Raw genomic sequence first — 576716 nt, 5'->3', positions numbered from 1 at the left:
GTAATAGGCAATAAATCTTACTATCTCCGTATGCTGAGTTTGTTTTGCCCGTCACGATAATTACTGCGTGATCTCCCTGTCCTTATCTCAACCCTTGAGCCCTTTTCATCGTATTTTCTCCCCGTTCCTCTTTGAGGAGGGGGAGTGAGAGATCGGTTGTGGTGGAGCTCGGCCGCCCACCTGAGTAAAACCACCACACTGATCTACATCCTTTTTGTGCTGGGGGCCCCAGAGTTGGACGCAGTACTCCAAGTGAGGCCTCAGGAGGCCAGAATAGAGGGGGACAGTCACCTCCCTCACCCTACTGGCCACTGCTCTTTTGGTGCAGCTCAGGATGCAGGTGGCCTTCTGCACTGCAAGTACGCACTGCTGGCTTATGTCAAGCTTTTCATCCACCAGAACTCCCAAGTCTTTCTCTGCAAGGCTGCTCTCAATGAGTTCTTCTCCCAGTCTGTACTCCTGTCTGGGATTGCGAGGAGGATCCTCTCCTCCCTTTCCCACCTCCCTTTCTCTTCCCCTCCTCTCCTCGGGGAACTCTGCCTCGTTGCACCTAGAATTCACCATGGTGGGCACCTGTCGCAGCAGCCGGTCCGAGGCGGCAACCCAAACGGAGGAGATACTGCCTCTCTGGGCTCATGTGGGCACTCAGATGGATCCCCTGATGGGGGAAGTGGCAGTCCAGACAGATGACTGTGGGGAGCTCCGGAATCTGGAGACCCACCTGGGTCCTGAGGGAAGAGAGGGCTGTCATGGGTGCAGGTGTGCCCTGCTTAAGGAACTCCTCAAGCAGGTGGCTGGGCTGCAGCGAGAAAGCAGCAGCCTGAGGGGCTCCTGGGAGTCTCTGAGGGTGACAGATAGGAGGTGTCAACCTGCCCCTGCTGATGCCCAGCAGCCCCCTCCTAAGTCCCTGCAAGGGGTAGTAGCTGACCCAGCTGATCACATGCAGGACAGAGGGCTTGACTGCCCACAAGAGAAAAGGGGATGGACCCTCGTCTCAGCTCGAAGCAGAAAGAGACGTTTGCCCCCGACACCCACGGTGCCACCAACCCCCATGGTGTCCTTGGGTAATAGATTTGAGGCTCTCAGGCAGGAAAAGGAAGAGGTTGAGGGTCTGGACAGTAGTCAGAATCCAGGAAACAACCCTGAGAAGCGTGCCAAGATTGGGGGAAGTACTGAGTATAGGGATCGGGGCCGGACGGGGCACCGCATCACAACCAGTGCCACAAAAAAAGAGCAGAGAGTCTTAGTGATTGGAGACTCCTTGCTGAGGGGCACTGAGGCTCCCATTTGTCACCCAGATAATCTATCCAGAGAGGTGTGCTGTCTTCCTGGGGCATGTGTCAGAGATGTTAGGAAGGCTCTGCCACAGCTCATTAAACCGAAGGACTACTATCCTCTTGTTGTCATTCAGGTTGGATCCTGGGAAGCTGCAACTAGAAAAATGAGGAATACTAAAAAGGACTTTGCATCCCTGGGAAGGTTGTTGAAGGGATCGGGGGTGCAGGTAGTGTTCTCCTCTGTCCTCCCGCTGGGTGACCGGGACCCAGAAAGGAGGAGGAGAATGGGACAGGTGAACGACTGGCTGAGGGGGTGGTGTCTGGACCAAGGATTTGGGTATTTCGATCTTGGGCAGGCCTTTGAGAAGCCAGGTATGTGGGCTGATGACCGACTCCAACTCAGCAAGTGGGGCACATGAGTGTTGGGGAGCAAGCTCTCTGGGCTGATTACCAGGGCTTTAAACTAGGTTTGATGGGGGAAGGGAAGGGAGCTAAAAGTGACAGAGAAGGGCTGGGGGAAGTTGTCACTGCTGTCACTGTTGAAGATAGTAGGGAAAAACCTCTGAGTTGTCCCATAGGATTGTCTGAGGGCTCCTCAGAGAAGGTAATGATCCCGATACCCCATCCGGAATCTTCTTCTTGCATCCCTCCAGGGGTAACTGCATCTGCTGCTTCCCTAAACTGCCTGTATACCAATGCGCAGAGCATGGGAAATACACAGGATGAGCTTGAGATCTGTGTTCGGTCGCAGGGCCATGCTAGCTCATGGTCAACCTGTCGTCCACCAGGACCCCCAGGTCCTTCTCCTCAGAGCTCCTCTCCAGCAGGTCATCCCCCAGCCTGTACTGATACATGCTGTTGTTCCTTCCCAGGTGCAAGACTCTACACTTGTTCTTGTTAAACCTCATTTGGTTTCTTCCTGCCCATCTCTCCAGCCTGTCCAGGTCTCGCTGAATGGCAGCACAGCCTTCTGGCATTTTGGCCACTCCTCCCAGCTTTGTATCATCGTTGTACTTGCTGAGGGTGGACACTATTCCCTCATCAAGGTCTTTGATGAAGATGTTGAACAAGACCGGATCCAGCACCGACCCCTGGGGAACACCGCTAGTCACAGGTCTCCAGCCGAACTCTGCGCCACTGATCACCACCCTCTTAGCTCAGCCAGTCAGCCAGTTCTCAACCCACCTTACTGTCCACTCCTCTATCCCACACTTTCTCAGCTTTGCTATCAGGATGTCGTGGGAGACAGTATCAAAAGCCTTGCTAAAGTCAAGGTAGATGACATCCACTGCTCTCCACCCATCTACCCAGCTGGTGATGTCATCATAGAAGGCAACGAGGTTGGTCGAGCACGACTTCCCCTTGGTGAATCCATGCTGACTACTCCTCATAACATTCTTCTCTTCCAGTTGCTTGGAGATGGCATCCAGAACAAGCTGTTCCAACACCTTTCCAGGGACAGAGGTGAGACTGACTGGCCTGTAGTTTCCCGGATCCTCCTTCTTGCCCTTCTTGAAGACCGGAGTGACATTGGCTATCCTCCAGTCTTCAGGTATCTCTCCTGTTGTCCAAGCACCTCTCCTGTTCTCCATCTTGACCTTTTTAATGAGCTCATCTGTGTTGATGAGCACCAGGTCCAGTAACGCTTCTCCTCTGGTTGGTTTGTCTAATACCTGGACCAGGAAGTTATCCTTGATGCACTCCAGGCGTCTCCTGGACTGCTTACAGCCTGCCGTGTAGCTTTTCCAGTAGACATCCGGGTGGTTGAAGTCCGCCACTGGGATGAGAGCCTGCAAGCACAACGCTTCTTGTAGCTGAAGCAAGAAGGCCTCATCAATAGGCTCCCCTTGATCAGGCAGCTTGTAGTAGACCCTGGCCACAAGGTGTCCTTTATTGGTGCGGTCCTTAACTTTTACCCACAAGATCTCAACCTGTTTGTGTCTGTTTCTCACAGGCATCTCTTCTCAATCAATCCCTTCCCTAACATAGAGGGCGACACCCACAACCCTCCTTCCCTGCCTATCTCTTCTGAAGAGTTCGTAGCCCTCTCTTCCAGTTTTCCAGTTGTGTGATTCATCCCACCATGTTTCTGTGGTCCCCGGAAAAGGCACCCTTCATGCCTTTTTTGTGGCACTGGTTCTGATGCAGGTGGGAGACTGAGACAACTTTGTGTGGTTGGCCTTTATGAGGTCTTCAGTAGTTCTCCCGGAGTCTTCTCTCTCCAGTCCTAGAGCACTGTATTTCTTGTGCAAGGGCACTTCAGGGGCAAGGGGGAGACTCCTTCTCCAGCTTCGATCAGAGGCAAGGGTCCACTCTCCCTTGTCCTCTGAGTCTTTCAAATGTGTTCATTCGGGGCTGGAAGCTTGTTTACCTTCCCCTTTCCAGGACTTGTGGCAGGGCTGTTGCTCAGCCTGTGTCAGTGCATAATACCATTTGTCAGTCTCCCGTTCAGATTCCTGGATGTTACGTTGCCTGGTGAGTTCCTCTCACAACAGAGCCACCTGTTTTAAAAGCTTATCTGGCTAGGCACACTTGCACTCTGTAGTGGTTTTACCGTGCTAGGCAGCTGAACTCCACCACAACCCCTCTCTCACTCTCTCCTTCCTTAGAAGAGGAGGTGGAAGAAGTAAAGGAAAGAACAACTCATGGGTTGAGATAAGGATAATTTAATTAATGGGAAAAATAATTAATAAGGAAAGATTATTATTAATTAAACAATTTAACTAAAGGGAAAAAGGGAAAGGGGAAAAGGGAGGGGAAAGGGAAAAAAATAATTTTTTTTTTTAAAAAAAGGCTGTGTGGAAGTGCAGAGGAAAGAAATTACTCTCTACTTCCCACAAATCAGTGATGCTTGACCACATCCTTGAAGCAGGGCCTCAACGCATGTAGCCGGTGTTCGGGAGGACAGACTTTTTCGCAACGAGAGCCCACCCCTCCCCTCTCCTTCCTTTTTTCACCTTTTATTGCTGAGTGTGACATCATATGGTATGGAATATCCCTTTGGTTGGTTTAGGTCAGCTGCCCTGGTGATGTTTCTTTTCTCACTTTTTGCCCACCCCCTAGGAGGGATAGAGAGAGTCCTGATGCTGTGCCAGCACTGCTCAGCAGCAGACACAACACTGGTGTGATACCACTGCTGTTTTAGCTACAAGTGCAGAGCACAGCACTGTATGGGCTGCTGCAGGGAAAGTTAACATCCCAGCCAGACCCAGTACACACCCACAACACCCACCTCTGCCTTCAGGACCTAGGGGGACTTCCAGATTCTGTAGTTCCCTGTATCTGAGGGTCTGGGCAGCCGTTTCAGTCCTCGAGAGGTCTGTTTTGGTGTAGGCATCTGCCCAGGCAGGTTGCGGACCCCCATCTGAGTTTCAGCCTCAAACCGGCAGTCTTGGCAGGTGTCCAGTTCTGGGCTCCCTGGTACAAAAAAGACAGGGATCTCCTGGAAAGAGTCCAGCTGAGGGCCACAAAGATGATAAGGGGCCTGGAGCATCTTCCCTATGAGGAAAGGCTGAGAGACCTGGGTCTGTTCAGCCTGGAGAAGAGAAGACTGAGAGGGGATCTCATCAATGTGTATAAATACCTGAGGTGTGGGAGACAGAGGGATTTGGCCAACCTCTTCTCAGTGGTTTGTGGGGACAGGACAAGGGGCAATGGCCACAAAATGGATCACAGGAAGTTCCGCACCAACATGAGAAAGAACTTCTTCATGGTGAGGGTGACGGAGCACTGGAACAGGCTGCCCAGGGAGGTTGTGGAGTCTCCTTCTCTGGAGATATTCAAGGCCCGTCTGGACACCTACCTGGGCAACCTGCTCTAGGGAAATGGCTTTGGCAGGGGGATTGGACCCGATGATCTCTGGAGGTCCCTTCCAACCCCTATAATTCTGTGATTCTGTGACACCATTCCTGTTGCAGTAGAAGGCCCTTCCTGTGCTGCTCCCAGAACACAAAATCACCCACGTTCTGCCCTCCCTGCTTACCCTCCCTGTGTGAACTGCTGTGCCAACTGCTGCGCCATGCCCTCTTCACCATGGCATTGGGATTTAGGATGAGAATATTGTTGATATCATGCTGATGTTTTAATTGTTGCAGAGAAGTGCTTACACTACGCCAAGGACAGGGAACTGCTTGAGAGAGTCCAGTGCAGAGCCACAAAGATGATTAAGGGAATGGACCATCTCCCTTACGAGGAAAGGCAGAGGGAGCTGGGTCTCTTTAGCTTGGAGAAGAGGAGACTGAGGGGTGACCTTATTAATGTTTATAAATACGTAAAGGGTGAGTATCAGGAGGACGGAGCCAGGCTCTTCTCAGAGGCATGTAATGATAGGACAAGGGATCAATGGGTGCAAACTGGAACATCGGAGGTTCCACTTAAATATGTGTCCTGGTTTCAGCTAGGACAGAGTTAATTTTCCTCCTAGTAGCTGGTAGGGTGCTGTCTTTGGGATTTAGGATGAGAATAAGGTTGATATCATGCTGATGTTTTAATTGATGCAGAGCAGTGCTTACAATAAGCCAAGGACTTTTCAGCTTCTCGCTCTGTCCTGCCAGCGGGCACACTGGGGGTATAGCAGGAACTGGGGGGGGGGGGACAGACCCAGAACAGCTGACCCAAAGTGGCCAAAGGGGTATTCCATACCATCTGACGTCATGTTGAACAATTAATAACATTTATTATAGAAATTAGTAACGTTAAATAAAAATAAATTGTTATTAATAACAATTAATAAACATTTCCGAATCAACCTTATAGATACTTGGGCCAAAGAGCATGGTATTGAGTGGGTGTATCACATCCCCTATTGTTGTGGTTTAACCCGGCCGGCAGCTAAACACCACACAGCCGTTCGCTCACCCTCCCCCCTCCCTCTCTGGGATGAGGGAGAGAAACGGGAAAGTGAAGCCGGTGAGTTGAGATAAAGACAGTTTATTAAGACAGGAATATAATAATGACAATAATAATAATAATAGTGATAATGATAATAGTATTACTAATAATAATGTGTAAGAAACAAGTGATGCACAATGCAATTGCTCACCACCCGCTGACCGATGCCCAGCCTATCCCCGAGCAGCCGGCCCCCCACCCCCGCTAGCCACACCTATATATTGTTTAGCATGACGTCAGATGGTATGGAATACCCCTTTGGCCAGTTTGGGTCAGCTGTCCTGGGTCTGTCCCCTCCCAGCTCCTGCTGGAACCCTAGCCTGCTCGCTGGCAGGACAGAGCGAGAAGCTGAAAAGTCCTTGGCCTGGTGTAAACACTGCCCTGCAACAATTAAAACATCAGCATGTTATCAGCGCTCTTCTCATCCTAATCCAAAACATAGCACCCTACCAGCTACTATGAGGAAAAATTAACTCTGTCCTAACTGGAACCAGGACACATATCCACCCCTTATTCCATACCATTTATGTCATGCTCAGGTTACACTCTTTCCAATACATTCTAATTAATCACCATTTTCATCTATGATATATAGCAATCATGGTAGTGATGACATACAGTATTATATAATAATTAACATACTACAATTCAACTCATGAGCTATTCTCACCCAGTATCAAATCCCCTTGAGGTACACACCGGACCTCCCCATTCTTTTGCATTACCCACCAAGTGCATCCAGGTCCCTGAGCAAAAGCAATTCCACGAATGGGTTTGCCTTTTCCTGAGGCAGGAGTAGCCCAGACTGTTTTACCCAGCATGTTTCTTACGTGCACTACAGGAACTTTATCCCCTTCTACAGTGCGTAACAGGTTTGATTGGGCAGGTCCAGCACGGTTGGCAGATGCCCTGGTATTTTCTAACCAGGTGGCCTTTGCCAAATTTGTATCCCAGTTTTTGAATGTCCCAGCACCCATTGCTTTCAGTGTAGTCTTCAACAGTCCATTGTATCGTTCAACTTTCCCAGAGGCTGGTGCATGATAGGGGATGTGATACACCCACTCAATACCATGTTCTTTGGCCCAAGTGTCTATAAGGTTGTTTCGGAAATGAGTCCCGTTGTCTGACTCAATTCTCTCTGGGGTGCCATGTCACCATAGGACTTGCTTTTCGAGGCCCAGGATAGTGTTCTGGGCGGTGGCATGGGGCACAGGATATGTTTCCAGCCATCCGGTGGTTGCTTCCACCATTGTAAGTACGTGGCGCTTGCCGTTGTGGGTTTGAGGGAGTGTGATGTAATCAATCTGCCAGGCCTCTCCATATTTATATTTCAGCCATCGTCCTCCATACCAAAGAGGTTTTGACCATTTGGCTTGCTTGATTGCAGCACATGTTTCACAATCATGAATAACCTGTGCTATAGTGTCCATGGTCAGGTCCACCCCTCGATCACGAGCCCATCTGTATGTTGCATCTCTACCTTGATGGCCTGAGGTGTCATGGGCCCATCGGGCTATAAATAATTCACCTTTATGTTGCCAGTCCAGGTCCACCTGAGCCACTTCAATCTTAGCAGCCTGATCCACCTGCTGGTTGTTTTGATGTTCTTCAGTAGCCCGATTCTTGGGCACATGAGCATCTACATGGCGTACCTTTACAACCAGGTTCTCTACCCGGGCAGCAATATCTTGCCACAATGCCGCAGCCCAGATGGGCTTGCCCCTGCGCTGCCAGTTGTTCTGCTGCCATTGCTGTAACCACCCCCACAGGGCATTTGCTACCATCCATGAATCAGTATAGAGATAGAGAACTGGCCACTTTTCTCGTTCAGCAATATCTAAAGCCAGCTGAATGGCTTTCACTTCTGCAAACTGACTCGATTCACCTTCTCCCTCAGCAGCTTCTGCAACTCGTCGTGTAGGACTCCATACAGCAGCTTTCCATCTCCGATGCTTTCCCACAATATGACAGGACCCATCAGTGAACAAGGCATATTTCTTCTCATTTTCCGGTAGCTTGTTGTACAGTGGGGCTTCTTCAGCACGGACCACCTGCTCCTCTGATGATATCCCAAAGTATTTGCCTTCTGGCCAGTCCATAATCACCTCCAAGATTCCTGGGCGACTGGGGTTTCCTATTCGAGCCCGCTGAGTAATCAGTGCAACCCACTTGCTCCATGTGGCATCAGTTGCATGATGTGTAGAGGGGACCCTTCCTTTGAACATCCAGCCTAGTACCGGCAGTCGGGGTGCCAGGAGGAGCTGCGCTTCAGTACCGACCACTTCCGAAGCAGATCGAACTCCTTCATATGCTGCCAATATCTCCTTTTCAGTTGGAGTATAGCGGGCCTCAGATCCTCTGTATCCCCGACTCCAGAACCCCAGGGGTCGACCTCGAGTTTCCCCAGGTTCTTTCTGCAAGAGGCTCCAGGTGGGGCCATTCTCCCCGGCTGCGGTGTAGAGCACATTCTTTACATCTGGTCCTGTTCGGACTGGCCCGAGGGCTACTGCATGAACTATTTCCTGCTTAATTTGTTCAAAGGCTTGTCGTTGCTCAGGGCCCCATTCAAAAGCATTCTTCTTACGGGTTACTTGGTAGAGCGGGTTTACAATCAGACTGTAATTTGGAATATGCATTCTCCAAAACCCCACGACACCTAGGAAAGTTTGTGTTTCTTTTTTGCTAGTTGGTGGAGACATAGATGTTATTTTGTTGATCCCATCCATTGGGATTTGACGACGTCCATCTTGCCATTTTATTCCTAAAACCTGGATCTCTCATGCAGGTCCTTTAACTTTATTCTGTTTTATGGCAAAACCGGCCTTCAGAAGGATTTGGACTATTTTCTTCCCTTTCTCGAAAACTTCTTCTGCAGTGTCACCCCACACAATGATGTCATCGATGTACTGCAGGTGTTCAGGAGCTTCCCCCTGCTCCAGCGCAGACTGGATCAGTCCATGGCAAATGGTAGGGCTATGTTTCCACCCCTGGGGCAGCCGATTCCAAGTATATTGGACTCCCCTCCAAGTGAAAGCAAACTGTGGCCTGCACTGTGCTGCTAGAGGGATGGAGAAAAATGCATTAGCGATATCAATTGTGGCATACCACTTGGCTTCCTTTGTTTCCAGTTCATACTGGAGTTCTAGCATGTCCGGCACTGCAGCACTCAGTGGTGGCGTGACTTCGTTCAGGCCACGATAGTCCACCATTAGTCTCCACTCACCATTAGACTTTCGCACTGGCCATATGGGACTATTAAAAGGTGAATGAGTCTTGCTGATCACTCCTTGGCTCTCCAGTTGACGAATTAGCTTATGGATGGGAATCAGGGAGTCTCGGTTGGTGCGATATTGCCGCCGGTGCAGAGTTGTGGTAGCGATTGGCACCTGCTGTTCTTCCACCCTCAGCAACCCCACAACAGAAGGGTCCTCTGAGAGACCAGGCAAGGTAGACAACTGTTTAATGTCCTCTGTCTCCAAGGCAGCTATGCCAAAAGCCCAGCGGAATCCTTTTGGGTCCTTGAAATATCCTCTTCTAAGATAGTCTATGCCAAGGATGCACGGAGCATCTGGGCCAGTCACAATACGGTGCTTTTGCCACTCATTCCCAGTTAGACTCACTTCAGCCTCCAATACCCTCCTACCCTCAGGTACTGAATTCCCTTCTCCATGGTGGTCCACTTGCTTGGTCTTGCAGGGTCTGCCACAGGGGTTGGAATACCCTCTTCAGGGGCAACTTGCACTGCTACAGCTCGTTTCTCTGACCCAGACACAGGAGTGGGAGCAGCTGCAGGAGCTGGAGCTGCTGCAGGGGCTGGAGTGGCTGAGGGAGCTGGAGCTGGAGCAGCTGCGGGAGCTGGAACTGGAGTAGCTGCAGGAGCTGGAGTGGCTGCAGGAGCTGGAACTGGAGCGGCTGCAGGAGCTGGAACTGGAGCGGCTGCAGGAGCTGGAACTGGAGCAGCTGCGGGAGCTGCAGCAGCTGCAGGAGCTGGAACTGGAGTGGCTGCAGGAGCTGGAACTGGAGCGGCTGCAGGAGCCGGAGCGGCTGCAGGAGCTGGAACTGGAGCAGCTGCAGAGCTGGAGCAGCTGCGGGAGCTGGAACTGGAACGGCTGCAGGAGCTGGAGTGGCTGCAGGGGCTGGAACTGGAGCGGCTGCAGGAGCTGTTGCTAGGTTGATAGTAGCATCAATTGCAGCTCGATAGGCACAAGCCAGACCCCAGCACGCTACAGTGATTTGTGTCACTTTGGAACTGCCAGAGTCATGACACCTTTTTTTCAAGCATTCTGCCAGCTTTTTAGGATTTTGCAGTTGTTCAGGGGTGAATGTCCAAAACACTGGAGGTGCCCGCTGCTCTAGAAACCTGCCCATATCCTCCCACACTCCCTGCCACTCGCAACTATCCCGCCTCAAGACAAATCTCCGGATGAGATTCCTAAGTAGTTGTTTAACCCTCAACAAAACCTGAAGCGCATTCAGGAGACATAACAACAAGAACATGCTCGTCTGAGTATCCCAAGGATATTCAACATCTTGGAGAACCACTGTAACTAGCTCAGGGGATAAGAGGGTGGTGAAGGAGAAAGGGAGAGTGAACAGGTAGGGAAACATGTCTTCCCCTGTCCCCTCCACAGATTGGCTCCCTGACGAAAAAAGGCAATAGGTATAATTGCTAATAGTTTCCGAGATATGGTTTCTAAAGTATAGAGTTGACGGCAGTGCTGAGTACAAATACCAGGTTAGAGTCGTGACCAGATATTTCATCATTTCATAAGCCATTGTTACACCGAACAGTACCATAACAATCTTAAACCAGGGCCCGGAAAGGATAAACAGTGCAACAGGGAGCACATACAGAAAGTAACGTGCTATAAAACTCAATTTGGAAAACAGGCACAGCAGACTGGAGATTAAGGCAATCAACATCGTGACTAGCAACTATTAAGCAGGTCCAATACTTATATCAATTTTAGTTTAACACACTCTGGTCAAATCTGTCGATATCTCAACCCTTCGAGCCCCACGTTGGGCGCCAAAAGGACTGTTGTGGTTTAACCCGGCCGGCAGCTAAACACCACACAGCCGTTCGCTCACCCTCCCCCCTCCCTCTCTGGGATGGGGGAGAGAAACGGGAAAGTGAAGCCTGTGAGTTGAGATAAAGACAGTTTATTAAGACAGGAACATAATAATAATAATAATAATAATAATAATAATGATAATAGTACTACTACTGATAATGTGTATGAAACAAGTGATGCACAATGCAATTGCTCACCACCCGCTGACCGATGCCCAGCCTATCCCCGAGCAGCTGGCCCCCCCACCCCGGCTAGCCACCCCTATATATTGTTTAGCATGACGTCAGATGGTATGGAATACCCCTTTGGCCAGTTTGGGTCAGCTGTCCTGGGTCTGTCCCCTCCCAGCTCCTGCTGCACCCCTAGCCTGCTCGCTGGCAGGACAGAGTGAGAAGCTGAAAAGTCCTTGGCCTGGTGTAAACACTGCTCTGCAACAATTAAAACATCAGCGCTCTTCTCATCCTAATCCAAAACATAGCACCCTACCAGCTACTAGGAGGAAAATTAACTCTGTCCTAACTGGTACCAGGACAGTGCACCATCAGCAAGTTTGCTGATGACACTAAACTGGGAGAAGTGCCTCTGCAGAATCACGGTCACCAAGGCACAGGACTGCTAAAATCAGCAGGGTATGCCTTACTGCTGCAGTGATAACAGGGCTCCCTAGTAGGCGACTGGATCCCGGCTGAGCCGCCAGATTGTGAGAAACAATCTGCAGCCAACAACAAAGGCTCAGGCAAGGATCTCTGTGAAGTAGCATTTTTATTCGCGATTGCAATGGTGTGTGTGTTGCAAGCAGGAGTGCACAGCACAAGTGTATCATAACCTTTTATTCCATATTACTCGACGCTTAACTCCTCCCCTGTTTCCTCATTGGCTGAGTACTACATGTTCACAACCTACACAACGCTTGTTACTATATCATATATGTGCAATTGTATTTGACCAATTGTTAATTTCTCCTTTTCCTTTTCCTTTTTCTTTTCCTTCTTCATCCCTTGTAACTAAGTTTCCCCCCGCATCCAGTAAAGGATGGAGATTCTCCTTAGTCCTGCTTTTCGTGTTCATGTATTGATAAAAACTTTTTTTGTTATCTTTAACGGCAGTAGCCAGATTGAGCTCCAGATGAGCTTTGGCCTTTCTAATTTTGTCCCTGCACAGCCTCGCAACATCCTTATAGTCCTCCTGAGTGGCCCGCCCTCTTTTCCAAAGGTCATAAACCCTCTTTTTTTTCCTAAGCTCTAGCCACAGCTCTCTGTTCAGCCAGGCCTGTCTTCTTCTGCACCGGCTCGTCTTTGGGCACGTGGGGACAGACCGCTCCTGAGCCATTAAGATTACCTTCTTGAAGAGTGCCCAGCCTTCCTGGACCCCTCTGCTCTTCAGAACTGCCTCCCAAGGGACTCTGCCAACCAGTGTCCTGAACAGCTCAAAGTCTGCCCTCTGGAAGTCCAAGACAGCGGTTTTACTGGTCCCCCTCCTGACTTCGCCAAGAATAGAGAACTCGAGAACTCTACCATTTCATGGTCACTCTGCCCAAGACAGCTCCTGACCACCACATCTCCCACCAGTCCTTCTCCGTTTGTGAACAGAAGGTCAAGCGGGGCACCTCCCCTGGTAGGCTCACTAACCACCTGCGTCAGGAAACTCTCTTCCACGCTCTCCAGAAACCTCCTAGACTGCTTCCTCTGAGCTGAATTGCATTTCCAGGATATGTCTGGGAAGCTGATGTGCTCACGAGAACAAGTGCTGGCGATTGCGCGGCTTTTGCCAGCTGCCTGTAGAACTCCTCATCCGTCTCCTCGTCCTGGGTTGGCGGTCCATAACAGACCCCCACCAGGATGCTTGCCTTGTTGGCCTTCCCGCCGATCCTAACCCATAGGCACTCAACCTTATCATTCCCAGCCTTGAGTTCCACAACATCAAAACACTCTCTAATATAGAGAGCTACACCACCACCCTTCCTTTGTTGCCTGTCCCTTCTGAAGAGCCTAGAGCCAGTCATTGCAGCACTCCAGTCACGGGAGTGGTCCCACCGTGTTTCAGTGATGGCAACCAAGTCATAGCTAGTCTGCTGCATGATGGCTTCCTGCTCCTCCTGTTTGTTGCCCATGCTGCGTGCATTAGTGTAGATGCACTTCAGTTGGGCCATTGCCTTCTCCCCCAGCCCTGACATTGTTCCCCCTGGCACACCTCTAACGAGCCTTATTTCAGCCCCATCCCCCTTCTTACCTAGTTTAAAGCCCTCTCAATGAGCCCTGCCAGCTCCTGGGCTAGGATCCGTTTTCCCCTTAGAGACAGGTGGAACCCATCTGCAGTTATCAGGCCGGGTGCCGAGTAAAGCGCCCCTTGGTCAAAGAACCCAAAATTTCTGTGTTGGCACCAGCCTCTGAGCCATGTGTTTATCAGGTGGGCTTTCCGGGTCCTCTCTGTACCCCTCCCTGCCACTATAGGGATGGAGGAAAACACGACCTGTACTCCCGCTCCATCTACTAATCGTCCCAGTCCCCTAAAGTCCCGTTTGATAGCCTTCAGGCTTCTCTCTTCAGTATCATCACTGCCAGCCTGGACTATCAAAAGAGGATAGTAATCAGATGGGTGAACCAGGGTAGGAAGCTTTCTGGCAATGTCCCTGACCCTGGCCCCAGGGAGGCAGCAGACTTCCCTACAGGTGGGGTCAGGCCGACAAATAAGGCCCTCTGTTCCCCTGAGAAGGGAGTCGCCTACAACGATCACCCTTCTTTCTTTCTTAGTGGAGGCAGTGTTGAGGTGCGGAGTCGACTTCCTCGCCCTAGGCATCCTCCTGGGTAGACTTTTCACCTCATCCTCACCCACCAGTCTCTCAAGCTCCAAGGCCTCAAACCTGTTGTGTAAGGGCACCTGGGAAGGCGGGGCCGGTAGGGAGGGGGGTTGCCTGCGACGCCGAGCAGGGACCTGCTTCCATTCCTCCTCATCTCCTAGGTCCCCTCCCCCTGCCCGACAGCGACAGGGCAGGGGGTCCACCGCTGTTTGGGGTGTCTCACCCTAGTTCCTTTCCTTCAGGCCTGGCATGGAGTTGCTCCACCAGTCTAACTGCTGCTCACACTCCCTGATGGGCCTCAACCTCTCCACCTCCTCCTTGGGCTCTGCCACCAGGCTGACCAGGTCATCCACCTGCTCACACCTCACACACATGATGTCTCTGCTGCCCTCAGATGGCAGCAACAGGCTCAGGCACTCCGTGCATCCAGAGACCTGAACTGCCGCATTTTTGAGCGGACACTCAGTCTGGGTGGCCACAGACTTTCTAGAAAGAGCTTTCTGCCTAGTGGAGACCATGGTGGTTTAGCTATAGGTAGACAGCCGGTAGATGAGTTGTTCTTATGAGCGGGGCGGAACGCTCTGCCCTGCCTGAGCGCGCCCTGCCTGCACGAACTGACGCGCAAACTGCTGCGCCCCGCCCTACTGACGCGCCATGCCCTGTTTGCCCGTCCTGGTCGCCGCGCTCCCTAGGGGCTGCTTTTGAACGTCAGGGCAGGGGGCGCTGCTGGCTCCACCTACGCCTTGTCAACCTCCCTTGCGAGGGCTGCCGGGTCCTGGTGGCTCCCTCAGCTGCTTCGAGTGGCCTCGATGCCGAAAAAAGGCCCTGCCCACCTTGATCCCCCGCTCCGCTGCAGAACGCGTCTGCCCCAGAGCCGATCGCCTCGGCGAGTGGCTGCAAAATGGCGGCTACACCCAATTTAAATGGCCCGCCGCTGATGCTGCTGGCTCTGCCTACGCCTCGTCAGCCTCCCTCGCGAGGGCTGCCGGGTCACAGAATCACAGAATAATCTAGGTTGGAAGAGACCTCCAAGATCACCCAGTCCAACCTCTGACCTAACACTAACAAGTCCTCCACTAAACCATATCACTAAGCTCTACATCTAAACGTCTCTTAAAGACCTCCAGGGATGGTGACTCAACCACTTCCCTGGGCAGCCTATTCCAATGCCTAACAGCCCGTTCGGTAAAGAAGTTCTTCCTAATATCCAACCTAAACCTCCCCTGGCGCAACTTTAGCCCATTTCCCCTCGTCCTGTGACCAGGCACGTGGGAGAATAGACCAACCCCCACCTCGCTACAGCCTCCTTTAAGGTACCTGTAGAGAGCGATAAGGTCGCCCCTGAGCCTCCTCTTCTCCAGGCTGAACAATCCCAGGTCCCTCAGCCGCTCCTCGTAAGGCTTGTTCTCCAGACCCCTCACCAGCTTCGTTGCCCTTCTCTGGACTCTCTTGAGCACCTCGATGTCCTTCCTGGCGGCTCCCTCGGCTGCTTTGAGTGGCCTCGATGCCGAAAAAAAGCCCCGTCTGCCTCGATCCCCCGCTCCGCTGCAGAACACGTCTGCCCCAGAGCCGATTGCCTCAGCGAGAGAGATTCCATACCATCTGACATCATGCTGAACAATTAATATGGGGGGGGCTGGCCGGGGTGGGGGGGCCGGCTGCTCGGGGATAGGCTGGGCATCGGTCAGCGGGTGGTGAGCAATTGCATTGTGCATCACTTGTTTTGTACACACTATTATTAGTAGTACTAGTATCATTATTATTATTATTATCCTTCATTTTCTGTCCTAATAAACTGTCTCTATCTCAACCCACAGGCTTTCATTTCTTTCTAATTCTCTCCCCCATCCCAGAGAGGGAGGGGGGAGGGTGAGCGAATGGCTGTGTGGTGCTTAGCTGCTGGCTGGGTTAAACCACACCAATATGAGACGAAACTTTTTCACGGTGAGGGTGACAGAACACTGGAACAGACTGCCCAGGGGGGGTTGTAGAGTCTCCTCTGGAGACATTCAAAACCCGCCTGGACGTGTTCCTGTGTGACGTGATCTAGGTGTTCCTGCTCCGGAAGGGGGATTGGACTAGATGGTCTTTCAAGGTCCCTTCCAATCCCTAACATGCTGTGATTCTGTGATTCTGTGACATCACCGGGGCAGCTGACCTATACCAACCAAAGGGCTATGCCATACTGTATGATGTCACAGTCAGCAATAAAAGGTGGGAAAGGGGAAGGAAGGGCGGGGGCAGCTCTCGTTATGAAGATGTCTGTCCTCCCAAACAACAACTATGTATAACTACGTATATCAAGGCCCTGCTTCCCAGTATGTGGCCGAACATTACTTGTTGATGGGAAGAAGAGAGGTTTTTTTTCTTCCCTCTGTGCTTCTATGCAGCCTTTGCTTGCATTTTTCCCTCTTCCTTTTCCCTTTAATTAACTTATCCTTATCTCAGCTCATGAGTTTTTCTTTTTCCTTTCCAGCATACTTTCTTCTCCCCCTCTTCTTCTGAGGAGGGGGAGTGAAAGAGCGGTTGTGGTGGAGTTCAGCTGCCCAACAAGGTAAAACCACCACACATGGGTCCGCCACGGGCAGCAGCTCCCAATAAATTGCCTGCTCATCTGTGGGCTCCTCCACAGGCTGCTGTCTGGAAATCTGCTCTGCTATGGTACACCATGGACTGCGGGGGGACAACCTGCTCCACCATGGTCCCCCTCCACAGGCTTCAGGGGAACTTTTTCTCCGGTGCCTGAAGCACCTCCTCTCCCTCCTTCTTCACTGACTTTGCTGTCTGCAGGGCTGTTTCTCACTCCTCGCTCTCCCAGCTGCTGTGACACAGAAGTTTTTTCCCTTTCATAAATATGTTCTCAGAGAGGCGCAACCAATGTTGCTTATTGGCTCGGCTCTGGCCAGCGGCAGGTTCCTTTTGGAGCCGGCTGGAACTGGCTCCTATCTAACATGGGGCGGCTTCTGGACTCTGCTCACAGAGGCCACCCCTGCTACCAAGCCCTTGCCATGTAAACCCAATACAGAGCTTTGTCCAAATTCTTATTGAAGTCCCACAGGCTTGGTGCTGCGACTGCTTCCCTGGGGAGCCTGTTCCACTGCCCAACCACCCTCTCAGTGACGAGCCTTTTCCTGATATCCAACCTCTCCTGTCGCAGCTTCATACCATTTCCGTGGGTTTTATTGCTGGTCACCAGAGAGACAATATCAGCGCCTGTCCCTGCACTCCCCCTTGTAAGGAAGCTGTAGACCACGCTATCTCCCCTCAGCCTCCTCTTCTCTAGGCTGAACAAACCAAGTGATTTCAGCCGCTCCTCGTACGTCTTCCCCTCTAGGCCCTTCACCATCTTTGTAGCCCTTCTCTGGACACTCTCCAATAGTTTCACACCCTTTTTGTACTGTGGTGCCCAAAACTGCACACACTATTCTAGGTGAGGCCACACCAGCGCCGGGTAGAGTGGGACAATCACCTCCCTTGACCGACTAGCAATGCCGTGCTTGATGTACCCCAGGATAAGGTTAGCCCTCCTGGCTGCCAGGGCGCACTGTTGACTCATATTCAACTTGCTGTTGACCAAAATCCCCAGATCCCTTTCTGTTGGGTTGCTCTCCAGCCTCTTGTCCCCCACTCTGTATGTATAGCCTGGTTTGCCCCATCCCAGGTGCAGAATCTGGCACTTGCTCTTGTTATATTTCATATTGTTGTTGATTTCCCAACTCTCTAAGTTGTCGAGATCTCTCTGCGAGGCCTCCCCACCCTCAAGGGAGTCAACAGCTCCTCCCAATTCAGTATCATCCGCAAATGTATTCAAAACACCACCTGTTCTTGCATCCAAGTCATTTATTAAAACATCAAAGAGAACTGGCCCTAAAATGGAGCACTGGGGAACCCCACTAGTGACCGGCTACCAGCCTGATGTAACCCCATTTGCTATAACCCTTTGAGCCCGACCCATCACCCAACTGTTCACCCACCATATTATGTATTTTGTCTAGCGGTGTGCTAGACATTTTGTCTGGAAGGATGTAGTGGGTTTACGTGGCAAGGTTTTGGTAGCAGGGGGCCATAGGGGTGGCTTCTGTGAGAAGGATCTAGAAGCTGCCCCATGTTTGGTATGGGCCCCACTGCTGACCAGAGCTGAGCCAATAAGCGATGTTGTTTTGCGCCTCTGTGAGAGCATATTTAAGACAGGGAAAAAAAATGCTGCGCCACACACAGCAGCTGGGAGAGAGAGAGGAGTGAGAAACAGCCTTGCAGGCGCCAAGGTCAGTGAAGAAGGAGGGGGAGAGGTGCTCCAGGCGCCGGAGCAGAAGTCCCCTGCGGCCTGTGGTGAGGACCATGGTGAAGCAGGCTGTCCCCCTGCAGCCAACGAAGTACGACGGTGGAGCAGGATTCCGTGCTGCAGCCCGCGGAGGAGACCACAGTGGAGCAGGTGGACCTGCACCGATGGAGGCTGAGGCCTGTGGAAGACCCCTGCCGGAGCAGATTCCGGGACGGACCTGTAGCCCGTGGAGAGGAGACCACGCAGGAGCAGGTGACCTGGCAGGAGCTGCTGCCCGTGGGGGATCCAGGTTGGAGCAGTTTGCCCCTGAGGGATGGACCCCGTGGTACGGACCCATATCTGGAGCAGTTCTTGAAGAGCTGCTGCCTGTGGGAAGCCCACGACGGATCAGTTCAGCAAGGACTGCATCCCATGGGAGGGACCCCACAGCACAGGGGATGAGAGTGACCGAGAAGGAGCGGCGGCGAAGAAGCGCTGTAGACTGACCATAACCCCTGTTCCCCCGTTCCCCTGCGCCGCTCGGGGGGAGGAGGTGGAAGAGGGTGGATGGGGGGAAGGTGCTTTTGGTTTCTTTCCTTTGTTTCTCACTTCTCTAGCTTGTTAGTAATAGGCAATAAATCTTACTATCTCCCTATGCTGAGTCTGTTTTGCCCGTCACGATAATTACTGCGTGATCTCCCTGTCCTAATCTCAACCCTTGAGCCCTTTTCATCGTATTTGCTCCCCGTTCCTCTTTGAGGAGGGGGAGTGAGAGAGCGGTTGTGGTGGAGCTCGGCCGCCCACCTGAGTAAAACCACCACAAAGGATACTGTGAGAAACAGTATTGAAAGCTTTGCTGAAATCCAGAAAGATTACGTCAGCTGGCTTCCCTTGGTCAACTAGATGGGTGACCTTGTCATAAAAGGAAATTAAGTTTGTTAAGCAGGACCTTCCCCTCATGAACCTGTGTTGGCTATGACCAATGCCTGCATTGTCTTTCAGGTGTTTTTCAGTAGCTCCCAGAATAATCTTCTCCATAATTTTACCAGGCACTGAAGTGAGACTGACAGGCCTGTAATTGCCAGGATTTTCTTTCTTGCCTTCTTGAAAATTTTAACAACGTTTGCCAGCTTCCAGTCAACTGCGACCTCTCCAGATTCCCAAGACTGTTGAAAAATAATTGAGAGTTCTCATGATGACATTAGACAGCTCTCTGAGTACCCTGGGATGAATCCCATCCAGCCCCATAGACTTATGCATCGAGGTAGAGAAGCAAATCCCGCAGAAGTTTGGGGTTGGCTGGGAGTTTATCGTTGATGCAGTCACAGTCCTCCAACTCAGGGCACCTGGGGTCCCAGAGCCCGTGATCGCTGTTGAAGACAGAGGCAAAGAAGTCTGTAAATGTCTCTGCTTTGTCTACGTTCCTATTTGTGAGGTAACCATCCTCATCAAGTAACAGACTGATGTTTTCTCTGGTCCTCCTGTTGCTGTTAAAATATTTTTAGAAACTTTTTATTGTCCCCCACAGTACCGGCCAGCTACAACTCTAATTGAGCTTTGGCCGCATGAATTTTCTCCCTACAAAGGCGAACAACATCCCTGTAGTCCTCCCATGTCGCCCAACCATATGCTTTCTTTTTCCGCCTAAGCTCTAGAAGATCCCTGCTCAGCCAAGCCGACCTTCTACCCCACCTGCTAGGCTTCCAACATTTTGTAATTGCCTGTTCCTGTGCCCTTAAGAGGTGTCCCTTAAAAAGCGACCATCACTGATGTACCCTAATGTCTTCAAAAGCACTTTCCCAGCGGACCTTACTAACTAGTTCCCTGAGCAGTCTGAAGTCTGCTCTCCCCATATCCAGGGCTGAAGTTTTGGTGCCAGTTTTCTTCCTATCACCAGAGATTTAAAATTTGACTACTTCATGGTCACTGTGGCCAAGATGGCCACCAAAACACCACCTTGGCACCATCCAAGTCGTTTATGTGTAAAACCACCACAGGGCTCCATAGATTTTTACCTGTTCAGTTTCACCAGGTGGTCTCGAACCTGGTGTTTGCTTACAGTGGGAGGGACTTTGTTCCCCCAGCCCCAGCCCTCCTCTTCATGTTCAGGGAAACAAGAGACGTGGAAAGCCTGACTGGCAGTGAAGACTGAGGCAAAGAATTTGTTGAGTACCTCGGTCTTCTCCATGTCTGTTGTTACCAGTTCACCCTTCTCATCCCGAGGTGGTACACTCTCCTTGGCCTTTCTTTTCTCATAAACGTACCTATAGAATCCCCTCTTGTTATTTTTTGCATCCCTTGCCAAGCTCAGTTCCGTATGTGCTTTGGCTTTCCCGATCCCATCCCTACACATCCGGACAGCATCCCTTTACTCTTCCCAGGCCACATGCCCCTGCTTCCGTTGCCTGTACATTTCCTTCTTGTGCCTCAGTTTGACCAGCAGGTCCTTGCTCAGACATGCCAGTTTCCTGCTGGATTACTTACACACAGGAATAGGGAACTCTTTTACTCAAAGAAAAATATCCTTACAGAGTTGCCAGCTCTGATCTGTTCCTATCTCCCTAAGGACAGTTTCTCCAGGGATCTAATCAGACAATTCTTTAAACAGATGGAAGTTTGGTCTTCTAAACTTCAGGGTCCTGACTTTGATCTTTTCCAGGCCCATATTCCTCGAGATCACAAACTCAACCGGGGCGTGGTTGCTGCAGGCCAGACCGCATCCCATTTTAACCTCTTTAATGAGTTCATCCCAATTGGTGAGCACCAGGTCCAGTAACGCTTCTCCTCTGGTTGGTTTGTCTAATACCTGGACCAGGAAGTTATCCTTGATGCACTCCAGGCGTCTCCTGGACTGCTTACAGCCTGCCGTGTAGCTTTTCCAGTAGACATCCGGGTGGTTGAAGTCCGCCACTGGGATGAGAGCCTGCAAGCACAACGCTTCTTGTAGCTGAAGCAAGAAGGCCTCATCAATAGGCTCCCCTTGATCAGGCAGCTTGTAGTAGACCCTGGCCACAAGGTGTCCTTTATTGGTGCGGTCCTTAACTTTTACCCACAAGATCTCAACCTGTTTGTGTCTGTTTCTCACAGGCATCTCTTCACAATTGTTGTGGTTTAACCCGGCCGGCAGCTAAACACCACACAGCCGTTCGCTCACCCTCCCCCCTCCCTCTCTGGGATGGGGGAGAGAAACGGGAAAGTGAAGCCTGTGGGTTGAGATAAAGACAGTTTATTAAGACAGGAATATAATAATAACAATAATAATAATAGTGATAATGATAATAGTATTACTAATAATAATGTGTAAGAAACAAGTGATGCACAACGCAATTGCTCACCACCCGCTGACCGATGCCCAGCCTATCCCCGAGCAGCCGGCCCCCCCACCCCGGCCAGCCACCCCTATATATCGTTTAGCATGACGTCAGATGGTATGGAATACCCCTTTGGCCAGTTTGGGTCAGCTGTCCTGGGTCTGTCCCCTCCCAGCTCCTGCTGCACCCCCAGCCTGCTCACTGATTAAAACGTCAGCGTGTCATCAGCATTATTCTCATCCTAAATACAAAACACAGGACCATACCAGCTACTAGGAGGAAAATTAAGTCTATTCTAGCCTAAATCAGGACAGCATTGTTGATGAGGTGTGTGCCAGTGTGAACCCATGTGAAGAACATGCATGGCTCTTAGCCTCTCAGTTATCTTGCTGGTCAAGCGCAAAAGAGAAAGGGATACAATGAAAGCATGTCAGACAATGAATGATACATAAAATTTGCATGACGATAAATAAAACCTTATTTATTTATGCTTAAGGTGTCATGTCAAAAATGATATAATAGCTTTGTCACTGTCTCGTTAAAGGGGACTTATCAGAGGTGAAAGTTTGCCTGTTTCAGAGTCCCGCTAAGGACTTTAACTCAGACAGTTTTGCAAAGCTGAAAGTATTTAATAGTCTGTATTGGGTTTATGTGGCAAGGGTATGGTAGCAGGGGGGCTGCAGGGGTGGCCTTTGTAAGAAAAGTCCAGAAGCTGCCCCATGTTAGATAGGAGCCAGCTCCAGCCAGCTCCAAAAGGAACCTGCTGCTGGCCAAAGCTGAGGAAATAAGCGACATTGTTTGCGCCTCTGGGAGAACATATTTAAGAAAGGGAAAAAATACTATGCAACAGCAGCTGGGAGAGCGAGGAGTGAGAAACAACCCTTCAGACAGCAAGGTCAATGAAGAAGGAGGGGAGGAGGTACTCCAGGTGCCTGAGCAGAAGTTCCCCTGCAGCCCATGGTGTATCACGGCAGAGCATATTTCCATGCTGCAGCCTGTGAAGGAGCCCACAGTGGAGCAGGTGGATTTGGGCTTAAGGACCTTGAAGTCCATGGAGAGCCCCTGCCAGCCAGACCTGCCTGTGGAGAGGAGCCCATGCAGGAGCAGGGGATCTGCCAGGAGCTGCCACCCAAGGGAAACCCATGTTGGAGCAGCTCCCTCCTAAAGGATGGACACCGTGGTATGGACCCATATTGGAGCCTTTCTTGAAGAGCTGCGGTGAGAAAAATCTCAAATAATTTTCTTCAGACAGGATCTTCTGTGAAGCTATTTTATTCGCGATTGCAATGGTGGGCGTCCTGTCAATTAGGAGTGCATTTTAGTAAACAAATCATAACCTTTTATTCCCTATTACCCGACGCCTGATCACCTCCCCTGTTTCCTCATTGGATGAGTACTACAGGTTCACAAGCTACTCGACGCTCCTCTATACCATATAGGTACAATTTTTCTGTTTTTCAACCCTTTAATTTCTCCTTTCTTATGTTTTGAGAACTTGTGATCTTTGTTTTACTGTTCTCACACTGCTCATCCTGTTTTTCTCAAGCTTCTACCTTATTTTGGAACAGTGAGGCCTTCTACTGTCCACTTATCTACTTAGCATTTCTCCTTGTTATGACTACACAACTACCTTGGAATACAGAAAATTAGTTCTCTACTGCAAAAACACGTTTGTTTCTCACAATTCCCCCCTCTTCTTTTCTTACTCCTATTGTTGTTTTTGCACCTCTTCACATACCGCACTCTTGAGTTTTTCCAACATTAGGGCACAATATTCTTCTTCAGATGTCACGGGGGATGACAGACATACAATGCAATTATTATTACAATACCAACAAATAGTTGTCTGAGCCAATTCTGTTCAGGTAATCACGAAATTAGTGTCTCCCAAATGTTTCTAAATCCCCAGGAACTGTCATCTTGAGTTACTCTATGTAGGATCTTGTTGTGTTTTGTTTTTTTTTTTCCCCAAATAGTTTTGAGATCAAATTCGTCCCATTTGATCTACATATATACAGCAACTAGTATTAATTACAGTGCAAGCTCCTCTTTATGAGTTTATTAATAAATCTAATACTATTCGATTCTAGAGTACTATTTTTGCAAACTTACCTAACTTATTTTCTAGTTTTTCAATTATAGCTGAGATATTTACAATAGCGTTTTCTAATTCACTCACCCTTAACCAAGGTAAAAACCACCTTGCAAAGCTGTGAAATGCTAGAGAATTTTACTAGAGGATTATCTGAAGTCTGCTTAATTCTGCGTGTGGTCTCAAGGGGGCTTTGGCTTTGTGGGTCTTCAATAATAGTTACATTTGGAATTATTGCCTCCAGGATGCAAGCTCCCTTCCATTCTAGGGGCAACACCTTCCTGGCTTTATTACCACATAGCCAGTACCACCCCTTGCCATTTGGGACAGGCCGTCTGGTTACAGGATTCTCATGTTGTATCTGGTGTGCATTATGTGTATTAGCATTCCCGTGGCTACTATATTCAGTACAGTATGAATTATTCCCTATTTCATGGATATTTCCACACCCGGGGTCAGTAATATTGCCCCCTGAGTTTCTATCAATGTTGTTTAAAAGGCACCTTTGATAACACAGTATGTTGTAGCCAGGAGTATGTGTAGGGAGCTCAACTTCAAAATCTATTCCTTCCCGGGACTGAGTATGATCTGTCATTTTTAGAAATCTAGAGAATCCAGACACAGTTGCTGCTGGAAATAGCAATCAGGGACAAGGCCTTTTCAGTCTTTCTAGGCATCTGGGTGCAAATCCAACAATTATTTCGAGATAGAACTCAAGAGATGTTCTGGATTAACTGGAAATGCTGATTTTTCCCTCCATCCTATCACTAGTCCATTGAGAATAGGTATTACTAAGATAAACTTAAAATACATCATTTCTATGTATATATACACCAAGACAATAAAAATCACAAACTAATAAGGATTCTTCTGGTGGGGATTAAATACCCTCCTTTCTTTTTCTCCCACTTCCAGAGAGTGTTCCCTGGAAACACTCCAATTCTGTGTAATTCAATCCCTTTTACTCATTAATTCATTAAGAATTCTTCTAAGGAGAAGTTAAAGGTTTACCAGAGATAGTTTTAACAGTTTTAACCTTAAAAGTCTTTGTTAATGCAGTCTCTCAGGTATCAGGGTTAACTGATGCTTTTACCCAGGTATGAGTCCACCCTTTCTCAGCTGTTCTTACTGTCGACTCAGTAGTCAGGAGCACTTGGAACAGTCGGTCCCACTAAGGTTGCAGTTTCAGTTCTCTCCATGTTCACATCAGATCCCAATCTCCTGCTCGGAATGGATGGATCAGGGCTTCCAAGGGTGGGATTTGAGCTAATGATCCACGGGTCCTGAGAGATGACAAAGAGGATGACAGCCCGAGTATATAGTTCTTGAGAAAAGCATCTTTTGTCTCAATTTGAGGTAATTCATTCCCTTTGTCCATGTACAGCAATCCAAATAATATTTCATATGGTGAAACTCCCACATCTTTTCTTGGTGCAGTTTGAATTCGGAGAAGTGCCAAAGGAAAGCACTTCGTTTGGGGAAGCCGAGTTTCCAGAACTTAATCAATTGCTGCTTATTGTCTGATCCTCTCCACCATTCCAGAAGGGGAAGGATGCCAAGGAGTGTGAAATTTCCACTTAATTCCTAGAGTCCACATTAGCCCTTGCAATATTTGTGACATAAAGTGATTTCCTTGATCAGAGTCAATATTTTCAACAATTCCATACCTGGGAGTTATTTGTTCTAGAATTACTTTAGTTACTATGTTTGCAGTAGCAACAGCAGATACTGAAGGGAAAGCTTCCACCCACCCTGACAAATGATCTACTGAGACTAACAAGTATTTAAATCTACCTACTCTAAGGAGTTCTGTAAAATCTACCTGTACATTTTGGAAGCGTTGAATTCCTGGTTCTCGCCCCCCCCTTTGTGCTGACTGTGGATAATTTTTCTATTTATCTTTTGACATACTACACAACTCCTGCATACACGTTCAGCCAGAGTATATATATTCCTACACATACATATTTCCATAGCTTGAATTCCCCAATGACCCTCTTGATGTTAAACAGTTAATATTTGCCTCATTAGCACTTTATTCAGCATTTCTCTCCCCTCAGGGAGTATCTGTTTTCCTTTGGACTTCGTGACTCCTAATTCCTTAAAAACCTCTTTCTCTTAAAACTTTTACTTCTTTTTAGTTTTGGGTAGGGGTAGCTCAACAATTCCCTGAACCCTCTCTGGATTTATTCTTCGTTCTCCCTCAGACACTAGATGCCCTAAATACTTGACTTCTCTTTCTACGTATTGTAATTTATTTTCCAATACTTTCAAGCCCTGTTTTCCCAGAAAGTCGAGTAGCTTGTTAGTGGCTTCCTTCACAACTGTTTTCTCCTGTCCTGACAATAAAAGTTCATCCACATATTGTAACAGTAACATCTCCTTTGGAGGTTGGAATTACTCCAAAATTTGTTCTAGAAATTGCCCAAATAAATCGGTGGCCCTGTAAACCCCTGAGGTAAAATTGTCCATCTGTATTGCTGCTTCCGCCCCATTTCAGGGTCTTTCCACTCAAAGGCAAATGTATCTTTGCTCCCAGGGTCTGAGAGCACCCCATTAATAATACCGTTATTCCAGCCTAACAATTTACTATTTGAATGCCCAATTTCATTATCAAATCCTTTCCCAACAAGTTAGTCCCTGCCTCGGGTGCATACAATAATTGCCCAGAGATCATTCTATCCCTAGTCTCAGCTTGGTGTCCCCAAAAAGTGGCACTGTTATCCCAGTCCCTTCTACCCCCATCACATTTAGGGTTTCATTAGTTAATTTAATCCCTGATACTTCACAGGCCAGTAATGACCTAGCTGCCCCAGAGTATTGGGTTCACATGGCAAGGTTCTGGTAGCAGGGTGGGGCTGCAGTGGTAGCCCCTGTGAGAAGAATCCAGCAGCTGCCCCATGTTAGATAAGGGCCAGTTTCAGCCAGCTCCAAAGGGGCCCACCATTGCCCAGAGCCAAGCCATGAGCAATGCAGTTTGTGCCTCTATGAGAGCACATTCAAGGAAAGGAAAAAAAACTGCTGCACAACAGCAGCTGGGAGAGTGAGGAGTGAGAAACCTCCCTGCAGACACCAAGGTCAGTGCAGAGGAGGGGGAGTGCAGTGCAGGGGTGCTCCAGGTGCCAGAGTCGAAGCCCCCCTGCAGCCCACAGAGAGGCCCCTGGTGGGGAAGGCAGACCCCCGCAGCCCATGGTGTACCGCAGCGGAGCAGATCTCCACGCTGCAGCCCTTTCCGGAGCAGCCCAGGAAGGTAGGCACCCCATGAGAGGTACCCCACACCAGAGCAGCTCCCAAAGAGCCTGTTTTTTGCTGCCCGTGGAGAAACTCACACAGGACCAGCCCAGGAAGGTCAGCACCCCACAACAGAGCAGGGAGAAGAGTGACCGTGAAGGAGCAGTGGAAACGAAGCACCACAGACTGACAGAAGCCCCCACTCCTGCCCCCCCTGTGCCACTCAGAGCAGGGAAGAGGTGGAAGAGAGTGGATGGGGGAAGGTGCCCCCAGCTTGTTTCTCTGTTTCTCACCGCTCTAGTCTGTCAGCAATAGGTAATAAATTTTATTAATCTTCCTATGCTAAGTCTGTTTTGCCCCTAACGATAATTGTAGAGTGATCCCCATTGAGGTACACTTTTTCATTTATCAGGGAACTAGCTTTCTGAGAAGCCCTGACTCCCCTATTCTGAATTTATAACAGCAATCTCTCCTCCTTCTTCCACTCCGGATATTCCTATTTGAAGTGGCTGCCCTGGTGTGGTGGTTTTACCCTGCTAGGCAGCTGAACACCACAACCGCTCTCTCACTCCCCCTCCTTAGATGAGGAGGGGAAGAAGAAAAGGAAAGAACAACTCACGGGTTGAGATAAGGATGATTTCATTAAAGGAAAAAAAAAAAAAAGAAATAATTATTAAGGAAAGATTATTATTAATTAAACAATTTAACTAAACAATTTAACTAAATTAACAATTTAACTAAAGGGGAAAAAAAGGCAAGGGGAAAAGGGAGGGGGAAAGGGAAAACTAAACAAAACAAGTAAAGGCTATGTGGGAGTGCAGAGGAAAGAAATTACTCTCTACTTCCCACAAATGAGCGATGCTTGACCACGTCCTTGAAGCAGGGCCTCAACGCACGTAGCCGGTGTTCGGGAGGAGGACAGACGTTTTCCCAACGAGAGCCCACCCCTCCCCTCTTCCTCCTTTTTCCACCTTTTATTGCTGAGTGTGACATCACATGGTATGGAATATCCCTTTGGTTGGTTTAGGTCAGCTGCCCTGGTGATGTTTCTTTTCTCACATTTTTGCCCACCCCTAGGGGGGTTAGAGAGAGTCCTGATGCTGTGCCAGCACTGCTCAGCAGCAGACACAACACTGGTGTGATACCATTGCTGTTTTAGCTACGAGTGCAGAGCACAGCACTGTATGGTCTGCTGAAAGTTAAAATCCCAGCCCGACCCAGTACACCTGGCCACACTTAAAACATCTTCTCAAAGCCTGTCCCTGCTAGGATTTAGGATGCAACACAGGTAGCTTTCCTTGTCTGCTATTCCTCCATCTCTCTTCCTCTCCTTTCCATCCTGGGCCTGACTCCTCCCGAAAGTCCCTCTATCTCTAGCCCTCTGCCTCACTACCCAGTACGCTGTGAATACCATTAGTTTCACTCTCTGCTTTTCCTTCTCATCTCCCCTCTTGGTACACACCTTCATACTACCTGCACTCCATCCTCCCACCTTCTGGAGCTTTTTCTGCATATCTGGCCAGGCTTTAATCACAAAATGAACTTTAAAGAGCCCTTGGGCTACCGGGTCCTCAGGATTCATCCTCGAGTACTTTCTAATTCTAACCCCAAGTCTCTCATATAATTTCTGTGTTGTGGGTTGTTATTATTTCAGTTAGATAAGCAGATATTTCTGCTGTATCGGAATTACTCTCTGTCGGGGGATGTGTGTTAGTTCTTTCCCGTTCTTGCATAGCTGCCTGGCAAATCATTCCCCTCCTAAACATTCTTCTCCAGTGAATAACATACTCAAGATTGACATTTCCCCCCCCAGGAATACAAATTAGGCCTTAAAAATGGATTTGACTGTTCTGCTAGGTCCTCAATTAAAGACTTCATTTCCTTCTTAAAATTCCTAACCTTTCTGCTGGTAAGGGGGGAGTGGCACCGGCCCCGCGTCGGCCCTGCACGGCCCTGAGGCCCCACCGGGACCCCCCCAGCCTCCGCTCCTGCCGCTCCACGCTCCCCGGCATGACTTCTCCAGGGACAGCGTCAGTTGCAGTCCCTGTCTCCCCTTCTGGAGCAGCTGCCACTGCCTCTGGTGCAATATTAGGATTATAGGGAGCATAACTTGATTCCTCCTCCAAAAACCTTATTGTTTACATATAAATTTCAAGCCTGAGTTTTCATCAGACCTGTATTTTGGCCAAAATACGGAAGTTCCTTTTATTAGCTTTTTAGGCCAGACAGTTACACAATATCAAACCATTTTTAATTATATATATTTTTTAGTATTTTTCCCTAGTTTTTGGGTTGTTTTTCCAAATCCTTATCATTCTCTCCAAAGGGCTATCTTTAGGCACAATCCCGGGGTCTCCAACCCCCACCCTGCTGACTCTTGGAGCCCTTAATCCCCAGCTCTTCCTGACGTGCTGCTGTGGACTTTACCACCCACAGGGTATCACACGCCTTCACCTAGGATTAGGACAGAGGTGGGGTGTACTGCCGAGCACCTCACTTCACCGTGCTCGGGTACCGTACACCTAAGGGCTCAAACCCCCGAGACTCTCTCACTCCTCTCCTCTCTCTTTCGCTTCGTTCCTCTCCAGCCAAGGGGACTTCGTTCATCCTTTTGCAGGACCACCGAGCCTCGCGGATCAGGGCTTCACATTCGCTCCACACTAAAAGTGTGTCTCATTCACATTCGCACTCATTCACACGAGAGTCTCCCCGAACCCAACCCGAGGCAAGATACGGTAAAGTTTCCCTTACCTCGGTCCGTGCACGGCTTCCCGGTCCGGGTTATCAGCAGTAATCCCTGTGCCTGTTCCCAATCCGGGCTGGACTATATGTGGGCTGTGTCTGTGTATGTCAGTTCTGGCCTCCCTTCTCCCCAGAGCTTCGCAGAGCCTGTCTTCAGATTAATAGTCTCAGTCCTTTGCCAGCCGTACCGGGACAACCCACCACCCCCGATGGGACCGCTGAAATCAACGGGGTGCACCTTCCTGTCTGTGGTGGCAAGAAATCTTTGGCAGGCGACAAGATCCCGGACGAGCCCCCAAATTGTGAGAAACATCTCAAATAATTTTCTTCAGACAGGATCTTCTGTGAAGCTATTTTATTTGGGATTGCAATGGCGGGCGTCCTGTCAATCAGGAGCAAAGGAAACTTTGTTTCTCACACTGCCGCCTGTGGGAAGCCCACATAGGATCAATTCGGGAAGGACAGCATCCCATGGGAGAGTCCCCCCACTGGAGCATGGAAAGAGAGTGACCATGAAGGAGTGGCAGAGACAAAGCATTATGGACTGACTGCAACCCCCATTCCCCATTCACCTGCATTGCTCAGTGGGGGGAGGATTTAGAAGAGGGTGGATGAGGCTGGAAGGTGCTTTTAATTTGCTTTTAGTTTCTCACTGTTCTAGTCTACTAGTGATAGACAATAAATTATATTAATCTCCCTCTGCTGAGTCTGTTTTGCCTGGGACGATAATTATTGAGTAATCTCCCTGTCCTTATCTCAGCACTTGAGCCCTTTCCATCATATTTTCTCCCCCTTTTCCTTTGAGGAGGGGGAGTGAAACAGCAGTTGTGGCAGAGTTCAGGTGTCCAGCTTGGTAAAACCACCACATAGTCCAGCATTTCCCTTTTTCATATCCCTGCAAGTACTTTCACTGAGACAGTTTCACAAAGTTGAACGTATTTAATAAGGTGACAGACATAACAGATTTGGAATTGCTGTTGATAAATACTCTTACAGAAATAGCACCAATATATCATAATAGTGCTTTCAAAATGCTGTCCCAGGTATTCCTCACCAAAATGTAAAGGCACAGAGCTTACCAAGAAGGCATCCATGTGTTGGTGGAGGAAAAAGGAACACAGCTCTTTGACTGCCTCTTCTAGGTTTCCAATTCCCCCAACCCCCAGCTCTTCTTTTTTCCTAACTCTAACACTGTGTCTTTTCCTAACTCTGTGTCTTTTGTTATAGCCTAACCTTATCTGTTCCCCCCCAGGGTGACTTTTAGCATGATTTGGGTGGAGTACTATAGTCATATACGTTTATCATGTACTTTAAGCTCATTATCATATCCTGGGGTGTTAACTTTAATATTCATTTTACAAATAACCAACCAAAAGGCTTCACTCCTGGCACCATGGCCGTTAAGATTTTGTTCTGCTGCCAGAACAGGGTCATACTGCCACTGCAAGACTCCCTCTTTTGGCAACCTCTCATAACAAGCTTGCGGACCTCCATCCACAATGTTTGTATAAGAGATAAGCAGGAACAAGCTACTCAACTCCCCTTTGCCCAAGGCTGGTGCTTATGAGTGACACTAACAAGTCTGACTCTTGTCAGATGTGATGTCCCAGCTCCAGTCTAGGTCTAGCAATGCACAAGGCTGCTTTGCCTCCTGCTGGCTCAGATCCTCACCACAAAACCTCATCCTGAAGCTTTTTGGAGTGATTTCTAGACAACTCTTATGGTCCTGCCTCTGTTAAGTACATCCTGTTACTTTTTTTCTTTGAATTTAAGTGGTTTTTTTGTTGTTTTGTTTTGTTTTTGGTTTTGTTTTTTTAAATCTTTCATATGGCTTGAAACAACCACCAACACCACAGTGATTTTGTGTAACTAAACCAACCAACTCAAAGCCAAGTTGAAAGGAGCTGCAGCAAAATAATACCCATTGGCAGCTGGGAGGTTGACGTTGCTTTTAGCTTCACCTTTGATCTAATGCCTGGGCAGCTCTACTGGTTTCTAATAAAAGCACTTCTGCTTCACAAATATCTTTTTTAGATACATGCAAAGTGTTCCCATATTTGTTTAAGTGAAATAAGCTGCTCTGCAAATGACCATGCATGCCTTGTGCAAATTTAGACTCTGTTTGGAGGCCTAAAGAAGTCCCAAACCATTTCTTAACCATGTCACTTCTTCTTTATGGATTAGAAAAATTTCACGGCCTCTTCCTATGAAAACAAACAAACAAACCCAAACAACAACAACAAAAAAAACCCAACCCAATTTCTTCTGTAATGCTGCATATGGAGGCTTTTTTGAGCATATAGAAAATATCCACGTGATTTAAGTGAAGATGCATATTTTTAACACAATATGAAATCTATCTGAATATAAATACATTCCATGTTGTACTTTGTGGTAGTATCTTGAAAATATTGTAACAATTAGTGGAGAGCCACAAAGAAAACATCTTAATTCTGCACTATTATCCTCCCATTCCTTGGTACCACAGATGAAAGAGAATGGGTCACATTTGCAGTATTATGTGGGATTTTGTTTGTCCCTCTGTCCTGGTTCCAGTTAGGACAGAGTTAATTTTCCTCCTAGTAGCTGGTAGGGTGCTATGTTTTGGATTAGGATGAGAAGAGCGCTGATAACATGCTGATGTTTTAATTGTTGCAGAGCAGTGTTTACACCAGGCCAAGGACTTTTCAGCTTCTCGCTCTGTCCTGCCAGCGAGAAGGCTAGGGGTGCAGCAGGAGCTGGGAGGGGACAGACCCAGGACAGCTGACCCAAACTGGCCAAAGGGGTATTCCATACCATCTGACGTCATGCTAAACAATATATAGGGGTGGCTGGCCGGGGTGGGGGGCCGGCTGCTCGGGGATAGGCTGGGATAGAACGGCAGATGTCATGGTGGGAGTCTGTTATAGACCGTCCAACTAGAATGAAGAGGCAGATGAAATATTCTATAAGCAGCTGGGAGAAGTCTTGAAATCACTAGCCCTTGTTCTCATAAGGGACTTACACTTACCAGATGTCTGGTGGAAATACAACACAGTGGAGAGGAAACAGTCTAGGAGGTTCCTGGAGTGTGTAGAAGATAACTTCCTGACACAGCTGATGATGAGCCAAGTAGGGAAGGCACCCTGCCAGAACTTTTGCTTGTGAACAGAGAAGGACTTGTGGGTGATGCGAAAGTTGGAGGCCGACTTGCGTACAGTGATCATGAAATAATAGCGTTTTGGATTCTTGGAAAGATAAGGAGGGGGGTTAGCAGAACTGCTACCCTGAACTTCTGGAGGGCAGACTTTGGCCTGTTAAGGAGACTGGTTGGCAGAGTCCCTTGGGAGGCAGCCCTGAAGGGCAAAGGAGACCAGGAAGGCTGGACAGTCTTAAAGTAGGAGATCCTAAAGGTGAAGGAGAAGGCTGTCCCCACATGCCAAAAGGTGAGCCAGGGAAAGACCAGTCTGGTTGAACAGAGAACTGTAGTGAGAGCTCAGGAAGAAGAGGGTTTATGACCTTTGGAAGAAGGGGCAAGCCATTCAGGAAGACTACAAAGGGGTCATGAGGCTGTGCAGGGAGAAAATTAGAAGGGCCAAAACCCAATTTGAGCTCAGTCTGCCTACTGCTGTTAAAGACAATGAAAATGTTCTTATAAATACATAAACAAGAAAAAGAGGACTAAGGAGAATCTCCATCCTTTATTGGATGTGAAGTGGTCAGTGAAGACCTTGGTGTCTGCAGAGTTGTTTGTCACTCCTCTCTCTCCCAACTGCTATTGCACAGCAATTTTTTCCCTTTCATAGAATCATAGAATGGTTTGGGTTGGAAGGGACCTTAAAGATCATCTAGTTCCAACCCCCCTGCAATGGGCAGGGATGCCACCCACTAGATCAGGTTGCTCAAAGCCCCATCCAACCTGACCTTAAACACTTCCAGGGATGGGGCATCCACTACTTCTCTGGGCAACCTGTTCCAGTGCCTCACCACCCTCATAGTAAAGAATGTCTCCCTAATATCTAATCTAAACCTAACATTTTTTAGTTTAAAGCCATTACATCTTGCCCTGTCACTACACTCCCTGACAAAGAATCCCTCCCCAGCTTTCCTATAGGCTCCCTTTAGGTCCTGGAAGGCTGCTATAAGGTCTCCCTGGAGCCTTCTCTTCTCCAGGATAAACAACCTCAGCTCTCTGAGCGTGTCTTCACAGGAGAGGTGCTCCATCCCTCTGATCATCTTTGTAGCCCTTGTCTGGACGCGTTCTAATACATCCATGTCCTTCTTGTGCTGGGGGCCCCAGAGCTGAAAACAGTACTCCAAACGGGGTCTCACAAAAGCAGAGTAGAGGGGGAGAATCACTTCCCTCAACTTGCTGGACATGCCTCTTTTGATGCTGCCCAGGATATGGTTGGCTTTCTGGGCTGCAAGTGCACATTGCTGGCTCACATTGAGCTTCTCATCTACTAACACCTCAAGGTCCTGCTCCTCAGGGCTGCTCTCAATCTACTCTCAGCCCAGCCTATATTTGTCTTTGGATTGCCCCGGCCCAGACGCAGGGCTTTGCATTTGGCCTTGTTGAACTTCATGAGGTTCACACAGGCCATTGTGGTTTAACCTGGCCGGCACCTAAGCACGACACAGCCGTTCACTCACCCTGAGACCCCTCCCCGCTCCCTCTCTGGGATGGGGGGAGAGAATTGAAAAAAAAGTGAAATCCTGTGGGTTGAGATAAAGACAATTTATTAGGACAGAAAAGAAAAGAAATAATAATAATAATAGTAATAGTAATAGTAATAATGTGTACAAAACAAGTGATGCAAAATGCTTACCACCCGCTGACCGATGCCCAGCCTATCCCCGAGCAGCGGTCCCCTCACTCTGGCCAGCTGCCCCTATATATTGTTCAGCATGACGTCAGATGGTATGGAATACCCCTTTGGCCAGTTTGGGTCAGCTGTCCTGGGTCTGTCCCCTCCCAGCTCCTGCTGGAACCCTAGCCTGCCCACTGGCAGGAAAGAGCGAGAAGCTGAAAAGTCCTTGGCTTAGTGTAAGCACTGCTCTGCAACAATTAAAACATCAGCATGTTATCAGCGCTCTTCTCATCCTAATCCAAAACATAGCACCCTACCAGCTACTAGGAGGGAAAATTAACTCTGTCCTAACTGGAACCAGGACAGATATCCACCCCTTATTCCATACCATTTATGTCATGCTCAGGTTAGACACGTTCCAATACATTCCAATTAATCACCAGTTTTCAGATATGTATAAAAAATGTCCACTAAGTCTCTCTAGTCCGTGAGTCACTTCAGGCTCCATCTGTCCCAGCAGTCTTTCAGGACAGAAGAGATGGTGTGTGATGTTGGATCGTCGCACGCTGAAGACTGTTCTGGTTCCATCACACTGCTGTGCTTGTACAATTCAATTAACATTCATTCCTTGTTACCTGTGGGGCTTATTGTGATTACCATTAATAGGAAATATAGCAATCACAGTAGTGATGACATACAGTATTAGATAATAATTAACATACTAAAATTCAACTCATGGGCTATTCTCACACAATATTAAATCCCCACTCAATATTAAACACCCACTCATGCTCTTTGGCCCAAGTGTCTATAAGGTTGTTTCGGAAATGAGTCCCGTTGTCTGACTCAATTCTCTCCGGGGTGCCATGTCGCCATAGGACTTGCTTTTCAAGGCCCAGGATAGTGTTCTGGGCGGTGGCATGGGGCACAGGATACGTTTCCAGCCATCTGGTGGTTGCTTCCACCATTGTAAGTACGTGGCGCTTGCCGTTGTGGGTTTGAGGGAGTGTGATGTAATCAATCTGCCAGGCCTCTCCATATTTATATTTCAGCCATCGTCCTCCATACCAAAGAGGCTTTGACCGTTTGGCTTGCTTGATTGCAGCACATGTTTCACAGTCATGAATAACCTGTGCTATAGTGTCCATGGTCAGGTCCACCCCTCGATCACGAGCCCATCTGTATGTTGCATCTCTACCTTGATGGCCTGAGGTGTCATGGGCCCATCGGGCTATAAATAATTCACCTTTATGTTGCCAGTCCAGGTCCACCTGAGCCACTTCAATCTTAGCAGCCTGATCCACCTGCTGGTTGTTTTGATGTTCTTCAGTAGCCCGATTCTTGGGCACATGAGCATCTACATGGCGTACCTTTACAACCAGGTTCTCTACCCGGGCAGCAATATCTTGCCACAATGCAGCAGCCCAGATGGGTTTGCCCCTGCGCTCCCAGTTGTTCTGCTTCCATTGCTGTAACCACCCCCACAGGGCATTTGCTACCATCCATGAATCAGTATAGAGATAGAGAACTGGCCACCTTTCTCGTTCAGCAATATCTAAAGCCAGCTGAATGGCTTTCACTTCTGCAAACTGACTCGATTCACCTTCTCCCTCAGCAGCTTCTGCAACTCGTCGTGTAGGACTCCATACAGCAGCTTTCCATCGCCGATGCTTTCCCACAATACGACAGGACCCATCAGTGAACAGGGCATATTTCTTCTCATTTTCTGGTAGCTTGTTGTACAGGGGGGCTTCTTCAGCACGGACCACCTGCTCCTCTGATGATATCCCAAAGTATTTGCCTTCTGGCCAGTCCATAATCACTTCCAAGATTCCTGGGCGACTGGGATTTCCTATTCGAGCCCGCTGAGTAATCAGTGCAACCCACTTGCTCCATGTAGCATCAGTTGCATGATGTGTAGAGGGGACCCTTCCTTTGAACATCCAGCCTAGTACCGGCAGTCGGGGTGCCAGGAGGAGCTGCGCTTCAGTACCGACCACTTCCAAAGCAGATCGAACTCCTTCATCTGCTGCCAATATCTCCTTTTCAGTTGGAGTATAGCGGGCCTCAGATCCTCTGTATCCCCGACTCCAGAACCCCAGGGGTCGACCTCGAGTTTCCCCAGGTTCTTTCTGCAAGAGGCTCCAGGTGGGGCCATTCTCCCCGGCTGCGGTGTAGAGCACATTCTTTACATCTGGTCCTGTTCGGACTGGCCCAAGGGCTACTGCATGAACTATTTCCTGCTTAATTTGTTCAAAGGCTTGTCGTTGCTCAGGGCCCCATTTGAAATCATTCTTCTTATGGGTTACTTGGGAGAGCGGGTTTACAATCAGACTGTAATTTGGAATATGCATTCTCCAAAACCCCACGACACCTAGGAAAGTTTGTGCTTCTTTTTTGCTAGTTGGTGGAGACATAGCTGTTATTTTGTTGATCACATCCATTGGGATTTGACGACGTCCATCTTGCCATTTTATTCCTAAAAACTGGATCTCTCGTGCAGCTCCTTTAACTTTATTCTGTTTTATGGCAAAACCGGCCTTCAGAAGGATTTGGACTATTTTCTTCCCTTTCTCAAAAACTTCTTCTGCTGTGTCACCCCACACAATGATGTCATCGATGTACTGCAGGCGTTCAGGAGCTTCCCCCTGCTCCAGCGCAGACTGGATCAGTCCATGGCAAATGGTAGGGCTGTGTTTCCACCCCTGGGGCAGCTAATTCCAGGTGCATTGGACACCCCTCCAAGTGAAAGCAAACTGTGGCCTGCACTCTGCTGCTAGAGGGATGGAGAAAAATGCATTAGCGATATCAATTGTGGCATACCACCTGGCTGCCTTTGATTCCAGTTCATACTGGAGTTCTAGCATGTCCGGCACTGCAGCACTCAGTGGTGGCGTGACTTTGTTCAGGCCACGATAGTCCACTGTTAGTCTCCACTCACCATTAGACTTTTGCACTGGCCATATGGGACTATTAAAAGGTGAATGAGTCTTGCTGATCACTCCTTGGCTCTCCAGTTGACGAATTAGCTTATGGATGGGACTCAGGGAGTCTCGGTTGGTGCGATATTGCTGCCGGTGCACAGTTGTGGTAGCGATTGGCACTTGCTGTTCTTCAGTCCTCAGCAACCCCACAACAGAAGGGTCTTCTGAGAGACCAGGCAAGGTAGACAACTGTTTAATGTCCTCTGTCTCCAAGGCAGCTATGCCAAAAGCCCAGCGGAACCCTTTTGGGTCCTTGAAATATCCTCTTCTAAGATAGTCTATGCCAAGGATGCACGGAGCATCTGGGCCAGTCACAATACGGTGCTTTTGCCACTCATTCCCAGTTAGACTCACTTCAGCCTCCAATGCAGTTAACTGCTGGGATCCCCCCGTCACGCCATAAATACAGATGGGCTCTGTCCCTTTATAGCTTGATGGCATTACAGTACACTGTGCACTGGTGTCTACTAAAGCCTTATACTTCTGTGCGTCTGACATGCCAGGCCATCGAATCCACATAGTCCAATAAACTCGATTGTCCCTTTCCTCCCCCTGGCTGGAGGCAGGGCCCCTCTAGTCCTGGTCAGAATCTTCGTTTCTGTGTTTAAAGGACTGCCTGTTGGAAGTTGGAGCAGCAAACTTTTCAGAGAACCCCTTTTTCCCAATTATTTTCTTTTGCAACTCACGTACCCGTGCCTCTAGGGTCGAGGTAGATTTTCCATCCCATTCTCTCATGCCCTCTCCATGGTCATGTAGGTAAAACCACAGGGTTGTGGGGGATGTATACCCACCATATTGTCTTCCTTGCACAGATGAACGTTTACCCCTGATAACTGAGACACTGGTTTGTACAGGTTGGGAGGAAAATAATCTCTCTTTAAATTGGTGGACCTCTTCAGAAAGTTTCTCCAAAGTATTCTCTTTTAGTTGGTGGACACTGGTTCGTTCAGGTGGGGAGGAAGATAAATTCTCTTTATCTTGGTGTAACTCCTCAGAGAGTTTCTCCACAGCCGAGACGCAGGCCTGTAGGGAAGAGGAGAGACTTTCTTCGTACTGCCATAGTTGTTTAGCCACTTCATCCACTGTGGGTTCCTCATCCTCTTTCCAGGCCATTATTGCCAATGAGCTGGCATATGATGATGGTGCACTCCGTACAAACTTCCGCCACATAGGTCGTGTACACCAGACTTCATCTGGATCTGTGGATATTTGTCCGTTGTCTAGGTCCTTATAAATCACCTCCCGTACGGCTAATTCCCTTAGGTACTGGATTCCCTTCTCCATGGTGGTCCACTTGCCTGGTAGACATACAAGTTCTTCCTTGAAGGGATACCTTTCCTGCACAGCTGACAGGAGACACCTCCAGAGGCTGTGAGATCTTGCTCCATCTCCAATTGCTTTGTCAATGCCTGCGTCCCTAGCGAGGGATCCCAGTCGCCTGGCTTCCCTGCTCTCTAATTCCAGACTATTGGCTCCGGTGTCCCAGCACCGGAGCAGCCAGGTGACAAGCTGCTCACCTATGCAGCGACCAAAATCTTTTCGCACATCTCGTAGCTCACGCTGGTATAGGGTTCGAGTAGTTACTGTTGATTTTTCGACATCCTCATCCTCATCTTCATCCTCCTGCACATTTGATGGCCCAGCCTCGTCTTCTCTATACCCAGACCTAGCAGAAGACTGCGTTCTAAACGACCTGAGTCTCTATACCATTTTTTCACCTTGTCTACAGGGGCAACTTGCACTGCTACAGCTCGTTTCCCTGACCCAGCCACAGGGTCTGCCACAGGGGTTGGAATACCCTCTTCAGGGGCAACTTGCACTGCTACAGCTCGTTTCTCTGACCCAGACACAGGAGCGGGAGCGGCTGCAGGAGCTGGAGCTGCTGCAGGAGCTGTAACTGGAGTGGCAGTGGGAGCTGGAACTGGAGCGGCTGCAGGAGCTGTCGCTAGGTTGATAGTAGCATCAATTGCAGCTCGATAGGCACAAGCCAGACCCCAGCACGCTACAGTGATTTGTGTCACTTTGGAACTGCCAGAGTCATGACACCTAGAAGAGGCAGTCAAAGAGCTGTGTTCCTTTTTCCTCCACCAACACATGGATGCCTTCTTGGTAAGCTCTGTGCCTTTACATTTTGGTGAGGAATACCTGGGACAGCATTTTGAAAGCACTATTATGATATATTGGTGCTATTTCTGTAAGAGTATTTATCAACAGCAATTCCAAATCTGTTATGTCTGTCACCTTATTAAATACGTTCAACTTTGTGAAACTGTCTCAGTGAAAGTACTTGCAGGGATATGAAAAAGGGAAATGCTGGACTATGTGGTGGTTTTACCAAGCTGGACACCTGAACTCTGCCACAACTGCTGTTTCACTCCCCCTCCTCAAAGGAAAAGGGGGAGAAAATATGATGGAAAGGGCTCAAGTGCTGAGATAAGGACAGGGAGATTACTCAATAATTATCGTCCCAGGCAAAACAGACTCAGCAGAGGGAGATTAATATAATTTATTGTCTATCACTAGTAGACTAGAACAGTGAGAAACTAAAAGCAAATTAAAAGCACCTTCCAGCCTCATCCACCCTCTTCTAAATCCTCCCCCCACTGAGCAATGCAGGTGAATGGGGAATGGGGGTTGCAGTCAGTCCATAATGCTTTGTCTCTGCCACTCCTTCATGGTCACTCTCTTTCCATGCTCCAGTGGGGGGACTCTCCCATGGGATGCTGTCCTTCCCGAATTGATCCTATGTGGGCTTCCCACAGGCGGCAGTGTGAGAAACAAAGTTTCCTTTGCTCCTGATTGACAGGACGCCCGCCATTGCAATCCCAAATAAAATAGCTTCACAGAAGATCCTGTCTGAAGAAAATTATTTGAGATGTTTCTCACAATTTGGGGGCTCGTCCGGGATCTTGTCGCCTGCCAAAGATTTCTTGCCACCACAGACAGGAAGGTGCACCCCGTTGATTTCAGCGGTCCCATCGGGGGTGGTGGGTTGTCCCGGTACGGCTGGCAAAGGACTGAGACTATTAATCTGAAGACAGGCTCTGCGAAGCTCTGGGGAGAAGGGAGGCCAGAACTGACATACACAGACACAGCCCACATATAGTCCAGCCCGGATTGGGAACAGGCACAGGGATTACTGCTGATAACCCGGACCGGGAAGCCGTGCACGGACCGAGGTAAGGGAAACTTTACCGTATCTTGCCTCGGGTTGGGTTCGGGGAGACTCTCGTGTGAATGAGTGCGAATGTGAATGAGACACACTTTTAGTGTGGAGCGAATGTGAAGCCCTGATCCGCGAGGCTCGGTGGTCCTGCAAAAGGATGAACGAAGTCCCCTTGGCTGGAGAGGAACGAAGCGAAAGAGAGAGGAGAGGAGTGAGAGAGTCTCGGGGGTTTGAGCCCTTAGGTGTACGGTACCCGAGCACGGTGAAGTGAGGTGCTCGGCAGTACACCCCACCTCTGTCCTAATCCTAGGTGAAGGCGTGTGATACCCTGTGGGTGGTAAAGTCCACAGCAGCACGTCAGGAAGAGCTGGGGATTAAGGGCTCCAAGAGTCAGCAGGGTGGGGGTTGGAGACCCCGGGATTGTGCCTAAAGATAGCCCTTTGGAGAGAATGATAAGGATTTGGAAAAACAACCCAAAAACTAGGGAAAAATACTAAAAAATATATATAATTAAAAATGGTTTGATATTGTGTAACTGTCTGGCCTAAAAAGCTAATAAAAGGAACTTCCGTATTTTGGCCAAAATACAGGTCTGATGAAAACTCAGGCTTGAAATTTATATGTAAACAATAAGGTTTTTGGAGGAGGAATCAAGTTATGCTCCCTATAATCCTAATATTGCACCAGAGGCAGTGGCAGCTGCTCCAGAAGGGGAGACAGGGACTGCAACTGACGCTGTCCCTGGAGAAGTCATGCCGGGGAGCGTGGAGCGGCAGGAGCGGAGGCTGGGGGGGTCCCGGTGGGGCCTCAGGGCCGTGCAGGGCCGACGCGGGGCCGGTGCCACTCCCCCCTTACCAGCAGAAAGGTTAGGAATTTTAAGAAGGAAATGAAGTCTTTAATTGAGGACCTAGCAGAACAGTCAAATCCATTTTTAAGGCCTAATTTGTATTCCTGGGGGGGGAAATGTCAATCTTGAGTATGTTATTCACTGGAGAAGAATGTTTAGGAGGGGAATGATTTGCCAGGCAGCTATGCAAGAACGGGAAAGAACTAACACACATCCCCCGACAGAGAGTAATTCCGATACAGCAGAAATATCTGCTTATCTAACTGAAATAATAACAACCCACAACACAGAAATTATATGAGAGACTTGGGGTTAGAATTAGAAAGTACTCGAGGATGAATCCTGAGGACCCGGTAGCCCAAGGGCTCTTTAAAGTTCATTTTGTGATTAAAGCCTGGCCAGATATGCAGAAAAAGCTCCAGAAGGTGGGAGGATGGAGTGCAGGTAGTATGAAGGTGTGTACCAAGAGGGGAGATGAGAAGGAAAAGCAGAGAGTGAAACTAATGGTATTCACAGCGTACTGGGTAGTGAGGCAGAGGGCTAGAGATAGAGGGACTTTCGGGAGGAGTCAGGCCCAGGATGGAAAGGAGAGGAAGAGAGATGGAGGAATAGCAGACAAGGAAAGCTACCTGTGTTGCATCCTAAATCCTAGCAGGGACAGGCTTTGAGAAGATGTTTTAAGTGTGGCCAGGTGTACTGGGTCGGGCTGGGATTTTAACTTTCAGCAGACCATACAGTGCTGTGCTCTGCACTCGTAGCTAAAACAGCAATGGTATCACACCAGTGTTGTGTCTGCTGCTGAGCAGTGCTGGCACAGCATCAGGACTCTCTCTAACCCCCCTAGGGGTGGGCAAAAATGTGAGAAAAGAAACATCACCAGGGCAGCTGACCTAAACCAACCAAAGGGATATTCCATACCATGTGATGTCACACTCAGCAATAAAAGGTGGAAAAAGGAGGAAGAGGGGAGGGGTGGGCTCTCGTTGGGAAAACGTCTGTCCTCCTCCCGAACACCGGCTACGTGCGTTGAGGCCCTGCTTCAAGGACGTGGTCAAGCATCGCTCATTTGTGGGAAGTAGAGAGTAATTTCTTTCCTCTGCACTCCCACATAGCCTTTACTTGTTTTGTTTAGTTTTCCCTTTCCCCCTCCCTTTTCCCCTTGCCTTTTTTTCCCCTTTAGTTAAATTGTTAATTTAGTTAAATTGTTTAGTTAAATTGTTTAATTAATAATAATCTTTCCTTAATAATTATTTCTTTTTTTTTTTTTTCCTTTAATGAAATCATCCTTATCTCAACCCGTGAGTTGTTCTTTCCTTTTCTTCTTCCCCTCCTCATCTAAGGAGGGGGAGTGAGAGAGCGGTTGTGGTGTTCAGCTGCCTAGCAGGGTAAAACCACCACACCAGGGCAGCCACTTCAAATAGGAATATCCGGAGTGGAAGAAGGAGGAGAGATTGCTGTTATAAATTCAGAATAGGGGAGTCAGGGCTTCTCAGAAAGCTAGTTCCCTGATAAATGAAAAAGTGTACCTCAATGGGGATCACTCTACAATTATCGTTAGGGGCAAAACAGACTTAGCATAGGAAGATTAATAAAATTTATTACCTATTGCTGACAGACTAGAGCGGTGAGAAACAGAGAAACAAGCTGGGGGCACCTTCCCCCATCCACTCTCTTCCACCTCTTCCCTGCTCTGAGTGGCACAGGGGGGGCAGGAGTGGGGGCTTCTGTCAGTCTGTGGTGCTTCGTTTCCACTGCTCCTTCACGGTCACTCTTCTCCCTGCTCTGTTGTGGGGTGCTGACCTTCCTGGGCTGGTCCTGTGTGAGTTTCTCCACGGGCAGCAAAAAACAGGCTCTTTGGGAGCTGCTCTGGTGTGGGGTACCTCTCATGGGGTGCCTACCTTCCTGGGCTGCTCCGGAAAGGGCTGCAGCGTGGAGATCTGCTCCGCTGCGGTACACCATGGGCTGCGGGGGTCTGCCTTCCCCACCAGGGGCCTCTCTGTGGGCTGCAGGGGGGCTTCGACTCTGGCACCTGGAGCACCCCTGCACTGCACTCCCCCTCCTCTGCACTGACCTTGGTGTCTGCAGGGAGGTTTCTCACTCCTCACTCTCCCAGCTGCTGTTGTGCAGCAGTTTTTTTTCCTTTCCTTGAATGTGCTCTCATAGAGGCACAAACTGCATTGCTCATGGCTTGGCTCTGGGCAATGGTGGGCCCCTTTGGAGCTGGCTGAAACTGGCCCTTATCTAACATGGGGCAGCTGCTGGATTCTTCTCACAGGGGCTACCACTGCAGCCCCACCCTGCTACCAGAACCTTGCCATGTGAACCCAATACTCTGGGGCAGCTAGGTCATTACTGGCCTGTGAAGTATCAGGGATTAAATTAACTAATGAAACCCTAAATGTGATGGGGGTAGAAGGGACTGGGATAACAGTGCCACTTTTTGGGGACACCAAGCTGAGACTAGGGATAGAATGATCTCTGGGCAATTATTGTATGCACCCGAGGCAGGGACTAACTTGTTGGGAAAGGATTTGATAATGAAATTGGGCATTCAAATAGTAAATTGTTAGGCTGGAATAACGGTATTATTAATGGGGTGCTCTCAGACCCTGGGAGCAAAGATACATTTGCCTTTGAGTGGAAAGACCCTGAAATGGGGCGGAAGCAGCAATACAGATGGACAATTTTACCTCAGGGGTTTACAGGGCCACCGATTTATTTGGGCAATTTCTAGAACAAATTTTGGAGTAATTCCAACCTCCAAAGGAGATGTTACTGTTACAATATGTGGATGAACTTTTATTGTCAGGACAGGAGAAAACAGTTGTGAAGGAAGCCACTAACAAGCTACTCGACTTTCTGGGAAAACAGGGCTTGAAAGTATTGGAAAATAAATTACAATACGTAGAAAGAGAAGTCAAGTATTTAGGGCATCTAGTGTCTGAGGGAGAACGAAGAATAAATCCAGAGAGGGTTCAGGGAATTGTTGAGCTACCCCTACCCAAAACTAAAAAGAAGTAAAAGTTTTAAGAGAAAGAGGTTTTTAAGGAATTAGGAGTCACGAAGTCCAAAGGAAAACAGATACTCCCTGAGGGGAGAGAAATGCTGAATAAAGTGCTAATGAGGCAAATATTAACTGTTTAACATCAAGAGGGTCATTGGGGAATTCAAGCTATGGAAATATGTATGTGTAGGAATATATATACTCTGGCTGAACGTGTATGCAGGAGTTGTGTAGTATGTCAAAAGATAAATAGAAAAATTATCCACAGTCAGCACAAAGGGGGGGGCGAGAACCAGGAATTCAACGCTTCCAAAATGTACAGGTAGATTTTACAGAACTCCTTAGAGTAGGTAGATTTAAATACTTGTTAGTCTCAGTAGATCATTTGTCAGGGTGGGTGGAAGCTTTCCCTTCAGTATCTGCTGTTGCTACTGCAAACATAGTAACTAAAGTAATTCTAGAACAAATAACTCCCAGGTATGGAATTGTTGAAAATATTGACTCTGATCAAGGAAATCACTTTATGTCACAAATATTGCAAGGGCTAATGTGGACTCTAGGAATTAAGTGGAAATTTCACACTCCTTGGCATCCTTCCCCTTCTGGAATGGTGGAGAGGATCAGACAATAAGCAGCAATTGATTAAGTTCTGGAAACTCGGCTTCCCCAAACGAAGTGCTTTCCTTTGGCACTTCTCCGAATTCAAACTGCACCAAGAAAAGATGTGGGAGTTTCACCATATGAAATATTATTTGGATTGCTGTACATGGACAAAGGGAATGAATTACCTCAAATTGAGACAAAAGATGCTTTTCTCAAGAACTATATACTCGGGCTGTCATCCTCTTTGTCATCTCTCAGGACCCGTGGATCATTAGCTCAAATCCCACCCTTGGAAGCCCTGATCCATCCATTCCGAGCAGGAGATTGGGATCTGATGTGAACATGGAGAGAACTGAAACTGCAACCTTAGTGGGACCGACTGTTCCAAGTGCTCCTGACTACTGAGTCGACAGTAAGAACAGCTGAGAAAGGGTGGACTCATACCTGGGTAAAAGCATCAGTTAACCCTGATACCTGAGAGACTGCATTAACAAAGACTTTTAAGGTTAAAACTGTTAAAACTATCTCTGGTAAACCTTTAACTTCTCCTTAGAAGAATTCTTAATGAATTAATGAGTAAAAGGGATTGAATTACACAGAATTGGAGTGTTTCCAGGGAACACTCTCTGGAAGTGGGAGAAAAAGAAAGGAGGGTATTTAATCCCCACCAGAAGAATCCTTATTAGTTTGTGATTTTTATTGTCTTGGTGTATATATACATAGAAATGATGTATTTTAAGTTTATCTTAGTAATACCTATTCTCAATGGACTAGTGATAGGATGGAGGGAAAAATCAGCATTTCCAGTTAATCCAGAACATCTCTTGAGTTCTATCTCGAAATAATTGTTGGATTTGCACCCAGATGCCTAGAAAGACTGAAAAGGCCTTGTCCCTGATTGCTATTTCCAGCAGCAACTGTGTCTGGATTCTCTAGATTTCTAAAAATGACAGATCATACTCAGTCCCGGGAAGGAATAGATTTTGAAGTTGAGCTCCCTACACATACTCCTGGCTACAACATACTGTGTTATCAAAGGTGCCTTTTAAACAACATTGATAGAAACTCAGGGGGCAATATTACTGACCCCGGGTGTGGAAATATCCATGAAATAGGGAATAATTCATACTGTACTGAATATAGTAGCCACGGGAATGCTAATACACATAATGCACACCAGATACAACATGAGAATCCTGTAACCAGACGGCCTGTCCCAAATGGCAAGGGGTGGTACTGGCTATGTGGTAATAAAGCCAGGAAGGTGTTGCCCCTAGAATGGAAGGGAGCTTGCATCCTGGAGGCAATAATTCCAAATGTAACTATTATTGAAGACCCACAAAGCCAAAGCCCCCTTGAGACCACACGCAGAATTAAGCAGACTTCAGATAATCCTCTAGTAAAATTCTCTAGCATTTCACAGCTTTGCAAGGTGGTTTTTACCTTGGTTAAGGGTGAGTGAATTAGAAAACGCTATTGTAAATATCTCAGCTATAATTGAAAAACTAGAAAATAAGTTAGGTAAGTTTGCAAAAATAGTACTCTAGAATCGAATAGTATTAGATTTATTAATAAACTCATAAAGAGGAGCTTGCACTGTAATTAATACTAGTTGCTGTATATATGTAGATCAAATGGGACGAATTTGATCTCAAAACTATTTGGGGAAAAAAAAAAACAAAACACAACAAGATCCTACATAGAGTAACTCAAGATGACAGTTCCTGGGGATTTAGAAACATTTGGGAGACACTAATTTCGTGATTACCTGAACAGAATTGGCTCAGACAACTATTTGTTGGTATTGTAATAATAATTGCATTGTATGTCTGTCATCCCCCGTGACATCTGAAGAAGAATATTGTGCCCTAATGTTGGAAAAACTCAAGAGTGCGGTATGTGAAGAGGTGCAAAAACAACAATAGGAGTAAGAAAAGAAGAGGGGGGAATTGTGAGAAACAAACGTGTTTTTGCAGTAGAGAACTAATTTTCTGTATTCCAAGGTAGTTGTGTAGTCATAACAAGGAGAAATGCTAAGTAGATAAGTGGACAGTAGAAGGCCTCACTGTTCCAAAATAAGGTAGAAGCTTGAGAAAAACAGGATGAGCAGTGTGAGAACAGTAAAACAAAGATCACAAGTTCTCAAAACATAAGAAAGGAGAAATTAAAGGGTTGAAAAACAGAAAAATTGTACCTATATGGTATAGAGGAGCGTCGAGTAGCTTGTGAACCTGTAGTACTCATCCAATGAGGAAACAGGGGAGGTGATCAGGCGTCGGGTAATAGGGAATAAAAGGTTATGATTTGTTTACTAAAATGCACTCCTAATTGACAGGACGCCCACCATTGCAATCGCGAATAAAATAGCTTCACAGAAGATCCTGTCTGAAGAAAATTATTTGAGATTTTTCTCACCGCAGCTCTTCAAGAAAGGCTCCAATATGGGTCCATACCACGGTGTCCATCCTTTAGGAGGGAGCTGCTCCAACATGGGTTTCCCTTGGGTGGCAGCTCCTGGCAGATCCCCTGCTCCTGCATGGGCTCCTCTCCACAGGCAGGTCTGGCTGGCAGGGGCTCTCCATGGACTTCAAGGTCCTTAAGCCCAAATCCACCTGCTCCACTGTGGGCTCCTTCACAGGCTGCAGCATGGAAATATGCTCTGCCGTGATACACCATGGGCTGCAGGGGAACTTCTGCTCAGGCACCTGGAGCACCTCCTCCCCTCCTTCTTCATTGACCTTGCTGTCTGAAGGGTTGTTTCTCACTCCTCGCTCTCCCAGCTGCTGTTGCATAGTATTTTTTCCCTTTCTTAAATATGTTCTCCCAGAGGCGCAAACAATGTCGCTTATTTCCTCAGCTTTGGCCAGCAGCAGGTTCCTTTTGGAGCTGGCTGGAGCTGGCTCCTATCTAACATGGGGCAGCTTCTGGACTTTTCTTACAAAGGCCACCCCTGCAGCCCCCCTGCTACCATACCCTTGCCACATAAACCCAATACAGACTATTAAATACTTTCAGCTTTGCAAAACTGTCTGAGTTAAAGTCCTTAGCGGGACTCTGAAACAGGCAAACTTTCACCTCTGATAAGTCCCCTTTAACGAGACAGTGACAAAGCTATTATATCATTTTTGACATGACACCTTAAGCATAAATAAATAAGGTTTTATTTATCGTCATGCAAATTTTATGTATCATTCATTGTCTGACATGCTTTCATTGTATCCCTTTCTCTTTTGCGCTTGACCAGCAAGATAACTGAGAGGCTAAGAGCCATGCATGTTCTTCACATGGGTTCACACTGGCACACACCTCATCAACAATGCTGTCCTGATTTAGGCTAGAATAGACTTAATTTTCCTCCTAGTAGCTGGTATGGTCCTGTGTTTTGTATTTAGGATGAGAATAATGCTGATGACACGCTGACGTTTTAATCAGTGAGCAGGCTGGGGGTGCAGCAGGAGCTGGGAGGGGACAGACCCAGGACAGCTGACCCAAACTGGCCAAAGGGGTATTCCATACCATCTGACGTCATGCTAAACGATATATAGGGGTGGCTGGCCGGGGTGGGGGGGCCGGCTGCTCGGGGATAGGCTGGGCATCGGTCAGCGGGTGGTGAGCAATTGCGTTGTGCATCACTTGTTTCTTACACATTATTATTAGTAATACTATTATCATTATCACTATTATTATTATTGTTATTATTATATTCCTGTCTTAATAAACTGTCTTTATCTCAACCCACAGGCTTCACTTTCCCGTTTCTCTCCCCCATCCCAGAGAGGGAGGGGGGAGGGTGAGCGAACGGCTGTGTGGTGTTTAGCTGCCGGCCGGGTTAAACCACAACAATTGTGAAGAGATGCCTGTGAGAAACAGACACAAACAGGTTGAGATCTTGTGGGTAAAAGTTAAGGACCGCACCAATAAAGGACACCTTGTGGCCAGGGTCTACTACAAGCTGCCTGATCAAGGGGAGCCTATTGATGAGGCCTTCTTGCTTCAGCTACAAGAAGCGTTGTGCTTGCAGGCTCTCATCCCAGTGGCGGACTTCAACCACCCGGATGTCTACTGGAAAAGCTACACGGCAGGCTGTAAGCAGTCCAGGAGACGCCTGGAGTGCATCAAGGATAACTTCCTGGTCCAGGTATTAGACAAACCAACCAGAGGAGAAGCGTTACTGGACCTGGTGCTCACCAATTGGGATGAACTCATTAAAGAGGTTAAAATGGGATGCGGTCTGGCCTGCAGCAACCACGCCCCGGTTGAGTTTGTGATCTCGAGGAATATGGGCCTGGAAAAGATCAAAGTCAGGACCCTGAAGTTTAGAAGACCAAACTTCCATCTGTTTAAAGAATTGTCTGATTAGATCCCTGGAGAAACTGTCCTTAGGGAGATAGGAACAGATCAGAGCTGGCAACTCTGTAAGGATATTTTTCTTTGAGTAAAAGAGTTCCCTATTCCTGTGTGTAAGTAATCCAGCAGGAAACTGGCATGTCTGAGCAAGGACCTGCTGGTCAAACTGAGGCACAAGAAGGAAATGTACAGGCAACGGAAGCAGGGGCATGTGGCCTGGGAAGAGTAAAGGGATGCTGTCCGGATGTGTAGGGATGGGATCGGGAAAGCCAAAGCACATACGGAACTGAGCTTGGCAAGGGATGCAAAAAATAACAAGAGGGGATTCTATAGGTACGTTTATGAGAAAAGAAAGGCCAAGGAGAGTGTACCACCTCGGGATGAGAAGGGTGAACTGGTAACAACAGACATGGAGAAGACCGAGGTACTCAACAAATTCTTTGCCTCAGTCTTCACTGCCAGTCAGGCTTTCCACGTCTCTTGTTTCCCTGAACATGAAGAGGAGGGCTGGGGCTGGGGGAACAAAGTCCCTCCCACTGTAAGCAAACACCAGGTTCGAGACCACCTGGTGAAACTGAACAGGTAAAAATCTATGGAGCCCTGTGGTGGTTTTACACATAAACGACTTGGATGGTGCCAAGGTGGTGTTTTGGTGGCCATCTTGGCCACAGTGACCATGAAGTAGTCAAATTTTAAATCTCTGGTGATAGGAAGAAAACTGGCACCAAAACTTCAGCCCTGGATATGGGGAGAGCAGACTTCAGACTGCTCAGGGAACTAGTTAGTAAGGTCCGCTGGGAAAGTGCTTTTGAAGACATTAGGGTACATCAGTGATGGTCGCTTTTTAAGGGACACCTCTTAAGGGCACAGGAACAGGCAATTACAAAATGTTGGAAGCCTAGCAGGTGGGGTAGAAGGTCGGCTTGGCTGAGCAGGGATCTTCTAGAGCTTAGGCGGAAAAAGAAAGCATATGGTTGGGCGACATGGGAGGACTACAGGGATGTTGTTCGCCTTTGTAGGGAGAAAATTCATGCGGCCAAAGCTCAATTAGAGTTGTAGCTGGCCGGTACTGTGGGGGACAATAAAAAGTTTCTAAAAATATTTTAACAGCAACAGGAGGACCAGAGAAAACATCAGTCTGTTACTTGATGAGGATGGTTACCTCACAAATAGGAACGTAGACAAAGCAGAGACATTTACAGACTTCTTTGCCTCTGTCTTCAACAGCGATCACGGGCTCTGGGACCCCAGGTGCCCTGAGTTGGAGGACTGTGACTGCATCAACGATAAACTCCCAGCCAACCCCAAACTTCTGCGGGATTTGCTTCTCTACCTCGATGCATAAGTCTATGGGGCTGGATGGGATTCATCCCAGGGTACTCAGAGAGCTGTCTAATGTCATCATGAGAACTCTCAATTATTTTTCAACAGTCTTGGGAATCTGGAGAGGTCGCAGTTGACTGGAAGCTGGCAAACGTTGTTAAAATTTTCAAGAAGGCAAGAAAGAAAATCCTGGCAATTACAGGCCTGTCAGTCTCACTTCAGTGCCTGGTAAAATTATGGAGAAGATTATTCTGGGAGCTACTGAAAAACACCTGAAAGACAATGCAGGCATTGGTCATAGCCAACACAGGTTCATGAGGGGAAGGTCCTGCTTAACAAACTTAATTTCCTTTTATGACAAGGTCACCCATCTAGTTGACCAAGGGAAGCCAGCTGACGTAATCTTTCTGGATTTCAGCAAAGCTTTCAATACTGTTTCTCACAGTATCCTTTGTGGTGGTTTTACTCAGGTGGGCGGCCGAGCTCCACCACAACCGCTCTCTCACTCCCCCTCCTCAAAGAGGAACGGGGAGCAAATACGATGAAAAGGGCTCAAGGGTTGAGATTAGGACAGGGAGATCACGCAGTAATTATCGTGACGGGCAAAACAGACTCAGCATAGGGAGATAGTAAGATTTATTGCCTATTACTAACAAGCTAGAGAAGTGAGAAACAAAGGAAAGAAACCAAAAGCACCTTCCCCCCATCCACCCTCTTCCACCTCCTCCCCCCGAGCGGCGCAGGGGAACGGGGGAACAGGGGTTATGGTCAGTCTACAGCGCTTCTTCGCCGCCGCTCCTTCTCGGTCACTCTCATCCCCTGTGCTGTGGGGTCCCTCCCATGGGATGCAGTCCTTGCTGAACTGATCCGTCGTGGGCTTCCCACAGGCAGCAGCTCTTCAAGAACTGCTCCAGATATGGGTCCGTACCACGGGGTCCATCCCTCAGGGGCAAACTGCTCCAACCTGGATCCCCCACGGGCAGCAGCTCCTGCCAGGTCACCTGCTCCTGCGTGGTCTCCTCTCCACGGGCTACAGGTCCGTCCCGGAATCTGCTCCGGCAGGGGTCTTCCACAGGCCTCAGCCTCCATCGGTGCAGGTCCACCTGCTCCACTGTGGTCTCCTCCGCGGGCTGCAGCACGGAATCCTGCTCCACCGTCGTACTTCGTTGGCTGCAGGGGGACAGCCTGCTTCACCATGGTCCTCACCACAGGCCGCAGGGGACTTCTGCTCCGGCGCCTGGAGCACCTCTCCCCCTCCTTCTTCACTGACCTTGGCGCCTGCAAGGCTGTTTCTCACTCCTCTCTCTCTCCCAGCTGCTGTGTGTGGCGCAGCATTTTTTTTCCCTGTCTTAAATATGCTCTCACAGAGGCGCAAAACAACATCGCTTATTGGCTCAGCTCTGGTCAGCAGTGGGGCCCATACCAAACATGGGGCAGCTTCTAGATCCTTCTCACAGAAGCCACCCCTATGGCCCCCTGCTACCAAAACCTTGCCACGTAAACCCACTACATCCTTCCAGACAAAATGTCTAGCACACCGCTAGACAAAATACATAATATGGTGGGTGAACAGTTGGGTGATGGGTCGGGCTCAAAGGGTTATAGCAAATGGGGTTACATCAGGCTGGTAGCCGGTCACTAGTGGGGTTCCCCAGTGCTCCATTTTAGGGCCAGTTCTCTTTGATGTTTTAATAAATGACTTGGATGCAAGAACAGGTGGTGTTTTGAATACATTTGCGGATGATACTGAATTGGGAGGAGCTGTTGACTCCCTTGAGGGTGGGGAGGCCTCGCAGAGAGATCTCGACAACTTAGAGAGTTGGGAAATCAACAACAATATGAAATATAACAAGAGCAAGTGCCAGATTCTGCACCTGGGATGGGGCAAACCAGGCTATACATACAGAGTGGGGGACAAGAGGCTGGAGAGCAACCCAACAGAAAGGGATCTGGGGATTTTGGTCAACAGCAAGTTGAATATGAGTCAACAGTGCGCCCTGGCAGCCAGGAGGGCTAACCTTATCCTGGGGTACATCAAGCACGGCATTGCTAGTCGGTCAAGGGAGGTGATTGTCCCACTCTACCCGGCGCTGGTGTGGCCTCACCTAGAATAGTGTGTGCAGTTTTGGGCACCACAGTACAAAAAGGGTGTGAAACTATTGGAGAGTGTCCAGAGAAGGGCTACAAAGATGGTGAAGGGCCTAGAGGGGAAGACGTACGAGGAGCGGCTGAAATCACTTGGTTTGTTCAGCCTAGAGAAGAGGAGGCTGAGGGGAGATAGCGTGGTCTACAGCTTCCTTACAAGGGGGAGTGCAGGGACAGGCGCTGATATTGTCTCTCTGGTGACCAGCAATAAAACCCACGGAAATGGTATGAAGCTGCGACAGGAGAGGTTGGATATCAGGAAAAGGCTCGTCACTGAGAGGGTGGTTGGGCAGTGGAACAGGCTCCCCAGGGAAGCAGTCGCAGCACCAAGCCTGTGGGACTTCAATAAGAATTTGGACAAAGCTCTGTATTGGGTTTACATGGCAAGGGCTTGGTAGCAGGGGTGGCCTCTGTGAGCAGAGTCCAGAAGCCGCCCCATGTTAGATAGGAGCCAGTTCCAGCCGGCTCCAAAAGGAACCTGCCGCTGGCCAGAGCCGAGCCAATAAGCAACATTGGTTGCGCCTCTCTGAGAACATATTTATGAAAGGGAAAAAACTTCTGTGTCACAGCAGCTGGGAGAGCGAGGAGTGAGAAACAGCCCTGCAGACAGCAAAGTCAGTGAAGAAGGAGGGAGAGGAGGTGCTTCAGGCACCGGAGAAAAAGTTCCCCTGAAGCCTGTGGAGGGGGACCATGGTGGAGCAGGTTGTCCCCCCGCAGTCCATGGTGTACCATAGCAGAGCAGATTTCCAGACAGCAGCCTGTGGAGGAGCCCACAGATGAGCAGGCAATTTATTGGGAGCTGCTGCCCGTGGCGGACCCATGTGTGGTGGTTTTACCTTGTTGGGCAGCTGAACTCCACCACAACCGCTCTTTCACTCCCCCTCCTCAGAAGAAGAGGGGGAGAAGAAAGTATGCTGGAAAGGAAAAAGAAAAACTCATGAGCTGAGATAAGGATAAGTTAATTAAAGGGAAAAGGAAGAGGGAAAAATGCAAGCAAAGGCTGCATAGAAGCACAGAGGGAAGAAAAAAAACCTCTCTTCTTCCCATCAACAAGTAATGTTCGGCCACATACTGGGAAGCAGGGCCTTGATATACGTAGTTATACATAGTTGTTGTTTGGGAGGACAGACATCTTCATAACGAGAGCTGCCCCCGCCCTTCCTTCCCCTTTCCCACCTTTTATTGCTGACTGTGACATCATACAGTATGGCATAGCCCTTTGGTTGGTATAGGTCAGCTGCCCCGGTGATGTCACAGAATCACAGAATCACAGCATGTTAGGGATTGGAAGGGACCTTGAAAGACCATCTAGTCCAATCCCCCTTCCGGAGCAGGAACACCTAGATCACGTCACACAGGAACACGTCCAGGCGGGTTTTGAATGTCTCCAGAGGAGACTCTACAACCCCCCCTGGGCAGTCTGTTCCAGTGTTCTGTCACCCTCACCGTGAAAAAGTTTCGTCTCATATTGGTGTGGTTTAACCCAGCCAGCAGCTAAGCACCACACAGCCATTCGCTCACCCTCCCCCCTCCCTCTCTGGGATGGGGGAGAGAATTAGAAAGAAATGAAAGCCTGTGGGTTGAGATAGAGACAGTTTATTAGGACAGAAAATGAAGGATAATAATAATAATAATGATACTAGTACTACTAATAATAGTGTGTACAAAACAAGTGATGCACAATGCAATTGCTCACCACCCGCTGACCGATGCCCAGCCTATCCCCGAGCAGCCGGCCCCCCCACCCCGGCCAGCCCCCCCCATATTAATTGTTCAGCATGATGTCAGATGGTATGGAATCTCTCTCGCTGAGGCAATCGGCTCTGGGGCAGACGTGTTCTGCAGCGGAGCGGGGGATCGAGGCAGACGGGGCTTTTTTTCGGCATCGAGGCCACTCAAAGCAGCCGAGGGAGCCGCCAGGAAGGACATCGAGGTGCTCAAGAGAGTCCAGAGAAGGGCAACGAAGCTGGTGAGGGGTCTGGAGAACAAGCCTTACGAGGAGCGGCTGAGGGACCTGGGATTGTTCAGCCTGGAGAAGAGGAGGCTCAGGGGCGACCTTATCGCTCTCTACAGGTACCTTAAAGGAGGCTGTAGCGAGGTGGGGGTTGGTCTATTCTCCCACGTGCCTGGTCACAGGACGAGGGGAAATGGGCTAAAGTTGCGCCAGGGGAGGTTTAGGTTGGATATTAGGAAGAACTTCTTTACCGAACGGGCTGTTAGGCATTGGAATAGGCTGCCCAGGGAAGTGGTTGAGTCACCATCCCTGGAGGTCTTTAAGAGACGTTTAGATGTAGAGCTTAGTGATATGGTTTAGTGGAGGACTTGTTAGTGTTAGGTCAGAGGTTGGACTGGGTGATCTTGGAGGTCTCTTCCAACCTAGATTATTCTGTGATTCTGTGACCCGGCAGCCCTCGCGAGGGAGGCTGACGAGGCGTAGGCAGAGCCAGCAGCATCAGCGGCGGGCCATTTAAATTGGGTGTAGCCGCCATTTTGCAGCCACTCGCCGAGGCGATCGGCTCTGGGGCAGACGCGTTCTGCAGCGGAGCGGGGGATCAAGGTGGGCAGGGCCTTTTTTCGGCATCGAGGCCACTCGAAGCAGCTGAGGGAGCCACCAGGACCCGGCAGCCCTCGCAAGGGAGGTTGACAAGGCGTAGGTGGAGCCAGCAGCGCCCCCTGCCCTGACGTTCAAAAGCAGCCCCTAGGGAGCGCGGCGACCAGGACGGGCAAACAGGGCATGGCGCGTCAGTAGGGCGGGGCGCAGCAGTTTGCGCGTCAGTTCGTGCAGGCAGGGCGCGCTCAGGCAGGGCAGAGCGTTCCGCCCCGCTCATAAGAACAACTCATCTACCGGCTGTCTACCTATAGCTAAACCACCATGGTCTCCACTAGGCAGAAAGCTCTTTCTAGAAAGTCTGTGGCCACCCAGACTGAGTGTCCGCTCAAAAATGCGGCAGTTCAGGTCTCTGGATGCACGGAGTGCCTGAGCCTGTTGCTGCCATCTGAGGGCAGCAGAGACATCATGTGTGTGAGGTGTGAGCAGGTGGATGACCTGGTCAGCCTGGTGGCAGAGCCCAAGGAGGAGGTGGAGAGGTTGAGGCCCATCAGGGAGTGTGAGCAGCAGTTAGACTGGTGGAGCAACTCCATGCCAGGCCTGAAGGAAAGGAACTAGGGTGAGACACCCCAAACAGCGGTGGACCCCCTGCCCTGTCGCTGTCGGGCAGGGGGAGGGGACCTAGGAGATGAGGAGGAATGGAAGCAGGTCCCTGCTCGGCGTCGCAGGCAACCCCCCTCCCTACCGGCCCCGCCTTCCCAGGTGCCCTTACACAACAGGTTTGAGGCCTTGGAGCTTGAGAGACTGGTGGGTGAGGATGAGGTGAAAAGTCTACCCAGGAGGATGCCTAGGGCGAGGAAGTCGACTCCGCACCTCAACACTGCCTCCACTAAGAAAGAAAGAAGGGTGATCGTTGTAGGCGACTCCCTTCTCAGGGGAACAGAGGGCCTTATTTGTCGGCCTGACCCCACCTGTAGGGAAGTCTGCTGCCTCCCTGGGGCCAGGGTCAGGGACATTGCCAGAAAGCTTCCTACCCTGGTTCACCCATCTGATTACTATCCTCTTTTGATAGTCCAGGCTGGCAGTGATGATACTGAAGAGAGAAGCCTGAAGGCTATCAAACGGGACTTTAGGGGACTGGGACGATTAGTAGATGGAGCGGGAGTACAGGTCGTGTTTTCCTCCATCCCTATAGTGGCAGGGAGGGGTACAGAGAGGACCCGGAAAGCCCACCTGATAAACACATGGCTCAGAGGCTGGTGCCAACACAGAAATTTTGGGTTCTTTGACCAAGGGGCGCTTTACTCGGCACCCGGCCTGATAACTGCAGATGGGTTCCACCTGTCTCTAAGGGGAAAACGGATCCTAGCCCAGGAGCTGGCAGGGCTCATTGAGAGGGCTTTAAACTAGGTAAGAAGGGGGATGGGGCTGAAATAAGGCTCGTTAGAGGTGTGCCAGGGGGAACAATGTCAGGGCTGGGGGAGAAGGCAATGGCCCAACTGAAGTGCATCTACACTAATGCACGCAGCATGGGCAACAAACAGGAGGAGCAGGAAGCCATCATGCAGCAGACTAGCTATGACTTGGTTGCCATCACTGAAACACGGTGGGACCACTCCCGTGACTGGAGTGCTGCAATGACTGGCTCTAGGCTCTTCAGAAGGGACAGGCAACAAAGGAAGGGTGGTGGTGTAGCTCTCTATATTAGAGAGTGTTTTGATGTTGTGGAACTCAAGGCTGGGAATGATAAGGTTGAGTGCCTATGGGTTAGGATCGGCGGGAAGGCCAACAAGGCAAGCATCCTGGTGGGGGTCTGTTATGGACCGCCAACCCAGGACGAGGAGACGGATGAGGAGTTCTACAGGCAGCTGGCAAAAGCCGCGCAATCGCCAGCACTTGTTCTCGTGAGCACATCAGCTTCCCAGACATATCCTGGAAATGCAATTCAGCTCAGAGGAAGCAGTCTAGGAGGTTTCTGGAGAGCGTGGAAGAGAGTTTCCTGACGCAGGTGGTTAGTGAGCCTACCAGGGGAGGTGCCCCGCTTGACCTTCTGTTCACAAACGGAGAAGGACTGGTGGGAGATGTGGTGGTCAGGAGCTGTCTTGGGCAGAGTGACCATGAAATGGTAGAGTTCTCGAGTTCTCTATTCTTGGCGAAGTCAGGAGGGGGACCAGTAAAACCGCTGTCTTGGACTTCCAGAGGGCAGACTTTGAGCTGTTCAGGACACTGGTTGGCAGAGTCCCTTGGGAGGCAGTTCTGAAGAGCAGAGGGGTCCAGGAAGGCTGGGCACTCTTCAAGAAGGTAATCTTAATGGCTCAGGAGCGGTCTGTCCCCACGTGCCCAAAGACGAGCCGGTGCAGAAGAAGACAGGCCTGGCTGAACAGAGAGCTGTGGCTAGAGCTTAGGAAAAAAAAGAGGGTTTATGACCTTTGGAAAAGAGGGCGGGCCACTCAGGAGGACTATAAGGATGTTGCGAGGCTGTGCAGGGACAAAATTAGAAAGGCCAAAGCTCATCTGGAGCTCAATCTGGCTACTGCCGTTAAAGATAACAAAAAAAGTTTTTATCAATACATGAACACGAAAAGCAGGACTAAGGAGAATCTCCATCCTTTACTGGATGCGGGGGGAAACTTAGTTACAAGGGATGAAGAAGGAAAAGAAAAAGGAAAAGGAAAAGGAGAAATTAACAATTGGTCAAATACAATTGCACATATATGATATAGTAACAAGCGTTGTGTAGGTTGTGAACATGTAGTACTCAGCCAATGAGGAAACAGGGGAGGAGTTAAGCGTCGAGTAATATGGAATAAAAGGTTATGATACACTTGTGCTGTGCACTCCTGCTTGCAACACACACACCATTGCAATCGCGAATAAAAATGCTACTTCACAGAGATCCTTGCCTGAGCCTTTGTTGTTGGCTGCAGATTGTTTCTCACAATCTGGCGGCTCAGCCGGGATCCAGTCGCCTACTAGGGAGCCCTGTTATCACTGCAGCAGTAAGGCATACCCTGCTGATTTTAGCAGTCCTGTGCCTTGGTGACCGTGATTCTGCAGAGGCACTTCTCCCAGTTTAGTGTCATCAGCAAACTTGCTGATGGTGCACTGTCCTGGTTCCAGTTAGGACAGAGTTAATTTTCCTCCTAGTAGCTGGTAGGGTGCTATGTTTTGGATTAGGATGAGAAGAGCGCTGATGTTTTAATTGTTGCAGAGCAGTGTTTACACCAGGCCAAGGACTTTTCAGCTTCTCACTCTGTCCTGCCAGCGAGCAGGCTAGGGGTGCAGCAGGAGCTGGGAGGGGACAGACCCAGGACAGCTGACCCAAACTGGCCAAAGGGGTATTCCATACCATCTGACGTCATGCTAAACAATATATAGGGGTGGCTAGCCGGGGTGGGGGGGCCAGCTGCTCGGGGATAGGCTGGGCATCGGTCAGCGGGTGGTGAGCAATTGCATTGTGCATCACTTGTTTCATACACATTATCAGTAGTAGTACTATTATCATTATTATTATTATTATTATTATTATGTTCCTGTCTTAATAAACTGTCTCTATCTCAACCCACAGGCTTCACTTTCCCGTTTCTCTCCCCCATCCCAGAGAGGGAGGGGGGAGGGTGAGCGAACGGCTGTGTGGTGTTTAGCTGCCGGCCGGGTTAAACCACAACATGCACTCTACTCCCTCATCCAAGTCGTTGATGATTATATTGAATAATACTGGTCCCAGTACTGACCCTTGAGGGACTCCACTAGATACAGGCCTACAACTAGACTCTGTCCCATTGACCACAACTCTCTGGCTTCTTCCCTTCAGCCAGTTCACAGTCCACCTCACCACCCGATCGTCCAGACGACACTTCCTCAGTTTAGCTGCGAGGATGCTGTGGGAGGTGGTGTCAAAGGCTTTACTGAAATCAAGATACACTACGTCCACTGCCTTTCCGTCATCTGTCCACCTGGTTATGTCCTCATAAAAGGCTATCAGGTTGGTCAAGCACGACTTCCCCTTGTTGAAGCCATGTTGACTGTCCCCGATGACTCTCTTATCCTTGATATGCCTAGAGACAATGTCAAGGATAAGTTGTTCCATCACCTTACCAGGGATGGAGGTGAGGCTGACCGGTCTATAGTTACCCGGGTCCTCCTTCTTGCCCTTTTTGAAGACCGGAGTGACATTTGCTTTCCTCCAGTCCTCAGGCACCTCTCCCGTTCCCCACAACTTACCAAAGATGATGGAGAGTGGTCTAGCAATGACTTCCACCAGCTCCTTTAGCACCTGCGGATGCATCCCATCAGGACCCATGGACTTGTGGATGTCCAGCTTGCTTAATTGGTCCTTAACCCAGTCCTCATCAACCGAGGCAAACTCTTCCTTTATTCCGACTTCCTCTGGGGCCTCAGGGGTATGGGGCTCTTCAGGAGAGCCTCTGGCATTATAGACAAAGAAGGTATTCAGTAACTCCGCCTTCTCTTTATCTTCTGACACCAGGGCACCCACCTCATTCATCAGTGGGCCTACATTGCCTCTAGTGTTAGCTTTATCTGCAATGTATTTGAAGAAGCCCTTTCTGTTGTCCCTGACCCCTCTTGCAAGGTTTAATTCTAGGGAGGCCTTAGCTTTCCTAGTTGCCTCCCTACATCCTCTGACAACAGCCTTATATTCCTCCCAAGTGGCCAGCCCCTCCTTCCATGATCTGTAGACTCCTCTTCCACTTGAGTTTGCCCAGCAATTCCCCGTTTAACCATGCAGGTCTCCTGGCTCTCTTTCCTGACTTCCTACCTGTAGGGATGCTCTATTCTTGAGCTCGGAAGAAGCAGTCCTTAAACAATAACCAGCTATCTTGGGCCCCTTTTCCTTCAAGTACCTTGTCCCATGGGATTTCCCATAGCAGATGCTTGAAAACGCCAAAGTTGGCCCTACTGAAGTCCAGGGTTGCAATTCTGCTTGGTACTCTGTTCCTGGCACATGAGATCCTGAACTCCACCACCTCATGGTCACTGCAACCAAGGCTGCCCTCAACCTTCACCGCTTCAACCAGCCCCTCCTTGTTAGTGAGGACAAGATCCAGCAGCGCTCCTCTCCTAGTTGGCACATCCACCATTTGCATCAGGAAGTTATCATCAGTGCACTGGAGGAACCTCCTGGACTGCGGATGGCTGGCTGAGTAGGCCTTCCAGCAAATGTCAGGGTAGTTAAAATCCCCCACAATAACCAGGGCCTGTGTTCGCGAGGCTGCTATCAGCTGCCTGTAGAAGGCCTTGTCAACTTCCTCATTCTGATCCGGGGGCCTGTAATATATACCCACAACAGCATCCCCCATGCCAGCCTGCCCCTTAATTCTCACCCACAGACTCTCAACTCGCTCCTCATCCGCCCCTGGACGGTACTCAATACAACGTTCACATAAAGAGCAACTCCGCCACCTCACCTTGCCGGCCTGTCTTTCCTGAGCAGGACATACCCATCCATGACCACATTCCAGTCATGTGAGCTGTCCCACCGTGTCTCTGTAATTGCCACTAGATCATAGTCTCCTGACCAAACACGGATTTCTAACTCCTCCTGCTTATTCCCCATGCTACATGCATTGGTGTACAGGCATTTCAGGGAGCAAGCTGAGCACGCCGATTTCACCCTAGTGGGGTGGGAGGCCTCCCATTCTTCATCACTGCTAGGGCGTCGCCCCACCGATACAAGCCCAGCTACAACCCCCTCCCCCTTCGGATCTAGTTTAAAGGTTTCCAAATGAGCCCTGCTAATTCCTGTCCCAGAATCCTTTTGCCCCTGTGAGATAAACCTTTCTCGCGTACTACTGTCAGGCCTGGTGTCTTATAAAACCAGCCATTATCAAAGAACCCAAAGCCCTGCCTGTAGCAACAGTCACATAGCCAATCATTTATGGACCGGATCCTTCTATTCTGTCCCACATCATCACCCCAGAATGGAAGGAGGGAAGAGAAAATGACTTGTGCTCCAGACTCTTTCACCAACTGTCCCAAGGCCTTGAAGTCTTTCTTCATTCCCCTCACACTACAGGATGCAGCTTCCTCCCCACCTATCTGGAAGATCCGTAGTGGGTAGTACTCTGTTGAGTGCACCAGGTTGGGGAGTGTCCTGCTGATATCCCTGATCCAGGCTTTAGGTAGACTGCAGACTTCCCTTTGATGAGGGTCAGCTCTGAATATTGGGCCCTCTGTTCCTCTCAGAAGGGAATCTCCTACTATAATTACCCTTCTTTCTTTCTCTCTCTCTCTCTCTCTTTCTCTCTTTCTCTCTTTCTCTCTTTCTCTCTCTCTCTTTCTTTCTCTTCCTTCCTTCCTTCCTTCCTTCCTTCCTTCCTTCCTTCCTTCCTTCCTTCCTTCCTTCCTTCCTTCCTTCCTTCCTTCCTTCCTTCCTTCCTTCCTTCCTTCCTTCCTCCTTCCTTCCTTCCTTCCTTTTTTTCTTTCTTTCTTTCTTTCTTTCTTTCTTTCTTTCTTTCTTTCTTTCTTTCTTTCTTTCTTTCTTTCTTTCTTTCTTTCTGAGGCAGTCTTGGGGCATGGTGTCTACTGCCTCTTCCTACATGACCTCATAGGCAGGCCTTCCACCACATCCTCGCCTACCTCTCCTTCAAGATTCAGGGACTCAAACCTATTACGGAGGGGCACCTGGGGAAGCAAGGTAGGTAGGGAGGGGACTCGCTTCCAGCCCTCCTCGTCTTTTTGGTCCCCTCCTTCTTCCTGACAGTGACAAGGCAAGGGCTCCACTGTGGGAAAGGAATTCGCAGGTGGCTTTGCGCTGTTTCACATGCCCCTGAATTAGAGATAATGAGGAAATAAGCAGTAGAAACAAGAACTTGAGCAAGGTCAAGATAAATTAACTTGGCTACAGTGCTAAAGATGAGCTTTGGGCAGTGGACAATTGCTGGCTGGCTTGAGGCGTGTGTCTGAGGGTATCTAACCAATTGTATGACAGAATCGGGCGTGTGGACAGCGCATGGGGCTACGGGGAAAGTATATGTAGTGGCGAAAAATGGCAATAAAGGCCTTCTGCTCAAGAGCCATCAGGAGTCCGTGTCTCATTCCCTTCAAATACGTAGAAAGAGAAGTCAAGTATTTAAGGCATCTAGTGTCTGAGGGGAAACAAATAATGAATCCAGAGAGGATTCAGGGAATTGTTGAGCTACCCCTACCCAAAATTAAGAAAGAACTAGGAAAGTTTTGGGTATTAATGGGTTATTGTCAAATATGGATAGAAGCATATGCTCCGAAGACAAAAGGGTTGTATCTTAAATTATTAGAGGAGGTGCCTAATATACTTGAATGGACAGAAGAGGAAAATTATTTGTCTAAACTGTTGGACCCAGTTTCCAGAGGATGGCCTGAATGTGTTCAAGCCGTAGCAGCAACTGCTATTCTGGTGGAAGAAAGCAGGAAATTAACCTTTGGGGGTCATCCGATAGTTACTACTCCACACCAGGTTAAGACGATCTTGACTCAGAGAGCTAGGTGCTGGCTGACTGATTCTAGGATTTTGAAATATGAGGCAATACTGACTGAGAAGGATGATGTAGTGCTAACCACAAGATCATGCTTGAATCCAGCTGCCTTCCAATGGAGAGGAGAAAGGGCTGGAGAGGATATAGAACATAACTGCCTGGATTTAGTCGAGTATCAGACTCACGTGAGACTCGATTTCACTGGAACAGGCTGCCCGGGGAGGTAGTGGAGTCTCGCTCTCTGGAGATATTCAAGGCCCGTCTGGACGCCTACCTGGGCAGCCTGCTCTAAGGAACCTGCTTTGGCAGGGGGGTTGGACCCGATGATCTTTTGAGGTCCCTTCCAACCCCTTCGATTCTGTGATTCTGTGAATTTACAAGATGTTCCCCTTGAGGAAGGAGATCTTCTGTTTATCGATTGATCCTCAAGGGTAGTACAGGGAAAGAGGTATAATGAATATGCCATAGTTGATGGATTTAATGAAGAAGTAAAAGAGATGGGCCGATTGCCCAATAACTGGTCAGCCCAGACGTGAATTATATGACTTGAATCAGGCACTCCAGCTTCTTGAAGGAAAAGAGGGAACCATTGATACCGATTCTAGATAAGCATATGGGGTGGTTCATACATTCGGTAAAATCTGGGAGGAGCGTGGGTTGATCAGTAGTAAGGGGAAAGAACTGGTCCACGAAGAGCTTTTAAAGCAAGTCCTAGATAGATTATTATTACCTACTGGAATTGCAGTAGTGCATGTAAAAGGGCACCAGAAAGGGAATTCAGTCACTGCCCGAGGGAATTGTGTGGCAGATGAAAAGGCCTGGGAGGCGGCCTTGCAGTTAGAAATCACTGTAAATTATCTTATACCTGAAGTACCCTCTGAAATGCAGATATAAGAGAAAGAGGTTTTTAAGGAATTAGGAACCACCGAGTCCGAAGGAAAATGGATACTCCCTGATGGGAGAGAAATGCTGAATAAAGCACTAATGAGGCAAATATTAACTGTTTTACATCAAGGGAGTCATTGGGGGTTCAAGCAATGTGTGATGCTGTGCTACGGAAATATGTATGTGTAGGAATATATATACTCTGGCTAAACAAGTATGCAGGAGTTGTGTAGCATGTCAAGAGATAAATAGGAAAATTATCTGCAGCCAAAAGTGTACAGGTAGATTTTACAGAACTCCCTAGAGTAGGTAGATTTAAATACTTATTAGTCTTGGTCAATCACTTGTCAGGGTGGGTGGAAGCTTTCCCTTCAGTATCTGCTACTGCAAATGTGGTAGCTAAGGTAATTCTAGAACAAATAACTCCCAGGTATGGAATTGTTGAAAATATTGACTCCGATCAAGGAAATCACTTTATGTCACAAATATTGCAAGGGCTAATGCGGACTCCAGGAATTAAGTGGGAATTTCAGACTCCTTGCCATCCTTCCTCTTCTGGAAAGGTGGAGCGGATGAATCAGACAGTAAAGAAGGAATTGACTAAGCTCTGGAAACTCGGCTCCCCTGGACAAAGCTCTTACTTTTGCCACTTATCCGAACTCAAACGGTGCCAAGAAAAGATGTGGCAATTTCACCATATGAAGTATTATTTGGATCGCTGTACATGGACAAAGGGAATGAATTACCTCAATTCAAGACAAAATATGCTTTTCTTCAAAACAATATACTTGGGCTATCGTCCTCTTTGTCATCTCTCAGGACTTTTAGGATTTTTAGCTCAGACCCTACCCTTGCAAGTCCTGATACATCCATTCTGAGCAGGAGATTGGGTTCTGATACAAACATGGATGGAATCAAAACCACAACCTGAATGGGACGGACCGTTCCAAGTACTTCTGACAACTGAGATGACAGTAAGAACATCTGAGAAAGTGTGGACTCATTACACCTGTGTAAAGATGTCAGTTGACCCTGAGACCTGAGAGACTGTTCCTATAGGAGAACCTTTAAAATTAAAAATTAGGAGGAGATGTGAATCACGGTTGTAAACTAACCTTTAACTTCTCCTTGGGAAAAAATAATGAATACCACGTGTAATTGGGGAAAAGAGTCAGATTACATGGAATTAGAGTGTTCCCAGGGTATTCTGTTTTTATGTTAGTATGTATATCATTCTTCATACTGATGGAAATTCAGGTGGCAATAATACTGACCCTGGGTGTAGAAATGTCACCATACAATTATGGGAGTGCTAATATATGTAATGTACACCAAATACGCCTCAGGAATCATTCGGTAACTGGATGGCCAGTCCCGAATGGCAAAGGGTAGTATTGGTTATGCGGTAATAGGGCCAGGAAAGTGTTGCCCCTAGGATAGAATGGAGCTTGTTCCCTGGGGGCAATAAGTCTGAACATAGCCATTATTGAGGATATGCAAAGCCAAAGCACAGGCCTCCTTGAGACCCACCTATGCAGAATCAAGAGGACTTCAATTAATCCTCTAGTGGAGAGAGGAATGGCGTTCCACAGTTTAGCGAGGTGGTTTATCCCTTGGTTAGGGGTGAATGAATTAGAAAAAGCTATTGTGAATATCTCAGCCATAGTTGAAGAATTAGAAAATAGCACTCTAGATGCAATCTGGGCACTGCAAGAGGAAGTGACAAGTCTGTCAAAGATAGCATTCCAGAATCTAATGGTACTGGATTTATTACTGGCCTTGCTAGGCCAGTTGCTGTATGTATGTAGACCAAATGGCTCGAACTGAGACTGATCTCAAAAATATTTGGGAGAAAACCAAGATCTTACGTGAGGTGGCCCAAGACAAAACATCCTGGGGATTTAGAGACATTTGAGAATAACTGACTTCGTGGTTGCCTGGATGGGATTGGCTCAAGCAACTATTTGTTAGTGTTCTAGTAATAATAGCATTGTATATTTGTCATCCCCCATGACATCCGAAGAAAAGGATTGCACCCTAATGTTAGAAAAAATCGAGAGTGGGGGATGTGAAGAGATTCAAAACAACAATAGGAGTAGAAGAAGAGGGGGGAATCGTGAGAATTAAAGTTGAAGAGAATTCCACTAACCTTGCATATTCAAAATGATTGTGCAGACATAACAGTGGGGACTATGTTAAGCAGATAAGGGGACAGTGGAAGGTCTGACTGCCCCAAAATAAGGAGGATGGCTAAGAAAAACAAGAAAAGCTTTTGTGGAATCAGCAAAAAAAAAAAAAAAAAAATCATGGGCCCTTCCAGTCATGAGCAAAGAAGAAAAAAGGGGGAAAAGGAGATATTAACGGTTGGTCAAATACAATTGCACATATATGATATAGTAACAAGTGTTGTGTAGGTTGTGAACATGTAGTACTCAGCCAATGAGGAAACAGGGGAGGAGTTAAGCATTGAGTAATAGGGAATAAAAAGTTATGACACACTTGTGCTGTGCACTCCTGCTTGCAACACACACACCACTGCAATCGCGAATAAAAACGCTACTTCACGGAGATCCTCGCCTGACTCTGTGTTATTGGCTGCAGATTGTTTCTCACATCTATAACAAGTCTATAGAACCATAGAATCATAGCATATCCTGAGTTGGAAGGGACCCATAAGGATCATCAAGTCCAACTCCTGGCACCGCACAAGTCTATCCAAAGTTTAGACCATGTGACTGAGTGCACAGTCCAATCTCTTCTTAAATTCAGACAGGCTTGGTGCAGTGACTACTTCCCTGGAGAGCCTGTTCCAGTGTGCGACCACCCTCTCAGTGAAGAACCTCTTCCTGATGTCCAGCCTAAACTTCCCCTGCCTCAGCTTAACACCGTTCCCATGGGTCCTGTCACTGGTGATAATGGAGAACAGGTCACCTGCCTCTCCACTCTCCCTTGCGAGGAAGTTGTAGACTGCGATGAGGTCCCCCCTCAGCCTCCTCTTCTCCAGGCTGAACGGGCCAAGTGACCTCAGCCGCTCCTCATATGTCTTCCCCTCTAGGCCCTTCACCATCTTTGTAGCCCTCCTCTGGACACTCTCCAGCAGTTTCATGTCCTTTTTGTACTGTGGTGCCCAGAACCGCACCCAGTACTCGAGGTGAGGCCGCACCAGCGCAGAGTAGAGCGGGACAATCACTTCCCTCGACCGACTAGCAATGCCATGCTTGATGCATCCCAGGATACGGTTGGCCCTTCTGGCTGCCAGGGCATACTGCTGGCTCATATTCAGCTTGCTGTCAACCACAACCCCCAGATCCCTCTCTATGGGGCTGCTCTCCAGCGTCTCGTCGCCCAGTCTGTACGTATAGCCAGGGTTGCCCTGTCCCAGGTGCAGGACCCGGCACTTGCTCTTGTTAAACTTCATGTGGTTGGTGATCGCCCAGCTCTCCAATGTGTCCAGATCTCTCTGCAAGGCCTTTCCACCCTCAGCAGAGTCCACAACTCCTCCAAGTTTGGTGTCGTAGGCAAATTTGCTCAAAACACCTTCTAGTCCTACATCCAAATCCTTTATAAAGACATTGAAGAGGACTGGCCCTAAAATGGAGCCTTGAGGGACCCCACTAGTGACCATCCGCCAGCCTGATGCGGCCCCATTTACCACAACCCTTTGAGCCCTGCCCGTCAGCCAATTGCTCACCCATCGTAGGATGCTTTTGTCTAGCTGTATGCTGAACATTTTGTCCAGTAGGACCCTATGGGAAACTGTGTCAAAAGCTTTCCTGAAGTCCAAAAAGATCACATCAGCTGGTTTCCCTTGATCGACTAGATGGGTGATCTTATCCTAAAAGGAAATCAAATCTGTTAGGCAGGACCTTCCCCTCGTGAACCCATGTTGGCTGGGAGCAATGGCTGCATTGTCCCCCAGGTGCGCTTCAGTAACTTCAAGGATCATCCTCTCCATAATTTTTCCAGGCACTGACATGAGACTGACAGGCCTGTAATTGCTAGGGTCTTCTTTCTTGCCCTTCTTGAAAACTGGCACAACATTTGACAGCTTCCAATCTACTGGGACCTCTCCAGATTCCCAAGACCTTTGAAAAATAATTGAGAGAGGTCCCGCGATGACGTCAGCCAGCTCTCTAAGCACCCTGGGATGAATCCCATCAGGCCCCATGGACTTGTATGGATCCAGGTGGAGCAGGAAATCCCGCACACGTTCAGGGTCGGTTGGGAATTTGTCATTCCCACTGTCATGGTCCTCCAGCTTAGGGCACCCTGGGTCCCAAAGCCCATCATCAGTGTTGAAGACAGAGGTGAAGAAGGCATTAAATGTCTCTGCTTTGCCTATGTCCTTGTCTGTGAGGAGACCTTCCCCATCAAGTAGCGGACCTATGTTTTCTTTGGTCCTCCTTTTTCTGTTCACACATCTAAAAAAACCTTTTTTATTGTCTCACACAGACATGGCCAGCTTCACCTCTAATTGGGCTTTAGCCACACGAATTTTCTCTCTACAAACACGAACAGCATCCCTGTATTCCTTCCTCGTCGCCTGACCCTCCTTCCAGCAGCTGTACACTTTGTTTTTTCGCCTAAGCTCCAGCAGAAGATCCCTGGTCAGCCAGGCCAGCCTTCTGCCCTGCCTGCCTGACTTCCAATATTTTGGAATTGCCTGATCTTGTGCTTTTAGGAAACAGTGCTTAAAGACTGACCAGCACTGATGGACGCCAATGCCTTCAGAAGCAGTTTCCCAGGGGACCTTGCTGACTAGTTCCCTGAGCAGCCTGAAGTCTGCTTTCCCCATATCCAGGGCTGAAGTTTTGGTGGCAGTTTTCCTTCTGTCACCATAAATTCTAAACTCAACCACTTCATGGTCACTATGACCGAGACGGCCGCCAATTGCCACGTCCCCCACAAGACCCTCTCTGTTCTCCAGCAACAGATCTAGGAGGGCACCTTTCCTAGTTGGCTCCCTTAGCACCTGCACCAAGAAGTTATCATCTAGGTGCTTTATGAACCTCCTGGACTTGCTCGTGTCGGCCGTGTGGTGATCCCAGTTGACATCTGGCTAGTTGAAATCCCCCATAAGGACAAGGGGAGTTGATCTTAAGGCATCTCTTAGTTCTGCAAAGAATAATTCATCAGCGTTGTCGTCCTGGCCAGGTGGTCTGTAATAGACTCCCACAGCGACATCCCCTTTATTTGTTCGTCCCTTAATCCTTACCCAGAGGCTCTCAACTTTGCCATCGCCAACTGCAAGTTCCACACAGTCCAGGCCATGCTTCACATACATCGCCACCCCCCCACCTTGCCTACCCTTCCTGTCCCTCCTGAACAGCCTGTAACCATCTATTGCAACACACCAGCCACAGGACTCATCCCACCAGGTTTCGCTTATGGTGATGATGTCGTAGCTGTGGGACTGGGCCAAGACTTCTAGCTCATCCATTTTATTCCTCATACTGCGTGCATTTGTGTAGAAGCACTTCAAATGTGCCTCCCTACACGCAGCACCTTGTGGAGCCGACCGAAGGACCTCACCAGCACACAGTCCCTCTGATTCTAGTGCATCATCCCTTAGCTCATCACTGGCATGCCTGGTTTTATCCCCTTCCCCCTTCGACTCTAGTTTAAAGCCCTATCTATCAGCCCTGCCAACTCCTGAGCAAAAATCCTTACCCCTCTCTGAGAGAGGCGCATCCCATCTGGTGCCAGCAGGTCCGGAGTCGCGTAGACCCTCCCGTGATCGAAAAACCCGAAGTTCTGCCGGTTGCACCAGTCCCGAAGCCACGTGTTAATATGATGAGTCTGCTTGTCAGCATCAATCCTCCCTATCGGAAGGACAGAGGCAAACACAACCTGTGCCCCTGATCCTTTAAGTAGTTGCCCCAAAGCCCTAAAGTCCCTTTTGATCGCTCTCGCACTTCTCGTTGCTACCTCGTCATTACCAGCCTGAAAGACCAGTAGCGGGTAGTAGTCGGTGGGCCGTACCAGGCGCTTGACTTTCTTAGCAATGTCTCTTACCCAAGCCCCAGGGAGGCAACAGACTTCCCTGTGGGTTGGGTCCAGTCGGCATATTGGGCCCTCTGTCCCTTTCAGAAGGGAGTCCCCCATGACGATAACCCTTCTTTCTTTTTTGACAGAAGATGTAGTGATGGGGGAGATAGGTTGCCTTGCCTTAGGCACCCTCTCCAACTGGGACGGGCTTTCTTCTACTTCGTTGTTCTGACTGTCGTGTTCTAGAGCCCCATACCTGTTACATAAGGGTAGATGGGAAGGTGAGGTGGGCAGGGACAGGGCTCGCCTACCACCCCTTGGAACAGGAACCTGCCTCCATTCCCCCCCTTGGCCTAGGTCTCATCCTACTGCCTGGCGGGATGAGGGAACTTTTGTCTTCTGCGTAGCAGGAGACACTTGTGCTGTGGCAGGCTCGTGAGTCTGTCTCAGAGAGGGTAGAGTACACCTCCACCAGTCAATTTCCCTCTCTGACTCCCTGATGCTCCTGAGCCTGCTCACCTCCTCCTGAAGCACCACTACCTGGCTGAGCAGCTCTTCAGCCTGGGCACACCTCCCACAGGCATACCCCTCGCTGCTGCTGTCAGATACCGACAGAAGACTCGGGCACACCCTGCAGCCCAAGACCTGGATGGCTGCGTGTTTCCCCGAGCCCTCCGTCTGAGTAGCCACATCGGTGACTGTGGCTGGAGAGGCCGCGAGAGATGCGGAGGCCATGGTTTTCTGCCTGGTTGATACCATGGCCAGGTTCCTCGCAAGCAAAAAATAATACTGATGGGAAGACCGCTGCAAAAGAGCGGCGAGGGGCCCTCCCTGCTCACCCTGCCTGTGCGAACTGCTGTGCAAACTGCCGCACCACGCCCTTCTGCCGCACCACGCCCTGTTTGCCCATCCTGTTCACCACGCTCCTGGTTGCTTGTGCTCCCTAGGGGCTGCTTTTGAATGGCCGGGGAGGGGGCGCTGCTGGCTCCGCCTATGCTTCATCAGCCTCCCTCGCGAGGGCTGCTGGGTCCTGGCGGCTCCCTTGGCTGCTTCGAGTGGCCTCGATGCCGAAAAAAAAGCCCTGCCTGCCTTGATCCCCCGCTCCGCTGCAGAATGCATCTGCCCCGGAGCCGATCGCCTCGGCAATTGGCAGGTTGTTTCTCACATCTGTAACAAGTCTATGTTATTTAGCTTTTTCCAAGACACATAAAAACATCTATAGCAACTCTGCTTTTTATGTACCTCCAGCAGTTTGGTCTATTTCTAGCTCTATCTTTGTCAGTCAGAATCCACATTTCATTTGAGACATTCCTTAGTCTGATTGATACATGTATGAAATCTCTCCCTGGGTTTTGTTCTACTGCTTTTGTCAAATGCTCTACCAAGTGCTTTTTCAATAGCCAGATCTCTACTAGGATTGCATTCAAACAGCAAATCATAAATCTTCAGAGAAAATGAAATCCTTTTAGTCTTGGATGACATTTGTGAAGCTCATTTTGTTTCATCATGATGCATGCTATATAATCACTCTCCACTGACACTGATCTCTCAGAAATAAAGTTCTGAAACCTTTTACATGTGAGGACTAAGGATCCTTGTCTATCTAAGCATACTAGCTTTCAGTTTTCATTGATACCTATAGCATATAAAAAGTTAAAACTTCCCAGATAAGACCTTACAGAGATATGAGGATGACAACGTGCTCTTCAGAAGCATCTGTGAATAAGAGACTAGCTCAGAGTGGAGCCTCAATCTCATTGTTGAAAACTCCTATTAAGATTTTCCTTCATTCCTCTTCAATATCTCTGTTCAAAAAGTCCTTGTTCAAAGCCAAAAAGACTACCATATAAGTCTTCAGTTTTATTAGCCACCTTTGCTGCCTGTGCTTTTTTTTCTTTCTTTTTCTTTTTCTTTCTCTTTCTTTCTTTCTTTCTTTCTTTCTTTCTTTCTTTCTTTCTTTCTTTCTCTCTTTCTCTTTCTCTTTCTCTTTCTCTTTCTCTTTCTTTCTTTCTTTCTTTCTTTCTTTCTTTCTTTTTCTTTTTCTTTTTCTTTCTTTCTCTTTCTTTCTTTCTTTCTTTCTTTCTCTCTCTCTCTCTTTCTCTCTCTCTTTTTTTGCAATTTTCACATAAGTTTCTAGCACCATTGGCACATGCTCCCATATTTTTATTAGTGAATGACCCATCTGAGATTAATTTGACAAGGAGGGCAGTGCAACCCTGAGACAGGCTGCTGAGAGCTATTCATGAACCTCTGTCCTTGGAGGTTTTCAAGACTTGAGTAGACAAAGCCATTGCTGACCCGATCTGGTGCTGGTGACAGCCCTGCTTTGAACAGAAGGCTGGACTAGATGCTGCCTCCCAGCCACCATTTCTGTGTCTAGTATAAGTTAACGGTCCAATCACCCTGAGCTGTGATGCTGGCCAATGCTTTGCAGAAGAGCTCCTGTGAGCTAATTGCTCTCGTCATCCTCTTTACCTAAGTAGAGCACTATGCAAAACCTTGGAGATTTTTTAAGCTGTATAATCCATTGTAATGCATCTGTATTTAAATACTGGTCACTGTCTTGGCTGGCGTAGTTTGCCATAGTGTATTCAGCTCAATGCTAGTTTTTATTGATTCCAGATTTGACCCTAGTGCTTCTTTCTGCCACTTGTCTGTTTTCATGCTGTTTTGGATCCCTCTGCATTCTCTACACTCTCTGCTTTCCCTCAGCTTCAGATAGAAGCAGACAACTACATATGCTTGACAAAATCAAACTGTCTGATCAAAAGTTATTTCTGGGTCTTCCAGTTGTTCTTCAGAGTGTCTGGCACAAGAACCTTATCCTTAATCAGGGATGTGGTTAACCCCTACAGCCAGATAGTGAGATTGCTTCCTTGGGGTTTGTGTATTCAAAATAGTTCTGTTTTCACCCTTTTTTCTTGTTGTCTCTATTTAAAAACATATAAACCATGTGCTGAGGAGTCATATGAAAGCCAATATAAATATAAATGTTTATATAGAGTGCAATATTCCTCAAATTTATCTGTGATAGTTTCATAGTTGGCCCTCTCTGCATGAGTTAACTGAAAACTGTTAAGACCAAGAATCTGAGAAGCACTGACTGCCAGAAATAAAGTTGCTTACTGATGATTTACCCCTTTGTTGGTGGCTACAGCTTGCAGAGATAGGGAAAAGTCCTGTTTAAGCTATCTCCAGTCATCCTTGCCACATCCAGTAATTTCATGACTCTTAACTGCTCCCTTCTGCCACTCAGGAGCTTTTCTTAGGTTCATTTTATAGGCAGTGGCAGGTATTGTTCAGCAACTGGCCAGAATCAAGACATCTATAGACTTCGGCTTCATTTGGCTCAGCGCGTGATGCAGCATCTGGTCCCATCAGTGCATTTCAGAGCCTCTTGGAAGTACTGCTTCCCATGGGGAAATACCCCAGTGAGACAGACAGTAGTTGAGCTTGCCCTATTGCCAACTACACAAAAGCTTTTCTCAAGAAAAGGAGTTTAGGGACAAGCCAACAACTGGCAAGGTCCCCTGACAGCCAGGCTCCTGAGGCAAGAAGGAAATCTCCTGGGAGGAGACTTAAACATCCTCTATGCTTCAGAAAGTCCCATTATGAAACCTGGCTTCATTGACATCTGCCTTGCCCTTACACTTAGTTACTCATACGGGCACCTCTGTTATGTCTGTGGAAACACTGTAAAGTAATGGTTTATGTTTGGGGTGATTTAAACTTTTTTTTGTTGTTGCAGGGTTGTGTTTGTTGTTGTTGTTTTTTTTCCATTTAGATATTGGATTATGTTGTCAAATTAGCTGTGAAATAATCCCTTGACCTTGTTTCTGTTTTTCTGGTAGAAATGTCTCTTCTTAATAAAGCTTTAATTGCTTTATACTTTTCTTATTTCAATCAAATATTATTTTAAATCTTTTTGGCCCTGTAGTTTACTCTGCAGGTCTGATCTTGGTGCATCTCAGTTCCTAGATTTTCCCTTATTTGAATTGTCATATTTAATTTTTGCTGGCCTAGTCAACTAACTGGAAGATATTTCCTTTGATTCATTACCCATCTGAATGCCAGGAGTCTCCCTATAACCAGCATACAGTGCATGGTAATAAGACAGTTTACACTAATGACAGCATTAGTGCATGCTGTCTTGCAGCCTCTGATGACAGATAGACTTTATAAAAATTGCATTATCACCTAGTGAAATGTGTCACCAAGAAAAGGAGATGGGCCCACAAGCAGGAAGACCACAAACTCCTCTGCTGCTCTGCTGCTCCTTTTTGTTTATACAAGATAAGAATTAATTTTGTGTAGCAGTATACTTAGCTCCAGATCAATCTGCTACAGTGTTGAGCAAGCACACCTTCATTACTCCATCATCCATTTTTCTTCCAAAGATATTTTTTAAAGCCTTGAAAGCATGAAGTATCAAACTGTTGAGATGCCATCAAAACACATGGGCCTGATTAAGCTAGTGTTATATAAATGATCTATGGAATTACGTAAGAGATCATCTCGGGTCTTTGTGTCATTATAGAGGTTACATACTCGTTTTACCAGAACTAAAATACAATAGGAAGCCTAAACTATATTTTTATAAAACATATCTGCTTTACCTGTTTTTATTAGATGCATCCTCTAGCTTGCAGCATGCTATGGAGTAGCCAGGAAAAAATGCAAAAGATGCATTTTATAGATAACCAAGATGTTCTCCCTACACTCTTGTACTTGCTATATTAACACTTTTCTTAATATTTGCCAGCATATTTGCAGCTTTACCTAAGGTTTTTCATTGGAATAGGAAAGGGTCTTATATAAATCAATGAATACAATAACTACTTCAGAGTTTATTTTATTTTTGAAAGCACATTTTAACTAGAAATGCGATAACAAGCACATATGCAAGAGCATATTGAGACAGTACTTTATCATGAATACTTTAAAGAATGCAAATAGTCCTGGAATAGTCAAAATGGCAGCTATGCCTATTTATGCATACATCATAATGTCTATAATTTGAATGAATTATTTAAAGAAATCGCAGAAATGGTCTCATTTTACAATAGCATTGATTGGTTATCTTACTTGATGGTTGTTTAAAATTAAATAATGAATAAAAATAATTCAATTTTAAAATAATAAATGCAATCATGAAAGAAGTATTTCAAAATCATTTTCTTTGTCATTTCGTAAGGATTAAATAACAAAGTCTGTATTCTATATTGCTGATTCCTACTATTAATCCAGCTAGGTATAAGCAGTGCTGATTGCAATATAAAGCATTATTCTCTTGGGTCCTACTTATTTTCATTTTCACTCTACACTTTAAAAACCCATTCATCAAATAGTCTGCAGTGACACTAGAGCTTAGCATGTGCATATTTATCTTTTGCTCATATTCCAGTGCAGTCTTCTGGAGAGGAAAAGAGAAGCTGGGTGTGCATAGCATGTGTGACTTCCCTGCCATACACACATGCACACATAGATCTGCATCTGCATTTGTAGCACATCACATGTAATTGTTGAGAAGCCCATCACAGGGGGTGAATATAACGGACCTCGCTCCCTACTCCCCAGAATCTCTTGTAATCTATGGAGTCATAAACCAAACCAACCTTGCAAACAGCTCGGAGTTTTTTGATATGCAGCGTAAGTGAAAGTTTTTTGATATGCAGCGTAAAAGTTTTGATATTTTTTGCAGCGTTGAAAGTTTTTTGATATGCAGCGTAAGTGAAAAGCTGCATAATATAAAATGACAGTGCTATTAATCCTATAGCACTGGTGATTCCCAGCCCCATCTGCTATTGATACCAACACCATTGTCTCTAGCTTTTAAATTCATCAGTATGCAAACAGAATGTCACTATGATGGGTGGCAACTTGGTTGGATGCACTTTCTACATTTCTGGCAAATGAGTATAATTATTTTCAGAGCTGCGGGCAACTCATGCATATTTTATCCACCATCTGGACCTGCATGGCACACAATAGTCATAAAAGATGATTTTCCCCCTAGGATGTTCATAAGGCCATCATCGACACTGTCTTGATGAAATGGTCATGTATCCCCTAGCACTTCTATATCTGTCACAGCTTGACAACAAAATTATTTCCCTATAGTACTAAAACACTTGAAATATTCAAGCCCTTTGTGCATGTTTTTGTGTTTTAAAGCATTCAGCTTTAGCATAATGTGGTAATTTATTAAGTGACAAATTAACTATGCAGAAATCTGAATGGGGCCTTATGACGTCTGCAAAACAGCCGAAAAGAAAGAAAAAACATTTTGCGCTCTATACTAATAATCTTCTCAAGTGTCAGAGGAAGGTTTTAGTCTCCCATTGTTAGAGGTTTTGACTCCTGGGCTTAGTTACTGTATGCTGAAACTGAGATGCTAAACTATTGTCACGACTGCAGATCATGATAAACTGTGCCATCATTGCACGAGCAAAAAGGGGAAATAAGCTGTTTTGCTTGCTGATCGCTTACTCAATAAACTAATCGACTTACTATAAATGGTGGCATGGGATGTGTACCCACTGTATCGTCTTCCTTGCTCGGATGGACGCTTGCCCCTGATAGCTGAGACACTGGTTTGTACAGGTGGGGAGGAAAATAATCTCTCTTCAAGTTGGTGGACCTCTTCAGAAAGTTTCTCCAAAGTATTCTCTTTTAGCTGGTGGAACTCTTCAGAGAGTTTCTCCACAGCCGAGACGCAGGCCTGTAGGGAAGAGGAGAGACTTTCTTCATACTGCCAGAGTTGTTTAGCCAATTCATCCACTGTGGGTTCCTCATCCTCTCTCCAGGTTATTATTGCCAATGAGCTGGCATATGATGATGGTGCACTCCGTACAAACTTCCGCCACATGGGTCGTGTACACTTGACTTCATCTGGATCTGTGGATATTTGTCCGTTGTCTAGGTCCTTATAAATCACCTCCCGTACGGCTAATTCCCTCAGGTACTGGATTCCCCTTTCCATGGTGGTCCACTTGCTTGGTAGACATACAAGTTCTTCCTTGAAGAGATACCTTTCCTTCACACCTGACAGGAGACGCCTCCAGAGGGTGAAGACTTGCGCTCCTTTTCCAATTGCTTTGTCAATGCCTGCATCTTCAGCAAGCTGCCTGGCTTCCCTGCCCTCTAATTTGAGACAATTGGCTCTGGTGTCCCAGCACCGGAGCAGCCAGGTGACAAGCTGCTCACCTATACAATGACAAAAATCTTTTCGCACATCATAGCTCACGCTGGTACAGGGTTCGGGTAGTTACTGGTTTTTTTTTTTTGTGACATCTTCATCCTCCTGTTCCTCTAATGGCCCGGCCTCGTCTTCTCCATACTTAGCACGAGTTTCTCTGCGTTCTAAACGATCTGACTCTCTAAAACATTTTTTCACCTTGTCTACAGGGGCAACTTGCACTGCTACAGTTTGTTTCTCTGACCCAGCCACAGGTCCTGCCACAGGAGTTGGATTGATCGCTGGGCCTGTCACAAGTGTTGGAACAACCGCTGGGCCCGCCACAGGGGTTGGAACAACTGCGGGGCCCATCACAGGAGCTGGAACGACCGCTGGGCCTGTCACAGGGGTTGGAACGACCACTGGGCCCATCACAGGAGCTGGAACAACCGCTGGGCTTGTCACAGGGTTTGGAACGACCGCTTGGACTGTCACAGGAGCTGGAACAACCGCTGGGCTTGTCACAGGGTTTGGAACGACCACTTGGCCTGTCACAGGTGCTGGAAAGACCGCTGGGCCCACCACAGGGGTTGGAGTGGCCGCAAGGGCTGGATCGGCTGCAGAGGCTGGAGTGGCCGCAGGGGTTGGAGTGGCTACAGAGGCTGGAGTGGCCACAGGGGTTGGAGTAGCTGCAGAGGCTGGAGTGCCTGCGGGGGCTGAAGTGCTTGCAGAGGTGGGGGTGGCTGCAGGGGCTGCAGTGTCCGCATGGGCTGGAGTGGTCGCAGGGTCTGTCACTGGGGTTAAGTGGCATCGATTGCAGCTCGATAGGCATGGGCCAGACCCTAGCATGTTGCAGTGGTTTGTGTATCTGGTATTGCCAGGGCGATGACACAAATTTTTCAAATATTCCACCAGTTTTCTAGGATTTTTCAGTTGTTCAGGGGTGAATTTCCAAAGCACTGGAGGTGTCCACTGTCCTAGGTGCCTGCCCACATCCTCCCACACTCCCTGCCACTCATAACTATCCTGCCTCAGGACAGATCTTTGGATGGCATTCCTAAGTAAATGTTTAACCTTAAACAAAATCAGAAGCACATTCAGGAGACACAACAATAACAACATGCTGGTCTGCACATCCCAAGGATATTCAAAATCTTGAAGAGGAATCGTAACTAGCCCGGAGGATAAGAGGGGGGTGAAGGAGAAAGGGAGAGTGAACAAGTAGGAAAAAATATCTCCCCCTGTCCCCTCCATAGACTGTCTCCCTGAAGAAAAAATGTAATAGGTGTAACTGTCAATAGTTTCTGAGATATGGTTTCCAAAGTATAGAGTTGAGGGCAGTGCTGAGTACAAATACCAGGTTAGAGTCATGACCACCAATTTCATCATATCATAAGCCAGTGTTACACTGTACAGTAAAATAATAATCTCAAACCAGCCCCCGGAAAGGATGAACAGCACGACAGGAAACACATACAGTAAGTAATGTGCTATATAACTCAATTTGGAAAACAGGCACAGCAGACTTGAGATGAAAGCAATCAACATTGTGACTAGCAACTATTAAGCAGGTCTAATACTGATACCAATTTTAGTTTAACACACTCTGGTCAAATCTGTTGTTATCTCAACCCGTCGAGCCCCACGTTGGGCACCAAAAAGAACTGTTGTGGTTTAACCCGGCTGGCAGCTAAGCACCTCACAGGCGTTCGCTCACCCTCCCCCCTCCCTCTCTGGGATGGGGGAGAGAAACGGGAAAGTGAAGCCTGTGAGTTGAGATAAAGACAGTTTATTAAGACAGGAATATAATAATAACAATAATAATAATAGTGATAATAGTAGTACTAATAATAATGTGTACGAAACAAGTGATGCACAATGCAATTGCTCACCACCTGCTGACCGATGCCCAGCCTATCCCCGAGCAGCTGCCCGCCCCCACCCCAGCTAGCCATCCCTATATATCATTTAGCATGACGTCAGATGGTATGGAATATCCCTTTGGCCAGTTTGGGTCAGCTGTCCTGGGTCTGTCCCCTCCCAGCTCCTGCTGCACCCCCAGCCTGCCCGCTAGCAGGAAAGAGTGAGAAGCTGAAAAGTCCTTGGCTTAGTGTAAGCACTGCTCTGCAACAATTAAAACATCAGTGTGTTATTAACATTCTCATCCTAAATCCAAAACATAGCACCCTATCAGCTACTAGGAGGAAAATTAACTCTATCCTAGATGAAACCAGGACACATCTAATCTAAATCTGCCCTCGTTTAAAACTGTTCCCCCTTGTCCTATCACTATCTGCCCATGTAAAAAGTCACTCTTCATCTTTTTTTAAGTTCCCTTTAAGTATTGAAAGGCCACAATGAGGTCTCCTTGGAGCCTTCTCTTCTCCAGGATGAACAACTCCAACTCCCTCAGCCTTACTTCATAGGAGAGGTGTTCCAGCCCTCTGATCATCTTCGTGGCCCTCTTCCGGACCCACTCTAACAGGTCCACATCTTTCTTGTGCTGGGGGCCACAGAGCTGAACACAGTAGTCCAGAGGGGACCTCAGAGTGGCAGAGTAGAGGGGGACAATCACCTCCTTCGACCTGCTGGCCAATCCTCTGTTGATGCAGCCCAGGGTATGGGTAGCCTTCTGGGATACACGCACACATTCTTGGTTCACGTCAAGCTTTTCATCCACCAGAACTCCCAAGTCCTTCTCTGCAAGGCTGCTCTCAATGAGTTCTTCTCCCAGTCTGTACTCATGTCTGAGATTGCCCCAACCCAGGTGCAGCACCTTGCACATAGACTTGATGAACCTCATTAGGTTCACATGGGCCCCCTTCTCTAGCTTGTCCAGGTCCCTTTGGATGGCATCTCTTCCTTCTGTTGCATCAGCTGCACCACTCAGCTTGGTGTCATCTCCAAACTTGCTGAGGGTGCACTTGATCCCACTGTCTATATCATTGGTAAAGATATTAAACAGCACCGGTCCCAAGACAGACCTCTGAGGGACACCACTCATCAACAGCCTCCACCTGGACATAGAGCTGTTAACTGGAACTCTCTGGCTATGGCCATCCAGCCAATTCCTTATCCACCCGATGGTCCACCCTTCAAATCCATATCTCTCCAACTTAGAGATCAGGATGTCATGTAGGATTTATCAAAGGCCTTACAGAAGTTGAGGTAAATGATATTGATTGGTCATCCCTTGTCAACTGATGCAGTCACTCCATCATAGAAAGCCACCAGGTTGGTCAGGCATGATTTGCCCTCGGTGAAGCCATGCTAGCTATCTCAGATCACCTTCTTGTCTTGCATGTGCCTTGACATTGCTTCCAGGAGGATCCGTTCCACGATATTTCCAGGCACAGAAGTGAGGCTCAAAAGCCTATAGCACCAGGGGTCTTCCTTTCTAACCTTTTTAAAAATGGGAGTGATATTTCCCTGTTTTCAGTTAACGGGGACTTCACCTGACTGCCCAGACTTTTCAAATATGATGGAGAGAGGCTTGGCAAATCCATCACCCAGTTCCCGCAGGACCCTGTACAGGGAGTGGCTGGGATGGAGTTAACTTTCCCTGCAGCGGCCCTGTGGTGATTTTACCGTGCTAGGCAGCTGAACTCCACCACAACCCCTCTCTCACTCCCCCTCCTTAGATGAGGATGGGAAGAAGTAAAGGAAAGAACAACTCACGGGTTGAGATAAGGATAATTTAATTAAAGGGAAAAATAATTATTAAGGGAAGATTATTATTAATTAAACAATTTAAATAAAGGGGAAAAAAGGGAAAAGGGAAAAGGGAGGGGGAAAGGGAAAAAAAAAACAAGTAAAGGCTGTGTGGAAGTGCAGAGGAAAGAAATTACTCTCTACTTCCCACAAATGAGCGATGCTTGACCACATCCTTGAAGCAGGGCTTCAATGCACGTAGCCGGTGTTTGGGAGGACAGATGTTTTTGCAACGAGAGCCCACCCCTCCCCTCTTCCTCCTTTTTCCACCTTTTATTGCTGAGTGTGACATCATATGGTATGGAATATCCCTTTGGTTGGTTTAGGTCAGCTGCCCTGGTGATGTTCCTTTCTCACTTTTTGTCCACCCCCTAGGAGGGTTAGAGAGAGTCCTGATGCTGTGCCAGCATTGCTCAGCAGCGGACACAACACTGGTGTGATACCACTTTTCTTTTAGCTACAAGTGCAGAGCACAGCACTGTATAGGCTGCTGCAGGGAAAGTTAAAATCCCAGCCCAACCCAGTACAGGGCCATACAGTGCTGTGCTCTGCACTTGTATCTAGAAGATGTAGCGGGTTTATATGGCAAGGTTTGGGTAGCGGGGGACCATAGTGATGGCTTCTTCAAGAAGAATCCAGAAACTGCCCCATGTTAGATAAGGGGCCTGCCACTGCCCAGAGCCGAGCCAATAAATGATGGTGTTTGTGCCTCTGTGAGAGCATATTTAAGAAAGTGAAAAAAAAAACTGCTAGGGAACAGCAGCTGGGAGAGAGAGGAATGAGAAACAGCCTTGCAGACACCAAGGTGAGTAAAGATGGAGGGGGAGGAGATGCTCCAGGCACCAGTTCCCCTGCAGCTTGCAGAGAGGACCATGGTAGAGCAGGCTGTCCCCCTGCAGCCCGTGGTATTCTACAGCAGAGAAGATTTCTATGCTGCAGCCTGTGGAGGAGCCCATGATGGAGCAGGTGGATCTGCCCTGAAGGAGGCTGTGGCCTGTGGAGGACCCCCACCGGAACAGATTCCGGGCTGGACCTGTAGCCCATGCAGAGGAGCTGATGCAGGAGCAGGTGACCTGGCAGGAGCTGCCACCCATGGGGGACCCATGTTGGAGCAGTTTGCTCCTGAAGGATGGACCCCATGGTACAGACTCATATTTGGAGCTTTTCTTGAAGAGCTGCTGCCTGTGGGAAGCCCATGCAGGATCATTTCGGGAAGGACTGCATCCTGTGGGAGGGACCCTGTGTTGGAGCATGGGAAGAGAGCGACTGAGAAGGGGTGGTGTAGGCAAAGTACTATAGACTGACCTCAATTCCCCATTCCCCATTCCCCTGTGGCACTCAGGGGGGGAGGATATGGAAAAGGGTGGATGGGGGAAGGTGTTTTTGATTTCTTTACTTTCTTTCTCACTTCTCTAGCTTGTTAGTAATAGGCAATACATTTCTCTAATCTCCCTACTCTGAGCCTGTTTTGCCCATCACGATAATTGATGAGTGATCTCCCCGTCCTTATTTCAACCCTTGAGCCCTTTGCATCATATTTTCTCCCCCTTTCCCTTTGGGGAATGGCTGTGGGAGAGCAGTTGTGGTGGAGCTTGGCTGCCCACCCAAGTAAAACCACCACAGAAGAGCACTGGTATCACACCAAAGTTTTGTCTATTGCCGAGCAGTGCTGGCACAGCATCAAGACTCCCTCCAAACCCCCCAAAGCCAGTAGTCTGGGGGTGGGCAAGAAGTGGGGAGGGGACGTTGCCAGGGCAGCTGACCTAAACCAACCAAAAAGATATTCCATACCATATGAGGTCATACTCAGCAATAAAAGGTGGGAAAGGAGAAGGGGGGGGGGGGTTCTCTTTATGAAGGTATCTGTCCTCCTAAACAACCACTGCGCACATTGAGACACTGGTTCCCAGGATGTGGACAAACAGTACTTGTTGATAGGAAGTAGAAAATATTTTTTCTTCCCTTTGTGCTTCCACACGGCCTTTGCTTCTGTTTATACCTCTTCCTTTTCCCTTTAATTAAATTATGCATGTTCCAACCCGTGAATTGTGGTGTTGTTTTTTTCTTTCCAGCTTGCTTTCTTCTCCCCCACCACACTTCTTCACAGTAGAGTAGTTGTGGTGGAGTTTAGCTGCCCAGCTGTGTAAAACCAGCTGTTATTTTGGCACCCAATGTGGGGTTCAAAGGGTTGAGATAACAATAGAGTTGATCAGAGTGCTTCAGAGGGAACTTAAAATTATCATATTTAGTTAACAGTTGCTAGTCACAATATAGTCTGGTTTCCTCTTAATATTTTAGCCTTTTATAAAAAGGCTGTGGTGTTTTGGTTTTTTTTTCAGTTTGCTGTGCTGTAAAACATCTGCCCCGAGACAGTGTGGTGGTGGGCAGTAAGGTGTGTGGGAGGATATGGGCAGGTACTTGTTATGGTGGAAGTGGAAGAGGCAGGCAGCTGTAAAGCAGAGCCATCAGACATCACAAAAAAAAAGTAGGAAGAAGAGACGGAAATCATAAATGAGTCAGAAACCATCCGATCCTTATCCCTGAGTGAGTTGCGAGATATACGAAGGGATGTCAGCCATCGCCCAGGTGAGCACATTCTCTCCTGGCTGCTTCAGTGCTGGGATAACTTGGCCAATAGCCTGGAATTAAAAGGCAAGGAAGCAGAGCAGACAGGATCCCTCTCTAGGGAATAGGTTTTTAGTAGAGAGATAAGGAGAGAGGCACAGGTTCTCAGCCTCTGGAGGCAACTCCTGTCAGGTGTGAAGGAAAGGAAAAAGTAGTAGAGAGCAATAAGGTCTCTCCTGAGCCTCCTCTCTTCGAGACTAAACCCAGTTCCCTCAGCCACTTCTCACAGGACTTGTGTTCCAGACCCTTCACCAGCTTCATAGCCCTTCTCTGTACAGCACCAGGGCCTCAATGTCTTTCTTGTAATGAGGGGCCCAAAGCTGAACACAGTACTGGAGGTGTGGCCTCACCAGCATAGAGTACAGGGGAACTATCACCTCCCTGGTCCTGTTGGCTACACTGTTCCTGATACAAGCCAGGACGCTGTTGGCCTTCTGGCCACCTGGGCACACTGCCCGCTCATGTTCAGGTGAGCATCAGCCAACACTCCCAGATCGTTTTCCTCTGCACAGTATGAGGGGTCCCTTCCTTTGAACATCCAGCCTGGCACCAGCATTCGCCAGTAAGAGATGTGCTTCAATACCAACCACTTCAGAATCAGCTCAAACCCTTTCATACACTGTCAGTATCTCTTTTCAATTGGAGTGTAGCAGCCCTGAGATCCTCTGTATCCCCGACTCCAAAACCGTAGGGGTTGACCTTGAGTTTCCCAGGCTCTTTCTGCCAGAGGCTCCAGGTGGGGCCATTCTTCCCGGCTACAGTGTAGAGCACATTCTTTACATCTGGTCCTGCTTGGACTGGCCCAAGGGCTACTGCATGAACACTCTCCCATTTAATTTGTTCAAAGGCTCGTCATTACTCAGGGCCCTATTTGAAATTGTTCTTCTTCTGCATCACTTGACAGAATGGAATTACAATCAGACTGTAATTTGGAATGTGCATTCACCAAAACCCCACAACACCTAGGAAAGTTTGTGCTTCTTTTTTGTTAGTTGGTGGAGACAGAGTTGCTATTTTGTTGTTTGCATCCATTGGGATTTGACAATGTCCATCTTGCCATTTTATTCCTAAAAACTGGATCTCTTGTGCAAGTCCTTTGACTTTATTTTGCTTTATGGCAAAACCAGCCTTCAGAAGGATTTGGACTATTTTCTTCCCTTTCTCAAAAACTTCCTGTGCTGTGTCATCCCAAACGATGTTGTCATCAATGTACTGCAGGCGTTCAGGAGCTTCCCCCTGTTCCAGTGCAGACTGGATCAGTCCATGGCAAATGGTAGGGCTGTGTTTACACCCCTGGGGCAGTTGATTCCAGGTGTATTGGACACCCTTCCAAGTAAAAGCTAATTGTGGCCAGTGCACCATTGTGGTAGCGCTTGGCACCTTCTGTTTTTCAACCCTCAGCAATCCCACAACAGAAGGGTCTTCTTGGAGGCCAGGCACAGTAGACAGCTGCTTAATCTTCTCTGTACTTAAGGCAGCTATGCCAAAAGCCCACCAGTGCCTTTTTGGGTCTTTCAAGTACCCTCTCTGAAGGTAGTCTGTGTCAAAGATGCACGGACTCTCCTGGCCAGTCACAACGGGGTGCTTTTCCCACTCCTTGCCCGTTAGATTCACTTCAGCCTCCAATACAGTTAACTGCTGAGATCCCCCTGTCACTAAAGAAATACAGATGGGTTCTGCCCCTCAGTAGCCTGATGGCATTAGGGTACTCTGTGAGCTGGTGTCCACTAGACCCTTTTACTCCTGTGGGTCCAGTGTGTCAGGCCATCGGATCCACACAGTCCAGTAAATACGACTGTCCCTTTCCTCCCCCTGGCTGGAGGCAGGGTCCCTCTAGTCCTGGTCATAGTATTCATTACCGTGTTTGCGGGAGTACCCGCTAGAAATTGGAGCAGCAAGTCTCTCAGAGAACTGCCCTTTTGTGATTGTTTTTCCTCGCAACTCACGTACCCGTGCCTCTAGGGTCGAGGTAGATTTTCCATCCCATTTTCTCATATCCTCTCCATGGTCACGTAGGTAAAATCACAGGGTGGCATGGGGTGTGTATCCACTATATCTTCTTTCCTGAACAGGACGCTTACTCCTGATAGCTGAGACACTGTTTCATACAGGTAGGGAGGAAGTTTTATTCTCTTTGTTTTGGTGGACCTCTTGGGAAAGTATCTCCAAAGCATTGTCTTTGAGTTGGTGGAAGTCTTGAGAAAGCTTCTCCACAGCTGAGATGCAAGCCTGTAAGGAAGAAGAGAAACTTTCTTCATACTGCCGGAGTTGCCTAGTTAATTCATCCACCTGGTAATTCATTTTTCCTGGTCATTACTGCCAATGAGCTGGCATATGATGATGGTGCACTCCGTACAAACTTCCACCACATGGGTCATGTACACTTGACTTGATCTGGATCTTTGGATAGCTATTCGTTGTCTAGGTCATCACAAATCACCTCCAGCATGACTCATTCCCTCAGGTACTGGATTCCCCTTTCCATGGTGGTCCACTTGCTTGGTAGACATACAAGTTCTTCCTTGAAGGGATACCTTTCCTTCACACCTGACAGGAAACGCCTCCAGAGGGTGAAGACTTGCGCTCCTTTTCCAATTGCTTTGTCAATGTCCCCTTCCCTAGTGAGGGATCCCAGCTGCCTGGCTTCCCAGCCCTCTAATTCCAGACTATTTGCTCTGCTGTCCCAGCACCGGAGCAGCCAGGTGACAAGGTGCTCATCTGGATGACGAATGAAATATTTTCGCATATCTCATAGCTCACGCTGGGATAGGCCTCGGGTAGTTATTGATACTGTTATACTATCTTCTTCTCCTTCTTCCTGTTCCTCTAATGGCACAGCCACTTCGGAGTAGCCTGCCTTGTCTTCTCCCAGTCTGAGTAGGAGTTCCTCTGCTTTCTAAACGATCTGACTTTCTCGTTCATTGATTCATCTTGCATGTAGAAGAAACTGATACTGGCAAAGTTTGGTTCCCTGGCCCAGCCTTGGGTCCTGTCACATGGGCTGGAGTTGCTGCAGGTCTGGTCACAGGGGTTGGAGTAGCTGCAGAGACTGTCATTGTGGTTGTAGTGGCATTATCATAGAATCATAGAATATCCTGAGCTGGAAGGGACCCACAAGGGATCACTGAGTCCAACTCCTGGCACCACACACGTCTACCCAGAAATTCAGACAGTATAACTAAGAGCATAGTCCAATTGTTTGTGGCTCGGTAAGCATAGGCGAAGCCCCAGCATGTTGCAGTGATATCTGTCTCTTTGGAATTGCCAGAGTGATTTTTCAAGCATTCTGCCAGTTTTTTAGGATTTTGCACTTGTTCAGGAGTGAAGTTCCAAAGCACTGGAGGTGCCCACTGTTCTAGGTGCCTGCTCATATCCTCCCACACTCCCTGCCACTCATAACTATCCTGCCTCAGGACAGATCTCTGGATGGGCATTCCTAGGTAGATGTTTAACCTTAAACAAAATCTGAAGTGCATTCAGGAGATATAACAATAAGAACATGTTAGTTTGAACATTCCAAGGATATTCAAAGTTTTGAAGAGTTATTGTAACTTGCTTGAAGGAGAAGGGGGAGGTTAAAGAAAAAAGGAAAGAGTGAACAAGGGGGAAAAAATATACCCCCCTGTCCCCTCCATAGATTGGCTCCCTGAAGAAAAAAGGTAAAAGGTGTAATTGTTAATAGTTTCTGAGATACCATTTCAGAAGTATGGAGGTGATGGCAATGCTGAGTACAAATACCAGGTTAGTCTCATGACCAGTAATTTTATCATATCATAAGCCAGTGTTACACAGTACAGCAAAATAATAACCTTAAACCAGTCTCCAGAAAGGATAAACAGGGAGCACATACAGTAAGTAATGTGCTATATAACTCAATTTGGAATTGAGCACAGCAGATCTGAGATCAAAAACATCAACATTGTGATTAGCAACTATTAAACTGATCTAATGCTTATTATAGCTATGTTTTAACATGCTCTGGTTAGATCCGTCATTATCTCAGCAGTTTGGGCCCCATGTTCAGCGTGAAAAGTACTGCTGTGGTTAAACCGGACAGGCAGCTAAGCACCATACAGTCATTCACTCATCCTCCCCGCTCCCTCTGTGGGATGGGGGAGAGAATTGGGAAAAAAATAGTAATATCTTGTGGGTTGAGATAAAGACAGCTTAATAGGACAGAAAAGTAATAGAAATAATAATAATAATAAGGATAATAGTAATAATAATAATATGTACAAAACAAGAGATGCACAATGCAATTGCTTACCACCCACTGAGCCTATCCCTGAGCAGCGGTCCTCCCCACTCCGGCCAGCTGTCCCATATTAATTGTTAAGCATGACATCACATGGTACGGAATACCCCTTTGGCCAGTTTGGGTCAGCTGTCCTGGGTCTGTCCCCTCCCAGCTCCTGCTGCACCCCTAGCCTGCCCGCTGGCAGGACAGAGTGAGAAGCTGAAAAGTCCTTGGCTTAGTGTAAGCACTGCTCTGCAACAATTAAAACATCAGTGTGTTATTAACATTCTCATCCTAATCCAAAACACAGGACCATACCATATACTAGGAGGAAAATGAACTATATTCTAGCTGAAACCAGGACATGTGCACCAGATTTCCCGAAGACTCTTCCTTTCTTTCTTATACCTCTCGCTTCGTCTGTCTCCAGCCACGCTCCTCGCAGAGCTATGGAACCCCGGATCAGGACGCCACACTCACATCGTACAAAAGTACATCTCAATCACACGTCATACAAGAGTCTTACCCGACCCCCAAGGCAATACTTAATATTTCTTACCTTGGTCTGTGCACAGTTACCAGGTCAGTTCTCAAAACCGGAGTACCTACTTTTCTTTCATCCCTAATTCTTCACCGATCCTGCCTTCCTAACCAGTCTCGATTCTTTTGTCAGCTCTCTGCAGAACCATCGTCACCAAGCACAGGACTGCTGAAATCAGTGGGGTATGCCTTCCTGCTGCATTGATAACGGGGCCCACCCGAAGGCGACTGGATCCCGGACGAGCCCCCAAGCTGTGAGAAACAATCTGCAGCCAACAACACAGGCTCAGGCGAGGATCTCAGTGAAGTAACATTTTTATTCGCGATTGCAATGGCAGGCATCCTGCAAGCAGGAGCGCTGAGCAAAAGAATTTCATAACCTTATATTCCCTATTACGCGACACTGACATTAATTTACCAGAATCCACTTGGCTAGTTAACAACAGAGGGTTCAACAACCATCCTGGTCCTGCTGAAACAAAACCCCTACACACGGAGGGAGGAGCTAAAGTCCCCATAGTGCATGTAGGGAAGTGGATAGGGAAGGCGGTGTGGGTTGCTCCTGCCTTGGGAAAAGGCAAACCCACTCGGGGGATTGTCTTCGTCCAAGGACCAGGGTACACCAGGTGGGTAATGCAAAGGGATGGGGATATCAGGTGTGTGCCTCAAGGAGATTTAACCTTGGGAGAAAAATAATCTGTAATCTAATTTATATGTTGTAGGAAGACACTGCAGAACAGCAAGTCAACTTTGCAAGGAACCAGGCAAGTGCGGCAACAACTCGAGCTAAGCTGGTGCTGGCGTCCAGAAATCCAACTCCGCCTGTCCAGAGTGACCACTTTGACAGATGAAGCCTAAATCGTCAACAGTTCTTACGGACATTTTGGGAGAGGCCTATAGAATGGAAAGAAGTATCTATATATATATCTGTTAAAGGACACGGAACAATGTTGATGAGAATACTTATATGCTAAAGTATGGGGGACCTGATTGTGACACAAATGTTATGGAATAAGGGGTGGAGGTTGTACTGGGTCAGGCTGGGATGTTAACTTTCCCTGCAGCAGCCCATGCAGTGCTGTGCTGTGCACTTGTAGCTAGAACAGCACTGGTATCACACCAGTGTTGTGTCTGCTGCTGAACAATGCTGGCACAGCATCAGGACTCCCTTCAACCTCCCCAAGAGACAGTAAGCTGGGGGTGGGCAAGAGGTGGGGAGGGGACTTGGGCGGTCTGTGAGATTACAAACTTACCATGGTGTCCACTAGGCAGAGAATTCACTCCAAAAGACTGTGGCGACCCAGACACAGGGCCTTCCCAGAGACGTGGCTGTTCGGGCCTCTGGCTGCAGGGAGTGCCTGAGCCTGCTACTGCTGAGGGAGGGCAGCAGGGAGACCGCCTTTTCTCAGGTGGAAGGTCTGCTCACCATGGTGGCTGAGCTCAAGGAGGACGTGGAGAGACTAAGGAGCCTCAGGGCGTGCGAGCAGATTGATTGGTGGAGCAACTCCCTGGCATGCCAGAGAGAAGGGTGCTGGGGGGATGTCCCCCAGCCCCGCAGTCCACACACCCGAATCTGTCATACAATTGGTTAGAGACCCTCAGACACGTGCCTCAAGCCAGCCAGCAATTGTCCACTGCCCAAAGCTCATCTTTAACACTGTAGCCAAGTTAATTTATCTTGACCTTGCTCAAGTTCTTGTTTCTACTGCTTATTTCCTCATTATCTCTAATTCAGGGGCATGTGAAACAGCGCAAAACCACCTGCAAATTCCTTTCCCACAATTCCCCCTTTTTTATTTTCAACCAACCAAATGCTTTCTATAGAATTTTCTATCAAGCACCGCAGACATTGCAATAAGCACAGTACAATAAGCAACAGGGTGAAAATCACAAGCAGAATTACGATTGTAAAGTAGCGTGCCTACTAGAATCTACATCAGTCAACAAGCCACTAAGCGCTAGGGATGTTGCTTCGCAGCGATGCTGCTTCTCACTCGCACAGCACAATCACACAGTCATGCAAAGAGGCCTCTTGCACTTCTCATTCATACCACAAGAAAATATCACTTAAAATAATTTGTCCGCGGCTTCAGGAGGTCCTTGTCTACTCCCGCGGTGAGCGGCTGAGAGTGGAGACCCCTCCGAGGAAAATGCTCGGGGTGCACCTAGCGGTGTCCGTTCCACAGTCGATCCCACAGCCGAGCAGAGCGGCTCCTGGCGCAAGGAAGGATGCTATTATAGTTTTGTATAATTACAGCAAAGAGATGCATTGTGATGAGGAGCGAGTGTGGCGTTGACCATTTGTTTCATGATTTGGTTTTTGCCCATGTAATTGAACCTTACACGTGCTGTTGCTGTTACACATTCCAGGATATCTAATTCCTGTGGCTCTAGGGGCGCTTGTGGCAAAGTAGACAGTCCAGTCTTTGTTATCTGCCGGGTTCCCCACCAGACATGTCGTGAATGGGTCATTAGCACTAGCCAGGGACAGGCATATCGCTTCTTGTCCTGTCATGTTGGCAAGGGTGACCCAGATGTTGCGGCGTGGTTGGATGGAGACCCAGGGCTGGCAATAACCGATGACAGCGGTGATTGTGAGGAGGAGGCCAACCATGGCCTTACCCCCCTTTCTGGTACCCATCTTGGGTGACCTGTGGAGACACAAGCATACACTCGACCCCAAGTTATTAGAGGCTGGGGTCCCTCCCAAAGACCTGTATTTAAATTTTTTACCATTACTAAGGCCTGCTCTGATTGTGGCACCCGTGACAGCGTGGAATTCATATTTTTGTAATGTTTTACTATGGGCGGTACCTCTTTGTGAGGAAAGGGTAATGATAGGTGAGTCATTATGTAAAGTGCCTTTCCCAACCTGTTCTGTGGTGTTTCCTGGGTGTCTCCCCCTTTTTGTTTATTTGGCAGTGCTTTCAAGGTGCGATGTGTGCGCTCAACAATGGCTTGACCCATGGGGGAATGAGGAATGCCTGTGATGTGTCGGATACCCCAAGTTCGAAAAAAGGTTTGAAGGGAGTGACTACCATAGGCAGGGCCACTGTCAGTTTTTATTTCCTTTGGGATGCCTAGCGCTGTGAAAGCGACATGGAAGTGAGCCTGGACATGGCGACTAGTTTCACCTACCGCAGCTGTCGCCGAAATAGCATGAGAGAAAGTATCTACCAATACGTGAAGATATCGGTAAAGCGACCAAATTCTGGAATATGTGTTACATCGGTCTGCCATAACTGTAGGGACCGTAGACATCTATGGTTTACCATTAAAGACGGGGTCGAAACATGTTGTTGACAGTCAGGACATGTTTGGACAATCAATTTGGTGTCAGTGATCGATATAGTGAATTGTTTCGCCAAGACTTTGGCGGATTGATGGAAAAAGGCATGGGATAACTGTGCTTGCTCCAGCACCTTAGGCACCAGGGCAGTCAGGGTCATATTAGTTAGCTGGTCAGCGCGTGCATTACCCTCTGCAAAAATACCGGGTAACATGGTGTGGCTTTGCATGTGAATAATACAATATGGGTGCACTCGCTGCTCTACCAAAAATAACAGCTCTTTAAATTTTAGAAAGAAGTTTTCCTTTGGGATATGTCTCAAATGTGCCCTCTCAGTGCGCTGAGCGACACCTACAGCATACTGAGAGTCCAATACAATATTCAAAGCTACTATTTATTGTTTTTTGGTTTTGTTTTTCCTTTTTTCTTTCTTTTTTCCTTTTTTCCTTTTTTCTTTTCTTTTCTTTTTTCTTTTTTCTTTTTTCTTTTTTCTTTTTTCTTTTTTCTTTTTTCTTTTTTCTTTTTTCTTTTTTCTTTTTTCTTTTTTCTTTTTTCTTTTTTCTTTTTTCTTTTTTTTCTTTTTTACTTTTTTATTTTTTCCTTTTTTTTCCTTTTTTCTTTTTTTTTCTTTTCTTTTTTTTTTTTCACCACACTAGCATGAAACATATTCTTCACAATTGTTGCTTTCTTAAATTCTTCACAACTATTACGTTCATAAAAAAAAAATCCAGTCCATGTTTTGCCCGTTACTTCTCTCGGCTATCATCCTTATCTCAAATTCCTTGAGCCCCACCTTGGGCAAGTAAAAAACGTAAGAAGTTATCACGGATTTGGGGTAGGAGGTTTAAAGAAACCAATCTTCCAGCAGTATCGGACAATAAATGGCACAGAAACTATAGTAATGCTGAGTCGTACTGGAGCAAACAATTTGTGAATAGCATATGCCAACACAAATGTGCTTGTACCAGCAGCCCTTTAGACTGCAGCGATGATTCACTGAAACCAAGTTTGAAGAGAACTGCAGTCATATCCACACCACTTGACACAGCCAGGTAGAAGATTCCTAGAGATACTAATGAAATTCCAACATGGAATTAAACCCCCACAGCACCATATTCTTTGAGAACTTTTTTCAGCTGCTAGGATTTATTGAGTTTCTTTTTTTCACTGCTGAGATCTGTGGCTGCCTTTTCAGGGGACCCACCCACATCCTTGGCCGAGCTGCCGGCGGCGGCCCGCAGCGCCAGCAGAAGGGCCGGCGGGCTGAGGGGAGGCCGGTGCCGGGGGGAGTGTGGCGGGGGGGCAGCAGCGGCGGCGGCGGCGGGCGGCGGCGAGCGGGGCCCGCGGAGCGGCGCGCCCGGGCGCAGCAGCAGGCAGAACATGGCAGCGCCCGATGCGTGCGGGCGGGCGCTCAAACCTGAGAAACGCAGTAGCCGGCGGCGGCGCGGGCGGGCGGCTGCCCGGAGCTGACAATGGGGCGGGCGGCGGCGATGGCGGCGCTGATGGCCGCAATGGCATCGAGCGCAGAGTGGCCGCCACGGGTTGGGATACTGTCTCTGACTCTATTCCCAAGTCTATCAGGTTTGCTTTCTCTGGCGGTACGCAGTCACCGCTTTTTATTTCACCCGCCTGCGTAGCCCGAGTGGCCGCTGTCTATACACTTTTTTCCGTTTGCCACGATCTCAGTGTCTCAGTTGCTAAGCGCCAGGCCGTCATCACCTCGGCAGCTGTTGTATCTCCCCGCGAGGCAGTGTCCCATACAGCTGTCCCAGCATTTTCTCAAGTTTTTAAATCAAACACCGCTGAAACTGTCGACGGGGCCCCATTCTTTTGTAAGAACTTTAGCAATAGTTTCACTTTGTATGGGTCATATTTCACTCCTCTTTTCACCAGGGGTTGAGTTAATAGTTTTACTGTAGCCTCTTCTTCTGCAGAGAGGTCAGCCCCCATGATTAATGCCTAGCCACTCACCTGTCCTTCAGGTGATGTCCCCGGGGTTGAAGCTGCAGTCCGGCTGTGAGCTTGCTTCTTTCGGCTGGGGTCCCTTCGGACGCTCCTTGCAGCGCTGTTCCTCCGCGAATCACGTTGCGGCCACCATCTGAAGGGAATGAAACACGGACTCCTGATGGCTCTTGAACAGGAGACCTTTATTGTCATTTTTCACCACTACATATACTTTCCCCGTGTTGTGGTTTAACCCGGCCGGCAGCTAAACACCACACAGCCGTTCGCTCACCCTCCCCCCTCCCTCTCTGGGATGGGGGAGAGAAACGGGAAAGTGAAGCCTGTGAGTTGAGATAAAGACAGTGTATTAAGACAGGAATATAATAATAACAATAATAATAATAGTGATAATGATAGTAGTATTAATAATAATAATGTGTAAGAAACAAATGATGCACAATGCAATTGCTCACCACCCGCTGACCGATGCCCAGCCTATCCCCGAGCAGCCGGCCCCCCACCCCGGCCAGCCACCCCTATATATTGTTTAGCATGACGTCAGATGGTATGGAATACCCCTTTGGCCAGTTTGGGTCAGCTGTCCTGGGTCTGTCCCCTCCCAGCTCCTGCTGCACCCCCAGCCTGCTCGCTGGCAGGACAGAGCGAGAAGCTGAAAAGTCCTTGGCCTGGTGTAAACACTGCTCTGCAACAATTAAAACATCAGCATGTTATCAGCGCTCTTCTCATCCTAATCCAAAACATAGCACCCTACCAGCTACTATGAGGGAAAATTAACTCTGTCCTAACTGGAACCAGGACAGATATCCACCCCTTATTCCATACCATTTATGTCATGCTCAGGTTACACTCTTTCCAGTACCTTGTAATTAATCACCATTTTCATCTATGATATATAGCAATCATGGTAGTGATGACATACAGTATTATATAATAATTAACATACTACAATTCAACTCATGGGCTATTCTCACCCAGTATCAAATCCCCTTGAGGTACACACCGGACCTCCCCATTCTTTTGCATTACCCACCAAGTGCATCCAGGTCCCTGAGCAAAAGCAATTCCACGAATGGGTTTGCCTTTTCCTGAGGCAGGAGTAGCCCAGACTGTTTTACCCAGCATGTTTCTTACGTGCACTACAGGAACTTTATCCCCTTCTACAGTGCGTAACAGGTTTGATTGGGCAGGTCCAGCACGGTTGGCAGATCCCCTGGTATTGTCTAACCAGGTGGCCTTTGCCAAATGTGTATCCCAATTTTTGAATGTCCCAGCACCCATTGCTTTCAGTGTAGTCTTCAACAGTCCATTGTATCGTTCAACTTTTCCAGAGGCTGGTGCATGATAGGGGATGTGATACACCCACTCAATACCATGTTCTTTGGCCCAAGTGTCTATAAGGTTGTTTCGGAAATGAGTCCCGTTGTCTGACTCAATTCTTTCTGGGGTGCCATGTCGCCATAGGACTTGCTTTTCAAGGCCCAGGATAGTGTTCCGGGCGGTGGCATGGGGCACAGGATATGTTTCCAGCCATCCGGTGGTTGCTTCCACCATTGTAAGTACGTGGCGCTTGCCGTTGCGGGTTTGAGGGAGTGTGATGTAATCAATTTGCCAGGCCTCTCCATATTTATATTTCAGCCATCGTCCTCCATACCAAAGAGGCTTTGACCGTTTGGCTTGCTTGATTGCAGCACATGTTTCACAATCATGAATAACCTGTGCTATAGTGTCCATGGTCAGGTCCACCCCTCGATCACGAGCCCATCTGTATGTTGCATCTCTACCTTGATGGCCTGAGGTGTCATGGGCCCATCGGGCTATAAATAATTCACCCTTATGTTGCCAGTCCAGGTCCACCTGAGCCACTTCAATCTTAGCAGCCTGATCCACCTGCTGGTTGTTTTGATGTTCTTCAGTAGCCCGATTCTTGGGCACATGAGCATCTACATGGCGTACCTTTACAACCAGGTTCTCTACCCGGGCAGCAATATCTTGCCACAATGCCGCAGCCCAGATGGGCTTGCCCCTGCGCTGCCAGTTGTTCTGCTGCCATTGCTGTAACCACCCCCACAGGGCATTTGCTACCATCCATGAATCAGTATAGAGATAGAGAACTGGCCACTTTTCTCGTTCAGTAATATCTAAAGCCAGCTGAATGGCTTTCACTTCTGCAAACTGACTCGATTCACCTTCTCCCTCAGCAGCTTCTGCAACTCGTCGTGTAGGACTCCATACAGCAGCTTTCCATCTCCGATGCTTTCCCACAATACGACAGGACCCATCAGTGAACAAGGCATATTTCTTCTCATTTTCCGGTAGCTTGTTGTACAGTGGGGCTTCTTCAGCACGGACCACCTCCTCCTCTGATGATATCCCAAAGTATTTGCCTTATGGCCAGTCCATAATCACTTCCAAGATTCCTGGGCGACTGGGATTTCCTATTCGAGCCCGCTGAGTAATCAGTGCAACCCACTTGCTCCATGTAGCATCAGTTGCATGATGTGTAGAGGGGACCCTTCCTTTGAACATCCAGCCTAGTACCGGCAGTCGGGGTGCCAGGAGGAGCTGCGCTTCAGTACCGACCACTTCCGAAGCAGATCGAACTCCTTCATATGCTGCCAATATCTCCTTTTCAGTTGGAGTATAGCGGGCCTCAGATCCTCTGTATCCCCGACTCCAAAACCCCAGGGGTCGACCTCGAGTTTCCCCAGGTTCTTTCTGCCAGAGGCTCCAGGTGGGACCATTCTCCCCGGCTGCAGTGTAGAGCACATTCCTTACATCTGGTCCTGTTCGGACTGGCCCGAGGGCTACTGCATGAACTATTTCCTGCTTAATTTGTTCAAAGGCTTGTCGTTGCTCAGGGCCCCATTCAAAAGCATTCTTCTTACGGGTTACTTGGTAGAGCGGGTTTACAATCAGAGTGTAATTTGGAATATGCATTCTCCAAAACCCCACGACACCTAGGAAAGTTTGTGTTTCTTTTTTGCTAGTTGGTGGAGACATAGCTGTTATTTTGTTGATCACATCCATTGGGATTTGACGACGTCCATCTTGCCATTTTATTCCTAAAAACTGGATCTCTCGTGCAGGTCCTTTAACTTTATTCTGTTTTATGGCAAAACCGGCCTTCAGAAGGATTTGGACTATTTTCTTCCCTTTCTCGAAAACTTCTTCTGCAGTGTCACCCCACACAATGATGTCATCGATGTACTGCAGGTGTTCAGGAGCTTCCCCCTGCTCCAGCGCAGACTGGATCAGTCCATGGCAAATGGTAGGGCTGTGTTTCCACCCCTGGGGCAGCTAATTCCAAGTATATTGGACTCCCCTCCAAGTGAAAGCAAACTGTGGCCTGCACTCTGCTGCTAGAGGGATGGAGAAAAATGCATTAGCAATATCAATTGTGGCATACCACTTGGCTGCCTTTGATTCCAGTTCATACTGGAGTTCTAGCATATCTGGCACTGCAGCACTCAGTGGTGGCGTGACTTCGTTCAGGCCACGATAGTCCACTGTTAGTCTCCACTCACCATTAGACTTTCGCACTGGCCATATGGGACTATTAAAAGGTGAATGAGTCTTGCTGATCTCTCCTTGGCTCTGCAGTTGACGAATTAGCTTATGGATGGGACTCAGGGAGTCTCGGTTGGTGCGATATTGCCGCCGGTGCAGAGTTGTGGTAGCGATCGGCACTTGCTGTTCTTCAGTCCTCAGCAACCCCACAACAGAAGGGTCCTCTGAGAGACCAGGCAATGTAGACAACTGTTTAATGTCCTCTGTCTCCAAGGCAGCTATGCCAAAAGCCCAGCGGAACCCTTTTGGGTCCTTGAAATATCCTCTTCTAAGATAGTCTATGCCAAGGATGCACGGAGCATCTGGGCCAGTCACAATACAGTGCTTTTGCCACTCATTCCCGGTTAGACTCACTTCAGCCTCCAATGCAGTTAACTGCTGGGATCCCCCCGTCACGCCATAAATACAGATGGGCTCTGGCCCTTTATAGCTTGATGGCATTAGAGTACATTGTGCACCGGTGTCTACTAAAGCCTTATACTTCTGTGCGTCTGACGTGCCAGGCCATCGAATCCACACAGTTCAATAAACTCGATTGTCCCTTTCCTCCCCCTGGCTGGAGGCAGGGCCCCTCTAGTCCTGGTCAGAATCTTCGTTTCTGTGTTTAAAGGACTGCCTGCTGGAAGTTGGAGCAGCAAACTTTTCAGAGAACCCCTTTTTCCCAATTGTTTTCTTTTGCAATTCACATACCCGTGCCTCTAGGGTCGCGGTAGATTTTCCATCCCATTTTCTCATGTCCTCTCCATGGTCACGTAGGTAAAACCACAGGGTGGTGCAGTGTGTGTGCCCACCATATTGTCTTCCTTGCATAGATGAACGTTTACCCCGATAGCTGACACTGGTTTGTACAGGTGGGGAGGAAAATAATCTCTCTTCAAGTTGGTGGATCTTTTCAGAAAGTTTCTCCAAAGTATTCTCTTTTAGCTGGTGGACACTGGTTCGTTCAGGTGGAGGGGAATATAAATTCTCTTTAAGTTGGTGGACCTCTTCAGAGAGTTTCTCCACAGCCGAGACACAGGCCTGTAGGGAAGAGGAGAGATTTCCTTCATACTGCCAGCGTATTTTAGTCACTTCATTCACTGTGGGATTCTCCTCCTCTTTCCAGGTTAGTATTGCCAATGAGCTGGCATATGATGATGGTGCACTCCGTACAAACTTCCGCCACATGGGTCGTGTACACTGGACTTCATCTGGAACTGTGGATGTTTGTGCGTCGTCTAGGTCCTTATAAATTACTTCCCGTACGGCCAATTCCCTCAGGTACTGAATTCCCTTCTCCATGGTGGTCCACTTGCTTGGTAGACATACAAGTTCTTCCTTGAAGGGATACCTTTCCTGCACAGCTGACAGGAGACGCCTCCAGAGGCTGCGAGATCATGCTCCATCTCCAATTGCTTTGTCAATGCCTGCATCCCTAGCAAGGGATCCCAGCCGCCTGGCTTCCTTGCCCTCTAATTCCACACAATTGGCTCCGGTGTCCCAGCACCGGAGCAGCCAGGTGACAAGCTGCTCACCTAACGAAAACAGGCAATAGGTGTAATTGCTAATAGTTTCCGAGATATGGTTTCCAAAGTATAGAGTCGACGTCAGTGCTGAGCACAAATACCAGGTTAGAGTCGTGACCAGATATTTCATCATTTCATAAGCCATTTTTACACCGCACAGTACCATAACAATCTTAAACTAGGGCCCGGAAAGGATAAACAGTGCAACAGGGAGCACATACAGAAAGTAACGTGCTATAAAACTCAATTTGGAAAACAGGCACAGCAGACTTGAGATTAAGGCAATCAACATCGTGACTAGCAACTATTAAGCAGGTCCAATACTTATACCAATTTTAGTTTAACACACTCTGGTCAAATTTGTCGATATCTCAACCCTTCGAGCCCCACATTGGGTGCCAAAAGGACTGTTGTGGTTTAACCCGGCCGGCAGCTAAGCACCTCACAGCCGTTCGCTCACCCTCCCCCCTCCCTCTCTGGGATGGGGGAGAGAAACGGGAAAGTGAAGCCTGTGAGTTGAGATAAAGACAGTTTATTAAGACAGGAATATAATAATAACAATAATAATAATAATAGTGATAATGATAATAGTATTAATAATAATAATGTGTAAGAAAACAAGTGATGCACAATGCAATTGCTCACCACCTGCTGACCGATGCCCAGCCTATCCCCGAGCAGCCGGCCCCCCCACCCCGGCCAGCCACCCCTATATATTGTTTAGCATGACGTCAGATGGTATGGAATACCCCTTTGGCCAGTTTGGGTCAGCTGTCCTGGGTCTGTCCCCTCCCAGCTCCTGCTGCACCCCCAGCCTGCTCGCTGGCAGGACAGAGCGAGAAGCCGAAAAGTCCTTGGCCTGGTGTAAACACTGCTCTGCAACAATTAAAACATCAGCATGTTATCAGCGCTCTTCTCATCCTAATCCAAAACATAGCACCCTACCAGCTACTATGAGGAAAAATTAACTCTGTCCTAACTGGAACCAGGACACCCCGTAGCCCCATGCGCTGTCCATGCACCCGAATCTGTCATATAATTGGTTAGAGACCCTCAGACACGCGCCTCAAGCCAGCCAGCCATTGGCCACTGCCCAAAGCTCATCTTTAACACTGCAGCCAAGTTAATTTATCTTGACCTTGCTCAAGTTTCTACCGCTTATTTCCTCATTATCTCTAATTCAGGGACGTGTGAAACAGCGCAAAGCCACCTGCAAATTCCTTTCCCACACGTATTGTAATTTATTTTCCAATACTTTCAAGCCCTGTTTTCCCAAAAAGTTGAATAGCTTGTTAGTGGCTTCCTTCACAACTGTTTTCTCCTGTCCTGACAGTAAAAGATCATCCACATATTGTAACAGTACCATCCCCTCCGGAGGTTGGAATTGCTCTAAAATCTGTTCTAGAACTTGCCCAGATAAATTCAGTGACTCTGTAAATCCCTGAGATAAAATTGTCCATCTGTATTGTTGCTTCCACCCTTTCAGGGTCTTTTCACTCAAAGGCAAATATATCTTTGCTCTCGGGGGTCTAAGAGCACCCTGTTTATAACACCGTTATTCATTTCTAACAACTTACTTTTCGAATGCCCAATTTCATCATCAAATCCCTTCCCAACAAGTTAGTCCCTGCCTCGGGTACATACAATAATTGCCCAGTGATCATTTTATCCCCTAGTCACAGCTTAGTGTCCCCAAAAAGTAGCACTGTTATCCCAGTCCCTTCTACCCCCATCACTTTTAGGGGTTCATTAATTAATTTAATCTCTGATACTTTACAGGCCGGCAATAACCTAGCTGCCCCAGTGTATTGGGTTTACGTGGCAAGGTTCTGGTAGTGGGGGGCTGCAGTGGTGGCTTCTGTGAGAAGAATCCAGCAGCTGCCCCACGTTAGATAAGGGCCAGTTTCAGCCGGCTCCAAAGGGGCCCACCTCTGCCCAGAGCTGAGCCATGAACAACGCAGTTTGTACCTCTGTGAGAGCACACCCAAGGGAAGGAAAAAAATAAACAGCTGCATAACAGCAGCTGGGAGACCGAGGAGTGAGAAATAGCCTTGTAGACACCAAGGTCAGTGTAGAAGGAGGGGGAGGAGGTGCTTCAGGTACCAGAGCTGAGGTTCCCCTGCGGCTTGTGGAGAGGCCCATGGTGGAGCAGGCTGTCCACTCTGAAGTCCGGGGTGTACCACAGCATAGCAGATCTCCACCCTGCAGCCCATGGAGAGGAGCCCATGCAGGAGCAGGTGATCCGGGGGGAATCTGCTACCCGTGGGGGTCACAAGCCGGAGCAGCCCGCTCCTGACGGATGGATGCCACAGCATGGACCCACACCTGGAGCAGCTCCCATGGAGCCACTGCCCATGGAGAAACCCACACAGGACCAGCCCAGGAAGGTTAGCACCCTGCGGGAGGGACCCCACACCAGAGCAGGGGAGAGAGCGACTCTGAAGGAGCGGTGGAAATGAAACACCACGGACCGAACTCAGCCCCCACTCACGCCTCCCCTGTGGCACTCAGGGTGGGGAAGAAATGGAAGAGAGTGGATGGGGAAAGGTGCCTCCAGCTTGTTTCTTTGTTTCTCACTGCTGCAGCCCGTCAGCAATAGGTAATAAATTTTATTAATCTCCCTATGCTGTCTGTTTTGCCCATGACGATAATTGTAGAGTGATCTCTTTGTCCTTATCTCAACCCTTGAGCCCTTTTCCTTTATCAAGTGCTCTCAGTGGGACTAGCTTTCTGAGAAGCCCGACTCCCCTATTCTGAATTTATAACAGCAAACAATCTCTCCTCCTCCTTCTACTTCAGATGCTTCTATTTGAATTGGCTGGCCCGGCCACACTTAAAACATCTTCTCGAAGCCAGTCCCTGCTAGGATTTAGGCTGCAACACAGGTAGCTTTCCTTACCTGCCATTCCTTCGTCTCTCTTCCTCTCCCTCTCAACTTCTCCTGAAAGTTTTTCTTCCTCTGTCTCTAACCCTCTGCCTCACTACCTGGTCCACTGTGAATACCATTAGTTTCGCTCTCTGCTTTTCCTTCTCATCTCCCCTCCTGACATACACCTTCTGGGTCTTCCGCAGGAGGGTCTCCAGTGACTGTTCACTCCATCCTTCCACCCTTCTGGAGCTTTTTCTGTATATCCGGCCAGGCTTTAATCACAAAATGAACTTTCAAGAGCCCTTGGGCTACCGGGTCCTCAGGATTCATCCCCGAGTGCTTTCTCATTCTGACCCTAAGGCTCTTGTATGATTTCTGTGTTGTGGGTTGTTATTATCCCAACTGGAGTTGTCAAGTGGATATTTCTGCTCTATCAGAATTACTCCCGGTCTTGGGGAGTTAGGTCTTTCCCATTCTTGCATAGATGCCCGCCTAATCATTCCCCCCTCTTCTCCAGTGAATAACATACTCAAGATTGACATTTCCCCCCCAGGAATACAAATTAGGCCCTACAAACTGATCTAACTATTCTGCTAGTCCTGTAGGGACTAGTCCTGTAGGGACTAGCAGAAGACTTCATTTCCTTATTAAAACTCCTAACCTCTCTTATGGAAGAGGGAGAAATTCACATAACCTATTTGTCCTTGTCCCACTGGAACCTCCCTAAGAGGATAAATAGGAGTGTTACTGCTGTTAGTATCAGAGAAGGGGAAATTCTCAATATCTCTTCTATGTTGTTCTAATTCTTGCTAGATCCTAGAGTGCACTCCTTCTCTAGGGACAGTGTTAACTGCAGTCCCTGTCTCCGTTCCATGAGTGGCTGCTGCTACTGCTGGTGCAGTATTAGGATTACAGAATCACAGAATGGCCGAGGTTGGAAGGGACCTCTGAAGATCATCTAGTGCAACTCCCCTGTCAAGCAGGATCACCTAGAGCATGTTGTGCAGGATGGCATCCAGAGAAGGAGACTCCACAACCTCTCCGAGCAACCTGTTCCAGTACTCTGTCACCCTCACAGTAAAGAAGTGCCCCCTCATATTCAGCCAGAACCTCCTGTGCTTCAGTTTGTGCCCGTTGCCTCTTGTCCTGTCGTTGGGCACAACAGAAAAGATACTGGCTCCATGCCATTGACATCCTCCCCTCAGATATTTATATACATTAATGAGGTCTCCCCTAAGTCTTCTCTTTTCCAGGCTAAGCAGTCCCAGTTGGAACTAGATGATCTTTAAGGTCCCTTCCAACCCAAACCATTCTATGATTCTATGAAAGGGAAAAAATTGCTGTGCAATAGCAGTTGGGAGAGAGAGGAGTGACAAACAACTCTGCAGACACCAAGGTCTTCACTGACCACTTCACATCCAATAAAGGATGGAGATTCTCCTTAGTCCTCTTTTTCTTGTTTATGTATTTATAAGAACATTTTTTACTGCCTTTAACAGAAGTAGCCAGACTGAGCTCAAATTGGGCTTTGGCCCTTCTAATTTTCTCCCTGCACAGCCTCACATCGTTATCGTCCTCGTGAATGACCTGCCCCTTCTTCCAAAGGTCATAAACCCTCATTTTCTTCATGAACTCTAGCCACAGCTCTCTACTCAGCCTGGACAGCCTCCCTCTGTGCCAGCTCATCTTTCGGCATGTGGAGATGGCCTGCTCCTGGGCCTTTAGGATTTCCTTCTTGAAGCGTCCAGCCTTCCTGGTCTCCTTTGCCCTTCAGGACTGCCTCCTAAGGGACTCTGCCAACCAGTCTCCTTAACAGGCCAAAGTCTGCCCTCCAGAAGTCCAGGGTGGCAGTTCTGCTAACCCCCTTCCTTACTTGTCCAAGAATCGAAAACTCTATTAATTTGTGATCCCTGTGCCCAAGATGTTCCTCCAACCTTCACATCATCCACAAGTCCTTCTCCGTTCGCAAGCAAAAGATCCAGTGGGGCACCTTCTTAGATGGCTCACTCACCAGCTGTGTCAGGAAGTTATCTTCCACGCACTCCAGGAACCTCCTAGACTTTCCTCTCCACTGTGTTGTATTTCCAGCAGACATAGGGTTTATGTGGCAAGGATTTGGTAGCAGGTGGGCTGCAGGGGTGGCTTCTTTGATAATAGTCCAGAAGCTGCCCCAAGTTATATAAGAGCCAGTTTCAGTCAGCTCAAGTCACCCGCTGCTGGTCAGAGCCGAGCAAAAAAAGCAACATTGGTTGTGCCTCTGTGAGGGCATATTTAAGGTATGCCACCATCCGGTGGTTGCTTCCACCATTGTAAGCACACGGAATGTTGTTTATGGGAGTGTGATATAATCAATCTGCTAGGCCTCCCCATATTGATATTTCAGCCATCGTCCTAAAACTATAGCCATACTAAAGAGGCTTTAACAGCTTGGTTTGCTTGAGTTTTATCTCTGCCTTGATGGCCTGAGGTGTCATGGGCCCATCAAGCTATAAATAATTCACCCTTATGTTGCCAGTCCAGATCCACTTGAGCCACTTCAGCCTTAGCAGCCTGATCCACCTGCTGGTTGTTCTGATGTTCTTCAGTGACACGATTCTTGGGTATGAGTACATCTACGTTTACAATGAGGTTCTCCAATATCACAATATCTCCAATTTCACAATATTTTGCCACAATACAGCAGCCCATATGGGTTTGTGTCTGCACTGCCATTTGCAGCAGTGCAACTGTAGATCCAGCATGGACTCTGGATCAGTCCATGACAAATGATTGGGCTGTGTTTCCACCCTGGGGCAGTCCATGTGTACTGAATGCCCCTCCAAGTGAAAGAAAATTGTGGTCTACACTCTGTTGCCAAAGGGATGAAGAAAAATGCATTAGAAATATTGATCACATTATCAGTCGAGAAAAACACATTAGCAGTATTGATTGTGGCATACCACTTGGCTGCCTTTGACTCTAGTTCATACTGAAGTTCCAGCATGTCTGGCACAGCAGCACTCAGTGGTGGCATAACTTCATTCAGGCCACGATAGTTCACCATTAGTCTCCACTCACCATTAGACTTTCGCACTGGGACTATTAAAGGGTGGGCGAGTCTTGCTGGTCACTCCTTGGCTCTCCAGTCGATGAATCAGCTCATGGATAGGAATCAGGGAGTCTTGGTTGGTGTAATATTGCTCAGTGTACCATTCTGGTAGTGATTAGCACCTGCTGTTCTTTGACCCTCAGCAACCCCACAACCTTTCCTGGAAGGGACACCTTTCCTTCATACCTGACAGGAGTCACCTCCAGAGGGTGAAGACTTGTGGCCCTTTTCCAATTGCTTTGTCAGTGCCCCCTTCCTTAGAGAGGGATTCCAGCTGCTTGGCTTCCCTGCCCTCTAAATCCAGGCTATTGGTCATGTTATCCCAGTATCGGAGCAGCCAGCTGACAATGTGCTCGCCTGCAAAATGGCTAAAATATTTTTGCTTATCTTTTAGCTCACTCTGGGATAGGGAAAATGTGGTTACTGCTGCTTTTATGATATCTTTCTCTTCGTCCTCCTGTTCCCATGATGGCCTTACTTTGGAGTAGCCTGCCTTGACATCTTTTTCCTCTTTTCCTTTCCTTTCCTTGCCTTGCCTTGCCTTGCCTTGCCTTACCTTGCCTTTCTTTGCCTTGCATTTCATTGCATTGCATTTCATTTCATTTCATTTCATTTCATTTCATTTCATTTCATTTCATTTCATTTCATTTCTTTCCTTCCTAAATGAGCTGACTTTTGCATCCATTGTTGCATCCTGTGTGTAAGTGCAACTGATACTGGCACAGGTTGGTTCTCTGGCCCAGAGGCAGGGCCTGTAACAGGGGTTGGAGTGGCTACAGGGCCCATTGCAGGGATTGGAGTTGTGCTAATTATGGCTTGGTAAGCATAGGCCAAGCCCCAGCACAGTGTAGTGATTTGTGTCTCTTTGGAATTGCTAGGGTGATAGCATACTTCTTTCAAGCATTTTACCAGTTTTTTAGGATTCTGCACTTGTTCGGGTAAAGTTCCAAAGCATTGGAGGTGCCCCTTGTTCTCGTATTCTCCCACACTCCCTGCCACTCTGGGTGGCATTATAGTTGTTTAACATTAAGCAAAACCAGAAACACATCCAGAAGACATAACAGTGGAAACATGCTGGTTTGAACATCCCAAGGATATTCAAAGTTTTGAAGAGCTATTGTAACTAACCTGGAGGAGAAGGAGGAGGAGAAAGGGAGGCTGAAGAAGTGGGGAAAAGCATGCCCCCTTGTCCCCCCCATAGATTGGCTCCCTGAAGAGAAAAGGTAAAAGGTATAATTAGCAATAGTTTCTGAGATACGGTTTCCAAAGTATGGAGGTGACAGCAATGCTAAGTACAAATAGCAACTTAGTCTCATGACTAGTAATTTTATCATATCATAAGCAAGTGTTACACAGTACAACAAAATGATTACTTTCAACCAGCCCCCAGAGATGATAAACAGCATGACAGGGAATACATGCAGTAAGTAATGTGCTACACAACACAACTGTGAGACCAAGAACAACAACCCTAAGAGCAAAAAAAATCAACATTGTGACCAGCAACTATTAAACTGATCTAATGCTTATAACAATTTTGTTTTAACACACTCTGGTCAGATGTCATTATCTCAACCCTTCAAGCCCCATGTTGTGTGCCAAAAGGACCATTGTGGTTTAACCTGGCAGGCAGCTAAGCACCACATAACTGTTCATTTACCCCCCACCCCAGTGCAATGGGGGAGAGAATCAGAAAAAAATAAGTAAAAGCTTGTAGAGTGAGATAAAGAGAGTTTAATAGGACAGAAGAGAAAGGGAAAATAATAATAATGATAACAACCATAATAATAATAATAAAGGAATATACAAAGCAAGTGATGCACAATGCAATTGCTCACCAACCACTGACTGATGCCCAGCCCGTCCCCAAACAGTGTCCCCTCCACATCACCCCAGCCAGCCACCCCATATTTATTATTCAGCATGACATCACATGGTATGTAATATCCCTTGGGCCAGTCTGGGTCAGCTGTCCTGCTTCTGTCCCCTCCCAGCTCTTGCTGCACCCCCAGCCTGCCTGCTGGCAGGACAGAGCGAGAAGCTGAAAAGTCCTTGGCCTAGTGCAAGCACTACTCTGCAACAATTAAAAGCAATTATTCTCATCCTAAATCCAAAATACAGCACCCTACCAGCTACTAGGAGGAAAATTAACTCTATCCTAGCTGAAACCAGGACAGTTGCTCAGTGACTCGTTTTGTTTGTGGCTAATGTATGAGTCCAGATTTCCTTCTGCTTTGTCCTGATATTGTCCTTCACGCTGTCTTTTGTATTCATATAGCAGCACTTCTTGTGTTAGCCCCAGGGAGCTACTGAGGAGCCTCCCCAACATGACTGTTGGAGGCTGGACCATATTTGTCCCTAGTATGATTGCACAATAGTTTCTTTGAAACTTCAACTACAACAGAACAGCTAGGAACTTGGCTGGTTGCTTAATGAATGATGTTTTATTTGTCATATGTTTTTGTTTTTGTTTGCTTGCTTTTTTATGTTTCTAGCTGTGGTAGTATTAGCCCAAACATGCTTAGAGTTTTTGTTGTTAGGTACTGTCTCTAAGTGCTACGCAAGTACATGAAAAGGCTCTCCTTGTACCCATGAAAGCAAAATGTATAACCATATACAGATGGTGGGTGAGGACTGACAGGTAGGGAAATACAAGGAATCACTACCAAGGGCAGACCCATCCCTGATATGGACTGGAGAGAGCAGGGGACTGTGTAGCATCATGGCTCCAGCTGCCTCACAGGAGATGGGCTTGCACTAAGCCAAGGGCAACATCAGCAGGGGGAGGATGTAGGAGAGGGTGGATGGGGGGGGAAGGTGTTTTTAGTTTGCTTTTAGTTTCTCACTGCTCTAGTCTATTAGTAATAGGCAATAAATTATATTCATCTCCCTATGCTGAGTCTGTTTTGCCTGTGACGATAATTGTTGAGTGATCTCACTGTCCTTATCTCAACCCTTGAGCCGTTTTCATTGTATTTTCTCCCCCTTTCCCTTTTGTGGAGGGGGAGCGAGAGAACTGTTGTGGTGCAGTTCAGCTGCCCAGCTGAGTAAAACCACCACAAGGGGACATTTAATCCAATAGTAATGTGCTTTATAATATAAATATATATAATATTTATAATATTTTTTTCCAATAGAAACACCTTTATAAACATCATCATATCAGATGAAACATGCTGCTCAATTTAGCATGTCAGTCTGATGTTTCCAGGATTACAGGGCTTTCTTACCTTTGTTTCAAGCTCTTAACCTTATTGTTTTCCATATCTCGTCGACTTCCCATAGTCAAATGATACCTTACATGGAGAATTTTTGTCATCCCTCTCCTGTGTGAGAGCTGGTAAACTGTCATAAACCTTCAATTATTTTCAAGATGGAGACTCCTGATTTATTTTGTATTTAATTAACTCCCTTTGTTTTTGTGGAGCACCCCTCCACCTGTGAGAAATAAAGTCGTGGTTTTACAGTGGAAAATTCCACTAACCTTGCATATTCAAAAGTGATTGTGCAGGCATAACAGTGCCATAAGAGTGGGGAATATGTTAAGCAGATAAGGGGAAGGTCCACTGTCCCAAAATAAGGAGGATAGCTAAGAAAAACTAGGATGAGCAGTATGAAATCAGTAACAAGAAAAAGTCATGGGCTCTCTAGTCACGAGAGAAGAAGAAAAAAAAAAAGGAAAAGGAGAAATTAATGGTTGGTCAAATATGATTGTACATATATGGTATAGTGATAAGCTTCGAGTAGTTTGTGAACCTGTAGTACTCAGCCAATAAGGAAACAGAGGAGGAATTAAGCGTCAGGTAATAGGGAATATAAGATTATGATATACTTTTGCTGGGCGCTCCTGCTTGTAGGACATCCGCCATTGCAATCGTGAATAAAAATGCTACTTCACTGAGATCCTCATCTGAGCCTGTGTTGTTGGCTGCAGATTGTTTCTCACACACCAAATTAGATTACAGCACTGTAGTGACTGATGCCAATGGTAGTAAATTTTTCCCAGTATAAAAAACTTGAAATACGCCCTCCCAAAAATAAACCAAAAAATAGGTGAAAGTAAAAGTGAGCATAAAATTTTAACACAAAATGGTTTAAGTACTTTTAATGTGGCTGATAAGCTGTTATAGAGCTGGACAATTGCTAGAAGCAATGAAGATTGCCATTTTGGAATTATGTCTATTAGTAGGCCATAGCAATTAAACCAATTTTAAAGAACAAGAAATGTGCCAAGGTTTTTATATCTATATTTTCAGATACAGTTTATGAAGTTGTATTGAATATAATAATTTTCTCTCAAGTGTATATATAGATACACACCTCCTAAATTCAGTCATGAAGATGTCTTTGAAATGTATTAATTGAAGCTAAATATATAGGTATTACACTTCCCTTCATTTAATGCTATAAAATTAATGGCCCTTCATTTCTACCTTCAATGCAAATGGTCATCTCCAACTGCACACAGTCCTTTTTCTCATATGCTGAATATGATTAGTTTTCCTTAAGCAGAATTAGAGCATGTGATTCTCTGAGGTTAGGCAAGAGCAATGTCTCCTGGTGTTATTTCAAAGGTTTTGTTATGATGCATAGAATCATAGAATGATAGAATCATTAAGGTTGGAAAAGACCACCAAGATCTTCTGGTCCAACCATCCCCCTACCACCAATATCACCTCCTAAACCACCTCCCTAAGCATCATGTCCAACCTTTCCTTAAACACCACCAGGGACGGTGACTCCACCACCTCCCTGGGCAACCCGTTCCAATGCCTGATTACTCTTTCTGAGAAGAAATGTCTCCTCATTTCCAACCTAAACCTCCCCTAGCGCAACTTGAGGCCACTGCCTCTAGTCCTATCGCAAGTTATCTACGAGAAGAGGCCGACCCCCAGCTCCCCACAACTTCCTTTCAGGTAGTAGTAGAGAGCAATAAGGTCTCCCCTGAGCCTCCTCTTCTCCAGACTTAAAAAGCCCAGTTCCTTCAGCCACTCCTCATAAGACTTGTGTTCCAGACCCTTCACCAGCTTCATAGCCCTTCTCTGGATACGTTCCAGGGCCCCAATGTCTTTCTTGTACTGAGGGGCCCAAAGCTGAACACAGTACTCAAGGTGTGGCCTCACCAGAGCAGAGTACAGGGGGACGATCACCTCCCTGGTCCTGCTGGCTACACTATTCCTGATACAAGCTAGGATGCCATTGGCCTTCTTGGCCACCTGGGCACACTGCCGGCTCATGTTCAGGCGAGCATCGACCAACACACCCAGATCCTTTTCCTCTGCACAGCTTTCCAGCCACTCTGCCCCAACCCTGTAGCGTTGCATGGGGTTGTTGTGGCAAAAGTGCAGGACCCTGCACTTAGCCATGCTGAACCTCATCCCATTGGCCTCTGCCCATCGACCCATCCATCCAATGTAGTATGCTTAACAGGATTTAAGAAATGTACACTCCAAAAATTTTAGACAAGTGAGCTCTAGAGGTTGTGGCCTTAGTAGACCAGACCACAGATGAAAACAACAGTGGCAACTCAGATCTCCAGCATCTTCATGTGAGATTAGCCAGACATTACAACAACCACTTGGAACAACAGTGTTATATAGGTATTTCTGAAAGAATATGCCATGCAGTTTGAAAATATTTCTGTAGAGCTCCATCTAGCTCCAACAGAAGGGAATGGCTTGAACAGTTTTAGTAGGGGCTGAGTAAAGCCTGTAACCTTTTTTTTTCCCAAACAGTATTTTATATTTGCCTAAAAGATAATTTCTTAGAAACCAGACAGGCATCACCTAATTTTTTAGAAGTTAGACATCTAAGCTCAAATCATACAGATGTGCGTGATCACAACATATATTCATTTTCTTCCATTTTGTTTGTCAATCAACTGCGTGTGCATGAGGATGGCAGAAAAGACATCTACCATTCAAGAGTGACAGCCAGACATAATTTTTAACGTGTTTCTGGCTGTCAGATCTTCTGCTTGGAAACATGGCAGACAAATACTGCAGTCATAAAAATAATTCGTGATTGAATGATTTTAAGATATATTCTCTCTAAGGGTAAACTTAGAGTAACTATATACCTCCTTTAGGTAGGAGGGATATTGACTGAAGGGGTATTGTCCAGAAGGATCCAAAGCAAAGAAAAGTAGATTTAAAATAATAAACAAGATATATATTTTAAACTTTAAAAATATTTTAGTTTTGTTGTTTTAGCGCTCACTATTCTGTCATGGAGCTTTTATGACACAACGGATATACTAACTTGGGAAAGGCTGTGTACAAGAAGAGCTTCACCATGAACAAGCAGGGACCCCCCCCCCCCCCTTACTTGATGGTCCTCCAGTGTGCAGGGTGAAGGCCCAATGCTAGGAGGGGAGCCAGGAGGACCAGCTTGCTGGTGCAGTGAAAACAGCAGCATCTGAGAGGGGAGACCTGCATTCAGGTGTTGCAGTACCGGGGTTACTGACATGGTACTTGACAACCTCTGAGCAACAGCTAGCCTGGGGGCTGTGCAGTCTGCCTAGCAATGTCTCTCCTTGAAATTTTAAGCATTTGGCCCCAGTGGAAGGGAGTGAGGAGGACTCACCCTAGTGGTATAACCTCCTAAACTCTCTACAAAGTCAGAGGAGTGAAGCAGACATTGTTCATATCTGCAGAACAAGCGGGGACTTGGGTGCTTCTCCATTGGCTCTTCAGGGGACTTCAGTGTCTCCAGAAGATAATCCAGGCTTCAGAGATTAGCTACCTACTTTATTAGCTACCTAGGCTATCTGTCCATTGGGATTCATAGGAAACGTAAAGTTTTGGGAGCCAACCTCCTTATCCCTTTTGTTAGAGCAAGGCCCTGGTGTTTCACCTTCTGCATGGCTGACCAAAGACAGCTCAGTCACCGCAGACCCTAAGGTCTGGAGTTTATCGTTTTCAGCATTCAGAGACTGGCCATGCTTTTCTTTCCTGGGTGGCATCCCATAACCACCAAGACACCAGGAAACCTGGGTGAATGCACTCCTTCTCCTGCAGCCTGGAGCTATGCCAGGAGCATGAGTCTCAGGTGAGCAGGAGAGGACCTGCTGTTAGGGTAGTGGCTGACATGCCCAGCTGGCAGGGGACAACTGGGAAACTGGGAGAAGAATAAAACCTACATTAGGCTTTTACTGAGATTTCACCAAAAAGCTTCTGACCATTTCAATAGGAGTATGAAAGCGTGAACAAAATATCCTTGAGAAATATCACAACTTTTCTGCCATCCTATAGATAATAGATTAAATAGCTACTGTCAACAGCGATTTTATTGATTTAAAAATACAATGAAGCAAACCAGAAATTAAAAATAGTTTGTGACCAGCCTGGGAGTATGTTCCAGCTACCTTAGCAAGGTTTGTATTCATCTGATATCCTCAGAAAACCTCTGCATGATCCTAATGTGTAGTGTCCTGTTGCTGCTGGGAGTAATTATGAGTTGGACCAAAGGCTGTCTAAACAAAGCACTGAAGATCATGAGGAAAAGCTCCTACCACAGCTCTGTAGATAGATATGTTTCTTGTGGAGCATAGGCATCTGACTGGAACTGCAGAAAACAAGCTCTGTGAGTAGAAAGGAGATTTCAAATTTCAGCCCTTCATGTTACCAATTTGGCATGGTCCACAGGCAGTCAATTTCACTTTGTTTTTATCTTCAGGGAAAGATGCTTCAATTTTCACTTGCACCCAGTCATTTCAGACTACAGTGTCCATGTCTGAGATTGCTGATGAGTGTGCAGAGAACATTTCTGATACTTCAAAATAGGTGTTGCTGTTCACTCACTCTTCCATGGAAATCTGAACTTGAGGTCTGACATCTTCCCAGGACAACTACAATTTTGGCATTTCCAGGTGTCTTTCATTATTTTAACAAGGTACACTATATATACTGTGCTCCCATGTGAACACTCTACAGACTTCTTCCTAATAGGTCAATTCCTATCAACCAAATACTGCAAAGCATTTGTAACTCATCCCCAGCAATGTTTTGTTTGATGGTTCGTTAAAGAACACCTGTAACAGCTGGTGACTTTTCCCAATTGTTTGAATGGTTGCTGAGATGACATCAACTATGACCCTTTCTGCTTTGGTATTCCACTCTCCATTTCTTTCAGCTATCAAAACTCAAACTAGTACAGTCACTCATTTTGCAGCTCCACAAGCAGTAGGCAGTGGAGGTGCTTAGCTCTAAATCTCTACACCATGTTCCCTGAATAATTTCTACTTATCTTTTTGATAAAATTAAAGGTGCATTGTCAAGCATCAACATCAACTTTTGCACTCCCAGCTCTATACAAGTCTTCTTTGCCACAAATCCTTTACCTACTTTCTCAATTTCTCCTATCACATTTCTTAGGAACACTGCAGTTTCCATGCATTAGTGTGGTGGTTTTACTCAGGTGGGCGATGGTGATGGTGATGGTCAAAACAGACTCAGCATAGGGAGAGAGTAAGATTTATTGCCTATTACTAACAAGCTAGAGAAGCGAGAAACAAAGGAAAGAAACCAAAAGCACCTTCCCCCCATCCACCCTCTTCCACCTCCTCCCCCCGAGTGGCGCAGAGGAACGGGGGAATGGGGGTTGTAGTCAGTCTATAGCACTTCGTCTCTGCTGCTCCTTCTTGGTCACTGTCATCCCCTGTGCTGTGGGGTCCCTCCCACAGGATGCAGTCCTTCCCGAACTGATCCAGCGTGGGCTGCCCACAGGCAGCAGCTCTTCAAGAACTGCCCCAGATATGGGACCACGGGGTCCATCCCTCAGGAGCAAACTGCTCCAACCTAGATCCTCCACGGGCAGCAGCTCCTGAGAGATCACCTGCTCCTGAATGGGCTCCTCTCCACGGGCTACAGGTCCAGCCCGGAATCTGTTCCGGCGGGGGTCCTCCACAAGCCACAGCCTCCGTCAGTGCAGGTCCACCTGCTCCACCGTGGTCTCCTCCACAGGCTGCAGCGTGGAACCCTGCTCCACCGTGGTACTCCATGGGCTGCAGGGGGACAGCCTGCTTCACCATGGTCCTCACCACAGGCCACAGGGGACTTCAGCTCCGGCGCCTGGAGCACCTCTCCCCCTCCTTCTTCACTGACCTTGGCGCCTACAGGGCTGTTCCTCACTCCTCTCACTCTCCCAGCTGCTGTGTAGCAGCGTTTTTTTTTTCTTCCCTTTCTTAAATATGTTCTCACAGAGGTGCAAAACAACATCGCTTATTGGCTCAGCTCTGGTCAGCAGTGGGGCCTTTACCTAACATGGGGCAGCTTCTGGATTCTTCTCACAGAGCCATCCCTATGGCCCCCTGCTACCAAAACCTTGCCACGTAAACCCAATACAATTAGTCCCAGACTTTTTGTAACTGAGTTATTTCATTCTATACTAGCACTTGCTTGGAGAAATTATGCATTTCTTCCCTTATCTTTTCCTTTCTGCTTCTTACACGTTTTGAAATATGTATATATCTACATGTGTATATGGCAATCTTGCTGGCAACTATTAATGTCCAAAATCAGAAATTTAATACAGTAAACACATGAAGTCAGTTCTCAGTGTCTTATGTTAGGAGTAAAAAGCCTAGTAAACCAGAAGTCCATCAGAGCTGAGAGGAAATCCAAGTCTAGCTATCTATTTTGCATGACGTTTTATTTATTATAAAGAACCAAATCTTTCAATCTCAGCACTTATGTACATTTGGGAAGATAAGATCCAGATCTGTCCTTTATAAAGTCCTCTGCAATGCCACACTATTATCAAGGAATATATTTTTTTTCTAAAGTACTCATGGTTTGTACTAACTATCTCTGCATTCTCGGTCTGTGTGGTGTGTACTTAGAGTGCTGAACTTCACTTTAAGTTGCAGATCTGAAAAAACAGAAAAGCTAAAAGTAAATTAAACCCAAGCTATTGAGGTCAGCTGATTTCATATAAACCACGTGAAGCTGAAAATTTTGCCTGTTTTTTGCAGGTAATTGTAGCTTTGTCCATTTTCACTTCGAAAGGCTGCAGTCCTTCAGTGAACTAGACAACAAATCTGCAGGGTGTGAAGTGTGTAACTGTTGTGGTTTAACCCCAGAAGGCAGCTAAGTACCTCACTCTCCTGACTTGCGGAAAACGGACTCCACAATCAGTAAGACTGTAAAGTAGGTATGTTTATTCAGCACTGGGCAGCACGGGGGGTAGTCCCACCAAAATTGTGCGCACCTGACACGGCAATTTGCCATGGTTATATGCAGCAAAGAGTTACATATGCATGAAGTTTCACAATACGCCTGTACATATTCATAACCTGTCCCCGCTTCATATTAAAATTAGTTCCAAGGAGTCATTTCCATAAACTCCTTCCTTCTACGCTTGCGCAGTGTATCCTGGTGGTGGTCATCAGGGGTCGTGGGGATGAAGATTGATGACTTCCTCGTCACCGCTAGTTGACCTCTTGTCTTTGCGCAGACTCAGTTGCTCCTTGGCTCTTGTCCATCTGCAGGATCAGTTTCTACCAGTTTCTTAAGATAGGCTCACTCTCTTATTAGGACACTGACCTTGGTAAGGGGCCCAAGGCTTCTTGCTTTAGTTAATTTGCACAATGCACCATAGTTAGCAAAGACGCTAAGTAGCATCCTAGTTTAATGCTGTCAGCGCTCTCTCTCTACTTGATAAGATTCTCCTAACTCCCTCTCTGAGTCCCCCCTTTTCTAAAAAATTAGTAAATTCTTTTCCTATTTATAGGTTCAATATAGTGTTTCTCTATCTATCACTCTTTCAAAATATCTATTAGACTCGAGTTTCCGTCTGAGTTGGTTCTTTTCTGTCGTGTTAAGGGGTGTATCCGATTAACCATTACGGGTCCGGTCGTATTCAGGATACTGAACCACCCTTAGCACTGAACTACCACGGTCACGGATTCACCAATAACGTATAACCGCCCTTACTCTAGTCGCATTCAATGAGAACTATCACGGCTAGGAACAATGCAGTTAGGTGCAATTTATTACAGCAACAGGTACACAGGTTCTTTGGATTGCTGGCGATAGTTACTGTCTGCAAAAGCAAGCTAGCATGCATGAAATACGCAGGTGCACAGCCTGGAAATTAACGCGTTAAAAGGCACAAAGACTCTATAGAGATTCCTAAGTTTCCGCGGAGACACACAGTATAACCAAGTGTTCAAATCTCACCCAAAGGCGTCCCAATGGGGGGGGGAAGAGAGGCTCAGCCCGTCGACTGATCCCAGGAGTCAGGAGGTCCAATCGTGATGGTATATTCCCTCGTAATGGTATCTCCCCTGACGATGGTATCTTCCCTGATGATGGTGTCTTCCCTAACATCCCCTCTCTCTTAGGCCAATTTATATTATTTTCTGTCTTTTAGGTGGAGCTTGAGTGACTCTAGTCAAACATATCTTAGTTATGACTGGTGAAAAGTTTTCCCGTCTCTGTTTAAAGGAATAGGCTCCGAGAAATTCAGAGCGCATGCTCAGCGAGGGGTGGTCACACCTTGGAGGCGGGTAGCTTTTGGGATGGAGGTGTGTTTTGGTATTTTAATGATATTACAATGAGCAAAAGTACACTAGAGTACAGCATTTGTCAAAACATGACAGGTCGTTGGCTCAGGGTAGCAAAAAGTGTGGCTTATCAGTCTCGATGTGCAGAAGAACAATCCAGTCCCCACCTGGTCACAGAGCCTAGCCGTGGTGTCTCCACTCCACTCTGTGCTCTGTACTGTTCCTTAGAGTCAGCACACCAGATTCCCCCAGTGCGATAGCATCTAAGGTTGCAAGCCTAGGGAACGCTCAGTTAATGCAGCTACGCCCTACCCTGAAAGCCTCTTCAATGCTGTACATTTTCTTTAAAATGTGAATGTTAGTTTTATTTTCCTAGTTACTTTAGGCAATTACACCACATTTTTCCACTTGGTGTAGGAGTTTTCTGTACTCTTAAAACACCATAAGGTACATCAGATTACTACGCAAAGAACCATGGATAAAACTACGACCACGATTATTGTGATAAACAATTGCTTTAGCCATGTTAAGTCTGGCAACCAGGAAGTCAATTTTTCTACCAAATCTGTAAATCCCCAGGATGTACCATCCTGAGCTACTGCAGTCTCAATCTGTTTTTGTTTGTTAACATATACACAGCAAGTTCGCATCTGGCGTATATGTTAACATTTTCTCGTGGGAGTAGTTCAAATCTCTGCCCTAGATGTTCACGATTGTCCTTGACAAATGGACATATTCCATTTCTTAGGTATTGTGCTCCCACTGTTCAGTTTCCTTGACCAATGATACCATTAAGACCATGAAAAATGTAACCTTCCAGGTCGCACCTGAGTAACCTTCCATGGGGTCTTGGGTGCCTTTTTCACACTGTTGTGATAGATCCAGGCATTCTGCTCCTTGATTCTTGTCGCTGTGACCTGGAACAGTCCTTCCCAGTGTGGTTTCAAGGTCTTCTCGGCAAGAGACTTACACATAATCTCCAGGTTGTATATTGTGCACTGGTCCATCTAACCCTCTACCCCGAGTCCCACTCACATGCTGTCCAATTTCATCGAGCTGTTTACCTAAGGCCACCATATAGGAGGTCATAATTTCATCCCCAGCTTGCATGGATATCCCTCTTTGTATTCCATAGGGTCGTCCATATAAGATTTCAAAGGAGCTTAGCCCTTCTTTTGCCCTTGGTATACACAAAAGGGCTAAAGGAAGAGACTGAGGCCAGACCAAATTTGCAACTTGTCCCAATTTCACAATTTTCTGTTTGATTAAGTGGTTCATTTTTTCTACTTGGCCACTCGACTGAGGGCAATATGTGGTATGAATTTGCCAGTCTATACCCAAATGGCAGCTAATTTGTTGTACCACTTTTGCCCCTGTCAGAGGATATAGTTGCCGAAACTCCAAAACGAGGTATTATTTCTTGTATCTTAGTTACCTCCCGAGCCTTGGCTGTTCTGGTCGGGAATGCTTCTGGCCATCCTGAAAAGGTGTCAGTTAATACCAATAAATACTGATACCCCCCACTTTTCTTGGGAGTTTGAAAAAAAATTAATTTACCACTGTCTGGAGCTTGATTACTTTTATACCTAACAACGGCATACAAATTAGGCCCTATCCATTTTCTATTTAAAACTCTTATATTACTTCAGCTCCCCAGCATGCTTTATTATGTTCTCCAATTATTGTTCAATTTAATATGGTATCACAATTCTCCCATCATTTATTTACATTAAACCTGTAGGTAACATTTTCCGTTTACATCTTAGAATATTCTACTTCATTTTCTAAAGCTTTTGTTAATACCTGGTTTTCTTTTCCTGGTACTAGTGCCAAAATTTGACTCTCATATGCCCGTTCTTCCACCTCTTTAGCTCCTGCATCAGCTAGTCTATTTCCCCTTTCAATATCAGTATTCCCTGCTTGGTGTAACTTTAGTAGGCAGGTATACCACTTGGAGTAATTTCAGTATCTCTTCTGCATGTTTAATTAAGGAAGATAAAAGTCCTCTCTCCTTCCAAATTGCCCCGTGTGCATGCACCACACCAAAGGCATATTTCAAATCTGTCCAAATGTTTGCCAGCTCAAAAGCTCTTATCAAGGTGATGATATCCACCTTTTGGGCTGATGTTTGTTACCGCATATCCTGTGAGGCGAAGTCCCTGGTGGACAAAGCTGCTGCCATCTATATACCAATCCTCCGCATCTTCTAGGGGTGTATCCTTTAGGTCTGGTCAGCTGGAGTATACAGTGTCCATGGTCTTGATGCAATCATGAATGGGTAATCTGGAAACTCTGTTACTAAGGAAAGAGGCTGGTTCCAAAAAAAATTTAGTAAACTAATAGTCCATTATACACATTCCTTTTCTTCTTCAGTAGCTATCATTTGAATATTGCAACAGTGTCCTCTTTTCCCAAAGGGGTCTTTCAAGCTTCAAAATCACAGGCTAGTTGTTTCCCAAATATGGTGGGGCTATTCGTGAACCCCTGTGGTAACACTGTCCAAGTAAGCTGAGTTTTCCGTCCTCTAGTAGGATTTTCCCTTTCAAAGGCAAAGAGTTTCTGGCTTTCAGTTGCCACGGGCAGGCAGAAAAAGGCATCCTTTAAATCTAGCACCGTGAACCAAACTCGACTGTTTTTCTCAGTTTGTAATTCCAATCATTTTTCCCAATTTAAATTTCAAGCATTGCAAAAAACGCCTTTTCCTGTTGGCCACTTGCTCCTATTACATTTACAGACTAATTAACACAGAGAAAGAAGCTCCTGTAACCAACAACAACAGAAAAATTATATCCAAGCCTCTCTCTTCATTCCCTAGCTTTATTTAAACCAGTGGACCTGCTAGGGTAGATGCCCCAGGTCCCCATCATTCCTGCTCTGACTGTTGCAAGTTTATCCTGCAAACTAAGGCAATCCTCTTTTTTTTTTCTTTTTTTTTTTTTTCTCCCATGTCCTTCCTTCTTGCAGTACGCACACTGGTTCTGTCCTCTAAACACTCCTAAAGTCATTTCTTTACCTTTTTCAACTCCCCCTTTGCCCCCCTCCTTCTCTCTTTCTGTTCTAGTGCAGCCACTGTTTGCTGTGGCTATCACCTTAGATAACTTCTGTCCTTTGTGTCTTCCCTGTTCCTAAATGCTTTCTACGCTGCATTCAATAACCTTTCTGGGTCTCCCAAGTCTTGTCCCTCCAGTTTCTGTAATTTATTTCTGATATCAGGGGCTGATTGCTCTAGAAAGAGACTAGCCAATTGCCTCTGTTTGTTTTCTGAAGCCGGGTCCAAATTTTTTTTTCTTCATTGCATTTCAAAGTTGGTCCAAAAATTCAAAAATTCCATAGGGGTTTCCTTTGGACCTTGTTGGAACATATTCTCAATTCCCAATTTAACTAGATTTTGGTATTTACATGATCGTTCATAATTTCCGGGGTGATTAGGGTCTCAGTGGAGGGTTGGTCAGGGGAATGCAATCGTCAACAGTTCCCTGAGCAGTCTCATTGGCAATCTGAGCTCACACAGGAACTCAGGTTGTTTTAAGAGTTAGCTGCTTTTCTGTTTCCATGACAACTCTCTCAAGACCCTATATGATCCCTCTGCCCCAGAGGGCTCACACCCGCGATTTAGAGATCTCAGCCTCGGGTTGAGACGGAACTATTAACATTCCTACATCCTCTTTCCCTGCTCATTCAGCTTCAAACAGCTCTGTGAAATACCACATGCCACACCTTTAACACCTTCAACAACCCTTTTAACACTTCCTTTATCTTTCTCCAGCCTGTACTTTTCTAATGCCAACACCAAAAGCTCAGTCAGGGGCCAACTTAATTCCATACCTTTTCCCTCCAAGATGCTGAAACAACATATCAGTATACAACATTTCATCGTATTTCCCTTCTCTCCTCAAAAACAGCATTAATTGCAAGACACTGTTATAGTCGATTGATCCATAAAGTGGCCATTTAGCTTATATAGTGGCCACCGTTGATTGCAATACTTAGTGAAAGTCCTCTTGCTTTCTGTGCCCCCATTTCTAACAATATCCTTCCAATGTGCCAATATGCACCCAAGGAGGTTTTCTTTAAAACGTCTTTGTTTTGGATATTACCCATTTCCTCGATTTCCCATTCCCTCTTGTCTTTGCGCAGACTCAGTTGCTCCTTGGCTCTTGTCCATCTGCAGGACCAGTTTCTGCCAGTTTCTTAAGATAGGCTCACACTCTTATTAAGAGACTGACCTTGGTAAGGGGCCCAAGGCTTCTTGCCTTCTTTCCTCTGCTTTAACTCACCCAGATTATAAATAGTAAGGTTCACTGGATTACAGTCTCTTGAACTACATTCTTTCTTTATTTCTCCCTTTTTAAGATAGGCCTTTAATCCAGTGCACAAAGTAGGTTCCTTCTGCCATGTACCCCAACATACACAGGTCCAGTCCCCGGGCACACGCCCACAGAAATAATGACTTTTGTCGACCTCTCCACCACTACTGATACCTGGAAAACACCATGTCAACCTCGTTCTATATTTTGGACATAGATATTTTTCTTGTTCACTGTAATATTTCACCCAACTCATTGTTCCACAGGGTGTATAATAATCGTCACTAGCAGCATCACGCACATCAAATTCGATTGATAATGGCTTACTAATATTTGTGGTGATGCGACTTTTCCCAATTAACCTTCCTCCTTCATTATTAGTTCTTACCTCTATCCACCACTGATAGGGGACCTCTTTGGGATCATAACAGGTTATCTTATTACTTTCATTACATCGAGCATACCCTGTTTGGTTTACATAGCATGGGTTTAATTCTTCCCCTTTACAGGCACAGATAGTATGATATACTAGTGTTCGTTCCTGAAATCTTCCTCTCCGGGTGTTAACAATACATTCACTACAATTCTGAGAATGTCCCTGGACCAATAGAATTATGCATGTAATTAGGAGAGGCCCGGTAAAGGTCATGTTACCCGGCAGTTATTACCCTAAGGGGTTGCATCCCTTGGTAAACCTTCTTGAGCCGCGGTACTGGTCCCTTCTCCGGTCTTGCCCTCTCCCTGATGCTTCTTAGGAAATGGTCCAGGCTTACACACCCGATGGCTCTCCTACCTGCATTCAACTTTTCCACGAGTTAGCGGGGGCTCGATACAAAGTAGATAACCAATCCTCTAGGTATATTTTCCCACCTATTATTTTAAATTTTCGGGACCAGGGTAATTCAAGATGTTTCGGATATAACATATGCTATCTTATCTCTACCAGAGGGGGCACTCCCCCTATGGGGTTTTGGGGTCCCCAAATCCTTCTATTAGGGCCTTTATATGAGTTTCCAATGATCACTAATATTCTAATCAATACAAGTTTTAATATACATACAATTAGCATCCAAAGGGTAGCTATGCCCTGATATACTTCAAGTTCTTTTAAGCTTAACTTTCAGATCTCCAGGAGTAGACTCAACCTTCCAGGTTCCTGTTACGGGTCCCTTTTCTCCTGACCCATCCTGGAACCTTCAAAGAGGTTCTGAATCCCTGGAACCCTTAAAGAGGTTCCGAATCCCTGGCTGTGCCTGTGTCTAGAGGTGTCTTCCAAGTGGTTAACCCACCCATGAATTCCTAGAGCAATCGTTTCAGTCCTTCACTGGCCGAGTCCCTCGCGGGAGATCGGAACCGCGGTTAGAAGACCTCCACACTCGCTTCGGAACTAAGTTCCGTCTCAGTCACACCCTTACACACAGTCACACAACCGAATCCCACCCCAACTGAACGGTATACTCACAAATCCTCTTCGTTCGGGTCTTTGCGCGCAGAATTACGGGTCACGGAGGGAGAGCTCCTGGTTCTTTACTTGCCTCTTATGTTCGAAATCTTGTTGGACTCTAGCGCCGCTATCGGCAAGGGCCACTAGGTGGGGCGCCTCCCTTTACCGGTCGCAGATCCAAAGTCCAAGAAGATCACGTCGGGGTCACCAAGTTGTTATAAATGAAGATACAACTCAATCTGAATTTAGTAATATTTATAAAAGGCAAGTAAACAGCGCTGGGTGCACAGGGAGTCTACGCTCTACCAACACGCACACACAACCGTCGAACTTTCTAAATATATAGAACATTGCTTTTACATATTCATAAGAAACCCGAGTACGCCTATACATAGGTACAATCAGAAAAGGTATCAACTGAAACATAAACATGGCAAAGTTTTCCGAATTCTGGCAAGTGTTTAACAAACAATCCTTTAAGTCTATTACTATTAATGTCCATGACTGGGGAACATAGTTGGACTTGGTAATCCTGGTTGAAGTGCTCCCATATCTTCCTTCCATGACTTCATTAATTTTTCACAGATCACATAAGTCTCCATTTTCCATTCCTTTCCTTGATTACAAACACCGGCGAGTTCCAGGGCTAGTCGTGGGAACAATATGTCTCACTTTAAGTTGTTAAGCAACTCGGCCTTTGGGCCCTATGTATCCTATTCCTCCCGGATCGAAGGGAAACAGATCCGGCTCCTTTTCAGGGCCTATAGGGCCTGGATCAAAAGGAACGTCCGGGTCACCAGGGGGCGTAACAGCAAAGGCCTGCGATGGCAGTAGCGGCAGGGGGGGCCGATGGTGTAGCAGAAGGATCGGTGGACGAGCCCGCAGCTCCCTCACTATCTGGCAAACCACACGTTTCTGATTGTGGTCGCACACGGCTCTTTAAGGCCTCAGAGATTGCTCGCCAGGTGCCGAGCAATCCCACCGCAACCTTGTCATTTTTAGTAGCAGAGTCCCACACCTTGACCTCAATTTGGTCCCATGTTTCAGGATCATAAACTGTCTGATTGTTAATAAAGGGAATAAGCTGTAAGGTTACCAGGACAGTCTTGTTTCTAAGGACGTATGGTTCCCCATAGCATGCAACTGCTTACCTTCGGCCAGCGAGGGGCAGTTGTGTGCGCGGGTCCGCTTCTCTCAGCTTGAGCTTCCTTCCAGCTCCGGTGCGCCTATTTCCAGCGACTTTCTATACAAGCTTCTTCGAGCGGTTTGCTGAGTTCGGCCGAACCCATCTTCATCAGGCGATCAATGTCCCTGTTCCTGTCCTGGTCCCTGTTCTGCTAGCCTGTCCCTGTTCCTGTTGTTCATGTCCCTGTTTTTCTTCATGCCCCTGTTTGTTTTCTTCAGGTCCCTGTTCGGGTGCCATTTGTGGCGTAACGACCTGTTGTGGTTTAACCCGGCTGGCAGCTAAACACCACACAGCCGTTCGCTCACCCTCCCCCCTCCCTCTCTGGGATGGGGGAGAGAAACGGGAAAGTGAAGCCGGTGAGTTGAGATAAAGACAGTTTATTAAGACAGGAATATAATAATAACAATAATAATAATATTAGTGATAATGATAATAGTATTAATAATAATAATGTGTAAGAAAACAAGTGATGCACAATGGAATTGCTCACCACCCGCTGACCGATGCCCAGCCTATCCCCGAGCAGCCGGCCCCCCCACCCCGGCCAGCCACCCCTATATATTGTTTAGCATGACGTCAGATGGTATGGAATACCCCTTTGGCCAGTTTGGGTCAGCTGTCCTGGGTCTGTCCCCTCCCAGCTCCTGCTGCACCCCCAGCCTGCTCGCTGGCAGGACAGAGCGAGAAGCCGAAAAGTCCTTGGCCTGGTGTAAACACTGCTCTGCAACAATTAAAACATCAGCATGTTATCAGCGCTCTTCTCATCCTAATCCAAAACATAGCACCCTACCAGCTACTATGAGGGAAAATGAACTCTGTCCTAACTGGAACCAGGACAGATATCCACCCCTTATTCCATACCATTTATGTCATGCTCAGGTTACACTCTTTCCAATACATTCTAATTAATCACCATTTTCATGTATGATATATAGCAATCATGGTAGTGATGACATACAGTATTATATAATAATTAACATACTACAATTCAACTCATGGGCTATTCTCACCCAGTATCAAATCCCCTTGAGGTACACACCGGACCTCCCCATTCTTTTGCATTACCCACCAAGTGCATCCAGGTCCCTGAGCAAAAGCAATTCCACGAATGGGTTTGCCTTTTCCTGAGGCAGGAGTAGCCCAGACTGTTTTACCCAGCATGTTTCTTACGTGCACTACAGGAACTTTATCCCCTTCTACAGTGCGTAACAGGTTTGATTGGGCAGGTGCAGCTCGGTTGGCAGATCCCCTGGTATTGACTAACCAGGTGGCCTTTGCCAAATGTGTATCCCAATTTTTGAATGTCCCAGCACCCATTGCTTTCAGTGTAGTCTTCAACAGTCCATTGTATCGTTCAACTTTTCCAGAGGCTGGTGCATGATAGGGGATGTGATACACCCACTCAATACCATGTTCTTTGGCCCAAGTGTCTATAAGGTTGTTTCGGAAATGAGTCCCGTTGTCTGACTCAATTCTCTCTGGGGTGCCATGTCGCCATAGGACTTGCTTTTCAAGGCCCAGGATAGTGTTCCGGGCGGTGGCATGGGGCACCGGATATGTTTCCAGCCATCCGGTGGTTGCTTCCACCATTGTAAGTACGTGGCGCTTGCCGTTGCGGGTTTGAGGGAGTGTGATGTAATCAATTTGCCAGGCCTCTCCATATTTATATTTCAGCCATCGTCCTCCATACCAAAGAGGCTTTGACCGTTTGGCTTGCTTGATTGCAGCACATGTTTCACAGTCATGAATAACCTGTGCTATAGTGTCCATGGTCAGGTCCACCCCTCGATCACGAGCCCATCTGTAGGTTGCATCTCTACCTTGATGGCCTGAGGTGTCATGGGCCCATCGGGCTATAAATAATTCACCTTTATGTTGCCAGTCCAGGTCCACCTGAGCCACTTCAATCTTAGCAGCCTGATCCACCTGCTGGTTGTTCTGATGTTCTTCAGTAGCCCGCTTCTTGGGCACATGAGCATCTACATGGCGTACCTTTACAACCAGGTTCTCTACCCGGGCAGCAATATCTTGCCACAATGCCGCAGCCCAGATGGGCTTGCCCCTGCGCTGCCAGTTGTTCTGCTTCCATTGCTGTAACCACCCCCACAGGGCATTTGCTACCATCCATGAATCAGTATAGAGATAGAGAACTGGCCACTTTTCTCGTTCAGCCATATCTGAAGCCAGCTGAATGGCTTTCACTTCTGCAAACTGACTCGATTCACCTTCTCCCTCAGCAGCTTCTGCAACTCGTCGTGTAGGACTCCATACAGCAGCTTTCCATCTCCGATGCTTTCCCACAATACGACAGGACCCATCAGTGAACAAGGCATATTTCTTCTCATTTTCCGGTAGCTTGTTGTACAGTGGGGCTTCTTCAGCACGAACCACCTCCTCCTCTGATGATATCCCAAAGTATTTGCCTTCTGGCCAGTCCATAATCACCTCCAAGATTCCTGGGCGACTGGGGTTTCCTATTCGAGCCCGCTGAGTAATCAGTGCAACCCACTTGCTCCATGTAGCATCAGTTGCATGATGTGTAGAGGGGACCCTTCCTTTGAACATCCAGCCTAGTACCAGCAGTCGGGGTGCCAGGAGGAGCTGCGCTTCAGTACCGACCACTTCCGAAGCAGATCGAACTCCTTCATATGCTGCCAATAGCTCCTTTTCAGTTGGAGTATAGCGGGCTTCAGATCCTCTGTATCCCTGACTCCAAAACCCCAGGGGTCGACCTAGAGTTTCCCCAGGTTCTTTCTGCCAGAGGCTCCAGGTGGGACCATTCTCCCCGGCTGCAGTGTAGAGCACATTCCTTACATCTGGTCCTGTTCGGACTGGCCCGAGGGCTACTGCATGAACTATTTCCTGCTTAATTTGTTCAAAGGCTTGTCGTTGCTCAGGGCCCCATTCAAAAGCATTCTTCTTACGGGTTACTTGGTAGAGCGGGTTTACAATCAGACTGTAATTTGGAATATGCATTCTCCAAAACCCCACGACACCTAGGAAAGTTTGTGTTTCTTTTTTGCTAGTTGGTGGAGACATAGCTGTTATTTTGTTGATCACATCCATTGGGATTTGACGACGTCCATCTTGCCATTTTATTCCTAAAAACTGGATCTCTCGTGCAGGTCCTTTAACTTTATTCTGTTTTATGGCAAAACCAGCCTTCAGAAGGATTTGGACTATTTTCTTCCCTTTCTCGAAAACTTCTTCTGCAGTGTCACCCCACACAATGATGTCATCGATGTACTGCAGGTGTTCAGGAGCTTCCCCCTGCTCCAGCGCAGACTGGATCAGTCCATGGCAAATGGTAGGGCTGTGTTTCCACCCCTGGGGCAGCCGATTCCAAGTATATTGGACTCCCCTCCAAGTGAAAGCAAACTGTGGCCTGCACTGTGCTGCTAGAGGGATGGAGAAAAATGCATTAGCGATATCAATTGTGGCATACCACTTGGCTGCCTTTGATTCCAGTTCATACTGGAGTTCTAGCATATCTGGCACTGCAGCACTCAGTGGTGGCGTGACTTCGTTCAGGCCACGATAGTCCACTGTTAGTCTCCACTCACCATTAGACTTTCGCACTGGCCATATGGGACTATTAAAAGGTGAATGAGTCTTGCTGATCTCTCCTTGGCTCTGCAGTTGACGAATTAGCTTATGGATGGGACTCAGGGAGTCTCGGTTGGTGCAATATTGCCGCCGGTGCAGAGTTGTGGTAGCGATCGGCACTTGCTGTTCTTCAGTCCTCAGCAACCCCACAACAGAAGGGTCCTCTGAGAGACCAGGCAATGTAGACAACTGTTTAATGTCCTCTGTCTCCAAGGCAGCTATGCCAAAAGCCCAGCGGAACCCTTTTGGGTCCTTGAAATATCCTCTTCTAAGATAGTCTATGCCAAGGATGCACGGAGCATCTGGGCCAGTCACAATACAGTGCTTTTGCCACTCATTCCCGGTTAGACTCACTTCAGCCTCCAATGCAGTTAACTGCTGGGATCCCCCCGTCACGCCATAAATACAGATGGGCTCTGGCCCTTTATATCTTGATGGCATTAGAGTACATTGTGCACCGGTGTCTACTAAAGCCTTATACTTCTGTGCGTCTGACGTGCCAGGCCATCGAATCCACACAGTCCAATAAACTCGATTGTCCCTTTCCTCCCCCTGGCTGGAGGCAGGGCCCCTCTAGTCCTGGTCAGAATCTTCGTTTCTGTGTCTGGAGGACTGCCCGCTAGAAATAGGAGCAGCAAGTTTCTTAGAGAACCCCTTTTTCCCGATTGTTTTCTTTTGCAACTCACGAACCCGTGCCTTAGGGTCACAGTAGATTTTCCATCCCATTTTCTCATGTCCTCTCCATGGTCACGTAGGTAAAACCACAGGGTGGCGCAGTGTGTGTGCCCACCATATTGTCTTCCTTGCATAGATGAACGCTTACCCCTAATAGCTGAGACACTGGTTTGTACAGGTGGGGAGGAAAATAATCTTTCTTCAAGTTGGTGGATCTTTTCAGAAAGTTTCTCCAAAGTATTCTCTTTTAGCTGGTGGACACTGGTTCGTTCAGGTGGAGGGGAAGATAATCTTTCTTCAAGTTGGTGGATCTTTTCAGAAAGTTTCTCCAAAGCATTCTCTTTTAGCTGGTGGACACTGGTTCGTTCAGGTGGAGGGGAAGATAAATTCTCTTTAAGTTGGTGGACCTCTTCAGAGAGTTCCTGTTGTTCATGTCCCTGTTTTTCTTCATGCCCCTGTTTGTTTTCTTCAGGTCCCTGTTCGGGTGCCATTTGTGGCGTAACGACCACACAGACACCAGGGTTCTTTTAGGATCAGTAACTGCTAGTACTTTATTGATGACAGAACTTCATCGTATCGTGTTGCATCCCATACTGAGGACAGGCTCCCTTCTTATACTATTCGCCCCACAGCAGTCCTTTTCCACTAACTCTTCATTGGTGAAACAACTTTGCCCGGCAACCAGCAAACCCCCAGCAACTTCCATGCCTTAACGGCGGGAGAACAAGCAACCCGAGACGGCATGGCGTCTCCTGAATCACCCTTCTTTGTTCCCTCTCAACTCTTTACATTCCTGATGGCCTCATCGTTATGAGTCCGATGTTATCACCAGCCATGGGGCTTTTGTCGACCCCCATGGCCACACTCCCACATCTCCCCCTTCTTTATTAACATCAACCATCTTCCTGACACGAATTATTACTCCATATATCACATGAGCATGACGTCATATGATATGGAATATGTCTTTGGTCAGCCCGGGTCACCAGTGTTGGCTGTGTCCCCTCCCAGATTCTTGTGCATCCCCAGCCTCCTCGCTGGCAGGGCAGCATGAGAAGCAGAAAAGTCCTTGGCTTAGTATAAGCACTGCTCTGTAACAACTTTAAAACATTGTTGTGTTATCACCACTCTTTCCATCAAAAATCCAAAACACAGCATTGTGTGAGCCGCTACAAAGTAAATTAACTCTATCCCAGCCAAAACCACGACAATATCCACCCCTTATTCCATACTGTTTTTGTCATGCTCAGGTCCCACACTTTTCAACGCATCCTCATTAACCACCACACCTGGGAAATGTCAGCTGAGTTGTTTTAGTCCATGACTTAGCTTCTATCTGTTATGGTGGTTGCTCAGGACAGGAGAGGTGGTATATTGCATTATAACTGGACTCCAAAGCCAGCTCGGGTCAGGTCACTGTTGTGGTTTAACCCGGCTGGCAGCTAAACACCACACAGCCGTTTGCTCACCCTCTCCCCTCCCTCTCTGGGATGGGGGAGAGAAACGGGAAAGTGAAGCCGGTGAGTTGAGATAAAGACAGTTTATTAAGACAGGAATATAATAATATAAGGAATATAAGTGTAAGAAATGGTCCAGCAATTCGTGCCACTAAGGGGTTTTGAAGGGTTAACATTGAGGCCTGGGTTTAGGCGAGAAAAGAACAAAGGGATTTCTTCGGAGAAAAACTGCTGACTTTGCACGGATGTGCAGTAACTTCTGATAGCCGGCCAAGAGACCACTAGATAAGGAGGAAGAATAAGAGCCTTCCTGTCTCCCTGTCTCCCTGGACCACGAGATAAGGAGGAAAATATGAGCCTCCCTGTCTCCCTGTTCGAACGGCCCCTGAGAAAGTAACAGAGACTGATAAGCAGGCGACATCGGATTTGGGAAACCAATTATAATAACCCTGCCTCTTCTAGAAGTAGTAATAAATATGTATTAGCCTAGGAGTATAAAAAAGTAGATGCCTTACGTAACGGGTGTGCGTCCCGGTGGAGCAGAGACTCCCGGCGCACCCAGCGCTGTTTGCTTGCCTCTATTCGTTTAATAAATTGTAAACTCTGATTGTAATCCTATTTGGGACTCAGTCATTTATAACAATTGGGGGCTCGTCCGGGATGGTCTTGGTTCCTGAATTCTGACTTGATCTAGGAGGGGCGCCCCCACCATTTGGTGGCTCCTGTTCGAGTCAGGTCGGGGCTAACACCATCCTGAACCTGAATAAGGGCAAGCAAAGATTTAGATTTTTTTTATGAGCTCCCTTTGCCGGCTGCAGCACTATATTTTGCCCGTAATTCTGCGCGCGAAGATCCGAACGAAGACGACGGAGTCGTAAGTATTTAATGTGTATACCGTTCGGTTGGGTGGGTTTCGGTTGCCTGTGTGTGTGAGAGTGTGACTGAGACGGAACGTAGTTCCGAAGCGATTGTGGAGGTCTTCTAACCGCGGTTCCAATCTCCCGCGAGGGACTTGGCCGGTGAAGGACCGAAGCGATTCCTATAGGATTCGTGGGTGGGTGATAGGTCCTAAACCCCCTGCAAGACACTCTCACTAAGGCAACCAAGGGCTGTAGGAATTGCCACAGTAAAATTCCTAGATGGGTCAGACAAAATTGAAGACCCGGGACCAGAGAAAAGGGAGCAAATTACCAGACATACCACCAGAAAGTCCATTAGGGATAATGATTAGAAATTGGAATGATAGGGGCCCCAGAAAAGGAAAAAGCAAAGTAAAAATGATTCAGTATTGTATGATAGAATGGCCAAAGGAGCCTTTAAGACCACATGTCTTTTGGCCTATTTTCGGATCTTTTGAAGACTGGGTTTGCCAGGCTTTAAATCTACATGTTAACTCAAAGGAACCTTTTAGCCAGGAGGAAAGTGATTATGCAGGATTATGGATCAGGATCTCACGTCCTTTTCCAGCCTCAATATTTACACTAAAAGCAGACGAGAAGTTTGACGAAGAAGAGAACAAAAAAATAAAAAATAAAAAAAAAGGAAAAAGAAAAAGATGATGAATGGGAGTCATTGGATAACCTACCACCTCTATATCCTAACAATCCACCCCCGGTGGTGCATCTTGTAATCCTGTTTTGTTCTTAAATGTTTTGACTGTGTCAAGGAGGAAGGTGGGAGCATTATCTAAGTAACAGTTTAAAAGTTTGGGTATATTCGCGGTGGTGTTCGGTCAGTTTCCCAAGTATCGGGGGAGAGGGGCTGACTGATTATCAAAGTGGTAGAACTGAGAGTCACTTCTTTGGTGGTTCGGGCCTGAGCCCTAGGAATTTGGTAAGAAGGGGGAGAGCGAATTTATTTAGGCCTCAATACCTTTTTAAACCCCCATCTTGACGGATACACAGGAGTGATTCCTTGTTTTGTGTAGGCTTACTAACAAAGTGCATGAGAAAAATTAGCATTCGGCTTGAAATTCGGTCTTATTGAAATGTAAATTTTGTGGAAAAGGTGTTATTGTTTGTCTAGAAGACAGAAGGCTGAGTGCTTCAGGTGTTTTTCCGAAGTCCTGCGGATTTATGATTGGAATGGGGCTCATTAATAATCTGAAATAGTAAAGTTTGTATGTGGAAAGAAGAGTTTAATCCCAGAGAATTGGGACATTTGGGAAGAAGATTAGGAAAAGATAGTAAAAACCTGCAATAAAAAGGTTTGCGTGGAAATTGAAACAAGGGACAGTAACTAATATAAATAAATAAAAGGGAATGGGAAATCAAGGAAAAGGGGAAAATCCAAAAAAAAAGACGTCCTAAAAAAGAAAAAGCCTCCTTGGGTGCATATTGGCACATTGGAAGGATATTGTTAGAAATGGGGGCACAGAAAGCAAGAGGACTTTCACTAAGTATTGCAATCAATGGTGGCCACTATATAAACTAAATGGCCACTTTATGGATCAATCGACTATAACAGTGTCTTGCAATTAATGTTTTTGAGGAGAGAAGGAAAATAGGATGAAATGTTGTATAGTGATATGTTGTTTCAGCATGTTGGAGGGAAAAGGTTTGGAATTAAGTTGGCCCCTGACTGAGCCTTTGGTGTTGGCATTAGAAAAGTACGGGCTGGAGAAAGATAAAGGAAGTGTTAAAAGGGTTGTTGAAGGTGTTAAAGGTTGTGTGGCATGTAGTATTTAACAGAGCTGTTTGAAGTTGAATGAGCAGGGGAAGAGGATGTAGGAATGTTAATAGTTCCGTCTCAACCCGAGGCTGAGATCTCTAAATCGCGGGTGTGAGCCCTCTGGGGCAGGGGGACCGTGATGGGTCCGAGAGAGTTGTCGTGGAAACAGAAAAGCAGCTAACTTTTGAAACAACCTGAGTTCCTGTGTGAGCTCAGATTGCCAATGGGACCGCTCAGGGAACTTTCAACGATTGCATTCCCCTGACCGACCCCCTCACTGAGACCCTAATCACCCCGGAAATTATGTAAATACTAAAATCTGGTTAAATTGGCTATTGGGAATTGAGAATCTGTTCCAACAAGGTCCAAAAGAAACCCCTATGGAATTTATGGAATTTTTGAATTTCTGGACCAACTTTGAAATGCAATGAAAAAAAAAAAAAAATGGACCTGGCTTAAAAAAAAAAAAAAAAAAAAAAAAAAAAAAAAAAAGAGAGAGAGGCAACTGGCTAACCTCTTTCCAGGGCAATCAGCCCCTGATATCAGAAAGAAATTGTCTTAGGCTGCAGGACAAACTTACAACAGTCAGGAATGATGGGGACCTGGGGCATCTACCCTAGCAGGTCCACTAGTTGAAATAAAGCTAGGAAACGAAGACAGGCTTGAATTTTTTGTTGGTTATGGGAGCTTCTTTCTCTGTGTTAATTAGGCTGTAAATGTAATAGGAGCAACATATTCAGTGTTAAATAGTTTAAAAGGACGATTAGGAACTAAGACAACTACAATAATTGGAGCCACAGGGAAAGAGGAAGAATGGTCATTCTTACGACCCCTTGATTTGCGTTTTGAGGGTGAGGAACTAACCCATAAATTTTAGTATGTACCAGAATGCCCGATGCCACTCTTGGGACGGGATCTATTAGCCAAATTAGATGCAACAATAACCTTTGAGGATGGAGAATTAATAATGAAGGTACCTGAGTCCAAAGTAGGCCAAATCCTAATGATCAAAGATAAACCCTTTGTTAATATTCCAAGAGAAGTAGAAAATGCAGTTATAGCAACAGTACGGGAAACAGATGTACCAGGGAAGTCGAAACTGGCACAACTGGTAAAGGTGGAATTAAAGGAAGGAGCCAAACCTGTTTGAATCAAACAATATCCACTTAAGATAGAAGCTAGGCACGGGAATAGTGAAAATTATTGACAAATTTCTCAAATATCAGATTCTGGAAGAATGTAAATCGGAATACAATACTCCAATTTTTCCAGTAAAGAAGCCGAATGGCGAGTATAGATCTGTACAAGATCTTAGAGCAATAAATGAAATAACAAAGGATATTCACCCGGTAGTAGCTAATCCTTACACATTGTTAACATCTGTGAAAGAGAAATATAAATGGTTTACCGTGATAGATTTAAAGGATGCCTTCTTTTGCATACCTCTTGATAAAGATAGTAGAAAATTATTTGCCTTCAAATGGGAAAACGTATTGAAGTTTTTGGACCACATATGGTAACAACCGTTTTGGAACAAAGGGGGGGGGGCACTGGTTATCACCCAGCCGGATGATGAAATATCAGGCAATCCTAACTGAACAAGATGACATAACCTTGAAAACGACTAACCTGTTATATCCAGCAGTATTTCTAGGAACCGTTCCAGAAGAAGGACCGTTGGAACACAATTGTGTGGAAATAATCGAACATACGCCAGCCACAAAGATTTGAAGGATGTACCCCTTGAAAGGTATTCAGTGGGAATACCACACTCCGTGGCACCCACAAAGCTCAGGGAAAGTAGAAAGGATGAATCAAACAATAAAACAACAATTGGCTAAGTTAATGATCGAGACACAGCTGCCCTGGACGAAATGCTTACCATTGGCACTTTTAAACATAAGAACCAAACCACACAGTGAGACTGGATTATCATCATATGAAATGTTATATGGTATGCCTTATTCTCAAGGGATGCCCCTAGGGAACAATGTAGTTGAGGATCATAGTATCCAGAAATACATAATTACCATTGGAAGGAGATTACAGGAGATAAGAGAAATTGGGATGATGACTCAGACACCACCTTTAGGATTTGCTATTCATAAAATACAACCAGGAGACAAGGTCTTAATAAAAACCTGGAGAGAAGAATCATTGAACCCCGATGGGAGGGACTGTACCTTGTTTTACTTACTACTGAAACAGCTGTGAGAACAGCAAGAAGGGGTTGGACCCACGCATCCAGAATAAAAGGACCAATAACTACCGAAGCCTGGAGGGTTGAGTCCACTCCTGGGGAACTGAAACTGAGACTAAAGAGGAACTGATATCCCAGCAATGAGGTTCTGCATGAATTAAGGGCACTGGATAAAGAGGACAAGGCTGAAGGGAGGAAAGGGAGAAGGCAAGACCGGGGTAGGACCCTCCACTGCGGCGTGTATGGTCTACCGAGGGAGGCAACCCCTATGGGTATTGACCGCCGAGTGAGAGTGCCTCGACCGGACTTCTCCCACACCAAGATCAGTTTGTCCTGAGAAAAATAACATGAGAACCTTTTAAACCCATAATAAAATTGTGATTAGTTTTTCCAGGAGCTGGATCACCCTGAAGGGCTGAATGGTAACACAAGCTCTGAAAGCGGGCCCAACCCCATGACTGAAGGCGCTTCCCACACTCTCAAGATTGGACGGCGAAAAAGGCTTATAATATGACAGGTCGCCAAAGAGAACTGAATTGTGACTGTAAGTGGAAACCCAACGTGGGAGCTTGGAAGCGTGCATATACGAGTACAAACGGGGCAGACATTGTAACAGGACCACTCGGTAACAAGGACACTCTGTATTATCACGCCCCAAAGGGTAAAGATGGATGGAATGGTCCTTTTCCAAATGGGACATGGGCCCTAAAGGGACATTATTGGGTGTGTGGCAAACATGCTTACAAGAGGCTACCTGAAAATTGGTCGGGAATATGCTATGTGGGGTACATAAGACCCTTGTTCTTTTTATTGTCACAAACACAAGGAGATCATTTAGGAATAAGATTATATGATGACCTGAACAGAGTGAAACGATCTATAGATACTTCCTTAACCGGGGGTAGTGCCCAAAAATGGGGAAAGGATGAATGGCCTCTTGAAAGAATCATACAGCATTATGGGCCAGCCACCTGGAACCCAAATGAGTTGATATCAGGAGCCCGAGAACCTATTTATAATTTGAACCGAATAATTAGGTTGCAAGCTATCCTCGAGGTTGTAACAAATCAAACAGCGACAGCCTTGGATCTTTTGGCTGACCAATCCACTCAAATGAGAAATGCTATATTCCAACATAGAATGGTCTTAGACTATTTACTAGCAGAAGAAGGGGGAGTATGTGGAAAACTGAACGATTCTAATTGTTGTCTACAGATTGATGATAATGGAAAAGTGGTCAAGCAGATAACAAAGGAAATTAGAAAGTTAGCCCACGTCCCAGTACAAACTTGGAAGGGTATGGATTGGGATTTCTTTTCATGGTTGCCTGGTGAACCATGGGTTAAAAGGATGCTGTTTTTATTTTTATGTGGTGTAATGACATTATTGTTTATACCTTGTATGATACCTTGCTTTACGTTGTTGATACGGCGAGTAATAAATAGCACCCAATTTGTGATGACTTCAGTGGAGAGAAAAGGTGACGTGTCGATAATGATGCTTAAGAAGTGGACACCCCGAGAACTGACTGATGAAATCCAATTGTTACTGACAAAGGTTGAAGGAGAGACACGAATTGATGATTAAAAAAAAAAAAAAAGGAGGAATTGTAAGAAATGGTCCAGCAATTCGTGCCACTAAGGGGTTTTGAAGGGTTAACATTGAGGCCTGGGTTTAGGCGAGAAAAGAACAAAGGGATTTCTTCGGAGAAAAACTGCTGACTTTGCACGGATGTGCAGTAACTTCTGATAGCCGGCCAAGAGACCACTAGATAAGGAGGAAGAATAAGAGCCTTCCTGTCTCCCTGTCTCCCTGGACCACGAGATAAGGAGGAAAATATGAGCCTCCCTGTCTCCCTGTTCGAACGGCCCCTGAGAAAGTAACAGAGACTGATAAGCAGGCGACATCGGATTTGGGAAACCAATTATAATAACCCTGCCTCTTCTAGAAGTAGTAATAAATATGTATTAGCCTAGGAGTATAAAAAAGTAGATGCCTTACGTAACGGGTGTGCGTCCCGGTGGAGCAGAGACTCCCGGCGCACCCAGCGCTGTTTGCTTGCCTCTATTCGTTTAATAAATTGTAAACTCTGATTGTAATCCTATTTGGGACTCAGTCATTTATAACATAAGGAATATAATAATAACAATAATAATAATAATAGTGATAATGATAATAGTATTAACAATAATAATGTGTAAGAAAACAAGTGATGCACAATGCAATTGCTCACCACCCACTGACCGATGCCCAGCCTATCCCCGAGCAGCCCGGCCCCCACCCCGGCCAGCCACCCCTATATATTGTTTAGCATGACGTCAGATGGTATGGAATACCCCTTTGGCCAGTTTGGGTCAGCTGTCCTGGGTCTGTCCCCTCCCAGCTCCTGCTGCACCCCCAGTGTGGGAATAGAAATGTTGTTTTTGCAGTGTTACATTGTATAGAAGGAAGGAATGTGGTATTGAGATATGCTTACAGTGATAAGAAAGCTCAGCAGGTGTCCTCCTAAAATGCAGACAACCAGACTCCTTAGAGCAATCAGGTGAAAATCACTATGTTAAGTCAAGCCAGATAAGGGGAGAAAACATTACCATCTCAAAAACAGGCCGGCAACTGAAGGCCAGGCATTGTCTGTGAAGCATCAGATAGATTGTGAACCTGGATTACCCACTCCAGTGGGGAAGCAGGGGAGGGTCCTGTCATCAAAAAGTATATAAACTGTGTTTTTGGAACTAGTAGGCGCGCTCTCCTGCTTGTGGGGCGCCCGCCATTGCAATCGCGAATAAATTACTACTTCACTGAGATCCTCGCCTGAGCCTAAGTTATTGGCTACGGAGTGTTTCTCACAATTTGGGGGCTCGTCCGGGAGCCAGTCACCTACCGGGGAGCCCCACCGCCGCAGCAGCAGGAAGGCATGCCCCGCTGATTTCAGCGGTCCTGTGCATCGACGGTGGCGGTTCTGCGGAGAGCTGACAGAGGGCCCGAGACTGATTAAAGAGGCAGGATCCGTGAAGTAGTGGGGAAAAGGAAGAAGGTAGGCACTCAGGGTTTTAAGAATTGATCCAGTAACTCTGTGCACAGACCAAGGTAAGAAATATTAAGTATTGCCTCGGGGGTCGGGTGAGACTCTGTGTGATGTGTGATGTGTGATTGAGACGTACTTTTGTACGAAGCGAGTGTGGAGTCCTGATCCGCGGTTCCGTAGCTCCGCGAGGGGCGCGGCCGGAGACGGACGAAGCGTGAGATAAGGGAGAGAAAGGAAGAGTCTCGGGAAATTTGGTGTGCGGTAATCCTTGCACGGGGTAGTGCTTGGAGTACACCAGGGAAATTTGGTGTGCGGTAAGCCTCGCACGGGGAAGTGCTTGGCAGTACACCAGGGAAATTTGGTGTGCGGTAATCCTTGCACGGGGTAGTGCTTGGAGTACACCAGGGAAATTTGGTGTGCGGTAATCCTTGCACGGGGTAGTGCTTGGAGTACACCAGGGAAATTTGGTGTGCGGTAAGCCTTGCACGGGGTAGTGCTTGGCAGTACACCAGGGAAATTTGGTGTGCGGTAATCCTTGCACGGGGTAGTGCTTGGAGTACACCAGGGAAATTTGGTGTGCGGTAATCCTTGCACGGGGTAGTGCTTGGAGTACACCAGGGAAATTTGGTGTGCGGTAATCCTTGCACGGGGTAGTGCTTGGAGTACACCAGGGAAATTTGGTGTGCGGTAAGCCTTGCACGGGGTAGTGCTTGGCAGTACACCAGGGAAATTTGGTGTGCGGTAATCCTTGCACGGGGTAGTGCTTGGAGTACACCAGGGAAATTTGGTGTGCGGTAAGCCTTGCACGGGGTAGTGCTTGGCAGTACACCAGGGAAATTTGGTGTGCGGTAATCCTTGCACGGGGTAGTGCTTGGAGTACACCAGGGAAATTTGGTGTGCGGTAATCCTTGCACGGGGTAGTGCTTGGAGTACACCAGGGAATTTTGGTGTGCGGTAAGCCTTGCACGGGGTAGTGCTTGGCAGTACACCAGGGAAATTTGGTGTGCGGTAATCCTTGCACGGGGTAGTGCTTGGAGTACACCAGGGAAATTTGGTGTGCGGTAATCCTTGCACGGGGTAGTGCTCGGAGTACACCAGGGAAATTTGGTGTGCGGTAAGCCTTGCACGGGGTAGTGCTTGGCAGTACACCAGGGAAATTTGGTGTGCGGTAATCCTTGCACGGGGTAGTGCTCGGAAGTACACTAGGGAATCTGGTAACTTATAGGTGTGCGGTAGCCCTTGCACGGGGAAGTGCTTGGCAGTACACCCCCATTTTCCAGAATAGGAAAAATGGGAAATATGAGTTCCAAGGGACAGGGAGATATCCCTGGGGGAGTGCCTCCCGACTGTCCTTTAGGAAGGATGTTGAGAAATTGGAAGAATAACCCCAAAACTAAGGAAAAAAAATAGGAAGAAAATGGTTAAATATTGTGTATCAGTCTGGACGAAAGAACCAATTAAAGGAGCTGCAGTATTTTGGCCAAAATAGGGGTCTGACAAAGATTGGGTATGTCAGGCCTTAAATTTTTATGTTAATAACAAATTTCCATTTTCGGAAGAAGAATCGGAGTATGCAGCTTGTTGGATACAAGGAATAAATTTGGTTTTGAGCAAAAATAAGAATAAAGAGGGAAAGAAAAAGGAAGAGACAAGTGATAAATGGGACCTTCTGGATAACTTACCTCCTCCTTATAACCCCCAAGTTGCTGCAGCAGCAGCGGCTGCTGTAGCAGTTTCTCCGAAAGAAAAGACAGGAACTATAGATAACATTAGCTCTGGGAACAGGAGGTACCCCAAACTGGTAAAAGAATTAGAACAAGGTAGAAGAGGTACTGAGAATTTTGCCTTCCCTGATACTAACAGCACTAACACTATCTGTGTATCCTCTTAAGTGAACTTCCCCCCCTCCTTACCAGCAGAGAGGTTAGGAGTTTCCTAGGACCTAACTTATACTCTTGGGGAGGGGGAATTATGTATATAAATATGTTGTTTACAGGGAAAGAAATGGGAATGATCAGGAGGAGAGCTGCAATACAAAAATGGGAAAGAACTCATCCTCCAGGACCAGGGGTAATACCGGCAGGGCAGAAATAACCACTTGCCGATCCTGGCTGGAAGAATAATAGTGTGCAACACAGAAATCATATGAGAGACTTGGGGTCAGAATGAGAAAGTACTTGGGGATGAATCCTGAGGACCTGGTATCCCAAGGGCTCTTGAAAGTTCATTTTGTGATTGAAGCCTGGCAAGATGCACAGAAAATGCTCCAGAAGGTGGGGGGGATGTAGTGAACAGTCACTGGGGGCCCTCCTGTGGGAGGCCCTGAACGTGTGTGTCAAGAGGGGAGATGAGAAGGAAAAGCAGAGAGTGAAACTAATGGTATTGACAGTGTAGCAGGTAGTGAGGCAGAGGGTTGGAGAAAGAGGAAGAAAATCTTCAGGGGGAGTCAGGGCCAGGATGGAAAAGAGGGGAAGAGAGATGAAGGAATGGCAGGCAAGGAAAGCTACCCGTGTTGTGACCTGAATCTTAGCAGGGACAGGCTTTGATAGGATGTTTTAAGTGTGGGCAGGCTGGCCACTTCAGGTAGGAATATCCGGAGTGGAAGAAGGAGGAGAGAAGGAAAATGGGATGAGGGAGAAAGGTATGGAATTAAGTTGGCTAATGACTGAGACTTTGGAGAAAGTACAGGCTGGAGAAAGATAGGAAGAAGTGTTAAAAAGGGTTATTAAAGGTGTTAAAGGTGTGGTATGTAATGTTTGACAGAGCTGTTTTTTTGAATGAGTTGGGAAAGTTGAATGAGCAGGGAAAGAGGATGTAGGCATTATCTAAGTAACCGTCTAGAAGTTTTGGTATATTTGCTGTGGTGTTCGGTCAGTTTCCCAAGTATCGAGAAGGGGGGGGGCAGGGGGGGCAGCCTGCTCCACCAGGGGCCTCTCCACAGGCCGCAGGGGGCTTCGGCTCCGGCGCCTGGAGCGCCTCCACCCCCTCCGTCTGTGCTGACTTTGGTGTCTGCGGGGAGGTTTCTCACTCCTCGCTCTCCCAGCTGCTGTTGAGCAGCAGGTTTTTGTTTGTTTGTATGTTTGTTTTCGTGGATGTGCTCTCACAGAGGCACGGACTGTGTTGCTCATGGCTTGGCTCTGGGCAGCGGTGGGCCCCTCTGGGGCCGGATGAAATTGTCCCTTATCTGCTACGGGGTGGTTTCTGGATTCTCCTCGTGGGGGCTGCCACTGCAGCCCCCTCCCGAACCTTGCCATCAAACACAATACACAGGGGCAGCTAGGTCATTACTGGCCTGTAAAGTATCAGGGATTAAATTAACTAATGAAACCCTAACAAGTGATGGGGGTAGAAGGGGCTGGGGTAACAGTGCCACCTTTGGGGGGTACCAAGCTGAGACTAGGGGATAAAATGATCTCTGGGCAATTATTGTATGTACCCAAGGCAGGGACTAACTTGTTGGGAAGGGATTTGATGATGAAATTGGGCATTCAAATAGTAAATTGTTAGACTGGAATAACAGTGGTATTAATGGAGTGCTCTCAGGCCCTGAGAGCAAAGATATATTCACCTCTGACTGGAAAGACTCTGAAGTGGGGGCGGAAGCAACAATACATATGGACAGTTTTACCTCAGGGGTTTACAGGGCCTCTGATTAATTTGGGCAAAGTTCTAGAACAGATTTTGGAGCAATTCCAACCTCCCAAGGAGGAATTTCTGTTACAAAATGTGTATGATTGTTTATTGTCAGGACAGGAGAAAACAGTTGTGAAGGAAGCTACTAACAAGCTATTCAACTTTCTGGGAAAGCAGGGCTTGGGAGTATTGAAAAATAAATTACAATACGTAGAAAGAGAAGTCAGGTATTTAAGGCATCTAATGTCTGAGGGAAAACTGAGAATAAATCCAGAGAGGATTCAGGGAATTGTTGAAAACTAAGAAAGAACTAAAAAGTTTTTAAGAGAGATTTCTGTAAGGAATCAGGAGCCACGAAGCCTGAGGGAAAATGGATACTCCCTGATGGGAGAGAAATGCTGAATAAAGCACCAATGAGGCAAATATGATGTTTTACATCAAGAGAGTCATTGGGAGATGCAAGCAATGTGTGATGTTGTGCTAAGAAAGTATGTCTGTGTAGGAATATACACTTTAGTGAAGCAAATATGCAGAGGATGTACCATATGTCAAAAAGCAAATAAAAAGGTCATTTGTAACTAACCTAGAGGGGGACGGGAGCCAGGGATTCGACCTTTACAAAGTATACAGGTAGACTTTACTGAGTTACGTAAAGGAGGGAGATTTAAGTACTTGTTTGTCCTAATTGGCCACGTGACTGGATGGGTGTAAGCTTTCCCCTCTTATCTGCCACTGCAAACACGGTGGCTAAGGTATCACCGGAGCAAATAGTCCCTAGATATGGGATAGCTGAAAACATTGATTCAGATCAAGGAAATAATTTCACTTCACAAGTACTGCAAGGGTTAATGCAGGCCTTAGAGATTGAGTGGGCTTTTCACACCCCCTGGCACCCCTCCTCTTCTGGGAAGGCAAAGCGAATGAACCAGACATTAAAGAAGCAATTAACTAAATTAGTGTTAAAAACCCAACTTCCTTGGGTAAAATGTTTACTTTTAGCACTCCTCCAGGTTCAAACAGCACCAAGAAACAATATAGGAATTTCACCGTATGAGATGCTGTTCGGATTACCCTGTCTGGGCAGAAGGGATGAGATACCACAATTCGAAACAAGAGAGTTTTCTTAAGAACTGTGTTCTGGGGTTGTCCTCTTCTTTGTCATTTCTCAGGACCCGTGGGAAATTGGGTCCTGATTCAGACCTGGAAAGGATCAACTCCGGCCTGAATGGGAAGGACACTTCCAAGTACTACTAACCACTGAAACAGCCATAGGAACTGCGGAAAAAGGTTGGACTCACTATACTCGAGTGAAGGCATCCGTCGACCCTAGTACCTGGGAAGCTGTTCCTACAGAAGACTTGTTGGAAGCTGAAATCGAAGAGAAAAATCTCATAGTGGACTCTGAGCGGGATAAGAGCTTGCGATTGTAAACTAACCTTTTATTTTCACAGGTAACTAATGAGTGTGACTTGTGATTGAGAGAAAGGACTGGCCTATAGTGAATTGAAGTGTTCCCAAGGGGGGTTTGTTATGGTAGTAGTGTATATCTTATTCTTTGTATTGATAATTATTTGGAAACCTAAGGTTTAAAAATAATGACAGGGAAAAATCAATTATTAATTTTGTTTTTAGTGATTATAGGCCTCAGAGAAAGCCTTGGTCAATTGGCAACTTGGAAAAGGCATGACCAGATAATAGTAAGATGGGATACCCCATAAAAATATGGGTGAATGTGACAGAGGGTTATGTACCACAATCTGTCATGTTTGATGTTTGTGAGGTGTTAGCTTGTGGAGATTTAAATGCCCAATGACAACTGAGCAGAGACAACAAATAACTGGGAGAGGCCCAACAGCCAGATTGAGAATAGCTGTATGGAAACAATCCTCTATTGCCATCAGAGAAAGGGAGAAACTCAAGGAGAAAACAGGAGAGAAAACAGGAGGCCCTCTTTGAAATGCGGCAGTTCAAACATTTGAGATTGAAACAGGGTATGGGGTTGTGAATGCCTGGATAGAATGGGTCAAATATACTGTCCAGAGTCTCAACCATAGCAATTGCTATGCTTGTGCCTCGGGATGACCGATTGCCCAGATAGTGCCCTGCCCATTGGGGTGGACCAAGGATTCCCAGGGAATGCGATGTATGATTGCATTGTACCAAGAAAAGACTGCCTGGGGAAATGAGGCCTGTAAGTCTCTCTCTTTGCTATTCCCTTCCTTGCATGATAGCAGTATCAGGGCTCCCCCTGTATTCTCCACAGCTATAGGTAACCATACAGCTTGCCTCTCACGGCAGGGTGTGAGTGCTACCTGGCATCTGGGAGAATTTGCCTTGTGCACGAGGACCTTGAATGCTACTGAGGACTTGATGGGAAACTATTCAAGATTTGAGATCCCCAGGGCAGATCTCTGGTGGTACTGTGGAGGGAAGATCTTACGGTCCACCCTACCATCTAATTGGGGAGGCACTTGTGCACTTGTTCAATTAGCTATACCCTTCACCCTGGCATTTGAAAGAGAAACATCACAAATACCCAGAAGAAGTAAAAGAAGCTTAGGAGTATCATTTGATGATAGAGCATACGTAGATTCTATTGGGGTGCCTAGAGGAGTTCCCGATGAACAGGAAGCCAGGAATCAAATTGCTGCAGGGTTTGAGTCACTGTTCTGGTGGGTAACAATCAATAAGAATGTGGATTGGATTACTTATATTTACTATAATCAGCAGAGATTCATAAATTATACAAGGGATGCGATACGAGGAATCGCTGAACAACTAGATGCCACCAGCAAAATGGCTTGGGAAAACAGAATAACATTAGATATGATTCTTGCGGAGAGAGGTGGTGTGTGCATGATGCTGGGCAACCGTTGTTGTACTTTTATCCCTAACAATACTGCCCCGGATGGCACAGTAACTAGAGCATTGCAAGGGCTTACCACCCTTGCCAATGAATTGGCAGAAAACTCAGGAGCAGACACTTCCATCACAGGATGGTTGGAATCTTGGTTTGGTAAATGGAAAGGGATGGTAGTGTCCATATTTACATCCTTGATTGTAGTAGCAGGAGTTTTGACAGCCATTGGTTGTCGCATTATCCCCTGTGTAAGGGGACTTGTCCAGCGGTTAATTGAAACTGCACTTTTGAAACAAATGACCATGGATCCACCACCCTACTCAGATAAGATGATGATATTAGAGGAAATGGAAAGCAAAGAAAGTAAAGAAGAGGAAGACATCTACCAGATTACATCTTAGAGAAAAATTTTGCAAAAATCAACAAATTATAAAAAGAGAAAAGGGGGGAATTGTGGGAATAGAAATGTTGTTTTTGCAGTGTTACATTGTATAGAAGGAAGGAATGTGGTATTGAGATATGCTTACAGTGATAAGAAAGCTCAGCAGGTGTCCTCCTAAAATGCAGACAACCAGACTCCTTAGAGCAATCAGGTGAAAATCACTATGTTAAGTCAAGCCAGATAAGGGGAGAAAACATTACCATCTCAAAAACAGGCCGGCAACTGAAGGCCAGGCATTGTCTGTGAAGCATCAGATAGATTGTGAACCTGGATTACCCACTCCAGTGGGGAAGCAGGGGAGGGTCCTGTCATCAAAAAGTATATAAACTGTGTTTTTGGAACTAGTAGGCGCGCTCTCCTGCTTGTGGGGCGCCCGCCATTGCAATCGCGAATAAATTACTACTTCACTGAGATCCTCGCCTGAGCCTAAGTTATTGGCTACGGAGTGTTTCTCACACCAGCCTGCTCGCTGGCAGGACAGAGCGAGAAGCCGAAAAGTCCTTGGCCTGGTGTAAACACTGCTCTGCAACAATTAAAACATCAGCATGCTATCAGCGCTCTTCTCATCCTAATCCAAAACATAGCACCCTACCAGCTACTATGAGCTACTTAACTCTGTCCTAACTGGAACCAGGACAGTCACTTTTGTACTTGCACTGCTTCTCGTGAGGCTCATCCTTTGTTGGTTTGAGTGGTTCCTGCTATAGGACTTCCTATAAAAGGCAACTCACATCATGGGTTACAACAGTTTAAAGGCATATCCATTACAATCTCCCCCTCTTGTCCTTTTGGACTAGGCCATAGTGGTATCCAAATATTCATGCTCGGTGTGCCTGACCAATAGCAACACAGAGTTGGAATCCCCACAAAGGTCTTTTAATTAAAGAATTAATTGTATAATTCTGCAGAATCAGGTGCTTGGCGATCTTTCGCAAAGCAAGTACACCTCTGACTTGAATCACCGTTATTTATATAAAGCTAACTTGTGAAAATATCTCTGTCTACTTCTGATTGGTTGTTTTAGCTCACCTAACTATCTCTATTGAGCCTGCACATTACAGAGGACCAGTGTGTGTGTGTGTGGTGGGGGGGACGACGACACAACACCAAATCCCGTGTTTACATCCATGTGTATTTAGATGGGTGTGCTTTTTAATATGTTAATGACCCTTAACGAGCAAAAGAACCTGTAGCCCGTGGAGAGGAGACCACGCAGGAGCAGGTGACCTGGCAGGAGCTGCTGCCCGTGGGGGACCCAGGCTGGAGCAGTTTGCTCCTGACAGATGGACCCCGTGGTACGGACCCATATCTGGAGCAGTTCTTGAAGAGCTGCTGCCTGTGGGAAGCCCACGCAGGATCAGTTCAGCAAGGACTGCATCCTGTGGGAGGGACCCCACAGCACAGGGGACGAGAGTGATCGAGAAGGAGTGGCGGAGAAGAAGCATTATAGACTGACCATAACCCCCTTTCCCCCGTTCCCCTGCGCCGCTCGGGGGGAGGAGGTGGAAGAGGGTGGATGGGGGGAAGGTGCCTTTGGTTTCTTTCCTTTGTTTCTCACTTCTCTAGCTTGTTAGTAATAAGCAATAAATCTTACTATCTCCCTGTGCTGAGTCTGTTTTGCCCGTCACGATAATTACCGTGCGATCTCCTCGTCCTTATCTCAACCCTTGAGCCCTTTTCATCATATTTTCTCCCCATTCCTCTTTGAGGAGGGGGAGTGAGAGAGCGGTTGTGGTGGACCTCGGCCGCCCACCCGAGTAAAACCACCACATAGGGAAAGGTGACTCCATTCCAGCCAGACACAGTATAACCTCCACCCCTTGAGCTGGAGTCCACCCGTATGGTAGTTCCCTTCCATAACATTTGGGTCACACACAGGTCCCACATACTTTAGTGTATAGATATTCTCATCACCACTGTTCCGTCTCATTTAACCTATATGTATATATATATATATGTACTTTTTTTTCATTCTATCGGCCTCTCCCAAAATGTCCATAAGAACTGTTGATGATTTAGGCTTCATCTGTCAAAGTGGTCACTCTGGACAGGCGGAGTTGGATTTCTGGACGCCAGCACCAGCTTAGCTCGAGTTGTTGCCTCACTTGCCCAGTTCCTTGCAAAGTTGACCTGCCATTGGTTCTGCAATGTCTTCCTACAACACATAACTTAGATTACCGATTAATTTTCTCCCAAGGTGAAAACTCCTTGAGGCATGCACCTGATATCCCCATCCCTTTGCATTACCCACCAAGTGTACCCTGGTCCTTGGACGAAGACAATCCCATGAGTGGGTTTGCCTTTTCCCAAGGCAGGAGCAACTCACACCGCCTTCCCCAGCCACATTCCTACATGCACTATGGGGACTTTAGCTCCTCCCTCTGTGTGTAGGGGTTTTGTTTCAGCAGGACCAGAATGGTTGTCAGACCCTCTGTTGTTAACTAGCCAAGTGGCTTCTGGTAGATTCACATCCCAGTGTTTCCATGTCCCAGCACCCAATGCTTGTAATATGGTCTTTAAGAGTCCATTGTACAGGCCTCTTTCCAGAGGCTTGTGGGTGATAAGGGATGTGATACACCCATTCAATGCCATGCCTCTTTGCCCAGGAAGTGACAAGATTGTTTCGGAAATGATTCCCATTGTCCGATTCAATTCTCTCTGGTGTACCATGACGCCACAGCACTTGCCTTTCCAGGCCCATGGTGGTGTGTCGGGCCGTGGCATGGTTTACTGTGTATATTTCCAGCCACCCAGTAGTGGCTTCTACCATGGTGAGTATGTAGTGCTTGCCTTGGCAGGTTTGTTATATAGTCAATTTGCCAGGCCTAACCATATCAAAATACTAGCCAGTGTACTGGGTCGGGCTGGGATGTTAACTTTCCCTGCAGCAGCCCATACAGTGCTGTGCTCTGCACTCGTAGTTAAAACAGCAATGGTATCACACCAGTGTTGTGTCTGCTGCTGAGCAGTGCTGGCACAGCATCAGGACTCTCTCTAACCCTCCTAGGGGTGGGCAAAAATGTGAGAAAAGAAACATCACCAGGGCAGCTGACCTAAACCAACCAAAGGGATATTCCATACCATATGATGTCACACTCAGCAATAAAAGGTGGAAAAAGGAGGAAGAGGGGAGGGGTGGGCTCTCATTGCGAAAACGTCTGTCCTCCTCCCGAACACCGGCTACGTGCATTGAGGCCCTGCTTCAAGGACGTGGTCAAGCATCGCTCATTTGTGGGAAGTAGAGAGTAATTTCTTTCCTCTGCACTCCCACATAGCCTTTACTTGTTTCGCTTAGTTTTCCCTTTCCCCCTCCCTTTTCCCCTTTCCTTTTTCCCCTTTAGTTAAAATGTTAATTTTTTAGTTAAATTGTTTAGTTAAATTGTTTAATTAATAATAATCTTTCCTTAATAATTATTTTTTTTCCTTTAATGAAATCATCCTTATCTCAACCCGTGAGTTGTTCTTTCCTTTACTTCTTCCCCTCCTCATCTAAGGAGGGGGAGTGAGAGAGCGGTTGTGGTGTTCAGCTGCCTAGCACGGTAAAACCACCACAGCCAGCACCCCAAGTTTCAGGGAGACTTTACCCTCATCGCTTGTTTGATCATAGCGCAGGTTTCACACTCACGAGTGGCCTGTGTGATGGTCTCAGTGGTCAGGCCTACCCCTCAGTCACGAGCCTATCTGTATGTGGCCTCCCTCCCCTTATGTTCTGACATTTCATGGGCCCATCGAGCTACAAACAACTCACCCTTACATCCCCCGTCCAGGTTCACCTGAGCAACTTCAGTTTTCAAGGCTTGGTCCACCTCTTCAATATTCTGATTTATTTTTTTTTTTTGTGGAGTGACTCTTGGGCATGTGATCATCTACATGACGTGCCTTTACAGACAGGTTCTCTACCTGGGCAGCTTTCCACATCGGATGGTTCCTCAGCACGTGACAGGATCTATCAGTGAACAACACATACTCCTTTCTGTGTTCTGGCAACTCATTGTATGGTGGTGCCTCTTCAGAAAAACTTACCTCTTCAGTCAATTCTACGAAATCTCTGCCTTTTGGCCAGTCCATGATTTCTTCCAGTATTCCTGGGCAATTTGGTTTCCCCATTCGAGCCTGCTGCGTAATTAACGCTACCCACTTACTTCACGTAGCGTTGATTGCTTTGTGTGTAGTGGGAATTTTCTCTTCGAACATCCAATATAACACAGGTAGCTGTGGTATCAAGAGGAGCTGTGCTTCTGTACCCACAACTTCTGAAGCAGCTCGAACACCCTCATATGCCATTAGTATCTCCTTTTCAGTTGGGGTGTAATTGGCTTCTGATCCTCGATAGCCCCGGCTGCAGAACCCCAGAGGTTGACCTCGATTTTCTCCTGGGGTTTTCTGCCAGAGGCTCCAGGTGAGGCCATGCTCCCCAGCTGCAGTGTAAAGTATGCTTTGCACAGCTGGTCCTCTATGGATAGGCCCAAGGGGTACCGCATGAACTATTTCCTGATTAATCTGTTCAAAGGCCTGTTGTTGCTCGGGGCCCCACTCAAAATGACTCCTCTTTTGAGTCACTAGATATAGAGGACTCCCAAGCTGACTATAGCCTGGAACAAGCATTCTCCAGAAACACACAAGGCCTAGGAAAGCTTGTGTTTCCTTTTTACTAGTTGGTGGAGACATAGCAGTTATTCTGTTGATCACATCCATTGGGCCCATGGTGGGGCAGAGAGATTTTCTTCATATTGCTGAAGCTGGCTGGACACAACATTCACTTAGTCCCATCTCTCCAATTCATCTCTGTCAGCGTGCTGGCGTGTGATGGTGGTGTTCTCTGTACAAATTTCTGCCATGTGGACTGCGTGCACTAGACTTCATCAGGATCTTTCTGTGTCTGGTCATTGTTGAAATCGATACAAACCATCTCTAGCACAACTAATTCCCTCAGGTTCTGGAGACCTTTTTCCATGATTGTCCACTTGCCTAGTTATACACAGTATCTTTGGCACTTCTCCGAATTCAAACGGTGCCAAGAAAAAAAGTGGGAGTTTCACCATATGAAGTATTATTTGGATTGCCGTATCTGGGCAAAGGAAACGAATTGCCTCAATTCGAGACAAAAGATGCTTTTCTCAAAAACAATATACTCGGGCTGTCGTCCTCTTTGTCATCTCTCAGGACCTGTGGACTGTTAGCTCAGACCCTACCCTTGGAAGTCCCGATCCATCCATTCCAAGCAGGAGACTGGCTTCTGATACAAACATGGAAGGAATCAAAGTTACAACCTGAGCGGGACGGACCATTCCAAGTACTTCTGACAACTGAGATGACAGTAAGAACATCTGAGAAATGGTAGACTCATTACACTCATTACACCCAGGTGAAGGCATCAGTTGATACTAAGACCTGAGAGAATATTCCTATAGGAGAACCTTTAAAATTAAAAATTAGGAGGAGGTGTGAATCATGGTTGTAAACTAACCTTTAACTTCTCCTTAGGAAAAAATAATGAATACCATGTGTAATTGGGGAAAAGAGTCAGATTACATAGAATTAGAGTGTCCCCAGGGGATTCCAGTTTTTATGTTAGTATGTATATCATTCTTCATACTGATGGAAATTCAGGGGGCAGTAATACTGACCCTGGGTGTGGAAATGTTACTTGTGAGGTAAGGAATTATCCATACTGTACCAAATATGGTAATTATGGGAGTGCTAATATATATAATGCACACCAAACACAGTACGGGAATCGTTACACTAACCGGATGGCCAGTCCCGAATGGGAAAGGGTGGTATTGGTTATGTGGTAATAGGGCCAGGAAAGTGTTGCCCCTAGGATGGAAGGGAGCTTGCACCCTGGGGGCAATAAGTCTGAACATAGCCATTATTGAGGATATGCAAAGCCAAAGCACAGGCCTCCTTGAGACCCACCTATGCAGAATCAAGAGGACTTCAATTAATCCTCTAGTGGAGAGAGGAATGGCATTTCACAGGTTCATGAGGTGGTTTATCCCTTGGTTAGGGGTGAATGAATTAGAAAATCTATTGTGAATATCTCATCTGTAGTCAAAGAATTAGAAAATAGCACTCTGGATGCGATCCAGGCACTGCAAGAGGAGGTAACAAGTCTGTCAAAGATGGTATTCCAGAATCTACTGGTAATGGATTTATTACTGGCCTTGCAAGGAGGGGTTCGCACTATAATTAATGCCAGTTGCTGTATGTATGTAGACCAAACGGGGCGAACTGAGACTGATCTCAGAAATATTTGGGAGAAAACCAAGATCTTGCATGAGGTGGCCCAAGATGACACTTCGTGGGGATTTAGAGACATTTGGGAAAAATTGACCTCGTGGTTGCCTGGATGGGATTGTCTCAAGCGACTATTTGTTAGTGTTCTAGTAATAATGGCATTGTGTATCTGTCATCCCCCATGACATCCGAAGAAAAATATTGTGCCCTAATGTTGGAAAAACTCAAGACTGGGGGATGTGAAGAGGTGCAAAAACAACAATAGGATTAAGAAAAGAAGGGGGGGGGAATTGTGAGAAACAAAGTTCTGTTTTTGCAGTGGAAAATTCCACTAACCTTGCATATTCAAAAGTGATTGTGCAGGCATAACAGTGGCATAACAGTGGGGAGTATGTTAAGCAGATAAGGGGAAGGTCCCACTGTCCCAAAATAAGGAGGATAGCTAATAAAAACAGGACGAGCTGTGCAAAATCAGTAAAAACAAAAAATCACAGGCCCTCTAGACACAGGAGAAGGAAAAAAAAAAAGAAAAGGAGAAATTAATGGTTGGTCAAATAAAATTGTACACCTATGATATAGTAATATTATATACATCGAGTAGTTTGTGAACCTGTAGTACTCAGCCAATGAGGAAACGTGCAGGATCAAGCCTTGGGTAATAGGGAATATAAGGTTATGATATAATTTTGCTGTACAGTCTTTTTTGCAGGATGCCCACCATCGCAATCGTGAATAAAATAGCTTCACAGAAGACCCTGTCTGAGAAAATTACTGAGGTATTTCTCACACTCTCTCTCTACCAAAGACCCGTTCCCTAGAGAGAGGGATCCTGTCTATTCTGCTTCCTTGCCTTCTAATTCCATGCTATTGGCCCTGTTATCCCAGCATCGAAGCAGCCAGGAGAGAATTTGCTCACCTGGGTGACAGCAGAAATCCCTTCGTATATCTCACAACTCACTCAGGAATAGGGATTAGGTGATTTCTGACTTGTTTATGATTCCTGTCTCTTCTTCCTCCTGTTTTTGTGATGGCTCTGCTTTAGAGCTGCCTGCCTCTTCCACTTCTCCCTCCTGAAACTTCTTAGGAGGAGCTTCTTCCCTTACTAAACAAGCTGACTTCCGCTTCCATTGTTTTGTCTTGACTATGGGGGAGAATGATACTGCGGATGGTTGGCCCTCTGGGTTAGCCACAGTGTGTGTTATCTTGGTCATTGGATTCAGAGACCTCCTCCTTCCCTTGAGGGTGCTGGGTAGTGTTAACTACCATTTGATAGGCGCAGGCCAGGCCCCAGCACAGTGCAGCAAGCTGGAGTTCTCTGGCGTTGCCAATACGTCTTTCAAGCATTCTATCAGTTATTTAGGTTTTCGCACTTGTTCAGGGGTGAAGTTCAAAACCATCGGAGGAGACAACCGTGACAGGTACCTGCCCATATCCTTCCGCACATCTTGCCACCCACCACCACACTGTCTCGGGGCAGATTCCTGGGTGGTATTCTTAACTAATTGTTTAACCTTAGGAAAAAAGTAACACATTCTGCAGGCCTAGCAATAGGAGTGTGTTGTTTACCCACGGATGTTCAAAATACTCAAAAGCTGCTGTAATTAGCCCACAGGGAAAGAAGAAGGAAGTACCATTCCTGATATCATCCACAAACTAGATATCATCCCCCTCTCCTTCCCCTTTCCCACCTTTTATTGTTGAGTGTGACGTCATATGGTATATCCCTTTGGTCGGTTAGGTCAGCTGCCTCGGTGATGTCCCCTCCCCACATCTTGCCTAACCCCAATCTACTGGCTCTGGGGGGTTTGGAGGGAGTCTTGATGCTGCGCCAGCACTGCTCAGCAATAGACAAAACTTTGGTGTGATACCAATGCTGTTCTAGCTACAAGTGCAGGGCGCAGCACTATATGGGCTGCTGCAGGGAAAGTTATCTCCATCCCACCCAGACCCAGTACACACTGATATCACCAAAGACAGGTTTCTGCTTTGAAATTCTGACATCCAAAAGAGTTTAAAATTTCTTCTTTCTCTGCTGCTGTCTCAGTGATTGTGCAAGTTGTGACTGAAGTAATAATTGTCAGGTTTTAGCAAGTGCAGCTTTTAAGTACCTGTTGAGGACACCTATGCCCAGCCTAACTTTATAAAACAGTAAATATGAAATAGTTAAAAGAGGAATAGAATGAGTCACACATCTTTTATATGAAGAGATACAAAATGTCCATTTTTGCTGACATTTTCCATCTTATGGAGAAGGAACATGCAGATCATTGCATGTCATATTCTGCCATCAGTTATTGGGGAAATCATTCCCCCCAATCATACCCCCCTCTGGGGTATGTGGGTATAACTGAGGGCAGTACTGAGGTCTGTATCTCCAATCTCACTGAAAAATGTGTTAATTTAGAAATAAAACAAGGCTCTGGGATTTTTTCAGGATCCTTTCCAGGATCCTATTCAGGATTCTATTAATTAATTTCAAAAGTTCCATTAGCTTGATGGAAGAAAGGCCATAAACTATAATCATCTGCCAGCTGGTGACTTGTGATTTTGAAGTAGATTTAGGGACACAGTTTCAGACTCTGGCTTGTTTGCTTTATGGAGGCAGCATAGAGCAACCAGAGAAGATAAAGTGGCCTCCAAAAGCCCTCACACATATCCGATGTTCTCCACCGGTTTCCCACTCCTGTCCTTACCTTTCAATGGAAAGTGCATACCACGTTTCCCTGGTGGGTACTGCAGCACTGGGCCAACATGGTAAGACATCTTTTAGGAAAGTCCATCTTCTGGTGTAAGCTATATCACGCTGCTTTGGCTACAGGAAAGGTCAGTGATGGGGAAAGAGGAAAACAAGCTCTTCTTTTGTATCTGCTCAGCTTCCCAGAGCACCACCTTCATTTTGCTGGGGACCCAGTCATGCGAGGATTTCTTCCAAAACAGCACCATGAAAACAGCGTTACTGGCTCCCATGTTTGTCACATCCCAGCAGCTCCCAGGTGCAGTTGCTCGATTTACAAATAAAACCATGTCTTCCCTCAGTCCTAGACTTAAAAATCCAAATAAGTTTGACAGTCAGCCTAAGCTCTTTTTTCTTCACTCTGATGACGACATGTGAAAGTGGAAATTCAAAAGTTTCCACAGAAATGCTACCTTACATATTTTATTTTCCTCCTTCATTTAGAGACATAGCCAAATATGAGCGTTTACTGAGAAGCTGACTGTACACAGTAGAGAGCACTGGGAGTCACCAGCACCTGGGACCAGGACTTTGGAGGTGCACAAACAAGGGAGGAGGGAGCAGCAGCCCATGCTGCTCCAGGTCCTACTCCTGCTGAAGCCACTATCCAGAGTATGTCATGCCAGGTCTAACACTGGGAGAAGGGGGGACAGTCAGGATGAGGAGCTGAGTTGAACCAACGCTGGTGATAGGATATGAGACATGAAGATGAGTGGCAAAGGGGAGTAGTAGAAAAGGAACCACAAAAAGTAGTGAACAGAGTAGATCTTGAAGGTGCCCACACTTATGCTGACGCTCCGGAAAGATGAAGCCATGGAGTCGGCTTGGCAGTTAGCGCAGGCAGTTAACAGGACCGGCTAGGCAGTTAGCGCAGGCAGTTTGCGCTGGGCATTTCAGGTGGGGCAGGGAGGAGTGCGAGGAGGATCCTCTCCTCCTTTTCCCACCTCCCTTTCTCTTCCCCTCCTCTCCTCGGGGAACTCTGCCTCGTTGCACCTAGAATTCACCATGGTGGGCACCTGTCGCAGCAGCCGGTCCGAGGCGGCAACCCAAACGGAGGAGATACTGCCTCTCTGGGCTCATGTGGGCACTCAGATGGATCCCCTGATGGGGGAAGTGGCAGTCCAGACAGGTGACTGTGGGGAGCTCCGGAATCTGGAGACCCACCTGGGTCCTGAGGGAAGAGAGGGCTGTCATGGGTGCAGGTGTGCCCTGCTTAAGGAACTCCTCAAGCAGGTGGCTGGGCTGCAGCGAGAAAGCAGCAGCCTGAGGGGCTCCTGGGAGTCTCTGAGGGTGAGAGATAGGAGGTGTCAACCTGCCCCTGCTGATGCCAAGCAGCCCCCTCCTAAGTCCCTGCAAGGGGTAGTAGCTGACCCAGCTGATCACATGCAGGACAGAGGGCTTGACTGCCCACAAGAGAAAAGGGGATGGACCCTCGTCTCAGCTCGAAGCAGAAAGAGACATTTGCCCCCGACACCCACGGTGCCACCAACCCCCACGGTGTCCTTGGGTAATAGATTTGAGACTCTCAGGCAGGAAAAGGAAGAGGTTGAGGGTCTGGACAGTAGTCAGAATCCAGGAAACAACCCTGAGAAGCGTGCCAAGATTGGGGGGAAGTACTGAGCATAGGGATCGGGGCCGGACGGGGCACCGCATCACAACCAGTGCCACAAAAAAAGAGCAGAGAGTCTTAGTGATTGGAGACTCCTTGCTGAGGGGCACTGAGGCTCCCATTTGTCACCCAGATAATCTATCCAGAGAGGTGTGCTGTCTTCCTGGGGCATGTGTCAGAGATGTTAGGAAGGCTCTGCCACAGCTCATTAAACCGAAGGACTACTATCCTCTTGTTGTCATTCAGGTTGGATCCTGGGAAGCTGCAACTAGAAAAATGAGGAATACTAAAAAGGACTTTGCATCCCTGGGAAGGTTGTTGAAGGGATCGGGGGTGCAGGTAGTGTTCTCCTCTGTCCTCCCGCTGGGTGACCGGGACCCAGAAAGAAGGAGGAGAATGGGACAGGTGAACGACTGGCTGAGGGGGTGGTGTCTGGACTAAGGATTTGGGTATTTTGATCTTGGGCAGGCCTTTGAGAAGCCGGGTATGTGGGCTGCTGACCGACTCCAACTCAGCAAGTGGGGCACATGAGTGTTGGGGAGCAAGCTCTCTGGGCTGATTACCAGGGCTTTAAACTAGGTTTGACGGGGGAAGGGAAGGGAGCTAAAAGTGACAGACAAGGGCTGGGGGAAGCTGTCACTGCTGTCACTGTTGAAGATAGTAGGGAAAAACCTCTGAGTTGTCCCATAGGATTGTCTGAGGGCTCCTCAGAGAAGGTAATGATCCCAATACCCCGTCCGGAATCTTCTTGCGTCCCTCCAGGGGTAACTGCGCCTGCTGCTTCCCTCAAGTGCCTGTATACCAATGTGCGAAGCATGGGAAATACACAGGATGAGCTCGAGATCTGTGTTCAGTCGCAGGGCCACGATCTCGTTGTGATCACAGAGACGTGGTGGGACAGCTCGCATGACTGGAACGCTGTCATGGAGAGCTATGTCCTTTTTAGGAGAGACAGGCTGGGGAAGTGAGGGGGTGGGGTTGCCCTTTATGTGAGAGAGCAATTAGAGTGTACCCAGCTCCACCTGGGGGAGGGTGAAGAACAAGTGGAGAGCTTGTGGGTGAGAAGGGGTGGGCTGGAATGGGGGACACTGTTGTGGGGGTGTACTACAGGTCAACAGATCAGGAGGAGGAGGTCGACAAGGCCTTCTACAAGCAGCTGGAAGTAGCCTCACGATCCCGGGCACTGGTTCTCATGGGGGACTTCAATTATCCAGACATCTGTTGGGTAAGCAACTCAGCCAGGCACGTTCAGTCCAAACGGTTCCTGCAATGAGTTGAAGACAATTTTCTGACGCAGGTGGTGGAGGAGCCGATGAGGCAGGGAGTGCTTCTGGACCTTGTCCTTACCAACAGGGATGGGCTTGTTAGGGATGTGAAGGTTGGGGGAAGCTTGGGATGCAGCGACCATGAGATGGTGGAGTTCAAGATGGAACTTGGTGGAGGAAGTAAGGCTAAAAGCAGGATTGCTACCCTGGACTTTTGAAGAGCCAACTTCGACCTCTTCCGGAACCTGCTTGGGAGTATCTCATGGGCTAGATTGCTAGAAGGCAAGGGTGCTTGTGAGAGCTGGGCTATATTTAAACAGCACTTCTTCCAAGGTCAGGATCGGTGCATCCCGAAGAGTAGGAAATTGGGGAAGGGGGGCAGGAAACCTGCGTGGATGAGCAAGGAGCTCATCGGTAAGACCAAAAGGAAGAGGAAGGTCTATGAAATGTGGAAAAAGGGCCTGTCCTCTTGGGAGGAATATAGAAGTGTTGTCAGGGCCTGCAGGGACGCGATGAGGAAGGCTAAAGCCCACCTAGAGATGAGGCTTGCAAAAGAGATAACAGATAATAAGAAGGTTTTTTTAAGTATGTAAACAGTAGAAGGAAGACTAGGGATAATGTGGGTCCCTTGCTGAACGAGGAGGGTGTCCTGGTAACAGGGGACGCTGAGAAGGTGGAGATACTGAATGCTTTCTTTGCTTCATTCTTTGCTTCAAGGACTCCTCCCCAGGACTCCTCAACCCTGGCAGGGGCAGAAAGAGGCTGGGAAATGGAGGGCTCCCCTGTGGTTGACGAGAGCGTGGTTCGGGAGTGTCTGAGTTGGCTCAACACACACAAGTCCATGGGTCCCGATGGGATGCTTCCACGTGTGCTAAGGGAGTTGGCAGAGGTTATCGCCGAACTGCTCTATATCATCTTTGAAAGGTCCTGGAGAACAGGAGAGGTGCCTGAAGATTGGAGGATAGCCAGTGTCACTCCCGTCTTCAAGAAGGGCAAGAAGGAGGATCCGGGAAACTACAGGCCAGTCAGTCTCACCTCTGTCCCTGGAAAGGTGTTGGAACAGCTTGTTCCGGATGCCATCTCCAAGCAATTGGAAGAGAAGAAGGTTAGGAGTAGTCAGCATGTATTCACCAAGGGGAAATCCTGCTCGACCAACCTCGTTGCCTTCTATGATGGCATCACCAGCTGGGTAGATGGGTGGAGAGCAGTGGATGTCATCTACCTTGACTTTAGCAAGGCTTTTGATACTGTCTCCCATGACATCCTGCTAGCAAAGCTGAGAACGTGTGGGATAGATGAGAGGACAGTAAGGTGGGTTGAGAACTGGCTGACTGGCCGAGCTCAGAGGGTGGTGACCGGCGGCGCAGAGTCCGGCTGGAGACCTATGACTAGCGGCGTTCCCCAGGGGTCGGTGCTGGGTCCAGTCTCGTTCAACATCTTCATTGAAGACCTTGATGAGGGAATAGTGTCCACCCTCAGCAAGTATGCCGATGACACAAAGCTGGGAGGAGTGGCTGACACGCCAGAAGGCTGTGCTGCCATTCAGCGAGACCTGGGCAGGCTGGAGAGCTGGGCAGGAAGAAACCAAATGAGGTTTAACAAGAACAAGTGTAGAGTCTTGCACCTGGGAAGGAACAACCGGACATATCAGTACAGGCTGGGGGATGACCTGCTGGAGAGGAGCTCTGAGGCGAAGGACCTGGGGGTCCTGGTGGACGACAGGTTGACCATGAGCCATCAGTGTGCCCTCGTGGCCAAGAGGGCCAATGGGATCCTGGCGTGCATTGAAAGGAGTGTGGCCAGCAGGTCAAGGGAGGTGATCCTCTCCCTGTACTCTGCCCTGATCAGGCCTCACCTGGAGTACTGTGTCCAGTTCTGGGCTCCCCGCTACAAAAAAGACAGGGATCTCCTGGAAAGAGTCCAGCGGTGGACCACAAAGATGATATGGGGCCTGGAGCATCTTCCCTATGAGGAAAGGCTGAGAGACCTGGGTCTGTTCAGCCTGGAGAAAAGAAGACTGAGAGGGGATCTCATCAATGTGTATAAATACCTGAGGTGTGGGAGACAGAGGGATTTGGCCAACCTCTTCTCAGTGGTTTGTGGGGACAGGACAAGGGGCAATTGCCACAAAATGGATCACAGGAAGTTCCGCACCAACATGCAAAAGAACTTCTTCATGGTGAGGGTGACGGAGCACTGGAACAGGCTGCCCAGGGAGGTTGTGGAGTCTCCTCTGGAGATATTCAAGGCCCGTCTGGATGCCTACCTGGGCAGCCTGCTTTAGGGAACCTGCTTTGGCAGGGGGATTGGACCCGATGATCTTTCGAGGTCTCTTCCAACCCCTTCGATTCTGTGATTCTGTGAGTCAAGGGCTGCAGACAACAGGGGCTGCCTATGGCTGTAGAGGAGGAAGGGGAGTCCTGCAGCTGTGTGGGTGGGACCTTGAGAAACTTTGGGAATGTGTAGAGAGTGGACAGCATGACAAGGGACACGGGCATGCTGTTTGAGGTGGGACTAATACAGGGACAAGGGCAAGCAGGGGTTCTGAGAGGATGGATTTTGGAGATAGGCATTTCTGTCTTCAGGACTAATAGTGGAGGATGAAAGTTGAAGTATACACAGGATATTCTATGATAAATTTAACTGTTACACAGAGACAAAAGAGTGGCTATCCAAGTCTAATGTGGGTACTTCTCCAAGACAAAGCTGAATTATAAAAGATAAGTCTATGTAGTAGAAATTGTGCAGGAAGAACATTGTTCAGTCCACATCACTGAAGTGCCATGGAATTATAATGAGTAGAAGATTTTTTTTTCATTCAGCTTTAATATGTCTAATATTTGTTTGTTTAAACCATTTGTTGCATTTGGTTTTAATTCAAAAACAGCTACATTTTTAAAAGAACATGCATATCTTTAACTTTTATACTTAGAAGAGGCTTTCTTAAAGGCATCTGATCTTTTTCAAAGTAGCATTTCTTTGTGTTTGTCAGTAGTGTAAATTAAATGGATAGTGACCAAACTAGAAAGCCAAAATAGTTTTCTTGGATCTTGCTTGCTGCTTTTAGTATCATAATTCCAGCATAACTGTAGTAAGGAATGCCTTCCATGAATACAGTGATTCAGACCTAAATTTCTTGTGTAAAAAATGAAGCTGGGCAAGAATAAGAGAATAAGACCCAGTTTTTAAACCTCAAAAATAAAATTGTTAAACTTTCACTCATCTTTTATTTTTCCTTGGCAGTTCATCAAAAGGGTTGTTTATACCAGTCAGAGGCAATATAAATAACAATTAAGTTGTGCCAGACAGTTGCTGTTGTTTCTTTTTGTCAGTTCAACTTCTGGCTCTCTTTTGCATAGATTTATATAAAAGTATATTGAAAGCCTGCAGGAATTGGGAGCCATAAATCTCTGACTGACTCGCTCTGCTTTCAGCATAGTGAAAGCAGAAGCAGGGTGAAGACATGAGGGAAAGAGGGTGATGGGCTGCGGGGAGCTTGCAGCTCTCAAGAAGGGTGGCAAGGTGTCAGCTTTCATTATGTATTACCAGCTGGAGCTTGGATTGGGGAATTAGTTTTAATAGACTGGCTTTGCTGGGCAAAGATGTGTGTTTAGGAGTATTAATTGTGCTGCTGCTCAAGGTGACTAGAAAGCTGTGCAGGAAAGGCAATTTTAAACCCGTGGTGGCTTCGTCGGGTTAGGAACCACCCTTGCAGGAGAAACCCAAGGGACAATGTCTAATGAAGTGCCTTGCTTGAGGTACAGGAGCCACTGTAAGGAAATGAGGAACATGAAGTGTGTTTTGTTCCTATTAAAGTGGTACAAGTGCATGGGGCAGTCATGAGGTGGGGATAGATGGATGCTGTTGTCACCATGGCCTTGAGACAGGGAACAAGATAAAGGATGTTGATTCTGTAGGTCTTAGCTAGCACAGTTGTATGTTAACGACCCCAAAGATAAGGGAGTAAAAGACTGTATGCATAGATAATGGAACCAGCAAGAACTGGCTTGACTGCTGAAGTCTGTCAAAGAAAGGAAGGATCAGGAGTTTAGCAGCGAGGAAGACTTCTGGCCTTCATCAAAAGACCACCAGAGTGCGCTGGAGGACCACTTAAGGACTCCAGTACGCATGCGAACAGGGGCGGAAACCTATGTTAATGATTCTTCGGAGACCTGATGAATATGCAGGAGACTCACGGGAAATGAAATGAATATGTATTTTTCCCACTAATATAAGCACACTGTCAGTAACCCTTAGTGTGTGTGTGTGTTAGGCAGAACTATCCCCCACACACCCGGTGCTGTAACAAAGAATACCTGCTTAATAACTTTGGTTATTGAGTTTTCACTGTGTCAGCCTTACTTGGACTGAAGCTGCTGGCAGGTTGGGGAGCAAGTACAAAGCATCCTTTTAAGCTGCTCCACTTGGCACAAGGGACCTCTACGAGCAGACATGAGGTAAATTAAGCTATTACACTAAAACTTCAGAGCAGCTCAGCCACCGTCTGGTGCCACACGGGCGCCTGTCTGCAAGCCGGGGACAGGTGCGAGAGGTATAGGCTAGCACAGCCGCCCTGCGGCCGCGATGACCTCGTCCCGGTCCGGCCCCGGAGCACGGCTCTCTCGCCGGGCGTCGGCCCCCCACGCAGTGGGAGCGCCCATCGTGTGACACCCGCGAAGGGCGGCTGCGAGGGAGCACTGCGGCACGGAGAGTGGGGAGGAGGGCGCGGGAGAGGCGGAGCTCACCACGCGTGGCCCTGCAGCCGCGGGGCAGATACACTGGGAACCGCCAGACAAGCAGCCTCGCCTCGGGTGCCCCAGTGCCAGGGTGCGCGGCGGGGAACCCAGGCGCGCGGGTCCAGCGTCCCCTTCCTCCGCAGCAGGGGGAGGAGAAGACCGCAGACGGCTGAAGAAGGCAGTGACGACGCTTCAGCCCCCACCCCAAGCCAGTCCCGCCGTGACGCCACGACGAAGCTCGCAGGCGCAACAGCTCCTGACGCCTGTTGTATCCGGCTGCTGCCTTCTTTCCCTTCCCCCCTCCTCCCTCTCCCCGTCTCTTCCTCCCTCCCGTCCGCCCACCTTTCCCAGAGCTGCCGCCGCTGCTGTGCGCGCGCGCCTGCTCCACCTCCTGCGTGTCTGGTCGGCAGCGCCTCCGCTCTCCCCGGCTGCCCCATGAAGCGATGGCAGCGGCCAACTTCGGCAAGATCCAGATAGGAATCTACGTGGAGATCAAGCGCAGCGATGGTCAGTGGGGGTTGGCCGGCGGTAGGGGCCTGTGGGAGCGGCCGCAGCCCATGGCTGGGCACCGCCGCCCCAGTGCGCAGCGGGGATCGGGGAGGAGGCTGCTTGCGGAGTCCATTGTGTGCGTGGGGTCAGGGAGGGGCCGGGCCTGGCTCGCGCTGCGGTTGTCAGGAGAGCGCTCGTGCTCGGCGGTGGAGGGCGGTTGCGAGCGGCGGCCGCTGGGGACGGGGAGGCTGCGGCAGCGCTGGGAGGAGGAAGGGAGGGGCGGTGGCAGGGGTAGAGGGTTGAAATGTGGGGGGAGAAAGGTGAGGTGAACGAGAGGGGGACGCGTGAGGGAAGCGTGGATGGGCTGGGCTGGTGGGGGAGGGGAGAGGTCTAAGGTGGGTAACGAGACGCGTGGGGTGGGTTTGGATGGGGGCGATGAGGTGATGGGGGGGAGAAGGGCGTGGTTGGGGGAGGAGGGCCTGGGGAAGCTTTGGCATGGAGGTGGGAGGGCCTTAGGGGAGGTGATTAGATGACGGAGGGAGGAAGGGGCTTTAATGTAAAGAAATAACTTTGTTTTCTCTGGCGTACGAGCTGTGTTCTCAAAAAATTACACTACAGTATACACTGACAGAAATGCCTTTGAACACTTCCATCACGTGACAGAAAGCTTGATGGTATTATTTCAGATGTTCTTTATGGTTAAAATATAAGAAGAGTGCTTGCTGTTTATGCCTGAGTTGTTATTTTCTCTGTTGGGGATCCAGTGTTTGTCATCTTGCCCAGCATCTCCTGGCAGGAGCGTATATGTTGCTGTCTAGGAATACACGTGAATAAAGGATGTGTGTGTGTCACATTTAGTGTGCTAACTATTTGTCTGGATGGGGAGAACTGAAATGGGAAGTTCACTGACTGAAAGGCAGGTCACTCGGGACTTCAGCTCTTTAATTTGAGTGGGAATATGTCATCTGTTCCTGGCCTCTGTGAGATCTATGAAACCTACTAAACCAGGGTAGGGTTCTTCTCACATTTTCTGGAAAGTCTTTTATTTTCTTCAGTGTTCAGGAGCTTGCTAAAGAATAATCAAATGATTTTAATGGAAGAAAGACCCGAAGGTCAAAAGCACTGAAGTTAGCATGATTTTGTCATGAGGCAAGAAATGAGCAGCAAGTCTTCATGCAGCTAAGTCCCATAGTACAGTTCAACCCTACAATAAAAATCAAATGCTCAGTGTTAGCTGGATGCTGTATTAAACCTAACCCCTCAATTTGTGCTTAATGGCTTGTGTGTCATGTGAAGAATCTGATAGGTGCATAACTCCTGCAGATCTCTGTTTGAGGTTTCAGAAAACCTCACTGTAGCAGCTTGTAAAACTATTTTTCTGAGGCCCGTGTCAACTTCTAATACATGTAACTGACTGTTTTATATATCTTTTGGAAAATAAGGGATGAGAATGCTTTGCTGCATTTTCCACGTTGCAGGGTTCTGCTCACTTCTAAAATCAGAAGTGAGAACAGTAACTTGAACATAATACTTATTTTCATTACTGTTAACGATTCACATATTTTGCTGTATCACATATGTGATGCAGCATATTAAATATATTACACATCAGTAATATACTAGGAGGATATTTTCACAACAGTTGTGCAAACTGTTGAGCATTTTTGTTAGTTTGATCTTTGTGTGAGTAACCACAGTACAGTGTTGTACCAAGGTTAGTGGGTTCCGGCTATTGTGATGTTTGCTTGTTTTCCATTGAGACTGGTGGAGGAGATATCCCTAGGTATGCAGAAAGGATCATTTTGAGACAAATATCGAAGTACAGCCCACACTAGATTGCATTTAGATTGCTTTGCCTTTCAGAAGGTAGGTTACCAACCTGGGCTGTGGTTGCGCAGGCAATCAAGATTGATTTGTCTGTTTCTAACAAGTGGAGTGTGCCTCTGTCAGCTGCATTGTTCCTACAAACTCTCTCTCCCATCCATTGTAGTCAATGTGTTTTTTTCCAGATTATTTAATGCATTAATTGCATTAAATTAGCAAACTTATGGATGTGATAGGTTTCCTCAGCATTAGTGAGTTCAAATGACTCTCAGAGGGTCTGTGACCCCAAAAGTGTCAGTGTGTAGGAAATGCATGGCTGGGATGGAATGTGAAGTTTGATCTTCTCCTTCAACAACAGTGAGCTACCTGGATCTGCTGAACTCAGACCTGTAACCCAGGTAGAATCAGGGCTGTGTATCATACCAGCTACCCTAGGTTGAAAGCACAATTTAAGCTGTTTAAGAATCTTCTTGAGAAAGCAGTTTGTTGGTCAGTCTGCGCTTTTTTTCACATTGTCTTGTCTGTAGGAAATCATTTTTTTAAGCTAAATATTGTTTTGAGAGGTAAGTATAATAGTTCATTAAAATTTCCTTATCTAAGTGTTTATTTGCTGAATAAAATGTTTACTTTGTTAATGGTGTCATTTTTAAAAGTATGCACTTCTTCCCATCTGTCCACAACTATGCTAAATGCTTTTCTGAATACAGAGCTTTATTAATTCCAGATAAGTATTTTTCTTTAAATAAAAAGAAGAAATAGGAGAATAACATTTTTGGTAAAACATCACTGTTAAAATTTGTACTTGTTCACTACAACAAAATTGCAAAGAGATGTAAAACACATTAAATGTGAGAATGAGACCAGAACATTCTGGAAATAAAAGTGACTTACATATTCTGTCATTTTGACAAGTTCTAATTAGGTTTAAGTGTTTCATGAAAGATTTCTTATAGGACTGAATAAAAATAGATTTACAAGTGAAAGCCACTGTTAGAACTCATGACCAAAACCACATGAAAACTAGGGTTTGGATAAAAAACAACATTTTTGAGGACTGACGCTGCAGAGTTGCTTGCTGTGTATCTGTTTTTTCTCAGTGGGTAAACATTGGTATAAATGTTGTCTAGAGTTACAGATAATATTTCCAGTTATAATTACATGGGATAACTCGTTATATTCATGTAATATAAAAGCATATTAGGTGGTCAGCTAGTTTGGCTTTTTATAATAATTTCTGATACTGAAATTTACTACTTATTTCAGTATAATTTATGTATGTTGCTTGAAATATGCCTTGATAGTCTGTCTTGGAAACAGGAAAGAACTCATTCATTTTAGGTTGTGAATTGCTAACAATGGACTGCATTTCCAGTCTTGAAAAATGTGCCTTATCACACAGAAGAGCTAGAGCACTAGAGAGTGGGCCAGAACATAGCTGCAAGACCAGCTGTAAGAGTTTCATTCTGTCCAGAAGATGTTCCTTTTTGAGGTCTAAATATGGACATTTGTCTGATGATAAATTCCCTTTACTAAAATAATAATAGCCCACTGCTTTGCAAGTGAACTTATACCCATATCTCCACTTCTTGTGCATTATCCAATTAATGATGACAAAGACCTACATAATCATTTGGAAAAATAATATCTCACTTTTTTTTTTTCATTAGTTCAGTCTTTTGCTGAAATAGGATAAATCAGTCTTATGCCCTGCAGACCTTTAGTAGGCTGATTGGTATTTTTCCTTTACGTTTCCAGTCCAGTCATGTTCTGTCCTTTTCTTCCTCAGGCTGAAGCACTGGAACAGGTTGCCCAGAGAAGTTGTGGGTGCCTCATCCCTGGAAATGTTCAAGGCCAGGTTGGATGGGGCTTTGGGCAACCTGATCTAGTGGGAGATGTCCCTGCCCATGGCCGGGGTTTGGAACTAAATGATCTTAAAGGTCCCTTCCAAACCAAACCTTTCTATGAGTCTATGATCCTATTCTCTCTGTCTTTGCAAATCTGAAATGCTACCTAGAAGAACAGAGAAATTAATTATATATTTGCTCATTTGGAAAGGGGAGGGGGGAATACAGTGGTGGTCTCACTATGTTAGAAATAATGTAACAGGCATGAGAAGGGACATTCCAGTAATTGGGAAGAGCAACTGAAGATGTGATGGAAGTTCCAGGAAAAGAAAAATGGTGATTTGTTTCTTATTTCTTATTTTTTTAGGGATTAACCATCAAATGGTGTTTAAAAAGAAAGATCACGAGCTTGTGTTCTTGTATTATGGGAAAGAAACGAACTTGAGAACTGTCAGTGTTGTAAAGAGAAAACTTAAAAATGATAAAGGAGAATAAATTAGGAACAGTTATCACGTGGAACATGTTACCAGAGGACATGGATGCTGGAAGCCTAGCAGAATTTTAAGGAGGATGTTGGTAGGGATGGTAGGAATATCCAATTCTATACTTAAAGCTTAAAAAATTTACACCGGCAATCGTAAAAGGTAGTTTCTGTTCTACCTGAGTTTGTAGTTTAAATCACCTCCAACTGATGGGAGACAGGAAGAAATCTTGTCTGTGGCTGCGTTATTTTGTAATTGCCTCTTAGGAATTTTTTTCACTTGTCTCTGAAGCAGCTGGAACTGGTCATGGTCAAAGACAATCCATCTAGTCCAAAAAACTACTGGCAGCTCCTCTCTCCTTAGGCTTGCCAAAACATCATCATAACTCTTTAACCTTCAAAAACAAAGGAGACTATGTTTTTTTTGTAACAGTAAGGGCTGTGAGGGTGTTTTTTTTTTTTTCTTTAAAGCTCAACTTCGGTGAAATTGATGTTTGTTGATGTTGAGAGGTCTATACAGTCCTCTGTGTTTTGTGTAATCCCATATGACGATCTTGACATTTTTGTGCAGCTCCCAATAGCAACAATGATTTTATAGTAAGATAGAAGGTATAATGACACTATAAGAATTCTGTTCAGGATTGGGTAGACACCCTATTTTACAAGCTCTTGAGGGTATATTTAAATGGCAATGTGCTTTTATTCGTTCCTTTGGTGACATATATCTGTTCTTTCCCTGTGATTAAGACTTTTTTTTGTTACCACATTTAAATCAGTTGACCTCACTACCTAATCCCTATGTAAGCCATACTGGTACAATGTGTCTTTGTCTTTCCGTAATGGCCGGATCACACACAGGGCATCAAGTCGTCAAGTTTGCTACTTTTGGTAGAACTAATGGGACCAACATTTAGACTTACTTATCCAGTGTAGGTCCTCATCTTGTTCCATCCAGAATTTCTGGGCACTGTTCCTTACAGAAGTTTTGACCAGGAGGATGTGTTAAGTTTACTGTGTCATTCTTAAAACGGCTTTATAAGCATTCAGCTCATGATATGCAATAAACAGATTTTCACTGTAACTTGCTGTTTATGAGGTATTTATGTAGGCCTTCTGTATTTTGTATCAATAGCTCTATTGTGGTTTAACCCTGGTAGGCAGCTAAGTACCACACAGCTGCTATATTTGGTCTAGCACACCCCACACTCGAGTCAAATGTGTCGTCATCTCAAATCCTTCGTGCCTGGCCTGGTTTCAGCTGGCATAGAGTTAATTTTCTTTATAGAAGCTGCTATGGTGCTGTGTTTTGGATTTAGGATGAGAATAATGTTGATACCACACTGATTGTTTAGTCGTTGCAGAGCAGTGCTTACACTAAGTAAGTCAAGGACTTTTCACTTTCTCATACTGCTCTGCCAATGCACAAGAAGCTGGGAGGGGACAGAACCAGGACATCTGACCCAAACTGGCTAAATGGATATTCCATACCATATGACATCATGCTGAACAATTAATATGGGGTGGCTGGCCAGAGTGGAGGGGAACTGCTGCTTAGGGAGGGGATGGGCATTGGTCAGCGGGTGGTAAGCAATTGCATTGTGCATCACTTACTTTGAACATTATCTTATTATTATTATTATGATCATTATTATTTCCATTCATTTTCTGTCCTATTAAACTGTCTTTATCTCAGCTCATGAGCTTTTACTTTTTTTTCCTCCAGATTATCTCCCCCATCCCTCTGGCGGGGGGATGTGAGCAAATGGCTGCGGTACGTTGCTGCTTACTGGGGTAAACCACAACAGTCCTTTTGGTGTGCAACGTGGGGCACAAAGGGTTGAGATAACAACAGATCTAACCAGAGCGTGTTAAAACAAAGTTGTTATAAGCATTAGACAAGATTAATATTTGCTAATCACAATGTTGATTTTTTTTAATCTCAGGTCTGCTGTCTGTTTTCCGAATTGTTTTGTATAGCATATTATTTACTGTATGTATTCCGTGTCATGCTTTTTATCATTTCTGGGGGCTGGTTTAGGGTTATTATTTTGCTGTACTCTGTAACACTGGCTTATGATATGATAAAATTGCTGGCCATGAGACTAATCTGGTATTTGTACTCAGCAGTACAAATTTGTACTCAGCAGTACAAACGCTACCTCAGAAACTATTAATAATTACACGTTTTTGGTGTAATGCCAGTGATCATTCTATCCCTAGTCTCAGCTTGGTAGCACTGTTATCCCAGCCCCACCTACCCCCCATGACAATTATACCCTCGTTAAAATGACCTGCAGTCATTGGTCCCAGCCAACATGGGTTCACGAGGGGTAGGTCCTGCCTAACAAATTTGATTTCCTTTTATGATAAGATAATGCATCTAGTCGATCAAGGGAAGCCAGCTGATGTGTTCTTTTTGTGCTCAAAGGGTTGTGGTAAATGGGGCCGCATCAGGCTGGCGGATGGTCACTAGTGGGGTCCCCCAGGGCTCCAGTTTAGGGCCAGTCCTCTTCAATGTCTTTATAAATGATTTGGATGTAGGACTAGAAGGTGTTTTGAGCAAATTTGCCTACGACACCAAACTTGGAGGAGTTGTGGACTCTGCTGAGGGTGGAAAGGCCTTGCAGAGAGATCTGGACACATTGGAGAGCTGGGCGATCACCAACCACATGAAGTTTAACAAGAGCAAGTGCCGGGTCCTGCACCTGGGACAGGGCAACCCTGGCTATACGTACAGACTGGGCGACGAGACGCTGGAGAGCAGCCCCGCAGAAAGGGATCTGGGGGTTGTGGTTGACAGCAAGTTGAATATGAGCCAGCAGTGTGCCCTGGCAGCCAGGAGGGCCAACCGTATCCTGGGGTGCATCAAGCACGGCATTGCTAGTCGGTCGAGGGAAGTGATTGTCCCGCTCTACTCTGCGCTGGTGCAGCCTCACCTCGAGTACTGTGTGCGGTTCTGGGCACCACAGTACAAAAAGGGTGTGAAACTATTGGAGAGTGTCCAGAGAAGGGCTACAAAGATGGTGAAGGGCCTAGAGGGGAAGACATACGAGGAGCGGCTGAGGCCACTTGGCCTGTTCAGCCTGGAAAAGAGGAGGCTGAGGGGAGACCTCATCACAGTCTACAGCTTCCTCGCGAGGGGGAGTGGAGGGGCAGGCCCCGATCTGTTGTCTGTAGTGACTAGTGATAGGACCCGAGGGAATGGAGTCAAGCTGAGGCAGGGGAGGTTTAGGCTGGACATCAGGAAGAGGTTCTTCACCGAGAGGGTGGTCACACACTGGAACAGGCTCCCCAGGGACGTAGTCACTGCACCAAGCCTGTTGGAATTTAAGAAGCGTTTGGACTGTGCACTCAGTCACATGGTCTAAAATTTTGGGTAGACCTGTGTGGTGCCAGGAGTTGGACTCGGTGATCCTTATGGGTCCCTTCCAACTCGGGATATTCTATGATTCTATTACCCTTTTTCATCAGGGAACCAACCTATGAAGGTTTGTGGTGGTTTTACCTTGCTAGGCAGCTGAACACCACAACCGCTCTCTCACTCCACCTCCTCAGAAGAGGAGGGGAAGAAGAAAAGGAAAGAAACAACTCACGGGTTGAGATAAGGATAATTTAATTAAAGGAAAAAATAATTATTAAGGAAAAAATATTATTAATTAAATAATTTAACTAAAGGGAAAAAAGGGAAAGGGGAAAAGGGAAAAAAAAAAAAAAAGCAAAGGCTGTGTGGAAGTGCAGAGGAAAGAAATTACTCTCTACTTCCCACCAACAAGAGATGCTTGACCACATGCTTGAAGCAGGGACTCAACGCACGTAGCTGTTGTTCAGGAGGACAGACGTTTTTGCAACGAAAGCCACCCCTCCCCTCTTCCTCCTTTTTCCACCTTTTATTGCTGAGTGTGACATCATATGGTATGGAATATCCCTTTGGTTGGTTTAGGTCAGCTGTCCTGGTGATGTTCCTTCCTCACCTTTTGCCCACCCCCAGCCTGCTGGCTCTGGGGGGGTTAGGGGGAGTCCTGATGCTATGCCAGTATTGCTCAGCAGTAGACACAACACTGGTGTGATACCAGTGCTGTTCTAGCTACCAGTGCAGAGCACAACACTGTATGGGCTGCTGCAGGGAAAGTTAACTCCATCACAGACAGACCCAGTATAAGGGGACTGGGGAGATGTTTTTTTTCCCTCTTGTTCATTCTCCCTTTTTCCTTCACCTCCCTCTTCTCCTCCAGGTGAGTTATGATAGCTTTTCAAAACTTTGAATATCCTTAGGATGTTCAGACCAGCATGTTCTTATTGTTATGTCTCTTGAATATATTTCAGGTTTCGTTTAACATTAAACAACTACTTAGGAATGCCATCCAGAGATCTGTCCCGAGGCAGGATAGTTATGAGTGGCAGGGAGTGTGGGAGGATATGGGCAGGCATCCAGAGCAGTGGGCACCTCCATTGCTTTGGAAATTCAACCCTGAAGAACTGCAAAATCCTAAAAAACTGGTAGAATGCTTGAACAAGGTGTGTCACCACCCTGGCAATGCCAAAGAGACACAACTCACTGCAACGTGCTGGGGCTTGGCCTATGTTTACCGAGCTGCATTTGATATGACTATAACCCCTGTGACAGACTCTGCAGACACTCGAAGCCCTAGGACAGGCCCCAAGGCTGATCCAGGGAAACAGACTGTACCAGTGTCAGTTGCACCTGTAACCAAGATGAAAAAATGGTTGAGAAAGTCAGGTTGTTTAGAACGCGGGGGAACTCCTACTAAGATTAGGTATGGAGAAGACAGGGCTGGGCCATCAGAGGAACAAGAAGACGAAGATAAAGATATCGAAAAAATATCAATAACTTCCCAAAACCTATACCAGCGTGAGCTACGAGATATGCAAAACGATTTCGGCCGTTGTCCAGGTTAGCACCTTGTCTCCTGGCTGCTCAGGTGCTGGGACACTGGAGCCAGTAGTCTGGAACTAGAGGGCAGGGAAGTCAGGCGGCTGGGATCCTTTGCTAGGGACGCAGGCATTGACAAAGAAATTGGAGATGGAGCACCAGGCTTCAGCCTCTGGAGGTGTCTCCTGTCAGGTGCGAAGGAAAGGTATCCCTTCAAGGAAGATCTTGTATGTCAACCAGGCAAATGGACCACTATGGAGAGGGGAATCCAGTACCTAAGGGAATTAGCCATACGGGAGGTGATTTATAGGGACCTAGACAACAAAAAGATATCCACAGTTCCAGATGAAGTCAAGTGTACACGACCCATGTGACGGAAGTTTGTACGGAGTGCACCATCATCATATGCTAGTTCATTGGCAGTAATGACCTGGAAAGACCATGAGGAACCTGCTCTGATGCTGGGGTAACGAGGCCAATAGCCTGGAATTAGAGGGCAGGGAAGCCAGGCAGCTGGGGTCCCTTGCTAGGGAAGCGGGCATTGAGAAAATGATGGGAAAAGGGGCACAAGTCTTCACCCTCTGGAGGCGACTCCTGTCATGCGTGAAGGAAAGGTATCCCTTCAAGGAAGATGTTGCATGTCAACTCGTCAAGTTGAACACCATGGACAGAGGTATCCATTACCTAAAGGAATTAGCTGTGCTGGAGGTGATTTATGATGACCTAGACAACGACCAGAGATGCAAAGTTTCAGATGAAGTCAAGTGCACGCGATAAAGTTTGTACGGAGCGCACCATCATCGTATGCCAGCTCATTGGCAGTAACGACCTGGAGAAACTGAGAGGAATCCACGGTGGATGAATTGAATAAACAACTCCGGCAGTACAAAGAAAGTCTCTCTTGTTCCCTACAGATCTGTGTCTCAGCTGTGGAGAAGCTTTCTCAAGAGGTCCACCAATTTAAAGCAAATGCTTTGGAGAAACTTTCGCAAGAGGTCCACCAACTTAAAGAGAATATATCTTCCTCCCAACCTGTACGAACCAATATCTCAGCTATCAGGCGTAAGTGTCCCTCTGCTCAAGAAAGGGGATATAGTGGGTACATACCATGTGCCACCCTGTGGTTTTACCTATGTGACCATGGAGAGGACATGAGGAAATGGGATGGAAAATCTACCTTGACCCTAGAGGCACGGGTACGTGAGTTGCAAGGAAAAGCCATCACAAAAGGGGGGGTCTTCTGGGAAAATTGCTGCTCCAGACTCCATCAGGCAGTCCCCCAGAGTAATGAATACTATAATGAGGACTAGAGGGGTCCTGCCTCCTGCGAGGTGTAAGAAAGGGACAGCTGGATTTATTGGACTGTGTGGATTTGACATCCTGGCACATCAGACCCACAGAAGTATAAGGCTTTAGTAGACACCGGTGCACAGTGTACTGTAACGTCATCAAGCTAGGGCCAGAAGGGCCAGAACCCATTTGTATTTCATAAATGACAGGGAGATCTCAACAGTTAAGTATTGGAGGCTGAAGTGAGCCTCACTGGGAATGAATGGCAAAAGCACCCCATTGTGACTGGCTCGGAGGCTCTATGCATCCTTGGCATCTGGGGAAAGGTTATTTCAAAGATCCAAAAGGTACCAGTGGGCTTTTGGCATAGCTGCCTTGGAGATGGAGGACATTAAACAGGTGTCTGCCTTGCCCAGTCTCTTGCAGGACCCTTCTGCTGTGGGGTTGCTGAGGGTCGAAGAACAGCAGGTGCCAGTTGCTACCATGACAGTACACCAGTGACAATATTGCACCAACAGAGACTCCCTGATTCCCCATCCATAAGCTGATTCGTCAACTGGAGATCCAAGGAGTGATCAGCAAGACTCGCTCAACCTTTAATAGTCCCATATGACCAGTGTGAAAGTCTAATGGAGAGAGAAGGCTAACAGTGGACTATCGTGGCCTGAATGAAGACATGCCACCACTGAGTACTACAGTGACAGACATGCTAAAACTTCAATAAGAACTGGAAAATGCACCGAAGTGGTATGCCACAACTGATATCAAACAAGCAAACTAAAAAAACCTTATCCCCATCCACCCTCTTCTACGTCCTCCCCCCAAGCAGCTCAGGGGAACGGGCAATGGGGATTATTGTCAGTCCATAACGCTTTATCTCAGCCACTTCTTCATGGTCACTCTCTTCCCCTGCTCCAATGTGGGGTCCCTCCCACGGGATGCTGTCCTTCCTGAACTGATCACATGTGGGCTTCCCATAGGCAGCAGCTCTTCAAGAACTGCTCCAACATGGGTCCCGCACGGGTGGCAGCTCCTGCCAGATCACCTGTTCCTGGGTGGGCTACAGGTCTGGTCCAGAGTCTGCTCCGGCAGGGGCTCTCTATGGGCTGCAACCTCCTTCAGGTCAGATCCATCTGCTCCATTGTGGGCTCCTCCACGGGCTGCAGTGTGGATATCTGCTCCATCGTGGTACACCATGGGCTGCAGGGGGACAACGTGCTCCACCATGGTCATCTCCACAGGCCGCAGGGGAACTTCAGCTCCGGTGCCTGGAGCACCTCCTGCCCTCCTTCTGCACTGACCTTGGTGTCTGCAGGGCTGTTTCTCACTCCTCTCTCTCCCAGCTGCTGTTGTGCAGCATTTTTTTCTCTTTCTTAAATATGCTCTTCCAGAGGCGCAACATCGTTTATTGCACAGTTCTGGCCAGCGGCGGGTCCCTTTTGGAGCCAGCTGGAACTGGTACTTTTCTATCATGTGTCAGCTTCTGGACTCTTCTCACAGAGGCCACCCCTGCAGCCCTCCTGCTACCAAAACCTTGTAACCTAAAACCAATACAAATGGACGTCGTTAGATCCCAATGGATGTGATCAACAAAATAATGGCTATGTCTCCAGCAAATTGCAAAAAGGAAACAAGCTTTCTTAGGCATCTTAGGTTAAAGGTTAAGGTTAAACAACTATTTAAGAATACTATCCAGGGATCTGCCCCGAGGCAGGATAGTAATGAGTGGCAGGGTGTGCTGGAGGATATGGGTAAGTATCTAGGACAGTGGGCACCTCCAGTGTTTTAAAACATCACCCGTTAACAAGTGCTGAATCCTGAAAAACTAGTAAAATGTTTGGAGAAAGTATGCTGTCACACTCTAGAATGCAATTCCAAAGAGACACAAATCACTGCAACATGCTGGGGCCTGACCCATGCCTACTGAGCCTTGTTCTACACTGTTCATCAACCTCAAGGGGAAGAGCAGGTCTCTGGATCTGACAAGAAAGTGACAGGCCCTGTGTCCATCCCAATCCCTACGACAGGCACTGCAGCTGGACCAGTGCTGGTATCAGTTGTTGCTATACACAAGAAGAAACAATGGATGCAAAAGTCAGATTGTTTAGTAAGGGAGGAAACTCCTACTGAGAAGGGGAAGGAGGAAGAAGATGAAAAGGCAGGTTATTCTGAAGCAGGGCCATCACGGGAACAGGAGGAGTAAGAGGAATATCTCATAAACACTGCAGTTACCACCTGATCCTTATATCCCAGAATGAGCTGCAAGATATGTGAAAAGATTTCAGAAGTAGTGGGGTCGATTTCAGCTGAAAACGGGGCCAGTAACCTCAAATTAGGGATTCCAAGCAGCTGGGATCCCTCTCTAGGGGAGGGGGCATTGAGAAAATGATGGGAAAAGAGGCACGAGCCCTCAGCCTCTAGAGGTGACTCTTGTCATGCGTGAAGGAAAGGTATCCCTTCAAGGAAGATATTATATGTCAGCCAGGCAAGTGGGCCACTGTGGAGATAGTGTCCAGTACCTGAGGGAATTAGCTGTGCTGGAGGTGATTTAAGATGACCTAGACAATGTAAGATTAAAGTTGTGTTTTCGCAGTGGAAAATTCCACTAACCTTGCATATTTAAAAGTGATTGCGCAGACATAACAGTGGGGGGAATGTTAAGTGGATAAGGGGACAGTGGAAGGTCCTACTGTCCCAAAATAAGGAGGATGGTGTGGTGGTTTTACCGTGCTAGGCAGCTGAACACCACAACCACTCTCTCCCTCCCCCTCGTTAGATGAGGAGGGGAAGAAGTAAAGGAAAGAACAACTCACGGGTTGAGATAAGGATGATTTAATTAAAGGAAAAAAATAATTATTAAGGAAAGATTATTATTAATTATTAATTAAACAATTTAACTAAACAATTTAACCAAACAATTAACAATTTAACTAAAGGGGAAAAAAGGAAAGGGGAAAAGGGAGGGGGAAAGGGAAAACTAAACAAAACAAGTAAAGGCTATGTGGGAGTGCAGAGGAAAGAAATTACTCTCTACTTCCCACAAATGAGCGATGCTTGACCACGTCCTTGAAGCAGGGCCTCAACGCACGTAGCCGGTGTTCGGGAGGAGGACAGACGTTTTCGCAACGAGAGCCCACCCCTCCCCTCTTCCTCCTTTTTCCACCTTTTATTGCTGAGTGTGACATCATATGGTATGGAATATCCCTTTGGTTGGTTTAGGTCAGCTGCCCTGGTGATGTTTCTTTTCTCACATCTTTGCCCACCCCTAGGGGAGTTAGGGAGAGTCCTGATGCTGTGCCAGCACTGCTCAGCAGCAGACACAACACTGGTGTGATACCATTGCTGTTTTAGCTACGAGTGCAGAGCACAGCACTGTATGGGCTGCTGCAGGGAAAGTTAACATCCCAGCCCAACCCAGTACAGATGGCTAAGAAAAACGTGGATTGTTAGCTCAGACCCCACCGTTGGAAGTCCCGATCCATCCGTGCCAAGCAGGAGATTGGGTTCTGATATGAACATGGAGGGAACTGAGGTTACAACCTGAATGGGACAGACCATTCCAAGTACTCCTGACTGCTGAGATGACAGTAAGAACAGGTGAGAAAGGGTGGACTCATTACACCCAGGTGAAGGCATCAGTTGACCCTGAGACCTGAGATGCTCACCTGAACATGAGCCGGCAGTGTGCCCAGGTGGCCAAGAAGTCCAATGGCATCCTGGCTTGTATCAGGAATAGTGTAGCCAGCAGGACCAGGGAGGTGATCGTCCCCCTGTACTCTGCTCTGGTGAGGCCACACCTTGAGTAATGTGTTCAGCTTTGGGCCCCTCAGTACAAGAAAGACATTGGGGCCCTGGAACGTATCCAGAGAAGGGCTATGAAGCTGGTGAAGGGTCTGGAACACAAGTCTTATGAGGAGTGGCTGAAGGAACTGGGCTTTTTAAGTCTGGAGAAGAGGAGGCTCAGGGGAGACCTTATTGCTCTCTACTACTACCTGAAAGGAAGTTGTGGGGAGCTGGGGGGTCGGCCTCTTCTCACAGATAACCAGCGATAGGACTAGAGGAAATGGCCTCAAGTTGCACCAGGGGAGGTTTAGGTTGGAAATTAGGAGCCATTTCTTGTCGGAAAGAGTAGTCAGGCATTGGAACGGGTTGCCCAGGGAGGTCGTGGCGTCACCATCCCTGGGGGTGTTCAAGGAATGGTTGGACATGGTGCTTAGGTGCATGGTTTAGTGGGTGACATTGGTAGTAGGGTGATGGTTGGACCAGATGATCTTGGAGGTCTTTTCCAACCTTAATGATTCTATGATTCTATAGGAGAACCATTAAAATTAAAAATTAGGAGGAGGTGTGAATCATGGTTGTAAACTAACCTTTAACTTCTCCTTAGGAAAAAATAATGAATACCACATGTAATTGGGGAAAAGAGTCAGATTACATAGAATTAGAGTGTCCCCAGGGGATTCTTGTTTTTATATTGATTTGGAAACCCAGAATTTGAAGACAAGCTGTGTGTGTGTGTGTGGGGGGGGGGGGGGGTACTTAATCGCCACCAGAAGTGTGGTGCTGATTGGGAAAAACCTTAAAGTACAGAGAATGGGCACTGAGATCCGTACGGAAAACCCTAATTTCAGGACTAGACTTAATCAGTATTGCTGGTTTTGGTGAACTGGGCGATGGCCTTATGGCCCAGTAAAGGGATATGAAAATTTTTATGAAGAAATCCCCCCCAGGAGCTTTTGCTTGTTTGTAGCCTTCATGTTCTTGAATCATTAAAGATAATGTATTCCAAACTTATACTAGTAATACCTGCCCTCTATGGATTGGTGATAGGATGGGGAGAAAGTCAGCATCTTGAATGAATCCAGAACATTTCTCGAGTCTTGCCAGGAGAGCTGGGCAATCACCAACTGCATGAATTTTAACAAGAGCAAGTGCCGTGTCCTGCACCTGCACCAGGTCCTGCTGGGACGGGGCAAACCTGGCTATACGTACAGACTGGGCGACGAGACGCTGGAGAGCAGCCCTGCAGAAAGGGATCTGGGGGTTGTGGTTGATAGCAAGCTGAACATGAGCCAGCAGTGTGCCCTGGCAGCCAGGAGGGCCAACCGTATCCTGGGGTGCATCAAGCACGGCATTGCTAGTCGGTCGAGGGAAGTGATTGTCCCGCTCTACTCTGCGCTGGTGCAGCCTCACCTCGAGTACTGTGTGCAGTTTTGGGCACCACAGTACAAAAAGGGTGTGAAACTATTGGAGAGTGTCCAGAGAAGGGCTACAAAGATGGTGAAGGGCCTAGAGGGGAAGACATACGAGGAGCGGCTGAGGCCACTTGGCCTGTTCAGCCTGGAAAAGAGGAGGCTGAGGGGAGACCTCATCACAGTCTACAGCTTCCTCACGAGGGGGAGTAGAGGGGCAGGTGCCGATCTTTTCTCTTTAGCGACCAGTGATAGGACCCGAGGGAATGGAGTCATGCTGTGACAGGGGAGGTTCAGGCTGGATTTCAGGAAGAGGTTCTTCACTGAGAGGGTTGTCGCACACTGGAACAGGCTCCCCAGGGACGTAGTCACGGCACCAAGCCTGTCGGAGTTTAAGAAGTATTTGGACTGTGCTCTTAGTCATATGGTCTGAATTTTTGGGTAGACCTGTGTGGAGCCAGGAGTTGGACTCGATGATCCTTATGGGTCCCTTCCAAATCAGGATATTCTATGATTCTATGAAAATAACTGTTGGATTTGCAAACAGATGCCTAGGAATACTAAAAAGGCCTTGTCTCTGCGATTCTGTTACCAGCAGCAACCGTCTCTGGATTCTCTGGATCTCTAAAAGCGACGGATTATGCCCAGCCCTGGAAGAGAATAGATTTTGAAGTTGAGCTTCCTACACGTAATCCTGGTTACAATATAACTTGTTATCAAAGGTGTCTTTTAAAGAATACTGATGGAAATTCAGAGGGCAGTAATACTGAACCTGGGTGTGGAAATGTTACCCGTGACGTAGGAAATTATTCATATTGTTCCGAATGTGGTAATTACAGGAGTGCTAATATATATAATGCACACCAGAAAACGCGTGGGAATCATTTGGTAACTGGATGACCAGTCCCGAACTGCAAAGGGTGGTATTGGCTATGTGGTAATAGGGCCAGGTAAGTGTTGCCCCTAGGATGGAAGGGAGCTTGCACCCTGGGGGCAATAAGTCTGAACATAGCCATTATTGAGGATATGCAAAGCCAAAGCACAGGCCTCCTTGAGACCCACCTATGCAGAATCAAGAGGACTTCAATTAATCCTCTAGTGGAGAGAGGAATGGCATTTCACAGGTTCATGAGGTGGTTTATCCCTTGGTTAGGGGTGAATGAATTAGAAAATCTATTGTGAATATCTCATCTGTAGTCAAAGAATTAGAAAATAGCACTCTGGATGCGATCCAGGCACTGCAAGAGGAGGTAACAAGTCTGTCAAAGATGGTATTCCAGAATCTACTGGTAATGGATTTATTACTGGCCTTGCAAGGAGGGGTTCGCACTATAATTAATGCCAGTTGCTGTATGTATGTAGACCAAACGGGGCGAACTGAGACTGATCTCAGAAATATTTGGGAGAAAACCAAGATCTTGCATGAGGTGGCCCAAGACGACACTTCGTGGGGATTTAGAGACATTTGGGAAAAACTGACCTCGTGGTTGCCTGGATGGGATTGTCTCAAGCAACTCTTTGTTAGTATTCTAGTAATAATAGTACTGTGTATTTTGATCTGCTTGCTTATTCCTTGTATTATTCCTTGTATGACGTATCAAAAATATATGTTCTTGGCAGAGACTGTCATCTCCCATGACATCTGAAGAAAAATATTGTGCCCTAATGTTGGAAAAATATCGAGAGTGGGGGATGTGAAGAGATTCAAAACCAACAATAGGAGTAAGAAAAGATGAAGGGGGAACTGTAAGAATTAAAGCTATGGTTTTGCAGTGGAAAATTCCACTAACCTTGCATATTTAAAAGTGATTGCGCAGGCATAACAGTGGGGGGAATGTTAAGCGGATAAGGGGACAATGGAGGGTCCTACTGTCCCAAAATAAGGAGGATGGCTAAGAAAAACAAGAAAAGCAGTTGTGGAATCAGAAAGAACAAGAAGCTACAAAATCACGGACCCCTCTGGTTCCAAAAGAGAAAAGGAGAAATGAAAAGTTGGTCATATAAAACTGTACATACAGGGCATAGTAACAAACGTCGGGTAGGTTGTGAACCTGTAGTACTCAGCCAGTGAGGAATCAAGCATCGGGTAATAGGGGATATAGGGCTATGATACACTTCTGCTGCACACTCCTCCTTGCAGGACACCTGCCATTGCAATTGTGAATAAATCAGCTTCACAAGAGACCCTGTCTTAGAAAATTATTGGGGTATTTCTCACAACAATGAACAATGATCCCAGAGATCCAGATGAAGTCAAGTGCACACAACTCATGTGGCAGAAATTTGTATGGAGTGCACTGTTGTTGTATGCCAATTCATTGGCAGTAATGACCTGGGAAGACGTAGAAGAGCCCACGGTGGATGAACTGGCTGGCTAACTCTGGCAGTACGAAGAATGTTTCTGTTCCTCCTTATGGGTCCTGTGTCTCAGCTGTGGAGAATCTTTCTCAAGAAGTCCACCAACTCAAACCGAATGCTGTGCAGAAACTGTCCTGGGAGTTCAAGCAATTCAAAGAGGATACGTCCTACTCCCTACCTGTCCTATTAAACCGTCTTTAAACTGTCTGGGGGGAATGAACGAATGACTCTGTGGTGCTTATCTTCCTGCTGGAGTTAAACCGCAACAGTGCCCCACATTGGGCACTAGAAAGGACTGTTGCGGTTTAACCCCAGCAGGTAGCTAAGTACCTCACAGCCGCTCACTTGCTCTCCCCAGGTGGGACTGGGGAGAAAACTGGAAAGTTAAAAGTGTCGTAACTCATGGGTTGAGATAAAGACAGTTTACTAGGTAAAGCAAAAGCCGCACGCGCAAGCAAAGCAAAACAAGGAATTAATTTGCTACTTCCCATCAGCAGGAAAATCCAGGAAAGCAGGGCTCATCGCGCGTAATGGTTTCTTGGGAAGGCAAACGCCATCGCTCTGATCTTCCCTCCCTTTGGAATATCCCTTTGGCCAGGTGGGTCACCTGTCCTGGCTGTCCTCTTGCAGCTTCTTGTGCAATCCCACAGCCTCCTCGCTGGCAGGACAGCATAAGAAGCTGAAAAGTCCTTGACTCTGTGTAAGCACTGCTCTGCAACAACTAAAACATCAATGTGTTATCAGCATTATTCTCATCCTAAATCCAAAACACAGCACCATACCCGCTACTAGGAAGATAATGAACTCTATCCCAGCCAAAACCAGGACAAGCTCTTGAATGACAAGAGTTGAAATCCTAATCTTCAGAGAGTTTTCTCTTCTCTTTTCCATGTTTAATACATGTGGTTTTACGTGGCAAGCTTTTGGTAGCAGGGGGCTACAAGGGTGGCTTTTGTGAGAAGAATCCAGAAGCTGCCCCATGTTAGATAAGGGTCAGTTTCAGGTGGCCCCAAAAGGGACCCAAGTGATGGTTTCGGTGACCTCATGTCAGTATCCACCCACGAGCCAACCACCCCATGCCCAAGAACCACATGCCGCTCCCAAAACATGAGCTGACCGTCCTGGGACAGTTCATGTATACATTGCTTCCACTGGACACCTGTTTCAGTATGAAACCCATCTTGGTCTTTATCTACCTGTCATTGTCTAGGTCTCCTCCACCTTGCATCTTCTGGAGAAACTGACTGCTCATGGCTTGGACAGTTGTACAGTTCACTGGGTAAAAGAATGGCTGGACAGCCAGGCTCAAAGAGTCACAGTGAATGGAGTTCAATCCAGTTCGCAGCCGGTCACCAGTGGTGTTCCCCAGGGCTCAGCATTGGGGACAGTTTGTTTAAAATTTTTATCAGTGATCTGAATGAGGTGATCAAGTGCACCCTCAGTAAATTTGGAGATTATACCAAGTTGGACAGGATTGTCAATCTGCTTGAGGGTAGGAAGGCTTTGCAGAGGGATCTGGATAGGCTAGATTGATGGGCTGAGTCCAATTGCATGACATTCAACAAGGCTAAATGCTGGGTGCTGCACTTGTGTCACAACAACCCAATCCAGTGATATAAGCTCATGGAAGAGTGCATGGAAAGTTGCCCAGCAGAAAAGGACCTGGGGGTGCTGGTCGACAGACAGCTGAACATGAGCCAGCAGTGTGACCAGGTGGCCAAGAAGGCCAATGGCCTCCTGACTAGGGAAGTGATTGTCCCTCTGTACGTGGCACTGGTGAGACTGCACCTTGAGTACTGTGTTCAGTTTTGGGCCCCTCACTACAAGAAGGGTATACTGGATTTCTGTGGCAAGGGCTTGGTAGCGGGGGAGGGGCTGCAGGGGTGGCCTCTGTGAGAAGAGTCCAGAAGCTGCCCCATGTTAGATAAGAGCCAGTTCCAGCCAGCTCCAAAAGGGACCTGCCGCTGGCCAGAGCTGAGACAACGAGCAATGCTGGTTGCGCCTCTGTGAGAGCATATTTAGTAAAGGGAAAAACTGCTGTGCAACAGCAGCTGGGAGAGAGAGGAGTGAGAAACAGCCCTGCAGACACCAAGGTCAGTGCAGAAGGAGGGCAGGAGGTGCTCCGGGTGCCGGAGCAGAAGTTCCCCTGCGGCCTGCGGCCCATGGAGAGGACCATGGTGGAGCAGGTTGTGCCCCCTGCAGCCCATGGTGTATCACGGCGGAACAGATTTCCACGCTGTAGCCCGTGGAGGAGCTCACGGTGGAGCAGGTGGATCTGACCTGAAGGAGGCCGCGGCCTGTGGAGAAACCCTGCCGGAACAGACTCTGGGCCAGACCTGTAGTCCGTGGAGAGGAGCCCACGCAGGAGCAGGTGACCTGGCAGGAGCTGCCGCTCGTGGGGAACCCATGCTGGAGCAGTTTGCTCCTGAAGGATGGACCCCATGGTACGGACCCATACTGGAGCAGTTATTGAAGAGCTGCTGCCTGTGGGAAGCCCACGCAGGATCAGATCGGGAACGACTGCATCCCGTGGGAGGGACCCTGTGTTGGAGCAGGGAAGAGAGAGATCGTGAAGGAGTGGTGGAGACAAAGTATTATGGACAGACTGCAACCCCCTATTTCCCGTTCCCCTGTGCCACTCGGTTGAGGACACAGAAGAGGGTGGATGGGGGGAAGGTGTTTTTAGTTTCCTTTTAGTTTCTCACTGCTCTGGCCTGTTTGTAATAGGTAATAAATTATTTTAATCTCCCTATGCCAAGTTTGTTTTGTCCGTGACAATAATTGTTGATTGATCTTGCTGCCCTTATCTCAACCCTTGAGCCCTTTCCATCATATTTTCTCCCCCCCCCCCTTTTTTTCTTTGAGGAGGGGGAGTGAGAGAGCCATTGCGGTGGAGTTCAGCTGCCCAGCAGAATAAAACCACCACAAAGGGCTCTGAGTTGCTCGAGCATGTGCAGAGCAACAAAGCTAGTGAAGGGACTAGAAAACAAGAGTTATGAGGAGCGGCTGAGAGAACTGGGGCTGTTTTAGTCTGGAGAAAAGGAGGCTGAGGGAAGACCTCATTGCTCTCTACAACTACCTGGAAGCAGGTTGCAGCGAGGATGGTGTCAATCTCTTTTTTTCAGGTGACAAGAGATGGGATGCGAGGAAATGGCCTCAAGTTGCACCAGGGGAGGTTTAGATCAGATGTCAGGAAGAATTTCTTCACAGAGAGGGTGGTCAAGCATTGGAACGGGCTGCCCAGGGAACTGGTGGAGTGCCCATCCCTGGAGATATAAAAGAGATGTGTGGACGTGGCACTAAGGGACATGGTTTAGTGATGGGACTTGGTAAGTCAGGTTGATGGTTGGATTTGGTGATCTTGAAGGTCTTTGCCAACCTAGATGATTCTGTGATTCTTTTCTCCTTTTCTGAAACGCCCAATCCCCAAATCAACCCAAGTTGTCTCATTCACCCATTGTTTCAAGCTTCTGATTTAGCTATTTCAGTCATAATTTGGTAGTTCTCCAAAGTTCATGTTTTTATACAATCCAAACCTTTTAGGGCCTGCTGAGGGACAGAAAGGAAGAAAAACCTTAACTGGTATCCCGAATTATCTCACATAACAGCACAAGAAACAGATGTATATTTTTAGCATTTCTTTTATTGTAAAGGCTGCCTAATCATTCACACCAAGTTAAACCTAAGCAAAAAGAGAGGCTGCAAGTGTCAGGGAAGGTACCAGCAAATATGTGCAGTCTAATGTAGCATTCAGAGGGACAGACTGACTAAAACTCAAATGAAAGCACAGCAAACACAGGGAGTCATGAAGCAGCCGGCACCCTGGGCAGCAGTGTTTTCACATCTGCAGCACTTACCTTACTGTGAACATTACATTACACAACCATTTTTAACCTCTGCGCTTGTCCTTGCCCCAAGCATAAGAATAAGATTCAGTTCTCTACTAAAAAAGGTTAAGTAGTATTTTACTTATTAAAAAGAAAAAAAAAGAAGGAAAAAAAAAAAACCTCTCCCCCTTTCTTTGGATCCTTTCCTCTAGCACTTGCAAGTTTTTATTTCTCTGAGACGTATTTTTTCCTGAATAAATGCTGCCATTTCTGCTTCTTGAACAGCACTCTCTCGGCACACCTCAGCCCTACCCCCCCACACACAGTGAAAGCAAAGTCTGGATCCTCACTTCTGGACTTCTGGTACCCACCGTGTCAATGTTGGTGCTTACGCTGCAAGTAAACTTGCTTAGGGCAAGTAAACGGTAGCATGAACACAACCACTATTTACACTGTGCTCACTCCACACAATACCCAACATGCACGATGAGCACAGTTTTCACCTTCCTCTGTGCGCATCAGCATAGATTTGGAAAAACCAAGATGTAGGGGTAGGAACCACAGCCACGCCCTCCCTGCTGCACACAGACCTTCCTCCTTTCCTCCGCACCCAAACAATGTTGCATAAGCACATCCTGCCCTTGGGACCATGCCCTAATTCTGCTGGTGATTGTGCTGAAGCAGACTCAGTCAGCGTGGCATTCCTGCACTTCACTTCTTTGGAAATACTCTTTGGATGAGCATTTTTGTGCAAGTTTTCTTTGTGCGAAGTCCTCAGTACACCTCTCCATTTATTTTTCTGCAGCTAATAACCTCTAGTGACTTAATTTTGTGCAAGAACACTGTTGTAGAACTGTTTTAATTAGCTTTCTGGGTTGTTAGCAAAATAGCAAGAGACCACTTTTTTTCCTGTAGCAGTGCCACTTCTGCCATTGCTACAATGCTGGGTCTGCAAGAACCAGAATTTTTTCATCACTGTGGAAACTGGCAAACTCATCAAGCTTACATTGGTACAATCTTCTGCTACTGTTTTAAGGCTTGGCCCAGATGTCAATCTGGAATCAAAAGAAAAGTGATATATGAAAAATGCAAGTTTAGAGAAACGTATTCTATAAAATATTATTATAATCATTAGCATGTCAACAGATTTTACAAATTTTGAAGAAAAACAGTGTTTACAGCTGAAATGTGTCACACTATATTAGTTACAGAGCAGTCATATATCATATTACCTGCTCCTGTCTTTTATTATTTTTCACACAGAACAAATAATAATTAAAAAAACAGGTTTAATCTTTGCCATGACAAGTGAAAGGAGATCAAAGCGGGCTGATGAATGAACAGAAAATACCGAATCCTCTCACACAGTAAGCCAGCAGCATGTGGGGTGGTTTTACCCTGCTGGGCAGCACAACTTCACCACAACTGCTCTCTCACTCCCCCTCGTAAAAGAAAAAAAAGGGGGGGGAGAAAATATGATGGAAAGGGCTCAAGGGTTGAGATAAGGACAGGGAGATTGCTCGCCAGTTACCATCACGGGCAAAACAGACTCAGCATAGGGAGATTAATGTAATTTATTGCCTATCACTAGTGGACTAGAACAGTGAGAAACTAAAGGCAAACTAAACACACACACACACACACATACACCATCCATCCCCTTCTCCCCCCCGAGCAGTGCAGGGAAACAAGGAATGGGAGCTGCGGTCAGTCCATAACACTTGGTCAGCTGCCGCTCCTTCACGGTCACTCTCTTCCCTGCTCCAACACAGGGTCCCTCCCACGGGATGCAGTCGTTCCCGATCTGATCCTGCGTGGGCTTCCCACAGGCAGCAGCTCTTCAATAACTGCTCCAGTATGGGTCCGTACCATGGGGTCCATCCTTCAGGAGCAAACTGCTCCAGCATGGGTTCCCCACGAGCGGCAGCTCCTGCCAGGTCACCTGCTCCTGCGTGGGCTCCTCTCCACGGACTACAGGTCTGGCCCAGAGTCTGTTCCGGCAGGGTTTCTCCACAGGCCGCGGCCTCCTTCAGGTCAGATCCACCTGCTCCACCGTGAGCTCCTCCACGGGCTACAGCGTGGAAATCTGTTCCGCCGTGATACACCATGGGCTGCAGGGGGCACAACCTGCTCCACCATGGTCCTCTCCATGGGCCGCAGGCCGCAGGGGAACTTCTGCTCCGGCACCCGGAGCACCTCCTGCCCTCCTTCTGCACTGACCTTGGTGTCTGCAGGGCTGTTTCTCACTCCTCTCTCTCCCAGCTGCTGTTGCACAGCAGTTTTTCCCTTTACTAAATATGCTCTCACAGAGGCGCAACCAGCATTGCTCGTTGTCTCAGCTCTGGCCAGCGGCAGGTCCCTTTTGGAGCTGGCTGGAACTGGCTCTTATCTAACATGGGGCAGCTTCTGGACTCTTCTCACAGAGGCCACCCCTGCAGCCCCTCCCCCGCTACCAAGCCCTTGCCATATAAACCCAATACACATTACCAGCAACTGAATGAAAACCTTAGTTGAGTTCAAATTTCTTTTGTATAAGAAGAAAAAGGTCAGCAGATTTGCCACCTTAGATTTTAAGAGGGCAAACTTTAAGCTTCTCAGGGAGCTACTTAGCAGTGTCTCCTGGGAATCGCCTCTAGAGGGATTTGGGGTCCATGAGAGCTGGTTGCTTTTCAAGAACCGCCGTTTAAAATCCCAGTAGCAGGCAATCCCATTGTTCGACAAGTCAAGCAAGCAGGGCAGAAGGCTGGCCTGGCTGAACGGGGAACTCCTGGAACTAGGGCAGAAAAAGAAAATATATGACCTCTGGAAGCAAGGTCTGGCTTCACAGGGAGAGTACAGAGCTGCAGTTCACATCTGCAGGGAGAAAACAAGAAAATCCAAAGCCCAACTTGTATTGACACTGGCCAGAGTGGTGTCAGACCACAACAAAGGCTTTTTCAAGTGTGACAACAGTAAGAGGAGGTCAAATGAAAACATTGGACTGATACTTGGAGCAGATGGTCACCTAAAAAGTAAGGAGGAGAAAAAGGCAGAGGCATTTAATGCCTTTTTTGCCTCAATTTTTAATAGTAACTACAGATCTTGAGCTGCCTGGACCTCAAAGTTGGAGGACCGTGGCTGGGCGAGCAGTGACTTTCCATCTGTGGTCACCAAAATTGTAAGGGAACAGCCTTATCAGATCAACGCTCATAAGTCCACAGAGCTTGACCGGATTCACTCCAAAGTGCTGAGGGAATTAGCAGGCATTATAGCTGGAGCCCTCTAAAAAATTTACCAAAGGTCGTGGGAGTCTGGTGAGGTCCTTGCTGACTGGAAGCTAGCCAACATTGTACCCATCTACAAAAAGGGCATGAAAGAAGACACAGGAAACCATAGACTGTTAGTCTAACCTCCTTCTATGATAAGATCACCCACGTGGTGGATGAAGGGAAGGCAGCGGACATAGTCCTTCTGGATTTTAGTAAGGCCTTTGATACTGTCCCTCACGGATTACTTCTGGACAAATTGTCCAACTCTGAACCTGTGAAACAGGTTCACGCTATGCTGGGTGATGAACTGGCTCAACTGTAGAGCTCAAAGGGTTGTAGTGAACGGGGCTACATCTAGCTGGCCAACAGTCACCAGTGGTACTCCACAGGGCTCAGTTCTTGGTCCAGTCCTGTTCAATGTTTTTTTATCAATGATCTGGATGCAGGAGTGGAGTGCATCCTCAGTAAGTTTGCCGATGACACTAAACTAGGAGGTGTTGTTGACTCCCTGGAGGGACGAGAGGCCTTGCAGAGGGATCTAGATACATTGAAGCATTGGGCAATCAGCAGTGGCATGAAGTTCAACAAAGGAAAATGCCAGGTTGTGCACCTGGGACAGAGTAATGCCAGACATAGGTACAGACTGGGAGACAAGTGGCTAGAGAGCAGCTCAGCAGAAAGGGATCAGGGGAGTGCTGATTGACAACAGGCTCAACATGAGTCAGCAGTGTGCCCTGGCAGCCAAGAGGGCTAACCGCCTTTTGGGATGCATTAAACACAACATAGCCAGACGGTCAAGAGGTAATTCTCCCACTTGTGGTGGTTTTACCTTGCTAGGCAACTGAACTCCACCACAACCGCTCTCTCACCACTATATTTAGCATTGGTGCATCCTCACCTTGAATGTTGTGTACAGTTCTGGGCCCCACAATACAAAAAGGTACTTGAAAGCATCCAGAGGAGGGCAACAAATCCGGTAAAAGGTATGGAAGGAATGCCTTATGAGGAGAGGCTGAGGACACTTAGGTTGTCTAGTCTGCAGAAAAGAAGGCTAAGAGGTGACCTCATTGCTCTCTACAACTTCCTATGGAGGGGATGTAGAGAGGGAGGTGTTGGTCTCTTCTCCCTGGTAACTGATGACAGGATGCATGAGAATGGCATAAAGCTGTGCCAGAGGAGGTTCAGACTGGACATTTCTTTCTGTGAGGGTGGTCAAACACTGGAACAGGCTTCCTAGAGAGGTGGTTGATGCCCCATGCCTGTCAGTGTTCAAGAGGCATTTGGATAATGCCCTCAATAATAAGCTTTAACTTTTGGAAAGTCCTGAGGTGGTCAGGCAGTTGGACTCAGTCTTTGAAAGTCCCTTCCAACTGAACTATTCTATTCACTTACGGAACAGTAGTAAAATAAAAATGTGATACAGGAGAGAAAATACTATAATGTCATATGTTAACATCTTGTTCTCTTGGATGAAATTTCTCTAATTACTTAATTAACTCTAATTACTTAATCTTTCTCAAATCTGAGAACTGCAGGTGGCTCAAATAGGCTGTGAGGGTGACCAGTGGGCGTTGGAAAAACTTCTGTGAATATTGAAAATGGGTGGTTTTTTGCTGTTTTGGTTTGAGCTTTTTTTACGGTTTGGAAAGGAGATTGCCTTGTGAATGTAGGACAAAATGAATAAAATTACTTTATGAAAACTAAAGGGAAACTTTTATTTTTCATTCTGTATAGAACTTTTACTGAAATTGTAGAGTTTGGAGTGGGAGGATACAATGCAGTTTTCTCACTGTTTTTGTATAGGTCAAAGTGTATTACCATTTAAAAAAAAAAAAAAAAAGTAAGTCTGAGGTCTCTAGGTATGCTGCTTTGACCACAGGGATGTACCTATACAAGCATTTCAGTTCAGATCAAGAATGAACTTTGGACATGTACCTTCTGATCTTTGGATGAAATTTCTGGAGTGCACCTTCCAGCTAAATGTACCTGATGCGCTCCAACACATGATGTTTGGTCTGTGGTAATATTTCCCCCCAGTCCCCTCCAAAACCTGCAGTGTGAATCACTGAATGAATCATAGAATGCCTTGGGGTGGAAGGGACCTTAAAAATCATCTAGTTCCACCCCCCCCCCCCCCCCCCCCCCCCGCCATGGGCAGGGATACCACCCACTAGATCAGGTTGTTCAGGGCCCCATCCAACCTGGCCTTGAACACTTCCAGGGATGGGGCAGCCACAACTTCTCTGGGCAACCTGTTCCAGTGCCTCACTACCCTTACAGTGAAGAATTTCCTCCTAACATCTAATCTAAATCTCCCCTCTTTTAGTTTAAAAACATTTCCCCTTGTCCTATCACTCTCTGCCTGTGTAAAAAGTCACTTTCCATCTTTTTTATAAGCCCCCTTTAAGTACTGAAAGGCTACACACCGGAGCCTTCTCTTTTCCAGGCTTAACAACCCCAGCTCTCTCAGCCTGTCATCATAGGAGAGGTGTTCCAGCCCCTTGATCATCTTTGTGGCCCTCCTCTGGACCCGCTCTAACAGATCCACATCCTTCTTGTGCTGGGGGCCCCATACTGGATGCAGTATTCCATGTGGGGCCTCACAAGGGCAGAGCAGAGGGGGACAATCACCTCCCTCGACCTGTTGGCCAATCCTCTTTTGATGCAGCCCAGGATACAGTTGGCCTTCTGTGCTACAATCATGCACTGCTGGCTCATGTCAAGCTTTTCATCCACCAGAACTCCCAAGTCCTTCTCTGCAAGGCTGCTCTCAATGAGTTCTTCTCCCAGTCTGTACTCATGTCTGAGATTGCCTCAACCCAGGTGCAGGACCTTGCACTTGGACTTGTTGAACCTCATTAGGTTAACGTGGGCCCACTTCTCTAGCTTGTCCAGGTCCCTTTGGATGGCATCCCTTCCTTCTGTTGTATCAACTGCACCACTCAGCTTGGTATCATCTGCAAACTTGCTGAGGGTGCACTTGATCCCACTGTCTATATCATTGGTAAAGATATTAAACAGCACCGGTCCCAAGACAGACCTCTGAGGGACACCACTCATCACCAGCCTCCACACAGACATAGAGCCGTTGACTGGAACTCTCTGGCTATGGCCATCCGGCCAATTCCTTATCCACCGAATAGTCCACCCATCAAGTCCATATCTCTCCAATTTGGAGACCAGGATGTCATGTGGGACCGTGTCAAAGGCCCTACAGAAGTCCAGGTAGATGACATCAGTCGGTCTTCCTTTGTCAACTGATGCAGTCACTCCATTGTGGAAGGCCACCAGATTGCTCAAGCACGATTTGCCCTTGGTGAAGCCGTGCTGCCTGTCTCAGATCACTTCCTTGTCTTGCATGTGCCTTGACATTGCTTCCAGGAGGATCTGTTCCTCTTCCCAGGCACAGAGGTGAGGCTCACCGGTCTGTAGTTCCCTGGGTCTTCCTTTCTACCCTTTTTAAAAATGGGAGCGATGTTTCCCTTTTTCCAGTCACCAGGGACTTCGCCTGACTGCCAGGACTTTTCAAATATGATGGAGAGAGGCTTGGCAACTCCATCACCCAGTTCCCTCAGGACCCTGGGATGCATGTCATCATTGTACCTGTTTAGTTTCATCAGGTGGTCTCAAACCTGCTCTTCGCTTATGGTGGGAGGGACTTTGCTCCCCCAGCCCCTGCCTAGAGGTTCAGGGACTTGAGAGATGTGGGAAGCCTGAGGCAAACAAGTTGTTGCGTACCTCAGCCTTCTCCATGTTTTTACCACTAATTCTCCCTTCTCATTTATTAGAGAGGGTACTCTCTCCTTGGCCTCTCTTTTCTGGCCAATGTACCTACAGAATCCCTTCTTGTTATTCTTTGCATCCTTTGCCAAGTTCAGTTCCATGTTGGATCCTCAGCACCACCTACTTTGCTCTGCAGGCCTGCTCCTGTTGTCGTATGCTACTTGCTAATGTAGGCACAGCTGAGGGACCTGGGCTGAACACTAAGTGCTGTAGGTGTGGGCAATGTGCCGTGAAAGGTACTGTCCTGGGGTGTTGTGGACATGAACCAACCTGTACTAGTTCACAGAATTACAGAATGGTTGAGGTTGGAAGGGACCTCTGGAGTTCATCTGGTCCAACTCCCCTGCTCAAGCAGTGCCACATAGAGCAAGTTGCCCAGGACCATGTCCAGACAGCTTTTGAATAGCTCCAAGGAGGAAGACTCCACAACATCTCTGGGCAACCTGTTCCAGTGCTCAAGTATCCCCATGAGTTATGTCCCTGATGTGGTCATAGAGGTAACCACCAGGACTTGAGTTTTTCCATTACAACCTGGTACTGCCTGCTGTTTGAGAATGAGAAGGCTGTTCATGGATTGTGCTATTGGTGTAGTTTCAGTAAGAGCACGGCACAATCTAACTTGATGGCAAAATGATAGATCCTCCCAGGAGTTGCTTCCACTCCCCACCAAAAAACAAAACAAAACAAAACAAACAAACAAAAAAAGACCATTCCAGTACCTCAATGACAAAACCAGGATAACTAAGTAAAAGAATTTTAGGTCATGGAGCAATCAGCCATGATACTAACATCAATTTCAAGAGTGATTTTAGCTCATCTTGCTTGAGTTTGCACTAAAACGGGGGAAAAAATACAAACATAATTGAAACACTCTAGGAACTTAGAGTGCCTCAACTAGAAGTGCTAGCAAACGATGGAGGACAGATGCTGATGTACTTCTAGTCTCGCGTCCCAAACTAGTATCCTGGAAGTGATTAGGGTAAACACAGTACAAGAGGCTCTGCATAGCATTGCCAATGTCAACCGATTATTGAAAGTCATCCACAAATTTCTGTCAATTTAAGTAAAATATTTTGTAAAGCATAAAAATTGAATTAGATTAAGTTTAATACAAGAACTGTAATGCGTTTAAGGTGATAATGGTGTACCTAATGATTTTTACTTAATAGTGTACTTTCTGGGAACTGTTTTGGCACTGGCTGGCTGTTTTTTTTTTCCCATCCATTGTAGTTATTCATTCCTGGTCATAACACAAAAAGTAACATTGTCCTTGGGAAACTTTATTACTATACTAGAGTGGGAGTACCATCTCTATGGAGATTTATATCACGCAGGAAAAATATAAAAGATGGAATAATCCAGGGTAAAACATAATGGTACAAAGTACACATGCTTTTGCTTCAAACTGGGAGATCATAAACCATAAACGACAGGAGAAAAATCCTGATATTCTAGTTAATTACCAAACAATTGTGGACCGCCAGTGTGAAGAGGCAAAGGGAAAATCTCCATCCTTTATTGGATGTGGGGGGAAACATAGTGACAAGTGATGAGGAAAAGGCTGAGGTACTTCATGCCTTCTTTGCCTCAGTCTTTATCAGCAAAACCAGTTGTTCTCCAGGTACTTAGACCCCTGAGGTGGTAGATAGGGACAAGGTGCAGAATAAAGCCCTCATAATCCACAAGGAAATGGTTAGCGACCTGATAAACTTCTTGGATGTATGCAAGTCGATGGGGCTGGATGTGATCCACCCAAGGATTCTGAGGGAGCTGGTGGAATCATAGAATCATTAAGGTTGGAAAAGACCTCCAAGATCATCTGGTCCAACCATCACCCTACTACCAATGTCACCCACTAAACCATGTTCCTAAGCACCATGTCCAACCTTTCCTTGAACACCCCCAGGGACGGTGACTCCACCACCTCCCTGGGCAACCCATTCCAATGCCTCTTTCTGAGAAGAAATGGCTCCTAATTTCCAACCTAAACCTCCCCTGGTGCAACTTGAGGCCATTTCCTCTGGTCCTATCGCTGGTTATCTGCGAGAAGAGGCCGACCCCCCAGCTCCCCACAACTTCCTTTCAGGTAGTAGTAGAGAGCAATAAGGTCTCCCCTGAGCCTCCTCTTCTCCAGACTTAAAAAGCCCAGTTCCTTCAGCCGCTCCTCATAAGACTTGTGTTCCAGACCCTTCACCAGCTTCATAGCCCTTCTCTGGACATGCTCCAGGGCCTCAATGTCTTTCTTGTACTGAGGGGCCCAAAGCTGAACACATTACTCAAGGTGTGGCCTCACCAGAGCAGAGTACAGGGGGACGATCACCTCCCTGGTCCTGCTGGCTACACTATTCCTGATACAAGCCAGGATGCCATTGGCCTTCTTGGCCACCTGGGCACACTGCCGGCTCATGTTCAGGCGAGCATCGACCAACACCCCCAGATCCTTTTCCTCTGCACAGCTTTCCAGCCACTCTGCCCCAACCCTGTAGCGTTGCATGGGGTTGTTGTGACCAAAGTTCAGGACCCGGCACTTAGCCATGCTGAACCTCATCCCATTGGCCTCTGCCCATTGATCCAACCTGTCCAGGTCCCTCTGCAGGGCCTTCCTACCCTCCAGCAGATCGACACTTCCCGCACACTTGGTGTCATCTGCAAACTTACTGAGGTTGCACTCCACTCCCTCCATACAAATCATCAATAAAGATATTAAAGAGGATGGGCCCCAACACCGACCCCTGGGGATCACCACTAGTGACCCGTCACCAGCTGGATTTCACTCCATTCACCACTACTCTCTGGTCCCGGCCGTCCAGCCAGTTTTTAACCCAGCAAAGAGTGTACCTGTCCAAGCCATGGGCTGCCAGCTTCTCCAGGAGAATACTGTGGGAGACCATGTCAAAGGCCTTGCTGAAGTTCAGGTAGACTACGTCAACAGCCTCATCCACCAGGCAGGTCACCTGGTCATAGAAGGAGATGAGATTGGTCAGGCAGGACTTGCCTTTCATGAACCCATGCTGACTGGGCCTGATCCCCCAGTTGTCCCGCATATGCTGTGTGATTGCATTCAAGATGACCTGCTCTATCACCTTTCCTGGCACCGAGGTCAGGTTGACAGGCCTGTAGTTCCCCGGGTCCTCCTTATGACCCTTCTTATAGATTGGCATCATATTAGCAAGTCTCCAGTCATCTGGGACCTCTCCAGTTGACCGTGACCACAGATAGATGATGGAAAGCGGCTCGGCAATCACATCTGCCAACTCCCTCAGCTCCCTCAGGTGCATCCCATCTGGCCCCATGGACTTGTGACAGTCCAGGTGGAATAGCAGGTCTCTAACTGTTTCCACCTGAACTGTGGGGGGCTTTCTTCTGCTCCCCGTCCCAGACTTCCAGGTTTGGAGGCTGAGTACCCCGAGGATAAGTGGACTGACTAGTAAAGACAGATGTAAAGAAGGCATTAAGAACCTCAGCCTTTTCCTTATCCTCAGTAGTCATGTTCACCTCTGTGTCCAGTAAAGGATGGAGATTCTCCTTGGCCCTCCTCTTACTGTTAATATGGTTATAAAAGTATTTTTTGCTATCTTTTACCATATTGGCAAGGTTGAGCTCATGCTAGGCTTTAGCCTTCCTGATTTATTTCTCTGCATATTCTGGCAACTTCCTTGTACTCTCCCCAAATTGCCTGCCCCTTCTTCCACCAGAAATAAACTCTCTTTTTCTCCTGGACGCTCAGCAAAAGTTCCCTGTTCAGCCACACTGGTCTTCTTCCCTGCCGGCTCATCTTACGGCACACAGGGACAGCCTGATCCCCAGCAAATCCCCTTCCTCCTGAAGCGTAGCTCCTCCTGGCACCCCGACTGCCGGTACTAGGCTGGATGTTCAAAGGAAGGGTCCCCTCTACACATCATGCAACTGATGCTACATGGAGCAAGTGGGTTGCACTGATTACTCAGCGGGCTCGAATAGGAAACCCCAGTCGCCCAGGAATCTTGGAGGTGATTATGGACTGGCCAGAAGGCAAATACTTTGGGATATCATCAGAGGAGGAGGTGGTTCGTGCTGAAGAAGCCCCACTGTACAACAAGCTACCGGAAAATGAGAAGAAATATGCCTTGTTCACTGATGGGTCCTGTCGTATTGTGGGAAAGCATCGGAGATGGAAAGCTGCTGTATGGAGTCCTACACGACGAGTTGCAGAAGCTGCTGAGGGAGAAGGTGAATCGAGTCAGTTTGCAGAAGTGAAAGCCATTCAGCTGGCTTCAGATATGGCTGAACGAGAAAAGTGGCCAGTTCTCTATCTCTATACTGATTCATGGATGGTAGCAAATGCCCTGTGGGGGTGGTTACAGCAATGGAAGCAGAACAACTGGCAGCGCAGGGGCAAGCCCATCTGGGCTGCGGCATTGTGGCAAGATATTGCTGCCCGGGTAGAGAACCTGGTTGTAAAGGTACGCCATGTAGATGCTCATGTGCCCAAGAATCGGGCTACTGAAGAACATCAAAACAACCAGCAGGTGGATCAGGCTGCTAAGATTGAAGTGGCTCAGGTGGACCTGGACTGGCAACATAAAGGTGAATTATTTATAGCCCGATGGGCCCATGACACCTCAGGCCATCAAGGTAGAGATGCAACCTACAGATGGGCTCGTGATCGAGGGGTGGACCTGACCATGGACACTATAGCACAGGTTATTCATGACTGTGAAACATGTGCTGCAATCAAGCAAGCCAAACGGTCAAAACCTCTTTGGTATGGAGGACGATGGCTGAAATATAAATATGGAGAGGCCTGGCAGGAGGCCAGGCCTCCTCCTACCCAGGCCTCCTCCTACCCAGGAGGAGCTACGCTTCACTCCCCAGCAAAAAAAAAAAAAAAAAAAGACCATTCCAGTACCTCAATGACAAAACCAGGATAACTATGTAAAAGAACTTTAGGTAATGTACCAATCCGCCATCATATTAACATCAGTCGGTCAGTCCATAACACTTGGTCATCTGCCGCTCCTTCACGGTCACTCCCTCCCCTTCTCCAACATAGGGTCCCTCCTTCAGTTCCCTGTTCAGCCACGCCAGTCTTCTTCTCATCTTATGGGACACAGGGACAGCCTGATCCTGCACCTTTAAGACTTCCTTCTTCAGGATCGTCCAAGCTTCCTGGACCCCTCTGCTCTTCAGGACTGACTCCCAAGTGAACCTCCCTATGAGCATCCTGAACAGTTCAAAGTCTGCCCTCCAGAAGTCCAAGGTAGCACATCTTCCACCAGCCCTTCTCTCTTCGTGAACAGTAGGTGTGGCGGGGCATCCCCCCATTAGGCTCACTAAGCAGCTGAGTCAGGAAGCTATCTTCCTATGATGGTGTTACTCGGGTGGGCAGCCGAGTTCCACCACGGCCGCTCTCTCACTCCCCTTTCCTCTTTGAGGAACGGGGAGAAAATACGACACAAAGGGCTCAAGGGTTGAGATAAGGACGGGGAGATCGCTCAATAATTATCGCAACGGGCAAAACAGACTCAGAGTAGGGAGATAGTAAGATGTACTGCCTATTACTAACAAGCTAGAGAAGTGAGGAACAAATGAAAGAAACCAAAAACACCTTCCCCCCATCCACCCTCTTCCACCTCCTCCCCCCGAGCGGCGCAGGGGAACAGGGGTTGTAGTCAGTCTATAGCACTTCGTCTCCGCTGCTCCTTCTCAGTCACTCTCTTCCCCTGCTCCAACACAGGGTCCCTCCCACGGGACGCAGTCATTCCCGAACTGATCCTGCGTGGGCTTCCCACAGGCAGCAGCTCTTCAAGAACTGCTCCAGATATGGGTCTGTACACAGGGTTCAATCGGTCAGGAGCAAACTGCTCCAGTCTGGGTCCCCCACGGGCAGCAGCTCCTGCCAGGTCACCTGCTCCTGCGTGGGCTCCTTGCTACGGGGCTACAGGTCTAGCCTGGAATCTGCTCCGGCGGGGGTCCTCCACAGGCCACAGCCTCTGTCAGTGCAGGTCGACCTGCTCCACCGTGGTCTCCTCCACAGGCTGCAGCGTGGAACCCTGCTCCACTGTGGTACTCCATGGGCTGCAGGGGGACAGCCTGCTTCACCATGGTCCTCACCACAGGCCACAGGGGACTTCAGCTCCGGCGCCTGGAGCACCTCTCCCCCTCCTTCTTCACTGACCTTGGCACCTGCAAGGCTGTTTCTCACTCCTCTCTCTCTCCCAGCTGCTGTTCCCCAGCAGGTTTTTTTTCCCTTTCTTAAATATGCTCTCACAGAGGCGCAAACAACATCGCTTATTGGCCCGGCTCTGGCCAGCGGCGGGGCCCTTACCTAACATGGGGCAGCTTCTAGATTCTTCTCACAGAAGCCACCCCTATGGCCCCCTGCTACCAAAACCTTGCCACGTAAACCCATTACGCCCTCCCTACCAGCATCCTGAACAGTTCAAAGTCTGCCCTCCAGAAGTCCAAGGTAGCAGTTTTACTGACCCCCCCCCCCACGCTCCTGACTTCACCAAGAATAGAGAATTCTACCATTTCATGGACATTCTGCCCAAGACAGCTCCCGACCACCACATCTCCTACCTGTCCTTCTGTGTTCGTGAACAACAGGTCTATTGGGGCTTCCCCCCGGTAGGCTCACTAACCAGCTGAGTCAGGAAGCTATCTTCCACACACTCCAGGGACCTCCTAGACTGCTTCCTCAGGGCTGTACTGATTTTCCAGCATGTCCGTGAAGTTCCCCATGAGAACAAGCGCTGGTGATTGCGCGATTTCCGCCAGCTACTTATAGAATGCCTCATCCGTCTCTTCATCCTGGTTTGGCGTTCTATGACAGACCCCCACCGGTATGTCCGCCTTGGTGGCCATCCCCCGATCCTTATTCACAGGGACTTTACCTTATCATTCCCAGCCCCGAGCTCAACAACATCGAAACACTCTCTAATATAGAGAGACAGGCCTCTGCCCCTCCTTTGTTGCCTGTCCCTTCTGAAGTGCTTATAGCCATCCATTGCAGCACTCCAGTCGTGGGAGTGGTCCCACCACGTTTCAGTGATGGCAACGAAGTCATAGCTTCCCTGCTGCACAGTGGCTTCCAGCTCCTCCTATTTGTTGCCTATGCTGCGTGCATTGGTGTAGATGCACTTCAGTTGCGCCACTGCCCTCACCCTCAGCCCCAGCATCGCTCCCCCAGGCTCACCTCTATCGAGCCTCATTTCCTCCCTGTCCCCCTTCATACCTAGTTTAAAGCCCTCTCAACAAGCCTTAACAGCTCCTGGGCTAGGATCCCTTTCCCCCTTTGAGACAGGTAGGACCCATCTGCAGCCGTCAGGCCAGGTGCCTTGTAAACCTCCCCATGATCAAAAAAAACAAAAAACCTTGCAATGGCACCAGCCTCTCAGCCATGTATTTATCAGCTGGACTTTCCAGGTCCGCTCAGTATCCCTCCCCGCCACTGAAGGGACAGAGAAAACCACCACCTGCACTCCTACTCCATCCACTATCCGCCACAATGCCCTGAAGTCCCTTTTGATAGCCTTCAGGCTTCTCTCAGCAGTTTCCTCAGTAGTCGAGTTCGGCTGCCTCGGATCCGGCACAGCCGCGGCCGTAGCGCCCAACCGCGAGTTACAGGGGGATCTCGGCCCCTTGCTTCGCCAGGGGTGGCCCGGACAGCAGCGCGACCAGGCAGCACCCGCCAGCTCTCGCGAGAGAGGCTGACAGGGAGTGGGCGTTGCCACGGCAACGGCGACTGCGCCCCCGCCCTCTGCCTAGAAAAAGCCTCCAGGAAGACCTCCCTCCAGCGCGAGCTGGGAGGGGCAAGCAGGGACGGGCCAGGGGCGCATGCGCGCTGGTGTGGCAGGGTGGGGGAGCTCTGCACCAAGTATTGGCAGTCTGCGAGATTACAAACCTACCGTTGTGTCCATTAGGCAGAGAGCTCGTTCCAAAACGACTGTTCTGACCCAGACGGAGGGCCTGACCAGAGATGTAGCTGTTCAGGCCTTTGGCTGCAGGGAGTGCCTGAGCCTGCTGCTGCCAGGGGAGGGCAACAGGGAGACCAGACCGCCTGTTCTCAGGTGGAAGGTCTGCTCGCCATGGTGGATGAGCTCAAGGAAGAGGTGGAGAGACTGAGGAGCAGCAGGGTGTGTGAGCAGAAGATTGACTGGTGGAGTAACTCCCTGGTGTGCCAGAGGGAAGGGTGCTGGGGGTATGCCCCACAGAGGATGGTGGAACCCCTGCCCTGTCGCTATCAGGTAGAAGGAGGGGACCAAAAAGACAAGGAGGATTGGAAGCGAGTCCCAGTTCAGCATCGCAGGCAACCCCCCTCCCTATCTACCTCGCTTCCCCAGCTGCCCCTCCGTAATAGGTTTGAGGCCCTGGATCTTGAAGGAGAGGTAGGCGAGGATGTGGTGGAACGCCTGCCACTAGGTCACATCAGAAGAGGCAGCTGACACCATGCCTCAAGACCGCCTCCAAAAAGAAAGAAAGAAGGGTAATTGTAGTAGGAGATTCCCTTCTGAGAGGAACAGAGGGCCCAATATGCAGAGTTGACCCTCATCAAAGGGAAGTCTGTAGTCTACCTAAAGCCTGGATCAGGGATATCAGCAGGACACTCCCCAACCTGGTGCACTCAACAGAGTACTACCCACTACGGATCTTCCAGATAGGTGGGGAGGAAGCTGCATCCTGTAGTGTGAGGGGAATGAAGAAAGACTTCAAGGCCTTGGGACAGTTGGTGAAAGAGTCTGGAGCACAAGTCATTTTCTCTTCCCTCCTTCCATTCTGGGGTGATGATGTGGGACAGAATAGAAGGATCCGGTCCATAAATGATTGGCTATGTGACTGTTGCTACAGGCAGGGCTTTGGGTTCTTTGATAATGGCTGGTTTTATAAGACACCAGGCCTGACAGTAGTACGCGAGAAAGGTTTATCTCACAGGGGCAAAAGGATTCTGGGACAGGAATTAGCAGGGCTCATTTGGAAACCTTTAAACTAGATCCGAAGGGGGAGGGGGTTGTAGCTGGGCTTGCATCGGTGGGGCGACGCCCTAGCAGTGATGAAGAATGGGAGGCCTCCCACCCCACTAGGGTGAAATCGGCGTGCTCAGCTTGCTCCCTGAAATGCCTGTACACCAATGCATGTAGCATGGGGAATAAGCAGGAGGAGTTAGAAATCCGTGTTTGGTCAGGAGACTATGATCTAGTGGCAATTACAGAGACACGGTGGGACAGCTCACATGACTGGAATGTGGTCATGGATGGGTATGTCCTGCTCAGGAAAGACAGGCCGGCAAGGTGAGGTGGCGGAGTTGCTCTTTATGTGAACGTTGTATTGAGTACCGTCCAGGGGCGGATGAGGAGCGAGTTGAGAGTCTGTGGGTGAGAATTAAGGGGCAGGCTGGCATGGGGGATGCTGTTGTGGGTATATATTACAGGCCCCCGGATCAGAATGAGGAAGTTGACGAGGCCTTCTACAGGCAGCTGATAGCAGCCTCGTGAACACAGGCCCTGGTTCCTGAGGACTGGAGGAAAGCAAATGTCACTCCAGTCTTCAAAAAGGGCAAGAAGGAGGACCCGGGCTGAAGGAGATTCCTTCAGTCAAAATATCCCCTTTTTCAACACTGGCAACCAGGATGAGGTGCAGCATTTTACATACAAGACCACACTGCAACACTCTCTGCCAAATTACAGTAATTCTGAAATTGCACTTACTTTTCATAGAATCATAGAATCATTGAGGTTGGAAAAGAACTCTAAGATCATCTAGTCCAACTTTTAACCTAGTACTGACAAGCACACCTCTAAACCATGCTACTAAGTTTTACATCTACATGTTTCTTGAAGACCTCCAAGGATCGTGAGTCAACCACTACCCAGGGCAGCCTATTCCGATGCACCACAACCCTTTCAGTAAACAAATTTCTCCGAACATCCAACCTAAACGTCCCCTGGCACAACTTTAGTCTATTCCCCTCATCACTTAAAAGTTTGGGAGAAGAGACAAATCCTCACCTCGTACAACCTCCTTTGAGGTAACTGTGAAGTACAATAAGGTCTCCCCTGAGCCTCCTTTTTTTAAGCTAAACAACCCCAGCTCCCTCAGCCATTCCCCATAAGACTTGTTCTCTAGACCCTTCCCCAGCTTCATAGCCCTTCTCTGGACACACTCCAGGACCTCAATGTCTTTCTTGTAGTGAGGGGCCCAAAAGTGAACACAGTACTCAAGGTGTGGCCGCACCAGAGCAGAGTACGGGGGGACAATCACCTCCCTAGCCAGCTGGCCATGCTATTTCTGATACAAGCCAGGATGCTGTTGGCCTTCTTGGCCACCCAAGCACACTGCTGTCCCATATTCAGCCAGCTATCAACCAATACCCCCAGATCCCTTTCTGCCAGGCAGCTTTCCAGCCACTCTTCCCCCAGCCTGTAGCATTGCATGGGGTTGTTGTGCCCCAAGTGCAGGACGCAGTACTTAGCCTTGTTGAACCTCATACAGCTGGCCTCGGCCCATCAGTCCAGCCTATCCAGTTCCCTCTGTAGAGCCTTCCTACTCTCAAGCAGATCAACACTCGCATCGTCTGCAAGTGTCGTCTGCAAACTTATTGAGGGTGCACTCAATCCCCTTGTCCAGATCACTGATAATGATATTGAAGAGAACTGGCCCCAGTACTGAGCCCTGGGGGACACCACTAGTGACCGGCTTCTAACTGGATTTAACTCCATTCACCATGGCTGTTTCGGCCTGGCCATCCAGCCAGTTTTTAATCCAATGAAGTGTACACCCATCCAATCCTTGAGCAGCCAGTTTCTCCAGGAGAATGCTGTGGGAAACAGTGTCAAAAGCCTTACTGAAGTTTAGGTAGACCACATCCACAGCCTTTCCCTTGTCTACTAAGCATGTCACCTTGTTGTAGAAGGAGACCAGGTTCGTCAAGCAGGACCCGCCTTTGATAAACCCATGCTGACTGGGCCTGATCACCTGGTTGTCCTGTAAGTGCTGCTTGATGGCACTCAAGATAATCTGCTCCATGAGCTTCCCTGGCACTGAGGTCCAACTGACAGGCCTGTAGTTTCCCAGATTCTCCTGCCGGCCCTTCTTGTAGATGGGCGTCACATTTGCTAGCCACCAGTCAACTGGGACTTCCCCTGATCGCCAGGACTGCAGATAAATAATGGACAGTGGCTTGACAAGCACTTCCAAGAGGAGAGATAAAGGACTATCAGGGAGTGTGAGCAGGAGTTAGTCTGGTGGAGCAACGCCCTGCCATATCTGAGAGAAAGACACTGGGGTGATACACCCCAAATAGTGGGGGATCCCCTGCCCTGTCGCTGTCAGGCAGAGGGAGGAGATCTGAGAGATGGAGAAGAATGGAAACAGGTCCCTGCTTGGCGTCACAGGTGAGCCCCCTCCCTACCCTCCTCGCCTCCCCAGGTGCCCTTCCACAATAGGTTTGATGCCCTGGAGCTTGAGGGATGGGTAGGTGATGGGGAAGGTCCACACAGGAGGTTGTCTAGGGCAAGGAAGTCAACTCCACACCTCAAGACTTCCTCCACCAAGAAGGAAAGAAAGGTAATTGTCTGTCCTGGTTTTGGCTAGGATAGAGTTAATTTTCTTCCTAGTAGCTGGTATGGAGCTGTGTTTGGGATTTAGGATGAGAAGAGTGTTGATATCACACTGATATTTTAGTTGTTGCAGAGCAGTGCTTACACTAAGCCAAGGACTTTTCAGCTTCTCATTCTGTCCTGCCAGCGGGCAGGCTAGGGGTGCAGCAGGAGCCGGGAGGGGACAGACCCAGGACAGATGACCCAAACTGGCCAAAGGGGTATTCCATACCATCTGATGTCATACTGAACAATTAATATGGGGGGGGGGGGGCTGGCCGGGGTGGAGGGACTGGCTGCTCAGGGATAGGCTGGGCATCGGTCAGCGGGTGGTGAGCAATTGCATTGCACATCACTTGTTGGTACACATCATTAGTAGTAGCACTATTATCATTATTATTATTTTCCTTTCTTTTCTGTCCTAATATACTGTCTTTATCTCAACCCGCAGGCTTTCATTTCTTTCTGATTCTTTCCCCCACCCCAGAGAGGGAGGGGGGAGGGGGAAGCAAACAACTCTGTGGTGCTTAGCTGCTGGCCAGGTTAAACCACAACATTGTAGGCGACTCCCTTCTGAGGGGAACAGAGTGCCCCATATGTCAGCCAGACCCTACCCATAGGGAAGTCTGCTGCCTCCCTGGGGCCCAGGTCAGGGACGTTACCAGGAAACTTCCTGGCGTGGTTCGCCCCTTGATTATTATCCCTTACAGATAATTCAGGCTGGCAGCAATGAATCACAGAATACTAGGGACTGGAAGGGACCTTGAAAGATCATCTAGTCCAATCCCCCTGCCAGAGCAGGAACACCTAAATCATGTCACACAGGAACGTGTCCAGGCAGGTTTTGAAAGTTTCCAGAGAAGGAGACTCCACAACCACCCTGGGCAGCCTGTTCCAGTGTTCTGTCAGTCTCACCATAAAAAAATTTTGTCTCATATTTAAGCGGAACCTCCTATGTCCTACAGGCCCCCGGATCAGAATGAGGAAGTTGACGAGGCCTTCTACAGGCAGCTGATAGCAGCCTCGTGAACACAGGCCCTGGTTATTGTGGGGGATTTTAACTACCCTGACATTTGCTGGAAGGCCTACTCAGCCAGCCATCCGCAGTCCAGGAGGTTCCTCCAGTGCACTGATGATAACTTCCTGATGCAAATGGTGGATGTGCCAACTAGGAGAGGAGCGCTGCTGGATCTTGTCCTCACTAACAAGGAGGGGCTGGTTGAAGCGGTGAAGGTTGAGGGCAGCCTTGGTTGCAGTGACCATGAGGTGGTGGAGTTCAGGATCTCATGTGCCAGGAACAGAGTACCAAGCAGAATTGCAACCCTGGACTTCAGTAGGGCCAACTTTGGCGTTTTCAAGCATCTGCTATGGGAAATCCCATGGGACAAGGTACTTGAAGGAAAAGGGGCCCAAGATAGCTGGTTATTGTTTAAGGACTGCTTCTTCCGAGCTCAAGAATAGAGCATCCCTACAGGTAGGAAGTCAGGAAAGAGAGCCAGGAGACCTGTATGGTTAAACGGGGAATTGCTGGGCAAACTCAAGTGGAAGAGGAGTCTACAGATCATGGAAGGAGGGGCTGGCCACTTGGGAGGAATATAAGGCTGTTGTCAGAGGATGTAGGGAGGCAACTAGGAAAGCTAAGGCCTCCCTAGAATTAAACCTTGCAAGAGGGGTCAGGGACAACAGAAAGGGCTTCTTCAAATACATTGCAGATAAAGCTAACACTAGAGGCAATGTAGGCCCACTGATGAATGAGGTGGGTGCCCTGGTGTCAGAAGATAAAGAGAAGGCAGAGTTACTGAATACCTTCTTTGTCTATAATGCCAGAGGCTCTCCTGAAGAGCCCCATACCCCTGAGGCCCCAGAGGAAGTCGGAATAAAGGAGGAGTTTGCCTCGGTTGATGAGGACTGGGTTAAGGACCAATTAAGCAAGCTGGACATCCACAAGTCCATGGGTCCTGATGGGATGCATCCGCAGGTGCTAAAGGAGCTGGTGGAAGTCATTGCTAGACCACTCTCCATCATCTTTGGTAAGTCATGGGCATCGGGAGAGGTGCCTGAGGACTGGAGGAAAGCAAATGTCACTCCGGTCTTCAAAAAGGGCAAGAAGGAGGACCCGGGTAACTATAGACCGGTCAGCCTCACCTCCATCCCTGGTAAGGTGATGGAACAACTTATCCTTGACATTGTCTCTAGGCATATCAAGGATAAGAGAGTCATCGGGGGCAGTCAACATGGCTTCAACAAGGGGAAGTCGTGCTTGACCAACCTGATAGCCTTTTATGAGGACATAACCAGGTGGATAGATGATGGTAAAGCAATGGACGTGGTGTATCTTGATTTCAGTAATGCCTTTGACACCATTTCCCACAGCATCCTCGCAGCTAAACTGAGGAAGTGTGGCCTGGACGATCGGGTGGTGAGGTGGACTGTGAACTGGCAGAAGGAAAGAAGCCAGAGGGTTGTGGTTAATGGGACGGAGTCGAGTTGGAGTTCTGTATCTAGTGGAGTCCCTCAGGGGTCAGTACTGGGACCAGTATTATTCAATATATTCATCAACGACTTGGATGAGGGAATAGAGTTTGCCATCAGCAAGTTTGCTGACGACACTAAACTGGGAGGAGTGGCTGATACGCCGGAAGGCTGTGCTGCCATCTGGTGGGACCTCGACTGTTTGGATAATTGGGTGGGGACAAATTTAATGAAATATAACAAGGGCAAGTGTAGAGTCCTGCATCTGGGCAAGAACAACCCCAGACATCAGCATAAGTTGGGGACTGCCCTGCTGGAGAGCAGTGAAGGGGAGAGGGACCTGGGGTTCCTGGTGGACAGGGGGATGACCATGAGCCAGCACTGTGCCCTTGTGGCCAAGAAGGCCAATGGCATCCTGGGCTGTATTAGAAGGGGTGTGGTTAGTAGGTCGAGAGAGGTTCTCCTCACCCTCTACTCTGCCCTGGTGACACCACATCTGGAATATTGTGTCCAGTTCTGGGCCCCTCAGTTCAAGAAGGACAGGGAACTGCGTGAGAGAGTCCAGCGCAGAGCCACAAGAATGATTATGGGAGTGGAGCATCTCCCTTACGAGGAAAGGCTGAGGGAGCTGGGTCTTTTTAGCTTGGAGAAGAGGAGTCTGAGGGGTGACCTCATTAATGTTTATAAATATGTAAAGGGTGAGTGTCAGGAGGACGGAGCCAGGCTCTTCTCGGTGACATCTAATGATAGGACAAGGGGCAGTGGGCGCAAGCTGGAACATAGGAGGTTCCGCTTAAATATGAGACAAAATTTTTTTACGGTGAGACTGACAGAACACTGGAACAGGCTGCCCAGGGTGGTTGTGGAGTCTCCTTCTCTGGAAACTTTCAAAACCTGCCTGGACACGTTCCTGTGTGACATGATTTAGGTGTTCCTGCTCTGGCAGGGGGATTGGACTAGATGATCTTTCAAGGTCCCTTCCAGTCCCTAGTATTCTGTGATTCATTGCTGCCAGCCTGAATTATCTGTAAGGGATAATAATCAAGGGGCGAACCACGCCAGGAAGTTTCCTGGTAACGTCCCTGACCTGGGCCCCAGGGAGGCAGCAGACTTCCCTATGGGTAGGGTCTGGCTGACATATGGGGCACTCTGTTCCCCTCAGAAGGGAGTCGCCTACAATGTTGTGGTTTAACCTGGCCAGCAGCTAAGCACCACAGAGTTGTTTGCTTCCCCCTCCCCCCTCCCTCTCTGGGGTGGGGGAAAGAATCAGAAAGAAATGAAAGCCTGCGGGTTGAGATAAAGACAGTATATTAGGACAGAAAAGAAAGGAAAATAATAATAATGATAATAGTGCTACTACTAATGATGTGTACCAACAAGTGATGTGCAATGCAATTGCTCACCACCCGCTGACCGATGCCCAGCCTATCCCTGAGCAGCCAGTCCCTCCACCCCGGCCAGCCCCCCCCCCCCCCATATTAATTGTTCAGTATGACATCAGATGGTATGGAATACCCCTTTGGCCAGTTTGGGTCATCTGTCCTGGGTCTGTCCCCTCCCGGCTCCTGCTGCACCCCTAGCCTGCCCGCTGGCAGGACAGAATGAGAAGCTGAAAAGTCCTTGGCTTAGTGTAAGCACTGCTCTGCAACAACTAAAATATCAGTGTGATATCAACACTCTTCTCATCCTAAATCCCAAACACAGCTCCATACCAGCTACTAGGAAGAAAATTAACTCTATCCTAGCCAAAACCAGGACAGACAATTACCTTTCTTTCCTTCTTGGTGGAGGAAGTCTTGAGGTGTGGAGTTGACTTCCTTGCCCTAGACAACCTCCTGTGTGGACCTTCCCCATCACCTACCCATCCCTCAAGCTCCAGGGCATCAAACCTATTGTGGAAGGGCACCTGGGGAGGCGAGGAGGGTAGGGAGGGGGCTCACCTGTGACGCCAAGCAGGGACCTGTTTCCATTCTTCTCCATCTCTCAGATCTCCTCCCTCTGCCTGACAGCGACAGGGCAGGGGATCCCCCACTATTTGGGGTGTATCACCCCAGTGTCTTTCTCTCAGATATGGCAGGGCGTTGCTCCACCAGACTAACTCCTGCTCACACTCCCTGATAGTCCTTTATCTCTCCTCTTGGAAGTGCTTGTCAAGCCACTGTCCATTATTTATCTGCAGTCCTGGCGATCAGGGGAAGTCCCAGTTGACTGGTGGCTAGCAAATGTGACGCCCATCTACAAGAAGGGCCGGCAGGAGAATCTGGGAAACTACAGGCCTGTCAGTTGGACCTCAGTGCCAGGGAAGCTCATGGAGCAGATTATCTTGAGTGCCATCAAGCAGCACTTACAGGACAACCAGGTGATCAGGCCCAGTCAGCATGGGTTTATCAAAGGCGGGTCCTGCTTGACGAACCTGGTCTCCTTCTACAACAAGGTGACATGCTTAGTAGACAAGGGAAAGGCTGTGGATGTGGTCTACCTAAACTTCAGTAAGGCTTTTGACACTGTTTCCCACAGCATTCTCCTGGAGAAACTGGCTGCTCAAGGATTGGATGGGTGTACACTTCATTGGATTAAAAACTGGCTGGATGGCCAGGCCGAAACAGCCATGGTGAATGGAGTTAAATCCAGTTAGAAGCCGGTCACTAGTGGTGTCCCCCAGGGCTCAGTACTGGGGCCAGTTCTCTTCAATATCATTATCAGTGATCTGGACAAGGGGATTGAGTGCACCCTCAATAAGTTTGCAGACGACACTTGCAGACGATGCGAGTGTTGATCTGCTTGAGAGTAGGAAGGCTCTACAGAGGGAACTGGATAGGCTGGACTGATGGGCCGAGGCCAGCTGTATGAGGTTCAACAAGGCTAAGTACTGCGTCCTGCACTTGGGGCACAACAACCCCATGCAATGCTACAGGCTGGGGGAAGAGTGGCTGGAAAGCTGCCTGGCAGAAAGGGATCTGGGGGTATTGGTTGATAGCTGGCTGAATATGGGACAGCAGTGTGCTTGGGTGGCCAAGAAGGCCAACAGCATCCTGGCTTGTATCAGAAATAGCATGGCCAGCTGGCTAGGGAGGTGATTGTCCCCCCGTACTCTGCTCTGGTGCGGCCACACCTTGAGTACTGTGTTCACTTTTGGGCCCCTCACTACAAGAAAGACATTGAGGTCCTGGAGTGTGTCCAGAGAAGGGCTATGAAGCTGGGGAAGGGTCTAGAGAACAAGTCTTATGGGGAATGGCTGAGGGAGCTGGGGTTGTTTAGCTTAAAAAAAGGAGGCTCAGGGGAGACCTTATTGTACTTCACAGTTACCTCAAAGGAGGTTGTACGAGGTGAGGATTTGTCTCTTCTCCCAAACTTTTAAGTGATGAGGGGAATAGACTAAAGTTGTGCCAGGGGACGTTTAGGTTGGATGTTCGGAGAAATTTGTTTACTGAAAGGGTTGTGGTGCATCGGAATAGGCTGCCCTGGGTAGTGGTTGACTCACGATCCTTGGAGGTCTTCAAGAAACATGTAGATGTAAAACTTAGTAGCATGGTTTAGAGGTGTGCTTGTCAGTACTAGGTTAAAAGTTGGACTAGATGATCTTAGAGTTCTTTTCCAACCTCAATGATTCTATGATTCTATGAAAAGTAAGTGCAATTTCAGAATTACTGTAATTTGGCAGAGAGTGTTGCAGTGTGGTCTTGTATGTAAAATGCTGCACCTCATCCTGGTTGCCAGTGTTGAAAAAGGGGATATTTTGACTGAAGGAATCTCCTTCAGCCCGGGTCCTCCTTCTTGCCCTTTTTGAAGACTGGAGTGACATTTGCTTTCCTCCAGTCCTCAGGAACCAGGGCCTGTGTTCACGAGGCTGCTATCAGCTGCCTGTAGAAGGCCTCGTCAACTTCCTCATTCTGATCCGGGGGCCTGTAATATATACCCACAACAGCATCCCCCATGCCAGCCTGCCCCTTAATTCTCACCCACAGACTCTCAACTCGCTCCTCATCCGCCCCTGGACGGTACTCAATACAACGTTCACATAAAGAGCAACTCCGCCACCTCACCTTGCCGGCCTGTCTTTCCTGAGCAGGACATACCCATCCATGACCACATTCCAGTCATGTGAGCTGTCCCACCGTGTCTCTGTAATTGCCACTAGATCATAGTCTCCTGACCAAACACGGATTTCTAACTCCTCCTGCTTATTCCCCATGCTACATGCATTGGTGTACAGGCATTTCAGGGAGCAAGCTGAGCACGCCGATTTCACCCTAGTGGGGTGGGAGGCCTCCCATTCTTCATCACTGCTAGGGCGTCGCCCCACCGATGCAAGCCCAGCTACAACCCCCTCCCCCTTCGGATCTAGTTTAAAGGTTTCCAAATGAGCCCTGCTAATTCCTGTCCCAGAATCCTTTTGCCCCTGTGAGATAAACCTTTCTCGCGTACTACTGTCAGGCCTGGTGTCTTATAAAACCAGCCATTATCAAAGAACCCAAAGCCCTGCCTGTAGCAACAGTCACATAGCCAATCATTTATGGACCGGATCCTTCTATTCTGTCCCACATCATCACCCCAGAATGGAAGGAGGGAAGAGAAAATGACTTGTGCTCCAGACTCTTTCACCAACTGTCCCAAGGCCTTGAAGTCTTTCTTCATTCCCCTCACACTACAGGATGCAGCTTCCTCCCCACCTATCTGGAAGATCCGTAGTGGGTAGTACTCTGTTGAGTGCACCAGGTTGGGGAGTGTCCTGCTGATATCCCTGATCCAGGCTTTAGGTAGACTACAGACTTCCCTTTGATGAGGGTCAACTCTGCATATTGGGCCCTCTGTTCCTCTCAGAAGGGAATCTCCTACTACAATTACCCTTCTTTCTTTCTTTTTGGAGGCGGTCTTGAGGCATGGTGTCAGCTGCCTCTTCTGATGTGACCTAGTGGCAGGCGTTCCACCACATCCTCGCCTACCTCTCCTTCAAGATCCAGGGCCTCAAACCTATTACGGAGGGGCAGCTGGGGAAGCGAGGTAGATAGGGAGGGGGGTTGCCTGCGATGCTGAACTGGGACTCGCTTCCAATCCTCCTTGTCTTTTTGGTCCCCTCCTTCTACCTGATAGCGACAGGGCAGGGGTTCCACCATCCTCTGTGGGGCATACCCCCAGCACCCTTCCCTCTGGCACACCAGGGAGTTACTCCACCAGTCAATCTTCTGCTCACACACCCTGCTGCTCCTCAGTCTCTCCACCTCTTCCTTGAGCTCATCCACCATGGCGAGCAGACCTTCCACCTGAGAACAGGCGGTCTGGTCTCCCTGTTGCCCTCCCCTGGCAGCAGCAGGCTCAGGCACTCCCTGCAGCCAAAGGCCTGAACAGCTACATCTCTGGTCAGGCCCTCCGTCTGGGTCAGAACAGTCGTTTTGGAACGAGCTCTCTGCCTAATGGACACAACGGTAGGTTTGTAATCTCGCAGACTGCCAATACTTGGTGCAGAGCTCCCCCACCCTGCCACACCAGCGCGCATGCGCTCCTGGCCCGTCCCTGCTTGCCCCTCCCAGCTCGCGCTGGAGGGAGGTCTTCCTGGAGGCTTTTTCTAGGCAGAGGGCGGGGGCGCAGTCGCCGTTGCCGTGGCAACGCCCACTCCCTGTCAGCCTCTCTCGCGAGAGCTGGCGGGTGCTGCCTGGTCGCGCTGCTGTCCGGGCCACCCCTGGCGAAGCAAGGGGCCGAGATCCCCCTGTAACTCGCGGTTGGGCGCTACGGCCGCGGCTGTGCCGGATCCGAGGCAGCCGAACTCGACTACTGAGGAAACTGCTGAGAGAAGCCTGAAGGCTATCAAAAGGGACTTCAGGGCATTGTGGCGGATAGTGGATGGAGTAGGAGTGCAGGTGGTGGTTTTCTCTGTCCCTTCAGTGGCGGGGAGGGATACTGAGCGGACCTGGAAAGTCCAGCTGATAAATACATGGCTGAGAGGCTGGTGCCATTGCAAGGTTTTTTGTTTTTTTTGATCATGGGGAGGTTTACAAGGCACCTGGCCTGACGGCTGCAGATGGGTCCTACCTGTCTCAAAGGGGGAAAGGGATCCTAGCCCAGGAGCTGTTAAGGCTTGTTGAGAGGGCTTTAAACTAGGTATGAAGGGGGACAGGGAGGAAATGAGGCTCGATAGAGGTGAGCCTGGGGGAGCGATGCTGGGGCTGAGGGTGAGGGCAGTGGCGCAACTGAAGTGCATCTACACCAATGCACGCAGCATAGGCAACAAATAGGAGGAGCTGGAAGCCACTGTGCAGCAGGGAAGCTATGACTTCGTTGCCATCACTGAAACGTGGTGGGACCACTCCCACGACTGGAGTGCTGCAATGGATGGCTATAAGCACTTCAGAAGGGACAGGCAACAAAGGAGGGGCAGAGGCCTGTCTCTCTATATTAGAGAGTGTTTCGATGTTGTTGAGCTCGGGGCTGGGAATGATAAGGTAAAGTCCCTGTGAATAAGGATCGGGGGATGGCCACCAAGGCGGACATACCGGTGGGGGTCTGTCATAGAATGCCAAACCAGGATGAAGAGACGGATGAGGCATTCTATAAGTAGCTGGCGGAAATCGCGCAATCACCAGCGCTTGTTCTCATGGGGAACTTCACGGACATGCTGGAAAATCAGTACAGCCCTGAGGAAGCAGTCTAGGAGGTCCCTGGAGTGTGTGGAAGATAGCTTCCTGACTCAGCTGGTTAGTGAGCCTACCGGGGGGAAGCCCCAATAGACCTGTTGTTCACGAACACAGAAGGACAGGTAGGAGATGTGGTGGTCGGGAGCTGTCTTGGGCAGAATGTCCATGAAATGGTAGAATTCTCTATTCTTGGTGAAGTCAGGAGCGTGGGGGGGGGGGTCAGTAAAACTGCTACCTTGGACTTCTGGAGGGCAGACTTTGAACTGTTCAGGATGCTGGTAGGGAGGGCGTAATGGGTTTACGTGGCAAGGTTTTGGTAGCAGGGGGCCATAGGGGTGGCTTCTGTGAGAAGAATCTAGAAGCTGCCCCATGTTAGGTAAGGGCCCCGCCGCTGGCCAGAGCCGGGCCAATAAGCGATGTTGTTTGCGCCTCTGTGAGAGCATATTTAAGAAAGGGAAAAAAAACCTGCTGGGGAACAGCAGCTGGGAGAGAGAGAGGAGTGAGAAACAGCCTTGCAGGTGCCAAGGTCAGTGAAGAAGGAGGGGGAGAGGTGCTCCAGGCGCCGGAGCTGAAGTCCCCTGTGGCCTGTGGTGAGGACCATGGTGAAGCAGGCTGTCCCCCTGCAGCCCATGGAGTACCACAGTGGAGCAGGGTTCCACGCTGCAGCCTGTGGAGGAGACCACGGTGGAGCAGGTCGACCTGCACTGACAGAGGCTGTGGCCTGTGGAGGACCCCCGCCGGAGCAGATTCCAGGCTAGACCTGTAGCCCCGTAGCAAGGAGCCCACGCAGGAGCAGGTGACCTGGCAGGAGCTGCTGCCCGTGGGGGACCCAGACTGGAGCAGTTTGCTCCTGACCGATTGAACCCTGTGTACAGACCCATATCTGGAGCAGTTCTTGAAGAGCTGCTGCCTGTGGGAAGCCCACGCAGGATCAGTTCGGGAATGACTGCGTCCCGTGGGAGGGACCCTGTGTTGGAGCAGGGGAAGAGAGTGACTGAGAAGGAGCAGCGGAGACGAAGTGCTATAGACTGACTACAACCCCTGTTCCCCTGCGCCGCTCGGGGGGAGGAGGTGGAAGAGGGTGGATGGGGGGAAGGTGTTTTTGGTTTCTTTCATTTGTTCCTCACTTCTCTAGCTTGTTAGTAATAGGCAGTACATCTTACTATCTCCCTACTCTGAGTCTGTTTTGCCCGTTGCGATAATTATTGAGCGATCTCCCCGTCCTTATCTCAACCCTTGAGCCCTTTGTGTCGTATTTTCTCCCCGTTCCTCAAAGAGGAAAGGGGAGTGAGAGAGCGGCCGTGGTGGAACTCGGCTGCCCACCCGAGTAACACCATCATAGGAAGATAGCTTCCTGACTCAGCTGCTTAGTGAGCCTAATGGGGGGATGCCCCGCCACACCTACTGTTCACGAAGAGAGAAGGGCTGGTGGAAGATGTGCTACCTTGGACTTCTGGAGGGCAGACTTTGAACTGTTCAGGATGCTCATAGGGAGGTTCACTTGGGAGTCAGTCCTGAAGAGCAGAGGGGTCCAGGAAGCTTGGACGATCCTGAAGAAGGAAGTCTTAAAGGTGCAGGATCAGGCTGTCCCTGTGTCCCATAAGATGAGAAGAAGACTGGCGTGGCTGAACAGGGAACTGAAGGAGGGACCCTATGTTGGAGAAGGGGAGGGAGTGACCGTGAAGGAGCGGCAGATGACCAAGTGTTATGGACTGACCGACTGATGTTAATATGATGGCGGATTGGTACATTACCTAAAGTTCTTTTACATAGTTATCCTGGTTTTGTCATTGAGGTACTGGAATGGTCTTTTTTTTTTTTTTTTTTTGCTGGGGAGTGAAGCGTAGCTCCTCCTGGGTAGGAGGAGGCCTGGGTAGGAGGAGGCCTGGCCTCCTGCCAGGCCTCTCCATATTTATATTTCAGCCATCGTCCTCCATACCAAAGAGGTTTTGACCGTTTGGCTTGCTTGATTGCAGCACATGTTTCACAGTCATGAATAACCTGTGCTATAGTGTCCATGGTCAGGTCCACCCCTCGATCACGAGCCCATCTGTAGGTTGCATCTCTACCTTGATGGCCTGAGGTGTCATGGGCCCATCGGGCTATAAATAATTCACCTTTATGTTGCCAGTCCAGGTCCACCTGAGCCACTTCAATCTTAGCAGCCTGATCCACCTGCTGGTTGTTTTGATGTTCTTCAGTAGCCCGATTCTTGGGCACATGAGCATCTACATGGCGTACCTTTACAACCAGGTTCTCTACCCGGGCAGCAATATCTTGCCACAATGCCGCAGCCCAGATGGGCTTGCCCCTGCGCTGCCAGTTGTTCTGCTTCCATTGCTGTAACCACCCCCACAGGGCATTTGCTACCATCCATGAATCAGTATAGAGATAGAGAACTGGCCACTTTTCTCGTTCAGCCATATCTGAAGCCAGCTGAATGGCTTTCACTTCTGCAAACTGACTCGATTCACCTTCTCCCTCAGCAGCTTCTGCAACTCGTCGTGTAGGACTCCATACAGCAGCTTTCCATCTCCGATGCTTTCCCACAATACGACAGGACCCATCAGTGAACAAGGCATATTTCTTCTCATTTTCCGGTAGCTTGTTGTACAGTGGGGCTTCTTCAGCACGAACCACCTCCTCCTCTGATGATATCCCAAAGTATTTGCCTTCTGGCCAGTCCATAATCACCTCCAAGATTCCTGGGCGACTGGGGTTTCCTATTCGAGCCCGCTGAGTAATCAGTGCAACCCACTTGCTCCATGTAGCATCAGTTGCATGATGTGTAGAGGGGACCCTTCCTTTGAACATCCAGCCTAGTACCGGCAGTCGGGGTGCCAGGAGGAGCTACGCTTCAGGAGGAAGGGGATTTGCTGGGGATCAGGCTGTCCCTGTGTGCCGTAAGATGAGCCGGCAGGGAAGAAGACCAGTGTGGCTGAACAGGGAACTTTTGCTGAGCGTCCAGGAGAAAAAGAGAGTTTATTTCTGGTGGAAGAAGGGGCAGGCAATTTGGGGAGAGTACAAGGAAGTTGCCAGAATATGCAGAGAAATAAATCAGGAAGGCTAAAGCCTAGCATGAGCTCAACCTTGCCAATATGGTAAAAGATAGCAAAAAATACTTTTATAACCATATTAACAGTAAGAGGAGGGCCAAGGAGAATCTCCATCCTTTACTGGACACAGAGGTGAACATGACTACTGAGGATAAGGAAAAGGCTGAGGTTCTTAATGCCTTCTTTACATCTGTCTTTACTAGTCAGTCCACTTATCCTCGGGGTACTCAGCCTCCAAACCTGGAAGTCTGGGACGGGGAGCAGAAGAAAGCCCCCCACAGTTCAGGTGGAAACAGTTAGAGACCTGCTATTCCACCTGGACTGTCACAAGTCCATGGGGCCAGATGGGATGCACCTGAGGGAGCTGAGGGAGTTGGCAGATGTGATTGCCGAGCCGCTTTCCATCATCTATCTGTGGTCACGGTCAACTGGAGAGGTCCCAGATGACTGGAGACTTGCTAATATGATGCCAATCTATAAGAAGGGTCATAAGGAGGACCCGGGGAACTACAGGCCTGTCAACCTGACCTCGGTGCCAGGAAAGGTGATAGAGCAGGTCATCTTGAATGCAATCACACAGCATATGCGGGACAACTGGGGGATCAGGCCCAGTCAGCATGGGTTCATGAAAGGCAAGTCCTGCCTGACCAATCTCATCTCCTTCTATGACCAGGTGACCTGCCTGGTGGATGAGGCTGTTGACGTAGTCTACCTGAACTTCAGCAAGGCCTTTGACATGGTCTCCCACAGTATTCTCCTGGAGAAGCTGGCAGCCCATGGCTTGGACAGGTACACTCTTTGCTGGGTTAAAAACTGGCTGGACGGCCGGGACCAGAGAGTAGTGGTGAATGGAGTGAAATCCAGCTGGTGACGGGTCACTAGTGGTGATCCCCAGGGGTCGGTGTTGGGGCCCATCCTCTTTAATATCTTTATTGATGATTTGTATGGAGGGAGTGGAGTGCAACCTCAGTAAGTTTGCAGATGACACCAAGTGTGCGGGAAGTGTCGATCTGCTGGAGGGTAGGAAGGCCCTGCAGAGGGACCTGGACAGGTTGGATCAATGGGCAGAGGCCAATGGGATGAGGTTCAGCATGGCTAAGTGCCGGGTCCTGAACTTTGGTCACAACAACCCCATGCAACGCTACAGGGTTGGGGCAGAGTGGCTGGAAAGCTGTGCAGAGGAAAAGGATCTGGGGGTGTTGGTCGATGCTCGCCTGAACATGAGCCGGCAGTGTGCCCAGGTGGCCAAGAAGGCCAATGGCATCCTGGCTTGTATCAGGAATAGTGTAGCCAGCAGGACCAGGGAGGTGATCGTCCCCCTGTACTCTGCTCTGGTGAGGCCACACCTTGAGTAATGTGTTCAGCTTTGGGCCCCTCAGTACAAGAAAGACATTGAGGCCCTGGAGCATGTCCAGAGAAGGGCTATGAAGCTGGTGAAGGGTCTGGAACACAAGTCTTATGAGGAGCGGCTGAAGGAACTGGGCTTTTTAAGTCTGGAGAAGAGGAGGCTCAGGGGAGACCTTATTGCTCTCTACTACTACCTGAAAGGAAGTTGTGGGGAGCTGGGGGGTCGGCCTCTTCTCGCAGATAACCAGCGATAGGACCAGAGGAAATGGCCTCAAGTTGCACCAGGGGAGGTTTAGGTTGGAAATTAGGAGCCATTTCTTCTCAGAAAGAGGCATTGGAATGGGTTGCCCAGGGAGGTGGTGGAGTCACCGTCCCTGGGGGTGTTCAAGGAAAGGTTGGACATGGTGCTTAGGAACATGGTTTAGTGGGTGACATTGGTAGTAGGGTGATGGTTGGACCAGATGATCTTGGAGGTCTTTTCCAACCTTAATGATTCTATGATTCCACCAGCTCCCTCAGAATCCTTGGGTGGATCACATCCAGCCCCATCGACTTGCATACATCCAAGAAGTTTATCAGGTCGCTAACCATTTCCTTGTGGATTATGAGGGCTTTATTCTGCACCTTGTCCCTATCTACCACCTCAGGGGTCTAAGTACCTGGAGAACAACTGGTTTTGCTGATAAAGACTGAGGCAAAGAAGGCATGAAGTACCTCAGCCTTTTCCTCATCACTTGTCACTATGTTTCCCCCCACATCCAATAAAGGATGGAGATTTTCCCTTTGCCTCTTCACACTGGCGGTCCACAATTGTTTGGTAATTAACTAGAATATCAGGATTTTTCTCCTGTCGTTTATGGTTTATGATCTCCCAGTTTGAAGCAAAAGCATGTGTACTTTGTACCATTATGTTTTACCCTGGATTATTCCATCTTTTATATTTTTCCTGCGTGATATAAATCTCCATAGAGATGGTACTCCCACTCTAGTATAGTAATAAAGTTTCCCAAGGACAATGTTACTTTTTGTGTTATGACCAGGAATGAATAACTACAATGGATGGGAAAAAAAAAACAGCCAGCCAGTGCCAAAACAGTTCCCAGAAAGTACACTATTAAGTAAAAATCATTAGGTACACCATTATCACCTTAAACGCATTACAGTTCTTGTATTAAACTTAATCTAATTCAATTTTTATGCTTTACAAAATATTTTACTTAAATTGACAGAAATTTGTGGATGACTTTCAATAATCGGTTGACATTGGCAATGCTATGCAGAGCCTCTTGTACTGTGTTTACCCTAATCACTTCCAGGATACTAGTTTGGGACGCGAGACTAGAAGTACATCAGCATCTGTCCTCCATCGTTTGCTAGCACTTCTAGTTGAGGCACTCTAAGTTCCTAGAGTGTTTCAATTATGTTTGTATTTTTTCCCCCGTTTTAGTGCAAACTCAAGCAAGATGAGCTAAAATCACTCTTGAAATTGATGTTAGTATCATGGCTGATTGCTCCATGACCTAAAATTCTTTTACTTAGTTATCCTGGTTTTGTCATTGAGGTACTGGAATGGTCTTTTTTTGTTTGTTTGTTTTGTTTTGTTTTGTTTTTTGGTGGGGAGTGGAAGCAACTCCTGGGAGGATCTATCATTTTGCCATCAAGTTAGATTGTGCCGTGCTCTTACTGAAACTACACCAATAGCACAATCCATGAACAGCCTTCTCATTCTCAAACAGCAGGCAGTACCAGGTTGTAATGGAAAAACTCAAGTCCTGGTGGTTACCTCTATGACCACATCAGGGACATAACTCATGGGGATACTTGAGCACTGGAACAGGTTGCCCAGAGATGTTGTGGAGTCTTCCTCCTTGGAGCTATTCAAAAGCTGTCTGGACATGGTCCTGGGCAACTTGCTCTATGTGGCACTGCTTGAGCAGGGGAGTTGGACCAGATGAACTCCAGAGGTCCCTTCCAACCTCAACCATTCTGTAATTCTGTGAACTAGTACAGGTTGGTTCATGTCCACAACACCCCAGGACAGTACCTTTCACGGCACATTGCCCACACCTACAGCACTTAGTGTTCAGCCCAGGTCCCTCAGCTGTGCCTACATTAGCAAGTAGCATACGACAACAGGAGCAGGCCTGCAGAGCAAAGTAGGTGGTGCTGAGGATCCAACATGGAACTGAACTTGGCAAAGGATGCAAAGAATAACAAGAAGGGATTCTGTAGGTACATTGGCCAGAAAAGAGAGGCCAAGGAGAGAGTACCCTCTCTAATAAATGAGAAGGGAGAATTAGTGGTAAAAACATGGAGAAGGCTGAGGTACGCAACAACTTGTTTGCCTCAGGCTTCCCACATCTCTCAAGTCCCTGAACCTCTAGGCAGGGGCTGGGGGAGCAAAGTCCCTCCCACCATAAGCGAAGAGCAGGTTTGAGACCACCTGATGAAACTAAACAGGTACAATGATGACATGCATCCCAGGGTCCTGAGGGAACTGGGTGATGGAGTTGCCAAGCCTCTCTCCATCATATTTGAAAAGTCCTGGCAGTCAGGCGAAGTCCCTGGTGACTGGAAAAAGGGAAACATCGCTCCCATTTTTAAAAAGGGTAGAAAGGAAGACCCAGGGAACTACAGACCGGTGAGCCTCACCTCTGTGCCTGGGAAGAGGAACAGATCCTCCTGGAAGCAATGTCAAGGCACATGCAAGACAAGGAAGTGATCTGAGACAGGCAGCACGGCTTCACCAAGGGCAAATCGTGCTTGAGCAATCTGGTGGCCTTCCACAATGGAGTGACTGCATCAGTTGACAAAGGAAGACCGACTGATGTCATCTACCTGGACTTCTGTAGGGCCTTTGACACGGTCCCACATGACATCCTGGTCTCCAAATTGGAGAGATATGGACTTGATGGGTGGACTATTCGGTGGATAAGGAATTGGCCGGATGGCCATAGCCAGAGAGTTCCAGTCAACGGCTCTATGTCTGTGTGGAGGCTGGTGATGAGTGGTGTCCCTCAGAGGTCTGTCTTGGGACCGGTGCTGTTTAATATCTTTACCAATGATATAGACAGTGGGATCAAGTGCACCCTCAGCAAGTTTGCAGATGATACCAAGCTGAGTGGTGCAGTTGATACAACAGAAGGAAGGGATGCCATCCAAAGGGACCTGGACAAGCTAGAGAAGTGGGCCCACGTTAACCTAATGAGGTTCAAGTCCAAGTGCAAGGTCCTGCACCTGGGTTGAGGCAATCTCAGACATGAGTACAGACTGGGAGAAGAACTCATTGAGAGCAGCCTTGCAGAGAAGGACTTGGGAGTTCTGGTGGATGAAAAGCTTGACATGAGCCAGCAGTGCATGATTGTAGCACAGAAGGCCAACTGTATCCTGGGCTGCATCAAAAGAGGATTGGCCAACAGGTCGAGGGAGGTGATTGTCCCCCTCTGCTCTGCCCTTGTGAGGCCCCGCATGGAATACTGCATCCAGTATGGGGCCCCCAGCACAAGAAGGATGTGGATCTGTTAGAGCGGGTCCAGAGGAGGGCCACAAAGATGATCAAGGGGCTGGAACACCTCTCCTATGATGACAGGCTGAGAGAGCTGGGGTTGTTAAGCCTGGAAAAGAGAAGGCTCCGGTGTGTAGCCTTTCAGTACTTAAAGGGGGCTTATAAAAAAGATGGAAAGCGACTTTTTACACAGGCAGAGAGTGATAGGACAAGGGGAAATGTTTTTAAACTAAAAGAGGGGAGATTTAGATTAGATGTTAGGAGGAAATTCTTCACTGTAAGGGTAGTGAGGCACTGGAACAGGTTGCCCAGAGAAGTTGTGGCTGCCCCATCCCTGGAAGTGTTCAAGGCCAGGTTGGATGGGGCCCTGAACAACCTGATCTAGTGGGTGGTATCCCTGCCCATGGCGGGGGGGGGGGGGGGGGGGGGGGTGGAACTAGATGATTTTTAAGGTCCCTTCCACCCCAAGGCATTCTATGATTCATTCAGTGATTCACACTGCAGGTTTTGGAGGGGACTGGGGGGAAATATTACCACAGACCAAACATCATGTGTTGGAGCGCATCAGGTACATTTAGCTGGAAGGTGCACTCCAGAAATTTCATCCAAAGATCAGAAGGTACATGTCCAAAGTTCATTCTTGATCTGAACTGAAATGCTTGTATAGGTACATCCCTGTGGTCAAAGCAGCATACCTAGAGACCTCAGACTTACTTTTTTTTTTTTTTTTAAATGGTAATACACTTTGACCTATACAAAAACAGTGAGAAAACTGCATTGTATCCTCCCACTCCAAACTCTACAATTTCAGTAAAAGTTCTATACAGAATGAAAAATAAAAGTTTCCCTTTAGTTTTCATAAAGTAATTTTATTCATTTTGTCCTACATTCACAAGGCAATCTCCTTTCCAAACCGTAAAAAAAGCTCAAACCAAAACAGCAAAAAACCACCCATTTTCAATATTCACAGAAGTTTTTCCAACGCCCACTGGTCACCCTCACAGCCTATTTGAGCCACCTGCAGTTCTCAGATTTGAGAAAGATTAAGTAATTAGAGTTAATTAAGTAATTAGAGAAATTTCATCCAAGAGAACAAGATGTTAACATATGACATTATAGTATTTTCTCTCCTGTATCACATTTTTATTTTACTACTGTTCCGTAAGTGAATAGAATAGTTCAGTTGGAAGGGACTTTCAAAGACTGAGTCCAACTGCCTGACCACCTCAGGACTTTCCAAAAGTTAAAGCTTATTATTGAGGGCATTATCCAAATGCCTCTTGAACACTGACAGGCATGGGGCATCAACCACCTCTCTAGGAAGCCTGTTCCAGTGTTTGACCACCCTCACAGAAAGAAATGTCCAGTCTGAACCTCCTCTGGCACAGCTTTATGCCATTCTCATGCATCCTGTCATCAGTTACCAGGGAGAAGAGACCAACACCTCCCTCTCTACATCCCCTCCATAGGAAGTTGTAGAGAGCAATGAGGTCACCTCTTAGCCTTCTTTTCTGCAGACTAGACAACCTAAGTGTCCTCAGCCTCTCCTCATAAGGCATTCCTTCCATACCTTTTACCGGATTTGTTGCCCTCCTCTGGATGCTTTCAAGTACCTTTTTGTATTGTGGGGCCCAGAACTGTACACAACATTCAAGGTGAGGATGCACCAATGCTAAATATAGTGGTGAGAGAGCGGTTGTGGTGGAGTTCAGTTGCCTAGCAAGGTAAAACCACCACAAGTGGGAGAATTACCTCTTGACCGTCTGGCTATGTTGTGTTTAATGCATCCCAAAAGGCGGTTAGCCCTCTTGGCTGCCAGGGCACACTGCTGACTCATGTTGAGCCTGTTGTCAATCAGCACTCCCCTGATCCCTTTCTGCTGAGCTGCTCTCTAGCCACTTGTCTCCCAGTCTGTACCTATGTCTGGCATTACTCTGTCCCAGGTGCACAACCTGGCATTTTCCTTTGTTGAACTTCATGCCACTGCTGATTGCCCAATGCTTCAATGTATCTAGATCCCTCTGCAAGGCCTCTCGTCCCTCCAGGGAGTCAACAACACCTCCTAGTTTAGTGTCATCGGCAAACTTACTGAGGATGCACTCCACTCCTGCATCCAGATCATTGATAAAAAAACATTGAACAGGACTGGACCAAGAACTGAGCCCTGTGGAGTACCACTGGTGACTGTTGGCCAGCTAGATGTAGCCCCGTTCACTACAACCCTTTGAGCTCTACAGTTGAGCCAGTTCATCACCCAGCATAGCGTGAACCTGTTTCACAGGTTCAGAGTTGGACAATTTGTCCAGAAGTAATCCGTGAGGGACAGTATCAAAGGCCTTACTAAAATCCAGAAGGACTATGTCCGCTGCCTTCCCTTCATCCACCACGTGGGTGATCTTATCATAGAAGGAGGTTAGACTAACAGTCTATGGTTTCCTGTGTCTTCTTTCATGCCCTTTTTGTAGATGGGTACAATGTTGGCTAGCTTCCAGTCAGCAAGGACCTCACCAGACTCCCACGACCTTTGGTAAATTTTTTAGAGGGCTCCAGCTATAATGCCTGCTAATTCCCTCAGCACTTTGGAGTGAATCCGGTCAAGCTCTGTGGACTTATGAGCGTTGATCTGATAAGGCTGTTCCCTTACAATTTTGGTGACCACAGATGGAAAGTCACTGCTCGCCCAGCCACGGTCCTCCAACTTTGAGGTCCAGGCAGCTCAAGATCTGTAGTTACTATTAAAAATTGAGGCAAAAAAGGCATTAAATGCCTCTGCCTTTTTCTCCTCCTTACTTTTTAGGTGACCATCTGCTCCAAGTATCAGTCCAATGTTTTCATTTGACCTCCTCTTACTGTTGTCACACTTGAAAAAGCCTTTGTTGTGGTCTGACACCACTCTGGCCAGTGTCAATACAAGTTGGGCTTTGGATTTTCTTGTTTTCTCCCTGCAGATGTGAACTGCAGCTCTGTACTCTCCCTGTGAAGCCAGACCTTGCTTCCAGAGGTCATATATTTTCTTTTTCTGCCCTAGTTCCAGGAGTTCCCCGTTCAGCCAGGCCAGCCTTCTGCCCTGCTTGCTTGACTTGTCGAACAATGGGATTGCCTGCTACTGGGATTTTAAACGGCGGTTCTTGAAAAGCAACCAGCTCTCATGGACCCCAAATCCCTCTAGAGGCGATTCCCAGGAGACACTGCTAAGTAGCTCCCTGAGAAGCTTAAAGTTTGCCCTCTTAAAATCTAAGGTGGCAAATCTGCTGACCTTTTTCTTCTTATACAAAAGAAATTTGAACTCAACTAAGGTTTTCATTCAGTTGCTGGTAATGTGTATTGGGTTTATATGGCAAGGGCTTGGTAGCGGGGGAGGGGCTGCAGGGGTGGCCTCTGTGAGAAGAGTCCAGAAGCTGCCCCATGTTAGATAAGAGCCAGTTCCAGCCAGCTCCAAAAGGGACCTGCCGCTGGCCAGAGCTGAGACAACGAGCAATGCTGGTTGCGCCTCTGTGAGAGCATATTTAGTAAAGGGAAAAACTGCTGTGCAACAGCAGCTGGGAGAGAGAGGAGTGAGAAACAGCCCTGCAGACACCAAGGTCAGTGCAGAAGGAGGGCAGGAGGTGCTCCGGGTGCCGGAGCAGAAGTTCCCCTGCGGCCTGCGGCCCATGGAGAGGACCATGGTGGAGCAGGTTGTGCCCCCTGCAGCCCATGGTGTATCACGGCGGAACAGATTTCCACGCTGTAGCCCGTGGAGGAGCTCACGGTGGAGCAGGTGGATCTGACCTGAAGGAGGCCGCGGCCTGTGGAGAAACCCTGCCGGAACAGACTCTGGGCCAGACCTGTAGTCCGTGGAGAGGAGCCCACGCAGGAGCAGGTGACCTGGCAGGAGCTGCCGCTCGTGGGGAACCCATGCTGGAGCAGTTTGCTCCTGAAGGATGGACCCCATGGTACGGACCCATACTGGAGCAGTTATTGAAGAGCTGCTGCCTGTGGGAAGCCCACGCAGGATCAGATCGGGAACGACTGCATCCCGTGGGAGGGACCCTGTGTTGGAGCAGGGAAGAGAGTGACCGTGAAGGAGCGGCAGCTGACCAAGTGTTATGGACTGACCGCAGCTCCCATTCCTTGTTTCCCTGCACTGCTCGGGGGGGAGAAGGGGATGGATGGTGTATGTGTGTGTGTGTGTGTGTTTAGTTTGCCTTTAGTTTCTCACTGTTCTAGTCCACTAGTGATAGGCAATAAATTACATTAATCTCCCTATGCTGAGTCTGTTTTGCCCGTGATGGTAACTGGCGAGCAATCTCCCTGTCCTTATCTCAACCCTTGAGCCCTTTCCATCATATTTTCTCCCCCCCCTTTTTTTTCTTTTACGAGGGGGAGTGAGAGAGCAGTTGTGGTGAAGTTGTGCTGCCCAGCAGGGTAAAACCACCCCACATGCTGCTGGCTTACTGTGTGAGAGGATTCGGTATTTTCTGTTCATTCATCAGCCCGCTTTGATCTCCTTTCACTTGTCATGGCAAAGATTAAACCTGTTTTTTTAATTATTATTTGTTCTGTGTGAAAAATAATAAAAGACAGGAGCAGGTAATATGATATATGACTGCTCTGTAACTAATATAGTGTGACACATTTCAGCTGTAAACACTGTTTTTCTTCAAAATTTGTAAAATCTGTTGACATGCTAATGATTATAATAATATTTTATAGAATACGTTTCTCTAAACTTGCATTTTTCATATATCACTTTTCTTTTGATTCCAGATTGACATCTGGGCCAAGCCTTAAAACAGTAGCAGAAGATTGTACCAATGTAAGCTTGATGAGTTTGCCAGTTTCCACAGTGATGAAAAAATTCTGGTTCTTGCAGACCCAGCATTGTAGCAATGGCAGAAGTGGCACTGCTACAGGAAAAAAAGTGGTCTCTTGCTATTTTGCTAACAACCCAGAAAGCTAATTAAAACAGTTCTACAACAGTGTTCTTGCACAAAATTAAGTCACTAGAGGTTATTAGCTGCAGAAAAATAAATGGAGAGGTGTACTGAGGACTTCGCACAAAGAAAACTTGCACAAAAATGCTCATCCAAAGAGTATTTCCAAAGAAGTGAAGTGCAGGAATGCCACGCTGACTGAGTCTGCTTCAGCACAATCACCAGCAGAATTAGGGCATGGTCCCAAGGGCAGGATGTGCTTATGCAACATTGTTTGGGTGCGGAGGAAAGGAGGAAGGTCTGTGTGCAGCAGGGAGGGCGTGGCTGTGGTTCCTACCCCTACATCTTGGTTTTTCCAAATCTATGCTGATGCGCACAGAGGAAGGTGAAAACTGTGCTCATCGTGCATGTTGGGTATTGTGTGGAGTGAGCACAGTGTAAATAGTGGTTGTGTTCATGCTACCGTTTACTTGCCCTAAGCAAGTTTACTTGCAGCGTAAGCACCAACATTGACACGGTGGGTACCAGAAGTCCAGAAGTGAGGATCCAGACTTTGCTTTCACTGTGTGTGGGGGGGTAGGGCTGAGGTGTGCCGAGAGAGTGCTGTTCAAGAAGCAGAAATGGCAGCATTTATTCAGGAAAAAATACGTCTCAGAGAAATAAAAACTTGCAAGTGCTAGAGGAAAGGATCCAAAGAAAGGGGGAGAGGTTTTTTTTTTTTCCTTCTTTTTTTTTCTTTTTAATAAGTAAAATACTACTTAACCTTTTTTAGTAGAGAACTGAATCTTATTCTTATGCTTGGGGCAAGGACAAGCGCAGAGGTTAAAAATGGTTGTGTAATGTAATGTTCACAGTAAGGTAAGTGCTGCAGATGTGAAAACACTGCTGCCCAGGGTGCCGGCTGCTTCATGACTCCCTGTGTTTGCTGTGCTTTCATTTGAGTTTTAGTCAGTCTGTCCCTCTGAATGCTACATTAGACTGCACATATTTGCTGGTACCTTCCCTGACACTTGCAGCCTCTCTTTTTGCTTAGGTTTAACTTGGTGTGAATGATTAGGCAGCCTTTACAATAAAAGAAATGCTAAAAATATACATCTGTTTCTTGTGCTGTTATGTGAGATAATTCGGGATACCAGTTAAGGTTTTTCTTCCTTTCTGTCCCTCAGCAGGCCCTAAAAGGTTTGGATTGTATAAAAACATGAACTTTGGAGAACTACCAAATTATGACTGAAATAGCTAAATCAGAAGCTTGAAACAATGGGTGAATGAGACAACTTGGGTTGATTTGGGGATTGGGCGTTTCAGAAAAGGAGAAAAGAATCACAGAATCATCTAGGTTGGCAAAGACCTTCAAGATCACCAAATCCAACCATCAACCTGACTTACCAAGTCCCATCACTAAACCATGTCCCTTAGTGCCACGTCCACACATCTCTTTTATATCTCCAGGGATGGGCACTCCACCAGTTCCCTGGGCAGCCCGTTCCAATGCTTGACCACCCTCTCTGTGAAGAAATTCTTCCTGACATCTGATCTAAACCTCCCCTGGTGCAACTTGAGGCCATTTCCTCGCATCCCATCTCTTGTCACCTGAAAAAAAGAGATTGACACCATCCTCGCTGCAACCTGCTTCCAGGTAGTTGTAGAGAGCAATGAGGTCTTCCCTCAGCCTCCTTTTCTCCAGACTAAAACAGCCCCAGTTCTCTCAGCCGCTCCTCATAACTCTTGTTTTCTAGTCCCTTCACTAGCTTTGTTGCTCTGCACATGCTCGAGCAACTCAGAGCCCTTTGTGGTGGTTTTATTCTGCTGGGCAGCTGAACTCCACCGCAATGGCTCTCTCACTCCCCCTCCTCAAAGAAAAAAAGGGGGGGGGGGAGAAAATATGATGGAAAGGGCTCAAGGGTTGAGATAAGGGCAGCAAGATCAATCAACAATTATTGTCACGGACAAAACAAACTTGGCATAGGGAGATTAAAATAATTTATTACCTATTACAAACAGGCCAGAGCAGTGAGAAACTAAAAGGAAACTAAAAACACCTTCCCCCCATCCACCCTCTTCTGTGTCCTCAACCGAGTGGCACAGGGGAACGGGAAATAGGGGGTTGCAGTCTGTCCATAATACTTTGTCTCCACCACTCCTTCACGATCTCTCTCTTCCCTGCTCCAACACAGGGTCCCTCCCACGGGATGCAGTCGTTCCCGATCTGATCCTGCGTGGGCTTCCCACAGGCAGCAGCTCTTCAATAACTGCTCCAGTATGGGTCCGTACCATGGGGTCCATCCTTCAGGAGCAAACTGCTCCAGCATGGGTTCCCCACGAGCGGCAGCTCCTGCCAGGTCACCTGCTCCTGCGTGGGCTCCTCTCCACGGACTACAGGTCTGGCCCAGAGTCTGTTCCGGCAGGGTTTCTCCACAGGCCGCGGCCTCCTTCAGGTCAGATCCACCTGCTCCACCGTGAGCTCCTCCACGGGCTACAGCGTGGAAATCTGTTCCGCCGTGATACACCATGGGCTGCAGGGGGCACAACCTGCTCCACCATGGTCCTCTCCATGGGCCGCAGGCCGCAGGGGAACTTCTGCTCCGGCACCCGGAGCACCTCCTGCCCTCCTTCTGCACTGACCTTGGTGTCTGCAGGGCTGTTTCTCACTCCTCTCTCTCCCAGCTGCTGTTGCACAGCAGTTTTTCCCTTTACTAAATATGCTCTCACAGAGGCGCAACCAGCATTGCTCGTTGTCTCAGCTCTGGCCAGCGGCAGGTCCCTTTTGGAGCTGGCTGGAACTGGCTCTTATCTAACATGGGGCAGCTTCTGGACTCTTCTCACAGAGGCCACCCCTGCAGCCCCTCCCCCGCTACCAAGCCCTTGCCACAGAAATCCAGTATACCCTTCTTGTAGTGAGGGGCCCAAAACTGAACACAGTACTCAAGGTGCAGTCTCACCAGTGCCACGTACAGAGGGACAATCACTTCCCTAGTCAGGAGGCCATTGGCCTTCTTGGCCACCTGGTCACACTGCTGGCTCATGTTCAGCTGTCTGTCGACCAGCACCCCCAGGTCCTTTTCTGCTGGGCAACTTTCCATGCACTCTTCCATGAGCTTATATCACTGGATTGGGTTGTTGTGACACAAGTGCAGCACCCAGCATTTAGCCTTGTTGAATGTCATGCAATTGGACTCAGCCCATCAATCTAGCCTATCCAGATCCCTCTGCAAAGCCTTCCTACCCTCAAGCAGATTGACAATCCTGTCCAACTTGGTATAATCTCCAAATTTACTGAGGGTGCACTTGATCACCTCATTCAGATCACTGATAAAAATTTTAAACAAACTGTCCCCAATGCTGAGCCCTGGGGAACACCACTGGTGACCGGCTGCGAACTGGATTGAACTCCATTCACTGTGACTCTTTGAGCCTGGCTGTCCAGCCATTCTTTTACCCAGTGAACTGTACAACTGTCCAAGCCATGAGCAGTCAGTTTCTCCAGAAGATGCAAGGTGGAGGAGACCTAGACAATGACAGGTAGATAAAGACCAAGATGGGTTTCATACTGAAACAGGTGTCCAGTGGAAGCAATGTATACATGAACTGTCCCAGGACGGTCAGCTCATGTTTTGGGAGCGGCATGTGGTTCTTGGGCATGGGGTGGTTGGCTCGTGGGTGGATACTGACATGAGGTCACCGAAACCATCACTTGGGTCCCTTTTGGGGCCACCTGAAACTGACCCTTATCTAACATGGGGCAGCTTCTGGATTCTTCTCACAAAAGCCACCCTTGTAGCCCCCTGCTACCAAAAGCTTGCCACGTAAAACCACATGTATTAAACATGGAAAAGAGAAGAGAAAACTCTCTGAAGATTAGGATTTCAACTCTTGTCATTCAAGAGCTTGTCCTGGTTTTGGCTGGGATAGAGTTCATTATCTTCCTAGTAGCGGGTATGGTGCTGTGTTTTGGATTTAGGATGAGAATAATGCTGATAACACATTGATGTTTTAGTTGTTGCAGAGCAGTGCTTACACAGAGTCAAGGACTTTTCAGCTTCTTATGCTGTCCTGCCAGCGAGGAGGCTGTGGGATTGCACAAGAAGCTGCAAGAGGACAGCCAGGACAGGTGACCCACCTGGCCAAAGGGATATTCCAAAGGGAGGGAAGATCAGAGCGATGGCGTTTGCCTTCCCAAGAAACCATTACGCGCGATGAGCCCTGCTTTCCTGGATTTTCCTGCTGATGGGAAGTAGCAAATTAATTCCTTGTTTTGCTTTGCTTGCGCGTGCGGCTTTTGCTTTACCTAGTAAACTGTCTTTATCTCAACCCATGAGTTACGACACTTTTAACTTTCCAGTTTTCTCCCCAGTCCCACCTGGGGAGAGCAAGTGAGCGGCTGTGAGGTACTTAGCTACCTGCTGGGGTTAAACCGCAACAGTCCTTTCTAGTGCCCAATGTGGGGCACTGTTGCGGTTTAACTCCAGCAGGAAGATAAGCACCACAGAGTCATTCGTTCATTCCCCCCAGACAGTTTAAAGACGGTTTAATAGGACAGGTAGGGAGTAGGACGTATCCTCTTTGAATTGCTTGAACTCCCAGGACAGTTTCTGCACAGCATTCGGTTTGAGTTGGTGGACTTCTTGAGAAAGATTCTCCACAGCTGAGACACAGGACCCATAAGGAGGAACAGAAACATTCTTCGTACTGCCAGAGTTAGCCAGCCAGTTCATCCACCGTGGGCTCTTCTACGTCTTCCCAGGTCATTACTGCCAATGAATTGGCATACAACAACAGTGCACTCCATACAAATTTCTGCCACATGGGTTGTGTGCACTTGACTTCATCTGGATCTCTGGGATCATTGTTCATTGTTGTGAGAAATACCCCAATAATTTTCTAAGACAGGGTCTCTTGTGAAGCTGATTTATTCACAATTGCAATGGCAGGTGTCCTGCAAGGAGGAGTGTGCAGCAGAAGTGTATCATAGCCCTATATCCCCTATTACCCGATGCTTGATTCCTCACTGGCTGAGTACTACAGGTTCACAACCTACCCGACGTTTGTTACTATGCCCTGTATGTACAGTTTTATATGACCAACTTTTCATTTCTCCTTTTCTCTTTTGGAACCAGAGGGGTCCGTGATTTTGTAGCTTCTTGTTCTTTCTGATTCCACAACTGCTTTTCTTGTTTTTCTTAGCCATCCTCCTTATTTTGGGACAGTAGGACCCTCCATTGTCCCCTTATCCGCTTAACATTCCCCCCACTGTTATGCCTGCGCAATCACTTTTAAATATGCAAGGTTAGTGGAATTTTCCACTGCAAAACCATAGCTTTAATTCTTACAGTTCCCCCTTCGTCTTTTCTTACTCCTATTGTTGGTTTTGAATCTCTTCACATCCCCCACTCTCGATATTTTTCCAACATTAGGGCACAATATTTTTCTTCAGATGTCATGGGAGATGACAGTCTCTGCCAAGAACATATATTTTTGATACGTCATACAAGGAATAATACAAGGAATAAGCAAGCAGATCAAAATACACAGTACTATTATTACTAGAATACTAACAAAGAGTTGCTTGAGACAATCCCATCCAGGCAACCACGAGGTCAGTTTTTCCCAAATGTCTCTAAATCCCCACGAAGTGTCGTCTTGGGCCACCTCATGCAAGATCTTGGTTTTCTCCCAAATATTTCTGAGATCAGTCTCAGTTCGCCCCGTTTGGTCTACATACATACAGCAACTGGCATTAATTATAGTGCGAACCCCTCCTTGCAAGGCCAGTAATAAATCCATTACCAGTAGATTCTGGAATACCATCTTTGACAGACTTGTTACCTCCTCTTGCAGTGCCTGGATCGCATCCAGAGTGCTATTTTCTAATTCTTTGACTACAGATGAGATATTCACAATAGATTTTCTAATTCATTCACCCCTAACCAAGGGATAAACCACCTCATGAACCTGTGAAATGCCATTCCTCTCTCCACTAGAGGATTAATTGAAGTCCTCTTGATTCTGCATAGGTGGGTCTCAAGGAGGCCTGTGCTTTGGCTTTGCATATCCTCAATAATGGCTATGTTCAGACTTATTGCCCCCAGGGTGCAAGCTCCCTTCCATCCTAGGGGCAACACTTACCTGGCCCTATTACCACATAGCCAATACCACCCTTTGCAGTTCGGGACTGGTCATCCAGTTACCAAATGATTCCCACGCGTTTTCTGGTGTGCATTATATATATTAGCACTCCTGTAATTACCACATTCGGAACAATATGAATAATTTCCTACGTCACGGGTAACATTTCCACACCCAGGTTCAGTATTACTGCCCTCTGAATTTCCATCAGTATTCTTTAAAAGACACCTTTGATAACAAGTTATATTGTAACCAGGATTACGTGTAGGAAGCTCAACTTCAAAATCTATTCTCTTCCAGGGCTGGGCATAATCCGTCGCTTTTAGAGATCCAGAGAATCCAGAGACGGTTGCTGCTGGTAACAGAATCGCAGAGACAAGGCCTTTTTAGTATTCCTAGGCATCTGTTTGCAAATCCAACAGTTATTTTCATAGAATCATAGAATATCCTGATTTGGAAGGGACCCATAAGGATCATCGAGTCCAACTCCTGGCTCCACACAGGTCTACCCAAAAATTCAGACCATATGACTAAGAGCACAGTCCAAATACTTCTTAAACTCCGACAGGCTTGGTGCCGTGACTACGTCCCTGGGGAGCCTGTTCCAGTGTGCGACAACCCTCTCAGTGAAGAACCTCTTCCTGAAATCCAGCCTGAACCTCCCCTGTCACAGCATGACTCCATTCCCTCGGGTCCTATCACTGGTCGCTAAAGAGAAAAGATCGGCACCTGCCCCTCTACTCCCCCTCGTGAGGAAGCTGTAGACTGTGATGAGGTCTCCCCTCAGCCTCCTCTTTTCCAGGCTGAACAGGCCAAGTGGCCTCAGCCGCTCCTCGTATGTCTTCCCCTCTAGGCCCTTCACCATCTTTGTAGCCCTTCTCTGGACACTCTCCAATAGTTTCACACCCTTTTTGTACTGTGGTGCCCAAAACTGCACACAGTACTCGAGGTGAGGCTGCACCAGCGCAGAGTAGAGCGGGACAATCACTTCCCTCCACCGACTAGCAATGCCGTGCTTGATGCACCCCAGGATACGGTTGGCCCTCCTGGCTGCCAGGGCACACTGCTGGCTCATGTTCAGCTTGCTATCAACCACAACCCCCAGATCCCTTTCTGCAGGGCTGCTCTCCAGCGTCTCGTCGCCCAATCTGTACGTATAGCCAGGTTTGCCCCGTCCCAGCAGGACCTGGTGCAGGTGCAGGACACGGCACTTGCTCTTGTTAAAATTCATGCAGTTGGTGATTGCCCAGCTCTCCTGGCAAGACTCGAGAAATGTTCTGGATTCATTCAAGATGCTGACTTTCTCCCCATCCTATCACCAATCCATAGAGGGCAGGTATTACTAGTATAAGTTTGGAATACATTATCTTTAATGATTCAAGAACATGAAGGCTACAAACAAGCAAAAGCTCCTGGGGGGGATTTCTTCATAAAAATTTTCATATCCCTTTACTGGGCCATAAGGCCATCGCCCAGTTCACCAAAACCAGCAATACTGATTAAGTCTAGTCCTGAAATTAGGGTTTTCCGTACGGATCTCAGTGCCCATTCTCTGTACTTTAAGGTTTTTCCCAATCAGCACCACACTTCTGGTGGCGATTAAGTACCCCCCCCCCCCCCCCCCCCCCCCCCACACACACAGCTTGTCTTCAAATTCTGGGTTTCCAAATCAATATAAAAACAAGAATCCCCTGGGGACACTCTAATTCTATGTAATCTGACTCTTTTCCCCAATTACATGTGGTATTCATTATTTTTTCCTAAGGAGAAGTTAAAGGTTAGTTTACAACCATGATTCACACCTCCTCCTAATTTTTAATTTTAATGGTTCTCCTATAGAATCATAGAATCATTAAGGTTGGAAAAGACCTCCAAGATCATCTGGTCCAACCATCACCCTACTACCAATGTCACCCACTAAACCATGCACCTAAGCACCATGTCCAACCATTCCTTGAACACCCCCAGGGATGGTGACGCCACGACCTCCCTGGGCAACCCGTTCCAATGCCTGACTACTCTTTCCGACAAGAAATGGCTCCTAATTTCCAACCTAAACCTCCCCTGGTGCAACTTGAGGCCATTTCCTCTAGTCCTATCGCTGGTTATCTGTGAGAAGAGGCCGACCCCCCAGCTCCCCACAACTTCCTTTCAGGTAGTAGTAGAGAGCAATAAGGTCTCCCCTGAGCCTCCTCTTCTCCAGACTTAAAAAGCCCAGTTCCTTCAGCCACTCCTCATAAGACTTGTGTTCCAGACCCTTCACCAGCTTCATAGCCCTTCTCTGGATACGTTCCAGGGCCCCAATGTCTTTCTTGTACTGAGGGGCCCAAAGCTGAACACATTACTCAAGGTGTGGCCTCACCAGAGCAGAGTACAGGGGGACGATCACCTCCCTGGTCCTGCTGGCTACACTATTCCTGATACAAGCCAGGATGCCATTGGACTTCTTGGCCACCTGGGCACACTGCCGGCTCATGTTCAGGTGAGCATCTCAGGTCTCAGGGTCAACTGATGCCTTCACCTGGGTGTAATGAGTCCACCCTTTCTCACCTGTTCTTACTGTCATCTCAGCAGTCAGGAGTACTTGGAATGGTCTGTCCCATTCAGGTTGTAACCTCAGTTCCCTCCATGTTCATATCAGAACCCAATCTCCTGCTTGGCATGGATGGATCGGGACTTCCAACGGTGGGGTCTGAGCTAACAATCCACGTTTTTCTTAGCCATCTGTACTGGGTTGGGCTGGGATGTTAACTTTCCCTGCAGCAGCCCATACAGTGCTGTGCTCTGCACTCGTAGCTAAAACAGCAATGGTATCACACCAGTGTTGTGTCTGCTGCTGAGCAGTGCTGGCACAGCATCAGGACTCTCCCTAACTCCCCTAGGGGTGGGCAAAGATGTGAGAAAAGAAACATCACCAGGGCAGCTGACCTAAACCAACCAAAGGGATATTCCATACCATATGATGTCACACTCAGCAATAAAAGGTGGAAAAAGGAGGAAGAGGGGAGGGGTGGGCTCTCGTTGCGAAAACGTCTGTCCTCCTCCCGAACACCGGCTACGTGCATTGAGGCCCTGCTTCAAGGACGTGGTCAAGCATCGCTCATTTGTGGGAAGTAGAGAGTAATTTCTTTCCTCTGCACTCCCACATAGCCTTTACTTGTTTTGTTTAGTTTTCCCTTTCCCCCTCCCTTTTCCCCTTTCCTTTTTTCCCCTTTAGTTAAATTGTTAATTGTTTGGTTAAATTGTTTAGTTAAATTGTTTAATTAATAATTAATAATAATCTTTCCTTAATAATTATTTTTTTCCTTTAATTAAATCATCCTTATCTCAACCCGTGAGTTGTTCTTTCCTTTACTTCTTCCCCTCCTCATCTAACGAGGGGGAGGGAGAGAGTGGTTGTGGTGTTCAGCTGCCTAGCACGGTAAAACCACCACACCATCCTCCTTATTTTGGGACAGTAGGACCTTCCACTGTCCCCTTATCCACTTAACATTCCCCCCACTGTTATGTCTGCGCAATCACTTTTAAATATGCAAGGTTAGTGGAATTTTCCACTGCGAAAACACAACTTTAATCTTACATTGTCTAGGTCATCTTAAATCACCTCCAGCACAGCTAATTCCCTCAGGTACTGGACACTATCTCCACAGTGGCCCACTTGCCTGGCTGACATATAATATCTTCCTTGAAGGGATACCTTTCCTTCACGCATGACAAGAGTCACCTCTAGAGGCTGAGGGCTCGTGCCTCTTTTCCCATCATTTTCTCAATGCCCCCTCCCCTAGAGAGGGATCCCAGCTGCTTGGAATCCCTAATTTGAGGTTACTGGCCCCGTTTTCAGCTGAAATCGACCCCACTACTTCTGAAATCTTTTCACATATCTTGCAGCTCATTCTGGGATATAAGGATCAGGTGGTAACTGCAGTGTTTATGAGATATTCCTCTTACTCCTCCTGTTCCCGTGATGGCCCTGCTTCAGAATAACCTGCCTTTTCATCTTCTTCCTCCTTCCCCTTCTCAGTAGGAGTTTCCTCCCTTACTAAACAATCTGACTTTTGCATCCATTGTTTCTTCTTGTGTATAGCAACAACTGATACCAGCACTGGTCCAGCTGCAGTGCCTGTCGTAGGGATTGGGATGGACACAGGGCCTGTCACTTTCTTGTCAGATCCAGAGACCTGCTCTTCCCCTTGAGGTTGATGAACAGTGTAGAACAAGGCTCAGTAGGCATGGGTCAGGCCCCAGCATGTTGCAGTGATTTGTGTCTCTCTGGAATTGCATTCTAGAGTGTGACAGCATACTTTCTCCAAACATTTTACTAGTTTTTCAGGATTCAGCACTTGTTAACGGGTGATGTTTTAAAACACTGGAGGTGCCCACTGTCCTAGATACTTACCCATATCCTCCAGCACACCCTGCCACTCATTACTATCCTGCCTCGGGGCAGATCCCTGGATAGTATTCTTAAATAGTTGTTTAACCTTAACCTTTAACCTAAGATGCCTAAGAAAGCTTGTTTCCTTTTTGCAATTTGCTGGAGACATAGCCATTATTTTGTTGATCACATCCATTGGGATCTAACGACGTCCATTTGTATTGGTTTTAGGTTACAAGGTTTTGGTAGCAGGAGGGCTGCAGGGGTGGCCTCTGTGAGAAGAGTCCAGAAGCTGACACATGATAGAAAAGTACCAGTTCCAGCTGGCTCCAAAAGGGACCCGCCGCTGGCCAGAACTGTGCAATAAACGATGTTGCGCCTCTGGAAGAGCATATTTAAGAAAGAGAAAAAAATGCTGCACAACAGCAGCTGGGAGAGAGAGGAGTGAGAAACAGCCCTGCAGACACCAAGGTCAGTGCAGAAGGAGGGCAGGAGGTGCTCCAGGCACCGGAGCTGAAGTTCCCCTGCGGCCTGTGGAGATGACCATGGTGGAGCACGTTGTCCCCCTGCAGCCCATGGTGTACCACGATGGAGCAGATATCCACACTGCAGCCCGTGGAGGAGCCCACAATGGAGCAGATGGATCTGACCTGAAGGAGGTTGCAGCCCATAGAGAGCCCCTGCCGGAGCAGACTCTGGACCAGACCTGTAGCCCACCCAGGAACAGGTGATCTGGCAGGAGCTGCCACCCGTGCGGGACCCATGTTGGAGCAGTTCTTGAAGAGCTGCTGCCTATGGGAAGCCCACATGTGATCAGTTCAGGAAGGACAGCATCCCGTGGGAGGGACCCCACATTGGAGCAGGGGAAGAGAGTGACCATGAAGAAGTGGCTGAGATAAAGCGTTATGGACTGACAATAATCCCCATTGCCCGTTCCCCTGAGCTGCTTGGGGGGAGGACGTAGAAGAGGGTGGATGGGGATAAGGTTTTTTTAGTTTGCTTGTTTGATATCAGTTGTGGCATACCACTTCGGTGCATTTTCCAGTTCTTATTGAAGTTTTAGCATGTCTGTCACTGTAGTACTCAGTGGTGGCATGTCTTCATTCAGGCCACGATAGTCCACTGTTAGCCTTCTCTCTCCATTAGACTTTCACACTGGTCATATGGGACTATTAAAGGTTGAGCGAGTCTTGCTGATCACTCCTTGGATCTCCAGTTGACGAATCAGCTTATGGATGGGGAATCAGGGAGTCTCTGTTGGTGCAATATTGTCACTGGTGTACTGTCATGGTAGCAACTGGCACCTGCTGTTCTTCGACCCTCAGCAACCCCACAGCAGAAGGGTCCTGCAAGAGACTGGGCAAGGCAGACACCTGTTTAATGTCCTCCATCTCCAAGGCAGCTATGCCAAAAGCCCACTGGTACCTTTTGGATCTTTGAAATAACCTTTCCCCAGATGCCAAGGATGCATAGAGCCTCCGAGCCAGTCACAATGGGGTGCTTTTGCCATTCATTCCCAGTGAGGCTCACTTCAGCCTCCAATACTTAACTGTTGAGATCTCCCTGTCATTTATGAAATACAAATGGGTTCTGGCCCTTCTGGCCCTAGCTTGATGACGTTACAGTACACTGTGCACCGGTGTCTACTAAAGCCTTATACTTCTGTGGGTCTGATGTGCCAGGATGTCAAATCCACACAGTCCAATAAATCCAGCTGTCCCTTTCTTACACCTCGCAGGAGGCAGGACCCCTCTAGTCCTCATTATAGTATTCATTACTCTGGGGGACTGCCTGATGGAGTCTGGAGCAGCAATTTTCCCAGAAGACCCCCCCTTTTGTGATGGCTTTTCCTTGCAACTCACGTACCCGTGCCTCTAGGGTCAAGGTAGATTTTCCATCCCATTTCCTCATGTCCTCTCCATGGTCACATAGGTAAAACCACAGGGTGGCACATGGTATGTACCCACTATATCCCCTTTCTTGAGCAGAGGGACACTTACGCCTGATAGCTGAGATATTGGTTCGTACAGGTTGGGAGGAAGATATATTCTCTTTAAGTTGGTGGACCTCTTGCGAAAGTTTCTCCAAAGCATTTGCTTTAAATTGGTGGACCTCTTGAGAAAGCTTCTCCACAGCTGAGACACAGATCTGTAGGGAACAAGAGAGACTTTCTTTGTACTGCCGGAGTTGTTTATTCAATTCATCCACCGTGGATTCCTCTCAGTTTCTCCAGGTCGTTACTGCCAATGAGCTGGCATACGATGATGGTGCGCTCCGTACAAACTTTATCGCGTGCACTTGACTTCATCTGAAACTTTGCATCTCTGGTCGTTGTCTAGGTCATCATAAATCACCTCCAGCACAGCTAATTCCTTTAGGTAATGGATACCTCTGTCCATGGTGTTCAACTTGACGAGTTGACATGCAACATCTTCCTTGAAGGGATACCTTTCCTTCACGCATGACAGGAGTCGCCTCCAGAGGGTGAAGACTTGTGCCCCTTTTCCCATCATTTTCTCAATGCCCGCTTCCCTAGCAAGGGACCCCAGCTGCCTGGCTTCCCTGCCCTCTAATTCCAGGCTATTGGCCTCGTTACCCCAGCATCAGAGCAGGTTCCTCATGGTCTTTCCAGGTCATTACTGCCAATGAACTAGCATATGATGATGGTGCACTCCGTACAAACTTCCGTCACATGGGTCGTGTACACTTGACTTCATCTGGAACTGTGGATATCTTTTTGTTGTCTAGGTCCCTATAAATCACCTCCCGTATGGCTAATTCCCTTAGGTACTGGATTCCCCTCTCCATAGTGGTCCATTTGCCTGGTTGACATACAAGATCTTCCTTGAAGGGATACCTTTCCTTCGCACCTGACAGGAGACACCTCCAGAGGCTGAAGCCTGGTGCTCCATCTCCAATTTCTTTGTCAATGCCTGCGTCCCTAGCAAAGGATCCCAGCCGCCTGACTTCCCTGCCCTCTAGTTCCAGACTACTGGCTCCAGTGTCCCAGCACCTGAGCAGCCAGGAGACAAGGTGCTAACCTGGACAACGGCCGAAATCGTTTTGCATATCTCGTAGCTCACGCTGGTATAGGTTTTGGGAAGTTATTGATATTTTTTCGATATCTTTATCTTCGTCTTCTTGTTCCTCTGATGGCCCAGCCCTGTCTTCTCCATACCTAATCTTAGTAGGAGTTCCCCCGCGTTCTAAACAACCTGACTTTCTCAACCATTTTTTCATCTTGGTTACAGGTGCAACTGACACTGGTACAGTCTGTTTCCCTGGATCAGCCTTGGGGCCTGTCCTAGGGCTTCGAGTGTCTGCAGAGTCTGTCACAGGGGTTATAGTCATATCAAATGCAGCTCGGTAAACATAGGCCAAGCCCCAGCACGTTGCAGTGAGTTGTGTCTCTTTGGCATTGCCAGGGTGGTGACACACCTTGTTCAAGCATTCTACCAGTTTTTTAGGATTTTGCAGTTCTTCAGGGTTGAATTTCCAAAGCAATGGAGGTGCCCACTGCTCTGGATGCCTGCCCATATCCTCCCACACTCCCTGCCACTCATAACTATCCTGCCTCGGGACAGATCTCTGGATGGCATTCCTAAGTAGTTGTTTAATGTTAAACGAAACCTGAAATATATTCAAGAGACATAACAATAAGAACATGCTGGTCTGAACATCCTAAGGATATTCAAAGTTTTGAAAAGCTATCATAACTCACCTGGAGGAGAAGAGGGAGGTGAAGGAAAAAGGGAGAATGAACAAGAGGGAAAAAAAACATCTCCCCAGTCCCCTTATACTGGGTCTGTCTGTGATGGAGTTAACTTTCCCTGCAGCAGCCCATACAGTGTTGTGCTCTGCACTGGTAGCTAGAACAGCACTGGTATCACACCAGTGTTGTGTCTACTGCTGAGCAATACTGGCATAGCATCAGGACTCCCCCTAACCCCCCCAGAGCCAGCAGGCTGGGGGTGGGCAAAAGGTGAGGAAGGAACATCACCAGGGCAGCTGACCTAAACCAACCAAAGGGATATTCCATACCATATGATGTCACACTCAGCAATAAAAGGTGGAAAAAGGAGGAAGAGGGGAGGGGTGGCTTTCGTTGCAAAAACGTCTGTCCTCCTGAACAACAGGTACGTGCGTTGAGTCCCTGCTTCAAGCATGTGGTCAAGCATCTCTTGTTGGTGGGAAGTAGAGAGTAATTTCTTTCCTCTGCACTTCCACACAGCCTTTGCTTTTTTTTTTTTTTTCCCTTTTCCCCTTTCCCTTTTTTCCCTTTAGTTAAATTATTTAATTAATAATATTTTTTCCTTAATAATTATTTTTTCCTTTAATTAAATTATCCTTATCTCAACCCGTGAGTTGTTTCTTTCCTTTTCTTCTTCCCCTCCTCTTCTGAGGAGGTGGAGTGAGAGAGCGGTTGTGGTGTTCAGCTGCCTAGCAAGGTAAAACCACCACAAACCTTCATAGGTTGGTTCCCTGATGAAAAAGGGTAATAGAATCATAGAATATCCCGAGTTGGAAGGGACCCATAAGGATCACCGAGTCCAACTCCTGGCACCACACAGGTCTACCCAAAATTTTAGACCATGTGACTGAGTGCACAGTCCAAACACTTCTTAAATTCCAACAGGCTTGGTGCAGTGACTACGTCCCTGGGGAGCCTGTTCCAGTGTGTGACCACCCTCTCGGTGAAGAACCTCTTCCTGATGTCCAGCCTAAACCTCCCCTGCCTCAGCTTGACTCCATTCCCTCGGGTCCTATCACTAGTCACTACAGACAACAGATCGGGGCCTGCCCCTCCACTCCCCCTCGCGAGGAAGCTGTAGACTGTGATGAGGTCTCCCCTCAGCCTCCTCTTTTCCAGGCTGAACAGGCCAAGTGGCCTCAGCCGCTCCTCGTATGTCTTCCCCTCTAGGCCCTTCACCATCTTTGTAGCCCTTCTCTGGACACTCTCCAATAGTTTCACACCCTTTTTGTACTGTGGTGCCCAGAACCGCACACAGTACTCGAGGTGAGGCTGCACCAGCGCAGAGTAGAGCGGGACAATCACTTCCCTCGACCGACTAGCAATGCCGTGCTTGATGCACCCCAGGATACGGTTGGCCCTCCTGGCTGCCAGGGCACACTGCTGGCTCATATTCAACTTGCTGTCAACCACAACCCCCAGATCCCTTTCTGCGGGGCTGCTCTCCAGCGTCTCGTCGCCCAGTCTGTACGTATAGCCAGGGTTGCCCTGTCCCAGGTGCAGGACCCGGCACTTGCTCTTGTTAAACTTCATGTGGTTGGTGATCGCCCAGCTCTCCAATGTGTCCAGATCTCTCTGCAAGGCCTTTCCACCCTCAGCAGAGTCCACAACTCCTCCAAGTTTGGTGTCGTAGGCAAATTTGCTCAAAACACCTTCTAGTCCTACATCCAAATCATTTATAAAGACATTGAAGAGGACTGGCCCTAAACTGGAGCCCTGGGGGACCCCACTAGTGACCATCCGCCAGCCTGATGCGGCCCCATTTACCACAACCCTTTGAGCACAAAAAGAACACATCAGCTGGCTTCCCTTGATCGACTAGATGCATTATCTTATCATAAAAGGAAATCAAATTTGTTAGGCAGGACCTACCCCTCGTGAACCCATGTTGGCTGGGACCAATGACTGCAGGTCATTTTAACGAGGGTATAATTGTCATGGGGGGTAGGTGGGGCTGGGATAACAGTGCTACCAAGCTGAGACTAGGGATAGAATGATCACTGGCATTACACCAAAAACGTGTAATTATTAATAGTTTCTGAGGTAGCGTTTGTACTGCTGAGTACAAATTTGTACTGCTGAGTACAAATACCAGATTAGTCTCATGGCCAGCAATTTTATCATATCATAAGCCAGTGTTACAGAGTACAGCAAAATAATAACCCTAAACCAGCCCCCAGAAATGATAAAAAGCATGACACGGAATACATACAGTAAATAATATGCTATACAAAACAATTCGGAAAACAGACAGCAGACCTGAGATTAAAAAAAATCAACATTGTGATTAGCAAATATTAATCTTGTCTAATGCTTATAACAACTTTGTTTTAACACGCTCTGGTTAGATCTGTTGTTATCTCAACCCTTTGTGCCCCACGTTGCGCACCAAAAGGACTGTTGTGGTTTACCCCAGTAAGCAGCAACGTACCGCAGCCATTTGCTCACATCCCCCCGCCAGAGGGATGGGGGAGATAATCTGGAGGAAAAAAAAGTAAAAGCTCATGAGCTGAGATAAAGACAGTTTAATAGGACAGAAAATGAATGGAAATAATAATGATCATAATAATAATAATAAGATAATGTTCAAAGTAAGTGATGCACAATGCAATTGCTTACCACCCGCTGACCAATGCCCATCCCCTCCCTAAGCAGCAGTTCCTCTCCACTCTGGCCAGCCACCCCATATTAATTGTTCAGCATGATGTCATATGGTATGGAATATCCATTTAGCCAGTTTGGGTCAGATGTCCTGGTTCTGTCCCCTCCCAGCTTCTTGTGCATTGGCAGAGCAGTATGAGAAAGTGAAAAGTCCTTGACTTACTTAGTGTAAGCACTGCTCTGCAACGACTAAACAATCAGTGTGGTATCAACATTATTCTCATCCTAAATCCAAAACACAGCACCATAGCAGCTTCTATGAAGAAAATTAACTCTATGCCAGCTGAAACCAGGCCAGGCACGAAGGATTTGAGATGACGACACATTTGACTCGAGTGTGGGGTGTGCTAGACCAAATATAGCAGCTGTGTGGTACTTAGCTGCCTACCAGGGTTAAACCACAATAGAGCTATTGATACAAAATACAGAAGGCCTACATAAATACCTCATAAACAGCAAGTTACAGTGAAAATCTGTTTATTGCATATCATGAGCTGAATGCTTATAAAGCCGTTTTAAGAATGACACAGTAAACTTAACACATCCTCCTGGTCAAAACTTCTGTAAGGAACAGTGCCCAGAAATTCTGGATGGAACAAGATGAGGACCTACACTGGATAAGTAAGTCTAAATGTTGGTCCCATTAGTTCTACCAAAAGTAGCAAACTTGACGACTTGATGCCCTGTGTGTGATCCGGCCATTACGGAAAGACAAAGACACATTGTACCAGTATGGCTTACATAGGGATTAGGTAGTGAGGTCAACTGATTTAAATGTGGTAACAAAAAAAAGTCTTAATCACAGGGAAAGAACAGATATATGTCACCAAAGGAACGAATAAAAGCACATTGCCATTTAAATATACCCTCAAGAGCTTGTAAAATAGGGTGTCTACCCAATCCTGAACAGAATTCTTATAGTGTCATTATACCTTCTATCTTACTATAAAATCATTGTTGCTATTGGGAGCTGCACAAAAATGTCAAGATCGTCATATGGGATTACACAAAACACAGAGGACTGTATAGACCTCTCAACATCAACAAACATCAATTTCACCGAAGTTGAGCTTTAAAGAAAAAAAAAAAAACACCCTCACAGCCCTTACTGTTACAAAAAAAACATAGTCTCCTTTGTTTTTGAAGGTTAAAGAGTTATGATGATGTTTTGGCAAGCCTAAGGAGAGAGGAGCTGCCAGTAGTTTTTTGGACTAGATGGATTGTCTTTGACCATGACCAGTTCCAGCTGCTTCAGAGACAAGTGAAAAAAATTCCTAAGAGGCAATTACAAAATAACGCAGCCACAGACAAGATTTCTTCCTGTCTCCCATCAGTTGGAGGTGATTTAAACTACAAACTCAGGTAGAACAGAAACTACCTTTTACGATTGCCGGTGTAAATTTTTTAAGCTTTAAGTATAGAATTGGATATTCCTACCATCCCTACCAACATCCTCCTTAAAATTCTGCTAGGCTTCCAGCATCCATGTCCTCTGGTAACATGTTCCACGTGATAACTGTTCCTAATTTATTCTCCTTTATCATTTTTAAGTTTTCTCTTTACAACACTGACAGTTCTCAAGTTCGTTTCTTTCCCATAATACAAGAACACAAGCTCGTGATCTTTCTTTTTAAACACCATTTGATGGTTAATCCCTAAAAAAATAAGAAATAAGAAACAAATCACCATTTTTCTTTTCCTGGAACTTCCATCACATCTTCAGTTGCTCTTCCCAATTACTGGAATGTCCCTTCTCATGCCTGTTACATTATTTCTAACATAGTGAGACCACCACTGTATTCCCCCCTCCCCTTTCCAAATGAGCAAATATATAATTAATTTCTCTGTTCTTCTAGGTAGCATTTCAGATTTGCAAAGACAGAGAGAATAGGATCATAGACTCATAGAAAGGTTTGGTTTGGAAGGGACCTTTAAGATCATTTAGTTCCAAACCCCGGCCATGGGCAGGGACATCTCCCACTAGATCAGGTTGCCCAAAGCCCCATCCAACCTGGCCTTGAACATTTCCAGGGATGAGGCACCCACAACTTCTCTGGGCAACCTGTTCCAGTGCTTCAGCCTGAGGAAGAAAAGGACAGAACATGACTGGACTGGAAACGTAAAGGAAAAATACCAATCAGCCTACTAAAGGTCTGCAGGGCATAAGACTGATTTATCCTATTTCAGCAAAAGACTGAACTAATGAAAAAAAAAAAGTGAGATATTATTTTTCCAAATGATTATGTAGGTCTTTGTCATCATTAATTGGATAATGCACAAGAAGTGGAGATATGGGTATAAGTTCACTTGCAAAGCAGTGGGCTATTATTATTTTAGTAAAGGGAATTTATCATCAGACAAATGTCCATATTTAGACCTCAAAAAGGAACATCTTCTGGACAGAATGAAACTCTTACAGCTGGTCTTGCAGCTATGTTCTGGCCCACTCTCTAGTGCTCTAGCTCTTCTGTGTGATAAGGCACATTTTTCAAGACTGGAAATGCAGTCCATTGTTAGCAATTCACAACCTAAAATGAATGAGTTCTTTCCTGTTTCCAAGACAGACTATCAAGGCATATTTCAAGCAACATACATAAATTATACTGAAATAAGTAGTAAATTTCAGTATCAGAAATTATTATAAAAAGCCAAACTAGCTGACCACCTAATATGCTTTTATATTACATGAATATAACGAGTTATCCCATGTAATTATAACTGGAAATATTATCTGTAACTCTAGACAACATTTATACCAATGTTTACCCACTGAGAAAAAACAGATACACAGCAAGCAACTCTGCAGCGTCAGTCCTCAAAAATGTTGTTTTTTATCCAAACCCTAGTTTTCATGTGGTTTTGGTCATGAGTTCTAACAGTGGCTTTCACTTGTAAATCTATTTTTATTCAGTCCTATAAGAAATCTTTCATGAAACACTTAAACCTAATTAGAACTTGTCAAAATGACAGAATATGTAAGTCACTTTTATTTCCAGAATGTTCTGGTCTCATTCTCACATTTAATGTGTTTTACATCTCTTTGCAATTTTGTTGTAGTGAACAAGTACAAATTTTAACAGTGATGTTTTACCAAAAATGTTATTCTCCTATTTCTTCTTTTTATTTAAAGAAAAATACTTATCTGGAATTAATAAAGCTCTGTATTCAGAAAAGCATTTAGCATAGTTGTGGACAGATGGGAAGAAGTGCATACTTTTAAAAATGACACCATTAACAAAGTAAACATTTTATTCAGCAAATAAACACTTAGATAAGGAAATTTTAATGAACTATTATACTTACCTCTCAAAACAATATTTAGCTTAAAAAAATGATTTCCTACAGACAAGACAATGTGAAAAAAAGCGCAGACTGACCAACAAACTGCTTTCTCAAGAAGATTCTTAAACAGCTTAAATTGTGCTTTCAACCTAGGGTAGCTGGTATGATACACAGCCCTGATTCTACCTGGGTTACAGGTCTGAGTTCAGCAGATCCAGGTAGCTCACTGTTGTTGAAGGAGAAGATCAAACTTCACATTCCATCCCAGCCATGCATTTCCTACACACTGACACTTTTGGGGTCACAGACCCTCTGAGAGTCATTTGAACTCACTAATGCTGAGGAAACCTATCACATCCATAAGTTTGCTAATTTAATGCAATTAATGCATTAAATAATCTGGAAAAAAACACATTGACTACAATGGATGGGAGAGAGAGTTTGTAGGAACAATGCAGCTGACAGAGGCACACTCCACTTGTTAGAAACAGACAAATCAATCTTGATTGCCTGCGCAACCACAGCCCAGGTTGGTAACCTACCTTCTGAAAGGTAGCCCTGTTTTGAAGATGCTGACTTTCTCCCCATCCTATCACCAAGCCATAGAGGGCAGGTATTACTAGTACAAGTTTGGAATACATTATCTTTAATGATTCAAGAACATGAAGGCTATAAACAAGAAAAAGCTCCTGGAGGGGATTTCTTCATAAAAATTTTCATATCCCATCAAGACCAAGATGGGTTTCATACTGAAACAGGTGTCCAGTGGAAGCAATGTATACATGAACTGTCTCAGGACGGTCAGCTCATGTTTTGGCAGTGGCATGTGGTTCTTGGGCATGGGGTGGTTGGCTCGTGGGTGGATACTGACATGAGGTCACCGAAACCATCACTTGGATGTGATAAGCAGGTAGGACCTTGGAGCTGTGGGAGAAGGTGGGCAGCATGAGCTGTTGATGTGAGGTTGCTCAGTCATGATTTGCTGATTGCTGGGTTGCTTGTCATCTTGAATACTTGACTGGGAAGCTGCATAGTTGTATGGACTGCACTCAAGTGAGCCCTACCAGGTTGAACATGGCCTGGTGAAGACATCTTCACCAGATGTGGAGGTGCATCACTGTAAGCCATAAAGAAGTTAAAATTGTGTGGCTTTGGGGGAGTTCATAGAATGTTGGAGATGCTTTTTGCTGCATGTGTAAAGCTTTAAGAGTTTTATATATATATATATATATATGTATATTTCCCTTTTTGGGAGTTGATACAATTAAAACATTATTTAAAATTCATTTCTACCATATCATGCATGTTACCCTCTGAAATGCAACAAAGTAAGGGATTGCTTGTGCTATGGCTCCTTAAAATAGAGTATCAGAGGAGCAGTTCCATTGGACTTGTATTCTTTAGAAAGCCTAGTTTTTGGTATTCTTAGAATGGATGTGAACTCACTGTGACACTTGGATCTTGATCTTTTTGTGTCACGGCATGGATGCTCTGCTCTTCTAATCACTCCTTGCTACCATGCCTAGGAAATACGATAAAGTGTGATAGAGGATATTTTAAAAAAATGCAATATTCTTCATATTTAGGAAGGAAAATCTGTACTCCTACTGGAAGTTTACTGGATTTGTTCTTCTTTATGGGGGCTTGCTGGCTTGATATCTTTCACTGGAGAAGTCATAGCAATGGGACTCTAAGAATTTGTGTTAGTGGTGTTCTATAAAGTGATGATTTTTATTATTGTTGCAGGCAATTTAGTTTTAGCTGAATTACCAACTGATTGAATGGTCATAAGTAGGGGATATCAGAATATAATTTTAGGGAGATTTACTCCTATGTCAGGACATTTAATGTTGTATTGTCCTAGAAAGGAGACAAAAAAGCCTTTGTAGAGCGCACCACAGTAAACTTTCCTGTCCATGGAAGAATAGTGGTCTTGGAAATGTTATCAAAACTTCTCACCAAAAAAAAATAAAGAGTTTTTAAGTGGCATGGATTTCACATGGTATTTTTCTTACATACCACTCAATTTTCTGTTTCTTGAATTTTTTCACTTGGGCACTCATTAGAGCCATTAGAGCCTCAGCTAATGGATCACATCTAAGCCAGTTTACAGTATGTGGCCAGGAACCATCTTTTATTTATTCCCTTTTCTTTTTTAACCTTCTTCTTCCTGCCTCTCTGCATACAGCAATTCAAATAACTTCTGGAATTTCATCTGATTAATAAATAATCATTTGTGTTTCCTTTCTAGGCCGAATTCACCAAGCTATGGTAACATCCCTAAATGAAGATAATGAAAGTGTAACCGTTGAATGGATTGAAAATGGAGATACTAAAGGCAAAGAGGTAAACTTTTAACTATTTTAAAACCTTTTTATTTAAAAAAGAAAGTGTAGTCTACATGAATGTTGCTTTGGAATTTGAACTAGAAACAGAGATAATATAAATCTTAATTTACTTCATGATTCTTTGTTTACAGACTATTTGGAATAGGAGCTGTTGGGCAAGCATTGTCTTCTGTTGTATTAAATTTGCCTTTCTGAGCTCTATATCATAGCTTATAAATAGTGCTTTTCATCTATTTATTTTGAACTAGATTACAAAGGCTGACCTTGTTATCCCCTTTTTACAAGTAAAAGAAAAATCAAATTTTTGAGAGGGAGAATGACTTGGAATTCAGACAGGAAACTAGCAGGAGAGCTAATTAGAAATCCTTTTGTGTTTGTTTTATTGAGGAATTCAAGTGCTAGCTTATTTATTTATTTACTTGTGGCAATAATTTTCCAGTGCTGTTTTCTTTGAGAAACTGTGTCTCCGTGTGTCTCAGTTATGCTTTGCTATCCCTTCTTCCTGGAAGTTTTGGACCATGTTAGCCTCTTTAAGCTGAGATTTGGAGAAGCATCTCAACAAGTAATTACACCTCACCAGTTTTATAAAAACACAGGAAAAAAAAGTGAGAATATCCTGGTGATCTCATCAGCTCAGCTTATCCCTCTGAGCACACAGAATCCATACAGTAGTGAGGTCTTTGAAAGGTCCATCCAGGGGAAATGGCAGTCTAGAAATCAAAGCTATTTAAGATATTTAGGAAACTAAGTTTCAATAGATCTGAAGATTGTTATTTTTGATTTTTTTTTTACTTTTGCCCTACATTTTATGGCATTTTGAATGAGGAACACATAGAAGAAAAAACAACAGGGCAATATATTTAATATGGTTTCAACTGTGCTTTTATTTTTTGGGTGGATGTAATTTATCTGTTTCTTTTGCACTGTCAGGGAAATATCAAATAATTGAGATCTCTTTATGCTATAGAATGTCTTTCATACTCTGGTAATTGTCAATTTTCTACAGTAAAACTGACTACTTTTGTTTTAAATCAATCACTCTACAGAATTCTACAGAATTATGAATATTTTTTGGTCATTTTAAATTCAATTCATCCATTTTCTGAAGGGTGTATGTTTCAACTAAGACAATGACTAATGCTTAAGCTGCTTCAAGTAAACATAAAATGAGATATTTCAGGTGTCCTGGTTTTGGCTTAGAATAAATTTTCTTCATAGTGTCTGGTATGTTGCTGTGTTTTGGATTTAGAGAAAAATAATGTTGATAGCACACTGATGTTTTAGTTGTTGCTGAGCAGTGCTTACACTAAGTCAAGGACTTGTCAGCTTCTCATACTGCCCTGCCAGTGAGGAGGCTGGGGTTGCAACAGGAGCTGGGAGGGGACAGACCCAGGACAGCTGACCCAAATTGGCCAAAGGGATATTCCATACCATCTGACATCATGAAGAAAAATAAAAAATGGGGGGACCGCTGCTGGGGTTGGGGAGGGAGCTGCCACTGCTTGGGGACTGGCATATTTTAATAGTATTATTATTTAATTTCCCTTTCTTTTCTATCCTATTAAACTGTCTTTATCTCAACCCCGAAGTTCTACCTCTTTTTTCTTTTTTTTTCCCCAATTCTCTCCCCAGTCCCACCTGGAGAGTGAGAGAACAGCTGCGTGGTGCTCAGCTGCCTGCCAGGTTATACCACACCAGTCCTTTTTGGCACCCAACGTGGGGCACAAAGGGTTGAAATAATGACAGATCTAACCAGAGAGTGTTAAAACAAGATTTGTTATAAGCATTATATGAGTTTAATAGTTGCCAGTCATAATGTAGATTTATTTGTTTACAATGTTGTTTTATGTGAACATCCTTGAAAGGTTGTTTTTCTTGTTATTTATCATCTTTGTAGGATGGCCTGAGTTTGTTTATGATTTTGCCAGTTTGTATATAGCATGCGCTCATATTACACCAACTGTGAATGTAATCCAGTATTTGTACGCAGTATGACCATCATTCTTGCACTTCAGGAACCTTACTATGGAAACTATTAACAAGTACACCCTTTACTCCAGGCTAGTTGAAATAGTTTTTGAAAATTTTTCATATTCTTGGGATGTTCAAACTAGCACGATCCTATTGCTATGTCTCCTACATGTGTTTCCAGATTTGTCTAAGGTTAGCCAACTATTTAAAAATTCCACCCAGAGATCTGCCCTGAGGCATGATGGTTATGGGTGGCAAGGTGTTTGGGAGGATATGGGCAGGTATTTATCACGATTGTCACCTCTGGAAAGTGACAACTGGGTTTATTGGACTGTGTGGATGCGATGGCCTGGCACATTGGACTCACTGGAGTATAAGGCTCTAGTGAATGCTGGCGTACAGTCTACTGTAATGCCATCAAGCTATAAAGGGGCAGAACCCATCTGTATTTCCGGAGTGACAGGGTGTTGTGGTAAAGGCTAAAGTAATTGAGATTGATGCCTAATTTGTCGTTATAAGTCTGGTCGCGTTCAGTGTACTGAACTATCATGATCTATCATGAACTATCTGTGGAAGACAATAAAAAGGGCTTTTTAAAATATGTGAACAGAAAAAGGAGGACCAGAGAAAACATAGGTCCGCTACTTGATGGGGATGGTCACCTCACAAACAAGGACAAAGGCAAAGCAGAAACGTTTAATGCTTTCTTTGCCTCCATCTTCAACGCCGAAGATGGGCTTTGGGATCCTGGGTACCCTGAGCTGGAGGACCGTGACAGTGGGAATGACAAACTCCCAACCGACCCTGAATGTGTGTGGGATTTGCTGCTCCACCTGGATCCATACAAGTCCATGGGTCCGGATGGGATTCATCCCGGAGTGTTCAGAGAGCTGGCTGATGTCATCGTGAGACCTCTCTCAATTATTCTTCAAAGGTCTTGGGAATCTGGAGAGATCCCAGTAGACTGGAAGCTGGCAAATGTTGTACCAATTTTCAAGAAGGGCAAGAAAGAGGACCCTGACAGCTACAGGCCTGTCAGTCTCACATCAGTGCCTGGTAAAATTATGGAGAAGGTGATCCTTGAAGTTACTGAAGCACACCTGGGGGACAATGCAGCCATTGCTCCCAGTCAACATGGGTTCACGAGGGGAAGGTACTGTTTAACAAATTTGATTTCCTTTTATGATAAAGTCACCCATCTAGTCGATCAAGGGAAACCAGCTGATGTGATCTTTTTGGATTTCAGTAAAGCTTTTGACAGAGTTTCCCATAGGATCCTACTGGACAAAATGTTCAGCATACAGCTAGACAAAAGCATCCTACGATGTGTGAGCAATTGGCTGACGGGCAGGGCTCAAAGGGTTGTGGTAAATGGGGCTACATCAGGCTGGCGGCCAGTCACCAGTGAGGTCCCCCAGGGCTCCATTTTAGGGCCAGTCCTCTTCAATGTTTTTATAAATGATTTGGATGTAGGACTAGAAGGTGTTTTGACCAAATTTGATGATGACACCAAACTTGGAGGAGTTGTGGACTCTGCTGAGGGTGGAAAGGCCTTGCAGAGAGATCTGGACACATTGGAGAGCTGGGAGATCACCAACCACATGAAGTTTAACAAGAGCAAGTGCCGGGTCCTGCACCTGGGACAGGGCAACCCTGGCTATACGTACAGACTGGGCGACGAGACGCTGGAGAGCAGCCCCGCAGAAAGGGATCTGGGGGTTGTGGTTGATAGCAAGTTGAATATGAGCCAGCAGTGTGCCCTGGCAGCCAGGAGGGCCAGCCGTATCCTGGGGTGCATCAAGCACGGCATTGCTAGTCGGTCGAGGGAAGTGATTGTCCCGCTCTACTCTGCGCTGGTGCAGCCTCACCTCGAGTACTGTGTGCGGTTCTGGGCACCACAGTACAAAAAGGGTGTGAAACTATTGGAGAGTGTCCAGAGAAGGGCTACAAAGATGGTGAAGGGCCTAGAGGGGAAGACATACGAGGAGCGGCTGAGGCCACTTGGCCTGTTCAGCCTGGAGAAGAGGAGGCTGAGGGGAGACCTCATCACAGTCTACAGCTTCCTCGCGAGGGGGAGTGGAGGGGCAGGCCCCGATCTGTTGTCTGTAGTGACTAGTGATAGGACCCGAGGGAATGGAGTCAAGCTGAGGCAGGGGAGGTTTAGGCTGGACATCAGGAAGAGGTTCTTCACCGAGAGGGTGGTCACACACTGGAACAGGCTCCCCAGGGACGTAGTCATGGCACCAAGCCTGTTGGAGTTTAAGAAGCGTTTGGACTGTGCACTCAGTCACATGGTCTAAAATTTTGGGTAGACCTGTGTGGTGCCAGGATTTGGACTCGATGATCCTTATGGGTCCCTTCGAACTCGGGATATTCTCTGATTCTACGATTCTATGATTCTATGATTACAGATGCACAAATAACATAATATACCCTCAATATAGTCACGTTCCATGAACTACCACGGCCACACTTAAAGAGTTTGGTTGCGTTCAGTGAGAATTACCACGGCTAGATTAATGAGTTGTGCAATTTATTAAAGCAACACGTTCACAGGTTCTTTGGATTGCTGGTGATAAATTCACTGTCTGTAAAGCACGTGCAAATCCCAAAATTATGAGTAACACAGCCTGGATACAAATGCGTTAAAAGATATAAAGAGACTCTATAGAGATTTCTAAGTTTCCCAGGGAGGCACTTGACATAACCAAGCATTCGAATCTTACCCAAAATGCATCCCAGTGGAGGGGAAGACAGGCTCAGCCTGTCGACTGATCCCAGAAGTCAGAAGGTATGTTTCGTAATGGTATCTTCCCTAATATCTTCTCTCCCTTAAGCTAATTTATATAATTTTCTATCTTTTAGGTGGAGTTTGAGTGATTCTAGTCACACATACATTTGTTATGATTGGTGCGAAATCTTCTTGCTTTGTTTTTAAAGGTATAGAGTAGAAAAAATTAAAGTGCAAGCTCAGTGAGGCATGGTTACACCTTGGAGGCAGGTAGCCTTTGGGATGGAGGTGTGTTTTGGTATTATAATATAAGTTAATTTCTAAGTCACCTCAGGCAATTATTCCACACCATCCACCCCGTGACTATAGTCACTCAAGATTCAGGACATTTGGAATGTATCGGGTGTATCACATATGTCCTTGTGATTAGGATTATCGAGTATATGTACATCTTGTAGGGATACTAGATGAAACATACGTTTCATAATAATTCAAAGTTTGACATACAGGGAAATTGTCAATATGAAACACAATACAGTAAATATTAATAAAACAAAAACAGGGTGAAGCATCTTGTTGAAGATTCCTGTGGCAGTTGGCAATCGTCAAAACAGTGTCCCACCAACAGTGTTTTTCATCCTTTACTCCTTCCAACACTTGATGTACTTCTTCTATATCATGATGGACAGTAATCAGAGTCTTTTGTTCATTTTCCTGCACGTGTTTCAGCAGCTGTTTCAAATTTTCATGTTGTAGTAGTTTCTTCACCAGTGTAACATTCATACCAGTAGGGGTAGGCAGCAGGTCATGAAGTAGAGTATAACTAGATGTAATAAGTTGGTAAGAGGTGATGGAAGCTGAGTAACTAAAATCACATCTAGATTTTTGGCAAAGTTATGAACACAAACATTCGAGTGATTACTTGTATCTACAGTAGTATTATCTATGACTATAGAATCACAATGGGTTCTCATGCAAGCACAGTCTTTCCCAATATATACAAGTACAGTTTCAGGGGTTTCATTGGGATATATCTCGAAGTGACAAATATTTTGTTCAGTGTCAAGACAAATGTCTTGGGCTTCGAGCGTGTTACTTTCACAAATTAAGCCTTTTTGTTTGCACACAATACATGCATTTACATCAATCATCTGCCACTTTCCTCCCTTTTGATGGGCCCATGCTTTATGCTCCTTAGGATAGAGTATAGTTTCATTATGATTGAGTCCTAATGCAATAATTGTATATATATTGTATACTGTGGCATTGCTTATGGTAAGTATAAAGGCAATAATTTTACTTTCTGCATAATAGGTAAAGTTGACTAATTTCCACCATGCTTCAAACTCTTCTTCAAATTCTGAAGCAACCTGATCTAGTGGGTGGCATCCCTGCCTATCGCAGGGGGGTTGGAAATAGATGATCTTTGAGGTCCTTTCCAACCCAAGCCGCCATTCTATGATTCTATGAATTTTCAAATTTCAATGGGTAAGGTTCCTCCCTCTCTAATAATAGCTGCTGCTACAGACTGTATCCATAACTGCACTTGGATACAACTCAAGGCAAGGGAAGTATCACCTTGGATTTTTCCGAGGGCCTTTACAATTAATTCATGATCATTTTCTTCAATTTGTTCCCAATGGGGTAAAATGTCTGATAGGAGCCATTGGCTTGTTCCTAAGGCAAATAAGTGTGATTTTATCGGTCATTCCAATTTCCTTAGGTCGTCTGTAGTAGCAGTTATTCTACTCATTAGGACCTCGGCATCAATGCTATTTAATATACCTAATCCTGTTCCCAATAATCCAGTGGCATCTCATGGCATGCGCTGAGATTGTTTCAGAGAACGTCCATGTAACCCTGATAACCCGCTGGTGTAGGCAGTTCTCAGAAAGGTGGTACATCTTGAGTTGATTTCTGAGATATTAATGCACAGTACTAGCTCTACCCTTTTTAGAGACCAGCTAGGGTTAAAGAGTACTTGTTGTTGTCCCACATTTTTAATTAGGTAAGGACCTGTGTTGAAGATGGAAGGAGTTAGACTAATGGGAGCCGGAGTTGGTATAATTTTCAAACATCTGTGGGGGCAGAGGCTTCTTATCGTTTGCATTTGACACAGATGTTGCTGTAACGATCATAAATTCAAATAGCAATTTGGTGCCTCTGTAACCCCAAAGACAGTACACAATTACAGGCTTGGTGAAAGTAAAACTGTGCCAGCAATTAGAATTTGGTTCAGTTATTTTGTTACAATCAGGACTATAATTTTTGGGTCTGGAAGAATCAGCATAATTTGTCTTAATTTCAGTCAGCCTATTGTAAGTAGACCCATTAGTTATTCGGCAACTGATTTGTATTGTCTGGCCTGAAGTGGCTTGAAGATCAGCCATCCAAAGAGAATCATTCCAACTGCATTCATCTTTTGAAAATATTTTGTTTCCATGTAAAACTAAAGTAGAGACATTTAGGTCCTTTTTGTTCTGAGGTGTTCCAACACTTGCACTATACTGTGACAATGCATGGTTCCAAGGGTCATTATGAGATGTCACAGTGAAACACCTCAGCTCCATGCACAACCACAGTAACCAAGTTTAAGTTTTCCCCGATGGCATGTGTTCCCATAATTCCAGTGTATTTAACATGGCTTGGGACCATGGCCATTCTGGGTCTTTCTGGCTACACATCAAAGGGAGTGCATTAAGATCAGGGTGAAGCATAGTTTTATCAATTCAAACTGCTGATTTGTGATTCTCCAGCTGTCCATATGCAGTTCACTCAGGATTCCTGTGAACACAAAAGGAAATAAACTATGCTTGGTTGTGTTTTTTTAACTGGCAGGGTTAGAAAGAGGGTGAGATCCACCAGGTGCTAATCCGGTGTACTTTTCCTGAACAATCTTTGGCTTCCCATGCATAGGGGTTTAGTTGAGCAGTGTTCTCTGAATGTTTTCCACTGTGTCTCTTACACTTTCCTGACTTTTTCCCCCTATCAGGATGTGAAACAGGAATCTCTGCTAAGATTTTAGCAAAAGCATTGTGAGCAATTGTGGGGGAATGTTTATATCCTTGAAGAAGCCTATTAAAAGGCCTGTCAGTTTGACCTCAGTGCCAGGAAAGCTCATGGAGCAGATTATCTTGAGGGTCATCACGCGGCACTTGCAGGGCAAGCAGGCGATCAGGCCCAGTCAGCATGGGTTTATGAAAGGCAGGTCCTGCTTGACGAACCTGATCTCCTTCTATGACCAAGTGACGTGCTTGGTGGATGAGGGAAAGGCTGTGGATGTGGTTTACCTTGACCTCAGTAAGGCTTTTGACACAGTTCCCCACAACATTCTCCTCAAGAAACTGGCTGCTCGGGGCTTGGACTGGCGTACGCTTCGCTGGGTTAGAAACTGGCTGGATAGCCAGGCCCAGAGAGTTGTGGTGAATGGAGTCAAATCCAGTTGGAGGCCGGTCACTAGTGGTGTCCCCCAGGGCTTGGTACTGGGGCCGGCCCTCTTTAATATCTTTATCGATGATCTGGATGAGGGCGTCCAGTGCACCCTCAGTAAGTTTGCAGATGACACCAAGCTAAGTGCGTGTGTCGATCTGCTCGAGGGCAGGAAGGCTCTGCAGGAGGATCTGGATAGGCTGGAGCGATGGGCTGAGGTCAACTGTATGAAGTTCAACAAGGCCAAGTGCCGGGTCCTGCACCTGGGGCGCAACAACCCCAAGCAGAGCTACAGGCTGGGAGATGAGTGGCTGGAAAGCTGCCTGGCCGAGAAGGACCTGGGAGTATTGGTTGATAGTCGGCTGAATATGAGCCAGCAGTGTGCCCAGGTGGCCAAGAAGGCCAACAGCATCCTGGCCTGTATAAGAAGCAGTGTGGCCAGCAGGTCTAGGGAAGTGATTGTGCCCCTGTACTCGGCTCTGGTGAGGCCGCACCTTGAGTACTGTGTTCAGTTTTGGGCCCCTCGCTACAAGAAGGACATGGACGTGCTCGAGCGAGTCCAGAGAAGGGCGACCAAGCTGGTGAGGGGTCTGGAGAACAAGTCTTACGAGGAGCGGCTGAGGGAGCTGGGCTTGTTCAGCCTGGAGAAGAGGAGGCTCAGGGGCGACCTTATCGCTCTCTACAGGTACCTTAAAGGAGGCTGTAGAGAGGTGGGGGTTGGTCTGTTCTCCTACGTGCCTGGTGACAGGACGAGGGGGAAGGGGCAAAAGTTGCGACAGGGGAGTTTTAGGTTGGATGTTAGGAAGTACTTCTTTACCGAAAGGGTTATTAAGCATTGGAACGGGCTGCCCAGGGAGGTGGTGGAGTCACCATCCCTGGAGGTCTTTAAAAGACGTTTAGATGTAGAGCTTAGCGATATGGTTTAGTGGAGTACTTAGTGTTAGGTCGGAGGTTGGACTCGATGATCTTGAGGTCTCTTCCAACCTAGAAATCTGTGATACTGTGATACTGTGAAAAGTATATTGGATCCCTTTCCATGTGAAAGCAAACTGTGCTTTATCCTGTTCAAGGAGAAGAATCATGAAGAACATATCTTTAACATCTAAGGCAGCCATCCAAGGACGGGCAGTGCCTTGTATCAATGTCACTATTTCTGCCATGTTTGGAACTGCGACAGTCAAAGGTGCGGTATTAGCATTTAACTGTAATCTACTGTAAAACGCCATTGCCTGGTTGGTTTCTTTACTGGCCACACTAGTGAATTGTAGGGTGAATAGGTCCTTTTAATAATGCCTCTTTCTTCCAATTCTGTTACCACTCTGTCAATCCCCATAAGTGGGTAGACTTTGGGATGGAGGTGTGTTTTGGTATTATAAGTTAATTTCTAAGTCACCGCAGGCAATTATTCCACACAGGGAGATCCCAACAGTTAACTGTATCGGAGGCCAAAGTGAGCCTAACTAGGGATGAGTGGCAAAAGCACCCCATTGTGACTGGCCCGGAAGCTCCGTGCATCCTTGGCATAGACTACCTCAAGAGAGGGTACTTTAAGGATCCAAAAGGGTACCAGTGGGCTTTTGGCATAGCTTCCTTGAGCACAAAGATTAAGCAGCTGTCTACCCTGCCTGGTCTCTCAGAAGACCTTTCTGCTGTAGGATTGCTGAGGGTTGAAGAACAGCAGGTGCCAGTCACTACCACAACTGTGCACTGACGGCAATATCGTACCAACAGAGACTCCCTGATTCCTACCCATGAGTTGGTTCATTGGCTGGAGAGCCAAGGAGTGATCAGCAAGACTTGCTCACTCTTTAATGGTCCCATATGGCCAGAGTGAAAGTCTAATGGTGAGTGGAGACTAACAGTGGACTATCAGGGCCTGAACGAAGTCACGCCACCACTGAGTGCTGCAGTGCCGGACATGCTAGAACTTCAATACGAACTAGAGTCAAAGGCAGCCAAGTGGTATGCCACAATTGATATCGCTAATGCATTTTTCTCCATCCCTTTAGCAGCAGAGTGCAGGCCAGTTTGCTTTCACTTGGAGGGGCGTCTAGTACACCTGGAATCGACTGCCCTGGGGCTAGAAACATGGCCCTACCATTTGCCATGAACTGATCCAGACTGGAACAGGGGAAAGCTCTGGAACACCTGAAGTACATTAATGACATGATTGTGTGGGGCAACATGGCAGAAATTTTTGAGAAAGGGAAGAAAATAATCCAATTCTCCTGAAAGCTGATTTTGCCATTAAACAGAGTAAGGTCAAGGGACCTTCACAGGAGATACAGTTTTTAGGAATAAAATGGCAAGACTGAAGTTGTCAGATTCCAATGGATGTGATCAAAAAAATAACAGCTATGTCTCTGCAAAGTTTCAAAAAGGAAACACAAGCTTTCTTGTCACCCCAACTGCTGGTGCTGGGCAGGACTTTCAAAGGGAGGGTCCACTCTACACGTCATGCAACTGATGCTATGTGGAGTGAGGGTGTCATACCTATCACACAACAGGCTCAAATAGGAAATCTCAGTCGCCCAGGAATCTTGGAAGTGATCATGGACTGTCCCGAGGTCAGGGACTTTGGAATATCACTAGAGAAGGAGGTGACGTGTTCTGAAGAGGCCTCACTGTATAGTAAACTAGCAGAAGATGGGAAGCAACATGCTCTGTTCACTGATGGGTCCTGTCATATTGTGGGAAAGCATCATTGGTGGTAGGTTGCTGTATGGAGTCCTACACAAGTTGCAGAACCTTCTGAAGGAGAAGGTGAATTGAGCCAGTTTGCAGAAGTGAAGGCCATCCAGTTGGCTTTAGATATTGCTGAACGGGAAAAGTAGCCAGTGCTCTGTATATTGATTCATGGATGGCAGCAAATGCCCTGTGGGGGTGGTTACAGCAATGGAAGTAGAGCAACTGGCACTGCAGAGACAAACCGATCTGCGCTGCCACATTGTGGCAAGATATTGCTGCCTGGGTAGAGAACCTGGTTGTAAAAGTATGCCATGTAGATGCTCACGTACCCAAGAGTCCGGCCACTGAAGACCATCAAAATAACCAGCAGGTTGATCAGGCTGCTAATACTGAAGTGGCTCAGGTGGATCTGGACTGGCAACATAAGTGTGAGTTCTTTATTATTTTATTTTATTTAACCATGAATGTGAAACGTGCTGCAATCAAGCAAGTCAAGAGGTTAAAGCCTCTTTGGTATGGAGGACGATGGCTGAAATATAAATATGGGGAGGCCTGGCAGATTTATTATATCACACTCCCACAAACCCACATTGGCAAGCACCATGTGCTTACAATGGTGGAGGCAACCACTGGATGGCTGGAAACATATCCTGTGCCCCATGCCATTGCCCGCAACACTATCCTGGGCTTTGAAAACAAGTCTTATGGCAACACAGCACCCCAGGAACAATTGAGTCAGACAATGGGACTCATGTCCAAAACAACCTCATAGACACTTGGACTAAAGAACATTGTACTGAGTGGGTGTGTCATATCCCCTATCATGCACCAGCTTCCAGGAAAATCGAGCGCTATAATGGACTGTTAAAGACTGTGCTGAGAGCCATTGGTGTTGGAACATTCAAACATTGGGATACACATTTGGCAAAGGCCACCTGGTTAGTCAACACTGCCAACCAAGCCGGACCTGCCCAGTGAAACCTGTTACATACTGTAGAAGGGGATAAAGTCCCTGTAGTGCATGTGAAGAACACGCTGGCGAAGGCAGTCTGGGTTTATCCTGCCTCAGCAAAGACAAACCCATTGGTGGGACTGCTTTTGCTCAGGGACCTGGGTGCATTTGATGGATAATACGGAACGATGGGGAAGTCCGATGTGTACCTCAAGGGGATTTAATGTTGGGTGAGAATAGCCCATGATTTGAATCATATGATGTTAATTGATATATGATACTGCATGTCATCACTACTATGGTTGGTGTATGCCATATTAATAGTATCACAGTAAGAGTCACCCAGATAATGACAAATGAATTTTGATGGAACCAAGCAAATTGCACTGGTGATAGAACTGGACAAGCGCAACAGTATTGGAACCAGAGCTGGCCTCTGCATGGAACAATCCAACACCATTCATCATCTCTCCTGCCCTGATGGACTGCTATAACAGATGGAACCCAAACTCATGGACTAAACAAAGTCAACGGACATTTTAGAGGGATGACCCGTACACCAAGGGAATGATATCTGTGTGTATATATCAAAAGACAGGAAAGGTTGTGGTGATTAATTGGGATGTACTGGAAAGTTTGGGACCCGAGCCTGACATAAATCGTATGCAATAAAGGGTGGGTATTGTCCTGGTTTTGGTTAGGATAGAGTTAATTTTCTTTATAGTGGCTGGTATCTTGCTGTGTTTTTTATTTAGGAGAAAATTCATATTGAGAACACACTGATGTTTTAGTTGTTGCAGAGAAGTGCTTACACTAAGCCAAAGACTTTTCAGCTTCTCATACTGCCCTGCCAGCGAGGAGGCTGGGGGTGCACAAAAAGCTGGGAGGGGACAGAACCAGGACAGCTGACTCAAACTGTCCAAAGGGATATTCCATAGCATATGACATCAAGTGGAATGATAAAAACTGGAAGAATAAAGCTAGGGGGATGTGGCTGGGGTTGGGGCGGGAGCTACTGTTGTTCAGGGACTTGCTGGGCATCAGTGGCCTGTGGTGAGCTATTGCATTGTGCATCACTTATATATATATATATATAAAATTATTATTTATTTTACTGTTTTTCCTGTCTTATTAAATTGTCTGTGTCTCAACCCTTTTTTTTATTTTCTACCCCATCCCACTGGCAGGGAGTGAGCGAAGTGCTCTGTGGTCCTCAGTTGCCTGTTGTGTTAAACTATAACATCAGGTTATAGAAATAACTAATTGTGAGGTAAAAACACTAAATGTATTTATTGTTTATACTCAAACATAACAGCAGAAATGGAGAGGATTAATTTGTTCTTAGACTCATCTTTTTATATTCTTTTAAACAGATTGACCTGGAGAGCATATTTTCACTTAATCCAGATCTTGCACCTGATGATGATACTGAACCTAGTCCAGAGACACCACCACCACCTACTCCATTAGCCAAATTAAATAGAATTGTGAAGGTTGGTAGTACCTATGTAACACGTTCATATTAAACTTACAGGAATCCTATAATTTTGTTATGTTTTAATTTTTAAATCTAATTTTTGTCTGTGGAGCTACTTGATAAATGTATTCCCCATTCACCATAGGTAAAAAAGGGTTTCTAAAAACTTTCTAAGAACAGGTTTGGCAGGGAGGGAGTTGGGGACTAATATTCATATAACAAGGTATAGTTCATAACAATTCATATAACAAGGTATAGTTCAAGGAAAAATATGTAAAAGAAGGTTGATTTGAAAAAGTACATACAGCAGTCTCCACCCAAGGCTCTTCAAGGAGGGATTTGGAAATAGTTACTTCTCTGTATTGCTGATCTTGTGTTAGAAACAGAGGTGGGGCTGCAGTTTACATTTTCAATAATAAGGTGATCAAATAATGGAGATTTCTTTCTTTATAGAGTCGACGAACTGTGGCACCTATTAAGAATGATACCTCTGCTAGAGATAACAGAGGTAAATGTTATATCTTTCCATTTCAAGGAAGCTAATATATGGGAACATTGTAACCTCCTGCTCATCTAAAATTCTTTAATAAAACTGCATTTCTAATTCAGTATGTACGCATGTGACGTAGAAAGCACGGTACATCATTCCTAGAATTACTTCTATATGTATTTAGGAATGGATACTGTATGAATATTATTTATGTGCAAGTTTAAGCAATATAGCATTAGGAAATTTGTGAATTTGTGAATGAACTGAAGGTACAAAAATTTGAAGTTAATTATCCTACAATAAATGATGCATGGACTTTTTCAAATTAAAACATCCTCAGTTTGCTTTAGCTTGAGTGTTTCAATATACTATAAGTAGTGCACTTAGAATTCTTACTCTTTCAGTTTTTAAGCTTAATTTTCTAACAGTCTGTGTGTAAACATTAATTCAAAGACCATTTAAACCCTACATGTTATTTCCCTACAGAAAAATCTATTAAAAATGTGGAATTATCACAGGAGGATAGGTGAAATGAAGTATGTATTAGATGACTACAGATGTAATGCATCTATAATATGAGAAGGAATAGTTATTGCTTAATGTTTTTTCTGAGCATAATTATCTTGTGTTGGTGATGGCAGTGATTCTTTCAGACATTAATCTAGTGCCATTTGTGGTGGTTTTACTCAGGTGGGCAGCCGAGTTCCACCATGGCCGCTCTCTCACTCCCCCTCCTCAAAGAGAAAGGGGCAGAAAATATGATGCAAAGGGCTCAGGGGTTGAGATAAGGACACGGAGATCACTCAGCAATTACCGTGACGGGCAAAAAGACTCAGAGTAGGGAGAGAGTAAGATTTATTGCCTATTACTAACAAGCTAGAGAAGTGAGAAACAAAGGAAAGAAACCAAAAACGCCTTCCCCCCCATCCACCCTCTTCCACCTCCTCTCCCCAAGCGGCGCAAGGGAACAGGGGAATGGGGGTTATGGTCAGTCTATAGCGCTTCTTCTCTGCCGCTCCTTCTTGGTCACTCTCTTCCCCTGCTCCAACGCAGGGTCTCTCCCACGGGATTCCGTCCTTACCGAACTGATCCGGTGTGGGCTTCCCACAGGCAGCAGCTCTTCAATAACTGCTCCAGTATGGGTCCGTACCATGGGGTCCATCCTTCAGGAGCAAAGTGCTCCAGCATGGGTTCCCCACGTGCGGCAGCTCCTGCCAGGTCACCTGATCCTGCGTGGGATCCTCTCCACAGGCTACAGGTCTGGCCCAGAGTCTGTTCCGGCAGGATTTCTCCACAGGCCGCGGCCTCCTTCAGTGTAGGTCCACCTGCTCCACCGTGAGCTCCTCCACGGGCTGCAGCATGGAACCCTACTCCACTGTGGTACTCCACAGGCTGCAGGGGGACAGCCTGCTTCACCATGGTCCTCACCACAGGCCGCAGGGGACTTGTGCTCTGGCGCCTGGAGCACCTCTCCCCCTCCTTCTTCACTGACCTTGGCACCTGCAAGGCTGTTTCTCACTCTTTCCACTCTCCCAGCTGCTGTGTAGCAGTGTTTTTTCTCCCCTTTCTTAAATATGCTCTCACAGAGGCACGAACAACATAGCTTATTGGCTTGGCTCTGGCCAGCGGCGGGGCCCTTACCTAACATGGGGCAGCTTCTGGATTCTTCTCACAGAAGCCACCCCTATGGCCCCCTGCTACCAAAACCTTGCCACGTAAACCCACTACACCATTAATTCAAACTAGATTCCATTCCGTCTCTTTAAACTTTGAAAAACATGTGGTTTTTGCATATTTTTGCAAGTGTTCAGACTGTCTTCTGGTGGCCGATTGGGATCCCTTTCTCCCTTTTGCCATTTGCCTCTGAAGGTGCTAAACAAATTAGAAATCTCACAAAGAGGGAATAACTTTTTAATTTTTTTTTCAAACTAATATGGTCTCAATTTGAGACATTTTATTGATGGGCTGTCCTCACATCTATACAAGTTTTTAGAGGCCTCACCTCAAGTACTGTGTGCAGTTTTAGGTGCCACAGTATAAGAAAGACATAAAACTATTAGAGAGTGTCCGAAAGAGGACTGCAAAGATGGTGAAGGGTGTAGAGGGGAAGATGTATGAGAAACAGCTGAAGTCACTTGGTTTGTTCAGCTTAGAGAAAAGGAAACTGAGGGAAGACCTCATCGTGATCTACAGCTTCCTCACGAGGGGGAGTGGTGGTGCAGGCACGAGGAGGGAGCGACAGGACCCAGTGGAATGGCATGAAGCTGTGACAGGGGAGGTTCAGGCTGGGTGTTAGGAAAAGGTTCTTCACTGAGAGGGTGGTTGGGCACTGGAACAGGCTCCCCAGGGAAGTGGTCATGGCACCAAGCCTGTTGGAGTTCAAGAAGTGTTTGGACAATACTGTCAGACATATGGTTTGATTTTTAGGTGGTCCTGTGTGGAGCCAGGAGTTGGACTCTATAATCCTTGTGGGTCCCTTCCAACTCGGGATATTCTGTCATTCTACGTCATTTGTAGTAAATGGTCCATTTCGTATGGATTAACCTTGTAACTTGCTTTTTAATAGGTACTATGCATCTTACTGTTCACAACCTACCTAAGGATTAGTTCTTTGTTCATCTTGCAGTTAAGCTTTTCTCAGCATACGGTCTTGTTTAGTGGAGTTAATTCATGCTATAAAGTAGATCTCCTATGATGTTTGGGACTGGTCTGGGAATTTGTCTTGTCTATCCCATTTGATACCTGTTTCCATAGTTGTCTCCATGTTATACATTGTACTGGCCTTTGGAATGTCATCTCTAAGCTATTAATCAAAGCTGTTACCTTCACTTTCATGCTTTTCTGTCAGACCTCATTAGTAGCACGTACAAGAAACTGGCCAGCTGAAGCAGAGGTGCTTGAAGCAACTCTTTGAAAAAACAACTTAAAATATTCAACTCTACCAGAGAGGCTTGCATGCTCACTACTCCCGCTGCATTCACTGGGAACAGATATCACTCTGCATTTTTAGAAATTAGCATCCCTATCACATAGGGAATCCATGCATAAATTTAGGTAGACATATCAATTGTATCCATATCCCTTTTGATATGGTGTCAAAAAGGTTTGATTTTTCACTTGTAGATTGAGCTGCACTTGGCTGCCTTTCATTTCTATCCCTCTATTCCTCCAGATATTGTAGGCCTCCAGATATTTTATTGTGGGGGACAATTTTCTAATTTCTAGAGACTGTGAAACAGCAGGGTCATTTTCTTGCTGTGTTTTTGGGCATAATCACAATATAAATAAAATTGCAGCACTTAAGGACTGCATATCTCCAAGTACATACTTCATTCTATGTACATAATAAGTTGTACTAACTCTGTAGTAGAGCATTTAAAAATATGCATGGGCAGAATTGGTATTTCATGTTGTGTTGGTATACAATACTAGGATAAAAAAAGGCTGCATACCAAATATCTTTAATGACATTTGACTTTCCATCTATATGATAAATAACTTTCCATATATATGGTCCTCCCTGGCCCCACAAAATTGTTGTGTCTCAAAATGGTCCTTGTTTTATCTTGTCATACTAAAACACTTCAAAACTGGATAGAAATGTTATTTCTAGATCAGCTTTGTGCTTTTCGTCTGCAGTGGTTGGTTCTGCACGTGCACGGCCCACTCAGCTTCCAGAACAGTCTTCCTCCTCACAACAGAATGGTAGTGTTCCAGATATATCTCCAGTTCAAGCTGCAAAAAAGGACTTTGGACCCCCTTGTATGTAAACCATGTGTCAAAGATCCTTTCATTCTTGGCATTACATGTACATTCTCTTGGATTATGTTGTTTTCCATAAATGACAAATGGTCTATATATACAATTGTCTGTAGGCTTCCATACAAAGCTTTTTCAGAGCACTGGCGCACTAGTATTTATAATTTGTTTTTCCTTTATATTTTTTTAAACCATGAATGTGTTTTGTTTTAATTTGCCTGGGCTTTCTTTTAAAACAAACCAAGAGTTCACATGTATCTGTTCAAGTGCTTTTTGAGGGTCACTGTCCTTATATTTTTGGTTGTGTAATTATTGTCCCAATCCCATGATTTAATTCATTTATTCTATAAATTTTAGAAATTAAATTGCTGTAATTATTTTGTACTAATACTGATTTGCTTGAATATATAATTTATATAAATGCATTCTAATTATTGATAAATTAATATGATTGAAGTGTAGTGTAAATACTAAATCCATGCATGCAACACAGAAAATATTTTAAATCATATAATTTTCTCTAAGCACGTAGAAAATCTAATTGTGTAAAAGAAGTTGAAAAATTGCAAGAGAAACGTGAAAAAAGAAGATTACAACAGCAGGAACTTAGAGAAAAAAGAGCTCAGGTCAGTATTTTGTGCTTAGATGATGCTTTTTTCATTCTTAAATACTTTTTATGAACTGATAAACTTGAAATTAAATGTTTTCATCCTGCATACAAGTTTGACAAATATTTTTGGTGCATAGTTGCACTTCTCTGATAACAATTAGATGTTTTTCCCCCTCTTTTGCTTTCTACAGAAATAATTACTTATCTTTCCATGTGTTATTTCAAAATCAAGTGCTGCTGATGGCTATTTTTCAGTGAAAACATATTGATTTAAAAATAATCAAGCCTTTGGCTTTTAGATAGGGCTTTTATTCTACAGGAGATATTTCAACATTATAAATTGTTCTTTATGATCTTTGATGCTTTGTAGGAGATGTATTTGAGGTTAAAAAAAAACTGTTCAAACTTGAAATCTGTTATGAATTTATAGTTTAGCTTCTCATCATGCAGGCAGCTTGGCAGTGAGTTGTTGGAAACTTTTGTGAAAGAAATGAAGCTGCTAATCCTGTGAGAAAAAGATCTATTGATATTAAATTAGTTTCTGTCACAAAAAGCTTTAGCAAAACTAGTAGTATGATCTCATTGCAAGCTTGCATGTATGTGTTAGTCTCTTTAAAGAAATGCTACCAATGCACAACTGACTTGAGAAGTACTACCACTGAGTAAATAATTCAGCCAATTTACTTCATGCTTTAATGATGTTTCTAAGCTGACCTAAAATGACCTATGTTGAATTCATGTTCTCAAATTTAAACAAATGCAAAACATTAATATGTCTTTAAGTGTGAGGAAAAAAAAAAAAGGTTTATATCTTAAAGATTCTTTGATATGGTACTATAACTAAAGTTTTCTCTTCAGCACTTCTGTGAAGACTCCCTTTTCACCTGAGTCTTAAACTTCTGCATGAGAAGGTTCTGGTTGTCTTGATGACCTCTACCTCTGCTTTCTGGTGCTTTGTGTAGTCTGTTGTGAAATGCAGTAATAATTAGGCAACTGTCTTCTAGTGGACAAAACCTTTAAATAGAGAAGAACATTAGGCAAATGCTTTTTCCATAATAAGCAGCTCAATTTTAGAGGTAACATTTCATCAGTAATTCATTTTGTATGGACTTACTGTAAGTAGTTTTAATTTCACTGTAGTTAGGATTAAGAACTTGAAGGTGCAGTCAAATTCTGATTAGCAGGGTGCGGTGTTTTTACCCTGCTGGGCAGATGAACTCCACCACAACCACTCTCACACTCCCCCTTCTCAAAGGGAAAGGGGGAGAAAATATGATGAAAAGGGCTCAAGGGTTGAGAGGACAGGGATATCACCCACCAATTATCGTCATGGGCAAAACAGACTTGGCATAGGGAGATTAATGTAATTTATTGCCTATCACTAGCTGACTAGAACGGTGAGAAACTAAAAGCAAACTAAAAAAACCTTATCCCCATCCACCCTCTTCTACGTCCTCCCCCCAAGCAGCTCAGGGGAACAGGCAATGGGGATTATGGTCAGTCCATAATGCTTTATCTCAGCCACTTCTTCATGGTCACTCTCTTCCCCTGCTCCAATGTGGGGGTCTCTCCCATGGGACGCAGCCCTTCTTGAACTGATCCTACATGGGCTTCCCCTGGGCAGCAGCTCTTCAAGAACTGCTCCAAATATGGGTCTGTACCACAAGGACCAACTTTTAGGAGCAAACTGCTCCAACATGGGTCCCCCACGGGCAGTAGTTCCCAACAACTCACCTACTCCTTCATGGGCTCCTCTCCACAGGCTATAGCTCCAGACTGGAGCCTGCTCCTGCAGGGGCTCTCTATGGGCTACAGCCTCCTTCAGGCCAGATCCACCTGCTCCACCATGGCTGAAACATGGAAGTCTGCTCTGCCATGGTACACCATGGGCTGCAGGGGGAACAAACTGCTCCACCATGGTCCTCTCCACGGGCCACAGGGGCACCTGGAGCACCTCCTCCCCCTACTTTCTGTGCTGACCTTGGTGTCTGCAGGGCTGTTTCTCACTCCTCACTCTCCCAGCTGCTGTTGCATTGCATTTTTTTCCCTTTTTAAAATATGCTCTCACAGAGGCGCAAACACCGTTGCCCATTTGCTCAGGTTGTCCTGAAATGGTGTAAAAACTTCCAGGAAAGACATTTGAGTTATTCTGCAGCCTGCCCAGCCCAGTAGCTCTGGTTTAGCAAGGCTTAGGGAGTGTCCTGGTTCCAGTTAGGACAGAGTTAATTTTTCCTCATAGTAGCTGGTAGGGTGCTATGTTTTGGATTAGGATGAGAGGAGTGCTGATAACATGCTGATGTTTTAATTGTTGCAGAGCAGTGTTTACACCAGGCCAAGGACTTTTCGGCTTCTCTCTCTGTCCTGCCAGCGAGCAGGCTGGGGGTGCAGCAGGAGCTGGGAGGGGACAGACCCAGGACAGCTGACCCAAACTGGCCAAAGGGGTATTCCATACCATCTGACGTCATGCTAAACAATATATAGGGGTGGCTGGCCGGGGTGGTGGGCCGGCTGCTCGGGGATAGGCTAGGCATCGGTCAGCGGGTGGTGAGCAATTGCATTGTGCATCACTTGTTTTCTTACACATTATTATTATTAATACTATTATCATTATCACTATTATTATTATTATTGTTATTATTATATTCCTGTCTTAATAAACTGTCTTTATCTCAACTCACCGGCTTCACTTTCCCATTTCTCTCCCCCATCCCAGAGAGGGAGGGGGGAGGGTGAGCGAACGGCTGTGTGGTGTTTAGCTGCCAGCCGGGTTAAACCACAACAGGGAGGCTCCATGCGTGAGCTCTTACATCTCTTTTCGCTATGGTACTTGTGGTTCCAGATTTACAGACAGGAGGGCTTGCGAGCCTGGATGTAGCATATTATATATCCTTGGGATTGCTTCTGCTTTTAGGGGCATCTGGGAGTACTGGAAAAGTTTCCAATGCATTCAAGTCACCATAGGAGTTAACTTAGGACCAGTAGTAGGATCAGCCTCCTTTAACCAATTCAGATCCGTTTAGAGCAGCTGGAGTACCTGCACTGTGCTCTGCAGCATTTTGTATCTGTATAATAGAATCTATCCATTTGTTTGTTGGACTGCCTTATGTCAGATTAAGAAGCATTGACTGTAATGTATTGTCCTGGTTTCAGCTAGGATAGAGTTAATTTTCCTCCTAGTAGCTGGTAGAGTGCTGTGTTTGGGATTTAGGATGAGAAGAGTGTTGATAACATGCTGATGTTTTAGTTGTTGCAGAGCAGTGCTTACACCAAGCCAAGGACTTTTCAGCTTCTCGCTCTGTCCTGCCAGCAGGCAGGCTGGGGGTGCAGCAGGAGCTGGGAGGGGACAGACCCAGGACAGCTGACCCAAACTGGCCAAACGGGTATTCCATACCATCTGACGTCATACTGAACAATTAATATGGGATGGCTGGCCGGGGTGGGGGGAGCGGCTGCTCAGGGATGGGCTGGGCATCGGTCAGCAGGTGGTGAGCAATTGCATTGTGCATCACTTTTTTTGGTACACATTATTAATAGTAGTACTATTATCATTATTATTATTTTCCTTTATTTTCTGTCCTAATAAACTGTCTTCCTCTCAACCCACAGCCTTTCATTTCTTTCTGATTCTCTTCCCCCATCCCAGAGAGGGAGGGGGGAGGGGGAGAGAAGGGCTGTGTGGTGCTTAGCTGACAGCCGGGTTAAACCAAAACATGTACTATTGTTGTGCATTTGTTTGGTAGTGTTTCCTTTGTGTGAAGATTCTGAGAAAAGGTGGGAGTCATTTCTCTTCCTTACAAGTAAAAGTGTAGTGAGTCCTTGTGGTGGTTTTGCTCGGGTGGGCAGCCATGTTCCACCATGGCCACTCTCTCACTCTCCCTCCTCAAAGGGGAAGGGGGAGAAAATACAATGCAAAGGGCTCAAGGGTTGAGATAAGGACACGGAGATCACTCAGCAATTTTCATGATGGGCAAAACAGACTCAGAGTAGGGAGAGAGTAAGATTTATTGCCTATTACTAACAAGCTAGAGAAGTGAGAAACAAAGGAAAGAACCCAAAAGCACCTTCCCCCCATCCACCCTCTTCCACCTCCTCTCCCCCCGAGCGGTGCAGGGGAACAGGGGAATGGGGGTTGTAGTCAGTCTATAGCACTTCGTCTCCGCTGCTCCTTCTCAGTCACTGTCTTCCCCTGCTCCAACATGGGGTCCCTCCCACGGGATACAGTCCTTCCCGAATGATCCGGCATGGGCTTCCCACAGGCAGCAGCTCTTCAAGAACTGCTCCAGATATGGGTCCGTACCAAGGGGTCCATCCGTCTGGAGCACACTGCTCCACTCCGGGTCCCCCACGGGCAGCAGCTCCTGCCAGGTCACCTGCTCCTGCATGGGCTCCTCTCCACAGGCTACAGGTCTGGCTACAGGCCTGGCCTGCAATCTGCTCCAGCGGGGGTCCTCCACAGGCCGCAGCTTCCTTCCGTGCAGGCTGCGCAGGCTGCAGCTTGGAACCCTGCTCGACCGTGGTGCACCATGGGCTGCAGGGGGACAACCTGTTCCACCATGGTCCTCACCACAGGCCGCAGGGGACTTGTGCTCTGGCGCCTGGAGCACCTCTCCCCCTCCTTCTTCACTGACCTTGGCACCTGCAAGGCTGTTTCTCACTCCTCTCTCTCTCCCAGCTGCTCTTCCCCAGCATGTTTTTTTACTTGTCTTAAATATGCTCACACAGAGGCGCGAACATCGCTTATTGGCCTGGCTCTGGCCAGCAGTGGGGCCCTTACCTAACATGGGGCAGCTTCTAGATTCTTCTCACAGAAGCCACCCCTATGGCGCCCCTGCTACCAAAATCTTGCCACGTAAACCCACTACATTTCTTAATTTAAAAGTGCTTTCTATTATATGGCAACCAAAAATTTTAAATAGAAGTTATATAATTGCTTTTCTTTATGATCAGTAGATTAGCTTCATCAGAACATCAGTTAATGTATATTTTATTTTTCTTTTAAGTAAATTTAGAAGGCATTGAAATTAGTCCATTTTAGGTAAAAATGTAAGAAATTTTGTTGCTTACTTCCCTAGGATGTTGATGCTACAAACCCAAATTATGAAATTATGTGTATGATAAGAGATTTCAGGGGAAGTTTGGATTATAGACCACTGACAACTGCCGATCCTGTAAGTACCCCAGGCTATGTGGAAATTTTTTGTCTGTATGTTTTTCTGTATTTTTATTTTTTTTTCAATGTATGAATATACTTCTGCCTGTAAACATTAAAAATAAGTAGCTTAGTGTATATTAGTATTCTTTATAGCATGGGTTTATTTTTTCAGAATCCTTAAATGATGTTATCAGACCATTTCCATCAATGGTGTATCCACCCTGTTACAGCTTGATTTGCTTACTGTGCTGCAAGATGTACCATGTACTCTACAGGATCAGATCACTATCTACAGGGAATTTGGTTATTCTTAATGTATGGTTCTGCCTTTCAGTTTCTTGGTTATTGTGCAAACACAGTGGGCTTTTGTACATTCAGATGACTCCTGAATTGGAAATTTCTTCATTTAAATGATTGCTTAATTAATTCAAAAATAGAGGTAAAATATCCTGTAACTGGAACTGAGGTATAGTTCACTGAAAGATTCTTTCCTTTATAGATTGATGAGCACAGGATATGTGTTTGTGTACGAAAACGACCACTCAATAAAAAAGGTATGACTGCTTAAGATTTTCCAGAATTCTTTCTCTGAAAAGCTGCTTCTGATAGTAATATTATTTGTATTGAAGAGATCTAGAATTACTGAACAACGATGAAACTCTGTTATACTAGACAATATGTATGAGGGACACATACAATTCATAGATTTATCATAACCTGGATAAAGACAGGGAGAAAAGTAGTTTAACTGTCACTATTAGGATCATCATTCTTTTAAACTATCTTTTAAGTAATCTCCTGATCAGTGAGCTACCCAATGAAAGCTTGTCTACACATTTTTTTATACACCTATTTTTTTATATATTTTCAAGTGGTCTTGAATCAGATGTTAATGGAAAAATTCAGGTGGTGCCTAAATGTCGGTGTCCTGTGAGATGTTAGGTACCCAAGGGTATTCAAGACATCCTATGGCTAGTGGATTACAGACAAACTGGAGACTTGCATCTCCTGGAACTGCAGCTCAGGGCTGGGCTAGATACCCTAGAGCATATGAAATGGCACTAAACACCTCTTTTTAGGTACTGGAATCACTCCCTAGTGATGTTTTTGATATATGAGTAATATTACAACTTACTTCTGACTGCCTGTTCATTAGGCTGGAGTCTGTATTCCAAAAAAACTTTAGGTTTTCAACTCCAGTTAAATCCCAATCTTTCCATGAAGTTCTTTACTTCAGTGGGAAATTAAGAACGGCAAATGTTTGGAAAAATAATTGGAACCTATCTGAATTCAGCACTAATTTAAGCTGATTTTCATCTTGAAAGTTGTTTCTTTCCTTCTATTTTTGTTATATATTATATTTTTTTTGTTATATTCTGTTTAGCTAAAGGACTCAAAGAGCATCACTCTGGCTCTGAAACAACATGGGATACATTTAGAATTTTTGAAATGTCAGAACTACATATTGAGGATTATCTGGAGCAAGCATATCCAGAGAGATACGGGAGAATTGTATAGGAAAGGGAAAACATATGCGGATGTCAGTAAATTGTTAGTTTTCTTTTCTGTTACTTTGCTTTCCTTCCATGTTGCTCCTGCTTCTACATTATTTTTTCCTTTAATTTTTGTTTTTTTTAGTTTCCTGTATTTTTTCTTTTATTGATCTGAAAAGAATGCATAATCTCAAAAATTGGTTAACTGGAACTATTTTGCACAACTTGTGTAATAAGGGCATTCAACACACAAATCTGGTAGCAGTTCAATTTCTGTTTTAGCATTGGAAGTTATCTGTAATAAAATATGACTTAGAAATCTGATACATTTGGGGAAGAATATTACCTTCTACCTGCACAGAAGGTGGACAAAGTGAAATTATAGTAAATGAGAGCCAGATGTCATGAAGCATAAGTTGGAATACAGAAGTGGGATTTGATTCTATGCAAGTTGCATACCTTGGGTATTAGTGGTTAGGAGCTATTAAGAAAATATTTCTGAGGAGTTTGTAGGAAGATGAGCGTCTGAGTAAAAATGGGGTTGGCACTAAAGTTATTTTGTATTTTTAAGAATAAGATATAATAAAAAGGTATTAATGAAATAATCTGTGCTGGGGAGGAACCATGAAGATAATCCAGTACCCCCAAGATACAATTTTCTGAAAACGTACTTTATTTCTGAGAATTCATAAGAAGCAGTATGCCACATTTTAAAATTGAAGAGTATGAACAAATCAAAGATATTAGTGTGTAACCCTCCGAAGGGGGGGGGGGGGGGGTTGTTTCTTTTATTATTGCAATAATAACATGTCAAAATATTACCTTTCCTTCTTCATGTTCTGTAATTTGAAATTCTGTAAGGTGTTCAAATCATTTAATAGAAATCAAGTGTAGAAATCAATTTCTGTCAGTCTCATGCACATGCAAAATTATCACCAAAGACTTCAGGTGTTCTCAGCACCAATCATTTTGTGGATTGATTTTGCAGGAAGTAGGGCTTCAGACTGATATTTTAAGATTTTATTTCAGTGGCATATATTTAGAATTGGGAAATGTATGGTGGGTTTCAGAAACACTATTCCAAATTTTCATCAGCAAGTAATACAGGTTGTTATAACAAATAGCTGGGAGCAGGTAAATGTCTTATTCCAAACAATTTTTTAAGAAATATCAGCTTTTGACTGCTTTAACTAAAAAGCTTTTTCTGTAAATAAGTTACTTTCATATATTCCTTTTCACCACTGTTCTTTATTTCTTCTCTGTGATTATTGCAGAATAATTACATTTTATTTTATTGCAGTGCAGTTGAAATTTTGATTATATTATGACTTGAATGCATACTGGTGTTGGTGTGTAACGTCATACAGTGGTAACCACTGTACTGTTTGATCAGTGTGTTAACTGATGAAAAGATTTCTATCTGACTGTGTAAAGGTACATCTAATTCTTGAACTGCATGGCTTAAGAAATTTTGCATATAAATTCAAGTAGGACATTAGTGATCTTGATTGTGATTAATTGATTGTGATTAATTGATTAGTGATCTTGATCACATTAGTGATCTTGATTGTATACACAAAAGATCTTTATTTGTGTGCATATCATGGATCGCTGGGTTCTCTGTATTCTGCTGACTCATATCTCCTACAACAATTAGCCATAAATTGTAGTGCTGTGTAGTAATTATAACCTGGGAACTCTCAACTGAAATTGCTTCTAGATGGCTTTTGTTCTTTCCCCATGATAGGAAGCATCATTAGCATTTTCAGCTTTTTCTGCTTACAAGATAATTTTTAGAAAGGATTTTACTGTAGAAAAATTCTATATTAAAGACTTGCACATTAGATTCCAGAAGGAATATACAAATGGAAATCTCTATGTGGAATGAAAGCAGTATTTTCCTTTTTCGAAACTGTGAAAGTATTATTATAACTTTAGGATTTAAGGAAAATAAAAAGATAAAATTTTAAAATAAAGAAAATTCTTCTAAGGATGTTAATTTCTTTGTTTTTTAACTTGGACAGTCCAAGCGGTAGTAGACTGCAGTGTCCAGTTTCTCCAATAGAGAAGTTATTTATAATAACTCACAGGATATGGCAGTAATCTATAAAAGAGTTTATAAGCCCCAGGAAAAGAAATCCATGGAAAGTGTAATTATAGAGTACATAACAAGCTAAAATAAATGATCTTTGGTTTTCTAATCAGCTTTGTAACATCTCTCTTTAATTTCTAGCGGTTGGTAGAATAGGATGATTAGACTTCCAAAATGAAATCTGTTACTTAGTAGATTATTAACTAGGTATCAGAAGCCTAAGTTCATTGCACTGTTGTTACTTGGAGGAGCTGTGTTATCTGAGATGTTATAGGAGTGTAAACAATGAAAAAAAAATAAAAAGATGTGTTTCTAGATAAATATATATATTTCACTTATTTTATAGAAACTTTAACGAAAGACCTTGATGTAATAACAATTCCTAGTAAAGATGTTGTGATGGTACATGAGCCAAAACAAAAGGTGGATTTAACAAGGTACCTAGAAAACCAAACTTTTCGTTTTGATTATGCCTTTGATGACACGGCTCCTAATGAAATGGTTTACAGGTATGTGTATATGCTTTTTTTTTTTGGCAAATCTTTTTTCTCATTTATCTCCCATGTCAGTAACTGTGGGCTTCCCTTGGTCGTAGACTTGACCCTTATTTTCTGTTTTCAGATATATATATTGCTACCTCCATTTTTTTGCCTGTATACTTATATTTTAACTGTGTTTATCCTGAATTTTTAATCTGCAATGTCATCTCCACCTCTGTTGAACTCAGTGCTGCTCTCGGTTCTTCTCTAAGCACTGCCATGCCAGACTTGTGTATTGCCTGCCTTCTCAGACAGTGAATATTTGGAAAACTATATTGCCACTCCATCTGCCACAGCATTATTTTCTTATTGATTAGTATGTACGCAGCACATGGGGCATGCTTTTGGTCTTCAGGAAACTTGGATATCCAAATAGCTTGCAGTTTGGATATAAAATAATTAACAGATGGAAATAAATCAAAAAAGGTTGGAGAAAAGTACCAAAAAAAAAGAGCAATATTTTTTCATATTGCTAAGATTCCTTTGTTTGTTGCAAGAAATCTAGCTCATGTAACATGGACCTACATGGGAGCTAATTTATCTTGCTCAAAGTGCTGTAGCTTTCTGATTTAAAAAACAACATCAACAAAGACACACAGCCCCAAGATACTTGGATCTCCTTTTTTTCCTTTATTCTTATGTTTTATTTCCATGGTTAACAAAGAATAATGCACACAGCACTTTGAAAAACTTGTTTAGAAGTAACTGTTTGTCTTGTACCAGTCACTGAATGGATTAGATAAAATAGCAGGCAAGGTTAGACAGCATGATAGGTCATAATTTTGGAATGCAGTGTAAATACAGTGAAACTTTTTGCAAGGAATGTTGATATTAGAAAGGAATTTGATGAAGATAACTTTCCTTATGCTTGGAAAATGCTTCCCATAACCTTAAGGAGTAGTGACAGAAATATTTTAATTCTTGTTTTTAATCCAAAAGCTAGGAAGTGAAAGTTGGCATCGTATCTTGATTGATGCTGGATGCTAACATGCGGTTGGTAGATAAGAGAAAATGCAAAGTAAAAGATTTGTTAAAAGGCCTTGAAAATGAAAATTTGTGTCTTACGCTTGATATAATTAGGAGAGCAAAAGGCAAATCAGTTTAGTCACAGAATCGCAGAATGGCCGAGGTGGAAAGGGACCTCTGAAGATCATCTAGTCCAACTCCCCTGCTGAGCAGGATCACCTAGAGCACATTGTGCAGGATAGCATCCAGGCGGGTTTTGAATATCTCCAGAGAAGGAGACTCCACAACCTCTCTGGGCAATCTGTTCCAGTGCTCTGTCACCCTCCCGGTAAAGAAATGCCTTCTCTTATTCAGCTGGAACCTTCTGTGCTTCAGTTTGTGCCCAGTGCCTCTCGTCCTGTCACTGGGCACAACTGAAAAGAAACCGGCTCCATCCTCTTGACACTCTCCCCTCAGATATTTATATACATTAATGAGGTCTCCCCTCGGTCTTCTCTTTTCCAGGCTAAACAGGCCCGGTTCTCTCAGCCTGTCCTCATACGACAGGTGCTCCAGTCCTCTAATTATCTTTGTAGCCCTCCTCTGGACTCGCTCCAGTAGTTCTATGTCCCTCTTGTTCTGGGGAGCCCAGGACTTGACACAGCACTCCAGGTGTGGCCTCACCAGGGCTGAGTAGAGGGGGAGGATCACCTCCCTTGACCTGCTGGCAACACTCTTCTGAATGCAGCCCAGGATACCGTTGGCCTTCTTGGCCACAAGGGCACATTGCCAACTCATGGTCAGCCTGATGTCCACCAGGAGTCCCAGGTCTCTCTCTGCAGAGCTGCTCTCCAGCAGTCTGTTAGTTTAAGAGACTTTCATTAGTGTAAACTGCAGCAAAGCTATGCCCTTGGAGATTTCTCTCTAATGTTTGTCTATTGTCATCTTTTCTTTCTTGGTACAGAAGAGCTGTGGGAGAGCCATCTAGCTGGTAATGTGTGCCTCTTGCAATAGATTTCCTCCTGATTAACAACCAGTTCTTTAATCTCCATCCTTCCTGTTATTCCTCATTTATCTTTGTGAGCATATCATTTAATCGTGAAAGGTATTTTTGGCATATGACATTATCATATTTTTGTATACATTTTCTTCTGGATGATTTTTATTAGTTACATAATAAATTAATGGTAACACAAGAAAATATTAAAAGATGATTGTATTCATGCTGAAATAGTAAGTCTCTGGCCTATGTAGTAATACAGGCTTTTTTTTCCTCCCTCAGATGGCACAATATTGATTATTTGAAAGATAGCTTGTTTCAAGTTCTCCTTTAATAACATAATTGAGAGCAAGAATACATATCATATTGGACTCTCACAGTGGGGAAAAAAATCAATTTTTCTTCAGTAAGCTAAAATTACTTGCTATATTTCTATACTGAAATACATTTTTCAGTTTGTCTTGGAGAAATCTGCTACTCTTTTTTTTAGTATTTTTATTTTGCCTAAGCTGTATTTTAAGTATTTTTGAGTCCTTGAACCACAAATCTGTTACAGGTTTTCTTTAATATTTAAAAAAAAATCATGCTAGTTTGCGTGGGTATGCATTTTGAATATTTAAAGGAGAAAAAGAGTTTATATTTTTGAAAGATCAAGATTGCAAACTGTGGTTGTAGTAGAAGGAAATTTGGACTGTTTGTGGCTTGGTACCATTTGGAGTTGTATAATGCTTTATGAAAAATTGTCTGGATAATATCTTTTAAAATAAGGCAAAATACAATCATAAGTTCCTTTTTTATAAATCACAGTAAATCATTTCAAACTCAGTGAAACAGAGATAATGGAGTATGCTTATTAGGTGGATAGGTTTCTTGAAATTTATATTTCAAATATAAAATGAACAAACAGAAATATGGGAATATCATCTTGAGGACAAAAGTATATGCTTGGAGGAAATTAAAAAAAAAAAAAAAAGATTATTCTGTTACATTTTGAATAACCCTTGGCTGCTGAATGGGTTGGTTTTTACCCGTATTGTTTTTGTAAGTTTTGGGTTTGTTGCAAAGTGGAATGAAAGGAGCTTGTAACATCTCAGTGTTTCTATAAGCAATCATTCCTTTTTCTGTCATTAAACATACTTTATGAGTAAACACCTGGAGTAAGTTTAGAAAGAGAGACTGTTGCAAAGACTCTTACCATCATTATTTAATAGAGGTAACACTCCATTAGGTTACCCTTTGCTTTTTGAGATTTTCATGAAGTAACGTTGATAAGCAGCTAGAAGTAGGAGCAATAACTCTATGTGTTTTTTTAAAGTAGAAGTTAATGCTTTAAAATAGAAAAATGATACTTTGGGAAAATATTTTTGACATGTCAAATAATACCTCAGGGATCACTAGCTTTTTCTGTTCTGATGAGCTTGGTTATATGTTTTCCTGATCCTTTTCTTAGTGTATGTATGTTCTCAAGATATTAAGAAATGCAATGTTGTTTTGGCCACCTATCTTAGAAAATTAATCTTAAAAACTGTTTTGAAAAGGAAAAAAAGAAAAAAAAAACAAAGTAGTATTGGCAAAACTTAACTATCTATTCTACTGACCTACTTCTGTATCTTCTAATGCTATGTCCTTTAGGTTCTTTAGGGAACTGCAGACTCCATGTAGTAAGCTGTGCTGTGTTGCATTATTAAAACAAGTTTTTTGTTTGTTTGTTTTTGTTGTTGTTGTAAAATAAATGGGAGACACCTTGTAGCTTTTGTTTAACTGTTTAGGATATTTTAATGCCTTAGAGCTGTGTTAGCCTCTTTGGTTCAGGAATTAATTTGGAGATGTTCTTTGACCTCTCAAAGTACAGAACCAGTTTTGTTACTTGTGGCCACTACCACATGGACACTATACATTTTAAAGTATTTCACCTTTTGCGTACTGTGTTTTTGCATTTAAGGTTTACAGCTCGGCCATTAGTGGAGACCATATTTGAAAGGGGAATGGCCACTTGTTTTGCATATGGGCAAACAGGAAGTGGAAAAACCCATGTAAGTATTTCTTCTACACGTCAGCAATGCACTTAATTAAATTTTAAAAAGTAACAAATATGTAAGCTACAGTTTTGTGATTTTTATTGTGTATTTTTTGTGTTTTTTCTGTTTTTGTGTGTGTGTTTTTTTTTTGTTTTAGACTATGGGTGGTGACTTTTCAGGAAAGAACCAAGATTGTTCAAAAGGAATATATGCACTTGCAGGTGAGACTTTATTGGTCTGTTGGCTTTTTACAAATTAATTGAGGTCAATAAATTTTCGACTCCCTATTGTACAGACATAAGGGTCTACATATTTTGCATTACAGTGGAGCTTTAGTAACATAAAAAGTAGTTCCTAGATGTGTAGTCTTTACATGGTAAAGTAAATGTATATATAGATTAATTTAAAAATGTAATAAAACTGATGATTGAGTTTATCATTTGGGGTCTTCTTCATCTTCCAACGGCAGTTTAAACTTCAGTGTTTTAGACTTGTTTGACTGACCATATCTGTTATACTTGCAAATTATGAGAGATGCTGTATAATGGATTATTAATATATTAACAGGTTTATGCTAACTAGATTTCTTTTTATTTTGGAAATATATTCACAGCTCGAGATGTCTTTTTAATGCTAAAGAAGCCAAACTATAAGAAGTTAGAACTTCAAGTATATGCAACATTTTTTGAGATCTATAGTGGTAAGGTAAGTACCAGATCTTTTTCTGAGGAAGTGCTTTTTCACAAACAAGATTGTGACCTTGTTACATAGATTTTTTTCCTTTTTTGTACCAAAAGCTTTATTTCAAATAATTCTTTACACTTCCCTTCCAATCATATTTTTGCATGGGATGCTTTGCATATTTTGATATGGAATTTGAAACAAGTATCTTTTAAAACTCCTCTTTAACTGTTCTGTTTCCTCCCCGCCCCCCCCCCCCCCCCCCAAGGTTTTTGACTTGTTGAACAGGAAGACAAAATTAAGAGTGTTAGAAGATGGTAAACAGCAAGTCCAGGTGGTGGGATTACAGGAACGGGAAGTCAAATGTGTTGAAGATGTTCTTAAGCTTATTGAAATAGGCAACAGCTGCAGGTATCTCCCATAGCTTCTACAAGCTTTTCATTGTAAATTAAAGAATCATAACATCTCCTGATTTTTTTTGTCTCTTCATATCTATGGCTTTTTAATATGCAGTGTGCTTTCTTGATGGTGTTGGCTGCATATAATAAATCTGCCTGCCTTTTGAATTAAGAGTTTCTCTATCTCCTAGAGAGAAATAAGAACTGATTTTTCTATAGGATATGAACTGCATGCATTTATGTAACCAGTTTACTGGCTTAAATTCACATTGTTTATAATCTGGAATAATACCAGATTTTTTTTGGTTCTAAAAAGGCCTTAATACATAGTAACAGAGGTTAAGCATGAAACTTTTTTTTATTTTTCAGCTTCATTGTTTTTAAAATTAGCCTTTTGCATAGACTGCTGCCTCATCAGACAAAAATGCAATCAGCATTTTATGTGTAAGCTCTCTGATGATCTGAAATCTTTGAAAATCTCGTTATTCTTGTTTTTAATGTCTAGATGAGACCCTGAGCAACCTGATCTAGTGGGTGGCGTCCCTGCCTATGGCAGGGGGGTTGGAACTAGATGATCTATGAGGTCCCTTCCAACCCAAGCCATTCTATGATTCTATGATTCTATGATTAATAGGAAGGTAAAATATTATAAATCTTCCATTTATGCTTGAAGAGATGGAAACAGGTATAACTGTACTATGTACATCAGATTATTAGAGTTATATCTCAAGTGTCCATCAATATGTTAGACACAGTCAACATATGTAAGAAGATACAGGACACTGCTCTAAAAAAAATAGTGTTCTGAGGGTAGTGTGTTTAGCATGTATGGTCCTTCAGATCTTCATATGTCCTCCCCTTCTCTCCTTTTGTTCAAAGGACATCTGGTCAGACATCTGCAAATGCACACTCATCTCGAAGCCATGCAGTGTTTCAGATTATTCTCCGAAGGAAAAGGAAATTGCATGGCAAATTTTCTCTGATTGATTTGGCTGGAAATGAAAGAGGAGCAGATACTTCCAGTGCAGACAGACAGACACGGCTGGAAGGTGCTGAAATTAACAAGAGCCTTTTAGCACTCAAGGTAACTGAAATGTTTCCATTGAGTTTGTGTAAGTGGAAGCCTTCTACATATAATAGCAATGACTATTAAAACGAGTGTTTCTGCAGGCTTTGCTTGTCTACATTGTCTACTGATGTGACAGGTAAAATAATGTATTGATTTTTCCTTTAAATGCCTACAGGAATATCTGGTAATTACCAAGTAGAAACATTGTGCTACCAACTTTCATGTAGTTTAAAAATAAAAATAAAAAAAAAAAAAATCCCAGTTCTTGAATTTGAAGACTTTTCTGATATACACCTAAATTGGAATGAGAGTTAACTTACTTTGGTACTCAAGGTCTGAAATACTAACTGGAAATATTCTTACTGATCTCAGTGTGTGTACATGTGTTTATTTATATATGTCTATATATTTATAAAATATATATAAAAAAACCTTTATGACATATTTCTTTACTGCTGTTAATTAATTCACTGAAAACAATACAACAGCAATATATCCAGAAAAGTAACAAATAGATTAAATTAACCCTTGAAAATTGGGATCCATTTTTGATAACTCTTCATAACAAATTGTCTGATACAGTTGCTTTATAGATTTTCATACATTAATCCAGAAAACATCAAGGGAGCTAAGAAATATTATGTAAATATTAAAATGTGGCGTTTTGTGTGTGTGTGTGTGTGTGTTTTATAATGCTCTGAAGGGGTTCAGTCTAAATAGTGAAAATGATTATTTGGTCTCAGTTGGGGAAACAGTAATTTTGTCCTAGAACTTATCTCTATTGTTGGTTAGCTTTGCTTAGGTTTACTACTCTCTGCACTAGCACTGTGCTTTTATATAAAGAATCTAAACCCAAAGTCTCTGTGCTTATTGTATTATCCCCAATATAAACTTGAGAGAAGACTTTTATCTGCCTCTAAGCAGATCTCACAGAACACCACAAAATTGTAATGTGTCATTACAAAATTGTATGGCATGTAGAAAAATTGGAAGCAGCAGTTCCAAAACTGTCCTATTTTGATTTCACATCAAAATAAATAATGCAAGCAACACTGTGTTGACTTTTATCACTTTTTTTCCAAGTGTATTTAATTTACTTGCTGATTTTGTGTTGGCTAGTGTCTTCAGTGCAATATTCATACACAGTTCTTTTTCATACAACTCATCTTTTTAATTATAGTGAGAAGTTCTGCTGCTGTACTGGTGGTTGTGATCTAAATTATATGGAGAAGGGGAAATAAAAATAAGTGGAGGTCTTGCAGAGGTCTAAACAGCAGTATGATAAGATATAACTGTTTAACAATATGATAATTTTCCATTTTTCATCTATCTCCAAAATCATTACACAGCTTTTTCCATTTAATTTCAACCTGAAAATAACTTCAAGGCTCTTGAATACAAACTGGTATGTTCGTAGTCTTTGGTGCTAATCCAAGACTTGCTACTCACATGTGGATGTCAGTCCTGTCTTAACCCACTCAGGTTTTTGGTACAAGAAGTTATTTATATGTCTCTACATGGAATTAGTGTTGTCATTTCATTACCTGGTTTACTGAGCTGTGATGAAAAGAAAAACTAGTTAAAAACTCTGTTAATTTAGAAGCTGGCAGTGTCCTCCTATAATCCTTTTACTATTAAGGAGACAATACAATTCTAATTTTTCCAAGAGTGAGCAAACTAAAAATCATTACAGTAAATTAAAATATCATAATGAAACTTGTTGGTTGCCATGCCTGTAATTCAATGTATACGTTTGTTACTGTTTTTAGTTTGTAATGTCACACATTAAAAATCTGTTGTACCTCTTCCTGTCTAATCTACTTTTCTCTTTATGTAAGTATAGTAGTAATGTACAAAAAAAATCAAAAATTTCAAGGAATGCACTGCCTTGCTCACCTATGTGTATTGAGTTCTTTTTAGCATTTGCATGTAATATTCACATTCAACAAGCTTCAGTCTTTCTGTTTACCTGAGCTGTGTCCATTCTATAAAATTCAGCTGGTGAATTTTTAAATAATCACTTTAGTTAAAGCCAATTTGCCATTGTGTTTGTTCTGTTCTGTATCATGGCAGTTTTATTCTGAACCCTTTTTTAGTTCTGTTTTATGCTGTTTCACAGTTGCAATGTTTTCTCGGATTATCTTCCCACGTTTTCTGGCCTGGCTTTTGTAAGAACCTGTTTCTAGGAATTTTCAAAAGCTTAAATTTAAACTTTCTTATGTAAGAAGCAATTTATTAGCAGATGTTTGAACTCTGAGTGGGCAGAAGTGATGTTAAGGTTATAATGATGGTGGATAGTACTCTTATACTGCTGCTACAGTTGCTGCTATAACTTCTATAGTAATTTCATAATATTTCTGCACAGTATTTCTCACTGGAAGTCTCTAACCAGTTGTAAATATTAGTTTAGGCTCATACTCTTCTTATGAGTGAAAGAGGAGACATTAACCCTGTTTTTTCACATGAGAAATATTTTAAAACAGGAAATTGCTTACGTTTTCAAGTGTCTACTTGACGACATCAATGTAGAGCTATACTTGCTATGTTTGTGACCTGTGGAAGCTTTCAGAAAGTTTGGGCATTGGTGTTTTCATCTGAGCTGTAAAGAAAATTAGTGGTAGAGCCAGAATCAAAGCTATTGCTTTTAAGTGATAGAGTTAACTAACATGTCACCATCCACATTTCTTCTGTTGGTGGATGATATAGATCATTCAGGCTTCTGCAGCTGATAGAAATAGTTGTTAGTCTGAAGATATAAACACTGAATTTGTTGTTGGATACAGTAGATGTAAATATTTTGGATGAGATTGAGAAAGTTTTTAGGCGCCTAAATTCTTTTACATTCCTACCTCTCTACTGAACTTAATGAGAGGTAAAAGGCTTAACACTTCTTGAATCCAAGCTTTAATGTTAAATTAAACATTAACGTTGTTAGAGGACAGCAACATAAATAAAGCATGTATTATCTGATTTTTGAATTGCATTTGTATTATACATTTTTCTCTAACATGGGGTGAATAAATATCAACCTCTTTGTTCTTTCAGGAGTGCATTAGAGCCTTAGGCCGAAATAAACCTCATACACCATTCAGAGCAAGTAAGCTTACTCAGGTGTTAAGAGATTCGTTCATAGGAGAAAACTCCCGTACCTGTATGGTAAGTTTGTTTAGTTAACTGTATGTTTTAACAATTACAAAGAAAAAAGAATCTAGGAATACAGGATATTATGTTAAGAACTGCTCACTCACTGCTGGCAATCTGTTAAGCTTAAAATAAGAAAGAAGGAGAGAAAAAAACCACACACTATATTTGGAGGGAGTCTTTCAGAAGAAGTGTCTCAAATAATTTTCTCCCTCCTCTACTTTTTTTTGGCCTTTCTTATTGTTCTTCTTTTCTAGTTAGGCACCTAGATAGAAACACTTCTAGACTAGTGTCGTTGGGTTTTTATTGTTTGTTAGTTTTAATGTCTTAATTGTATGAGAGTACTGTTTGTTGAATTGTAATTTTGCAAAAGATGGTGTAAACTGCAAATATACTGATGAGTTACGGTCTTTAAATGACAAAGGCAAATTTAGAGTTGGTATCAAAGGCATCAGAATATGCTTTAGGCTGTTGAGGGGACCATAGCTGAGATAGGTGGGATGAATAGTTGTGTATTGTATAAGTGTGCATTTGCATTGGTCTGAAAAGCGGAATTCTTCTGTCAGGTAGAAAGGACAGATAAAAGCATTGATTTCCAGTGTTTTTACTTGTGCATCCATAACATTCTACCCTTATGGAAATGCAAACTATCTATGGTGAATGCTGTTAGGCTTGTTTGTATTACTTTTCGCAGACTCCTTGGAATTAGTCTACAGGCCACAGAAATCTGCAGACTCACAGCATGAAAACCATGGTGTTAGGGCAGACTAGTCTTCTCTCTAGCTGTTATGGTTCTAGTTTGAAAATTGTGGTAAAATAGCATTTTTTTAATTAATCTTTTATTCTCCTTCAGTTTTCTAATGCAAATACGGGATTGTTTTCTTTCCACTGAAACATGACTTCATAAATTCAGGATCAGAAAGCTAAACTGTGCATCTCTAGCTAATGTATCCACACTACTGAAGAAAATTTGGAAAGTAAACCTTGTGGGAACTACTCTCCGTACATAGAAGGATTAATATTTGTGAATGTTTCATGAAGATCTTACCATCACCCTTAACATTCCTTAAAGTGCTAACAAGATGTCTCCGTTTTGAAAATCTGAAGCTTTTTTATTTATTACTTTTCTCATAGAGTTGTAATAATGTTTTTCCTGTTTAAATGCATAAGAATGCCATCAAGAATAACCCATGATCTATGGGTGTTTAATTCCTGATAAAGTTCATATTCCTTATTTTATATTCAATATAGTTCTGAATTAAGGAAAAGAATCCCCTCTGAAAGTGAGTGGAAATATGACTGAATTATTTTTCTTGTTTATACAACTACAGTCACATTACAATTAAGAAAATGAACCTACAGTACATCTTTACAATTCTTTGAATTGAGCTCTCACATTTGCAGCACCTGTTCCTGCAATAGCTAGATAGATGCAGAAGAAAGCTGCCTGTCTAGAGATCTGCCAGGTTTCTGAACATTATATATTGAATTGAGGGAAGTGTAGGAGATACTTTAGCCTAGAATTACCTCCAGTCCTTTTCAGTTCCCTGGAAAGAGGAGAGATTTGCACTGCAGTGGCCAAGTGGTGGAAAGAGTAGATAATGGTCAGCAACTTCACCCATCTTCTGGGTCTTCCTTTGCCTCTTGTATCCAGACAATTTATTCAGCCTTCCACTCTGGTATTTACAGCTGGCTCTTTGGCAGGGTGTGCCTGATTTGTAAGCACATTCATATTTAGGTTTTATTTTGTACACTGGCAAAATTTTACTCACAAAATGTACAGGGAAAGAAATGGCAAGTCATTATTGTTTATAATAGCTAAAGTTGAACAATCTTTTATTAAATTAAAAGAGTACTTATTTTGAGGGTGCAGTGACTGCTTTTTTGCAGCTGAGATATAATATTAGCTGTGGTGCTTAGAACTTCTAAAATGATTGCAAAATAGTTTAAAAATAAATTGTTTAATTTCAGGTTTCTACAGTTGACTGTAGGGATCACTGATATGTTCTCTAGAATAGGGTCTACTTTATATGAAGTAAATGAAAGCATAGAAGAACTTCTTAGGTATAGCAGTGTTTCAACTATTACAAGGTAACACATAGATAATGGTATTATTTACTCCAAAATATTTTAGCCTGTTACAGGCAAAATAAATTAAAGAGATTGCAACATAGAAATATTATGCCGATTTTGCTTATCAGTGAGGCATTTATCGTAAAGAAATTCCTTAATGAGACAAAGATTTGATCCAATATTCTAATGTGCAAATAGATTAAGACATTTGCAAATATGCTGGTATTTTTCAGTGTGGAAAGCATATAAAAAGATGCAGTAAAAACTTGTGATTTTAACTTATTAAGAGATTCTTGAAATGTGCTGGTATAAAATATTTTGCCTTTTTCATTTGCTTTCTGACATACTTTCTGACGTACTAAGTGGGATGTTCGAAAAAAACTTCTTTGGTAATTCCTACACTTAATTCTTATTCACCTTTGACTTTCATAGTTTAGACTTCTGTTCCAATTTTACAAGTTACATGTTCAGGGATGGAGCATTCTCCCCTGTATATAAGGTTAAAATACGATTCAGAAACTTAATTTTTGAAGATAACTTCCACATGGACAGTTATGACTGGGATCTGCTTCATTCTAAACAAATACAGAGACGTACAATCAACATAAATTGTTTGATTTGAACATTATTAGTCATCGCAATTGCGCTGAAGTTCTTCTCCTCAAATAGTTCCAAAGATTATTTGAAGTTGGTTTTGAAGAGTTACATATTAGCATAATGTATCATCATCTGAAATTTGCAAGGTAGCTACATAGAATAGTCCTTTTAAACCAGTTCTGCATCCTTAAGATGCTGCATCCTTGACCTGCTGCAATCATTAGTGAAGTTCCAGACTGCCCAGTCCTCCAGGTTGGGAGTAGGAACTTGGAGACTTGAATGTCCCAAATGGGATGTTGATCCCACTGTAACGGCTTATAAGCAATACTGATAGGGAGAACGGTGATGGCTAGTCTTAAAGATATTCCTTTCCGTAGTGCAACCTTTTCCATTACTCAATTGGAATTATGAATGAGGAAGTGAGCTACGGAGAGGTCAGTCATAGAATCATAGAATGGTATGGGCTTCAAAGATCATATAATTTTGTTGTGGTTTAACCCAGCAGGCAGCTAAGCACCACACAACCAGTCACTCACCCCCCCCCTGCACCCCAGTGGGATGGCAGAGAGAATCAGGGGGAAAAAAAGTAAAAGATTGTGGGCTGTGATAAAGACAGTTTAACAGGACAGAAAAGGAAGAGAAATAATAATGATGATGATGATGATGATGATAATAATAATAATAATAATATGTACAAAGCAAGTGATGCGCAATGCAATTGCTCACCACCCGCTGACCGATGCCCAGCTCAGCCCCAAGCAGCAGTCCCCACCCCCTGCGGCCAGCCACCTCATATTAATTGTTCAGCATGACATCACATGGTACAGAACATCCCTTTGGCCAGTTTGGGTCAGCTGTCCTGGTTCTGTCCCCTCCCAGCACCTGGGGCGCCCCCCAGTCTGCACTGGCAGGGCAGTATGAGAAACTGGAAAGTCCTTGGCTTGGTGTAAGCACTGCTCTGCAACAGTTAAAACATCAGTGTGTTATCAACATGATTCTCACCCTAAATCCAAAAAACAGCACCACACCAACTACTATGAGCAAAATTAACTCTATCCTAGCTGAAACCAGGACAATATCCACCCCTTATTTCATACCATTTATGTCATGCTCCGGTCCAACACTTTCCAATACATTCCAATTAATCACCACTTTTTGTATATATTTATATAGGTGTATATATATATATATATATATATATATAATGTCCACTAAGTTTGTTTAGTCTGTGACTGACTTTGGGCTCCCATTTGCCACAGCAGTCTTTCAGGACAGAAGAGATGGTGTGTAATGTTGGATCAACTGGACGTCCTCTACAGGTCCTTTGACCTTAATTTGTTTTATGGCAAAACCAGCCTTCAGAAGGATTTGGAATATTTTCTTCCTTTCTCAAAAGCTTCTTCTCCTGTGTCACCCCACACGATCATATCATCAATGTACTGCAGGTGTTCAGGAGCTCCTTGGCTCTCCGGTTGATGAATTAGCTTATGGATGGGAATCAGGGAGTCTCGGTTGGTGTGATATTGCCGCCGGTGCACAGTTGTGGTAGCGATTGGCACCTGCTGTTCTTCGACCCTCAGCAACCCCACAACAGAAGGGTCCTCCTAGAGACCGGGCAAAGTAGACAACTGTTTAATGTCCTCTGTCTCTAAGGCAGCTATGCCAAAAGCCCACTGGTACCCTTTTGGTTCCTTGAAGTACCCTCTCTTGAGGTAGTCTATGCCAAGGATGCACGGAGCCTCCAGGTCAGTCACAGTGGGGTGCTTCTGCCACTCCTTCCCAGATAGATTCACTTCAGCCTCCAATACAGTTAGCTGTTGGGATCCCCCTGTCACTCCAGAAATACAGATGGGCTCTGCCCCTTTATAGCTTGATGGCATTACAGTACACTGTGCACGAGTGTCTTCTAAAGCCTTATACTTCTGTGGGTCCAGTGTGCCAGGCCATCGAATCCACACAGTCCAATAAACCCGATTGTCCCTCTCCTCCCCTTGGCTGGAGACAGGGCCCCTCTAGGCCTTGTCAAAGTATTCATTACTCTGGAGGACTGCCAGCAATTTTCCCAGAAGACCCCCCCCTTTTGTGATTGTTTTTCCTTGCAACTCCCATACCCGTGCCTCTAGGGTCGAGGTAGATTTTCCATCCCATTTCCTCATGTCCTCTCCATGGTCACGTACATAAAACCACAGCACGGCACATGGTGCGTATCCACTATATCCCCTGCACTGCTCTGCAACAACTAAAACCTCAGTGTGTTATCAACATTATTCTCATCCTAAATCCAAAACACAGCAACATAGCAGTTATTAGGAGGAAAATTAACTCTATCCTAGCTAAAACCAGGGCAAGTTTCAACCCCTCTGGTTCTAATTTAAATATACCCTCTTTCAATTTAAAGCCATTCCCCCTTGTCCTATCACTATGTGCCCGTGTAAAAAGTTCCCTCTCCAGCTTTCTTGTAGGTCCCCTTTAAGTACTGGAAGGCTGCTGTAAGGTCTCCCTGGATCCTTGTCTTCTCCAGACTGAAAACCTCCAATTTTCTCAGCCTGTCTTTGTAGGAAAGGTGCTCCAGTCCTCTGATCTTCTTTGTGGCCCTCCTCTAGATGTGCTCGAACAGGTCCATGTCCTTATACTGGAGGCCCCAGAGCTGAATACAGTACTCCAGGTGGGGGTCTCATGAGAGCCGAGTAGAGGGGGAGAATCAACTCCCTTGACCTGCTGGCCATGCCTCTTTTGATGCATCCCAGGATATAGTTGGCTTTCTGGGCTGAAAGCGCATATTTCTTTCCAACCCCTACAATTCTGTGACTCTGTCTCTAGGGAACCTGCCTTGACAGGGGGGTTGGACCCGATGATCTCTCGAGGTCCCTTCCAACCCCTACAATTCTGTGATTGCCAGCTCATGTCAAGCTTCTCATCAACCAACACCCCCAGGTCCTTCTCATCAGGGTTGCTCTCTATCCACTCTCTGCCCAGCCTGTATATGTGCTTGGGATTGCCCTGGCCCAGATACAGGACCTTGCACTTGGCCTTGTTGAACTTCATGAGGTTAGCACAGGCCCACCTCTCAAGGCTGTCGAGGTCCCTCTGGATGGCGTTCCTTCCCTCCAGTGTGTTGACTGCACCACTTAACTCAGTGTCATCAGCAAACTCTCTGAGGGTGCACTCGATCCCACTGTCCATGTTTCCAACAAAGATGTTAAACATCGCCGGTCCACACTACTGACCCCTGAGGAACACCACTCGTCACTCATCTCCACTTGGACATTGAGCCATTGACCGCAACTCTTTGAGTGTGACCATCCAGCCAATTCCTTATCCAACAAGTGGCCCATCTGTCAAATTCACGTCTCTCCAATTTAGAGACAAGGATGTCATGTGGGACAGTTTCAAATGCTTTGCACAACTCCAGGTAGATGACATCAGTTGCTCTTCCCTTATGTATCAGTGTCGTAGAAGAATTTGTCACGCATGATTTGCCCTTGGTGACACCATGTTGGCTGTCACCAATCACCTCCTTATTTTCCGTATGCCCAAACGTATTTTCCAGGAGGATCTTCTCCATGATCTTGCCAGGCACAGAGGTGAGACTGATTGGCCTGTAGCTCCCCACATCTTCCTTTTTTCTCTTTTTAAAAATGGGGGTTATGTTTCCCCTCTTCCAGTCTCTGGGAACTTCACTAGACTGCCATGACTTCTCAAATATGATGGACAGTGGCTTATCAGCTACATCTGCCAGTTCCCTCAGGACCCACGGATGCATCTCATCAGGTCCCCATGGACTTGTGCACCTTTAGGTTCCTTAGCTGGTCTTGAACCTGATCTTCTCCTACAGTGGCCAGTTCATCCTTCTCCTAGTCCCTGCTCTTTTGCGTTCTGGGACTTGGGCTATAGAGCAACCTAGGTCTCTTGCTGGCAAAGACTGAGGCAAAAAAGTCATTGAGTCCCTCAGCCTTCTCCATATCCTGGGTGTCCAGATCTCCTGTTTCCTTCGAGAGAGGGCCCACAGTTTCCCTAGCCTTCCTTTTATCACCAATGTACCTATAGAAGCCTCTACCTATAGGCTTCCTTTTTGTGTTTGAGTTTAGTCAGCAGCTCCTTGTTCATCCATGCAGGCCTACTGACGTTTTTGCTTGACTTCCTCTTTGTTGGGATGAGCTTGGAGGAGGTGACCCTTGAATAGAGACCAGCTTTCTTGGGCCTCTCTTCCCTCCAGGGCTTTCATAGAATCATAGAATCACAGAATATTCCGAGTTGGAAGGGACCCATGAGGATCATCGAGTCCAACTCCTGGCACCACACAGGTCTACCCAAAAATTTAGACCATATGACTAAGAGCACAGTCCAAACGCTTCTTAAACTCCAACAGGCTTGGTGCCGTGACTGTGTCCCTGGAGAGCCTGTTCCAGTGCATGACCACCCTCTTGGTGAAGAACCTTTTCCTGATATCCAGCCTGAACCTCCTCTGTCGCAGCTTGACTCCATTCCCTTGGGTCCTATCATTGGTCACTAAAGAGAAAAGATTGGCACCTGCCCCTCCACTCCCCCTCATGAGGAAGCTGTAGACCACTTTTCCAGGCTGAACAGGACAAGTGGCCTCAGCCGCTCCTTGTATGTCTTCCCCTCTAGGCCCTTCACCATCTTTGTAGCCCTTCTCTGGACACTCTCCAATAGTTTCACACCCTTTTTGTACTGTGGTGCCCAGAACCGCACACAGTACTCGAGGTGAGGCTGCACCAGCGCAGAGTAGAGCGGGACAATCACTTCCCTCGACTGACTAGCGATGCCGTGCTTGATGCACCCCAGGATACGGTTGGCCCTCCTGGCTGCCAGGGCACACTGCTGGCTCATATTCAACTTGCTATCAACCACAACCCCCAGATCCCTCTCTATGGGGCTGCTCTCCAGCGTCTCGTCGCCCAGTCTGTACGTATAGCCAGGGTTGCCCTGTCCCAGGTGCAGGACCCGGCACTTGCTCTTGTTAAACTTCATGTGGTTGGTGATCGCCCAGCTCTCCAATGTGTCCAGATATCTTTGCAAGGCCTTTCCACCCTCAACAGAGTCAACAGCTCCTCCCGGTTCAGTATCATCAGAAAATTTACTCAAAACACCTTCTAGTCCTACATCCAAATCGTTTATAAAAACATTGAAGAGAACTGGCCCTAAACTGGAGCCCTGGGGGACCTCACTGGTGACTGGCCACCAGCCTGATGTAGCCCCATTTACCACAACCCTTTGAGCCCTGCCCGTCAGCCAATTGCTCACCCATCGTAGGATGTTTCTGTTTAGCTGTATGCTGAACATTTTGTCCAGTAGGATCCTATGGGAAACTCTGTCAAAAGCTTTACTGAAATCCAAAAAGATCACATCAGCTGGTTTCCCTTGATCGACTAGATGGGTGACTTTATCATAAAAGGAAATCAAGTTAGTCAAACAGGACCTACCCCTCGTGAACCCATGTTGACTGGGACTAATGACTGCATTGTCCCCCAGGTGCGCTTCAGTAACTTCAAGGATCACCTTCTCCATAATTTTACCAGGCACTGATGTGAGACTGACAGGCCTGTAGCTGTCAGGGTCCTCTTTCTTGCCCTTTCTTGAAAATTGGTACAACATTTGCCAGCTTCCAGTCTACTGGGACCTCTCCAGATTCCCAAGACCTTTGAAAAATAATTGAGAGAGGTCCCACGATGACGTCAGCCAGCTCTCTGAACACCCTGGGATGAATCCCATCCGGACCCATGGACTTGTATGGATCCAGGTGGAGCAGCAAATCCCACACACGTTCAGGGTCAGTTGGGAGTTTGTCATTCCCACCGTCACGGTCCTCCAGCTCAGGGTACCCAGGATCCCAAAGCCCATCTTCGGCGTTGAAGATGGAGGCAAAGAAAGCATTAAACGTCTCTGCTTTGCCTTTGTCCTTGTCTGTGAGGTGACCATCCCCATCAAGTAGCGGACCTATGTTTTCTCTGGTCCTCCTTTTTCTGTTCACATATTTTAAAAAGCCCTTTTTATTGTCTTCCATAGACCTGACCAGCTTCAACTCTAATTGGGCTTTGGCCACATGAATTTTCTCCCTACAAATGCGAACAGCGTCCCTGTAGTCCTTCCACATTCCCTGACCCTCCTTTCAGCAGCCATAGACTTTCTTTTTGTGCCTAAGGTACTCTGGCACAAAGTACAGCTACTTTGTCCCATGGTACTCTACCAAGCCGATCCCTGAAGAGGCCAAATTCTGCAATCCCAAAGTCCAGGGTAGCGAGCTTGTTGTGTACTCTCTTCACCGCCCTCAGGATCCTAAACTTCACCATTTCATGCTCACTGCAGCTAAGGCTGCCCTTGAGTTTCACATTCCCCTTCAGACCCTCCCTGTTACTGAGTATGAGGTCCAGCATAGCACCTCTCCTCCTTGGCTGCTCTATCACTTGGAAAAGGAAGTTGTCATCAATGCATTCCAGGAACCACCTGGACTGCCTGTGCCGTGCTGTGCTGTCCCTTCAACAGATATTGGGGTGGTTGAAGTCCCCCATGAGGACCAGGGCTTGTAAACATGAGGCTGCTCCTATCTGCCTGTAGAGGTCCTCATCTGGTTGGGTGGCCTGTAGCAGACCCCTCACTATGTCACCTGTCCCTGCCCTCCCTTTAATCCTGACCCATAAACTCTCAGTCATCTCCTCATCCTAGGCAGAGGTCCATGCCCTCCATGTAGTCATTGACATAGAGGGCAACACCCCTTCTTCATCTCCCCTGCCTGTCTTTCCTGAATAGCCTGTATCCTTGCATTCCAACACTCCAGTCATGGAAATCATCCCACCACATTTCTATGATGCCAATAAGATCATAGCCCTGTAGGTGTGCGCATGTCTCTAACTCCTCTTGTTTATTCCCCATGCTGTATGCGTTGCCGTAGAGGCATTTTAGTTGGGCCCCTGATGAAGCTGACTTACCGGCTGGAGTGTCTGGAATTACTTCATGCTGGTCTTCAGGTGCTCTCCTGCTGACCTGTGAAGTCCTCCTGGACTGGGCTTGTTGGGGCATGAGAACATGTGACTTAGTAGGTGTTTCTTTTCAACAGAGTCTTGTGCCCTGAAGGTAGTATCATCATGGCTGTGGGCACCTACAGTGGCACTTCCCTATAGCTGTTCCTTATACACTTGAAGATGTAACAGTCTCCTGGCATTATGGCAGTTGCCACATATTGTATACTGTGAACAGTAAACTGATGAAAGCGATGCGTGCACCTTTCATATAAAGTGACTTTGGAAAGATTTTAGGAACATGTAGATTTTTGTTAATTAGTATCCACAATGCTTTATAAAGAGACATGCAATCAAATGATCTTTTCTAATCTACAATTATTTTCATTCGTAACTGATGCATACCGGTATTAGAGATTTATACAGTGTATTTATTAGCAAGCTCTTTAGACTTTCTAACCCCTTCCCATCGCATATTTTTCCTTTCTCCCTGGTAGGAAAAATTCCTCTCAGGATGACTACCTGTGCTCTTGTATGGTAATGTCAGCAGCAGGATGAAACAAAAGACCAGGATTATCTAATCTTCATCAGTTTCAGTCTCTTGATGCTGTGCTGCCAGCAAAAATGGTAGTGTGTAGGATCATAGAGGTGTTTTTCCTGGGTAGTGCCTCTACGGCTCTCCTGAAAGGAGCAGAGATGAAAAAAATGGACTACTGAGAGAAGCTAGCGAAAATCATGATGTCACTGTTGCATGATCACTGTTTTTATTTTTGCTGAGTGCTGAAAAGAAGGTGAGATCTTCAGGGTATTTTATTTAACTGGAAAAAGAAAGACTTACAGGTCCCAGATATGTCTGATAATAAGTTAGCTATCTAGTATTATTTACAGATAATTTCTAGTTCAGAAAAAGAAAACATTTATTTAGGAAAATACCTAAACACATGCTTATCTTTAATATCATTAAGTACAGTTTTGGACTATAGCCAAAACAAATCTCTTAATCAGTATGCAGTTTGCTTGAATGGAGAACAGCTTTTGAAGATGCATATAAAAAAATAATATCTGGTAATCATATGCAGGATGCATTAGACTTATTTTCTACTGAGTTGCATATTTCCTGTTTGAGGAGCCTTATTTTTTCAATTAGAGTTTTGCATTTACATATTATGTTACCAAGCTGTCAGATGTCGGAAATTGACTGAAATTTCCATGAATTCTTAATGTGTCAGGTGTGGTTAAAATAAAAATAAAAATGAAGGTTTGACTTGACATCTGTTCTTGAGATGTCATTGTATTGGGACAGCTGAACAGAGTAGATGTTTTTTGCGGAAGATCTCAAATGAAACGGGATTTAAAAAAAAAAAAAAGTTGATTTGACTTCATCTACCCCCTTTTATCTGTACAAAGCAAATTATTAATGTGTGGCTTCTTTTCTGCAGATTGCTACAATTTCTCCAGGGATGGCATCATGTGAAAACACTCTAAATACGTTGAGATATGCAAACAGGTATGGAAAATGTTATTGCTTGTAGCTTTCCATGATGTATAATTGTTTCAGACATTTGTTTAGTCATTTTTTACAACCGTTACAGTAGAATCAGTAGAAACTGCATTTAAGCCATTATCATAGAATCATGATAGAATGGCTTGGGTTGGAAGGGACCTCAAAGATCATCTAGTCCAACTCCCCTGCTGAGCAGGATCACCTAGAGCACATTGTGCAGGATAGCATCCAGGCGGGTTTTGAATATCTCCAGAGAAGGAGACTCCACAACCTCTCTGGGCAATCTGTTCCAGTGCTCTGTCACCCTCCCGGTAAAGAAATGCCTTCTCTTATTCAGCTGGAACCTTCTGTGCTTCAGTTTGAGCCCAGTGCCTCTCATCCTGTCACTGGGCACAACTGAAAAGAAACCGGCTCCATCCTCTTGACACTCTCCCCTCAGATATTTATATACATTAATGAGGTCTCCCCTCGGTCTTCTCTTTTCCAGGCTAAACAGGCCCAGTTCTCTCAGCCTGTCCTCGTACGACAGGTGCTCCAGTCCTCTAATTATCTTTGTAGCCCTCCTCTGGACTCACTCCAGTAGTTCTATGTCCCTCTTGTTCTGGGGAGCCCAGGACTTGACACAGCACTCCAGGTGTGGCCTCACCAGGGCTGAGTAGAGGGGGAGGATCACCTCCCTTGACCTGCTGGCAACACTCTTCTGAATGCAGCCCAGGATACCGTTGGCCTTCTTGGCCACAAGGGCACATTGCCAACTCATGGTCAGCCTGATGTCCACCAGGAGTCCCAGGTCTCTCTCTGCAGAGCTGCTCTCCAGCAGGTCAACCCCCAACCTGTACCGGTGCTTGGGGTTATTCCTCCCTAGGTGCAGGACCCTGCACTTGCCCTCGTTGAACTTCACAAGGTTCCTCTAGGCCCAACCCTCCAGCCTGTCCAGGTCCCTCTGAATGGCAGCACAGCCCTCTGGGGTATCAGTTACTCCTCCCAGTTTTGTGTCATCAGCAAACTTGCTGAAGGTGCACTCTTCTATCATCCAGGTCACTGATGAATAAGTTGAACAAGACTGGACCCAGTACTGACCCCTGGGGGACACCGCTAGCTACAGGCCTCCAACTAGATTCCGCATCACTAAGCACAACCCTCTGAGCTCTGCCATCCAGCCAATTATCAATCCAACCCACTGTCCACTCATCTATCCCACACTTCCTGAGCTTGTCTATGAGGATGTTATGGGAGACAGTATCAAAAGCCTTGCTGAAGTCAAGGTAGACCACATCCACCGCTCTCCCCTCATCTACCCAGCTAGTCATCTCATCATAGAAGGGTAGCAGATTGGTCAAAAATGACTTTCCCTTGCTGAATTCATGCTGACTATAATGTGCTTTTTCATCCCCTTAGCATGCAGTTGCCAGCCTGTTTCATGTATATCTGCTAGCTTATTCTTATCAAAATTCTGCAGTTGCTGTGGCCCAGATTTTGTACTTTCTAAGTATAAGCAAATATCTGAGACACCTAAGTAAAATCTGGCTAATCCAGCAGTGACTTTATAATATACACAGAGAAATAAGCATCTCCAGAGGCTGAGTCAGCACCTCTGAGACCTGTACTGCTCTCTGAAAGTGTTAGCCTATCTTCAGTGATTGTAAAAGGAGTTTTTCCCAGCTGCAGTTCTGCTTAATTTCACATAGATGGGGCAATCTTGTGTGTGCTGCAGTGAGCATTGCTGCAGTTTTCCAGCAAGACCTGGAGTTCACAAAGAATAAAGGAAGCAAGCTAGCACCTAAGCCATCAGTAATCCTGCTGTTTTTTTGTTGTTGTTGGTTTGGTTTGGTTTGGTTTTGTGTGTGTGTTTTGTTTTGTTTTGTTTTTCCAGAAAAGGCTACCACCTAGTGGCCTGGAATCGCATTTTCTTGCCCAAATGAAAGATAAGGGCAAAATTGTGTCTGCTTCTGATTGTCTGGGCACTTCTTACTAGTCACTAATGGGCAAAAAGGGCTGCGAGAAAAGCTTATCACCACTTCCTCTTGGAATCTGAATTTGCCCCTGAATCAAGGGAATTAGTAGCAAGCCTGTCTGGCTTGGACTGGTCTGTGTAATTTCCTTCCTTGTGAAAATGAGGCATCTAGTCTAGTCCCCTGTATTAACGTAAAGGAGGGAGTTTTGTGTTCATGAAGACACGTTGGATCTTCCTGTCCCTTATAGACTACGCATTGCTGAAATCACTTCAGAAAAAGACACTGCAGAAAAATTAAATACCAAAACAGTTGTGCTGAATCTGTTTCTTCATCTTGGTATCCGTTTTGTACGTTGTTACAGGGTGTTGTGGTTTAACCAGGCAAGCAGCAAAGCACTACACAGCTGTTTGCTCCCGCACCCTCCCCCCCCCGCCCCAGTGGGACAGGGGAGATAATCGTGAAGAAAAAAAAGGAAAAGCTAATGAGTTGAAATAAAGACAATTTAATATGAGAGAAAAGGAAGAGAAATAATAATAGTAATAACGATGATAATAAAAATAATAATAGTAGAAAGTACAAAGCAAGTGATGCACAATGCAATTGCTCACCACCTGCCAACCAACGCCCAGGCAGATCCCAAGCAGTGCCTCTTCCCCTGCCCAGACAGCCCCCCAGGTTTATTGTTCAGCATGGAGTCATAAAGTATGTGATATCCTTTTGGCTACTGTCCTCCATCTCCAAGGCAGCTATGCCAAAAGCCCACCAGTACCCTTTTGGGTACTTGAAGTTGAGGTTGTTTTACTTGGGTGGGCAGCCGAGATCCACCTCAGCCGCTCTCTCACTCCCCCTCCTCAAAGAGAAAGGGGCAGAAAACATGATGCAAAGGGCTCAGGGGTTGAGATAAGGACACGGAGGTCACTCAGCAATTACTGTGACAGGCAAAACAGACTCAGGGTAGGGAGATAGTAAGATTTATTTCCTATTACTAACAAACTAGAAAGAAGTGAGAAACAAAGGAAAGAAACCAAAAACGCCTTCCCCCCATCCACCCTATTCCACCTCCTCCCCCCAAGCAGTGCAGGGGAACGGGGGAACGGGGGTTGTAGTCAGTCTATAGCACTTCGTCTCCACCGCTCCTTCTCGGTCACTCTCTTCCCCTGCTCCAATGTGGGTCCCTCCCACGGGATGCAGTCATTCCCAAAATGATCCTGCGTGCACTTCTCACAGGCAGCAGCTCTTCAACAACTGCTCCAAATATGGGTCTGTACCACGGGGACCATCCCTCAGGAGCAAACTGCTCCAACCTGGGTCCTCCACGGGCAGCATCTCCTGCCAGGTCACCTGCTCCATGGGCTACAGGTCTGGCCTGGAACCTGCTCCAGCGGGGGTCCTCCAAAGGTTGCAGCCTCCTTCAGTGCAGGTCCACCTGCTCCACCGTGGTCTCCTCCACGGGCTGCAGCGTGGAAACCTGCTCCACTGTGGTACACCGTGGGCTGCAGGGGGGCAACCTGCTCCACCATGGTCCTCACCACAGGCCGCAGGGGAACTTCTGCTCCAGTGCCTGTAGCACCTCCTGCCCTCCTTCTTCACTGACCTTGGTGCCTGCAGGGCTGCCTCTCCTCTCTCTCTCCCAGCTGCTGTTCCCCAGCAGGTTTTTTTTCCCTTTCTTAAATATGCTTTCAGAGAGGCGCAAACAACGTCACTTATTGGCTCGGCTCTGGTCAGCGGCGGGACCCTTACCTAACATGGGGCAGTGTCTGGATCCTTCTCACAGAAGCCACCCCTATGGCCCCCTGCTACCAAAACCTTGCCACGTAAACCCAATACAGAAGTAACCCCTCCTGAGTAAGTCTATGCCAAGGATGTACAGAGCCTCCAGGCCAGTCACAGTGGAGTGCTTCTGCCACTCCTTCCCAGTTAGACTCACTTCAGCCTCCAATACATTTAACTGTTGGGATCCCCCTGTCACTCCAGAAATACAGATGGGTTCTGCCTCTTTATGCTTGATGGCATTAGGGTACACTGCGCACCGGTGTCTACTTATACATATACTTCTGTGGGTCCGATGTGCCAGGCCATCGAATCCACACAGTCCAATAAACCCGATTGTCCCTCTCCTCCCCCTGGCTGGAGACAGGGCCCCTCTAGGCCTTGTCAAAGTATTCATTACTCTGGAGGACTGCCAGCAATTTTCCCAGAAGACCCCCCCCCTTTTGTGACTGTTTTTCCTTGCAACTCCCATACCCGTGCCTCTAGGGTCGAGGTAGATTTTCCATCCCATTTCCTCATGTCCTCTCCATGGTCACATAGGTAAAACCACAATGTGGCGGGTGGTGTGTACCCTCTGTATCCCCTTTCTTGAGCAGAGGGATGCTTACAGCTGATAGCTGAGATATTGGTTCGTACAGGTTGGGAGGAAGATATATTCTCTTTAAGTTGGTGGACCTCTTGTGAAAGTTTTTCCACAGCCCAGATGCAAGCCCATAGGGAAGAAGAGAGACATTCTTTGTGCTACCAAAGTTGTCTAGCCAATTCATCCGCTGTGCATCCCTCTCGGTTTCTCCAGGTCATTACTGCCAATGAGCTGGCATACGATGATGGTGTGCTAAGTACAAATTTCATCGCGTGCACTTGACTTCATCTGGATCTTTGGATAACTGGTCATTGTCTAGGTCATCATAAATCACCTCCAGCACACCTAATTCCTTTAGGTACTGGATACCTCTGTCCATGGTGTTCCACTTTTTGGGATGACATGCAACATCTTCCTTGAAGAGATACCTTTCCTTCACGACTGACAGGAGATGCCTCCAGAGGGTGAAAACTTGTACTCCTTTTCCAATTGCTTTGTCAATGCCCCCTTCCCTAGCGAGGGATCCCAGCTGCCTGGCTTCCCTCCCATCTAATTCCAGACTATTGGCTCCACTGTCCCAGCACCAGAGCAGACAGGTGACAAGGTGCTCATCTGGACAGTGGCTGAAATCTTTTCGCATATCACAGAATCACAGAATCACAGAATTGTAAGGGTTGGAAGGGACATCCAGAGATCATCGGGTCCAATCCCCCTGCCAAAGCAGGTTCCCTAGAGCAGGTTGCCCAGGTAGGTGTCCAGATGGGCCTTGAATATCTCCAGAGAAGGAGACTCCACAACCTCCCTGGGCAGACTGTTCCAGCGCTCCGTCACCCTCACCGTGAAGAAGTTCTTTCCCATGTTGGTCCGTAACTTCCTGTGATCCATTTTGTAGCAATTGCCCCTTGTCCTGTCCCCACAAACCACTGAAAAGACATTGGCCAAATCCCTCTGTCTCCCACACCTCAGGTATTTATAAACAATAAGATCCCCTCTCAGTCTTTTTTTCTCCAGGCTGAACAGACCCAGGTCTCTCAGCCTTTCCTCATAGGGGAGATGCTCCAGGCCCCATATCATCTTTGTGGCTCTCCGCTGGACTCTTTCAGGAGATCCCTCACTTTTTTTGTACCGGGGAGCCCAGAACTGGACACAGTACTCCAGGTGAGGCCTGATCAGGGCAGAGTAGAGGGGGAGTATCACCTCCCTTGACCTGCTGGCCACGCTCCTTTTAACGCACGCCAGGATCCCATTGGCCTTCTTGGCCATGAGGGCACACTGATGGCTCATGGTCAACCTGTCGTCCACCAGGACCCCCAGGTCCTTCTCCGCAGAGCTCCTCTCCAGCAGGTCGTTCCCCAGCCTGTACTGATGCATGCGGTTGTTCCTTCCCAGGTGCAGGACTCTACACTTGTTCTTGTTAAACCTCATCTGGTGTATTCCTGCTGAGCTCTCCAGCCTGTCCAGGTCTTGCTGAAGGGCAGCACAGCCTTCTGGCATGTCAGCCACTCCTCCAGCTTTGTATCATCAGCATACTTGCTGAGGGTGGACACTATTCCCTCATCAAGGTCGTCGATGAAGATGTTGAACAAGACCGGACCCAGCACCGACCCCTGGGGAACACTGCTAATCACAGGTCTCCACCCAGACTCTGCGCCGCCGGTCACCACCCTCTGAGCTTGGCCAGTCAGCCAGTTCTCAACCCACCTTACTGTCCTCTCATCTATCCCACACATTCTCAGCTAAATCCTATGCTTTCTCAGCTATCTTGTAGCTCATGCTGGGATAGGCCTTGGGTAGTTATTGATGCTCTTATGATATCTTCCTCTGTCCTCCTGTTCCCATGATCGTCCAGTTTGAGAATAGCCTGCCTTATTGTCTTCTTCCTCCTTTCTTGTCTGAGTAGGAGCTCCTTTCCTTTCCAAATTGCCTGACTTTCGCATCCATTGTTTTGTCTTGCATATAGGGGCAACTGATAATGCCACAGGTTTCTTCTTTGTCCCATCCATGGGGCCTGTCACAGGGAATGGCGTGGCTGCAGGGCCCGTTAGATGAATTGGAGTGGCTGGAGGGCCTGTTGCAGGAGCTGGAGTGTCTGCAGGAAATTGACACGGGGGTTGGGAGTGCCTCCAGGGCCTATCACAGGAGTAAGAGTAGCTGCAGGGCCTGTTGCAGGGGTTGTAGTGGCGTTGATTGTGGCTTGGTAAACATAGGCCAAGTCCCAGCACACTTCAGAGATTTGTGTCTCTTTGGAATTGACAGGGTGATGACACACCTTTTTCAAGCATACTGCCAGTTTTTCAGGATTCTGCACTTGTTCAGGGGTGAATTTCCAAAGCACTGGAGGTGCCCACTGCCCTAACTGCCTGCCCATATCCTCCCACACTCCCTGCCACTCATAACTATCCTGCCTCAAAACAGATCTCTGGATGACATTCTCAAGCAGTTGTTTAACCTTAAACAAAACCTGAAACTCATTCAAGAGACATAACAATAACAACATGCTGGTTTAAACATCCCAAGGACATTCAAAGTTTTGAAGATCTATCATAAATAGCTTGGAGGAGAAGGAGGAGGTGAAGGAGAAAGGGAGAGTGACAAAGCAGGGAGAAGTGTGTCCTGTTGTCCCCCCATAGATTGGCTCCCCAAGGAGAAAAGGCAGAGTGCAATTATTAATGGTTTACGAGAGATGGTTCGCAAAGTACAGAAGTGATGGCAATGCTGAGTGCAACTACCAGATTAGTCTCATGACCAGCAATTTTATCATATCATAAGCCAATGTTACACAGTACAGCAAAATAATAACCTTAAACCATCCCCCAGAAATGATAAACAGCATGACAGGGAACACATACAGTAAGTAATGTGCTATACAACTCTATTCAGAAAACAGACACAGCAGACCTGAGATCAAAAAAATCAACATTGTGATCAGCAACGAGTAAACTGATCTGATGCTTATATCAATTTTGTTTTAACATACTCTGTTCAGAGCTGTCATTATCTCAACTCTTTGAGCCCTACCTTGGGCGCCAAAAGGACTGTTGTGGTTTAACTCGGCAGGTAGCTAAGCACCATACAGCCAACTAGCCAGGGGGATGTGGGAGAGAATCGGGAGGAAAGTAAAAGTAAAAGCTCGGGCGTTGAGATAAAAACATTTTAATAGGACAGAACAGGAAGAGATAATAATAATAGAGTGCTCCCTCAGGAAGTTTGCAGACCACGTTGGGGGGAAAATGTTGATCTGCCAGTATAAAGGCCCTGCAGAGGGACCTGGACAGGTTGGATCGATGGGCAGAGGCCAATGGGATGAGGTTCAAAATGGCTAAGTGTTGGGTCCTGCACTTTGGTCACAACAACCCCATGGAATGCTACAGGCTTAGGGCAGACTGGCTGGAAAGCTGTGCAGAGGAAAAGGATCTGGGGGTGTTGGTCGATGCTTGCCTGAACATGCCCAAGTGGTCAAGAAGGCCAATAGCATCCTGGCTTGTATCAGGAATAGTGTAGCCAGCAGGACCATGGAGGTGATTGTCCCCCTGTACTCTGCTCTGGTGAGGCCACACCTCGAATGCTGTGTTCAGCTTTGGGCCCCTCACTACAGGAAGGACATTGAAGCCCTGGAGCATGTCCAGAGAAGGGCTACAAAGCTGGTGAAGGGTCTGGAACACAAGTCCTATGAGGAGCGGCTGAGGGAACTGGGGTTGTTTAGTCTGGAGGAGAGGAGGCTCGGGAAACCTTATTGCTCTCTACTACTACCTGAAAGGAAGTTGTGGGGAGCTGGGGGTCGACCTCTTCTCACAGATAACCAGCGATAGGACCAGAGGAAATGGCCTCAAGTTGCACCAGGGGAGGTTTAGGTTGGAAATTAGGAGAATTTCTTCTCAGAAAGAGTGGTCAGGCATTGGAATGGGTTGCCCAGGGAGGTGGTGGAGTCACCGTCCCTGGGGGTGTTTAAGGAAAGGTTGGATGTGGCACTTAGGGACATGGTTTAGTGAGTAATATCGGTGGTAGGTGGACGATTGGACCAGATGATCTTGGAGGTCTTTTCCAACCTTAATTATTCTATAATTCCATGATTCTATAATGATTATAATAATAATAATAATAGAAAAAGCAAGTGATGCACATTGCAGTTGCTCACAACCTGCTGACCGATGCCTAGCCCATCCCTGAGTAGTGGTCCCCGCCCACCCCAGCCAGCCACCCCATATTAATTGCTCAGCATGACATCACATGGTATGGAATATCCCTTTGGCCAGTTTGGGTCAGCTGTCCTGGGTCTGTCCCCTCCCAGCTTCTTGTGCACCCTCAGCCTCCTCGCTGGTTGGGCAGTATGAAAAAGCTGAAAAGTCCTTGACTTAGTGTAAGCACTGCTCTGCAACAACTAAAACATCAGTGTGTTATCAACCTTATTCTCATCCTGAATCCCAAACACAGCACCCTACCAGCTACTAGGAGGAAAATTAACTCTATGCTAGCCCAAACCAAGATACAGAGTAAATGCCTATCACTGTAAAGTTGTATTGTGTTTTTTGTATTTTTTTTCTAGGAATATAATATCATTTTCATAGTACAGTTAGTTCTTAGGTGCTGAGCACCACTGTGTGTACAGTATCACAGTATCACAGTATCACAGATTTCTAGGTTGGAAGAGACCTCAAGATCATCGAGTCCAACCTTCGACCTAACACTAAGTACTCCACTAAACCATATCGCTAAGCTCTACATCTAAACGTCTTTTAAAGACCTCCAGGGATGGTGACTCCACCACCTCCCTGGGCAGCCCGTTCCAATGCTTAATAACCCTTTCGGTAAAGAAGTACTTCCTAACATCCAACCTAAAACTCCCCTGTCGCAACTTTCGCCCCTTCCCCCTCGTCCTGTCACCAGGCACGTAGGAGAACAGACCAACCCTCTCTACAGAACAGACCACCTCTCTACAGCCTCCTTTAAGGTAACTGTAGAGAGCGATAAGGTCGCCCCTGAGCCTCCTCTTCTCCAGGCTGAACAAGCCCAGCTCCCTCAGCCGCTCCTCGTAAGACTTGTTCTCCAGACCCCTCACCAGCTTGGTCGCCCTTCTCTGGACTCGCTCGAGCACGTCCATGTCCTTCTTGTAGCGAGGGGCCCAAAACTGAACACAGTACTCAAGGTGCGGCCTCACCAGAGCCGAGTACAGGGGCACAATCACTTCCCTAGACCTGCTGGCCACACTGCTTCTTATACAGGCCAGGATGCTGTTGGCCTTCTTGGCCACCTGGGCACACTGCTGGCTCATATTCAGCCGACTATCAACCAATACTCCCAGGTCCTTCTCGGCCAGGCAGCTTTCCAGCCACTCATCTCCCAGCCTGTAGCTCTGCTTGGGGTTGTTGCGCCCCAGGTGCAGGACCCGGCACTTGGCCTTGTTGAACTTCATACAGTTGACCTCAGCCCATCGCTCCAGCCTATCCAGATCCTCCTGCAGAGCCTTCCTGCCCTCGAGCAGATCGACACACGCACTTAGCTTGGTGTCATCTGCAAACTTACTGAGGGTGCACTGGACGCCCTCATCCAGATCATCGATAAAGATATTAAAGAGGGCCGGCCCCAGTACCGAGCCCTGGGGGACTCCACTAGTGACCGGCCTCCAACCAGATTTGACTCCATTCACCACAACTCTTTGGGCCCGGCTATCCAGCCAGTTTCTAACCCAGCGAAGCGTACGCCAGTCCAAGCCCCGAGCAGCCAGTTTCTTGAGGAGAATGTTGTGGGGAACTGTGTCAAAAGCCTTACTGAGGTCAAGGTAAACCACATCCACAGCCTTTCCCTCATCCACCAAGCGCGTCACTTGGTCATAGAAGGAGATCAGGTTCGTCAAGCAGGACCTGCCTTTCATAAACCCATGCTGACTGGGCCTGATCGCCTGCTTGCCTTGCAAGTGCCGCGTGATGACCCTCAAGATAATCTGCTCCATGAGCTTTCCTCGCACTGAGGTCAAACTGACAGGTAACAGGTAACTACAGTGTAAGACAGTGGGCAGGATAGGATTTAAATTTTTGTAGCTGTAGTGGTTTTATATTTTAAAATCATAGAATCATTTAGGTTGGAAAAGACCTCTAAGATCATCTACTCCAGACTCTAAAAGGAGCAGTTTAATTGAATATTGAATATCGACCAAATTTTATTTACTGCACTAACTAAATTTTGGAATTACTCTTCTGAAAACACTGCTATTGTATTCTCCTGCAGATTAGTAGCACTGTTTTTTTCCAGGTCTGTTAGTGATCTTTATCTCTATTTGCAGAAAGTTTAAATAAGTTGATGCTTTTATTTGTGTTTTAATTTAAACATAATTTATTAGGTTTTTAAACTATAAAAGAAGAATGCTTAAGAAAGAGTTGCCATTTTAACTGTGTTTATGAGATCATTTTTTCTTAATTTGATGCTGTATTTTGCTACTGCAGAGTAAAGGAATTTGGAATTAGTCCTTCGGACATTCCCTTCTCACAGGGTAGTGGCAGTCGCTCTGATCTCTCTCCTTCCTATGAGTATGACGACTTTTCTCCTTCAGTCACCAGGTCTACTTTATTCTATACATTAAATATTCATTTTGAAGTTTTTATTTTAGCTATGTATTTTTACAGACCAACCTTTCACATTATTCCCCTTGTCTTGAATCACGCACTTTTTTTTTTATTTATTTTGCTTGGCAGGTGATGGTTCTGCATGATCTGCAGTCACCTTCCCAGTACTTTGTTCATCCTCCTTAAACATCTACCCTTTGTATCCAGGCTTGCTATTTTCCTTCATACATTTAAAAAATAAAATAAATAAAATAAAATAAAATAAAATAAAATAAAATAAAATAAAATAAAATAAAATGGTGATGTCACCTTTGTATATTTAGTGAACCAAATCTGACAAGTCTGTTTAAGATATTTTTGCCTTTGAAATTATTTTAGTTTAAGGTTATATTCATTATTATTTTTTTAAAACACAGTTGGGTGCACAGAAAAAAGAAAGATGGTCAAGTTTTGGGTGTTGAATGAACTTTTCTATCATATATTATTTACTGTTAAGGAGTTCATATTGAGGAGATTTTTGTTCTCAGCATTTTAATGAGTAGTAAGAGTTAATTTTAAAAATTACTTTTGTTAGAAAATGGACTTCAATCCATATTTAGTTGAAACTGAATGGTCCATGGTTTTTACAAGTCGGACTGACGTCTTTTTGGCAAATTAAATTTGTGAAGGTAGCATCATCATCCATGTTAAATGAATTAAATTATATATAAACCCATAGAGCTTTATTTTTGGTGGTGGCTACTTTGCACAGGAAGTTATTAATTTGAAAATGAAATATTTTCTGATTGTAGGGTGAAGGAGCTGACAGTTGAGCCTAGTGCTACAGGGGATATCCGTCCCATTATACACCACACTCCCAATCAGATCGATGACTTGGACACGCAATGGAGCATGGGAATCTCTCCTCAGAGAGATGATCTCAAACTGTTATGTGAACAAAATGTGAGTAGTTTACAGCATTATATGTAAAGAGATGACAATAAATACCATGGTAGAAGAAAAAAAGATTAATGTGTATTTATAGCCTGTTAGCAGTATAATTAAGTAAATACAACACGCATCTTCACCATCTCACTTTATAATTCATTCCCATATAGAATTTAAAAAGAAAAAGGTTTCTTGAAGGGTGAGAGGAGAATATTTTATTTTTCTTTATCTTTCTCACTGATTAGGATTTTTAATGTCTAGAAAGTGTCTGTTCTAGGCGCTGATGGTTTTTAGAATGCATATTTTCCACTATAGCTTCATCTTGCGTTAGGCAGTTAGAAATATCCTGGGAAATTTGTATGTTTTGTTTAAAACACTTGTGGTTTTGAGCATTATTTTCCATGCATCCAGCACCCATTTCAAGTGAGTTTGCCTTTCTCTGCATTTAGGAATCTGGCTGCCCATCATTCCTCTTACAGACATCCTGATTTTCATGGAGTGAAACCCCAGTGCCCTGTTTGGGAGAGAACCACACCACGTTCCCAAAATGTCTCCCTGGACTGAACGAGTAGGGAGCTGGGGCTGAAAGGCATCTTCCAAAGGACATTTTCTCATTGTTAATTATCAGCAATTGTCCTGGTTCCTTAAATGTTCGATAGGGATTAAAACTCAGTTTGTGAAAATGCCAATGAAAGATAGAAAAGAAAAATCTATACTATCCTAATATATTTTTCTCAAGATTCTATTCCTTCTCAAATACTTCTTTGTGGTCTTTGCTGTATTTCTCTCATTTTAGTAATGGGCTCTAGAACATGCTATGTGATTCCGAGTTTCCCACTGGACAGACATATTCTTTCATATCACACTTTTTCATTGTTCATGTGGAATTCAATTAAGCTTTACAATGTATATTTAAAAAGATTTCAAAGGCATGGTATAAGGAACCATACTGTCTTGCTAAAAAATGAATTGCAAACTACCTAGTGCTTTCCCCTTTGATTGTTGATTATTGTCTACAGAAGTCCTGTTTGCCCAAGTTTGTAAATCTATGCTGTGCATTCTTCTAACGTATTAATCACTATGTATTTTTTAGATTTTTCACTTTAGGTTTATTTATTTTTTTCCAAAGTATGACTTTAATTTTGATTTCCTGAAATGTATTGAATGTGTTCTCTTTTCTGAAAATTATTGTCTGTCTTTTGTAGCATGCATAACAAAGGCCCTGACAGAAAACCTAGTTTTCTGTAGGTGTTAAAACCTACTAAAAATTACCGTTATTCCCTTGTTACTTTGTCTTCCCACGATTTTAACTTGTTCTTCTAATGTGGAATATTCTGTTTTCCAGTATTCACAAGGATGAGTGGCTGGAAATATTTAATGAATATGAACTAAATTTAACTATGTTAACATTTTTATTTTTATTGTCCTCTCCCTTCATTTCTGAAGGCTTTCATGTCAGAAGTATAAAATTCTATTTTTGACAAGCTCTGCTTTATGCATATTTCTTTTCATGCTCTGTGATAGGATGGAACATATTCAGTATATTTCCTGTAGCCACAGTTCTTTCCAGACTAACAAGCTTTTATTGTTTTTAGGAAGAGGAAGTTTCTCCACAATTGTTTACTTTTCATGAAGCTGTGTCACAAATGGTAGAAATGGAAGAACAAGTAGTAGAAGACCACAGGGATGTCTTCCAGGTAAAGGACGGAGCTCTGCTTTGTTTTATCCTAATACAGGAATTCAGATTTTCCCAAGTAAAGCACATATCCTGCATATGATGCAGGATATCATCTGGTCATTCCTCTGCAGTTAGGGTTTTCTAAATTATTTTATTACACTAACCCCATTGTAGCAAACAAATAGGGACAGATGTTTAGCTCTCATAACCACTAATCTTCGTCCCCAGGATGAAAGAGAAGCATGTTTTTCTATCATCCAAGAAATCTAGTAAAATTGTCTTTTTTTTTTTTTCTCACAAGCATTCCTAAATAGACTGTTCACTCTAAGAAAAGTTGCTATTTTCTTTTTACTTTCTTTTTACTACTGAGATATTTTCTGTTTTAGTCCTTTTCCAGCGTTAGCGACTGTGTTTTTTCTAGCTGCAGTAAGTTCATTCAGATTGGTCTTGAACTTTTCATTTCTATGATTCATTCTATGATTCTATGATTTCGTTGTCTAATCTATGCCAATATTCCTATTTCAAAGCTGGAAATTAATAGTAATGTCTCTATCAGAACCATTTCTGTTGACAGTTTGGTCATCTCCCTCTGAGATCCAGAAGAGACAGATATTTTTCTAACTGCCTGTTTGCTTCCTTTTTACAGATACATAAAGGTTTTCACTCTAGTCAGGGTCTTTGGAAGGAATACTGCCAATAGTGCAATGCTGGTCAGTGCCATGGATCCTTTTACATTCACAAAACAAATTGTAATAATAAGTATGAATTACTAGTTTTCAGAAGGAAATGTGAGTTGCTTCTGTTCATAACCTAAGAGTCTTTAGGCAGGCCATCCATTTGGCATGTCTACTGCGAGAGAATAGCAGAACATTAAACCTGTAGGGAATACACAGATCTCCTAATGTAGGCATCAAACTTAATGGAACATTGATGTGTATTCATGTAATACAGTAAGATACTAAATAAAACATTTTACAACAGATGTAGAGATTTAGTTATGAAACACTAGTCCCGAAGACACAGAAGTGTGAAAGTCTTATGCCATAGCTGTGTCCTAATGCTTGGGACATCTGGAAAGACAAGTTGCATTAGTTTAAGATGTTATTGCCTCTGTGTGTCCATCTGGCCTTCTGCTGGAGATTACTGCTGCTCACAGCAGTCACTAGAAGGAAATGTGTTTGAGCCTCAGCTCCCTTAGTTCACAGCATGGCTTGTTAGTTTATGCCATGGGTGGAGGTGGGATGCACCAATACAAAATCTACAAGCTGTACCAGGCAGAAGTTGTTTTCTGTCAGCTTTCTTCTGGAAGCTGTTGATTCTGGGATATGAAATATCCTATCCTGACAAAAATGCCTAAAATACACCAATGGAATGAAGTGTGCTCTGGACATGTCTGTCTTCCTGTGATTCTTGAATGTATAAGTTTACATTAGATGAGATGAATCCTGTCCCAATGTGAGCTCCATCTGTGTGAAAAAGCATACATGGGGTTTGGATGATGCTTTCGCTATTACTTGGGCTACTGAGCGCAGAGGGGAAGAGCTAATTTTAGTATTTCAGGCCCTGCATGCCTAGAACTGTCAGCTGCTTTCTCTTTTAAAACCAAAGCATTTCAAATGAGATCAGTTCTCCTGATCTTAGCTTTGCATGGTTCTGTAAGCTTTAAGCTCTTGGTTGCATTCTTTGCTGCGAGACTATTTTTTTAAATTCCTCTTTTTTTGGTAATATTTGGAATGCAAAGGTGCCCAAGAGCTGGTTTAACCAACCTTTACAATACTCTTGTCTATGTGAGGAGTTAGCACATGCAATAGAGAGCTTAAAATAGCTCTTCTTCTTCTCTCAAAACTGGTTTTGAGTATGGACAGAATTATCTTTGCTCCATGATTGTAATAACAACACCGTGATTGTAGTCAGTGGAAACCATCCTGTACTTAAAACTGAAGCCTGACTTTAGAACCACATAATGCTATGTTTGCTGATATGGCTGTTATAATTAAGAAACTATGTAGAAAACACACAACTTTGCTGAAATGGGAATAAGGATTCATTTTAGGATTGAAATCTGTTATAATGAGGTGACTAGACAGTATAGAAATGTGGTCATCTTGAGAAAAGGAGTAATTCAGCTTTTTGTCTTGAAACTAGTACCTTTGCTAATGTATTTCATAGAATCATAGAATGGTTTGGGTTTGTGGTAGTTTTACCCTACTGGGCAGCCAAACTCCACCACAACTGCTCTCTCATTCCTCCTCAGAAGAAGAGGGGGGGTGGGAGAAGAAAGTATGCTGGAAAGAAAAAAAAAGGCTCACAGGTTAAGGTAATGATAATTTAATTAAAGGGAAAAGGAAAAGGGAAAAAAAAACAAGCAAAGGCTGCGTGGAAGCACAGAGGGAAGGAAAAAATGTATTTTCTACTTCCCATCAATGAGTGATATTTGTCTACGTCCCAGGAAGCAGGGCCTCAACATGCGTAGCAGTTGTTTGGGAGCAATTGCTCTGCTCAGCAATAGAAAAAACATTGGTGCGATACCAGTGCTGTTCTAGCTACAAGTGCAGAGCACAACACTATATGGGTCGCTACAGGGACAGTTAACTCCATCCCAGCCAGACCCAGCACAACCTCCACCCCTTATTCCATAACATTTGTGTCACGCTCAGGTTCCACATACTTTAGTATATTGGTATTCTTATCACCACTGTTCCCTGTCCTTTAACAGATATATATAGGTACTTCTTTCCATTCTGTAGGCCTCTCCCAAAATGTCCATAAGAACTGTTGATGATTTAGGCTTCATCTGCCAAAGTGATCACACAGGACAGTCAGAGTAGGATTTCTGGACGCCAATGCCAGCTTAGCTCAAGTCGTTGCTGCACTTGCCCAGTTCCTTGCGAAGCTGACCTGTTGTTGGTTCTGCAGTGTCTTCCTACAACACAGGAAGAGGAGGAGGTACCATTCCTGATATCGTCCACAAACTGACTTCCAGAGGAGGAAAAAGAGAGAGTGTAGTTGTTAATATTCTCCAAGAGATAGTTCTCAAAGGACAGAGATGACAGTAATGCAGGGCCCGAATACCAGATTAGGCTCAAGGCCAGTGCTTTACAGAACAGCAAACTGAAAAAAACAGACACAGGCTTTAACAAACTCTCCAATCTGCCTATAGCAGATTGGAGAAGAAGTAGAAGGGAGAGTAGAAGGGAGTAGAAGGGAGAACATGGCAGATCACATAAAACAGGATGACATAGAAAAATATTAACAGCAATTCAGACAGCATTGTGACTAGCAACTGTAAACTAAATTCTAATTGCAAGTTCCCGTTAAAGCACTCTGATCAAATCTATTGTTATCTCAACCCTTCAAGCCCCATGTTGGGCACCACAAACAACTGTGGTGGTTTTACCCAGCTGGGCAGCTGAGCTCCACCACAACTGCTCTCTCACTCCCCCTCCTCAAAGGGAAAGGGGGAGAAAATACAATGGAAAGTGCTCAAGGGTTGAGATAAGGACAGGGAGATCACTCAACAGTTATTGTCACGGGTAAAACAGACTCAGAGTAGGGAAATTAATATAATTTATTACCTATTACTAACAACCTAGGGCAATGAGAAACTCCAAAAAACTAAAAATACCTTCCCCCCCCCCACCCTCTTCCACCTCCTCCCTCCGAGTGCCACAGGGGAACAGGGAGTGGGGGTTGCGGTTAGTCTGTAACGCTTTGTCTCCGCTGCTCCTTCATGGTCACTCTCTTCCCCTTCTCCAAGGTGGAGCCCCTCCCACAGGCTACAGTCCCTGCCGAACTGATCCTACATGGGCTTCCCATAGGCAGCAGCTCTTCAAGAACTGCTCCAATATGGGTCTATACCATGGGGTCTATCCGTCAGGAGCAAACTGCTCCAACATGGGTCCCCCATGGTTGGCAGCTCCTGCCAGATCACCTGCTCCTGCATGGGCTCCTCTCCACAGGTCAAGCCTGAAGTCTGTTCAGGCAGGGGTTCTCCACAGGCCGCAGCCTTCTTCAGGTCAGATCCACCTGCTCCACCATGGGCTCCTCCACAGGCTGCAGGGCGGAGATCTACTCCTCTGTGGTACACCATGGGCTGCAGGGGGACAACCTGCTCCACCATGGTCCTCTTCACAGGCCGCAGGGGAACTTCAGCTCTGGCGCCTGAAGCACCTCCTCCCCCTCCTTCTTCACTGACCTTGGTGTCTGCAGGGCTGTTTCTCACTCCTCTCTCTGTCCCAGCTGCTTTTGTGCAGCAGTTTTTTTTCCCCCTTTCTTAAATATGTGCTCACAGACACAACCACCATTGCTTATTGGCTTGACTCCGGCCAGTGGCAGGTCCCTTTTGGAGCCAGCTGAAACTGGCCCTTATCTAACATGGGGCAGCTTCTGGACTCTTCTCGCAGAGGTCACCCCTGCAGCACCTCTGCTACCAAAATATTGCCATATAAACCCAGTACACCCACCTTTTATTGCTGAGTGTGATATCATATGGTATGGAATATCCCTTTGGTTGGTTTAGGTCAGCTGCCCTGGTGATGTCCCCTCCCCCTCTTCTTGCCCACCCCCAGCCTGCTGGCTTTTCGAGGGGGGGGGATTGGAGGGAGTCTTGATGCTGTGCCAGTATTGCTCAGCAATAGACACAACACTGGAGTGATACCAGTGCTGTTCTAGCTACGAGTGCAGAGCACAGCACTGTATGGGCTGCTGCAGGGAAAGTTAACTCCATCCCAACCAGTCCCAGTACAGGGTTTGAAGGGATCTCAAAGACCTTATAATTCCAACCCCCCTGCCAAGGCCAGGGACACCATCCACTAGACCAGGTTGCTCAAAGCCCCATCCAACCTGGCCTTAAACACTGCCAGGGCTGAGGCATCCACAACTTCTCTGGGCAACCTGTTCCAGTGCCTCACCACCATCAAAGAATTTCTTCTTATTTACTTGTTTTTGTTTTTTGTTTGTTTGTTTTTAATTTTTATCTAGGAATCTATTAGATGGCTGGAAGATGAAAAAGCCCTTCTTGAGATGACAGAAGAAGTAGACTATGATGTGGATTCTTATGCTACACAACTTGAAGCAATTCTAGAGCAGAAAATTGATATTCTGACCGAACTTAGAGGTAGATTGCTTTTAATCAATTTTATGTGCGTTATTAGCAGTTCGTAGAGCGTGCTTATATTTTGGGATTTTTTTTTCCTCTTATGCTGTTCTTTAATGCCCTGTTGAAGTAATGCTTATTCTGCTGCCAAGAGCAAGTTCACATCTGTATTCTGTTCATCCTAGTTTAAAAGACTCCAGGAAGTAGGAACTTGTTCCTCCAACTTTCCTTTTCTTTTCCTTTGTTCCAAAATGATAAAGAGAGGAAAAAGAAAAGCCAAAAGAACTGTACAGAAAAAAAAAATAAGGTAATGCAATGAGGAAAAATTAGCTGCAACTCCCACCTCCTGCTCTGTTGCACTCTGTGGTGTAGCAGGGAGTCTGCTGTCATTTTTTTTTTAATTTGTGCTTTAAGAGTTGCATCAAGCTCTGAGTAGCTTGTTTGTTAGTCTACTTTTTTCTTCAGCAGCCTTTCTGTCTGAATTTTACCAGCCTCTCTTTGTTAAAAAAAAAAAATGCAGTTAATTAGTGCCTGTTCCACTTGTCATCTAAAATCATCTTGTCAGCTTGATACCTCATGGAGATTTATTTTTCATTTTAGATTCTGTATCTCTTTGCACTCCAGCAGGCATGTTACACTGGTGAAAATTCAAGGATTTTTTTGTTGTTGTTTTTGTGGTTTTTGTTGTTTTTTTTTTCTTTTTCTTTTGTTTTTTGGATCCACATTAGAAAATTCCTTAGAAGATAAAATCTTAGATTTTTCTCAGTCTGAGTATCTACTGTAGGTTATAAGAATGCATTAAGCAAATCAGATGTGACCTGCTCAGCAAAGAATTGGTTGTATGTTCCTTTGCTTCTTACAAACTAAATGATGGCTTCCTCTTCAGGAAGAGACAATTTGAGACACCAGCAGCGAGAAAACACAGTTTAGGTGATTCTCTGTTCTTCTAAAGCTTATTAGATACCTCTTTTGAAACAAGACACTGGAGGTAAAGGTTATCTAAGAGATCCTTGTGTCTTTACAGGCAGGATGATGCTTGTATAGCTTTACAGAAGGGAAGTCAAAGATTCTCCCAGTAACTTCTGTGTTCTGCTGGTGGCACATAATGGTCACTGCATATTTCATTTTTTTTCCCCTTTCACTTTGGAACTAATTTCTTCACGCTGTCATTATGTTTTCCTTCATCTTCTTGGACCTATCACAGGAGAGTGGGGGGAAGAGGCATAGAAATATGAAGGAATGCCATGCTTCCTTTCTCAGGTTTCTCCCTCTCTCCTGATAGTTATGATTAATTTTTTTAAATGATGTGTTTATCCATTTACAGTGAAAAACTTCAAAAATATAATCACAAATGCATTCATAGGAAAATCATAGAATCATAGAATTACCTGAGTTGGAAGGGACCCACAAGGATCACTGAGTCCCAACTCCTGGCTCCAGAAAGGACTGCCCAAAAATCAAACCGTATGTCTGACAGTGTTGTGTAACGCTTCTTGAACTCCAGCAGGCTTGGTGCCATGACCACTTCCCTTGGGAGCCTGTTCCAGTGCCCAACCACCCTCTTAGTAAAGAACCCTTTCCTAATATCCAACCTCAACCTCCCCTGTCACAGCTTCATGCCATCCCCTCGGAGCCTATTGCTGGTCACCAGAGAGAAGAGATCAGCGCCTGCCTCTCTCTTCCCCTCATGAGGAAGCTGTAGGCTGCCATGAGGTCTCCCCTCAGTCTCCTCTTCTTTAGGCTGAACAATCCAAGTGACTTCAGCCACTCCTCATACATCTTCCCCTGTAGACCCTTCACCATCTTCATAGCCCTCCTTTGGACTCTAATAGTTTTATGTTTTTCTTGTATTGTGGCACCCAAAACTGCACACAGGACTCAAGGTGAGGCTGCACCAGTGTAGTGCAGATAGGGGAGCACAAAATAGGGGAGAATGTTGCTGATCATACACTAAGATACAATTTTGTCTGCTTTTAAGAATGATTCGGAAGCTGCTGGGAAGGAAAAGGAAGTATGCTGTGTGTATCTTCCTGTACTCTGTAAGTTAGAAGCAGAATTTAAGCACAAACAGGTTACATACTTGGAGTGCAATTGTGTAGTTTCCAAATATATCCTGCCTAGAGACGGGTAGCATCTAAGAAGGGACTAAGTTGCTAAAAAGCTTGTTTGTATGGTGAGTACTGAATTTAAGCTTATCTTAATCCTCTTGGAGTTTCTTGTAGCTTCAACTGTTTTTGTGGAGGAATTTTCTTTGTTGTGCATTAGGGCAGGGTTGTGGAGTTCAGGGCTTAGTTTCAAGATCTTTGTTGGGTACAAGCACATCAGTACTCATTCTCTCTTTTTCATTAAAGATAAAGTGAAATCTTTCCGAGCAGCTCTACAGGAGGAGGAACAGGCCAGTAAACAGATCAACCCGAAAAGACCACGTGCCCTTTGAAATGGGCCTTTGCTGCTAAAGGAATCCACAAACCCTTACTGCTGTAGCACACATTTGTTACAAAACCCAGTGGCTGTAAGAACTCAACTACTTGAAAGTGTGAAAACATTAGAAATGTCTGTGGAAATGTCCTGTTTCTTATTCACCTGAATTACATTTTTGGTTTTGTGTGAAATGCTCCTATGATGTCTACAAAATGCTTCTAGACCAGACGGTACAACCATGCAGGGTTCAGATCCATGAAGCACTTTGTTTAAAATATTTCATTTATTCAAATTGTGAACTTTATGTTTGGAAAATTTGCCAAGTTTTTAATAATGAAGTAGAACTGTGGCCATTAAAAAGTCACAATATTTCCTTTTAACTGTGTTCAGTTTTGTTACAAAGACCAGCTATGCAGTTCTAAATTGTGTTTGCGTGCATGCACACCTCACTCATGGTTGTATATAGTTTCTCTTCTACAGGCAGCTGTGCTTACCTCTTCCCATTCTGTGCCTTGATGAAGGCTACTTAACCCTAAACATCCTCTTTCTGAAGCACAGACTTAATAAACAACATTCCTTAGTCAATATTAATTACTTTTAGTCTGTGTACATTTTTAATGTGTTTTGAGACTTTTTTTTTTGGTAGCTAGATCATTCATTTCACAGGATGTGCCACATCATTTGAACAGGAACTGCAAGAGCTGTTAGAGTGGACAAACAGCTGGACTTTCCATCCTCCTTGTAAAAAATCTGGAATCTAGATTTATTTGAATACCATAAAGAATAGTTATGCAATTCAAACATTTTTCTCAAGGAAAAAAAGAATCAAAAAAACAAAAATATAAATTAGTCGATGTATAAAAAAAGTAATGTTTAAGTACTGAGTAGAGTTGTAACAGGATAATGCTGGTATGTAGTATGTGGTATGGGATGATAATGCTGTCAGAAAAAAGGTACAATCTGAGCTCTGTATATGGATAGGATAACTGTCAAAGTTCAAGGATCCAGCTAAAGAAATATATATTGGCTTTTCACCTACTGTTAAAATTTGGGTTTTGATCCATGACAGACTTACATGTACATTAACTGTAGTTTGCAGGCAGTTTGAGTCGCTCTATTGCTTTAAATAAATAAAAAAAAAGTAGTTAATACCTATATTTCCCTTTATATACAGTGCCAACAGCTGAAAAGAGGGGTGAAATTGCATCATTTGAGGATTTGCATATCTCTACCTAGTGCTAGTTGAAATCTCTCAAGTATCAAGTACCTGAATTCTCACAAAGAATGCGTATCAGCACTTTTTAGTTGGTGTCACTCAAGTTACTTTTGCAAATCAGTATCCAAAAGATTGACCTTTCACGTAAGAACTTCTTGTCAAATGAAGAGTTATAGACCTCTCTAGGAGTTTTCCCTGTTTCCAGGAGTCTTCCTATCGGCAGACTTTCACTTGGAACTGTTTAAACATTACTTGTGGAATACAAACCTTGTTCATTTGAGCCAGGCTGGGAGGAAAATAAAGGGAATGCAATGAAAAACAAGATAAATGAGCCAGGAATTCTCATAGTGTTTAATGTTTGCACCTCCTATAAGAAGGTAGGCTATAAGAAGTTCTTGTTGCATCATGGTTAAAAATTAAAAAAACAATCCTCCTGTGTGTAAACATGAAAAGTGAAACAACAATGTAGATTTTACATAATGTGTTAAATAAATTAAGCTATTAACTGAATTACAGATGAGAATTTACTTCTATGAAAGGTCTGTTCTGCTTTGGGAAGGGGTACACTTTGTAAACACATGCAAGTTATTGCACTACTAAAAAGGCCTCTGATTTCAGAATGAGTATTTACTTCTGGAAATGACCATTCTGTGCAAATTTGTAAGGTAGGAAGATGTTCCCTAGATCCCTGTCCTGACTTTTGTTTTGCAGCAGATCTCAAAGAAACATCATGGCTTGTCAGGTACCAGATGGAAGTCAAAATTATGTCTAGAGGCTGTTAAGAGACTACCTTTGTGATAGAGCCTGCTGTAAAGATTAGATTGACACTGAGACTGAAGCAGTGAGAATTAAGATAGATAAACAATTGATATGGCTGGTTACAGCACTTGAATTCCTGTAACCCATTGCTCTGATGGGCTGACATTATTTGGATAGTACTCCGAGAAGTATATACTGTTTTGTGCGCTGTACAACAAAAACATTTATGAAGAGCATGATGCAAAGCTCCTACATTTGTTCCTTCTGTCTTGGTCTGTGCGTATTGCTGTGGCTACTTAACCATCACTCAAATTGTTTTGATAGGCAGTGAAGCAGTACTAGAGTTGTTAAATTCCTCTTTCAGGATGCCTGCAAATTCAAGTACATGTTTCTGAATCATTGACTTTTAACATATTGACATTGGACTTGTATAAAATTAAGTTGAATTTTGGAAAAGGATTCGGTAATGTTTCTTCTCTACTTATTGTGGTCTTATGGAAAAAGAGATGCCACCCATGAGACAGATGACTTACGTTTGTTAATACAGAGTTATGCCTTTACCTCTGCATGATGCTACAAAAAGTTAATAATTACTGTTTTCATGAATCATAAGACAAATCAAAGTAGATTTTTCTTTTGATGGCCATGATACAAGTTAACACAAATTTCATTGGGAAAATTCTGCCTTGTCCTTAATAAAAAATATCTAACTGTGGTGGCTTTAGCATCCTGGGCAACTAAACTACACCATAGCTGCTCTCTCACTCCCCCTCCTCAAAGGAAAAAGGAGGAGAAAATACGATGGAAAGGGCTGAAGGGCTGAGATAAGGACACAGAAATTGCCAGTTACTGTCATAGGCAAAACAGACTCAGAGGGAGATTAATATAATTTATTGCCTATCACTAGCAGACTAGAACAGTGAGAAACTAACAGCAAACTAAAAACAACTTCACTTCACACACACGCCCCCCTCTTAAGTAGTGCAGGGGAAGGGGGGTTGTGGTCAGTCCCTAAAGCTTTGTCTCTGCCGCTCCTTCTGTTGTGGTTTAACCCGGCCGGCAGCTAAACACCACACAGCCGTTCGCTCACCCTCCCCCCTCCCTCTCTGGGATGGGGGAGAGAAACGGGAAAGTGAAGCCTGTGAGTTGAGATAAAGACAGTTTATTAAGACAGGAAAATAATAATAACAATAATAATAATAATAGTGATAATGGTAATAGTATTACTAATAATAATGTGTACGAAACAAGTGATGCACAATGCAATTGCTCACCACCCGCTGACCGATGCCCAGCCTATCCCCGAGCAGCTGGCGCCCCCACCCCGGCCAGCCACCCCTATATATTGTTTAGCATGACGTCAGATGGTATGGAATACCCCTTTGGCCAGTTTGGGTCAGCTGTCCTGGGTCTGTCCCCTCCCAGCTCCTGCTGCACCCCCCAGCCTGCTCGCTGGCAGGACAGAGCAAGAAGCTGAAAAGTCCTTGGCTTAGTGTAAGCACTGCTCTGCAACAATTAAAACATCAGTGTGTTATTAACATTCTCATCCTAATCCAAAACATAGCACCCTACCAGCTACTAGGAGGAAAGTTAACTCTGTCCTAACTGGAACCAGGACACCTTCTTAGTCACTCTCTTCCCCTGCTCCAACGTGGGGTCCCTCCCATGGGATGCCGTCCTTACCGAACTGATCCGGCGTGGGCTTCCCACAGGCAGCAGCTCTTCAAGAACTGCTCCAGATATGGGTCCATACCACGGGGTCCATCTGTCAGAAGCAAACTGCTCCAGTCTGGGTCTCGCATGGACAGCAGCTCCTGCCAGGTCACCTGCTCCTGTGTTGATTCCTCGCCATGGGCTTCAGTTCCAGTCCAGAGTCTGCTATGGCAGGGGCTCTCCATGGGATGCAGCCTCCTTCAGGTTAGATCCACCTGCTCCACAGTTGGCTCCTCCACAGGATGCAGCATGGAGATCTGCTCCACCATGGTCCTCTCCACAGGCTGCAGGGAAACTTCTTCTCTGGTGCCTGGAGCACTTCCTTCTTCACTGATCTTGGTGTCTGCATGGCTGTTTCTCTCACATTTTCTCACTCCTCTCTCCTAGCTGCTGTTGCACAGCTTTCCCCCCCTTCTTAAATACGCTTTCACAGAGACGCAACCACCATTGCTCATTGGTTTGGTTCTGGACTTTTCTCACAGAGGCCACCCCTGCAGCTCCTCTGCTACCAAACCCTTGCCACATAAATCCAATAAAATAATCCAAACTATATTAAGACAGTTCAATAAGTCTGTCAGGGAACAGAAATGCATTGCTTTGAACCTCACTGAAAGCTTTGATCTTTGCTAAAACTCCTCAGTGACTTGAGGTACAAAGTTATTTTCTTATGAAAATAGCTGCCTTACTGTACAGTTGACAAAAAAAAAAACACCAACGAAAAACCATCTGGCCAGTTGCTAACTTTCTGCTGATTCCTACAAGGGGTTTGATGGCAGTAAGGGGGGGGGGGGGGAAGGAGATGATGAGTAGTAATTTTAGATACCTCAGTGATGCTTTCATAACTATCCCACACCAAGCCCATAAGATAAATGTTCCTGTTTCTGAAAAACACTTATTGGGATTTCTCTAATGGAAGCAGGTTACTAACAGATCTGGAATGCTGGTAGGTACCAGTGGACAAATGGAAGAGACCGTCATGTCAACTCAAAAGAAAGTTTTAAAGTATTTTTTTAAAACAAACAAAAAACAAATGGAATTACTACAAATCCATTTTTGTTGTGCAGACCAGACTTATGAGCTGTACTGTAAGTTTTGCAAGAATATACCGAGATGGAGTCCATGGCCAAAGAACACAGATTTCAGTTATGGCAGCATTGATCTTCATGTCATTGAGTATATTTAAAAATACACTGTTCTGTGGAAATCTAGCACCTCACTTCAGTACTGAAATAATTTAATACCTTTAAAATACAGGGCAGCATCTTCTTGCCTATTATCTGTGATAAAATTGTATGCAATGTTCTTAACAAGAACCAGATTGCGCATGATGTATTCTGTTTATTGCTTTTGTGAGAAGAGCTTGTCCCATTGCAGTCACTCTGGTTTAGGTAAGGCTTAGATAACAAAATATAGATTCTACTGTAAGAGTGACAGATCTGTGAGAAATGGATGCCTTCGTAATTGAAGCCATGCAACAGTCTGGAAGTGAAATATTCATGTTATAATTTCCCACTAATTTATATTGCTGATTAAGTCATTTCCAAGACATACTGGCTGGCAAAGAAGATACAAAAATACCACAAAAGCAGTCATTGTTCAAGTGCTATAAAAAAATGTTACAAAGGTTATACTAGAAGCTACTATTAAGTTTGCCATTTTAGAGATGTAGATATATTTCCAGCACAGTTATTTATATTGTACCCTACCAGGTTTACCACATCTTGTTAAAGAGTAATAGCTGCATTAAATTGTTATGCTGAGAAGTGGCTAGGAATTTTATCTTTAATTAGGAGAGGATTCCTGTTCCAACTTAAATTACTGACCAGAAGAATAGAATATAGTAATCAATTACTAAAATTTCCAAATTATGCTATAGATCAAGGCCTAATTCTCAAGACAGATGGACAGGGAAGGGCTGCATAAGTCTCCAGAGAAGTTACAATAACCAATTCTGTTATTAGAGCTATTTTTAGAAGATACATAGAAGTATCTAGTACACAAGTTACAGAAGTAGGAATCTTTAGTTTGTTCTGAATACTGTAAGCAGCAGTTAAAATATATATAGGGTTTAAGTGCTTCTTCATGTTTAGGACTGGGAAGCAAAAAGTGTCTGGTATTCAGAGGAAACCAGGGCTAGTATTTTCCCTATGTAACCCAATACCAATCTGTACAACATCGGTATAGAAGCAGGTAAAATTGAAGAGGCTTAAAAGGAAGGCCTAAAGAGAAAAGATTTACCTAATGAAGTCATCTATATTCATTGAACAGGCTCGTTTTTCAGAGTAATCAGTATCTTAGGATTGTCTGTATTTTCACCATAATTTTGAAGTTATTTCCTGTCAACAGAAAAAGATGCAAATTACTTTTCTATTCATAGCATAGAATAAGGTTAATTTAAATCATCTATTCTTTCCCTGCTTTTAGAAGAGTTATTATTTCATGAGATAAGCTGTATTTTTTTTCTTCTATGGATTGTTTTCTTTCATTGTCTGAATTTTTATATCTCAGCTCATTCACTGTAAATAAATCACAAACAGTATCGCTAAGCAGACAAAAAAAAAATCTTACTAGCTTTTTGGGAAAAAGTCAGGCCTTGAGACATGTGCAGCCAAGATATTAACAATATCCTCAGATATTTTTTTTCCACTGTAATTTAGTGACCCTTTTACATTTTTCTTTAGTAAGAGTTAAATTCTTCCCTTCCTGAAATTCTCTTAGAAAAGCTTTAACGTATTAAGCTTTTCAATTCTGATTTTTTTTATTCTTATGTTAGTATTTAGGTCACAGTACACAGGAATAGAATTTAATATATTAAAAAGGATCAGTGAATTCGGTAATTATGATCCAGCAACTGCTCTACAGCTCTTGACCTGAAAGGAATACAAGTCTAAAATGAAAACTGAACTTGTTGTTTTATTCAACTGATTCTTAATCTTTACGATAAAAAGCAATTAATATAATTAAACTACAGAGAGCTGTTCTTTTTGAATAACTGCCCAGTAGAGTTTTCTTCTAAAAAGTTTCATATGCTGAGGTCACAAACTCTTCTGATAAGTTCTCCATCATGGTTTATCCCAGACTCTGCTAGCATGTATATAACACTGCTAGACATTTGCACAAAAGAAATGGTTAGTTGGATGGACTCTGAAACTCCGATAAATTTACCTCTAATAAATGTTATTTAAAGGCTACAGAGAGTATCTTGTCTATCCTAACAAAGGTTATCCTTACTAGACAATCACGTTCCTGAAATTAAAGTGTTCAGTATTTAATCAAAGGAACATACAACTGCTATAAACAAGAACAAACACTATTGACAATTTCACAACAACACTGAACACAAAAATCTTTCAGGAAAGTATCTTTCTTAATGCAAAAACCATGCAGCCTTGGACAAGGCAATACAAAAGGAGGAAAAATAAACCAAAAAAACTTCACCCACAAAAACATTTCAATTGTTCTTTTTTGTGCCTAGGCACTACTGGCTAGATCTTAATTGCTGAGAAGGCAGATACTTCAAGAAAATCTGGCTAATGCTGGGCAAGGCTGAAATGGTCTTGAAGATCAAAGTATTTCAAAAATTAACTTGAAGAATACTATCCTATAACATGTCTTATCTTCAAATGACTCTGTAACGTCTATGAGAAGTTCTCATAGGCCCTCCTTTGATCATAAGTAACAAACTCATCAGCTGGAAGAGTTTCTGGGAGATGGGAAGTACTATGAAAGGAACATTATGAGTAACAACTCTCCAACTGACATGGAGATGGTACTTCAGCCTTATCAGAAATACTATAAGAAAATCATAAAATATTCCGAGTTGGAAGGGACCCACAAGGATCATCAAGTCCAACTCCTGGCACCACACAGGTCTACCCAAAAATTCAGACCATATGACTAAGAGCACAGTCCAAACGCTTCTTAAATTCCAACAGGCTTGGTGCCATGACTATGCCCCTGGGGAGCCTGTTCCAACACAGGAGCTGCACCTAAACTGATGGTGGCACATGCAGGTAATGTACTAATGCAAGCCTGATCAGTAGAGGAGTATTTTGGTGTTCTGTAAATGCCAATGGATACTTCGTAGTGAAATCAGCATAAAAAAAGTAAAGAGAAAAACAAATGAAATTAAATACTAATATTAGTATGTTACATTGATATTAGAGTATCCAATGCTTTACCTGGAAGTTGATAGGTGGTGGTTGGTTCTTTGGCTCTATTCTGACAACGCTGGATTCAACTTTGGGATGAGGTCTGAAGTTGTTCTTTCCAACCTGTTAGAAGTTAGACAGTTGCACAAATAAGCAGGAAATTCTCACATTCTACTCTCTTTGATAGCTTTGTAAGCTAACACAGAATAACATCCCTTCATCAGATCATCCACTCAAACTAATAACTGAGTATTAATAAGAAGTCTGCAGTATAGATCCTGATTTTACAACCAAAGTACAAATTCCTTTTGAAACATAAGTATTGCACACCTGAGAGTAAAGGAAATGAAAAAATAAATTCTAAGTCTAATCAACTTTCAAGTCAAAAGCAGTTATGTTGTCTGTAGGTTCATGCCCAGTGCACCCTGCTAATAAACATACAGAGTCAGAATCCACACAAAGGTCTTTTAATTATTTAATTAAAGACATAACTCTGCAGAGTCAGGTGCTTGGCAATCTTTTGCAAAGCAAGCACACCTCTGGCTTGAATCACCATCATTTATACACAGCAAACTTGTGAAAACTATCTCTCTGGCTACTTTTGATTGGCTGTACCAGCTCACCTAACTCATCTCTACTGAGTTTGTGCATTACAGAGGACCAGCGGGGGTGGGGCACCAAATCCCACATTAGCATGCATTATCATTTTGATAGGTGTGATTGTAATATGTTAATGACCCTTAATGAGCAAAAGGTTACCATAGGTCAGCCTGGAATCTTCCTGCAGCTGTTTTCTCCTTCTTGTTTTTTACCTTTCATCCCTTATCTTCTCTGCTTCTGCTAGCTCAAGGCTACCAGTCTCTGTTTCCTTTAAGGTTTCCTTATTTTCTCAGCTAGAGACTACACAAGCTACAAGCCTCCCTATTTTCTTCAACGTTGCTTTGCTTTTTCCCAGCTTTGGGAAAAAGTTAGAAAACACAGGTTTTTCCCCTCAGCACTTAAAGCAATGAAAGTCTATCATACACATACACACACTCCCTTAATTAGCTCAAACTCCATTTAAAAACAAAACAAAAAGCAAAAAAACTACACTGACACCTTAGCGAAACCATCCAAATTTCCTTAAAGTTACAATAGAATTTGATTCTTTATACTGCTAAATGGATAAAGATCAAAGAGATGAAGGCTAGTCTCAGAGTTGAGTGCATGACTGTATCATAGAATTAATCAAAATGATTTGTTAAGTCCTTCAAATCCAAATTCTCTAGCTCCAAAAACTGACCAGTAATGTCACTAACATTAGTACTTCAATGAGAGAAATGAAGAAACACTGACATGGAAAAACACATGTAAGTACATGGACAGTTACATTTTTCCAGGCAATAGGAAACATCTTGGCTTCAATTCTACCCTTAACACCCATACTTCCTAACATAGGAAGACATTTGAAATGTTACCATGCCCTGCTTATCCATGGAATAACAACTAGTTATAATTCTAGAGGAAACAGGTGCAACTGCTTTTTTCCATCAGTTGGACTCTCAGTTATGCCAAGACTAAATTTTCTCCTTGTGTATAATATGTTGACATTAACTAAATCACAGAATGGTTAAGGTTGGAAGGGACCTCTAGAGATCATCTGGTCCAACCCCCTGCTCAAGCAAGGTCACCTAGGGCACGTTGTGCAGGATAGCATCCAGGCGGGTTTTGAATATCTCCAGAGAAGGAGACTCCACAACCTCTCTGGGCAATCTGTTCTCTGTCACCCTCACAGTAAAGAAGCGCCCTCTCATATTCAGATGGAACTTCCTGTGTTCCTGTGTTTAAGTTTGTGCCTGTTGCCTCTCATCCTATCACTGGGCACTACTAAACCGTCTGGCCCCATCCTCTTGACACTCTCCCCTCAGATATTTATATACATTGATAAGATTCTCTCTTGTTCTTCTCTTCTCCAGGATAAACAGGCCCAGTTCTCTCAGCCTGTCCTTGTACGACAGGTGCTCCAGTCCTCTAATCATCTTTGTAGCCCTCCTCTGGACTCACTCCAGTAGTTCTATGTCCCTCTTGTTCTGGGGAGCCCAGGACTGGACACAGCACTCCAGGTGTGGCCTCACCAGGGCTGAGTAGAGGGGGAGGATCACCTCCCTTGACCTGCTGGCAACACTCTTCTGAATGCAGCCCAGGATACCGTTGGCCTTCTTGGCCACAAGGGCATATTGCCAACTCATGGTCAGCCTGATGTCCACCAGGAGTCCCAGGTCTCTCTCTGCAGAGCTGCTCTCCAGCAGGTCACCCCCCAACCTGTACCGGTGCTTGGGGTTATTCCTCCCTAGGTGCAGGACCCTGCACTTGCCCTCGTTGAACTTCACAAGGTTCCTCTAGGCCCAACCCTCCAGCCTGTCCAGGTCCCTCTGAATGGCAGCACAGCCCTCTGGGGTATCAGTTACTCCTCCCAGTTTTGTGTCATCAGCAAACTTGCTGAAGGTGCACTCTGTTCTATCATCCAGGTCACTGATGAATAAGTTGAACAAGACTGGACCCAGTACTGACCCCTGGGGGACACTGCTAGCTACAGGCCTCCAACTAGATTCCGCATCACTAAGCACAACCCTCTGAGCTCTGCCATCCAGCCAATTATCAATCCAACCCACTGTCCACTCATCTATCCCACACTTCCTGAGCTTGTCTATGAGGATGTTATGGGAGACAGTATCAAAAGCCTTGCTGAAGTCAAGGTAGACCACATCCACCGCTCTCCCCTCATCTACCCAGCTAGTCATCCCATCATATAAGGTTATCAGATTGGTTAAGCGTGATTTCCCCTTGCTGAATCCATGCTGACTACTCCTGATCACCTTCTTAGCCTCCACGTGCTTGGAGATGACCTCCAGGATCACTTTTCCAGGGATGGAGCTGAAGGTGACTGGCCTGTAGTTTTCTGTGTCATCCTTCTTGCCCTTTTTGAAGACTGGCGTGACATTGGCTTTCTTCCAGTCCTCAGGCACCTCTCCTGTTCTCCATGACCTTTCAAAAATGATGGAGAGTGGCCTAGCAATAACATCCACCAGCTCCCTCACCATTTGTGGGTGCATCTCATCGGGGTTAATGGATTTGTAGGTGTCAAGTTTGTTTAAATGATCTCTAACCCGAACATCCTTGACCAAAGGAAAGTCCTCTGTGTGAATCAGTACAGGAAGGCAGCAGGAACAACCACAGACTGGTTGCTAAAATGTGAAGAGTAGATTTATTCTTGTTACCTCACCAACTGAGGGATCCCTGAAGCTACACCCAAGCAGAGGCACACAACTGGGGACACAGGAACTGCTAAACAGGGTCTGTGCCAGGAGATCACTGGCCTGTTGTTTTCGCCTGTTTTTAATCAAGTGTTTGTGCAGGCGCAGTTTTTACCACCATGCTGTGATCCTCACTGTGCTTCTTTGATCTTCTCTGTACCAAGGCCTGGAGCTCAAGCATGTCCAATAGGGTGCCTCTGAGCCCACCAAACAGCTATGTTAGTTAACCCATTCCTCCAAACACCTTCTTTCTCCAGACTTCCTCTCTTGTCTCTAGGATCTGAGATTCCCGAGGGCTGGTCTTAGCAGTAAAGACTGAAGCAAAAAAGGCATTCAGCAACTCTTCCTTCTCTGTATTCTTCATTACCAGGGCATTTGCCCCATTCAGCAGTGGGCCGACATTTTCCCGTCTTCCTTTTGCTACTGATGTATTTGAAGAAGCTCTTCTTGACATCCCCTGCCAGATTTAATTCCAAATGGGCCTTGGCCTTCCTTGTCGCATCCCTGCGTACTCTAAGAATGTCCCTATATTCCTCCCAAGTGGCCTGTCCCTTTTTCCACATGCTGTAAACTTCCTTCTTCTGTCTGAGTTTTGCCAGGATCTCCTTGCTCATCCATGCACTTCTCCTGCCCTCTTTACTTGCCTTCTTGCTCATAGGAATACATCAATCTTGAGCTTGGAGGAAGGGATACTTGAATACTGACCAGCTCTCTTGGACCCTCTTTCCTTCTAGGGCCCTGACCCATGGGATTCCTCCAAGCAGGTCCCTGAAGAGGCCAAAGTTTGCTCTCCCGAAGACCAGAGTCGCAACCCTACTTTTTGCCCTGCTTCCTCCTCACAAGATCCTGAACTCCATATCATGGTCACTGTAGCCAAGGCTGCCCCCAACCTTTACATCTCCAACCAGCCCTTCTTTGTTTGTTAATACAATGTCCAGCAGCACACCTCTCCTTGTTGGCTCCTTGACCGCACCTGTGTCAAGAAGTTATCATCAATGCACTGCAGAAACATCCTGGACTGCTTATGCCTAGCTGTATGGTCTTCCCAGCAGATATCAGGGTGGTTGAAGTCTCCCATGAGAACCAGGGCTTGTGATTGTGAGGCTTCTTCTAGCTGTCTGTAGAAGGCTTCATCTACTTCCTCTTCCTGATCAGGTGGCTTGTAGAAAACACCCACAACAGTGTCAGCCATGGTAGCCTGCCCTTTAATCCTTACTCAAAAGCTCTCAACTCGCTCTTCATCTACTCCTAGGCAGAATTCAATGCATTCCAGTTGCTCTATCCATTTTAATGAGGACCTCGCGCGGATCGGCTGCAGCGAGGGTTCCTGGCAGGGAGATGGACGGAGCCAACCCCTAACACCCCCCCCCCCCCCGCCCCCGCAATAACGCAGTGCAGAGCCGTTTGATCAGAGCCACAGCCCAGCCCCGCCCCTCCCCCCCCCCGGAGCAGGCAGGAGCTGTGCTTGTGCCGCCCACAGGCGCTGACGTGCTGAGGGCGGAACCGGGGTGACAACAGCCAACCCCCTGATGGTATAAAAGCAGTCCCTAGGGAGCACCACAAACAGGACACGCAAACAGGACAGACTTTGGCACTTAGCGCAGGCAGTTCAAGCGGGGCAGTTCAAGCGGGGCAGGGAGGAGCACAGGGAGGATCCTCTCCTCCCTTTCCCACCTCCATTCTTCTCCTCTCCTTGGAGAACTCCGCCTTTTACAATTTAAAATTCACCATGGTGGGCACCCGTCACAGCGGCAGAGACGAGGCAGCAACCCAAACTGAGGGGACACGGCCTCTCTGGGCTCACGTGGGCACCCAGGTGGATTCCCTGAGGGGGGAAGTGGCAGTCCAGACTGGAGACTGTGGGGAGCTCTGGAATCCGGAGGCCCCCCCTGGGTCCTGAGGGAAGAGAGGGCTGTCGTGGGTGCAGGTGTGCCCTGCTCAAGGAACTGCTTGAGCAGATGTCCGGGCTGCAGCGAGAAAGCAGCAGCCTGAGGGGGTCCTGGGAGTCTCTGAGGGAGACAGATAGGAGGTGTCAACCTGCCCCTACTGAGGCCTGGCAGCCCCCTCCTAAGTACATGCAAGGGGTAGTAGCCAATCCAGCTGCTCACCTGCAGGGCAGAGAGCTCAACCGCCCACAAGAGGAAAGGGGCTGGGCCCTCGTCTCAGCTCGAAGCAGAAGGAGGCATCTGCCCCCAACACCCACGGTGCCACCAACCCCCACAGTGTCCCTGGGTAATAGATCCGAGGCTCCTGGGCAGGAAAAGGAAAAGGATGACAGTCTGGACAGTAGTCAGAACCCGGGCCCTGAGAAGCATGTCAAGGATGAGGGAAGTATCGAGCATAGGGAGCGGGGTCGGACAGGGCGCTGCATCAAAACCAGTGCCACAAAAAAAGGGCGAAGAGTCTTAGTGACTGGAGACTCCTTGTTTGGGGGCACTGAGGCTCCCGTTTGCTGCCCGGATAACCTCTCCAGAGATGTGTGTTGTCTTCCTGGAGCACGTGTCAGAGACGTTAGGAAGGCTCTGCCACAGCTCATTAAACCAGAGGACTACTATCCTCTTGTTGTAATTCAGGCTGGGTCCCGGGAAGCTGCAACAAGAAAAATGAGTAATATTAAAAAGGACTTTGCATCCCTGGGAAGGATGATGAAGGGATCGGAGGTGCAGGTAGTGTTCTCATCAGGGTGCAGGTAGTGTTCTCCTGATGGGTGACCAGGACCCAGAAAGAAGGAGGAGAATGGGATAGGTAAATGACTGGCTTAGGGGATGGTGTCTGGACCAAGGCTTTGGGTATTTTGATCTTGGGCAGGCCTTTGAGAAGCCAGGTATGTGGGCTGCTGACGGACTCCGACTCACCAAGTGGGGCAGAAGTGTATTGGGGAGCAAGCTCTCTGGACTGATTACCAGGGCTTTAAACTAGGTTTGATGGGGGAAAGGAGGGGAGTTAGAAGTGACAGAGAAGGGCTGGGGGAAGTTGTCACTGCTGTCACTGTTGAAGATAGTAGGGAAAAAACTCTGAGTTGTCCCATAGGATTATCCGAGGGCTCCTCAGAGAAGATAATATTCCCGATACCCTGTCCGGAATCTTCTTCTTGCATCCCTCCAGGGGTAACTGCGCCTGCTGCTTCCCTAAAATGCCTGTATACCAATGTGCAAAGCATGGGAAATAAACAGGATGAGCTCGAGATCTGTGTATAGTTGCGGGGCCACGATCTCATTGTGATCACAGAGACGTGGTGGGACAGCTCGCATGACTGGAACGCTGTCATGGAGGGCTATGTCCTCTTTAGGAAAGACAGGCTGGGGAAGCGAGGGGGAGGAGTTGCCCTTTATGTGAGAGAGCAATTTGAATGTACCCAGCTCCACCTGGGGGAGGGTGAAGAACAAGTGGAGAGCTTGTGGGTGAGAATTAAGGGGTGGGCTGGAATGGGGGACACTGTTGTGGGGGTGTACTACAGATCATCAGATCAGGAGGAGGAGGTCGACGAGGCCTTCTACAAGCAGCTGGAAGTAGCTTCACGATCCCGGGCACTGTTTCTCATGGGGGACTTCAATTATCCTGACATCTTTTGGGAAAGCAACTCAGCCAGGCACGTGCAATCCAAACGGTTCCTACAATGAGTTGAAGACAATTTTCTGACGCAGGTGGTGGAGGAGCCGATGAGGTGGGGGGGTGCTTCTGGACTTTGTTCTTACGAACGGGGATGGGCTTGTTCGGGATGTGAAGGTTGGGGGCAGCTTAGGATGCAGCGACCATGAGATAGTGGAGTTCAAGATGGAACTTGGGGGAAGAAGTAAGGCAAAAAGTAGGATAGCTACCCTGGACTTCCGGAGAGCCAACTTCGACCTCTTCCAGGACCTACTTGGGAGTACCTCATGGGCTAGATTGCTAGAAGGCAAGGGTGCTTGTGAGAGATGGGCAACATTTAAACAGCACTTCTTCCAAGCTCAGGATCAGTGCATCCCTAAGAGTAGGAAATAAGCGAAGGGGGGCAGGAGACCTGTGTGGATGAGCAAGGAGCTCATCGATAAGATCAAAAGGAAGAGGAAGGTCTATGAAATGTGGAAAAAGGGCCTGTCTATACTCCTGGGAGGAGTATAGAAGTGTTGTCAGGGCCTGCAGGGACGCGACGAGGAAGGCTAAAGCCCACCTGGAGGTGAAGCTTTCAAAAGAGAAGAAGGATAATAAGAAGGGTTTTTTTTTAAGTATGTAAACAGTAAAAGGAAGACTAGGGATAATGTGGGTCCCCTGCTGAACGAGGGGGGTGTCCTGGTAACAGGGGACGCTGAGAAGGCAGAGATACTGAATGCCTTCTTTGCTTTAGTCTTTGCTTCAAAGACTCCCCCCTGGGACTCCTGGACCCTGGAGGGAGGAGAGGGAGTCTGGGAAATGGAGATCTCCCCCCTGGTTGACGAGGGAGTGGTCTGGGAGCATCTGAGTGGGATCAACACACACAAATCCATGTGCCCCGATGGGATGCATCCACATGCGCTGAGGGAGTTAGTGAAGGTGATCACCGAACCGCTCTCTATCATCTTTGAAAGGTCCTGGAGAACAGGAGAGGTGCCTGAAGACTGGAGGATAGCCAGTGTCACTCCGGTCTTCAAGAAGGGCAAGAAGGAGGATCCGGGAAACTACAGGCCAGTCAGTCTCACCTCTGTCCCTGGAAAGGTGTTGGAACAGCTTGTTCTGGATGACATCTCCAAGCAACTGGAAGAGAAGAAGGTTATGAGGAGTAGTCAGCATGGACTCACCAAGGGGAAATCCTGCTCGACCAACCTCGTTGCCTTCTATGATGACATCACCAGCTGGGTAGATGGGTGGAGAGCAGTGAATGTCATCTACCTTGACTTTAGCAAGGCTTTTGATACTGTCTCCCATGACATCCTGCTAGCAAAGCTGAGAAAGTGTGGGATAGATGAGAGGACAGTAAGGTGGGTTGAGAACTGGCTGACTGGCCGAGCTCAGAGGGTGGTGACCGGCGGTGCAGAGTCTGGGTGGAGACCTGTGACTAGCAGTGTTCCCCAGGGGTCGGTGCTGGGTCCGGTCTTGTTCAACATCTTCATCGACGACCTTGATGAGGGAATAGTGTCCACCCTCAGCAAGTACGCTGATGATACAAAGCTGGAGGAGTGGCCGACATGCCAGAAGGCTGTGCTGCCCTTCAGCAAGACCTGGACAGGCTGGAGAGCTCAGCAGGAATACACCAGATGAGGTTTAACAAGAGCAAGTGTAGAGTCCTGCACCTGGGAAGGAAAAACCGCATGCATCAGTACAGGCTGGGGGACGACCTGCTGGAGAGGAGCTCTGCAGAGAAGGACCTGGGGGTCCTGGTGGACAACAGGTTGGCCATGAGCCGGCAGTGTGCCCTGGTGGCCAAGAAGGCCAATGGGATCCTGGCGTGCGTTAAAAGGAGCGTGGCCAGCAGGTCAAGGGAGGTGATCCTCCCCCTCTACTCTGCCCTGATCAGGCCTCACCTGGAGTACTGTGTCCAGTTCTGGGCTCCCTGGTACAAAAAAAGTGAGGGATCTCCTGGAAAGAGTCCAGCGGAGAGCCACAAAGATGATATGGGGCCTGGAGCATCTTCCCTATGAGGAAAGGCTGAGAGACCTGGGTCTGTTCAGCCTGGAGAAAAAAAGACTGAGAGGGGATCTTATTGTTTATAAATACCTGAGGTGTGGGAGACAGAGGGATTTGGCCAATGTCTTTTCAGTGGTTTGTGGGGACAGGACAAGGGGCAATTGCTACAAAATGGATCACAGGAAGTTCCGGACCAACATGGGAAAGAACTTCTTCACGGTGAGGGTGACGGAGCACTGGGACAGGCTGCCCAGGGAGTTTGTTGAGTCTCCTTCTCTGGAGATATTCAAGGCCTGTCTGGACGCCTACCTGGGCAGCCTGCTCTAGGGAACCTGCTTTGGCAGGGGGGTTGGACCCGATGATCTCTTGAGGTCCTTTCCAACCCCTACAGTTCTTTCAATTATTATTCTTCAATTATTTTCCTTTCTTTTCTATCCAAAGAAATGGTCTTTATCTCACCCCACAAGCTTTCACTTTTTTTCCCCAATTCTCTCCCCCATCCCACTGGGCCGGGGCCAGGGGGAGCAAACAGCTGTGTGGTACTTAGCTGCTGGCCAGGTTAAACCACAACGATTTAGAGCATCAGCTTAAAAATTCATGAAATAATGCATGTGGGAACAGAAAATGTTTGTTTTGCACCAGAATTGGTAACATAAGCACAGGAAGTACCAGACATGCTGCTTCTTGGGAATTCCCAATGTATTGGGGGTGGGGGGGGAAGGCGGAGAAAGGCAAGTACTAAATTGACGTTCAGCAGAAAAGCATTTACTGGGTAAATAAATAATGAGGGAAATTTTAGCTGTTCTACATCAAGGAAGCCACTGGGGAGTCCAGGCAATGTGTGATGCTGTATTAAGAAAATATATATGTGTAGGCATGTATACCATAGCTAAGCAGGTGTGTAATAGTTGCATAACATGCCAGAGAGTGAATAAGAAGGCTCTGTGGAAACAACCTCTGGGTGGACGGGAGCCAGGACTTCGACCTTTTCAGAGCATCCAAGTAGATTTTACTGAATTACCTTAAGTAGGTAGATTTAAGTACTTGCTAGTATTAACTGACCATTTGTCAGGATTTGTAGAAGCTTTTCCTTCAGTATCAGCAACAGCTAGTGTGGTGATAAAGGTAATCCTGAAACAAATAATCCCTAGATATGGGGTTGTTGAAAATATAGGCTCAGATCAAGGAAGTCATTTTACTTCATCTATTTTACAAGGATTAATGAGAACCTCAGGAATAAAATGGGAGTTTCATACTCCATGGCATCCTTCTTCCTCGGGGAAAGTCGAGCGAATGAATCAGACATTAAAGAAACATCTGTCAAAACTGGTTTTAGGGACTAAGCTTCCCTGGACAAAATGTTTACCTTTAGCACTTCTCAGAATTCGAACTGCTTCTAGAAAAGATATAGGAGTTTCACCATAGAAGATGTTGTTTGGACTACCGTACCTGGGTCGAAGTGGTGAGATACCTACTTTTGAAACTAAAGATATTTTTCTTAAAAACTATGTACTTGGATTATCTTCTTCCTTGGCTTCTCTCAGGGTTCGTGGACTGTTGGCTAAAACCCCACCTTTGGAATTCCCAGTACATTCATTCCATGCAGGAGATTGGGTCCTGATACGCACCTGGAGAGAATCAAAACTCCATCCTGAATGGGAAGGACCATTCCAAGTACTACTAACCACTGAAACAGCTGTAAGAACTGCGGAAAAAGGTTGGACTCACTATACTCGAGTGAAAGCACCCATCGACCCTAGTACCTGGGAACTTGTTCCTACAGAAGACTTGTTGAAAGTTAAAATCAAAAAGAAAAATCTCATAATAGACTCCGAGCAGGATAAAAGCTTACAATTGTAAACTAACCTTTTATTTTCACAGGTAACTAATGAGTGTGACTTGTGATTGAGAGAAAGGACTGGCCTATAGGGAATCAAAGTGCTCCCAGGGGTTTTTGTTCTAGTAGTAGTGTACATCTTATTCTTTGTATTGATAATTATTTGGAAACCTAAGGTTTAAAAATAATGACAGGGAAAAATCAACTATTAATTTTGTTTCTAGTGATTGTAGGCCTCAGAGAAGGCCTTGGTCAATTGGCAACTTGGAAAAGGCATGACCAGATAACAGTAAGACGGGATACCCCGTCAAAATATGGGTGAATGTGACAGAGGGTTATGTACCACAATCTGTCATGCTTGATGCTTGTGAGGTGTTAGCTTGTGGAGATTTAAATGCCCAACGACAATTGAGCAGAGAGAACAAATAACTGGGAGGGACCCAACAGCCAGATTGAGAATAGCTGTATGGAAACGATCCTCTATTGCCATCAGAGAAAGGGAGAAACTCAAGGAGAAAACAGGAGAGAAAACAGGAGGCCCTCTTTGAAATGTGGCAGTTCAAACATTTGGGATTGAAACAGGGTATGGGGATGTGAATGCCTGGATAGAATGGGTCAAATATACTGTCCAGAGTCTCAACCATAGCAATTGCTATGCTTGTGCCTCGGGACGACCGATTGCCCAGATAGTGCCCTTCCCGTTGGGGTGGACCAAGGGGATTCCCAGGGGATATGATGTATGATTGCATTGTACCAAGAAAAGACTGCCTGGGGAAAAGAGGCCTGTAAGTCTCTCTCTTTGCTGTTCCCTTCCTTGCATGATAGCAATATCAGGGTTCCCCCTGCATTCTCTACAGCTCTAGGTAACCATACAGCTTGCCTCTCACGGCAGGGTGTGAGTGCTACCCAGCATCTGGGAGAATTTGCCTTGTGCACGAGGACCTTGAATGCTACCAAGGACTTGATGGGAAACTGCTCAAGACTTGAGATCCCCAGGGCAGACCTCTGGTGGTACTGTGGAGGGAAGATCTTACGGTCCACCCTACCATCTAATTGGGGAGGCACTTGTGCACTTGTTCAATTAGCTATACCCTTCACCCTGGCATTTGAAAGAGAAACATCACAAATACCCAGAAGAAGTAAAAGGAGCTTAGGAGTATCATTTGATGATAGAGCGTACATAGATTCTATTGGGGTGCCTAGAGGAGTTCCTGATGAACATTAAGCCAGGAATCAAATTGCTGCAGGGTTTGAGTCACTGCTCTGATGGGTAACAATCAATAAGAATGTGGATTGGATTAATTATAGTTATTATAATCAGCAGAGATTCATTAATTATACAAGGGATGCGATAAGAGGAATCGCTGAACAGCTAGATGCCACCAGCAAAATGTCTTGGGAAAACAGAATAGCATTAGATATGATGCTTGTGGAGAAAGGAGGTGTGTGTGTGTGATACTGAGCAACCATTGTTGCACTTTTATACCCAACAATACTGCCCCGGATGGCACAGTAACTAGAGCATTGCAAGGGTTTACCACCCTTGCCAGTGAATTGGCAGAAAAATCAGGCATATTTACATCCTTGATCATAGTAGCAGGAGTTTTGACAGCCGATGGTTGTTGCATTATCCCCTGTGTAAGAGGACTAGTACAGTGGTTAATTGAAACTGCACTAGTGAAACAAATGACCATGAAGCCACCACCTTACTCAGATAAGGTGATGATATTAGAGGAGATGGAAAGCAAAGAAAGAGAAGAAGAGGAAGATATCTACCAAGTTAGACCTTAGAGAAAAGTATTGCAAAAATCAACAATTTATAAAGAAGAAAAGGGGGGAATTGTGGGAATAAAAATGTTGTTTTTGCAGAGTTACATTGTTTAAAGGTGAGGAATGGGGTATTGAGATATGCTTGCAGTGATAAGAAAGCTTAACAGACAACCTTGTAAAATGCAGACAACCAGACTCCTTAGAACAATTAGGTGAAAATCACAGTGTTAAGTCAAGTCAGATAAGTGAAGAAACATTACCACTTCAAACAGTAAAAAAGTCAAAAGAAATTTGAAATTTAACAGGCCGGCAACTGAAGGCCATGCATTGTCTGGGAAGCATCAGATAGATTGTGAACCTGGATTACCCACTCAGTGGGGAAACAGGGGAGGGTCCTGTCATCAAAAAGTATATAAACTGTGTTTTGGAACCAGTAGGTGCGCTGCTGCTTGTGGGACGCCCGCCATTGCAATCGCGAATAAATTACTACTTCACTGAGATCCTCGCCAAGTTATTGGCTATGGAGTGTTTCTCACAATCATATTGGGTCATACAGGATTTACGAGCTGTTAACAAGATAACATTTACCCTGTGGTGGCGAACCCATATACTTTACTAACATGCTTAACACCAGAGCTAACTTGGTTTACCGTTTTAGACCTGAAGGATGCCTTCTTTTGCCTCCCTCTCCATGAAGCCAGCCAGAAAATTTTGGCATTTGACTGGGAAAGCCCTAAGAGTGGGCGCAAAACACAGCTCATGTAGCAAGGTTGTCTCAGGGCTTTAAGAACTCACCCACCTTGTTCAGAGAACAACTCGCAAAGGACTTGGAGACCTGGGAAGCCCCACCCAGGTAAGGAAGACTGTTGCAATACATAGATGACATCCTAATAGCCACCCAGACAAAAGAAGCCTTTGTGGCCTGGACGGTAAGGCTCCTAAACTTTCTGGGACTACAGGAGTACAGGGTATCGAAGAAGAAGGCTCAGGTGGTGAAGCAGAAGGTGACCTACCTGGGTTATGAGGTTAGTGCCGGACAACGGACCTTGGGGCAAGATCGTAAAGAAGCGATATGTCAAACCCCGAAACCTGAAACAATAAAGGAACTGCGAACCTTTTGGGGAATGATGGGGTGGTGCAGATTGTGGATCTATAATTATAGATTGCTTGTAAAACTGCTGTATGAGCTCATTGCAAATGGGAACAGGGACCTCCAATGGACAAAGGAGGCCACACGAGCCTTTGACCAACTAAAGAAGGCTCTCGTGTCAGCTCCAGCTCTGGGACTACCAGATGTGAATAAACCATTCTTCCTCTTCTCCCATGAGAATAGGGGATTGCCCTGGGAATACTAGCACAGGACCTGAGCCCATATCGAAGGGCAGTTGCTTATTTTTCTGAGCAGCTGGATGCCGCTGCCAAGGGATGGCCGGGATGCCTCAAAGCCATTGCAGCAGTGGTGCTAAATATCCAGGAAGCACGCAAGTTCACCTTGGGCCAGAAAATAACTGTGCTAGTGTCTCACACAGTGTCCACAGTGCTGGAAATGAAAGGCGGTCGCTGGCTTTCCCGAAAAAGGTTAAACCAAGGGGAGCCACTACACCACGACTGCCTGGAGACCATCGAAGCTACCTACTCCAGCCGTCCAGATCTGAAGGAAACTCCTTTTGATGATGTGGAAACATGGTTCAGTGATGGGAGCAGCTACGTCATCAGCAGAAAATGACATGCTGGGTATGCAGTTACCACTTGCAAAAAGGTAACAGAATCTTGACCTTTGCCAACAGATACCTCTGCACAAAAGGCCGAGATAATTGCTCTGACCAGTGCCTTAGAAATAGCAAGAGGAAAGAAAATAAACATCTATACGGACTCAAGATATGCATTTGGAGTCGTGCACGCACACGGAGCCATCTGGAAAGAAAGAGGGCTGTTAAATTCGCAAGGGAAAAACATCAAACGTGAAAGAGATTATGTGCTTATTGGAAGCGGTCCAGCTACCTGAAAAGGTAGCAGTCATGCATATTAAGGCACACCAGAAGATGAGCTCAGAATTGGAGAAAGGAAACGATCTGGCAGACAGAGAGGCAAAAGAAGCAGCAAAAGGTGAGGTAGCAACAGAAGGAGCCCTAATCCCAGACGGGCAGATTCCCCTTGAAGGTAAGCCAGTATATAACAAAAAGGACAGAAAATTAATCGAAAGTCAAAAGGGAGAGTATAACCAAGAGGGATGGGCTATTACTGAAGAAAGGAAAGGGAAATTAGTCATCCCCTCTAATTTGCAGTGGTCACTAGTAAGGGAAGAACACCGGAAAACTCACTGGGGAATAAATTCCCTATATAACTATCTGATTGGGAAAATTACGGCTAGGAATTTGTATGCTACTGTCACACAAGTAACCCGACAATGTGACCTCTGCCTCCAGACCAACTCCCAAAATACCCCCAAACTGAAATTGGGCCAAATTGGGAAAGGCCATGGGCCTGAACAACAGTGGCAGATTGACTTTTCTGAACTTCCAAGAAAAGGGGGGTATCGATATTTGTTGGTATTAACGGATACCTTTTCAGGTTGGCCAGAGGCGGTACCCACTAGAACTGCCAAAGCCCGAGAAGTAACCAAGGTATTGTTACAAGAAATAATACCACGCTTCGGAGTTCCAGCCACCATGTCCTCAGACCGGGGACCACACTTTATTTCAAAAACAGTGCAGCAAATTGGTCAGCATTTGGGCATAGATTGGGAACTTCACACTCCATACCACCCTTAATCAAGTGGTCAAGTGGAGAAAACGAACCATTTGATCAAACAACAAATTGTAAGGTTAGGGCAAGAAGCTAACTTGCCCTGGCCCCAAGCTCTCCCGCTAGCATTGCTGCGGATTCGGACAAAGCCCCAAACTAAAGAAAAATTAAGTCCTTTTGAAATGCTTTATGGGAAACCATACGGGGTCCAGAAGGGAATGTCTACCGAGGTTGGGGAAGAGTTGCTGACTACCTATATGGTGGCTTTGAGTAAGCAACTTAGAGAAATAGAGAAACATGTGGCTGGAACTCAGAGTAGAGAGCTGGATGGACCAGTACATGACATACAGCCTGGAGATTATGTATATGTCAAGTCTCATGCAGAGAAAACTTTGAAACCACAGTGGGAAGGACCATACCAGGTGCTCCTTACTGCCTTCACCACAATTAAGATCATTAGGGAAGGAAGTGAAGGCGTTTTCCCGGTTGAAGTCCGAAAGGCTGTTTGGGACAATGCCAATGATTTTGAGAAGTTCCAGTCTTGGTGGACTCTGGTAATCTTTACCTATGATCCACTGTTAACATGGCTACTGCCTTTGTGCTTACTATACGTAATGCTACAGTTTGTTATCCACCTCATCACTGCACTAGGATTAAACCATGAGGAGACAGTGCTCTATCCTTCGGATCATAGAACTTGGGCACGGATGGGGAGTGGGAAATGGCAAACTGTAAATCTGGAATCATGTGTTACCAGGGAACAGCAAGGATTTATCTATGAAAGCAATACAATTGATGCTCAGGACGTATGTCTTGACATTGAACAAGGTGTTTGCCACTTTGAAATTCATCCAGATACTAGTCAAAAGACTGCTTATATATTGGTCAAGGCTGTGTATGTTTAAGAACTGCTTGTGCTTTTGTAGAAGTAGATAAGGAGAATATAACTCTCCCTAGCAAAAATCATTCTAACTTTTGTATTTGTAACTTTGTTAGAATTGTCAAGTGTGATTTTTATATTTGGCACCAGTGGTATCCCACCAGTTGATCAAGTCCAACAATACAATATAAACAAGACGCTAGTCATTACTGGTGGGATACACTCTTCGCGTGGTCACCAACAGTAAATGGCATTCTCAATACATCGTGTCACCTGATTGTAGTCAGATTGATTTTAGTTGGTATAAATCTTGTATTGTCTGTAATTACACTAATCTGGAACTGGAGAATGTTATACCGGATAGCCACACTGACTTCTTTGTTGCACGTCCATGGTATGCCACTGAGTGATCAGTACCAAGTTGGGAATCTTTGCTGCGAGTAAAAGAATTTACTAATCTTCTAGAAAAGGGGGGACTGAAGCCAGGGATAGAAGAATGGGGGCTTGCTTAATCGCATTAATGATTTCTAAATAAAACAATCATTATTATTAAAGCCAGGAATAGAAGAATGGGGTCTTGCTTAATCACTTTAAAATAGATATTGCTGAGTGTCGTTCCTTACTACTGTGCAAATTAACCAAAACAAGGAGTCTCGGGGCCCCTCACACAGGATGTTTCCTGACAAAATGAGGAACGTGTCTCAAAAACCAGCCGAGACCGATCTTGTGGTTTGGACAAGAGCCAAGGAGCAGCTGAGTCTGTAAAAAGGCAGGGGTTCAACTAGTGGTGATGAAGAGGAGTTATCAACCTTCATCCCCACGACCCCCCGATGACCACCACCAGAAGGCACTGCGCAAGTGCAGACAGGAGGAGTTTATGGAAATGACTTCTTTGAGCTAATTTTAATACAAAGCAGGAATAGGTTATGCATATGTATAGGCGTATTGGGAAACTTCATGCATATGTAACTTTTTACTGCATATAACCAAAGCAAGCTGCTGCGTTAAGGTGTGCATGCCTTTGGAAGCTATCCTGCATGCACCTGGCGCCAAAATAAACCACATACCTACTTTATAACTTATTTGCTTTGAGTTACAGAGTTCTTCCATGAATCATTTTGGTGAGCCAGGCAGGAGACTCTCTGTCTGCCCACAGGAGTGGCCGCGCCGCGGGCGTCGTAACGTGCACCGGGCACAATTCCCTGGAGGAACTCCACTCCTCCGCCGCTCACTGCGGGGGCAGACAACGACCTGCTGGACCGTGGACAAATGGTATGTGTAACAGTACAAGAAGGGCCTGTAAGTCGTACGCATGGCTGGGGCAGCTGGTAAATCGCGCAGAGACGTCTGGCGTTGTGAGAAACAAAGTTGTGTTTTTGCAGTAGAGAATTACTTTTCTGTATTCCAAGGTAGTTGTGTAGTCATAATAAGGAGAAATGCGAGGTAGATAAGTGGACAGTAGAAGGCCTCACTGTTCCAAAATAAGGTAGAAGCTTGAGAAAAACAGGATGAGCAGTGTGAGAACAGTAAAACAAAGATCACAAGTTCTCAAAACATAAGAAAGGAGAAATTAAAGGGTTGAAAAAAAGAAAAATTGTATCTATATGGTATAGAGGAGTGTCGAGTAGCTTGTGAACCTGTAGTACTCAGCCAATGAGGAAACGGGGGAGGTGATCAGGCGTCGGGTAATAGGGAATAAAAGGTTATGATTTGTTTACCAAAATGCGCTCCTGATTGACAGGACGCCCGCCATTGCAATTGCGAATAAAAGAGCTTCACAGAAAATCCTGTCTGAAGAAAAGTATTTGAGATTTTTCTCACAATTTGGGGGCTCGTCCGGGATCTTGTCGCCTGCCAAAGATTTCTTGCCACCACAGACAGGAAGGTGCACCCTGTTGATTTCAGCTGTCCCATCAGGGGTGGTGGGCCGTCTCGGTAAGGCCGGCAAAGGACCGAGACTGTTAATCTGAAGACAGGCTCTGCGAAGCTCTGGGGAGAAGGGAGGCCAGCACTGACATACAATGACACAGCCCAGACATAGTCCAGCCTGGATCGGGAACAGGCACAGGGATTACTGCTGATAACCCGGACTGGGAAGTCGTGCACAGACCGAGGGAAGGGAAACTTTACCGTATCTTGCCTCGGGTTGGGTTCGGGGAGACTCTGGTGTGAATGAGTGTGAGTGTGAATGAGACACACTAGTGTTTTTTAGTGCGGAGTGAATGTGAAGTCCCAATCCATGAGGCTCGGTGGTCCTGCGAGGGGACGAACGAAGTCTAACGAAGTCTGTTAATTTCTAAATAAAACAATCATTATTATTAAAGCCAGGAATAGAAGAATGGGTACACATTTTTTAATTTTTTTAATTTAAGGTACAAATTTTTTACCATGACTTGTGCCCTTTCTTTAACTGAGTTTAAAGTATTGTGATTAAAATGTTTGTGAACTGGAGGACCTTCCTCTGTCCATCGACTTAAAAATTTAAGAACATAGCATGCTTTAGCTATCCTTTCCGGGGGTGGGGGGGGGGTGTCATACCCATACTCCCCCTTTTTTGTTTTTTAAGCGTAGCTTTTAGGGTACCATGGGCCTGTTCAATAATTGCTTGACCCGTGGGAGAATGGGGTATACCCATCAAATGTTGAATACCCCACTGTTGAAAAAAAAGTGGGTTGTGTGGGCCACATATCCTGGCCCATTATCTGTTTTAATTACTTTGGGGATTCCTAATGTAGCAAAAGCTGACAGAAGATGTTTACACACATTCTTTGCCTTTTCTCCTGCATGGAAAGATGCAAAAATACAGGCAGAAAAGGTATCAATTGAAACATAAACATAGCAAAGTTTTTTGAATTCTGGCAAACATGTAACAAACAATCCTTTAAGTCTATTACTGTTAATTTCCATGACTGGGGGAGCATAGCTGAAGATGGCAATCCTGGCTGAAGTGCTCCCGTATCTTCCACGACTTCATTAATTTTTCTCAAATCATGTAACAGTCTCCAGTTTCCATTCCTTTCCTGAGGGAAATGAAGGGGTCACCCTTCAAATGGTGACCCCAATGTGATCGGAAAGAGAGCAACGCTGAGAGAAGAATCTGAAGGGATCCCAGCTGAAGGGATGAAAGACACAGACTATGATGGCTCTTGAACAGGAGCAGTTTATTGCCATTTTTCTCCACTACATATAGTTTCCCCGTAGCCCCACGCGCTGTTCACGCACTGTCCATGCGCCGAATCTGTCATAAAATTGGTTAGAGACCCTCAGACGCACCTCGAACCAGCCAGCATTTGGCCACTGCCCAAAGCTCATCTTTAACACTGCAGCCAAGTTATCTTGACCTTTCTCAAGTTTTTGTTTCTACCGCTTACTTCCTCATTATCTCTAGTTCAGGGACGTGTGTGTTGTGGTTTAACCCGGCCGGCAGCTAAACACCACACAGCCGTTCGCTCACCCTCCCCCCTCCCTCTCTGGGATGGGGGAGAGAAACGGGAAAGTGAAGCCTGTGAGTTGAGATAAAGACAGTTTATTAAGACAGGAATATAATAATAACAATAATAATAATAATGATAATGATAATAGTATTACTAATAATAATGTGTACGAAACAAGTGATGCACAATGCAATTGCTCACCACCTGCTGACCGATGCCCAGCCTATCCCCGAGCAGCCGGCCCCTCCACCCCGGCCAGCCACCCCTATATATTGTTTAGCATGACGTCAGATGGTATGGAATACCCCTTTGGCCAGTTTGGGTCAGCTGTCCTGGGTCTGTCCCCTCCCAGCTCCTGCTGCACCCCTAACCTGCTCGCTGGCAGGACAGAGCCAGAAGCTGAAAAGTCCTTGGCTTGGTGTAAGCACTGCTCTGCAACAATTAAAACATCAGCATGTTATCAGCGCTCTTCTCATCCTAATCCAAAACATAGCACCCTACCAGCTACCAGGAGGAAAATTAACTCTGTCCTAACTGAAACCAGGACAACATGTGAAACAGCGCGAAGCTGCCTGCGAATTCCTTTCCCACAATTCCCCCTTTTTTTTATTTTCAACCAACCAAACACTTTCTATAGATTTTTCTATCAATCACCGCAGATATTGCAATAAGCAAGGTACAATAAGCAACAGGGTAAGAATCGCATGCAGAATTATGATTGTAAAGTAGCATGCCTACTAGAATCTACATCAGTCAACAAGCCACTAAGCGCTAGGGATGTTGCTTCGCAGCGATACTGCTTCTCACTCGCACAGCACAATCACACAATTACACAACGAGGCCTCTTGCACTTCTCATTCATACCACAAGAAAATATCACTTAAAATAATTTGTCCACGGCTTCAGGAGGTCCTTGTCTACTCCCGCAGTGAGCGGCTGACAGTGGAGACCCCTCCGAGGAAAATGCTCGGGGTGCACCTAGGGGCGTCCGTTCCACAGTCGATCCCACAGCCGAGCAGAGCGGCTCCTGGCGCAAGGAAGGATGCTATTATAGTTTTGTATAATTACAGCAAAGAGATGCATTGTGATAAGGAGCGAGTGTGGCGTTGACCATTTGTTTCATGGTTTGGTTTTTGCCCGAGAAATTGAACCTTACACATGCTGTTGCTGTTTCACATCCCAGGCTATCTAATTCCTGTGGCTCTAGGGGCGCTTGCGGCAAGTAGACAGTCCAGTCTTTGTTATCTGCCGGGTTCCCCACCAGACATGTCGTAGATGGGTCGTTTCATTGGGTCCACCAGATCCACTGCTCCACTGCTGGGTGGCAGCAACAGCAGGTGTAAGGAAGGAGGCTACGATAACTTTATCAGCCTCCCAGAAATCAAGATTTTCCTTACAGTCTTTCTGGTAGTGATTGACCGCTTGTCTCATCCGCCTATGGAGCTTTGTGATATTCAAGATCATAGATGTATTAGGTGTCAATAAAGTTAAACATCCCAAAGTGCAAGGTCCTCCCGCAGTATGTGAGGGGACACCCTGACAGGCCCGGTCGCCACAAATAAGGAACACCCTGGCTGGCAAGGCCAGTGCTGCTTTCGAGGACCTAGATATTTTAGGGGTGGTATAATTGCACCATTTAGATTCATTCCGGTACACAGATAGGCTGGCCGTGATGTTAACCGCAGTGATATTTTTCCCAGTATAATTCAACTTTAAGCAGACAAGCGCATTAACACTTCCCAAGATATCTAGCTCCTGAGGCTCCAACAGGGCTACCGGTAATTGGACCACCCAACCATCCCAGTTGTTCATTGCCTCCGTAGAGGCATTTCCTGTATCTGAGAGGTTCCACACCCCCCCCCCCCCCCCAAGGTGTGGCCCTGTCGATGTGCTGCTAACCAAATTTGTCAGATCCCTATCTTCTAGCGGAATCCCAACTAGGCACGTCGTGAACGGATTTCCTGCGCTGGCCATAGACAGACACATATGGTTTTGTCCAGTCATGTTGGCGAGGGTGACCCAAATGTTTCGTCTGGGCTGGATTGAGATCCAGGAGGCGCCGAAGCTGCAGAGGTGGACGAGGATGATGGTCCCAACCATGCTCGCACGCCATGAGCTGGCACAACATTGTGGTCCTTGTCCTGTGGAAACACAAGCGTACCCTCGCCCCCAGGTTATTAAGGGATATGGTCCTTCCCACCCCCCCAGTATCCAGATTTCTCATCATAACCATCGCTTTTCCTGTTGGAATGGACGTTAGTCCTGATTCCATTGATTTAAAATGCTTAATTATAGGTGGTATTTCTTCGTATTGAAAAGGTAGTGTCAAATGATTCATGACATATACCACTTTGTTTAATCTATTCTGTGGGGTCTCCTGTGTCTCCCCCTTTTTCTGTTTTGCCAATAAGTCCTTTAACGTGCAGTGAACATGCTCTACTATTGCTTGTCCTGTGGATGAGTGTGGGATGCCTGTCTTGTGAGTGATGCCCCAGGTATGGAAAAAAAGTTGCGTAGAGTGGCTCGCATAAGCCAGGCCGTTATCAGTTTTTATTTCTTTAGGGATTCCAAGGGCGGCAAAGGCCGCACGGAAATGTGCCTGTACATGACGGCTTGTTTCGCCCGTCATCGCAGAGGCCCAGAGCGTGTGCGAAAAAGAATCTATGGACACGTGAACGTATTTTAGCCTCCCAAACTCGGGAATGTGAGTAACATCGGTTTGCCAAATCTGAAGAGAAGAGAGGCCCCTAGGATTAACTGTAGTCGGTGGGCCTGGTCGTTGTTGACAATCTGGGCAGGTCTGTACTATGAGCTTAGCATCTCCTATGGGGATGGCAAACTGGACAATGCCTTTGCAGCCTGGTGGAAGAATTGATGTGATAAACGAGCTTGGGAGAATGTATTTGGCACTGGGACTTGCAATGCAATGTTAGTCAATTGATCGGCCCGGGCATTTCCTTCTGCAAAGAATCCCGGGAGTGTCGTATGACTTCTAATGTGGATCACGCAATAAGGGTGGGTACGGTGCTCTACGAGAAATAACAACTCTTTACATTTTAAGAATAGTGCCTCGTTCTGGATGTGTTTGATCTGAGATCTTTCAATTCGTTGTGCTACTCCTACTGCATAATGTGAATCAGAGACAATATTTAGTGGAGCCTCGTCCCATTGCTTGAACGTCATTACTACCGCATGTAATTCTACTATCTGAGGGGAGCCCTGTATTGTTTCTATGACATGTTGCCAGTGGCCTCCTTGTTCCCACGTGACTACAGCTTTTCCCGTTCTCCCTGACCCGTCTGCGAATACTCTTTGTCCTTGGACTGGGTGCCACTGATATAGCGGCTTGTCAGTCAATGTACAGGTTGAGAACCTGTACATTATTATAAAAGGTAAGCATTTTATGAGACGGGAGATGTATATCAAGTTGACCATTGAAACCCGAAAGGGCTGATCGTAGCTCTAAGCTATTCTGGAGGCACCAATCAAGGTAGTCTTTAACTGTCGGATAATGGATTTTGGCTCTTCTCTGGCCATTTCTATAATTCGTTCTCTACCCTTCCTAATCAAATCCAAAAACATTTCAATGCGGGTGGCGAGTGTCTTTGTCGGTTGGTGGGGTAGAAACACCCATTCTAATAGCAGTAACGGGTCTGTTGCATTGGAGTCCCATTGCACAATAATAGCTAAAGGTTGTGGATTCTGGTTGCATATGTAGAGCTGAATGGGTAAATTTTCTGCTCGCCGCTGGCATTGTTGGGCAGAGATCTTCTCCTCTATGCGGTGTAGCGCCACCCTGGCTTCATTAGTCAGCCGGCGGGGCGCATTAATATCAGTGTCCCCTTTTAACAACTCGAACAGGGGTGCTAGTGTATGGTTGTCAATTCCGCATTGCGTCCTTATCCAATTTATATTGCCTATAAGCTTCTGGACATCACTGAGTGTGCAAATTTCCGTTGTAATAGCTACGTTTTGGGGTTGAATACTGTGCTGCAGTATCTTCCAGCCTAAATATTTCCAAGGCGCCTCCATTTCAATTTTTTCTGGCACGATTTGTAATCCCCATTTCTGTAACTCCTGCTGTAGAACAGGCAGTACTTCTTGCGTTAAGTTTTATGTCGGACTGGAGAGCAATATGTCGTCCATATAATGATAGATGTATACGTGCGGGAATCGTTTGCGTACGGGGCGTAGCGCTCCTGCTATGTATGTTTGGCAAATTGTTGGGGAGTTTTTCATCCCTTGGGGCAGCACAGTCTAATGATACCTATCCATTGGTTCGGTCTTATTGATTTTTGGGACCGAGAACGCGAATCGAGGAGCATCAGCAGGGTGAATAGTAAAGAAGCAGTCCTTTAAATTGATAATTACTATATTCCAATTTCGAGGGATCATAGTGGGAGAAGGTAATCTGGGCTGGGGAGCTCCCATGTCTTCCATTGCATTGTTTATTTGACGTAAATCATGAAGTTATTGCCATTTCCCGCTTTCCTTTTTAATAACAAACATGGGTGAATTCCAGGGGCTGGTTGTGGGGGTAATGTGTCCCAATTGTAACTGTTCTTGGACAAGTTCTTGGAGAGCAGCGACCTTTTCCGCAGGGAGCGGCCATTGATTCACCCACACAGGATTATCAGTTCTCCAGGTGAGTCTCATGCGTGGTCATTCGTCAATGGCCGCTATCGAAAACTTTCCAGAAAGCTCAGGGTGAACTCGCCCTGCCCCATCACATCCCTCCCCAGGAGACTGACAGGTATGAGGGCAGCATATGGCCGGACATTATAGAGCAAGCCTTCGTGAGTCTTAATGGTAAGCATATACCGGCTCTGAAAAGTATCGGAGGCACCACCGACTCCCACAAGGCCTTTTGTGGTGGAATCTAACGGCCAACCTTTGGGTCAATCCTGAAGAGCAATTACCATGACATCTGCCCCAGTATCCATTAATCGCCACCAGGCGATCAGGCGATCAGGCCCCATCAGCATGGGTTTATGAAAGGCAGGTCCTGCTTGACGAACCTGGTCTCCTTTTATGACAAAGTGACACGCTTAGTGGATGAGGGAAAGGCTGTGGATGTGGTCTACCTTGACTTCAGTAAGGCTTTTGACACCATTTCCCACAACATTCTCCTCAAAAAACTGGCTGCTCGTGGCTTGGACTGGCGTACGCTTTGTTGGGTTAAAAACTGGCTGGATAGCCGGGCCCAAAGAGTCGTGGTGGATGGAGTCAAATCCAGTTGGAGGCCGGTCGCTAGTGGAGTCCCCCAGGGCTCAGTACTGGGGCCAGTCTTCTTTAACAACTTTATCGATGATCTGGATGAGGGGATTAAGTGCACCCTCAGTAAGTTTGCAGATGACACCAAGTTAGGTGCGTGTGTCGATCTGCTCGAGGGAAGGAAGGCTCTGCAGGAGGATCTGGATAGGCTGGACCGATGGGCTGAGGCCAACTTCATGAAGTTCAACAAGGCCAAGTGCCGGGTCCTGCACCTGGGGCACAACAACCCCAAGCAGCGCTACAGGCTGGGAGATGAGTGGTTGGAAAGCTGCCTGGCAGAGAAGGACCTGGGAGTACTGGTTGGTAGTCAGCTGAATATGAGCCAGCAGTGTGCTCAGGTGGCCAAGAAGGCCAACAGCATCCTGGCTTGTATCAGAAACAGTGTGGCCAGCAGGTCTAGGGAAGTGATTGTCCCCCTGTACTCGGCTCTGGTGAGGCCGCACCTCGAGTACTGTGTTCAGTTTTGGGCCCCTCGCTACAAGAAGGACATGGAGGTGTTCGAGAGAGTCCAGAGAAGGGCAACGAAGCTGGTGAGGTGTCTAGAGAACAAGTCTTAAGAGGAGCGGCTGAGGGAGCTGGGCTTGTTCAGCCTAGAGAAGAGGAGGCTCAGGGGCGACCTTATCGCTCTCTACAGGTACCTTAAAGGAGGCTGTAGCGAGGTAGGGGTTGGTCTATTCTCCCACGTGCCTGGTGACAGGACGAGGGGGAATGGGCTAAAGTTGCGCCAGGGGAGGTTTAGGTTGGATATTAGGAAGAACTTTGTTGTGGTTTAACCCGGCTGGCAGCTAAACACCACACAGCCGTTCGCTCACCCTCCCCCCTCCCTCTCTGGGATGGGGGAGAGAAACGGGAAAGTGAAGCCTGTGAGTTGAGATAAAGACAGTTTATTAAGACAGGCAAATAATAATAACAATAATAACAATAATAATAATAATAGTATTACTAATAATAATGTGTACGAAACAAGTGATGCACAATGCAATTGCTCACCACCCGTTGACCGATGCCCAGCCTATCCCCGAGCAGCCGGCCCCCCACCCCGGCCAGCCACCCCTATATATTGTTTAGCATGACGTCAGATGGTATGGAATACCCCTTTGGCCAGTTTGGGTCAGCTGTCCTGGGTCTGTCCCCTCCCAGCTCCTGCTGCACCCCCAGCCTGCTCGCTGGCAGGACAGAGCGAGAAGCCGAAAAGTCCTTGGCCTGGTGTAAACACTGCTCTGCAACAATTAAAACATCAGCATGTTATCAGCGCTCTTCTCATCCTAATCCAAAACATAGCACCCTACCAGCTACCAGGAGGAAAAATTTACTCTGTCCTAACTGGAACCAGGACAGATATCCACCCCTTATTCCATACCATTTATGTCATGCTCAGGTTACACTCTTTCCAATTCCTTGTAATTAATCACCATTTTCCTCTATGGTATATAGCAATCATGGTAGTGATGACATACAGTATTATATAATAATTAACGTACTACAATTCGACTTATGGACTATTCTCACCCAGTATTAAATCCCCTTGAGGTACACACCGGACCTCCCCATTCTTTTGCATTACCCACCAAGTGCATCCAGGTCCCTGAGCAAAAGCAATCCCACGAATGGGTTTGCCTTGTCTTGAGGCAGGAGTAGCCCAGACTGTTTTACCCAGCATGTTTCTTACGTGCACTACAGGAACTTTATCCCCTTCTACAGTGCGTAACAGGTTTGATTGGGCAGGTCCAGCTCGGTTGGCAGATCCCCTAGTATTGACTAACCAGGTGGCCTTTGCCAAATGTGTATCCCAATTTTTGAATGTCCCAGCACCCATTGCCTTCAGCGTAGTCTTCAACAGTCCATTGTATCGTTCAACTTTCCCAGAGGCTGGTGCATGATAGGGGATGTGATACACCCACTCAATACCATGTTCTTTGGCCCAAGTGTCTATAAGGTTGTTTCGGAAATGAGTCCCGTTGTCTGACTCAATTCTCTCTGGGGTGCCATGTCGCCATAGGACTTGCTTTTCAAGGCCCAGGATAGTGTTCCGGGCGGTGGCATGGGGCACAGGATACGTTTCCAGCCATCCGGTGGTTGCTTCCACCATTGTAAGTACATGGCGCTTGCCGTTGCGGGTTTGAGGGAGTGTGATGTAATCAATCTGCCAGGCCTCTCCATATTTATATTTCAGCCATCGTCCTCCATACCAAAGAGGCTTTGACCGTTTGGCTTGCTTGACTGCAGCACATGTTTCACAATCATGAATAACCTGTGCTATAGTGTCCATGGTCAGGTCCACCCCTCAATCATGAGCCCATCTGTATGTTGCATCTCTACCTTGATGGCCTGAGGTGTCATGGGCCCGTCGAGCTATAAATAATTCACCCTTATGTTGCCAGTCCAGGTCCACCTGAGCCACTTCAATCTTAGCAGCCTGATCCACCTGCTGGTTGTTTTGATGTTCTTCAGTAGCCCGATTCTTGGGCACATGAACATCTACATGGCGTACCTTTACAACCAGGTTCTCTACCCGGGCAGCAATATCTTGCCACAATGCAGCAGCCCAGATGGGTTTGCCTCTGCGCTCCCAGTTGCTCTGCTTCCATTGCTGTAACCACCCCCACAGGGCATTTGCTACCATCCATGAATCAGTATAGAGATAGAGAACTGGCCACTTTTCTCGTTCAGCAATATCTAAAGCCAGCTGGATGGCTTTCACTTCTGCAAACTAACTCGATTCACCTTCTCCCTCAGCAGCTTCTGCAACTCGTCGTGTAGGACTCCATGCAGCAGCTTTCCATCTCCGATGCTTTCCCACAATACGACAGGACCCATCAGTGAACAGGGCATATTTCTTCTCATTTTCTGGTAGCTTATGGATGGGAATCAGAGAGTTTCGGTTGGTGTGATATTGCCGCCGGTGCACAGTTGTGGTAGCGATTGGCACTTGTTCTTCAACCCTCAGCAACCCCACAACAGAAGGGTCCTCTGAGAGACCGGGAAAGGTAGACAACTGTTTAATGTCCTCAGTCTCTAAGGCACCTATGCCAAAAGCCCACTGGTACCCTTTCGGGTCCTGGAAATATCCTCTCCTGAGGTAGTCTATACCAAGGATGCACGGAGCATCTGGGCCAGTCACAATAGGGTGCTTTTGCCACTCATTCCCGGTTAGACTCACTTCAGCCTCCAATACAGTTAACTGCTGGGATCCCCCCGTCACGCCATAAATACAGATGGGCTCTGGCCCTTTATAGCTTGATGGCATTAGAGTACACTGTGCACCGGTGTCTACCAAAGCCTTATGCTCCTGTGCGTCTGACGTGCCAGGCCATCGAATCCACACAGTCCAATAAACTCGATTGTCCCTTTCCTCCCCCTGGCTGGAGGCAGGGCCCCTCTAGTCCTGGTCAGAATCTTCGTTTCTGTGTCTGGAGGACTGCCCGCTAGAAATAGGAGCAGCAAGTTTCTTAGAGAACCCCTTTATCCCGATTGTTTTCTTTTGCAACTCACGAACCCGTGCCTTAGGGTCGCGGTAGATTTTCCATCCCATTTTCTCATGTCCTCTCCATAGTCACGTAGGTAAAACCACTTAACTGAAACCAGGACAACCTTCTTTACTGAAAGGGTTATTAGGCTTTGGAATGGGCTGCCCAGGAAAGTGGTTGAGTCACCATCCCTGGAGATCTTTAAGAGACGTTTAGATGTAGAGCTTAGTGATATGGTTTAGTGGAGGACTTGTTAGTGTTAGGTCAGAGGTTGGACTAGGTGATCTTGGAGGTTTCTTCCAAACTAGACGATTCTGTGATTCGCATTATGTAGGTTATTTGCTTGCTGCTTTGAATGAGGTGGTGAAGCTATTTGGCAAGGGAGAAAATCTCTTTTAAAGTTTAAATGACAACACTAAGGAGGAGCCAAAATGAAGGAAAATTGTATCAGTTTTCTTCCCATGCAATGTTGGAATTTAAACTTTCATCATTCAAATTACAGTTCAATTCCTGACATTTGAGTGTAGCTGAATAAAAAGGAAAAAAAATATCCTTTGAAAACAAACTGACCATGAGCTGAATTATAATCTTATCAAAACATGTTTAAAAGACGTTTTGTGTTTATTATTCTAACTTGATACGCATTGTTTTCCAAAATATGTCTTGTTATATGAAGTCTGCTGACACCAGATGGGGTCCACCTGACCAGGTGGGACAAGAGTGTTCTGGGCAGTAAGCTGCCTCTTGGCATCTGGGCAGATGCCTCTGAGAAACAGCCACAGACAGGTTGAGAGCTTCTGGGTGAAAGTTAAGGACCACACCAATAAAGGACACCTTGTGGTTGGGGTCTATTACAGGCCACCCGATCAAGGGGAGCCTGTTGATGAGGCCTTGCTTCAACTACAATAAGTGTCATGCTTGTACGCTATCATCCTTATGGGGGACTGTATGGGGTTTACATGGCAAGGTTTTGGTAGCGGGGGGACTGCAGGGGTGCCCTCTGCGGGAAGAGTCCAGAAGCTGCCCCATGTTAGATAAGGGCCAGTTTCAGCTGGCTCCAAAGGGGCCTGCTGCTGCCCAGAGCTGAGCCAATAAATGATGTTGTTTGCGTCTCTGTGAGAGCAGATTTAAGAAAGGGAAAAATCTGCTGCGCAACAGCAGCTAGGAGAGCGAGGAGTGAGAAATAGCCTTACAGACACCAAGGTCAGTGAAGAAGGAGGGGGAGGAAGTGCTCCAGGCGCTGGAGCTGAAGTTCCCCTGCGGCCTGTGAAGAGGACCATGGTGGAGCAGGTTGTCCCCCTGCAGCCCATGGTGTAACATGGAGGAGCAGATTTCCACCTTGCAGCCTGTGGAGGAGCCCACAGTGGAGCAAGTGGATCTGACCTGACGGAGGTTGGGCCTGAGAACCCCTGCCGGTGCAGACTCCAGGCGGGACCTATAGCGCATGGAGAGGAGCCCATGCAGGAGCAGGTGACCTGGCAGGAGCTGCCACCTGTGGAGGACCCATGTTGGAGCAGTCTGCTCCTGATGGATGGACCCTGTGGTATGGACCCATATTTGGAGCTACGAACTGACCGCAACCCCCATTCCTCATTCCCCTGCACCTCTTGGGGGAGGACATAGAAGAGGGTGGATGGGGGGAAGGTATATTTTTAGGTTTTTTTTTTTTTTCAGTTTCTCACTTCCCTAGCTTGTTAGTAATAGGTAATAAATTTTATTAATCTCCCTATGCTGAGTCTGTTTTGCCTGTGATGATGATTGTTGAGTGATCTCCCTGTCCTTATCTCAACCCTTGAGCCCTTTTCATTGTATTTTCTTCCCCTTTCCCTTTGAGGGGGAGTGACAGAGCGGCTGTGGTGGATTTCAGCTGCCCAGCTGTGTAAAACCACCACAGGGACTTCAGCCACCTGGATGTTTGCTGGAGAAGCTACACAGACCAGAGGACAAACAACCAGAGGAGAAGCGTTACTGGACCTGGTGCTCACCAATGCGCATGAACTCATTAAAGAGGTTAAGATTGGAGGCAGTCTGGGCTGCAGTGACCTTGCCCTTGTTGAATTTGTGATCTCAAGGAATAGAGGCCTGAAGGAGAGTAAAGTCAGGACCCTGAACTTCCGAAGAGCAAACTTCAACCTATTTAAAGACCTAGTGGATGTGATCCCCTGGAACACTGTTCTTAGGGACAAAGGAGCTGAACAGAGCTGGCAACTCTTTAAGGATGTTTTCCTTAGAGCACAAGAACTCTTGGATGTCTGTGCAAGGACCTGTTGGTCAAACTGAGGCGCAAGAAGGAAATGCACAGGCAGTAGAAGCAGGTGTGCGTGGCCTGGGAAGAATACAGGGATGCAGTCAGGATGTGCAGGGATGGGATCAGGAAAGCAACAGATGGAACTAAGCTTGGCAAGGGATGCAAAAAATAACAAGAAGAGATTCTGTATGTACATTGCCTGGAAAAAAAAAGGCCAAGGAGAGTGTACCCCCTCTGATGGATGAGAAGGGTGAACTAGTAACAACAGACATGGAGAAGGCTGAGGTACTCAACAACTTCTTTGTATCAGTCTTCACTGCCACTCAGGCTTCCCATGTCTCTTGTTTCCCTGAATCCATAGATGAGGGCTGGGGGGGGGTCAAAGTCCCTCCCACTGTAGGCAAAGAGCAGGTTTGAGACCACCTGATGAAACTAAACAAGTACAAGTCTATGGGGCCTGAAGACATGCATCCCAGGGTCCTGAAGGAATTGTCTGATGGAGTTGCCAAGCCTTTCTCTATCATATTTGAAAAGTCCTGGCAGTCAGGTGAAGTCCCTGGTGACAGGAAAAAGGGACACATCACGCCCCTTTTTTAAATAGGGTGGAAAGGAGGACCCGGGGAACTGCAGACCTGTGAGCCTCACCTCTGTGCATGGGAAGATCATGGAACTCCTGGAAGCAATGTCAAGGTACATGCAAGACAAAGAGGTGATCTGAGACAGACAGCATGGCTTCTCCAAGGGCAAGTTGTGCCTGACCTATCTGGCAGCCTTCTAAGATGGAGTGACTGCAGCAGTTGACAAGAGAAGACTGACCAATGTCATCTACCTGGATGTCTGCAAGGCCTTTGACATGGTCCCACATGACATCCTGGTCTCCGAATTGGAGAGATATGGACTTGATGGGTGGACCATTCAGTGGATAAGGAATTGGCTTGAAGGTCACACCCAGAGAGTGGTGGCCAAAGGCTCTGTGTCCAAGTGGAGGCCGGTGACAAGTGGTGTACCTCAGAGGCCTGTCTTGGGACCGGTGCTGTTTAATATCTTTATCAATGATATGGACAGTGGGATCGAGTGCACCCTCATCAAGTTTGCAGATGGCACTAAGCTGAGTGTTGCAGTCGATACAACAGAAGGAAGGGATGCCATCCAAAGGGGCCTGGACAAGCTTGAGAACTGGGACCACGTGAACCTAATGAGGTTCAACACGTCCAAGAGCAAGGTGCTGCACCTGGGTTGAGGCAATCTCAGACATGAGTACAGACTAGGAGAAGAAGCCATTGAAAGCAGCCTGCAGAGAAGGACTTGGGGGTTCTGGTGGACAAAAAGGTCAACATGAGTCGGCAGTGTGTGCTTGCCGCCCAGAAGGCCGGCTGCATCCTGGGCTGCATCAAAAAAGGAGTGGCCAGCAGGCTGAGGGACGTGATTGTCCCTCTGTACTCTGCCCTTGTGAGGCCCCACCTGGAGTACTGCATCCAGGTCTGGGTTCCCCAGCACAAGAAGAATGTGGATTTGTTAGAGCGGGTCCAGAGGAGGGCCGTGAAGATGGGTACATTCATTATCTGACTGATCAAACACTCGCTTTCCATCTTTTTTATAAGTCCCCTTTAAGTACTGAAAAACTGCAATAAGGTCACCCTAGAGCCTTCTCTTCTGTAGGCTGAACAGCCCCAGCTCTCTCAGCCTTTCTTCATAGGGGAAGTGCTCCAGCCTTCTGATCATCTTCATGCCGAGTAACTAAAATCACATCCTAGAATTTTGGTAAAGTTACAAACACAAACATTAGAGTGATTACTGGTATCTACAGTAGTGTTATCTATGACTGTAGAATCACAATGGGTTCTCATGCAAGCACAGTCTTTCCCAATATATACAAGTACAGTTTCAGGGGTTTCATTGGGATGTATCTCGAAGTGACAAATATTTTGTTTAGTGTCAAGGCAAATGTCTTGGGCCTCGAGTGTGTTACTTTCACAAATTAAGCCTTTTTGTTTGCTCATAATACATGCATTTACATCAATTGTTTGCTACTTTCCTCCCTTTTGATGGGCCCATGCTTTATGCTCCTTAGGATAGAGTATAGTTCCATTATGATTGAGTCCTAATGCAATGATTGGATATGCATTGTATACTGTAGCATTACTTATGGTAAGTATAAAGGTAAGTAAATTTTATCACTTTCTGCATAATAGGTAAAGTTGACTAATTGCCACCATGCTTGAAACTCCTTTTCAAATTCTGAAGCATTATCCCAAATCATTTTTTGAATTTCAGTGGGTAAGGTTCTTCCTTCTCCCTCTCTAATAACAGCTGCTGCTACAGACTGTATCCATAACTACGCTCGGATACAGCTCAAGGCAAGGGAAGTATCACCTTGAGTTTTTCCAAGGGCATTTACAATTAATTGATGATCATTTTCTTCAATTTGTTCCCAATGGGGTAAAATGTCTGATAGAAGCCATTGACTTGCTCCTAAGGCTGACAAGGATGATTTTATTGGTTGTTCCAATTTCCTTAGGTCATCTGTAGTAGCAGTTATTTAATATACCTAATCCTGTTCCCAATAACCCAGTGGCATCTACCCTTTTTAGAGACCAGCTAGGGTTAAAGAGAACTTGTTGTCCCACATTTTAAATTATATAAGGACCTGTGCTGAAGATGGAAAAAATTAGACTAATGGAAGGCCGAGTTGGTGCATTTTCATATATTTGCGGGGGCAGAGGCTTCTTATCCTTTGCAATCGACGCAGATGTTGCTGTATTAATCATAAATTCAAATAGCAATTTGGTGCCTCTATGACCCCAAAGACAGTACACAATTATAGGCTTGGTGAAGGTAAAATTGTGCCAACAATCAGAATTTGGTTCAGTTATTTTGTCATGCTCAGTATTTTTTTGTGGTCTGGAAGAGTCAATATAAATTGTCTTCATTTCAGTCGGTCTATTGTAAGTAGACCCATTAGTTATTCGGCAACTCATTTGTATTGTCTTGACTGAAGTGGCTTGAAGATCAGCCATCCAAAGAGAATCATTCCAGCTCCATTTATCTTTTGAAAACACTTCTTCTCCTTGTATGACTAGAGTGGAGAGATTTAAGTTCTTTTCTTTCTGCAGTGTTCCAACACTTGCACTATGTTGTAACAATGCATGGTTCCAAGGGTCATTATGAGGTGTCACAGTGAAACACCTCAGCTCCATGCATAACCACAGTAACTAAGTTTAAGTTTTCCCTGGTGGCACATGTCCCCATAATTCCAGTGTATTTAACCTGGACTTGAGGCCATGGCCATTCTGGGTCTTTCTGGCTACAAACCAAATGGGTTTGCATTAAGGTCAGGGTGAAGCATAGTTTTATCAATTCAAACTGCTGATTTGTGATTCTCCAGCTGTCCACATGCCGTTCACTCAGGATTCCTGTGAACACAAAAGGAAATAAACTATGCTTGGTTGTGTTTTTTTAACTGGCAGGGTTAGAAAGAGGGTGAGATCCACCAGGTGCTAATCCGGTGTACTTTTCCTGAACAATCCTTGGCTTCCATGCATAGGGGATTTTGGGGGTAGTTAGTACCATTGCTACTGTTCCAATCTGAGGCATTTTCGCCAGCACAGTTTGTCCAGTGTAAAATCCTGTAGGATATTCTCCTGGTTTAGTATGAACATTTGAGGTGATTGTATTGGTAGATGCACAGAAGGCTTTAATTTTGGGGCAGCCATCTCCACTCCATTGGTTATTTAATTGGTAGACGGCATCATATAACTGCAAATGCCATCCAGATTCATGAGTGTTTGCAAAATGCTTAACCAATCCACTGGTGTGTTCAACGATGCCATTAGCCTGAGGATAGTAGGGGGTGAGGATTACTCACTGAATCCCTTCCTCTTTGGCTCAGTTTTGTACTACTGCAGCTATAAAGTGTGAGCTGTTATCACTTTGGATTTCTTCTGGTAGGGGAAGCGTGCTGAACCATCCCTTAAGGCCTTTTACTGTGTTTTCCCCAGTAGCTGATGTAAAGGCAGCAGCCATGGTGAGATCCGATATAATCTCTACTCACACCAGGACATATTTTTTTCCACCCAATGGTCACAATGGGCCAATATAATCAATCTGCCAGGAGTGCCACAATGTTTTCCTTTCCCAAATGCGCAGGGGTGGTGCCTTACTTGGGTGGTCTTTGTTAAGCCGTAACCGACATTGGGAACAAGCAGTCACCACTTGTTCTCACAGTTTAACTGATATAGGCCATCCTCGGGCTACACCTTTCCGGTATAAATCAGCCCATCTGGTGTGGCCACGTTTAACATGTAACCACTTGAGTAAATGTTCCCATTGGTTATCATTTGTGACATCAAGTTGTCGCAACTGCGTGAGGCTATCTACCTGTTGATTGAATTGAGCAGCTATTGAGTTTGATTGATCATGTCCTTTTACCCATCCTATATGTAACATCTGCTCTTTTCCTATCTCTAACAGTTGTTTTTAACTTTCAGTTTGCCATACTGGATCTCTGTTCACTTGCCAATTACTGACTGACCAGTGGCCTATCCATTCAGTGGCTCCTTTAAAAACAGCATATGAATCAGTGTAGATATGGGTAGCAACATGTTGTGCAGCTAATAGAACTGCTCTGAGTTCTACCTGTGCACTGCCTTCACCTGTTTCAATCAGTTTTCCTCCTGTTGCCACTTCCAGTGCTACAGCTTTGTATTTCCACTTATTGTTCTCCCTATGGGACGATGCATCTGTAAACCATACTCCTGTAAGATCACTGTTTTCCTTTAGAGGAGGTGTTTCCTGAATTGGGGATGGTTTGGTTGGTGGAGACTGGAACAAGAGGGTACTATCTATGTCCTTTTGTAGTTTATATATTTTAGTATTACCCTCGGTGATTGGCATAATTTAATTAATGCCTTCTAAATAGGCATACCACTTACGAACTGTGGGTTTCCGGGTGATACCAGCAGGTGGTATGGTTCCCTTACGGACTATGTGCAGGAGGCAGAAAGGCCCTTGAACGATCACGTTTTGCTCTCTCTCCTAATTTGTTCTGTTTGTTTTACTGCTCGCACCAGGGATAGTAAACCCTTCTCAAAATCCGAATATCTCCTTTCGGTATCACTGTAAGAGTGGAAGGTAAATTCCAGTGGTCTTTCCGGTCCCTCTGGTCCCCTTTGCCATAGGTTACAATGAGAACTGTGTTCACTGAACCCACATTCTACATGGATAGGGTCAGTTGGGTGTATGGGACCAAGTTGCTGGAATAACCTCAATTCTTTTATTAACAATTCTAATGTGCTGGTATACTGTTCATCCATTCCCATGATTTTCCTTTTCTGAGCAAATTATATAAAGGGCTGTTGTGGTTTAACCCGGCTGGCAGCTAAAACACCACACAGCCGTTCGCTCACCCTCCCCCCTCCCTCTCTGGGATGGGGGAGAGAAACGGGAAAGTGAAGCCTGTGAGTTGAGATAAAGACAGTTTATTAAGACAGGAAAATAATAATAACAATAATAATAATAATAGTGATAATGGTAATAGTATTAACAATAATAATGTGTAAGAAAACAAGTGATGCACAATGCAATTGCTCACCACCCGCTGACCGATGCCCAGCCTATTCCCGAGCAGCTGGCCCCCCCACCCCGGCCAGCCACCCCTATATATTGTTTAGCATGACGTCAGATGGTATGGAATACCCCTTTGGCCAGTTTGGGTCAGCTGTCCTGGGTCTGTCCCCTCCCAGCTCCTGCTGCACCCCCAGCCTGCTCGCTGGCAGGACAGAGCGAGAAGCCGAAAAGTCCTTGGCCTGGTGTAAACACTGCTCTGCAACAATTAAAACATCAGCATGTTATCAGCGCTCTTCTCATCTTAATCCAAAACATAGCACCCTACCAGCTACTAGGAGGAAAATAAACTCTGTCCTAACTGGAACCAGGACAGATATCCACCCCTTATTCCATACCATTTATGTCATGCTCAGGTTACACTCTGTCCAATACATTCTAATTAATCACCATTTTCATCTATGATATATAGCAATCATGGTAGTGATGACATACAGTATTATATAATAATTAACATACTACAATTCAACTCATGGGCTATTCTCACCCAGTATCAAATCCCCTTGAGGTACACACCGGACCTCCCCATTCTTTTGCATTACCCACCAAGTGCATCCAGGTCCCTGAGCAAAAGCAATTCCACGAATGGGTTTGCCTTTTCCTGAGGCAGGAGTAGCCCAGACTGTTTTACCCAGCATGTTTCTTACGTGCACTACAGGAACTTTATCCCCTTCTACAGTGTGTAACAGGTTTGTTTGGGCAGGTCCAGCTCGGTTGGCAGATCCCCTGGTATTGACTAACCAGGTGGCCTTTGCCAAATGTGTATCCCAATTTTTGAATGTCCCAGCACCCATTGCTTTCAGTGTAGTCTTCAACAGTCCATTGTATCGTTCAACTTTCCCAGAGGCTGGTGCATGATAGGGGATGTGATACACCCACTCAATACCATGTTCTTTGGCCCAAGTGTCTATAAGGTTGTTTCGGAAATGAGTCCCGTTGTCTGACTCAATTCTCTCTGGGGTGCCATGTCGCCATAGGACTTGCTTTTCAAGGCCCAGGATAGTGTTCCGGGCGGTGGCATGGGGCACAGGATATGTTTCCAGCCATCCGGTGGTTGCTTCCACCATTGTAAGTACGTGGCGCTTGCCGTTGCGGGTTTGAGGGAGTGTGATGTAATCAATCTGCCAGGCCTCTCCATATTTATATTTCAGCCATCGTCCTCCATACCAAAGAGGTTTTGACCGTTTGGCTTGCTTGATTGCAGCACATGTTTCACAGTCATGAATAACCTGTGCTATAGTGTCCATGGTCAGGTCCACCCCTCGATCACGAGCCCATCTGTAGGTTGCATCTCTACCTTGATGGCCTGAGGTGTCATGGGCCCATCGGGCTATAAATAATTCACCTTTATGTTGCCAGTCCAGGTCCACCTGAGCCACTTCAATCTTAGCAGCCTGATCCACCTGCTGGTTGTTTTGATGTTCTTCAGTAGCCCGATTCTTGGGCACATGAGCATCTACATGGCGTACCTTTACAACCAGGTTCTCTACCCGGGCAGCAATATCTTGCCACAATGCCGCAGCCCAGATGGGCTTGCCCCTGCGCTGCCAGTTGTTCTGCTTCCATTGCTGTAACCACCCCCACAGGGCATTTGCTACCATCCATGAATCAGTATAGAGATAGAGAACTGGCCACTTTTCTCGTTCAGCAATATCTAAAGCCAGCTGAATGGCTTTCACTTCTGCAAACTGACTCGATTCACTTTCTCCCTCAGCAGCTTCTGCAACTCGTCGTGTAGGACTCCATACAGCAGCTTTCCATCTCCGATGCTTTCCCACAATACGACAGGACCCGTCAGTGAACAAGGCATATTTCTTCTCATTTTCCGGTAGCTTGTTGTACAGGGGGGCTTCTTCAGCACGAACCACCTCCTCCTCTGATGATATCCCAAAGTATTTGCCTTCTGGCCAGTCCATAATCACCTCCAAGATTCCTGGGCGACTGGGGTTTCCTATTCGAGCCCGCTGAGTAATCAGTGCAACCCACTTGCTCCATGTAGCATCAGTTGCATGATGCGTAGAGGGGACCCTTCCTTTGAACATTCAGCCTAGTACCGGCAGTCGGGGTGCCAGGAGGAGCTGCGCTTCAGTACCGACCACTTCCGTAGCAGATCGAACTCCTTCATATGCTGCCAATATCTCCTTTTCAGTTGGAGTATAGCGGGCTTCAGATCCTCTGTATCCCCGACTCCAAAACCCCAGGGGTCGACCTCGAGTTTCCCCAGGTTCTTTCTGCCAGAGGCTCCAGGTGGGACCATTCTCTCCGGCTGCGGTGTAGAGCACATTCTTTACATCTGGTCCTGTTCGGACTGGCCCGAGGGCTACTGCATGAACTATTTCCTGCTTAATTTGTTCAAAGGCTTGTCGTTGCTCAGGGCCCCATTCAAACGCATTCTTCTTACGGGTTACTTGGTAGAGCGGGTTTACAATCAGACTGTAATTTGGAATATGCATTCTCCAAAACCCCACGACTCCTAGGAAAGTTTGTGTTTCTTTTTTGCTAGTTGGTGGAGACATAGCTGTTATTTTGTTGATCACATCCATCACTACCAGTTGTGGTAGCGATCGGCACTTGCTGTTCTTCAACCCTCAGCAACCCCACAACAGAAGGGTCCTCTGAGAGACCAGGCAAGGTAGACAACTGTTTAATGTCCTCTGTCTCCAAAGCAGCTATGCCAAAAGCCCAGCGGAACCCTTTTGGGTCCTTGAAATATCCTCTTCTAAGATAGTCTATGCCAAGGATGCACGGAGCATCTGGGCCAGTCACAATACGGTGCTTTTGCCACTCATTACCGGTTAGACTCACTTCAGCCTCCAATACAGTTAACTGCTGGGATCCCCCCATCACACCATAAATACAGATGGGCTCTGGCCCTTTATAGCTTGATGGCATTAGAGTACACTGTGCACCAGTGTCTACCAAAGCCTTATACTCCTGTGCGTCTGACGTGCCAGGCCATCAAATCCACACAGTCCAATAAACTCGATTGTCCCTTTCCTCCCCCTGGCTGGAGGCAGGGCCCCTCTAGTCCTGGTCAGAATCTTCATTTCTGTGTTTAAAGGACTGCCTGCTGGAAGTTGGAGCAGCAAACCTTTCAGAGAACTCCTTTTTCCCAATTGTTTTCCTTTGCAATTCACGTACCCGTGCCTCCAGGGTCGCAGTAGATTTTCCATCCCATTTTCTCATGTCCTCTCCATGGTCACGTAGGTAAAACCACAGGGTGGCGCGGTGTGTGTGCCCACCATATTGTCTTCCTTGCATAGATGAACGTTTACCCCTAATAGCTGAGACACTGGTTTGTACAGGTGGGGAGGAAAATAATCTCTCTTCAAGTTGGTGGATCTTTTCAGAAAGTTTCTCCAAGGTATTCTCTTTTAGCTGGTGGACACTGGTTCGTTCAGGTGAAGGGGAAGATAATCTTTCTTCAAGTTGGTGGATCTTTTCAGAAAGTTTCTCCAAAGCATTCTCTTTTAGCTGGTGGACACTGGTTCGTTCAGGTGAAGGGGAAGATAATCTTTCTTCAAGTTGGTGGATCTTTTCAGAAAGTTTCTCTAAAGCATTCTCTTTTAGCTGGTGGACACTGGTTCGTTCAGGTGGAGGGGAAGATAAATTCTCTTTAAGTTGGTGGACCTCTTCAGAGAGTTTCTCCACAGCTGAGACACAGGCCTTTAGGGAAGAGGAGAGATTTCCTTCGTACTGCCGGAGTATTTTAGTCACTTCATTCACTGTGGGATTCTCCTCCGTTTTCCAGGCTAGTATTGCCAATGAGTTGGCATATGATGATGGGGCACTCTGTACAAACTTCCGCCACATGGGTAGTGTACACCGGACTGCATCTGGATCTGCGGATGTTTGTGCGTCGTCTAGGTCCTTATAAATTACTTCCCGTACGGCCAATTCCCTCAGGTACTGAATTCCCTTCTCCATGGTGGTCCATTTGCTTGGTAAACATACAAGTTCTTCCTTGAAGGGATACCTTTCCTTCACAGCTGACAGGAGACGCCTCCAGAGGCTGCGAGATCGTGCTCCATCTCCAATTGCTTTGTCAATGCATGCGTCCCTAGCAAGGGATCCCAGCCGCCTGGCTTCCTTGCCCTCCAATTCCACATAATTGGCTCCCGTGTCCCAGCACCGGAGCAGCCAGGTGACAAGCTGCTCGCCTATACAGCGACCAAAATCTTTTCGCACATCTCGTAGCTCACGCTGGTATAGAGTCCGGGTAATTACTGTTGATTTTTCGACATCCTCATCCTCATCTTCAGTCTTCTGCACCTTTGATGGCCGGTGTAGAGTCCGGGTAGTTACTGTTGATTTTCCGACATCCTCATCCTCATCTTCAGTCTCCTGCACCTTTGATGGCTGGTATGGAGTCCGGGTAGTTACTGTTGATTTTTCGCCATCCTCATCCTCATCTTCAGTCTCCTGCACCTTTGATGACCCAGCCTCGTCTTCACTACGCCCAGACTTAGCAGAAGACTGTCTGCGTTTTAAACGACCTGAGCCTCTATACCATTTTTTCACCTTGTCTACAGGGGCAACTTGCACTGCTACAGCTCGTTTCTCTGACCCAGACACAGGGTCTGCCACAGGGGTTGGAATACCCTCTGCGGGGTCAACTTGCACTGCTACAGCTCGTTTCTCTGACCCAGACACAGGGTCTGCCACAGGGGTTGGAATACCCTCTGCGGGGTCAACTTGCACTGCTACAGCTCGTTTCTCTGACCCAGCCACAGGAGTGGGAGCAGCTGCACGAGCTGGGGCAGCTGCAGGAGCTGGAGCAGCTGCAGGAGCTGGAGCTGGAGTAGCTGCAGGAGCTGGAACTGGAGCGGCTGCAGGAGCTGGAGCGGCTGCAGGAGCTGGAACTGGAGCGGCTGCAGGAGCTGGAGCTGGAGCGGCTGCAGGAGCTGGAGCGGCTGCAGGAGCTGGAGCTGGAGCGGCTGCAGGAGCTGGAGCTGGAGCGGCTGCAGGAGCTGGAGCTGGAGCGGCTGCAGGAGCTGGAGCGGCTGCAGGAGCTGGAACTGGAGCGGCTGCAGGAGCTGCAGCTGGAGTGGCTGCAGGAGCTGGAGCTGGAACGGCTGCAGGAGCTGGAGCTAGGTTGCTAGTAGCATCAATTGCAGCTCGATAGGCACAAGCCAGACCCCAGCACGCTACAGTGATTTGTGTCACTTTGGAACTGCCAGAGTCATGACACCTTTTTTTCAAGCATTCTGCCAGCTTTTTAGGATTTTGCAGTTGTTCAGGGGTGAATGTCCAAAACACTGGAGGTGACCACTGCTCTAGAAACCTGCCCATATCCTCCCACACTCCCTGCCACTCGCAACTATCCCGCCTCAAGACAGATCTCCGGATGAGATTCCTAAGTAGTTGTTTAACCCTCCACAAAACCTGAAGCGCATTCAGGAGACATAACAACAAGAGCAGGCTGGTCTGAGTATCCCAAGGATATTCAACATCTCGGAGAACCACCGTAACTAGCTCGGGGGATAAGAGGGTGGTGGTGAAGGAGAAAGGGAGAGTGAACAGGTAGGGAAACATGTCTTCCCCTGTCCCCTTCACAGATTGGCTCCCTAACGAAAACAGGCAATAGGTGTAATTGCTAATAGTTTCCGAGATATGGGTTCCAAAGTATAGAGTCGACGTCAGTGCTGAGTACAAATACCAGGTTAAAGTCGTGACGAGATATTTCATCATTTCATAAGCCATTGCTACACCGCACAGTACCATAACAATCTTAAACCAGGGCCTGGAAAGAATAAACAGTGCAACAGGGAGCACATACAGAAAGTAACGCACCATAAAACTCAATTTGGAATACAGGTACAGCAGACTGGAGATTAAGGCAATCAACATCGTGACTAGCAACTATTAAGCAGGTCCAATACTTATACCAATTTTTGTTTAACACACTCTGGTCAGATTTGTCGATATCTCAACCCTTCGGGCCCCACGTTGGGCGCCAAAAGGACTGTTGTGGTTTAACCCGGCTGGCAGCTAAAACACCACACAGCCGTTCGCTCACCCTCCCCCCTCCCTCTCTGGGATGGGGGAGAGAAACGGGAAAGTGAAGCCTGTGAGTTGAGATAAAGACAGTTTATTAAGACAGGAAAATAATAATAACAATAATAATAATAATAGTGATAATGGTAATAGTATTAACAATAATAATGTGTAAGAAAACAAGTGATGCACAATGCAATTGCTCACCACCCGCTGACCGATGCCCAGCCTATTCCCGAGCAGCCGGCCCCCCCACCCCGGCCAGCCACCCCTATATATTGTTCAGCATGACGTCAGATGGTATGGAATACCCCTTTGGCCAGTTTGGGTCAGCTGTCCTGGGTCTGTCCCCTCCCAGCTCCTGCTGCACCCCCAGCCTGCTCGCTGGCAGGACAGAGCAAGAAGCCGAAAAGTCCTTGGCCTGGTGTAAACACTGCTCTGCAACAATTAAAACATCAGCATGTTATCAGCGCTCTTCTCATCCTAATCCAAAACATAGCACCCTACCAGCTACTATGAGCTACTTAACTCTGTCCTAACTGGAACCAGGACAAGGGCACGCAATAATAGCAAAACCTGGAATGTGTTTGTGCCAGTAACTTAAAGCTCCCCAAACTTGTTGTAATTTCTTTACGCTATAAGATCTTTGTCTATGTTCTATTTTTTCCAGGGTGTCCTGAGGAATAGAAGCAGCTCCATTAACCCACCAGACCCCCAGGAATTTAACTTCCTGTGCGGGTCCCTGACACTTTGAATCTGGGATTTCTAATCCTAAATCAAGTAGTATCCTCCGAATGCTTTCCTCTGTGTCTCTTATACTTTCCTGACTTTTTCCCCCTATCAGGATGTCATCGATGTACTGATATATTGTACTATCAGGTGAAATAGGAATCTCTGCTAAGATTTTAGCCAAGGCATTGTGAGCAATTGTGGGGGAGTGTTTATATCCTTGAAGAAGCCTATTAAAAGTATATTGGATCCCTTTCCACATGAAAGCAAACTGTGCTTTATCCTGTTCAAGGAGAAGAATCACAAAAAACATATCTTTAATATCTCTGGCAGCCATCCAAGGATGGGCAGTGCCTTGTATCAATGTCATTATTTCTGCCATGTTTGGAACTGCGGCAGTCAAAGGCGAGGTATTAGTATTTAACTGTCTGTAATCTACTGTAAAATGCCATTGCCTGGTTGGTTTCTTTACCGGCCACACTGGTGAATTGCAAGGTGAATGAGTCCTTTTAATAATGCCTCTTTCTTCCAATTCTGTTACCACCCCGTCAATCCCCATAAGTGCTGCTGCTGTCAACGGATATTGCTGAACATTAATGATTTTAGAGGGGGGTAAGGGTATAGATTTTCTGTAACAGACTTAATTTCACTGTGCCTGATTCCCTTTGATGTGTTGCGAAACTCCACCCAGTTCCATCTGGGAGTTTCCACATTTGCCCATGCAGTATGCCAAATCCTAAAATATTAGTATATGCAGTACCGACTACTACTTCTGCCCCGGTTAATTTTCGTTCCTCTGGCAGCCAGAGTGAAATTTTTGCAGTGGGGCATTCCTTTTCTACACCATCGATTCCTGTGAATTTAACCCTGCGTTGACCAGGTGTTATGCTCAGGGTTTGTGCTGTCTCATGTGTAATTACCAACATTTGGGCCCTGGTGTCAATGAGAAAGTTTACCAATATTTTTGGGGGTCCAACGGGAATGGTAGTGGTGGAGTCAGAGTATTCACCAGAGAGGCACTGTATTGCTAATACCCGCCGAGCAGGGTGACTCACTGCCCTCCCCAGGGATAGGAGTTTTTTTGCTGAGATTCTGCCTCGTCAATTGAGCTTGGTGCAGAAGCCCTGATTATTGCCCCCTGAATTTTCATCAAGGCTGTTTAAAAGACACCTTTGATAACAAGTTATATTGTAACCAAGATCACATGTAGGGAGCTCAACTTCAAAATCTCTTCCCTTCCAGGACTGAGCATAATCCGTCACCTTTAAAAATCTAGATAATCCAGAAACAGTTGCTGCTGGTAATGGAATAGCAATCAGAGACAAGGCCTTTTCGGGTACTCGGAGGTGTCTGGGTGCAAATCCATCAATTATTTTGAGACAGGACTTGAGAAATGTTCTCGACTGGAGATGCTGATTTTCTCTCCATCCTATCACTAATCCATAAAGGACAGGTATTACTAAAATAAGCTTGGAATGCATTATTATATCTTTATAATAATTCAAAAACATAAAAGCTACAAACCAGTAAAGATTCTTGGGGGGGGGGGGTGAATTCTTCATATATTAATGTCTAGTCCTAAAATTAGGATTTTCCTTTACCAACCTCGGTGCCCACTCTCTATACTTTAAGATTTTTCTCTCATTAGGCACCACACTTCTGGTGGAGATTGAGTACCCCCCCCTTCTCCCAGCTTGTCTTAAGATTTTGGGTTTCCAATTCCCCATCAATACTAATATAAAAACCAGAATCTCCTGGGGACACTCTAATTCTGTACAATCCAACCCTTTTATTCAATTACACATGATAGTCATTAAAAATTTCTCCTAAGGAGTAGTTTACAATTATGATTCTTACCTCCTTCTCAGTTCTCATTTTTATTATTTTTGTTTTAACTTTTAAAGTTTCTGTAGAAATAGTTTCTCAGGTCTCAGGGTCAACTGATGCCTTCACCCGGGTGTAACGTGTCCACCCTTTCTCAGCCATTCTGACTGCCATCTCAGTAGTCAGGAGTACTTAGAACGGTCCGTCCCACTCAGGTTGTAGCTTCGATTCCCTCCATGTTCGTATTAGAACCCAGTGTCCTGCCAAAACCCTGTGGTTTACCTTGCTAGGCAGCTGAACTCCACCACAACCGCTCTCTCCCTCCCCCTCCTTAGAAGAGGAGGGGAAGAAGAAAAGGAAAGATCAACTCACGGGTTGAGATAAGGATAATATAATTAAAGGACAAATAATTATTAAGGGGAAATGATTATTAATTAAATAATTTAACTAAAGGGAAAAGGGAAAGGGGAAAAGGGAAAACAAACAAAAAAAACAAAACAAAACAAAACAAAAAACAATCAAAGGCTGTGTGGAAGTGCAGAGGAAAGAGATTACTCTCTACTTCCCACAAACAAGTGATGTTTGACCACGTCCTTGAAGCAGGGCCTCAACGCACATAGCCATTGTTCAGGAGGACAGACGTTTTCACAAGGGCCCACCCTTCCCCTCTTCTTCTTTTTTCCACCTTTTATTGCTGAGTGTGACATCATATGGTATGGAATATCCCTTTGGTTGGTTTAGGTCAGCTGCCCTGGTGATGTTCCTTCCTCACCTTTTGCCCACCCCCAGCCTGCTGGCTCTGGGGGGGGTTAAAGGGAGTCCTGATGCTGTGCCAGTATTGCTCAGCAGTAGACACAACACTGGAGTGATACCAGTGCTGTTCTAGCTACAAGTGCAGGGAAAGTTAACTCCATCCCAGCCAGACCCAGTACACCTGCTCAGAATGGATGGATTGGGACTTCCAAGGGTGGGATCTGAGCTAACAAACCATGGGTCCTGAGAGATGACAAAGAGGCCGACAGCCCAAGTATACAGATTTTAAGAAAAGTATCTTTTCTCTCGAATTGAGGTAATTCATTCCCTTTGCCCAGGTATGACAATCCAAATAATATTTCATATCGTGAAACCCCCACATCTTTTCTTGTTGCCGTTCTGTAAAACCTACCTGTATACTTTGGAAGGGTCAAATTCCTGGTTCTCGCCCCCATTTAGGCTGGCTGGGGCTGATTTTCCTATTTACCTTTTGGCATACTACACAACCCCTGCATATTTGTTTAGCCAGAGTATATAGTCCTACAGATACATATTTCCATAGCACAGCGTCACACATTGCTTGAACTCCCCAATGACTCCTTTGATGTAAAACAGTTAATATTTGCCTCATTAGCGCTTTATTCATCATTTCTCTCCCATCAGGGAGTATCCATTTTCCTTCGGACTCCATGACTCCTAATTCCTTAAAAGCCTCTTTCTCTTTTTTAATAAATATCTGCTTTTCCTGTAGGGAGGGTACTTCAGGTATAAGATAATTTATAGTGATTTCTGATTGCAAGGCCACCTACCGGGCTTTTTTATCTGTTGCATGGTTCCCTCAGGCAGTGACTGAATTCCCTTTCTGGTGCCCTTTTACATGCACTATTGCAATTCCAGTAGGTAATAATAAATTATCTAGGACTTGCTTTAAAAGCTCTTCGTGGACCAGTTCCTTCCCCTTACTACTGATCAACCCACGCTCCTCCCAGATTTTACCGAACGTATGAACCACCCCATATGGTTATCTAGAGTCAGTATAGATGGTTCCCTCTTCAACTCAAGGAGTGCCTGATTCAAGGCATATAATTTACATGTTTGGGCTAACCAGTTACTGGGCAACTGGCCCATCTCTTTTACTTCTTCATTAAATCCATCAACTATAGCATATCCATTATACCTCTTTCCCTGTGCTACCCTTGAGGATCAATCTATAAACAGATCTCCTTCCTCAAGGGGAACATCTTGTAAATTGTGTCTCACGTGAGTCTGATACTCAATTAAATCCAGGCAGTTATGTTCTATATCCTCTCCAGCCCTTTCTCCTCTCCATTGGAAGGCAGCTGGATTCAAGCATGATTTTGTGGTTAACACTGAATCATCCTTCTCAGTCAGTATTGCCTCATATTTCAAAATCCTAGAATCAGTCAGCCAGCACCCAGCTCTCTGAATCAAGATCGTCTTAACCTGGTGTGGAGTAGTAACTCCACAGAGTAATCAGATGACCCCCAAAGGTTAATTTCCTGCTTTCTTCCACCAGAATATCAGTTGCTGCTACGGCTTGAACATATTCAGGTCATCCTCTGGAAACTGGGTCCAGCAGTTTAGACAAATAAGCCACTGGTTGCTGTTTATCCCCCCACTCCTGGGTCAATACTCCCAATGCTGCTCCCCGATCCACAGTAGCGAGGAGATAGAAAGGCTTATTTAATGGGGGAAGAGCTAAGATAGGTGCTGTGATTAAGCTCTGCTTAAGTTCTTCTGTTAACCCCTTCTCTTCTTATGTCCATTCAAGTATATTAGGCACCTCCTCTAATAACTTAAGATACAACACTTTTGTCTTTTGAGCATATGCTTCTATCCATAATTGACAACATCCCATTAACCCCCAAAACTTTCCTAGTTCTTCCTTAGTTTTGGGTAGGGGTAGCTCAACAATTCCCTGAATCCTCTCTGGAGTTATTCTTCATTTTCCCTCAGACACTAGATGCCCTAAATACTTGACTACTCTTTCCACATACTGCAATTTATTTTTTGATACTCTCAAGCTCTGTTTTCCCAGAAAGTTTAACAGCTTGTTAGTGGCTTCCTTCACAACTGCTTTCTCCTGTCCTGACAATAGAAGATCGTCCACATATTGTAACAGTAACGCCCCCTCCGGAGGTCGGAATTGCTCTAAAATCTGCTCTAGAACTTGCCCAAATAAATTGGGTGATTCTGTAAACCCCTGAGGTAAAACTGTCCATATATATTGTTGCTTCAGCCCTGTTACAGGGTCCTCCCACTCGAAGGCAAATATGCTTCTGCTTGCAGGGTCCAATGGACAGGTCCAAAAGGCATCTTTTAAAGCCATCATACTAAACCACTTATGCTCATGTGGGATCTTGCTCATCGGAGTATGTGGATTTGGAGCCACAGGGTGCCGCTTCTGCACCTCATTGATCTTTCTTAGATCCTGTATCAATCAGTAAGAACCGTCAGCTTTCCTTACTGGCGGGATAGGAGTGCTAAAGGCTCCAATAACCTATCTTTAATCAGCCCTTTTATTAGTGGTTTAAGACCAATTCATCCTTCAATTGAGATAGGGTATTGCTTCTGCTTTATTGCCTCATATCCTTCCCGCATACCTGTCTTCAGGGGACTGATATTAAACCTATTTCCTTCCGTGACCCACACCACAGGGTTTCTCTCTTTTTTATCAACCTCTGTTAATAACTTCATTGACACCATTATTCCAGTCTGACAACTTACTTTTCGAATGCCCAATTTCATCATCAAATCCCTTCCCAACAAATTAGTCCCTGCCTCGGGTACATACAATAATTGCCCAGTGATCATTTTATCCCCTAGTCTCAGTTTAGAGTCTCCAAAAAGTGGCACTGTTATCCTAGTCCCTTCTAACCCCATCACCTCTAGGGTTGCATTAGTTAATTTAAGACTTGATATTTTATGGGCCAGCGATGACCCAGCTGCCCCAGTATCTACTAGAAATTGCTGAGAGAGATGGCTGATGTGGCTGCCGAGCCACTCTCCATCCTATCTGAAAAATCATGGCTGTTGGGTGAAGTCCCCGGTGACTGGAAAAAGGGAAACATTACTCCCATTTTTAAGAAAGGGAGAAAGGAAGACCCGGGGAACTACAGGCCGGTGAGCCTCACCTCTGTGCCTGGGAAGATCATGGAGCAGATCCTCCTGGAAGACATGTTAAGGCATGCACGAGATAAAGAGGCGATCCGAGACAGCCAGAATGGCTTCACCAAAGGCAGATCTTGCCTAACCAATCTGGTGGCCTCCTATGATGGAGTGACGGCATCGGTGGACAAAGGAAGGGTGATGGATGTCATCTACCTGGACTTGAGCAAAGCCTTTGATATGGTCCCTCACCACATTCTTCTCTCTAAATTGGAGAGGTATAGATTTAAAGGATGGACTGTTAGGTGGGTAAAGAATTGGTTGGCTGGTCGCAGCCAAAGGGTTGTGGTCAACAGATCTGTGTCTGGGTGGAGGCCAGTTACAAGTGGTGTCCCTCAGGGGTCGGTCTTGGGACCGGTGCTCTTCAACATCTTTATCAATGACATAGATGACGGAATCGAGTGCACCCTCGGCAAGTTTGCAGATGACACCAAGCTGAGCGGTGCAGTCGATACAATAGAGGGAAGGGATGTCATCCAGAGGGACCTGGACAGGCTGGAGAAGTGGGCCCATGAGAACCTAATGAGGTTCAACAAGGCCAAGTGCAAGGTGTTGCACTTGGGCTGGGGCAATCCCGGCTATTTCTATAGACTGGGCGAAGAAGAACTTGAGAGCAGCCCTGCAGAGAAGGACTTGGGGGGGGGTCCTGCTGGACGAGAAGCTGGACATGAGCCAGCAGTGCGCGCTTGCAGCCCGGAGGGCCAACTATGTCCTGGGCTGCATCAAAAAAAGGGGTGGCCAGCACGGAGAGGGAAGTGATTGTCCCCCTCTACTCTGCTCTTGTGAGACCCTACCTGGAATACTGCGTGCAGGCCTGGGGTGCCCAGCACGTGAGAAAAATCTCAAATAATTTTCTTCAGAGAGGATCTTCTGTGAAGGTATTTTATTCGTGATTGCAATGGTGGGCGTCCTGCCAATTAGGAGCCCATTATAGTAATCAAATCATAACCTTTTATTCCCTATTACCCGATGCCTGATCACCTCCCCTGTTTCCTCATTCGCTGAGTACTAGAGGTTCACAAGCTACTCGACGCTCCTCTATTTTTCTTTTTTTTTTTCAACCCTTTAATTTCTCCTTTCTTATGTTTTGAGAACTTGTGATCTTTGTTTTACTGTTCCCACACTGCTCATCCTGGTTTTCTCAAGCTTCCACCTTATTTTGGAACACTGAGGCCTTCTACTGTCCACTTATCTACTTAGCATTTCTCCTTGTTATGACTACACAGCTACCTCTGAATACAGAAAAGTAATTCTCTACTGCAAAAACACAACTTAGTTTCTCACAATTCCCCCCTCTTTTCTTACTCCTATTGTTGTTTTTGCACCTCTTCACATACCGCAGTCTTGAGTTTTTCCAACATTAAGGTGCAATATTCTTCTTCGGATGTCATGGGGGATGACAGATATACAATGCCATTATTATTACAATACCAACAAATAGTTGTTTGAGCCAATTCTATTCAGGTAAACACAAAGTTAGTTTCTCCCAAATGTCTCTAACTCCCCAGGAAGTGTCTTCTTCAGAAATCTTATGTAGGATTTTATTTTTATCCCAATATTTTTGAGATCAGTCTCAATTCGCCCCCTTTGGTCTACGTACATACAGCAATTAGTATTAATTACAGTGCATGCTCCTCCTAATGAGGTTATTAATAAATCTAATATTATTTGATTCTAGAGTACTATTTTTGCAAACTTACCTAACTTATTTTCTAGTTTTTCAATTATAGCTGAGATATTTACAATAGCGTTTTCTAATTCACTCACCCTTAACCAAGGTAAAAACCACCTTGCAAAGCTGTGAAATGCTAGAGAATTTTACTAGAGGATTATCCGAAGTCTGCTTAATTCTGCGTGTGGTCTCAAGGGGGCTTTGGCTTTGTGGCTCTTCAATAATAGTTACATTTGGAATTATTGCCTCCAGGATGCAAGCTCCCTTCCATTCTAGGGGCAACACCTTCCTGGCTTTATTACCACATAGCCAGTAACACCCCTTGCCATTTCAGACAGGCCATCCAGTTACAGGATTCTCATGTTGTATCTGGTGTGCATTATGTGTATTAGCATTCCCGTGGCTACCATAATAGGTACAGTATGGATTATTCCCTATTTCATGGATATTTCCACATCCCGGGTCAGTAATATTGCCCCCTGAGTTTCTATCAATGTTGTTTAAAAGGCACCATTGATAACACAGTATGTTGTAGCCAGGAGTATGTGTAGGGAGCTCAACTTCAAAATCTATTCCTTCCCAGGACTGTGTATGATCTGTCATTTTTAGAAATCTAGAGAATCCAGACACAGTTGCTGCTGGAAATAGCAAACAGGGGCAAGGCCTTTTCAGTCTTCCTAGGCATCTGGGTGCAAATCCAACAATTATTGCGAGATAGAACTCGAGAGATGTTCTGGATTAACTGGAAATGCTGATTTTTCCCTCCATCCTATCACTAATCCATTGAGAACAGGTATTACTAAGATAAACCTAAAATACATCATTTCTATATATATATATACACCCCTATAATAATTAAGAAATAATAATTAAGAAAAACAATAAAAATCACAAACTAATAAGGATTCTTCTGGTGGGGATTAAATGCCCCCCTTTCTCCCACTTCCACAGAGTGTTCCCTGGAAACACTCCAATTCTGTGTAATTCAATCCCTTTTACTCATTAACTCATTAAGAATTCTTCTGAGGAGAAGTTAATGGTTTACAATAGATAACAGTTTTAACCTTAAAAGTCTTTGTTAATTGTCCTGGTTCCAGTTAGGACAGAGTTAATTTTTCCTCATAGTAGCTGGTAGGGTGCTATGTTTTGGATTAGGATGAGAAGAGCGCTGATAACATGCTGATGTTTTAATTGTTGCAGAGCAGTGTTTACACCAGGCCAGGGACTTTTCGGCTTCTCGCTCTGTCCTGCCAGCGAGCAGGCTAGGGGTGCAGCAGGAGCTGGGAGGGGACAGACCCAGGACAGCTGACCCAAACTGGCCAAAGGGGTATTCCATACCATCTGACGTCATGCTAAACAATATATAGGGGTGGCTAGCGGGGGTGGGGGGCCGGCTGCTCGGGGATAGGCTGGGCATCGGTCAGCGGGTGGTGAGCAATTGCATTGTGCATCACTTGTTTTCTTACACATTATTATTATTAATACTATTATCATTATCACTATTATTATTATTATTGTTATTATTTGTCCTGGTTCCAGTTAGGACAGAGTTAATTTTCCCTCATAGTAGCTGGTAGGGTGCTATGTTTTGGATTAGGATGAGAAGAGCGCTGATAACATGCTGATGTTTTAATTGTTGCAGAGCAGTGTTTACACCAGGCCAAGGACTTTTCGGCTTCTCGCTCTGTCCTGCCAGCGAGCAGGCTGGGGGTGCAGCAGGAGCTGGGAGGGGACAGACCCAGGACAGCTGACCCAAACTGGCCAAAGGGGTATTCCATACCATCTGACGTCATGCATTTGGTCGCTGTATAGGCGAGCAGCTTGTCACCTGGCTGCTCCGGTGCTGGGACACGGGAGCCAATTATGTGGAATTAGAGGGCAAGGAAGCCAGGCGGCTGGGATCCCTTGCTAGGGACGCATGCATTGACAAAGCAATTGGAGATGGAGCACGATCTCGCAGCCTCTGGAGGCGTCTCCTGTCAGCTGTGCAGGAAAGGTATCCCTTCAAGGAAGAACTTGTATGTCTACCAAGCAAATGGACCACCATGGAGAAGGGAATTCAGTACCTGAGGGAATTGGCCGTACGGGAAGTAATTTATAAGGACCTAGACGACGCACAAACATCCGCAGATCCAGATGCAGTCCAGTGTACACTACCCATGTGGCGGAAGTTTGTACAGAGTGCCCCATCATCATATGCCAACTCATTGGCAATACTAGCCTGGAAAGCGGAGGAGAATCCCACAGTGAATGAAGTGGCTAAACAACTCCAGCAGTACAAAGGAAATCTCTCCTCTTCCCTACAGGCCTGTGTCTCAGCTGTGGAGAAACTCTCTGAAGAGGTCCACCAACTTAAAGAGAATTTATCTTCCCCTCCACCTGAACGAACCAGTGTCCACCAGCTAAAAGAGAATATTTTGGAGAAACTTTCTGAAAAGATCCACCAACTTGAAGAGAGATTATTTTCCTCCCCACCTGTACAAACCAGTGTCTCAGCTATCAGGGGTAAACGTTCATCTATGCAAGGAAGACAATATGGTGGGCACACACACCGCGCCACCCTGTGGTTTTACCTACGTGACCATGGAGAGGACATGAGAAAATGGGATGGAAAATCTACTGCGACCCTAGAGGCACGGGTACGTGAATTGCAAAGGAAAACAATTGGGAAAAAGGGGTTCTCTGAAACGTTTGCTGCTCCAACTTCCAGCAGGCAGTCCTTTAAAACACAGAAACGAAGATTCTGACCAGGACTAGAGGGGCCCTGCCTCCAGCCAGGGGGAGGAAAGGGACAATCGAGTTTATTGGACTGTGTGGATTCGATGGCCTGGCACGTCAGACGCACAGGAGTATAAGGCTTTGGTAGACACCGGTGCACAGTGTACTCTAATGCCATCAAGCTATAAAGGGCCAGAGCCCATCTGTATTTATGGGGTGATGGGGGGATCCCAGCAGTTAACTGTATTGGAGGCTGAAGTGAGTCTAACCGGCAATGAGTGGCAAAAGCACCATATTGTGACTGGCCCAGATGCTCCGTGCATCCTTGGCATAGACTATCTTGGAAGAGGATATTTCAAGGACCCAAAAGGGTTCCGCTGGGCTTTTGGCATAGCTGCTTTGGAGACAGAGGACATTAAACAGTTGTCTACCTTGCCTGGTCTCTCAGAGGACCCTTCTGTTGTGGGGTTGCTGAGGGTTAAAGAACAGCAAGTGCCGATCGCTACCACAACTGTGCACCGGCGGCAATATCGCACCAACCGAGACTCCCTGAGTCCCATCCATAAGCTAATTCGTCAACTGGAGAGCCAAGGAGTGATCAGCAAGACTCATTCACCTTTTAATAGTCCCATATGGCCAGTGCGAAAGTCTAATGGTGAGTGGAGACTAACAGTGGACTATCGTGGCCTGAACGAAGTCACGCCACCACTGAGTGCTGCAGTGCCGGACATGCTAGAACTCCAGTATGAACTGGAATCAAAGGCAGCCAAGTGGTATGCCACAATTGATATCGCTAATGCATTTTTCTCCATCCCTCTAGCAGCACAGTGCAGGCCACAGTTTGCTTTCACTTGGAGGGGAGTCCAATATACTTGGAATCGGCTGCCCCAGGGGTGGAAACACAGCCCTACCATTTGCCATGGACTGATCCAGTCTGCGCTGGAGCAGGGGGAAGCTCCTGAACACCTGCAGTACATCGATGACATCATTGTGTGGGGTGACACTGCAGAAGAAGTTTTCGAGAAAGGGAAGAAAATAGTCCAAATCCTTCTGAAGGCCGGTTTTGCCATAAAACAGAATAAAGTTAAAGGAGCTGCACGAGAGATCCAGTTTTTAGGAATAAAATGGCAAGATGGACGTCGTCAAATCCCAATGGATGTGATCAACAAAATAACAGCTATGTCTCCACCAACTAGCAAAAAAGAAACACAAACTTTCCTAGGAGTCGTGGGGTTTTGGAGAATGCATATTCCAAATTACAGTCTGATTGTAAACCCGCTCTACCAAGTAACCCGTAAGAAGAATGCTTTTGAATGGGGCCCTGAGCAACGACAAGCCTTTGAACAAATTAAGCAGGAAATAGTTCATGCAGTAGCCCTCGGGCCAGTCCGAACAGGACCAGATGTAAAGAATGTGCTCTACACCGCAGCCGGGGAGAATGCTCCCACCTGGAGCCTCTGGCAGAAAGAACCTGGGGAAACTCGAGGTCGACCCCTGGGGTTTTGGAGTCGGGGATACAGAGGATCTGAAGCCCGCTATACTCCAACTGAAAAGGAGATATTGGCAGCATATGAAGGAGTTCGATCTGCTTCGGAAGTGGTCGGTACTGAAGCGCAGCTCCTCCTGGCACCCCGACTGCCGGTACTAGGCTGGATGTTCAAAGGAAGGGTCCCCTCTACACATCATGCAACTGATGCTACATGGAGCAAGTGGGTTGCACTGATTACTCAGCGGGCTCGAATAGGAAACCCCAGTCGCCCAGGAATCTTGGAGGTGATTATGGACTGGCCAGAAGGCAAATACTTTGGGATATCATCAGAGGAGGAGGTGGTTCGTGCTGAAGAAGCCCCCCTGTACAACAAGCTACCGGAAAATGAGAAGAAATATGCCTTGTTCACTGACGGGTCCTGTCGTATTGTGGGAAAGCATCGGAGATGGAAAGCTGCTGTATGGAGTCCTACACGACGAGTTGCAGAAGCTGCTGAGGGAGAAGGTGAATCGAGTCAGTTTGCAGAAGTAAAAGCCATTCAGCTGGCTTTAGATATTGCTGAACGAGAAAAGTGGCCAGTTCTCTATCTCTATACTGATTCATGGATGGTAGCAAATGCCCTGTGGGGGTGGTTACAGCAATGGAAGCAGAACAACTGGCAGCGCAGGGGCAAGCCCATCTGGGCTGCGGCATTGTGGCAAGATATTGCTGCCCGGGTAGAGAACCTGGTTGTAAAGGTACGCCATGTAGATGCTCATGTGCCCAAGAATCGGGCTACTGAAGAACATCAAAACAACCAGCAGGTGGATCAGGCTGCTAAGATTGAAGTGGCTCAGGTGGACCTGGACTGGCAACATAAAGGTGAATTATTTATAGCCCGATGGGCCCATGACACCTCAGGCCATCAAGGTAGAGATGCAACATACAGATGGGCTCGTGATCGAGGGGTGGACCTGACCATGGACACTATAGCACAGGTTATTCATGACTGTGAAACATGTGCTCCAATCAAGCAAGCCAAACGGTCGAAACCTCTTTGGTATGGAGGACGATGGCTGTAATATAAATATGGAGAGGCCTGGCAGATTGATTACATCACACTCCCTCAAACCCGCAACGGCAAGCGCCACGTACTTACAATGGTGGAAGCAACCACCGGATGGCTGGAAACATATCCTGTGCCCCATGCCACCGCCCGGAACACTATCCTGGGCCTTGAAAAGCAAGTCCTATGGCGACATGGCACCCCAGAGAGAATTGAGTCAGACAACGGGACTCATTTCCGAAACAACCTTATAGACACTTGGGCCAAAGAACATGGTATTGAGTGGGTGTATCACATCCCCTATCATGCACCAGCCTCTGGAAAAGTTGAACGATACAATGGACTGTTGAAGACTACACTGAAAGCAATGGGTGCTGGGACATTCAAAAATTGGGATACACATTTGGGAAAGGCCACCTGGTTAGTCAATACCAGGGGATCTGCCAACCGAGCTGGACCTGCCCAATCAAACCTGTTACGCACTGTAGAAGGGGATAAAGTTCCTGTAGTGCACGTAAGAAACATGCTGGGGAAGACAGTCTGGGCTACTCCTGCCTCAGGAAAAGGCAAACCCATTCGTGGGATTGCTTTTGCTCAGGGACCTGGATGCACTTGGTGGGTAATGCAAAAGAATGGGGAGGTCCGGTGTGTACCTCAAGGGGATTTGATACTGGGTGAGAATAGCCCATGAGTTGAATTGTAGTATGTTAATTATTATATAATACTGTATGTCATCACTACCATGATTGCTATATATCATAGATGAAAATGGTGATTAATTAGAATGTATTGGAAAGAGTGTAACCTGAGCATGACATAAATGGTATGGAATAAGGGGTGGATATCTGTCCTGGTTCCAGTTAGGACAGAGTTAATTTTCCCTCATAGTAGCTGGTAGGGTGCTATGTTTTGGATTAGCATGAGAAGAGCGCTGATAACATGCTGATGTTTTAATTGTTGCAGGGCAGTGTTTACACCAGGCCAAGGACTTTTCAGCTTCTCGCTCTGTCCTGCCAGCGAGCAGGCTGGGGGTGCAGCAGGAGCTGGGAGGGGACAGACCCAGGACAGCTGACCCAAACTGGCCAAAGGGGTATTCCATACCATCTGACGTCATGCTAAACAATATATAGGGGTGGCTGGCCGGGGTGGGGGGCCGGCTGCTCGGGGATAGGCTGGGCATCGGTCAGCGGGCGGTGAGCAATTGCATTGTGCATCACTTGTTTTCTTACACATTATTATTATTAATACTATTATCATTATCACTATTATTATTATTATTGTTATTATTATATTCCTGTCTTAATAAACTGTCTTTATCTCAACTCACCGGCTTCACTTTCCCGTTTCTCTCCCCCATCCCAGAGAGGGAGGGGGGAGGGTGAGCGAACGGCTGTGTGGTGTTTAGCTGCCAGCTGGGTTAAACCACAACATTAATGCAGTCTCCCAGGTATCAGGGTTAACTGATGCCTTTACCCAGGTATGACTCCACCCTTCCTCAGCCGTTCTTACTGCCATCTCAGTAGTCAGGAGCACTTGGAACAGTCCGTCTCACTAAGGTTGCCGCTTCGATTCTCTCCATGTTCGCATCAAAACACAATCTCCTGCTTGGAATGGATGGATCAGGGCTTCCAAGTGTGGGGTTTGAGCTAATGATCCACAGGTCCTGAGAGATGACAAAGAGGATGACAGCCCGAGTATATAGTTCTTAAGAAAAGGATCTTTTGTCTCAAACTGAGGTAATTCATTCCCTTTGTCCATGTACAGTAATCCAAATAATATCTCATATGGTGAAAATCCCACATCTTTTCTTGGTGCAGTTGGAATTTGGAGAAGTGCCAAAGGTAAGCACTTCGTTTGGGGAAGCCGAGTTTCCAGAACTTAGTCAACTGCTTCTTTACTGTCTGATCCGCTCCACCCTTCCAGAAGAGGAAGGATGCCAAGGAGTGTGAAATTTCCACTTAATTCCTAGAGTCCACATTAGCCCTCACAATATTTCTGACATAAAGTGATTTCCTTGATCAGAGTCAGTATTTTCAACAATTCCATACCTGGGAGTTATTTGTTCTAGAATTACTTTAGTTACTATGTTCGCAGTAGCAGATACTGAAGGGAAAGCTTCCACCCACCCTGACAAGTGATCGACCAAGACTAATAAGTATTTAAATCTACCTACTCTAGGGAGTTCTGTAAAATCTACCTGTATATTTTGGAAGTGCTGAATTCCTGGTTCTCGCCCCCTTTGGGCTGACTGCGGATAATTTTCCTATTTACCTTTTGACATACTACACAACTCCTGCATACTTGTTTAGCCAGTGTATATGTATTCCTACACATACATATTTCCATAGCACAGCGTCACACATTGCTTGAATTCCCCAATGACCCTCTTGATGTAAAACAGTTAATATTTCCCTCATTAGCATTTTATTCAGCATTTCTCTCCCATCAGGGAGTATCTATTTTCAACAACTTTGTCAACATCTTTGCCCAGCAACTGCAAACACCCAGCAACTTCCATGCCTTAAGGGCTGGACACCAAGCAACCCAAGACAGCAAGGGGTCTCCTGTATCACCCCTCTTTGTTCCCTCTAAACTCTTTACATTCCTGATGGCCTGATCGTTAAGAGTCCATTGTTATCACCAGCCGTAGGACTTGCCGTGCATCAAGCACAACATCGCTAGTCAGTCGAGGGAAGTGATTGTCCCGCTCTACTCTGCACTGGTGCGGCCTCACCTCGAGTACTGGGTGCAGTTCTGGGCACCACAGTACAAAAAGGACATGAAACTGTTGGAGAGTGTCCAAAGGAGGGCAAGGAAGATGGTGAAGGGCCTGGAAGGGAAGACATATGAGGAGCGGCTGAGGTCACTGGTCCTGTTCAGCCTGGAGAAGAGGAGGCTGAGGGGGGACCTCATCGCAGTCTACAACTTCCTCGCAAGGGGGAGTGGAGAGGCAGGTGACCTATTCTCCGTAATCACCAGTCATAGGACCCCCGGGAACGGTGTTAAGCTGAGGCGGGGGAAGTTTAGGCTGGACATCAGGAAGAGGTTCTTCACCGAAAGGGTGGTCGCACACTGGAACAGTCTCCCCAGGGAAGTAGTCACTGCACCAAGCCTGTCAGAGTTTAAGAAGCGATTGGACTGTGCACTCAGTCACATGGTCTAAACTTTTGGGTAGACCTGTGCGGTGCCGGGAGTTGGACTCGATGATCCTTGTGATAAATTAGCGGGTGTTTGTTCATTGTCTTTAAAAGGAATTCAGAGGATCTGCTGAGAAGATAAGGTTTTGCAATTTACGACCTTGTTAAGGGGGAAGACTAAGCAAGTAGATAGTGGGGAGGGGGTGTTGGATAAACATCCTTGGTAAAACAAAGACTCTGTGAAATACTGTTTCCCGCTTCACTACCCTCCCCCTTGAACACGAGCACAACGCATGATCATTGAAAGAAAAACAACGACCCCCAACAACAAACTGCGCAGCTTCAGAAGGTCCAACAAGTCCTGACAAGCCGAAACTTGGATGCTATAAAACGGCGACACTGAAAGGGGAAAGTTGCGTGCTGTGGTGGAGCGGAGACTCCCCAGCCGCCCAGCGCTGTTTTGCTTGTGCCTGCTTACTTAATTAATAAAATATTTCTGATAGACCAAGAAATTTGTATGGTCTCACTTATAACAAATTTGGTGCCGTGACTCGGATGAAGGCGGATTGACTGGGAATCCCTCTAGGGGAGGCGCCCCGCCGATTCTGGCGGCCCCGGGAACGGGAAATCCCGCTCGAGCCCTTCACCGACGAACCCAAAATTAGGCACAAGCAAATAAAACCGGTAACCCCAAGCAATCTTTGTGCACGAAGACCGAACGAAGACCCACGGGGTGGGTAAGTATAGGCCGGTGATCCGTTCGGTTGGGGTTGGTGATCCCGGAGTGCGTCTGTGTGAGACGTCCAATTGCGGACGAAGTGAGTGCGGACCCCTCAGTAGTGCGGTTCCCACATCCCGCGAGGGACTGGGCCACGACCAGGGGGAAGCGGATCTGTGTGTGTGTGAAGGCACTCCGGAAGATGGGACAGAAGAAGAGTAAGCCTTCTGGTCCCATGGGTGGGGTAATGCCTAGTGCTAGGTTGCCCCCTATTCCCCCAGATAGTCCACTGGGGTTAATGATTAAGAATTGGAGTGATTCCCCTTTTAGGCGGGGAAAGGATAAAGTAAAAATGATTCATTATTGTGTTGAAGTTTGGGGAGGTAGGCAAATTATTGGCCCATATTTGGGTCGTTTGAAGACTGGGTTTGCCAAGCCTTAAACATTTATGTAAGTGCAAAGGAACCTTTTTGTTTAGAGGAGAGCGAATATGCGAGCCTTTGGATTGGCTCAGAGAATCGAGTTAATCTGTACCCTCTGTACCCTTTAAAAGAAAAAGGAGGGGCAAAATTACAAATTGTGGAGCAAGAGATAAAGTACCTGGGTCACCAGTTAAGTAAGGGGACTAAGAAGTTAGACCCAGGCAGAATCAGTGGAATATTGGCTTTAGCATCCCTGCGAACTAAAAAGCAGGTACGGCAACTGTTAGGGTTGACCGGATACTGTAGACAATGGATAGAAGATTATAGTGGAAAGGTTAAATTTTTATATAACAAGCTGAATAAGGATGGATTACTCAAATGGACAAAAGAAGATGAGGAACGACTGAACAAGTTAAAGGAGGAACTAGTACGCCCCCCCCCAGTGTTAAGCTTACCAGATTTAAGGAGGCTGTTTTGTGTTTTTTTTTTTGTGAACAGCGCAGAAGGCACAGCATACGGAGTGCTGGCCCAAGAATGGGCAGGGAGTAAACAAAAAAACAAACAAAAAAAAAAAACCTGTGGCCTATTTGTCTAAATTATTGGATCCGGTTAGCCGGGGTTGGCCAAACTGTTTGCAGGTAGTGGTAGCTGCTGCCTTGTTAGTGGAAGAAGCACAGAAGATCACTTTTGGGGGGGAAATCAAAGTAATATCTCTACACAATATATGCGGGGTACTGCAACAGAAGGCAGAGAAATGGATCACTGACGCCAGATTATTAAAATATGAAGGAATTTTGATTTCCTCTCCAAAATTAACCTTAGGAACAACCTCCCTACAGAACCCTGCTCAATTTCTTTATGGGGAACCAAATGAGTCCTTAGGACATGATTGCCTCCGAAATATAGAAGAGCAAACGAAATTGAGACCTGATCTAGAGGAGGTGGAATTACCCATCGGTGAACAGATATATGTGGATGGTTCCTCGAGAGTAGTCGAGGGAAAGCAAAAATCAGGATACGCGTTAGTAAACGGGAAAACATTTGAGATAGTGGAATCTGGACCTTTGAGTCCTAGCTGGTCTGCCCAAGCTTGCGAGCTATATGCCATATTGCGGGCCCTAAAATTGTTGAAAAATAAAAGCGGTACAATATATACAGATTCAAAATATGCTTATGGGGTAGTACATACATTTGGTAAAATATGGAAAGAAAGGGGGCTCATCAATTCACAAGGAAAGGGTTTAATACATCAGGAATTGATTACCCAGGTTTTACAAGCTATCAGAGAGCCCAAAGAAATTGCTGTAGTACATATAAAAGGGCATCAAAAAGGCCTCACCCCTCAGGTTAGGGGTAATAATCTAGCAGATCAGGAGGCAAAAAGGGCAGCATTAATGAGTATAAGAATTATAAGAACGAGGGAAGATTGCCCAGACTGTGGGAAATACTTAATACTTATACTTAATATATAATAATTAATATAATAATTAATAATATAATAATATATAATAATGCTTAATATAATACTTAATACTGTGGGAAAGGCTTAAAGGAATTTCCATGTTATGATTGCTGGAGTGAATGGGGAGTTGATGGGATTGAATGCAATTGTTCAGAGGAAGAAAGCCCGCCTTATAAAAACTGCTACAAGTGCGGGCCGACTAACTCCCTGTGGTCGAATGGACCCAGTCCCCTCCCCTTACTCTGTTTCACTAATACAGAAGAAGACAAGATGACACAAATGGGGGTTCAAAAAAAAAAAAAAAAAAAAACCGATAAAGGGAAATGGGTACTGCCTGATGGACGGGAAGTGTTACCAAAATCAGTAGCTATGAGGGTGCTACGGAGATTTCATGAACAGACGCACTGGGGTACTCAGGCGTTGGTGGATCAATTTGCCACATATTATATGTGTATAGGGATTTATAATATAGCAAAGAGGATCGTAAATGATTGCATAACTTGTCGGCGGGTAAATGCTCAACACATGAGAAAAAGGGTCCCGGGAGGAGGACGAGAATTGGCACATCGACCTTTTGCAAAGATTCAATTAGATTTTACTGAACTTCCAAAAACGGGGCGATATAGATACTTATTAGTTATTGTAGACCACCTCACAAACTTTGTTGAAGCATTCCCTACGGCAAGGGCCACAGCTCAAACCGTGGTAAAGATATTATTAGAAAGCATCATACCCAGATACGGGGTAATAGAAGCAATTGACTCTGATCGAGGCCCACACTTTGTGTCAAAGGTATCCCGAGACACGATGAAGGCTCTGGGAATTAAATGGGAATATCACACTCCCTGGCATCCTCAGAGTTCGGGAAAGGTAGAACGAATGAATGGTGAAATTAAAAGCAACTAACAAAGCTTATGATAGAGACTAAAACCTCCTGGGTGAAATGTTTACCGCTTGCACTATTGAATATCCGGACATAGCCCCGAGCCGATGTCGGAATCTCACCTTTTGAAAGGCTGTATGGTATGCCTTATGATTTAGAGATGCCATCTGATCACCCCCAGGTACAGGATATCCAATTAAAACCTTATTTAATACAGCTTATGAACCAACGGAGGGAGTTGCAAGCGAAAGGCTTGGTGGCTAGATATAGCAATCCATAGGATACAACCTGGAGATAGGGTTCTAATTAAGACATGGAAAGAAACGTCTTTAACACCACGGTGGGGAGGTCCCTATGTTGTTTTACTTATCACAGAGACGGCTATCCGGACGGCTGAGAAGGGGTGAACGCATGCCAGTCGCGTGAAAGGACCGATCCAGAAAAGCAAATGGGAAGCGGTCGCAGGCCCTGATGACTTAAAGCTCACGTTGAAACGAACTCGATAAGTATGGTCTAACTGTCTATGTATCGTAAAAAAAAAAGGAGGAAAGGGGACCCTGTTTGATCAGAAAAAGGTCGCGGTTACCTGAGAAACTCCCCTGAAGAACACTGCTGCTGCCAAGAAGAACCTGCACCTTGTAGTTCGCTGCAACCGAACTGACAAGCGAGGCAGAGAGTGAAACGGTGGGGAATTACGTGGCCAGGTAAAGAACTCTGGAAAATGGGCCCTAGCCATTTTTTTTTTTGCGATACATAGTAATGGGTACGATTGTTTACACTGTTCCTGGGTCTGCGCACCCTCACAAACCTTTTAAATGGAGCCTGATTAGATGGGAAGATCACCATGTTGTTCAGCAGATAACTACTGCTGGGGGACTGATAGGGAAGGCATCATCTATATAAAGAAGGAAGAGACTAAGAGTCCCCAACGGGTGGGACCAAATCAGAAACTGTCAGGGAGTGTTTTGAGGATTCAGCCTACACAAGCTTTTAGAATGCTAACTCCTAATAGCCCTAAACCACTGGAGGTTGCTAATAAATCAGTAAACCCGGAGTACGGGATTAGAAATGAAGGGGTGACCGGGAATAACATATGGAGAATCATGAATGCTAGTTATCAGTTGTTGAATCAACCAAATCCAGACGTGCCTAGACCTTGCTGGTTATGTCTTGATATAAGGCCCTCATATTACGACGCCATTGGGGATCTGGGAGAAACCACCCGTTCAAACGAAACCGATCCCCCACAATGCAATTGGGGAAGGGATGTAGGAATAACGTTAACGGAAGTAACTGGGAATGGCAGATGCGTAGGCACGGTCCCTGGTGATGTGGGAATAGAAATGTTGTTTTTGCAGTGTTACATTGTTTAGAAGGAAGGAATGTGGTATTGAGATATGCTTACAGTGATAAGAAAGCTCAGCAGGTGACCTCCTAAAATGCAGACAACCAGACTCCTTAGAGCAATCAGGTGAAAATCACTATGTTAAGTCAAGCCAGATAAGGGGAGAAAACATTACCATCTCAAAAACAGGCCGGCAACTGAAGGCCAGGCATTGTCTGTGAAGCATCAGATAGATTGTGAACCTGGATTACCCACTCCAGTGGGGAAACAGGGGAGGGTCCTGTCATCAAAAAGTATATAAACTGTGTTTTTGGAGCTGGTAGGTGCGCTCTCCTGCTTGTGGGGCGCCCGCCATTGCAATCGCGAATGGATTGCTACTTCACTGAGATCCCCGCCTGGGCCTGGGTTGTTGGCTACGGAGTGTTTCTCACAGTAAGAAGTTCCATCTATGCAATATTACAGAAAATGTTACACAATTAGACAAAGAAAAATGGTTAATACCAGCAGATAACACCAGATGGGTATGTTCGTCTCTGGGGGTAACTCCATGCTTATCTTTGAAATTGTTCAACTCGTCTCATGATTTTTGTGTACAGGTAGTAATTATACCTAGGATTCTTTACCATTCTGAGGAGTATATGTACATCCAACATGCTATGGCAAAAAAAAAAAACACTTAAGGAAGAGAGAGCCTATTACGGCTGTCACTTTAGCCACTCTGATGATTCTGGGGGCTGCAGGAGCCGGAACTGAAATTACCTCTCTGGTAAAACAAAGCCAAGAATTTACCTCTCTACGCACTGCTGTAGATGAGGATTTGGCCCGTATCGAGCAATCTGTATCAGCTTTAGAGAAATCTGTATGACAAAATCGTAGGGGATTAGATCTGATTTTTCTACAACAAGGAGGATTGTGTGCAGCCCTACGAGAGGAGTGTTGCGTATATGCAGATCATACTGGAGTAGTAAGGGATACAATGACTAAATTGAGAGAAGGGCTAGAAAAACGAAAAATAGAAAATGAAGCCCACCAGAATTGGTATGAATCCTGGTTTAATTACTCACTTTGGCTCACTACACTGCTATCAACTATAGCAGGACCTTTGTTGCTGCTCATATTAACACTAACTTTTGTACCATGTATATTCAATCGAATAATCGCGATTGTAAAAAAAAACCGATTAGAGGCAGCTCACCTTATGCTTGTGCGTTCGAAATATGAATCTCTTGAACAGGAGGAGGATGACGCAGAAACTTTAATATTGAGCAAACAAGTGCTTCAAAAATTCATCAATGAACAAAATATGTTAGAAAAAGAAAAAGGAGGGATTGTGATAAATTAGCGGGTGTTTGTTCATTGTCTTTAAAAGGAATTCAGAGGATCTGCTGAGAAGATAAGGTTTTGCAATTTACGACCTTGTTAAGGGGGAAGACTAAGCAAGTAGATAGTGGGGAGGGGGTGTTGGATAAACATCCTTGGTAAAACAAAGACTCTGTGAAATACTGTTTCCCGCTTCACTACCCTCCCCCTTGAACACGAGCACAACGCATGATCATTGAAAGAAAAACAACGACCCCCAACAACAAACTGCGCAGCTTCAGAAGGTCCAACAAGTCCTGACAAGCCGAAACTTGGATGCTATAAAACGGCGACACTGAAAGGGGAAAGTTGCGTGCTGTGGTGGAGCGGAGACTCCCCAGCCGCCCAGCGCTGTTTTGCTTGTGCCTGCTTACTTAATTAATAAAATATTTCTGATAGACCAAGAAATTTGTATGGTCTCACTTATAACAATCCTTATGTGTCCCTTCCAACTCGGGATATTCTATGATTCTATGATTCATCGCCAAGTACATCCTCATTCTGTCTTTCCAGAAAGTCATTAGGGGATTCCTCCTTTTGTTGTTGGACTTCAAATGCCTTGACGAAATTCTGGAACTTTGGTACTGCTTCCCTAATTGCCATTGTTATTATATCCCTTAAATCTGTCCTATGATTTCTATATTGTGGGTTGCTACTATCCCAAGCAGCTTTGGCAAGCGAATATTTCCGCTCTACTGGATTACTCCCTGTTATAAGTGAGACCATACAAATTTCTTGGTCTATCAGAAATATTTTATTAATTAAGTAAGCAGGCACAAGCAAAACAGCGCTGGGCGGCTGGGGAGTCTCCGCTCCACCACAGCACGCAACTTTCCCTTTTCAGTGTCGCCGTTTTATAGCATCCAAGTTTCGGCTTGTCAGGACTTGTTGGACCTTCTGAAGCTGTGCAGTTCGTTGTTGGAGGTCGTTGTTTTTCTTTCAATGATCATGCATTGTGCTCGTGTTCAAGGGGGAGGGTAGTGAAGCGGGAAACAGTATTTCACAGAGTCTTTGTTTTACCAAGGATGTTTATCCAACACCCCCTCCCCACTATCTACTTGCTTAGTCTTCCCCCTTAACAAGGTCGTAAATTGCAAAACCTTATCTTCTCAGCAGATCCTCTGAATTCCTTTTAAAGACAATGAACAAACACCCGCTAATTTATCACAATCCCTCCTTTTTCTTTTTCTAACATATTTTGTTCATTGATGAATTTTTGAAGCACTTGTTTGCTCAATATTAAAGTTTCTGCGTCATCCTCCTCCTGTTCAAGAGATTCATATTTCGAACGCACAAGCATAAGGTGAGCTGCCTCTAATCAGTTTTTTTACAATCGTGATTATTCGATTGAATATACATGGTACAAAAGTTAGTGTTAATATGAGCAGCAACAAAGGTCCTGCTATAGTTGATAGCAGTGTAGTGAGCCAAAGTGAGTAATTAAACCAGGATTCATACCAGTTCTGGTGGGCCTCATTTTCTATTTTTCGTTTTTCTAACCCTTCTCTCAATTTAGTCATTGTATCCCTTACTACTCCAGTATGATCTGCATATACACAACACTCCTCTCGTAGGGCTGCACACAATCCTCCTTGTTGTAGAAAAATCACATCTAATCCCCTACGATTTTGTCGTACAGATTTCTCTAAAGCTGATACAGATTGCTCGATACGGGCCAAATCCTCATCTACAGCAGTGCGTAGAGAGGTAAATTCTTGGCTTTGTTTTACCAGAGAGGTAATTTCAGTTCCGGCTCCTGCAGCCCCCAGAATCATCAGAGTGGCTAAAGTGACAGCCGTAATAGGCTCTCTCTTCCTTAAGTGTTTTTTTTTTTGCCATAGCATGTTGGATGTACATATACTCCTCAGAATGGTAAAGAATCCTAGGTATAATTACTACCTGTACACAAAAATCATGAGACGAGTTGAACAATTTCAAAGATAAGCATGGAGTTACCCCCAGAGACGAACATACCCATCTGGTGTTATCTGCTGGTATTAACCATTTTTCTTTGTCTAATTGTGTAACATTTTCTGTAATATTGCATAGATGGAACTTCTTACTGTGAGAAACACTCCATAGCCAACAACCCAGGCCCAGGCGGGGATCTCAGTGAAGTAGCAATCCATTCGCGATTGCAATGGCGGGCGCCCCACAAGCAGGAGAGCGCACCTACCAGCTCCAAAAACACAGTTTATATACTTTTTGATGACAGGACCCTCCCCTGTTTCCCCACTGGAGTGGGTAATCCAGGTTCACAATCTATCTGATGCTTCACAGACAATGCCTGGCCTTCAGTTGCCGGCCTGTTTTTGAGATGGTAATGTTTTCTCCCCTTATCTGGCTTGACTTAACATAGTGATTTTCACCTGATTGCTCTAAGGAGTCTGGTTGTCTGCATTTTAGGAGGTCACCTGCTGAGCTTTCTTATCACTGTAAGCATATCTCAATACCACATTCCTTCCTTCTAAACAATGTAACACTGCAAAAACAACATTTCTATTCCCACATCACCAGGGACCGTGCCTACGCATCTGCCATTCCCAGTTACTTCCGTTAACGTTATTCCTACATCCCTTCCCCAATTGCATTGTGGGGGATCGGTTTCGTTTGAACGGGTGGTTTCTCCCAGATCCCCAATGGCGTCGTAATATGAGGGCCTTATATCAAGACATAACCAGCAAGGTCTAGGCACGTCTGGATTTGGTTGATTCAACAACTGATAACTAGCATTCATGATTCTCCATATGTTATTCCCGGTCACCCCTTCATTTCTAATCCCGTACTCCGGGTTTACTGATTTATTAGCAACCTCCAGTGGTTTAGGGCTATTAGGAGTTAGCATTCTAAAAGCTTGTGTAGGCTGAATCCTCAAAACACTCCCCGACAGTTTCTGATTTGGTCCCACCCGTTGGGGACTCTTAGTCTCTTCCTTCTTTATATAGATGATGCCTCCCCTATCAGTCCCCCAGCAGTAGTTATCTGCTGAACAACATGGTGATCTTCCCATCTAATCAGGCTCCATTTAAAAGGTTTGTGAGGGTGCGCAGACCCAGGAACAGTGTAAACAATCGTACCCATTACTATGTATCGCAAAAAAAAATGGCTAGGGCCCATTTTCCAGAGTTCTTTACCTGGCCACGTAATTCCCCACCGTTTCACTCTCTGCCTCGCTTGTCAGTTCGGTTGCAGCGAACTACAAGGTGCAGGTTCTTCTCGGCAGCAGCAGTGTTCTTCAGGGGAGTTTCTCAGGTAACCGCGACCTTTTTCTGATCAAACAGGGTCCCCTTTCCTCCTTTTTTTTTTTTACGATACATAGACAGTTAGACCATACTTATCGAGTTCGTTTCAACGTGAGCTTTAAGTCATCAGGGCCTGCGACCGCTTCCCATTCGCTTTTCTGGATCGGTCCTTTCACGCGACTGGCATGCGTTCACCCCTTCTCAGCCGTCCGGATAGCCGTCTCTGTGATAAGTAAAACAACATAGGGACCTCCCCACCGTGGTGTTAAAGACGTTTCTTTCCATGTCTTAATTAGAACCCTATCTCCAGGTTGTATCCTATGGATTGCTATATCTAGCCACCAAGCCTTTCGCTTGCAACTCCCTCCGTCGGTTCATAAGCTGTATTAAATAAGGTTTTAATTGGATATCCTGTACCTGGGGGTGATCAGATGGCATCTCTAAATCATAAGGCATACCATACAGCCTTTCAAAAGGTGAGATTCCGACATCGGCTCGGGGCTATGTCCGGATATTCAATAGTGCAAGCGGTAAACATTTCACCCAGGAGGTTTTAGTCTCTATCATAAGCTTTGTTAGTTGCTTTTTAATTTCACCATTCATTCGTTCTACCTTTCCCGAACTCTGAGGATGCCAGGGAGTGTGATATTCCCATTTAATTCCCAGAGCCTTCATCGTGTCTCGGGATACCTTTGACACAAAGTGTGGGCCTCGATCAGAGTCAATTGCTTCTATTACCCCGTATCTGGTATGATGCTTTCTAATAATATCTTTACCACGGTTTGAGCTGTGGCCCTTGCCGTAGGGAATGCTTCAACAAAGTTTGTGAGGTGGTCTACAATAACTAATAAGTATCTATATCGCCCCGTTTTTGGAAGTTCAGTAAAATCTAATTGAATCTTTGCAAAAGGTCGATGTGCCAATTCTCGTCCTCCTCCCGGGACCCTTTTTCTCATATGTTGAGCATTTACCCGCCGACAAGTTATGCAATCATTTACGATCCTCTTTGCTATATTATAAATCCCTATACACATATAATATGTGGCAAATTGATCCACCAACGCCTGAGTACCCCAGTGCGTCTGTTCATGAAATCTCCGTAGCACCCTCATAGCTACTGATTTTGGTAACACTTCCCGTCCATCAGGCAGTACCCATTTCCCTTTATCGTTTTTTTTTTTGTTTTTTTTTTTTTGTTTGTTTGTTTTTTTGTTTTGAACCCCCATTTGTGTCATCTTGTCTTCTTCTGTAATAGTGAAACAGAGTAAGGGGAGGGGAATGGGTCCATTCGACCACAGGGAGTTAGTCGGCCCGCACTTGTAGCAGTTTTTATAAGGCGGGCTTTCTTCCTCAGAACAATTGCATTCAATCCCATCAACTCCCCATTCACTCCAGCAATCATAACATGGAAATTCCTTTAAGTCTTTCCCACAGTATTAAGTATTATATTAAGCATTATTATATATTATTATATTATTATTATATTAATTACTAATTCTTAAGTATAAGTATTAAGTATTTCCCACAGTCTGGGCAATCTTCCCTCGTTCTTCTAATTCTTATACTCATTAATGCTGCCCTTTTTGCCTCCTGATCTGCTAGATTATTACCCCTAACCTGAGGGGTGAGGCCTTTTTGATGCCCTTTTATATGTACTACGGCAATTTCTTTGGGCTCTCTGATAGCTTGTAAAACCTGGGTAATCAATTCCTGATGTATTAAACCCTTTCCTTGTGAATTGATGATCCCCCTTTCTTCCCATATTTTACCAAATGTATGTACTACCCCATAAGCATATTTTGAATCTGTATATATTGTACCGCTTTTATTTTTCAACAATTTTAGGGCCCGCAATATGGCATATAGCTCGCAAGCTTGGACCAGCTAGGACTCAAAGGTCCAGATTCCACTATCTCAAATGTTTTCCCGTTTACTAACGCGTATCCTGATTTTTGCTTTCCCTCGACTACTCTCGAGGAACCATCCACATATATCTGTTCACCGATGGGTAATTCCACCTCCTCTAGATCAGGTCTCAATTTCGTTTGCTCTTCTATATTTCGGAGGCAATCATGTCCTAAGGACTCATTTGGTTCCCCATAAAGAAATTGAGCAGGGTTCTGTAGGGAGGTTGTTCCTAATGTTAATTTTGGAGAGGAAATCAAAATTCCTTCATATTTTAATAATCTGGCGTCAGTGATCCATTTCTCTGCCTTCTGTTGCAGTACCCCGCATATATTGTGTAGAGATATTACTTTGATTTCCCCCCCAAAAGTGATCTTCTGTGCTTCTTCCACTAACAAGGCAGCAGCTACCACTACCTGCAAACAGTTTGGCCAACCCCGGCTAACCGGATCCAATAATTTAGACAAATAGGCCACAGGTTTGTTTTTTTTTTTTTTTTTAACTCCTTGCCCATTCTTGGGCCAGCACTCCGTATGCCGTGCCTGCTGCACTGTTCACAAACAAAACAAAACAAAACAAAACAGCCTCCTTAAATCTGGTAAGCTTAACACTGGGGGGGGGCGTACTAGTTCCTCCTTTAACTTGTTCAGTCGTTCCTCATCTTCTTTTGTCCATTTGAGTAATCCATCCTTATTCAGCTTGTTATATAAAAATTTAACCTTTCCACTATAATCTTCTATCCATTGTCTACAGTATCCGGTCAACCCTAACAGTTGCCGTACCTGCCTTTTAGTTCGCGGGGACGCTAAAGCCAATATTCCACTGATTCTGCCTGGGTCTAACTTCTTAGTCCCCTTACTTAACTGGTGACCCAGGTACTTTATCTCTTGCTCCACAATTTGTAATTTTGCCCCTCCTTTTTCTTTTAAAGGGTACAGAGGGTACAGATTAACTCGATTCTCTGAGCCAATCCAAAGGCTCGCATATTCGCTCCCCTCTAAACAAAAAGGTTCCTTTGTATTTACATAAATGTTTAAGGCTTGGCAAACCCAGTCTTCAAACGACCCAAATATGGGCCAATAATTTGCCTACCTCCCCAAACTTCAACACAATAATGAATCATTTTTACTTTATCCTTTCCCCGCCTAAAAGGGGAATCACTCCAATTCTTAATCATTAACCCCAGTGGACTATCTGGGGGAATAGGGGGCAACCTAGCACTAGGCATTACCCCACCCATGGGACCAGAAGGCTTACTCTTCTTCTGTCCCATCTTCCGGAGTGCCTTCACACACACACACAGCCGCTTCCCCCTGGTCGTGGACCAGTCCCTCGCGGGATGTGGGAACCGCACTACTGAGGGGTCCGCACTCACTTCGTCCGCAATTGGACGTCTCACACAGACGCACTCCGGGATCACCAACCCCAACCGAACGGATCACCGGCCTATACTTACCCACCCCGTGGGTCTTCGTTCTGTCTTCGTGCACAAAGATTGCTTGGGGTTACCGGTTTTATTTGCTTGTGCCTAATTTTGGGTTCGTCGGTGAAGGGCTCGAGCGGGATTTCCCGTTCCCGGGGCCACCAGAATCGGCGGGGCGCCTCCCCTAGAGGGATTCCCAGTCAATCCGTCTTCATCCGAGTCGCGGCACCAAATTTGTTATAAGTGAGACCATACAAATTTCTTGGTCTATCAGAAATATTTTATTAATTAAGTAAGCAGGCACAAGCAAAACAGCGCCGGGCGGCTGGGGAGTCTCCGCTCCACCACAGCATGCAACTTTCCCTTTTCAGTGTCGCCGTTTTATAGCATCCAAGTTTCGGCTTGTCAGGACTTGTTGGACCTTCTGAAGCTGTGCAGTTCGTTGTTGGGGGTCGTTGTTTTTCTTTCAATGATCATGCATTGTGCTCGTGTTCAAGGGGGAGGGTAGTGAAGCGGGAAACAGTATTTCACAGAGTCTTTGTTTTACCAAGGATGTTTATCCAACACCCCCACCCCACTATCTACTTGCTTAGTCTTCCCCCTTAACAAGGTCGTAAATTGCAAAACCTTATCTTCTCAGCAGATCCTCTGAATTCCTTTTAAAGACAATGAACAAACACCCGCTAATTTATCACACTCCCTGTCCTGGGGAGTTGTTTCTTTCCTTTTCTTGCATAGTTGCCTGCCTAATCATTCCCCCCTCTTCTCCAGTGAAGAACATACTCAAGATTGACATTTCCCTCCCCCACCCCCAGAATATAAATAAGGCCTTAGAAACTGATCTAACTATTCTGCTAGTCCTATAGGGTCCTCAGTTAAAGGCTTAATTTCCTTCTTATAACTCCTAACTTCCGTGCTGGTAAGGAAGGGAGTTCACATAACTTATTTGCACTGATCCAATTGGGACCTCCCTAAGAGGATACATAGGAGTGTTAGCACTGTTAGTATCAGGGAAGGGGAAATTCTCAGTCTCTCTTCTACCTTGTTCTAATTCTTACCAAAGCCTAGAATGCACTCCTTCTCTAGGGACAGTGTTAATTGCAGTCCCTGGCTCCTTTCCTGGAGTGGCTGCTGCCGCCAGCAGTGCAATATTAAGATTATAGGGAGGGGGTAAATTATCCAAGGGTTTCCATCAACCCATCCTTCCCTCTGACTCCTCTTTCTCCAGGTCCTGACCTGTTTTCAATAAAAACTGACTTACCCCCTGCACTCAGCAAGCAACATAACTTGACTCCTCTGAAAAAGGAGTCTTATTGTTTACGTATAAATTCAAAGCCTGACAAACCCAATCTTCATCAGACCTGTATTTTGGCCAAAGTACTCAAGTTCCTTTTATTGGCCCCTTGGGCCATACAATTACACAATACCTAACCGTTTTCAGCAGAAATGTATCATAGCCCTATATCCCCTATTACCCGATGCTTGATTCCTCCCCTGTTTCCTCATTGGCTGAGTACTACAGGTTCACAACCTACCCGATGCTTGTTACTATGCCCTGTACGTACAGTGGGACCTTCCACTGTCCCCTTATCTGCTTAACATACCCCTGACTGCTATATCTGCACAATCACATTTTAATATGCAAGGTTAGTGGAATTTTCCACCGCAAAAACACAACTTTAATCCTTGCAGCTGTGAGGGTGGTGAGGCACTGGAACAGGTTGCCCAGAGAAGCTGTGGATGCCCCATTCCTGGAAGTGTTCAAGGCCAGGTTGGATGGGACTTTGAGCAACCTGGTCTAGTGGTAGGTGTCCCTTCCCATGGCAAGGAGGTTGGGATTAGATGATCTTTAAGGTCCCTTCCAACCCTAATCATTCTATGTTTCTACATATCTGTCGTATCTAGATCAATATGATATATATAACTATGTAGATATCTATATAGGTATATACAATATAGATATGTCATATGTTGTTATAATATAGAGATATATTGAGGAATAGATATATATATTGAAATATCTATACATTTAGATTTATATAGGTATATATACACATTGAGTTTGGTAATCCTATTTTAAAAACATCAAGTAAATTTAAATCTACAGTCCTTTCATGTTGTTAGTGTTCTTTGAATATACTCAAATTTTATTTCTCTCTGGCTAAAGCTTTATTAAATTTCTTGTTGAAATTCTCTTAATCTTAAGTTACAAGTTGACTTTAATAGTTTGGGTATGTATTTAGAAATTTAGAGTTGGTAAGTTTAATATGGACTACCATCAATGTGGATATATAGGAAAAATGAAAAGAAAGGCTCATTGTTTTATGACCATTATTGTTCTTCCTTATCATCCTAAATAATACAATGCAGTAGTATAGTGTTGATAAACACAATAATAATGAAGAAACTGTTATGGGGTCACATGTAATATGAAGACATTGGTCATTTGGGTAATTAGTTTTGCCTGTGTTTAAAGAGAAATGGCTGTGCTTTGATAATGAGGAGCCAGAACCTGTAAGGACATGACAAGACAGATTTTAATTTACATAGGAAATATATTTTCCCTTGAGCAGTGTCACTTACTTTCCTTTTTTCTCGAAGGAATTGCTTGTGATTTATTCCTCTGCTGTTCTTCAACATTCAACTAGAACACTTTGTCAATTTTTGTGTCCTTGGAATAAATTGTTCTGGATGGTGCAGAAGCTGAGACTTCCCACTTCTCACAAATGTTTATTTCAAATGATACAGATCATTTAGTAGTAGAAGTATAATAATCCTGGTTGTTGTTTGACACAGGGCTTTGAAAGCACAACCAGCATTTGATTTGAAAAACTGGATTAAAAATAAAACACCTGGGATGTTCCCATCCACCTGCATTGGAAGCTTCTTCCTCTCTGTAAGAACATCAGCACACACACAATTCATGTGATATTTAGAACAACTGCAGTAGCAGATACCTTTGGTGAAACGAAGGTGGGAACAAATTTGAGGTGAAAAGAGAAAGATGAGGAACCACCTAAAGGGAATCTGCAATTGATTTAAGAAAGTTTCCAGTCTCCTGTCCTCCTCTTCCTGCAAGAGGTTTATACCCTCTTACATATTGTAAATGCAGAATCAGCATAATAAAAATAGTAATAATAATAATTCAGAATAATAATGTTTTGCAACTTTAAAGGCCATTAGTGTGAGAAAAAAGATAAACTAGCATGGTCCATGCTAAGTATCACTTTGTGATGTTTGTACAGGGTCTAGATATTTTTCTTTGATCTGTCCCTTGATCCTGTCATTGCTCCCTATCTTTATTATTATGCATAGCTCATAATTGCTAAAGGCAGTTTTAGCTAGACAGTGCTTTAGTTTATGATAACTTTATGTAATCTACATTTACCAGATACTGATACATTTTATTGTAATTACAAATATATTGAGGAAAATGTGAATAGATGGATAGTGATTCATGACCTTGCATTGCACATAGTATTTAGACCTAAGGTGTTTTTTATATGCCCTTAATGTATATGTTTTTATGAACTCCAGTATCATTGTTCCAAAAGGGAGTTAACCTTTTTCAGCTGTTTATTTGAAGCTGTGGGAAGGAAAAATATATTTTCCAATAAAATTCTTATTTCAACTTGACTTGTCCATGCTAGCACATTTTAGATGATGATTATGTGTAAATATAGAAAGTCTGGGAGTGTTTTTATTTTACCCTAGTGTGGAAAGAAACTGGTTAAATCATGACTTTATATCCTGAGGAAAATAAATAGATGAGTGACATTGTATTAAGCCAAATGGTCAAGTTTTATGTGATAAAACTTAGAATACTTTTTTTGTGTTGCTTGAGGTATAATTTATGTCTATACACTTAATCTGGAAATAAGACACAGATCTAATCCAAGGCCCATTGAAATCTGTGAAAAACCTTTAGTATTGTCTGGCTCCATTTTATAATCTTAGATCATTGTTAAAAGTAAAGGATATGTCCCCACCTTAAATCATTTTTCCAGTATTTCCCAGAGCATCACAGTCGCAAGATACTAACCATTATGGTAAATATATGTAACTTCATGTCCACCATTCTTGCTTCCTCTTTAGTATCAAAAAAACATCTCTGGCCACACAGCTAGTATCGCAACATACATACTTAAATCCAAAAGACCATTTGTCCCTGACCCAGTGTTTACAGACTAAGTAGCCAGTGTTAATACTGATATGGTTTTTCTGTGCTCGACAGATGTTGGATACTCAGTGCTTACCGAGCTGTAGCCTTAATTTTCAAGAGGACGATTGTTCCTCGAAAAATCTGGTAGAAAAGTCTGAAAACATCTGAAGGGTCATCTCTTAAATGAGATACTATTTTAATTGTCATAATGAAAATAATTCATAGACTAATTACTGACTTTCACTGTTAATTTTGAAGGACTTTTTAAAAAATATATACACACTGAGTTGCACCCTATTACCTTTGTGAAAGTCTGCTGTGTTCAGGGGAGACTTCCACTGAGGCAACTTTTTCAGTGGTGTTAAAAGATGAAAGATCAGAGCCTGAATGCTTACTGTTCTTCCAAACTGATAATTTTGCTTGGTTATTCATCTGAGACTGCAGCTGATCATCTAATACTGTCTACAAACTAATTATACTAAGCTGTTTCATTTCTGTTAGTTCCGAATACAAGTTCCAAAAATGTAAAGTGAAGGGAAAGCAAATTTAATTTACTCAAAATATTTTTAATGTGATAATGACCAGCAGGAGGAAGAGTCTTCCCCTAAAGCCTGAGGAACCCTTACAGAACCGCTTCAATCCTCTGCTGACTGAAAAGGAAAGACCACTGGGGGGGGAGTTGAGTAAGACAGCCTGATCTGCTTCCTGCATCCTGCATAACAACTAGTCCAACTAAGAAAAGTAAGAAAAGATGATGGGTGATAGTAGTAGGAGACTCCCTTCTGAGAGGTATGGAGGCATCTATCTACTGACCTGATCTGCTCTTGAGAAAAGTCTGCTGCTTACCATGGGCTCGTGTCAGGGATGTCACCAAGAGACTGCTGTGGAGTAATTGCCTAAAGTGACTAGGAAAATTAAACTAATATTCACATTTTAAAGAAAATGTACAGCATTGAAGAGGCTTTCAGGGTAGGGCATAGCTGCATTACCCAAGCATTCCCTAGGCTTCCAACCTTAGATGTTACTGCACTGGGAGAACCTGGTGTGCTGACTCTAAGGAACAGTACGGAGCGTAGAGCAGAGTGGAGACACTGTGGCTAGGCTCTGTGACCAGGTAGGGACTCGACTGTTCTTGTGCACACCGAGACCGATAAATTGCACATCTGCTACCCTGAGCCAACGACCTGTCATGTTTCTGACAAATGCTGTACTCTAGTGTACTTTTGCTCATTATAATATCATTATAATAGCAAAATACACCTCCATCCCAAAAGCTACCCACCTCCAAGGTGCGGCCACCCCTCACTGAGCACGCGCTCTGAATTTCTCGGAGCCTATACCTTTAAACAGAGATAGGAAAACTTTTCACCAATCATAACTAAGATATGCTTGACTAGAGTCACTCAAGCTCCACCTAAAAGATAGAAAATAATATAAATTGGCCTAAGAGAGAGGGGATGTTAGGGAAGATACCATCGTCAGGGGAGATACCATCACGAGGGAATATACCATCCCGAGGGCCTCCTGACTCCTGGGATCAGTCGATGGGCTGAGCCTCTCTTCCCCCCACCCCCCCCCCCACCCCGTCACTGGGACGCCTTTGGATGAGACTTGGTTATACAGGAAACTTAGAAATCTCTATAGAGCCTTTGTGCCTTTTAACACGTTAATAGCCAGGCTGTGTACCTGTGTATTTCATGCATGCTAGCTTGCTTTTTCAGACAGTAAATTATTGCCGGCAATCCAAAGAACCTGTGTACCTGTTGCTGTAATAAATTGCACTTAATTGCAGTGTTCCTAGCCGTGATAGTTCTCATTGAAAGCAACTAGAGTAAGGGTGTGTTGCGTTGTTGGTGAATCCGTGACCATGATAGTTCAGTACCCTGAATCCCACTGGACCCGTAAAGGTTAATCGGCTACACCCCTTAACGCGACAACTGCCAAGCCTCATACAACCTGAAGACTATTATCCACTGCTGCCATTTGACATGGGCATCAGGGATGCAGCCAGGAGCAGTCTGAGGAGTATCAACTGGGATTATAGAGCCTTGGCAACAGCAGTAAAGGACTCAGGAGCACAGGTAGTTTTTTCCATCAATCCTCCCGGTCAAAGGAAAGGGGTGGTCGAATCTGGCAAATTAACAAATGCTTATAGGACTGGTGCCACAGACCAGGGTTCAACTACTTAGACCATGGGACTCGCTTTGAGAAACCTGGTCTGATGAGGGTTTATGGGGTCCACCTGTCAGAGAAGGGGAAGAGCATTTTTGGTCATAGGCTTGCCAAGCTGGTGGAGACGGCTTTAAACTACTAAAGTTGCTGGGGGAGGGTAACCTTAATCCATGTTGCTCCTTCCAGTTTGATGCCAGTGTCAGTGATAGATGTCCAGAGCCTGGAGAAGGGCCACGCGTCAGCAGGAAAGCACCTGAAGAGCAGCACAAAGGAACTCCAGCCAGTAAGTCAGCTTCATCAGGGGCCCAACTTAAATGTCTGTATGCTAATACACATAGCATGGGCAATAAACAAGAGGTCAGAGATGTATGTGCGCCTGTAGGGCTATGACCTCATTGGAATTCCGGAGATGTGGTGGGATGGCTCCCATGACTGGAGTGTTTGAATGGAAGGCTATAGGATCTTTAGGAAGGACAGGTAGAGGAGATGAGGAAAGGGTGTTGCCCACTATGTCAGTGAACACCTGGAGTGATTAGAGCTCTGCCTGGGGTTGGATGAGGAGCTGACAGATAGCTTATGGGTCAGGATTAAAGAGAGGGCAGGGACAGGTGACATTATAGTGGGGAAGTATTGGGTTTACAATGCAAGGTTTTGGTAGCGGGGGGGCTGCAGGGGTGGCCTCTGTGGGAAGAGTCCAGAAGCTGCCCCATGTTAGATAGGGGCCAGTTCCAGCTGGCTCCATCCAAAAGATGGCCAGAGCCAAGCCAATAAATGATGTTGTTTGCGCCTCTGTGAGAACATATTTAAGAAAGGGAAAAACTACTGCACAACAGCAGCTGGGAGACAGAGGAGTGAGAAACAATCCTGCAGACACCAAGGTCAGTGAAAAAGGAGGGGGAGTAAGTGCTCCAGGCACAGCAGCAGAAGTTCCCCTGCAGCCTGTGGAGAGGACCATGGTGGAGCAGGTTGTCCCTCTGCAGCCCATGGTGTACCACAGTGAAGCAGATCTCCATGCTGCAGCCTGTGGAGGAGCCCACAGTGAAGCAGATAGATCTGTCCTGAAGGAGGCTGTGGCCTATGGAGAGCCCCTGCTGGAGCAGATTCTGGGTTGGACCTGTAGCCTGTGGAGAGGAGCCCATGCAGGAGCAGGTGACCTGGCTGGAGCTGCCGCCTGTGGAGGCCCCATGCTGGAGAAGTTTGCTCCTGACAGATGGACCCCATGGTACAGACCCGTATTGGAGTAGTTCTTCAGGAGATGCTGTGTGTGGAAGACCACGTAGGATCAGTTTAGAAAGGACTGTATCCCATGGGAGGGATCCCATGTTGGAGCAGGGGAACTGAGTGACCATGAAGGAGCGGTGGAGATGAAGCATGATGGACTGACCACAAGCCCTGTACCCCTGCGCCACTCAGGGGGAGGATGTGTGTGTGTGTGGGGGGGGAAGGTGTTTTTAGTTTGCTTTTAGCTTCTCACTGTTCCAGTCTGCCGGTGTGTTGTGGCTTAACCCAGCCGACAGCTAAGCACCACACAGCCGTTTGCTCACCCTCCCCCTCCCTCTCTGGGATGGGGGAGAGAAACGGGAAAATGCAGCCTGTGAGTTGAGATAAAGACAGTTTATTAAGACAGGAAAATAATAATTATAATAATGATAATAGTACTACTAATAATAATGTGTACGAAACAAGTGATGCACAATGCAATTGCTCACCACTCGCTGACCGATGCCCAGCCTATCCCCGAGCAGCCGGCGCCCCCACCCCGGTTAGCCACCCCTATATATTGTTTAGCATGACGTCAGATGGTATGGAATACCCCTTTGGCCAGTTTGGGTCAGCTGCCCTGGGTCTGTCCCCTCCCAGCTCCTGCTGCACCCCTAGCCTGCTCGCTGGCAGGACAGAGCGAGAAGCTGAAAAGTCCTTGGCTTGGTGTAAGCACTGCTCTGCAACAATTAAAACATCAGCATGTTATCAGCGCTCTTCTCATCCTAAACCAAAACATAACACCCTACCAGCTACTAGGAGGAAAATTAACTCCATCCTAGCTGAAACCAGGACATAGTCATAGGCAACAAATTATGTTAATCTCCCTACGCTGAGTCTATTTTGCCTGTGACGATAATTGTTGAGTAATCTCCCTGTCCTTATCTCAACCCTTGAGACCTTTTCATCATATTTTCTCCCCCTTTCCCTTTCAGGAAGGGAAGTGAGAGAGTGGTTGTGGTGGAGTTAGGCTGCTTAGTGGGGTAAAACCACCACAGAGGGTCTGCTACAGGCCACCTGGTCAAGAAGACCAAGCAGATGAGGCCTGATATATACAGACAGCAGCAGCCTCACATTCACAAGCCCTGGTCCTCATAGTGGACTTCAACCACTCCAATATCTGTTGGAGGTACGGCACAGCAGGTCATAGGGGGACACTGGGGCCAACAGCCAGGAATAAGAAGGCAAGGAAGCCAAGCAGCTGGGATCCCTCTCTAGAGAAAGGGTCATTGACAGAGAAATTGGGAGAGAGGCACAGCTTCTCAGTCTCTGGAGGAGACTCCTGTCAGGCATGAAAGAAAGGTATCCCTTCCATGAAGATATTGTATATCAATAGATAAGTGGACCCCCATGGAGAAAAGTCTCCAGCACCTGAGAGAATTAGCTGTGCTGGGGTGGTTTAAAGTGATTTGGACAACCACCAGACATCTAAAGATCCTGATGAAGTCCAGTGCACGCCATCCATGTAGCGCAAGTTTGTACGGGGTACACCATCATCACATGCCATTGCAGGATTGGAACGATGAGATGGGACCAACAGTGGATGCTCTGTCCAGGCAGCTTCAGCAATATGAAGAAAATCTCTGCCCCTCTACTGGCCTGCATCTCAGCTATGGAGAAGCTGTCCCAAGAGGTCCACCACCTTGAAGAACATATATCTCCCTCCTAACACAGATGGAGCAATATTTCAATGAGATCATAGTCTTGCGACCGAACACAGATCTCCAATTCTTGCTGTTTGTTTCCCATACTATGTGCATGTCCTGGTTCCAGTTAGGACAGAGTTAATTTTCCTCATAGTAGCTGGTAGGGTGCTATGTTTTGGATTAGGATGAGAAGAGCGCTGATAACATGCTGATGTTTTAATTGTTGCAGAGCAGCGTTTACACCAGGCCAAGGGCTTTTCAGCTTCTCACTCTGTCCTGCCAGCGAGCAGGCTAGGGGTGCAGCAGGAGCTGGGAGGGGACAGACCCAGGACAGCTGACCCAAACTGGCCAAAGGGGTATTCCATACCATCTGACGTCATGCTAAACAACATATAGGGGTGGCTGGCCGGGGTGGGGCGCCGGCTGCTCGGGGATAGGCTGGGCATCGGTCAGCGGGTGGTGAGCAATTGCATTGTGCATCACTTGTTTCTTACACATTATTATTATTAATACTATTATCATTATCACTATTATTATTATTGTTATTATTATATTCCTGTCCGAATAAATTTTCTGTATCTCAGCCCACAGGCTTCACTTTCCCGTTTCTCTTCCCCCATCCCAGAGAGGGAGGGGGGAGGGTGAGCGAACGGCTGTGTGGTGTTTAGCTGCCGGCCGGGTTAAACCACAACAGCAGGCTTCTAGGGTAGTGGGCACCTCCAGTGTTTTGGAAATTCACCCCTGAACAACTGCAAAATCCTAAAAAGCTGGTAGAATGCTTGAAAAAAGGGTGTCATGACTCCGGCAGTTCCAAAGAGACACAAATGACTGTAGTGTGCTGGGGTCTGGCTTGTGCCTATTGAGCTGCAATTCATGCTACTATCAACCTAGTGACAGACCCTGCGGCCACTCCAAGTCCTGTGACAGGCCCAACGCCCACTCCTCCCCTACAATGGACCCCGCAGCCACTCCAGCTCCCGCAGCTGCTCCAGCTCCTGCAGCCGCTCCAGCTCCTGCAGCCACTCCAGTTCCAGCTCCTGTAGCCATTCCAGTTCCTGCAGCTGCTCCAGCTCCTGTGGCTGGGTCAGAGAAACGAGCTGTAGCAGTGCAAGTTGACCCTGCAGAGGGTATTGGTATTCCAACCCCTGTGGCAGACCCTGTGGCTGGGTCAGAGAAACGAGCTGTAGCAGTGCAAGTTGCCCCTGTAGACAAGGTGACTAAATGGTATAGAGATTCAGGTCGTTTAGAACGCAGACAGTCTTCTGCTATGTCTAGGTATAAAGAAGACGAGGCTGGGCCATCAAATGTGCAGGAGGATGAAGATGAGGATGAGGATGTCGAAAAATCAACAGTAATTACTGAAACCTATACCAGCGTGAGCTACGAGATGTGCGAAAAGATTTTGGTTGCTGCATAAGTGAGCAGCTTGTCACCTGGCTGCTCCGGTGCTGGGACACCGGAGCCAATTGTGTGGAATTAGAGGGCAGGGAAGCCAGGCGCCTGGGATCCCTTGCTAGAGATGCAGGCATTGACAAAGCAATTGGAGATGGAGCACGATCTCGCAGCCTCTGGAGGCGTCTCCTGTCAGCTGTGAAGGAAAGGTATCCCTACAAGGAAGAACTTGTATGTCTACCAGGCAAGTGGACCACCATGGAGAAGGGAATCCAGTACCTGAGGGAATTAGCCGTACGGGAGGTGATTTATAAGGACCTAGACAACGGACAAATATCCACAGATCCAGATGAAGTCCAGTGTACACGACCCATGTGGCGGAAGTTTGTACGGAGTGCACCATCATCATATGCCAGCTCATTGGCAATAATGGCCTAGAAAGAACATGAGGAACCCACAGTGGATGAAGTAGCTAAACAACTCCGGCAGTACGAAGAAAGTCTCTCCTCTTCCCTACAGGCCTGCGTCTCGGCTGTGGAGAAAATTTCTGAAGAGTTCCACCAACTTAAAAAGAATTTATCTTCCCCCCCCGCCCCGTACAAACCAGTGTCTCAGCTGTCAGGGGTAAACGTTCATCTGTGCAAGGAAGACAATAAGACAATATGGTGGCTACACACCCCGCGCCACCCTGTGGTTTTACCTACGTGACTATGGAGAGGACATGAGAAAATGGGATGGAAAATCTACCGCGACCCTAAGGCACGGGTTCGTGAGTTGCAAAAGAAAACAATCGGGATAAAGGGGTTCTCTAAGAAACTTGCTGCTCCTATTTCTAGCGGGCAGTCCTCCAGACACAGAAACGAAGATTCTGACCAGGACTAGAGGGGCCCTGCCTCCAGCCAGGGGGAGGAAAGGGACAATCGAGTTTATTGGACTGTGTGGATTCGATGGCCTGGCACGTCAGACGCACAGAAGTATAAGGCTTTAGTAGACACCGGTGCACAGTGTACTCTAATGCCATCAAGCTATAAAGGGCCAGAGCCCATCTGTATTTATGGCGTGACGGGGGGATCCCAGCAGTTAACTGTATTGGAGTCTGAAGTGAGCCTAACTGGGAATGAGTGGCAAAAGCACCCTATTGTGACTGGCCCGGATGCTCCGTGCATCCTTGGTATAGATTACCTCAGGAGAGGATATTTCAAGGACCCGAAAGGGTACCAGTGGGCTTTTGGCATAGGTGCCTTAGAGACTGAGGACATTAAACAGTTGTCTACCTTTCCCGGTCTCTCAGAGGACCCTTCTGTTGTGGGGTTGCTGAGGGTTGAAGAACAAGTGCCAATCGCTACCACAACTGTGCACCGGCGGCAATATCACACCAACCGAGACTCCCTGATTCCAATCCATAAGCTACCAGAAAATGAGAAGAAATATGCCCTGTTCACTGATGGGTCCTGTCGTATTGTGGGAAAGCATCGGATATGGAAAGCTGCTGTATGGAGTCCTACACGACGAGTTGCAGAAGCTGCTGAGGGAGAAGGTGAATCGAGTCAGTTTACAGAAGTGAAAGCCATTCAGCTGGCTTTAGATATGGCTGAACGAGAAAAGTGGCCAGTTCTCTATCTCTATACTGATTCATGGATGGTAGCAAATGCCCTGTGGGGGTGGTTACAGCAATGGAAGCAGAGCAACTGGGAGCGCAGAGGCAAACCCATTTGGGCTGCTGCATTGTGGCAAGATATTGCTGCCCAGGTAGAGAACCTGGTTGTAAAGGTACGCCATGTAGATGCTCATGTGCCCAAGAATCGGGCTACTGAAGAACATCAAAACAACCAGCAGGTGGATCAGGCTGCTAAGATTGAAGTGGCTCAGGTGGACCTGGACTGGCAACATAAGGGTGAATTATTTATAGCCCGATGGGCCCATGACACCTCAGGCCATCAAGGTAGAGATGCAACCTACAGATGGGCTCGTGATCGAGGGGTGGACCTGACCATGGACACTATAGCACAGGTTATTCATGATTGTGAAACATGTGCTGCAGTCAAGGAAGCCAAACGGTCACAGCCTCTTTGGTATGGAGGACGATGGCTGAAATATAAATATGGAGAGGCCTGGCAGATTGATTACATCACACTCCCTCAAACCCGCAACGGCAAGCGCCACGTTCTTACAATGATGGAAGCAACCACCGGATGGCTGGAAACGTATCCTGTGCCCCATGCCACCGCCCGGAACACTATCCTGGGCCTTGAAAAGCAAGTCCTATGGCTACATGGCACCCCAGAGAGAATTGAGTCAGACAACGGGACTCATTTCCGAAACAACCTTATAGACACTTGGGCCAAAGAACATGGTATTGAGTGGGTGTATCACATCCCCTATCATGCACCAGCCTCTGGGAAAGTTGAACGATACAGTGGACTGTTAAAGACTACACTGAAAGCAATGGGTGCTGGGACGTTCAAAAACTGGGATACGCATTTGGCAAAGGCCACCTGGTTAGTCAATACTAGGGGATCTGCCAACCGAGCTGGACCTGCCCCATCAAACCTGTTACGTACTGTAGAAGGGGATAAAGTTCCTGTAGTGCACGTAAGAAACATGCTGGGGAAGACAGTCTGGGCTACTCCTGCCTCAGGAAAAGGCAAACCCATTCGTGGGATTGCTTTTGCTCAGGGACCTGGATGCACTTGGTGGGTAATGCAAAAGAATGGGGAGGTCCGGTGTGTACCTCAAGGGGATTTGATACTGGGTGAGAATAGCCCATGAGTTGAATTGTAGTATGTTAATTATTATATAATACTGTATGTCATCACTACCATGATTGCTGTATACCATAGAGGAAAATGGTGATTAATTACAAGGTATTGGAAAGAGTGTAACCTGAGCATGACATAGATGGTATGCAATAAGGGGTGGATATCTGTCCTGGTTCCAGTTAGGACAGAGTTAATTTTCCCTCATAGTAGCTGGTAGGGTGCTATGTTTTAGATTAGGATGAGAAGAGCGCTGATAACATGCTGATGTTTTAATTGTTGCAGAGCAGTGCTTACACCAAGTCAAGGACTTTTCAGCTTCTCGCTCTGTCCTGCCAGCGAGCAGGCTGGGGGTGCAGCAGGAGCTGGGAGGGGACAGACCCAGGACAGCTGACCCAAACTGGCCAAAGGTGTATTCCATACCATCTGACGCCATGCTAAACAATATATAGGGGTGGCTGGCCGGGGTGGGGGCGCCAGCTGCTCGGGGATAGGCTGGGCATCGGTCAGCGAGTGGTGAGCAATTGCATTGTGCATCACTTGTTTCTTACACATTATTATTATTAATACTATTATCATTATCACTATTATTATTATTATTGTTATTTTCCTTTCTATTCTGTCCGAATAAATTTTCTGTATCTCAGCCCACAGGCTTCATTTTCCTGATTCTGTTCCCCCATCCCAGAGAGGGAGGGGGGAGGGTAAGTGAACGGCTGTGTGGTGTTTAGCTGCCGGCCGGGTTAAACCACAACAGTGCATTAGTATACTGAGTATTTAGCTGAAATGCTTTTCTCTCATGCTGCATGTATATGTATAGAAACACTTAAGATGTCTTTCATTCAACTCAGCCCCCTGTGGGGCAGACTGAAGGGCTTCACCAGCATGCAGTTCCTCCAAAACTGGTGTGCAGTACCATAGCTTATCTCTGGTGGGCCTGGTTTTGTCCCTTTCCCTCTTCAAATCCAGTTTAAAGCCCCATCAGTCAGCCCTGCTAACTCCTGGGCAAAAATCCTTTTTCCCCTCAAAGAAAGGTGCTCCCCATCAGGAGTCAGTAGTCTCGATGTCATGTAGACCTTCCCATGATCAAGAAACCCGAAACTGTGTATCCTCGGAGCCACGTATTGATCAGCTGGGTCTGCCTGTTCCTTTCAGTATTGATCCCCACTACTGGAAGGATGGAGGAAAACACTGCCTGTGCACCCGATCCTTCAACCAATTGCCCCAAAGCCCTGAAGTCCCTTTTGATCGCTCTTGGGCTTCTCTTTGCCACGTCATCCCTGACAACTTGAAAAACATTCGATAAAGTGTAATAATCAGAGGGGTGTATCAGGCAAGTGACTTTCCAAGCGACATCTCTTACCTGTGCCCCAGGGAGACAGCAGACTTCCCTATGGGTCGGGTCTGGACGACAAATTAATCTTAATCAAGAGTCAAAAGACAAATTAATCTTAATCAAGAGTCGACTCCTTGAGTGAATTCTGGATGCCTGGGGAGACCCATTCTGCTACGGGAAACAACAGGATCCCCTAACAAACATGTCTCAAGGATGGCACTTCCTGAACTTGGAAGACAGTAGCATTACTTGCTTTTCTTTGGAAATATACAAAAGAGGAAAATGTTTATTAGATGACTTTTACGTTATTTAAATCATGAAATATTTGCATTTTGTATCATATATATACATATATGATCTGTATTTTCTCTCTATATATTTATTCTATCAAGCCCGTCTGATATATAATGCCTTTAACAAAGGCTCCACTGTATCTCCGTACTGCTTAAACTATGCTTGCTTGAGCAACTTTGAAACTTTGGTATGGACAAAAAGGATAAGAAAACCTTGAGCTTTGTTAATAGTATGCACAAATAGATCAGAAGCCTTGGGCCTTGCTGAGTACTGTGATTAAAACCCGCTAGGACCAGTTTAGGACCAGATAACTGGGAAAAAGAGATGAACTATCTGGGGTGCGCCACACTATGCATGCGTTAAGGTAAGAGTTGAACTAGAGGACACCAAGAAAACAACCACCAGAGGGTCTCAGAGACCCCTAAAGACCACAGAACCATTTAACAGCACATACCCAAAGGGGCAGACACTATGTAAATGATTTTGGGGTAAAGTATTAAATACGTATATGTCTTACGGGAAAACTTATGCATAGGTATACGCCTGCAGTGCATATAAGCTGAAGAGTTTTTGAGCCAGATATGCACGCGAGGAGGAACTATCCCCCATGCATCCAGTGCTACAATAAAAAGAATGCCTGATTTCTAAAACTCCAAAATTGGGTCTTAGAGAGTTTCTTCGACTGGCTTTTGCGGTAACATATAGAGGACATGGGACAATTACTTCATAGTTTGCATTGGCTGCTTGTGCATGCTTATAAGCATTTCCACTGTCTGCAGCAAAATTTATTCTAATACTTGCTGTCTACAAATTCCTGATACACAAAAATGCTCACAAGTACCACAAGGAGGAGTGAATATGTCTGGAATGAATTTTGTAAGTATTTAAACAAAAGTATTCATGGAAACTCAGTTTCATTTTTCCAGCTACAGTCAGATTCTGTGCACAAATAATTTTTAAAACCCAAGGGAGTTTCAAGCATAAAGAGGGAGTTGAGTTTTTTGTTTTAAACTCTACCTTTCAGATTCCAGCACTGATTTTTCTTTTCTGAAATTTAAAATCCTAACTGTCAAAAATGTTGTTCCCTCAAAAGTGTAATGATGACACCACCACAACCCCCCTGCCCCACAAATGCACACCAATAGATCAGAGTAAAACTGCAATGCAATCACACATCAACATGTTTGTCTGTCTTTCTAAATCATTAATTAAGTTTTCATAGTTGATAGGTTCATGTTAAGATGCAGAAATTTTTATGCATTACTTCATATATATTATTGTGCATATACAACAAAATAACCAAGGAGTACTGGCTTTTTATAATTTTTTTTTTAATTTTCTGGAAGGCTTGCATTCTCTCAGGTGCTTCTAAAAAGAATTCAAGCAACCAGTAAGTCGACTGTCATGCAGCTGTAATCCCCAGTCTAGTTTTTAGCTACTGTGACCAAGGGCCCAGATCACCACAGCACAGCTGGGTAATACTGTTTTAGCTTTATTGAAAAAACAGTTCTTGAGCTGTGACACACTATAATAAAGCTAAAGCCAGTCAAGACAGGAAATCACAGAATCACAGAATCGTCTAGGTTGGAAGAGACCTCCAAGATCACCCAGTCCAACCTCTGACCTAACACTAACAAGTCCTCCACTAAACCACATCACTAAGATCTACATCTAAACGTCTCTTAAAGACCTCCAGGGATGGTGACTCAACCACTTCCCTGGGCAGCCCATTCCAATGCCTAACAACCCTTTCGGTAAAGAAATTCTTCCTAATATCCAACCTAAACCTCCCCTGGCGCAACTTTAGCCCATTCCCCCTCGTCCTGTCACCAGGCACGTGGGAGAATAGACCAACCCCTACCTCGCTACAGCCTCCTTTAAGGTACCTGTAGAGAGCGATGAGGTCGCCCCTGAGCCTCCTCTTCTCCAGGCTGAACAACCCCAGGTCCCTCTGCCACTCCTCAGAAGACTTGTTCTCCAGACCCCTCACCAGCTTCGTTGCCCTTCTCTGGACTCTCTCGAGCACCTCCATGTCCTTCTTGTAGCGAGGGGCCCAAAACTGAAGACAGTACTCAAGGTGCGGCCTCACCAGAGCCGAATACAGGGGGACAATCACTTCCCTAGAACTGCTGGCCACACTGTTTCTGATACAAGCCAGGATGCTGTTGGCCTTCTTGGCCACCTGAGCACACTGCTGGCTCATATTCAGCTGACTATCAACCAATACTCCCAGGTCCTTCTCTGCCAGGCAGCTTTCCAACCACTCATCTCCCAGCCTGTAGCGCTGCTTGGGGTTGTTACGCCCCAGGTGCAGAACCCGGCACTTGGCCTTGTTGAACTTCATGAAGTTGGCCTCAGCCCATCGGTCCAGCCTATCCAGATCCTCCTGCAGAGCCTTCCTACCCTCGAGCAGATCGACACACGCACCTAACTTGGTGTCATCTGCAAACTTACTGAGGGTGCACTCAATCCCCTCATCCAGATCATTGATAAAGTTGTTAAAGAAGACTGGCCCCAGCACTGAGCCCTGGGGGACGCCACTAGTGACCGGCCTCCAACTGGATTTGACTCCATTCACCACGACTCTTTGGGCCCGGCTATCCAGCCAGTTTTTAACCCAACGAAGCGTACGCCAGTCCAAGCCATGGGAAGCCAGTTTCTTGAGGAGAATGTTGTGGAAAACGGTATCAAAAGCATTACAAGGTAGACCACATCCACAGCCTTCCCCTCATCCACTAAGCGTGTCAATTTGTCATAGAAGGAGATCGGGTTCGTCAAGCAGGACCTGCCTTTCATAAACCCATGCTGACTGGGCCTGATCGCCTGCTTGCCTTGCAAGTGCCGCGTGATGACCCTCAAGATAATCTGCTCCATGAGCTTCCCTGTCACTGAGGTCAAACTAATAGGCCTATAGTTCCCCGGGTCTACCCTCCGGCCCTTCTTGTAGATGGGCATCACATTTGCTAGCCGCCAGTTGACTGGGACCTCCCCTGATAGCCAGGACAAATGTAAAATCAAAGACAGAAGTTAAGTTAAAAATAAGAAACTCGAGGACTGAAGAGAAAAATACCGACATGAAAAGTATGAAGAATTGAAAGAAGGAAGGAAAAAAAAAACACACCCAAGAGTAAGCATATTAAGCAAGGCTGAGGATCAGCGTGTTTCTGGGTTTATAAAGACTGACGTATCCCCACCTGACTGACAGCTGTCCAGACAGCAAAGACCCAATGGGGGCTTTGATCTGTTGGAAGGATATGATAAGCTATTGAACTAGCGTGTGTGTGAATGAAAGGCCCAGCATCCCCAAGGCTTTTTTATTATGATTAATTCATGGAAATTCTGCATAGTAGAATGTAAAATTGTACACGGCATGCAATATCCTCTGGGAATTTCTTTACTTTTTGCATTTTATCTATTTTTCCTTTTTTTTTTTTTCCAACTGGAATAGCATAAAATTGAAATCCTCTTGATCGTCTCTTCCTTCCTTCCCCCCTCACGAGGGGGAGTGGAGGGGCAGGCGCCGATCTAGTCTCCTTAGTCACCACTGATAGCGGGAATGGCGTCAAGCTGAGGCAGGGGAAGTTTAGGCTGGACATCAGGAAGAGGTTCTTCACCGAGAGGGTGGTCGCACACTGGAACAGGCTCCCCAGGGAAGTAGTCACTGCACCAAGCCTGTTGGAGTTTAAGAAGCATTTGGACTGTGCACTTAGTCACATGGTCTAAACTTTTGGGTAGACCTTTGTGGTGCCAGGAGTTGGACTCGATGATCCTTATGGGTCCCTTCCAACTCGGGATATTCTATGATTCTATGGTTCTATGATTCTGATTATATGCATCATATAGGGGGATTTCAGGAAAGGATAGTTGCTGTCAGGCCCAGCAGCAGCAGTAGAATAGGAATGTGAAGTTGATCTTTGTCCGCTGTGTAAAATTAACAGTGGTATTGAAATAAAAAATAGATTTGGATTATATTTGCCCTTTTCCTTGCATAAGAGAACTTAGTGTGCCATTTGGACAAAGGGATGAGAACAGGAACTTGTGTTGCTACCAATGGAGAACATTTTTGCTACGTTAGCTGAAAATGCCTGGATTTTTTGATTACTTTTTGTTGCAATCTGAAGCCTAATCTCCTTACTGAGGAGGTTTTGTTTGTTTGTTTGTTTTTCTCTGCTCTCATGAAATCTTGAGCTGAAGAAAACAACGAAACCTTGAAGAAAACAGGGAGATTGGTAGCCTTGAGCTACCAGAAGCAAGGGAGTTAAGGGATGAAAGACTACCCTAGACTTCAGGAGAGCAGACTTTGGCCTCTTCAGGGATCTGCTTGGTAGAGTACGATGGGACAAAGCCCTGGAGGGAAGAGGAGCCCAAGAAAGCTGGTTAATATTCAAGGATCACCTCCTCCAAGATCAGGAGGGATGCATCCCAACAAAGAAGAAGTCGGGCAAAAACGCCAGGAGGCCTGCATGGATGAACAAGGAGCTCCTGGACAATCTCAAGCAGAAAAAGGAGACCTAAAGATGGTGGAAGCAAGGACAGGTAATCTGGGAGGAATACAGAGAAATCGTCCAAGCAGCCAGGGATCAGGTTAGGAAAGCTAAAGCCCTGTTAGAATTAAATTTGGCCAGGGACATCAAGGGCAATAAGAAAGGCTTCTATAGGTACACTGGTGATAAAAGGAAGACTAGGGAAATTGTGGGCCCTCTCTGGAAGGAAACTGGAGACCTGGCTATCTGGGATACAGAGAAGGCTGAGGTACTCAATGACTTTTTTGCCTCAGTTTTTGCTGGCAAGAGCTCTAGCCACACAGCCCAAGTCCCAGAAAGCAAAGGCAGGGACTGGGAGAATGATGAGCCGCTCACTGTAGGAGAAGATCAGGTTTGAGACCATCTAAGGAATCTGAAGGTGCACAAGTGCTCTGCAACAACTAAAAACTTCAGCATGTCATCACCACTGTTTTCATCAAAAACCCAAAACACATCATTGTGTGAGCCTCTACAAAAAAAAATAACTCTGTCCCAGCCAAAACCATGACAGTCCATAATAAGAAAGACAAAGAGCTTACACTTCTCTTTTGTGATAATTGCGATGTTTTGGGATGTTTTACTCTTTCTTTGCTTTTATTTTTGTAATAAACCACTAATAGGCAAACAGAAGTATTTGCAGTATAAGAAGTTTTATCTTTATGTGGTTGTTTCATTTGGTACTCCCCACAAGTAAATCTTAAAGTTTAATGACTTCAACTATATATTAAAATTCAAATATTTCTTTTTTTTTTTTTTGGTATCTTGACAAAATAGAAAACTACAAGAAAACATGAAGAGAATCCTTTCTATCGCAAACTATGCAACATTATGGCATGTAAGAATTATGTATGAATGTGCAATATGATATTTTTCTTTAAATAAACTTTTTGTTAGAAAATTAATCCATTAATGTTAGAAAAATGATGCAGCTCATTTGGTGAAAGTAACCTATGATCAGTACTCCAATTAAAAATGAAAGCTTTCTTAGACAGTAGACATCTATGCTATTACTTACGTGTTGATGTTCAACCTCATTTGTCAGACCAGGTAGTTTTTTAAGGAATACTTTCTATAACGCATTACCACTTGATAAGTAAATCCCATAGCTTCTAGTCAGAGAACAATTAAATGCCTTATTTACTAGTTCTGATTCAACCCAACAAGGCAATTTGATCAAAAAATGTACATTACTGAAATTTAATGAGATCAGGTATATCCTTTGTCTATAGCAAAAATCCTCTATAGTTTTCACTTTGGGTTTGTACATCGCAGCTGCTAAGATAATGTTTTAATAATGTATCAGACGTGCTATAAATTGTGTGAAATAAGAATGAGAAGGAATAAAGAAAGTGTAGTTGTGCAAGGTTAATATACCCCCATTTATTTGTAAATAGCAATATAGCAGGGTATACAAGCTTGGAAGTCTTCTATTTCAGTGGGCTTTGAGACATAGCATTATATCTTGTTTCCTGACCTTTCAGCATAAATAGTAGTGTTGTTTGGTATTGACACTAAGACAAGCAGAAGATCATGCATCTGCAGTAACTGACTATTTATTTATATATCCTACTTTGTGATGCTCTAGGTGTCCTCTCCTCCTCTTCATCTAGCTTGGTGGACTGAGAGACAAACACTGTATAACTATCCATGTCGCTAGCCTTCCCACAGCTCTCTTCTTATTTTAAAATTATGAATAGGTCCTCTGTCAATGAGACCAGCTAAGGAAGCTAAAGGTGCAGAAATCAATGGGACCAGATGATATGCATCCGCAGGTCCTGAGGGAACTGGCGGATGTAGTTGCTAAGCCACTATCCATCATATCTGAGAAGTCTAGTGAAGTTCCCACTGACTACTCTGTCATTGTAGCCCTTCCATTTACCGGTTTTGCTTTTATTTAGAAGCAGTTAATGTGGAAAACAGACACATATTCTCTCCCCACCTGAAAGAAAATTGCATAATTTGGCTGTACATGTTGTTATATAGGTACTGCTACAGAAGAAGTGTGTCTATTCTTTATGCATAGGAACAATTTATTTCAGCTATGGAGTTATGCTGATCATAAACTGATTTTTATTTCCATCTCTTGTTTTTCTGTATAAGGAAATCTAAACCATTTCAACTTTTCCAGTTTTGTTTTCTTACTAATAAAATATAACTGATCATAACTCGTGCAATATCTAAAGTGCTTATCATGGTAATATCTGATGTGTTCCTTAGGAATTATGGGAAACTCAATCAGCAGTAATTAACAAAACAGCTTTGAAATAGTTTTATCTTATAGAAGGGTGACATCTTACAACAGACTGGGTTCATGATTTGAGGCTGTTGTTTCAAATATTTTTAAACTAACATTTGCTATTGATGATAATTAATTCGATCTTTGTTTTACAGTTTTTCCTCTTGTTTCTCAAATAAGTACAAAGAAAATGAGATTTCTTCCCTGGGCTCAGGTTATAAAAAAGATGAATATTTGCAGAGTATTTTTTAAGTGCATTACTATACTACATATATTTTTTCTTGTTTTCCACAACTTGCACTGAAGGACCCTGTACACACTGTGCCATTGCAGCAGTTTGTCTATGAGAAGCTAAAGGCACAGCAGGAATTACTGGGAGAACAAGGTTTCCATGCACTTATGGAAACCATGGATACAGAAGTAGTTGCACAGCTACAAGAATTTTTACAAGTCTTCTAAATTAGCAAAAACAAGATTTTATATATCCAATTTCCCTTTCAAAGATATGAAAAAAAATCTAGCTTTCCCTCTTGTATGGAAGAGCCTACTGAAAGCTGAAAATTACGTGTTAAAAAAGAAAATCAAAAGCATATTTTTTTTTTTCTCACTGTACAGTTGAAAGAATAAATTTAAATTGTCTCCTGGTTGGAATTTACAAACTGTTTTCATGAGTGTGTGCATTTTTTTTGTGCGTAAAGAATGATAAATTGTATGAGGAAATATGTTTATTTTTTTCCAATTTTTATTTCACAAAAATTGGTATTGTTGTTAGCAGCTATTATACTGATGTAACGCTTATAAGAATGTTGTTTTAACACACTCCGATCAGATCTGTCATTATCCCAACCCTTCGTTCCCCACGTTGGGCGCCAAAAGGACTGTTGTGGTTTAACCTGGCCGGCAGCTAAGCACCACACAGCCGTATGCTCACCCTCCCCCCTCCCTGTCTGGGATGGGGGAAGAGAATCAGGAAAATGAAGCCTGTGGGTTGAGATAGAGACAGTTTATTAAGACAGAAAAGAAAGGAAAATAATAATAATAATAATGATAACAGTATTACTAATAATAATGTGTATGAAACAAATGATGCATAATGCAATTGCTCTCCACCCACTGACTGATGCCCAGCCTATCCCCGAGCAGCCGGTCCCCCCCCACCCTGGCCAGTCCCCCCATATTAATTGTTCAGCGTGACGTCAGATGGTATGGAATACCCCTTTGGCCAGTTTGGGTCAGCTGTCCTGGGTCTGTCCCCTCCCAGCTCCTGCTGCACCCCCAGCCTGCCCGCTGGCAGGACAGAGCGAGAAGCTGAAAAGTCCTTGGCTTAGTGTAAGCACTGCTCTGCAACAACTAAAACATAAGCGTGGTATCAACATTATTCTCATCCTAAATCCCAAACACAGCACCATACCAGCTACTAGGAGGAAAATTAACTCAATCCTAGCTGAAATCAGGACAGTCAGCTGCCCTGATGTTCCTTCCTCACCTCTTGCCCACCCTCAGCCTGCTGGCTCTTGGGGGGTTAGAGGAAGTTCTGATGCTGTGCCAATATTGATCAGCAGTAGACACAACACTGGTGTGACACCAATGCTCGTCTAGCTATAACTGCAGAGCACAGCACTGTATGGGCTGCTGTAGGGAACATTAACTCCATCTCATACAGACCCAGTACAGACCCCAAATTAGCCAGCTTCAGATGGATTTCTGTTTGCTAAACATAAATTGTCCTTATATTTTTACTTTACAGCGAATATAAATTTCATCCTTACTTTGTCTTACTTTTTCTTTCCTTGAATTCAGTTTTTAAAAACAAAAACTAACTAATCTAAATATTTATGCATGATTCATTATACCTGCACTGCTAAGGTCTTTTCTAATTTTTTTTTTCAGTGGTATTAAAGAATCCAGAGGTATTTAAGACAGATAAAACTGAAGGTTTCAATTACGGTCAGGAAGGTCAGTCTTATACAGAAAATATTGAAGGAAAGAAGCAGTAATAGCTGTAAACAAAAATATTTCAGACAGGATAGCATTTCAAAATGAGGCATTTCTCTCTTTTACATATCAGATGTGTAGGTAGTAGTTTACTGTGTCTTCAGTAAAATCTCAAAAAGAAATTTGGTACTGTACTGGGTCTGGCTAGGATGGAGTTAACTTTCCCTGCAGAGGCCCATACAGTGCTCTGCTGTGCACATGTAGCTAGAACAGCCCTGTTATCACTCCAGTGTTTTGTCTACTGCTGAGCGGTGCTGACACAGCATCAAGACTCTCTCCAGACTCCCCAAAGCCAGCAGGCTGGGGGTGGGTAAGAACTGGACATCACCAGGGAAGCTGACCTAAACAGGCCAAAGGGATATTCCATACCATATTATGTCACACTCAGCAATAAAAGGTGGGAAAGGGGAAGGAGAGGGGGGGACTTTCATTATTAAGGTGTCTGTCCTCCCAAACAACCGCTTTGCATATTAAGGCCCTGCTTCTGAGTAGATTTTTTTTCTTCCTTCTGTGCTTCTACATACCCTTGCCTTGTTTTCTTCCCTCTTTCTTTTCCGTTTAATTAAACTATCCTTATTTCAACCTGTGAGACTTTTTTTTTTCCAGCATACTTTCTTCTCCACCCTCACTTCTTGTGAGGATGGGGAGGGAGGGAGCAGTTGTGGTGGAGTTCAGCTGCCCAGCAGGGTAAAACCACCATAGGTACAAAGACTCAGGTGGAAAATGTGTTCAATATCTTGGCCATGACGCCTGGGAAAAAGTCCTTGCTTCACCCCTTGAACCCATGCAAGGCTTGATGAATTTTTGACCATGTCAGGTTCCTGAAAATAAATTGCCGGTGGGGTGAAATAATAGGCAAAAGGAAATGGCCATTAATAGCGCAGACTTGTTTCAAGCAGTTTAAGATTAGACTCACAGCAGTGACCTGACCATTTCTAATTAGCACCAGGAAATTCTAACTTGTCTGGACATCTACTAACATTTTTTTTGGTTCTATTTAAAAAATACAAGACAAAATATAAAAATAGCACTAGTTCTAGGAGTCCCCCTTTTTGCTGCTGTATTTCCTTGCAGTTCATGTACCTGAACTACTAGGGTTGAGGTAGGTTCGCCATCCCACTTCCTAATGGTTCCTTTCCGGCTGGAGACCTGTTACTAGCGACGCTCCCCAGAGGTCGGTGCTGGGTCCGGTCTTGTTCAACATCTTCATCGACGACCTTGATGAGGGAATAGTGTCCACCCTCAGCAAGTACGCCGATGATACAAAGCTGGGAGGAGTGGCCAAAATGCCAGAAGGCTGTGCTGCCATTCAGCGAGACCTGGACAGGCTGGAGAGATGGGCAGGAAGAAACCAAGTGAAGTTTAACAAGAGCAAGTGTAGAGTCCTGCACCTGGGAAGGAACAACAGCATGTATCAGTACAGGCTGGGGGATGACCTGCTGGAGAGGAACTCTGAGAAGAAGGACCTGGGGGTCCTGGTGGACAACAGGTTGGCCATGAGCCAACTGGTGACTGGGGTTTCCTATTCGAGCTCGCTGGGAAATGCTGACTCTTAACGGCTGAAATATTGCTCCATCTGGGTAAGGAGGAAGATATATGTTCTTCAAGGTGGTGGACCTGTTGGAACAATTTCTCCATAGCCAAGATGCAGGCCTATAGTAGGGCAGGGAGATTTTCTTCATATTGCTGAAGCTGGCTGGACACAGTATCCAGTGTTGGTCCCATCCCGTCTCTCCATTTCATAGCTGCCAGCGTGCTGGCATATGATGACGGTGCACTCCATACAAACTTCTGCCACATGGACTGCATGCACTGGACTTCATCGGGATCTTTAGGTATCTGGTGATTGTCCAAATCCCTATAAACTACCTCCAGCACAGCTAATTCCCTCAGGTGCTGGAGACCTTTCTCCATGGTGGTCCACTTGCCTAGCTGATATACGGTATCTTCCTTGCAGGGATACCTTTCCTTCATGCCTGACAGGAGTCTCCTCCAGAGGCTGATAACATGTGCCTCTCTCACAATTTCTCGGTCAGCAACCCTTTCCCTAGATAGGGATCCCTGCTTCTTGGCTTCCTTGCCTTCTAATTCCTGGCTACCGGCCCCAGTATACCAGCATTGGAGCAGCCAGGTGAGAATGGGCTTTCCTGGGTGATGCCTTAAATACCTTTGTATATATAAGAACTCACTAAGGGATAGGGATGAGGTGGTGTCATGGTTTCGGCTAGGATAGAGTTAATTTTCCTCCTAGTAGCAGGTATGGTGCTGTGTTTTAGATTTTGGGTGAGAATAACGTTCATAACAGACTGATGTTTTAATTGTTGCAGAGCAGTGCTTACACTAAGCCAAGTACTTTTCGGCTTCTCGTGCTGCCCTCCCAGTGGGGAGACAGGGGGTGCATCAGGAGCCAGGAAGGGACAGAACCAGGATGGCTGACAGCTGACCCTAATTGGCCAGACGGATATTCAAGGTCCACCTGAGGCACTTCAACCTTAGCAGCCTGATCCACCTGCTGTTTGTTTCGATGTTCTTCAGTGGCCCAATTCTTGGGTACATGAGCATCTACATGGTGTACTTTTACAACCAGGTTCTCTACCCGAGCAAGAATTTATTACCACAGTGCAGCAGCCAAGATGGGTTTGCCTCTGCGCTGCCAATTGCTCTGCTTCAGCAGCTTCTGCAACTTGTTGTGTAGGACTCCATACAGAAGCCTTCCACCTACCATGCTTTCTCACAATACGACAGGACCCATCAGTGAACAGGGCATATTGCTTCTCATTTTCTGGTAGCTTGTTTTACAGTGGGGCTTCTTCAGCACGGGCCACCTCCTCCTCTGGTGATATCCCAAAATATTTGCCTTATGGCCAGTCTACAATCACTTCTAAGATTCCTGGGCGACTGGGGTTTCCTATTCGAGCCCGCTGAGTAATCAGTGCAACAAACTTGCTCCATGTAGCATCAGTTGCATGATGTGTAGAGGGGACCCTTCCTTTGAACATCCAGCCTAGTACCGGCAGTCGGGGTGCCAGGAGGAGCTGCGCTTCAGTACCGACCACTTCCGAAGCAGATCGAACTCCTTCATATGCTGCCAATATCCCCTTTTCGGTTGGAGTGTAGCGAGCCTTGGATCCTCTGTATCCCCCACTCCAGAAGCCTAGGGGTCAACCTCAAGTTTCCCCAGGTTCTTTCTGCCAGAGGCTCCAGGTGGGACCATTCTCCCCGGCTGCGGTGTAGAGCACATTCTTTACATCTGGTCCTTTTCGGACTGGCCCAAGGGCTACTGCATGCACTATTTCTTGTTTAACTTGTTCAAAGGCTTGTTGTTGCTCGGGGCCCCATTTGAAATCGTTCTACAAACGGGTTACTTGATAGAGCATATCATAGTGATCATAGGCTGCTGTATCGTGGCAAGATCACAGAATCACAGAATTGTAGGGGATGGAAGGGACCTCCAGAGATCATCGGGTCCACCCCACCTGCCAAACCAGGTTCCTTAGAGCAGGTTGCACAGACAGGTGTCCAGACGGGCCTTGAATATCTCCAGAGAGGGAGACTCCACAACCTCCCTGGGCACCCTGTTCCAGTGCTCCGTCACTCTCACCGTGAAGAAGTTCTTTTGCATGTTGGTGCAGAACTTCCTGTGATCCATTTTCTGGCCATTGCCCCTTGTCCTATCCCCACAAACCACTGAAAAGAGGTTGGCTAAATCCCTCTGTCTCCCACACTTAAGATATTTCTAAACATTGATAAGATCCCCTCTCAGTCTTCTCTTCTCCAGGCTGAACAGACCCAGGTCCCTCAGCCTTTCCTCATAGGGAAGATGCTCCAGGCCCCATATAATCTTTGTGGCCCTTCGCTGGACTCTTTCCAGGAGATCCCTGTCTTTTTTGTAGCGGGGAGCCCAGTACTGGACACAGTACTCCAGCTGAGGCCTGACCAGGGCAGAGTAGAGGGGGAGGATCACCTCCCTTGACCTGCTGGCCACACTCCTTGTAATGCACGCCAGGATCCCATTGGCCCTCTTGGCCCCCAGGGCACACTGCTGGCTCATGGTCAACCTGTCAGATATTGCCAACCAGGTAGAGAACTAGAGATCATAAAATATGCCAATGTAGATGTTCACATATCCAAAAGTCATGCCACTGAAGAACATCAAAACAACCAGCAGGTCTATCATGCTGCTAAGGTCGAAGTGGCTCACCTGGATCTGGACTGGCAATGTAAGGGTTATTACTGATAACTCGATGGGCCCATGACACCTCGGGCCATCGAGGCAGAGATGCAACATACAGATGGGATCGTGATCGAGGGGTGGACCTGACCATGGACACTATAGCACAGGTTATCAATGACTGTGAAACGTGCTGCAATCAAGCAAGCCAAGCGGTTAAAGCCTCTTTGGTATGGAGGACGATGGCTGAAATATAAATATGGAGAGGCCTGGCAGATTGATTATATCACACTGCCTCAAACCCGCAACGGCAAACACTATTGCATGAACTATCTCCTGTTTAGTTTATAAAAGGCTTGTCGTTGCTTGGGGCCCCATTTGAAATCATCCTTCGTATGGATCACTTGATAGAGTGGCCTTAAAATCAGACTGTAATTTGGAATGTACATTCTACAAAAACCCAGAATCATGGAGTCATAGAATGGCTTGGGCTGGAAGGGACCTTAAAGATCATCTAAATCCAACCCCCCTGCTATGGGCAGGGATGCCACCCACTAGGTCAGGTTGGCCAAGGCCCCCTCCAGACTGGCCTTGAACACTTCCAGGGATGGGGCATCCACAACTTCTCTGGGCAACCTGTTCCAGTGTTCTGTTTTTTTCCTCCACAGAAAAAAAGTGCTGATGGGAAGTGGAATAAGGAGAAATCTATTTTTGTGTAGTTCTCCTATGGTGACAGAATTCTTAGGTGGGGTGTCAAAATGTCGTATAATTTTCATTTGAATTGTCTCAGAGAAAAAGAAACTTAGATTGTAACACTTAAGTTGTATTTGTAGAGGTGTTAGAGAATGTCAATGTATATCTCTATCTGAAGATGAGGGTTTTTTTTTTATCACTGATTTATTTCTATTATGAAAATTTTCGTGCTTTATCTCTCTTTCTCTTTTAGCTGTCGTAACACAGAGAAACTCACCGGAGGTTTATGAGTAATTAATTCCAATTAACTCTGGGCTGTACTTGGACTTAAAATTGCTGTTATCCAGTATCTCATTTCATTCTTTTTCATCAAAGGCATATCATCAGTATACTTCATAACTGTTACTAAAAAGTTTGAGCCCAGACCGCCACAATTCAAATAATTATCTACAAACTTGAGACTCAAAGACAACTTTGAGTTTTAATTATTTTAAATAACTGCAGGAATGACAGGGTACAGTTTCTCCTTTCTGTGTGCCGTTGTCTTTGGGGGGTGTGGTGGTTTTACTCAGGTGGGCAGCCGAGCTCCACCACAACCACTCTCTCACTCCTCCTCCTCAAATGGAAAGGTAGAGAAAATACGATGCAAAGGGCTCAAGGGTTGAGATAAGGAAGGGGAGAACTCTTTTAACAATTATCGTGACAGGCAAAACAGGTCACCTGCTCCTACGTGGTCTCCTCTCCTTGGGCTACAGGTCCAGCCTGGAATCTGCTCCAGCAGGGGTTCTCCACAGGCTGCAGCCTCCCTCAATGCGGGTCCACCTGCTCCACCGTGGTTTCCTCCATGGGCTGTAGCATGGAAACCTGCTCCGCTGTTGTACACCATGGGCTGCAGGGGGACAACCTGCTTCACCATGGTCCTCTCCATAAGCCGCAGGGGAACTTCAGCTCTGGTGCCTGGAGCACCTCCTCCCCCTCCTTCTTCACTGACCTCGTGTCTGTAAGGCTGTTTCTCCTTCCTCTCTCTCTCCCAGCTGCTGTTGAGCAACAGGTGTTGTTTTTTTTGTTTGTTTGTTTTTTCCTTTCTTAGATATGCTCTCACAGAGGTGCAAACAACATTGCTTGTTGGCCCGGCTCTGGCCCTTATCTAACATGGGGCAGCTTCCGGATTCTTCTCACAGAAGCCACCCCTGTGGCCCCCCGCTACCAAAATCTTGCCACGTAAACCCACTACAGGGAGGCTGAGGGGTGGAGAAGGCTCTTTTGCATTTTGAGATTTTCCTTTTAAATTCCGATCTTTCACCTTAAATGCTGAAGTAGACTTCCATAGAATCATAAAACGGCTCGGGCTGGAAGGGACCTTAAAGATAATCTAAATCCAACTCCCCTGCCATGAGCAGGGCTGCCACCCACTAGGTCAGGCTGGCCAAGGTCCCCTCCAGACTGGCCTTGAACACCTCCAGGGATGGGGCATACACAGCTTCTCTCGGCAACCTGTTTCAGTGCCTCATTACCCCTACAATGAAGAATTTCCTCCTAATGTCTAGTCTAAATCTGTCATCTTTTAGTTTAAGACCATTCCCCCTTGTCCTATCATTATCTACCGGAGTAAAGAGTCCTTCTCCATCTATTTTATAAGACTCCTTTAAGTATTGAAAGGTTGCAATGAGGTCTCCCCAGTCTTCTCTTCTCCAGGCTGAAAAGCCTCAGCTCTATCAGCCTTTCTTCATAGGAGAGGTGCTCCAGTCTTCTGATTGTCTTTGTAGCCCTCCTCTGGACTCTCTCTAACACGTCCACATCTTTCTTGTGCTGGGGGCCCCAAACCTGGACACAGTACTCCAAGCGGGGCCTCACAAGGGCAGAGTAGAGGCAGGTAAACTCCTCCCTCGACCTGCTGGTCACAACTCTTTTGATGCAGCCCAGGATGCAGTTGGCCTTCTGGGCTGCAAGCACGCACTGCTGGCTCATGTTGACTCTTTCGTCCACCAGAACCCCTAAGTCCTTCTCTGCAAGGCTGTTCTCAATGAGTTATTCTCCCAGTCTGTACTGCTGTCTGGGATTGCCCCGACCCAGGTGCAGCACCTTGCACTTGGACTTGTTGAATCTCATGCGGTTCACATGGGACCACTTCTCCAGCTTGTCCAGGTCCCTTTGAATGACATCTCTTCCTTCTTTCGTATCAAACGCACCACTCAGCTTGTTGTCATTTGCAAACTTCATGAGGGTGCACTCAATCCCATCATCTATGTTGTTGATTAAGATATTGAAAAGCACCGGTCCCAAGACCAACCCCTGAGGTACACCACTTGTCACCGGTCTCCACTTGGACATAGAGCCATTGACCACCACTTCTGGGTGAAGCCACTGAGCCAGTTCCTTATCCCCTGAATGGTCCGCCCATCAAATCCATAACTTTCCAACTCAGAGATTAGGGTGTCGTGTGGGATGTGTCAAAGACCTTTCAGAAGTCCAAGTAGATGACATCGGTCGGTCTTCCCTTGTCGACTGATGCAGTCACTCCATCATAGAAGGCCACCAGATTGGTCAGGCATGATTTGCCCTTGGTGAAGCTGTGCTGTCTGTCTTGGATCACCTCCTTGCCCTGCATGTTCCTTAACATTGCCTCCAAGAGGATTTATTCCATGATCTTCCCAGGCACAGAGGTGAGGCTCACCAGTCTGTAGTTCCCCAGGTCCTCCTTTCTACCCTTTTAAAAAATGGGAGTGATGTTTCCCTTTTTCCAGTCACCAGGGACTTTGCCTGACTGCCATGATTTTTCAAATATGATGGAGAGTGGCTTGGCAACTGCATCAGCCAGTTCCCTCAGGAGCCTGGGATGCATGTCATCGGGGCCCATAGACTTGTAGTTGTTAAGTTGCATCAGGAGGTCTCGAACTTGCTCTTCGCTTACAGTGGGAGGGACTTCGTCCCCCCAGCCGTCATCTATGGGTTCAGGGAAACGAGAGACATGGGAAGCCTGACCTTTAGTGAAGAATGAGGCAAAGAACTTGTTAAGTACCTCTGCCTTCTCCACATCTGTCATTGCCAGTTCTCCATCTTCATTTGTCAGAGGCACTACACCCTCCCTAGTCTTTCTTTTGCAGCCAATGTACCTGTAGAACCCCTTCTTGTTATTCTTTGCATCCCTTGCCAAGTTTAGTTCTGTCAGTGCCTTGGCTTTCCTATGCTATGCTGATATGCCACCAGAAAAAGGTTATAAAAATCTGCTGGTAATAGTAGATCAATTGTTTGGATGGGTGGAAGCTTTCCCCGCAAGAAAGGTCAGCTTAAACGGCGCAGTTAAGGCTCTGTTAAAGGATAGTATTCCACAATATGAAGTCCCACAAACGATTGAATCAGACAGGGGGACTCATTTTACGGTCAGCCTCATAAAACAACTTTATAAAGTATTAGGGATTGAACAGGACCTACAAACTCCCTATCACCCACAAGCCTTGGAACAGGTGGAGTGAATGAATCGGACATTAAAAGAGAAAATAGAGAAAATATGTATCCATACTGGATTAAAGTGTCAGGAGTCCCTGAACTTAGCCCTGTGGGATGTCTGGAATGCTCCAAGGCAACCTCTTGGGCTAACAGCAGCCGAAATTCTCTTTGGTAGACATTTAGCTATACTAGGAACTTTTATCCCAGCTAAGACCAGCCTGTTGGATGGAGATGATTGAGTAATCCAATACGTAATGTACTTGCAAAAAACAATTTGAGAGCAATCATAAATATGCACCATGGTATCAGCTGGTACCACCCAGATTACAGGTGCATGATATACAACCGGGGAATGAGGTAGGAATTAAAATGTTTTCACAGAAAACCAAGCTAGACCCAAAATGGAAAGGCCCGTATATGGTCGATGATTTGCACAAATTATTAGAGCATATATGACACAACAAACAGAAAATCTTAATCACTGTCCATCATAATACAAAGGAAATACACCGTGTTCTGGAGAGGGTTAAGAAAGATGGTGGATACCACTGGTGGAAAGTACTATTGGGATGGTTTCCCACCATTACCGGGGTTCTAAATCTTATGTTACATCCAACCACTGTATTGATTATAATGTTAGTCTTAGTGTGCTTGCTCGCTGTAATCCTCTATGTACGTGTTTGGAGATTATACCTAAACATCCAGAGGCAAACTGAATGTTTGAAATATATGTATTACAGAAGGCAGGGATACTCATAAAAACGAAGGGAGGACAATGAAAGGGAAACAAGATGCTGGTATGTAAGGAATTCAGCTAGCTATTGTTTCATGTTAGTAGAGTAAATTTAGTGAAGCCTTAGGCCACAGCATGAGCTCTGCATCACCTAAACCTGGTATGCACTGGTGATTGAGCAACAGTGAACTATACAAGGCATTGTATAGGGGCCTGGGTAGTGCCATTGGGGAAGAGGGGATGTGTTGACCAAGGATGGTGCCAGATCAGAGCCTGTCCTGATAACAGAAGCCACCTTGCCTTGCCCAGGGAGATAACTAAAGCCATCCTGCCATGCAAAAAAGAACCGCCAATCTGAAGGAACATGACGTATATGTGTTGAGAGCTGATTGGACTATAGCGGACAAAACAAAGCTTGTATGGGTATTAAGAACCCAGGGAAAGTTTTGAGCGGGGTCCCTCCTTGGAGGCACCCAGCTTGAGCTGATACATGGGTACCATTAAATTCTTGCTGCTTTAATTAGGAGTTGACTCCTTGAGTGAATTTCGGATGCCTGGGGAGACCCATTCTGCTAGGGAAAACAGCGGGATTCCCTAACAGTCGGTGACATGAACAGTGCACCCTCAGCAAGCTTGCCGATGACACCAAGCTGTGTGGTGTGGTAGACACACTGGAGGGAAGGGATGCTATCCAGAGTGACCCTGACAGGCTTGAGAGGTGGGCCTATGCGAACCTCATGAAGTTCGACAAGGTCAAGTGCAAGGTCCTGCATATAGGCCGGGGCAATCCCAAGCACAAATACAGGCTGGGCAGAGAGTGGATTGGGAGCAACCCTGATGAGAAGGACCTGGGGGTGTTGGTGGATGAGAAGCTTAACATGAGCCAGCAATGTGCGCTTGCAGTCCAGAAAGCCAATCGTATCCTGGGCTACATCAAAAGAAGCGTGGCCAGAAGATCAAGGGAGATGATTCTCCCTCTCTACTCTGCCCACGTGACACCCCACCTAGAGTACTTCATTCCACTCTGGGGCCCCCAGCACAAGAAGGACGTGGATGTATTAGAATGAGTCCAGAGGAGAGCCACAAATATGATCAAAGGGCTGGAGCACCTCTCCTATGAAGACAGGCTGAGGAAGTTGGTGTTGTTCAGCCTGGAAAAGAGAAGGCTCCGGGGAGACCTCATTGCAGCCTTCCAGTACCTAAAGGGAGCCTAAAAGAAAGCACAAGAGGGACTCTTTGTCAGGGCATAAAGTGATAGGACAAGGAGTAATGGCTTTAAACTAAGAGAGGGTAGATTTAGATTGGATATTAGGAAGAAATTCTTCACTATGAGGGTGGTGAGGCACTGGAACAGGTTGCCCAGAGAAGCTGTGGATGTGTTCCAAGCCTGGAAGTGTTTAAGGCTAGGTTGGCTTGTGCTTTGAGCAACCTGGTCTAGTGGAAGGTGTCCCTGCCCATGGAAGGGGGGTTGGAATTAGATGATCTTTAAGGTCCCCTCCAATCCAAACCAATATGATTCTATGATTCTATGACATTTTATGTCTTATGATCCAGCTGGATCTGGTGCTATCCATATATATTATATCTATATATTTAATTTTTCTTTTTGGACACTTGAATAAGATCTCTGACAGAGATGACAGTCATGTTTTCTCCTCCTACCAGCTGATGGTTCTCAGCTACGTACCCTGTTTTCATTGATTCACCTATTGTTAAATATCCTGGAAACAATCAGGTTTTAGATGATGAGCTGCAGGCTGGAGCAGACAGTTGTAGAAGACCTGGCTGATATATTGTCTCTGTATTCAGCGATGGCAGGAACCCTACATATCAGCATTTTGTAAAACTCTGAAAGACCTGCTGGAGTTCTCTATATTGGGAGCAGTAGTGTCAGTTTCCAAATATTTGATTTCTTCTTGGTCCCATGGTTTCAGTGTTTCAAGAGGTTTGTCCCACTTTTCTCAGATTTAGTTTAGTTCTGTCAGTGCCTTGGCTTTCCTGATCCCATCCCTGCACATCCAGACAGTATTTCTGTACTCTTCCCAGGGCACATGGCCCTGTTTCCACCATATTTTCATTTCCTTCTTTTGTCTAAGTTTGACCAGCAGATCCTTATTCAACCATGCTGGTTTCCTACCTTCCATGCTTGATTTATTACATACGGGAACTCTTGCACTCCAAGGAAAATATCCTTAAAGAGTTGCCAGCTCTGGTCTGTCCGTAAGGACCATGTCCCATGGGATCTCATCCACTAACTCTTTGAACAACTGGAAGTTGTCTCTTCTGAATTTCAGGGTCCTGACTTTGCTCTTACCCAGGGTGTGATCACTGCAACCTAGGCTTCCTCCAATCTTAACTTCTTTCATGAGATCTTCTGCATTGGTGAGCACCAGGTCCAGTAACGCTTCTCCTCTGGTTGGTTTGTCTAATACCTGGATGAGGAAGTTGTCCTCAATGGACTCCAGGAGTGTCCTGGATTGCTTACTTCCTGCCACGTGGCTTTCCCAACAAACATCCAGGTGGTCGAAATCCCCCAGGGGGATGAGAGCCTGTGAGCGCAATGCTTCTTCTTGTTGGAGCAAGAAGGCCTCATCAACAGGCTCCTCTTGATCGTGTGGCTGGTAGTAGACCCCAACCACAAGGTGTCCTTTGTTGGTCGGTCCCTAATTTTTACACACAGGCTCTCAACTTGCTCTTGGCTGTTTCTTAGAGGGAACTCTTCACAATCTATCCAGTTCTTAACATACAGGGCAACACCCTCATGCTTCCTTCCCTGCCTGCTTCTCCTGTAAAGCTTGTAGCCCTCCATTCCGATGTTCCAGCTGTGTGATTCATCCCACCACGTTTCTGTGGTAGCAATTAGATCATAGGACCCCTATCTATCAGAAGGGCCATAAGGAGGACCTGGGGAACTACAGGCCTGTCAGCCTGACCTCAGTGCCAGGAAAGGTGATAGAGCAGGTCATCTTGAATGCAATCACACAGCATATGCGGGACAACCTGGGGAGCAGGCCCAGTCAGCATGGATTCATGAAAGGCAAGTCCTGCCTGACCAACCTCATCTCCTTCTATAACCAGGTAACCCGCCTCGTGGATGAGGGAAGGGCCGTTGACGTAGTCTACCTGGACTTCAGCAAGGCCTTTGACATGGTCTTCCACAGTATTCTTCTGGAGAAGCTGGCAGCCCATGGCTTGGACAGGTACACTCTTTGCTGGGTTAAAAACTGGCTGGACGGCTGGGCCCAGAGAGTGGTGGTGAATGGAGTGAAATCCAGCTGGTGACCAGTCACGAGTGGTGTTCCCCAGGGGTCGGTGTTGGGGCCCATCCTCTTTAATATCTTTATTGATGATTTGTATGGAGGGAGTGGAGTGCAACCTCAGTAAGTTTGCAGACGACACCAAGTTGGGGGGAAGTGTCGATCTGCTGGAGGGTAGGAAGGCCCTGCAGAGGGGCCTGGACAGGATGCGTCAATGGGCAGAGGCCAATGGGATGGGGTTCAACATGGCTAAGTGCCAGGTCCTGCACTTTGGCCACAACAACCCCATGCAATGCTACAGGGTTGGGGCGGAGGGGTTCGAAAGCTGTGCAGAGGAAAAGGTGTTGGTCGATGCTCACCTGAACATGAGCCGGCAGTGTGCCCAGGTGGCCAAGAAAGCCGACAGCATCCTGGCTTGTTTCAGGAATAGTGTAGCCAGCAGGACAAGGGAGGTGATCGTCCCCTTGTATTCTGCTCTGGTGAGGCCACACCTCGAGTCCTGTGTTCAGCTTTGGGACCCTCACTACAAGAAGGACATTGAGGCCCTGGAGCATGTCCAGAGAAGGGCAACGAAGCTGGTGAGGGGTCTGGAGAACAAGTCTTACAAGGAGCGGCTGAGGGAGCTGGGATTGTTCAGCCTGGAGAAGAGGAGGCTCAGGGGCGACCTTATTGCTCTCTACAACTACCTGAAAGGAAGCTGTGGGGAGCTGGGGTTAGGTGTCTTCTCGCAGATAACTAGCGATCGGACCAGAGGGAATGGCCTCAAGTTGCGCCAGGGGAGGTTCTGGTTGGAAATTAGAAGACACTTCTTCTCAGAAAGAGTGGTTAGGCATTGGAATGGGTTGCCCAGGGAGGTGGTGGAGTCACCGTCCCTGGGGGTCTTTAAGGAAAGGTTGGACTCGGTGCTTAGGGAGATGGTTTAGTAGGTGACATTGGTAGTAGGGTGATGGTTGGACCAGATGATCTTGGAGGTCTTTTCCGACCTTAATGATTCTATGGTAGTTTTCTAATTGAACCACGGCTTCCAACTCCTCCTGCTTGTTTCCCATGCTACGTGCCTTAGTATACAAGCATTTCAGAGAGCTGAAATGCTTATTTCTCATGCTATGCATGTATGTACAGGAACACTTCAAATGTCTTTTATTCAACTCAGCCCCTTGTGGGGCAGACTGAAGGGCTTCACCAGCATGCAGTTCCTCAAAAATCGGCATGAAGTCCCATAGCTTATCACTGGTGGGCCTGTTTTTGTCCCTTTCCCCCCAAACACCTAAGAAAGTTTGTATTTCTTTTTTGCTAGTTGGTGGAGACATAGCTGATATTTTGTTGATCACATCCATTGGGTGGGTGAGTCTTGCTGATTACACCTTGGCTCTCCAGTTGAAGAATCAGCTTATGGATGGGAATCAGGGAGTCTCAGCTGGTGCGATATTGCCGCTGGTGCACAGTTTTGGCCTGCAAACTGTGGCCTTCACGCTGTTGCCAAAGGGATAAAAAAAAAATGCATTAGCAATACCAATTGTGGCATAGCTTTTGGCTACCTTTGACTCCAGTTCATACTGAACTTCTAGCATGTCTGGCACTGCAGCACTCAGTGGTGGCGTGCCTTCATTCAGGCCACGATAGTCCGCCATTAGCCTCCACTCTCCATTAGACTTTTGCACTGGCCATACAGGACTATTAAAGTGTGAGCGAGTCTTGCTGACCACTCCCTGGCTCTCCAGCCAATGAACCAGCTCATGGATGGGGATCAGTGAGTCTCGGTTGGTGCAATATTTCCATCGGTAAACTCTTGTGGTAGCAATTGGCACCTGCTGTTCTTCGACCCTCAGCAATCCCACAACAGAAGGGTCTGGTGAGAGACCAAGCAAGGTAGACAGCTGTTTCATGTCCTCCGTCTCTTTGGCAGCTATGCCAATAGCCCACCAGTACCTTTCTGGTTCTCTGAAACTGTGGTGGTTTTACCGTGCTAGGCAGCTGAACTCCACCACAACCGCTCTCTCCCTCCCCCTCCTTAGATGAGGAGGGGAAGAAGTAAAGGAAAGAACAACTCACAGGCTGAGATAAGGATAATTTAATTAAAGGGAAAAATACTTATTAAGGAAAGATTATTATTAATTAAACAATTTAAATAAAGGGAAAAAAGGGAAAGGGGAAAAGGGAGGGGGAAAGGGAAAAAAACCAAACCAAACCAAACCAAACCAAAACAAGTAAAGGGTATGTGGAAGTGCAGAGGAAAGAAATTACTCTCTACTTCCCACAAATGAGCGATGCTTGACCACGTCCTTGAAGCAGGGCCTCAATGCACGTAGCCGGTGTTCGGGAGGAGGACAGACGTTTTCGCAACGAGAGCCCACCCCTCCCCTCTTCCTCCTTTTTCCACCTTTTATTGCTGAGTGTGACATCATATGGTATGGAATATCCCTTTGGTTGGTTTAGGTCAGCTGCCCTGGTGATGTTCCTTTCTCACTTTTTGCCCACCCCCCTAGGAGGGTTAGAGAGAGTCCTGATGCTGTGCCAGCACTGCTCAGCAGCAGACACAACACTGGTGTGATACCACTGCTGTTCTAGCTACAAGTGCAGAGCACAGCCCTGTATGGGCTGCTGCAGGGAAAGTTAACATCCCAGCCCGACCCAGTACAACCTCCACCCCTTATTCCATAACATTTGTGTCACTCTCAGGTCCCCCATACTTTAGCACATAAGTATTCTCATCAACATTGTTCCGTGTCCTTTAACAGATTGATAGGTAGGTATATTTTTTCATTCTATAGGTCTTTCTAAAACAATGTTCATAAGAACTGGTGGTGATTTAATCTTCATCTGCCGAAGTGGTCACTCAGAGCAGGCGGAGTTGGATGTCTGGACGCCAGCACCAGCTTAGCTCAAGTCCTTGCTGCACTTGCCCGGTTCTTCGCAAAGTTGACTTGTCGTTGATCCTGCAGTGTCTTCCTACAACATATAACTTAGATTATAGATTACAGATTAGTTTTCTCCCCAGGTTTAATCTCCTTGAGGCACGCACCTGATATCCCCATTCTTTTGCATGACCCACCAGGTATACCCTGGTCCTTGGGTGAAGACAATCCCACCAGTGGGTTTGCCTTTTCCCGAGGCAGGAGCAACCCACACCGCCTTCCCCATCTACTTCCCTACATGCACTACGGGGACTTTAGCTCCTTTCACTGTGTGTAGGGGTTTTGTTTCGGCAGGACCAGGACAGCTGTCAGACCCCCTGTTGTTAACTAGCCAAGTGGCTTCTGGTAGATTTATGTCCCATTGTTTCCGTGTCCCAGCACCCAATGCTCCTAACACAGTCTTTAACAGTCCATTGTACCTCTCAGCCTTCCCAGAGGCTTGTGGGTGATAGGGGATGTGATACACCCACTCAATACCATGCCTCTTGGCCCAGGAGGTGACCAAATTGTTTCAGAAGTGACACACATTGTCAGACTCCATTCTCTCTGGTGTACCATGAAGCCACAGCACTTGCCTTTCTAAGCACAAGATTGTGTTTCGGGCTGTGGCATGGTTTACGGGGTATGTTTCCAGCCACCCAGTAGTTGCTTCTACCATGGTGAGTATGTAACGATTGCCTTGGCGGGTTTGTGGGAGTGATCCGATATAGTCAATTTGCCAGGCCTCACCATATTAAAACCCTAGCCACCTCCCCCTGTTCCAGGGAGATTTTACCTTCATGGATCTCTTAATTGCAGCACAGGTCTCACACTCATGGGTAACCGTTGTGATGGCCTCAAAGGTCAGGTCCACCCCTCGATCATGAGCCCATCTGTATGTGGCATCCCTCCCCAGATGTTCTGATGTTTCATGGGCCCATCGAGCTACAAACAGCTCACCCTTACGTCCCCAGTCCAGATCCACCTGAGCCACATCAATTTTTGAAGCTCGATTCACCTCTTCGGTGTTCTGATGTTCTTCAGTTGCGCGACTCTTGGGCATGTGGGCATCTACATGATGTGCTTTTACATCCAGGTTTTCTACCCGGGCAGCAATATCTTGCCACAGGGTAGCAGCCCAGATAGGTTTACCTCTGCGCTGCCAGTTGCTCTGTTTCCATTGCTGCAGCCACCCCCACAGAGCATTTGCCACCATCCATGACTCAATGTAGAGATACAGTACCGGCCATTTTTCTCTTTCGGCAATCTCTAGGGCCAGTTGTATGTCTTTTACTTCTGCATATTGTGAGAAACTAAGCTGTGTTTTTGCAGTAGAGAACTAATTTTCTGTATTCCAAGGTAGCTGTATAGTCACAACAAGGAGAAATGCTAAGTAGATAAGTGGACAGTAGAAGGCCTCACTGTTCCAAAATAAGGTGGAAGCTTGAGAAAACCAGGATGAGCAGTGTGGGAACAGTAAAACAAAGATCACAAGTTCTCAAAACATAAGAAAGGGAAAAAAAAAGGAAAAAGGAGAAATTAAAGGGTTGAAAAAAAAAAAGAAAAATTGTACATACATGGTATAGAGGAGCATCGAGTAGCTTGTGAACCTGTAGTACTCAGCCAATGAGGAAACAGGGGACGTGATCAGGTGTCGGGTAATAGGGAATAAAAGGTTATGATTTGTTTACTAAAATGCCCTCATAATTGACAGGACGCCCGCCATTGCAATCGTGAATAAAATAGCTTCACAGAAGATTCCGTCTGAAGAAAATTACTTGAGATTACTCCACACAGCAGCTTTCCATTTCCGATGGCTCCCTACCACACGACAGGATCCGTCAGTGAACAACACATACTGCTTTCTGTCTTCAGGCAACTCATTGTATGGTGGCGCCTCTTCAGCACGGGTTACCTCTTCTGTCGGCACTCCGAAATCTCTGCCTTTCGGCCAGTCCATGATCTCTTCCAGGATTCCTGGGCGATTAGGTTTTCCCATTCGAGCCCACTGTGTAATTAACGCTATCCACTTACTCCACGTAGCGTCAGTCGCATGGTGTGTAGTGGGGATTTTCCCTTTGAACATCCAGTGTAACACAGGTAGCCGTGGGGCCAAGAGGAGCTGTGCTTCTGTACCCACAACTTCTGAAGTGGCTCGAATCCCCTCATATGCTGTTAATATCTCCTTTTCAGTTCAGGTGTAATTGGCTTCTGATCCTCGATAGCCCCGGCTCCAGAACCCCAGAGGTCGACCTCGAGTTTCTTCTGGGGTTTTCTGCCAGAGGCTCCAGGTGAGGCCATGCTCCCCGGCCGCAGTGTAAGCTATGTTTTGCACAGCTGGTCCTGTATGGACAGGCCCAAGGGCTACTGCACGAACTATTTCTTGTTTGATTTATTCAAAGGTCTGTTGTTGCTCGGGGCCCCACTCGAAACAGTTTCTCTTTCGAGTCACTCGATGTAGAGGGCTCACAAGCTGACTATAGCCTGGAACATGCATTCTCCAGAATCCCACAAGGCCTAGGAAAGCTTGCATTTCTTTTTTGCTAGTTGGCGGAGACACTGACGTTATTTTGTTGATCACATCCATCGGAATATGGCGACGACCATCCTGCCATTTTACCCCCAAGAACTGGATTTCCTGTGCAGGTCCCTTGACCTTACTCTGTTTAATGGCAAAACCAGCTTTCAGGAGAATTTGGATTACTTTCTTCCCTTTCTCAAAAACTTCCTCTGCTGTGTCACCCCACACGAGGATGTCATCAATGTACTGCAGGTGTTCAGGAGCTTCCCCCTTGTTCCAGCACAGACTGGATCAGTCCATGGCAAATGGTAGGGCTGTGTTTCCACCCCTGGGGCAGCCGATTCCAGGTGTATTGGATGCCCCTCCAGGTGAAAGCAAACTGCAGCCTGCATGCTGCTACCAAAGGGATGGAGAAAAATGCATTAGCAATATCAATTGTGGCGTACCACTTGGCTGCCTTTGATTCCAGTTCGTACTGGAGTTCTAGCATATCTGGCACTGCAGCACTCAGCAGTGGCGTGACTTCGTTCAGGCCCCGATAGTCCACCGTTAGCCTCCACTCGCCATTAGACTTTCACTCTGGCCATATAGGACTATTAAAGGGTGAGCGAGTCTTGCTGATCACTCCTTGACTCTCCAGCCGATGAACCAACTCATGGATGGGAATCAGCGAGTCTCGGTTGGTGCGATATTGCCGTCGGTGCAGTGTTGTGGTAGCGATTGGCACTTGCTGTTCTTCAACCTTCAGCAATCCTACAGCAGAAGGGTCTTCTGAAAGGCCCGGCAGGGTAGACAGCTGCCTAATTTTCTCTGTGCTCAAAGCAGCTATGCCAAAAGCCCACCGGTACCCTTTTGGATCCTTGAAGTACCCTCTCTTCAGGTAGTCTATGCTGAGGATGCACGGAGCCTCGGGGCCAGTCACAATGGGATGCTTTTGCCACTCCTTCCCAGTTAGACTCACTTCAGCTTCCAATACAGTTAGCTGTTGGGATCCCCCTGTCACTCCAGAGATACAGATGAGTTCTGTCCCTTGGTAGCCTGATGGCATTAAGGTACATTGTGCGCCAGTGTCCACTAGAGCTTTGTATTGTTGTGGTTCCAATGTGCCAGGCCATTGGATCCACACAGTCCAATAAATCCAGTTATCCCTCTCCTCTACCTGGCCAGAGGCAGGGCCCCTCTAGTCCTGGTTGGAGTATCTGCCACTTAATTCTTGCAAATGAGAAGCAGATGTCCCTTCATCAGGGTCAAGAATAACATCAGCTCTTCTACTGCCTCTGGGGAACTGCCCAACAGAAACTGGAGCAGCATTTTTCTTAGGAGCCCCTCTTCTTTCTGCTGTATTTCCTTGCAGTTCACGTACCCGAGCAGCTAGGGTTGAAGTAGGTACACCATCCCAGTTCCTCATATCTTCCCCGTGGTCACGCAGATAAAACCACAAGGTGCCACGTGGTGTGCGTCTTGGATACTCTCTCTCTCGAGCAGGAAAATACTGATTCTTAGTGGCTGAAATATCACTCCGTCTGGATGAGGAGGGATATGCTCGTTCTACGAGGTGGTCAAGTCTTTCGGACAGTTTCTCCACAGCTGAGACACAGGCCCGTAGCGGAGCAGAGAGGTTGTCTTCATATTTTTGAAGCTGGCAGGACGTAGTATACACTGTTGGTCCCATCCCCTCATCCCAATGAATTCCTGCCAGTGTACTGGCATGTGATGATGGTGCGTTCCGCACAAATTTACGCCACATGGATGTTGTGCACTGGACTTCATCGGGATCTTGAGGTGTCTGGGCATTGTCCAAATCACTTTAAATCATCTCCAGCACAGCTAATTCCCGCAGATGTTGGAGACCTTCATCCATAGTGGCCCACTTGCCTACTTGATATACAATATCTTCCTTATGGGGATACCTTTCTTTCACAGCTGCCAGGAGTCGCCTCCAGAGGCTGAGAACCTGTGCCCCTCTCCCAATTACTTTGTCAATGACCCTTTCTCTAGAGAGGGATCCCAGCTGCTTGGCTTCATTGCCTTCTAATTGTTGGCTATTGGCCCCAGTGTCCCAGCATCGAAACAGCCAGGTGAGGATGTGTTCACCTGGGTGTTGACCATAATCCTTTTGTATTTTTCGCAACTCACTCAGGGATAGGGATCGAGTGGTTTCTGATTCCTTTATGATTTCCATCTCTTCTTCCTGCTGTTTTTGTGATGGCTCTGCTTTAGAGGTTCCTGCCTTCTCCCCTTCTCCCTCCTTCTTAGGAGAGTCTTCTTCCCTTACTAAATGAGCTGACTTCTGTTTCCACTGTTTTGACTTGACTATGGGGGCGACTGATACCATAGTCGGTTGGTCCTCTGGGTCAGCCACAGCATGTGTTATCTGGTCATCAGATTCAGAGACTTCCTCCCTCTCTTCAAGGTGCCAGATGATGTTAAACAGTGTTTGATAGGAGTAAGCCAGGACCCAGCACAATGCTGCAAGCTGTCGTTCTCCGGCATTGTCAGGGTCAGGGCATACGACTCTCAAACATTCTATCAGGTTTTTAGGATTTTGCACTTGGTCAGGGGTGAAGTTCAAAACTATTGGAGGAGACACCCGTGACAGGTACCTGCCGATATCCTCCCACACACCTTGCCACCTGCCACCAGACTGTTTCGGGACAGATTCCCGGGTAAGCTTTCTAAACAATCGACTAATCTTAGAGAGAAGAGGAAACCCGTAATTCAGAATTAGAAATAGCAATATATGGGTAACACATGGATATTCAGAATACTCAATAACTGTTGTAATTAGCCCACTGTGAAAGAAGGAGGAGTGCTGTGGTTTAACCCGGCTGGCAGCTAAACACCACACAGCCGTTCGCTCACCCTCCCCCCTCCCTCTCTGGGATGGGGGAGAGAAACGGGAAAGTGAAGCCTGTGAGTTGAGATAAAGACAGTTTATTAAGACAGGAAAATAATAATAACAACAACAATAATAATAATAATAATGATAATCGTATTAATAATAATGTGTACGAAACAAGTGATGCACAATGCAATTGCTCACCACCCGCTGACCGATGCCCAGCCTATCCCCGAGCAGCTGGCGCCCCCACCCCGGCCAGCCACCCCTATATATTGTTTAGCATGACGTCAGATGGTATGGAATACCCCTTTGGCCAGTTTGGGTCAGCTGTCCTGGGTCTGTCCCCTCCCAGCTCCTGCTGCACCCCTAGCTTGCTCGCTGGCAGGACAGAGCGAGAAGCTGAAAAGTCCTTGGCCTGGTGTAAGCACTGCTCTGCAACAATTAAAACATCACCATGTTATCAGCGCTTTTCTCATCCTAATCCAAAACATAGCACCCTACCAGCTACTAGGAGGAAAATTAACTCTGTCCTAACTGAAACCAGGACAGATATCCACCCCTTATTCCATACCATTTATGTCATGCTCAGGTTACACTCTTTCCAATACCTTGTAATTAATCACCATTTTCATCTATGGTATACAGCAATCATGGTAGTGATGACATACAGTATTATATAATAATTAACATACTACAATTCAACTCATGGGCTATTCTCACCCAGTATCAAATCCCCTTGAGGTACACACCGGACCTCCCCATTCTTTTGCATTACCCACCAAGTGCATCCAGGTCCCTGAGCAAAAGCAATCCCACGAATGGGTTTGCCTTTTCCTGAGGTAGGAGTAGCCCAGACTGTCTTCCCCAGCATGTTTCTTACGTGCACTACAGGAACTTTATCCCCTTCTACAGTGCGTAACAGGTTTGATGGGGCAGGTCCAGCTCGGTTGGCAGATCCCCTAGTATTGACTAACCAGGTGGCCTTTGCCAAATGCGTATCCCAGTTTTTGAATGTCCCAGCACCCATTGCTTTCAGTGTAGTCTTTAACAGTCCATTGTATCGCTCAACTTTCCCGGAGGCTGGTGCATGATAGGGGATGTGATACACCCACTCAATACCACGTTCTTTGGCCAAAGTGTCTATAAGGTTGTTTCGGAAATGAGTCCCATTGTCTGACTCAATTCTTTCTGGGGTGCCATGTCGCCATAGGACTTGCTTTTCAAGGCCCAGGATAGTGTTCCAGGAGGTGGCATGGGGCACAGGATATGTTTCCAGCCATCCGGTGGTTGCTTCCACCATTGTAAGTACGTGGCGCTTGCCGCTGCGGGTTTGAGAGAGTGTGATGTAATCAATCTGCCAGGCCTCTCCATATTTATATTTCAGCCATCGTCCTCCATACCAAAGAGGCTTTGACCGTTTGGATTGCTTGATTGCAGCACATGTTTCACAATCATGAATAACCTGTGCTATAGTGTCCATGGTCAGGTCCACCCCTCGATCATGAGCCCATCTGTATGTTGCATCTCTACCTTGATGGCCTGAGGTGTCATGGGCCCATCGGGCTATAAATAATTCACCCTTATGTTGCCAGTCCAGGTCCACCTGAGCCACTTCAATCTTAGCAGCCTGATCCACCTGCTGGTTGTTCTGATGTTCTTCAGTAGCCCGATTCTTGGGCACATGAACATCTACATGGCGTACCTTTACAACCAGGTTCTCTACCCGGGCAGCAATATCTTGCCACAATGCAGCAGCCCAGATGGGTTTGCCCCTGCGCTCCCAGTTGCTCTGCTGCCATTGCTGTAACCACGCCCACAGGGCATTTGCTACTATCCTTGAATCAGTATAGAGATAGAGAACTGGCCACTTTTCTCGTTCAGTAATATCTAAAGCCAGCTGGATGGCTTTCACTTCTGCAAACTGACTCGATTCACCTTCTCCCTCAGCAGCTTCTGCAACTCGTCGTGTAGGACTCCATACAGCAGCCTTCCACCTCCGATGCTTTCCCACAATACGACAGGACCCATCAGTGAACAAGGCATATTTCTTCTCATTTTCTGGTAGCTTGTTGTACAGGGGGGCTTCTTCAGCACGGACCACCTCCTCCTCTGATGATATCCCAAAGTATTTGCCTTCTGGCCAGTCCATAATCACTTCCAAGATTCCTGGGCGACTGGGGTTTCCTATTCGAGCCCGCTGAGTAATCAGTGCAACAAACTTGCTCCATGTAGCATCAGTTGCATGATGTGTAGAGGGGACCCTTCCTTTGAACATCCAGCCTAGTACCGGCAGTCGGGGTGCCAGGAGGAGCTGCGCTTCAGTACCGACCACTTCCGAAGCAGATCGAACTCCTTCATATTCTGCCAATATCTCCTTTTCGGTTGGAGTATAGCGGGCCTCAGATCCTCTGTATCCCCGACTCCAAAACCCCAGGGGTCGACCTCGAGTTTCCCCAGGTTCTTTCTGCCAGAGGCTCCAGGTGGGACCAGTCTCCCCGGCTGCGGTGTAGAGCACATTCTTTACATCTGGTCCTTTTCGGACTGGCCCAAGGGCTACTGCATGAACTATTTCCTGCTTAATTTGTTCAAAGGCTTGTCGTTGCTCAGGGCCCCATTCAAAAGCATTCTTCTTACGGGTTACTTGGTAGAGCGGGTTTACAATCAGACTGTAATTTGGAATATGCATTCTCCAAAACCCCACGACTCCTAGGAAAGTTTGTGTTTCTTTTTTGCTAGTTGGTGGAGACATAGCTGTTATTTTGTTGATCACATCCATTGGGATTTGACAACGTGCATCTTGCCATTTTATTCCTAAAAACTGGATCTCTCGTGCAGGTCCTTTGACTTTATTTTGTTTTATGGCAAAACCGGCCTTCAGAAGGATTTGGACTATTTTCTTCCCTTTCTCGAAAACTTCCTCTGCAGTGTCACCCCACACAATGATGTCATCGATGTACTGCAGGTGTTCAGGAGCTTCCCCCTGTTCCAGGGCAGACTGGATCAGTCCATGGCAAATGGTCGGGCTATGTTTCCACCCCTGGGGCAGCCGATTCCAAGTATATTGGACTCCCCTCCAAGTGAAAGCAAACTGTGGCCTGCACTGTGCTGCTAGAGGGATGGAGAAAAATGCATTAGCGATATCAATTGTGGCATACCACTTGGCTGCCTTTGATTCCAGTTCATACTGGAGTTCTAGCATGTCCGGCACTGCAGCACTCAGTGGTGGCGTGACTTCGTTCAGGCCACGATAGTCCACTGTTAGTCTCCACTCACCATTAGACTTTCGCACTGGCCATATGGGACTATTAAAAGGTGAATGAGTCTTGTTGATCACTCCTTGGCTCTCCAGTTGACGAATTAGCTTATGGATGGGAATCAGGGAGTCTCGGTTGGTGCGATATTGCCGCCGGTGCACAGTTGTGGTAGCGATTGGCACCTGCTGTTCTTCGACCCTCATCAGCCCCACAACAGAAGGGCCTTCTGAGAGACCAGGCAAGGTAGACAACTGTTTAATGTCCTCAGTCTCTAAGGCAGCTATGCCAAAAGCCCACTGGTACCCTTTCGGGTCCTTGAAATATCCTCTCCTGAGGTAGTCTATAGCAAGGATGCATGGAGCATCCGGGCCAGTCACAATATGGTGCTTTTGCCACTCATTCCCGGTTAGACTCACTTCAGCCTCCAATACAGTTAACTGCTGGGATCCCCCCATCACACCATAAATACAGATGGGCTCTGGCCCTTTATAGCTTGATGGCATTAGAGTACATTGTGCACCGGTGTCTACTAAAGCCTTATACTCCTGTGCGTCTGACGTGCCAGGCCATCGAATCCACACAGTCCAATAAACTCGATTGTCCCTTTCCTCCCCCTGGCTGGAGGCAGGGCCCCTCTAGTCCTGGTCAGAATCTTCGTTTCTGTGTTTAAAGGACTGCCTGCTGGAAGTTGGAGCAGCAAACTTTTCAGAGAACCCCTTTTTCCCAATTATTTTCCTTTGCAATTCACGTACCCGTGCCTCTAGGGTCGCAGTAGATTTTCCATCCCATTTTCTCATGTCCTCTCCATGGTCACGTAGGTAAAACCACAGGGTGGCGTGGGGTGTGTGCCCACCATATTCTCTTCCTTGCATAGATGAAGGTTTACCCCTGACAGCTGAAACACTGGTTTGTACAGGTGCGGAGGAAAATAAACTCTCTTTAAGTTGGTGGACCTCTCCAAAAAGTTTCTCCAAAGCATTCTCTTTTAGCTGGTGGACACTGGTTCGTTCAGGTGGAGGGGAAGATAAATTCTCTTTAAGTTGGTGGAACTCTTCAGAGAGTTTCTCCACAGACGAGACGGAGGCCTGTAGGGAAGAGGAGAGATTTCCTTTGTACTGCCGGAGTTGTTTAGCCACTTCATTCACTGTGGGTTCTTCATCCTCTTTCCAGGTTATTATTGCCAATGAGCCGGCATATGAAGATGGTGCACTCCGTACAAACTTTCACTACATGGGTCGCGTACACTGGACTTCATCTGGATCTGTGGGTGTTAGTGCGTTGTCTAGGTCCTTATAAATTACTTCCCATACGGCTAATTCCCTCAGGTACTGAATTCCCTTCTCCATGGTGGTCCATTTGCCTGGTAGACATACAAGTTCTTCCTTGTAGGGATACCTTTCCTTCACAGCTGACAGGAGACGCCTCCAGAGGCTGCGAGATCGTGCTCCATCTCCAATTGCTTTGTCAATGCCTGTGTCCCTAGCAAGGGATCCCAGCCGCCTGGCTTCCCTGCCCTCTAATTCCACACAATTGGCTCCGGGGTCCCAGCAACGGAGCAGCCAGGTGACAAGCTGATCAACTATACAGCGACCAAAATCTTTTCGCACATCTCGTAGCTCACGCTGGTATAGGGTCCGGGTAGTTACGGCTGATTTTTCGACATCCTCATCCTCATCTTCATCCTCCTGCACATTTGATGGCCCAGCCTCGTCTTCTCTATACCTAGACCTAGCAGAAGACTGTCTGCGTTCTAAACGACCTGAGTCTCTATACCATTTTTTCACCTTGTCTACAGGGGCAACTTGCACTGCTACAGCTCGTTTCTCTGACCCAGCCACAGGGTCTGCCACAGGGGTTGGAATACCTTCTGCGGGGGCAACTTGCACTGCTACAGCTCGTTTCCCTGACCCAGCCACAGGGTCTGCCACAGGGGTTGGAATACACTCTGCAGGGGCAACTTGCACTGCTACAGCTCGTTTCTCTGACCCAGACACAGGGTCTGCCACAGGGCTTGGAATACCGTCTGCAGGGGCAACTTGCACTGCTACAGCTCGTTTCTCTGACCCAGGCACAGGAGTGCGAGCAGCTGCAGGAGCTGGAGCTGCTGCAGGGGCTGGAGTGGCTGCGGGAGCTGAAGCTGGAGCGGCTGCAGGAGCTGGAGCCCCTGCAGGAGCTGGAACTGGAGTGGCTGCAGGAGCTGGAGTGGCTGCAGGAGCTGGAGCTGGAGCGGCTGCAGGAGCTGGAGCGGCTGCAGGAGCTGGAGCTGGAGCGGCTGCAGGAGCTGGAACTGAAACGGCTGCAGGAGCTGGAGCGGCTGCAGGAGCTGGAACTGGAGCAGCTGCAGGAGCTGGAACTGGAGCGGCTGCAGGAGCAGGAGCAGCTGCAGCGTCTGTCACTAGGTTGATAGTAGCATCAATTGCAGCTCGATAGGCACAAGCCAGACCCCAGCACGCTACAGTGATTTGTGTCTCTTTGGAACTGCCAGAGTCATGACACCTTTTTTTCAAGCATTCTGCCAGCTTTTTAGGATTTTGCAGTTGTTCAGGGGTGAATGTCCAAAACACTGGAGGTGACCACTGCTCTAGAAACCTTCCCATATCCTCCCACACTCCCTGCCACTCGCAACTATCCCGCCTCAAGACAGATCTCCGGATGAGATTCCTAAGTAGTTTTTTAACCTTAAACAAAACCTGAAGCGCATTCAGGAGACATAACAACAAGAGCAGGCTGGTCTGAGTATCCCAAGGATATTCAACATCTCGGAGAACCACCGTAACTAGCTCGGGGGATGAGGGTGGTGAAGGAGAAAGGGAGAGTGAACAGGGAGGGAAACATGTCTTCCCCTGTCCCCTTCACAGATTGGCTCCCTAACGAAAACAGGCAATAGGTGTAATTGCTAATAGTTTCTGAGATACGGTTTCCAAAGTATAGAGTCGATGACAGTGCTGAGTACAAATACCAGGTTAGAGTCGTGACCAGATATTTCATCATTTCATAAGCCATTGTTACACCGCACAGTACCATAACAATCTTAAACCAGGGCCCGGAAAGGATAAACAGTGCAACAGGGAGCACATACAGAAAGTAAAGCGCTATAAAACTCAATTTGGAAAACAGGCACAGCAGACTGGAGATTAAGGCAATCAACATCGTGACTAGCAACTATTAAGCAGGTCCAATACTTATACCAGTTTTAGTTCAACACACTCTGGTCAAATCTGTCGATATCTCAACCCTTCGTGTCCCACGTTGGGCGCCAAAAGGACTGTTGTGGTTTAACCCGGCTGGCAACTAAACGCCACACAGCCGTTCGCTCACCCTCCCCCCTCCCTCTCTGGGATGGGGGAGAGAAACGGGAAAGTGAAGCCGGTGAGTTGAGATAAAGACAGTTTATTAAGACAGGAAAATAATAATAACAATAATAATAATTATGATAATGATAATAGTATTAATAATAATAATGTGTATGAAACAAGTGATGCACAATGCAATTGCTCACCACCCGCTGACCGATGCCCAGCCTATCCCCGAGCAGCCGGCCCCCCCCACCCCGGCCAGCCACCCCTATATATTGTTTAGCATGACGTCAGATGGTATGGAATACCCCTTTGGCCAGTTTGGATCAGCTGTCCTGGGTCTGTCCCCTCCCAGCTCCTGCTGCACCCCTAGCCTGCTCGCTGGCAGGACAGAGCGAGAAGCTGAAAAGTCCTTGGCTTGGTGTAAGCACTGCTCTGCAACAATTAAAACATCAGCATGTTATCAGCGCTCTTCTCATCCTAATCCAAAACATAGCACCCTACTAGCTACTAGGAGGAAAATTAACTCTGTCCTAACTGGAACCAGGACAGAGGAGGTACCATTCCTGATATTATTCATAAACTGACTTCCAGAGGAGGAATGGAAGGCAGTGTACTTCTGAATGTTCTCTAAAAGATAGCTTCCATGAGACCCAAATGATAACAGTGCAGAGCCTGAATGCCAGATTAAACTCAAGGCCAGTGCTTGGCATTACAGGGGGTTAAAAAAAACAGATTGTAGCACATTCTTGGATCGGATATAGAGGAGAAAGGAGAACATGACACAGATTGCATGACACATGATCAAACAAGCCAATATTAACAGGACACTGAACATGGTCACTAGCAAGTGTGTTAGTTTTAAGAGTTTTAATCAATTCTACTGTTATCTCAACCCTTCGATCCCTATGTTGGGCGCGAAAAAGGACTGTGGTGGTTTTACCCTGCTAGGCAGCTGAACACCACAACCACTCTCTCCCTCCCCCTCCTTAGATGAGGAGGGGAAGAAGTAAAGGAAAGAACAACTCACGGGTTGAGATAAGGATAATTTAATAAAAGGCAAAAAAAATAATTATTAAGGAAAAATTATTATTAATTAAACAATTTAACTAAACAATTAACAATTTAACTAAAGGGGAAAAAGGAAAGGGGAAAAGGGAGGGGGAAAGGGAAAATACAAAACAAAACAAGTAAAGGGTATGTGGAAGTGCAGAGGAAAGAAATTACTCTCTACTTCCCACAAATGAGCGATGCTTGACCACGTCCTTGAAGCAGGGCCTCAACGCACATAGCTGGTGTTCGGGAGGAGGACAGACGTTTTCGCAACGAGAGCCCACCCCTCCCCTCTTCCTCCTTTTTCCACCTTTTATTGCTGAGTGTGACATCATATGGTATGGAATATCCCTTTGGTTGGTTTAGGTCAGCTGCCCTGGTGATGTTTCTTTTCTCACATCTTTGCCCACCCCTAGGGGGATTAGAGAGAGTCCTGATGCTGTGCCAGCACTGCTCAGCAGCAGACACAACACTGGTGTGGTACCACTGCTGTTCTAGCTACAAGTGCAGAGCACAGCACTGTATGGGCTGCTGCAGGGAAAGTTAACATCGCAGCCAGACCCAGTACAGACTTACAGTACAGCTGGGAATGCGTGAAGTCTGGGGAGCAGCTATGTAGAAAAACATATAAATTATGTCTGCTGCTGTTTGTGCTCCGTGTGTTTGACAAGTAGCACACCTGTGCATAGATAACACAGGTATTTGGTAGACTTCAAGGTGCCTTGTCGTGTATGCTCGAGGTATGTCGGGTATGCTTCTGTCAGGTATGCTTCTGTTTGAAAACCAGATGGCACTTGGAGAGAGCTTCTCACACTGTCCTGTCAGTGAGCACAAGGAGCCGGGAGGGGACAGAACCAGGACAGCTGAACCAAACTGGCCAAAGGGGTGTTCCATACCATATGAAATCAGGCTAAGCAATTAATATGACGTGCCTAACCAGGGTGGGGGGGAACACTGCTCGGGGATGGGGTGGGCATTGGTCAGTAATTGGTGAGCAACTGCACTGTGTATCACTTGCTTTGTACATTCTATTATTATTATCTCATCCTAAATCCAAAACACAGCACCATACAAGCTACTTGCAGGAAAACTATCCTAGCCGAAACCAGGACAGGGGCATCACCACCACGGCCTCCCCAGTCCCCCACTTTATTGCTACCCACAGCATGGTTGTTCCTGAATCCTGCTGACTATGCCAAATGTATGACTCAGCACAGGCGGGCATCAGGAACAACCACAGACTCGTGACTAAAATGCAAAGAGTAGATTTATTCTCGCTACTTCGCCAACCAGGGGATCCCTGAAGCAGCACCCAAGCAGAGGTACACAAGCACAGGCACACAACCTGGAACCCAAGAACCACTAAACAGTATCCATGCTGGGAGATCAACGGCCTGCTGGTTTCACCTGTCTTTATCGAGAGTTTGCACAGGCGCAGTTTCTACCACCATGCTGTGATTCTCACTGTGCTTCAATGATCTTCTCTGTACCAAGGCCAGGAGCTCGAGCATACCCGACAGGACACCTTGAAGTCTACCAAATACCTATGTTATCTATACACAGATATGCTAATTGTCAAACACAAGGAGCACAAACAGCAGCAGACATAATTTATACGTTTTTCTACATAGCTGATCCCCAGACTTCATGCATTCCCAGCTGCAAGGTCACCTGAGCGTATTTACAGTCCTCTTCAGTCTTCCGTTCTGAACCCATCCTCCTCGCCAATCTTCCGCTTTTAAACTATTCATCCCAACAGTATCCCTTCAAGGAAGATCTTGTATGTCAACGAGGCAAGTGGACCACCATGGAGAAGGGAATCCAGTACCTGAGGGAATTAGCCATGCTGGAGGGGATTTATGATGATCTAGACAATGAACAGATATCCACAGATCCAGATGAAGTCAAGTGTACACGACCTGTGTGGCGGAAGGTTGTACAGAGCATGCCATCATCATATGCGAGCTCATTGGCAGTAATGACCTGGAAGGACCATGAGGAACCCACGGTGGATGAATTGACTAAACAACTCCGGCAGTATGAGGAAAGTCTCTCCTCTTCCCTACAGCCCTACATCTCAGCTGTGGGAAAAATTTCTCAAAAGGTCCATCAACTTAAAAAGAATTTGTATTCCTCTCCACCTGTATGAACCAGTGTCTCAGCTATCAGGAGTAAGTATCCCGCTGTTCAAGAAAGAAGATATAGTGGGTACACACCCCGTGCCACACAGTGGTTTTACCTGCATGACCATGGAAAGGACACGAGAAAATAGGATGGAACATCTACCTCAACCCTAGAGGCACGGGTACGTGAGTTGCAAGGAAAAACAATCGGAAAAAGGGAATTCTCTGAGAAACTTGCTGCTCCAATTTCCAGCGGGCAGTCATCCAGACACAGAAATGAAGATTCTGACCAGGATTAGAGGGGCCCTGCCTCCAGCCAGGGGGAGGAAAGGGAAGTCAGGTTTATTGGACTGTGTGGATTCGATGGCCAGGCGCATCAGACCCACAGAAGTGTAAGACTTTAGCAGACACCGGTGCACAGTGTACTGTAATGCCATCAAGCTATAAAGGGCCAGAGCCCATCTGTATTTATGGTGTGACGGGGGGATCCCAGCAGTTAACTGTATTGGAGGCTGAAGTGAGTCTAACCGGGAATGAGTGGCAAAAGCACCATATTGTGACTGGCCCGGATGCTCCATGCATCCCTGGCATAGATTATCTCAGGAGAGGATATTTCAAGGACCCAAAAGGGTTCCAGTGGGCTTTTGGCATAGCTGCCTTGGAGACAGAGGACATTAAGCAGTTGTCTACCTTGCCTGGTCTCTCAGAGAACCCTTCTGTTGTGGGGCTGATGAGGGTTGAAGAAAAGCAGGTGCCAATCGCTACCACAACTGTGCACCGGCAGCAATGTGACACCAAACGAGACACCTTAAATCCCATCCATGAGCTGGTTCATTGGCTGGAGAACCAAGGAGTGATCAGCAAGACTCACTCACCTTTTAATAGTCCCATATGGCCAGTGCGAAAATCTAATGGCAAGGGAGACTAATGGTAGACTACCGTGGCCTGAACGAAGTCACGCCACCCCTGAGTGCTGCAGTGCCGGACATGCTAGAACTCCAGTATGAACTGGAATCAAAGGCAGCCAAGTGGTACACCGCAGTTGATATCACCAATGCATTTTTCTCCATCCCTTTGGCAGCAGCAGAGTGCAGGCCACAGTTTGCTTTCACTTGGAGGGGAGTCCAATACACCTGGAATCGACTGCCCCAGGGGTGGAAACACAGCCCTACCATTTGCCATGGACTGATCCAGTCTGCCCTGGAACAGGGGGAAGCTCCTGAACACCTGCAGTACATCGATGACATCCTCGTGTGGGGTGACACAGCAGAGGAAGTTTTCGAGAAAGGGAAGAAAACAGTCCAAATCCTTCTGAAGGCCGGTTTTGCCATAAAACAAAATAAAGTCAAAGGACCTGCACGAGAGATCCAGTTTTTAGGAATAAAATGGCAAGATGCACGTTGTCAAATCCCAATGGATGTCATCAACAAAATAACAGCTATGTCTCCACCAACTAGCAAAAAAGAAACACAAACTTTCCTGGGTATCGTGGGGTTTTGGAGAATGCACATTCCAAATTACAGTCTGATTGTAAACCCGCTCTACCAAGTAACCCGTAAGAAGAATGCTTTTGAATGGGGCCCTGAGCAACGACAAGCCTTTGAACAAATTAAGCAGGAAATAGTTCATGCAGTAGCCCTCGGGCCAGTCCGAAAAGGACCAGATGTAAAGAATGTGCTCTACACTGCAGCCGGGGAGACTGGTCCCACCTGGAGCCTCTGGCAGAAAGAACCTGGGGAAACTCGAGGTCGACCCCTGGGGTTTTGGAGTCAGAGATACAGAGGATCCGAGGCTCGCTACACTCCAACCGAAAAGGAGATATTGGCAGCATATGAAGGAGTTCGATCTGCTTCGGAAGTGGTCGGTACTGAAGCGCAGCTCCTCCTGGCACCCCGACTGCCGGTACTAGGCTGGATGTTCAAAGGAAGGGTCCCCTCTACACATCATGCAACTGATGCTACATGGAGCAAGTGGGTTGCACTGATTACTCAGCGGGCTCGAATAGGAAACCCCAGTCTCCCAGGAATCTTGGAAGTGATTATGGACTGGCCAGAAGGCAAATACTTTGGGATATCACCAGAGGAGGAGGTGGTCCGTGCTGAAGAAGCCCCACTGTACAACAAGCTACCGGAAAATGAGAAGAAATATGCCTTGTTCACTGATGGGTCCTGTCGTATTGTGGGAAAGCATCGGAGGTGGAAGGCTGCTGTATAGAGTCCTACACGACGAGTTGCAGAAGCTGCTGAGGGAGAAGGTGAATCGAGTCAGTTTGCAGAAGTGAAAGCCATCCAGCTGGCTTTAGATATTACTGAACGAGAAAAGTGGCCAGTTCTCTATCTCTATACTGATTCAAGGATGGTAGCAAATGCCCCGTGGGGGTGGTTACAGCAATGGAAGCAGAGCAACTGGGAGCGCAGGGGCGAACCCATCTGGGCTGCTGCATTGTGGCAAGATATTGCTGCCCGGGTAGAGAACCTGGTTGTAAAGGTACACCATGTAGACGCTCATGTGCCCAGGAATCGGGCTACTGAAGAACATCAAAACAACCAGCAGGTGGATCAGGCTGCTAAGATTGAAGTGGCTCAGGTGGACCTGGACTGGCAACATAAGGGTGAATTATTTATAGCCCGATAGGCCCATTGAGAGAAAAAGCCCAAGTAATTTTCTTCAGACGGAATCTTCTGTGAAGCTATTTTTTTCACGATTGCAATGGCGGGCGTCCAGTCCATTAGGTGCGCATTTTAGTAAACAAATCATAACCTTTTATTCCCTATTACCCGACACCTGATCACGTCCCCTGTTTCCTCATTGGCTGAGTACTACAGATTCACAAACTACTCGATGCTCCTCTATACCATATATGTACAATTTTTCTTTTTTTCAACCCTTTAATTTCTCCCTTCTCCTTTTTTGTTTTTTTCCCTTTCTTATTTTTTGAGAACTTGTGATCTTTGTTTTACTGTTCCCACACTGCTCATCCTGGTTTTCGCAAGCTTCTACCTTATTTTGGAACAGTGAGGCCTTCTACTGTCCACTTATCTACTTAGCATTTCTCCTTATTGTGACTACATAGCTACCTTGGAATACAGAAAATTAGTTCTCTACTGCAAAAACACAACTTAGTTTCTCACACCATGACACCTTGGGCCATCAAAGTAGAGATGCAACAGACAGATGGGCTCGTGATCGAGGGGTGGACCTGACCATGCACACTATAGCACAGGTTATTCATGATTGTGAAACATGTGCTGCAATCAAGCAATCCAAACGGTCAAAGCCTCTTTGGTATGGAGGACGATGGCTGAAATATAACTATGGGGAGGTCCGGCAGGTTGATTACATCATACTCCCTCAAACCCGCAACGGCAAGCGCCACGTACTTACAATGGTGGAAGCAACCACCGGATGGCTGGAAACATATCCTGTGCCCCATGCCACCGCCTGGAACACCATCCTGGGGCTTGAAAAGCAAGTCCTATGGCGAAATGGCACCCCAGAAAGAATTGAGTCAGACAGTGGGACTTATTTCTGAAACAAGCATGTGTTTCTGAAACAACCGTGTGTTTCTGAAACACTTGTGCCAAAGAGGATAGTACTGAGTGGGTGTATCACATCCCCTATCATTCACCAGCCTCCGGGAAAGTTGAACGATACAATGGACTGTTAAAGACTACACTGAAGGCAATGGGTGCTGGGACATTCAAAAATTGGGATACACATTTGGCAAAGGCCACCTGGTTAGTCAATACTAGGGGATCTGCCAACCGAGCTGGACCTGCCCCATCAAACCTGTTACGCACTGTAGAAGGGGATAAAGTTCCTGTAGTGCACGTAAGAAACATGCTGGGGAAGACAGTCTGGGCTACTCCTGCCTCAGGAAAAGGCAAACCCATTCGTGGGACTGCTTTTTCTCAGGGATCTGGGTGCGCTTGGTGGGTATGGGGAGAGTGGGGAGGTCCAGTGTGTGTGTACCTCAAGGGGATTTAATACTGGGTGAGAACAGCCCATGAGTTGAATTGTATTATGTTAATTATTATATAATACTGCATGCCATCACTACCATGATTGTTGTTTGTCAATGTCCTATTAATGGTATCACAGTAACAGCCACGAAGAGAATGATGAATGAGTTTTGATAGAATTGGACAAGCACGGTGGTGTGATGCAACCATAACGGGCCTCAACATGTGACTATCCAACATCACACACCATCTGTTCTGCCGTAAAAGACTGTTGTGATAGATGGAGCCCGAAGTCTGTCATGGACTACACAAACTCAGTGGGCACTTTGTATACATATATGAAAAATGGTGATTAATTGGAATGTATTGGAAAGGCTGTAACTCAAGTGTGACATAAATGGTATGGAATAAGGGGTGGATATTGTCCTGGTTTCAGCTAGGATAGAGTTAATTTTCCTCGTAGTAGCTGGTATGGTTGAGATTTAGGATGAGAATAATGTTGATACCACGCTTATGTTTTAGTTGTTGCAGAGCAGTGCTTACACTAAGCCAAGGACTTTTCAGCTTGCTTCTCGCTCTGTCCTTCCAGTGGGCAGGCTGAGAGTGCAGCAGGAGCTGGGAGGGGACAGACCCAGGACAGCTGACCCAAACTGGCCAAAGGGGTATTCCATACCATCTGACGTCATGCTAAACAATTAATATGGGGGGACTGGCTGGGGTGGGGGGTCCTGCTGCTCAGGGATAGGCTGGGCATCGGTCAGCGGGTGGTGAGCAATTGCATTGTGCATCACTTTTTTTGTACTTCTTCTTCTTCTTCTTCTTCTTCTTCTTATTATTATTATTATTATCCTTTCTTTTCTGTCCTAATAAACTGTCTTCATCTCAACCAACAGGCTTCATTTTCCTCATTCTCTCCCCCATCCCAGAGAGGGAGGGGGGAGGGTGAGCAAACGGCTGTGTGGTGCTTAGCTGCCGTCCAGGTTAAACCGCAACACTGACCTAAAACAACCAAACGTGTATTCCATACCATATAATGTCACACTCAGCAATAAAAGGTAGAAAAAGGAAGCAGAGGGCAGGGGTGCGCTCTCATTGTGAAAATGTCTGTCCCCCTGAACAATGGCTACGTGCATTGGGGCCCTGCTTCAAGGACATGGTGAAGCATCGCTCGTTGGTGGGAAGCAGAGAGTAATTTCTTTCCTCTGCACTTCCATATGGTCTTTGCTTGTAGTTTTTTTTTTTCCCTTTTCCCCTTCTCCTTTTCCCTTTAGTTAAATTATTTAATTAACAATAATTATCCCTTAATAATTATTTTTCCTTTAATTAAATTTTCCTTATTTCAACACGTGAGTTTTTTTCCTTTTCTTCTTCCTCTCCTCTTCTGAGGAGGGGGAGTGAGAGAGCAGGTGTGGTGAAGTTCATCTTCCTAGCAAGGTAAAACCACCACAGGGCCTGTATAGACCATTTTTGAAGTAAATTTTTTCTTAAGTGTCAAGGGCCAGAAAACATGAATAATGCAAATCTGCCCTTCTAGAAGTCAAGAGAACACTTGCCACGAGGCTAAGGAAGCTGCTTTTTTTTTTTTTTTTTTTTTTTAAACTTAGAATCAAAGAATCACAGAACATCCTGAGTTGAACAGGGCGCACAATGGTCATCGAGTACAACTCCTGGCTCCACAGAGGTCTACCCAGAAATTCAGATCATATGACTAAGAGCATAGTCCAAATGCTTCTTAAACTCCGACAGGCTTGGTGCCTTGACTACTTCCCTGGAGAGCGTTTTCCAGCACGTGACCACCCTCTCGGTGAAGAACCTCTTCCTGATATCCAGCCTGAACCTCCCCTGTCACAGCTTGACTCCATTCCCATGGGTCCTATCACTGGTCACTAAAGAGAATAGATCGGCACCTGCCCCTCCACTCCCCCTCGTGAGGAAGCTGTAGAATGCAATGAGGTCTCCCCTCAGCCTCCTCTTTTCCAGGCTGAACAGGACAAGTGACCTCAGCCGCTCCTCATATGTCTTCCCCTCTAGGCCCTTCACCATCTTTGTAGCCCTTCTCTGGACACTCTCCAATGGTTTCACATCCTTTTTGTACTGTGGTGCCCAGAACTGCACACAGTACTCGAGGTGAAGCCGCACCAGCGCAGAGTAGAGCGGGACAATCACTTCCCTCGACCGACTAGTGATGCCATGCTTGATGCATCCCAGGATACGGTTGGCCCTCCTGGCTGCCAGGGCACACTGCTGGCTCATATTCAGCTTGCTATCAACCACAACCCCCAGATCCCTCTCTATGGGGCTGCTCTCCAGCGTCTCGTCGCCCAGTCTGTACGTGTAGCCAGGGTTGCCACGTCCCAGGTGAAGGACCCAGCACTTGCTCTTGTTAAACTTCATGCGGTTGGTGATCGCCCAGCTCTCCGATGTGTCCAGATCTCTCTGCAAGGCCTTTCCACCCTCAACAGAGTCAACAGCTCCTCCCGGTTTAGTATCATCAGCAAATTTACTCAAAACACCTTCTAGTCCTACATCCAAATTGTTTATAAAAACACTGAAAAGAACTGGCCCTAAAATGGAGCCCTGGGTCACCTCACTGGTGACTAGCCGTCAGCCTGATTTTATCATAAAAGAAAATCAGATTTGTTAAGCAGGACCTACCCCTCGTGAACCCATGTTGACTGGGACTAATGACTGCATTGTCCCCCAGGTGCACTTCAGTAACTTCAAGGATCATCCTCTCCATAATTTTACCAGGCACTGACATGAGACTGACAGGCCTGTAGTTGCCAGGGTCTTCTTTCTTGCCCTTCTTGAAAATTGGTGCAACATTTGCCAGCTTCCAGTCCAATGGGACCTCTCCAGATTCCCAAGACCTTTGAAAAATAATTGAGAGAGGTCCCGCGATGACGTCAGCCAGCTCTCTAAGCACCCTGGGATGAATCCCATCAGGCCCCATGGACTTGTATGGATCCAGGTGGAGCAGCAAATCCCGCACATGTTCAGGATCGGTTGGGAGTTTATCATTCCCACCGTCATGGTCCTGCAGCTCAGGGCACCCAGGATCCTGAAGCCCATCATCAGCATTGAAGACGGAGGCCAAGAAGGCATTAAATGTCTCTGCTTTGCCTATGTCCTTGTCTGTGAGGTGACCTTCCCCATCAAGTAGTAGACCTATGTTTTCTCTGGTCCTCCTTTTTCTGTTCACATGTTTAAAAAAGCCCTTTTTACTGTCTCCCACAGACCCGGCCAGCTTCAACTCTAATTGGGCTTTGACCACACGAATTTTCTCCCTACAAATGCGAACAGCGTCCCTCGTCTCCTGACCCTGCTTCCAGCAACCATAGACTTTCTTGTTATGCCTAAGCTCCAGAAGAAGATCCCTGGTCAGCCAAGCCGGCCTTCTGCCCCGCCTGCTTGACTTCCGACATTTTGGAATTGCCTGATCCTGTGCTTTTAGGAGGCAGTGCTTGAAGACTGACCAGCACTGATGGACGCTGACACCTTCAAAAGCAGTTTCCCAGGGGACCTTACTAACTAGTTCCCCGTTCAAGTGGCCTCCATGCAGGAAAAAACCCTGCCCGGCTCGATCCCCCACTCCACTGCAGAACACGTCTGCCCCAGAGCTAATCGTTTAGTGCATACTTTGCATGCAGTAAGCAGCACATATCCCTCCCCAGAACCATTTCTGAGGAATGTTTCTAAGTCTCTTCTCTATTTTAGTGGATGATTTTTCCCAAGTCAAAAATGACAAGCATCCAGTTCAAAATCTTTTTTTTTTCCTCTTCTTTGAAAAGTTATCAACAAAGTATTGTTGCTGCATTGTGGATGAAATGTGAACATTGTTATGGAAGTTTTCATTTAACTGCAGCTGTAAACATTATGTTAGTGACGCAGTGAAAACTCAATAACCAAAGTTATTAAGCAGGTATTCTTTATTATGGCACCGGGTGTGTGGGGGATCGCTCCGCCTAACACACACACCAAGGGTTACGGACAGTGTGCTTATATTAGTGGGACAAATACATATTCATTTCATTTCCCGTGAGTCTCTTGCATATTCATCGAGTCTCCGAAGAATCATTAACATAGTTTCCCGCCCCTATTCGCATGTGTACTGGAGTCCTCAGGTGGTTGTCCGGTGTACTCTAGTGGTCTTTTGATGAAGGCCAGAAGTCTTCCTCACTGCTAATCTTCTGGCCTTTCCTGTCTTTCACAGACTTCAGCAGTCAAGCCAGTTCTTGCTGGTTCCGTTATCTATGCATACAGTCTTTTACTCCGTTATCTCTGGAGTCCTTAACATACAATTGTGCTAGCTAAGACCTCCAGAATCAACATCCTTTATCTTGTTTTATTATTCTCCAGTAAGAGAGGGTAAAAAGGGTGGAGGAGAACATTGTCCTGCTTGCTCAGTCCCTAGTGCAAAGAAAGGTTCCAGCCTATTACAGCCAACCTGTACTTGAGGAAGCAAAGGAATGGATATCGGAAGTATACGCATGAGTATATAGGACAAGAGGTAATATTTGACTTGATCACCACCCTGCAGTCCTAAACTCTGTGTAATTTAGTGGGAGCTTTTGCTAAAATAATCAAAAGGAAAGCAGTTCCTCATGCTGGAAATTCATATCAGATATCTAAATTAGCAAAACAATGAGGTAATTGTTCCACTGACACCTCTTTATTAGATATTCTTTTAAAGCATCTCACTCCAGAGTGAGGCCATATTTTCACAATCATCAATAACAAATTAACACATTTCTGACTCACTAATATATAAGAAATTGAGCCACATCAAGTATGTAGTTCATGGTTGTGTTTACATGGCTTTATCTGGAGCTAGTGGTGTAGCCAGTAGTGTCCCCCAAGGGTCAGTACTGAGTCCAGTGTTGATCAATTTCACAGAATCACAGAATCATTCAGGTTGGAAGAGACCTCCAAGATCACCCAGTCCAACCTCTGACCTAACACTAACAAGTCCTCCACTAAATCATATCACTAAGCTCAACATCTAAACGTCTTTTAAAGACCTCCAGGGATGGCCACTCAACCACTTCCCTGGGCAGCCCATTCCAATGCCTAACGACCCTTTCAGTAAAGAAGTTCTCCCTAATATCCAACCTAAACTTTCCCTGGCACAACTTTAGCCCATTTTCCCGTGACCTATTACCAGGCACGTGGGAGAACAGACCAATCCCCGCCTTGCTACAACCTCCTTTAAGGTACCTATAGAGAGCGATAAGGTCGCCCCTGAGCCTCCTCTTCTCCAGGCTGAACAATCTGTTGTGGTTTAACCCAGCCGGCAGCTAAACACCACACAGCCGTTCGCTCACCCTCCCCCCTCCCTCTCTGGGATGGGGGAGAGAAACGGGAAAGTGAAGCCTGTGAGTTGAGATAAAGACAGTTTATTAAGACAGGAAAATAATAATAACAACAACAATAATAATAATAATAATGATAATCGTATTAATAATAATGTGTACGAAACAAGTGATGCACAATGCAATTGCTCACCACCCGCTGACCGATGCCCAGCCTATCCCCGAGCAGCTGGCGCCCACACCCCGGCCAGCCACCCCTATATATTGTTTAGCATGACGTCAGATGGTATGGAATACCCCTTTGGCCAGTTTGGGTCAGCTGTCCTGGGTCTGTCCCCTCCCAGCTCCTGCTGCACCCCTAGCTTGCTCGCTGGCAGGACAGAGCGAGAAGCTGAAAAGTCCTTGGCCTGGTGTAAGCACTGCTCTGCAACAATTAAAACATCGGCATGTTATCAGCGCTTTTCTCATCCTAATCCAAAACATAAGAGGAGCTGGAAGCCATCGTGCAGCAGGCAGGCTACGACTTGGTTGCCATCACGGAGACGTGGTGGGACCGCTCCCACGACTGGAGTGCTGCAATGCCTGGCTATCGATTCTTCAGGAGGGACAGGCAGCACAGAGGGAGTGGTGGCGTGGCTCTCTACATTAGAGAATCTTTTGATGTTGTGGAACTCGAGGCTGGGAATGATAAGGTTGAATCCCTGTGGGTTAAGGATCCACGGGAAGGCCGGCAAGGCTAGCATCCTGGTCGGGGTCTGTTATAGACCGCCGAACCAGGATGAGGAGACGGATGAGGAGTTTTATAGGCAACTGACAGAAGTTGCAAAATCGTCGGCGCTTGTCCTCGTGGGGGACTTCAACTTCCCGGACATATCCTGGAAACACAACACGGCACAGAGAAAGCAGTCTAGGAGGTTCCTGGAGAGCGTGGGAGATAGCTTCCTGACACAGCTGGTCAGTGAACCTACCAGGGGAGGTGCCCCACTTGACCTTCTCTTCACAAACAGAGAAGGACTGGTGGGAGATGTGGTGGTCGGAAGCTGTCTTGGGCAGAGTGACCACGAAATGGTAGAGTTCTCTATTCTTGGCGAGGCCAGGAAGGGGACCAGTAAAACTGCTGTATTGGACTTCCGGAGGGCTGACTTAGAGCTGCTCAGGATGCTGGTTGGCCGAGTCCCTTGGGAGGCGGTGCTGAAGGGCAGAGGAGTCCAGGAAGGCTGGGCACTCTTCAAGAAGGAAATCTTAAAGGCTTGGGAGCAGTCTGCCCCACGTGCCCAAAGACGAGCCGGCGTGGAAGAAGACCGGCCTGGCTCAACAGAGAGTTGCGGCTTGTGCTTAGCAGAAAAAAGAGGGTTTATAATCTTTGGAAAAAAGGGCGGGCCACTGAGGAGGACTACAAGGATGTAGAGAGGCTGTGCAGGGAGAAAATTAGAAAGGCCAAAGCTCATCTGGAGCTCAATCTGGCTACTGCCGTTAAAGACAACAAAAAATCCTTTTACAAATATATCAACGCGAAACGGAGGACTAAGGAGAATCTCCATCCTTTACTGGATGCGAGGGGAAACCTAGTTACTAAGGATGAGGAAAAGGCTGAGGTGCTTAATGCCGCCTTTGCCTCAGTCTTTAGCGGCAATACCGGTTGTTCTCTGGATACCCAGTGCCCTGAGCTGGTGGAAGGGGATGGGGAGCAGGATGTGGCCTTCGCTATCCATGAGGAAATGGTTGGCGACCTGCTACGGAGCTTGGATGTATGCAAGTCGATGGGGCCGGATGGGATGCACCCGAGGGTACTGAGCAAACTGGCGGAGGAGCTGGCCGAGCCGCTTTCCATCATTTATCGGCAGTCCTGGCTATCGGGGGAGGTCCCAGTTGACAGGCGGCTAGCCAATGTGATGCCCATCTATAAGAAGGGCCGGAGGGCAGACCCGGGGAACTATAGGCCTGTTAGTTTGACCTCAGTGCCAGGAAAGCTCATGGAGCAGATTATCTTGAGTGTCATCACGCGGCACTTACAGGGCAACCAGGCGATCAGGCCCAGTCAGCATGGGTTTATGAAAGGCAGGTCCTGCTTGACAAACCTGATCTCCTTTTATGACCAAGTGACGCGCTTTGTGGATGAGGGGAAGGCTGTGGATGTGATCTACCTTGAGTTCAGTAAGGCTTTTGACACTGTTTCCTACAGCATTCTCCTGAAGAAACTGGCTGCTCGTGGCTTGGACTGGCGTACGCTTTGTTGGGTTAAAAACTGGCTGGATAGCCGGGCCCAAAGAGTCGTGGTGAATGGAGTCAAATCCAGTTGGAGGCCGGTCACTAGTGGAGTCCCCCAGGGCTCAGTACTGGGGCCAGTCCTCTTTAATATCTTTATCGATGACCTGGATGAGGGGATCGAGTGCACCCTCAGTAAGTTTGCAGATGACACCAAGTTAAGTGCGTGTGTCGATCTGCTCGAGGGTAGGAAGGCTCTGCAGGAGGATCTGGATAGGCTGGACCGATGGGCTGAGGTCAGCTGTATGAAGTTCAACAAGGCCAAGTGCCGGGTCCTGCACCTGGGGCGTAACAACCCCAAGCAGCGCTACAGGCTGGGAGATGAGTGGTTGGAAAGCTGCCTGGCAGAGAAGTACCTGGGAGTACTTGATAGGCAGCTGAATATGAGCCAGCAGTGTGCTCAGGTGGCCAAGAAGGCCAACAGCATCCTGGCTTGCATAAGAAGCAGTGTGGCCAGCAGGTCTAGGGAAGTGATTGTCCCCCTGTACTCGGCTCTGGTGAGGCTCGCACCTCGAGTACTGTGTTCAGTTTTGGGCCCGTCGCTACAAGAAGGACATGGAGGTGCTTGAGAGAGTCCAGAGAAGGGCAACGAAGCTGGTGAGGGGTCTGGAGAACAAGTCTTCTGAGGAGTGGCAGAGGGACCTGGGATTGTTCAGCCTGGAGAAGAGGAGGCTCAGGGGCGACCTCATCACTCTCTATAGGTACCTTAAAGGAGGCTGTAGCGAGGTGGGGGTTGGTCTATTCTCCCACGTGCCTGGTGACAGGACGAGGGGGAATGGGCTAAAGTTGCGCCAGGGGAGGTTTAGGTTGGATGTTAGGAAGAACTTCTTTACTGAAAGGGTTGTTAGGCATTGGAATAGGTTGCCCAGGGAAGTGGTTGAGTGGCCATCCCTGGAGGTCTTTAAAAGACGTTTAGTTGTAGCCCTTAGTGATATGGTTTAGTGTAGGACTTGTTAGTGTTTGGACAGAGGTTGGACTAGATGATCTTGGAGGTCTCTTCCAACCTAGACGATTCTGTGATTCTGTGATCTCCAAGCATGTGGAGGATAAGAAGGTGATCAGGAGTAGTCAGCATGGATTCACCAAGGGGAAGTCATGCTTAACCAATCTGATAGCCTTTTATGATGAGATGACTAGCTGGGTAGATGAGGGGAGAGCGGTGGATGTGGTCTACCTTGACTTCAGCAAGGCTTTTGATACTGTCTCCCATGACATCCTCATAGACAAGCTCAGGAAGTGTGGGATAGATGAGTGGACAGTGAGTTGGACTGATAATTGGCTGGATGGCAGAGCTCAGAGGGTTGTGCTTAGTGATGCGGAATCTAGTTGGAGGCCTGTAGCTAGCGGTGTCCCCCAGGGGTCAGTACTGGGTCCAGTCTTGTTCAACTTATTCATCAACGACCTGGACAATGGAACAGAGTGCACCTGCAGCAAGTTTGCTGTCGACACAAAGCTCACAGGAGTGGCTGATACCCCAGAGGGCTGTGCTGCCATTCAGAGGGACCTCAACAGGCTGGAGGGCTGGACCGAGAGGAATCTCATGAAGTTCAACGAGGGCAAGTGCAGGGTCCTGCACCTAGGGAGGAATAACCCCAAGCACCGGTACAGGCTGGGGGGTGACTTGCTAGAGAGCAGCTCTGCAGAGAGAGACCTGGGAGTCCTGGTGGACAGCAAGCTGACCATGAGTTGGCAATGTGCCCTTGTGGCCAAGAAGGCCAACGGTATCCTGGTCTGCATTCGAAAGAGTGTTGCCAGCAGGTCAAGGGAGGTGATTCTCCCCCTCTACTCTGTGAGGGTGACTGAACACTGGAACAGGTTGCCCAGAGAGGCTGTGGAGTCTCCTTCTCTGGAGATATTCAAAACCCGTCCGGATGCCGTCCTGTGCAACGTGCTCTAGTTGATCCTGCTTTGGCAGAGGGGTTGGACTAGATGATATACCAATCCTGCCCAACCTGTGATTCTGTAATCTGCATTAACAATTAAGAATATCACCATTATGTACTGGCTCTTAAGCATTACTTAAAAATGCCTTCCTACTGTTTGATTTATCCAAAATAGTTATGAGATGAGCTGTGAAGATGTTTTCTTTTTCTTCTTGCAGACTGCAAATGATAATCTGCATACCATTTAGTACTGCCCATTTTAACGAGGACCTCCAGTGGATCGGCTGCAGCAAGGGCTCCTGGCAGGGAGATGGACAGAGCCAACCCTCCCCGCAATAACGCGGTGCAGAGCCGTTTGGTCAGAGCCGCAGCCCTGCCCCAGCAACCCAAACTGAGGGGACACGGCCTCTCTGGGCTCACGTGGGCACCCAGGTGGATTCCCTGAGGGGGGAAGTGGCAGTCCAGACTGGAGACTGTGGGGAGCTCTGGAATCCGGAGGCCCCCCCTGGGTCCTGAGGGAAGAGAGGGCTGTCGTGGGTGCAGGTGTGCCCTGCTCAAGGAACTGCTTGAGCAGATGTCCGGGCTGCAGCGAGAAAGCAGCAGCCTGAGGGGGTCCTGGGAGTCTCTGAGGGAGACAGATAGGAGGTGTCAACCTGCCCCTACTGAGGCCTGGCAGCCCCCTCCTAAGTACATGCAAGGGGTAGTAGCCAATCCAGCTGCTCACTTGCAGGGCAGAGAGCTCAACCGCCCACAAGAGAAAAGGGGCTGGGCCCTCGTCTCAGCTCGAAGCAGAAGGAGGCATCTGCCCCCAACACCCACGGTGCCACCAACCCCCACAGTGTCCCTGGGTAATAGATCCGAGGCTCCTGGGCAGGAAAAGGAAAAGGATGACAGTCTGGACAGTAGTCAGAACCCGGGCCCTGAGAAGCATGTCAAGGATGAGGGAAGTATCGAGCATAGGGAGCGGGGTCGGACAGGGCGCTGCATCAAAACCAGTGCCACAAAAAAAGGGCGAAGAGTCTTAGTGACTGGAGACTCCTTGTTTGGGGGCACTGAGGCTCCCGTTTGCTGCCCGGATAACCTCTCCAGAGATGTGTGTTGTCTTCCTGGAGCACGTGTCAGAGACGTTAGGAAGGCTCTGCCACAGCTCATTAAACCAGAGGACTACTATCCTCTTGTTGTAATTCAGGCTGGGTCCCGGGAAGCTGCAACAAGAAAAATGAGTAATATTAAAAAGGACTTTGCATCCCTGGGAAGGATGATGAAGGGATCGGAGGTGCAGGTAGTGTTCTCATCAGGGTGCAGGTAGTGTTCTCCTGATGGGTGACCAGGACCCAGAAAGAAGGAGGAGAATGGGATAGGTAAATGACTGGCTTAGGGGATGGTGTCTGGACCAAGGCTTTGGGTATTTTGATCTTGGGCAGGCCTTTGAGAAGCCAGGTATGTGGGCTGCTGACGGACTCCGACTCACCAAGTGGGGCAGAAGTGTATTGGGGAGCAAGCTCTCTGGACTGATTACCAGGGCTTTAAACTAGGTTTGATGGGGGAAAGGAGGGGAGTTAGAAGTGACAGAGAAGGGCTGGGGGAAGTTGTCACTGCTGTCACTGTTGAAGATAGTAGGGAAAAAACTCTGAGTTGTCCCATAGGATTATCCGAGGGCTCCTCAGAGAAGATAATATTCCCGATACCCTGTCCGGAATCTTCTTCTTGCATCCCTCCAGGGGTAACTGCGCCTGCTGCTTCCCTAAAATGCCTGTATACCAATGTGCAAAGCATGGGAAATAAACAGGATGAGCTCGAGATCTGTGTATAGTTGCGGGGCCACGATCTCATTGTGATCACAGAGACGTGGTGGGACAGCTCGCATGACTGGAACGCTGTCATGGAGGGCTATGTCCTCTTTAGGAAAGACAGGCTGGGGAAGCGAGGGGGAGGAGTTGCCCTTTATGTGAGAGAGCAATTTGAATGTACCCAGCTCCACCTGGGGGAGGGTGAAGAACAAGTGGAGAGCTTGTGGGTGAGAATTAAGGGGTGGGCTGGAATGGGGGACACTGTTGTGGGGGTGTACTACAGATCATCAGATCAGGAGGAGGAGGTCGACGAGGCCTTCTACAAGCAGCTGGAAGTAGCTTCACGATCCCGGGCACTGTTTCTCATGGGGGACTTCAATTATCCTGACATCTTTTGGGAAAGCAACTCAGCCAGGCACGTGCAATCCAAACGGTTCCTACAATGAGTTGAAGACAATTTTCTGACGCAGGTGGTGGAGGAGCCGATGAGGTGGGGGGGTGCTTCTGGACTTTGTTCTTACGAACGGGGATGGGCTTGTTCGGGATGTGAAGGTTGGGGGCAGCTTAGGATGCAGCGACCATGAGATAGTGGAGTTCAAGATGGAACTTGGGGGAAGAAGTAAGGCAAAAAGTAGGATAGCTACCCTGGACTTCCGGAGAGCCAACTTCGACCTCTTCCAGGACCTACTTGGGAGTACCTCATGGGCTAGATTGCTAGAAGGCAAGGGTGCTTGTGAGAGATGGGCAACATTTAAACAGCACTTCTTCCAAGCTCAGGATCAGTGCATCCCTAAGAGTAGGAAATAAGCGAAGGGGGGCAGGAGACCTGTGTGGATGAGCAAGGAGCTCATCGATAAGATCAAAAGGAAGAGGAAGGTCTATGAAATGTGGAAAAAGGGCCTGTCTATACTCCTGGGAGGAGTATAGAAGTGTTGTCAGGGCCTGCAGGGACGCGACGAGGAAGGCTAAAGCCCACCTGGAGGTGAAGCTTTCAAAAGAGAAGAAGGATAATAAGAAGGGTTTTTTTTTAAGTATGTAAACAGTAAAAGGAAGACTAGGGATAATGTGGGTCCCCTGCTGAACGAGGGGGGTGTCCTGGTAACAGGGGACGCTGAGAAGGCAGAGATACTGAATGCCTTCTTTGCTTTAGTCTTTGCTTCAAAGACTCCCCCCTGGGACTCCTGGACCCTGGAGGGAGGAGAGGGAGTCTGGGAAATGGAGATCTCCCCCCTGGTTGACGAGGGAGTGGTCTGGGAGCATCTGAGTGGGATCAACACACACAAATCCATGTGCCCCGATGGGATGCATCCACATGCGCTGAGGGAGTTAGTGAAGGTGATCACCGAACCGCTCTCTATCATCTTTGAAAGGTCCTGGAGAACAGGAGAGGTGCCTGAAGACTGGAGGATAGCCAGTCACTCCGGTCTTCAAGAAGGGCAAGAAGGAGGATCCGGGAAACTACAGGCCAGTCAGTCTCACCTCTGTCCCTGGAAAGGTGTTGGAACAGCTTGTTCTGGATGCCATCTCCAAGCCATTGGAAGAGAAGAAGGTTATGAGGAGTAGTCAGCATGGATTCACCAAGGGGAAATCCTGCTCGACCAACCTCGTTGCCTTCTATGATGGCATCAACAGCTGGATAGATGGGGGGACAGCAGGGAATGTCATCTACCTTGACATTAGCAAGGCTTTTGATACTGTCTCCCATGACATCCTGCTAGCAAAGCTGAGAAAGTGTGGGATAGATGAGAGGACAGTAAGGTGGGTTGAGAACTGGCTGACTGGCCGAGCTCAGAGGGTGGTGACCGGCGGCGCAGAGTCTGGGTGGAGACCTGTGACTAGCAGTGTTCCCCAGGGGTCGGTGCTGGGTCCGGTCTTGTTCAACATCTTCATCGACGACCTTGATGAGGGAATAGTGTCTGCCCTCAGCAAGTACGCCGATGACACAAAGCTGGGAGGAGTGGCCGACATGCCAGAAGGCTGTGCTGCCATTCAGCGAGACCTGAACAGGCTGGAGAGATGGGCAGGAAGAAACCAAGTGAAGTTTAACAAGAGCAAGTGTAGAGTCCTGCACCTGGGAAGGAACAACAGCATGTATCAGTACAGGCTGGGGGATGACCTGCTGGAGAGGAGCTCTGAGGAGAAGGACCTGGGGGTCCTGGTGGACAACAGGTTGGCCATGAGCCATCAGTGTGCCCTGGTGGCCAAGAAGGCCAATGGCATGCATTTAAAAGGAGCGTGGCCAGCAGGTCAAGGGAGGTGATCCTCCCCCTCTACTCTGCCCTGATCAGGCCTCACCTGGAGTACTGTGTCCAGTTCTGGGCTCCCCGCTACAAAAAAGACAGGGATCTCCTGGAAAGAGTCCAGCGGAGAGCCACAAAGATCATATGGGGCCTGGAGCATCTTCCCTATGAGGAACGGCTGAGGGACCTGGGTCTGTTCAGCCTGGAGAAAAAAAGACTGAGAGGGGATCTTATCAATGTTTAGAAATATCTTAAGTGTGGGAGACAGAGGGATTTAGCCAACCTCTTCTCAGTGGTTTGTGGGGATAGGACAAGGGGCAATGGCTACAAAATGGATCACAGGAAGTTCTGCACCAACATGCGAAAGAACTTCTTCACGGTGAGGGTGACGGAGCACTGGAACAGGCTGCCCAGGGAGGTTGTGGAGTCTCCTTCTCTGGAGATATTCAAGGCCCGTCTGGACACCTGTCTGTGCAACCTGCTCTAGGGAACCTGGTTTGGCAGGTGGGGTGGACCCGATGATCTCTGGAGGTCCCTTCCATCCCCTACAATTCTGTGATTCTATGTGATTCTGTGATACAGATGATGAGCATGAACTCAGAGGATATGAAGAATGCTATCTCTGTGCAGTGTGCCTGAATCTTTATTTCAATCCTTACGTGTGCTATCCATGATACCACATCTTTTGTGAACCTTGCTTAAGGATGGTTCATAGAATCATAGAATCATAGAATATCCCGAGTTGGAAGGGAACCATAAGGATCATCAAGTCCAACTCCTAGCACCGCACAGGTCTGCCCCAAAGTTTAAACCATGTGACTAAGTGCACAGTGCAGTCGCTTCTTAAATTCAGACAGGCTTCGTGCAGTGACTACTTCCCTGGGGAGACTGTTCCAGTGTGCGACCACCCTTTCGGTGAAGAACCTCTTCCTGATGTCCAGCCTAAACCTCCCCTGCCTCAGCTTAACACCGTTCCTGGGGGTCCTGTCACTGGTGATAATGGAGAATAGGTGACCTGCCCCTCCACTCCCCCTCACGAGGAAGTTGTAGACTGCGATGAGGTCCCCCCTCAGCCTCCTCTTTTCCAGGCTGAACAGGACCAGTGACCTCAGCCGCTCCTCATATGTCTTCCCCTCTAGGCCCTTCACCATCTTTGTCGCCCTCCTCTGGACATTCTCCAACAGTTTCATGTCCTTTTTGTACTGTGGTGCCCAGAACTGCACACAGTACTCGAGGTGAGGCCGCACCAGCACAGAGTAGAGCGGGACAATCACTTCCCTCGACCGACTAGTGATGCCGTGCTTGATGCATCCCAGGATACGGTTGGCCCTCCTGGCTGCCAGGGCACACTGCTGGCTCATATTCAGATTGCTGTCAACCACAACCCCCAGATCCCTCTCTATGGGGCTGCTCTCCAGCGTCTCGTCGCCCAGTCTGTACGTATAGCCAGGGTTGCCCCGTCCCAGGTGCAGGACCCGGCACTTGCTCTTGTTAAACTTCATGTGGTTGGTGATCGCCCAGCTCTCCAATGTGTCCAGATCTCTCTGCAAGGCCTTTCCACCCTCATCCGAGTCCACAACTCCTCTAAGTTTGGTGTCATCGGCAAATTTGCTCAAAACACCTTCTAGTCCTACATCCAAATCCTTTATAAAGACATTGAAGAGGACTGGCCCTAAAATGGAGCCTTGAGGGACCCCACTAGTGACCATCCACCAGCCAGATGCGGCCCCATTTACCACAACCCTTTGAGCCCTGCCCGTCAGCTAATTACTCACCCATCGTAGGATGTTTTTGTTTAGCTGTATGCTGGACATTTTGTCCAGTAGGATCCTATGGGAAACCGTGTCAAAAGCCTTGCTGAAGTCCAAAAAGATCACATCAGCTGGTTTCCCTTGATCGACTAGATGGGTGATCTTATCCTAAAAGGAAATCAAATTTGTTAGGCAGGACCTACCCCTCCTGAACCCATGTTGGCTAGGAGCAATGACTGCATTGTCCCCCAGGTGCGCTTCAATAACTTCAAGGATCATCTTCTCCATAATTTTACCAGGCACTGACATGAGACTGACAGGCCTGTAATTGCTAGGGTCTTCTTTTTGCCCTTCTTGAAAATTGGCACAAAGTTGCCAAAGACAATCCAGCCAGCACTCCATGTCTACTGTGTCACACTATGATTGCCAGTCATTTTCCAAACAGCTATAAAAACGAAAGCCTTTATAGTCTAGAAAAATATTTCTAGCTTTTCCTTCCTGTATTTCTGGTCTGAATAATATGTAGTTATAAGTATGCTAAGTACATGTGTTTACGTGGCAAGGTTTTGGCAGCGAGGGGGCTGCAGGTGTGGCCTCTGTGAGAAGAATCCAGAAGCAGCCCCATATTAGATAAGAGCCAGTTTCAGCTGGCTCCGAAGGGACCCTCTGCTGGCCATAACCAAGCCAGTAAGTGATATAATAATAGTAAATAATGGGATGTGTTTAGTATTGACTTCAGGTGAGAGAAATCCATATGACCTTACAGCAGCTATTTGTATATTTCTATTCAGTATGTAGCAGTATTTTTATGTATGACTTAGCAATATATTTGTAAATAAATTCACGAAATTCATTTTTTATTATATGTATACTAAGAAAAATGTTTTGTAATTTCCCAGTGCATAACATGTTGAGCATCTTTTAAATCAACCAAGAAATACTGATCATATCCTTAGAGAAATTAATAAAATCAACACATTAGGGAATATGGATGGTGTTGGACCAATATAAGGGGCAGTGAATAGTTTTGGGATTTTTTACTCAGGAGGTTTATTAAGCCTTTTAAAAGTTAAGCAGAAGTCACTACTGTTATAAGTTTGGGCAGCCAAGGAAGCAGAATTGCTAGCATTCTATACGTATTTCTTTAATGCTACAGCTTGGATGTTTCATTTCACTTATTCATTTATTCTGGATGTTTTCAGCAACATTCCTTTTGTATGGTTGCATTTTATTTTACAAGGATATCACAAAAAGAAAACATTTTTAAGAAGCTCACTTTTTAGTTTGTGCAATTTTGCAAACTGAACATAACTACAATGGAAAGATGCATGTAATGTATCAAAAAAGATGAAGACAGACTGATTATCCACCAGTTATGAAGAGAAAATGCTTAACTCAGAGCAGTGAAGCCAGGCATGACTCACGAGGATACTTCATCTGTCCTATTGCCCACATCAAGTGAGCCTTTTCAGTTACCTTGAAAGTAAGTCCATTCCCATCCTTCTTAAAGGCTTTCTTAAAAACTCTTCTCCCATTCACATCTAGTCAGACGATGGAGTGCCTGGACGTACTGGGTTTACATGGCAATAGTTTTTAGAATGAGACCAGCATATTTATATTTACTTCAAATCTGCTAAAACGGAAAGAGCTACTGCAAACAAAATTAAAGTTTGCATTTTTTTTTCTTTCTGGAACCCGCTCATAAAAAGGTTAGCTTTCTCAAACTTGTTGGAGAAAAATATTTGTCTCTTTCATAAAATAACGATCATTGAAAAAGTATGTAAAATTGCAACAAACCAAGTAAAGTAATAATACATAAGCCTTTTCAAAATACTTTGAAGGGCCTTATCTTTCTTTTCAAGTATATAAGGAATTGTGGTAGCCACTGCTATTATTACTACTTATCTAGAGCCATGACAGTTAGAAGGGAGAATCTTTGTTAAGCAACCAAAACTGCAGGTTTTGAGGTTTTCCCTGCTAACTGCTAGCTTGACAACTCTGTCTGCTGCTATCAGATCACTGTGAGAAACACTTCGTAGCCAATAACTTTGGCTCAGGCGAGGATCTCAGTGAAGTAGTAATTTATTCGCGATTGCAATGGCGGGCGTCCCACAAGCAGGAGCGCACCTACTAGTCACATAGTACAGTTTGTATACTTTCTTTCTCGATGACCGGGACCCTCCCCTGTTTCCCCAGTGAGTGGGTAATCCAGGTTCACAACTTATCCGATGCTTCCCAGACAATGCATGACCTTCAGTTGCCGGCCTGTTAAATTTCAAATTTCTTTAGACCTTTTTTACTGTTTGAAGTGGTAATGTTTCTTCATTTATCTGACTTAACACCATGATTTTTACCTAATTGTCCTAAGGAGTCTGGTTGTCTGCATTTTACAAGGTCTTCTTCTAAGCTTTCTTATCACTGCAAGCATATCTCAATACCACATTCCTTACCTTTAAACAATGTAACTCTGCAAAAACAACATTTTTATTCCCACAATTCCCCCCTTTTCTTCTTTATAAATTGTTGATTTTTGCAAAACTTTTCTCTAAGGTCTATTTTGGTAGATATCTTCCTCTTCTTCTCTTTCTTTGCTTTCCATCTCCTCTAATATCATCCTCTTATCTGAGTAAGATGGTGGCTCCATGGTCATTTGTTTCAATAGTGCAGTTTCAAATAACCACTGGACTAGTCCTCTTACACAGGGGATAATGCAACAACCCATGGCTGTCAAAGCTCCTGCTACTACGATCAAGGATGCAAATATGGATGCTACCATCCCTTTCCACTTACCAAACCAAGATTCCAAACATCCTGTGATGGAAGTGTCTGTTCCTAAGTTTCCTGCCAATTCACTGGCAAGGGTGGTAAGCCCTTGCAATGCTCTAGTTACTGTGCCATCCGGGGCAGTACTGTTGGGTATAAAAGTGCAACAATGGTTGCTCAGTATCACACACACACACCTCCTTTCTCCGCAAGCATCATATCTAATGCTATTCTGTTTTCCCAAGACATTTTGCTGGTGGCATCTAGCTGTTCAGCGATTCCTCTTATCGTATCCCTTGTATAATTAATGAATCTCTGCTGATTAAATAACTATAATTAATCCAATCCACATTCTTATTGATTGTTACCCATCAGAGCAGTGACTCAAACCCTGCAGCAATTTGATTCCTGGCTTTATGTTCATCGGGAACTCCTCTAGACACCCCAGTAGAATCTATGTAGACTCTATCATCGAATGATACTCCTAAGCTTCTTTTACTTCTTCTGGGTATTTGTGATGTTTCTCTTTCAAATGCCAGGGTGAAGGGTATAGCTAATTGAACAAGTGCACAAGTGCCTCCCCAATTAGATGGTAGGGTGGACCGTAAGATCTTCCCTTCACAGTACCACCAGAGATCTGCCCTGGGGATCTCAAGTCTTGAGTAGTTTCCCATCAAGTCCTTGGTAGCATTCAAGGTCCTCGTGCACAAGGCAAATTCTCCCCAAATGCTGGGCAGCACTCACACCCTGCCGTGAGAGGCAAGCTGTATGGTTACCTATAGATGTAGAGAAAACAGGGGGAACCCTGATATTGCTATCATGCAAGGAAGGGAACAGCAAAGAGAGAGACTTACAGGCCTCTTTTCCCCAGGCAGTCTTTTCTTGGTACAATGCAATCATACATCGCATCCCCTGGGAATCCTTGGTCCACCCCAACGGGAAGGGCACTATCTGGGCAATCGGTCACCCCGAGGCACAAGCATAGCAATTGCTATGGTTGAGACTCTGGACAGTATATTTGACCCATTCTATCCAGGCATTCACATCCCCATACCCTGTTTCAATCTCAAATGTTTGAACTGCCGCATTTCAAAGAGGGCCTCCTGTTTTCTCTCCTGTTTTCTCCTTGAGTTTCTCCCTTTCTCTGATGGCAATAGAGGATCGTTTCCATACAGCTATTCTCAATCTGGCTGTTGGGTCTCTCCCAGTTATTTGTTCTCTCTGCTCAGCTGTCTTGGGCATTTAAATCTCCACAAGCTAACACCTCACAAGCATCAAGCATGGCAGATTGTGGTACATAACCCTCTGTCACATTCACCCATATTTTGACGGGGTATCCCGTCTTACTATTATCTGGTCATGCCTTTTCCAAGTTGCCAATTGACCAAGGCTTTCTCTGAGGCCTACAATCACTAAAAACAAAATTAATAATTGATTTTTCCCTGTCATTATTTTTAAACCTTATGTTTCCAAATAATTATCAATACAAAGAATAAGATGTACACTACTACTATAACAAACCCCCCTTGGGAGCACTTCAATTCACTATAGGTCTGTCCTTTCTCTCAATCACAAGTCACACTCATTAGTTACCTGTGAAAATAAAAGGTTAGTTTACAATTGTAAGCTTTTATCCTGCTCAGAGTCCACTATGAGATTTTTCTCTTCGATTTCAGCTTCCAACAAGTCTTCTGTAGGAACAGCTTCCCAGGTACTAGGGTCGACGGATGCCTTCACTCGAGTATAGTGAGTCCAACCTTTTTCCGCAGTTCCTATGGCTGTTTCAGTGGTTAGTAGTACTTGGAAGTGTCCTTCCCATTCAGGCCGGAGTTGATCCTTTCCAGGTCTGAATCAGGACCCAATTTCCCACGGGTCCTGAGAGATGACAAAGAAGAGGACAACCCCAGAATACAGTTCTTAAGAAAATTCTCTCTTGTTTCGAATTGTGGTATCTCATCCCTTCTGCCCAGACAGGGTAATCCGAACAGCATCTCATATGGTGAAATTCCCATAACCTTTCTTGGTGCTGTTTGAACCTGGAGGAGTGAGCATTTTACCCAAGGAAGTTGGGTTTCTAACACTAATTTAGTTAATTGCTTCTTTAATGTCTGGTTCATTCGCCTTACCTTCCCAGAAGAGGAGGGGTGCCAGGGGGTGTAAAAATCCCACTCAGTCTCTAAGGCCTGCATTAACCCTTGCAGTACTTGTGAAGTGAAATGAATTCCTTGATCTGAATCAATGTTTTCAGCTATGCCATATCTAGGGACTGTTTGCTCCAGCGATACCTTAGCCACCGTGTTCGCAGTGGCAGATACCAAGGGGAAAGCTTACACCCATCCAGTCACATGGTCAATTAGGACAAACAAGTACTTAAGTCTCCCTGCTTTAGGTAATTCAGTAAAGTCTACCTGTACACTTTGGAAAGGTCGAATCCCTGGCTCCCGTCCCCCTCTAGGTGGGTTACGGGTGACCTTTTAATTTACCTTTTGACATATGGTACATCCTCTGCATATTTGCTTCACTAAAGTGTATATTCCTACACAGACATACTTTCTCAGCACGACATCACACATTGCTTGCACCTCCCAATGACTCTCTTGATGTAAAATGATTAATATTTGCCTCATTGGTGCTTTATTCAGCATTTCTCTCCCATCAGGGAGTATCCATTTTCCCTCAGACTTTGTGGCTCCTGATTCCTTAAAAAAATCTTTCTCTTAAAACTTTTTAGTTCTTTCTTAGTTTTCAACAATTCCCTGAATCCTCTTTGGATTTATTCTTCGTTTTCTCTCAGACATTAGATGCCTTAAATACCTGACTTCTCTTTCTACATATCGTAATTTATTTTTCAATACTCCCAACCTGTTTTCCCAGAAAGATGAATAGCCTGTTAGTAGCTTCCTTCACAACTGTTTTCTCCTGTACTGGCAATAAAAGATCATCCACATTTTGTAACAGTAATTCCTCCTCGGGAGGTTGGAATTGCTCCAAAATCTGTTCTAGAACTTGCCCAAATAAATCGGTGGCCCTGTAAACCCCTGAGGTAAAACTGTCCATCTGTATTGTTGCTTCCGCCTCCATTTCAGGGTCTTTCCAGTCAGAAGTGAATATATCTTTGCTCTCAGGGTCTGAGAGCACTCCGTTAATACCACTGTTATTCCAGTCGAACAATTTACTATTTGAATGCCCAATTTCATCATCTAATCCCTTCCCAACAAGTTAGTCCCTGCCTTGGGTACATACAATAATTGCCCAGTGATCATTTTATCCCCTAGTCTCAGCTTGGTATCCCCCAAAGGTGGCACTGTTATCCCAGCCCCTTCTACCCCCATCACTTTTTAGGGTTTCATTAGTTAATTTAATCCCTGATACTTTACAGGCCAGTAATGACCTAGCTGCCCCAGTGTATTGGGTTCGATGGCAAGGTTGGGGGGGGCTGCAGTGGCAGCCCCCACGAGGAGAATCCAGAAACCGCCCCGTGGCAGATAAGGGACAATTTCATCCGGCCACAAAGGGGCCCACCGCTGCCTAGAGCCAAGTCATGATCAAATATACCAAAACTTCTAGACTGTTACTATGCCTACATCCTCTTTCCCTGCTCATTCAACTTTCCCAACTCATTCAAAAAAAACCTGTCGAACACTACATACCACACCTTTAACACCTTCAATAACCCTTTTTAACACTTCTTTCTATCTTTCTCCAGCCTGTACTTTCACCAAAGGCTCAGTCAGGGGCCAACTTAATTCCATATATTTTTCTCTCCAGGATGCTGAAACAACATATCAGTATACCATATTTCATCCCATTTTCCTTCTCTCTTCCTTCTTCCACTCCGGATATTCCTATTTGAAGTGGCCAGCCTGGCCACACTTAAAACATCTTATCGAAACCTGTCCCTGCTAAGATTCAGGCTGCAACACGGGTAGCTTTCCTTGCCTGCCATTCCTTCATCTCTCTTCCTCTCCTTTCCATCCTGGCCCTGACTCCCCCTGAAGATTTTCTTCCTCTTTCTCCAACCCTCTGCCTCACTACCTGCTACACTGTCAATACCATTAGTTTCACTCTCTGCTTTTCCTTCTCATCTCCCCTCCTGACATACACCTTCAGGGCCTCCCTCAGGAGGGCCCCCAGTGACTGTTCACTACATCCTCCCACCTTCTGGAGCTTTTTCTGGGTATCTTGCCAGGCTTTAATCACAAAATGAACTTTCAAGAGCCCTTGGGATGCCGGGTCCTCGAGATGCATCCACGAGTACATTCTCATTCTGACCCCAGGTCTCTCATATGATTTCTGTGTTGCGCATTATTATTATTCCAGCCAGGGTCAGCAAGGGGGTATTTCTGCCCTGCCGGTATTACCCCCGGTCCTGGAGGATGAGCTCTTTCCCGTTCCTGTAAAGCAGCTCTCCTCCTGATCATTCCCCTTTCTTCCCCTGTAAACAACATACTTAGTACAGACATCATTTCCCCCCCCAAGAGTATAAGTTAGGCCCTAGGAACTGGTCTAATTGTTCAGTTAGCCTGATGGGGTCCTCAATTAAAGACTTCATCTCCTTAAAACTCCTAACCTCTCTGCTGGTAAGGAGAGGGGGAGTTCACCTAAGAGGATACACAGTTAGTGTTAGTACTGTTAGTATCAGGGAAGGCAAAATTCTCAGTGCCTCTTCTACCTCGTTCTAATTCTTGCCAGAGCCTAGAGTACGCTCTTCTCTAGGGACAGTGTTAATTGCAGTCTCTGTCTCCCTTCCTGGAGCGACTGCTGCTGCCACCGGTGCAATATTAGGATTATAGGGAGCATAACTTGGCTCCTCCTCCGAAAAAAAAGAATCTTATTGTTTACACATAAATTTCAAGCCTGAATTTTTATCAGGCCCGTATTTTGGCCAAAATACTGCTGTTTCCTTAATTGGTTCTTTTGTCCAGACTAATACACAATATTTAACCTTTTTTTTTTTTTTTCCTTTTATCATCTCCTCCAATTTTGAGATTATTTTTCCAATTTCTTATAATTCTTCAGGAAGAACTTTTGGTAGGCACTCCCCCAGGGATATCTCCCTGTCCCCTGGAACTCATATTTCCCATTCTTCCTAGCCCTTTTCAGTGTGCTGCTACAGAAATTTCTCTCCTGCAGGGCACCACACACTAACATTCCGATTCTGGAAAATGGGGGTGTACTGCCAAGCACTTCCCTGTGCAAGGGGTACCGCACACCTATGAGTTTACCACATTCCCTGCTGTACTGCCAAACAAGGGCTACTGTACACCAAATTTCCCGAGACTCTTCCTTTCTCTCCTTTATCTCACGCTTCGTCCGTCTCTGGCCGTGCCCCTCGCGGAGCTACGGAACCGCAGATCAGGACTCCACACTCGCTTCATACAAAAGTACGTCTCAATCACACGTCACACAGAGTCTCACCCGCCTCACCTCAGAACCGACACCGTCGATGCACAGGACCGCTGAAATCAGCGGGGCATGCCTTCCTGCTGCTACGGTGGTGGGGCTGGTGGTGGGGCTCTTCGGTAGGTGACTGGATCCCGGACGAGCCCCCAAATTGTGAGAAACACTTCGTAGCCAATAACTTTGGCTCAGACAAGGATCTCAGTGAAGTCGTAATTTATTCGCGTTTGCAGTGACAGGCATCCCACAAGCAGGAGCGCACCTACTGGTTCCAAAACACAGTTTATACACTTTTTGATGACAGGACCCTCCCCTGTTTCCCCAGTGAGTGGGTAATCCAGGTTCACAATCTATCCGATGCTTCCCAGACAATGCATGGCCTTCAGTTGCCGGCCTGTTAAATTTCAAATTTCTTTAGACCTTTTTTACTGTTTGAAGTGGTAATGTTTCTTCACTTATCTGACTTGACTTAACACCATGATTTTTACCTAATTGTCCTAAGGAGTCTGGTTGTCTGCATTTTACAAGGTCCTCTTCTAAGTTTTCTTATCACTGCAAGCATATCTCAATACCCCATTCCTTACCTTTAAACAATGTAACTCTGCCAAAACAACATTTTTATTCCCACTTCACTTCTTTTCTGTGTTAGGAAAATAAGATTATTTTAAGCTGTTTTTCATTGTTGTATTGCTATCGATAGGTTAATTTTCCCAGTTTTGAGTTTCAGTCTGTGTAGATATTTCCCCAAGTTATATCCCGAGGAGCTAATGAGTTCTTGAGACTCATAGGTTATTATCAGCTCTTACAATCTATCATTGATCTTTCTATGAATGTGCTCTTAATTCCTAATCCACAGTATAAAAAAATTCTCCAAAATACTTTTTCCCTCTCTTTGAATTACAAGCTGTTATTGAGTGACATTATTAAAACAAAAACCAGCATGAACTGAGAATTAATACCACAGTCAGATCGATAGATGTTGTTTCATTCATACAAATCATCATAGCCTGATTTATAATGTACTTAATTTTGTTAGCAATTGAAATCATCTTTTCTAAATGGTTTAGTTCCGAGGAATAAAATCAAAACAGCATGTTTAAGACTTGTTCTCGCTATATCTGGAAAGTTGTTTTTCATGTGATTTTAAAAAACTTTAATAAATGTTTTAAACAGAAAAAAATATTACACAGTAGGTAAGGCACTTTTAAGGTATAGTCATATGCAAATTATTGCTATATATACAGCATTGATATATATATTCTTTCCTATTGATTACCATAGAATTGAACAACTCTAACAAATCTTTTTTACCTTATGGAATATTTGAAGTTACAAGGAAGTTTTCAAAAATCAAATTCTGATAATGTCCTGTCATTATCTGACTGAGCAAAGAGTCGCTCTGCATCTTTTTTATAAGCCACCTTTAAGTACTGAAAGGTTGCAATGAGGTCACCTGGGAGCCTTCTCTTCTCTAGGCTGAACAGCCCCAGCTCTCTCAGCCTTTCTTTGTAGGAGAGGTGATCCAGCCCATTGATCATCTTTGTGGCCCTCCTCTGGACCCGTTCTAACAGCTCAACATTCTTCTTGTGCATCTGAGGTCTCCAGACCCGGATGCAGTACTCCAAGTGGAGCATCACAAGGGCATAGTAGTGTGGGAGTATCACCATGGGGGTCGACAAGCCCCATGGTTGGTGATAACATCGGACTAATAACGATGAGGCCATGAGGAATGTAAACAAGTTAGAAGAAACAAAGAAGGGTGATTCAGGAGACGCCTTGCTGTCTCAAACTGCTTGTTCTCCAACCGTTAAGACATGGAAGCTGCAAAATGTTTGCTGTTGCCGGGCGAAGTTGTTAACCAATAAATAGTTAGTGGAAAAGTACCGCTGGTAGAGCTAATGGTATAAGAAGGGAGCCTGTCCTCAATAAAGAAGTTGAAGTTATTGTCATCTTAAAGAAGAAGTTATTGATCCCTAAACTGTCCCTGGCCTCCGTGTGGTCATTACGCCACAAGCAGAGGGGGCAATCATCTCCCTCAACCTGCTGGCCACTCTTCTGTTGATGCAGCCCAGGATGCAGTTGGCCTTCTAGGCTGAAAGTGTGCATTGCCGGCTCATGTCGAGCTTTTCATCCATCAGAATCCCCAAGTCCTTCAAGGGGACTTCTTCTCTTCAGGGCTGCTCTCAATGACTTCTCCCAGTCTATACTCATGTCTGGGATTGCCCTGACCCAGGTGCAGCACCTTGCCCCTGGAATCTTAAACCTCATTAGGTTCACATGGGCTGAATTCACAAGCTTGTCCAGGCCCCTTTGGTTGGCTTCCCTTCCTTCTGTTGTATCAACCACACCACTCAGCTTGGTGTCATCTGCAAATTTGCTGAGGGTGCACTCAGTCCCACTGTCTATGTCACTGATAAAGATATTAAACAGTACCGGTCCCAGGACAGACCCCTGAGGTACACCACTTGTCACCAGCCTCCACCTGGACATAGAGCCACTGACCACCACTCTCTGGGTGCGACCTTCTAGCCAATTCGTCATCCACTGAATAGTACACCCATCAAAATCATCTCCCTGCAATTTGGAGTCCAGGATGTCATGTGGGACCATGTAAAAGGCCTTGCAGAAGTCCAGGTAAAAGACATCAGTCAGTTTTCCTCTATCAAGTGATGCAGTCACTCCATCATAGAAAGCCACCAGATTGGTCAGGCAGGATTTACCCTTGGTGAAGCCATGCTGGCTGTCTCAGATCACCTCTTTGTCTTGCATGTGCCTTCCTAAAGGGTGAGTGAGTCTTGCTGATCACTCCTTGGTTCTCCAGTTGATGAACCAGCTCATGGATGGGAATCATGGAGTCTCGGTTGGTGCAATATTGCTGCCAGTTCACTATTTTGATAGCAAATGGCACCTGCTGCTCTTTGATCCTCAGCAACCCCACAACAGAAGGGTCCTGTGAGAGACCAGGCGACGTAGACAACTGTTTAATGTCCTCCGTCTCCAAAGCACCTATGCCAAAAACCCACTGGTAACCTTTTGCATCTTGGAAGTATCCTCTGCTGAGGTAGTCTATGTTATAAATTACTCTTTTAGCCAGAAAGAATTAGTTTATTGAGTAAGCGATCAGCAAGCAAAACAGCGCTGGGTGGCCGGGGAGTCCATGCTCCTCCAAACGGCGCGCACCCCCCCCCCCCTTTTTCGCAGTCCCCTTTTATCATCAAGTTCTTCCGGGGTTACGTAGCCCCTTCCTAGTACTGCGGCTGCGTCGACTGTTGCTAGGGGGTCGTCTCTGGTCCCTCTGGTGGTCGCGCGGATGAAGGCAGTAGTCTTCCTCTGCTTGGTATGTGGTGTTTTCCCCTCCTGAATTGGTCATGTTAGTTTGTCTTAAGATAGGGCAGTGGGTTATCGGTTTGGCAATTATATTATTTACACAGAGTTCTCTCAATCTTATGTCCGAGACATCAACAGGCAGGATGTCTCAAGGTTCTTACCGCCGCCTGGGTGACTCCTTTTGTTCCTTCTTAATATAGCCATGAGAAATAATGAACAAACATTCTTTATACATCACAATCCCTCCTTTTTCTTTTCGTTAGTTATTTTGTTCATTAATTCCTGGTATGCCTGACTACTGAGCATTAAAGTTTCAGCAGTTTCAGCATCCTCATCCGTAGTTATAGGTTCATATTTAGCACGGATAAGCATCAAATGCACTGCCTCTAAACGGCTTTTTACAATCGCGATTACTCGGTTAAAAATACATGGTCCAAAGGTTAGCCCTAACACTAATAACAACAAAGGTCCTGCTATTGTTGACAGCAAAGTTGTAAGCCAAGGTGAATAATTAAACCAAGATTCGTACCAATTCTGCCTGGCTTCATTTTCTCGTTTCCTCTTTTCCAATCCTTCTCTGAGTTTCATTATTGTATCCCTCACTACTCCAGTGTGGTCTGCATATACACAACATTCTTCTTTCAAGGCGGCACATAATCCACCTTGTTGCAAACATATCAAATCTAGTCCTCTACGATTTTGCAAAACAACTTCCAATAGTGACCTTACCGATTTTTCCAGGGCAGTAATAGATTGTTCAACTCAAGTTAAATCTTCATCTACAGCCACACGTAGGGAGATGAACTCCTGACTTTGTCTGACTAGAGAGGCAACTCCAGTGCCTACCCCGGTACCTCCCAAAATTATTAATGTAGCCAGTGTTACAGCCGTGATTGGTTCTCTTCTTGTTAGATGGTAATCTGCTACCGTGTGCCGTGTATATACGTACTCTTCAGAATGGTACAGAATTCTTGGTACAATTATTACCTGTATACAGAAATCTTGAGACACATTTAATGAGTTTGAGTGATAAGCAAGGAGTAACACCCGTCGATGAACAGACCCATCTAGCGTTATCTGCGGGTATTAACCATTTTTCTTTACTTTCTGGTGTAACTTTCTCTGTAATACTGCATAGATGGAGCTTCTCACTAGGGACCGTACCTACACACCTGCCATTCCCAGTTGCTTCCGTCAATGTTATTCCTACATCCCTTCCCCAATTGCATTGTGGAGGATCGGTTTCACTTGAACGGGTGGCCCCTCCCAGATCCCCGATGGCGTCGTAATATGGGGGCCTGATATCAAGACATAACCAGCAAGGTCTAGGTACGTTTGGATTTGTTTGATTCAATAAATAATAACTAGCATTCATGATTCTCCACATGTTATTCTCAGTCATCCCTTCATTTTTAATCTCGTATTTTTGACCCACTGATTTATTAATAACCTTCAGTGGTTTAGGGCTATTAGGAGTTTGTGTTTCAAAAATTTGTGTAGGTTGAATCCTTAAAATACTCCCTGACAGTTCCTGATTTGGTCCCACCCGTTGGGGGTTCTTAGTCTCTTCTTTATATATATTATACCTCCCCTATCAGCTCCAGGTTCATAAAACCTGATTCCCCAACGTTGTCCTAGGGTCCATCTTTGATCATCCGGTTGGGTTACATTGATGTATGTGAATTTGCAATTCATGTGATCTGACCTGTAGTGCTGTAGACTTCCACCATGGCGTCGTGGCGGTCTGCCCCTATTCTTCCAGTTACATCCCGGTGGCCCATGCCCCGCCTTCAAATACTTATCTGCTTCAGCCCCGGGATTCCAGTCTGTGGCGATAGTCTCGCAATTCCAATAAGCACAATAGTATTCATTTGGATAATTACAATACGGCCTTCCCGGGTTAGAACTTGGGCACATATAGAAGCTTAATTGATTAAAACACGTTTGCTATATTTTGACCCCATGTTACAAGGTCACACAGTGAGACCTTAAAGCTAGGGCCCCCAGCAGTAGTTATCTGCTGCACAACGTGGTGATCTTCCCATCTAATTAGGCTCCACGTAAAAAAGTTTATGAGGGTGCGCAGACCCAGGAACAGTGAAAACAATCGCACCTATTACTGTGTATCGCAAAAAGTGGCTAGGGCTCATTTTCTGGAGTTCTTTACCTGGCCACGCAGTGCCCCACCGTTTCACTCTCTGCCTCGCTTGTCAGCTCGGTTGCGGCAAACTACAAGGTGCAGGTTCTTCTCGGCAGCAGCAGTGTTCTTCAGGGGAGTTTCTCGGGTAACCGCGACCTTTTTCCGATCAAACAGGGTCCCCTCTCCCCCTTTTTTTTACGATACATAGACAGTTAGACCATACTTATCGAGTTCGTTTCAACGTGAGCTTTAAGTCATCAGGGCCTGCGACCGCTTCCCATTCGCTTGTCTGGATTGGTCCTTTCACGCGACTGGCATGCGTCCACCCCTTTTCAGCCGTCCGGATAGCCGTCTGTGTGGTAAGTAAAACAACATAGGGGCCTCCCCACCGTGGTGTTAAAGACGTTTCTTTCCATGTCTTAATTAGAACCCTATCTCCAGGTTGTATTCTATGGATTGCTATATCTAACGGGGGACACTGTGCCACCAAACCTTTCGCTTGTAATTCCCTCTGTCGGTTCATAAGCTGTATTAAATAAGGTTTTAATTGAATATCCTGTACCTGGGGGTGATCAGATGGCATCTCTAAATCATAAGGCATACCATACAGCATTTCAAAAGGTGAGATTCCGACATCGGCTCGGGGCTGTGTTCGGATATTCAATAGTGCAAGCGGTAAACATTTCACCCAGGAGGTTTTTGTCTCTATCATAAGCTTTGTTAGTTGCTTTTTAATTTCACCATTCATTCGTTCTACCTTTCCAGAGCTTTGAGGGTGCCATGGAGTATGATATTCCCAACTTGTCCCCAAAGCTTTCATAGTTTCTTGGGACACTTTCGATACAAAGTGCGGGCCTCAGTCAGAATCAATTGTTTCTATAATCCCGTATCTCGGGATAATGTTTTCCAATAGTATTTTCACCACGGCATGGGCCGTTGTTCTCGTCGTCGGGAAAGCTTCGACAAAGTGCGTGAGATGGTCTACAATCACTAATAAATATTTGTACCTTCCTACTTTTGGAAGCTCTGTGAAATCCAGCTGGATTTTGGCAAAAGGTCGGTGTGCCATTTCCCAACCTCCTAACACTCTTTTCCTCATTTGTCAGGCGTTCACTCTCCTACAGACAAGGCAATCGTTCACAATTCGTTTTGCTACATTGTATATTCCAATACACATATACCTTGTAGCAAATTGATCCACTAGTGCTTGAGCTCCCCAATGAGTGTTTTCATGAAACCTCCGTAGCACTCTTAAAGCTGCAGATTTAGGGAGCATCTCCCGTCCATCGGGCAATACCCATTTACCCCCATCGGTCTCTTTTATACCCATTTGAGCCATTTTATCCTTTTCTGGCTGCGTAAAGCAGAGCAATGTATATATGGGCCCATGCAAGTAGCAATGCGGGGTTTTCCCTTCCTCCTTTTCCCAGAACGGGCAACTACACTGTATGGCATCAAAGCCAAAATCCTTCCAACAAGCATAACATGGAAATTCCTTTAAGTCTTTCCCACAGTCTGGGCAATCTTCCCTCGTTTTTGTAATTCTTATACTCATTAGTGCTGCCCTTTTTGCCTCCTGATCCACCAGGTTATTACCCCTAACCTGAGGGGTGAGGCCCTTTTGATGCCCTTTTATATGTACTACGGCAATTTCTTTGGGCTCCCTGATAGCTTGTAAAACCTGGGCAATCAATTCCTGATGTATTAAACCCTTTCCTTGTGAATTGATGAGCCCCCTTTCTTCCCATATTTTACCAAATGTATGTATTACCCCATAAGCATATTTTGAATTTGTATATATTATACCACTTTTATTTTTCAACAATTTTAGGGCCCGCAATATAGCATATAGCTCACAAGCTTGGGCTGACCAGCTAGGGCTCAGAGGTCCAGATTCTACTGTCTCAAATGTTTTCCCGTTTACCAACGCATATCCTGATTTTCGTTTTCCTTCGACTATTCTTGAGGAACCATCCACATATATTTGTTCACCGACGGGTAATTCCACCTCTTCTAGATCAGGTCTCAACTTCGTTTGCTCTTCTATATTTCGGAGGCAATTATGTCCTAAGGACTCATTTGGTTCCCCATAAAGAAATTGAGCAGGGTTCTGTAGGGAGGTTGTTTCTAATGTTAATTTTGGAGAGGAAATCAAAATTCCTTCATATTTTAATAATCTGGCATCGGTGATCCATTTCTCTGCCTTTTGTTGCAATACCCCACGTATATTGTGTGGAGATATTACTTTGATTTCCCCCCCAAAAGTGATCTTCTGTGCTTCCTCTACTAACAAGGCAGCAGCTACCACTACCTGCAAACAATTTGGCCAACCCCGGCTAACTGGGTCCAATAATTTAGACAAATAGGCCACAGGTTTTTTACTCCCTGCCCATTCTTGGGCCAGCACTCCGTATGCTGTGCTTTCTGCACTGTTCACAAACAGAAAAAACGGCCTCCTTAAATCTGGTAAGCTTAACACTGGGGGGCGTGCTAGTTCCTCTTTTAACTTGTTCAGTCGTTCCTCATCTTCCCTGGTCCATTTCAACAACCTGTCTCTAGTTAGTTTATCATAGAGAAATTTTACCTTTCCACTATAATCCTCTACCCATTGTCTACAATAGCCTATTAATCCCAGTAATTGCCGTACCTGCCTTTTAGTTCGTGGGGACGTTAAAGCCAATATTCCACTGATTCTGTCTGGGTCTAACTTCTTAGTTCCCCTACTTAACTGGTGCCCCAGGTATTTTACCTCTTGCTCCACAAATTGTAATTTTGATTTTGAAACTTTTAGTCCCTGTAAGCTGAGGAAATTTAACAGCCGTATACTTGCTTGTCTAACAGCAGTTTCATCCTTTCCTGCTAGTAGTAAATCATCTACGTATTGTACTAAGGTTACTCCTGGTACCCTGTCATAATCCTGCAAAATTCGTTCTAATGCTTGTCCAAATAAGTTGGGGGATTTGGTGAACCCCTGGGGAAGTACTGTCCACCGCAATTGTTGTTTTTGGTGGGTATCCGGATCTTCCCATTCGAAAGCGAAATAATCTCTGCTCTTTTCTTCCAGGGGACACGCCCAGAACGCATCCTTCAAATCTATCACGCTATACCATCGATCCTCTGGGTGTAAATGACTTAGCAGGGTATGGGGGTTGGCTACCACTGGAAATCTAGTTACTGTTCTTTTATTAATTTCTCTTAAATCGTGAACCAATCAATATTTACCATCTTTTCTCTTTACTGGCAAAATTGGGGTATTAAAGGGGGACATACAGGGTTCTAATAACCCCTGTTGTAGCAATCTGTCGATCTCAGGCTTTAACCCTCATCTGCCTTCCTCAGACAAGGGATATTGCTTAATTCGTATTGGCACACCTGGGTTGGTTATAGTCACCTTAAAAGGTGTAATATCTAATCTTCCCACACTTTCTGGAGTATACCAAACTTCTGGATTTATATCTTGCTCATCCTCTACTCTCAGAGGACATCATTTAACTTTCAATTCTTTATCTACTACTTTCAGACTTATACCTAATTCTATTATTAAGTCCCTACCCAATAAATTATAATCTGCCTCAGGTACCAAAAGTAAAGACCCTATTCCCAGTTTCCAATTTGATTCAATTAGCACTTCTTTTATAACGGGGACCCCAAACGGTTCCCCTTTGGCCCCAATCACCTGCACCTTCTCCGTTGATATTTCGCACCCCCAAGGCAGAAATTGGACCGTAGATTTTTCAGCACCTGTATCTATGAGAAACTCTACCTCTTCTCGCTGGGGACCTACTTTTAATTTTATCAAGGGCTCAGTCTTTTTCCGGGTCCCCAGCAAATAGAGCCCCTGACACCCCTAATCCTCCTTAAACATCCTTTCATCTTCCATCCTCTGTCGGCATTCCCTTTTCATGTGACCCTTTTTATTACAATAAAAGCAGATCACATCCCTCGGCCTTCGGCCAGCTGGCTTGTCTTCTCCCACCGGTCTCCGATAACCCACTCCAGACCCCTTTTTACACTCAACTCTCCTCTGTCCTTCCCTGACCGCCGCCACCATCATTCACACCTGCTTTCTCTCCTTCTTATTCTCTCTCCTAACAAACACTTTCTGCGCCTCTCTTAACAATTCGTCCAAACCCCGATCCTGCCAATCTTCTATCTTCTCTAATTTCTTCCTAATATCCATCCAGGATTTTGCTACGAATTGAGTTTTCAGCAGGGCCTCTCCCACAGGAGTCCCCGGGTCCACCCCTGAATATAGCTGCAGGCTTTTATGCAGCCTCTCTAGCCATTCCGTAGGGGTTTCATCCTTTTTTTGTTGTTCGCTAAAGACCTTATTGATGTTGTGACCTCTTGGGACTGATTCCCTAATTCCTTGCATAGTAATGGTTCTTAAATCTTGCATATGACCACGGTGTACGGGGTCCTGATTATTCCAATTAGGTCTCTGCAGTGGCCATTTAACATCTGCAGCTGGACCTTGCTGATGCTGTTGATCCCAGATTCGCATCCCCGCCCTCCTAATCATTCCCCTCTCTTCTGAGGTAAATAAAATCCCCAATATAGATTGCACCTCCTCCCAAGTATACACGTTGGGTCCTAGGAATTGATCCACTCGTTCTGCTACTCCAAGGGTGTCTTCCAATAAATTTCCCATCTCTTTCTTAAAATCACGGACATCCCCGGAATTAATGGGGACCGCCACATACCCCATTTCAGGTTGCGGACCTCCCATAGATATTTCTCTCAAAGGATAAAGCCCTCCCCACACTCTCAGATTTCTGAGATTTCTGTCTTCGTCTTCTAGTTCGGCTTCTAGTTACTGGTCCCTGGATGATTGGATCGACATCACTGTCCGACTCCCCTGAGGACTGTGAGTTAGAAGGCCCTGGAGGGGCTGTGGGCAGGATATAGGGAGGTGGTGATGTCGGGACCTTCAATTCCCGGTTCTTTTTCTTACGTTTCTCCTCCCCTCCTTTTTCTTTTAAAGGATACAAATTAACTCGATTCCCCGAGCCAATCCAAAAGCTCGCATATTTGCTCTCTTCTAAACAAAAAGGTTCCTTTGCATTCACATAAACGTTTAAGGCTTGGCACACCCAGTCGTCAAACGACCCAAATACGGGCCAATAAAGACGGTCGCCTCGAATTTGCTTACCTCCCCAAACTTCAACACAGTAATGAATCATTTTTACTTTATCCTTTCCCCGCCTAGAAGGGGAATCACTCCAATTCTTAATCATTAACCCCAGTGGGCTATGTGGGGGAATAGGGGGCAACCTAACACTAGGCATTACCCCACCCATGGGACCAGAAGGCTTACTCTTCTTCTGTCCCATCTTCCGGAGTGCCTTCACACACACACACAGCCGCTTCCCCCTTGTCATGGCCCAGTCCCTCGCGGGATGTGGGAACCGCACTACTGAGGGGTCCGCACTCGCTTCGTCCTTGATTGGACGTCTCACACAGACGCACTCCGGGATCACCAACCCCAACCGAACGGCTCACCGGCCTATACTTACCCACCCCGTGGGTCTTCATTCGGCCTTCGTGCACAAAGATTACCTAGGGGTTTTGCCGGCTTTATTTGCTTGCTGCCCGAAATTTAGGGTTCGTCGGTGTAATGGGTAAAGCCTTGTTTGTTCATTAAATATTGCTGATGGGAAGGTTTTCAACGATTAACTGCTTATACCCCCAATATCCTGTTGAAGGAAAAAACAAGTATAGGAATTTCCTGTTAAGTTAACAATTGCAGTAGAAACCAGCTCCAAAAAAAAAAAAAGGAAGGGGCACAATGGCATTCCCCCCCCCCGCGTGGGAACACACATATCAGCAGCAAAGTCACGACCCCAACGCAGAGGAAGACGACGATCTTCATCCTCACGACCACCAGAGGACTGACAAAGACCCCCTAGCAACAGGCCTTGCAGTGTAAGAAGACACCAGGATGTGCCACTAAAAACCCGGAACCACAAGACTATAAATCGAGACTCTGGTGGGCTTAGGGGTGCACGCCGTTGGCGGAGCAGGAGACTCCCCGGCCGCCCAGCGCTGTTTTATTTATCGCTGCTTGCTGAATTGCTCAAATAAATTAAAATTCGGTCTACCTTACCCACGATGTGTCGGGAATGATTTCTACCAAACTAATTTATAACAAATTGGTGCCGTGACTCGGATAGTGGTAGCTTGGCTGGATCCCTCCCAGGGGAGGCGTGCCCCGCTGATTCTGCGGTCCCTGTCTGGAGGTCCCCAAGCCAACGCACCCCTACCAACGAACCTAAAGTTCCAGCGATAAGTAAATAAACAACCGGTAACCCCTTAATCGTTGTGCACGAAGCTCCGAACGAAGACTCAGGAGTGAGTAAGTATAGGCCGGTTATCCGTTCGGTTGGGGTTGGGAATCCCAGAGTGTGCCTGTGTGAGACGTCCAATCAAGGACGAAGCGAGTGCGGACTCCCTGGTAGTGCGGTTCCCACCTCCCGCGAGGGACTGGGCCACGAACGGGAGGTGAAGTCTGTGTGTAGGCACTCTGGAAGATGGGACAGAAGAAGAGCAAGTCTTCTGGTCCCATGGGTGGGTCGGAACCCAAGGCTAGGTTGCCCCCGATACCACCGGAAAGCCCGTTAGGGTTAATGATTAAACATTGGAATGATTACCCCTCTAGGCGGGGTAAGGACAAAGTTAAGATGATACATTATTGTATGGAAGTTTGGGGTGGGAAGCGAATTAGGAGTGACCCATTATATTGGCCAGTGTTTGGATCCCTTGAGGATTGGATCTGTCAGGCTCTAAACATTTATGTGAATTTGAAGGAGCCTTTCAGCCTAGAGGAGAGTGAGTATGCACACTTATGGATAGGATCTGAGACCCGAGCCAACTTGTACCCATTAAAAGAAAAAGGGGGGAGGAAAAGGAATGAACGAAGTGAGGAGGAAGTCCCACTTTCACCCCCCCCCTTATTTATCTCCTTCTCCACCTCCAACTCCCCCTACGGCTCCGAATTACCATACTGATTCTGATTTGACCACGGACACCCCTCGGAGTACTAGACGGGTAACTCGGAGCCAAACTAGAAATCGAGAAGATGGGGGTAGACTATATCCCCTAAGAGAGATTGCAATGGGAGGGCCCCAGCCCAGCATGGGATATGTCTCCATCCCCCTAAATACGGGAGACGTCAGAGAATTCAAGAAGGAAATGGGAAATCTCTTAGAAGATCCTCTTGGAGTCTCTGAGCGAGTAGACCAGTTCTTGGGGCCTAATGTTTACACCTGGGAAGAACTCCAGGCCATTTTAGGTATATTATTCACTGCAGAAGAGAGGAACATGATCCGGAGGGCTGGAATGCGAATCTGGGACCAGCAACACCAGCAGGGTCCTGCGGGAGACCTTAAATGGCCCCTACAGAGGCCTAACTGGAATAACCAAAATGAACAAGATAGGGTTCATATGCAGGATTTAAGGACTATTATTGTACAAGGTATAAGGGAGTCAGTCCCTAGAGGACAAAATATAAATAAGGCCTTTAGTGAATATCAGAAGAAGGATGAAACTCCCACAGAATGGCTGGAGAGATTAAGGAAGAATCTCCAGCTTTATTCGGGACTGGACCCTGGTACACCGGTGGGACAGGCCCTGTTAAAAACGCAAAATCATGGGGGGATATCAGGCAGAAATTAGAAAAATTAGAGGATTGGCAGGATAGAGGGATGGATGAAGTGCTGAGAGAAGCTCAGAAGGTATATGTGCGCAGAGAAGAAGAGACTCAGAAAAGGCAGGCCAGGATTCTAGTGGCAGCGGTCCGGGAAGGACAAAAAGGGCTCCCCCCTCGCCCGATGGGTGTTCCGCTACTACGAAAAAGACCCCTGAGGAGCCAGAGGGATCAGAGGGATCCAAGACAAATAGAATGTTTTTATTGCCAAAAGAAGGGACATGTGAAAAAGGACTGCAGAAAACGCTTACAAGACGAGCAAATGTTTAAAGAAGATTAGGGGAGTCAGGGGCTCCATCTACTGGGGACTTCTGGTATAACGGAGCCCTTGATAAAATTGAAGTTAGGTCCCCAGCATCAAGAAGTGGAGTTCCTTGTGGACTCTGGGGCAGAAAGATCGACTGTCCAAATGGTACCCCGGGGATGTCAACCTTCCTCGGAGAAATTACAGGTGATAGGAGCAAAAGGAGAGCCCTTTAGGGTCTCAGTAATAAAAGGGGTGGAAATAGAGACCCCAGCCCAAAGTTGCACAGGATCCTTTTTATTAGTACCAGAAGCTGAATATAACCTGTTGGGAAGAGACTTAATGGTTAAGCTAAAAATTAATTTGGAGGTGAAAAATAAAGGTATTGAAGTTAAATTATATGCCCTCACAGTAGAGGATGAGGCAAAAATAAATCCCGAGGTATGGTATTCCCCCGAATCAGTAAGCCGCTTAAATATTAGTCCCTTTGAAGTCACTATCAGGAATCCTGAGATTCCCATCAGGGTAAAACAATACCCAATGTCTCAAGAAGGCAGGGAGGGGCTGCACCCAGTAATCAAGAGGTTACTACAACAGGGATTACTGGAGCCTTGCATGTCACCTCATAACACTCCTATATTACCTATCAGGAAACCGGATGGCTCTTATCGGCTAGTCCAAGATTTGAGAGAAGTCAATAAAAGAACAATAACCAGATTTCCTGTAGTAGCTAACCCACATACTTTGCTAAGCCAGCTGTCCCCAGTGCAGAGATGGTATAGTGTCATAGACCTAAAAGATGCGTTTTGGGCATGTCCTTTAAAAAGGGAATGCAGGGATTATTTTGCTTTCGAGTGGGAAGGCCCTGTAACCCATCGGAAACAACAATTAAGATGGACTGTGCTTCCCCAAGGATTCACGGAATCACCAAATCTATTCGGTCAGGCATTAGAACAAGTATTAGAGAACTATGAACCGAATCCTGAAGTAACCTTAGTCCAATATGTGGATGATTTGTTGTTAGCAGGAGAGAGTCAGGAGGCAGTCAGAACAGAAAGTATCAAGCTACTAAACTTCTTGAGCTTAAAGGGACTAAAAGTCTCAAAGTCAAAATTACAGTTTACGGAGGAAGAGGTGAAATATTTAGGACATTGCCTAAGTAAAGGCACTAAGAAACTAGACCCCGAACGAGTAAATGGGATTTTGTCACTACAAGCGCCAAAAAGCAAAAGACAAGTTAGGCAGCTGCTGGGATTGTTAGGATATTGTCGGCAATGGATTGAAAATTATAGTAGTAAGGTGAAGTTTTTGTATCAGAAACTGGTTGGGGAAGGATTAATGAAATGGAGCCAAAGCGATAAGCAAAGCCTGATAGACTTAAAAATGGATTTAGTGAACGCTCCCGTGTTAAATTTACCCGATGTGAAGAGACCCTTTTATCTATTTATTAACACAGAGGAGGGGACAGCGTTCGGGGTCTTAACTCAAGACTGGGCGGGAAAAAAGAAACCCGTGGGATATCTTTCTAAACTTTTGGACCCTGTGAGTAGGGGATGGCCCACCTGTCTCCAGGCAGTGGTTGCGGCTGCGCTCTTGGTGGAAGAAGCACATAAAATCACCTTTGGGGGCGAATTAAGAGTATTGTCACCTCACAATATAAGGGGGATCCTGCAGCAAAAGGCTGACAAATGGATAACTGATGCACAGCTCCTGAAATATGAAGGCATCTTAATCTCCTCACCTAAATTGGAGCTTGAAACGACAGCTCTACAAAACCCGGCGCAATTCTTATATGGGGAACCAAAAGGAGACATATCCCACGACTGCTTGCGTAATATAGAAGAACAGACAAAAATTAGGCCAGACCTAGAGGAGGAGGAACTGGCCGAAGGGGAGAAGCTGTTTGTGGATGGTTCGTCACGGGTGGTCGAGGGAAAAAGGAGGTCAGGATATGCAATTATCAATGGAGAAAACTTCTTTGTAATAGAGTCAGGACCTCTGAGTCCCAGTTGGTTGGCCCAAGCATGCGAACTATATGCAGTATTAAGGGCCCTACAAATGTTAAAAGGTAAAATTGGAACCATATATACTGATTCCAAGTATGCTTTTGGGGTAGTGCATACTTTTGGAAAAATTTGGGAAGAAAGGGGCCTAATAAACTCTCAAGGTAAGGGATTGATTCATCAGGAATTGATCACTGAAATTTTGCAGGCTTTGAGAGGGCCAATAGGAATAGCAGTAGTACATTTGAGAGGACATCAAAAGGGATTGAATCCACTAGTTAGGGGAAACAACCTAGCTGATCAGGAAGCCAAAAGGGCAGCGCTGATGATGATATATACCAAGGAGAATCGGAAAGATTGCCCATCTTGTGGGAAGGATTTAACCGAGTTCCCCTGTTATGATTGTTGGAAGGATTATGGAACAGAGGCAGTGCACTGTAGATGTAACAACCCTCGATATAGCTACTGCCATCTCCATGGGGAACAACATTTCATCCTCAGCTTCACTGTGCAAGAGAAAGACAAATTAACTCAAATGGGTGTGAAGGAAATAACTGAAGGTAAATGGGAACTCCCTGATGGCCGAGAGGTTCTCCCGAAATCTTTGGCCCTGAGGGTTATGCAGAACTTCCACGAAAAAACTCACTGGGGAACTCAAGCGCTGGTGGACCAATTTGCTACGAAGTATATGTGTATTGGTATATACAATATCGCTAAGAGAATAGTTAATGAATGTATGATCTGCCAAAGAGTAAATAAGCAACAACTAAGAGAGAGGCCTTTAGGGGGAAGAGAATTAGCCCATAGACCATTTGCTAGAATTCAAATAGATTTCACAGAGCTGCCAAAGGTGGGACGATATAAATACTTACTGGTAATGGTTGACCACCTAACTCATTTTGTGGAAGCCTTTCCAGTAGCCCGAGCTACAGCTCAGACGGTGGTAAAGATACTGTTGGAGAACATAATCCCTCGATATGGATCGATCGAGGCAATAGACTCCGACAGGGGGCCGCATTTTGTCTCAAAATTAGCCAGAAACACTCTCTCCTCTCTGGGGACCAAATGGGAATATCACACCCCGTGGCATCCACAAAGTTCGGGAAAGGTAGAGAGGATGAATGGGGAAATAAAAAAACAATTAACCAAGTTGATGATAGAAACAAAAACCTCATGGGTAAAATGCCTTCCATTGTCTTTACTAAACCTAAGAACCCAGCCCCGAGCAGATGTAGGAATCTCCCCTTTTGAGATGTTATACGGGATGCCATATGATTTAGAGCTCCCAACCGATCACCCTCAGCTGGAAGAGTCCCAAATACAATCATATGTAGTACCACTTATGATTAGGAGGAGGCAGCTGCGCGAAAAAGGATTAGTGGTACAACGCCCCCCTCTAGAGATGGCCATACACAGGATCAAACCAGGAGACCAGGTTCTGATAAAGTCCTGGAAAGAGGCCTCCTTAACTCCTCGTTGGGAAGGACCCTACCTTGTTCTACTTACCACAGACACAGCTATCCGGACAGCCGAGAAAGGATGGACTCACGCCAGCCGAGTTAAAGGACCAATACCGGAGGAGCGGTGGAGAGTGACCAGCCGACCTGGAGATTTGAAGCTGATCCTGCAAAAAGGGACTGATGGGCGAATTCGCGATCGTATGACTCATAACCCTCTCTAAGGAATAAACAGGTTCATTGTAAATGGGAACTGGGAAGTAGGGGAGGGGAAATTCCTTAATGTGCCAAACCCCATACATCAGTAGGGTAATGTGCCTAAGGAGGAGTGAGTAACTGGGACTGGGAGTGGCTGGAACAGGAAAGACGGTACCTAGGCCCCTGAAGATTACTCTTGCTGCCGTGAAGAAAGTAAACCCCGCTGCTTGAGGCAACCAAGTAGGCGGGTGAGGCAGAGGGGTACAATGGTGGGGCAGATTATGTGGTACCCACCTCTATTTTGGATAATGGGATCTGGCCGAATGAACTGCCCTGGTACCCACCGTGACTCGAAACAACCTCCCCAGAATTATAAATGGACGTTGCCCTTCTGGTGTATGTTGGTGCTACCTCTCTTACTGAATATCCCCTGTCCAGCTGGAGCTGACGGGGGATATTTGCACCAGCCCTTTAGGTGGAGTTTAATTAGGTGGGAGGACCAAACTATCATTAAACAAGTAACTACGGCGGGTGCACCCAGTTTTCTCACATCCCTTTGTCAACTGGCACCCATAAGTCCGTGTCTGAACCAAATAGGTTTCTACTTCTGCCCTAGCTCGAACCCAGGAAGGGGATACTGCAATTATCCCAACTCCTACTATTGTGCTTATTGGGGTTGTGAAACAATTGCTTCAGATTGGAGTCCTGGAGCGGGGAGGGATAAGTTCCTAACTGTAGGATATGGACCCTATGGATGTAGGCCTCCGAGCCGAGACTGGAGCGGAGGGATCCGAATGCCCTATGGAGACTGTGAACAAATGTATGTTAATATAACGAATCCAACTGACCCAGCCTGGTTTACAGGGAAAACGTGGGGTGTGAGATATTGGGAACCTGGAGCCGATAGAGGAGGTTTAATATTTATAAAAAAGGAGGTTGTACCACCGGAACCTGAATTGATGGGACCCAACCCGGTATTGAACCCAAGTTTGGATAGAGAGGGTATCAAGAATAATACCAGGAATGTCACTGTTAATAATGACCCTATTGTCCAGAGTCTCGAGAACGACAACGGGAAAAATTCCCTGTGGAAATTAATGCAGGTAAGCTACCAGCTGTTAAACGCCACCAGCCCTAATCTGACTGAGCGGTGCTGGCTCTGTTATGGGGTAAGGCCGCCCTTTTATGAAGCTGTAGGGGTCAATGAGAAGGCCCGGCGGATAAATGGATCCAATCCCTTGCAATGTACGTGGGGGAAAGAGAGTCAGAGCATAACGATGACCCAAGTAACTGGGAAGGGGAGATGCGTGGGACAAGTCCCGCCCGATAAAATGCACTTGTGTGCAAATCAAACTAATGTCGGAAGTATAAAAAAAACCGGCGAAATGGTTATTACCTGCAGAGAATGCTAGGTGGGTATGCTCAAAGACGGGAGTTACCCCTTGTCTATCCCTGGACTTGTTCGATGAGTCTGTAGAATTCTGTGTTCAAGTAATAATTATTCCAAAGATACTCTACCACCCAGAGAGTTTTATGTATGACAATCAGATCAATCAAGAACACCATTTGACAAAACGGGAACCAATTTCCACATTGACCGTGGCTACCCTAATAATTTGGGGGGGTGCAGGGGCAGGCACAGGGGTTGCCTCATTAATCAAACAAGGAAAAGAGATCACCTCTCTGAGAGCGGCTGTGGATGAAGATTTAGCCAGAATTGAAAAATCTATCAGTGCTTTAGAAAAATCTGTAAGATCGTTATCCGAAGTAGTATTACAGAATCGCAGAGGACTAGATTTATTGTATTTACAACAAGGAGGGTTGTGCGCCGCACTCAAGGAGGAATGTTGTGTATATGCTGACCATACTGGAATTGTGAGAGATACCATGACCAAACTTCGAGAAGGATTGGAAAAGAGAAAAAGAGAGCGGGAGGCCCAACAAAGCTGGTACGAGTCCTGGTATAATCACTCGCCGTGGCTCACCACTCTGTTGTCAACAATAGCTGGCCCGCTGATTTTATTAACCCTAGGACTAACGTTTGCGTGGGAACACACATATCAGCAGCAAAGTCACGACCCCAACGCAGAGGAAGACGACGATCTTCATCCTCACGACCACCAGAGGACTGACCAGGATGTACCACTAAAAACCCGGAACCACAAGACTATAAATCGAGACTCTGGTGGGCTTAGGGGTGCACGCCGTTGGCGGAGCAGGAGACTCCCCGGCCGCCCAGCGCTGTTTTATTTATCGCTGCTTGCTGAATTGCTCAAATAAATTAAAATTCGGTCTACCTTACCCACGATGTGTCGGGAATGATTTTTACCAAACTAATTTATAACAGTCGGTAGAGGGCTTGAACGGGAATAGTCCCAGCGAAGGCCGCCGAAATCGGCGGGGCGTGCACCCCTAAGCCCACCAGAGTCTCGATTTATAGTCTTGTGGTTCCGGGTTTTTAGTGGCACATCCTGGTGTCTTCTTACACTGCAAGGCCTGTTGCTAGGGGGTCTTCGTCAGAAGTATCTGAATATCAGAAATATCCTCTCCTGAGGTAGTCTATGCCAAGGATGCACAGAGCCTCCGGGCCAGTCACAATGGGGTGCTTTTGCCACTCATTCCCAGTTAGACATATAAATGGGTTCTGCCCCTTTATAGCTTTGTGGCGTTACAGTACACTGTGCACTGATGTCCACTAGTGCCTTATTTTCCCGTGGGTCTGATGTGCCAGGTCATCTAATCCACACAGTCCAATAAAGCCGATTGTCCCTTTCCTCCCCATCTGGAGGCAGGGCCACTCCAATCCTGGTCATAGTACTCAATACCTGTGTCTCGGCTGTGGAGAAGCATTCTCAAGAGGTCCACCAACTCCACAAACTCAAAAGAGAAAGCTTTGGAGAAACTTGACCAAGAGGTTCACCAACCTAAAGAGACTATATCTTCCTTCCCACTTTTACGATCCAGAGTCTTAGCTATCATGAATAAGTGTCCTGCTGCTTAAGAAAGGGGATATATTGAGTACAAACCATGTGCCACCCTGTGCACGTGCCACCTGCATGACCATGGAGAGGACTTGAGAGAATGGGATGGAAAATCTACCTTGACCCTAGATGAAAGGGTATGTGAGTTGCAAAGAAAAACAATTGCAGAAGTGGGGGAGGTCTTCTGAGAAAATTGCTGCTCCAGTTTCCAGTTTGCAGTGTGCAGTCCCCCAGAGACAGTAATGAATACTATGGAATACATGGACTGTCCAGAGGGCAGGGATTTCAGCATATCACCAGAGGAGAAGGAAATGTGCTGAAGAAGCCCCACTGTATAATAAACTACCGTCAAATGAGAAGTAACATGCCCTGTTAACTGATGGGTCCTGCTGTACTGTTGGAAAGCATCGGAGATAGAAGTCTTCAGCATGGAACCCTACACAACTAACTGCAGAAACTGTTGAAGGAGAAGATGAATTGAGCCAATATGTAGAAGTGAAAGCCATCCATCTGGCTTTAGATATTGCTGAACGAGAGAAGCGGCCAGTTCTCTATCTCTATACTGATTCATGGATGGTGGCAAATGCCCTGTGGGGGTGGTTGCAGCAATGGAAAAAAATCAACTGGAGGCACAGAGGGAAACCCATCTGGGCTGCCGCATAGTGGCAAGATATTGCATCCCAGGTAGAGAACCTGGTTGTAAAAGTACAGCACGTAGATACTCACATACCCAAGAATCAGGCCACTGAAGATCATCAAAGCAACCAGCAGGTGGATCAGGCTGCAAAGAATGAAGTGGCTCAGGTGGATCTGGACTGGTAACATAAGGGTGAATTACTGATAGCCTGGTGGGCCTATAATAAGTCACCTCAGATAAGTCACCTCCAGCAATTATTCCAGATAATCCACCCTGTGACTATAGTCACTCAAGCTTCACAATATTTAGAAGGAATTGGGGACATCATGTGTTTTCTTCTAGTGAGGATTATTAATTACATGGGAAATGCATAGACGAGTTAAGTGTTTCACCATAATGAAAAGTTTAACATAGAGGGAGATTGCCAATATGAAACACTATACAGTGAATATTAATAAAACAACAGGGTGAAGCATCTTGTTGAAGATTCCTGTGGCAGTTGGTGACCATCCCCAAGAAGTGTCCCACCATTTATGTTCTCCAACTTTCTTTACTCTTTCCAATACCTGATGTATTTCTTCTACATCATGATGGACAATAATCATTTTTTTTGTCCATTTTCTCGAACTCGCTTCAGCAACCACTTCAGGTACTCATGTTTTATCAGTCGTCCCACCAAGGTGAGATTCATTCCAGTGGGGTAGGCAGCAGATCGTTAATTAGCATATAGCTGGATTGTAGCAATTGGCAAGAGGTGACAGGAGCTGAGTAACTAAAATCACATACTTGTATCTGCAGTAGTATTATCTGCGGCGACTGAATGCATGGACTCTTACTGTGATCAAGTAAGAGTCTTTATTGCAACCTGGCTATGCTCCTTTTATACACTTTCCTTCCAGAGATTTTCCTTCCAAAAAAAAACTCCAGCCCCCCCTTTATAGTCCTTTAATCCTTGTATTTCTCAAGCTGGTAGGTACCTTATCGCAACCTCCTGTTCCCATGCCAGGTTTTGGTCACACTTCATTACTGATCTCCTGAGGTCCCTTCCAGCCCCTACAGTTCTGTGATTTTGTGATTCTGTGATTCCTTCAGAGGGGGCGCTTCCTGAACTGCAGATGGTTTGTTGGGTGTAGGTTGGAACAACAGAGTACCATCTATGTCCTTTTGCAGTTTAGACATTTTAATATTACCCTTGGTAATCAGCATGATTTCATTAATTCCTTCCAGATAAGCATACTGCTTACGAATCGTGGGTTTCTGGGCAATACCAGCAGGTGGTCCCTTATGGACTACATCTAGGAGGCAGAAAGGTCCCCAAATGATAACACACTGCTCTCTTCTTATCTGTTCCCTCAACTTTACCACTCTGATTAGAGACAGCAAACCCTTCTCAGGATTTGAATATCTCCTTTCGGCATTGTTGAAAGAGTGGGGAGCCCAGAACTGGACACAGTACTCCAGGTGAGGCCTGACCAGGGCAGAGTAGAGGGGGAGGATCACCTCCCTTGACCTGCTGGCCACGCTCCTTTTAAATGCATGCCATTGGCCTTCTTGGCCACCAGGGCACACTGATGGCTCATGGCCAACTTGTTGTCTACCAGGACCCCCAGGTCCTTCTCCGCAGAGCTCCTCTCCAGCAGGTCATCCCCCAGCCTGTACTGATACATGCGGTTGTTCCTTCCCAGGTGCAGGACTCTACGCTTGCTCTTGTTAAACTTCATTTGGCTTCTTCCTGCCCATCTCTCCAGCCTGTCCAGGTCTCGCTGAATGGCAGCACAGCCTTCTGGCATGTCGGCCACTCCTCCCAGCTTTGTGTCATCGGCGTACTTGCTGAGGGTGGACACTATTCCCTCATCAAGGTCGTCGATGAAGATGTTGAACAAGACCGGACCCAGCACCGACCCCTAGGGAACACTGCTAGTCACAGGTCTCCACCCAGACTCTGCGCCACCAATCACCACCCTCTGAGCTCAGCCAGTCAGCCAGGTCTCAACCCACCTTACTGTCCTCTCATCTATCCCACACTTCCTCAGCTTTGCTAGCAGGATATCGTGGGAGTTCAGTCCCATGATTTTCCCTTTTTGATCAAATTGTATAAGGGACAAGCAGCAATGGAAAAGCCAGGAATATGTTGGTGCCAGTAACCTAAAGCTCCCAATACTTGTAACTCCTTTATGCTAGAGGGGGTCTGTCCCTGTTGCATTTTTTCTAGGGTGTACGGAGGAATAGAAGCAGCTCCTTTAATCCACCAGACTGCAGGTGCACCGGGATCTTCGGCGAGGCTCTACGCGGGGGAGCGCGGAGCGGCGCGACGGGGCGCGCTCCCTGCCGGGAGCATCGCGCGAATTTCAGCGGCCGCTGTATGGAAGTCCTCCACCGGCCACGGCCGCGCACGCCACTCCGACGACTACAGGAAGGAGGACGGCAGAGCATGACACAGGTGGGGCGTTTCCACAGGGACTGACATGATGAAGGAGGGAAGGCTCCGTCCCCTCCGCCTCTCCTCACGGTAGCGGAGGTTATGCTGCAGGGCGCTCCCCAGTTACTCCCGCAGGTGCCAGGCTATCGCCCACATCAGCTGCACTCACTGCCGTGAACGGCGAGGCCCCGGGCGGGACGAGGCGACGAGCGACTCAGGCCCGCACCCCTCCTGAGGGCGGCGACGGCGGGGGAAGGAGCTGCCCGAACCTGCGGGGTCCCGCGCAGCGGGTGGCTCCACGCGGCGGATGCGTGTGCATGAGCTCTGCACCGAGCGGGCGCAGGAAGCGCCCCCACTCCACCGCCTCCATCTTCCAGGGCAGCAAGACCTCGTCGCATGGCCGCGACAGTGAACGCCTGGGGAGCGGCTCTGAGAGCGCCTACCAGACCCAGAGAGCCCTGGATGACTGCAAGAAGGTGGGTAACGCAAAAGGGCTTGCCGTAATTTTTATCTTTTCCGAGTGTTCTCGTCGTTGGCGGCGGTGCCTCTGCTCCCGCCGTCTTGCCTATTCCCATCACATGGAGTTGCATTATTTTTACAACTGCAGTCCCCGTCGGGGGTGCTGCCCTGCTGCCTAACTCATAGCGATTCAAATGCGGGAGGTGGGAGGGAAAAGCAAGATCTCTGGGGATCCAGCTGGGTGCTGGGGGATAGGCAGGGTCGGTACCGGAGTCCAGCTCCTGGTCCTGCAGGAGCCCTCAGCCCAGCAGCTGCCGTTGCAGCACTGCCAAGCAGCTGGAGTTGCTTTTTGCTAGATCTGGCCAAATTTGTCCCCAGACTTCCACACGCTGAAGCTTAAACAGGTAAACAGTTGCATCAGCGCACTCTCTGCTTGCTGTCTTGGTGCGCAAAAAACACACTCTTGCCCTAAAATCTTTCTCAGACAGGATCCAGAATTTGAGGCCCCAAAATTCTGTGCCTGACATGAGTGGTATCTACTCCCCAGAGTAGCTGGTCACAATTGTAAAATCTCAGGTCAAGCACCCATATCCATGTTATTTTTGCACTGTCACATCATGGTATGGCATTTTTCCTCATTCATGCTCAGAATGCTTGGAACCTGACACTTTCTTCCAAATCAGTGTCATACACCTGGTATCTGGATAGGCTAGACATCAGGAAGAGGTTCTTCGCCAAGAGGGTGGTCACACGCTGGAACAGGCTCCCCAGGGAAGTAGTCACTGCACCAAGCCTGTCTGAATTTAAGAAGCATTTGGACTGTGCATTTAGTCACATGGTCTAAAATTTTGGGTAGACCTGTGTGGTGCCAGGAGTTGGACTCGATGATCCTTATGGGTCCCTTCCAACTCGGGATATTCTATGATTCTATGATTCTATCTGGATCCTTGGGCTACAGCCAGCTGGGCATTGGGCCCCAGAATTGCTCACCTCACCCATCACAGAAATAGAGACAAATGAAGTTGCTGCTATTTTACCTTGAAAAATCTGAATCTTGCTGCACCTATCCAGCAGCATTGGAAATGTGTCTGCTGCTTCTGTTCTGCTGGACTCTGGCAATACTTTTCTCTAATACTGCAAATTGTGCTGGCAAATATCCACTCTGATACTTCAAAATCACTAGCAGTACACAAAGGCTGCCACAGTAGCTCTATAAATATATCCAACAAGTGCATTCTACTAGGTCCTGGCTTTTTTCTCATTCCCAAGAGCTTAATTTGGTTAGTTAAACAGAAGTGCTAGCTTTGTTTTTCACTCTTTATCTGGTAGAATTTACTGATTTACAGATGGATTGTCAAGATGCAGTGAGATTCAGGAGATAAAACAAGTGCTTTTTCTTTTGTTCTGTCTCGATGTTGCAATATCAGTATGGTTTTGTTTTCCTTAGCAATGCTGAGGTGGCTACATGTGTTCTCTAGACAGGGGATATCAGGTGAGAACTGGCAAAATGTGTCTGGTTTACCAGTTGCAGGATGAGAAGGTTTTTTCTTTTCCTTAACGCAGAATAATTATGCCATGACACAATGGCGTAATACTCCTACATAGGACTTTTTTTTTCCCCATTGGTTTCTTGCATCCTCTTAAGCTAGAGAATAAAAGTGCGGAAGCCACAAAGCCACGTTGAGTAGAGTATGGGTGTTGTGTTTGGGGTTTTGTTCAGTGTGTGCTTTTTGGGGGGAGTGGGGTTTGCAGGTATACTAGAATGCACTAGGATTGTTTTGCTGCTCCGGAAACAGCGAAACCTAGTTGCTACTCTTAAAATGAAATTTGAGAAAGCATAGCCAAAAGATGTATCCTGAAACTAGTTCCTAGTTATACAGAGTACGCATGAAAAGCCAGAATGTGACACCTCAGGAGAAATGACTTGTTTATTTTCTGTTTCTGATTATGAGAATTTGAGGGCTTTACATTTGGTATAACTGATAGAATTCAGGTGCCAGACCCAGGTTTTTAACATGCTTGCATGCTGGGTGTTGTGGTTTAACCCGGCTGGCAGCTAAACACCACACAGCCGTTCGCTCACCCTCCCCCCTCCCTCTCTGGGATGGGGGAGAGAAACGGGAAAGTGAAGCCGGTGAGTTGAGATAAAGACAGTTTATTAAGACAGGAATATAATAATAACAATAATAATAATAATAGTGATAATGAGAATAGTATTAATAATAATAATGTGTAAGAAAACAAGTGATGCACAATGCAATTGCTCACCGCCCGCTGACCGATGCCCAGCCTATCCCCGAGCAGCCGGCCCCCCACCCCGGCCAGCCACCCCTATATATTGTTTAGCATGACGTCAGATGGTATGGAATACCCCTTTGGCCAGTTTGGGTCAGCTGTCCTGGGTCTGTCCCCTCCCAGCTCCTGCTGCACCCCTAGCCTGCTCGCTGGCAGGACAGAGCAAGAAGCCGAAAAGTCCTTGGCTTGGTGTAAGCACTGCTCTGCAACAATTAAAACGTCAGCATGTTATCAGCACTCTTCTCATCCTAATCCAAAACATAGCACCCTACCAGCTACTAGGAGGAAAATTAACTCTATACTAGCCAAAACCAGGACAATATCCACCCCTCATTACATACCATCTATGTCATTTTCAGGTACCAGACTTTCCAATACATCCCAATTAATCACCACTTTTCCTGTCCTTCGATATATATACACACAGTTATCATTCTTTAAGTCTATGCACCATCCCTCTAAAAAGTCCACTGAGTTTGTTTAGTCCACGACCTTGAGCTCCATCTGTCATAACAGTCCTTCAAGGCAGGAAAGATGGTGTATGGTGTTGGATTTTTGCATGCTGAAGCCAGATCTGGTTTCGTCATTGCTGTGCTTGACCAATTCTGTCACTGCTGCACTTTGTTCAGTTCTGTGGTGGTTTTACCCAGCTGGGCAGCCGAACTCCACCACAACCACTCTTTCACTCCCCCTCCTCAAAGGGAAAGGGGGAGAAAATATGATGAAAAGAGCTCAAGGGCTGAGATAAGGACAGGGAGATCACTCAATAATTATTGTCACGGGAAAAACAGACTCAGCATAGGTAGATTAATATAATTTATTACCTATTACTAACAGGCTAGACCAGTGAGAAACTAAAAGCAAACTAAAAATGACATGCAGAAAACGCACTCCACAATCAGTAAGATTGTAAAGTAGGTATGTTTATTCAGCACTGGGCAGCACAGGGGGTAGTCCCACCAAAGTCGTGTGCCCCTCAACACGGCAACTTGCCTTGGTTATATGCGGTAAAGAGTTACATATGCGTGAAGTTTCCCAATGGGCCTATACATATGCATGACATATCCCTACTTCATATTAAAATTAGTTCCAAGAAGTAATTTCCATAAACTCCTCCAATCTGTGCTTGCGCAGTGTCTCCTGGTGGTGGTCGCCGGGGGTCATGGGGATGAAGGCTGATAACTCTTCTTCATCACCACTAGTTGACCTCCTGTCTTTGTGCAGACTCAGCTGCTCCTTGGCTCTTGTCCAAACCACAGGATCGGTCTCAGCTGGTTCTTGAGACAGGTTCCCCGTTTTTATCAGGAACCATCCTTTGTGAGGGGCCCCAAGACTTCTTGTTTCGGTTAATTTGCACAGTAGTAAGCAAAGACATTAAGCAACATCTATTTTTAATACAATAATCTAGGTATTGATTAGTCAGCGTCCTGTCTACTAAGATTCTCTTAACTCCCTCTCTCAAAAACACCTTCCCCCCATCCAACCTCTTCTACATCCTCCCCCCGAGCAGCACAGGGGAACTGCGAACGAGGGCTGTGGTTAATTTGTAACACACTGTCTCCGCTGTTCCTTCACTGTCACTCTCTTCCCCTGCTCCAACGTGGGGTCCCTTCCACGGGATGCCGTCCTTCCCGATACCAAGTCAGAAGGACATATGTTTCTCTCCTCAGTTTGGGAAGGACGGCATCCCGTGGGAGGGACCCCACGTTGGAGCAGGAGAAGAGAGTGACCGAGAAGGAGAGACGGAGACAAAGTGCTATAGACTGACCACAACCCCCATTCCCTAGTAGACTGACCACAACCCCCATTCCCTAGTTCCTCTGCACTGCTCGGGGGGAGGAGGTGGAAGAGGGTGGATGGGGGGAAGGCGTTTTTTTTTTTCTTTCCTTTGTTTCTCACTTCTCTAGCTAGTTAGTAATAGGCAATAAATCTTACTGTCTCCCTACTCTGAGTCTGTTTTGCTCATCACAATAATTATTGAGTGATCTCCCCATCCTTATCTCAACCCCTGAGCCCTTTGTGTCATATTTTCTCCCCCTTTCCCTTTGAGGAGGGAGAGAGACTGGCCATGGTGGAACACGGCTACCCACCCGAGTAAAACCACCACAGCCCTTTTTGGCACCCAACATGGGGCTTCTTCAGCACGGGCCACCTCCTCCTCTGGTGATATCCCAAAATATTTGCCTTCTGGCCAGTCCACAATCACTTCCAGGATTTCTGGGTGAACAATTAATACGGGGTGACTGGCCTTGGTGGGGTAACCACTGCTCAGGGTCTGGCTGGGCATCAGTCAGATTGTGGTAAGCAATTGTGCATCACTTGCTTTGTATATTATTATTATTATTATTCCTTTTCTGTCCTATTTAACTGCCTTTATCTTAACCCACGTTTTAACTTTTTTCCAATTCTCTCCCCCATCCCAAATAGCTGGGGGAGTGGCGCAGTTAGCGAACAGTTGTTTGGTGCTTAGCTGCCTACCAGGTTAAATCACAACAGAAAGAAAAAATATTATTTCACAGCAGTAGCTGGGAGAGAGGACCATGAAAATGTAGAGAGAAACAACCCTGCAGACACCAAGGTGAGTGAAGAAGGAGGGGGAAGAGGTGCTCCAAGTACCAGAGCAGAAGTTCCTCTGTGGCCTGTGGAGAGGACCATGGTGGAGCAGGCTGTCCCCCTGCAGCCCTTTGTGTACCACAGCAGAGCGGATATCCACGCTGCAGCCTGTGGAGAGGAGACCACACAGGTGTCCTGGTGAGAGCTGCCACCCATGGGGGACCCATTCTGGAGCAGTCCATTCCTGATGGACTGCACCCCGTGGTACAGACCATGGTATTGGAGCAATTCTTGAAGAACTGCAGTCTGTGGGAAGCCCATGTAGGATCAGTTCGGGAAGGACTGCATTCTATGGGAGGAATCCCATGTTGGAGCAGGGAAGAAAGTGAAGATGAAAGAGTGGCAGATGATGAAGTGTTATGGACTGACTACATCCCCCATTCCACATTCCCCTTCACTGCGTGGTGGGAGAAAGTAGAAGATGGTGGATGGGGGAAAGGTGTTTTTGGTTTGCTCTTGGTTTCTCACTGCTCTGTTCTGTTAGTAATAGGCATTAAATTGCATTACTCTCCCTATGCTGAATCTGTTTTGCCTGTGACAGTAATTGGTCAGTGATGTCCCTGTCCTTTTTTCAACCCTTGAGCTGTTTTTATCTTATTTTCTCCCCCTGTTCCTTTGAGGAGGGGGAGTGAGAGAGCGGTTGTGGTGGAGTTCAGCTGCCCATCAGTGTGAAACCACCACACTTTGATAATGATAATCATATGTTTTTTATTGTTGATTTTCATATTCTATTTTTAATATTCTTAATTCCTGCCGATGGGAAGTAGTGAATTCTTTCTTTTGCTTTTCTTGAGCACACAACTTTTGCTTTACCTAGTAAACTGTCTTTATCTCAACCCATGAGTTCACACACTTTTACCTTTCTGATTCTCTCCCCCATCCCACCTGGTGAGAGTGAGTGAGCAGCTGTGTGGTGCCTAGCTGCCTGCTGGGTTAAACCACAGCACAGTGAAATCTAACTGTCGTTCACTTGCTTTTGAAATCTGAAAATATTTGTCGTTTAAATGTTATTAAATCTTTACTTTTTAATCTTAGAACTACTGAAATATAAAAATAATATTTCAAAAAAGAAATATAGGTGTATGCATATATCTTAGTAGCAAGACTGTTTCCATTAGTATAGCTCATGCTGGTTGCTACTCCATTTCTGAACACCTGATCCATAATGAGTAGGAGACAGTAGAGATGTAGTGGCAAGGCATTTCTCATACTGACTAAACCAGAATTTTTATATAGGACTTTATTTCTGATAATCACAGGGGTCTACAGAACAACAATTGGCACTATGATGACTATGTATTTTGTTATTTATGCCACCTCTATAAAGCATATAACTTTTTAAAATGTTCCTGAAGATATAGTGGAAGGCCTATGTACTGGTCCAGGCATTTTTCCTATAGGAGTAAAGGCGATTATTTGGTTTTGGTATTTATGTGTTATTCTCAAATTCTCACAAGATTAGACTTTTGTTTGTTTGTTTGTTTCCCCTGAATACACAGAGGACTGCAATTTATGCATTTAATATAAAAACACAAACCCTACACATTTCTCCTATGCATCCATCAAGAAGTCTGCCAAACCACTATATGCCAAACACTGCATTTTCAAAGTAGCAAAGCACCGGTACATTTACAGACATTGTTTTCTTAAACATTTATTTGGCTAGAGCTGTATTTTCTCACTCGGTCTTACAGCTCCTCACAAATCCATGGTATGCTCTTTGCCATAGCTGTTCCTGTTCTACTTTGAATAATAGTAATGCTTTACATAAAGAGTTTAATCTTCACCATTCCATAAATAATGTACAGATTTATTATGTGTAAGAATTTCTTCTAATATTTTACTACCTAGTCATTTATGAAAATTGTCATAGGACATGTAGTTAGAGGGAATTTAAATAATATCATAAACCCTAACCTTTAATAATTAGTTCTTAAAAGTATTTTTAATTTATTTTTTTGTTTTGTGATTTCACACTTCTTCTGTTATGTTTCCTGAATGCGTTTCAAATTTTGTTTAAGTTTATACTTCATGTTTTGTTTAAACAACTACTTAAGAATGCCATCCAGAGATCTGTCCTGAGGCCGGATAGCTATGAGTGGCAGGGAGTGTGGGAGGATATAGGCAGGCATCTAGAGCAGTGGGCACCTCCAGTGCTTTGGAAATTCACCCCTGAGCAAGTACAAAATCCTCAAAAACTGTCAGAATGCTTGAAAATGGTGTGTCTTCACCCTGGCAATTCCAAAGAGACACAAATCACTGCAGCGTGCTGGGGCTTAGCCTATGCTTACCAAGCTGCAATTGATGCCACTATAACCCCAGTGACAGACCCTGCGGCCACTCCAAGCCCTATGAAAGGCACAGCGGTCGTTCCAACCCCAGCGGCCACTCCAAACCCTGTGACGGGCCCAGTAGCTGTTCCAACCCCTGTGACAATCCCTGCAGCTGTTCCAACCCCTGTGACGAGCTCTGCAGCTGTTCCAAATCGTGTGACAGGCCCCAAGGCTAGGCCAGGGAAACAGACTGCAGCAGTGTCATTTGCCTCTGTATCTAAGATGAAACGGTGGATGAGAAAGTCAGTTTGTTTAGAACGCAGAGGAATTCCTATTCAGACTGGGGAGGAAGACAACGATGAGATAGGCTACTCCAAAGTGGCTGGGCCATCACAGGAACAGAAGGACAAAGGGACAGATATCATAAGAGCATCAATAATTACCGAAGGCCTATACCAGCATAAGCTATGAGATACGCAAAAAGATTTCATTTGTTACCTAGGTGAGCACCTTGTCACCTGGCTGCTGGGACAGCAGAGCCAATAGTCTGAAATTAGAGGGCAGGGACGCTAGGCAGCTGGGATCCCTTGCTAAGGACGTAGGCATTGACAAAGCAATTGGAAATGGAGCACAAGTCTTCACCCTCTGGAGCCATCTCCTGTGAAGGAAAGGTATCCCTGCAAGGAAGATCTTGTATGTCAGCCAGGCAAGTAGACCACCATGGAGAGGGGAATTGTCCTGGTTCCAGTTAGGACAGAGTTAAGTAGCTCATAGTAGCTGGTAGGGTGCTATGTTTTGGATTAGGATGAGAAGAGCGCTGATAACATGCTGATGTTTTAATTGTTGCAGAGCAGTGTTTACACCAGGCCAAGGACTTTTCGGCTTCTTGCTCTGTCCTGCCAGCGAGCAGGCTGGGGGTGCAGCAGGAGCTGGGAGGGGACAGACCCAGGACAGCTGACCCAAACTGGCCAAAGGTGTATTCCATACCATCTGACGTCATGCTAAACAATATATAGGGGTGGCTGGCCGGGGTGGGGGGGCCGGCTGCTCGGGAATAGGCTGGGCATCGGTCAGCGGGTGGTGAGCAATTGCATTGTGCATCACTTGTTTTCTTACACATTATTATTGTTAATACTATTATCATTATCACTATTATTATTATTATTGTTATTATTATATTCCTTATATTCCTTATATTCCTGTCTTAATAAACTGTCTTTATCTCAACTCACCGGCTTCACTTTCCTGTTTCTCTCCCCCATCCCAGAGAGGGAGGGGGGAGGGTGAGCGAACGGCTGTGTGGTGTTTAGCTGCCAGCCGGGTTAAACCACAACAGTCCTTTTGGCGCCCAACGTGGGGCACGAAGGGTTGAGATATCGACAAATCTGACCAGAGTGTGTTAAACTAAAATTGGTATAAGTATTGGACCTGCTTAATAGTTGCTAGTCACGATGTTGATTGCCTTAATCTCCAGTCTGCTGTACCTGTATTCCAAATTGAGTTTTATGGTGCGTTACTTTCTGTATGTGCTCCCTGTTGCACTGTTTATCCTTTCTGGGCCCTGGTTTAAGATTGTTATGGTACTGTGCGGTGTAGCAATGGCTTATGAAATGATGAAATATCTGGTCATGACTTTAACCTGGTATTTGTACTCAGCACTGACGTCGACTCTATACTTTGGAACCCATATCTCGGAAACTATTAGCAATTACACCTATTGCCTGTTTTCGTTAGGGAGCCAATCTGTGAAGGGGACAGGGGAAGACATGTTTCCCTACCTGTTCACTCTCCCTTTCTCCTTCACCACCACCCTCTTATCCCCCGAGCTAGTTACGGTGGCTCTCCGAGATGTTGAATATCCTTGGGATACTCAGACCAGCCTGCTCTTGTTGTTATGTCTCCTGAATGCGCTTCAGATTTTGTGGAGGGTTAAACAACTACTCAGGAATCTCATCCGGAGATCTGTCTTGAGGCGGGATAGTTGCGAGTGGCAGGGAGTGTGGGAGGATATGGGCAGGTTTCTAGAGCAGTGGTCACCTCCAGTGTTTTGGACATTCACCCCTGAACAACTGCAAAATCCTAAAAAGCTGGCAGAATGCTTGAAAAAAAGGTGTCATGACTCTGGCAGTTCCAAAGTGACACAAATCACTGTAGCGTGCTGGGGTCTGGCTTGTGCCTATCGAGCTGCAATTGATGCTACTAGCAACCTAGCTCCAGCTCCTGCAGCCGTTCCAGTTCCAGCTCCTGCAGCCGCTCCAGCTCCAGCTCCTGCAGCCGCTCCAGCTCCTGCAGCCGCTCCAGCTCCTGCAGCCGCTCCAGCTCCAGCTCCTGCAGCCACTCCAACTCCAGCTCCTGCAGCCGCTCCAGCTCCTGCAGCTGCTCCAGCTCCAGCTCCTGCAGCCGCTCCAGTTCCAGCTCCTGCAGCTACTCCAGCTCCAGCTCCTGCAGCCGCTCCAGCTCCTGCAGCCGCTCCAGCTCCTGCAGCCGTTCCAGTTCCAGCTCCTGCAGCCGTTCCAGCTCCAGCTCCTGCAGCCGCTCCAGCTCCTGCAGCTACTCCAGCTGCAGCTCCTGCAGCCGTTCCGGCTCCTGCAGCCGCTCCAGCTCCAGCCCCTGCAGCCGCTCCAGCCCCTGCAGCCGTTCCGGCTCCTGCAGCCGCTCCAGCTCCAGCTCCTGCAGCCGCTCCAGCTGCAGCCCCTGCAGCCGCTCCAGCTCCTGCAGCCGCTCCAGCTCCTGCAGCTGCTCCCACTCCTGTGTCTGGGTCAGAGAAACGAGCCGTAGCAGTGCAAGTTGACCCCGCAGAGGGTATTCCAACCCCTGTGGCAGACCCTGTGTCTGGGTCAGAGAAACGAGCTGTAGCAGTGCAAGTTGCCCCTGTAGACAAGGTGAAAAAATGGTATAGAGGCTCAGGTCGTTTACAACGCAGACAGTCTTCTGCTAAGTCTGGGCATAGTGAAGACGAGGCTGGGCCATCAAAGGTGCAGGAGACTGAAGATGAGGATGAGGATGTCGAAAAATCAACAGTAACTACCCGGACTCCATACCAGCCATCAAAGGTGCAGGAGACTGAAGATGAGGATGAGGATGTCGGAAAATCAACAGTAACTACCCGGACTCTACACCGGCCATCAAAGGTGCAGGAGACTGAAGATGAGGATGAGGATGTCGAAAAATCAACAGTAACTACCCGGACTCTATACCAGCGTGAGCTACGAGATGTGCGAAAAGATTTTGGTCGCTGTATAGGCGAGCAGCTTGTCACCTGGCTGCTCCGGTGCTGGGACACGGGAGCCAATTATGTGGAATTGGAGGGCAAGGAAGCCAGGCGGCTGGGATCCCTTGCTAGGGACGCATGCATTGACAAAGCAATTGGAGATGGAGCACGATCTCGCAGCCTCTGGAGGCGTCTCCTGTCAGCTGTGAAGGAAAGGTATCCCTTCAAGGAAGAACTTGTATGTTTACCAAGCAAATGGACCACCATGGAGAAGGGAATTCAGTACCTGAGGGAATTGGCCGTACGGGAAGTAATTTATAAGGACCTAGACGACGCACAAACATCCGCAGATCCAGATGCAGTCCAGTGTACACCACCCATGTGGCGGAAGTTTGTACAGAGTGCACCATCATCATATGCCAGCTCATTGGCAATACTAGCCTGGAAAGCGGAGGAGAATCCCACAGTGAATGAAGTGACTAAAATACTCCGGCAGTACGAAGGAAATCTCTCCTCTTCCCTAAAGGCCTGTGTCTCAGCTGTGGAGAAACTCTCTGAAGAGGTCCACCAACTTAAAGAGAATTTATCTTCCCCTCCACCTGAACGAACCAGTGTCCACCAGCTAAAAGAGAATGCTTTAGAGAAACTTTCTGAAAAGATCCACCAACTTGAAGAAAGATTATCTTCCCCTTCACCTGAACGAACCAGTGTCCACCAGCTAAAAGAGAATGCTTTGGAGAAACTTTCTGAAAAGATCCACCAACTTGAAGAAAGATTATCTTCCCCTCCACCTGAACGAACCAGTGTCCACCAGCTAAAAGAGAATACTTTGGAGAAACTTTCTGAAAAGATCCACCAACTTGAAGAGAGATTATTTTCCTCCCCACCTGTACAAACCAGTGTCTCAGCTATTAGGGGTAAACGTTCATCTATGCAAGGAAGACAATATGGTGGGCACACACACCGCGCCACCCTGTGGTTTTACCTACGTGACCATGGAGAGGACATGAGAAAATGGGATGGAAAATCTACTGCGACCCTAGAGGCACGGGTACGTGAATTGCAAAGGAAAACAATTGGGAAAAAGGAGTTCTCTGAAAGGTTTGCTGCTCCAACTTCGAGCAGGCAGTCCTTTAAACACAGAAATGAAGATTCTGACCAGGACTAGAGGGGCCCTGCCTCCAGCCAGGGGGAGGAAAGGGACAATCGAGTTTATTGGACTGTGTGGATTTGATGGCCTGGCACGTCAGACGCACAGAAGTATAAGGCTTTAGTAGACACCGGTGCACAATGTACTCTAATGCCATCAAGCTATAAAGGGCCAGAGCCCATCTGTATTTATGGTGTGATGGGGGGATCCCAGCAGTTAACTGTATTGGAGGCTGAAGTGAGTCTAACCGGTAATGAGTGGCAAAAGCACCGTATTGTGACTGGCCCAGATGCTCCGTGCATCCTTGGCATAGACTATCTTAGAAGAGGATATTTCAAGGACCCAAAAGGGTTCCGCTGGGCTTTTGGCATAGCTGCTTTGGAAACAGAGGACATTAAACAGTTGTCTACCTTGCCTGGTCTCTCAGAGGACCCTTCTGTTGTGGGGTTACTGAGGGTTGAAGAACAGCAAGTGCCGATCGCTACCACAACTGTGCACCGGCGGCAATATCGCACCAACCGAGACTCCCTGAGTCCCATCCATAAGCTAATTCGTCAACTGGAGAGCCAAGGAGTGATCAGCAAGACTCATTCACCTTTTAATAGTCCCATATGGCCAGTGCGAAAGTCTAATGGTGAGTGGAGACTAACAGTGGACTATCGTGGCCTGAACGAAGTCACGCCACCACTGAGTGCTGCAGTGCCGGACATGCTAGAACTCCAGTATGAACTGGAATCAAAGGCAGCCAAGTGGTATGCCACAATTGATATCGCTAATGCATTTTTCTCCATCCCTCTAGCAGCACAGTGCAGGCCACAGTTTGCTTTCACTTGGAGGGGAGTCCAATATACTTGGAATCGGCTGCCCCAGGGGTGGAAACACAGCCCTACCATTTGCCATGGACTGATCCAGTCTGCGCTGGAGCAGGGGGAAGCTCCTGAACACCTGCAGTACATCGATGACATCATTGTGTGGGGTGACACTGCAGAAGAAGTTTTCGAGAAAGGGAAGAAAATAGTCCAAATCCTTCTGAAGGCCGGTTTTGCCATAAAACAGAATAAAGTTAAAGGACCTGCACGAGAGATCCAGTTTTTAGGAATAAAATGGCAAGATGGACGTCGTCAAATCCCAATGGATGTGATCAACAAGATAACAGCTATGTCTCCACCAACTAGCAAAAAAGAAACACAAACTTTCCTAGGAGTCGTGGGGTTTTGGAGAATGCATATTCCAAATTACAGTCTGATTGTAAACCCGCTCTACCAAGTAACCCGTAAGAAGAATGCTTTTGAATGGGGCCCTGAGCAACGACAAGCCTTTGAACAAATTAAGCAGGAAATAGTTCATGCAGTAGCCCTCGGGCCAGTCCGAACAGGACCAGATGTAAAGAATGTGCTCTACACCGCAGCCGGAGAGAATGGTCCCACCTGGAGCCTCTGGCAGAAAGAACCTGGGGAAACTCGAGGTCGACCCCTGGGGTTTTGGAGTCGGGGATACAGAGGATCTGAAGCCCGCTATACTCCAACTGAAAAGGAGATATTGGCAGCATATGAAGGAGTTCGATCTGCTTCGGAAGTGGTCGGTACTGAAGCGCAGCTCCTCCTGGCACCCCGACTGCCGGTACTAGGCTGGATGTTCAAAGGAAGGGTCCCCTCTACACATCATGCAACTGATGCTACATGGAGCAAGTGGGTTGCACTGATTACTCAGCGGGCTCGAATAGGAAACCCCAGTCGCCCAGGAATCTTGGAGGTGATTATGGACTGGCCAGAAGGCAAATACTTTGGGATATCATCAGAGGAGGAGGTGGTTCGTGCTGAAGAAGCCCCCCTGTACAACAAGCTACCGGAAAATGAGAAGAAATATGCCTTGTTCACTGACGGGTCCTGTCGTATTGTGGGAAAGCATCGGAGATGGAAAGCTGCTGTATGGAGTCCTACACGACGAGTTGCAGAAGCTGCTGAGGGAGAAGGTGAATCGAGTCAGTTTGCAGAAGTAAAAGCCATTCAGCTGGCTTTAGATATTGCTGAACGAGAAAAGTGGCCAGTTCTCTATCTCTATACTGATTCATGGATAGTAGCAAATGCCCTGTGGGGGTGGTTACAGCAATGGAAGCAGAGCAACTGGGAGCGCAGGGGCGAACCCATCTGGGCTGCGGCATTGTGGCAAGATATTGCTGCCCGGGTAGAGAACCTGGTTGTAAAGGTACGCCATGTAGATGCTCATGTGCCCAAGAATCGGGCTACTGAAGAACATCAAAACAACCAGCAGGTGGATCAGGCTGCTAAGATTGAAGTGGCTCAGGTGGACCTGGACTGGCAACATAAGGGTGAATTATTTATAGCCCGATGGGCCCATGACACCTCAGGCCATCAAGGTAGAGATGCAACCTACAGATGGGCTCGTGATCGAGGGGTGGACCTGACCATGGACACTATAGCACAGGTTATTCATGATTGTGAAACATGTGCTGCAATCAAGCAAGCCAAACGGTCAAAACCTCTTTGGTATGGAGGACGATGGCTGAAATATAAATATGGAGAGGCCTGGCAGATTGATTACATCACACTCCCTCAAACCCGCAACGGCAAGCGCCACGTACTTACAATGGTGGAAGCAACCACCGGATGGCTGGAAACATATCCTGTGCCCCATGCCACCGCCCGGAACACTATCCTGGGCCTTGAAAAGCAAGTCCTATGGCTACATGGCACCCCAGAGAGAATTGAGTCAGACAACGGGACTCATTTCCGAAACAACCTTATAGACACTTGGGCCAAAGAACATGGTATTGAGTGGGTGTATCACATCCCCTATCATGCACCAGCCTCTGGAAAAGTTGAACGATACAATGGACTGTTGAAGACTACACTGAAAGCAATGGGTGCTGGGACATTCAAAAATTGGGATACACATTTGGCAAAGGCCACCTGGTTAGTCAATACCAGGGGATCTGCCAACCGAGCTGGACCTGCCCAATCAAACCTGTTACACACTGTAGAAGGGGATAAAGTTCCTGTAGTGCACGTAAGAAACATGCTGGGGAAGACAGTCTGGGCTACTCCTGCCTCAGGAAAAGGCAAACCCATTCGTGGAATTGCTTTTGCTCAGGGACCTGGATGCACTTGGTGGGTAATGCAAAAGAATGGGGAGGTCCGGTGTGTACCTCAAGGGGATTTGATACTGGGTGAGAATAGCCCATGAGTTGAATTGTAGTATGTTAATTATTATATAATACTGTATGTCATCACTACCATGATTGCTATATATCATAGATGAAAATGGTGATTAATTAGAATGTATTGGACAGAGTGTAACCTGAGCATGACATAAATGGTATGGAATAAGGGGTGGATATCTGTCCTGGTTTCAGTTAGGACAGAGTTAAGTAGCTCATAGTAGCTGGTAGGGTGCTATGTTTTGGATTAGGATGAGAAGAGCGCTGATAACATGCTGATGTTTTAATTGTTGCAGAGCAGTGTTTACACCAGGCCAAGGACTTTTCGGCTTCTCGCTCTGTCCTGCCAGTGAGCAGGCTAGGGGTGCAGCAGGAGCTGGGAGGGGACAGACCCAGGACAGCTGACCCAAACTGGCCAAAGGGGTATTCCATACCATCTGACGTCATGCTAAACAATATATAGGGGTGGCTGGCCGGGGTGGGGGGGCCGGCTGCTCGGGAATAGGCTGGGCATCGGTCAGCGGGTGGTGAGCAATTGCATTGTGCATCACTTGTTTTCTTACACATTATTATTGTTAATACTATTATCATTATCACTATTATTATTATTATTGTTATTATTATATTCCTTATATTCCTTATATTCCTGTCTTAATAAACTGTCTTTATCTCAACTCACCGGCTTCACTTTCCCGTTTCTCTCCCCCATCCCAGAGAGGGAGGGGGGATGGTGAGCGAACGGCTGTGTGGTGTTTAGCTGCCAGCCAGGTTAAACCACAACAGTCCGGGTTAAACCACAACAGGAATCCAGTACCTGAGGGAATTAGCTGTATGGGAGGTGATTTATGATGATGTAGTGGGTTTACGTGGCAAATTTTTGGTACCGGGGGGCCATAGCGGTGGCTTCTGTGAGAAGAATCTAGAAGCTGCCCCATGTTAGGTAAGGGCCCCACTGCTGACCATAGCTGAGCCAATAAGTGATGTTGTTTGCGCCTCTGTGAGAGTATATTTAAGAAAGGGGGGGGGGGGGGGGAAAACCTCTGCACCACACAGCAGCTGGGAGAGTGAGAGGAGTGAGGAACAGTCTTGCAGGCGCCAAGGTCAGTGAAGAAGGAGGGGGAAAGGTGCTCCAGGCGCCAGAGCACAAGTCCCCTGCGGCCTGTGGTGAGGACCATGGCGAAGCAGGCTGCAGCCCATGGAGTACCACAGTGGAGCAGGGTTCCACGCTGCAGCCTGTGGAGGAGACCACGGTGGAGCAGGTGGACCTGCACCAATGGAGACTGCGGCCTGTGGAAGACCCCTGCCAGAGCAGATTCCGGGCCGGACCTGTAGCCCGTGGAGAGGAGCCCACGCAGGAGAAGGTGACCTGGCAGGAGCTGCTGCCCGTGGGGGACCCAGATTGGAGCAGTTTGCTCCTGAGGGATGGACCCCATGGTACGGACCCATATCTGGAGCAGTTCTTGAAGAGCTGCTGCCTGTGGGCAGCCCACGCTGGATCAGTTCACCAAGGACTGCATCCCGTGGGAGGGACCCCACAGCACAGGGAACGAGAGTGACCAAGAAGGAGCGCTATAGACTGACCATAACCCCCGTTCCCCCATTCCCCAGCGCCGCTCGGGGGGAGGAGGTGGAAGAGGGTGGATGGGGGGGAAGGTGCTTTTGGTTTCTTTCCTTTGTTTCTCACTTCTCTAGCTTGTTAGTAATAAGCAATAAATCTTACTATCTCCCTATGCTGAGTCTGTTTTGCCCGTCACGATAATTACTGTGCGATCTCCTCATCCTTATCTCAACCCTTGAGCCCTTTTCATTGTATTTTCTCCCCGTTCCTCTTTGAGGAGGGGGAGTGAGAGAGCGGTTGTGGTGGAGCTTGGCTGCCCACCCGAGGAAAACCACCACAGATGACCTACACAACTAACAGCTATCCAAAGATCCAGATGAAGTCAAGTGTACACGACCCATTTGGCGGAAGTTTGTACAGAGTGCACCATCATCATATGCCAGCTCATTGGCAGTAATGACCTGGAAAGACCATGAGGAACCCATGGTGGATGAAGTGGATAAACAACTCCGGCAGTCCAAATAAAGTCTCTCCTCTTCCCTACAGGCCTGGATCTCAGCTGTGGAAAAACTTTCTCAAGAGGTCCACCAACTTAGAGAGGATTTATCTTCTTCCCCACCTCTACAAACCAGTGTCTCAGCTATCAGGGGTAAGTATCCTTTTGTTCAAGAAAAAAGATATAGTGGGTACACACCCTGTGCCACCCTGTGGTTTTACCTATGTGACCATGGAGAGGACATGGGAAAATAGGATGGAAAATCTACCTCGACCCTAGAGGCACAGGTATGTGAGTTGCTAGGAAGAACAATCACAGTAGAGGGGTTCTCTTAAAACTTGTTGCTCCCATCTCCAGTGGGCAGTCCCCCAGACACATAATGAATACTGTGAGCAGGATTAGATGGGCCCTACCTCCAGCCAGGGGGAGAGAAGGACAATTGGTTTTATTGGACTGTGTGGATTCGATGGCCTGGCACGTCAGACCCACAGAAGTATAAGGCTTTAGTAGTCACTGGTGTGACTGGCCGGGATGCTCTGTGCATCCTTGGCATAGACTACCTCAAGAGAGGGTACTTCAAGCACCCAAAAGGGTACCGGTGGGCTTTTGGTATGGATACCTTAAGTACAGAGAAGATCAAGCAGCTGTCTACCCTGCCTGGCCTCTCAGAAGACCCTTCTGTTGTGGGATCACTGAGGGCTGAAGAAGAGCAGGTACCAATCGCTACCACAACTGTGCACCGGCGGCAATATCTCACCAACCGATAATCCCTGATTCCCATGCATAAGCTAATTCGTCAGCTGGAGACAAGGAGTGATCAGCAAGACTCACTCACCTTTTAATAGGTTCAGGACACTGGTTGGCAGAGTCCCTTGGGAGGCAGTTCTGAAGGGCAGAAGAGTCCAGGAAGGCTGGGCACTCTTCAAGAAGGAAATCTTAATGGCTCAGGAGCGGTCTGTTCTCACGTGCCCAAAGACGAGCCGGCGCAGAAGAAGACCGGCCTGGCTGAACAGAGAGTTGTGGTTCGAGCTTAGGAGAAAAAAGAGGGTTTATGATCTTTGGAAAAGCAGGCGGGCCACTCACAAGGACTATAAGGCTGTTGCGAGGTTGTGCAGGGACAAAATTAGAAAGGCCAAAGCTCATCTGGAGCTCAATCTGGCTACTGCTGTTAAAGATAACAAAAAACGTTTTTACAAATACATCAACACCAAAAGGAGGACTAAGGAGAATCTCCATCCTTTACTGGATGCGGGGGGAAACTTAGTTACAAGGGATGAGGAAAAAGCTGAGGTGCTTAATGACTTCTTTGCCTCGGTCTTTAGTGGCAAAACCAGTTGTTCTCTGGATACCCAGTACCCTGAGCTGGTGGAAGGGGATGGGGAGCAGAATTTGGCCCTCACTATCCACGAGGAAATGGTTGGCGACCTGCTACAGCACTTGGATGTATGCAAGTTGATGGGGCCGGATGGGATCCACCCGAGGGTACTGAGAGAACTGGCGGAGGAGCTGGCCGAGCCACTTTCCATCATTTATCGGCACTCCTGGCTATCAGGGGAGGTCCCAGTCAACTGGCGGCTAGCAAATGTGATGCCCATCTACAAGAAGGGCCGGAAGGTAGATCCGGGAAACTATAGGCCTGTTAGTTTGACTTCAGTGCCAGGGAAGCTCATGGAGCAGATTATCTTGAGTGTCATCACGCGGCACTTACAGGGCAACCAGGTGATCAGGCCCAGTCAGCATGGGTTTATGAAAGGCAGGTCCTGCTTGACGAACCCGATCTCCTTCTATGACAAATTGACACGCTTAGTGGATGAGGGAAAGGCTGTGGATGTGGTCTACCTTGAGTTCAGTAAGGCTTTTGACACCGTTACCCACAACATTCTCCTCAAGAAACTGGCTGCTCGTGGCTTGGACTGGCGTACGCTTCGTTGGGTTAAAAACTGGCTGGATAGCCGGGCCCAAAGAGTCGTGGTGAATGGAGTCAAATCCAGTTGGAGGCCGGTCACTAGTGGAGTCCCCCAGGGCTCAGTACTGGGGCCAGTCCTCTTCAATATCTTTATCGATGATCTGGATGAGGGGATTGAGTGCACCCTCAGTAAGTTTGCAGATGACACCAAGTTAGGTGCGTGTGTCGATCTGCTCGAGGGTAGGAAGGCTCTGCAGGAGGATCTGGATAGGCTGGACCGATGGGCTGAGGTCAACTGCATGAAGTTCAACAAGGCCAAGTGCCGGGTCCTGCACCTGGGGCAAAACAACCCCAAGCAGCGCTACAGGCTTGGAGATGAGTGGTTGGAAAGCTGCCTGGCCGAGAAGGACCTGGGAGTACTGGTTGATAGTCGGCTGAATATGAGCCAGCAGTGTGCTCAGGTGGCCAAGAAGGCCAACAGCATCCTGGCTTGTATCAGAAGCAGTGTGGCCAGCAGGATTAGGGAAGTGATTGTCCCCCTGTACTCGGCTCTGGTGAGGCCGCACCTCGAGTACTGTGTTCAGTTTTGGGCCCCTCACTACAAGGACATGGAGGTGCTCGAGAGAGTCCAGAGAAGGGCAACGAAGCTGGTGAGGGGTCTGGAGAACAAGTCTTAAGAGGAGCGGCTGAGGGAGCTGGGATTGTTCAGCCTGGAGAAGAGGACGCTCAGGGGCGACCTTATTGTTCTCTACAGGTACCTTAAAGGAGGCTGTAGCGAGGTGGGGGTTGGTCTATTCTCCCACGTGCCTGGTGACAGGACAAGGGGGAACAGGCTAAAGTTGCATCAGGGGAGGTTTAGGTTGGATATTAGGAAGAACTTCTTTACCGAAAGGGTTGTTAGGCATTGGAATGGGCTGCCCAGGGAAGTGGTTGAGTCACCATCCCTGGAGGTCTTTAAGAGACGTTTAGATGTAGATCTTAGTGATGTGGTTTAGTGGAGGACTTGTTAGTGTTAGGTCAGAGGTTGGACTGGGTGATCTTGGAGGTCTCTTCCAACCTAGATGATTCTGTGATTCTGTAATAGTCCCATATGGCCAGTGCAAAAGTCTAATGGTGAGTGGAGACTAATAGTGGACTATCGTGGTCTGAACGAAGTCACGCCGCTGCTGAGAGCTGCTGTGCCGGACATGCTAGAACTCCAGTACGAACTGGAATCAAAGGCAGCCAAGTGGTATGCCACAATTGATATTGCTAATGCGTTTTTCTCCATCCCTTTGGCAGCAGCATGCAGGCCTCAGTTTGCCTTTACTTGGAGGGGTGTCCAATACACCTGGAATCGGCTGCTCCAGGGGTGGAAACACAGCCCTACCATTTGCCATGGACTGATCCAGTCTGCACTGGAGCAGGGGGAGGCTTCTGTACATCTGCAGTGCGTTGATGACGTCGTGTGCCGCAACACAGCAGAGGAATTTATCGAGAAAGGGAAGAAAATAGTCCCAATCCTTCTGAAGGCTGGTTTTGCCATAGTGCAAATTAAGGTCAAAGGACCTGCACAGGAGATCCAGTTTTTAGGAATAAAATGGCAAGATGGATGTTGTCAGATCCCAATGGATGTGATCAACAAAATAACAGCTATGTCTCCAACAACTAGCAAAAATAGGAAATACAAGCTTTCTTTGTGGGTTTTTGGAGAATGCACATTCCAAATTACAGTCTGATTCTGAGCCCACTCTATGAAGTGACCTGTAAGAAGAACAATTTCAGATGGGCCCCCAAGCAATGACAAGCCTTTGAACAAATGAAACGGAATATAGTTCATGCAGCAGCCATTGTGCCAGTCCAGGCAGGACAAAACATAAGAAATGTACTCTACACCACAGCTGGGGATAATGGTCCTACCTGGAGCCTCTGGCAGAAAGGTCGTGGGGAAACTTGAGGTCAAGCTCTAGGGTTTTTGAGTCAGGGATACAGAGGATCCAAGGTGCGATACACTCTAATGAAAAAGAGATATTGGTAGCGTATGAAGGGGTTTGAGCTGCTTCAGAAGTGGTTGGTACTGAAGCACAGCTCCTCCTGGCACCCTGACTGCTGGTGCTGGGCTGTATTAAAGGATTCCGTTGTTTCCCCTAGCAGAATGGGTGTTCCCAGGCATCCGGAATTCACTCAAAGGGTTGACTTAATTAAAAGCAGCAATAATTTCATGGTACCTATATGTCAGCTTTAGCTCGGTGTCTCCAAGGACCCTGCTCAAAACTTTCACTGGGTTCTTATACCCGTGTAATGCTTGTTTTGTCTGCTGTTGTCCAATCAGTTCTTAACACATACATATTATGCTCCTTCAGATTGGAGGTTCTTTGTTGCAGAGCAGCATGACTTCTGTTATCTCCCAAGGTAGAGTGGCTTCTGTTATTGGTGCTGGCTCTGATCTGTCGCTGTCCTTGGTCAGCACATCCCCTCTTCCCCATCTGTGCCACCCAGCCCCCCCAGTGCCACTCACTCAATTACCAATACATATCAGGTTCAGGTGATGCAGAGCTCATGCTGTGGCCTAAGGCTTCACTAAATTTACTCTGTAATGTGAAACATTAGATACCTGAATTCTTTACATACCAGCATCTTGTTTCCTTTTCAGTGTCTTCCCTTTGTTTTTATGAGTATCCCTGCCTTCTATAATAGATATATTTCAAAGCTTCAATTTGCCTCTGGATGTTTAGGTATAATCTCCAAACACGTACATAGAGGATTACAGCGAGCAAGCACACTAAGACTAACATTATAATCAATACAGTGGTTGGATGTAACATAAGATTTAGAACCCCGGTAATGGTGGGAGACCATCCCAATAGTACTTCCCACCAGTGGTGTCCACCATCCTTCTTAAGCTTCTCCAGAACACAGTGTATTTCCTTTGTATCATGGGTCTCATAACCTCATTGACACGTTAGACAGCTTCTGGTTATTCTTCTGGTGGTTGCATACGCTCTTGGTGCCACCCAAACTCATTGCACTTGATTAGCTATTGCTTCCACTTCCCCATGGCCCTTATCATGGAACCGTCTTACAAGAGGGACTAAGAACCTTTTTGGCAGTATCGGTTTCCCACTGATATAGTCCATATCCCTTCTGTTAACAGAGCTTCCCAGCTTTAGATTTTGAAGAGTCCTCTTGATACATTTTTTCCGGGTTTGTTAGATTTGGCCATTTGACTTCCCCAGGTTTACCGGTAGTAATAACTCCTATAATGAGCAGTTGTCTTGTGGCTGCTTTGACTTCAGAGTCAGCCAAGGCATTTCCTTGACTTTCTTCTGTAGCATTATTAGTGTAGGCTCTACAGTGAATTTCCTTTGGAGTTTGATGGCTTCCAATAGTTTTCTTATTTCCCTCCCATTCTGGATCCCCTCTCCTTCCGCAACATTCTGGTTTCATGACACACACTGAACACATACCACGAGTCAGTATAGATATTAACTCTCTTTTGCTGTGCCAATACGGCCACACGAGTTAGACCAACGAGCTCAGTTCCTTGTGCACTTAAGTTAGGCAGAAGTGTCCCTGCCTCTATTACTTTAAACCGGCTCACCATCGCATGCTCTGTCTTCCATTGGACAGATAATACATTGATCCATCAACATAAAGGGTCAAATCTGGGTTTTCCAGAGGTACATCAGTTAAATCATCTCTTGGCATACTAGAGACCTCAATAGCCTGAGCACAGTGATGATGTTCCTCCTAACCCCAAGGTAATGGATTCAAAGTGACTGGATCTAGAGTATTACAATGCTTGAGTTATGTTGTTTGCCATTAGGAGGATCAGTTCATACTTATGGGCCCTTTGCGCTGACAATGCTTGGGTAACATAGTGTTTCAGGAGTATCTCTACCACAGGATTGGGGAAATAGCATGTTGGTTAATCACTCGTAAGTCTTGTACAAATCTTTATTCTGGATCTCCATCTTCATCCAGCCTGTTCATTTTTTTAAGGGGAGTATAGGTGCATTATATGGAGAACTGCATTCTTTGAGGATCCCTTGTTGATTGTTGAAAAGTTGATTGTTGATTGTTGAAAAGTTGATTGATCCCTTGATCAATCAACTTTTGAATACTCCTTTCAGCTTCCTTAGGAATTGGGTACTGCTTAAAATCTGGTGGGGATCCTCCCTTTCTTTTTATCACTACTGGCTGGGCAGAGACCAGCAGACCTATGTCTGTACTGGTCCTACTTCACAGATTTGTTGGTACCGTGCTCAAGTCTCCTGGGATTTTTAACTCATCTTTTAGGGCATTAGTAATCACACCTGCCCCCATAATTATAAGGTAAATTCCTTCCGGTGATAATTTTCATAGAATCATAGAATCATTTAGGTTGGAAAAGACCTCTAAGATCATCTAGACCAACCTTTAACCTAGCACTGCCAAGTCCACCGTTAAATCATGTCACTACGCACTACATCTACATGTTTTTTGAAGACCTCCAGGGATGGTGACTCAACCACTTCCCTGGGCAGCCTGTTCCAATACTTTACAACACTTTCAGTGAAGAAATTTCTCCTAATATCCAACCTAAACCTTCCCTGGTACAACTTAATGACATCACTTAGTGCTTTGGGAAAAGAGACCGATCCCCACCTCGATATAGCCTCCTTTAAGGTAATTGTAGAGTACAGTAAGGTTTCCCCTGAGCCTTCGTTTCTCTAGGCTAAACAACCCCAGCTCTCTCAAATGCTCCTCATAAGACTTGTTCTCTAGACCCTTCAGCAGCTTTGTTGCCCTTCTCTGGACACACTCCAGCACCTCGATGTCTTTCTTGTAGTGAGGGGCCCAAAACTGAAAACAGTATTTGAAATGTGGCCTCACCAGAGCCAAGTACAGAGGGACAATCACTTCCCTAGTCCTGCTGGCCACGCTATTTCTGATAAAAGCCAGGCCTTCTTGGCCACCTGCGCACACCGCTGTCTCATATTCAGCCGGCTATCGACCAATACCCCCAGGTCCCTTTCCACCAGGCAACTTTCCAGCCACTCTTCCCCCAGCCTGTAGTGTTGCGTGGGGTTGTTGTGTCCCAAGTGCAGGACCCAGCACTTAGCCTTGTTGAACTTCATACAGTTGGCCTCAGCCCAATTCGGTATTGTCTGTGCACTTATTGAGGGCTGCGCTTTCCATTTGTTTGAGCCATCCCACCATGTTTTCTGTGATGTTTCTGTGATCTTAATTCTAAATCTAATGACTGCAACAAGTCTCACGCAACAGGCAAGCTGGTGATTCTTCTGCTAGTATGGAATAATTGCTGGAGGTGATTTATTGAGACTAAAGGTATGTCCACATTTTAAGAGAAGGTTCAGCGTTGAGGAAACTTCCAGGGTGAGATGTGGCAGATATGCAAGGAATCCTTGCAAGTCCCCTTGGCAACATAACGTGTAGCCTTAGATACTGGCAACACCAGGGGAGCTTGGTGTGCTGACTCTAAGAGAAATAGCAGGGAGAGTGGAGTGAAGACACTGCGGCCAGGCTCTGTGCTATCACTGCAGGGATGAGGAACTTGACGGTACTATGGAACTGATAGACTGCATGGCCAAACTTGAGCCGAACTGATAACCAAATCATGTCCTCTGGGTGAACTTTGCTCATTTTAATCTCATTATAATGCCAAAACACACCTCCATCCCAAAGGCTACCTGCCTCCAAGGTGCGACCACCCCTCACTGAGCATGAGCTCTGAATTTTTCTGAGCCTATACCTTTACAGTAAAAGAAACAAAATTTTATACCAATCATAATAAAGATATGTATGACTAGAGTCACTCAAGCTCCACCTAAAAGTAAGAAAGTAGTATAAAAATGGCTCCAGAGTGGAAGAATGTTAGGGAAGATACCATCGCAGACAAGTCAGGAGGACATCATTGACTTCTGGGATCAGTCCATGATTGTGGTAATTCAATACATTTAATGCGACTAGACTTAATGCGGCTGAATTTGGCATCACTCAGCATCTAAGCCCAGCCTCTCCCATACCCTCTGATATCTGAGAACAAGCTGTAGTGCAAGGGGGTGTAGGTCCTGCCAAACTTCTTTACCCTTTAAATGGAACAAGGCCCTAGTCATTTACTAAATCTTAGGCCATTGACCCTGAATGCCATGAAATTGTGAGCAGCAGGAACAAGTCCTAGATTGGGCATGCTTTTATAAAAAACTTGATTGTTTTTATCAGTGTAGCTAAATGTCTCATGTACATAAATCATCTTTGTTTTTCAGCTTGTCCAGGAGTTCAATACCCAGGTGGCGCAATACGGAGAGCTGGTCATTTCCATTGGGGATGTCTCAGTCACCTGTCCGTCTCTGCATGCAGAAATGCACAAAACTCGAACATGAGGATGTGAGATGGCCTATGAGGCTCATCAAAAACTAGCAGAAATTTCTGGGTAGGAGTCTATGTATGTTTAATTAAAGCTGTACTCATATACATGTCTTTATTAAATTTTACACTAATGAAACTTTCAGCGAAAGCATTGACTTGTGCTTCTGTTTTAGGCACAGAGATGTATGACCACAAATTCTACAGAATGCCCATATCTTTATTACAGTACAATTTGGGGTCAAATCCTTGTTCCCTTACAAAGATGGTATCTTACTGATTTCAATGGATTCTTTTATGTAGGGTGAACAGGATTTTACTCTGTATCACTAGACAACTTAAAAAGATCAAGGGAGAAGCCTTGCCTTTCAAGGCTGAAATAGCAATAGTTCTCTTCCAAGTCCTTCATTGATTATACCTAATTGAACAATTAGAGACAAGTAATTCAGCTCAACTAGAAACTTAGCATAATTATTGGAAAAATAATTAGGTGAAAATTACGTAAGGGGGGAAATACAAATACTGTTGTGAAACTTGTATTTACTTTCTGCATGTTTTAAAATTATTTGTGTTGAAATGAGGATTTAATCTTTCCAAGCATATATATATTTTAATTCTCCCATGGACTTAGTGTATTACATTATATACATTCATTTCCATGGTGACAGAAAGCAAAGCATCTGACGTTGTCCCGCATTATATCCTTGTCTCTAAATTGGAGTGCCATGGATTTGACGGATGGACCACATTGTAGGTAAGGAATTGGCTGGATGGTCGCACTCAAAGTGTTGTGGTCAACAGCTCGATGTCCAGGTGATAATCAGTAAGGAGTGGCATTCCTCAGGGGTCGGTATTGAGACTGGCGCTGTTCAACATCTTTGTTGGTGACGTGGACAGTGGGATTGAGTGCACCATCACAAGTTTGCCAATGACACTAAGCTGTGTGGTGCAGTCAACACTCTGGAGGGAAGGGATGCCATCCAGAGGGACCTGGACAGCCTTCAGAAGTGGGTCTGTGCAAACCTCATGAAGTTCAATAAAGACAAGTGTAAGGTGCTGCATGTGGGCTGGGGCAATCCCAAGCACAAACACAGGCTGGACAGAGAGTAGACTGAGAGCAGCCCTGAGGAGAAGGACCCAGTTCATGTTGGTGGATGAGAAGCTCAACATGAGCCAGCAATGTGCGCTGGCAGCCCAGAAAGCCATCTGTATCCTGGGCTGCATCAAAAGAAGCATGACCAGCAGGTTAAGGGAGGTGATTCTCCTGCTCTGCTCTGCTTTTGTGAGACCTTAAGAAGGACGTGTCTGTATTAGAATGAGTCCAGAGGAGGGCCATGAAAATGCTCAGAGGGCTGGAACACCTCTCCTATGAAGACAGGCTGAGGGAGTTTGGGGAGTTAAGCATGAAGAAAAGAAGGTTCTGTGGAAACATAATAGCGGCCTTCCAGTACCTATAGAGGCCCTACAGGAAAGCTGGAAAGAGACTCTTACAGAGAATGTAGTAATAGGATGACGGGTAATGGTTTTAAACTAAAAAAGGTTAGGTTTAGATTAGATATAAGGAAGAAATTCTTTACTCTGAGGATGGTGAGGCACTGGAAAAGGTTGCCCAGAGAAGGTGTGGATGCCCAATCCCTGGAAGTGTTTAAGGCCAGGCTGGATGGGGTTTTGAGCAACCTGGTCTAGTGGATGGTGTCCCTTGTCAACGGCAGGGGTGTTGGAATTAGATGATCTTCAAGGACCCTTCCAACCCAAATCATTCTAAGATTCTCTGATTCTATGAGAATGTATCATCGCATATTGGAGACTATGCTTCAGTACAAGATAAATCAGGATGCAATCTTGGTATCTTACAAAAAGTAAATTCATGCTGCTTACACACAAAGTCTAATTATTTGTGGATTATTCATGACAATGTGACTGGGTCATTTATATGAACGCATCCACCTCCTAAGTCTTGCCTCTTTGACCACGCTTTGTCAGAGCTTTCTGCACCTGCCTCATCCAACATAAACAATTGTGGGTCACTAGAAAGTCTTTCTTTTTAGCAACTCTGCCTAATCTCTTCTGAAGTGTTGTTTTGGGTTTATGTGACAAGGGCTTCGTAACAGGGGAATACAGTGGTGGCATCTGTGAGAAGTGCCCAGAAGCTGCCCCATGTTAGATAAGAGCCAGTTCCAGCCGGCTCCAAAAGGGACCTGCTGCTGGACAGAGCTGAGCCAATAAGTGATGCTGGTTGCACCTCTGTGAAAGCATATTTAAGAAAGAGGAAAAAAAAAAAAAACTGCTACGCAACAGCAGCTGGTGGGAGAGAGGAGTGAGAAACAACCCTGCAAACACCAAGGTCAGCGAAGAAAGAGGGGGAGGAGGTGCTCCAGAAATAAGAGCAGAAGTTCCCCTGTGATCTGTTGTGGTGGTTTTACCGTGCTAGGCAGCTGAACACCACAACCGCTCTCTCACTCCCCCTCCTTAGATGAGGAGGGGAAGAAGTAAAGGAAAGAACAACTCACGGGTTGAGATAAGGATGATTTAATTAAAGGAAAAAAATGATTATTAAGGAAAGATTATTATTAATTAAACAACTTAACTAAACAATTTAACTAAACAATTAACAATTTAACTAAAGGGGAAAAAGGAAAGGGGAAAAGGGAGGGGGAAAAGGAAAACGAAACAAAACAAGTAAAGGCTACGTGGAAGTGCAGAGGAAAGAAATTACTCTCTACTTCCCACAAATGAGCGATGCTTGACCACGTCCTTGAAGCAGGGCCTCAACGCATGTAGCCGGTGTTCGGGAGGAGGACAGACGTTTTCGCAACGAGAGCCCACCCCTCCCCTCTTCCTCCTTTTTCCACCTTTTATTGCTGAGTGTGACATCATATGGTATGGAATATCCCTTTGGTTGGTTTAGGTCAGCTGCCCTAGTGATGTTTCTTTTCTCACATCTTTGCCCACCCCTAGGGGGGTTAGAGAGAGTCCTGATGCTGTGCCAGCACTGCTCAGCAGCAGACACAACACTGGTGTGATACCATTGCTGTTTTAGCTACGAGTGCAGAGCACAGCACAGTATGGGCTGCTGCAGGGAAAGTTAATATCCCAGCCCTACCCAGTACATCTGTGGAAAGGACCATGGTGGAGCAGGTTGTCCCTCTGCAGCCCATTGTGTACCACAGCTGACCAGATTTCCACTCTGCAACCCGTAGAGGAGATCACGGTAAAGCTGGTGTATCTGGGATGAAGGAGAGTGCAGCCCATGGAGGACCCATGCTGGAGCAGTCTGCTCCTGAAGGATGAACTCCCCCGTACTGGAGCAGTTCTTGAAGAACTACTGCCTGTGGGAAGCCCACATAGGATCAGTTCTGGAAGAACTGCATCTCCTGGGAGGGACCCCATGTTGGAGCAGGGGAAGACTGACCAGGAAGGAGCAGCGGAGACATAGCATTATGGACTCACCACAACCCCCCGCTCCCATCGTGGGGGTAGAAGGCAGAAGGCGGTGGATGGGTGTGGTGGTTTTCCTCGGGTGGGCGGCCGAGCTCCACCACAACTGCTCTCACTCCCCCTCCTCAAAGAGGAACGGGGAGAAAATACAATGAAAAGGGCTCAAGGGCTGAGATAAGGATGAGGAGATCGCACAGTAATTATCGTGATGGGCAAAACAGACTCAGCATAGGGAGATAGTAAGATTTATTGCCTATTACTAACAAGCTAGAGAAGTGAGAAACAAAGGAAAGAAACAAAAAGCACCTTCCCCCCCATCCACCCTCTTCCACCTCCTCCCCCCGAGCGGCACAGGGGAACAGGGGAACGGGGGTTATGGTCAGTCTATAGCACTTCCTCTCCGCCGCTCCTCGGTCGCTCTCATTCCCTGTGCTGTGGGGTCCCTCCTGATCTCCCGCAGGACCCTGCTGGTGTTGCTGGTCCCAGATTCGCATTCCAGCCCTCCAGATCATATTCCTTTCTTCTGCAGTGAATAATATACCTAAAATGGCCTGGAGTTCTTCCCAGGTTTAAACATTAGGCCCCAAGAACTGGTCTACTCGCTCAGAGACTCCAAGAGGATCTTCTAAGAGATTTCTCATTTCCTTCTTGAATTCTTTGACGTCTCCCGTATTTAGGGGGATGGAGACGTATCCCATGCTGGGTTGGGGCCCTCCCATTGCAACCTCTCTTAGGGGATATAGTCTACCCTCACCCTCTCGATTTCTAGTTTGGCTCCGAGTTACCCGTCTAGTTCCCCGAGGGGTGTCTGTGGCCGAATCAGAGTCACCCAGAGTAACCCGGAGCCGTGGGGGGGGGGGGGGGGCTGGAGGTTGCGGAGGAGGGGGTATATAAGGGGGGAGGTGAAAGTGGGATTTCTTCCTCATTCCGTTCATTCTTTTTCCTCCCCCCTTTTTCTCTTAATGGGTATAAGTTGGCTCGGGTCTCAGATCCTATCCATAAGTGTGCATACTCACTCTCCTCTAGGCTGAAAGGCTCCTTTGAATTCACATAAAGGTTTAGAGCCTGACAGATCCATTCCTCAAAGGACCCAAACATGGGCCAATATAATGGGTGAGCCCCTAATTTGCTTCCCACCTGTCCTAGTTTCAGTTAGGACAGAGTTAATTTTCCTCCTAGTAGCTGGTAGGGTGCTATGTTTTGGATTAGGATGAGAAGAGTGCTGATAACATGCTGACGTTTTAATTGTTGCAGAGCAGTGCTTACACCAAGCCAAGGACTTTTCGGCTTCTCGCTCTGTCCTGCCAGCGAGCAGGCTAGGGGTGCAGCAGGAGCTGGGAGGGGACAGACCCAGGACAGCTGACCCAAACTGGCCAAAGGGGTATTCCATACCATCTGACGTCATGCTAAACAATATATAGGGGTGGCTGGCCGGGGTGGGGGGCCGGCTGCTCGGGGATAGGCTGGGCATCGGTCAGCGGGTGGTGAGCAATTGCATTGTGCATCACTTGTTTCATACACATTATTATTATTATTACTATTATTATTATTATTGTTATTATTATTTTCCTGTCTTAATAAACTGTCTTTATCTCAACTCACAGGCTTCACTTTCCCGTTTCTCTCCCCCATCCCAGAGAGGGAGGGGGGAGGGTGAGCGAACGGCTGTGTGGTGTTTAGCTGCCGGCCGGGTTAAACCACAACACCACCCCAGACTTCCATACAATAACGTATCATCTTAACTTTATCCTTACCCCGTCTAGAGGGGTAATCGTTCCAATGTTTAATCATTAACCCTAACGGGCTCCCTGGTGGTATCGGAGGCAACCTAGCCTTGGGTTCTGACCCACCCATGGGACCAGAAGACTTGCTCCTCTTCTGTCCCATCTTCCAGAGTGCCTACACACAGTCTTCGCCTCCTGTTCGTGACCCAGTCCCTCACAGGAGGTGGGAACCGCACTACCAGGGAGTCTGCACTCGCTTTGTCCTCGATTGGCCGTCTCACACAGGCACACTCTGGGCTTCCCAACCCCAACCAAAAGGATAACTGGCCTATACTTACTCACTCCTGAGTCTTCGTTCGGAGCTTCGTGCACAAAGATTAAGGGGTTACCAGTTATTTATTTACTTATCACTGGAACTTTAGGTTCGTCGGTAGGGGTGCATTGGCTTGGGGACCTCCAGACAGGGACCGCAGAATCAGCGGGGCGCGCCTCCCCTGGGAGGGATCCAGCCAAGCTACCACTATCCGAGTTACGGCACCAATTTGTTATAAATTAGTTCTGGTAGAAATCATTCCCGACACATCGTGGGTAAGGTAGATCGAATTTCAATTTATTTGAGCATTTCAGCAAGCAGCGATAAGTAAAACAGCGCTGGGAGGCCGGGGAGTCTCCTGCTCCGCCAACGGCGCGCTCCTAAGCCCACCAGAGTCTCGATTTATAGCCTAGTAGTTCCGGGTTTAGTGGCACATCCTGGTGTCTTCTACGACTGCGAGGCCTGTTGCTAGGGGGGTCTTCATCAGTCCTCTGGTGGTCGTGGGGATGAAGATCGTCGTCTTCCTCTCTGCTGGGGTCATGACTTTGCTGCAGTATGTGTGTTCTCATGCGAGGGGGAATGCCATTTTGCCCTTATTTGGAGCTGGTTTCTACTGCAATTGTTAACTTAACAGGAAGTTCCCATACTTGTTTTTTTCCTTCAACAGGATATTGGGGGTATAAGCAATCAACCGTTGAAACCTCCCATCAGCAACATTTAATGAACAAACAAGGCTTTACCCATTACATTACCTATTGCTGACGGGCTGGAGTGGTGAGAAACAGAGAAATAAGCTGGGGTACGTTCCCCCATCCACTTTCTTCCACCTCTTCCCTGCCCTGAGTGGCACGGGGCGGGCGGTAGCGGGGGCTGCAGTCAGTCCGTGGTGCTTCATTTCCACTGCTCCTTCACGGTCGCTCTCCCCCCTGCTCTGGTGTGGGGTCCCTCCTGCGGGGTGCTGACCTTCCTGGGCTGGTTCTGTGTGGGTTTCTCCATGGGCACCGAAAAACGGGCTCTGGGAGCTGCTCCATGTGTGGGTCTGTGTCACGGGGTCTATTCATCAGGAGCAGGTTGGTGTAGCTTGTGACCCCCAGGGGGCCACTCCCCCCACCCCCGATCACCTGCTCCTACATGGGCGCCTCTCCACGGGCTGCAGCATGGAGATCTGGTACGCCGTGGTACACCATGGGTTGCGGGGGGGGGGGTCTGACTTCCCCACCAGGGGCCTCTCTGTGGGCCGCGGGGGGGCTTCAGCTCTGGCACCTGGAGCGCCTTCTCCCCCACCTTCTGCACTGACCTGGGTGTCTGCAGGGAGTGCAGGGAGGTTTCTCACTCCTCACTCTCCCAGCTGCTGTTGAGCAGCAGTTTTCTTTTCCTTTTCTTGGATGTGCTCTCACAGAGGCACAAACTGCATTGCTCGTGGCTTGGCTTTGGGCAGCAGTGGGCCCCTTTGTGGCCGGATGAAATTGTCCCTTATCTAACATGGGGCAGCTGCTGGATTCTTCTTAAAGGGGCTACCACTGCAGCACCACCCCCCCCCCCCCCCGAGCCTTGCCACGTGAACCACATGAACTGGGGCAGCTAGGTCATTACTGGCCTGTAAAGTATCAGGGATTAAATTAACTAATGAAACCCCTAAATGGAATTGGGGTAGAAGGGGCTGGGATAACAGTGCCACCTTTGGGGGATACCAAGATGAGGCTAGGGATAGAATGATCACTGGGCAATTATTGTATGCACCCGAGGCAGGGACTAACTTGTTGGGAAAGGATTTGATAAAGAAATTGGGCATTTAAACAGTAAATTGTTAGATTGGAATAATGGTGTTATTAACGGGGTGCTCTCAGACCCTGGGAGCAAAGATATATTTGCCTTTGAGTGGAAAGACTCTGAAATAGGGTGGAAGCAGCAATACAGATGGACAATTTTACCTCAGGGGTTTACAGGGCCACTGATTTATTTGGGCAATTTCTAGAACAAATTTTGGAGCAGTTCCAACCTTTGGAGGTGGTGTTACTGTTACAATATGTGGATGATCGTTTATTGTCAGGACAGAAGAAAACAGTTGTGAAGGAAGCCACTAACAAGCTATTCATCTTTCTGGTAAAACAAGTCTTGAAAGTACTGGAAAATAAATTAAAATACGTAGAAAGAGAAGTCAAGTATTTAGGGCATCTAGTGTCTGAGGGAGAACGAAGAATAAATCCAGAGAGGGTTCAGGGAATTGTTGAGCTACCCCTACCCAAAACTAAAAAGAAGTAAAAAGCTTTAAGAGAAAGGGTTTTTAAGGAATTAGGAGTCACGAAGTCCAAAGGAAAACAGATACTCCCTGAGGGGAGAGAAATGCTGAATAAAGTACTAATGAGGCAAATATTAACTGTCTTACATCAAGAGGATCATTGGGGAATTTAAGCAATGTGTGATGCTGTGCTATGGAAATATGTATGTGTAGGAATATATATTCTCTGGCTAAACAAGTATGCAGGAGTTGTGTAGTATGTCAAAAGGTAAATAGAAAAATTATCCGCAGTCAGCACAAAGGGGGGGGGGGGCGAGAACCAGGAATTCAACGCTTCCAAAATGTACAGGTAGATTTTACAGAACTCCTCAGAGAAGGTAGATTTAAATACTTATTAGTCTTGGTAGATCATTTGTCAGGGTGGGTGGAAGCTTTCCCTTCAGTATCTGCTACTGCGAACATAGTCACTAAAGTAATTCTAGAACAAATAACTCCCAGGTATGGAATTGTTGAAAATATTGACTAAGTTCTGGAAACTCAGCTTCCCCAAACAAAGTACTTACCTTTGGCACTTCTCTGAATTCAAACTGCACCAGGAAAAGATGTGGGATTTTCACCATATGAGATATTATTTGGATTGCTGTGCATGGACAAAGGGAATGAATTACCACAATTTGAGACAAAAAGATGCTTTTGTTAAGAACTATATACTCGGGCTGTCATCCTCTGTCATCTCTCAGGACCTGTGGGCTGTTAGCTCAAACCCCACCCTTGGAAGCCCTGATCCATCCATTCCAAGCAGGAGATTGGGTTCTGATGCGAACATGGAGAAAATCGGAGCTGCAACCTGAGTGGGATGGACCGTTCCAAGTGCTCCTGACTACTGAAACGGCAGTAAGAACGGCTGAGAAAGGGTGGACTCATATCTGGGTAAAGGCATCGGTTAACCCTGGTACCAGAGAGACTGCATTAACAAAGACTTTTAAGGTTAAAACTGTTTAACTATTGTAAACTTTTAACTTCTCCTTATAAGAATTCTTAAAGAATTAATGAGTAAAAGGGATTGAATTGCACAGAATTGGAGTGTTTCCAGGGAACACTCCCTGGAAGTGGAAGAAAGGGGGGCATTTAATCCCCACCAGAAGAATCCTTATTAGTTTGTGATTTTTATTGTTTTTCTTAATTATTATTTCTTAATTATTATAGGGGTGTATATATACATAGAAATGATGTATTTTAAGTTTATCTTAGTAATACCTATTCTCAATGGATTAGTGATAGGATGGAGGGAAAAATCAGCATTTCCAGTTAATCCAGAACATCTGTAGAACAGATGTTCAAAAACATGTAGAACTTTTTTTTTGCAGTAGAGTGTGGTGTTGCAGTAGAAAACTAACCTGTATTCAAAGGTAGTTGTGTAGTCATAACAAGGAGAAATGCTAAGTAGATAAGTGGACAGTAGAAGGCCTCACTGTTCCAAAATAAGGTAGAAGCTTGAGAAAACAGGATGAGCAGTGTGAGAACAGTAAAGCAAAGATCACAAGTTCTCAAAACATAAGAAAGAATTAAAAAAGGGGGAAAAAGGAGAAATTAAAGGGTTGATCAAAAAAATTGTACATATATGGTATAGAGGAGCGTCGAGTAGCTTGTGAACCTGTAGTACTCAGCCAATGAGGAAACAGGGGAGGTGATCAGGCGTCGGGTAATAGGGAATAAAAGGTTATGATTTGTTTACTAAAATGCGCTCCTGATTGTCAGGAGGCCTGCCATTGCAATCACGAATAAAATAGCTTCACAGAAGATCCTGTCTGAAGAAAAGTAATGAGATTTTTCTCACAGTGTCCACAACTTCTGTTTTAAAAATCAGTTTTGAAATAGATATGGTGGCTGATGAAGTAGCCTATTCGTCACAGGACTGTGGTTGAATGGAAGATGTTTAGCAGAGCCCTTATTGTTCCTGGTGACTACTGCTAAAAAGTTTCAATAAACTACATATATTAATCTCTCCATTCCCAAACTTTGTGGTCAAATCAGACAATATTATGATATCAAGTATCATATTACAGTAATAAGATTCACAGATTGTCACTGTGCCTTTAACTAAAGAGACTGCAGAAACATACCCCACAAAATACAATGGGAACTGACATGACATAAAAATAGATAAAATAGTTTATCAGGTAAAGTTTCAGTTAGCCTTTAGCAGTCTAGCTTCAGCAGACATATATACTTAGAGAATAAAATCATTCTGAATACGTTTCAAATTGTTTTGTACTTGCTGTCTGTAATTGTACTGTGTCTGGCTGGGATGGAGTTAACTTTCCCTGCAGCAGCCCATACTGTGCTGTGCTCTGCACTTGTAGCTAGAACAGCACTGGTATCACACCAGTGTTTTGTCTACTGCTGAGCAATACTGGCATAGCATCAGGACTCCTTCTCACCCTCCCAGAGCCAGTAGGCTGGGGGTGGGCAAGAGGTGAGGAAGGAACATCACTAGGGCAGCTGACCTAAACCAACCAAAGGGATATTCCATACCATATGATGTCACACTCAGCAATAAAAGGTGGAAAAAGGAAGAGGGGAGGGGTGGGCTCTCACTGTGAATATGTCTGTCCTCCCGAACACCGGCTATGTGCATTGAGGCCCTGCTTCAAGGACGTGGTCAAGCATCACTCGTTTGTGGGAAGTAGAGAGTAATTTCTTTCCTGTGCACTTCCACAAGGCCTTTGCTTGTTGTTTTTTTTTCCCCTTTTCCCCTTTCCTTCAATTCACTTTATTTAAATTGTTTAATTAATAATATTTTTTCCTTAATTATTTTTTCCTTTAATTAAATTATCCTTATCTCAACCCATGAGTTGTTTCTTTCCTTTTCTTCTTCCCCTCCTCTTCTAAGGAAGGGGAGTGAGAGAGCGGTTGTGGTGGAGTTCAGCTGCCTAGCAAGGTAAAACCACCACAGTAGTGCAATTCCAACAGCAAATGTAATGCTACCCTTGGCAGCGGCTGCCTCAAAACCTCGTGCACAATATTCTAAATCTCCAATGGAGAGTTTACTGAAAACAAAGTGCTAAAACAGATGTTTAATGTGACAAGATATGTTTTAATTTTTTTTTACTAATCCCGTATTCCCAAAAGTGTGACTATTATTTTATGCAAACAACCTACCCTATCCCCAAGAAAGTGCTTCCAAACTTTACCATCATCATTATACTGTGGAGTAGCTCAATCTTCCTGAAAATTTCAAAGAATGACAGAATGGTTGAGGTTGGAAGGGACCTCTGGAGATCATCTCGTCCAAGCCCCCTGCCAAGAAGGGTCACCTAGCACACGTTGCACAGGATTGCATCCAGGCGGGTTTTGAATATCCCCAGAGAAGGAGACTCCACAACCTCTCTGGGCAACCTGTTCCAGTGCTCTGTCACACTTACAATAAAGAAATGTTTCCTCATATTCAGCCACAACTCCCTGTGTTTCAGTTCATGTTTGTTGCCTCTTGTCCTGTCACTGGGCACTACTGAAAAGAGTCCGGCCCCATCCTCTTGACATCCTCCCTTCAGATATTTGTATACGATGATCACATCCCCTCTCAGCCTTCTCTTCTCCAAGCTAAACAGGCCCAGCTCTCTCAGCCTCTCCTCCTATGAGAGATGCTCCAGTCCCCTAATCATTTTAGTAGCCCTCCACCGGACTCATTCCAGGAGCTCCATGTCCCTCTTGTACTGGGGAGCCCAGAACTGGACACAGTACTCCGGGTAAGGCCTTCACCAGGGCTGAGTAGAGGGGCAGAATCACCTCCCTTGACCTGCTGGCAACACTGTTCCAAATGTACCCCAGGATACCGTTGGCCTTCTTGGCCACAAGGGCACATTGCTGGCTCATGACTAACCTTCTGTCTGCCAGGACTCACAGGTCCTTCTCCGCAGGGCTGCTTTCCAGCAGGTCAGCTCCCAACCTGTAATGGTGCATGGGGTTATTCCCCCTAGGTGCAAGACCCTGCACTTGCCCTTGTTGAACTTCATGAGGTTCCTTACCACCCAATGCTCTGGCCTGGCTAGGTTCCTCTGAATGGCAGTACAGCCTTCTGGGGTATGAGCTACTCCTATGGCTATCAGATTGGTTAAACATGACTTCCCCTTGGTGAACCCATGCTGACTATTCCTGATCACCTTCTTATCCTCCACATGCTTGGAGATGACCTCCAGGATGAGCTGCTCCATCACCTTTCCAGGGACGGAGGTGAGGCTGACTGTCCTGTAGTTGCCTGGGTCCTCCTTCTTGCCCATTTTGAAGACTGGCATGACATGGGCTTTCCTCCAATCCTCAGGCACCTCTCCTGTTCTCCATGACCTTTCAAAGATGATAGAGAGTATCCTACCAATAACATCTGCCAGCTCCCTCAGCACTCGTGGATACATCCCATTGGGGCCCATGGATTCGTGGATGTCAACTTTGCCCAAGAGATCTCTGACCAGATCCTCTTCAACCAAGGAAAAAGCCCTCCTTTCTCCAGGCTTCCTCCCTTGTCTCTAGGGTCAGAGATTCCTGAAGGCTGGTCTTAGCAGTGAAGACAGAAACAAAGAAGGCCTTCAGCAACTTTGCCTTCTCTGTATTCTTTGTCACCAGGGCACCTACCTCATTAAGCAGCAGGCCTACATTTTCCTTAGTCTTCGTTCTGCTATTGATATATTTGAAAAAGCTCTTGTTGTTACATCCCTTGCCAGATTTAATTCCAAATGGGCCTTGTCACATCCCTGCATCCTCTGACAATGCCCCTATATTCTTCCCAAGTGGCCTGTCCCTTTTTCCACATTCTGTATACTTCGTTCTTCCATTTGAGTCATTCCAGGAGTTCCCTGCTCATCCATGCAGGTCTCCTGCCCCCTTTGCTTGCCTTCTTGCTCATAGGAATACATTGATCTTGAACTTGGAGGAAGTGATGCTCGAATACTGACCAGCTCTCTTGGACTCCCTTTCCTTCTAGGGCCCTGACCCATGGGATTCCTCCAAGTAGATCCCTGAAGAGGCCAAAGCTTGCTCTCCTGAAGTCCAGGGTTGTGAACCTACTTCTTGCCCTGCTTTCTTCTTGCAAGATCCTGAACTCCACCATCTCATGGTCACTGTAGCCAAGGCTGCCCTCAACCTTTACATCGCCAGCCAGCCCTTCTCTGTTTGCAAGCATAAGATCCAGCAGCACACCTCTCCTTGTTGGCTCCTTGACCACCTGTGCCAAAAAGGCATCAGTGCTCTGAAGGAACCTCCTGGACTGTTTCTGCCTAGCTGTATGGTCCAGCAGACTGTGGTGTAATGACCACATGAACACCAGGGTTTCTTTAAGGATCAATAACTTCAACAACTTTATTGAGGACAGGCTCCCTTCTTATACCATTAGCTCTACAAGCGGTATTGTCCCACTAGCTATTCATTGGTTAACAACTTTGCCGTGCAACAGCAAACATTTAGCAACTTCCTTATCTTAAAGGTTGCAGAACAAGCAGTTTGAGACAGCAAGGCATCTTGTGAATCACCACTTCTTTGTTCCTTCTAACTTGTTTACATTCCTCATGGCTTCATCATCACGAGTCTGATGTTATCACCAACCATGGGGCTTGTTGATGACCATGGCGATACTCCCACAGCAGACATCAGGGTGGTTGAAGTCTCCCATGAGAACCAGGGCCTGTGATTGTGAGGCTACTTCCAGATGTCTGTAGAAGGCTTCATCTACTTCCTCCTCCTGATCAAGTGGTCTGTAGCAAACTCCCACAACAGTATCAGCCATGGTAGCCTGCCCTTTAATCCTTACCCATAAGCTCTCAACTTGCTCTTTGTTCACCCCTAGGCAGAGCTCCACTCATTCCATTTGCTCTCTCACATAAAGAGCAACCTCCGTCACCTCACCTTCCTGTCTGGTCTTTTCTAAAACGCACGTAGCCTTCCATGACAGCATTCCAGTCATGTGAGCTATCCCACCACGTTTCTGTAATTGCAATGAGATTGTAGCCTTGTGATTGCACACAGATCTCCAGTTCATCCTGTTTATTCCCCGTGCTATATGCATTGCTATACAAGCATTTCAGAGAGGTGATCGAGTCTACAGGTTTCCTAGGAGGGGTGCAAGGGCACTTCATAGTCATGTCATGTACTCACTTCCCCAGCTGCATGCACCCGCTGGGGCCATCCTGACTTGAGCCACTTTTTGCTGCCTACCCTGTCCCTGTAATTCTCCCCTTCCCCTGTCTTTCCTAGTTTAAAGCCCTCCTTTACCAGGTTGGCCAACCTGTTAGTAAAGACACGTGCCCCTCCTAGTGAGGTGGATCCCATCTCTCCCTATCAGTTCTTGCTCTTCAAACAGGGTTCCATGGTCGTAGAAGCCAAAACCCTGTTGCCAACACCAGCGGCACAGCTAGTCATTAACCTAGAATATGTCTCCTCCTCCTCCCATCCTTCCCCCTCACTGGAGGTATTGAGGAAAAAATGGCCTGGGCTCTCAGCCCCTTGACCACCATGCCCAGAGCTCTAAAGTCCTGCTTGATGGTTTCTAATTTACCCTTGGTGTCATTAGCACCCACATGGAAAAGCAGCAGAGGGTAATAGCTTGACTTATAGACAAGCTTTGGCAGCCTTTCTATGTCTCTTATCTGAGCCCCTGGCAGGCAACAAACCTCTCTAGACAAGAAGTCAGGTTGGCAGATGGGTGTCTCCATACTTTTCAGCAGGGAGTCACCCACAGCAATCACCCGCCACTTCTTCCAGGTGTTCCTACTAGGCACAGGGTCTGTCAGCCCAGTTGCCTCCCCTGAAGTCTTGCCCAGCTCATCCTCAGCCTAGAGGACACTGAACCTGTTCCTCAATGGCAAGGCTTCAGGAGGAGGAAGAGCCTTTCTCCTCCTATGAGAAGTGACCAGCTCCCAGCCCTCTTCTATAGTGTTATTATGTACTGCTTCATGCAGCAGAGTCCTCTGACAATTCCCCTGCTGTACAAGGCTAGGACTCCTGGAGCTGTACGATCTCCATGAACACCCTGTCTATCTCCTGCTCATCTTCTCAGATACTTCGCAACCTGCTGACTTGCTCTTGTAACTCCCTTACCTGATGACACAGCTTGCGGACAACAGCACACTTTCTACAGGAGAGCTGTCTGTCAGTCCAGGCCTCCTAGGGAGGCACCAAGCAGTCCCTGCAGTCTGAGACCTGAAGAGACGCATCTGCTATCAGAGGGTCTATCTGGGTCGACACCTCCAACATAGCTGATGCAGTGACTCAAGCAAGTACCAGGGAATATGCTCTACAGTGTATCATAACCATCTTTGAGGTTGTGTACGCTACTAGGACTGGAAACAAAGGTGTCCTCTTATGCCCTTCTGCGCAGACTGCTGTGTCTGTTCACTGCCTCCATTAGCTGTGACTCTTGGCCCATACAGATCCGTGTACGGGGGTCAAAGTATACCCGACGCCTCCCACTCGGCCAATGGAACAGCCCTCCTCGAAGGGACGCCTCCCCGCGAGAACTGACACGCCACACTCCAGGTCACTCGTGCTCCCTAGGGGCTGTTTATACAGGAGTGGGAGGGGTGCCGCCGTCACTGCTGGCCCCGCCCACACTTCGTCAGCCGCTCTCACACGAGCTTCCGGCCCCTGGCGGGTCTCTGCGCTCCCCTGGGGCTTCCCCGGCTCAGGAAAGCTCCCTGTACATAGTGATCCCCTGCTTCGCTGCAGAATGCACCCGCCCGAAGCTGATTGCCTCGGCGAGTAACTCAAAAACATATATATTATGTTCTTATCTTGGGTTAGCAAAACTAAGTTGTCCGTCCCATAGACTGGGAGCACTGGATTTTGAGAGAAAGGAACCAGGAAGTTTGTTGTGGTTTGAAATGGGAAGGGAATCCCCTCAGCTAGCCTGACCCTTCTGCAAACTAATGACTTGTTGCTGAAGGTGCTTTTTCCCCACAGTGGAGTTCCAAAGCACAAAGCAGTGCAACTGTGTGGCATGTGGACAAAATCCCTATGTTCGAACAGATATTCTTTGTTATGTACATGCACTCCCAAGGGGCAGAACCCTCCTTCCCTGAAACCCAAATACAGAAAACACAGTTCACATCTCACTGTACCTGAAGAGAGACAAAAGCATACATATAGGCACAGAATGCCCCTCAAAAATATTTCCACAAGGAAATAGCAGAATTCAAACACTTTTTGCTTAGAAACAAATTATCATTTAAAATGGAATCAAAATAATAACAACAAACATTGCTAAAACTGGAATTGTCCATTCAAGTGAATGTGCTTTCAGATATATGAAAACTCTTGATCTTTCCAAAATCACCAGATTTTATTTTAAAAAGATGTGGTATTAGTTGTGCTCTTTAGTATTAGTTAGTTCTTGAAATCTTAAAAGCTTTCTGTTTGTCCTGGTTTTAGCTAGGATAGAGTTAATTTTCCTCCTAGTAGCTGGTAGGGTGCTATGTTTTGGATTAGGATGAGAAGAGTGCTGATAACATGCTGATGTTTTAATTGTTGCAGAGCAGTGCTTACACTAAGCCAAGGACTTTTCAGCTTCTCGCTCTGTCCTGCCAGCAGGCAGGCTGGGGGTGCAGGGGACAGACCCAGGACAGCTGACCCAAACTGGCCAAAGGGGTATTCCATACCATCTGACGTCATGCTAAACAATATATAGGGGTGGCTAGCCAGGGTGGGGGGGCCAGCTGCTCGGGGATAGGCTGGGCATCGGTCAGCGGGTGGTGAGCAATTGCATTGTGCATTGTTATAAATGTCTGAGTCCCAAATAGGATTACAGTCAAAGTTTACAATTTATTAAACGAATAGAGGCAAGGAAACAGCGCTGGGTGCGCCGGGAGTCTCTGCTCCACCAGGACGCACACCTGTTACGTAAGGCGGCTGGTTTTTATGCTCCTAAGCTAATACATATTCATTACTACTTCTAGAAGAGGCAGGGTTATTATAATTGGTTTCCCGAATCCGAAGTCCTCCCAGGTGCGCCTGCTTATCAGTCTCTGTTAGTCTCTCGGGGGCCGCTCGGACGGGGAGGCTCATATTCTTCCTCCTTATCTAGTGGTCTCTTGGCCAGCTGTCAGAAGTTACTGCACGTCCGTGCAGAGTCAGCAGCTTTTCTCTGAAGAAATCCCTTTGTTCTCTTCTCGCCTAAACCCAGGCCTCAATGTTAACCCTTCAAACCCCTTAGTGGCATGAATTGCTGGACCATTCCTTACATGCATCACTTGTTTTGTACATATTATTATTATTATTATTATTATTATTATATTGCATTTTCTGTCCTAATAAACTGTGTCTATCTCAACCCACAGGCTTCAGTTTCTCGTTTCTCTCCCCCATCCCAGAGAGGGAGGGGGGAGGGTGAGCAAAGGCTGTGTGGTGCTCAGCTGCCAGCCGGGTTAAACCACAACACCGTTATCTCTAGTATGCTGAAAAAGACTTGCCTCTCTGTTTAAAGGGTAAGATTTTACTAACACAAGAGATGTCAGCTCCTCTCATGTCTAAGGATTTTTAAGGTCAAAAGCGTAAGCAGAAATTGTGCAGTACCTGCACATTATTTTGCAGATACTCACAGTTTGTGCTTCTTATATTCAGTGTTTAATTGTAGCTCTGAAGTGATTATAAATTAGGATATAAATTTAAGAAATGCTTGCAAAAAAAATGAAAAAAATTTGAAAACGTGTTTTTTTCTAATTTTGGGATAAGGCACCCTTAGAATTTCATGGATGGTAGCTAGGTACTCTGAGAGGATGTAGGTATTTTAAATTGTTAAACGAACTTTGAGATTATATTTACTTTTGAGCCACTTGAGCCAATTAACCACTTACAAATAATCAGTGGTTTCCAGTAAATACCTTCAATGTGGGACAAAAGCAAAAATGGAGCACTCGGTGGTAAAGCAACTGTTTGGAAAGTATCTATTAGGTATCTATTGGAAGAGAGTGTGCTGCAACTTCTTCCTCTTAATTCTTCCTTGGACTTATTAGCTCAAGTAAAGTGCTATGCTAATGAGGCTGCATGGCTGTCACTAACAAGGTGGCCAACTCAGAGTGCAGGCCAAAGAGTTGAAGTCCATCTGGAATACTATGTAAGTGGTTATCAACATTTTTATTTTGTGGATACCAAAAGTTTTTCAGTGAAGTTGTAGGACCCTGGAAAACAATATTGCTTTTCATAGATACCCTGCACAGCTCCACTTTAAAGATATCTATGAACAACCAGTGTCCATATATCACAGACAGAAAACCCCTGATGGTATCCATCTATAGGAAATCAGCATAATAATGATAATAATATCCTGATAAAATTAAAGAATCACTAATGTAATGACTATTAATAACAACATAACTTTTTCACCTTGAAATTAAGAGGAGACTGAGACTTAATCATGCCCACTTAAAAGTACTTTAGTACCTTCCTTACTTTGGAAAGGAAAGACAACATCTATGTTTGGAAATAAAATAGCCTTTGAGCTTTAAAAGACAAAGTTTCCTAAATTGATAATAATCGCCTAAAGATTACTTAAGACCACTAAACATAAAAATGGAAATTAAAGTAACCAAGGAAAATTCTATTATTAAAATGCATTTTAAATGACAACATGGGATGACAAGCCTTTATTTAAAATTAAAACTAAAACCTCTGAGCGATAAATTATGGTGCTCATAGACAATCATCAGTGTATTTCTGAGAAGATTTTTTAGTATGCTACATTTTATTAAGATATCTCCATTTGACAGACTTTTATGACAACTTTGAATCTACAGTGTGAACCTGAATGCATACAGAAGGTATTAAATGAACACCAAATCAGGGAAGACTATAGCATAAATTTGCCTTTTTAAATTTAAAATTAAAGTATTTGTTCCATATAAATAGGATATTAAACTCCAGTATAGTTGGAAACTAGTGTAAAAAACACTCCATGTTACAAATTTTACATTAAATATGTTAAAGGAGCAGTGTTAGTGACATTGTGAAATCAAGCACTCAAAATTTAGGGAATACCTGTTTCAAGAGAACTACAATTGCAAAAATCTTTCTTGGTTTTTAGACATGTATTATGATAATTTTTGATTGCTTTTTCCCTTCCACACAAAATGGAATGTATCCATCTGATGAGCAACTATTCTAATTTTTTATGATCAGCAAGGAAAGATTTTTTTTTCTGCCTAGCACTCAAATTCTACTTTGAAGACAGATTTTCCCAAGAGATTTACATGAGGAATTCATGAGTCCAGCCCTGGAACTTTTCATAAACAATAATAAGCTTATTTTGACATTATTATCTAACATATTTTGTAACAAAAATATGTTATGATGAGGATAGTTAATAGTCTGATTAAATTAGGCTGTACAATGTAATAATACTGTCATTATTTCAAACAGGCAGTATGAGACCAGGAAATTCAAAATTAATTAGAAGGAGCTGAAAAGTCAAAGTATACAAACAGAACTGTAGCACCATGTAGCATTAAATATGTAGTCCCAGTTTTTCAACTAACATGCAATTAACTATTTTTGCCTGTACATTATGTTAACCAGAGAACGTACAAACTCAGTGGATTAAGAAGTATATCATACTCTCCCTGCTATCATGAATGTTTCCACTGAACCAATAAAGAGACTGGGAAATTAATGACGCAAAATGATAGCATTTTGTCTGTGGCTTAGGCTAAATATATATATATATATAAAGTTTGTTTGTTTGTTTTAACAAAGAACCTATATTTAGCTTCTCTTTGACTTCACCTTTGAACTACAATAACTATTTAGAAAATAATTGTAAAAAATTAGTTTGCAGTCTGGAAGATGATATAATGTAGATTTTTACTAATAAATGAATGAAGTAATACTGACCATGTCACTTCACTCTTTTCAGACTAAATTATATTAAGATGTTAAACTTACCTTCCATGTTGGAAATGGGAGTGCTGTCACATTTACTTTCACACTGTTGCATTGATGGAGGTCTAAATGTTTCTGGACACTCACTGGATGCTTGTCTGGTATATGAGAGGCACTGTACTATTTGCATCTGTTGCCTGAGACCACACTGTGCAGAACACTAAAAATAAGACAGATAAAAAAGTGAAACAACTTGGATTCAATTTTTAAATATAAAATGCAATAACAGGAGAGCAATCAGGAACAGTACACATGGACAATTTTTTTAAAAAGGTATCAAGAGAGATTTGGTTAATATAAAAAATAATTTTCATAAAATATTTTTCATAAAATATTTAGAAATTTTCTTTTTTGACAATATATTCAAACACTTGTCTTTCAAAGAAAATAAAACAGTGCAATGTTAGCTCCCTAAACAAATTAGAGTTAAGAGAATACAATTTTACACTATTTCATATATCATGTCTGAGTTTAAGTGCATATTTTCAAGAGAGAAATCGTTTACTTTAGAGCAAAGATTAAAGAAACCAAGGATTCAAATCTGCTAAAGGACTTCTTTTAAGGACAAAGAAAACTATCTTTCAAACAAAAAGACTTTGTGATTTCAAAATATTTTGAATTTCTATAACTAATAGTGATTTTAAGACTTAAATCAATTTAAGATAAATGTGTGTCTGGACAACTAGCATAAAAGAAAAGATGGATTGCAAGTGAATTAGACTGTAATACCAGAAATGATTGTCTCCTGGTTAGTTAGGCTAACTGGCATTTATTAATTAATTTATTTATTTATTTCTTTATTTTCCCGCAAGATATCCTTGTTTCTAAATTGGGGAGTCATGGATTCGATGGATGGACCACTTGGTGCATAAGGAATTGGCTGGATAGTTGTACTCAAAGAATTGCGGTCAACCGCTCAATGTCCAAGTGGATATCAGTGCCAAGTGGTGTTCCTTGGGGGGGGGGGTCGGTATTGAGACCAGCAACATTGAACATTTTTGTCAGTGACATGGACAGTGGGATCGAGTGCACCCTCAGAAAGTTTGCTGACAACATCAAGCTGTGTGGTACAGTCAATGTGCTGGAGGGAAGGGATGCCATCCAGAGCGACCTGGACAAGCTTGAGAGGTGGGCCCGTGAAAACCTCATGAAGTTCATGAGGTATGAACCTCATGAGGTTCAACAAGGCCAAGTGTAAGGTCCTGTACCTGGGTTGGGGTAATCCCAAGCACAAATAAAGGCTGGGTGGAAAATGGATTGAGACCAGCCCTGAGGAGAAGGGCTTGCTTGACAAGAAGCTCAACATGAGCCGGCAATGTATGCTTGCAGTCCAGAAAGCCATCTGTATCCTGGGCTGCATCAAAAGAAGCATGGCCAGCAGGTCGAGGGAAGTGATTCTCCCTCTCTACTCTGTGCTTGTGAGACCCCACCTGGAGTAATGTGTTCAGCTCTGGGGCCGCCAGCACAAGAGGTACGTGGACCTATTGGAATGAGTCCAGAGGAGGGCCAGGAAGATGATCAGAGGGCTGGAGAACCTCTCCTATGAAGATGGGCTGATGGATTTGTGGTTGTTCAGCCTGGAGAAGAGAAGGCTCCAGGGAGCCCTAATAGCAGCCTTCCTATACCTAAAGGGGGCCTACAAGAAAGCAGGAGAGGGACTCTATCAGGGAGTGAAGTGATAGGACAAGGAGTAATGGTTTGAAAATACAATATGGTAGATTTAGATTAGATATTAGGAGGAAATTCTTCATTCAGAGGGTGGTGAGGCACTGGAATGAGTTTCCCAGAGTAGTTGTGGATGTCCCATCCCTGGAAGTGTTCAAGACCTGGTTGGACGAGGCCCTGGGCAAACTGATCTCGTGGGTGGCGTCCCTGCCCATGGCAGGGGGGTGGAACTAGATGATCTTTAAGGTCCCTTCCAATCCAAGCGGTTCTATGATTCTTTGATTTTCATTACTGGCAAATTGGTCAGAAAACTTAGAAACTTAGAAAATATAAAGAAATAAGAATAAGAAATAAAGAAAATATAAAGTTATTATAATGTATTATTATATATACAATATATATATTATATAGTTATAATATATTATAATATATATAATTATATTAATTATAATTAAAATATAATATTATAATATAAAGTTATTATTTATTAACAGGGCATTTATCATAATTAAGATGCAAAACCATAACGAAAGAAGGAAACTCAGTATATCCTATTTAGAAACACTGCATTACTGGCAGCACCATTTCATTTTCATTCATGTTACTGTGCTGTAACAATTTAGATCCTCTGATAATTAAGCTTATTTTATGTAAATCTATATAGATCTTTAAGTTTTGGGGGCTGCTATATATCTTTCTGTACAGTAAAATATATTAAAATTGTAAATAGCTTTGTATTTCCATCAGGTTTCTCAAACTAAGTTGTCCTGGTTCCAGTTAGGACAGAGTTAAGTAGCTCATAGTAGCTGGTAGGGTGCTATGTTTTGGATTAGGATGAGAAGAGCGCTGATAACATGCTGATGTTTTAATTGTTGCAGAGCAGTGTTTACACCAGGCCAAGGACTTTTCGGCTTCTTGCTCTGTCCTGCCAGCGAGCAGGCTGGGGGTGCAGCAGGAGCTGGGAGGGGACAGACCCAGGACAGCTGACCCAAACTGGCCAAAGGGGTATTCCATACCATCTGACGTCATGCTAAACAATATATAGGGGTGGCTGGCCGGGGTGGGGGGGCCGGCTGCTCGGGAATAGGCTGGGCATCGGTCAGCGGGTGGTGAGCAATTGCATTGTGCATCACTTGTTTTCTTACACATTATTATTGTTAATACTATTACCATTATCACTATTATTATTATTATTGTTATTATTATTTTCCTGTCTTAATAAACTGTCTTTATCTCAACTCACAGGCTTCACTTTCCCGTTTCTCTCCCCCATCCCAGAGAGGGAGGGGGGAGGGTGAGCAAACGGCTGTGTGGTGTTTAGCTGCCAGCCGGGTTAAACCACAACAGTCTTTTTGGCGCCCAACGTGGGGCCCGAAGGGTTGAGATATCGACAAATCTGACCAGAGTGTGTTAAACTAAAATTGGTATAAGTATTGGACCTGCTTAATAGTTGCTAGTCACGATGTTGATTGCCTTAATCTCCAGTCTGCTGTGCCTGTATTCCAAATTGAGTTTTATGGTGCGTTACTTTCTGTATGTGCTCCCTGTTGCACTGTTTATCCTTTCCGGGCCCTGGTTTAAGATTGTTATGGTACTGTGCGGTGTAGCAATGGCTTATGAAATGATGAAATATCTGGTCATGACTTTAACCTGGTATTTGTACTCAGCACTGACATCGACTCTATACTTTGGAACCCATATCTCGGAAGCTATTAGCAATTACACCTATTGCCTGTTTTCGTTAGGGAGCCAATCTGTGAAGGGGACAGGGGAAGACATGTTTCCCTACCTGTTCACTCTCCCTTTCTCCTTCACCACCACCCTCTTATCCCCCGAGTTAGTTACGGTGGTTCTCCGAGATGTTGAATATCCTTGGGATACTCAGACCAGCCTGCTCTTGTTGTTATGTCTCCTGAATGCGCTTCAGATTTTGTGGAGGGTTAAACAACTACTTAGGAATCTCATCCGGAGATCTGTCTTGAGGCGGGATAGTTGCGAGTGGCAGGGAGTGTGGGAGGATATGGGCAGGTTTCTAGAGCAGTGGTCACCTCCAGTGTTTTGGACATTCACCCCTGAACAACTGCAAAATCCTAAAAAGCTGGCAGAATGCTTGAAAAAAAGGTGTCATGACTCTGGCAGTTCCAAAGTGACACAAATCACTGTAGCGTGCTGGGGTCTGGCTTGTGCCTATCGAGCTGCAATTGATGCTACTAGCAACCTAGCTCCAGCTCCAGCTCCTGCAGCCGCTCCAGTTCCAGCTCCTGCAGCTACTCCAGCTCCTGCAGCCGCTCCAGCTCCTGCAGCCGTTCCGGCTCCTGCAGCCGCTCCAGCTCCAGCTCCTGCAGCCGCTCCAGCTCCAGCTCCTGCAGCCGTTCCGGCTCCTGCAGCCGCTCCAGCCCCTGCAGCCACTCCAGCTCCAGCTCCTGCAGCCGCTCCAGCTCCAGCTCCTGCAGCCGCTCCAGCTCCTGCAGCCGCTCCAGCTCCTGCAGCCACTCCAGCTCCAGCTCCTGCAGCCGCTCCAGCTCCAGCTCCTGCAGCCGCTCCGGCTCCTGCAGCCGCTCCAGCTCCAGCCCCTGCAGCCGCTCCAGCTCCTGCAGCTGCCCCAGCTCGTGCAGCTGCTCCCACTCCTGTGGCTGGGTCAGAGAAACGAGCTGTAGCAGTGCAAGTTGACCCCGCAGAGGGTATCCCAACCCCTGTGGCAGACCCTGCGTCTGGGTCAGAGAAACGAGCTGTAGCAGTGCAAGTTGACCCCGCAGAGGGTATTCCAACCCCTGTGGCAGACCCTGTGTCTGGGTCAGAGAAACGAGCTGTAGCAGTGCAAGTTGCCCCTGTAGACAAGGTGAAAAAATGGTATAGAGGCTCAGGTCGTTTAAAACGCAGACAGTCTTCTGCTAAGTCTGGGCGTAGTGAAGACGAGGCTGGGCCATCAAAGGTGCAGGAGACTGAAGATGAGGATGAGGATGGCGAAAAATCAACAGTAACTACCCGAACTCCATACCAGCCATCAAAGGTGCAGGAGACTGAAGATGAGGATGAGGATGTCGGAAAATCAACAGTAACTACCCGGACTCTACACCGGCCATCAAAGGTGCAGAAGACTGAAGATGAGGATGAGGATGTCGAAAAATCAACAGTAATCACCCGGACTCTATACCAGCGTGAGCTACGAGATGTGCGAAAAGATTTTGGTCGCTGTATAGGCGAGCAGCTTGTCACCTGGCTGCTCCGGTGCTGGGACACGGGAGCCAATTATGTGGAATTGGAGGGCAAGGAAGCCAGGCGGCTGGGATCCCTTGCTAGGGACGCATGCATTGACAAAGCAATTGGAGATGGAGCACAATCTCGCAGCCTCTGGAGGCGTCTCCTGTCAGCTGTGAAGGAAAGGTATCTCTTCAAGGAAGAACTTGTATGTTTACCAAGCAAATGGACCACCATGGAGAAGGGAATTCAGTACCTGAGGGAATTGGCCGTACGGGAAGTAATTTATAAGGACCTAGACGACGCACAAACATCCGCAGATCCAGATGCAGTCCGGTGTACACTACCCATGTGGCGGAAGTTTGTACAGAGTGCCCCATCATCATATGCCAGCTCATTGGCAATGCTAGCCTGGAAAACGGAGGAGAATCCCACAGTGAATGAAGTGACTAAAATACTCCGGCAGTACGAAGGAAATCTCTCCTCTTCCCTAAAGGCCTGTGTCTCAGCTGTGGAGAAACTCTCTGAAGAGGTCCACCAACTTAAAGAGAATTTATCTTCCCCTCCACCTGAACGAACCAGTGTCCACCAGCTAAAAGAGAATGCTTTAGAGAAACTTTCTGAAAAGATCCACCAACTTGAAGAAAGATTATCTTCCCCTTCACCTGAACGAACCAGTGTCCACCAGCTAAAAGAGAATGCTTTGGAGAAACTTTCTGAAAAGATCCACCAACTTGAAGAAAGATTATCTTCCCCTTCACCTGAACGAACCAGTGTCCACCAGCTAAAAGAGAATACCTTGGAGAAACTTTCTGAAGAGATCCACCAACTTAAAGAGAGTTTATTTTCCTCCCCACCTGTACAAACCAGTGTCTCAGCTATTAGGGGTAAACGTTCATCTATGCAAGGAAGACAATATGGTGGGCACACACACCGCGCCACCCTGTGGTTTTACCTACGTGACCATGGAGAGGACATGAGAAAATGGGATGGAAAATCTACTGCGACCCTAGAGGCACGGGTACGTGAATTGCAAAGGAAAACAATTGGGAAAAAGGAGTTCTCTGAAAGGTTTGCTGCTCCAACTTCCAGCAGGCAGTCCTTTAAACACAGAAATGAAGATTCTGACCAGGACTAGAGGGGCCCTGCCTCCAGCCAGGGGGAGGAAAGGGACAATCGAGTTTATTGGACTGTGTGGATTCGATGGCCTGGCACGTCAGACGCACAGAAGTATAAGGCTTTGGTAGACACCGGTGCACAATGTACTCTAATGCCATCAAGCTATAAAGGGCCAGAGCCCATCTGTATTTATGGTGTGACGGGGGGATCCCAGCAGTTAACTGTATTGGAGGCTGAAGTGAGTCTAACCGGTAATGAGTGGCAAAAGCACCGTATTGTGACTGGCCCAGATGCTCCGTGCATCCTTGGCATAGACTATCTTAGAAGAGGATATTTCAAGGACCCAAAAGGGTTCCGCTGGGCTTTTGGCATAGCTGCTTTGGAGACAGAGGACATTAAACAGTTGTCTACCTTGCCTGGTCTCTCAGAGGACCCTTCTGTTGTGGGGTTGCTGAGGGTTGAAGAACAGCAAGTGCCGATCGCTACCACAACTGTGCACCGGCGGCAATATCGCACCAACCGAGACTCCCTGAGTCCCATCCATAAGCTAATTCGTCAACTGGAGAGCCAAGGAGTGATCAGCAAGACTCATTCACCTTTTAATAGTCCCATATGGCCAGTGCGAAAGTCTAATGGTGAGTGGAGACTAACAGTGGACTATCGTGGCCTGAACGAAGTCACGCCACCACTGAGTGCTGCAGTGCCGGACATGCTAGAACTCCAGTATGAACTAGAGTCAAAGGCAGCCAAGTGGTATGCCACAATTGATATCGCTAATGCATTTTTCTCCATCCCTCTAGCAGCACAGTGCAGGCCACAGTTTGCTTTCACTTGGAGGGGAGTCCAATATACTTGGAATCGGCTGCCCCAGGGGTGGAAACACAGCCCTACCATTTGCCATGGACTGATCCAGTCTGCGCTGGAGCAGGGGGAAGCTCCTGAACACCTGCAGTACATCGATGACATCATTGTGTGGGGTGACACTGCAGAGGAAGTTTTCGAGAAAGGGAAGAAAATAGTCCAAATCCTTCTGAAGGCTGGTTTTGCCATAAAACAGAATAAAGTTAAAGGACCTGCACGAGAGATCCAGTTTTTAGGAATAAAATGGCAAGATGGACGCCGTCAAATCCCAATGGATGTGATCAACAAAATAACAGCTATGTCTCCACCAACTAGCAAAAAAGAAACACAAACTTTCCTAGGTGTCGTGGGGTTTTGGAGAATGCATATTCCAAATTACAGTCTGATTGTAAACCCGCTCTACCAAGTAACCCGTAAGAAGAATGCTTTTGAATGGGGCCCTGAGCAACGACAAGCCTTTGAACAAATTAAGCAGGAAATAGTTCATGCAGTAGCCCTCGGGCCAGTCCGAACAGGACCAGATGTAAAGAATGTGCTCTACACCGCAGCCGGAGAGAATGGTCCCACCTGGAGCCTCTGGCAGAAAGAACCTGGGGAAACTTGAGGTCGACCCCTGGGGTTTTGGAGTCGGGGATACAGAGGATCTGAAGCCCGCTATACTCCAACTGAAAAGGAGATATTGGCAGCATATGAAGGAGTTCGATCTGCTTCGGAAGTGGTCGGTACTGAAGCGCAGCTCCTCCTGGCACCCCGACTGCCGGTACTAGGCTGGATGTTCAAAGGAAGGGTCCCCTCTACGCATCATGCAACTGATGCTACATGGAGCAAGTGGGTTGCACTGATTACTCAGCGGGCTCGAATAGGAAACCCCAGTCGCCCAGGAATCTTGGAGGTGATTATGGACTGGCCAGAAGGCAAATACTTTGGGATATCACCAGAGGAGGAGGTGGTTCGTGCTGAAGAAGCCCCCCTGTACAACAAGCTACCAGAAAATGAGAAGAAATATGCCTTGTTCACTGACGGGTCCTGTCGTATTGTGGGAAAGCATCGGAGATGGAAAGCTGCTGTATGGAGTCCTACACGACGAGTTGCAGAAGCTGCTGAGGGAGAAGGTGAATCGAGTCAGTTTGCAGAAGTAAAAGCCATTCAGCTGGCTTTAGATATTGCTGAACGAGAAAAGTGGCCAGTTCTCTATCTCTATACTGATTCATGGATGGTAGCAAACGCCCTGTGGGGGTGGTTACAGCAATGGAAGCAGAACAACTGGCAGCGCAGGGGCAAGCCCATCTGGGCTGCGGCATTGTGGCAAGATATTGCTGCCCGGGTAGAGAACCTGGTTGTAAAGGTACGCCATGTAGATGCTCATGTGCCCAAGAATCGGGCTACTGAAGAACACCAAAACAACCAGCAGGTGGATCAGGCTGCTAAGATTGAAGTGGCTCAGGTGGACCTGGACTGGCAACATAAAGGTGAATTATTTATAGCCCGATGGGCCCATGACACCTCAGGCCATCAAGGTAGAGATGCAACATACAGATGGGCTCGTGATCGAGGGGTGGACCTGACCATGGACACTATAGCACAGGTTATTCATGACTGTGAAACATGTGCTGCAATCAAGCAAGCCAAACGGTCAAAACCTCTTTGGTATGGAGGACGATGGCTGAAATATAAATATGGAGAGGCCTGGCAGATTGATTACATCACACTCCCTCAAACCCGCAACGGCAAGCGCCACGTACTTACAATGGTGGAAGCAACCACCGGATGGCTGGAAACATATCCTGTGCCCCATGCCACCGCCCGGAACACTATCCTGGGCCTTGAAAAGCAAGTCTTATGGCGACATGGCACCCCAGAGAGAATTGAGTCAGACAACGGGACTCATTTCCGAAACAACCTTATAGACACTTGGGCCAAAGAACATGGTATTGAGTGGGTGTATCACATCCCCTATCATGCACCAGCCTCTGGAAAAGTTGAACGATACAATGGACTGTTGAAGACTACACTGAAAGCAATGGGTGCTGGGACATTCAAAAATTGGGATACACATTTGGCAAAGGCCACCTGGTTAGTCAATACCAGGGGATCTGCCAACCGAGCTGGACCTGCCCAATCAAACCTGTTACGCACTGTAGAAGGGGATAAAGTTCCTGTAGTGCACATAAGAAACATGCTGGGTAAAACAGTCTGGGCTACTCCTGCCTCAGGAAAAGGCAAACCCATTCGTGGAATTGCTTTTGCTCAGGGACCTGGATGCACTTGGTGGGTAATGCAAAAGAATGGGGAGGTCCGGTGTGTACCTCAAGGGGATTTGATACTGGGTGAGAATAGCCCATGAGTTGAATTGTAGTATGTTAATTATTATATAATAATGTATGTCATCACTACCATGATTGCTATATATCATAGATGAAAATGGTGATTAATTAGAATGTATTGGACAGAGTGTAACCTGAGCATGACATAAATGGTATGGAATAAGGGGTGGATATCTGTCCTGGTTCCAGTTAGGACAGAGTTAAGTAGCTCATAGTAGCTGGTAGGGTGCTATGTTTTGGATTAGGATGAGAAGAGCGCTGATAACATGCTGATGTTTTAATTGTTGCAGAGCAGTGTTTACACCAGGCCAAGGACTTTTCGGCTTCTTGCTCTGTCCTGCCAGCGAGCAGGCTGGGGGTGCAGCAGGAGCTGGGAGGGGACAGACCCAGGACAGCTGACCCAAACTGGCCAAAGGGGTATTCCATACCATCTGACGTCATGCTAAACAATATATAGGGGTGGCTGGCCGGGGTGGGGGGGCCGGCTGCTCGGGAATAGGCTGGGCATCGGTCAGCGGGTGGTGAGCAATTGCATTGTGCATCACTTGTTTTCTTACACATTATTATTGTTAATACTATTACCATTATCACTATTATTATTATTATTGTTATTATTATTTTCCTGTCTTAATAAACTGTCTTTATCTCAACTCACAGGCTTCACTTTCCCGTTTCTCTCCCCCATCCCAGAGAGGGAGGGGGGAGGGTGAGCAAACGGCTGTGTGGTGTTTAGCTGCCAGCCGGGTTAAACCACAACATAAGTTCAATGTGTTTTAAAAATACTAAGGCTTGCAACATTGCTGTGTTGCAAATTGCCCTTCCATAAAACTGTAATAAGGAATATTTAATTTATAAAAAAGTATGTATGGAAACTCATCCAGTAGAAACTAGATTATTGTCAGCAACTCCTTTATAGTTCAGCAGACAGCTATCAGTCTGAATCATATTTCAATCTGAGACAAACAGGAGAAAAGCTTTTGCTTCAGTCACGGGAATCATCTCTTATTCATTTCCAGAAACATCTTTATCCTTAAAAGGTGGTAGACTGATAGATAATGTGTAGGAGACTAACAGCAATAAATACTTATATGGACTATCTTACCTGGCTCCATGCATCCTTCGCATAGACTACCTCAAGAGAGGGTACTTCAAGGATCCAAAAGGGTTCCGGTGAGCTTTTGGCATAGCTGCTTTGAGTACAGAGAAGATTAAGCAGCTGTCTACCCTGCCTGGCCTTTCAGAAGACCCTTCTGCTGTAGGATTGCTGAGGACTGAAGAACAGCAAGTGCCAATCGTGACCACAACTGTGCACCAGCAGCAATATTGCACCAACCGAGACTCCCTGATCCCCATCCATGAGTTAGTTCATCGGCTGGAGAGCCAAGGAGTGATCAGCAAGACTCTCTCACCCTTTAATAGTCTTATATGGCCAGTGCGAAAGTCTAATGGCGAGTGGAGGCTAACGGTGGACTATCGGGGCCTGAACGAAGTCACGCCACCACTGAGTGCTGCAGTGCCGGACATGTTAGAACTCCAGTACGAACTAGAGTCAAAGGCAGCCAAGTGGTATGCCACAATTGATATTGCTAATGCATTTTTCTCCATCCCTTTGGCAGCAGCATGCAGGCCGCAGTTTGCTTTCACCTGGAGGGGCATCCAATACACCTGGAATCGGCTGCCCCAGGGGTGGAAACACAGCCCTACCATTTGCCATGGACTGATCCAGTCTGCGCTGGAACAAGGGGGAGCTCCTGAACACCTGCAGTACATTGATGACATCCTCGTGTGGGGTGACACAGCAGAAGTTGTTGAGAAAGGGAAGAAAGTAATCCAAATTCTCCTGAAAGCTGGTTTTGCCATTAAACAGAGTAAGGTCAAGGGACCTGCACAGGAAATCCAGTTCTTGGGGGTAAAAAGGTAGGATGGACGTCTCCATATTCCGATGGATGTGATCAACAAAATAACGTCAGTGTCTCCGCCAACTAGCAAAAAAGAAACACAAGCTTTCCTAGGCCTTGTGGGCTTCTGAAGAATGCATGTTCCAGGCTGTAGTCAGCTTGTGAGCCCTCTACATCGAGTGACTCGAAAGAGAAACTGTTTCGAGTGGGGCCCTGAGCAACAACAGGCCTTTGAACAAATCGAACAAGAAATAGCTCGTGCAGTAGCCCTTGGGCCTGTCCGTACAGGACCAGCTGTGCAAAACACACTTTACACTGTAGCTGGGGAAAATGGCCTCACCTGGAGCCTCTGGCAGAAAACCCCAGGAGAAACTCGAGATCAACCTCTGGGGTTCTGAAGCTGGGGCTATCGAGGATCAGAAGCCAATTACACCCGAACTGAAAAGGAGATATTAACAGCATATGAGGGGATTCGAGCCACTTCAGAAGTTGTGGGTACAGAAGCACAGCTCCTCTTGGCACCACGGTGTTGTGGTTTAACCCGGCTGGCAGCTAAACACCACACAGCCGTTCGCTCACCCTCCCCCCTCCCTCTCTGGGATGGGGGCGAGAAAAACGGGAAAGTGAAGCCGGTGAGTTGAGATAAAGACAGTTTATTAAGACAGGAATATAATAATAACAATAATAATAATAATAGTGATAATGATAATAGTATTAATAATAATGTGTAAGAAAACAAGTGATGCACAATGCAATTGCTCACCACCCGCTGACCGATGCCCAGCCTATCCCCGAGCAGCCGGCCCCCCACCCCGGCCAGCCACCCCTATATATTGTTTAGCATGACGTCAGATGGTATGGAATACCCCTTTGGCCAGTTTGGGTCAGCTGTCCTGGGTCTGTCCCCTCCCAACTCCTGCTGCACCCCTAGCCTGCTCGCTGGCAGGACAGAGCGAGAAGCCGAAAAGTCCTTGGCCTGGTGTAAACACTGCTCTGCAACAATTAAAACATCAGCATGTTATCAGCGCTCTTCTCATCCTAATCCAAAACATAGCACCCTACCAGCTACTATGAGGGAAAATTAACTCTGTCCTAACTGGAACCAGGACACACGGCTACCTGTGTTACATTGGACGTTCAAAGGGAAAATCCCCACCATGCAACCGACGGTAGGTGGAGTAAGTGGGTAGCGTTAGTTACACAGCGGGCTCGAATGGGGAAACCCAACCGCCCAGGAATCCTGGAAGAGATCATGGACTGGCTGGAGGGCAGGGATTTCGGAGTACCGACAGAAGAGGTAACTTGTGCTGAAGAGGCACCACCATATACTGAGTTGCCAGAAGACAGAAAGCAGCATGTGTTGTTCACTGACGGATCCTGCCGTTTGGTAGGGAGCCATCGGAAATGGAAAGCTGCTGTGTGGAGTCCCACACGACGAGTTCTGGAGGCCAAGGAAGGGGAAGCTGAGTCGAGTCAGTATGCAGAAGTGAAAGCCATACATCTGGCCCTACAAATTGCTGAAAGAGAAAAATGGCCAGTACTGTATCTCTACACTGATTCACGGATGGTGGCAAATGCTCTGTGGGGGTGGTTGCAGCAATGGAAACAGAGCAACTGGCAGCGCAGAGGTAAAGCTATCTGGGCTGCTACCCTGTGGCAAGATATTGCTGTCCGGGTAGAAAACCTGGCTGTAAAGGTATGTCATGTAGATGCTCACATGCCCAAGAGTCGTGCCACCAAAGAACATCATAATAACGCAGAGGTGGATCGAGCTTGATTGAAGTGGCTCTGGTGGACCTGGACTGGGGATGTAAGGGTGAGCTGTTTGTACATCGATGGGCCCATGAAACATCAGGACATCTGGGGAGGGATGCTACATACAGATGGGCTCATGATCGAGGGGTGGACCTGACCTTTGAGGCCATCAGACAGTTCACCCATGAGGGTGAGACCTGTGCCGCGATCAAGAGATCCATGAGGGTAAAGTCTCCCTGGAACAGGGGGCGGGGTGGCTAGGATTTCAATATGGTGAGGCCTGGCAGATTGACTATATCGGACCACTCCCACAAACCCACCAAGGCAAACGGTATATACTCACCATGGTAGAAGCAATTACTGGGTGGCTGGAAACATACCCCGTAAACCATGCCATGGCCCGAAACACTATCTTGGGCCTGGAAAGGCAAGTGCTGTGGCGTCATGGTACACCGGAGAGAATCGAGTCCGACAATGGGAGTCATTTCCAAAACAATCTTGTCACCTCCTGGGCCAAGAGGCATGGTATTGAGTGGCTATATCACATCCCCTATCACCCACAAGCCTCTGGGAAGGTTGGGAGGTACAATGGACTGTTAAAGACCATGTTACGAGCATTGGGTGCTGGGACATGGAAACAATGGGACATAAATCTACCAGAGGCCACTTGGCTAGTTAACAACAGAGGGTCTGACAACCATTCTGGTCCTGCTAAAACAAAGCCCCTACATGCTGTGGGAGGAGCTGAAGTCCCCGTAGTGCATGTAGGGAAGTGGCTGGGGAAGGCAGAGTGGGTTGTTCCTGCCTTGGGAAAAGGCAAACCCACTCGTGGGATTTTCTTCCCCCAACGAAGGGGTATACCTGGTGGGTGATACAAAGAGATGGGGATATCAGGTGCGTGCCTCAAGGAGATTTAACCTTGGGAGAAAACTAATCTGTAAACTAAGTTATGTGTTGTAGGAAGACACTGCAGAACCAATGACAGGTCAGCTTTGCGAGGAACCAGGCAAGCTCAGCAAGGACTTGAGACCCCTGACTATCAAAACCTTGCCACATAAGACGAATACATAACCCACATCGTGTGTCTGTATACTTAGAACCCAATTTTGCCCACAGCACTAAATTCAACTCAGTGAGTATACTATATTCAACTATTTGAATCCTACTATATTTAGCATTGGTGCGGCCTCACCTTGAATACTGTGTGCAATTCTCGTCTCCACAATATAAAAATGATATTAAGACACTTGAAAGCATCCAGAGGAGGGCAACAAACTGGTAAAAGGGCTGGAAGGCATGTCCCATGAGGAGAGACTGAGGACACTTGGGCTGTTTAGTTTGGAGAAAAGGAGGCTAAGAGGCAACCTCATTGCTCTCTGTAACTTCCTGAGGAGAGGGAGTGGAGAAGGAGGTACTGATCTCTTCTCCCTGGTAACCAATGGTAGGATGCATGGAAATAGCAAAAAGCTGTGCCGGGGAGGTTCAGACTGGACATCAGGAAAATTTTATTTACCATGAGCGTGGTCAAACACTGGAGCAAGTTTCCTAGTGAGGTGGCCGATGCATTTGAGTAATGCACTTAACAATATGCTTTAACTTTTGGTCAGCCCCAAAGTGGTCAGGCAGTTAGACTAGATGATCTTTGTATGTCCCTTCCAACTGAACCATTCTATTCTATTCTATTCTATTCTATTCTATTCTATTCTATTCTATTCTATTCTATTCTATTCTATTCTATTCTATTCTATTCTATTCTATTCCATTCCATTCCATTCCATTCCATTCCATTCCATTCCATTCCATTCCATTCCATCCTACCCCACCCCACCCCACGCCACGCCACGCCACTCTAATACAGGCCTAATTTTAATAGTTCCCCCATTTCTCTGTGTCCTGGTTTTGGCTGAGATCGGGTTAATTTTCTTCCTAATGGATGGAAAGGTGTCGTGTTTTAGATTTAGGACTGGAATAATGTTGATAACACACTAATGTTTTAGTTGTTGAGCAGTGCTTACACTAAGTCAAGGACTTTTCAGCTTCTCATGCTGCCCTGCCAGCAAGGAAGCTAGGGTTGCACAAGAAGCTGGGAGGGAACAGAATCAGGACAGCTGATCCAAACCAGCCAAAGGGATATTCCATACCATATTTAAGAGAGCATATTTAAGAAAGGGGAAAAAAAAACAACTGCTGTTTGTTGTGGTTTAACCCGGCCGGCAGCTAAACACCACACAGCCGTTCGCTCACCCTCCCCCCTCCCTCTCTGGGATGGGGGAGAGAAACGGGAAAGTGAAGCCTGTGAGTTGAGATAAAGACAGTTTATTAAGACAGGAAAATAATAATAATTATGATAATGATAATAGTATTACTAATAATAATGTGTACGAAACAAGTGATGCACAATGCAATTGCTCACCACCCGTTGACCGATGCCCAGCCTATCCCCGAGCAGCCGATCCCCCCACCCTGGCTAGCCACCCCTATATATTGTTTAGCATGACGTCAGATGGTATGGAATACCCCTTTGGCCAGTTTGGGTCAGCTGTCCTGGGTCTGTCCCCTCCCAGCTCCTGCTGCACCCCTAGCCTGCTCGCTGGCAGGACAGAGCGAGAAGCCAAAAAGTCCTTGGCTTGGTGTAAGCACTGCTCTGCAACAATTAAAACATCAGCATGTTATCAGCGCTCTTCTCATCCTAATCCAAAACATAGCACCCTACCAGCTACTATGAGCTACTTAACTCTGTCCTAACTGAAACCAGGACAGATATCCACCCCTTATTCCATACCATTTATGTCATGCTCAGGTTACACTCTCCAATACCTTCTAATTAATCACCATTTTCATCTATGATATATAGCAATCATGGTAGTGATGACATACAGTATTATATAATAATTAACATACTACAATTCAACTCATGGGCTATTCTCACCCAGTATCAAATCCCCTTGAGGTACACACCGGACCTCCCCATTCTTTTGCATTACCCACCAAGTGCATCCAGGTCCCTGAGCAAAAGCAATTCCACGAATGGGTTTGCCTTTTCCTGAGGCAGGAGTAGCCCAGACTGTCTTCCCCAGCATGTTTCTTACGTGCACTACAGGAACTTTATCCCCTTCTACAGTGCGTAACAGGTTTGATTGGGCAGGTCCAGCTCAGTTGGGAGATCCCCTAGTAGGGGATGTCAAGCCCTCTGTCCTGCAGGTGAGCAGCTGGATCAGCTACTGTCCTTTGCAGGGACTTAGGAAGGGGCTGCTGGGCTTCATTGGGGGCAAGTTGATACCTCCTATCTGTCTCCCTCAGAGACTCCCAGTAGCCCCTCAGGCTGCTGCTTTCTCGCTGCAGGCTGGCCATCTTCTCAAGCAGTTCCTTGAGCAGGGCATACCTGCACACGACAGCCCTCTCTTCCCTCAGGACCCAGGGGCGCCTCCAGATTCCAGAGCTCCCCACAGTCTCCAGTCTGGACTGCCACTTTACCCCTCAGGGGATCCACCTGGGTGCCCACATGAGCCCAGAGAGCACCAAATAACATCACAAAGCCCATGGGACCATACATTGGTGGGACATACAGGGCAGATGGGCCTCACACCTGACAGTCGGTTGAACCTAGTCACTCTGGTAATCAATGGCAACGGAATATACTTGCAAGATAGGTAGGAATGGAATGAGCAGAGGAAATTGCTATGACTGATCACAACTCTAAATGATGATATAATGGTGGAATGCTGACTGATTAACAACCTTCAGATTGAGAGAATAAGACACATCTCCACAACCATGACTAACTGCACGGCGAAACGCACGATGGTACTATACTCTATCCTTTAGAACATAGAGTGTGGGCCCAACGAAACGGAAACAAATGGCAAACTGTTGATGTTAATGCATGTGTTGTTCAAGAACAACAAGGTTTCATTTGTGAAAGTAACACTCCTAAAGCTCAAGATACCTGTCTAGATACAGAACAGAATATTTGCCACTTTGAAATACATCATGATGAGATTCCTGAAATAGTAGTTATATACATTGGGAAAGGATGTGTACGTATGCGAGCATTGTGTAAATCCTTGTTAATAGATGATGCTGTTTATAGTGTTACTAACCACTCTAATTTATGTCTGTATAACTGTCCTGGTTCCAGTTAGGACAGAGTTAATTTTCCCTCCTAGTAGCTGGTAGGGTGCTATGTTTTGGATTAGGATGAGAAGAGCGCTGATAACATGCTGATGTTTTAATTGTTGCAGAGCAGTGTTTACACCAGACCAAGGACTTTTCGGCTTCTCGCTCTGTCCTGCCAGCGAGCAGGCTGGGGGTGCAGCAGGAGCTGGGAGGGGACAGACCCAGGACAGCTGACCCAAACTGGCCAAAGGGATATTCCATACCATCTGACGTCATGCTAAACAATATATAGGGGTGGCTGGCCGGGGTGGGGGGCCGGCTGCTCGGGGATAGGCTGGGCATCGGTCAGCGGGTGGTGAGCAATTGCATTGTGCATCACTTGTTTTCTTACACATTATTATTATTAATACTATTATCATTATCACTATTATTATTATTATTGTTATTATTATATTCCTGTCTTAATACACTGTCTTTATCTCAACTCACAGGCTTCACTTTCCCGTTTCTCTCCCCCATCCCAGAGAGGGAGGGGGGAGGGTGAGCGAACGGCTGTGTGGCGTTTAGCTGCCAGCCGGGTTAAACCACAACAATAACTTTTCCATAATCATAGGTTGTGATTTTAATTTATCTGCACCCATAATTACTTGTGAAGATTTGTCTTTTGATTATATGCTATATCATGAATTGCAACCAACATCTATTGGAATGAATTTGACCCTGGTCAAGTAGTGTGCCCTGGTGGCCAAGAGGGCCAGCTCGGTTGGCAGATCCCCTAGTATTGACTAACCAGGTGGCCTTTGCCAAATGCGTATCCCAATTTTTGAATGTCCCAGCACCCATTGCTTTCAGTGTAGTCTTTAACAGTCCATTGTATCGCTCAACTTTCCCAGAGGCTGGTGCATGATAGGGAATGTGATACACCCACTCAATACCACGTTCTTTGGCCCAAGTGTCTATAAGGTTGTTTCGGAAATGAGTCCCATTGTCTGACTCAATTCTCTCTGGGGTGCCATGTCGCCATAGGACTTGCTTTTCAAGGCCCAGGATAGTGTTCCAGGCGGTGGCATGGGGCACAGGATATGTTTCCAGCCATCCGGTGGTTGCTTCCACCATTGTAAGTACGTGGCGCTTGCCGTTGCGGGTTTGAGGGAGTGTGATGTAATCAATCTGCCAGGCCTCTCCATATTTATATTTCAGCCGTCGTCCTCCATGTTATAAGCGAGACCACACAATTTTCTGGTCTATCGAAGATAGTTTATTAATTAAGTAAGCAGGTACAAGCAAAACAGCGCTGGGCGGCTGGGGAGTCTCCGCTCCACCACAGCACGCAACTTTCCCTTTTCAGTGTCGCCGTTTTATAGCATCCAAGTTCGGCTTGTCAGCATCCAAGTTTCGGCTTGTCAGGACTTGTTGAATCTTCTGAAGCTGTGCAGTTCGTTCTGTTTCTTTCAATGATCATGCGTTATGCTCGTGTTCAAGGGTAGCAAAAGCAAAAGCAGCAAACAGTATTTCACAGAGTCTTTGTTTTACCAAGGACGTTTATCCAACACCCCCCCTCCCCACTATCTACTTGCTTAGTCTTCCCCTTAACAAGGTCGTAAATTGCAAAACCTTATCTTCTCAGCAGATTCTCTGAATTCCTTTTAAAGACAATGAACAAACACCCGCTAATTTATCACAATCCCTCCTTTTTCTTTTTCTAACATATTTTGTTCATTGATGAATTTTTGAAGCACTTGTTTGCTCAATATTAAAGTTTCTGCGTCATCCTCCTCCTGTTCAAGAGATTCATATTTCCCACGCACAAGCATAAGGTGAGCTGCCTCTAATCGGTTTTTTACAATCACGATTATTTGATTGAATATACATGGTCCAAAAGTTAGTGTAAATATGAGCAGCAACAAAGGTCCTGCTATAGCTGATAGCAGTGTAGTGAGCCAAGGTGAGTAATTAAACCAGGATTCATACCAATTCTGGTGGGCTTCATTTTCCCTTTTTCGTTTTTCTAGCCCTTCTCTCAATTTAGTCATTGTGTCCCTTACTACTCCAGTATGATCAGCATATACACAACACTCCTCTCTTAGGGCTGCACACAGTCCTCCTTGTTGTAGAAAAATCAGATCTAATCCCCTACGATTTTGTAGTACTACTTCAGATAAGGATCGCACAGATTTCTCTAAAGCTGGTATAGATTGCTCGATATGGGCCAAATCCTCATCTACAGCAATGCGTAGAAAGGTAAATTCTTGGCTTTGTTTTACCAGAGAGGTAATTCCAGTTCCGGCTCCTGCAGCCCCCAGAATCATCAGAGTGGCTAAAGTAACAGCCGTAATAGGCTCTCTCTTCCTGAAGCGGTTTTTTGCCATAGCACGTTGAATGTACATATACTCCTCAGAATGGTAAAGAATCCTAGGTATAATTACTACCTGTACACAAAAATCATGTGAAGAGTTGAACAATTTTAAAGGTAGACATGGTGTTATCCCCAAAGACGAACATACCCATCTAGTGTTCTTTGCAGGAATTAACCAATTATGTGACTGATGCCCATTTTCAGTAATATTACATACATTTCTCTTCCCATTTGGGACTGTCCCCACACATCTACCTTTTCCCGTGACCTGAATTAGTGTTATCCCAATCTCCTGTCGCCAGCTACATTTGTAGGGACTAGTTTCGTTCGAGTATTCAGGGGTCCCCATATCCCCTACTGCTTCGTAGTACGGAGGCCTAATACCAACACACAGCCAACACCCTCTTGTTATATCCGGGTTGGTTTGATTGAACACTTGGAAGCTAGCATTTATGACTTTCCACATACCGTTTATAGGGGCAATCTTATCTCCCTCGGTAACACTGGGGAATTGGGCCAAAGGGGGTGCTGTTTCGGTCGTACTTATGCTTTTGTTAGACTGTGTGAAGCGGGGCACCGTATAAAGTGGTCCCAAACTTCGGTTGGACCCCACGGGTCGCGGTGCCTCTGGTGGCCTATTTTTCTTAATTAGAATAAATCCTCCTCTGTCGCTTCCGTGCTCATAATATCGTATTCCCCAAGTTTTTCCAAAAATCCATCCCTGATCCGTAGGGTTAGTTACATTTATCCATAAAAATGTGCAGTTTCCCCTAACGAGGGGAACCCCACGTATCCACCTTGTTACCCTGTGGTTTACACAGCCCTTAGGTCCAAATTGGACAGCTAAATATTTGTCTTTCCCCCCACCTGGATTCCATGCTGAGGCAATAGTCTCACATCCCCAGGAAGCGCAAAAATACTGAGTTGGGACATTACAGTAACCTTTTCCTGGATGGGAGGCTGGACAAAGATAGAAATCTGATCGATTATTGCACGGTTTTACGGTTGTTATTTTGCAAAGGTCTGTCTTAAAACTGGGGGCACCAGCCGCAATGATTTGTTGTACCATAGTGGTGTCTTCCCTTCTTATCAGACTCCACTGGAAAGGCTGGTGTGGGTGGTGTTGAGTCGCTACGCAGGAGGTGATTACTGCGAGGACCCCCAAATACCAATAGGAATGACCGAGACCCATCTTTCCCCACTAATTCACTCCTCTGCCTTGCTCGTCAGTTGGGTTGCAACCAACTACGAGGTTTTAGTTCTTCTCGGCAGCAGTAGTGTTCTTCAGGGGAGGGCCTTTGCCTTAACCCACGATACTTATCGGGTCCGTCGCAGGGTGAGCTTCAGGTCCTCAGTTCCTGGAGCAATCTCCCACTTTTCGTCATGGATCAGTCCTTTAATACGACTGGCGTGTGTCCATCCCTTTTCCGCAGTTCGAACGGCAGTTTCTGTAGTAAGCAAAACAACATAGGGACCTTCCCATTGTGGTGTCAGTGAAACTTCCTTCCATGTTTTGACCAAAACTTTATCACCTGGCTGTATGTTATGTACTGCCATGTCCAACGGGGGGCGCTGTGCGATTAAACCCTTCCTCTGTAATTCCCTTCTCCGGTTCATTAGCTGTATTAGATAGGGCCTGATTTTATCATCTTGTAAACGAGGGTGATCAAGAGGTACCTCTAAATCATAAGGCATGCCATATAGCATTTCAAAGGGTGAGATTCCCAGGTCAGCCCTGGGTTTAGTACGTATGTTTAACAAGGCTAACGGCAAGCATTTTATCCAAGAAGTCTTTGTTTCTAACATGAGCTTAGTAAGTTGTTTTTTAATTTCTCCATTCATTCGTTCTACCTTTCCTGAACTCTGAGGATGCCAGGGAGTGTGATATTCCCATTTAATTCCTAAAGCTTTCATGGTATCACGGGATACTTTTGACACAAAATGTGGTCCCCGATGAGAATCAATTGTTTCTATTACCCCGTATCTAGGTATGATGTTTTCTAATAATATCTTTACCACGGTTTGAGCTGTGGCCCTTGCCGTAGGGAATGCTTCAACAAAGTTTGTGAGGTGGTCTACAATAACTAATAAGTATCTATATCGCCCCGTTTTTGGAAGTTCAGTAAAGTCCAATTGAATCTTTGCAAAAGGCCGATGTGCCAATTCTCGTCCTCCTCCCGGGACCCTTTTTCTCATGTGTTGAGCATTTACCCTCCGACAAGTTATGCAATCATTTATGATTCTCTTTGCTATATTATAAATCCCTATACACATATAATATGTGGCAAATTGATCCACCAACGCCTGAGTACCCCAGTGCGTCTGTTCATGAAATCTCCGTAGCACCCTCATAGCTACTGATTTTGGTAACACTTCCCGTCCATCGGGCAGTACCCATTTCCCTTTATCGTTTTCTCGAATCCCCATCTGAGTCATCTTGTCCTTTTCTGTGGTAGTGAAACAGAGCAGGGGGAGGGGAACGGGTTCATTTGACCACAGGGAGTTAGCCGGCCCGCACTTGTAGCAGTTTTTATAAGGCGGGCTCTCTTCCTCAGAGCAATTGCATTCAATCCCATCCACTCCCCATTCACTCCAGCAATCATAGCATGGAAATTTCTTCAAATCCTCCCCCTTTCCACAGCTCGGGCAATCAGCCCTTTTTGTCACCTCATATACACACAGGAGTGCTGCCCATTTGGCCTCCTGGTCTGCCAAATTGTTTCCCCTAATTTGAGGGCTTGTTCCCTTCTGATGTCCCTTGACATGTACCACAGCGATGTTTTTTGGTTCCCTTACAGCTTGTAGCACTTGGGTAATTAACTCCTCGTGAACCAGCCCTTTCCCTTGAGAATTAATAAGTCCCCTTTCTTCCCATATTTTTCCAAAGGTATGGATTATTCCATATGCATATTTAGAATCCGTGTATATTGTTCCACTTTTATCTTTCAGCAATTTCAGAGCTCTTAGCATTGCATATAGCTCGCAGGCCTGTGCTGACCAGCTCGGGCTCAGAGGGCCTGATTCTATTACCTCGAATGTTTTTCCATTAACCAATGCATATCCCGATTTTCTTTTCCCTTCAACTACCCTCGAGGATCCGTCTACATATATCTGTTCCCCTAAGGGTAACTCCACATCTTCCAAACCAGGTCTCAATTTTACCTGCTCTTCTATATTTCTAAGGCAATTATGTTCAGGCTGCTCGCTCGGTTCACCATAAAGGAATTGGGCGGGGTTCTGTACTGAGGTTGTTTCTAATGTTAATCTGGGTGAAGATATTAAAATTCCCTCATATTTTAGCAGCCTTGCATCTGTAATCCATTTTTCAGCTTTCTGTTGCAACACCCCACGTATATTGTGGGGGGATATAACTCTGATTTCTCCCCCGAATGTAATCTTTTGAGCTTCCTCCACTAATAGGGCGGCTGCCACCACTACCTGCAAGCAGCTAGGCCAACCCCTACTAACGGGGTCCAATAATTTAGATAAATAGGCCACAGGTTTTTTACTGCCTGCCCACTCTTGGGCAAGCACGCCGTAAGCAGTTCCCTCTGTACTATTTACGAACAAGAAGAATGGTTTCTTTAGCTCTGGGAAGCTTAAAACTGGCGGATGCACAAGCTCTTCCTTTAATTTTTCTAATTGCTCCTCATCTTCTTTTGTCCATTTGAGTAATCCATCCTTATTCAGCTTGTTATATAAAAATTTAACCTTTCCACTGTAATCTTCTATCCATTGTCTACAGTATCCGGTCAATCCTAACAACTGCCGTACCTGCCTTTTAGTAGCTGGGGCTTTTATCCCTAGAATTCCTTTAACCCTTTCAGGATCCAATCCTTTTGTCCCTTTATTTAACAAATGACCCAAATATTTCACTTTTTCTTCTACAAACTGCAGTTTTGACTTAGACACTTTTAATCCCCGTGACCCCAAAAAATTCAGCAGGCTAATGCTAGCTTGCCTCACGGCATCCTCATCTTTCCCTGCTATTAGCAGATCATCCACATATTGAATCATTGTTGTGCCCGGTATCCTATTATATTCTTGTAAAATTTGCTCCAAGGCTTGCCCTAACAAGTTTGGGGATTCTGTAAAACCCTGAGGCAAAACTGTCCACCTCAGCTGTTGTTTTCTATGTGTGTCTGGGTCCTCCCATTCGAAAGCAAAATAGTCCCTAGATTTCTCGTCCAGAGGGCATGCCCAAAATGCATCTTTCAGATCGATCACACTATACCATCGATCGTCCGGATGTAGGTGGCTCAACAGGGTGTGTGGGTTTGCCACCACAGGGAACCTGGCAACAGTTCTTTTATTAATTTCCCTTAAATCATGTACTAGTCTGTATTTACCATCTTTCTTTTTTACTGGTAAGATAGGAGTGTTAAAAGGAGACATACAAGGCTCCAACAGCCCTTGCTGCAATAATCTTTGGATCTCGGGTTTCAGCCCTCTCCTTCCTTCTTCTGAAAGAGGGTATTGTTTTATCCTAATCGGTATTTCTGGTTTTTTTACAGTTACTTTGAAAGGTCTTATATTCAATTTCCCTACGCTTTTTGAGGTATACCAGACTTCAGGATTAATATTCGCTTCGTCTTCTACTCGAAGCGGGCACAACTTAATTTCTAACCTTTTACCTATCACTTCTAATCCTATTCCTAACTCTATTATTAAATCCCTACCTAACAGATTATATTCGGCCTCCGGTACTAGGAGCAAAGATCCCTTACCCTCTTTAGAATCAGATTCAATGGTTACTTCCTTTATAACAGGGACCCCAAAGGGCTCCCCCTTTGCTCCGATCACCTGCACTTTTTCTGTAGAGGCCCTACATCCAGTGGGTAAGGTTTGAACTGTTGATCTTTCAGCCCCTGTATCTACGAGGAATTCCACCTCCTCGCGCTGGGGACCCACTTTTAGTTTTATCAAGGGCTCATTTTTATTTCAGATCCCCAGCAGATAGAGCCCCTGACACCCCTATTCAGTTTTGAACATCTTCTCATCTTCCTTCTTCTGTCTGCACTCTCTTTTCATGTGACCCTTTTTGTTGCAATAGAAACAGGTCACATTTCTTTGTCCCTGGCCACTCTTTTTCTCCTTTCTGAATTTCCCATGCATGAGGCCAAACCTCCGATTCAACCCAACTCCTCTCTGTCCCTCCCGTACCGCTGCCACCATCATACGCACTTGCTTCCGTTCCTTTTCATTTTCTCTACGAACATACACCTTCTGTGCTTCCCTCAGGAGTTCATCTAACCCTCTGTCCTGCCAACCTTCTATCTTCTCTATTTTTTTTCCTAATATCTATCCATGATTTTGCTACAAACTGAGCTTTGAGTAATGCCTCCCCGACCGGGGTTCCAGGATCCAGACCACTATATAACTGCAAGTTCTTTCGCAGTCTTTCTAACCATTCTGTCGGGGTTTCATCCTTTTTTTGTTGTTCATTGAAAGCTTTATTTATGTTCTGTCCCCTAGGGACAGATTCTCGTATTCCCTGAATTATGATTGTTCTTAAGTCTTGCATATGCCCTCGGTGTATAGGGTCTTGGTTGTTCCAATTGGGCTGCTGCATTGGCCACTTTACATCTGCAGCCGGCCCCTGCTGGTGCTGCTGATCCCAAATTCGCATACCGGCACGCCTAATCATTCCTCTTTCCTCTAATGTAAAGAGAATTCCCAGGATGGACTGTAATTCCTCCCAGGTATATATATTGGGACCCAGGAATTGATCTACTCGTTCTGCTACCCCCAGTGGGTCCTCCAACAGGCTTCCCATTTCTTTTTTAAAATCTCAAACATCCCCTGAGTTAAGGGGGACTGCTACATATCCCATCCCTGGCTGGAGTCCTCCCATTGCTATTTCTCGCAATGGATACAATCCTCCTCCTAGATCAATCTTTTGATTTCTTGCCCTACTTCTAGTTATTGGCCCTTGTATCTCATGATCTGACTCTGATTCCTCTGATTCGTCTGATATTATTGGCTCGCAAAGTCCGTTAGGGACAGGGGCCGTTGGTGCAGGCGGTGGTACATAGGGTGGGGGTGGTGGTGGGATTTCTAAGTCTCTCCTCTTCTTATTCTTCTTATTCCGCCCTCCTTTTTCTTTTAGAGGGTATAAATGCGTCCTCAAATCTGAATTTATCCAGAGGTGCGCATACTCGCTTTCCTCCAAGTTAGAGGGCTCTTTGGAGTTTACATAAATATTTAAGGCTTGACATACCCAATCCTCAAAAGAACCAAACGGGGGCCAGAAAACACTGTCCCCTTTTATGGGCTTATTGCCCCACACTTCAATACTATAATAAATCATTTTAACTTTGTTCTTTCCCCACCTAGAAGGGGAATCATTCCAATGTTTAATCATTAACCCTAACGGGCTATCAGAGGGAATGGAGGGTATCCCTATACCACTGGATTCCCTTCCCATGGGGCCAGAAGGCTTACTTTTCTTCTGCCCCATCTTCCGGAACACCTTCACACACTCACACACAACGCTTCCCCCTTTTCGTGGCCCAGTCCCTCGCGGGATGTGGGAACCGCACTACCGAGGGGTCCACACTCACTTCGTCCGCAATTGGACGTCTCGTATGTCGTGTTCCAGGATTTCCAACCCCAACCAAATGGATCACCGGCCTATACTTACTCAATCCTGAGTCTTCATTCGGTCTTCGTGCACAAAGATTGCTTGGGGTTACCGGTTTTATTTGCTTGTGCCTAATTTTAGGGTTCGTCGGTGAAGGGCTCGAGTGAGGCTTTCCGTTCCAGGGGCCGCCGAAATCGGCGGGGCGCCTCCCCCAAAAGGGTCCTCAGTCAATTTGCCTTCATCCGAGTCACGGCACCAAATTTGTTATAAGCGAGACCACGCAATTTTCTGGTCTATCGAAGATAGTTTATTAATTAAGTAAGCAGGTACAAGCAAAACAGCGCTGGGCGGCTGGGGAGTCTCCGCTCCACCACAGCACGCAACTTTCCCTTTTCAGTGTCGCTGTTTTATAGCATCCAAGTTCGGCTTGTCAGCATCCAAGTTTCGGCTTGTCAGGACTTGTTGAATCTTCTGAAGCTGTGCAGTTCGTTCTGTTTCTTTCAATGATCATGCGTTGTGCTCGTGTTCAAGGGTAGCAAAAGCAAAAGCAGCAAACAGTATTTCACAGAGTCTTCGTTTTACCAAGGACGTTTATCCAACACCCCCCCTCCCCACTATCTACTTGCTTAGTCTTCCCCTTAACAAGGTCGTAAATTGCAAAACCTTATCTTCTCAGCAGATTCTCTGAATTCCTTTTAAAGACAATGAACAAACACCCGCTAATTTATCACACTCCATACCAAAGAGGCTTTGACCATTTGGCTTGCTTGATTGCAGCACATGTTTCACAGTCAGGAATAACCTGTGCTATAGTGTCCATGGTCAGGTCCACCCTTCGATCACGAGCCCATCTGTATGTTGCATCTCTACCTTGATGGCCTGAGGTGTCATGGGCCCATCGAGCTATAAATAATTCGCCTTTATGTTGCCAGTCCAGGTCCACCTGAGCCACTTCAATCTTAGCAGCCTGATCCACCTGCTGGTTGTTCTGATGTTCTTCAGTAGCCCGATTCTTGGGCACATGAACATCTACATGGCATACCTTTACAACCAGGTTCTCTACCCGGGCAGCAATATCTTGCCACAATGCAGCAGCCCAGATGGGTTTGCCCCTGCGCTCCCAGTTGCTCTGCTGCCATTGCTGTAACCACCCCCACAGGGCATTTGGTACCATCCATGAATCAGTATAGAGATAGAGAACTGGCCACTTTTCTCGTTCAGCAATATCTAAAGCCAGCTGGATGGCTTTCACTTCTGCAAACTGACTCGATTCACCTTCTCCCTCAGCAGCTTCTGCAATTCGTCGTGTAGGACTCCATACAGCAGCCTTCCATCCTTCTTCCATCCCCAGAAGGGTCCTCTGAGAGACCCGGCAAGGTAGACAACTGTTTCATGTCCTCTGTCTCTAAGGCAGCTATGCCAGAAGCCCACTGGAAACCTTTTGGGTCCTTGAAATATCCTCTTCTCAAACAGTGTATGCCAAGGATGCACGGAGCATCCGGGCCAGTCACAATACGGTGCTTTTGCCACTCATTACCGGTTAGACTCACTTCAGCCTCCAATACAGTTAACTGCTGGGATCCCCCCATCACCCCATAAATACGGATGGGCTCTGGCCCTTTATAGCTTGATGGCATTAGATTACATTGTGCACCTGTGTCTACTGAAGCCTTATACTTCTGTGCGTCTGACGTGCCAGGCCATCGAATCCACACAGTCCAATAAACTCGATTGTCCCTTTCCTCCCCCTGGCTGGAGGCAGGGCCCCTCTAGTCCTGGTCAGAATCTTCGTTTCTGTGTTTAAAGGACTGCCTGCTGGAAGTTGGAGCAGCAAACTTTTCAGAGAACCCCTTTTTCCCGATTGTTTTATTTGCAACTCATGTACCCGTGCCTCTAGGGTCGCGGTAGATTTTCCATCCCATTTTCTCATGTCCTCTCCATGGTCACGCAGGTAAAACCACAGGGTGGCGCGGGGTGTGTACCCACCATATTATCTTCCTTGCACGGATGAACGCTTACCCCTAATAGCTGAGACACTGGTTTGTACAGGTGGGGAGGAAAATAAACTCTCTTTAAGTTGGTGGACTTCTTCAGAGAGTTTCTCCACAGCTGAGACGCAGGCCTGTAGGGAAGTGGAGAGACTTTCTTCGTACTGCCGGAGCTGTTTAGCCACTTCATCCACTGTGGGTTCCTCATCCTCTTTCCAGGCCATTATTGCCAATGAGCTGGCATATGATGATGGTGCACTCCGTACAAACTTCCGCCACATGGGTCGTGTACACTGGACTGCATCTGGATCTGTGGATATTTGTGCGTCATCTAGGTCCTCATAAATCACCTCCCGTATGGCTAATTCCCTCAGGTACTGGATTCCCTTCTCCATGGTGGTCCACTTGCCTGGTAGACATACAAGTTCTTCCTTGTAGGGATACCTTTCCTTCACAGCTGACAGGAGACGCCTCCAGAGGCTGCGAGATCGTGCTCCATCTCCAATTGCTTTGTCAATGCCTGCATCTCTAGCAAGGGATCCCAGGCGCCTGGCTTCCCTGCCCTCTAATTCCACACAATTGGCTCCGGTGTCCCAGCACCGGAGCAGCCAGGTGACAAGCTGCTCACTTATGCAGCAACCAAAATCTTTTCGCACATCTCGTAGCTCACGCTGGTATAGGTTTCAGGTAATTACTGTTGATTTTTCGACATCCTCATCCTCATCTTCATCCTCCTGCACATTTGATGGCCCAGCCTCGTCTTCTTTATACCTAGACATAGCAGAAGACTGTCTGCGTTCTAAACGACCTGAATCTCTATACCATTTAGTCACCTTGTCTACAGGGGCAACTTGCACTGCTACAGCTCGTTTCTCTGACCCAGCCACAGGAGTGGGAGCGGCTGCAGGAGCTGGAACTGGAACGGCTGCAGGAGCTGGAACTGGAACGGCTGCAGGAGCTGGAGCGGCTGCAGGAGCTGGAAGTGGAACAGCTGCAGGAGCTGGAACTGGAGCGGCTGCGGGAGCTGGAGCGGCTGCAGGGTCTGTCACTAGGTTGATAGTAGCATCGATTGCCGCTCGATAGGCACAAGCCAGACCCCAGCATGCTACAGTGATTTGTGTCTCTTTGGAACTGCCAGAGTCATGACACCTTTTTTTCAAGCATTCTGCCAGCTTTTTAGGATTTTGCAGTTGTTCAGGGGTGAATGTCCAAAACACTGGAGGTGACCACTGCTCTAGAAACCTGCGCATATCCTCCCACACTCCCTGCCACTCGCAACTATCCCGCCTCAAGACAGATCTCCGGATGAGATTCCTAAATAGTTGTTTAACCTTAAACAAAACCTGAAGCGCATTCAGGAGACATAACAGCAAGAGCAGGCTGGTCTGAGTATCCCAAGGATATTCAACATCTCGGAGAACCACCGTAACTAGCTCGGGGGATAAGAGGGTGGTGAAGGAGAAAGGGAGAGTGAACAGGTAGGAAAAAATATCTTCTCCTGTCCCCTCCACAGATTGGCTCCCTGACGAAAAAAGGCAATAGGTGCAATTGTTAATAGTTTCTGAGATATGGTTTCCAAAGTATAGAGTCGACGACAGTGCTGAGTACAAATACCAGGTTAGAGTCATGACCAGAAATCTCATCATTTCATAAGCCATTGTTACACTGCACAGTACCATAAAGATCTTAAACCAAGGCCCGGAGAGGATAAACAGCACGACAGGGAGCACATACAGAAAGTAACGTGCTATATAACTCAATTTGGAAAACAGGCACAGCAGACTTGAGATTAAGGCAATCAACATTGTGACTAGCAACTATTAAGCAGGTCTAATACTGATACCAATTTTGGTTTAACGCACTCTGGTCAGATTTGTCGATATCTCAACCCTTCGAGGCCCCACGTTGGGCACCAAAAGGACTGTTGTGGTTTAACCCGGTCGGCAGCTAAACACCACACAGCCGTTCGCTCACCATCCCCCCTCCCTCTCTGGGATGGGGGAGAGAAACGGGAAAGTGAAGCCGGTGAGTTGAGATAAAGACAGTTTATTAAGACAGGAATATAATAATAACAATAATAATAATAATAGTGATAATGAGAATAGTATTAATAATAATAATGTGTAAGAAAACAAGTGATGCACAATGCAATTGCTCACCACCCACTGACCGATGCCCAGCCTATCCCCGAGCAGCCGATCCCCCATCCCGGCTAGCCACCCCTATATATTGTGTAGCATGACGTCAGATGGTATGGAATACCCCTTTGGCCAGTTTGGGTCAGCTGTCCTGGGTCTGTCCCCTCCCAGCTCCTGCTGCACCCCTAGCCTGCTCGCTGGCAGGACAGAGCGAGAAGCTGAAAAGTCCTTGGCTTAGTGTAAGCACTGCTCTGCAACAATTAAAACATCAGCATGTTATCAGCACTCTTCTCATCCTAATCCAAAACATAGCACACTACCAGCTACTAGGAGGAAAATTAACTCTATCCTAACTGAAACCAGTACACTAGGGAAGGGGGCATTGACAAAAGAATTGGAAAAGTGACTGTAGTGGGTTTACGTGGCAAGGTTTTGGTAGCAGGGGGCCGTAGGGTTAGCTTTTGTGAGAAGAATCTAGAAGCTGCCCCATGTTAGGTAAGGGCCCCACTGCTGACCAGAGCTGAGCCAATAAGCTATGTTTGCGCCTCTGTGAGAGCATATTTGCGACAGGGGAAAAAAACGCTGCGCCACACAGCAGCTGGGAGAGTGAGAGGAGCGAGAAACAGCCTTGCAGGAGCCAAGGTCAGTGAAGAAGGAGGGAGAAAGATGCCCCAAGTGCTAGTGCGGAAGTCCCCTGTGGCCTGTGGTGAGGACCATGGTGAAGCAGGCTGTCCCCCTGCAGCCCATGGAGTACCACGGTGGAGCAGGGTTCCACGCTGCAGCCCGTGGAGGAGACCACCGTGGAGCAGGTGGACGTGCACCGACGGAGGCTGTGGCCTGTAGAAGACCCCTGCCGGAGCAGATTCCGGGCCGGACCTGTAGCCCGTGGAGAGGAGACCACGCAGGAGCAGGTGACCTGGCAGGAGCTGCTGCCCGTGGGGGACCCAGGTTGGAGCAGTTTGCTCCTGAGGGATGGACCCCGTGGTACGGACCCATATCTGGAGCAGTTCTTGAAGAGCTGCTGCCTGTGGGAAGCCCACGCTGGATCAGTTCGGTAAGGACTGCATCCCGTGGGAGGGACCCCACAGCACAGGGGACGAGAGTGACCGAGAAGGAGTGGCGGAGAAGAAGCGCTATAGACTGACCATAACCCCCATTGCCCCGTTCCCCTGCGCCGCTCGGGGGAGGAGGTGGAAGAGGGTGGATGGGGGGGAAGGTGCTTTTGGTTTCTTTCCTTTGTTTCTAGCTTCTCTAGCTTGTTTTTAATAAGCAATAAATCTTACTATCTCCCTATGCTGAGTCTGTTTTGCCCATCACGATAATTACTGTGTGATCTCCTCGTCCTTATCTCAGCCCTTGAGCCCTTTTCATCATATTTTCTCCCTGTTCCTCTTTGAGGAGGCGGAGTGAGAGAGAAGTTGTGGTGGAGCTCGGCCGCCCACCTGAGTAAAACCATCACAGGGGCACAAGCCCTCACCCTCTGGAGGTGACTCCTGTCAGGCATTGTATGAGTCAGCACAGGCAGGCAGCAGGAACAACCGCAGACCCACGGCCAAAATGCAATGAGTAGATTTATTTTCATTACCTCATCAACTCGGAGATCCCCAAAGCAACATGTGGGCAGAGGCACACAAGTCAGGACATAAGCACTGCTAAGCTCAGTCCATGCTAGATCACTAGCCTGCTATTTACACCTGTTTATCAAGAGTTCGCACAGGCACAGTTTTTACCACCGTGCTGTCATCCTCACTGTGCTTCTTTGACCTTCTCTGTACCAAGGCTGGGAGCTCAAGCACGTTCGATAGGGTGCCTCCAAGTCTACCAAACACCTATGTTTTCTATACACAGATGCGCTGCTTGCCAAACCCACAGAGCACAAACAGCAGTAGATACAATTTATGTGCTTTTCTACATTACTGCTCCCCAGACTTCATGCATTCCCAGCTGCAAGTTCACTTGAGAGTATTTACAATCCTCCTTGCCAGTCTTCCGTTCTGATCCCATCCTCCTCACCAGTCTTCTGCTTTTAACTCATTCCTCCCAACATCTCACCCCCTTCACTCAAGCGACCACTGGTGCTGGGGCAGGCAATGTGAGACAGGATAATTTACAAGGCACATAATAAAACATATAGGGAAAGGAATAAACATATCTCATTCCCCTGCCTGTCAGGGAATTAAACCACTCAGCTAGCTGGGCACCACCAGTAGATTGTTTCATTCAAAGCATTAAGCCCTGAAGATGTTGAATGTTGTCCTCTAAGCTAGCTGATTCATAAGTTATGTTGAGGCATTGCATGCCTTCAAACTCAGAACAGTGTCTATGATGTTGAAGAAGGAGGTAGTCCATCACCAATCGATGTTGTAAAGTTCCTTGGCATACAGCAGTTACTTCCAAATTTAAGGCAACAATTACCTTTGATGTCCAATTTAAACCCTGTGTGAGGGCACATGCCAGGTGCTCTATATTTGCTACTCAGAAAGAATAACAATGAGTTATTTACAGTAAAATCCAACTACATACAAGTATTTACATATTGATCTTGCAGAAATGTATCCAGGCTATGTGCTTATAGTAGAAGACTGCATTCTCAGGGGTTCTTATATGAATTTTCAAATATAGATTAATAGGTTGCAGTCCCACCACACAGTCTGTTGGTGTAAACAGTTCCATTTCCCCTGTGGTTAGTATTTTTGGGGAGACACCGTCTGGAAGAATTTCAGTCCTCACCATGTTTTGTACTGGAGGTGTTATGATACAGTCATAGGGTGTCTGATTATGAATATTCTGGTTCTTTAACAAAAAAAAATGCTTTAAGTATATTCCAATGTTGTAAAGTTTTAGTTCTGGTTAACTCTTAGTTAAACCTCCCTCTTTTAGTTTCAAATTCTTCCCCCTTGTCCTATCACTATCTGCCTGTGTAAAAAGTTGCCCTCCATCTCTTTTATAAGCCCCCTTTAAGTACTGAAAGGCCACAATGGGGTCTCCCTGGAGCCTTCTCTTCTCCAGGCTGAACATCCTCACCTCTCTCAGTCTTTCTTCGTAGGAGAGGTGCTCCATGCTAGTACTCCTCTAGCATAGATGGATCGTCATCCACCTCATCATGTCCTTGTCCGTCCAATTCCAGAGCCTCATATCTTTTGTGTAAGGGCACCTGGGAAGGCAAGGTAGACAAAGAGAAAAATGATCCTTCTGTATTCAGCACCTGTGAGAATGCATGCAGGGTACTGTGTCCCATTTTGGGCTCTCTAGTACGAGAAAGTCATTGACATGGTAGAGCAGGTCCAGCAGATGGTTGCCAAGGTGGTCATGGGGCTGGAGCACATGCCAAAAAATTATATTTTATTATATGACCTGAAAAATTCTCTCTCCTCTTTTTTTTTTTTTTTTTTTTTTTTTTTTTTTGTTACGGAGTCACAGTAATGTTTTTAGACTGGACCAATACAGCATTATCTTTTAATATTCCTAACTGGTACTTTAAGATGACATTATTACAACTAGCTGTTGCTTCCTTAGGAAGGTAGCTTCCTAATGAACCAAACATAGTCAGATACACTGTGGATGTAGAAGTTTACTTGACAACTGAAAAAATATGAGCAAGAAAAAGTTAATTTCTAAAATAGCATGGATAAGGGAGGATGGAAAGAGCAGGAACTGCTTTCTGCTAGAGGAATACATGTAACTCATGAGAGTGGCTGCTGCAGCAACTGTCTTCAGCAGCTTGCACAGGAATTCTGTTGTACACTTTAGTAGGAGGCATGATCATACCTTTGTTCTA

At 46.2% G+C, this 576716-nt stretch overlaps 2 protein-coding genes and 2 long non-coding RNA genes across 13 annotated transcripts; 2 read left to right on the top strand and 2 right to left on the bottom strand.

Moving 5' to 3' along the window:
- Positions 1–22927: 22927 nt before the first annotated feature.
- LOC310888775 lies at positions 22928–31519 on the bottom strand. Its single transcript, XR_014576154.1, has 2 exons — positions 29686–31519; positions 22928–24986 (listed from the first exon to the last, which is right to left on the bottom strand). It is a non-coding gene; the product is annotated as an uncharacterized lncRNA (long non-coding RNA).
- A 127854-nt stretch (positions 31520–159373) lies between these two features.
- LOC310888739 (kinesin-like protein KIF2A) lies at positions 159374–528123 on the top strand. Of its 10 annotated transcripts, XM_083815728.1 has the most exons (23): positions 159376–160456; positions 233404–233899; positions 245118–245212; positions 246847–246897; positions 258359–258478; positions 258916–258970; positions 262592–262714; positions 263237–263337; positions 268394–268489; positions 268973–269027; positions 272405–272567; positions 276485–276575; positions 276718–276781; positions 277174–277265; positions 277510–277652; positions 278519–278723; positions 281754–281864; positions 292936–293003; positions 303746–303859; positions 304657–304807; positions 306388–306489; positions 311451–311586; positions 313917–316200. In XM_083815728.1, the coding sequence occupies exons 3-23, from the start codon at positions 245135–245137 to the stop codon at positions 314000–314002; spliced, it is 2205 nt and encodes a 734-aa protein (XP_083671854.1). In that variant the 5' UTR covers positions 159376–160456; positions 233404–233899; positions 245118–245134; the 3' UTR covers positions 314003–316200. The 10 variants fall into 10 exon arrangements, 9 of the variants coding, with proteins under 9 accessions (XP_083671851.1, XP_083671854.1, XP_083671853.1 ...); XM_083815725.1 differs by lacking the exon at positions 233404–233899 and having other exon boundaries at positions 159374–160456; XM_083815731.1 differs by lacking the exon at positions 246847–246897 and having other exon boundaries at positions 159380–160456.
- Positions 318654–323721, bottom strand: LOC310888809. Its single transcript, XR_014576177.1, has 4 exons — positions 322156–323721; positions 321856–321948; positions 319913–320010; positions 318654–319153 (listed from the first exon to the last, which is right to left on the bottom strand). It is a non-coding gene; the product is annotated as an uncharacterized lncRNA (long non-coding RNA).
- LOC310888810 (uncharacterized protein) lies at positions 506177–509904 on the top strand. Its single transcript, XM_083815913.1, has 2 exons — positions 506177–508513; positions 508592–509904. Exons 1-2 carry the CDS (start codon positions 506912–506914, stop codon positions 509837–509839), a joined length of 2850 nt encoding a protein of 949 aa, XP_083672039.1. The 5' UTR covers positions 506177–506911; the 3' UTR covers positions 509840–509904.
- Positions 528124–576716: the final 48593 nt, after the last annotated feature.

The sequence above is a fragment of the Anser anser genome, assembly GCF_964211835.1.
Source record: "Anser anser genome assembly, chromosome: W".
Classification (NCBI taxonomy): Eukaryota; Metazoa; Chordata; class Aves; order Anseriformes; family Anatidae; genus Anser; species Anser anser.
The sequence above is the reverse complement of the archived record's forward strand: the minus strand, read 5'-3'. Positions and strand labels throughout refer to the sequence as shown.

Excerpts from the sequence above, each read along its gene's own strand:
- LOC310888810 (XM_083815913.1), top strand. The coding sequence starts at position 506,912 with ATGTTGATTGCCTTAATCTCCAGTCTGCTGTACCTGTATTCCAAATTG. Across the intron at positions 508,514-508,591 it reads CTCCATACCAGCCATCAAAG|GTGCAGGAGACTGAAGATGA; the intron begins GTGCAGGAGACT and ends CGGCCATCAAAG.
- LOC310888739 (XM_083815725.1), top strand. The coding sequence starts at position 160,393 with ATGGCAGCGGCCAACTTCGGCAAGATCCAGATAGGAATCTACGTGGAG. Across the intron at positions 293,004-303,745 it reads ACGTTGAGATATGCAAACAG|AGTAAAGGAATTTGGAATTA; the intron begins GTATGGAAAATG and ends TTGCTACTGCAG. Across the intron at positions 303,860-304,656 it reads TTTTCTCCTTCAGTCACCAG|GGTGAAGGAGCTGACAGTTG; the intron begins GTCTACTTTATT and ends TTCTGATTGTAG.